This window comes from Panicum hallii, chromosome 2 (assembly GCF_002211085.1).
Source record: "Panicum hallii strain FIL2 chromosome 2, PHallii_v3.1, whole genome shotgun sequence".
NCBI classification, from domain to species: Eukaryota; Viridiplantae; Streptophyta; class Magnoliopsida; order Poales; family Poaceae; genus Panicum; species Panicum hallii.
In genome coordinates, this window is record NC_038043.1 from 54,490,415 (window position 1) to 55,022,546 (window position 532,132).

At 47.3% G+C, this 532,132-nt stretch overlaps 86 protein-coding genes, 4 long non-coding RNA genes, 5 other non-coding genes and 2 pseudogenes across 160 annotated transcripts in view; 52 read left to right on the top strand and 45 right to left on the bottom strand.

The window, feature by feature from the left end:
• LOC112882774 (F-box only protein 13-like) overlaps nucleotides 1–663 on the top strand; it is a 1,749-nt gene extending 1,086 nt beyond the window's left edge. Inside the window, exon 1 of the mRNA XM_025947922.1 lies at nucleotides 1–663. This exon is cut by the window's left edge and continues 1,086 nt beyond it. Within this exon, the coding sequence (XP_025803707.1) occupies nucleotides 1–518 (518 nt within the window). The 3' untranslated portion in view covers nucleotides 519–663.
• Nucleotides 664–2,813: 2,150 nt separating this feature from the next.
• LOC112882573 (alanine aminotransferase 2-like) lies at nucleotides 2,814–11,029 on the bottom strand. 2 transcript variants are annotated; one of them, XM_025947653.1, is made up of 15 exons: nucleotides 10,678–11,027; nucleotides 10,267–10,317; nucleotides 9,959–10,009; nucleotides 9,800–9,865; nucleotides 9,643–9,704; nucleotides 5,608–5,686; nucleotides 5,423–5,527; nucleotides 5,167–5,277; nucleotides 4,786–4,923; nucleotides 4,477–4,551; nucleotides 4,241–4,361; nucleotides 3,991–4,145; nucleotides 3,843–3,917; nucleotides 3,351–3,554; nucleotides 2,814–3,236 (listed from the first exon to the last, which is right to left on the bottom strand). In XM_025947653.1, exons 1-15 carry the CDS (start codon nucleotides 10,894–10,896, stop codon nucleotides 3,120–3,122), a joined length of 1,629 nt encoding a protein of 542 aa, XP_025803438.1. In that variant the 5' UTR covers nucleotides 10,897–11,027; the 3' UTR covers nucleotides 2,814–3,119. The 2 variants fall into 2 exon arrangements, with proteins under 2 accessions (XP_025803438.1, XP_025803437.1); XM_025947652.1 differs by having other exon boundaries at nucleotides 9,800–10,009; nucleotides 10,678–11,029.
• A 5,329-nt stretch (nucleotides 11,030–16,358) lies between these two features.
• LOC112879556 (E3 ubiquitin-protein ligase EL5-like) lies at nucleotides 16,359–17,799 on the bottom strand. The gene has a single exon (XM_025943832.1). The coding sequence runs from the start codon at nucleotides 17,391–17,393 to the stop codon at nucleotides 16,569–16,571; it is 825 nt and encodes a 274-aa protein (XP_025799617.1). The 5' UTR covers nucleotides 17,394–17,799; the 3' UTR covers nucleotides 16,359–16,568.
• Nucleotides 17,800–23,507: 5,708 nt separating this feature from the next.
• LOC112880239 (folate synthesis bifunctional protein, mitochondrial-like) lies at nucleotides 23,508–36,734 on the top strand. Of its 4 annotated transcripts, XM_025944751.1 has the most exons (17): nucleotides 23,508–23,707; nucleotides 24,172–24,304; nucleotides 24,399–24,470; nucleotides 24,560–24,628; nucleotides 24,710–24,781; nucleotides 24,870–24,938; nucleotides 25,029–25,100; nucleotides 25,196–25,261; nucleotides 25,336–25,401; nucleotides 25,487–25,809; nucleotides 25,981–26,273; nucleotides 26,606–26,877; nucleotides 26,972–27,107; nucleotides 27,529–27,659; nucleotides 27,834–27,990; nucleotides 28,083–28,200; nucleotides 34,617–36,734. In XM_025944751.1, the coding sequence occupies exons 1-17, from the start codon at nucleotides 23,623–23,625 to the stop codon at nucleotides 36,134–36,136; spliced, it is 3,654 nt and encodes a 1,217-aa protein (XP_025800536.1). In that variant the 5' UTR covers nucleotides 23,508–23,622; the 3' UTR covers nucleotides 36,137–36,734. The 4 variants fall into 4 exon arrangements, with proteins under 4 accessions (XP_025800536.1, XP_025800533.1, XP_025800534.1 ...); XM_025944748.1 differs by lacking the exon at nucleotides 34,617–36,734 and having other exon boundaries at nucleotides 23,523–23,707; nucleotides 28,083–28,341; XM_025944749.1 differs by lacking the exons at nucleotides 23,508–23,707; nucleotides 24,172–24,304; nucleotides 24,399–24,470; ... (11 more) ...; nucleotides 27,834–27,990; nucleotides 28,083–28,200 and adding exons at nucleotides 33,358–33,715; nucleotides 34,353–34,531 and having other exon boundaries at nucleotides 34,620–36,734.
• On the top strand, nucleotides 28,915–31,958 carry LOC112880240 (annotated as a pseudogene).
• Nucleotides 36,735–38,955: 2,221 nt separating the features above from the next.
• LOC112880758 (vacuolar protein sorting-associated protein 27) lies at nucleotides 38,956–41,999 on the top strand. Of its 3 annotated transcripts, none has more exons than XM_025945516.1 (10): nucleotides 38,962–39,188; nucleotides 39,369–39,425; nucleotides 39,528–39,598; nucleotides 39,723–39,927; nucleotides 39,997–40,103; nucleotides 40,395–40,470; nucleotides 40,575–40,634; nucleotides 40,697–40,747; nucleotides 41,196–41,274; nucleotides 41,624–41,999. In XM_025945516.1, the coding sequence occupies exons 1-10, from the start codon at nucleotides 39,111–39,113 to the stop codon at nucleotides 41,716–41,718; spliced, it is 879 nt and encodes a 292-aa protein (XP_025801301.1). In that variant the 5' UTR covers nucleotides 38,962–39,110; the 3' UTR covers nucleotides 41,719–41,999. The 3 variants fall into 3 exon arrangements, with proteins under 3 accessions (XP_025801303.1, XP_025801301.1, XP_025801302.1); XM_025945517.1 differs by having other exon boundaries at nucleotides 38,964–39,188; nucleotides 40,000–40,103; XM_025945518.1 differs by lacking the exons at nucleotides 41,196–41,274; nucleotides 41,624–41,999 and adding an exon at nucleotides 40,870–41,189 and having other exon boundaries at nucleotides 38,956–39,188.
• An 816-nt stretch (nucleotides 42,000–42,815) lies between these two features.
• On the top strand, nucleotides 42,816–46,026 carry LOC112883565. Of its 2 annotated transcripts, none has more exons than XM_025948878.1 (6): nucleotides 42,816–43,061; nucleotides 43,184–43,263; nucleotides 44,366–44,563; nucleotides 44,665–44,903; nucleotides 45,317–45,458; nucleotides 45,559–46,026. In XM_025948878.1, the coding sequence occupies exons 2-6, from the start codon at nucleotides 43,216–43,218 to the stop codon at nucleotides 45,715–45,717; spliced, it is 786 nt and encodes a 261-aa protein (XP_025804663.1). In that variant the 5' UTR covers nucleotides 42,816–43,061; nucleotides 43,184–43,215; the 3' UTR covers nucleotides 45,718–46,026. The 2 variants fall into 2 exon arrangements, with proteins under 2 accessions (XP_025804663.1, XP_025804664.1); XM_025948879.1 differs by having other exon boundaries at nucleotides 42,916–43,061; nucleotides 44,665–44,896; nucleotides 45,352–45,458.
• A 5,498-nt stretch (nucleotides 46,027–51,524) lies between these two features.
• Nucleotides 51,525–53,799, top strand: LOC112881483 (probable calcium-binding protein CML13). Of its 2 annotated transcripts, none has more exons than XM_025946189.1 (7): nucleotides 51,525–51,750; nucleotides 51,874–51,996; nucleotides 52,084–52,120; nucleotides 52,235–52,262; nucleotides 52,699–52,851; nucleotides 53,252–53,354; nucleotides 53,493–53,799. In XM_025946189.1, the coding sequence occupies exons 1-7, from the start codon at nucleotides 51,540–51,542 to the stop codon at nucleotides 53,564–53,566; spliced, it is 729 nt and encodes a 242-aa protein (XP_025801974.1). In that variant the 5' UTR covers nucleotides 51,525–51,539; the 3' UTR covers nucleotides 53,567–53,799. The 2 variants fall into 2 exon arrangements, with proteins under 2 accessions (XP_025801974.1, XP_025801975.1); XM_025946190.1 differs by having other exon boundaries at nucleotides 51,877–51,996.
• Nucleotides 53,800–55,555: 1,756 nt separating this feature from the next.
• LOC112880379 (protein WEAK CHLOROPLAST MOVEMENT UNDER BLUE LIGHT 1-like) lies at nucleotides 55,556–59,971 on the top strand. The gene is made up of 4 exons (XM_025944963.1): nucleotides 55,556–55,749; nucleotides 56,981–57,178; nucleotides 57,259–57,678; nucleotides 57,811–59,971. Exons 2-4 carry the CDS (start codon nucleotides 57,017–57,019, stop codon nucleotides 59,623–59,625), a joined length of 2,397 nt encoding a protein of 798 aa, XP_025800748.1. The 5' UTR covers nucleotides 55,556–55,749; nucleotides 56,981–57,016; the 3' UTR covers nucleotides 59,626–59,971.
• Nucleotides 59,972–60,934: 963 nt separating this feature from the next.
• Nucleotides 60,935–61,908, top strand: LOC112881543 (probable calcium-binding protein CML10). The gene has a single exon (XM_025946285.1). It carries the CDS (start codon nucleotides 61,036–61,038, stop codon nucleotides 61,312–61,314), a length of 279 nt encoding a protein of 92 aa, XP_025802070.1. The 5' UTR covers nucleotides 60,935–61,035; the 3' UTR covers nucleotides 61,315–61,908.
• A 1,718-nt stretch (nucleotides 61,909–63,626) lies between these two features.
• On the top strand, nucleotides 63,627–64,168 carry LOC112882932 (polcalcin Cyn d 7-like). The gene has a single exon (XM_025948131.1). It carries the CDS (start codon nucleotides 63,653–63,655, stop codon nucleotides 63,965–63,967), a length of 315 nt encoding a protein of 104 aa, XP_025803916.1. The 5' UTR covers nucleotides 63,627–63,652; the 3' UTR covers nucleotides 63,968–64,168.
• A 1,746-nt stretch (nucleotides 64,169–65,914) lies between these two features.
• Nucleotides 65,915–66,741, top strand: LOC112882030 (calmodulin-like protein 5). Its single transcript, XM_025946988.1, has one exon. The coding sequence runs from the start codon at nucleotides 66,027–66,029 to the stop codon at nucleotides 66,429–66,431; it is 405 nt and encodes a 134-aa protein (XP_025802773.1). The 5' UTR covers nucleotides 65,915–66,026; the 3' UTR covers nucleotides 66,432–66,741.
• A 2,772-nt stretch (nucleotides 66,742–69,513) lies between these two features.
• On the top strand, nucleotides 69,514–70,850 carry LOC112881746. Its single transcript, XM_025946591.1, has one exon. The coding sequence runs from the start codon at nucleotides 69,628–69,630 to the stop codon at nucleotides 70,585–70,587; it is 960 nt and encodes a 319-aa protein (XP_025802376.1). The 5' UTR covers nucleotides 69,514–69,627; the 3' UTR covers nucleotides 70,588–70,850.
• A 4,085-nt stretch (nucleotides 70,851–74,935) lies between these two features.
• On the bottom strand, nucleotides 74,936–80,082 carry LOC112883278 (zinc finger CCCH domain-containing protein 62-like). The gene is made up of 9 exons (XM_025948559.1): nucleotides 79,578–80,082; nucleotides 78,679–78,796; nucleotides 78,341–78,402; nucleotides 78,205–78,259; nucleotides 78,026–78,122; nucleotides 77,832–77,930; nucleotides 76,874–76,982; nucleotides 75,328–76,101; nucleotides 74,936–75,206 (listed from the first exon to the last, which is right to left on the bottom strand). The coding sequence occupies exons 1-8, from the start codon at nucleotides 79,939–79,941 to the stop codon at nucleotides 75,374–75,376; spliced, it is 1,632 nt and encodes a 543-aa protein (XP_025804344.1). The 5' UTR covers nucleotides 79,942–80,082; the 3' UTR covers nucleotides 74,936–75,206; nucleotides 75,328–75,373.
• Nucleotides 80,083–80,633: 551 nt separating this feature from the next.
• LOC112881784 (CDPK-related kinase 5-like) lies at nucleotides 80,634–85,806 on the bottom strand. Its single transcript, XM_025946648.1, has 11 exons — nucleotides 85,047–85,806; nucleotides 84,287–84,417; nucleotides 83,525–83,566; nucleotides 83,325–83,433; nucleotides 82,875–82,953; nucleotides 82,445–82,741; nucleotides 82,258–82,370; nucleotides 81,703–81,810; nucleotides 81,557–81,619; nucleotides 81,301–81,468; nucleotides 80,634–81,205 (listed from the first exon to the last, which is right to left on the bottom strand). The coding sequence occupies exons 1-11, from the start codon at nucleotides 85,608–85,610 to the stop codon at nucleotides 81,065–81,067; spliced, it is 1,815 nt and encodes a 604-aa protein (XP_025802433.1). The 5' UTR covers nucleotides 85,611–85,806; the 3' UTR covers nucleotides 80,634–81,064.
• Nucleotides 85,807–89,538: 3,732 nt separating this feature from the next.
• Nucleotides 89,539–92,435, bottom strand: LOC112882780 (patatin-like protein 1). Its single transcript, XM_025947926.1, has 5 exons — nucleotides 92,254–92,435; nucleotides 91,967–92,145; nucleotides 90,654–90,837; nucleotides 90,412–90,576; nucleotides 89,539–90,323 (listed from the first exon to the last, which is right to left on the bottom strand). The coding sequence occupies exons 1-5, from the start codon at nucleotides 92,392–92,394 to the stop codon at nucleotides 89,757–89,759; spliced, it is 1,236 nt and encodes a 411-aa protein (XP_025803711.1). The 5' UTR covers nucleotides 92,395–92,435; the 3' UTR covers nucleotides 89,539–89,756.
• Nucleotides 92,436–94,143: 1,708 nt separating this feature from the next.
• LOC112881324 (tol-Pal system protein TolA-like) lies at nucleotides 94,144–95,013 on the top strand. The gene has a single exon (XM_025945992.1). The coding sequence runs from the start codon at nucleotides 94,144–94,146 to the stop codon at nucleotides 95,011–95,013; it is 870 nt and encodes a 289-aa protein (XP_025801777.1).
• Nucleotides 95,014–95,418: 405 nt separating this feature from the next.
• LOC112883420 lies at nucleotides 95,419–98,487 on the top strand. The gene is made up of 2 exons (XM_025948716.1): nucleotides 95,419–97,201; nucleotides 98,117–98,487. The coding sequence occupies exon 1, from the start codon at nucleotides 95,487–95,489 to the stop codon at nucleotides 96,807–96,809; it is 1,323 nt and encodes a 440-aa protein (XP_025804501.1). The 5' UTR covers nucleotides 95,419–95,486; the 3' UTR covers nucleotides 96,810–97,201; nucleotides 98,117–98,487.
• Nucleotides 98,488–99,439: 952 nt separating this feature from the next.
• Nucleotides 99,440–104,066, top strand: LOC112880496 (AP-4 complex subunit mu). The gene is made up of 13 exons (XM_025945136.1): nucleotides 99,440–99,620; nucleotides 99,730–99,824; nucleotides 100,573–100,776; nucleotides 100,954–101,070; nucleotides 101,193–101,321; nucleotides 101,872–101,998; nucleotides 102,417–102,520; nucleotides 102,636–102,740; nucleotides 102,826–102,920; nucleotides 103,026–103,113; nucleotides 103,209–103,269; nucleotides 103,376–103,449; nucleotides 103,749–104,066. Exons 1-13 carry the CDS (start codon nucleotides 99,563–99,565, stop codon nucleotides 103,845–103,847), a joined length of 1,356 nt encoding a protein of 451 aa, XP_025800921.1. The 5' UTR covers nucleotides 99,440–99,562; the 3' UTR covers nucleotides 103,848–104,066.
• A 306-nt stretch (nucleotides 104,067–104,372) lies between these two features.
• LOC112880497 (ADP-ribosylation factor-related protein 1-like) lies at nucleotides 104,373–107,524 on the bottom strand. The gene is made up of 7 exons (XM_025945137.1): nucleotides 107,335–107,524; nucleotides 106,893–107,025; nucleotides 106,615–106,755; nucleotides 105,763–105,871; nucleotides 105,558–105,619; nucleotides 105,018–105,121; nucleotides 104,373–104,875 (listed from the first exon to the last, which is right to left on the bottom strand). Exons 2-7 carry the CDS (start codon nucleotides 106,983–106,985, stop codon nucleotides 104,773–104,775), a joined length of 612 nt encoding a protein of 203 aa, XP_025800922.1. The 5' UTR covers nucleotides 106,986–107,025; nucleotides 107,335–107,524; the 3' UTR covers nucleotides 104,373–104,772.
• A 163-nt stretch (nucleotides 107,525–107,687) lies between these two features.
• On the top strand, nucleotides 107,688–111,537 carry LOC112880498 (dolichyl-diphosphooligosaccharide--protein glycosyltransferase subunit 4A). The gene is made up of 2 exons (XM_025945138.1): nucleotides 107,688–107,840; nucleotides 111,199–111,537. The coding sequence occupies exon 2, from the start codon at nucleotides 111,199–111,201 to the stop codon at nucleotides 111,310–111,312; it is 114 nt and encodes a 37-aa protein (XP_025800923.1). The 5' UTR covers nucleotides 107,688–107,840; the 3' UTR covers nucleotides 111,313–111,537.
• Nucleotides 111,538–113,306: 1,769 nt separating this feature from the next.
• On the top strand, nucleotides 113,307–114,507 carry LOC112883126. Its single transcript, XM_025948357.1, is given in 4 exon segments — nucleotides 113,307–113,555; nucleotides 113,558–113,799; nucleotides 113,801–114,281; nucleotides 114,283–114,507. Coding segments are annotated over 4 exon segments (1,050 nt in total). The 5' UTR covers nucleotides 113,307–113,345; the 3' UTR covers nucleotides 114,400–114,507.
• Nucleotides 114,508–116,121: 1,614 nt separating this feature from the next.
• Nucleotides 116,122–118,588, top strand: LOC112881975 (cyclin-D2-2-like). Its single transcript, XM_025946909.1, has 6 exons — nucleotides 116,122–116,695; nucleotides 117,006–117,092; nucleotides 117,195–117,293; nucleotides 117,378–117,579; nucleotides 117,696–117,820; nucleotides 117,920–118,588. The coding sequence occupies exons 1-6, from the start codon at nucleotides 116,402–116,404 to the stop codon at nucleotides 118,160–118,162; spliced, it is 1,050 nt and encodes a 349-aa protein (XP_025802694.1). The 5' UTR covers nucleotides 116,122–116,401; the 3' UTR covers nucleotides 118,163–118,588.
• Nucleotides 118,589–122,759: 4,171 nt separating this feature from the next.
• Nucleotides 122,760–124,962, top strand: LOC112879593 (pentatricopeptide repeat-containing protein At4g28010-like). 2 transcript variants are annotated; one of them, XM_025943931.1, is made up of 2 exons: nucleotides 122,760–124,350; nucleotides 124,495–124,962. In XM_025943931.1, the coding sequence occupies exons 1-2, from the start codon at nucleotides 122,856–122,858 to the stop codon at nucleotides 124,713–124,715; spliced, it is 1,716 nt and encodes a 571-aa protein (XP_025799716.1). In that variant the 5' UTR covers nucleotides 122,760–122,855; the 3' UTR covers nucleotides 124,716–124,962. The 2 variants fall into 2 exon arrangements, with proteins under 2 accessions (XP_025799716.1, XP_025799715.1); XM_025943930.1 differs by having other exon boundaries at nucleotides 122,760–124,962.
• A 2,116-nt stretch (nucleotides 124,963–127,078) lies between these two features.
• LOC112882989 lies at nucleotides 127,079–129,108 on the bottom strand. 2 transcript variants are annotated; one of them, XM_025948190.1, is made up of 3 exons: nucleotides 128,004–129,108; nucleotides 127,692–127,862; nucleotides 127,079–127,614 (listed from the first exon to the last, which is right to left on the bottom strand). In XM_025948190.1, the coding sequence occupies exons 1-3, from the start codon at nucleotides 128,913–128,915 to the stop codon at nucleotides 127,285–127,287; spliced, it is 1,413 nt and encodes a 470-aa protein (XP_025803975.1). In that variant the 5' UTR covers nucleotides 128,916–129,108; the 3' UTR covers nucleotides 127,079–127,284. The 2 variants fall into 2 exon arrangements, with proteins under 2 accessions (XP_025803975.1, XP_025803974.1); XM_025948189.1 differs by having other exon boundaries at nucleotides 127,950–129,108.
• Nucleotides 129,109–129,215: 107 nt separating this feature from the next.
• On the top strand, nucleotides 129,216–131,516 carry LOC112882990 (GEM-like protein 1). Its single transcript, XM_025948191.1, has 4 exons — nucleotides 129,216–129,490; nucleotides 129,604–129,705; nucleotides 130,219–130,493; nucleotides 131,098–131,516. Exons 1-4 carry the CDS (start codon nucleotides 129,313–129,315, stop codon nucleotides 131,278–131,280), a joined length of 738 nt encoding a protein of 245 aa, XP_025803976.1. The 5' UTR covers nucleotides 129,216–129,312; the 3' UTR covers nucleotides 131,281–131,516.
• A 647-nt stretch (nucleotides 131,517–132,163) lies between these two features.
• On the bottom strand, nucleotides 132,164–133,798 carry LOC112881934 (putative F-box/FBD/LRR-repeat protein At1g66290). Of its 5 annotated transcripts, none has more exons than XM_025946867.1 (3): nucleotides 132,816–133,798; nucleotides 132,503–132,673; nucleotides 132,164–132,374 (listed from the first exon to the last, which is right to left on the bottom strand). In XM_025946867.1, the coding sequence occupies exons 1-3, from the start codon at nucleotides 133,761–133,763 to the stop codon at nucleotides 132,312–132,314; spliced, it is 1,182 nt and encodes a 393-aa protein (XP_025802652.1). In that variant the 5' UTR covers nucleotides 133,764–133,798; the 3' UTR covers nucleotides 132,164–132,311. The 5 variants fall into 5 exon arrangements, 3 of the variants coding, with proteins under 3 accessions (XP_025802652.1, XP_025802651.1, XP_025802653.1); XM_025946866.1 differs by having other exon boundaries at nucleotides 132,164–132,377; XR_003226556.1 differs by having other exon boundaries at nucleotides 132,306–132,377; nucleotides 132,503–132,570.
• Nucleotides 133,799–136,971: 3,173 nt separating this feature from the next.
• On the bottom strand, nucleotides 136,972–145,101 carry LOC112883287 (ATP-dependent RNA helicase DEAH12, chloroplastic-like). Its single transcript, XM_025948570.1, has 3 exons — nucleotides 144,121–145,101; nucleotides 139,818–142,947; nucleotides 136,972–138,323 (listed from the first exon to the last, which is right to left on the bottom strand). The coding sequence occupies exons 1-3, from the start codon at nucleotides 144,982–144,984 to the stop codon at nucleotides 137,113–137,115; spliced, it is 5,205 nt and encodes a 1,734-aa protein (XP_025804355.1). The 5' UTR covers nucleotides 144,985–145,101; the 3' UTR covers nucleotides 136,972–137,112.
• A 3,463-nt stretch (nucleotides 145,102–148,564) lies between these two features.
• LOC112883024 (cytochrome c oxidase subunit 6b-1-like) lies at nucleotides 148,565–151,326 on the bottom strand. The gene is made up of 5 exons (XM_025948243.1): nucleotides 151,148–151,326; nucleotides 149,603–149,887; nucleotides 149,450–149,532; nucleotides 149,292–149,373; nucleotides 148,565–148,958 (listed from the first exon to the last, which is right to left on the bottom strand). The coding sequence occupies exons 1-5, from the start codon at nucleotides 151,181–151,183 to the stop codon at nucleotides 148,905–148,907; spliced, it is 540 nt and encodes a 179-aa protein (XP_025804028.1). The 5' UTR covers nucleotides 151,184–151,326; the 3' UTR covers nucleotides 148,565–148,904.
• A 244-nt stretch (nucleotides 151,327–151,570) lies between these two features.
• On the bottom strand, nucleotides 151,571–155,071 carry LOC112883023 (alcohol dehydrogenase-like 2). Of its 2 annotated transcripts, XM_025948241.1 has the most exons (10): nucleotides 154,770–155,061; nucleotides 154,554–154,690; nucleotides 154,243–154,289; nucleotides 153,716–154,044; nucleotides 153,200–153,282; nucleotides 153,051–153,126; nucleotides 152,888–152,952; nucleotides 152,250–152,345; nucleotides 151,968–152,129; nucleotides 151,571–151,867 (listed from the first exon to the last, which is right to left on the bottom strand). In XM_025948241.1, exons 1-10 carry the CDS (start codon nucleotides 154,804–154,806, stop codon nucleotides 151,727–151,729), a joined length of 1,173 nt encoding a protein of 390 aa, XP_025804026.1. In that variant the 5' UTR covers nucleotides 154,807–155,061; the 3' UTR covers nucleotides 151,571–151,726. The 2 variants fall into 2 exon arrangements, with proteins under 2 accessions (XP_025804026.1, XP_025804027.1); XM_025948242.1 differs by lacking the exons at nucleotides 151,571–151,867; nucleotides 151,968–152,129 and having other exon boundaries at nucleotides 152,297–152,432; nucleotides 154,770–155,071.
• A 229-nt stretch (nucleotides 155,072–155,300) lies between these two features.
• Nucleotides 155,301–165,066, top strand: LOC112881773. Of its 15 annotated transcripts, none has more exons than XR_003226517.1 (17): nucleotides 155,311–155,400; nucleotides 155,811–155,971; nucleotides 156,476–156,538; nucleotides 156,653–156,709; nucleotides 156,866–157,720; nucleotides 158,226–158,309; nucleotides 158,391–158,476; nucleotides 158,618–158,753; nucleotides 158,851–158,899; nucleotides 160,043–160,421; nucleotides 160,538–160,715; nucleotides 160,842–160,939; nucleotides 161,051–161,182; nucleotides 161,269–161,369; nucleotides 161,461–161,525; nucleotides 162,678–162,743; nucleotides 164,268–165,066. It is a non-coding gene; the product is annotated as an uncharacterized LOC112881773 (long non-coding RNA). The 15 variants fall into 15 exon arrangements; XR_003226523.1 differs by lacking the exon at nucleotides 158,618–158,753 and having other exon boundaries at nucleotides 156,866–157,513; nucleotides 157,660–157,720; XR_003226514.1 differs by lacking the exon at nucleotides 158,618–158,753 and having other exon boundaries at nucleotides 155,301–155,367.
• On the bottom strand, nucleotides 164,271–166,604 carry LOC112881769 (alcohol dehydrogenase-like 7). The gene is made up of 10 exons (XM_025946630.1): nucleotides 166,562–166,604; nucleotides 166,310–166,446; nucleotides 166,143–166,189; nucleotides 165,749–166,071; nucleotides 165,534–165,616; nucleotides 165,240–165,315; nucleotides 165,077–165,141; nucleotides 164,891–164,989; nucleotides 164,610–164,771; nucleotides 164,271–164,478 (listed from the first exon to the last, which is right to left on the bottom strand). Exons 1-10 carry the CDS (start codon nucleotides 166,602–166,604, stop codon nucleotides 164,335–164,337), a joined length of 1,179 nt encoding a protein of 392 aa, XP_025802415.1. The 3' UTR covers nucleotides 164,271–164,334.
• Nucleotides 166,605–171,417: 4,813 nt separating this feature from the next.
• On the top strand, nucleotides 171,418–176,365 carry LOC112881770 (serine/threonine-protein kinase SAPK2). Its single transcript, XM_025946631.1, has 9 exons — nucleotides 171,418–171,820; nucleotides 173,274–173,348; nucleotides 174,688–174,789; nucleotides 174,873–174,926; nucleotides 175,010–175,102; nucleotides 175,180–175,272; nucleotides 175,402–175,506; nucleotides 175,613–175,711; nucleotides 175,798–176,365. The coding sequence occupies exons 1-9, from the start codon at nucleotides 171,701–171,703 to the stop codon at nucleotides 176,074–176,076; spliced, it is 1,020 nt and encodes a 339-aa protein (XP_025802416.1). The 5' UTR covers nucleotides 171,418–171,700; the 3' UTR covers nucleotides 176,077–176,365.
• Nucleotides 176,366–176,739: 374 nt separating this feature from the next.
• Nucleotides 176,740–179,410, top strand: LOC112881771 (40S ribosomal protein S6). 3 transcript variants are annotated; one of them, XM_025946633.1, is made up of 7 exons: nucleotides 176,740–176,828; nucleotides 176,942–177,006; nucleotides 177,647–177,704; nucleotides 177,788–177,896; nucleotides 178,001–178,273; nucleotides 178,371–178,446; nucleotides 178,941–179,112. In XM_025946633.1, exons 1-7 carry the CDS (start codon nucleotides 176,823–176,825, stop codon nucleotides 178,963–178,965), a joined length of 612 nt encoding a protein of 203 aa, XP_025802418.1. In that variant the 5' UTR covers nucleotides 176,740–176,822; the 3' UTR covers nucleotides 178,966–179,112. The 3 variants fall into 3 exon arrangements, with proteins under 3 accessions (XP_025802418.1, XP_025802419.1, XP_025802417.1); XM_025946634.1 differs by having other exon boundaries at nucleotides 178,364–178,446; nucleotides 178,941–179,093; XM_025946632.1 differs by lacking the exon at nucleotides 178,371–178,446 and having other exon boundaries at nucleotides 176,742–176,828; nucleotides 178,941–179,410.
• A 1,980-nt stretch (nucleotides 179,411–181,390) lies between these two features.
• On the bottom strand, nucleotides 181,391–185,130 carry LOC112880649 (phospho-2-dehydro-3-deoxyheptonate aldolase 2, chloroplastic). The gene is made up of 5 exons (XM_025945381.1): nucleotides 184,455–185,130; nucleotides 184,067–184,344; nucleotides 182,818–183,094; nucleotides 182,456–182,701; nucleotides 181,391–182,004 (listed from the first exon to the last, which is right to left on the bottom strand). Exons 1-5 carry the CDS (start codon nucleotides 184,992–184,994, stop codon nucleotides 181,726–181,728), a joined length of 1,620 nt encoding a protein of 539 aa, XP_025801166.1. The 5' UTR covers nucleotides 184,995–185,130; the 3' UTR covers nucleotides 181,391–181,725.
• A 3,962-nt stretch (nucleotides 185,131–189,092) lies between these two features.
• Nucleotides 189,093–191,726, top strand: LOC112879719 (UDP-glycosyltransferase 85A3-like). Its single transcript, XM_025944094.1, has 2 exons — nucleotides 189,093–189,821; nucleotides 190,649–191,726. The coding sequence occupies exons 1-2, from the start codon at nucleotides 189,293–189,295 to the stop codon at nucleotides 191,605–191,607; spliced, it is 1,488 nt and encodes a 495-aa protein (XP_025799879.1). The 5' UTR covers nucleotides 189,093–189,292; the 3' UTR covers nucleotides 191,608–191,726.
• A 429-nt stretch (nucleotides 191,727–192,155) lies between these two features.
• TRNAM-CAU lies at nucleotides 192,156–192,243 on the top strand. Its single transcript is given in 2 exon segments — nucleotides 192,156–192,193; nucleotides 192,208–192,243. It is a non-coding gene; the product is annotated as a tRNA-Met (tRNA).
• Nucleotides 192,244–192,469: 226 nt separating this feature from the next.
• LOC112882043 (2-hydroxy-6-oxononadienedioate/2-hydroxy-6-oxononatrienedioate hydrolase-like) lies at nucleotides 192,470–197,194 on the bottom strand. Of its 2 annotated transcripts, XM_025947009.1 has the most exons (6): nucleotides 196,168–197,194; nucleotides 193,809–193,817; nucleotides 193,432–193,524; nucleotides 193,151–193,218; nucleotides 192,915–193,056; nucleotides 192,470–192,695 (listed from the first exon to the last, which is right to left on the bottom strand). In XM_025947009.1, the coding sequence occupies exons 1-6, from the start codon at nucleotides 196,843–196,845 to the stop codon at nucleotides 192,690–192,692; spliced, it is 996 nt and encodes a 331-aa protein (XP_025802794.1). In that variant the 5' UTR covers nucleotides 196,846–197,194; the 3' UTR covers nucleotides 192,470–192,689. The 2 variants fall into 2 exon arrangements, with proteins under 2 accessions (XP_025802794.1, XP_025802795.1); XM_025947010.1 differs by lacking the exon at nucleotides 193,809–193,817 and having other exon boundaries at nucleotides 192,470–193,056; nucleotides 196,168–197,187.
• Nucleotides 197,195–198,589: 1,395 nt separating this feature from the next.
• Nucleotides 198,590–202,274, bottom strand: LOC112883099 (signal peptidase complex-like protein DTM1). The gene is made up of 2 exons (XM_025948331.1): nucleotides 201,765–202,274; nucleotides 198,590–199,068 (listed from the first exon to the last, which is right to left on the bottom strand). The coding sequence occupies exons 1-2, from the start codon at nucleotides 202,013–202,015 to the stop codon at nucleotides 198,981–198,983; spliced, it is 339 nt and encodes a 112-aa protein (XP_025804116.1). The 5' UTR covers nucleotides 202,016–202,274; the 3' UTR covers nucleotides 198,590–198,980.
• Nucleotides 202,275–207,830: 5,556 nt separating this feature from the next.
• Nucleotides 207,831–208,529, bottom strand: LOC112881938 (multifunctional methyltransferase subunit TRM112 homolog A). Its single transcript, XM_025946871.1, has one exon. It carries the CDS (start codon nucleotides 208,386–208,388, stop codon nucleotides 207,993–207,995), a length of 396 nt encoding a protein of 131 aa, XP_025802656.1. The 5' UTR covers nucleotides 208,389–208,529; the 3' UTR covers nucleotides 207,831–207,992.
• Nucleotides 208,530–208,970: 441 nt separating this feature from the next.
• Nucleotides 208,971–216,273, bottom strand: LOC112880369 (calmodulin-binding transcription activator 3-like). The gene is made up of 13 exons (XM_025944950.1): nucleotides 216,045–216,273; nucleotides 215,495–215,614; nucleotides 214,563–214,678; nucleotides 213,953–214,041; nucleotides 213,779–213,821; nucleotides 213,170–213,344; nucleotides 212,937–213,056; nucleotides 212,540–212,862; nucleotides 211,703–212,041; nucleotides 210,828–211,513; nucleotides 210,169–210,748; nucleotides 209,332–209,664; nucleotides 208,971–209,231 (listed from the first exon to the last, which is right to left on the bottom strand). Exons 1-13 carry the CDS (start codon nucleotides 216,085–216,087, stop codon nucleotides 209,115–209,117), a joined length of 3,084 nt encoding a protein of 1,027 aa, XP_025800735.1. The 5' UTR covers nucleotides 216,088–216,273; the 3' UTR covers nucleotides 208,971–209,114.
• Nucleotides 216,274–218,032: 1,759 nt separating this feature from the next.
• Nucleotides 218,033–221,718, top strand: LOC112881750 (ras-related protein RABH1b-like). 3 transcript variants are annotated; one of them, XM_025946600.1, is made up of 6 exons: nucleotides 218,033–218,326; nucleotides 220,222–220,292; nucleotides 220,547–220,635; nucleotides 220,945–221,056; nucleotides 221,143–221,233; nucleotides 221,320–221,718. In XM_025946600.1, the coding sequence occupies exons 1-6, from the start codon at nucleotides 218,207–218,209 to the stop codon at nucleotides 221,464–221,466; spliced, it is 630 nt and encodes a 209-aa protein (XP_025802385.1). In that variant the 5' UTR covers nucleotides 218,033–218,206; the 3' UTR covers nucleotides 221,467–221,718. The 3 variants fall into 3 exon arrangements, with proteins under 3 accessions (XP_025802385.1, XP_025802386.1, XP_025802384.1); XM_025946601.1 differs by lacking the exon at nucleotides 218,033–218,326 and adding an exon at nucleotides 218,986–219,305; XM_025946599.1 differs by lacking the exon at nucleotides 218,033–218,326 and adding an exon at nucleotides 219,289–219,748.
• A 131-nt stretch (nucleotides 221,719–221,849) lies between these two features.
• LOC112881751 (copper-transporting ATPase PAA1, chloroplastic-like) lies at nucleotides 221,850–224,052 on the top strand. Of its 3 annotated transcripts, none has more exons than XM_025946602.1 (4): nucleotides 221,850–222,204; nucleotides 222,353–222,406; nucleotides 222,945–223,098; nucleotides 223,209–223,573. In XM_025946602.1, exons 1-4 carry the CDS (start codon nucleotides 221,956–221,958, stop codon nucleotides 223,307–223,309), a joined length of 558 nt encoding a protein of 185 aa, XP_025802387.1. In that variant the 5' UTR covers nucleotides 221,850–221,955; the 3' UTR covers nucleotides 223,310–223,573. The 3 variants fall into 3 exon arrangements, with proteins under 3 accessions (XP_025802387.1, XP_025802389.1, XP_025802388.1); XM_025946604.1 differs by lacking the exon at nucleotides 223,209–223,573 and adding an exon at nucleotides 223,580–224,052 and having other exon boundaries at nucleotides 221,854–222,204; XM_025946603.1 differs by lacking the exon at nucleotides 223,209–223,573 and adding an exon at nucleotides 223,580–224,052 and having other exon boundaries at nucleotides 221,857–222,204; nucleotides 222,945–223,106.
• A 2,641-nt stretch (nucleotides 224,053–226,693) lies between these two features.
• LOC112881749 (lysine-specific demethylase JMJ703-like) lies at nucleotides 226,694–234,663 on the top strand. 4 transcript variants are annotated; one of them, XM_025946595.1, is made up of 13 exons: nucleotides 226,695–227,357; nucleotides 227,513–227,567; nucleotides 228,850–229,184; nucleotides 229,286–229,366; nucleotides 229,447–229,524; nucleotides 229,624–230,094; nucleotides 230,410–230,634; nucleotides 230,737–230,898; nucleotides 231,428–231,796; nucleotides 231,876–233,217; nucleotides 233,474–233,577; nucleotides 233,654–233,851; nucleotides 234,085–234,663. In XM_025946595.1, exons 2-13 carry the CDS (start codon nucleotides 227,513–227,515, stop codon nucleotides 234,355–234,357), a joined length of 3,693 nt encoding a protein of 1,230 aa, XP_025802380.1. In that variant the 5' UTR covers nucleotides 226,695–227,357; the 3' UTR covers nucleotides 234,358–234,663. The 4 variants fall into 4 exon arrangements, with proteins under 4 accessions (XP_025802381.1, XP_025802380.1, XP_025802382.1 ...); XM_025946597.1 differs by lacking the exon at nucleotides 226,695–227,357 and adding an exon at nucleotides 227,695–227,846 and having other exon boundaries at nucleotides 227,555–227,612; nucleotides 234,085–234,357; XM_025946596.1 differs by lacking the exon at nucleotides 227,513–227,567 and having other exon boundaries at nucleotides 226,694–227,357; nucleotides 234,085–234,357.
• A 3,459-nt stretch (nucleotides 234,664–238,122) lies between these two features.
• LOC112880568 (serine/arginine-rich splicing factor SC35) lies at nucleotides 238,123–241,779 on the top strand. Of its 3 annotated transcripts, none has more exons than XM_025945267.1 (9): nucleotides 238,123–238,336; nucleotides 238,420–238,498; nucleotides 238,679–238,758; nucleotides 238,852–238,918; nucleotides 239,681–239,749; nucleotides 240,066–240,236; nucleotides 240,323–240,412; nucleotides 240,500–240,669; nucleotides 240,748–241,779. In XM_025945267.1, exons 1-8 carry the CDS (start codon nucleotides 238,261–238,263, stop codon nucleotides 240,630–240,632), a joined length of 765 nt encoding a protein of 254 aa, XP_025801052.1. In that variant the 5' UTR covers nucleotides 238,123–238,260; the 3' UTR covers nucleotides 240,633–240,669; nucleotides 240,748–241,779. The 3 variants fall into 3 exon arrangements, with proteins under 3 accessions (XP_025801052.1, XP_025801049.1, XP_025801051.1); XM_025945264.1 differs by having other exon boundaries at nucleotides 238,124–238,336; nucleotides 239,678–239,749; XM_025945266.1 differs by having other exon boundaries at nucleotides 238,125–238,336; nucleotides 239,678–239,749; nucleotides 240,503–240,669.
• Nucleotides 241,780–242,381: 602 nt separating this feature from the next.
• On the bottom strand, nucleotides 242,382–244,915 carry LOC112880569 (transcription elongation factor SPT4 homolog 1-like). Its single transcript, XM_025945268.1, has 5 exons — nucleotides 244,687–244,915; nucleotides 244,294–244,385; nucleotides 243,867–243,922; nucleotides 242,771–242,832; nucleotides 242,382–242,682 (listed from the first exon to the last, which is right to left on the bottom strand). The coding sequence occupies exons 1-5, from the start codon at nucleotides 244,810–244,812 to the stop codon at nucleotides 242,632–242,634; spliced, it is 387 nt and encodes a 128-aa protein (XP_025801053.1). The 5' UTR covers nucleotides 244,813–244,915; the 3' UTR covers nucleotides 242,382–242,631.
• A 1,041-nt stretch (nucleotides 244,916–245,956) lies between these two features.
• On the bottom strand, nucleotides 245,957–249,000 carry LOC112883488. Of its 2 annotated transcripts, XM_025948794.1 has the most exons (5): nucleotides 248,677–249,000; nucleotides 248,480–248,553; nucleotides 247,671–247,803; nucleotides 246,676–246,939; nucleotides 245,957–246,586 (listed from the first exon to the last, which is right to left on the bottom strand). In XM_025948794.1, the coding sequence occupies exons 1-5, from the start codon at nucleotides 248,800–248,802 to the stop codon at nucleotides 246,317–246,319; spliced, it is 867 nt and encodes a 288-aa protein (XP_025804579.1). In that variant the 5' UTR covers nucleotides 248,803–249,000; the 3' UTR covers nucleotides 245,957–246,316. The 2 variants fall into 2 exon arrangements, with proteins under 2 accessions (XP_025804579.1, XP_025804578.1); XM_025948793.1 differs by having other exon boundaries at nucleotides 248,480–249,000.
• Nucleotides 249,001–259,554: 10,554 nt separating this feature from the next.
• On the bottom strand, nucleotides 259,555–260,522 carry LOC112883469. The gene has a single exon (XM_025948773.1). The coding sequence runs from the start codon at nucleotides 260,404–260,406 to the stop codon at nucleotides 259,747–259,749; it is 660 nt and encodes a 219-aa protein (XP_025804558.1). The 5' UTR covers nucleotides 260,407–260,522; the 3' UTR covers nucleotides 259,555–259,746.
• A 1,977-nt stretch (nucleotides 260,523–262,499) lies between these two features.
• Nucleotides 262,500–263,399, bottom strand: LOC112882563 (atherin-like). Its single transcript, XM_025947644.1, has one exon. The coding sequence runs from the start codon at nucleotides 263,342–263,344 to the stop codon at nucleotides 262,700–262,702; it is 645 nt and encodes a 214-aa protein (XP_025803429.1). The 5' UTR covers nucleotides 263,345–263,399; the 3' UTR covers nucleotides 262,500–262,699.
• A 20,303-nt stretch (nucleotides 263,400–283,702) lies between these two features.
• Nucleotides 283,703–286,822, top strand: LOC112881473 (trehalose 6-phosphate phosphatase RA3-like). The gene is made up of 10 exons (XM_025946175.1): nucleotides 283,703–284,021; nucleotides 284,145–284,285; nucleotides 284,430–284,501; nucleotides 284,603–284,701; nucleotides 284,839–284,892; nucleotides 285,069–285,170; nucleotides 285,286–285,433; nucleotides 285,515–285,585; nucleotides 285,867–285,959; nucleotides 286,269–286,822. The coding sequence occupies exons 1-10, from the start codon at nucleotides 283,809–283,811 to the stop codon at nucleotides 286,323–286,325; spliced, it is 1,050 nt and encodes a 349-aa protein (XP_025801960.1). The 5' UTR covers nucleotides 283,703–283,808; the 3' UTR covers nucleotides 286,326–286,822.
• A 4,077-nt stretch (nucleotides 286,823–290,899) lies between these two features.
• Nucleotides 290,900–295,008, bottom strand: LOC112881325 (trehalose 6-phosphate phosphatase RA3-like). Its single transcript, XM_025945993.1, has 11 exons — nucleotides 294,772–295,008; nucleotides 294,540–294,680; nucleotides 294,287–294,358; nucleotides 293,530–293,631; nucleotides 293,324–293,380; nucleotides 293,032–293,133; nucleotides 292,769–292,846; nucleotides 292,170–292,239; nucleotides 291,982–292,052; nucleotides 291,624–291,716; nucleotides 290,900–291,279 (listed from the first exon to the last, which is right to left on the bottom strand). The coding sequence occupies exons 1-11, from the start codon at nucleotides 295,006–295,008 to the stop codon at nucleotides 291,214–291,216; spliced, it is 1,089 nt and encodes a 362-aa protein (XP_025801778.1). The 3' UTR covers nucleotides 290,900–291,213.
• Nucleotides 295,009–308,764: 13,756 nt separating this feature from the next.
• LOC112881389 (uncharacterized WD repeat-containing protein C2A9.03-like) lies at nucleotides 308,765–314,033 on the bottom strand. 3 transcript variants are annotated; one of them, XM_025946050.1, is made up of 10 exons: nucleotides 313,833–314,033; nucleotides 313,582–313,685; nucleotides 312,621–312,791; nucleotides 312,031–312,117; nucleotides 310,241–310,375; nucleotides 310,060–310,161; nucleotides 309,894–309,985; nucleotides 309,708–309,813; nucleotides 309,529–309,615; nucleotides 308,765–309,450 (listed from the first exon to the last, which is right to left on the bottom strand). In XM_025946050.1, the coding sequence occupies exons 2-10, from the start codon at nucleotides 313,678–313,680 to the stop codon at nucleotides 309,016–309,018; spliced, it is 1,314 nt and encodes a 437-aa protein (XP_025801835.1). In that variant the 5' UTR covers nucleotides 313,681–313,685; nucleotides 313,833–314,033; the 3' UTR covers nucleotides 308,765–309,015. The 3 variants fall into 3 exon arrangements, with proteins under 3 accessions (XP_025801835.1, XP_025801834.1, XP_025801836.1); XM_025946049.1 differs by having other exon boundaries at nucleotides 310,060–310,164; nucleotides 313,833–314,031; XM_025946051.1 differs by having other exon boundaries at nucleotides 308,765–309,443; nucleotides 310,060–310,164; nucleotides 313,833–314,028.
• An 84-nt stretch (nucleotides 314,034–314,117) lies between these two features.
• LOC112881327 lies at nucleotides 314,118–318,710 on the top strand. The gene is made up of 3 exons (XM_025945994.1): nucleotides 314,118–314,169; nucleotides 315,307–315,967; nucleotides 317,457–318,710. The coding sequence occupies exons 1-3, from the start codon at nucleotides 314,118–314,120 to the stop codon at nucleotides 318,352–318,354; spliced, it is 1,611 nt and encodes a 536-aa protein (XP_025801779.1). The 3' UTR covers nucleotides 318,355–318,710.
• Nucleotides 318,711–320,566: 1,856 nt separating this feature from the next.
• On the top strand, nucleotides 320,567–321,156 carry LOC112881328 (SKP1-like protein 1). The gene is made up of 2 exons (XM_025945995.1): nucleotides 320,567–320,698; nucleotides 320,746–321,156. The coding sequence occupies exons 1-2, from the start codon at nucleotides 320,567–320,569 to the stop codon at nucleotides 321,154–321,156; spliced, it is 543 nt and encodes a 180-aa protein (XP_025801780.1).
• Nucleotides 321,157–323,620: 2,464 nt separating this feature from the next.
• On the top strand, nucleotides 323,621–324,313 carry LOC112881329 (SKP1-like protein 1A). The gene has a single exon (XM_025945996.1). The coding sequence runs from the start codon at nucleotides 323,621–323,623 to the stop codon at nucleotides 324,311–324,313; it is 693 nt and encodes a 230-aa protein (XP_025801781.1).
• Nucleotides 324,314–326,321: 2,008 nt separating this feature from the next.
• Nucleotides 326,322–327,116, top strand: LOC112881330 (SKP1-like protein 1B). Its single transcript, XM_025945998.1, has one exon. The coding sequence runs from the start codon at nucleotides 326,322–326,324 to the stop codon at nucleotides 326,955–326,957; it is 636 nt and encodes a 211-aa protein (XP_025801783.1). The 3' UTR covers nucleotides 326,958–327,116.
• Nucleotides 327,117–328,438: 1,322 nt separating this feature from the next.
• Nucleotides 328,439–330,319, bottom strand: LOC112882633 (non-specific lipid transfer protein-like 1). Its single transcript, XM_025947726.1, has 3 exons — nucleotides 329,816–330,319; nucleotides 329,565–329,591; nucleotides 328,439–328,698 (listed from the first exon to the last, which is right to left on the bottom strand). Exons 1-3 carry the CDS (start codon nucleotides 330,174–330,176, stop codon nucleotides 328,559–328,561), a joined length of 528 nt encoding a protein of 175 aa, XP_025803511.1. The 5' UTR covers nucleotides 330,177–330,319; the 3' UTR covers nucleotides 328,439–328,558.
• Nucleotides 330,320–331,749: 1,430 nt separating this feature from the next.
• LOC112881331 (protein PXR1-like) lies at nucleotides 331,750–332,118 on the top strand. Its single transcript, XM_025945999.1, has one exon. The coding sequence runs from the start codon at nucleotides 331,750–331,752 to the stop codon at nucleotides 332,116–332,118; it is 369 nt and encodes a 122-aa protein (XP_025801784.1).
• An 822-nt stretch (nucleotides 332,119–332,940) lies between these two features.
• On the bottom strand, nucleotides 332,941–334,691 carry LOC112881849 (heavy metal-associated isoprenylated plant protein 23-like). The gene is made up of 2 exons (XM_025946744.1): nucleotides 334,153–334,691; nucleotides 332,941–333,488 (listed from the first exon to the last, which is right to left on the bottom strand). The coding sequence occupies exons 1-2, from the start codon at nucleotides 334,316–334,318 to the stop codon at nucleotides 333,175–333,177; spliced, it is 480 nt and encodes a 159-aa protein (XP_025802529.1). The 5' UTR covers nucleotides 334,319–334,691; the 3' UTR covers nucleotides 332,941–333,174.
• A 1,099-nt stretch (nucleotides 334,692–335,790) lies between these two features.
• On the bottom strand, nucleotides 335,791–339,344 carry LOC112882831 (50S ribosomal protein L7/L12-like). Of its 6 annotated transcripts, none has more exons than XM_025947985.1 (2): nucleotides 338,800–339,344; nucleotides 335,791–336,396 (listed from the first exon to the last, which is right to left on the bottom strand). In XM_025947985.1, the coding sequence occupies exon 1, from the start codon at nucleotides 339,293–339,295 to the stop codon at nucleotides 338,810–338,812; it is 486 nt and encodes a 161-aa protein (XP_025803770.1). In that variant the 5' UTR covers nucleotides 339,296–339,344; the 3' UTR covers nucleotides 335,791–336,396; nucleotides 338,800–338,809. The 6 variants fall into 6 exon arrangements, with proteins under 6 accessions (XP_025803770.1, XP_025803768.1, XP_025803771.1 ...); XM_025947983.1 differs by lacking the exon at nucleotides 335,791–336,396 and adding an exon at nucleotides 337,268–337,535; XM_025947986.1 differs by lacking the exon at nucleotides 335,791–336,396 and adding an exon at nucleotides 337,848–337,926.
• Nucleotides 339,345–339,467: 123 nt separating this feature from the next.
• LOC112882830 lies at nucleotides 339,468–344,890 on the top strand. Of its 4 annotated transcripts, none has more exons than XR_003226716.1 (7): nucleotides 339,468–339,868; nucleotides 339,958–340,029; nucleotides 340,773–342,371; nucleotides 342,766–342,963; nucleotides 343,032–343,183; nucleotides 343,695–344,675; nucleotides 344,713–344,890. XR_003226716.1 is itself a non-coding variant. In XM_025947980.1 (7 exons), the coding sequence occupies exons 3-7, from the start codon at nucleotides 340,778–340,780 to the stop codon at nucleotides 344,190–344,192; spliced, it is 2,349 nt and encodes a 782-aa protein (XP_025803765.1). In that variant the 5' UTR covers nucleotides 339,468–339,868; nucleotides 339,958–340,029; nucleotides 340,773–340,777; the 3' UTR covers nucleotides 344,193–344,890. The 4 variants fall into 4 exon arrangements, 3 of the variants coding, with proteins under 3 accessions (XP_025803765.1, XP_025803764.1, XP_025803767.1); XM_025947980.1 differs by having other exon boundaries at nucleotides 340,773–341,821; nucleotides 341,915–342,371; nucleotides 343,695–344,890; XM_025947979.1 differs by having other exon boundaries at nucleotides 343,695–344,890.
• Nucleotides 344,891–345,492: 602 nt separating this feature from the next.
• Nucleotides 345,493–349,407, top strand: LOC112880294. The gene is made up of 12 exons (XM_025944842.1): nucleotides 345,493–345,800; nucleotides 345,913–346,000; nucleotides 346,345–346,444; nucleotides 346,535–346,608; nucleotides 346,700–346,768; nucleotides 346,900–346,977; nucleotides 347,252–347,376; nucleotides 347,819–347,891; nucleotides 348,132–348,190; nucleotides 348,276–348,653; nucleotides 348,756–348,858; nucleotides 348,936–349,407. The coding sequence occupies exons 1-12, from the start codon at nucleotides 345,715–345,717 to the stop codon at nucleotides 349,137–349,139; spliced, it is 1,437 nt and encodes a 478-aa protein (XP_025800627.1). The 5' UTR covers nucleotides 345,493–345,714; the 3' UTR covers nucleotides 349,140–349,407.
• A 162-nt stretch (nucleotides 349,408–349,569) lies between these two features.
• On the top strand, nucleotides 349,570–352,379 carry LOC112880295 (dnaJ-like protein MG002 homolog). Its single transcript, XM_025944843.1, has 5 exons — nucleotides 349,570–349,923; nucleotides 350,313–350,387; nucleotides 351,267–351,406; nucleotides 351,559–351,696; nucleotides 351,800–352,379. The coding sequence occupies exons 1-5, from the start codon at nucleotides 349,680–349,682 to the stop codon at nucleotides 352,019–352,021; spliced, it is 819 nt and encodes a 272-aa protein (XP_025800628.1). The 5' UTR covers nucleotides 349,570–349,679; the 3' UTR covers nucleotides 352,022–352,379.
• A 4,633-nt stretch (nucleotides 352,380–357,012) lies between these two features.
• On the top strand, nucleotides 357,013–360,274 carry LOC112880296. Its single transcript, XR_003226283.1, has 3 exons — nucleotides 357,013–357,268; nucleotides 357,378–357,473; nucleotides 360,084–360,274. It is a non-coding gene; the product is annotated as an uncharacterized LOC112880296 (long non-coding RNA).
• Nucleotides 360,275–363,133: 2,859 nt separating this feature from the next.
• Nucleotides 363,134–365,224, top strand: LOC112883194 (E3 ubiquitin-protein ligase hel2-like). Of its 2 annotated transcripts, none has more exons than XM_025948456.1 (3): nucleotides 363,134–363,393; nucleotides 364,178–364,708; nucleotides 364,857–365,224. In XM_025948456.1, the coding sequence occupies exons 2-3, from the start codon at nucleotides 364,208–364,210 to the stop codon at nucleotides 365,076–365,078; spliced, it is 723 nt and encodes a 240-aa protein (XP_025804241.1). In that variant the 5' UTR covers nucleotides 363,134–363,393; nucleotides 364,178–364,207; the 3' UTR covers nucleotides 365,079–365,224. The 2 variants fall into 2 exon arrangements, with proteins under 2 accessions (XP_025804241.1, XP_025804242.1); XM_025948457.1 differs by having other exon boundaries at nucleotides 364,891–365,224.
• An 11,998-nt stretch (nucleotides 365,225–377,222) lies between these two features.
• On the bottom strand, nucleotides 377,223–378,217 carry LOC112882443. The gene is made up of 3 exons (XM_025947510.1): nucleotides 377,800–378,217; nucleotides 377,634–377,715; nucleotides 377,223–377,548 (listed from the first exon to the last, which is right to left on the bottom strand). The coding sequence occupies exons 1-3, from the start codon at nucleotides 378,138–378,140 to the stop codon at nucleotides 377,495–377,497; spliced, it is 477 nt and encodes a 158-aa protein (XP_025803295.1). The 5' UTR covers nucleotides 378,141–378,217; the 3' UTR covers nucleotides 377,223–377,494.
• A 142-nt stretch (nucleotides 378,218–378,359) lies between these two features.
• Nucleotides 378,360–386,613, top strand: LOC112881332 (loricrin-like). The gene is made up of 4 exons (XM_025946000.1): nucleotides 378,360–378,680; nucleotides 385,804–385,878; nucleotides 386,401–386,478; nucleotides 386,575–386,613. Exons 1-4 carry the CDS (start codon nucleotides 378,360–378,362, stop codon nucleotides 386,611–386,613), a joined length of 513 nt encoding a protein of 170 aa, XP_025801785.1.
• A 6,985-nt stretch (nucleotides 386,614–393,598) lies between these two features.
• LOC112881591 (probable inactive receptor kinase At5g10020) lies at nucleotides 393,599–398,243 on the bottom strand. The gene is made up of 3 exons (XM_025946359.1): nucleotides 397,174–398,243; nucleotides 394,599–396,269; nucleotides 393,599–394,369 (listed from the first exon to the last, which is right to left on the bottom strand). Exons 1-3 carry the CDS (start codon nucleotides 398,093–398,095, stop codon nucleotides 393,789–393,791), a joined length of 3,174 nt encoding a protein of 1,057 aa, XP_025802144.1. The 5' UTR covers nucleotides 398,096–398,243; the 3' UTR covers nucleotides 393,599–393,788.
• A 5,616-nt stretch (nucleotides 398,244–403,859) lies between these two features.
• LOC112883303 (putative MYST-like histone acetyltransferase 1) lies at nucleotides 403,860–409,378 on the bottom strand. Its single transcript, XM_025948588.1, has 9 exons — nucleotides 409,014–409,378; nucleotides 408,587–408,675; nucleotides 408,349–408,408; nucleotides 407,982–408,194; nucleotides 406,839–406,907; nucleotides 406,067–406,228; nucleotides 405,824–405,917; nucleotides 405,558–405,700; nucleotides 403,860–404,258 (listed from the first exon to the last, which is right to left on the bottom strand). Exons 1-9 carry the CDS (start codon nucleotides 409,297–409,299, stop codon nucleotides 404,055–404,057), a joined length of 1,320 nt encoding a protein of 439 aa, XP_025804373.1. The 5' UTR covers nucleotides 409,300–409,378; the 3' UTR covers nucleotides 403,860–404,054.
• Nucleotides 409,379–409,742: 364 nt separating this feature from the next.
• Nucleotides 409,743–411,426, bottom strand: LOC112879392 (protoporphyrinogen oxidase). The gene has a single exon (XM_025943633.1). The coding sequence runs from the start codon at nucleotides 411,307–411,309 to the stop codon at nucleotides 409,924–409,926; it is 1,386 nt and encodes a 461-aa protein (XP_025799418.1). The 5' UTR covers nucleotides 411,310–411,426; the 3' UTR covers nucleotides 409,743–409,923.
• A 3,386-nt stretch (nucleotides 411,427–414,812) lies between these two features.
• Nucleotides 414,813–421,883, top strand: LOC112880235 (E3 ubiquitin-protein ligase RKP). The gene is made up of 11 exons (XM_025944743.1): nucleotides 414,813–415,014; nucleotides 415,211–416,817; nucleotides 417,423–418,241; nucleotides 418,352–418,512; nucleotides 418,868–419,006; nucleotides 419,099–419,182; nucleotides 419,417–419,695; nucleotides 419,831–419,962; nucleotides 420,212–420,411; nucleotides 420,757–420,961; nucleotides 421,095–421,883. Exons 2-11 carry the CDS (start codon nucleotides 415,318–415,320, stop codon nucleotides 421,392–421,394), a joined length of 3,819 nt encoding a protein of 1,272 aa, XP_025800528.1. The 5' UTR covers nucleotides 414,813–415,014; nucleotides 415,211–415,317; the 3' UTR covers nucleotides 421,395–421,883.
• Nucleotides 421,884–422,404: 521 nt separating this feature from the next.
• On the top strand, nucleotides 422,405–427,214 carry LOC112879429 (4-alpha-glucanotransferase DPE1, chloroplastic/amyloplastic). Its single transcript, XM_025943676.1, has 16 exons — nucleotides 422,405–422,829; nucleotides 423,415–423,477; nucleotides 423,602–423,690; nucleotides 423,796–423,856; nucleotides 424,182–424,260; nucleotides 424,654–424,790; nucleotides 424,880–425,038; nucleotides 425,133–425,209; nucleotides 425,324–425,463; nucleotides 425,582–425,613; nucleotides 425,707–425,781; nucleotides 426,129–426,201; nucleotides 426,287–426,375; nucleotides 426,487–426,531; nucleotides 426,620–426,772; nucleotides 426,873–427,214. The coding sequence occupies exons 1-16, from the start codon at nucleotides 422,464–422,466 to the stop codon at nucleotides 426,975–426,977; spliced, it is 1,743 nt and encodes a 580-aa protein (XP_025799461.1). The 5' UTR covers nucleotides 422,405–422,463; the 3' UTR covers nucleotides 426,978–427,214.
• A 155-nt stretch (nucleotides 427,215–427,369) lies between these two features.
• On the bottom strand, nucleotides 427,370–429,293 carry LOC112879430 (annotated as a pseudogene).
• A 4,150-nt stretch (nucleotides 429,294–433,443) lies between these two features.
• Nucleotides 433,444–433,515, top strand: TRNAW-CCA. Its single transcript has one exon. It is a non-coding gene; the product is annotated as a tRNA-Trp (tRNA).
• A 1,139-nt stretch (nucleotides 433,516–434,654) lies between these two features.
• LOC112882836 (developmentally-regulated G-protein 3) lies at nucleotides 434,655–439,673 on the top strand. The gene is made up of 10 exons (XM_025947993.1): nucleotides 434,655–434,843; nucleotides 435,871–435,924; nucleotides 436,202–436,375; nucleotides 436,789–436,860; nucleotides 436,943–437,002; nucleotides 437,791–437,900; nucleotides 438,291–438,590; nucleotides 438,689–438,880; nucleotides 438,964–439,015; nucleotides 439,098–439,673. The coding sequence occupies exons 1-10, from the start codon at nucleotides 434,802–434,804 to the stop codon at nucleotides 439,146–439,148; spliced, it is 1,107 nt and encodes a 368-aa protein (XP_025803778.1). The 5' UTR covers nucleotides 434,655–434,801; the 3' UTR covers nucleotides 439,149–439,673.
• A 696-nt stretch (nucleotides 439,674–440,369) lies between these two features.
• LOC112879503 (sphinganine C4-monooxygenase 1-like) lies at nucleotides 440,370–443,470 on the top strand. The gene is made up of 2 exons (XM_025943770.1): nucleotides 440,370–441,116; nucleotides 442,469–443,470. Exons 1-2 carry the CDS (start codon nucleotides 440,877–440,879, stop codon nucleotides 443,003–443,005), a joined length of 777 nt encoding a protein of 258 aa, XP_025799555.1. The 5' UTR covers nucleotides 440,370–440,876; the 3' UTR covers nucleotides 443,006–443,470.
• A 1,278-nt stretch (nucleotides 443,471–444,748) lies between these two features.
• Nucleotides 444,749–445,605, bottom strand: LOC112882914. The gene has a single exon (XM_025948109.1). It carries the CDS (start codon nucleotides 445,482–445,484, stop codon nucleotides 445,005–445,007), a length of 480 nt encoding a protein of 159 aa, XP_025803894.1. The 5' UTR covers nucleotides 445,485–445,605; the 3' UTR covers nucleotides 444,749–445,004.
• Nucleotides 445,606–445,936: 331 nt separating this feature from the next.
• On the top strand, nucleotides 445,937–447,358 carry LOC112882765. The gene is made up of 2 exons (XM_025947911.1): nucleotides 445,937–446,964; nucleotides 447,048–447,358. Exons 1-2 carry the CDS (start codon nucleotides 446,393–446,395, stop codon nucleotides 447,247–447,249), a joined length of 774 nt encoding a protein of 257 aa, XP_025803696.1. The 5' UTR covers nucleotides 445,937–446,392; the 3' UTR covers nucleotides 447,250–447,358.
• A 1,513-nt stretch (nucleotides 447,359–448,871) lies between these two features.
• On the bottom strand, nucleotides 448,872–452,360 carry LOC112881874. 4 transcript variants are annotated; one of them, XM_025946775.1, is made up of 3 exons: nucleotides 452,243–452,360; nucleotides 451,156–451,568; nucleotides 448,872–449,473 (listed from the first exon to the last, which is right to left on the bottom strand). In XM_025946775.1, exons 1-3 carry the CDS (start codon nucleotides 452,247–452,249, stop codon nucleotides 449,150–449,152), a joined length of 744 nt encoding a protein of 247 aa, XP_025802560.1. In that variant the 5' UTR covers nucleotides 452,250–452,360; the 3' UTR covers nucleotides 448,872–449,149. The 4 variants fall into 4 exon arrangements, with proteins under 4 accessions (XP_025802560.1, XP_025802558.1, XP_025802562.1 ...); XM_025946773.1 differs by having other exon boundaries at nucleotides 448,872–449,497; XM_025946777.1 differs by lacking the exon at nucleotides 452,243–452,360 and adding an exon at nucleotides 451,714–452,169 and having other exon boundaries at nucleotides 448,872–449,497.
• A 736-nt stretch (nucleotides 452,361–453,096) lies between these two features.
• LOC112879287 (transcription factor MYB124) lies at nucleotides 453,097–457,916 on the bottom strand. Of its 4 annotated transcripts, none has more exons than XM_025943502.1 (15): nucleotides 457,574–457,916; nucleotides 457,044–457,090; nucleotides 456,899–456,955; nucleotides 456,717–456,789; nucleotides 456,040–456,095; nucleotides 455,760–455,939; nucleotides 455,481–455,665; nucleotides 455,260–455,399; nucleotides 455,026–455,168; nucleotides 454,768–454,955; nucleotides 454,532–454,682; nucleotides 454,308–454,426; nucleotides 454,005–454,220; nucleotides 453,751–453,896; nucleotides 453,097–453,628 (listed from the first exon to the last, which is right to left on the bottom strand). In XM_025943502.1, exons 1-15 carry the CDS (start codon nucleotides 457,688–457,690, stop codon nucleotides 453,524–453,526), a joined length of 1,923 nt encoding a protein of 640 aa, XP_025799287.1. In that variant the 5' UTR covers nucleotides 457,691–457,916; the 3' UTR covers nucleotides 453,097–453,523. The 4 variants fall into 4 exon arrangements, with proteins under 4 accessions (XP_025799287.1, XP_025799286.1, XP_025799285.1 ...); XM_025943501.1 differs by having other exon boundaries at nucleotides 454,308–454,453; XM_025943500.1 differs by having other exon boundaries at nucleotides 453,751–454,220; nucleotides 457,574–457,915.
• A 7,632-nt stretch (nucleotides 457,917–465,548) lies between these two features.
• On the bottom strand, nucleotides 465,549–466,361 carry LOC112879660. The gene is made up of 3 exons (XR_003226131.1): nucleotides 466,221–466,361; nucleotides 465,982–466,043; nucleotides 465,549–465,652 (listed from the first exon to the last, which is right to left on the bottom strand). It is a non-coding gene; the product is annotated as an uncharacterized LOC112879660 (long non-coding RNA).
• An 821-nt stretch (nucleotides 466,362–467,182) lies between these two features.
• LOC112883473 (40S ribosomal protein S9-2-like) lies at nucleotides 467,183–470,519 on the bottom strand. The gene is made up of 3 exons (XM_025948778.1): nucleotides 470,419–470,519; nucleotides 469,342–469,723; nucleotides 467,183–467,593 (listed from the first exon to the last, which is right to left on the bottom strand). Exons 1-3 carry the CDS (start codon nucleotides 470,444–470,446, stop codon nucleotides 467,419–467,421), a joined length of 585 nt encoding a protein of 194 aa, XP_025804563.1. The 5' UTR covers nucleotides 470,447–470,519; the 3' UTR covers nucleotides 467,183–467,418.
• On the bottom strand, nucleotides 467,920–468,007 carry LOC112883688. Its single transcript, XR_003226941.1, has one exon. It is a non-coding gene; the product is annotated as a small nucleolar RNA Z162 (small nucleolar RNA).
• On the bottom strand, nucleotides 468,951–469,041 carry LOC112883687. Its single transcript, XR_003226940.1, has one exon. It is a non-coding gene; the product is annotated as a small nucleolar RNA Z161/Z228 (small nucleolar RNA).
• A 257-nt stretch (nucleotides 470,520–470,776) lies between the features above and the next one.
• LOC112883199 (pentatricopeptide repeat-containing protein At1g26900, mitochondrial) lies at nucleotides 470,777–472,725 on the top strand. Its single transcript, XM_025948461.1, has one exon. It carries the CDS (start codon nucleotides 470,875–470,877, stop codon nucleotides 472,531–472,533), a length of 1,659 nt encoding a protein of 552 aa, XP_025804246.1. The 5' UTR covers nucleotides 470,777–470,874; the 3' UTR covers nucleotides 472,534–472,725.
• A 43-nt stretch (nucleotides 472,726–472,768) lies between these two features.
• On the bottom strand, nucleotides 472,769–475,461 carry LOC112883200 (transcription factor BHLH062-like). 2 transcript variants are annotated; one of them, XM_025948463.1, is made up of 5 exons: nucleotides 475,263–475,461; nucleotides 475,043–475,135; nucleotides 474,361–474,479; nucleotides 473,783–473,910; nucleotides 472,769–473,443 (listed from the first exon to the last, which is right to left on the bottom strand). In XM_025948463.1, exons 2-5 carry the CDS (start codon nucleotides 475,102–475,104, stop codon nucleotides 472,961–472,963), a joined length of 792 nt encoding a protein of 263 aa, XP_025804248.1. In that variant the 5' UTR covers nucleotides 475,105–475,135; nucleotides 475,263–475,461; the 3' UTR covers nucleotides 472,769–472,960. The 2 variants fall into 2 exon arrangements, with proteins under 2 accessions (XP_025804248.1, XP_025804247.1); XM_025948462.1 differs by having other exon boundaries at nucleotides 475,248–475,460.
• A 1,123-nt stretch (nucleotides 475,462–476,584) lies between these two features.
• LOC112882728 (origin of replication complex subunit 6) lies at nucleotides 476,585–479,463 on the bottom strand. Its single transcript, XM_025947854.1, has 10 exons — nucleotides 479,234–479,463; nucleotides 479,099–479,145; nucleotides 478,896–479,000; nucleotides 478,733–478,813; nucleotides 478,338–478,449; nucleotides 478,179–478,241; nucleotides 477,956–478,043; nucleotides 477,694–477,788; nucleotides 476,990–477,083; nucleotides 476,585–476,897 (listed from the first exon to the last, which is right to left on the bottom strand). The coding sequence occupies exons 1-10, from the start codon at nucleotides 479,351–479,353 to the stop codon at nucleotides 476,755–476,757; spliced, it is 948 nt and encodes a 315-aa protein (XP_025803639.1). The 5' UTR covers nucleotides 479,354–479,463; the 3' UTR covers nucleotides 476,585–476,754.
• Nucleotides 479,464–484,412: 4,949 nt separating this feature from the next.
• On the bottom strand, nucleotides 484,413–486,458 carry LOC112879545 (transcription factor MYB94-like). The gene is made up of 3 exons (XM_025943819.1): nucleotides 485,733–486,458; nucleotides 485,504–485,633; nucleotides 484,413–485,402 (listed from the first exon to the last, which is right to left on the bottom strand). Exons 1-3 carry the CDS (start codon nucleotides 485,863–485,865, stop codon nucleotides 484,697–484,699), a joined length of 969 nt encoding a protein of 322 aa, XP_025799604.1. The 5' UTR covers nucleotides 485,866–486,458; the 3' UTR covers nucleotides 484,413–484,696.
• An 8,886-nt stretch (nucleotides 486,459–495,344) lies between these two features.
• TRNAL-CAG lies at nucleotides 495,345–495,425 on the bottom strand. The gene has a single exon. It is a non-coding gene; the product is annotated as a tRNA-Leu (tRNA).
• Nucleotides 495,426–496,310: 885 nt separating this feature from the next.
• Nucleotides 496,311–497,421, top strand: LOC112882520 (ribonuclease 1-like). The gene is made up of 2 exons (XM_025947597.1): nucleotides 496,311–496,527; nucleotides 496,650–497,421. The coding sequence occupies exons 1-2, from the start codon at nucleotides 496,432–496,434 to the stop codon at nucleotides 497,313–497,315; spliced, it is 762 nt and encodes a 253-aa protein (XP_025803382.1). The 5' UTR covers nucleotides 496,311–496,431; the 3' UTR covers nucleotides 497,316–497,421.
• A 2,540-nt stretch (nucleotides 497,422–499,961) lies between these two features.
• LOC112882328 (ribonuclease 1-like) lies at nucleotides 499,962–501,117 on the top strand. Its single transcript, XM_025947359.1, has 2 exons — nucleotides 499,962–500,183; nucleotides 500,296–501,117. The coding sequence occupies exons 1-2, from the start codon at nucleotides 500,088–500,090 to the stop codon at nucleotides 500,932–500,934; spliced, it is 735 nt and encodes a 244-aa protein (XP_025803144.1). The 5' UTR covers nucleotides 499,962–500,087; the 3' UTR covers nucleotides 500,935–501,117.
• Nucleotides 501,118–509,899: 8,782 nt separating this feature from the next.
• LOC112879444 (ribonuclease 1-like) lies at nucleotides 509,900–511,017 on the top strand. 3 transcript variants are annotated; one of them, XM_025943692.1, is made up of 3 exons: nucleotides 509,900–510,211; nucleotides 510,290–510,478; nucleotides 510,560–511,017. In XM_025943692.1, exons 1-3 carry the CDS (start codon nucleotides 510,113–510,115, stop codon nucleotides 510,986–510,988), a joined length of 717 nt encoding a protein of 238 aa, XP_025799477.1. In that variant the 5' UTR covers nucleotides 509,900–510,112; the 3' UTR covers nucleotides 510,989–511,017. The 3 variants fall into 3 exon arrangements, with proteins under 3 accessions (XP_025799477.1, XP_025799476.1, XP_025799475.1); XM_025943691.1 differs by having other exon boundaries at nucleotides 509,900–510,478; XM_025943690.1 differs by having other exon boundaries at nucleotides 510,290–511,017.
• A 50-nt stretch (nucleotides 511,018–511,067) lies between these two features.
• LOC112879442 (malate dehydrogenase, chloroplastic-like) lies at nucleotides 511,068–513,124 on the bottom strand. 2 transcript variants are annotated; one of them, XM_025943687.1, is made up of 2 exons: nucleotides 512,968–513,124; nucleotides 511,068–512,414 (listed from the first exon to the last, which is right to left on the bottom strand). In XM_025943687.1, the coding sequence occupies exon 2, from the start codon at nucleotides 512,401–512,403 to the stop codon at nucleotides 511,231–511,233; it is 1,173 nt and encodes a 390-aa protein (XP_025799472.1). In that variant the 5' UTR covers nucleotides 512,404–512,414; nucleotides 512,968–513,124; the 3' UTR covers nucleotides 511,068–511,230. The 2 variants fall into 2 exon arrangements, with proteins under 2 accessions (XP_025799472.1, XP_025799473.1); XM_025943688.1 differs by lacking the exon at nucleotides 512,968–513,124 and adding an exon at nucleotides 512,509–512,932.
• A 3,110-nt stretch (nucleotides 513,125–516,234) lies between these two features.
• LOC112879441 (probable glucomannan 4-beta-mannosyltransferase 7) lies at nucleotides 516,235–521,116 on the top strand. 2 transcript variants are annotated; one of them, XR_003226070.1, is made up of 10 exons: nucleotides 516,235–516,413; nucleotides 516,545–516,885; nucleotides 517,044–517,142; nucleotides 518,803–519,055; nucleotides 519,532–519,642; nucleotides 519,754–519,890; nucleotides 519,979–520,092; nucleotides 520,212–520,373; nucleotides 520,471–520,662; nucleotides 520,756–521,116. XR_003226070.1 is itself a non-coding variant. In XM_025943686.1 (10 exons), exons 1-10 carry the CDS (start codon nucleotides 516,305–516,307, stop codon nucleotides 520,919–520,921), a joined length of 1,722 nt encoding a protein of 573 aa, XP_025799471.1. In that variant the 5' UTR covers nucleotides 516,245–516,304; the 3' UTR covers nucleotides 520,922–521,111. The 2 variants fall into 2 exon arrangements, 1 of the variants encoding a protein (XP_025799471.1); XM_025943686.1 differs by having other exon boundaries at nucleotides 516,245–516,413; nucleotides 520,174–520,373; nucleotides 520,756–521,111.
• Nucleotides 521,117–521,274: 158 nt separating this feature from the next.
• LOC112879443 lies at nucleotides 521,275–526,061 on the bottom strand. The gene is made up of 9 exons (XM_025943689.1): nucleotides 525,314–526,061; nucleotides 524,558–524,642; nucleotides 523,920–523,968; nucleotides 523,707–523,782; nucleotides 523,525–523,607; nucleotides 522,346–522,442; nucleotides 522,178–522,223; nucleotides 521,825–521,892; nucleotides 521,275–521,738 (listed from the first exon to the last, which is right to left on the bottom strand). The coding sequence occupies exons 1-9, from the start codon at nucleotides 525,384–525,386 to the stop codon at nucleotides 521,422–521,424; spliced, it is 894 nt and encodes a 297-aa protein (XP_025799474.1). The 5' UTR covers nucleotides 525,387–526,061; the 3' UTR covers nucleotides 521,275–521,421.
• Nucleotides 526,062–526,336: 275 nt separating this feature from the next.
• LOC112879446 (E3 ubiquitin-protein ligase RING1-like) lies at nucleotides 526,337–527,200 on the top strand. Its single transcript, XM_025943693.1, has one exon. It carries the CDS (start codon nucleotides 526,475–526,477, stop codon nucleotides 527,036–527,038), a length of 564 nt encoding a protein of 187 aa, XP_025799478.1. The 5' UTR covers nucleotides 526,337–526,474; the 3' UTR covers nucleotides 527,039–527,200.
• Nucleotides 527,201–527,638: 438 nt separating this feature from the next.
• Nucleotides 527,639–532,132, bottom strand: part of LOC112880772 — an 8,068-nt gene continuing 3,574 nt past the window's right edge. The window contains exons 3-6 of one of the 2 annotated variants that reach the window (XR_003226433.1): nucleotides 528,639–529,611; nucleotides 528,253–528,517; nucleotides 528,075–528,150; nucleotides 527,639–527,987 (exon numbers count right to left, since the gene is read on the bottom strand). This is a non-coding gene — a long non-coding RNA (uncharacterized LOC112880772). Of the gene's footprint in view, nucleotides 527,988–528,074; nucleotides 528,151–528,252; nucleotides 529,612–532,132 lie in introns of both variants that reach the window. The other variant, XR_003226432.1, reaches the window with a different exon arrangement.

A 532,132-nucleotide genomic window follows, 5' to 3' on the forward strand; every position in this document is an offset into this window, starting at 1 on the left:
CGTCGCGGCAGTACTCGTCCGCCGTGGCGTGCCGCGGCAGCGGCGGTGACGCCGTGGCCTACTTCCTGAGCCGCTCGGGCACGGTGGTGGCCTGCGACCTGGCGCGCCGCGCGTTCGCGGAGCTGCCCCGGATCCTCCCCGTGTACCACGAGTACTCCATCGACGTCGTGGCGTGCGGCGGTGCCGCGTACGCGGTCGTCCTCTCGGAGCTCCTCGACACGGCGAGCCTGCGCGTGTGGGAGCACGCCGGCGGCGCGTGGCGGCAGGTGGCCGCGATGCCGCCCGCCATGTCGCACGCCTTACGCGGCGCCAAGGCCGACGTCAACTGCGTCGGCCACGGCGACGGCCTCATGGTCTGCGTCAGCTCCGGCGACGCCGCCGCCCGCGGCTGCTTCCTGTGCGACGTCAGGACCAACCGGTGGGAGGAGCTCCCGCGCCGGGCCGGCGAGGACGGGGAGGCCGCCGCGGGCTTCGTGGCCGCCCTCTCGTTCGAGCCAAGAATGGAGGCCGCCGTCTGATGCGTTGGAGCCTCAGCATTTGCCGGTTCCTTTCGCGTTAGATTCGCTTAATCTGGCATCCCTGATGCTAATTGTACGTAGTGATGCGTGATCGTTCGTGTTCACGATTGCCTCAGTGATTTGAGATCGTTATGGTTTCGTTTTAGTGTGAATCAAATCACCGAGCCTGTCTGTCGCTTCAGTGTGAGCTCGCTCCGCTAGCTGCTGATTCTGTCTGACTAGGACTAGGAGGCTGGCTGCTGTCGTTTCTTGATTCTCGTGTCAATTGCAGAGCACTCAACGCTCAACAGTCAGTTGCAACTACAGCCACTACCTCATCTCAACCGAGAGCTCACTTTGTTTCCTAAAATAGCAAATGGCAATTCTACGGGATATGCATTCCGGCCATCGACTGATCTTGACGTCCCTAATGGCCATGAGCCAGCCGGAAGTCCGGTGCCGCCACCACCGTTTGCGATAGCAACGTGCAGAGTCAGAGTGGACCTGCAAGCAAAAATTTGCCGAGACAAGAAGGGCACCAAGAACAAGAACAGGTGTCGATCTAGAGTTGAATGAAAATTCAGAGTCAAATGTGCAAAACCTGCTCTGAAACGACCCCCATTTCATCATCTCGGGTGGTTCAGAGTGCAGGAACAGACACGATTGCAGAGAACAGAACAGTAGAACACCCACCGGAACGAAGCAAACCAGCAGCGGCGGTGCCGGTGCCTTTTCCTTTTCTCCGCGCAAGTGCAAGGCCATGATGCGGTGCTCGCCCATGCAACAGCGAAAGCGGAGGCTCCTGCCGGCCTTTGCCTCGCTTTGGAAGGGAGGCTGGTGCTCTTCCACTGACGCCGGCCGGCCTCGCCGAGAGACACGGCGGGTAAAGTCAGTCACGGGGCGCGATCCTTGTGGGGATATCGCCGTCCGTCTCATCTGCGGCTTCGTGCTCGCCACTGCTCGTGCTCGGCCTCCTTCCCTCCTCCTCCTCCTCTCTTTTCGCCGTGCGAATCGCGTCGCGTCTGCTGCTTTGGGTTGCTGTGGATCCGTAGCCGTGCGAGCGCCTGCCTAGTGTGCGTGTGCGTGCTGCTGCTTTAGTTTTTGGGTTTTTTTTTTGTTGCTGCTGCTTTGCTTTGAGGTGTACCAGTGTGGATGGATGAGCTGCTTTGGCAAGTGCAAACAAAGCCCGCTCAAAGCGGGGTTACGCCTTTAGTAGTTACTACTGCCTCTCGCAGAGGCTTTTCCTGCCCCGTTTGGCTTCCTTTAGCCTAGCATTAGTTTTTTTTTTTACTGCAGCGATCGGTAATCCTATGCTGGGGTTCCTGTTACACTGACGGACCTGAGCTGCTCAGCTGCCAAGAATTTTTTTTTTAACACTAGCATCATGGTCATGCTGCAAACAGAGTTTGGGAATGCTTCGAAGCGACCTCCCAATTCATCGTGCTCGTCAGATTGGTGCACGCGATTCTTCCATGGTGATCTTTGAATTGGTGAGCATGAATTCATCAGTTCACCACGCATGGAGCAAGCATGGTGTCTGGACTGTTATACGCCCCGAGATTCACTTTATTCTAGACGGAGCATGGCTGGGACTAGGCTTTGCTTTGGGGGCGAAACGGGAAGGGGACCGGGAATCATGAGCTGATAGATGATGCATTGGAAAAAAAAACGATGATGGAATGGTTGACAATGTGATAGGGGAATTATTTACTATCATTGCTCTTGCATCTGGCAGCCACCGATCCAGGGACAGCCGAGCAACGCAAAAGCCAGGATGCTCTCCGCTTTTGGATCGCTACGGAAGCCTAGAGCTGCGCGTGCTCAACTGCGACGTGGATCGAACAAGCGGTCAAGACGAACACAGTGAAATGCCATGAGGAATTGGCTGTGCTCTTCAGAAGCTAATCGTGAGGAATTTACAGAAGCTACTGCATGCTTAGCAGGCAACAATGTACTGTGCTCAAGCAGCAGCCAAAGCTGACCCAGATCCAGGCTGGGCTGAAACACTTTTGGACCACCTGCACGAGACCCACTTCGAGTCCCAAGCAACGAGATTGAATCGGTGACCCTACAATTAACAATTTCCTCTCTGAAGATGAAGCTGCAAATGAAAGGTTTAAAATTTCCTCAACCCTATGAATGAGTCTTGATTTGAACAGAAACTCTGACAGAGGAGTAGACGCAGGTTCTAACCTGACAGGAAGACACTCCTGTACTGGGGCCTTACCAGCTTACCCGTAGGATGTAGCATCGTCGAAGGAGCAGAAGCAGACAGATCATCTGGACAGTGAGATTCTCCGCAAGATAAGGCAGAACTTCAGGGATGTGCTGAGTAATTTCAATTGACCTCAAAATTCGGGTAAGTTTGTACACGTCAGGGCCAGGAGCCTAAATTACACTTATCACAAGGCAAACAGAAGCATGGTTTTGCCACGCTCGAGATTCTGTAATAAAAGCTGGGAACAGTTTGGCTGTAGCATCCAAAGGATGAAGGGACGCCATGGGTGACCTTATTATTTCAACAGAAAAAAATTACAGAATGCCTCTGACAGAAAAACTGATGGTATGCCGAGTCTGAGGTGGACGCCCAGTGTCAGCACCTTTTGGTACAAGTCTGTATATTTAATCACGGAACTCATCCATGAACTTCTCGTGAAACTCCTTGAACCTCGATATGATTGCTGGCATTTTGTCCTCCTGGGGCAAGATAGTGCATCTGAAGTGCCATGTTCCAGGGACCTTCACAATATAACAGAGTTATAATCCAACAGAAAACGTATCAGTGCAAACTCAATTATGCTTGGAACTCACAAGGACCATGTAATCTTTCACGAGGCTTTTGAGATTACCAACCTGTCCAAAACCAGAACCAGGGACAATGACAATTCCAGTGGCTTCTAGTAGGCGTTTGGCGTAGTATGCATCTGGGGCAGTGCCAGCTGCTTGGGCAACTCCAATCGCCTTCTGGGGTAAATGAAGGCGTGGGAACAGATACATTGCACCCTCAGCTTTGTTGCATGTGATACCTTCTAAACTATTGAATGCTTCTTCCAAAGCCTGTGAGAAAGAAGAATATGTAACTGTACGGTACTTGAAATGTTCAGAAGAAATTTTTAAGGTGGTCCGCATCCTCTCAGCTTGCATATGTGAACTGACTACTAGACCAGGGGTTGCACTCCTGTACCCATTGTTTCTTATAATTACAGTTCCAGTATTATCGATATTTTTGTATTAGGACAGAAAAAATGGAAGGGAAAATAGCATCAATACATATAAACTTCCACTTCCAGCCTAGCTTTCTGTTTACAATTGATCAATTGTGGAAGGGGCAGGAGTAGCACAAACCTTTGCACGCCGAGCCAATGATGAAAGGATACCATCCCTCTCTACCATGAAGGATTCAAAGGATTCATCCCCAGCCTGTGGTGGTGGCAAACATCTTAGTTACTGCTATCACTACTGCACTTAAGTTTCCTAAGTATCATATACTGACCTTTGGTGGGTTCATTACAAGACTAGCAAGTATTTGGCCTGAGACATTGGAGCACAGATTTACTGATGCCAACTTGTAAATCTGTTCCCGTACTTCAGGACTGAATCCAGTTATCTCCATGTAACCACCTCGTTTTCCACATTCTCCATAGTAGCCTACCATGGCAAAGAATATGTTTTACCATAAACTATGAGACGCAAACAGAAAAGAACTACAGAGCACAGAACCACCTGAATCTGATTTTGATTACCTTTAGAAACCGACTGGAATGATACCAAGGGAAGATCATCATCAGTGTATCCCAATGATCGTGCAATTTTTTTGAATGAGTGGAATTGCTTATCTTCAACATATATATTTTCTTGGTAAACCTAGGAACAATGATAAATAAATGGTCTTAGTAGACCTACCAAGTTTAGGTGTTTGAGTAGCTCAATAGCTCGTGTATTGACATAGTGAAAACCTCAGATACAAGTTCTGGCTCACCTCATCCGCAAGAAGAACAAGTCCTTCATTCTTGCAGAATTCGACAATTTTCTTTTGGTTTTCCTCAGCAAGAACCTGTTGGAAGTATAATAGTGTTAGTGATCACTCAACCAGACTGCAATTCTGTTAAAAAAATGAGAGGGAGCATAGGTTCATCTTCAGCAGTTATTGTTCGGATAGGTAAAATTGTTTATCTCACATAATACATGTTAAAAAAATATAACCTGCAATACATTATGAGGTATAAATGTTCCTAAAGAGGGAACCACGAAGCATCACTCTTTTTGCATGTAACAGATAAACAATTACCTGTCCCGTTGGATTTCCAGGATTTATGGCAACAAGTGCCCTGACAGTGATGCCCTTAGACCGAGCCTCCTCCAGTTGTTTCTTTAGCTCATCGACCTCAAGTCCCCACCCTGTCTCTTCATCAAGGAAATAAGGAACCTGAAAGAAAATTTGTTCCACAAAAAAATTGTTAGACATACAGATAATGCCACTGCAATAGTCATATATACAAAGCAATGCTAACTGGTGATGATCGATTCACAAATCGTTATGAAATGACTTTATTGAACTTAATGAATCATATGAAAGATTTAACTCAAATTATTGACTGAAACTGCAATTTGAGATGACTTTGATCTAATTCAACAAGCAACGATGAACATAATCTGTCCAAGAACATACAAGGGAACCACCATGAAGAGCAATCGATGCAGAATACAGCGGGTACTGTGGAATAGGGCAGAGAATGCCGTCCTTCTCAGACCCTATTAACAATTGCATCATCATGTGCACCTAGTTGAAACAGAAATCACACTGTATAAGTAATGACGGCAAAGCTTTATTCACAGCCGATTATAGGTAGTGAGAACTCAGATGAATCGGTCCTTATTCCACATAAATGGATTACTGCTGATCAAAGATGACATAGAGTACATACTGCTGGGCTTGCTCCATCTGTTAGGAAGATGTTGTCTCCGCTGGCATGAAACCCATCACGGGCAGCAATTCCAGCAGCAATTTCATCACGCAAACCTTTTATACCCTGAAAGAGCAGAATGCATAAGCTCATCCAATCATCGTCCATTCATGACAGCATTCATCCAAGAGCGTATATATATGTACCTGACTATGGCTATAGGCTCCCGTCGCTCTTCCTGGTATCTTGTCCAGAATTTGCCATGCTCTCTCTATAGCATCTGAACTGTATGAAAACATATGAATCAGCATCCAAAGCCCACAAACAAAAATCGTGTGTAGTTATACAACTACCTAGCACACAATCTTGTGTAGGAAAGCTTTTTAAAATAAATGTGTCAATATGTGAATATTCCATTACCTCAAAATGTTAGCAAGACATACAGATGGCAGTTGCTAAAGATTCAAAGGTAAAAAAGAAAAGAGCAAGTGCTTGTGAGCCAAACAGATACTTGCTCTAGAGATTGAGTTCTGAATTCTCATGAGTCACAACTTCATGGGTGCACCATGAAAGATAGCTAGATAAGGTCTCTAAAAAAATCAAGCAAGTACTTTTTCCCCATATCAAAAGCAGGCACATAAGTGGCTGTGCTGGGCAGTTACTCTAATTTAGATAATCTTCTACATACTGACATATGCACTAAGAAACAGTTACAAATGACTGATAAAGAAAGTTGGTCCTCTTCTTTTTTGATTACTACTAGGCAGGTGACCTAGCATACAGAAGTAAGTCAACAACAACAACAACTTAGCGTTTTGTCCCAAGCAAGTTGGGGTAGGCTAGAGATGAAACCCACAGAAAACAAGAATAAGAAACACAAAAAGGGTACAAGCCAAAGGAAGAGTTAGGGGTTAAACAAAAAGTAACAAAGGTCACGGTTCAGGTACGTTAATTGCTAATCTCCAAGCGCTCCTATCCATAGCTAATTCCATAGCGATATACCACTCCTTAAGGTCTCTCTTGACCGTCTCGTCCCAAGTTAGTCTAGGTCTACCTCTACCTCTCCTTACATTATCGCCCCGCTTTAAAACTCCACTACGCACCGGCGCCTCGGGAGGCCTCCATTGTACATGTCCAAACCATCTCAACCGATGTTGAATCAACTTCTCCTCAATAGGTGCCACCCCGACCCTATCTCGAATATCTTCGTTCCGGACTCTATCCCTTCTTGCATGCCCGCAGAACCAACGCAGCATACGCATCTCTGCTACACTCAGCTGCTGGACATGTCGTCTTTTTGTAGGCCAACATTCAGCACCGTATAGCATCGCCGGGCGAATCGCCATCCTATAGAACTTACCTTTTAGCCTCCGTGGCACCTTCTTGTCACAGAGGACGCCAAAAGCCTGCCGCCACTTCAACCAACCGGCTGAAATTCTATGCCTAACATCTTCATCAATGTCTCCATCTTTCTGAAGCATTGATCCTAAATACCGAAAAATATCCTTCTTGGCCACCACTTGACCTTCGAGGCTAACGTCCCCATCCTCATGCCTAGTCGGGCTAAAGTCGCACATCATATACTCGGTCTTGGTCCTACTCAGTCTGAACCCCCTCGACTCTAACGTGTGTCTCCACAGCTCCAACTTCATATTAACCCCTGCCCTACTCTCGTCAACTAGCACCACATCATCAGCAAAGAGCATACACCAAGGGATATCACCCTGTATGTCCCTTGTGACCTCATCCATCATCAAAGCAAATAGATAAGAGCTCAATGTTGACCCCTGATGTAGTCCTATTTTAATTGGAAAGTCACTGGTATCGCCATCACATGTTCAAACACAAGTCATCGCATCCTTGTATATATCCTTGATGAGGGTAATATACTTAGTTGGGACTTTGTGTTTTTCCAAGGCCCACCACATGACGTCTCTCGGTACTTTGTCATACACCTTCTCTAGGTCAATAAAGACCATGTGTAAGTCCTTCTTCTCCTCTCTATATCTCCCCATCAACTGTCGTACTAAGAAAATCGCCTCCATGGTCGACCTCCCAGGCATGAACCCAAACTGGTTTTGGGTCACCCTTGTCAATCTTGTTAGGCGATGCTCGATAACCCTCTCCCAAAGCTTCATCGTATGGCTCATCAGCTTAATCCCTCGGTAGTTAGTACAACTTTGAACATCTCCCTTGTTCTTGAAGATCGGTACTAATATACTTCTTCTCCATTCCTCCGGCATCTTGTTTGACCGGAAAATTAGGTTAAAAAGTTTAGTTAACCATACTACCGCCCTCTCGCCCAGGCATCTCCACACCTCAATGGGGATGCCATCAGGACCCATCGCTTTACCTCCCTTCATCCTCTTCAAAGCCTCCCCGATCTCTGCCTCCTGAATCCTCCTCACAAAGCGTCTGTTGGTATCATCAGATGAGTCGTCCAACTCGAAGGTAGGACCCTCATTTTCCCCATTAAACAACTTGTCGAAGTATTCTCGCCATCTGTCCTTGATCTCCTCATCCTTCACCAGAAGTCGATCTGTCCCATCCTTGATGCATTTGATTTGGTTTATGTCCCTTGTCTTCCTCTCACAGGTCCTAGCGATCCTATAAATGTCCTTCTCTCCTTCCTTCGTACCTAGTCGTTGATAAAGGTCATCAAAAGCCTGACCTTTCGCTACACTTACAGCTCGCTTTGCAGACCTCTTCGCTAATCTATAGCCCTCGATGATGGTTGCGCTCTTGTCGAGGTGAAGGCGTTTGAAACACTCCTCCTTCTCCTTAATAGCCCTTTGCACCTCGTCATTCCACCACCAAGTCTCTTTCACTTCCTGCTTGCCTCCCCTACTCACACCAAACACTTCTGAGGCCACCTTCCGAACACATGTCGCCATCTTTAGCCACATATCATCTACATCTGTTCTTTCTTACCAAGGCCCCTCGCCTAGCATCCTCTCCTTAAACGTTTGTGCCTCTTCCCCTCTAAGCTTCCACCACTTCGTTCTCGCAATCTTGGCACGTTTGTCCCGGTGGGCACGTACCCGAAAACGAAAATCCGCCACCACAAGCTTGTGTTGGGGGACAACACACTCCCCAGGTATCACCTTACAATCTAAGCATGCACGTCTATCCTCTCTCCTAGCAAGGATAAAGTCGATTTGGCTCGAGTATTGTCCACTAAGGAAAGTCACTAGATGGGACTCTCTCTTTCTAAAAAGGGTATTCGCTAACAGCAGGTCGTAGGCCACCGCAAAATTCAAAACATCCTCCCCCTCGTTCCTACTACCATACTCGAAACCCCCGTGTACTCGCTCATATCCTACATTAGTCGCTCCCACATGGCCATTGAGGTCTCCTCCTATGAAGAGCTTCTCACTGATAGGCACGGTACTAACCATGCTATCAAGATCTTCCCAAAACTGACTCTTGGAACTCTCACTAAGACCTACCTGAGGGGCATAGGCACTGATCACATTCAGAACCAAATCTCTAATGACCAACCGCACTAGGATAATCCGGTCGCCTTGCCTCCTAACATCTACCACTCCATCCTTAAGGCTCTTATCGATCAAGATGCCTACACCATTCCTACCAGAAGTTATCCCCGTATACCAGAGCTTGAAGTCAGAACCCTCCACCTCCTTCGCCTTCTGGCCCTACCATTTAGTCTCCTACACGCATAGAATATTTACACGCCTCCTAATTGCTAAATCGACTAGTTCTCTTAACTTACCTGTTAGAGACCCTACGTTCCAACTACCTAGACGAATCCTAGTTGGCTCGGCTAGCTTCCTTACCCTTCGCACCCGTCGAGAGAAATGTGAAGACCCTTGCTCATTTTTCACTACACCCGGGCGCAGATGTAGCGCGCCACAGAGGCTGCGACGACCCGACCCTTGCTCACTTATCATCGTACCCGGATCACGATACGACGCGCCCCTGAGGGGATGACGACCCGGCCCTTGCCCATTTAACACCACACCCGGGTTCCGATGTAGCGCGTCGCTAAGAGGGTTACGCCCCCAACGAATTTCTTATGGGTTTCATTTCCATTTGAGTGGCTGATTTTTTTACTCTGGTTCGCCAGACCTAACACAACCCTCCACATTTTCTCATCGCGGGTCATATAAAGTAAGTCAACCAGCCAAAAAAATCAATTACAGTAGGGGTCATATAAAGTCAACAAACCAATTTCTTACTAATTCACTTGTGCTCATCTAATACTGAATGCTTTCTTGTACCTGTATAGAGCATGAGTTTCACTTTTATCCAAGAGAGCTGGATGATCACATAAAGAGAGGACCTGTAAAAGAACAACATGAGCTAGTAAGGAACCAAGAACCAAACTTTCACCCATCATTGCATCGAATAACAAAAATACATGGAATACAAACTCACTTCTCTGAAATATGTAACTGGCTGTTGGCCAAGGGATTGGGGATTTCCAATATTGCAGTAAAGTATCTGCCATTGAAATAGATAAATGTAACTAAGTCCATTGATCATCGAAAGCAATAAGAGTAGAGATGTAGTTGTTGACACCATCCAAATACAAACCTCATCAAAAGGAAGTGAATCTGGATTTTTCTGTAATTCTTGTTGTAAGTTCTGTAGAAGGAAAACAGAATCATAAACTGAGTCCAACAGAATCATATTAAAAAAAAACTTCTAGACAGTGCAGTCCTCTTTCACATAAATATAAGGCCATAATATGCGAATATAAAACATCAACATCCACCCTGACCCTGGACTAGCTAGTCCCTTGTGCTCTCCTGATGTGGACTATGAACATCTCCAAATTATTCGAGACAACTAAAGTTACTGTTATTTGTTGATTTTTAGAATGCTTTACATATTGGACGCACCTGAGCATGTGTAACAATCTCTCCACGAACTGCATATTCACACTTCAAGACCTGAAGAAACAAAACAAGACAAATCACTTCAACTGGGGATGATACCGTTTGCGGGTTAAAGCAAACAGATTGCACTTTAGAAGCCGCATTACTACTAGCACACTTCTAGTACTGCGTATAAGTAAGCATTTGACTTCGATCGAATTCTCCGGTACACATCGATAGATACTCGGCTCCCATCGCGCGCGTATAAACCCAGCAGTCCAGTAGAGTAGGAACAGAACAGAACAACCCAAAGGCAGCAAACCAGCAGCACTCCAACAGGGATCGAAACTTTTCATGCTCGCGCTAATCGGTCACATGACTGCCGCCAAACCCAAACAAGTCAAACGAATCGAATAAGTGGGGAAAAAGCGGCACCTTGGGGTTGATGGTATTCAGCGACACTGGGGGCGTGCCCGCGGCTGCCGTGGACATGGTCCTGGCCAGGGCCGCCGCCATCGCCGCCGCCCCCACGGGAGGAGCTGGATGGCACGGCGCCGGAGCGAGGGGCGACGCCGCGGCTGATCTGGAGGAGGCGGCGCCCCGCAGGGACGCGGCCACCGCGCGGCGCGCCCTGTCGGCTGCGAACCGGCGCATGGCGTCGTAGTGGCGGCGGCGAAGAGGGATGGCGACCGGCGCTGGCGCTCGGGCGGGGCGCGATGGCGTGGTGCTGATGTGGGCAGGTGCGGACGGGAGGCGCTAGCGTGAATTTTTCTTTCGCGACACGGCTTCCGTTTTTTCGCTCGCGTGTTGTACGTCCCCGGCAAGAAAGAAACCGAGACGCTCCCGTTGAATTTTGCTTGACCAAAAAGACAAGACGGTTAAATCTTGCAATGGCTACTCTCCTCCACTATAAGATATTTTAGTTTATCAAAGTCAAACAGTTCTAAATTTGACCAATTTAATAAAAAAATAATAATTTAAATGTCAAATGAGAATAATTAGATCTATTTTATAATTACTTATTTGATGCGTTAGGTATTAATATTCGTCTCTACAAATTTGATCAAATTTAGACTATTTTAACTTAAAATAAATTAAAATATATTATATTTCAAGATGGTAGGAGTACCTGAGTAGAGCTAAGCGTGAAAGGTTCGTGCCGATGCTTATGCAGTTACAGTGCATGGTGAAAGATCAGCAATGCATCCGGGTTGTTTTGGCAAAGCTCCGGCTAATATTTTTCAGGTGCTTGTCTTCTGTGGAACCTTGCTTTCAGACAACGTGAGATTGTTAATTTGCTTGCTTCATTTTATGGTTGGTTTGTCCCCAACAAGTTTAGCGCATGTTCAAATGAAAAATGTCTCAAGTACTGCAAAATCACTCTAGTTCCACACAATTTAAGCAAAACCTATGGACGAGTTTTATGCGAGATTGAAGGTACAGGATCCAACTCCCCGGCAAGAAAGAAACCGAGACGCTCCCGTTGAATTTTGCTTGACCAAAAAGACAAGACGGTTAAATCTTGCAATGGCTACTCTCCTCCAATATAAGATATTTTAGTTTATTAAAGTCAAACAGTTCTAAATTTGACCAATTTAATAAAAAAATAATAATTTAAATGTCAAATGAGAATAATTAGATCTATTTTATAATTACTTATTTGATGCGTTAGGTATTAATATTCGTCTCTACAAATTTGATCAAATTTAGACTATTTTAACTTAAAATAAATCAAAATATATTATATTTTAAGATGGTAGGAGTACCTGAGTAGAGCTAAGCGTGAAAGGTTTGTGCCGATGCTTATGCAGTTACAGTGCATGGTGAAAGATCAGCAATGCAGCCGGGTTGTTTTGGCAAAGCTCCGGCTAATATTTTTCAGGTGCTTGTCTTCTGTGGAACCTTGCTTTCAGACAACGTGAGATTGTTAATTTGCTTGCTTCATTCTATGGTTGGTTCGTCCCCAACAAGTTTAGCGCATGTTCAAATGAAAAATGTCTCAAGTACTGCAAAATCACTCTAGTTCCACACAATTTAAGCAAAACCTATGGATGGGTTTTATGCGAGATTGAAGGTACAGGATCCAACTCCCCGGCAAGAAAGAAACCGAGACGCTCCCGTTGAATTTTGCTTGACCAAAAAGACAAGACGGTTAAATCTTGCAATGGCTACTCTCCTCCAATATAAGATATTTTAGTTTATCAAAGTCAAACAGTTCTAAATTTGACCAATTTAATAAAAAAAATAATAATTTAAATGTCAAATGAGAATAATTAGATCTATTTTATAATTACTTATTTGATGCGTTAGGTATTAATATTCGTCTCTACAAATTTGATCAAATTTAGACTATTTTAACTTAAAATAAATCAAAATATATTATATTTCAAGATGGTAGGAGTACCTGAATAGAGCTAAGCTAAGCGTGAAAGGTTTGTGCCGATGCTTATGCAGTTACAGTGTATGGTGAAAGATCAGCAATGCAGCCGGGTTGTTTTGGCAAAGCTCCGTCAGGTGCTTGTCTTCTGTGGAACCTTGCTTTCAGATAACGTGAGATTGTTAATTTGCTTGCTTCATTCTATGGTTGGTTCGTCCCCAACAAGTTTAGCGCATGTTCAAATGAAAAATGTCTCAAGTACTGCAAAATCACTCTAGTTCCACACAATTTAAGCAAAACCTATGGACGAGTTTTATGCGAGATTGAAGGTACAGGATCCAACTCCAACTACTCTTTGGATCACTCAGCATGGGCCGACCAATAAGGAAAACGGCCGCAACTTCTCTTCACCCTCAGCCGAAAAAGAGGCCCAAATGACAGGGAAGGCTGAATCGCAGGCCCAATGGCCCATGGACCCTCCTCCGGCTCTGGCCAGATGGCCCTCTCGCGCGTGTGCCCAGTTGTGTGGTGCGAATTCATACGGGTTGCGCCGCTTTGCGCCGTCCACGCGGCCGGCAAACCGGCAGGCAGCGGCGCCGTTAGCGACGGTTATCTCATCCCGCCGCCTCACGCCCGCACGAATCTGCTCGCGCCACGATGCGGACGTCGCCTTCCCGGTTGCCGCCGACCTGGCGGCCATGCGGCGCTGCGGCGGCCGCTCCCTCCACACGCCACGCCGCAGTGCGCCGCGCCGCCAACGCCAGCGCTCCACCTCCACCAGCGGTTGGGCTTGCGCGTCGCGACCGCCGGTGCCACCTGGACCAGGACCAGGACAAATCCCACTCTCCGTACGCCTTCTACCTGTCGCGCCGCTGGTCCGTGCACGCTCAGGCTCCCCTCGGTGTGCATCTGATGATCTGCATGCCGGCCGCGTACCCCGTCCACGTGGACGGCTCTTCTCTCTCGTCGTCCTCTCCTTCCAGTAAAAGATCGCGGGCACACCACACGCCAGCTTTGCGAAAGGAAGCTTCGCAGCCGCAGCCAGCAGCTCTCCGAATTCTCAATTCAGAGGAGCAGCCAGCATCCGGTGTCATACTTGAACACTTCAGTTATGCAGCAATAGCTGGACGAGTACTAGATTTCTCCGGAACAATTTTCTTCTTCTTCTTCGCCGCGGCGACAGAGTGTTTGTTCTATATTCTGCGAGACCGCAGGGGTTCAATTCCCAAGTTCCAAACAGATTCAAAGACCCTTATAAAAAAGAAATAAAACAGATTCAAAGACTAATCCAGGCAGTCAGGCAGGCACTCGATGTCCCCTTGACGCGTCAGTGTTAATGCGATGTCAAGGCAAGCAGAACCCCTAAACAACAGGCTTTGGGGGCCTTTGACCCATCATTGTCTGCGCGCGGCGCCGGCGCCCGGAAAAGAGGCGTCCTGTAACCAGCGTCGCATGTCCGCTGATGAGGCCCCGCCATCATTTCAGAATTCGGAGGCTGCTGCTCGTGTGCCCCTGCGTCTGTTTGTTGTTTTTCAGTTCTGCTGCACATGCCTGCAACTGCACCCTGCTTTCAGGGTAAAGGGAGAAGAACAAAGGCAACCCCGCGTGCGCTGCACACGAAAGCGTACTGTACGCGACCTGTATATACCGTCGGGATGGATTCGCTCGGAATATTCAAGGTAAGATTTAGGTCGTGCCATGGTGATGGACGCACAGACAAGTTTGGCTCCTTGCAAGAATTTCGTAGGAGACACTTTGATTTCTGACGGATTCAGAACAAAAAGGATTACGTTCGAAAAGGAACTAAATCGACATATCCTCACTGAATAAGGATTATCACTCTATGAATTCATTCATCAGCCCTGAAGTGGAGCAAGCTAAAGTAGTATTTGAATCCTGACCACCACAGCAGAACACAAAAATGATGTCAGCTTGACGCCAACGGCATATAAAATTCAGTTTTTTTTAAATTAAATAAAATTCAGTTTTCAAATAACCTTCCTGCGACCGTATGGTGGTCCATTCAACCGCCTGTACGCCTCCACCGTTCAAAGTTCCTGAAGAAATCCACACGAACCGCGACTATTTGCCTATTTCCCGGTCATCTTTATCCAACTTAAACAAGGCAGGAGCTTTCTTTAATCTAAAAAAAACAATGCCCCAACTGCTGCAGCGTTCCCGCGTGCAAGCATGCCCAACTCGGGACAGCGACGCCATTTCGGGATAAGGGTTATCGCAAATCCTCCATCTCCGTGGAGATATTATATCCCTCGCACGCCCGGAATCTGAAGCTAATCTCGCCCGCTGCCACATCTTTAGAGTTGGAATCTTCCTCTTCCTCCCCAGGAGGACAAGTGCCGGATTACGACGCGACACAGATCGCCGATCAGGAAAGGGATGCCTCTGCACTGCAGATGGACAGGTCGAATCGCCGTCGATGAGAGCATCTAGAAAGCTCCCCGAGCAAGGGCTAAGCAAGGGCAACGGCGCATCGTCATTCATCGATCAGCCTGCAACTGCAAGCGTTTCTGTTGCAGTTTGGGGAAGGGCAGAGAAGGCAGGTTTCTGTGACTGTGAGCAGGAGAATCCGCTGTGAGATGATGAGCAGAACCAAGCAGAGAAACGCAGCGGGTGACGCCGATGCATATGGACACAAAGCCTTTAGTATCGCTGCTGATGTGAGCGCGTTTGTCCGCGCGTGTACTGACGGCGAAATCGCTCTCTCTCGACTCTCTCTTGAGAGGGGAAAGGAAAAGGAAACTGAAATTGGTCTGACGAAGAGCTACGGCTCCATGAGCGCGACGCGTCGACCGGTGGTGCCTATCCGTTGTGGCGGTTTCGGTTGAGCAAACCCATTGCCAGCCTCCTTCCCGCACCGATCGCGTGGCGTCAGATCGTTCCTTTTTTTTATCGTTTTCCCGATGGAAAGTTTGGTATCCTGGTATCATACTGAGAATTTCGCAGAGCGATTGGCCGACGAGCTCATCGCCCGTCTCCCATTCGCTGCTGATGTCGCTGTTGTTGTTGCTTGTTCGGCCACCTGCCCGGCCCGGCCATGCTTGCTGCTAACTCTACTATCTCTCAGCCAGGTCAACCCTGCTTCCTTCGGATTTGGACAGAAGATTGGAGCAGGCACAAGTCACGCACAATGACGCCATTACTCTGCAAAAATGTTCTGAAGAAAAAAAAAAGGAAGAGATGCGAGCAATTATGGAGGAGCTCTGGCTCGATTATGGACGGCGGCGCTGGATTTTTCCGTGTGGTTGTTCAGACAGCAGGCTGATTAGTCCCTTGGGAGCGCAGGGTGTTTCAATGGAACTGGTGTTTTGTTAGTGCATCAGGTGGCCGCGGCGGTTGGGTATGGCAGGGCGCCTGTGGAGTTCGAGGAACAGGATGCAGTCACACATGTTGTTCTCAGCTTATCTGCCGTCAAATCTTTAGTTTTGGCGGGTACAGGGTGTGAGGTCCTGCTGGCTCCGGACAAAACGCTGCTGACACTGTGACTCGTTTTGTGGTGGGTGAGAGATAGGCGACGAGTTTCTTTGACAGCGGCAGCTTGTCGTCAAAACAACATCGACACGCAAGACGACGGATTGGGCAAGGTGAATGTGAGTATTCTCTACTGGCTACTGCAACTTTCGGTTACAGGTATAGCCGTAGCCTGCAACGGACGGAAACTGAAAATAACCGCTGAGTTGGCTGCATGCACGAAGACCACACAGCAGGTAAGAACAGCAGAAGTGCAAAGATTCGATCTTTTTTTTTTGTTCGATTTCTCTCCCCAGTTCATGTTCTATCGGCACGAGGAATTTACACCAGGCGGCTATAAGAATCTGTACATTTTTTTTTATCGTTCTCTCTTCCTACGGGAAACACTCACGCGAAGAAGGGAAGCAAAAAAGAACTCGCGATGTCACACAAGGAAACGGCACGCAAGAAACCAGCAGCCTCAGGAACCGGGCTGCGGCGGCTTCACCGGCCGCGACGCACTGCCCTCGCCGGCGGCGAGGCCCATCTCGATGTCCCCGTCCGCGTCGTCGTGTTGTTGGTGGTGGTAATGGTGCGGCGGCTGCGTGGGCGGCGTCGCGCCGCCACACCCAATCAGCCTCCGCAGCCCGCACGGCCGCGCCGCCTCGGCGGCGGCGGCGGCATGCTCTTGCGGCGGGGAAGGCAGCGCCAGGGCCGGCGATTGCTGTTGTGAGCGGCCGGTGCTGACCCCGTCCTCCGAGCCGAAGAAGAGCACGTTGGTGGGGAAGTTGGGGGACTCCGGGTCGGCCTCCGGCGTGGGCACGGCGGGCAGCACGGGGTGCACGGGCGGCTCGTCGACGGCGGGGCACCGGCAGAGCGGGCAGGTGGAGTGGGAGCGGAGCCACATGTCGACGCAGTCGACGTGGAACCCGTGGCCGCACCGCGGCAGCACGCGCGCCGTGTCCCCGGCCTTGAGCTCCGTGATGCAGACGGCGCAGTCGTCGAGCACCTCGCCCTTGCCCACCTCCCGGCGCGGCAGCTTGGCCATGGACTTGTCGTCCAGCCCGCCCTCGTAGCACCACGCCTCGGCGCCGCCGTCCGCGACTCCCCCTCCGCCGCCGCCGAACATGAACCGCAGCCACGCCGCGACGCCGCGACCCGCGGGCGGCGGCGCCGCCCTGCCACCGCCACCGTAGCGCTTGGCGCAGAGGAAGATGTAGAAGCAGAGCACGAAGGTGAGGAAGACCGCCGCTACGGCCGCCAGCATCGTGGTCGCCGCCGCGACCGTCGTGGCCGTCACCGCCATCGACCGATCAAACAACCACACGCGCCCTTGGCCCCCTCCCTCTGCCTTTGCTTCAAAGAAGAACCTTATGCTCCTCCTTTACGCGAGCAGGATCCTCTGCTGCCGGTGTACCCGCCTCCCTCTCCCTCCCCTGCTGCTGCAGCTAGCCGCGGGCTCCTCGGCGTCCGTGCCCCGAAGCTCTTGATGGCATAAATGTTTAAGCGCTCGTGTCGTGCTGGGGCGTTGGGAGGATTCGAATGATTAGCGCGCTACTTATACGAGGGCGGCGCGGGATTGAGGGAGGATAAGACCCGGGCGGGAGGAGGCTGGCTTGGGTTCGGCCGTTTGGAGGGGAAGGTGAGCGAACCGTGGAGGCCGTCGCCTGTGGCCTGGACCTGGAGGGAAAGCGAGGACGGCGACCGTTTTGAAAGCGTTGACGCGCAGGCAGGTGGAGGCCGTGGAACCAGAGGCGGCCTGCCGGGCTCTCCGTTGGACCTCCCTCCCACGGCCGTCGCCGTCTAATCCCCCGGCGACGGTTGCACCCGATGCAACGAACCACACGGGGGGCCGGACCGGTGGGCCGCGACTCCTCCACAGGATCCGGCTCCCGTCGTGTGTGCTTTGCGTTGCGTTGTGTGAAACTGTAACAGCTGCTCAGGAAATCCGATTAGTGTCAGAACAACACGATGATCAGTGACGATTTTGACAGCGACATGATCCAAGTGTCCGACCCTGCTTCGCAGATCGCAGTTGCCTCCGTGGTTTGTGCAGGACACGCTGCCAGAATGTTAGGAGCCGCTCGCTCGCATCCGCGCTCCAGGAAACGTGGGCCGTATGCCGTGAGCGCGTCGCGGGGAGCCTCCGGTTGGTCCCAGCCGCCGGTGGAATGAGCATCCTGGCTGGCTGCCGTGGCTTGGGAGGTTCGGTATAGCGGTTTGTGCTCGCGCGCATCCTGTCCCTTTCCCTTCCGGCTATGCGATTTGGGCGGAAGCGACGGCAGGAGCCGGACCCCTCCAACTGGTGGACGTGGCCGGCTTGGATTTTCTGGGAAGCAACTGGAGGAGGGCCGGCGAGTTCTCAGTAAGCGGCCCTATCTAACTTGGGTTCAAAGTCTGGGAGGGTTTGACCAGACGTTCCCAAGTTAGCCCAACCCGGTCTCATCTAACCCAACCGAGTCGTACCAAAAGGAAGACTTGGTGCTAGTTGATTGCTTGGTCGTCAAAGGACGATCGGAGATTGTGGCTGCACGTGAAATAGGCAGCAAAATTTCGTCAATTTGCAACGTGAGATTCAGTTTTTACAGTAGTCTTCAAGTGTTGACCACAGTACTGACTGGGTGGCGTAGTTGCTGGGAGCATGGGCGGCCGCAGCCTGAACCATCGTGCTGGGGCTTTGGGATAGCCGAGGGCCCGTAGCTAGCCTGTTCGAGGATGGACGGCGTCCTCGGCCGTGTCCTCTGCACAGGTGCAAGTAGAGCGGAGCACACACGTACGTACTGAAAGCTGTGCTGTACGGAGTACGGATGTCCCTCCCTGTAATCCCAACGGGCCAATCCGACCCAGATAAACCCAAGCCAAGTCCTCGTTGCTATCTCGAGCCGGAGACGCTTTCAACGAACAGTCCGGTCCAACCCCGACGACGTGCTCAGAACCTGCTAGCTAGCCTGACCGGACACTGCCCCCTTCGCCGAACCAGCGGCTGCCTGCCTCGACGGCCGCAAGGGGCCGAGCCGCCGGAACGGCTGTCCTGGGGTGAGGTGGCCCGCGAGGGCGAGGCAGCGCGACCCTTATCCGGCGGCTGGGGTCTCGGCAGCGACGCGGGGTCGTGGTGGCGGCTCGTGGGAGACGATGGGTCCGGCGCCGGCCGCGAGCACGTGCGCGGACAAGCGACGGGAGCCGTCCGCGCCCGGGTCCCGTCCCGTGCCGTGCGCGGCCGGTTGACCGCGGCGCGCCCATGACTCGGTTGTTTCTGGCAGTTTGGAAGGAGCGCGGCGCGGGCGCTGCTGCTGAATGGGATGGGAGCCAGCAGGTCGGCTGAAGGCAGGCAAATTAAAAGCGCGTCGCGCCCGCGCCGCCATCATCATGCCGAGTTGCCTGCCGACCGGAGGCCGCCGCTCACCGGGCCGGTGGCGGCGCTCAGCTCCGGGGATTGCTGGATCGATCGATGGCGCGCCGGCCGGGCCTTTTGACCGGGCGGCCGGCCGCTACGGCCAGAAAGCGAGCCTTTCTGCATGGCGTTTTTTCGTAAACAAGAGAGGGCGAGCCGGCGTGGTGCGCCGGTTGTGGATTTGTGGTGGGCACGTAGGGTCGCCTGCGCCTGCGTGTTTAGCCTACTTGGATCATACCTGGCTTGCAGTCTGGATAGCGTGAACTGCGTCTGAGGTCCACACGTGCGTCGTTTGCTTCTGCCACCCACTGCACGTTGCCAACCGGGACATCCACCCGTCGCTCCTACCTGATTGTGGCTTCGAGCTCGATTGTGCGCCAGCAGATCATACTATCATGGTACGTCTTCAGTCTTCACGAATGTCCTGTCGCTTCTGCAGCAAAAGAAGAAGAAAAGGCCACAAGTCCTTCCGTTCCAGGTTTCCATGGCAGAATCAGCTCGTGCATTGTGCATCTCCAGAATCTGGCGGTACGGATAGTGGCAGCAATCCCAATCCAACATGGGTTCGGCAATCAGGGCCCTTTTGGTTTTCAGTGCTCGTGCGGCCGACATCGCCGGGACGGCGGGACCAGAGACCCGGCGGGCGCGTGTCCGGTCGGCTACAAAGATACTGTTTCCTGTAAACCCCATTGACCATCCACACATGATTGGGGCCGAGCCATGAAATCTGGTGCGGCATGATTTGCCACGGGCGAACCGGCCGGGCCACAATCAGAGCAGAATGAGCAGTAGTGCCTCTGTGCTCTCTCGTTCGTGTACAGGGTGCCGTCAGTGATCTTGCTGACCCTTTTGCCCTGCCCCATGCTTGCCAATCTGCGTGTCTGGACTGACAACTTTTATGTGATGGGAGCGAACGGGCGGAGCGACGTGTTAACGGATGGTAGGTCAGGTTTTGAAAACCGAACCACGCGAATACGCATCAAATCGAGAGGCTTTTCAGCGGCTTCAGCACCGAACCGTCGTGCCTTTGTTGCGTCTTGCTTCAACTTGAAGAATGCTTAAAGCCCCCGGAACGCTGCAGCAATCTTAGCCATTTTTAGCGTGGATGATAATTCAAGCTGGCAACTAGCCAATTGTATATAATGTTTTTTTTAGAGCCTGTTACGTTTCATGGATGTTCAAACAAACTGGCCATTTGACGACGCTTTTTTTATGTGTGTGATGACGTTCTTAGAGGGTGTTTGGTTGCCCGAGACTTATTTTTAAAAGCTATCCCATCGAATATTTCAATGCCAATTAGAAAGATTAAACATAAGTTAATTATAAAACTAGCTGCAAAAGCCTATGACTTATTTACAAGAATCCATTAAGCCTAATTAATTCATAATCAGCATATGTTTACTGTAGCATCACATGAGCTAATTACGGACTAATTAGATTTAATAGATTCGTCTCGCGAATAATCCTAAAGGTTATAAAATTTATTTTTATCATTAGTCTATATTTAATATTCTAATTAGCATCAAACATCCCATACGACGGGGTTTAAGCCGCAGGTAACCAGACACCCCTTAATCTTCGCGACCCGGCCTGGTGACAATTCGGCCCACACAATATGCATCGCCTTTCCTTTCCCTGGATCAGAGGCCCGGGAAGGTATAGAATTGGGCCTACGTAGCGTGGCCCATCTGCTTTCTCTGTAGATGGTGGTCGATCTGCTTGGCGTGTTTGCGGAAACATTTGCAGCAAGCACGTGCCGGGGGGAAAAACTAGGCCTTTCAGACGCTAGGCTAATCTGATCCTCTGAAGCTGACATCGAATTCGGCTGTGTTTGGTGATTGCAATTTGTAAATGCCTGTGACACAGTCCTCTGGATCAGCTGTTCATCCTAACTGAATGCAGAACTGGTTGCAATCATTCAAGCCGGTCAACACTCCATGAGGTGTAAACACTGCACCGAACTTCCGTATTGTAAATGCTAACTACACATTGAGATAATAATAAGACAATTCAGTTTACCTCACAGTAGTCATGTTCCGTGAAAGATAAATTACACTATCCTGTTTGAACAAAGATAAACAGTCAATGGAGATTTTCCTGCAACACCCCATTTGGAAGTGAGAGGACTCTTGAGCAGCCGTTTGCTGGGCAGTGAGCGCACACCATCAGACGGAATTCAGAACACAGCCCGTGATCTGAACCCCTGGATGCCAGAACCTCATCAGCCTTGACATGCCTGCATGGCATGCTGACATGGTATGCAGATTTCAGAGCCGTGGGTGGGCCTTGGCGGTCCCCTTGACCAAGACTTTGGAGCCATCACTCTAGGGGTTGCCGGGTTGGCTAACCAGATTACCTGCTCTTGTTTTCGGTTAGGTTCAGAGGACTGCCAGAATCGGGCTGCTCCCCCTTCCTTTCCTCCATGCTCTTGTCGTCAGAGTCAGAGCTAACTCTGCCAGTTGGTGTTGGTGGTCTAACTTCGTTACTGGTCCCATCATCTCAACCTACCTAGAACTTCTACTGATCGACACCGCATCAAGCCTGACACCCTTGGCAAACCACAAGTCCAATCATATTGGGTTTGTCTAGGGGGAGCATGATGAAATGTGTCAACATGTGGTGCACCACCCTTGCCGTTGGCCTGCTCATCTAACACAAGAACGCCACGCTCTTGGCTCTCAAACATGCCATTCTTAGAGGCCGTGATTCCTGAATAAACAGTTGCGACGAAATCGTGCTGGCCACCGTCACCAACCAACCGTTCCCATCCACCCGATTAAACAAGGCGATCTCGATGACGAGCGGCGAAAGCTAAACATGCCTACCCCCGGTTCCGGATACAAATACGTCACCAGCCCTGTTCTTAGAAGCTGTTGCTTCCGAGACGGCAAAACTGGAAGGCACAGGTGGACGAATGCGAGAAGATGGCAGGAAAACTCATCTCCGGTGTCGAAAACAGCTCACGAAAATGACAAGTTTTATGGGTGCAAAGGCAGCGTCATGGAACCGTCGGATTGGGCGAGTCTGGCCACCTGTTATGACGCACAAACCCGGGGTCTACCTACAATCGTCCTCTCCCTTCTATAGTTACTTATATATGTATATATGTAAATATGATTTGGGATTGGATTTGGCTGTCTCTCTTAGGCCTAGACTGCAGAGGTTATTTGGAACGAGAGAACTTCATATATATGGATTTTACAGAAATTTCACTGCAAAACTAGTTCAGATTTCACAGATTTGGGGAAGGTTCTCGTGTTTCAAATTATTTGGAATGAGCAGCTGTACAGTGTACTAAACTGCTTAATTATTTGACATAATAACAGGGCACAAAACCATTTCAATCAGGTCAGGCAAAGCTCTGCCTCGTCGTCAGGTACTCAGGTCACTGCAATCGTGAGAGGCCATAACGAGATCGACGGGCCTTTCGACTGTAGCCATACTGATGGTGGTCAAAAGAGGAGCTCGAGAGCATACTGCCACACGCGCGCATGGCATGGCATCATTGCCAATCAGCAAAAGCGACCTGCAGATGGACGGCAATGCTTCGTTATGGGAGCCACGATGCACGAACAGCTCAAAAACAAAAGCGAGAGGCAATATCTTCCACTAGCTTCTTCAGCGTGTGTCATGGCGCACACATTCTTTTGCTAAAGAAGGATCAGCATTAAAATGTTAACCCAGGAAGAATAATCCATATTAAACATTTCCCCAGTGCATTGCATTTCCTCTTTGCTAAAAAAAAACTGGAACCAAATCTCAATTATCTAGAAGATTACGACGCTAGCTAATTAAGCTGGTCTAACAACCTCACGTTCATTATCGACCATCAAAAATTTGCCTTTAGTTTGATACACGAAACAAAAGCAGCAGTCAATAAGATATTTAATAAATACCCTTTTCCCACTTCTAATTTCTAGCTTGCTGACACCAGAGAGAGAAAAGCAGCACTACTAGCATACAAAAAGAGTGGAACAAGAAAGGAGACCCCTCTTTTTTTATTTCTTTTGCCATATAATAAGCGGGTCTGTTTCCTGGAGCCTGCAGAGAAATGGTACAGCGGTGAAGGGAGGCACGAAGGGGAGGGTTAGGAGGAGGAGGAGGAGGAGGGGGCGAGCTGCTGAAGCCGCAGTCTGCCGCAGACATGGCTGGGGCGGCCATTGGGGTGGTGGTGCTGTTCCTGGCTGCAGCTCCATTTGGGGCTAATGCCAACACCGACTCGAACGATGGTGAGTGAGTGCTGCTCCTTTTACTTTTAGTCGGTTTTATCTCGAAGCATATGTCTCGCTTCCGCGCATCAAGAAACGATGCATTTCTTCGTGTTTAGTTTGGTTTGCGCAGCCATAAAGGGATGCGAGAGGTGTGTTCTTGTGTGTCTGTTTCCCCCTCGTTCCCGTCAGTTCATTGCGATTGCAGAAGCGTGAGTTCTGAAGTTTCGGTTTGGTATATCTGGCTGGTTTCCTGAAATTTCAGTTCAGATACATGTGTTCTGTGCAGAACTGTGTAGGAATTTTTCTTGTCATATCGGTTAAGTTCCCTTGAGTTTGCTGCATGCGAACATCTTAGTTTCTTTTATTTTGAAAAGAAAAATATTGTAGAACAGAAAAGTATGAACGATGAAACATTACGGTACCTCAAACATTAATCCTCCAATCTTACTGATTTGGCCCAAATCTTGTTCTTGCCTATGCAGTAAACGCCCTCAATGTCTTCTACACAACCATGAATTCGCCACCCCAGCTGACCAACTGGGTGTCCCAAAATGGGGATCCCTGTGGACAGTCGTGGCTTGGGGTCACCTGCTCCGGTTCCAGAGTGACAACAATGTGAGCTAGATGAAACCTTCAGAAAGGCTGTGTTTCTGCATCAGAGCAACTTATACATCTCATCTGATTTTTGTTTCTCCTGAATCCTCGGCAGAAAGCTATCTGGAATGCAGCTTAACGGGACCTTGGGGTACAACATGAATCAACTGACTGCACTAGCTCAGCTGTTAGTGAGATCCTTCATGCTCTCGACTCTCAGTGCACCAATGTTTAAACTGAAAATGTTATTATGTGATCTAACTTAATTTTCTGCAGCGATATGAGCAACAACAATCTTGGAGGCAGTGACATCCCTTACAATCTTCCTCCAAATCTTGAGAGCTTGTGAGTCATGCCTCGTGTAGATCATCCTTCTGATTTATGTAGGAAATAATTTTAGGTCTTATATACACCTTTGGCATGCAGAAATCTTGCCAGCAATAACTTCACTGGGACTGTACCTTACTCCATCTCCCAGATGGTTCCACTTAAGAATTTGTACGTTGCCTTCAGACTTTTGTACATGCTGTTTTGCTCGAGCATTTTGATGGGATTTGACCAAATTATAATTGTCTCTTTGTTGTAGAAATCTTGGTCATAATCAGCTCTCAAACATCAACGATATGTTCAATCAGCTCACAAACTTAACAACATTGCGAGTGATCTCTGACTGCTTATGCTTGTTTGTTGCCTTCGTTGTTCCACAAAACCAGCAGGGAACCTGAACAAGTTTTCTATTTCCCAGGGATTTGTCACACAACAACTTTTCTGGTAATATTCCACAGAGCTTTGGCTCCTTGACAAGTTTGAAAGCACTGTGAGTGTTCATTTTCCATAGTTCTGTTTAACTTCATTTCATCAGTGAGAAAAGGTCACATGGTTACTTACAAATCCAATTTCTCCTCTTGTCAGTTATCTTCAGAACAACAAATTTAGCGGCACAATAGATGTTCTTGCTGATCTTCCTTTTACTGACTTGTAAGTTGAAATATTTACCACCTACTCTAATTACGAGTTGAATTTCTTAATGTAACATTTAACAATCCTTGCAGAAATGTTGAAAACAACCAATTCACTGGTTGGATACCTGATAAACTAAAGGGAATCAATAATCTCCAGTAAGTAATTTTATTGCAACTGTTGCGATGATTGCAATTGTTGGCACATGGGATGGATTCAATTAATTTAGCCCTCCTTTTACAGGACAAGTGGAAACTCATTTAACAATGGTCCTGCTCCACCACCGCCACCATCATCACCGTCATCAAATACACCGCCACTATCACCACCCTCTCAGCGGGCTCCTGTTCCAAGTACTGATGGTAACAATAGCCCAGCTGAAGATGCTGGCAAAGGCAAACACTCTAAACTGGGAGGTGGTGCAGTAGCAGGAATTGTAATATGTTTGCTGGTTGTTGGTGCGTTAGTTGCATTCCTTGTGATCAAAAGGAAATCATGGAGATTGTCACGGGGACAAGACCCTGAACAGAATGAACCTCTCAGCCCTCTTGCTTCTGGACTTAAACGTAAGTCTCACGGTAGTCATGTTTTCACCTTAATTTTGCTGCTGTTGCAGGAAAGAATTGCAAGCTCTTCTTTTCTACAGGCAATTGTGCAGCTTCTTTCTTCTGTATGACATGTCCACGTGGAAGATGGCTAAATAATGTGCTTTCTTTCTCAAAAACTGTATGTTTCAGAGATGAAATCTATTAAATCTATTAAGATCATATCAACAATCGGCAAGGAAGAATTGCAGAAGACTGTTTCAATGAGTTTGAAGCCTCCAACGAAAATTGACCTGCACAAGTCCTTTGATGAAAGTGATACTAGTAGCAAGTCTATTACAAGGAAAGTAAGTTTGTCTTCCATCACAACACCTGCATACACAGTGGCGGACCTGCAGGTGGCAACAGGCAGCTTCAGTCCTGACAGTCTTATTGGTGAGGGATCGTTTGGTCGTGTTTACCGGGCAAAATTCAGTGATCAGAAGGTGCTTACCTAATTATAAGATATCTTTTATCTCCCGCATGCAGCATCATGTATATGAATCCAGCATCATCCATCTTTGAAATGTGTTCCTGGCAATACGAATCATCAGTATTAGTTTTTTTTTCATTTTTTTATATAGCCATAAAATCTGCAATGAAGTGGATATGCTAAAGTTTGAACATGTCAAGATATTTGGCTAATATCTTGATGATATCCTTCATTTGAGCATGTGCAGTAGGTTCGAAAAACTAATTTTCTCCTTTCAGTGTTTTCAGATTATTATCCATATTCCATACTATTTAGTTATCATCGTTTTATGGTTGCAAATTTCAGGTCCTGGCCATAAAGAAAATCAATTTTTCTGCATTTTCAAGCCAGCCTTCAGATTTGTTCATTGAGTTGGTGGCAAACATTTCAAGGCTAAATCATCCAAACCTTGCAGAGCTAGCTGGTTACTGCTCAGAGCATGGTCAGTGCTTGCTGGCATATGAATTCTACCGAAATGGTTCTCTGCATGACTTTCTTCATATGAAGGATGAGCACAGCAAACCATTGTCTTGGAACAACCGTGTCAAGATTGCCCTTGGATCTGCAAGAGCATTAGAGTAAGTGAAGCAGGAATTTTTTTATGAATATCAAGCAGGCTTGTCAAACTTTCTTTTTGAGCCAACAAGTTATGGCAATCGTATGAATTTTCAGGTACCTACATGAAACTTATTCACCATCCATGGTCCACAAGAACTTCAAGTCATCCAACATTTTATTGGATAGTGAGCTGAACCCTCACCTTTCTGATTCTGGGTTTACAGACCTTATTCCCAACCAGGAATTCCAGGTAGGACATAAAACTTCCGATTGTCTGTCCAACCATTTTCAAGAAATTTTAACACATCTGTGATCAAACATGACTTGAAGCTTGTGCATTTTCTGCAGCTGAAATGCTTTGCGCTTTTATTTTCTTTGTGAAAGCACCTAGTGCTTTTTAATGATATGTATGAAGTGCATAGTATTCAATTACATAGTTTTACATCAAGTCATCAAGAAGTCTGAATAGGAAGCGTGAATTATCATTAGTGACAAAACCAAGTGATTCAGGATCATACGACTAGCACAGTAGTACCCACAGCTAGATGAAAACTACAATTTGATCAACAACCTACACGACACAAAGCTTTGCCCTATGTATTTTATATTGCAAATTCAAATTAGTAAAAATATTTCCTGCCCAGAAGTACTTACAAAACCAACAATTTCAGGAATCAGATGAGAACTCAGGATACAGGGCACCTGAGGTGACCATGTCTGGTCAGTACTCCCTGAAGAGTGATGTGTACAGCTTCGGAGTCGTCATGCTGGAGCTCCTGACTGGTCGGAAACCGTTTGACAGGTGAAGATAGATGAAGGCTCTGCAGTATACTATTTTCTCTCATGTTCTCAACTTCCACAAGAACATTCTGAGACAACTAGTTGTAGCAGCACGCGCGCGCGCGCGCCCACACACACACATATAAGCCAGTCATCTGAATTCTGAACCAGCACTTGCTCTCTGAACTTACTGCAGGACTCGGCCGCGGCCCGAGCAGTCGCTTGTCCGATGGGCCACGCCGCAGCTGCACGACATCGATGCGCTGGACCAGATGGTCGACCCCGCGCTGCAGGGGCTGTACCCGTCGAAGTCCCTCTCCCGCTTCGCCGACGCCATCGCCCTGTGTGTCCAGGTGAAAATCGCTTTCAGCTCATGCAGCTCTCTCACTGCCCCCAACAGACGTAAAACATTTTCTGACGCTGCTGAAATGCTACCTCAACGCAGACAGAGCCGGAGTTCCGGCCGCCGATGTCGGAGGTCGTGCAGTCGCTGGTGCGGCTCGTGCAGAGGGCGGGCATGGCGAGGTCGCACGAGAGCCAGTCGCGGCGCCACGGCGAATCCGGCGGGGACTACGAGTTTTAAGCGAGGCGGAGCTGTGAATAACACGTGCTAGTGTGAAGGCAAAACGTATTCAGTGAACTTTCTTTGCCGTCCGTGCTTCAGCGGCGGCGTTGCTGTCAATCCTGTGGTGTTTCAGAACGCACTTCGCCTCCTACTGCTTCGCGTTGATCGTAGTTGGAAGAAAGAGATCAAACTGCATCATCCTGGTCTTATCTATCATGCGATCATTTCGAGAGAGCTGCGCGCCTGGCATTCGCCTCTCGCCTGTGACAGTACGCCCGTGCCACCATGCCCGTGGCCGGACCCCGACGGGAGGCCGGCGGCGACAGGGAACCGGCACGCCACGCCGCCGAGAGGGGCGCGCCGTCGTACGCACGTTCGTTAAGGCGCCGCGGCCCACTGCACCGATACGCCCAAAAAAAGCCCCAGGCACCGTAGGGTGTCACCCGAGAGAGCGGGCCCGGCCCAAAACCTGATCTCCTTCCCTCGCTCGGACATCATGTCAGACATCTGTCATCTTCAACATTAAGAGCCATTCAGTCATTCAGAGTTCAAGCCATCCTTAGCATTCAAGCGTACCCCTTCATCCTTCATCGACTTCAACTACGGCCCTCCATCTTGCATCGGATGGCTCCTGTGCTTCTTCGTTTTACTGAATGTCTTAGCTACCATTTCCTGCTTTGTTAAGTGTCAAGTGTACTTTGCGTTAATTAAACCCCTTGCTAAACTAATGACCAAGTCAGCAGGTCGGGCACTGTTGGAGCATCGTTTCTGGGCATAAGTAAACCCTAGCTAGGAATTAGAATTAGATAGCTGTATTCGTCGCCTCTCTGGTGGCCATCGGTGAAGGCTGCATCTCTCGGCTTGTAACCAGAATTATTCAGTTATCTATTCCTCGTTGATTGTCCTGAATTCGTTGTTCCTTTTGTTGTTTCCATCTTCTCGTGGTCGTGACCTCACACATCATCGCCCAGGCGGCCTCTCGCATCGCATCAGGGACGGACGAACAGCCACCACGGAAGTCGCTGCCGCCGCCCTCCTCCGCCTCCCTGCTCACGAGCGAGCAAGCCCGTAGCAACCACCGCACCGCACCTCGTCGGCTCGTCCTTCCACCGCTGTTCTGGGCGGACGGGCACGGGCGCCGACGACGTCGCCGGGTACGCGTCTTTCCCAACCGAGCCAGGGAACGGCGCCGGGACAGCGGCTGAAGACGTCTCAGCATCGACAGATCTTCGGGTACACCACGCAGCGTTGCTCTTCTGATTTATATCCTTGTACAGCTAGCTGTGTTTCATTTTCTCGGTTCAGCTAGGCAGATGATTAGATGAAACGTGACTTGACTCATTGAGACAATGTGTTATGCATATTGCGTGTAACAAATTTAACCTGGAGAGTTGATATTGATGAGAGACATACTTCAGCGTCTTTGACGCCGAGTTAATTTGAGTACTGTGAGAATTAATTTTCTTAGTCTAATTTTGGGCATTGGTAGCTACTTTTTATGAGGAGATTTTGGTTTGACAGGAGAGCTGTTTGGAGTACTTGATGAGTTTTGTCGTAGGCGTGATAAGCGCCAGTTTTTAGTGCGACCTTTTCATGATTTTTCAACGCCAAATTTTGTACTTACAATTGCAATGTTTGCATTAATGCACATATTTTTATCTTACTCTTTTGTGTAGTGTACCTTCGGTGCCGAAGCTTTGATAGTCGTGTACATACTGTGATATCTGGCATCGTTTTGCTTCCCCCCATCCCTGTATGATATCTACTTTTAGTTTAAAATAAGTGTGCTTGACGGCTTTATGTGCATACTGCATATATTACCTCATTTGTTATTGTTAGCTTTGGTTACGCACTGACGCCTCATATTTGTCCTTTATCTGTTACCACTTACCAGCCAGATTTAAAGGATTAAGGCCACCATGAAACATACAGTAAGCTTATATGGTTTCCATCACTTCCTTTCTTGATGTTCCTCCAGGCTAAAGAGTCACTTGGGAAGATGTTTTCAGCTGGTACGAGCTACTATGGAGGACTAGTGCAATCACATGCACCTTCAGGTATTATTCCAACTTGCGGTTTTCAGGTCATCTGTTTCCCAATCAAGACCAACTAACTCCACGCCCTTGTATGTTTTCTTTGACAGCATTTGATCTTAGGCATTCTCTCAGCTCCTATAACAAAGCTTCCAAACGTGTCATTCCATGCAAGGCTCGTTCATTGATGCAATTTTCATGTGGGAGCAGTTCTGCCGACCAGGAGATTGTGACTGCTATGGGAAGCAACTGGGCGATAGAGTCAGTACATTTAACAGGGCGCTGCAGATGATGAGAAGCTCAGGTGTGAACATAACTAGGCATGCCTGTCTGTATGAGACTGCCCCTGCCTATGTGACTGATCAGCCACGGTTCCTGAACTCTGCTGTTCGGGGTACGACTAGGCTTGGACCTCACGAGTTGCTTAAGAAGCTAAAGGAAATCGAGAAGGATATAGGACGCACTGGTGGGATAAGGTATGGCCTGAGACCAATAGATCTAGACATACTTCTATATGGTAATTCCCAGATTGATAGTGAGACTTTCATTGTGCCACATGAACGCATTCATGAGAGGCCATTTGTTTTAGCACCTCTTGTTGATCTCCTGGGTACATCCTCTGATGATGGTATCGAAAAAAGTTGGCACTCACTCTCAAAGTGCGATGGCAGTTTCTTTGAATTATGGAATAAACTTACCTGTGTGGGAATTGTCTGCTTGATTGGTGTGAGAGAACCCTAGTCATGGGGATCCTTAATGTGACACCAGACAGCTTTAGCGATGGAGGTAAGTTTCAACAAGTGGAAGCTGCCATTTCTCAGGCCAAGTTATTAATCTCACAAGGTTCAGATATCATTGATATTGGTTCTCAACCTACCAGGCCCTTTGCAAAGAGATTATCTCCAAATGAAGAGCTTGAGAGGTTGATTCCTGTTCTGGATGAGGTCACAAAAAATTCCAGAGATTGAGGGCAAGTTGCTCTCAGTGGATACTTTCTATGCGGAAGTCGCCACTGAAGCTGTGAAAAGAGGAGTTCACATGACCAACGATGTATCAGGTGGACAGCTTGACCCGAGAATTCTTAAAGTTGTAGCTGAGCTGAGAGTTCCGTATGTTGTAATGCACATGAGGGGAGATCCATCAACTATGCAAAGTGACGAAAATTTACAGTATGATGATCTCCGCAGCGAAATTGGTTCTGAGCTATCTGCAAAGGTGAGAGAGGCAGAATTATCCAGGATTCCATTGTAGAGGATCATTGTTGATCCCGGCATTGGGTTCTCCAAGAAATCTGGAGATAACCTTGAAGTAATTGCGGGATTGAAATCCATTAGGAGAGAGATGGGTAAAACGAGTACAGGCGCTTCACATGTGCCAATTTTACTGGGGCCCTCGAGGAAAAGTTTTCTGCGTGAAATATGCGATAGTGCCAATCCAGCTGATTTAGATGCTGCTACTGCTGTGGCTGCGACCATTGGGATTTTGAATGGTGCTAACATAGTAAGGGTCCATAATGCTGGATACTGTGCAGATGCCCTGCATAAGCGCAGAAGATGGGAAAACTGAACTGCCTGATCGAACAGATTCAAAATTCCACTTTTGTGATGTAGGGTAGCTACACCATCGCTGGACTATCATTGTATTTTTAAACCAGAGAAAAGAGATGAGTTTTGCTTATGCCATCTCCTTTCTAAAATCTTCAATGAAGCATTGGTTGAAATCGGACCACTCTGAAACAATAGCCAAGGAATGAGGTTTTTTTTAAGGGTACATACATAGAACGCACACCACATGCATACACACGCGTGCGCGTCCATACATATGCTAGAGAAGATATTGGAGAGACGGAACGAGGTTTTGAAAGCTGCTTGTAAGTTGCAGGTAGTTAACCTTTAGGTTCCATTCTCAATCCGTAATTTTCCTGGTCCGCACGTTCGTTGAGGCTTGAGACCGCACACTGCGCCCAAACTGCCACAGAAAAAGTCCTTTCAACCCCTCAACTATCAACGCAATTTGATTTACTCTCCTCAACCGAAAAACTGGATATTCAACACCCCTAACTATTGAAACCGTCCAATTTAGCCCCCTCGGTAGTTTCGAAAGGAGGTTTTACCGACGTGGCACCATATCAGCGGTCCTACGTAGAACCACGTCAGCCACGAGGGGTTAAATTGGACTGTGTTGATGGTTCAAGAGGCCAACTGAACATTATAAAAAAATATTTTTAGAAAATATATGTAATTAAAAATCCTAAAATCTGGTTTAGTCTCCGAAAATTCATTTTAGCTCACAAATATATGAAACTAGTTTTATTTTTTTTTCTAAAATCATGCTCTATTTATAGTGTCCGATTAAAAATTATTAAGATCCTATAGTCATACTTTAATTATTTTTGCTAAAAGTTGGTTCTGTTATTTATTGTAAGCGGTCTTAACTTATTTATTATTATCTCATGTATCATTCGAGGCTCAATTTCAGACGAGTTAAACGAGCCGAGTTAAAGTTAACTTCCGTTAAAAATGTCTAATTTTAATTTAAAAATAAAAATGATTTTAATCAAAGTATTTTTGAAAGATCTAATAATTCCTAATTAGGAACTAGAAGATAGAGCATGGTTTTAGAAAGAAATATGAAACTAGTTTTTTATATTTTTTTATGATGAAACCAAATTTAGGAATTTTGAGTGCATATGTTTTCTATAAAAAATTTGTAACTATTTTTTTGATAAAGTCTACTTGACCACCTTAAACTATTAACACGGTCCAATTTACCCCTTTAGCTAATGTGGCACTATGTAGGATTGCTAATATGGTGCCATGTTAGTAAAATCATATTTTAAAATTGCTGAGAGAGGTAAATTGGATGATTTCAATAGGCGGAGGTGTTGAATATCCGGTCGGTTGAGGGAGGTAAATCAGATTGTGTTGATGTTCGGGAGCTTGGAGGGACTTTTTCCAACTGCCACACACGCGCGACACTCGAGCCCAGGCACCGCGGCCGCGCACGATGGCTTTCGGCCCGCAAGTAGGGGTGTCACCATAGAGAACGGGCCCGGCCCAGATCTGATCTTCTCGCTCGGCCCGGTCGGTGGGAAGCGCGGACATCCCCACCTACCACTGCCAGCTGCCGGCCATCGCATCAGAGACGAACAGAGCAAGGCAGCACGGAAGCCGCCGCCGCCTGCCGGATCGCATTAGAGACGAACAGAACAAGCCAACACGAAAGCCGCCGCCGCCAATCCTCCGCCTCCCCCTGCTCCCGAGCGAGCACGGACGTACAAATCACCGCACCTCATCGGCTCGTCCTCCCACCGCTGGAAAGGGTGAACGGGCACGGGCACGGGCACTGCCCCCCTGCTGGCTATGTGTCTCGCCGGTTGCTCCAACCGAGGCAGGGAGCCAGGGAGCCAGGGAGAGAGGACAGGGCGAGGATGTTGCCGGGACAGCGGCTGAAGGCGTCTCAGCGTCGACAAATCTTCGGGTATGTACCACGGAGCTTTGTTCTTCTGATTTGTTCCCTGGTACAGCTAGCTGTATTTCATTTTCTCGATTCAATTAGGCAGATAAAACGAAGCGTGAACTAAGACAATGTATTAAATATTAAGCATTTTGCGTGTAACAAGTTTAACTCTTGGAGTTGAGATGGATGAGAGACACAGACTTCAGCGTCTTTGATCGCTAGTTAATTTGACTATGGCGACAACTAATTTGCTGAGTCTGATTTTAGGAATTGGTAGCTAATTTTTTATGACAATTGGTTTGAAAGCAGAAATGTTTAGAGCACTTGATGAGTTTCATCGTAGGCGTGATAAGCACCAGTTTTAGTGGAATCTTTCATGCTTTTTCAATGCCAAATTCTACACTTTATATCTTTGCATTAATACACATATTTTATTTTGGGTGTTTGAGTGGACCTTAGGTGCTGAAGCTTTGATTATTTGTGTACATAATATGATATCTTCCTTTTATTTTATACCTTTATGATATCTACTTTTAGTTTAAAACAAGTATGCTTGTTGGCTTTATGTGCATGATGCATATATCAGCTCATTTGTTATTGTTAGCTTCGGTTGGGCTCGTCGAGGCCTCACATTTATCCTTTATCTGTTACTGACCAGATTTGAAGGATTGATGCACCCATGAAAGATCCAACAAGCTTATAAATTGGTTTCAGCCATTGCCTTTCTTGTTTCTCTATGCTGAACAATGCTCCTCCAGGCTAAGGAGCCCCTTAGGAAGATGCTTTCAGCTGCTACGGGCTACTATGGAGGACTGGTGCAATCATATTCACTTTCAGGTACTGTTCCAACTCTCACTTTTCAGATTATCTATTTCTCAATCGAGACCAACTATAACTCCACCCCCTTGTATATTTTGTTTGACAGCATATGGTCTTAGGCATTCTCTCAGCTCCTCCATGAAAGCTTCCAGACATTTTATTCCATGCAAGGCTCGTTCATTGTCGCAATTTTCTTGTGGGGGCAGTTCTGCGGACCAAGAGATTGTGATTGCTATGGGAAGCAACGTGGGTGATAGAGTCAGTACATTTGATAGGGCGCTGCAGATGATGAAAAGCTCAGGCGTGAACATCACTAGGCATGCCTGTCTGTATGAGACTGCCCCTGCTTATGTGACCGATCAACCACGGTTCCTGAACTCTGCCATTCGTGGTACGACCAGGCTGGGACCTTACGAGTTGCTTAAGAAACTAAAGGAAATCGAGAAGGATATCGGACGCACTGGTGGAATAAGGTATGGCCCGAGACCAATCGATCTAGACATACTTCTGTATGGTAATTCCCAGATCCATAGTGAGACTCTAATTGTGCCTCATGAACGCATTCATGAGAGGCCATTTGTCTTAGCACCTCTTGTCGACCTTCTGGGTACATCCTGTGATGATGGTATTGAAACAAGTTGGCACTCCTTCTCAAAGTGCAGTGGCGGGTTCTTTGAATTATGGAATAAACTTGGGGGTGAATCCATAATTGGAACACAAGGTATTAAAAGGGTACTGCCTGTTGGGAATCATCTGCTTGATTGGTGCGAGAGAACCCTCGTCATGGGGATCCTTAATCTGACACCTGACAGTTTTAGTGATGGAGGTAAGTTTCAACAAGTGGAAGCTGCCATTTCTCAGGTCAAGTTGTTAATCTCACAAGGTGCAGATATCATCGATATTGGTGCTCAATCAACCAGGCCTTTTGCAAAGAGACTATCTCCAAAGGAAGAGTTTGAGAGGTTGATTCCTATCCTGGATGAGATCACAAAAATTCCCGAGATAGAGGGCAAGTTGCTCTCAGTGGATACATTCTATGCGGAAGTTGCCGCTGAAGCTGTGAAAAGAGGAGTTCACATGATCAATGATGTATCAGGTGGACAGCTTGACCCGGGAATTCTTAAAGTTGCAGCTGAACTGGGAGTTCCATATGTTATAATGCATATGAGGGGTGATCCATCAACTATGCAAAGTGAAAAGAATTTACAGTATGGTGATGTCTGCAAGGAAGTTGCTTCTGAGCTATATACACAGGTGAGAGAAGCAGAGCTTTCTGGGATTCCATTATGGAGGATAGTTCTTGATCCTGGCATTGGGTTCTCCAAGAAATCTGGAGATAACATTGAAGTAATTGCTGGATTGGAATCCATTAGGAGAGAGATGGGTAAAATGAGTATAGGTGCTTCGCATGTGCCAATATTACTGGGACCCTCAAGGAAAAGTTTTCTGCGTGAAATATGCGATCGCGCCAATCCAGTTGATTTAGATGCTGCTACTGTTGTAGCTGTGACCATTGGGATTTTGAATGGTGCTAACATAGTAAGGGTCCATAATGCTGGATATTGTGCAGATGCTGCAAAGGTTTGTGATGCCCTGCATAAGCGCAGAAGATGGGAAAACTGAACGGCCTGATCGAACAGATACAAAATTCCACTTTTGTGATATAGGGTAGCTACACCATCGGTTGAGTATCATTGTTGTATTAACCCAGAGAATAGAGATGAGTTTTTCTTATGTCATCTCTTTTCTAAAATCTTCAATGAAGCATTGGTTGAAATCGGAGCACTCTGAAAGAATAGCCAAGGAATGAGGTTTTGAAAGCTGCTTGTAAGTTGCAGGTAGTTAACCTTTAGATTCCATCTTAAATAATTCCTGGATAAATTTTCCCAATAAAACTACATAAGAAGGATTTTGATCTTTTGGTAAATCAAGTTGTTTTCAAGTTTGATTTCTTTTGTAACTTTTCTACTAGTTCCAATCTATTGCATATATCGGTGTTACACCTGCTCGCCTCTGTCTCCTTGTAACTTCATATTTTGGATCTTGGTATACCCGATGAGGAAACCTTATGTATTGCAAGTGCCGTATGACATGCCAAGTTTCAAGACGGTTTATGATTTGCCTTGGTTTCTGAGGGTTTTCCCCCCATCCAATTATGAAAGCCAACTTGTTTGCTGCTAAACAATTTTCAGACACCTCTCATATGGATTTGTTTTCATTTTGAGCTGCTGTTGATTGCATTTTTAGCTCTAAGAAACTCTGTTGGTGCCTCCTAATCTTTGTTGTCTCTGTCCACTGATGAAATTTTGAGAACTGCAAGTGCCGGATGATTAAACTGTGATCAAGATGGTTCTTTGTCCATGATATCAACTCAGTTTGTGAGGACCTCTCTGATTTTTCTTCTCGCTCACGTTTGGGCAAAACATTTGAGGATATACAAAACCTCATGTGTTTTATACTTGTCTGTTGCACTTGACACACTGGAGTTTATGCTCGGAGAAATAGTTTCGTCTGTGGAGGCGACACTGTTTGTTCGAGTCGTCAATCGGTCATGGCAAGATGGCTTTCATGGTCAATTTGCTGCTCATACAAACAGTAACGATCGCGAGAGAGCCATCCTTCTTGGTCTCGGAGATGACAGCGTGCCTGTTAGCGCTGATGGAACCAAGGGAGTATCAATCCCTATTTCAGTTTACTTGTTAATTGTTATCCTTTTTACTGCAGCAAATTTGACAACCCAAAATTGGATCTATACCATTGAAAGAACCTATCTTTAGATATATATAACTTATATACCATTAAAGATTTAACTATAGAAATATACCATTAAAGATGGTACTTCTCGGTAGCTTACCATTTCCGTCAACTCCATGTTAACTGTGACTGTTGTACCTTTGCTGGGAAAAGAATTAAATGGCCACAATTAGGGATGTAAATGGATATTGGATGTAAATGGATATCCAATAGTATTTTATGGATCAACTAAATAATTGTGATACATTTCTCCTCTAAATTAATTACACACAGTACCATTCTTGTTTATTTTATTAAACTTTTTTGTCGACCAAGAATCCAAAATAAATATAACTTACATCCCTAATCACGATCCATCCTCATGAGAACGATTCCAGCAGTAAATTGCTGCACTCCAGCCTCCATGACACGGATGCACTGCCCCGTGCACATACAATTCTACTTGTCACCGTTAATTTGTTAAGTGAAGGCGAAGGCTTACTTATGCTACCGGTGATTGAAATTTCATCTCCATTTGATCAAAGTCTACAATTGTGAACCCAGCCGCTTGTAATTTCAAAAAAAAAAAGAAAAGAACCCAGCCGCTTGAGCAGAGACGAACTGTTTTCTACTGAATTCCTCTTCGGCCCTTCCTGTTCTTGATTCTCCTCCTCAGCCACGATCTGCTCAGGCGCGGCGAACACCGTTGCCGGACACCCTACAGTCGAGATCGAGAGACGAGATTGCTTAGCATTAAGAGAGAGAGGGAGGGGGGGGGACTCAATTAAGGTAGGAAAAAGAGGAAGATGGGGATTGGGGATACACACACAATGTGGAGGAGAGGGCGGAGTCAGCCGCCGCCGGGAAGACGCGCCGCGCTGTCGCCTGCTCTTTCGCGTGGGGACGAGTTGGCGAGAGTCCGTGAGTTTGGGGCAGGCTGCCGCTTGTGCTGATGTGTTTTCGGTAAAGGGCAAAATTGGAACTTCCTAATACTGTATGAAAAAGAAAAAGAAAAACTAACGATGATGCTAACAGAAGCCAAGACAATGGTAATGGTAAATGCAACGTTCAATCTTTTAATGCTATATATCTATAATTGAAATTTTTGATGGTATATATCTAAAGATGGGTCTTTCAATGGTATGAATCTAATTTTGCCATTTGACAATGTGTTTTCTAAAAAATGCTACAAATACGCAAAAGATGGGTGAAAGTTTCATGAAAAATCCAGTAATGTGAAAGTTTCAAGTATTTATAAAGTTTATTGAGGGGAAAAAAGGACGGGCAAAATCGCTATAGTGACAAGACGGTAACTACTCCCTCCATTTATAAAAGAATGCAACTCTCGCTTCTCGAGGAGTCAAACAATTTTAAATTTGACCAAATTTACACAATATGCTTTTAATATTTATATTTATGTTACAAAATAAGTATCATTAGATTAGTTATGTAATATATCTTCAAATTAAATCTATTTGTAAATATAAATGTTAGTAGCTTTTTATATAAATTTAGTCAAATTTAAAATTATTTGACTCTTTGGGAAGCGGGAGTTGCATCTTTTAGATGGAGGAAGTAATATTCAGAAAAAAAAAGAATCCTGAGGCAATACGCCGTGAAACGACGCAAGCCATTGAGCCGTTCGATCTCGCTCGGACGGCTGAGACGTGGTGGTCTGCAACCCTGACGTCGATGCCTGAGAGGATCCCGTTCCTCACCGCTTCCCCCTGTGACCCTGTCCCTCCCAGTCTCGCAAGTTCGTCAATCAATCGGCTCCCGTGTCACCTGCGCGTCAGATCGGCGAAGCGAGGTAAGCAGGAGCAGCTTGGGACCAGATCCGCCGCCGCATCTGAAGCGGAAGGCCATGGAGACGCCGCCGCCTTTCCAGGAGTCCGCCCACTGCGACATCTGCCGCTGCACCTTCAGCACCTTCCGCCGCCGTGTACGAATCCCATCCTCTACATCTGTCTATAACCCCTGAATCGATCTCGGTCTGCTGTAAATTTCTCCGCTCTGTTGCTACGAATCGGATCATGTATCGGCCCGGCTAATTGTAGCAGCGGAGGACTGAAGATACCATGCATGACTGACTGACTTACTTCCCCCTCTCCCCCCCGAACAGCATCATTGCCGTAGCTGCGGAAGGACGCTCTGTCACGAGCATTCTTCGTACCACATGGTAAGGAGCCGAAGATCATGTGTTCTACATATCAAACTATGCCTAGTCTAGCTCTGGCAGACTGGAAGTGCCTGTTTGACCCTGAGCTTCAACTTGTTTCAGGCTCTACCGCAGTATGGGATATATACCGACGTCAGAGTCTGCTACAATTGCTTCAACAAAAAATCCTCGAGGTATCCATCCTCTTAGCAGTTATCTTGAGGTGGAATTTGGTTTTGCAGTCACTTATGTTTTATTTAGAAGCAAGCAGCTTGGCTTGGGTATGCATGTAACTGGCATTGTCTTGTGATATTGCAGCCAAGGAGGAGCTGGTAATGCGGGATCAGCTGGGAGCATTTCTGGAGCAGCTGATTCTTTTTCAGGGCTAAGTTTGGGTAAGGAGGATGCTTCGTTGCCTATGAAGAATTCAACAGTTCAGAGTGCGGCACCCATTATTGAGTGCAAATGTGGGATGCCTTTGTGTATATGTGAAGCACCAAAACCGGAACCTGCGCCTGTAAAGGTACAGCAATCCGTTTTAATTATATCAACGCTTTGCTGAGGTTTGTATCGTCCTAATGATCCTATGCAGCAGAATATCAGCACCATTCCCTCCTCAACCACACAATCAAACCCAAAACCCAAGAAGCCTGCTAGCAGCCAACCGAAGGCTTCAGCTACTTCTAGCAGCAACTCAAGGTTGGTTGGACTTCTCACTTCCTGGTTCTTGCTGTTTTTAAGTGGAATGATTAATATTTTGGTCATATCTATTACCTCTACTGATTTTTGTGTAATATTTATTGTAGTAGCCAACTTTTTCTAGCAAAAACTAAAACCATATTTTGAAGTTTGGCCATTAGCTTACTCCCTTGTCTTTTGTACTTATGCAATGTAGAGATTGAATGTATCTGCAGTAAGCATCATTAATCAGACGTTTGAACTTTGAACTGATCATTTGATCTCCTCTTGTTCTCATTGTTGTTGTTGAAGCTCATTCTTAAATATTGGCTTGATGAGCAACGATAGCAATGATAAGGGTCTTTCTGACTATGAAGTCAGTGGGGAGGTAAGTTCTTCCGTAGAAGAAATCAAATATTCTCCTCCTTTTTTCATTATTCAACTGGCTTGGCAAAGTAGGATTTTATGTAACATAGTCTTTACTCCTTGTAGGGACTGAGAGAGGCAATTAAAAGTGGGGATGTTAAGGGTGTTAAGAAACTTCTTAGCCAGGTATAATTTCTCTTTATTGTCTCATCTTGTCAAGCTTGGTTCTTACATCCAGCATTGTCCAGGGAGTGGACTCCAACTATTGCGACAAACAAGGATTTACTTTGCTACATTTGGTATGTGCCATTTTGATATCTTCTTTGTGGTTGTGTTATATTCAGGCATCTCTGTATGATTTGCTCGACTGTTTGTGTATTGTCTGATCATACAAGATAATCGAAGTTAAATATTTGCACAGAAAGGACTACAGCACCTGATGATGCAGTAGAATAGCATACAACATATATGAGTGTTGTATTACTGAAGAAATCTGAATATCTACGAAATATCAGAAAGAACACAAACAAGGGAAACCGGTCATTATCTGTGGTTTATTTGTTTACTTATTTGCCTGGCATAGAGGCTAATCTGCATACTATTTAAGGACCCGTTTGCATGTCAGCATGACAGTTTGTGCAACAGAAGCTCTTTTGTGTTTCATGTCTTCCATGTACATTAGTACATATGAGTATGAACAAGCAAATCCACATGTAATGTCCTTTTCTCTCTGTGGTTAAATTGCAGGCTGCATTATTTAACCAGACTGAGATTGCCCTTATTCTCATGGACCATGGAGCAAATGTTCAAAGCAAAAATGGGCAAGGTTGGTTCCTTTTACTATTTGAGCCCATTTGTGTTATAATTTTGATGACATTGTTACTAAATGACTTACATCCAAGTGTTCTTATAGTCGATTAGTCAATGATCATGTTATTCTGAACATGTACTCTCTCAGCCTGTCATTCCAATATTGGTTTCTGATGATATTGTTGAATGCTCTACGCACAAAAAATTGCCATTGTAAAGGAAATTAGGAGTTAGACCTAAAGGGGAAAGTAGCTTAAGTTCCATTCTGTTGAGTTATGATCAATATTCAGTCCCTCATCCAACTCCGAAACTACAGATATTTGTTTCAGTGATGGAAGTGCTAACACCATGAATTTGTTGGACAGGGGAAACTCCTTTGGACTGTGCTCCAGCCATGCTGCAGTACAAAATGCGACAACGGATGGAAGAGCTGGCGGCTTCACAGAGACCACCTGAGTGAAGAGCGTTTGGGCATTTTACGCTAGTTCTTCCCATCCCTGTCTGTATCAAAGATGGTGTCAAGGAATAAACCATTTAAATGACAGCTGAAAGCTTCTTGCTGGTGGTGTAGTATTTTTGGGCTGTATCAAGCCTCTAGAAACGTTGGAACGTCAGTCTCAGATCACGAGTGTGAAATAATTCATTCAGCTTTATCCTACTGTGTAGATCATGTACCCATGTCTGGGGACGGTGAATTCCTTCCAAATATTTACCACGTACAATATGCTTTTGACTCAAACAGCAGCCTATCCTGGCCCCTGTTTTGAAGTTACCGGAAAAATTACCATCCAAATGTCTGTTCTGGGGTCAGGTCCTGGTGCCACATGGGCTTGGGCTGAAAATATCTGAGCCGCCGGACGCGGATAAAGTCAGCGCTCCGGCAGCCTCGTCAGTGCCGCGGCGGCATCGGATTTTTAATTCCCCGCGCCTGCGAAAATATCTGGCGTCCTCTGCCTGGCAGATCATCTGTCAATCTGTCCTGCCCTGAGACCCGGCTCTGATCTGCTTCGCTGCTCGGGCCAAGCCAAGCTAGCGAGCACAGGCTCATTCGCTGCTCGCTGCTGGGAAGGGTCATTACCGTAATGACAGTGGAATGCAGCAAGGATCATACGGTCTTTTCAGGTGTGACAGCGATCTCAAACTACTCGTAGCACTGTGGCAACAAGCATTAGCTTCCCAACTACTAGGCCAGTAAAGACAACCTCGATGGTTGAGAAGGAAAAAGATGATGGCAGTTGTAGAACTGAAACATCACATGATAACCTGCTGGTCCAGCATTATTGTTGAGAAAATATCACCACCTAATCTAGGTGTATACACTCCTATACCTTGTACTTGCACCTAGTACCATCGCTGATAGGCGTGACGTCATAGCCTCAAAAATATCCCGCGACAACCAACCATCCAGTCGGTTCGACGCCATCGCCGAATCATCCACGAGGGGGAGAACCGGAGAAGAATATCGTGATGCCATCGGAGGGGAGACAAGGAAGGAAGGAAGGCACGAGGAAGGCGTGACAGTGCAGTGCAGAGAGAGAGAGAGAGAGAGCGCGGGCGGCGCACGCCAGGTCCGAGATATTTCTCACCAAGCGTCGACCGGCGACGCGCCCCCAGCCCACGTGGAAAAGCGGCGCCACGGCGGACGGGTAAAAAGCGCGCAACCCCGCGGCTGCTTGTTCCCTCCCCAGTCGGCCGTCGGCCCGTCCCCGCTCCTCGACCGGTCCACCGCTCCGCGTTCCGCTCCGTTCCCGTCGCGGCCTGCCTGAAGAGGAGGACGCGCCGCGGCGCCGGCGACGAGCTAGGGTCCGCGAACCCTCCTCCCCCTCCTCCTCCTACCCTTCTTCTCCAGTTCGGTCTACTCGTGTGCGTTGGTGCTCGTGGGGGCGCTGGTGCGAGGCTCTGATGCGGCGCTGGCGCATTTTCAGGTGGTGGTTTTGTTCCCCGTGGGCGGCCGGAGATGATGGACGAGGGGCCGGCCGATCTGCGGGAGCTCGTGCGCCTGCCGGTAATAGTGCCCCCCACTTGGATTCGTTTCGTTGCTCTGCTCAGGCGGGGTGTTTCCAATTAATTCGGGTGATCCGTGCGAGCTACCTGTAGCTTCATGTTAGAAACCGAGTGAAATTTGGATTTATGTTGAGAGGAGTTGTGCTGAAGCTGCTGTACTAGTTGCTACGAGCCGATTGATTCGTTAGGACCTCTTTGGTGTTATCCTGTGACAGGCAATGCTTAAAATGGAACAGGGGGCATAAGATCTAGGTGGGACTAAGGGGAAGAGAGAGAATCCAAACAAGTAAGGACTTCAAATCACGGTTCCTTGAAAGAACCATAGAGCATATACCTTTTTTAGCATGCGGGATTTGACTTTTGAGGGGATACAAGGTATCTTCGTGTGATTCTAGAGGTCGGGCATAAGCATCTGGAACGATATGCTGCTCACAAAAAAATGCTTTGATACCTGTGTAAGGCTGTGTGTTTCGAAATTGCTTGGGTTATGTTTTGTGTCTACATTTATTATTGAGATTGTCTGAGGTTTTTGAGGGAACCATATTAAATTCTGAGAATCGGATGCTAAAGTTGCTAGAGTATCAAGTCTATGCCACATCTGTCAAAGCGTGATACTTGACCATTTCTTACATTAAAAGGCAGTTTCGTTGGACAATTGTATTATGCAATCTGAAATCTGAGTAATTCAGTTCAATTGCTTTAACTTGATTGATGGGATGTGCAAAATCTTTTGGTACCGGCTCTGCTGAATTTTCATTCAAGGGGCCAAGTTGACATGGACAAAAAAGGGTAATTCAATAGACAGTGGCTTTGGGTGTCATACTTTGGAATTTCAGGGAGTAGTTGACTATTCAGCTTGTTTGGGTAAATTTTTTTAGTATTGCTGTCGTCATGGAGGTGCCTATTCTATGTGCCTTCTACATATGTCCTTCTGAATATAAGCCTTGTTATATCAAAACTGCAACGCCTGAGCAGTATTCCTATAGTTCCACCATGTTGTTCTTCTGTCATATATACTCACTTCTCAGATCAGAGTTAGAATTCTGATCAGCCATTTCTTTCTTTGGACGGCCTGTGATGAAGTTCTTTCTTTCATGTCCCAGGATGTTCTGGTGGTATGCTCATCTAGGGGATGGACAGATGAAAAGCACATGCTCTATCTTCAATTATTGGAAGAAACATTTGTGAGCCAATTACATGACAGTGAACGCAGTTTGAAGGGACTGTTCAATCTCTCTCCAAGATACTGTGGACGTGTGAAGTCAGCTAAGCAAATCGTTAAATATGCCAAACCTGATCAGGTATAGGCAAAAGCCTCATTCCCTTATTCATTGACACAAAAAATGGAATGATATAGTTCTAACAAATCAAATTGCTGTGTTTCGTTTGTATCATGTGGCAGGGATTTTGTGGGATAGTTGATGCTGACAAAGTCAACACCAGCATGAAGGTTGAGCTTGTGGACTCACCTTCTTGTGGAAACCAGCAAGATGGAAAAGTCCATTCTATGGATGATAATGCATCAACCACCGAACCTGTAGAAGAAGCCATTTCCCAAGCAAGGGCAACGAACTCTGAACAATGTTCCACATGCTATGTTGGCAAGCACAGACATTCCCCTTCTAGGAGTGCAGGTAGGGGGTATATGTTGAATGTCCTTTTGCAAATGCTATGACATATGACCCTAGTTACTTCAGAAAAGGAACAATTTTTTTCCAAATATTTATTGTCTTCTATGAGATTATCGAAAAAAATAAGCAACAATTGATTTCCCAAACCTGTATTTACTTGTGCACGCCTGATTTGATTTTCTTAAAAGTATAAGCTGTGCAATACCATTGTTGAATATGTGGATTGGGAAAATGCATCATCTTTCTCAGTATCTTGTTTTCTTATCTGTCTAAGCAGCATAAGTGTACCCTGGGAATCATGTGATTTGTTCCTCTAGTGCTTCATATTTTGTTTTATTTTTTTACCTTTATCAGTTTGGCACCAGATTTTGAATACATAATATGTAAAGGTATTAAGTTCATTTACTTGAGTGACATGGCCAGATTTTTACAAGAGAACTACTCGTGCATTTACTCAGAGGGGTCGGATCAGAACTTTGATGAGGAGACCAAAGGGATTGGAGAATCAAGAAGAGGATGCAGCCAAAAGCGATTGAAATCTTACAAAGTTATGAGGGATGATCAGGTAATGCTGTAATGGAGGGAGCGGTCTTCACATTTTTAGTTGTGCTGTCATTATTCCATCCTTATTGAATGCATTCTTGATCGCATCCCATGGTTCATAGGTGGTTCTATCCGCGAAGGCAGAATGCCAAAAAGTAGGAGGCCTCATTGCAAGCAACAAACCTGAAGATAAATATAATGGCACATCGAAGGTGGATGCTAGATCACTGGATGCAGAAGCTAGATCTCCCATGTGCAAAAATGATGGATCAAAAGGATAACCTAACGTCCACGGAGTGTTCTCTGCAGCTAACAAACAAACTCACCTAGTAGTAATTGATAGAATCACCATGAGCTGTAGACCAGAGAGGAAAACTGAAGTAGGGCAAGTTTGGAACATAAACTAGCCTACCTTTCATGCTGGTTTGGCAACTCAAAATAGTTTGTTAGATATACCACTTTTGTTTGATTTAGAGATGATTTTGAAGGTTTTGTTGTGTTTCTGAGTGGCTATGGTTTAGGGTCTGTAAGCCATATTGAGTGTCATCGTATTATTTTACTGTCATATCTGTCATGGTGTGGAGACGAAATTCTGATGGTTGCTGCCGGTTCATATGGTTATTGTAGGATCTCAACTTCGTACACAATGAAAACAGAAAAAAAAAACCATTGTAATTTTTCTACAAATTCAAAGATATATTCAGATAAAATAATGGTCACAGGTATGCCTTAAAGACAGTGCTGATATTCTAAAACCTAAACAATTAAATTAGACCCAAGGTAGCATTCAATCTTGTACCAGCATAGTGAAAAGTGAAATTTTGAAACATGGTGTCAGACTTCTGCTTATTTGTGCAAAGGCAATGGAAATTTCATGCAGATAAATTTAGCATTAGGTAGTATTGATAACAAAACTGAACAAATCAAGGGGATAACTAACCAGAAATTATTCAGCGTTGTCAGTGATTTCACGGAACATGCACGATGACATTCTATTTGGTTTTCTGTTCTAAAAGAACATGTCAAAATATTCACCTTTGACATGAGTTCTCACAGAAAGCAGCCCTTCATGATCATCTTTTAACCATCCATAATTCTTCAGAAAAGAAAATACAAAAGATATTTCAGTGGCAAAGGTGAATTATCAGCTCTCAATTTGATCTGGCATATGACCTTTATTGTTCTTGGCTCTTACAAATTGTCCAAATCTCCAAGCTATGAGTTAGGATAAGAACTGCAAAAGGTATCATAAAAAATGGACGTGTGCTTATGAAAACAGAGGTAATATTAGCAAAGACGGAGTAAATCATTCTAGCCAAATCAAGAACACATCAGGTACCTCCCTCCAATGCTATAAGTCCAATAGAGTTTACTCAATGTTTTTAAAATTGGAGAGATTATGGTACATGTTGCCTTGGTTTGGTTATAATACGAAGAAGCTAATCTTTTAGGGTAAAGTATAACATAACCTCAATTCTGAAAAGTAGAATAACAAGCCACTCAAATGCAAATTCTTCCCATGGTAGCACATTCAGAGGGGAACAGAAGATAACAGGCAACTTGCACAGTGAGTGAATTTGAGTGGGTACAATATAACATAAGCCAAATTCTAAAAAGTAGAATAACAACCCACTCAAATCCAAATTCTTCTCATGGTACACAATCAGAGGAAAACAGAAGATTACAGGCAACTTGCACAGTGAGTGAATTATACACATCACTCCGACAGTTAGAAACAACTTGCATGTTATGGTAGGTTGGCAAACCAGCACCCTGGATCTGGACCACTATACTGCTGCTCTACATTCAGTCACCGTTAGACCTGCAGGAACAGACAACCGATCTATTATGAAGCTGATCCAATGAACTGTATAAAACATTGTTCAAAGCAAACTTTTAAGAGCAAGAAGCACATAGAAAGTGGGAATACGACAAAATCTTCTGAGATGGTCCACCTATTTATCTTTAGCAAATCATATGGGCCTATTGGGACTGATTTAGATGCGGAAATATCATTTAACCACATCATCAAGTGACATGTTAGGCTCTAGCAATGGTTATTGTGATAGGCAGTAACTCTACAAAAACCAAGTACAACCCACCCATGTGTGTCTTTTATGGATATATACATGACTATGAACATATGCGTAAAGTACTATGAATGCATATGTATGCACAAGGCAGGGCTTTACCGTGTGACCCAGCTTCTTGTTCTTCAAAGGAAAAAAAGACTCTTCTAAAGCCATGTAATGGTGTAACCAACAAGTGTTCTTTTTTTTTTTAATGACTACCGCACAAGCTCACTGACCCTGAGCCGAGCACTTAGCTTGCCACTAGAGTCATTTAGGTACAGTATACACCCTTAATACGTGACTCGAAAAAAAAAGAAAGTGATTACAAAGCAAATATGTATCAACCAGGAACTAAATGGTGAACAAAGAAACATTTGCACTAGTGTTGAATTTGTAAAAGTGCCTACTTGTCCTTTCCACTACTTCAGCAACATCCAATTCAGTCTTTTGGCTATGCAATTCCATTCGTCACCTTCCCCAAGCATTTGGAGGCATGGTCGTCGATGAGGCCTGGGACTTGTTTTTCGAAACGGTGCACAAACTTTTCCACAAAAATCTTTTCACCCAGCGAGGCGGTAAAATAGTAGTCCAGGTCATTCTTCAAGAGTTCCTTCGCCTTGAGAACTTTAAGCAAGCTATGCCGGGGCAACAATCGCCGCTCAACACTATACATGAGCAGTGCTGGCCTTCGCACAATATATGGTAGCTCCAGACCGACATCCCTCACCAAGAAATCCATATTTCCCTGAAGCTTTTTCTCAGACATACCCAGAACGCGAGGTTGCTTCCTCACCATCGCCAGCACATCATCCTTCGAGAACCCAACGCTGAGTAACAGCTGTATTCACCTAGAGACAACCTCCTTGCCAGTAAGAGCAACTATAGCAAGCGCCTGGCGGAACGTCCTCGCGCCACAATCTATGCCCAACTCCTCCACTCGCTGGACAGTCTCCTTGAAAACCTCCAGGTTCATAGTGAACAGCCGAGTGGAGAACAGAGTGGTACAAGCAACCTTAGAAATGTCCAGGCCACATTGCCGGAGGAACGCCACGTTGGGCCTGGCAGTCTTGTCGAGATCCATCGTGAGAAGGCCGGAGCTCCACCTAAGGACATGCAGGAGCCTGTCGAAGGATCCGAACTGGGCCAGCCAGAACTCGACATTGCCGCGGAGGAACTTGGAACGGAAGGAGTTGGGGGCGAGGGGGACGAGGCGCGCGATCTCGTCCTGCGACAGGCCGAGGCCGCGCAGCTCGGCAACGCGCGGAGCCAGGGTCCGCTCCACGTTGGAGCAGAGGAAACTTGGGTCGATGACGACGGCCCTTCCGACGTCGGCGGCGGGGACGCCGAGGGTACTCTCGAGGTAGGTGAGTACGGCTTCGGGCTTGGCGCGGGACCGGAGGTGGGAGAGCCTCGCGGCGGCCTTGAGCGCCTGCGCCTGGGTGAGGCCGCAGCGGGAAACGAGGTAGTCCTTCACGGAGAAGGAGTCGGAAGAGGACGCGGCGGAAGAGGGGAGGAGGCGGTGGGGAAAGACGAGGGGAGTGGCGTACGGGGATGCAGGAAGGCGGGATCGGGAGCGAACGATGCGGGAGAGGGCCGCTTGCAGGTGGGAGACGACCACCATGGCGTTCCGGCGGTGGTGGACTGGTGGCGGCGGCGGAACGGTAGTCGGCGGGTGAAGTCGTGAAGATGGTTTAGGACCCGTTTGGACTTTGGGATAGGTTTTTCCAAACGGAATTTCAAAGAATGGAGCTGCCTATTCTAGATAAACAATTTGATTTTCTTCACGAAACATAACCGCGAGCCAAAATTTTGCTTTTCTTGATGGTAATGATTTCTTTACAGCAGGCCGCATTACCTACGCCTCTATCGTGCCCCTTTCCTCTTCCTCGGTAGATCTGCCGCCGCCGTCCCATGGGCCAGTGCCCCTCCGCGTCCATGCTGCTGCGAGCCCCTGCCCCACTCCCGTCCCCTTCGCCGGCCCTCGCCGCGCCGCAGCTGCAGCTTCTCGCCTCCATCGCCGAGGCCGCTGGTGGGGAGGACCACACCGCCGACCTCCTCGAGGAGCTCCTCGCCCTCGTCTTCGGCCTACTCGAATCCGGCGACCGCAAGCGCTGCTCCCTCGTCAGCCGCCGCTGGCATGCCGTCGAGGCCGCCTCCCGCCTCCACCTCGCGCTCGACGCTCGGACATTGCTCCCTTGACGCTTCCTTGATGACGAAGCGCTGCCCCGTCTCCTCACGCGCTCTCGGCCGTCTCCAAGCTCGCACTCAAGTGCGATCGCCGCGCCGAGAGCATCAGCGACCCGGCCCTCGCGCTCGTCGCTGACCGCCTAAGTCCGGATTTGCCCCGCCTTAAACTCCGCTCCCTGCGCGCGGTAACCGACGACGGGGTCGCCGCGCTCGCCGCCGCCGCCGCCAGCCTTCACAAGCTCGCCGTCGGCTCCCGTTACTTCGGGGCCAAGGGAATTGAGGTTGTGTCTGGTTATTTAGGCAATTTATAGGTAGGAATTAGACAATAATATTATTATAGTTATGCAATAATATGGTTCCCAATAAGCATGTTTCCCATATGTAACAACAAAAATATCAGCACTAGGTAAGCATTTTAGGCGATAGAAATTAGGCAATAATATTATTATAGATGGGCAATAATATGATTCCAATAAGCATTTTTCCCAATTTATTGTTTGTGTCTGTTTTTTTTGAAAAAAGTTTGTGTTTGATTTTGCTGGTTAGTTTTACAAATAAGCATGAACAGGAAACTAGGGTGGAATTTTGCTCATGTTACTAGGCTCTTTGATGTACTAGAGTGACCTTTCAAAATATGGCCGTACTTTAGCCAGGTCCTTCTTTGTTGATACCAAAGCCAATAGTTGTATAAAAAGAGTGGAAATTAGGGCCGGATAACGAGCCAGCTGGCTCGGTCCGGCTCGTTAAGATAATGAGTTGGCTTGGCTCGGCTCGGTTCGTTATCCTAACGAACATAAAAGCTTGCAGGGGCTCGTTAAGATAATGAGTTGGCTTGGCTCGGCTCGGTTCGTTATCCTAACGAACATAAAAGCCTACAGGGATAACGAACATAAAAGCCTGCAGGGCTCGGCTCGGATCAGCTCGTGAACTGGCTCGGGCAGCTTGCGAGCCAAACACTGACATACTCTTCTAGGTGATATACATCAATAAAGATCAAATAAAAAATAATAGAATAATATATGGCTCCATTTCCATATTTTCAGGACCATATACAATTCCATAAGTGATACCATCAACTATACATCTTCCATCAATAACATATGTCCATAAACTAGCCTATCATAAGCTAAAAGGTTACGAAATACTGAATCTTGATCTCTCGTATACCTAAATTGATGGGTCCATTCAGTGGATATTGAACAAGTACAAAAGCATAAAGGAAATACCGAGTGTTGGCTTCTAGACAGCGTGTAACGTAGATGGAAATCATATTGTATGCATAGCTCGTTTGGCTCGTGAGCGGCGCGCGAGCTGGTTTGAACTCGCTCGTTATACTAACAAGCGCAACCTTGTGCTCAGCTTGTTAGGAATTGGACCAAGCTAAACCAAACCGGCTGCGAGTCGCCGAGCGAGCTAACGAGTCACGAGCAATTTTTGCTGCCCTAATGGAAATATACCTTTGCATGTAGGTATCTTGACGCAACCGAATCGAGCTACTAGCATCGGCTCCGTCCTCTTTCTTCTACCGAAGATATTCTATATTTCTATAGCAGTTCGGACGTCGTGGCCTCTCCCAACACACGCTGGCTTCGAAGCATCTAGCAGCTTGGCTCTTTACTTCCAAAGCACAGTAGCTAAAGTAGATCAGACGTTAAGCCGCTCTCCATAGCATTGGCCGATAGGATAGAGAGAGAGAATAATACGAGAGAAGTAGTCACTATTTATCAAGCAGTAACATGGTTTAAGATTCATGTGATAAAAATTCCTGCCAGATTCCATCCTCACGCATCAAAAGAAAAAAAAGAAAAAGCTAAAAATGGGCCGCAATCGGGCCAAATCTCGTGATGACGCAGCAGGCCGAAACAAAATCGGCCACCCGCACTGCGCAGCGCCGAACGCGTGCCTGCTCCTTCCCCCTCGTCTTCGTCTCTGTTTCTTCCCCCGTTCCCTTCTCTCTCCTCTCTTGGTCTTCCTTTCCCGGCGGCGAACGACTGGGCGAACGGCGGCGCAATTCGGTCTTCGACGGGCCCTTTGCCGGCGACGAGCACCCACCAGGTATGCCCTCCCCCTCTCTTCCCTTCCTGCTGTGCGAATCGGAGCGTCCCAGACCTTAAAAGTAAGCTATTTGTACTCGGATCTGAATCTGACCCAGTTACGATGTGTATATATTACCCTAAGCAACCATGTCCTACGCTGGGTCCGCTCCCGGAGAGAGGCCTAGGACTCGCCCTCATGGCCTCACCCAGCAGAAGAGGCAGGAAATAAAGGAAGCCTTTGATCTGTTTGATACTGATAACTCTGGTATTGACAATTTCCTCTGGGGTTTCCCGTTCCACTGTTTTCCTCATTTTGGAACTGATATCTTACTCAAACATTTGTATGTCACAGGAACCATCGATGCCAAGGAGCTCAATGTTGCCATGAGGTAAGGCTTCCAATGTCTTTTTCTTCTTCTTTTTTTTGGAGAAAGGTAAGGCTTCCAATTTCATTTTAATGGACGAGGTGCAACTGTGACTGAAATTATTTCTTTCGTTTACAGAGCCTTGGGATTCGAGATGACTGGAGAGGTATTGTTCCTCCCGTTAGCGAATCCTTTGTTTTACACCATCTAGAAAGTGCACTGCAGTTGTTTCTTGCCCCCTCTACAGTCCCAGAAATGCCGATTAGCCATATGGCAAATGCCATAGCTCTTCCATTCATGTTGGTCGAGTTGATATTGCAATCTCACGTAATTAGTCTTTGAATGAGCACAAAGTTGTGCAGTGAGGCACAGTTCCTGTTGATATTGCTGCACTGAGCATTTCCTTTAAACCCTATCTTTTATTTCACCTTAGAATTAGCTTGTTGATGAAATCGAAGCCTACTGGCCATGATATGTTGCCCATCATGAAATCAGAGCCACAGTGCCTCATATTTTTAGTTCTGTGTAGCATGGCTCTGCATTCTTCTATTGAGGAAATCCCTTGAAGTAACACTTCCACTCGTTTCTTCTGGATACTGCAGCAAATCGACCAAATGATTGCCGATGTTGACAAAGATGGCAGTGGTGCGATCGACTATGAGGAGTTTGAGCACATGATGACTGCCAAAATCGGAGAAAGGGATAGCAAAGAGGAGCTTACGAAAGCATTCCGCATTATTGACCAAGATAGAAATGTAAAGCACCATTGCTCTTTCCTTCCTGCAACCCATGATTTTTGTATGATTGTACTGGACTAACATTTTGCCTGATCTAGTAGATTTCAATGTTTTCAAGTATGTCAGCTTCATATATTAGATAATGAGCGAGTAGATTTCTTCTCTAGTCGACAATCCCTCAAGTGGTTTTGACAACTTAAAAATGATAACTAATTATTGCTTCTTATACATTTTCGCATGCTCTCTTCCCTAGCGTCGTGGGTGCAAAATTTTAGTAACATATTCTCTCTTGTTTAATGGAATTGACTGAGATTAGGAAACACAAAATACTTAGGTACAACTGTTCCAAATTCTAACATGGTATTCCCCTCGGAGAGTGCTACTGTAACTCTTCAAGTATGTTATGTTATCCTTGCAGGGAAAGATTTCAAACATTGATATTCAGCGGATTGCCAAAGAGCTGGGTGTAAATCTCACCCTTGAAGAGATCCAGGACATGGTGCAAGAGGCGGATAGAAATGGTTAGCTTTGTTCTGACATCCTTCAGAGTGTGTGTGTGTGTGTTTGTGTGTGTGCAAAACTAGAAAGACCCTCGTACAATTTTTTTCCCCAACTGAAGAAACCGTGTGATTTGTAACTTGGTTTCTGGTTCGTCACAGGTGACGGTGAGATTGACTTTGACGAGTTCACCAGGATGATGAGGAGGACCAGCTACGGCGTTCGTCGCAGGTGATGGCGAGACTGACTTGGACGAGTTCACCAGGATGACAATGAGGACCAGTAAACTTTATTTCTGTGCGGGTGCTCGATGTTGTGCAGTTGTTCTATAGCTACCGTTTGTGCTGTTAACGTGTTCGCTGCTGTAGTCACTCTGAAGTTGTGCTTCACAGTGGCATATGATGTTCTTAGCTGTTCTAAAGACTCGTATAAGAATAAATATTGATGTCCCATCATCAGTTTGTGAATTGTGAGCGGTGCCCGTTACGGGCGGTAGTGTCTGCTGATCTGCTGGTTGGGTTGGCTGGCTCTAAAGTTGGGCCGGTAGTGTCTGCTGGTTGGCTGGGCCGGTAGCTACGGTCTGGCCACCAACTCCCAACTAACCTGTGCAGACGAAGAGAATCAAGCGTGGAGGATTAGCCTATTTCATCAGGAATTGCCGCATTGGCACTTGGCAGGCAGGGTTCCAAAGACGCAACGGTCACTGGCTTGCTGCCGTTGAGCGGTGAACCGAGCCTGCAGCCTGGACATTCTCTCCGCAAAGTCGGCATGCGTGGATCGCAGCCGCGGCCACCTACTGCCGAGCCCTTCCTCGCAAGTGGACGACACGTCCGTTGGCCACGAGATCTGCTGCCAGAGCCGGAACTCGGAAGGAAGGAAGGAAGCCCACGACGGCGAGGAGGAGACAGACTCGAGCGGCCAACAACGCCACAGTCTCCATTCCGCTTCTTTTTCCTGCCGTGTCAGCGTAGAAAGCTGAGCCCCCGCTTCCAGAGTGTGAAAAGGGCCCTGTCGTTCTGCACAGTGCACAGTGGGAGGGAGGGGGACCCCTGCGCGGCAACGGCTCCGGCCGCGGGGCTCGGAGCACGCGGACCGCGCGGCGGCCACCCATCCGTATCTCGGTATCTGCTCGCCGTTCGTCCGCGCGCGCGGCTCCGGGCTCCTCCTCCTAGTTCCGTCTCCGTCCACGTCCCCCCCGCGTCGCTGTTGCCACGCAATTATTTCGCTCGTCCCGTTGCGCCATCCATCATCAAGCATCAACCCGTCGGGCGGCCGTGCCCTGCAGCTTTCTTCTGGCCGGCTGGCTACTGGCGGCTAATGACGCTGTCCGCGTAGTCAGTGTCAGTCACACTAGCAGTCTAGCACGCACAAAAAAAAAGAAAGCATGCGCTGCTGCCGGCTGATGATCTGCCTAGTAGAACATGCTGTAAGAATTTTACCGCGAGAAAGAAATCAAACAAAGCATTTTACTTGTACCAGTATGCGAGGCGTCCGGCCATAACTCGACACTCCCTCTATGCGCGGTGGCTTTGGTGACGCATTCACTGCGGGCTCCGAATGCATCAGACACCTCCCATGCCCGTGCCCGGGACCGGGAGGGATGCCTGCCCTATCCACCAGGCCAACGGCGCTCTGGAAGTAGTTTGCCATGCACGCGCCGACGCAGTTAAAGCAGCAGCATCAAGTTACTACGGACGCGTACCCGGAGCACGGAACGGAGGGGAGGGGACGCGCTCGCGTACAAGTGCCACCACGGAAAGTCCACGCCCCAGGACGTTGCGCTCGGCTCGGGCCCCGGCGACCCGCGCGCGCCGTCCGCTTCCCGATCTTAGCGGGAACCGACGGCGGGATCGGCCGCCGACTCGCCGCGGAGGGCGACCCAGCGGGCCCGCCGTGCTCGCGGCTGGAATCTTGTGCTTTGCTTCGTCCACTCCGCAAATCACCCGGCTTTGGGGGAGGGCACGGGAATTGATTAGTGGAGGAGGGGTTGTTCCGGCCGGGAATCAAATCAAATCTAGCCGATCGCTAACCTGGAGGAAGGTTTCCGTTTCGCACCTCGTGCTTTGCGGGTTTTTCTGATGTCACCAAATCTAGCGGAATTTTCTTAGAAATTTACAAGGAACAAAATGTGTATTTTGATTAATTGTGTAATTTCAGTAGAGCTAGAGGCTGCTTCCGCAAAAGGAGTCCCATCCACTTCTCGCACTAATCCCATGTGTCCAACCGACCAGTGGAGTCGCGAGCCAGACAAACCCAGCAGCACATACACACACGTACACCCCCGCGCCTCTCAGAATAAACAGCAAAAAAGGCAAGCCAAGAAGAATCAATCGCGAGCACGAAGAGCGGAGATCCAAATCGCCGCAAAAGGAGCCTCCCACTCGCTTCGCCCGCAAGGAAATTCCTCCGCGCGATCGGGTAAGTCTCCGCCCTCCCCTTCCGCTGCAATCCGCGGTTCATTTGGCTTCCATTTTCCGGGCTTGCTGTTGGCGGGTGTGATGGTTCTGAGTTCATGGTTCTTCTTCCTCTTGTCTGGATGAACTGCTACGAATCGCTCTCTGCTCCCTTTCGCGTTTCGTTTTGGTTCAGGGAGCCTTACTCTCTTAGGCGCCATAATTGCAGGGAGTCTCTCTGTTCTTGGATTGGAACAGGAGTAGGAATCAAGCATAGCCACTGAAAAAGATACTTTTTCTTTTTCATTTTGCTGATGGTTCAGTCCATGGATTGGGAGTTGGGACAGACAGCTCGGTTGCATAGGCCGTAGGCGCCATGAAATTGAAATCATCTATGGACAGAGGAAAGCTTTTCGCTTTTCCTAATGTTTTCGTGGAAGAAAGGGATGACAAGTTCTCTGCCGTCCTCGCAATTAATTTTTTTTAACGAATCTCACAATTAACTCTTTTGATTAATCAGTTCAATAACCTACATGCAGCATGTTTCATCTTGTTTGGTAGAGATTTTGTGGTCCCACCGTAATATTGTACTTTACCTACATACACGTGTATGAACTTTATCTTAAAACTTGCAAGCCGCAAACTTACAATATACTTGGACCTGTACGGATGAGAAAATTTAAATGGATGTCAAACATCCAAATTCAGTACAGATAGAGTTTAACACGGTTTGAGCTATTTATTTAGGGACTTTCGCACATTATTGTTAGCAAATAATGAAGTTGTTGGCTCACCTGGCCCGGCACTGCATTTTTGTTTTGCTTTTAGCCTTTTTGGTGCTAGGAAAACGGGTAGGTTTTGTCTGGATGTCTGCTTTTGTTCGTTAGAAAAAAGTTGAATTAGGTAATGCAAAGATACAAGTTCGGTGCAGTAGCGGCTGAATCATTGCAGACACAAAGTTGGTTCGATGTCAGCTGGACAATGATTAGTGAATATTTAAGACTGGACCCAGTGAAGTTTTCTTGTACTGGCTGATGACATTGATATAACTGACTCTATGAAATAAAAACCTGGCAAATGGTGACAGCTTCCTGAATATTTTAATTTTAATCCACTCAAAAGTCTGTAATGAAAATGCTACTTCTCGTGAAGTCATGATAATACCATGACACTTTGCAAACTTTTAGTGCTTATCTATGTGCTACAATCATGTTTTCTCCACCTTATTAACATTTTCTTTGCAAAATAATGTGTAGGAGCAAACCAGTTGGAGCTAGAGAAAAGGCTAAGGAATGGAATCGACTTATGCCACCGAAGAGAGTAACTCAAAGGACTATTCTGCAAATGCATCTTCATCTCCAATAGGAAGTCTAGAAACTTCAGTCGATTTACCAACTTCTGCAGCCAAGGAAGTTCCTGGCGATAGTGCTCACGAGGGGCCAAGGGGACATGAGGTGAAGTCAGCATAAGAAGCAATTGAGAACTCTAATCCACATACAATCTCATTGCTGATAGTTCGGATTCATCCTTACAGGTCCCAGAAATGCGGCTTCCTGATCTAACAGAAGACCATGTGGAATCAAATGCGCCTTCAGATACAGGTCCTGAAATACTTACTAATTCAGGACGAACTGAGGCATTCATAAGCTCAACAAATGATAAGGCACATCCTCCTCCTCCAGCAGATGCAATTGAAGTGAACAGTATGCCTGTAAATGTCCCAAACGGCACTGGAGCTATGCTAAGAGCTGAAATGCAACCCAAAGAAGATAAGACACATTATCAGACTGATATGGCTAGAAAGCTGAAAAGGAAAGAAGATTCAGAAACAGCACCTGAAAGTCCATACAGAGGCCTTGTTGACACTGCTGCGCCTTTTGAGTCTGTTAGGGAAGCTGTCACCAAGTTTGGAGGAATTGTTGATTGGAAAGCTCATAAAGCTCAGATGATCGAGGTAGTTCTTGATAAATTAACACTACATATAAATCAAAGAACTATAGTTATGGAACTGAAATTGTGTTTTACATAGTCAATTTTTTGTCAGACAGTAGATCACTTAAAAAGTTTTTTTTTCCTTTGCATGCAGAGACGCAAGCTCATACAACTTGAACTTGAAAAGATTCGAACAGAAATTCCACTTTGCAAGGAGGAACTAGAAGCCGCTGAGATGGCTAAATCTCAAGTTGTTGATGAGCTAGAGCACACCAAGAGACTCATTGAGGAGCTGAAGCATCACCTGGAGAAAGTACAGGTTGAAGAAGCTCAGGCAAAGCAAGATTCTGAGCTTGCACAACTCAGGGCACAAGAAATTGAGCATGGAATAGCTGATGAAACTAGTGCGATAGCCAAGACGCAAATGGAAGTCGCTAAAGAAAGACATGAAAAGGCTGTTGCTGAACTTAAGTCAGTAAAAGAGGAGTTGAGGTCAGTACATGAACAATATGCTACCCTAATCGATGAAAGAGACACTGCAATAAAAAGAGCAGAAGAGGTTATATCTGCAGGAAAGGAGATTGAGAAGCGAGTGGAGGAACTGACTTTAGAATTGATTGCATCTAAAGGATCTCTTGAGTTGGCCCATGCTGCACATCATGAGGCAGAGGAACGCAGGATCGGTGCTGCATTGGTGAAAGAGCAGGATTGCCTTGCTTGGGAGAGAGGGTTGCGTCAGGCACAAGAGGAGCTGCAACAACTAGAGAGTAAGCTCGCGTCCAATAATGATATGCGGCTCAATATAGATGCAAATTTGGGCAAGTTGCTTAGCCTCAACAAAGAGCTGTCTGCCTATATGGAGAACAAACTGATCGAAGAAGCTGAAGGAGCTTCCAAGGAGCATGAGGCTGAAGGTGCTAAGCAAATTAGCAATTCGATTAAGGAAGCTCTAGCATCAAAACAGAAAGAGCTTCAGGAGGTCAAAGCGAACATTGAGAAGGCAAAGGCTGAGGCCAATGTGTTAAGATTTGCTGCCATAACACTCAGATCAGAACTAGACAGTGAGAAAGCTTCACTTGTCTCGTTACAACAGGGGGAGGCTATGGCATCCGTTGCAGTTTCTTCACTAGAAGATGAACTCAACCGGACGAAACGAGAGATAGAATCTGTTAGGTCCAAGGAAGCTGAGGCCCAAGAAAAGATGGTGGAGCTTCCCATGGTTTTACAGCAAGCGACTCAGGAGGCCGAGGATGCCAAGGTAGCAGCTCAGTCAGCTCAAGAGGAGCTGACGAAGGCCAAGGAGGACTTCAAGCAAACCAAGGCTGCGGCAGCTACAGCAGAGACCAGGCTATCTGCTGTTGTAAAAGAAGCAGAAGCATCCGTAGCATCGGAGAGGCTAGCGCTCGCGGCTGTTCAAGCGTTGCAAGAAAGCAAAGAGGCGAGAGACGTTAAGGATTCCCCGAGACAAGTGACGCTTCCTTTAAGCGAATACTATGAACTCAGCAAGAGAGCACATGAAGCTGAAGAACAGGCCAATGAGAGTGTGGCAGAAGCATTGGCACAGGTGGTGTCGGCAAAGGAATCGGAATCAAGGAGCCTTGAGAGACTAAAGGAAGCATCCGAGGAAATGGATGAGAAGAAGGAAGCTCTTGAAATCGCATTGGAGCGAGCTGGGAGGGCGAACAAAGGGAAACTAGCTGCCGAGCAGGAACTGAGGAAATGGAGAGCTGACCATGAGCAGCGCCGCAGAGCTCTGGAAGCCGCGAAACGCGCAGTGAATCCTTTGAATGGTCCATCTAGGGTATTTGTTGAACAGAAGGATCCGTACCACAGCGAGCAGGAGTCCAAGCTACAGATGTCAGGAAGTAGCTACGAGAGCCTTGCTCCAAATCAAAAGTTGCAGAGGAAGAAATCGGTTTTCCCTATGATGGGTTCGGTTCTATCCAGAAAGACCCGGGCACAGACGTGAGATAACAAGATCCTACCTAGACTCCTAGGACTTTGGAAATTACATTGCTGTACATTGTTGTAATAAGTTGGTTTTTTTTTCTGGTCCTGTTTCGAAAGAGCATTTTTTTTCTTACAACTTGGTGTAGTCCGGTGGAAGGTGTAATTTGTTGGTATAAACACCGGACGGCGTATTGGAATATGTCTATACCATCTTTTTTCGGTAACTCAGTAGGTATCCATGAATTTTGTGAGGGAATTGTTCGTGTCATGCAGTCCAGTGGAGGTGTAGCTCTATTCTGTAATGTTTCCCTGAAACTTGGAACTCTTTGGAGTGAGCTGGTTACAGATCTTTCTGATTGTTGATACTCCTGCAACTGTGCTAGCATTCTTCTGCCCTGCTTTTACTTTTTTTGGTCCTCTCTCCTTTTCCTGGTCAGTCAACGAGTTGGAATCTCCATCATGCTAGTCCTACTAGGTAATCTGCTACCATCCCACTTGAAGTAATCTGTCCCTCGATCAGGACCATCTTTCTAAGATCCTATTCTTCTGTCTTTTTCAGTTCTTCCTTTGCATAAGGGCCCACGCAGAGAACATCTATCCATTCGTTGCCAAAAAGAAAAAAAAAGCATCGATCATGACCCAGGTGTGCTGAGAAGAACCTCGCGAAGCCAAGCGAGAATATATTCTTCCTAGTATAGGATGGAATTTCTGCCAATATATTCTTCAGAAGGGCGCACCTAAGATATTGCGAACAGAACAGGACGGGCACTACACCAGGACGAAGAATACAATTGTTCACGGAGTCAGCAGTCTTTGGCATAGGCTGCATGTGCAGCTGAATATGAAGTGTTTTTCATGGTGGCTCCGATTGCATCACTCCAACCCAAGATCAGGTGCAATTTACAAAGGCATGGTTTCACCCTCCATGAACTACACAAGCTCACTGAGATGTCCGCGCAAATGATCAGTTGTCCTGATCATAACACTGAACCGTCCAAGCTTGGGGATTGAATCGAACCCAATACTAGTTAGCGGAGCAATTTACATTTCAGATCTCCACAACAGACCTGAGAAAAGGTGATGCCCTTTGCCCCTTCTCACTCAGCTCTTCAGGAAAAAAAGAGAAAAATACAGAATCAAATAACGTGAGGCACACGTGCTTGCACGCAAGAGATCCGATGCTGCAGGCCCTTTCTCACTCAGCCGCCTGCATGCTCCGCACCAAGAACGAGACAGCAACGCTAGCGTAGTAGCGTAGCAGCCCCGCTGCAGATAAAAGCGAATAAATCCAGACAGAAGAGCCTGTTGCCGGCACCACTATAAAAGGAGGCATCGATGGATCAACCTGCACTCCTGCCAGAGCCCGGAGCAGCAATCGACGAGGGGGCTAGCTAGAGCTCTTCAGGTTGCAAAAAATAAAGCAGCAGCCATGGCGATCCGGGGCGTCGCCTCCTCCCGCGAGGACATGACGCTGGAGGAGTTCAAGGAGTGGCTCAAGCAGTTCGACGCGGACGGCGACGGCCGGATCAGCCGGAACGAGCTCCGGGAGGCCCTCCGCCGCCGCGGCGGGTGGTTCACCACCTGGCGGAGCGGCCGCGCCCTTCGCCAGGCAGACAAGAACAACAGCGGCTTCCTGGACGACTCCGAGATCGAGAACCTCGTGGCCTTCGCCCAGAAAGATCTCGGCATGAAGGTATCCACCTGGTAGGAACAACGAAGCAGCGCGGAGCGGCAGACAGCGCTGCATCATCCTGCATCGATCTGTGACAGAATCTGGCTACTATGAACTGATGATGAGCCAGCAGCCCAGCACCCAACAAGTGTCTCTGCTATGAACTGATGAGATGCTATCTTTGTTTTCTCCCCTTAATTTGTGTGGTGGATTCTACCAGTTTGATATGCCGATTACATCTCCTGAAATTAAATAATGGTATGTGTAAACACCAGAGGATGGGTGTCAGTTTGTGTGTGTTAACCAGCATGCATGATGCACAGTTGTGGGTGCTTGTGTGCGGCAATATCCAGGGGTTTGATGCTTGTAGACTTGGAGTAGTGCATAATATATACAAATTGGGCACTAGGTCCTCTCAGGCCTCCCCCGGGCGACTTGAAAAACGAATGGTCATTCAGTCGACGGAAGTCTTCTTCACCGTCTACTGGTTAGCAGGAGTTCGTTCTTTGGGAGATTCACCGCTGGTCATGCGCAGTGGAGGAAAGACAGTAGGCCGGCTATAAGTTAAACATGGAAATCGATATACTCGTTGGCTTTCTAGCTATATACACATATATATGTTGTCTACTACATGGTGACACACATCATGCATATATATATCTTGAGCTTCCTTTTCTATGTTAATAAAAATACTCTCTCCATTCCAACATGTAAGGTGTTTAAGTTGGAAAGTTGGCTGCAGAATATGGTCCTTCCAATAAGAAAACCCAGTATAGATGTTAACCTAAGCACTTTCATTGATATGCCGATTACTCTCTCCATTCATGGGTATTCATTTGAATACCCAGTATTTTTGCTAATCAATGGTATTCGAAGTTATAATTAACTATAAATGTAAAAAAAAATAGGTGTATAATGGTAGGTATTGTCAATTTTGAATACCCATTGTTCAAGTGCTGGGCCCGCCTCTGCCTGGGTCAGGTGGCCACTCTATGTTCAACTCTTCTGTTGTGCTGTAATGAACTAATGATAGTATATTTGACAAATAAAGACAGCACTACTACAACTCTTATGCTGGCAATTTTGAAGGATATGTATACCTACTGGTTGGGATGTTATGGATTGCTAAATATAGGTAGAATATGTACATGGAGGACATAAATAAGGCGTGTCAACAAGCATGGGAGGTGGACAAAAGAAAAATTCACACACTAGTAACACCAAAAACAGTAAAAACGAAGATATACGTTTGAATCCTTTAAACTTCAAAGGCATGCATATATAATGAAAGTGCTTTGGTGAAAACCCAGTTTTTTCGCCCTGTCATATGCAATCAGGTTCTTACAGAGATGTGGGATGAGATGCTTAAGTTTCCATGCACCCAATACTTAACATGTGTTAACAAGGTGGTTTTTGTGGCAATTTAAGCACCTCTTTTCCCTTTGGTTGGATTTGTAACATAATAGAAAATATGCTCCATCCAGACAATTTTGTACCACTTACGGAAATTCTATTCTTTATAAGGACCCACAGAAAGGCCATCCTTCAGTAGTTGCAATGCATATCAAGTGTGTAGAGCTCAAGAAATTCCTGAAGCAATACGTTATTGTCCAGAGAAAATCTTGAAGACTGGTGAATGCTTTTCGTGAAGTTGATTTTTTTTCTTAACAATATCTATCTACTACTTTGTATGCAGACTTGCAGATATTCATATCTGCTGCAAATAGTTCATCCCTGACATATCTGGTAGATCTAAGATTCTTACTATTAAATCGAACAGCATGCTTGTGATGTGTAAATATGTGTTACATCAAAGGTATAGATGCGATCAAAGTGCTCCAAATAAAGTTGTCCACAGTGAAAATTACTGATGAAGGGCAAAGATTGGATGGAATAATTGCATATCTCCACATTATTGAAACAGAGGTACCATCCTAACCTGACCAGGCTGACCTAGCCCATCTAACCTGCTTTATCTTGAACTTGGCATACAAAGTGTACCTTACACATGTGTACCAAACAAGCTTGCAAAAATCCTTTCAAAAAAAAACTAGCTTGCCAAAATTTCACCAGAAGTTCATTTTCTCTATACAAAATATGAGAAATTTTATGGTGGTTGAAAAAATAGGAGCCGTCCATTGAGCGACATCGAACGGTTAAAACAAAATATAAATATAAGAAATTATGGCTATGCACCTTGACAAGTACTGTATTGCAATTTGCAAACCACCGAGCGTAAAGCACATCAAGCCTTGAGCCTGCAGATAGAAGCGAATAAAGAAACCCGCACGGGTGAGCACCAGTATAAAACGTGCTGCAACCACCCGGCCGTTCAGCAAGCAGAAGCACGCGAGGCTCTTGCAAGCACCCAGCCATGCCTATCAACATGATTGCGAGGCCGATGGCGATGATGAGGGAAGGCCCTCCCGACCCGAGCATGACGGTGGAGGGCTTCAAGGAGTGGCTCCTCAAGAAGTTCGACGCCAACCACGACGGCCGGATCAGCAAGCACGAGCTCCGGGAGGCCCTCCGCCGGCACGGAGGCGGCTGGTGGCTGGCCGCCTGGAGGTGCGGCCGCGCCGTGCACCAAGCCGACACGAACAGGAACGGCTTCGTGGACGACGCCGAGATCGAGAACCTCGTCGCCTTCGCGCGGAAAGAGATGGGCTTGAGGATCTCGACATGGTAGGGAGAGACGACGCACGCTGCAGTCTGCATGAACGATTGATGAATCTCTACATGAAACCAATACATAATATGAATCAGCTGTGCTCGATCCAGGCCAGCACGGCAGCCTTTCGTGTTCCCTTTGTATCGTGCATATGTCAGCATGTTGGCACATGGCAGTTTCCATCTCCTGGTGAATAAAGGGGCCTCGTCGGCTTGTTTGTGTGCTGCTAGCTATCTGCAGGGGTTTGATGTATAGGATGCATGCTTGTAGTGTGCAAAAAAAAAAAGACTGAGGGTGTGTTCGTTTCCTAGGTCTAAAGTTTAGAGGTGTCATATCAAAGAGAATCTTATCATTTAGAAGTATTAAATAAAGTCTAATTACAAAACTAATTGCAGAACTCCAGGGCTAATTCGCGAGACGAATCTAATGAGGTATATTAGTCCATGATTAGCGGATGATTACTGTAGCATCACTGTGGCAAATTATGGATTAATTAGGCTCATTAAATTTGTCTCGCGAATTAGCACCCATATGTGCAAAAAATTTTATAAACAGATTTTATTTAATACTTCTAAATAGCAAGATTCTCTTTGATGTGACGGGTCTAAACTTTAGAGGGGAGGAAACGAACACACCCTGAGCTGATGATGTCTAACTGCATGTCTACATATGAACAGTGCTATATGTTTCAAATCTTATCTTCTCTCTTAAGAGACGATGAGTCTAATGGTACCAGTTATAAAAAAATATTTCGCTTTAAATTTAGAAAAACTGCAAACAAGTTCTCAATATGTCGTCGAAATTTCAGAAGATCAGTCCAACACTCAACAAAACTTGATTCCTCAAGCTAATTATCTACTAAGATTCTAAGAAGGCCCATCTCCGAGTTCCCTGCATACTGATTATTCCACGAATCCAAACGTTAATTAGCCCGATTGATCTTAAGAAAAACTCAGAATATGATGGCATACCTCCCACCATAAACGCTCTAATTGCATTTCACCTCGCATAGTTGTACGACCAGTACACCGTATTTAGTGATTATTAGCGTGGAGCATATAAACATGCTTGGCATAACAACTGCCTCCTCCATAGCGAATATAATAAGTCCACCTAGGTTTGTCCTAAGTCAAAACCTTTTCAACTTTAACAATACGTGCTTAAAATTTTGTGTATGTGTTGGCATTACTAGATTCATTATAAAACTACTTTTACAATATATATAACACTTTCCATGTATATATGTATATGATAATATATTTTCATAGATATTACTAGCCAATTTAAAATTTTAATTAATTAGGACAAACTAGATGTACCTGTATTTTTATCAGAGAAAGTAGCTGATGGATTCTTCTTTCTCTCGCCAGTGTGGGGGAAGATCACAAGAATCAACATTCTTGTCGGATTGGTCCGTCAACGAAGAACACGCCCACCATTCATCGACCATGGCATTGAGGCAATGCGTTTTTACCTAACTTCCACAGATTATATTCTTGACCCGGGTCGAGACTGATAACCTTCACGGTTCACGTTCAGCAGGAGCTTGTAGCTTTGCTACCACGTAGGATCAGTACAAAATACGCTGCATCAGAATACCAACGGTGACCTTTCATATAGCTACATGCAGGCATGGGAATCAAATAATTGCAGGCCCCTCCACATCACAAAAAAAAAGAAAAGAAAAGAAAGAGAGATGCCATTCTCATCCTCCCTCTTGATCAACCTGCAGAAACGAACAACGACCGGAAGAACCCAACGTGACACCCGAGCACATGGCCATGATGCAGGCAAACACACGTCACCTTGCTCGTGCGGCACTAGCGGGTAGTCTTCTTCGTCTTCCACTACGAGTGAGGCAACAGAGAGCACAAATCTTGCCTGCAGATAGAGGCGAATCTATAAAGCTACGAGACTACTAAGACATGGATCAGAGCCCCGTGCACCTATAAAAGAGAGCAGCAACTGATGGCAAGCTCCGACGTGCAGGACAACTGCTAGCTAGCTTCCTAGTACCATAAGCTAGAGAGCTCCGGCCACCCAGCCAAGAGGCGGCGGCAGCCAGCAGGCAGCAGCCATGGCCATGGCAACCGTGCCCCCGCCCCCGAGGTGCCTGTTCCCGGGCAAGGAGCACCGGAACGCGATCACGGTGCAGCAGTTCAAGAACTGGCTGAAGCAGTTCGACACCGACGGCGACGGGCGCATCAGCCGGAAGGAGCTGCGGGAGGCCATCCGCCGCCGCGGCGCGTGGTTCTCCGGCCTGCGGGCGCTGTTCGCCGTCCGGCGCGCCGACCGGAACCGCAACGGCTTCGTGGACGACTCCGAGATCGAGGGCCTCATCCAGTTCGCCGAGAGGGAGCTGGGGTTCAGGATCACCACGGACGCGGCCCCCGCCGGCGGCCCGCCTCTCGGCCGCGTAGTGATGGGCTCGCCGGCGGCGGCTCCTCCGCTCTACAAGTCGACCACGTACGTGGCGTATTAACGTAATTAATTACGCCGCACGTCCTTAAGTATGTAGCGGTGCATGCACTGTTGCTGTGATCCCGTGCTCTCGTTTTCGTCTGCCCATGTCGTCGTAGTAGGCTCGTATAGATTAGATTGGCTGCTACTCCGTATATGTGTAGCTTCAGCTTCTCCTCCGAATAATTTGTGTGGAAGCAGGAGGAAGCACGTACTGTACTCTGCACGTTTGGGTGTACCGCGCGCGTGTTGAAGTGATGATGCCGTCATGCATGTACTGTAGTATATTGGTTTTGCAGTAATCCATCCATCCCATGTGTTATTATGGACTCGTCAGTTTCTCTATCTAGCTGTAGCTAAGGCAACTCCCTCCGGTACGTTCGGAGTAATTGTTTTTTTACCCTTTTTACAATCTTGCTAGGGTATGCTACGTCTTTGCAGAAAGAATGCATCTTTAGCAAAACCATAATTTTCAAAAGTACAAGATTTTTCTGCAATCAAGCGCTTTGTTTTTTCCCAAAAAAAAACTAAAATATTCTGCAAAACCATAATTTCTCTCAAAAACTGTCTAAAGTGCGAGATCAATAAACTGTCTAGTAGTAAAAAATTAGGTGTAATAATTCGAGAAAGCAGCCGCGCCCAACATTTAATCTTGTTCCTGGACTGTTCAGACAATCAAAAGAGCTAGCGTAGGGTACGTGCAGTGCAGTGCTAGCCCGGCACTCTGTATTGGCTCTTGTACGAGTGATGACACGTGCGGTAAGGCAAGAATACGTACGCATTGTTACTGTGCCAAAACTTTCGGAGATTCTCGGTTCCTTTATGGACCCACAGAAAGAACTCCCTGTCGTCGTTGCTAAAGATCAACCAGAGCTTGGTTGTAGATGAAATGTCCTGCTTGATATTAATCGCCTCCATGATTTGGATGGATATAGATCGCTGCTTGCTGGAGGCACACAAGACGGAAGAGCCAAATGCTCCTCGCTCGTTGGGTTGCGAATTCGAGCAGCGTAGCCTCCTCTTCTTGGCCCAACGGTTGATGCGGCCGACGATCAAGTGGGCCGAGAAGATGCGATCGTGGGCCCCGCACCAAACTGCTGGGCCAACATGGGCCCGCTCATCCAGGGGCCACGTGCCGTCGCGGCGGCAGGGCACGGCGGGCGCCCGTCCGTACGATGCCGTCCGGTTTTTTTTCCCCAGTTGATGAGGCCGTGTGATCGAAGCACAAGCTAGATCTGGGTACAGGATTGATTCCTAGCTTCGGCGTGAGGTCGGGGCCGTGCGACCTGACTTCTCCGGCCCGCCCTCCACAGGAACCGTGCGTGCGCCCCCTTGCGTACGGCGGCCGCGGCGCGGAGCCACCAACTGTTTTGAAACGGCTGGCTGCTCTCTCCCGAGGGTTGCTTGCAAGTTTCCCGCTAATTAACGGGGGCAGGCAGCCTCCCCACCCTGATAGGTGATGGCCACCACCGTGCTCGGTGTGTGAGATCCTCTCGTGACCTCTCCGATGCAATCACGAAGACTAGAGCAGGACGTGTCGGCTTCACAGGCGCACCGCCCGGCACCGTTTCGCTTTTCCCTGCAGATTTTGCATGGAAAAAAAAAGGGTCTTAGCAGGCGTTGTTGACACTTGTGTGCGCCCCGTTAGGTGTGCATAGGAACGAGCTGCGTTGCGTGCATGCGCACGGCAGGGGAAGGTAGGTAGATCACCTATGGCAAAGAAAATACGTACATACATAGCTAGTAGCTAGGCAGCTAGATCGCCGTGGTTGAGCTACACTGTTACTGGGCATGGACTGATTTGTAAAATGAATAAATCACCGGTGACAGGTTTCGGACTTTGAGTTGATGTTCTAGAAATACACGGTGATCTTCCTCGCGGAAGAAAACAAGAGAGAGCGAAATAAAAATTATCCTAGTACGTATGTCAGTAGATCGAGATGGGGAATTTCTCAAGCAACATGACAAATTGACTGTTGTGGGCAGGTGTTGCGTACAGCTCATTTAAACCTGAATTTCTTGTAAAATAAGATAAAAACAAATTTTATGAAAAAAAAAGATAAAAAGAAACAGCGAGCGTATCTCAGAACGGCAGCATGTAGCCGCAAGCTCTGCTGCATCATCAGCATACATGTGTGTGGGCGGCGACGGCGAAGAGCCAACCATTCAACGCATTCTAGAACGATAGGCGTTTTCTTTCTGAATTTTTCTGCCCATCGCCGTCACAATATCCACCCGCCCCTGCGGATCGATCTCCGGACGTCACCTGCCCGAATAACAAAGCGCCCGCGACCGGCGGCAATCAACGTACGTCTCAGCCGGGTGCTCCTGGAACAAGAACAATCCCTCCACGTGGTATATATTTCACCATTTTGATCGGCTCAGCACAGCAAGTCAGCAGTCTTCCTTGTTTAATCGGCAGTGCATGCTCTGATGGCATAGTAGCATAGCTCATCTTCAATTGTCAAAGGCGAATAGTCTCGAGCTCGATCGTTTGGGGGATTTGTTTTTTTTATCATAGTCATGGTGAAAAAAATTGAAACAAATTGGACCTCCATCCCTAGATGGCTACGTTCTAACGGAATTACTGATTTCGTTCGTTGGTTTTCTCGAATACTCTTTTCATTCTAAATTGTAGATTGTTTTGGCTAAATCTAGATATATAATTTTGCTATGTATCTAGATGCGTAAATATAATATATCTGCGGATTCTAAAACGATCTATAATTTTAAACGGAGGCAATACCTTTTAAGTTTCTGAATGACTGTTCTACTTCTTGAACACAAGCCATCTCTTCAATTCCATGATTTTTTAAGAAAGATCGTATCATGGAGCATTTACCTACCGTCTCCTACAGTCCTAGCTAATCTGCAAGCAGCGAGGCTGCATGTATGACAACAAAGAGTGTGTACTTGACAAACTAATCTCATAACGAACTGTTCACATCAACCGTATTAAACTAATACAAGTTGCGTATACGGCCACATGGTTCATGTCTTGGAGACGGCCTTTAACGTCTCTCTCTCTCTCTCTCTCTCTCTCTCTCTGGGCATAACTTCCTCCTCCCTTCCTCAGTTGCTTTCTCTCTCTACCAGTCTACCTCCCAAGCCAAAACTTCACTCTACATTAACAAAATCCCATGGCCTTTTAAAGGAGGAAGCAAAGACATTTAGAAGTGGAGGGAGAGCAAAGAGCATAGCAAGCGGAGAGGGGCGAGATGGAGGTGATGGTGCCTGTCATGGCGCCAAGCGCACCGTGCAGCCCAAGAACCGCGGCCATCGCCGGCGGCGACCACCTCCCGGGCTACTGCTACTTCTTCTCCAGCGCCCCGACGAGCCCGTCCAGGGCGAGCTACGCCGGGGACGCCTCGCCGGGCGCCGCCGGCGACGAGGCCACGTTTGACTTCACGCTCGGCTTCAGCGGCCAGCTGCAGGAGGCCACGCCGATCCTCGCCGACGCCGACGAGCTCTTCGAGGGCGGCAGGATCCGGCCGCTCAACACGCCGCACCCGAGCATTCTGCTGGTCGACGACACCTCCTCCACTTCGAACTACTCCTCATCCACCGGCCCTCGGTCCCCAAGGAGAGCCGGGGCGCGCGGCGGGGATCAAGCGGAGGCGCTGGAAAGGGGCAGGTCGGGAAGGCCCGCCGCGCCTACCTCCGCCGCTTCGTCGCGGAGCAGGAGAGCCACGCGGTCCCTATCCCCGTTCAGGGGCGGCGGCGGCGGCGGCATCGAGGACGACGAGTTCCCTTCTTCCCCGCCGTCCCCCCGAAGCTCCATGATGCGGGGCTGCGGCAGCGGGAGCAAGAAGTGGAGGCTCAAGGACTTGTTCCTCTTCCGGAGCGCGTCGGAGGGCCGCGCCACCGCCGGCGGGAGCAAGGACCCGCTCTTCAAGTACACCATGCTCTCGTCCTCCACGTCCTTCTCGCACCCTCAGAAGCTCAAGAGCGGCGACGGCAGCGCGTCCATGCGGAAGGGGCGAGGGTCGACGGCGTCCGCGAGCGACATGCCGTACACCACGAACCGGGCGGCCGCCGAGGATATGCGGCGGCGGACCACGACCCCGCTGCCGTTCCACCGGAACAGCCTCTTCGGCTACCTGCGCTCCAACCCGGCCATCCACAGCATCAGCAGGAAGCTCGGCAACCACTCCTCCAATCGCGGCAGGCCGACATGATCCACACGCACCGGTCGCAGCATGCATGCACTGGCGCCGCCGTTCTGAAACCTTGACGACGATGCAGAACTGAAATGGTCGCCGGAGAAGCGTGCGTCGCCGGTTTACTTGTCCATTTTTCTTTTGTTATTTTTGCTGCGTATTCTTTTGTTTCATGTAAACCACGAGGTTTCCATACTAGTGTAGATATGTACGTACACGGTATTCCCAAGGTATTTTGCACAAAAATATCAGTACATTTTTCCTCTGATCCATACGGTTAATTCCCTCTCTCTCTCTCTTTTTGTCTATAAAAAAATATACGGTTAATTCCCTCTAAAATTAACATCTCCATCAGAGTAAAGGCCTTTCATCAGGATCCCCAATGGCATGGCGGTCTGATCCCGGCCGTCTGGCGTCTGCGCGCGCGGGATCGCGACACGTGTCCGGATTAGCCAACCAACCCCTGCATCGGCTCGCGTAATAAATCCGGGAGACGCAGCTCACCAACATGGGAGCACTGTTACGAGATTCCATCGGAGGTGCATCTCCAGATGCCGCGAGATCGGTTTTGTGGCAAATTGCCCATGTCCGATCCCTGAGCTGAGCTGTGCCTGCCTGCCGTACTATAATGCCTTTTTTCTAGCGCTGCAAACTGTCACAACTGTTTCATTAGGTTACTGCAGGGACGGAATAACCTTCGTTAAGATAAGCTGGGCGATCTGACATTCCCAGACTAAAAAAATGGCTGGATGAGAGCCACTGACGTGATCAGGGAGTGCAAATGTTTAGTAATGTATTGCTCCTTTTTTTATATATGTGATGCAAGCAGCTGCATCACCCATTTGCCTCTTCTTGGATTCTCAACTGAATCGCCCCCCCCCCCCCCCCCCCCCCCCGGCAAATGCTAAAAGGTTTTGTTATCTTCAGGTGACCAATTGGGCACATCTGTGAAAGATCAAATGGCACGGTAAGAGCCTCGGTAAAAGTCCAAGGTTGCATCATGAGTGGAGATCGATCATCTTGATTCTTGACATGTGTGAGAAAGGCAGACATGCAAGGAAACTGATGATGCCTGCGCCTGTTACTAATAGAAGTAAGAACCCTAGGTTGCCTGGCCTGCCAGCCGTGAATGTTCTCCAGGTCAACACCAACCAACAGCTCCTGCAACAACTTTTTGACACCAAACCAGAATTGTGAGTGCTATGCTGTTATCAACTGGCAACTTGTGCTAGGAACAGTCAGGAGCAACGGGTCGGTCCCCCCCCCGGGGCCCCCTCCAACCATGCGCCACTACATGTCTTCAAAACGGTAGCATGTTTGGATACAATTGGCATGATCTCCCCCGGATATACATGTTTTCCAACTCGGTACCTTGTTTGGAAACAGTCCATTTATTAGTTCTTGAAGGTTCGTTTATCGGATCCTTAAACTTGCACAATGCAAGCTTCTCAACCATATATGACATGACAAATTTTGAGGGGACGACATGCTGATTAGCCGCCGTAAGAACTCATTGTACCCGCCTTACACTAGGTTTACTGCTAAAAGAGCGAGACCACGGAATTGGTTAAGAGTCTTAAGGGATTAGAGAGTGAGGGTACAAACCCGGGTTGTTAAGAGTGGAATTACTCTCCCCTGGGGCCTGGTTAGTCAGCGCCATGATAGCCCTCTACTACTAGGGCTGTTCCACTAACAACTTAGACAGCCATCATTTGTAGCACCACGTTTTCGAGCCAAATCGATAAATGGCACATATATAGCTTACCACCGAATTGACCCAACTCCAACATTAACAAAAAGAACAAAAAATACTGAAACTATACAATCAACAAGAAATCGATTGTAATCTTGTGTTTTGTTCCGACCGAGGCGTCTCCGCGCGTTGTGTAAACTTCTTCTATCTTAATCAAAAAGATCCACAACTCTCTTGCGTATTCGATAAAATAAAAACTACGACAAGAAATCGACGTCACTCATCAGATCATTTCCATTCCCAAATTGATCCTGGCTTCATCTTGATCATATATGTCAAAAAATCCACCAGCTCAAACTGTCACCTCGTATTTCAACTAAACCCCAGAAGAAGATACAGATCACAAGCATACAAACTCGCTCCTGTTTGCATTTCAAAGCCACGCATCGAAATCGGAACCAAGAGGCGACCCACAAACACTGAAACCAAACCCCCAATCCAATCCAATGCATGGATCCGTCAAGTATGGGGGCTGGCTGAGGAGTGAGGAGAGGACTGTGGCTTTCAGGGCCAAATGTCCAATCCGGTCGGGCAGGCAAACAGTTAAATATAGACTATAGCTAGGCTCCCACAGTTTGACGTGATCTGCTGGTGCCAAGCCCTTGTTGTTGCTGGCCTACAGCACGATCTGCTCGCACATGCGCACGACACCCACGGCCCTCTCTCCCTCTGTCTCTCGTAGTTGCATCCAAGAGCAGCAGCTCATTCCCTGTTCCGGAGCTTTACAGCACCCACTGCTACTGTACCGTGGATTCCTCCTGTTGGGTGGCGTACCGGACAGGAAAACCAAAGGCGTGGCGCCGCGACAGATTGCCGTGCCTACGTGGCTACTCCATGCCACTGTCTCCATATAGCTAGCTAGGTAGATCTCAGTTATTGTGGAGGTACCCTGGCAAAGTGACCACAGGCCCTCAGCACGCACACATTGTTGTTGCACATGAGACGGCAAGAACCCTAGGATTCTAGGAAGCATGGCAGCAGAGGAGCTGGGGGCGCAGCTAATCGGTTGGTAGAAGGCTGTCCTCACATCCTGATTTTCTATGAAACCAGAACGATTGGCACCAAGCTTGGGAAGACCAATCCCAAGTAAATGCTCCACGTGCCGGATTAGACAACGAGCTGTTTATGCTGGTACAGGGATCATCAGTATTCTTCTTCTTCTTCTTCTTTTTAAGAAAAGATGTCCTTTTCTCCTACCATGTTCAACCACGGATCGAATTGCGCACGCATACACACAACGAAAAACACAAGCCGGTGTTTGGTAAGAGCAAATTAAGAGGATAACACTGGCTACACTGTATACAAGCATGCATGGGTAGACGCCTGTGTGATGTGGTTTGACTCGCATCTACGACCGGGGCACCACCGGGCGTTGGAGGCCCGGTTGGTGCCCGCGCGTGTGAAACCAACCGCGCGACACGCAGGCTGAGCAGAGTCGGAAACATTGACCCCGTTCAGCAAAGCCGACAGAGAGAGAGAGAGGAGGGCGTGCCAACTGACACGAGTGCGTGCGGGCGTGCGGCTACGCCGGGTCAGTCAGCGGTCAGCGCGAACACCTCACACCGGCTGACCGGCGACTCGTCCACGGCATGCCGGCCCGCTGGGGCCTCCTCGGGCCCCGAGGCGACGAAGCTCGCGAGCAGCCCGGCGACCGGCCGGCGCGCCGCGGGTCTTCGTGCTTCACAAAAAAACATGCCGGAATGGGAGTGATGTCTCCGACTTGACGGGGCTGTGCCTCGAGTACTCAACTACTGTGACCGTGACGGTGAGTGCCCCGGGCCTGGCTTGGAATTTTTGTCCCGGCGAGCAGCTGGCTCGACTCGCGCCGTCCCACGAATTTGGGATGGTCCTCTTTTTTTTTTGAGCGGAAATTGGTATGATCTTGCTACCACGTTTTGAATTCCAAAAAATAGGTCTCTCATCCGAAATTCCAGATAGGCCTAGGTAAGAAGATCGGGCTGTTCGTTGGTCTGTTATGTGAACTGTCAAAAAGATACGGTGGCAGGACTGTCAAAATGTAGGATACGAGACGCCAGGTTTACAGTAACAGCGGCGTGTCAAATGAATGAGAGATGCAAATGGAAATCTGACGGGAAAAACCTGATGCCGTTCCAGGTAGATACATAGGTACGGCGCCCAACTACACGCCGCCGACCATTTCCTTGTTGGTTTCTTCTTTCCTGGCCAGACGCACATGCACGGCGCATGGAAATCTTAGTCGCCTTGCCATTGGGTGTTTGGATGGGGATCTCCTCACAAAACTTTTGGGGGTTTACTTAGATCAAAATTCACCCTATCAACAAGGTAAGAGTTTCAGACCGTAAAGGACGGTTTGGATTCTGAGTTTTTGAAACTCACGGTTCATGGGTAGATACTCTTCTTTGTGAACAAAGAAAAAAAAGGATCATATGTCAAGTTCCTAACCAGGTCTGAAGATGAAGCGACCATTCAATTTAAGCTATGAATTGGCAGTGATGGACTTGCAGAACTGAAAGTAGTCTGCAGTGTTTGAATTGACCTCACTGCTGTATTTCCTAGAGTACGCAAATTTTGGGTTTCGTTCAGATTATCAGCTCAGATTTCAGAGACCATCGGTGTACAGACATCAGACACTTACATCCACTTTGGATTTCATTAAGATTATCAGCTCAAATTTCAGAAACCATTGGTGTACAGCTTAAAATTCGAGCTACAAGCTCAATCAACAAATAAAAGGTAGTATCTCTAAAGCATGCTTGTTTACCTTCAACCTTCCCCATTTGAAGCACGTGAAGCTCTGATATTGTTTTCTTAGCCATCTTATGCATGTACCATAAGGCCCTTACATTGCAATCACAGTAGTCAATGGACTGAATCAGTGGTAATACTACATTTCCACCACACCCTGCAAAAATGCGAAGAAACCAAGTCCATCGGTGACAGTATGCATGAAAAAGGCAGAGAATTAACTTGGCAAATGCAAAGAAACGGTAATAATGAAAATAAAACAAGACCACAAGTCTTACCACCGATGCAACTATAAAAATTACAGCTGGCAGCAACCAAACTGTCTCATCGACGAAAACCAGTACTCCCATTAGGATGTCTGAAGTGTGGAACAACATATGCTGATTCTGGATGAGAATGGTACGCAGTTTGTGACATGTTGGGTGATGAAAATGCAACACTCTGGTGATTGGGTCGAAGCCCCCTAAAATATGCAGGTGCATGTGGCTCAGCCATCACTCCATTTTGATGTCGGAAACCCATTGTAGTGTTGAATAGAGCATCTGGATGGCTGCCACCAGGGGGAGGAAACAAGATGTTAGCAACTTCGCGCAATGGAGGCGGCAGTTGGGGCCTCTCAATGGAAGGATGCTGTACTACAGCAAAATTTCCATGATTTGCCTCGACATGAGCAGCTGGAGTCATGTATCTTCCTTCAAATTGAGCGTATCTGCCAGTGCTAGATGGACCCTTGTTGAGGGGCCCAATGTGACAATTTTTCTGTAAGGTAGCATGATTCTTCTCCACGCTGTCAATGCATAGAGAGCTGCTATGACCGACACTCTTATTCAGGTGGCTATGATTTTTATTTGCCCTCCTACCACCACTGCATTTTTTTCCATAAGGCACTTGGGACCCTTCCTTCTTTGACCTTTTATTAGGCAGATCAGACTTGGAGGATTGGGCCGGATGTTTTTTGCTTTTATCCACTTCGATGATATTAGATCGACAGTCAGGCCTCCCAGATCGAGACTTATGCTTTTCTTTTTCCAATTTTTTCTTGCCCTTAAGAGCTAGGAAAGATAGATAAAAAAAATGGAATACAATTAGTTCGGTCTGAACAGACAAAACTGAACATAATGGGCTTGAAATCTGAAGTAATCATTAAGAGTTGCAGCTTGACGCAATGCCTTATAAAAAAAGAAATGCAATAGTGACCCAGAGCTCACATGCTCAAAGAAAAGTTGCTAACTAGAGCACATATTCACAAGAACAAAAGAAGCCATTGACACAATACCATGCATTGAGCATGGAAAGATACAACATTCCTTATTAGGTAAGAAGTTTACGACTACATCTTTTCTTCTGAAATTCAGTGAGCCTATAAATGGAATATGTTACTCATTTTACTGCCCCTTATGCTGATCTCCAGCCCTGTGAATCATAATTTAACTTGATTCCACATTAGATATAGCTGGCTCATTGGATCTCTTCCAAAGTCAATTAATAGACCAACCAAAACATTAAATTGTACTGCCCCAAAACATTAAATTGTACTGCCTACTAATTACTAAATATAAGTAAGAAATGCTCATGTGTAACATCTAACTGTAGTTTTGCGTAACATACAAGTCATTATAAACTAGCAAGGTTTTAACATCAAACAACAAAATTGATTAGATATATATATATATATGTATATATATATATTTAAATATGCAATATAATCACACACCAAGATTAGTAACATTGATTTGAGATCCCAAGTAAGTGCAGACAAGAAGACCAAGGGCAATGTTAACTAATACCGATATATGCAAAAACAATCTTGAGAATGGAAATTACTGTTTCCCGCAGACTTAGGTCTATTCAAAGCACGAACACGCCTTGCATCATCTCCTCTGCTGTGCTTCTCGTCTAGAACCTTCAGCCTTTCTGCTTCATTTGCCCAAGGCTACATAAAAGACGAACAAATGAGTTGAATTTAAAAATCACACAAGGCCATCCTATGGACAATCTAGATATATGATAAAAAAAACATTTGGAAATGTATAGATATCATCGGGATGAGAATTGCACAACTGAGAAAAAAATTTCACACATCCCATTTCTATCGATATATGATACAAGGTATAAAAACAAAGTTTGAGAAATGTGAAGATAATCATCTGGATATCTGACAGGATGCGTTCATATTCACAAAAAGAAAATGTTTCTTTTCTTTAGAGAAACAGAGTTTCCTGCAGTTCCATTGCTGTATACAACGCTTCAACAACCAACTGCTAGAAACAATATAAATTCCCATCATTACTGACCCTGGTAACTAGTTCCATTACCCTATAAAATTTGAGAATTGTATCACCACATTGGCTTGAACTCCGGAAGACAATCTGAGTGTTACTTATGATCTACCCCCTCCGTCCATGTATATTAGCACTCTTGATATTTTTAGGACAGATTAAGAGTGAAAGGAAAAATACTTTGATGCCCCATCACTAAATCGCCAAACCAGGTAGAGTCATTAACAGATTCACGTCATCCAAGCCGGTGTTTCAGCTAGCTGAGCAATTAGTGCTTAGCAGCAAAGAATCAAAAGCAAGGAGAGAGCGGATAGTATTGGGCAGATACAAAGTCAATGCGGCTGGATTTGGAAGGGGTACACAGGAATGCATATATTCATGTACATGTGTTAAACACACCAGGAGTGGAAATATGCATGCACTTCGGGAGGAAATGACTAGCAGAAACAACCTAAAAGGGAGACAAAATATGAGTAATAATTTAAGCGGACAGCTCTTGCTACCTGACGAAAAGTCATCATTCTGTATAGGTTGCGCCCTTTGACAAGCAACAAATGCAAAGGTGGTAATTTTCCAGCTCCTTTGCTCCAAAATACTTGAATCTATTGAATTAAACAAGTAATGTAATCGTGAGTTCTGTACATAAACACAAGTATCAAATGGTACAGTAGTACAAAACTGTTGCATCAAACCTTACCGTGAAAGTATGTTGCTGCTTTTCTTTACCATAACTTTCCTTGATGACTTTGCCAGCTACTATACGCTTCCCTATACATTTTGCATGTCTTTTTCCACTGTGAAGGTTATCCAAAGAAAAGTTTGTGTTACCATTTCAAAGAGGCTGCTAGACTAGACTACACAAATCAAGATGACTACCTCTTCTCATACACCTTCTGTTTGAATAGGACAGCGTCGCCCCTACAAACATCTCCTGCATTGAGAGGGTACGATCAGTGCCCTGGATAATTCGCCATGCAGTTAAATGAAAGTTTATTCCCATGTAAGACCGCACCTTTACAGTTGATAGAGAAGGATGACCGTGGATAAATTCTTTCTGGATCACCATCTTTAAACCTATCAAAAAGGGCAAAAATATTACATGCGCGCCTTGTTCTTCTGAAATGTTGCATCTCTATATCTAGGCAAGTCAAATGAAGCAAGATTATGGTCGCCTAGGTGAACCCTCCTGTGCATAACAATGCCAGGTAAAAATTAAAACAAAATATTGAGAACAAACAAATGACACGGGAATTGGTACTCTTAAATTGAATTCTGGCAGTTAAGAGACTGAGTAGATGAGCATCAAATGACTGAATAAACTCAGGAGAGTGAAAGAGTTATGGAATCAACCTCCAATGAAGCACTATTCTGTCTACACAAGCGCTTATGTCCCCAGTTTGGCTAAGACCATTGTTCTTTAAATACGCCTTGCACTCCACCAACTTAATCCCCTCTAGACTCCTCCCACCTACAGGGACATATTGCTTATCAGTTTATCCAGGGGGGAAATACAGTATATAGCATAGAACAAAATGATCCAAGTTTGTTCACTCCTGAAACACAGCGACGTGAATTAAAAACCAGGTGTATTACATGCTCAACATAATATCAAACATGATAGGGATTGCATCTAGCTCCATTTGAAAACCAGTATGTCTATTTTGGAATTGTCCATAAGAAGAAGAAATAAACAATGGCTCAATACAACAGCAGATACAAACCATAGAAGCCGAGATAGAAAAAAAAAGGACTGACATAAGCTTACAGTAGTAGGATTATAGGAATAACCTGCAGCCTACCAAGCAGCTAGAGCTAAGCACATAGTCCTAGAAGCAAAGCCAAACAAACATTTAGCACGTTCCTGCTAGTTTCTATTTCACACAATGTCTAAAGAATTTTGGGGTCCTCGTTCCTTAAAGTGTCTAGCATCATTAGAATGGAAACATATGTTTCAAAGCATTAGCCAGATGAAGTATGTGTAAATTTCGCAAGTCATCAGACGATAAGATTGGCACACTGCCGCTGCACAAATGATAAGAATGCCCAAACAGCTCTGGTTTCCAGCTCTCCACATGCATCTAATCCCCGTTCCAAGCTTCCTCCATTTTTTTTTTGAATGATAGCTTCCACCATTCGAGATTGTCAGTAGACACCTACACCTACTTCTGAATATACGATTAACCATCCGAACAGCAACTGTCAAAAACGAAAAAAGGGTGGGGGGGGGGGCGCGAGATCGCGGAGATTACTGCGGAGTAGACCGGCGATTTTGATGCAGGCGGCCTCGCTCCGATCCGAGCCCAATTGCTCAGCTTCCGCCTCCGCCCCTGATTCCTCCTCGCTCTCCCCGCCACTGCCTTCCCCGTCACCGCCCTCGCTGTCGCTGATGTCGACGAAGTCCTCGTCGCTCGTGTCCACCTCTTCCCCTGATTCTGAATCCTCCTCCTCCTCCTCCTCCTCCTCCTCCTCCGACCTCGACTCTGACCCCGCCTCGGAGTCCGAGGAGATTTCGATCGCCGCATCGCGCTCCTCCTCCTCCTCCTCCTCCTCCACCTGCACCACCACCCGCGCAGCCGTGGCCGCGGCGGCGGCACGCCTCCGCGTTACCGGCATCCCCGCGCTAACTGGAGAAGCCTTTGCCCCCGCCTCGTCGCCCTCCGATTGCCTCCCGCCCCCGCCTTCCCCATCCGCTTCGCCTCGAAATGGAAGGGGCTAGATTGCCGTGTGGAGAAAACGTTTGCCTCCCTGTCGCGAGTTGGCCGCCGCTTCCTTTCCTTCCAACGTTCACTGTCGCTCACTCTGCTTTCAAATTTCGAAATCCAAATTTCAAAAGCACGGTGCATCTGGATCGCATGTTCGACGCATATGGACGGCTCAGATGAGAGGAATAATGGCTCGTACCGCTAATGCTTTTAGAAAGAAAACAAAATGAATAAGAATACTTCTTTGAGGACTAAAATTTTTCTCATTTGCATTTGCAATTACAAATAAGTTTGAATTCTGGCACTAGCATGGGTGTAGGACACACGGCACCAATTTCTAGTGCAGTATAAGGGTGAGGCAGAATAAAATTAGAAGGCTATGAAATAATTTGTAGGTAAACAGACTCTGAAATCATTTCCATGAATCTGTACAAATCAATACAAATTTATAAAGCATATTCTTTTTTTGAAATGACGAATATATTCTAGTTGATTGTTAGGACTAGGAAGTTGAACAATTAGAGCTTGCCAACTGACATGTTAATATCTTCTGAAACTAATAACATGGTACATTTTTCATCTCAGCAATATATACACGAAGGAGAACCTGATGAACATGACGATCACTCACTTTCATCTGTCAGTACAATGACACAATGACAATGGCAGTAAGTGAATATGTCCACGCTTCAGATGCCCACCCTGGTGACCGCAGCAACCTTGCTCCAGTTCCAGGAACAGCATTACAAAGTTTGTTCCCAAAATCACAACAGAACATGACGCCTATTCTAAGAATGTTAGAAACATCACATGTTGCAGACATGGGTGAGATTTTCCTATTCACTAAATGATCAGTAGGCAGGCAACGACAAACATAACTCTATACTCAAATTAGTGGCAGATCAGGCGGCGCTAGAACTCAGACGCCCTCGGTATGCAAGCTTCAGTCGACGGTTCTTTAGCCCTGTTAATTTGCCTGTGAAGGCAGGGGCTAGGGTGGTGTGAACTTGTGCTGTCGTTAGAGATTACAACAGCTATCGCATCTTTGACAGAGATCTGCTGGACATGCCATGCAATAGCTTGACAAATCCGAGAAAGCTCAATTTCCCATCCGTATGCCTGATCCAATCTTGCAGAACGACATGCAGTGGCACTGAAGGGCTGAGGCCCAATTCCTGAGAGAATGAAATGAGTAACAAATCAGGAAATATGGGAGGACACTAGATTGATCAACTAGAACAAACACAGGAGGGGAGAATAGGTCACATACAGATGCTAGTTCATCGATTACAATAGCACGATTGCCATCCTTCTCAAAATGTTCATAAGCAGATCGTGCATGTTGCTCCCATCTATCCAATGCTTCGAGCTGGTGCACACTAACTGCTGCTGCACAGAACTCTTGAAAGTCCATTCTTCTGTACTGAAGGGCGCTCAACTGAAAAGAAAATCCATTTATACAGTGAGTGGCACAGTTTGTGGGTGAATGCAAAAATTGCTATCATCAGATTAAAAAAAAAAAGTACCGAAACAAGAATCTCCTGAACTCGTGATTCCTTCATCGCATCTGTAGCTTCTCTTGTTAAGGCCTAAACAGCATGAGACAAAAGGACTCACCAGATTAACCAAAATAAATAGGACAGACTATATCAGAGCTCTATGATGAACTAACCATTCTGATATTGTCAAGAGTGATGCATCCATTTCTGTCAGGTTCCAATAAAGAAAACTGCGCCTTCAGATAGAAAAGCTCATCAACAGTTAATGTCTTCGATAGAGCCTGCAGCAGATCAAGAAAGACCCATACATCAATCACTGCAGATTGCAGATATTAAAGAAGGAACAATAATGATATACTTAACAAGTAAAGCTTGTAAGCACCATATAGAATTTGAAGCAGAAGTATTGGTAACATAAGTTTGTGTTAAGAGAATCCAAAGCAAGGACCATATCTACCATAAAACGCTGCCCCCACAAGCTTAAACCTCATACGCAAGCAAAAAGTTCAGACAATGGCTACCACAAAACTGTAGTGTGTATTGATCAACAAGATTTAATAGAAGATTAACCACTACTAAACAAAACAGTTTAAAGCACGCCCTTACCTTTCAGGAGAACAAATTAACAGTGACATAAAGTGAGTGAAAATTGCCAAACTGAAGAAGGAGCATCACATATACATGTGGAACAAAAGGATAAAATCAGAACAAAAGTTTGAAGTACTGACCCTCAGAGCAGCTTTCCGTAAAGATGAGGAACGAATATAAGCTTTGATAAGTCGGAATATAAGAATGTCCAATGGCAGTTTAATGTCATTGTAATTTCTGATCCATGGATGACCTGGAAAAAAAAAACATGAATACTCACAACAATCTAATATTCATTAGAATATGTATGGATAAAATGAAACTCACTTAAAGCTTGAGCTGCGGTCATCCTTCTACGTGGATCCTTGCACAGCAATCGCTTAACAAAATCCATTGCTTCTGGAGTTAAAGAAGGCCACGGTGCCTCATTATAGCTAGGGTCAGCTTTGAGAACAGAACGGAATATGCCAGATTCAGTGCGTGCCCAAAAAGGACGACTGCCGCAAAGAAGAATATATGCAATTACACCTATACTCCATACATCAGCTTCTGTGCTATAGCATCTATGCAGAACTTCTGGAGCAACATAATAAGCACTTCCAACAATGTCATTTAGCCTCTCATCTGCATAAAATATTAGAACCACATACTTAAGAACTTTTTGCCAGTGAAAGTGTTAATACTACAATTATTTTTGGTAAAGGCAATTAGAGCAAGTAAATTAACAAAAATATAGATTGATCGGTAAGAAGTATACCTGGTTTTACAAAATCTGATAAGCCAAAGTCAATAGCCTTAAGATGGGCATTCTCATCTTTTGAAGTGAAAAGAAAATTCTGAAAAAAAAGGTATATATTTTAGAAGCCATGATAACTTCAACAAGGAAAATGCTAAAATTAGAAAATATTCATAGAGAAAGGAAAACGGAGAAAACAATATAAAATAATGCATGGACTGTCTCGAACAAACAATAGTCAAATGCAAAACAACAGTTCTATTGATGGGTGTAGTGCATAACGGTATAAGAAATAAACCAGTGGAGTTGTTGCCAACTTCAATAAAGATCGGATGGCAAAACATGCTTAGTTTACCAATGCCACGGAAATCGCAAGGTTCCAAACTACGGAAAGTAGAAACTTAGCAAATTCTAAACCTCTTTAAATCATGATATTTGCACTAATTGTAGAGATGCAGAGAAACAAATCACCTCCGGCTTGAGATCCCGATGAACCACTCCTTGAACGTGACAAAAAGCAACAACATTTAATATTTGCACCAGGACAGCTTTTGCATCATCCTCGGAGTACTTCCCACCTCTAAGTCAAATGCAAAACAACAGTTCTATTGAAGCACCTATTTTAATGTGAACTATAGTGTTATTTCAAAAATTTATGTTCATTAACCCACCTGGAAAGTATTCTATCAAGTAGCTCTCCGCCCTCGCACAACCTACACAATAGAAGCATGGATTTGCATGTTAAATACAGACAAGCAAGTACCTTAGGATCGGCAGCAACAGGGTATAAAAGGAAAATATAAATGCAAAAAAAATAGTTATATAGAATAAATCTTTCAAGGTCCACTACCTTAGTGATCAAATTGGCAGTACGTAAACATTATGGAAACTTACATTTTCCAGAAATGACTTAACGTTTGGCAGGAAAAGAGAAGCGTATCAATAACTGCCTCTCGCAAAAAAAACCATTTATGTAACTTCATTTTCATCATTAAGTAGCAAGTGCAACTACTACCATATTATATACAGTTGTCACATATTATCAATGCTAAACTTGATCCAGCATTATGGGTGTTACTTAGAAGAAGAATGGACACTGGAAAGGGAAACGTAACCAATTATTTCAAGAAATTGGCATAAAATGATTTTTAACATCTTAGGTATAGCATTTCAAATGCTTCAATAAGTTTGTTATTGCCACACCAGCAATAAGTGAACAAAAGAATAAAAAATGGGTCTGTAAAACTATACAAACTAATTAGCAAGCAGGATGTCGCGTTTTTTCATGATTTCCAATTTGTGTTCATCTTTATCATTGTCAGTTCCAATGATAAGGAATAACAGCACACTAATTATATTGTGGAGGACATCCTCATAAAATATGAAACATGAAGTAAAAGAAAACTATGACTTCTCAGGCCATGGAAGCTTACTCCATTACTATATATACATTCTCATTGTCCTCATAGGCATCATAAAATTGAACCAAGTTCTTGTTTCCTGCCAAAGCTTTCAAAATTTTAACCTCCCTTCGGACATCCTCTATAGCAATGGATGTTGTCATCTGACAAAACAAAAAAGCAAGCAGTAGCTGGTGTCAGAAAGGTGTTCAGATAAGAAACCAAGTTCAGACAATGACCAACTGAAGGTATGAAGATACAAGATTATAGAACTATAAGGATCTTAAATCAGTTTGCACAAAAGATATCATAGAAGTAGAACAATAATGCCAAGTGGCTAAAACCTTCTGGATTGGGAAAAGAATAATGCATAGAAGTTGCCGAACACCAAATGCAAGTTTCACAAGTAAGAGACAATGTCCAATCTATCCACTCATCATTAGAGTAGGCGCATCGCAGCACAAAATCTCATATTCTACCCAGTACCCAGAAGGGCACAATGCACAGAACAGAAAATCATCCTCAAGGGCATGCAATAAGGTGTTGGCAATGCAGATTGCAGAACCTTATCAGGTCACCACAAATTTCTGTAAATATTTTGTTCGAGATTAGTATTCTCACGTCATGAGAGCACATTAGTAGACAGCGATTAGTAGCAAAATCTAAGCCACCTCAAATTTTCAGATGGTCATTTTTTTTCCAGAAAAGTAGCATGTGAACTTGGTACCTTAAAATTCACAGAACAGATCAAAACAAAATGCCAGACTAGGGCAATGCGAAAGCGTGGCATCACCTTTGCTTTGGGGATAACCTTGACGGCGACGGACTCCCCCTTGCGCGCGCCTTTCTTAACCGTGGCGGCGCAGGTGTAGCCGAAGTGTCCCCGTCCGACTTCATCCCCCATATCGTACTTGGCCGCGAACCCCTTGTTGAACCCAAACCCCTTGTCCAGCCCCCTGCAGCCGCCGCAGCCCTCCCCCTCGCCGCCGACTTCCTCGGGGATGGAGGGCCGCGGCGGGCCGTGCCGCCTGGCGAGCGCCGCCCTGATGTGCTTGGCAGGCGACGGCGGCGGGAAGGGCAGCCGCAGCAGGCGCCTGGCCGGGGTGGTGGGCGCGGAGCCGGCCGCCGCGCCCGGGTGCGCGGGGGAGGACTTGCGCGGGGACGCCGCAGAGCCGCCGAAGAGGTGGTGCGCGGGGCTCGGGCTCGGGGTGGAGAACGGGAAGAAGGGGGAGACCGCCCAATGCTTCTTCCCCGGGGTGGCCGGGGTGGCGCAGCCCGGGGGCGGGGTCGCCGGCGCGGCGCGCGGCGGCGAGGTGTCGGCGTCGTGGGTGAGCGGCTTCGCGTGGCACCCTCCCATGTTGCGCCTGCGCCGGGGGTTGGCGCGCTGCGTGCGGGATCTGGGAGGGGTTGGGGAGGGAGCTAGGAGGAGGCGGTGGAGGGAGAGGCCATGGCGGGGAGAGAAAGAGAGAGGAACTTTGGGGGGAGTGGCGAGTGGGGACTGCGGGGAGTGAGGCGAATTGAAACGGGGAAGGTGGGAGAGGAGTAAAGGCGGCGAGGTGGTGACGCGGGGTCGGAGAGAGAGAGAGATTAGTGGAGCTGCCTGGCAGGTGGGGCGTTTAGTGCTTTTAATTCTTTTTCTCCTTTCCTCTTTTTGTTTTTTTGGCTTTGATGCTTGAGTGCTTGAGTACTAGTTCTACTTTTTTTTTGCGTGTTGATGATTGTGATTAGCTTTTCTAGTCAAAATGATTATGGTTAGCTTGTGAGCGGGTGGAGCACGAGAATTTCTATCCATTTCAATGGAAATTATACGAAAACAAACTCATTTTCCCCGGATTTGATTCCAGGGTCTTAATTTCCATTTCGAATGTGCTTGAATCGTTGTTCTCTCAAAAAATTTCAAATTTTTTTCACTAGCATACGCGAGGAGTTATGATTAGTCCTTGTCATCGCTGTTGGTTGGGCCTTTTTGTTGGATGTGGGCATGTGATTACTGGAGAAAAGAGAGATACACATACATGTGATCATGTTCTTTTCAAGGGGAGAAGAAAGCATAGTGAGAGCAATGGCCGGCACGGTGAGCAATTGGTCGCTCGGGAATTCCGTGGCGGGGGTCAAAATGGGACCCAGCTGTTAGACGCGCCATGTGTCCGTTTGCGCTTTACCTGTCTGATCATTAAGATTCTTCCTCGATTCCTTTCCAAAAAAAAAAAGATTCTTGCTCGATGTTTTTCTCCTCTAATTTGTTCCGCGAGTCCAGAAAGAATAGCAAAGATGGAGAATGAGGTCCATGAGCATCGGGCGAAGTTTTTTCTCTTTGATGTTGCATCGGATGAAGTTGGTGGAGTTCTCCTCCTCATGTTCATCTGAGAATGAGAGTGACGCCGATCGGTCATGGTAGTACTGCCAATGATAGGAGCGGCTTCGTTCCAATGGCTCATTCAGCTGGGCAGGTGCTGTGGTGCTAAGAAATTAGCTCCGACGTCCATTTTAAGATCCCCATTTGGAAGCGCTCCTCGCGAGGGTGGAGTTGGAGTCGGAGCAGATGGAGCTATGTTTTGTGGCTCTGCCGGCTCCGCTTGTGCGTAGTGCAAAAGGGCTCCGATTTTTCTAACCGGAACGATAGAAACGCTCCACCGATATTTGTGCCCCAAATCTAGCGCAGTTTGCGGTCGGATTTTGGCATCATGAGTGCCTGATCTCGTCCACACCTAGGGGACACGACAGCATTAGGGAATACACAAAGCGCACTATTCTCTTTTTTGTCATTTCCTGAACCTTAGGTGGCTGCTGCATGGACTGTCATGCGTTCCCTGTGAGGCAAGTGACTAGACCGGCATTTCTTGCTGACACAGACAGTAAACCACTTCATCAGGGTACATGACATGAGCAAAGCCGAAAAGACGCAAGCAGAGATTAGGCACTAATCAGCATTGGCAAAAGGAAGCTACCATGGCAGCAGAGTACAGAGCAGCAGCAGCAGCAGACAGCCTTAAAAGACGAACGGAATATCACCTTTATCGAGGGCAGCTCCCTACGAATTGAAGCCAGCAAGACGTCAACCTCATCTCATCCCCAGGTCCACACGCAGGCAGAACACTCCTGCTTCCAGATGAATCCAACCAGGAAGCAACTCAAGCGAGAGCGAGAATGATGTAGGAGTAGGACTGCAGGAGGCCAGGAAAAAAAGACTAGAAAAGTAAAGGCGTCGTCATATAGGCAGGCAAAGGATCTGGCCATCTGGGGAAGCTGGGCGAGGAGTGAGGACAAAGGAAGCGGGGGCATTGGCCGTGCTGCGGCTCACGTGTACTGCCATGTCCGCACGGCCTGTCGGCACTGTGTGCGGAGCAGGCAGTGCAGTTCGCCGATTCGTTCCGGCTCTGCCGGTGGCCACCAGCGACCGTCAACGGAACTGACAGTGATGCTCGCTTCGGCGATGTACAGCGGGTGCACAGCAGCATGGGGCATTACTGAAAGTCTGAAGGTTACAGGGCAGAGGGTGAGGACTGAGGACATCACTGAAACAGCATCATCCACGGGCAGAGGTGCAAAGAGCCCGACCAATGCGTCAGCCAAGTACAGCGTCCTGTCGGCGCAAACGGCTGCAGGATGTTCATCCTCAGGGGAACCCTATTTCTATGCAACATTCTCTTTCTAAAATGGCAAACACATTTTTGTTAGGAAAAAAAACACTTTGAATCGGAGAAGGGAAATAGACAAATAGTAGAATATGAATGATGCCGGAGAGAGGAGGACGGACGGACGACGCGGACCACAAAGCTTTGATAAGATCACAGGCCGGGATCATGCATGGCAGCAGTAGTGGTAGCTTTCATTGCAGCTGCATCAATTCAGTGATCCGCCCGCCCGTCCGCGACCAGACTTGATTGCGAACCGCCGAGGACCCCGCTCCCGCAGTTCGCTCGCGCCGCCTGCACGCCTGCCTGCCGGTGCCGGGGCTCCCAGCCGGTGGTGCCCCGGCGGCATTAACGCAAGCCGCTCGACCGTCGCTGTCGCGGGCAGTTAATCGAGCCGGCGGAGCTTGCCGCCGCCGCCCGTCCACCCACCCACAGATCGGCGGCGCGGCGGGGAGAGCCGACGACGCCTCGGCTCGCTGCTCCGGCCAATGGGTGATTGGCGAGTTCAATTTCTAGGGCACGTCGGGATCGATCGAGCAGGATGGCTGCGCGAGCAAGCAGCTCGCGGTGCGTCTCGTTGCATTTACGCCGCCTTTGACGATTTTGGGCCGTGCGGGTGGGAGGCCGGCCGGCGCCGGCGTTGAATGCCGCGCCAGGACGGTTCGCGGGTCAGGGGGCAACACGGAGGTGCTCGGGTTTCAGCTGATCCTCCGTGCGGCCGTGCGAGCGCGCCCTGGTCAACAGAACAGCCTATTGTGGAAGGCCCGGCTTGGGCGGGCCTTCAGTGCCGGCCCGCACAAGCATAGACAGGCGTGTTTGTTGGGCTCGACGAACTCTTGATGCTTGGGCCGAACTATCGAGCTACCCGCCCAACGGCCCAAGCGGCCAAGCCTCTAAGTCTAATCATTAGGGATCTACTCAGGATCTTAGGCTATTCACAATGGGAGTTTCATGGGTGTTTTATGGTATTAATTAGCCTGCCTAATTAGCAATTTGGATGACATGGCACATCATTTAAGAAGTAAGAGTTTCATGGAGTTTCATGAGGATGAAACTATTTAACCCATTTCTAAGAACTTGGAAACCGTGTGAAACCTCCATTGAGAGTGTTTTGTTTCATCTTCACACAATTGAGTAAATTCTATTGGTTATTTATTTGCAGCATTTAAGTAGTATGTTGGCATATGAAATAGTGAGATAAAACTCTCCATTGAGAGAGGGTGTTTCATCCTTCTACAAAGTTGACGTGGCATTCTTGGAAATATGGACATAAAACCCCCCATTGTGATTAGCCTTATTTCATGTGCACTGTGCACATAGCGGGGTCTTGATGCTTTATCATTTCCATTCCCTCTGACATCACATGAACCATGCATGCAAATGTAAAGGCTGTTTGGAGTGCTGCCCCACCCGCCACGGCGCGCCACACTTTTTCCGCCGCAGGTGTGGTGGCCGTTTTGAGCGCCATGGGTTAGGCACGCTGTGGTGAGTTGGGCGGCACTCCAGACAGCCCAGTAGTTTTACCATGTCTTGTGCCGTCGCAACTTACTTTTGCTAGCTAAAAAAAGAAAATCTAGGGGTTCCCTTGCCTCATCCGTTGGTGCACTTGGCATTAGTTAGCATTAATTAACCATATTGGATGGATCAACAGTTAATACACACACGCATCAAAGTCTAATAAACCTTGAAAACCTGGACAGAGCAATACTACTACTGCAGACGAACAATACCATCGTGCATAGCCAATAACTAGGCGATCTTATTCCGACTAGCTGAATACCTGAATCTAGCTCACACCCGCACTAGACATGACTATGAGGACGCAATTTGGTAGCCACAAGTAACTAGTACGTAGCATGAGCGCGAGATCAGAACGCGCCGCCTGGCCTGCCTTGATTCGACGCCGACGACATCGTCCTCGCCTTCCTTTCCTGGGAGAGCTTCTTGGCGAAGCGGGTGAGCGCGTCGGCGTTGGTCCCTTCCTCGGGCACCGGCACGGGCTTGCCCGTCTCCATGTCCACCCTGCTCACCGTCTTGGCCAGCATCCCCTCCCCGATGCGGACCAGCTCCCGCATGTTCTCCTCCGTGGCCACGTCCACGGTCGCTGCCGTGCCCCTGAGGGAGTCGTCCTGGATGCGGAGGTAGTTCCTCTCGCAGCCGAGCGCCTGGAAGAGGATGGAGATGTTGTAGTCGACGAGCGCGGCGCTGGAGTAGCTGAACATGTCGACGACGGGGGTGTAGCCGCCCTTGCTGCGCAGCCACGACAGGATGCCCCACCCGGCGGCCTCCTTGGCCGTGTACATCGCCGCGCCCTTCGCCGAGCCGGTGCCGAGGGAGATGACCAGGAACCTGTCGTAGTCCGTCGGGCCCCGGGGCAGGAGCTCCTGCTTCTCCACGATCATCTTCCGGGTTATCTGGTTGATCGTCAACAATGTCTGCACAAACCAACAGATCAAATAACTTTATTTTCTTAAATTCTGCTCAAAATATAGTGCCGTACATGATGTGCAGAACACTTCTTACCGGATTGTTGGCGGAGACGCCGCCGTCGATGAGGTTGAAGTCGCGGGTCTTGCCGGAGGCCTCGTCCCTGGTCTGGAAGAAGTGGGCGGGGAGGTACGTCGGCGCCGCCGACGTGCCGATGCACACGTCCGAGAGGAGCGCGTCCTTGAGAGGCATGGTCTGAGCCTGCACGGGTGCAGCAGCGTGTTATAGGTCGAGTTCGTGATGACATTAGCGTGCAGCCGCAGATTGGTGTTATATACATCGAAGGTGGAGAAGATGGTGGGCTGGAGGTTCTTGACGTCGAAGGTAGGGATGACGACGTTGGTGAGGGTCTCGTGCATCCTCGTCGCGCCCAGGAGGCTCTGGATCTTGGAGCGCAGGAACTTGCCGTCGTATTTCGGCCCCTTGAGCTCGATCAACGTGCTCACGACATCTGGCCATGGCCTGCGCGATCCGTCAATAATTAGTGAGAGAAATTGAAGCCTCAAAATGATCAATATAACACTGCAAATCCTCCTTATCGTAAAAATATATATACTCCTGAATTTTTCATTAGCTGATAATGTGAATGTTTGATCTTGTCAAGATCACTACAATGATATTGCCACTTGTACCTAGTGGCTATTTATTTTTTTTAGTCCTTTAGCTGATAAAAAAGAAGTAGAAACAGTAGCAAAAGCCAAAATGATGAATAAACCGGAAGAGTATCAGCTACTGCACGTTATTACCTTATTTATATTTTTACATACATGGAACTTACGAAACTTATCCAAAATCTAACTTTGAATTATTTGATCTAGTCAATTCTGGCAACGTGTTTAGGAAATGAGCTGAGTGCTTCTATAATTGAAAATCAGCACAACTCCTACTGGTAATAAGCCAAAATGCGAAGCATCATGTATCCTTGGGGACAGATCAATAGTATTCGCAAGATATATATATCTCCTGTCAGTTTGTACAAGCTCTAAGAAGGATATATGCTAGTGCACGTAGCACTTAATAAGGCATTTAACTACTTCATTCAATTCGGTTATAAATATTTGAAGAATCTTTTACTTATTATCCGATTGTGAACGCCTTTAGACTATATATCTAGCTTGGAAACATAAAACTTGTAGTGTATAGGCTTCCCTTGAAAATGTTTTCACGGTCTTACAGGTTTGTTAGATTTTATAAATATATTATAATAAACCCAACTGGTCAAAGCACAAAGGTCAAAGTTGCATCCCAAAGACTAAAAACATAATGGTAGTGTTTTTTGTGCCAGTGTGTGCGCACCATCCCTGAATAATATTTAAAACAGTTTTGATATTTTCAAGCGTTTGAAACCAACTTAAATAGTCTTGACTCTTGTAGCCCACCATCCTAAACCCTCCGGGCCAACTTCCAATTCTTTATGGGCAGGGGTGGTTGGCCATGAACAAGGGATTCCTCATTCGGTGCCATTGAACCTAAACGTTTGGTAAATCAATCAATTAATTGCCGTTCCTAATCTCCCCTGCTGTGGAAATTAGCCGTCTGAAAATTGCATGCAGCATACGCACGCACTAGACACCCTTGCTGTTACTTGTACCTTTGAGGAAAGATGCGTGGCCCGTTCTCCATGTAGAACTCGTTGATCTTCTCGGCCGAGAAGAGCGGGCGCTTGTCCTTGTCCGGAGCGGCGAGCATCGCCGTGATAAGGCCGCCGGTGCTGGTTCCGGCGATGTAGTCGAAGTAGTCGGCCAGCCGTGCGTCCGGTCCGTCGAGCTCCTGCAGTTACAGGTACAGCACGCGTGCAGCGTTAGCTTCTCGCCAGTGAACTCTGATGTCAGTTCATGTATGTGTGCTATATATCTAGCAATAGTTGACGACACGCACTTGGAGCTTCTTCTCAAGGAAAGCGAGGATGGTGCCGGGTATGATCCCTCTGATGCCGCCCCCGTCGATGGTCAGCACCGTCACCCTCCTCCCCACCGCCGCCGGCGGCAACGGCAACGTCGGCGAGTTTAGGCTGGCCATTATTCAGAGAGAGAGATCAGCAATTGAGGCGAAACAGGAAGATCTCTCTGTTTTCTAGCTAGCTGTGATCGATCTGATGATTGATTACGGATGTACTTAGGGTGGGTTTATATGGGGCCAAGCAGATCGAAGCAGTCTTTGGCAGTTTGTCTCCAGTGGCAGTTTGTTACTCCACTGACAACTAGAAAATGCTTATGAAGAGACCTATCGAGTGAGGTCAACTGCTGGATCGAGCAAACGAACACATGATTTCACATCTCGTCTCATCACCAACGCGACGCGAAATGATGCTGGGAGAGACTAATTTAATTTAATTTGGTTTCTAAACACGAGGGGTCAAGTTTGTGTTCTCTGCAAATCGATGTCAGGCTTGACTTGTATCGATGTATTACTATAACTATAACTGGGGCCTGTTTGGTTCGTCAGATTAAATTTTAGCCTCGTTAAATCGGATGTTTGGATAGTAATTAGAAGTATTAAATATAGTCTAATTACAAAATCAATTGTATAAATGGAGACTAATTCACGAGACGAATCCATTAAATCTAATTAGTCCATGATTTGACCATATTATGCTACAGTAAATATGAACTAATAGTAGATTAATTATGCTTAATAGATTTGTCTCGTGAATTAGCACCCGCTTATGCAATTAGTTTTATAATTAGCTCATGTTTAATCTTTAGCATCCAAATATCCAATGTGATTCGAACTTAAAAATTAGTCCATGAATCCAAACAGCTCCTTAGTACAGTGCAATATAGCTTAGCCGCGTTGCTAGCTACCCTGATTATTGAGTCATTAAGTGGGTTATACACTTGCACCCCGGCCGTCGAATGTTTCAAACCCTGTAGTTTCTTGGTTGCTTGCATGAAGGTCCGTCGTCTAACTAGCTATAGAACTGCAACTGGGCGGCGAATGTGTATGACGACAACGCGAGTGGAGGGAAGATGACAGATGCATGCACACCTCATTCCGGTTGAACAGGTTTAACAAGTGTGGCTACGAGAGATGAAAGTCTGCATAAACAATCAGTCAACTGGACTCATGGCGGAGTAACAAAATCGCAAACTGAAATAGCAGGAACCCACGTAGTCCCTTCGTTAAAGTTTTTGTATAAAGGCACGTTTTGGACTGTTTGAACAAATTTTATTTATATCGAACTCTTTGAACTGCAAACCACCCTGTCAATCTTAGCCCTCAGGGCTCTCATTTGTTGTCATCGGCTCATTGCTATGCAGAAACCAACAAAATGGATAAGTGTTCTTAATCCCTAACTTAATACGATACTCTCATTTGCAGATGACAACAAATGAGAGCACGCAGAGCTTCTTAGGGTAGTCCGTTGGCGACGAGCCCTTGGACTCAGAACCCATCCTTGCCTGCTTATCCTGGTTGTACGGATACTTGTTTCGATTAGAAAACAAGGAACAAGAGCTAACGGGAAGGTGGTAATGGATTATATTCCTAGTGCTATCTTCACGATCTAAGTTTAAAATTAAATAAGATTGGAACCCGACTTATTTTTTTAAACCCAACTCTTAGATTATCTAGATTAAAATTTAAACTAAAATTTAGAGTTTAGAGCTCTTTACCACCCCTAGGTTTGCCTCAGAGATTTTCAGGAGAGAGTATGCAAAACACCACCTCAGAGGACATACCAAGAAGACGTCCTTGCTTATGACGATGGTGTATGCATAAGTCCAACCGAAGAGGATCCTCTAGGCGCGTCGAACTCATCGACCGGCGATGGAAGGCAACGATGCAGACGAGCACCTGAGCACAGCTGCCAGTGTCCTCAAGGAGCTGTCGGGGACCAGGGAGGAGGTGGAGCGCGCCCGCGAGGCCGCCGTGCAGGCGTGGCTCGCGTCCATGCCGCTCGCCGAGGAGCTCGAGCGGCTCCGCGCCGAGCTGGCCGCGGCCAAGAGCCGCCTCGCCGCGACGGCGTCCGAGATACCGCCGCTCAAGTCGCTGATCGAGTCCACGAACGGTGCGGTTGCCGAGAGGCAGGCGGAGGCAGCGAGGAAGCAGGCTGCCGCGGAGGAGCTCCGGCGGCGCGTCGACAGCGCGCGAGCCGAGCTCCGGCGGCTGCGGGCGGAGATCGCCGCGACGAGGGACGCGAAGGACGCGCTGGAGCAGCGGGTGCTCATCCGGCGCCAGGCCGCGCGCGCGATGCAGCTGGCCGAGCTCGCCGTCACGGCGGAGACCCACGCGCTGGCTTGGGCCGCGGGCGCGGTCGCCGAGCAGGCCGCGCGCGCGCCTGTCGGGGGCGGCGGCGAGGACGCCCACCACGACGTCGTGGCGCTGCCGGCGCGGAAGCTCGAGGAGCTGCGCAGGCGCGTGGAGGCCGAGGAGCGGAAGGCCGCAGAGCGCGTCGAGGAGGCCGAGGCGATGCGGCGCGCGGCGAAGGCGAGCAGGGCGGCCGCCGTGGCGAGGCTGGACGCGGCGCGCGCCAAGAGAAGGGAGGCCGCCGCCGCCGCCGAGGTTCGCCGCCGTGACGGTGACGACATCTACGGCAAGCGGGCGAGGAGTGCACCGCCGCCGAAGAGCCGGAGCCGGAGGTCTTGCTTCTCGGTGAAGAAGCTACGCAGCTGCTTGTGCGCCAGGGCCAAAGCTTGAGGCGGATGCGCCACATGCTGAGATGTAGCTTTGGTGATCGAGCCGGTAACAATGGACGCAAGCATCGCGTTCTGATGCTCCATTTCTCGACGAGATCTTGTATGATAAGACTGAAATTTCTGAACATTTTGGTCGTCGAGTCCCATCTGGCCATCTCTGTGTGTGATGCACCGTGTCGAGTTCGTGGAATCGTCAGAGTTTTTCCCTGGGCCGCATTGGCTGGAGATGGACCATCAAATGGGCTTTTGACAAAGTGGCCCTATATAACTTTTTTTTTTCGTGGGGTCAAGTAGTCAACCAAAAATGACCACATGGGGTTTGAGCTGACGCGAACGCGATCAACCCTGACGTAATCACCACGGTTAATCACTCTCGCAACGGAAAACCCCTCCGCCCTCCCCAAACGGCACCTCCACCTGACAGCTGAGCCCCACATCAAGCGCTCGCTGCCTACCTCCACTCCTCTCACCCACATGGATTTCTCCGCCGGCGGCGGCAGGGGCGGCCGCGGCGAGCCGGCCCGGTGGCTGGAGATCGCCGGGAAGCTCCTCGCCGCGCGGGACCTGGTCGGATGCAAGCGCCTGGCGGAGCGCGCGGTGGAGGCGGACCCGAATCTCCCGGGTGCCGACGAGCTCCTCGCCGTCGCCGACGTCCTTCTCGCCTCCCAGCGCCAGCTCCCCTCCGGCCGCGCCGATCCGGTCGCCGTCCTACAGCTCCAGCCCTGCCCCGACCCCGCCGCCGTCAAGCGTGCCTTTGGCCGCCTCTCCCAGCTCGTGTCCGCCCCGCGTAACCCCCGTCCCGCCGCGGACACCGCCCTCCACTTCGTCCAAGAAGCCTTCGCTGATCTCTCCAAGAACGCCTCCAGCGATACGGCTCCTGCTACTGCTTCTACTCCTCCTGCTTCAGGGGGTGCCTCGGCGGCCGCGGCCGATGCCGATGCGTTCTGGACGGCGTGCCCCTACTGCTGCCACGTCTACGAGTACCAGCGCGCGCTGGTGGGGCGCGCGCTCAGGTGCCAGAGCGCCGGGTGCCGGCGCGCGTTCGTGGCCACCGAGATCCCGACCGTGCCGCCTATTGTGCCGGGCACCGACATGTACTACTGCGCGTGGGGTTTCTTCCCCATGGGCTTCCCTAAGGCAGCTGATTTGAGCACCAACTGGAGGCCATTTTGCCCCATGTTTCCCGGGAATTTTCAATCTCCGCCGCAGCCAGCATCTGCAAGAGCTGCCAAGGTTGATCACATCAATGTTCAATCTCCGCTGCAGCCAGCATCTGCAGGGGCTGCCAATCTTGATTCCAGGAATTTTCAATCTCCGCCGCAGACGGCAACTGCTGGGACTGCCAATGTTGATGTACAAAATGTTGAGAATAATGGCATACCTATTAATGCCAATGCAACACAAGCAAATGTGCAGCCAGCAAATAAGAGTGGTGTCCGTGGCAGTCCAGCAGGGCCATCTAGAGGTAGGATGAAGAAGACAACAGCCCGCAAGAAGGTTGGTGCCGTTCTTAAGAAGCACGCTTCCAGTGGGGTGGAAAGTGGCATTGAGCCATCTATGCTTGGGTCGGATTCATGGAATGGGAATGCAGGTAGTGGTAGTGCACAGACAGCGGGTACTAGAGAGATCAACATAAATGAGGTGGCAAAGCCAACTGATGGAGCCACAGTGCTGAATTTTGGTGGGGATGAGGACATTGGGTTTGATTTGGATGTTGATGCAACAGATGCCATATTGGGAAATTTACAGCACCTGCCATTCTTGAGGGAGGATGACAATACCAGAAGAATGTTTTAGTTGTCGATGTGCTCAGTGTAGGTATTCCGTAGATGTGGTGTATATTGTGCTGTTGAAGGAAATCCTACATAGTCCGATCCTTCAATGCTGCCCTTGCTGTTATTGCAACTATTTCTTATTTTTATTCTGTGTTCCGTAGTTATCTACCTTGGTTCAGCTAGCTGGTGATCTCTTGTAGCATCTGGATCAGTACTATTTACAAATCTATAGTCTAGATTATCCCAAATTAGTTGGGGGATGTGTAATATTTGCCACCTGCAGATTGACTTAAGGAGATAACTGGTTGAGCAAATAATGCTTTCTGCATGGTTGATTGGTGAGGCTATTAGTTAAGGGTTTATAATGCAACAGAGGCCACATGGAGTGCTGGCAGATAAATGCTGATGAAAATAGTAAGTCTATTCTTCTTAGAGTTCACAAATCTCTCCCTATTTACAAGGCACATGACATATATTAGTGACTTCATGGACTTAGGACTCATAATTTGTTTGATTTGATTTGCATCGTCCAATATCAAACAAGTTGGTTGACCTTTACTCAATAAATCACCTGCATTGTGAACGTCATAATCATCGTGTTTTTGTTATTATCCATTCATCTGACCAAATTTCCAATTTTTTACGTGTTCACTGAGACAGAAAAAAAAGGATCGCCACAAATGTTTCGCAAAATCTAATATTTCATCTTGTTGGTCAGAAATTACACGTGACAAGGATTTGATTAGAAACATGACCTCGTGTTACTGTTAATAGAATGGTCACAGTGGTACTATCTTGCCCTGTTTGCTATGTTAATCATATCATCAGTCAGCGATCTGTGTTGAATCAAAAATAAATAAAATCAAGTTTACTGAAAGCTGTGCTCTTTCTTGCATCTATCGAGAAGTTTAAAAAATTGACAAAACCTTCTAGTAATACATTTTGTAGAAATCGATTGAAATTGCAGCCAACCTTAGATGCAGGCATAGGCCTGTGCTATCCCGATTTCAGGACTACCCTAAGGCCAAGGTACCAGCCAGATAATTTCTATGGGATTCCAACCATTGTCTTCTATGCTTTCCTTTAGTTATGTGCTCAGCAGCTATGTACGCTCTTAGACAACAAGAGTACTGAAGAGTTTCTACCAGGAGAATTGCATTAAATTTCTGTAGATAATTTGAAGTACAATATCTTAGTTTTAAATTTTGTAGAAAATTCAATAACAGAGTTTCCCTTTTTTTTTGCGATCATATCCACAAACTTCAAGGTATAATGACTTCTCAACTGAATATTTGATTTATACTGATGTTTCAAGTTCTTTTGTTTCAGATATCTCAATCAGAAAAGCTCTATGCAGTCAGTTGATTGCCTTCACCAGTCACCAAAGGAGCTAAATAACAGAAGTGGCATGGTTCAGTTTAGGGCACGTCAGTGGCTTGTAACCTATGATTCTTTCTTTGATTTGTTTTGCCAAGCTTGCCTGAAATAACAGGAGTTATCTGTTGTTGGCTGCGGCTGGGTGGCGGGTTGGGGGAAGTAGGAGGAAAGGAAGCTGATGTTTGCCTATTTTATCTTGATCCAGCGTCACATGAATCGTGTGGTTTTAGCATCTGAATAACTCGAATTTTCATGAGCTTTATTCATATGTATCGAGAGATTATTAGGTACCAATTTTAGTTGAATATGTGTGCTTCATATCTTGTGCATTATTTTCACCTGGCCGTTCGCACCAGGAGAGAGGAAAAAAATTGATGGAAATTTGAGCATTTCTTCTTCTTCTTCTTTTTTTTTGAAAGACCCAGATTTGATAATTTCTTGCTTTGCCTCTTAGGCTATGTTTGGATCCAAGGGCAAATGGCAAAAGGGCAAATGGTAAAATTTTTGCTCCTGTCACATCAGATGTTTGGACGCTAATTAGAAGTATTAAATATAGTTTAATTAAAAAACTAATTACATAGATGAGGACTAAATGACGAGACGAATCTATTAAGCCTAATTAATCCATAATTAGCAAAATTACGGTAGCATTTGCCCTTTTGCACTTTGGGGTGTTTGGATCCAAAAATGCAAAAAAAGTGCAAAAGAGCAAAAGTTTTGCTCTTTCTCTTTCTCTTTCCATTGGATCCAAACAGGCCCTTATTGGTAGCATACCTTTTTCTCATTGCCATTGAAACCAAATTCACTGAGATGGACTTACTGTTGCTTGCAAAATTGATTCAACAATTGCAGCATAAGGTTTTCTAAAAAATTACAGAAAAATTACTTATAATCAGAAACTCGTAACTCGAAATTATTCACAAAATGTCCACCTACCAAGAAAGAAAAAAGGACATTACTTCAGTTTTTTTCTTGCATCTTGGTCAATCAGGTACCTAAATACAAACTTCCAAATAATATTAATCACTCAATCTAGCTAAAAGATTAGCACAGTTCCTTTTTTTGCGAGGAAGTTCTTTTATTTTGGAAGCGAGATTAGCACAGTTCTGAAGCTTTTGTATAATCCCACAGAAGCCCGCACGTTATCCTACAAGCCGTGCGATCGAGAACCAACGGCTGCGATCGCTTAACTGCTGCGGGACCCGGGAGTCGGCGCCTGCGCGAACACATCGCAGACTTCCACTCCCACGTCATCCATCCTCTTCACCTCGTCGTCGTCTTCCTCCTCGCCTTGCACTCCTACTTCCTCTGTACCTCGGGTCGCCGTCGCGTCACGTTACAGCCGCAGGGCGCGGCCTCAAGGAGAAGCGTGGTAGCGGAAAGCGGTGGCGGGGCGGGATGATCTCGCAATTCTTCGTGTTGTCGCAGCGCGGCGACCACATCGTCTTCCGCGACTGTAAGATCTGGATCCCGTCTCGTCCCCGCCCGATCTGGGCGGGCAAATTTCGCTTATTCGTTGTGATCCGGTGCTGATTTGATTGTAAACTTCGTGCGGGAGGGTGCAGATCGCGGCGAGGTGCCTAAGGGCAGCGCGGAGATCTTCTTCCGGAAGGTGAAGTTCTGGAACGACGACGAGGCAGAGGAGGCGCCCCCAGTCTTCGTACGCATCTATTCCTTACTCCTGCGCTCTTATTCAGACTGCAAATTTTGCCGAAGTTTTTTTTAGCTGTAATTGTGATGCCTTAGCTTGCGATGTGTTAACGTGAACTGCTGTGCTAGTGAGCTTGTCGGTCGATCGGGACTAGCACTACGATTCTCTAAAAACTTGTGCATTGAGAAACTGACGAGCAGCGGCGAATTGTAGATAGAGGAGCATTACCTTAGAAATCAGGGTGACTATGACGCAGGAATTCAGTTGTTTCTGGGATCATTATTTGATTTGTTTCATATTGTCTAGCCAACTCCCTGTTCTGTTTACATCGGTAGTGTATAATGGATCATTTGGTTATAGCATGAGATGATATATTTTGCATGAATATATGCCTAGGAACTGAAATAACTGAGGGTAATACTTTTGTGATTTATTCCAGCTACTTTGTGACCGTTTAAAATTAGCAAGACCTGTGCCCATTAAGGTATATTTGTAGTCCAGTGGACAATGAGCTGTTCTTCATGCATGTGATATGCAGTTGTCTCCATGTCAGTGGACCCTTTTTTTTTTATGAAAAATTAATCTTGAGGTAAAACAGTATGTTGGCATATTAGAATATTTGATCCTAGATTAAACTGAACGAGTAAAACGTCAGTTTTGTGGATGACAAGATAGAGAGTCCATCTGCGTTCTGCATATTGGTGCATTTCTTTACTACTTGATCTGACACCTGGTATTTTACCTTTTGTGATGACAGAATGTTGATGGGGTTAACTATATTCACGTCAAGGTCGCAGGACTATTTTTTGTAGTAACTACAATGGTTAATGTTTCTCCATCCCTTCTCTTGGAACTTCTGCAAAGGATTGCACGTGTCACAAAAGATTATCTTGGTGTTCTGAATGAAGATTCACTGCGGAAGAATTTTATTTTGGTGTATGAATTGCTCGACGAAGTCATTGTAAGTGCTCTACACTACATCTTACACCAGTATCAACTTCTATCCTTTCTGACCTAGTTTTTAGGTTGCTACCAAATCTAGTGTGATTTTAACAAAGAAGTTGCGTGGTTCTGCAGTGATTAGTATGATTTTTCATCTGTTTACGGGAATGCTGACTGTCATCTATTGTGCAACTAGGACTTTGGATACCCACAAACAACCTCTACTGAGGTTCTGAAGTCATACATATTCAATGAACCTATCATGGTTGATGCTGGACGGCTACCACCGCTTGGTCCTGCTGCTATGTTCATGGTAACACTTATGCATATTAATGCAAGAAATATAAGATTAGGGTTACTTGACTAAGAGACGTGCTGTCCCATACTATTGTGGCAGTGGCATAGTTTCAAAATTGATACCCTTGCCTTTTGCAGCAAGGCACAAAGCGTATGCCAGGTACAGCTGTTACAAAATCTGTTGTTGCTAATGAGCCTGGGGGGAAGAAGAGGGAGGAAATTTTTGTTGATATAATTGAGAGAATAAGTGTGACATTCAGCTCTAGTGTAAGTACCGGTTTATGCCATGCCTCAATATTTGAAGATGTCGAGCAATTTTGTTTTCATTCTTGAAATCATTCTATTAAATTTGTTGCTTTAAATGTCAGATGGTGATGATGCCCATTGCAATGTTACTTTTCATTTTATATACCATCATTTAGTGATATTTGTTATCGCCTTTACTGCCAAAGCCTACCTTTTGCCATCTTGTTCCTTATTCAATTACTGTTAAAGTGATTTCTGTGCTTACTATTTGAGACTGGAGACAAATAAACGGGCCAGTCACTATCATGTTCCCTTTTTACTATGGAATTCCAACTCCACGGGACAGGTTCTTGTTGTGACAAGTGATGGCCTAATAGTTCTCAATCTTGTGATTTTTCTTGCACTTAATTTTATGGCAGATCTGTTGATTTTTCTTCAATTACTAAAGGGCACTTTATTTTGTTGTCTCATTTATTTCTCTATAGCTATATGATATCACATAGCATTTTTTTCATGGAGCACTACTGGGACTTTTTTTTTTCATGACTTATATCTTATTTTTATTAAACAGGGCTACATACTTACATCTGAGATTGATGGAACAATTCAAATGAAAAGTTACCTCACTGGAAACCCAGAAATTCGTCTTGCTCTCAATGAGGATTTGAGCATTGGAAGAACCGGATCTTCTTCCTATGGTATGACCATTTGCTTTTCCTTTGACATGTGCGTTCTCTACTCTCATTGATGTATAATATGCATATGACATAAGAAGTTTATCTCCTTTGTACATTGTTCCTTTTTCATAGTACATTGTTCCTGATCCTCTTATCTCTGTAACATGGAAACTGGGTTATGTTGAATGGATAATTTTTTTATTCAGAATGAAGGAGTTATTCGATGCATATCTTTAAGTGTTACTACTTAGTAGTCACTATGAGCATAGATCACTTATATGCATTCTGAATTTTTTTTTCACGAGTGCTTTCTTCACCATTTGAATATGTACTACAGTAAATATTTAACATTTGAACTGCAGTGTGTTTATTAGCACGCTGTTCACTCTATTATTTCTGAATATTGATCACAGACAATATTACAAATATTTAATGCCAGATTACAGAAGTTCTTCTGGAGGAGGAGCAGTCATTCTCGATGATTGTAACTTCCATGAGTCAGTACATCTGGACAGCTTTGACATTGACAGAACTTTGACTTTAGTAAGTACTCTAATAAGGCTTTTATTTCTAGTTATGTCATTTCTTCATGCAGAACTTCAAGCACTATATTTACAATGTGTTACCTGTTAGATAATTTACATTTACCATTGCATAGATACCACCTGATGGAGAATTTGCTGTAATGAACTACCGGATGACCCAAGAATTTAAGCCACCGTTCCGTGTAACTGCACTGATTGAAGAAGCTGGACCATCGAGGGTATGGAATTCTTGTCTTGCTATTAGGCATTGATGCTATTATGTTTTCAATTTAGTGAAACCCAATTCTTTTATTATCTACACAGGCTGACGTTCTACTGAAGATAAGAGCAGACTTCTCTGCAAATGTCACAGCTAACACAATCACAGTACAAATGCCAGTGCCCTCCTACACAATGAGGTTAACTGTAGCCTTATCTTGTTTCGTAAGAAGTTAGAAAAACGGGAGAAACTGACTGCTGTTTTTAATGTTAGCTAAAGTTTAACGTCATGGATTACATTACAGAGCAAGTTTTGAGTTGGAAGCTGGAGCAGTTGGGCAAACAACAGATTTTAAGGAGGGATCCAGGAGACTTGAGTGGAATCTAAAGAAGGCAAGTGCCAACAAGGATCATCATATGTGCATCCTGCATGTATATGCACTGGAACTGTTAACTTTGCTGAATTATTTTAACTTTTGACACTACAGATTGTTGGTGGTTCTGAGCACACCCTTCGTGCAAAGCTGACATTTTCCCAGGAGTCACATGGTACGTGTTTTGTTTAAAGCATCTCATGCTTATGCCCTCACTTGGCAGGGTCATTGAACTTTCCTGTTAGGAAACTTGTTGTGACATCCTCCTTCGTGAAATGCAGGAAATATCACAAAGGAAGCTGGTCCGGTGAACATGAATTTCACTATACCTATGTACAATGCGTCAAAGTTGCAGGTAAGACCATCTGCTGTATGGTCCTTTGTGAAATGTATCCATTTCGCACTATAGGGCTTGGAAGTGTGCTGGTTCCACTAGCAAAATTACTGGTTCACGATTGGTCATCTTTTAAGTGCATTTTTAAAGTTAGCCATGTGCTTTTTGAAACTTGTCTCTACAAGGTGCTATACACTCTTAGCTCTTATGTAGTTTACATATTCTCCAAGGCCTTCACTGCTCAAAAACATTGACATGCATAATTCGTTGTGGAATGTTTCTGATCAACAACTCTTAATTTTATGTTTCCTCTCCTGCAGGTCAGGTATCTTCAGATAGCGAAGAAATCAAAGACATACAATCCATACAGATGGGTGCGATATGTAACACAAGCTAACTCCTACGTAGCTCGTCTATGAGGAACCCGTGTTTGTACTCTTGTTTCTGGTCCATTTTTTTGGTGTATTATTTGAGGTTTATCTTGGACAGAGTGGCATGTATTTGTAACTTTATAGTGGAACAATATCACTCTGCTCCTGCAGTCGAATACATTGTAGGGTCACAATTTTTTCCCCTCGTAAAATGTCCAGAAGATTCATGATCATGTTTTAATACTACAAAATGAATGAAGTTCTTCATGCCTTCATCGCACTTCTGTGACCCATCATCTTAGAAATTTCTGTGATGTTCTGTGGTACTCATAATATCGCGCTGAGTGTTAAACAGCCTTGCATCTTTTCTTCACGAACTTTAGTTACATCCTATTTAGAAACTTTCGAGGATTTTTATCTCAACATTATCGTTTCAAACTACTTTTAACAAAGAACATTAAAGGATTTAAAAATCTGTAACCTGGGATTTAGAAACATCCGAGGATTTTGTGAAAGTAACATTTCGTAGGAAACTTTAGGATTCATATGAAAATGTACAATGAAATGACAGAATTTTTTACAAGGAAACACACCTCGTGATTGAAATCACGATGCATCTTTCTTTTGAAGAATATGCCGAATGTACAAATCTTCTTTATGCTCCATTCTGTCACTTTCAATAGATCCAAACCAACAATCATATGAACATGAATCCCTACGACTTTAGATACACATTTTTATGAGCTATGCAGGTCAAGAAACTCAATAGTAACCTCTGCCATCCTACAACTCCAAAACTGCAAGAGCAGCACAACCAAGAAATATTTTCTGGGGGCACTCAGGGGTCTGACTTGAGGGGATGTGGCTCAATTGACCATGGAGAAAAGAGCAAGCGTAATTCATGGAATCCATACGTGCCATCCTCCTCAAATGCTTTGAACTCTAGAAAATCATGTGCAATAGCCTGAGTCTGTTAAATCTTCCCAGCTGCTTCTGTACGCATCCTCAGCAACTCAGTGCGTTTACTCCTCTCCATTTCTTCTACCAGCCAGTCAATACCATGTTTGATCCCTGTCCTGCAATGGAAGAGCAAGCTTTAAATCAAGCATTATATGCTTCAAGTGGCAAGTTTGATGATATCCTCAATATATCCATCTTATAAAAAGATGAGTCAAGTGATAAATAAATTTGAAAGTGACATGGAAATGCTCTGCGCACCCATCAAAAGCAGATCCAGCCTGGAACATGCATGACCTCTCATCTAACTCTTTAAGATGCAGATGTCTAGCCAATTCTTCCTCCGAGACAGCTGCTGGTGAATCCTGTTGAAAGATCCACATAAATATCAGAATATAAGATTCATGAGGTAAACATAGAATTTGCCACACGAATTTATATATCCCAAAAAGAACTGGGCAGGATTCCAGGAGACTAGGACTAATGTCATCAGTTCTTTATCTTTCTCATGTTGTAACTGGAATTCTTGTAACCAGAAGTCAAAAAAAGGATATGATTACTCTATGTTTCTCAGTCTATATCCACAGTTTCAGATATACTGATTGGCCAGGCTATATACATCTGCATTGAAGATCTAGTTTACACAAACTACATGTGAATGTGGATGATAACTAGTTTCCTAGATCTGCTAATTTTCACATAACAAAATGCAGTTATCAACTACAAGTAAAAGGATGGAGTTTGAAAAGGTATTTGCTATGGAGTATACAAAGCATTCAAGATAACTGCAGGTAAACCAACCTGTTTATTTGCAAATATGAGTATCGGCGCTCCTTGCAGATCTTCATGGCGGAGAACTTTCTCTGAAATAAAAGTCCAGGTTACTGTTACCTAAAGTAATAGACTCTTGATCAAGAATATTGAAGCATGTGCTAGTAACTATGTACCAGAATACTCAGTACATGTACACAGTTATTTGCTGATTAAACAAATGGAAGCAACTTACCAAGAGCGGACTTGGCATCCTCAAATGATGCAGCAGCAGAAGAATCAATAACATATATTACAGCATGTGCCTCCTCATAATATTTCTCCCATATTGTTCGTAGGCCAGGCTGTCAAAATATGTATTTGTGTAAGAATTTGAAATGAATAAAGAAAACATTGTCTGACTCGTGCTTCTGAAATTATCACATGAACTCGATTTCTGCTTCTTGTTAGATAGTGAAGGTTAGGTATATACGCATTGACAACATATCCTTGGGTAATCAGAAACAACACCAATGGTGAGGTGTTGGTCAAGATCAATGCCCATGCTCTTAATGATGATAAGTAAATGAAGATGATTGTGCACAACCAATTGGCACCAATCAACAAATGAAGATGAAGATCTCTGCAGCATTGAGGTGCAAGCTTTTAATACACTACATTAAGATAAGAGGAGTTTATCTATGTGGAGCAACATAAAAAAAAAACACAATCACTACAAGCCCTTGTTGATTTTTTTTCCCAGTATGTGGAGCAACATAAAAACATGATCACTACATGCCTTGAATCTTAAGCACATGCTTCAATATTCTAGAACTGTACCAGCCCATTGGAAAACCTCATGTTTGAGCATACTGATTATATGGTAAAAACTGGACTTCACTTGCTAAGTACATGATTCAGGCATTTCTGTTTGAGAATTGTAACAAGTTCTATCACCAGACATTGTAATGCTAACTCAAATTAACTGACAACTTATTGACTGAACCCTAAAGTAATCAACCGCAACAGATGCTGAATGGAGATGTTTCAATGACGAGATTGTTGGTCACGATCCTTTTGGTATGTAACTCTGCACGAGAAACCATACCTGACCTCCCAGGTCCCAGAAGACAAGCTTTACATTCGCATCTTCAATACGCCCAATATTAAGCCCAACTGTTGGAACAATACGATCATGCGGAAGTCCTTCTCCCTTCAGGTAGATCGACTTCAACTTTTCTAGCAAGGTCTGCATAGTCATGTTTTAACCACAATCAAGTTTGACACATAAATTTAGTTCAAATAAATACGAAATGAACTCGATCTTATAGTTCCAGCAGCCAGCACACAGAAACTAAACACAGTTACGATACACAAAAGTATTACCGTCTTCCCAGCCTTATGAACTCCAAGGATAAGCACATGGAACTCTGTCTTGCTGAAGACATGATTCCATAGGCCATAGAACAAGGAGAACATCGCTGTATGGTCCTCTCCTCCTCAATCAGCTGCGCAGTGCCTGCAAATTCAACATCAGGTCACACGTATTTCCAACCATTGATCCACAGACGCCTTCTCCTACATCAACTCTGCAATTGATCATGAGCAGAGCAGGTGCCGGCGCCACCAAAGTGGCGAGGACTATGCCGACTCAGAATAATCAACACATTTCCCTCCCATACTCGCAGATAAATTGACGACAAAGTGGGCGAATGGATCAGCGCACCCCGTCCCAGAAAGAAAATTTTGGATTTGAGGGCTCACGGCAAAGAAGAATTCCACGGGAACAGAACAAGCGATCGGTCCGAGGAAGCTAGGGCTTGCTTACCCAGGAACGAAGCGATCGACCCGATTCCACGGCAGTGGCGTCCAGGGGAAGGGGGCTTTTCGCCGACGCGTGCAGTTGGATGGATCTGGATCGAGGTCGCGCCGTATTCGCGGGGACGGAGGGCGGTGGCGAGCCGAGCCGTGCCAACGGGAGCCGGTTCCTTCCCGGTGGCTTGCAGAGAGAGGGTGGACCCGGTTGGTGTGACTGGCGAATGGACCCGGTCGGGGTAACTTGATGTGATGATACTCGGAATAGGAATTCCATGATACTCCGGCCCATACGGCTGATGATATGATAGATCAGGCCCAACAAACCCTGTCCAGCCCAGTGGGCCTAACGATTCCGTTCTTTTGCTCTTCTTCGCTCGCACGACTCCCCCGGAGTCTTCTTCGCTCGCTGGTCTTCTCGTCTCGCCACACCACGCTCTCGGCAAGGAGCGGCTGCGACACAGCAGGCGAGAGAAGGCGGCGCGGCAAGCGGCCCAGGAGATCTGCGCGGCGGGCAAGGTGCGCCTCGTTCTCTCTCTCCTATCCACCAAGATGGCCTAGGGGTCTAGGCCCGATCTGTTCTGTTCGTGCGGAGAACCCGAGTACTTGTGGTTTTTCAGTTCCTGCTCGATTTCCACCTGAGTGATTTACCGCGCGTCATTCGGTAGATTTACTGAAACTGTTCGTTGGATCGGTGTTGTGGATTCCGTGGAATTGCGAAGGACAACGCGCTGCGTTGATGAGATCTCGCCACCAAGTACTTTCGCATCTGCAGAGGAATCGTGAGATCTCGTGCGATCTGATTCAGGAATCTGTTTTTGTCGCGGTAAAAGCAACCGGTGGGGGTTCATTTAGACTAGATCGTTGGGATTTTTTTTCCGTAGATGTATGCTTGATTAGTATAATTTTGGGCGGCATGCTGTACAAGTCCCCTGACGGAGGCTAAGGGCAACTCCAATGGAACTCTCAAATTTGAGCCCCTATTCCCCTCAATGAGGATCTCTCATCCAGATTTCAGCCCCCTACTTTCCGTCGCACTCCAACTGAATTCTCATATACCTCCTTATATCTTATGCACTTCTTTCTTTATTGATATCATGTAACTAACAATCTAAGCATTATATATGCAAACGGTGTTTATTACCAACAATTACGAACAATGATTTTATGAATGAATACATTTTGTACTAATAATATTTTAACGGAATTTTTTTAAAATAATTTACCTGCTAATGACTATTTGAGCAACGACTACATTTGCAATGACTATATTCCAACGGCTATATTTCAAACCGCTATATTTCAAACGGTTATATTTCCAATGGCTATATTTCCAACGGCTATATTTCCAACTGCTATATTTCAAACGGCTATATTTTCAACGGCAGTATCTTTCATCTCTATATATACAGGCTCATTCACCTCATTCTGCAATGAGCCATTCACTTCATTGTTGCTTCTCCACCTGAAAATGAGTAGACTCTCTCGCTTAGACTCGTCGTCCTCGTCGGATGATGATGACGAGCCCGAACTCGTCCTTGGTGCACTACATCAAGCTCATACGAGATACCTGGCTATGCATAGTCCACAATGTGGGGGCGGGGGGGGGGGGGGGGCTCTGTACCTGGCCGTCAATATATTCATCGCGATAGAGGAGCTGGACATTGGAGGTTGTACCAAGACTATTTTTCAGAAGCTCCAACATATGACGCTTCTATATTTCGGTGCAGGTGTGTAAAATTGTCCTTTTTCCCCCTCGCCTTCTCCAACCATCGATATGAAGCTCCTACATATTTCTTATTCTTGTTTCCTATCTGGTTCTCTTCTTGTTCTTGTTTCCTATCTCAAGGGGGGAGAAGCATCTGTAGGTGCCTCTGTAGATGCTTGTTCGTTAGGCAATGCTCCAAAATTGAACTCATCAGCATCAAGCTCACTGCTTCCAACATTGTTCTCCACCAATTCCACCCAGCTTTGCATTTCAACCTCCTGCAGTTGAGCATGAATAATATGAATAAAACAGCAGCAGAATCCTATCACATGGAATGAACAAAATGTAATTGAGCAATACTGTCATCTATCTCTGCATCTGCATTGTCTTCTCATTATCTAAAAAGAATCTGCAGAATCCTCCTCTGTTCTCTATCCCCACACACTCTACCTCAACCATCTATCTCTGCATCTGCAAGAAGCAAGCATCAGCGGCGTCACGGCAGATCGCGCCAGGCATCAGGCGTGGGGGCAGGCCGGCCGCGCGCCCACGGCAGGGAGCAGGCGACGTCGCCGCGTGGGGCCAGGCCGGCCGCGGCAGGCAGCGGCGGCATCGCCGCGTGGGGGTAGGCCGGCCGCGCGCCTGCCCCAGGCAGCAGGCGGCGTGGCCGCGTGGGGGCAGGCTGGCCGCTCGCCAGCGGGAGGCAGCAGGCGGCGTCGCCGCGTGGGGGCAGGCCGGCCACGCGCCAGCGGGAGGCAGTAGGCGGTGTCGCCGCGTGGGGACAGACCGGCCTCAGTAGGGAGCACGCGGCGTGCGGGCAGCACGCGATCGAGGAGCGAGGCAGCGTGCCGAGCGAGGGGTGCTTCGCCTCCGGCGGCCACGGGCAAGGCCGCGGGACGAGTCGCCTCCAGATCTACAGGTACAACTTTTCCCCATTCTCTCCTAGACTACATGGCCGCCGGAGATGAGAAATCGACATACCTAGCGCGGGGAAAGCTCCGTGGACGGCGCGGGGAAATCTCCGTGGAGGCGCGGGAGGACCAGCCGTTGGCGCCGTCGCCGGATGAGAGCTCAGTAGAGGAGCTCCTACAAGTGAGAGTCGGAGGGGAAAAATGAGGCAGCCTCATCCGTCGGGGGTGGGATGAGAGACCAGTTGGAGGGAGTTTTTGTGTTTTAGTCCTCAAAGATGAGGTAGGGGTTCAACAAAGAGCTCGGTTGGAGTTGCCCTACGTTTGCGCGCAGTCATGATTGTTGCTTTGCCAGTTGCCGTGTGTGCGAGAAGGTTTTAGAGAGATAAAAAATTATGTGAATATCCAGTTTACATTAACAAAATGTTGTGCAAGTCCCCTACAATATTGATTCGAATCCAACTGACGTGCTAGATCCTAGTACTTCTACGATGCTTATGAGTAGTGCTGTAGACTTTAGTGATGATGTGATTGAAAATACATGCTCCATTTATCATGAATGCTGACCTCCTGAGTCCTATGGTAGTGCTGAAAGTTTTTCGAATTTCCTCTGGATATTACTCATTTACTCTTCGTACTCCTGATATCATAATCAGTAATATGCTAGTTTAGTTGCAATATGCTCTCCACAGTCTATATCATGGCCATCTTTTTTTAATCACGGTACACCACTAGAAGATTAGAATCAATTTAATCTGTTGTGTCATGCTATCCCGCCACTGAACTACTAGAAGCTGAGGACACCTTCATCATCTCCGTACATGGATGAACCAATTCGTATATTCAATTGGATCGCATTCCTCAAGCAATGCATATCATTACAAAGCTCCCTGTTACTGTGATGCTAACTTGATGTAACCCAATTCCTCATCTATTTAGATGTAGTTAGTTAAATATGTTTGAGCCTTCACAGCTCATTGGAGTTGTTGGGTTCAGGGGATGGTTAATTAAGCAGTGGACTTGATGTGTTTAATTCTGACAACTTCTTCTATGAAAAACCAATGAGTAGCCAGTATTTCGCTCCTTTTTGGAATCATGTGCGCCTGGTTTATAACCTCTTGCTGTATCTTGTGTTCATCACATTACTATGCAAAATGCTTCTGACAAGTGACTATTCTTATTGTGGATAATTTCTGGAAAATTACGTGAATTACTTGTCCTCAGATATTAACCAAAAAAATTTTGGCCATCTTTGTTGCAGATGTTTGACGACCAAGACCTGGGCTTCTTTGCCAATTTCCTGGGCATCTTCATCTTTGTCTTGGTTATTGCCTACCACTTCGTGATGGCAGACCCGAAGTACGAAGGAAACTGATGCCCTTATGTTGCGCAAGGAGATCTTACGATCTGCAGACACAAATTGGGCAATACTATTTAGTTAATGATAGCGAGCTCATTTGACATTTGTTGAGTGCATATCGTGAAAGCTGGACATGCAGCTCCTGGCATTTTGACTTCACCCGTGTCTTAACCTTATGAATTAGTAAATCCCGAAGTTTTCTAAAGATTATTCGAGGCCTGCCATTGGTTTGTTGTTTGCTGGGTAACTTGTACTTTTATGCCGTTCGGTTCTTGCTTGCCAGACTGTTATCAGTCCCTTTGCTTTCCTGTTTATTAGGCTCCTTTGGATACTGGAGAAACATAATACTGCACAGGAAACAGATATCAAGCGATTCCTCAAGGGATTTTCTAGTATTTGATTCAAAATTTAAATTCCTAAACAGGAACTAAATGTAGGGACTGATCTAGGGGTTGTCTACTGGTCATTTTATGTAAGTTTTCCAGGTAGCCTTCGAGCTTTCTCTGCTCAAGCAGCAAACCAGCACGGGAGCACGAGGCAACAGGCTCAACAACTAGTTCGCATCTAGTAATATCACCGTATCGCTGGCTATCCCGCCTTGGCGACGCGCCGTGCAGCCAGCTGCCGTCGTCAACATCGCGAGCAACGGGGCGCGCAGAAACACTTGGCGCCTCGCCCTTCACGGATTTTCGCCGCAGAAAATAGCTCGCCCGCGGTCGCAGCAGCCCAATCCTCGTATAAAGGCCAAGCCCAAGATCTCCGTCCTCCGGAGCTGAACGATCAACCACTGTCAAAACGTTGTGTTTCGCATATTCGCCATCACTAATATTTACATCGTAAAATTAGGACTCCAAACATCACCATCTGATTATACTGCCATTAGAAGTATTTCCTCTATTTTCCAATTTTCATTTCATGTATTTGGGCTGTGAAAAGACCCTTTTGCCCTTCACTCTTGCATCGTCTTGTCGTTCTGGACGCAACGTCTTCTCATTCCTATCGTGACCTAGCGCCGCGTCTTCTCATTCCTGCACCGGCCGCCGCCCCACCGCCGGTCCCCGCCCAGCCCTGGCCACGCCCGCCCTTGCGGCGCCCAGCCTGGCCGCGCCCGCCATGGCCGAGGGCGGCGGAGCCCTGGCTGCGCCCGGCCTGGCCTCGCACGCCATGGCCGAGGGCCAGTCGCCGTTCACGAGGTTGACAGGGCTGGGCGCAGGGTCCGCACGGAAGCCATTCTCGGAGTTCTCGCCCGGCGCCCTGGACGCGCCCGCCCTGGAGCACGAACCCCAATGCGGTCGCTTCCCCGTCGCCGCCGAGCGCATCTCCACCGGTGGCCAGCCAGCCAGCCTACCCAGCGGCGGTGGCGGCAGCGGCCTGCCCGTGAAGGCAGCAAGAAGGCACGTCCTAATCGATGCAAGAGTGAAGGGCAAAAGTATCTTTTTCACAGCTCAAATACATGAAAAGAAAATTAGAAAATAGAGAAAATACTCCTAATAGCAGCATAATTAAATGGTTGATGTTTGGAGTCCCGATTTTGCGATGTCAATATTAATAATGGTAAATATACGAAACGCAACGTTTCAGACTCCTAAAATTACAATTTTCTCGGAGTTGGCGCGGCAGCCATGGATCCCCGCCGCGCGGATGAGCTGACGCTGTGCCTCCGCTGCCGGAGCACAACATGTGGCCCTCGTGGGTGGAAACCACACTGCTGCGGCGCTGCCCGCTTCTGCTCCCGCTAATCCTGCCCCGGCTGGCGTCTCCCTTCTCCCCTTCGCTGTCTCTCTCCTCTTCCCCTGTGCTATCCTCTTCCTTGGGATCGCGTCCTGCTCCGAGTTCTGTCCGCGCCTTGGCAGCCATGAAGACAGCGGCGAGAACGACGGGTGCCAGCAAGGACGGTGAGAAGGCATGTATGAACCAAGCAGACACACGTTGCTAGCCACGGGCCCAAAGTGAGGACTGGTCACCCTTGTACTGGGCCGTCTCTGGTGCAGCCCACGACGCAGCCCAGGAGCAGTGGTAGAAGCGTCTTCCATCAGTACGTCTTGATCATGGTCAGCGGAAGGAGTGCTAACATGCTTCTCCTCACCGTCCTTGTGCTCTCGATCGCCTCGCTCAGCCTCGCGCTAGCGAACGGCGGCCACCTCCAGCTGCCGATCCTTCTCGCCGAGCTGAAAGACCACGGCTACCTGCGCCACGGCGGGCGCGCGGTCTTCCTCGGAGACGCCGCGTCGTGGCTCCCGTTTCTTGAAAGGAACCACATCGCTCGGTCGCTCCGGTCAGCTCCGTGCAGCTTCGAGCGATCCCTGACGGATCCGTCGACTTCGTCGTCCGCCACGGCGACGGCGTGGAGTTTGGGCTCCTCGATCGCGTCCTCAAGGTCGGCGGCGTCGCGGCCGTTTTCGCCGCGTCGGAATCGGCGCGGCAGCTACCTGACAACTACAGGGTCGTGTGCGCGCCCCGCTCCGAGAACGAGGGCGCCCTCGCCTTCGCCGCGGAGAAGAACGGCGCTTCTACAGGCTCCGGGTCGCGCGGAGGAGGACGTTCTGGCCGGCCTCGAGGGCGTCCTCCTCGAGCCCCCGCAGAAGCGGCACGTCGTACGGCGGCTGCGCCCAAAGTTCCTCCCGGAGCTGACCGGCGACTCGCTGGAACGGTACCGACGCCGGGTGTTCATCGACATCACGCCGGCTCCAGGCGGCGGCGCGGCGTCGTGGTTCAAGAAGCATTACCCGAGGGGGAGGCACGAGTTCGAGGGCGTGCGCCTCACGGCCGCCGCGGGCGTGCAGAGCACGGCGGCGGCCGCGGGGATCGGGGACTGGCTGGAAGGGAACATGAGGGAGGAGGACTACGTGGTGGTGAAGGCCGGCGTGGAAGCGGCCGAGGAGATGCTCCGGCAGGGCGCCGCCGTCGTGCGCCGCGTCGACGAGCTCTTCTTGGACTGCGGGGAGGGCGACAGCGCCACCAGCAATTCGGGGCGGCGACCCTACTGGGCACTGGCAATGCCTGGCCCTTTACGGACGCCTACGAGATCAGGGCGTCGCCGTGCACGGTGCACCAATGGTGGAGCGGCATGCTCAAGTGAAGAGAAAGAGAAACGGGAGCTGAAGATGGTTCGGGTTCAGAAGCAAAGAGTTCAGCCATAAGAGAACTGAAATGTAACAATATGCAGGACTCCATCTCTACTTTGTAAAGTGAACACATCGTCTCAAATACCACCAATTCACTTAAAATCCTAGCTTTATGTCTTCACTGATTTTTTTTTTCTTTTCGAAGGACTCTATCGAATAAATTTTGTCTCTGAATTCTAGTAATGTTTTCTTTTGATTTTCCTCCGCCGCCTCCGCCGGAGTAGCAAATTTTCATGAGAATACTGTGGCAGCTTTGCCAGCCCAACCCATTAGGCGAACGAGTAAGCCCAGCCCAACAGAGCCAGAGGCCACCATGTACCATTGCCGCCGGGCCGGGGCCGGCGAACCGCGAGTACGCCACGCCACGGTGGTGGTGCACAGCTGGTGTGTCGTGTCGTGCGTGGTTGTCGTGACCGCGAGGCTAGGCAGCAGCAGGCGCTCGCTCCCGGCCACGTCAGATGTCATCGCCACGGCTGGACGGGAGCAGCGCGTGGAGGGACGAAGGCCGGGCCAAGATTGATGGCACAATCAAGTGATCAGCCTTCAACCAGATACCAGACACACACATCTTCTTCATGTGCCGCAGGTGAATGCCCAGCCCAGCTGCCCAAGTGAATGCCATGGCGACGCCGCGCCGTGCGTCGCTCTCCGCAACCGACCCAGCATTTTTCTTCTTCTTCAACGGCGTTGAAAAAGAGAGGAACAGCCACGGGTGCGCTTTGGCACGCGCATGCTGGAAAGGGAGGGAAAGGAAAGGAGAGCCTTGCGCGTCTACGGGCCGTAGGCTCTTCGTGCCGTCGCGGCGGCCACCTTTGCCGGGGGAGTTATTCCTCCGTGCACTTCTCTAGGAGCTTTAAGGATCCTAGCTAGGCATGGGCGCATGGCTCCTGCTGCGCTACATTGCTCGGCGTCTCGGCTTCACTGGTTGGGCATGGCATTGATGGTTGGTTTTGGCGAAGTCAGCAATTCAGTCACCCATCCGTCGTATTTCACTAGTATTAGTTCTTGATTTTCATTTTCTGTTTCTCTGTTGTGGCATGTGGGAAATGGAACAAAATCTAGAGGGCATTGCAAGCATTGATTGTTGTGAGTAGTCATTGTGTGATCTCCCAACCAAATGTGCTTTTATGAACAAAACCACTGTATGGTCCACAGTATTACCTTCTCTAGCATTGGATTCCTGTTCGAAGAAAACTGTTTAGCTGGTGACGAATTGATTCTATGTTGTGTTTTTGAAGGGGGAAAGGAAGAAGACATAGTCACACGTCATGTTAACCCATAGTCTTATACCGTACATATAGTTACACTGCCAAAAAGATACTTTTATTTTGTCTTTTCATGATCAACTTCTCCTTATAAAGATACAAGCTGAACGTCCAACAGCAACGAGCCATACGTTATATGCATTTAAAGAAGACTATGCTAGATGTCATCTAGGATTCACAGATTTTCATCCACACCTGCTTGACTAAAAACTAAAAATCTCATTCACACGACGACAATTGGATGAGTATCCGATAGCCGACGCGATGTCCTGTGATTTATTGCGAATATGGTGGTGGGTTTTGCGTGTGCCTTGTGCGTATCTGTGGACGGACTGTGGGGGGTCGAAGCAAATAGCCAAGCTCACAATCTGCCGCTAAACACAGGGTGCAGATTATTGCCTAATCATTTTCATTCCACACCGCTATAAAAGACCCAAATCCCCTTCCCCTTCTCTTCCGCAGGGGATCCCTCCTCTCTCTCCTCTCTCATCTTGCCTTTCAATCCTTTGCCATTTTCCAAGACACGCCAAGGGGAGGGAGGGAGGGAGAGAGGGGGGCCTTCCTCTTCTTTATCTAGCTACAGCCGAGGAAAAGAGTGGCAACCTTCGGCACCCAAGGAAACCAGTTCTTGCTTTACGAAGTAGGCAAGTACTACTAGTACTACTCGAGTAGGAGGAGGTTGCTGTTTGCTGCGATCTTGATTGATTGATTGAGATGGGCATCCTCTGCTTCGGCGCTTCCTCCGCCCTGCTCTGCGGGGAGGACAGGAACAGCATCCTCGGCCTGGGCGCCTGCGACGGCGGCGGCGACGAGCTTGTGGAGGTGGGGAGTGGCCTCGATTTCTTTGACGCCGCCGGCGCCGTGTTCCCCGTGGACACCGATGAGGCCGTGCGGGCGCTGATGGAAAAGGAGACGGACCACATGCCTCCGGAGGGCTATGCGGAGAGGCTGGAGCACGCCGGATTGGAGTCATCTTGGAGGAGAGACGCCATGGATTGGATTTGCAAGGTGAAATAAAATAAGGAGCACAAAATCTCTAGGATTTATTATATCACTAGTTCTTGCATTTCGTACCTTTTTCTCCGGTGGACAAATTGATTGATTTTAGGAAGGTGGTTGCATGCTTGCATTGCCTCTTTTGACTTTGCTTGAACCTCATTTTTTTGGCTGCGTGTCCTGCATCCTGTGGCCTGCTGCCGAATCGACCGCCACGAGATAGCAATGAGCCTGCCACCCCCATTGGCCCTTTTATCTAGAAATTTCTGTTTTAAGTAGAAACTGACGAGGTGCTGATCTTGTCTTCTCATGTGGGCTGCAGGTCCATTCCTACTACAACTTTGGACCACTCAGTCTTTACCTCGCTGTGAATTACCTGGATAGATTCCTCTCCTCTTATAATCTCCCAGTAAGAATCTGAAGATATACATTGGTTGGTTCCTTACTGTGTCCAGTTAATCTCTTGCTGATGGATGCGGTTTTTCTATGTTGTTTGTTCTTGTTGTTGTAGCATGACCAGCCTTGGATGAAACAGTTGCTGTCAGTTGCTTGCCTATCTATTGCTGTCAAGATGGAGGAGACCGTGGTCCCTCTTCCTGTGGACCTTCAGGTGAGAAATTATAGCATTGTGCTAGCACATAATTGTTCTATGGTCGGTTGATAAAATTGCTAAAATGTGAATGCTGTACCGAAGGTCTGTGATGTGAAGTTTGAGTTTGAAGCAAGGACTATTGGGAGGATGGAGATCCTTGTCCTGAGTACCCTAAAATGGAGAATGCAAGCTGTGACCCCGTTCACTTTCATCAGCTACTTCCTGGATAAGTTTAGTGAAGGGAAGCCACCGAGTTTTGCACTGGCCTCACAGTGCGCCGAGATCATAGTTGGCACTCTGAAAGGTTCGTTTGACCTTAGCCTTGTCACTTGATCATCTGATGAATTCATTTACCTGCATTTCCAATGACAGGATGTTTCGGTGTTCTGACTAGAATATCTGTGTGGTATGGGTTTACAGGCTCTACATTCTTGTCATTTAGACCATCTGAGATTGCTGCAGCGGCGGCGCTAGCAGTGGTTTCTTCAAATCAGGTTGTTGGCTTTGGGAGTGTTCTTTCAGCATCTGGAATCCCTGTAAATAAGGTGAATTTCTCTTTAACATGTGCAAAGGCCAATCAATGCAACATTGCCATTTACACCGTTTCTCAAAGTGTGAAGCTCGCATCTTCTATTCCCTTCCAGGAGATGATTGCTAGATGCTATGAGTTAATGCAAGAGCGGGCACTGGTGAAGAAGAGAGTGCACATTGATGGAAGCCCTTCAGTGCCACAGAGCCCGATTGGTGTGTTGGATGCAGCATGCTTCAGCTTTAGGAGCGAAGATTCAACACTAGGATCATCACAGTCAAACATCAGTAGTAACAACAACAATCAGGCCTCTACTCAAGCTTCCAAGAGGAGAAGGCTTAGCATTTCACCAATCTGATCAGAGCATATACCGTACATATATCCATCCGTTGGTAGCGTCGCATTGTGCGCTTATTTATGCTGTGATCATCTTAACTCAGAGCTCATCAGGGTAACAAGTAGTGGTACAGAACGATCCAGTGAAGCATTGTAACAAGCAGAGGATGATGACGGCAATAAGTTAGTACCGACTTCTTGATCTCTGAGAAGAAAGAGGTGGGGAGGAAGCTTCTTCCTCTAGCAATTTTGTAATTCCCTACCTCACCTTTCTCTTTGTTTTATTCAATTTTTTTCACCATCCGAAGGCATTTGCGGGGAGATCTTTTGTGGATATGAGATTGGAGATGTGAGGATGAGAGAGAGAGAGAGAGAGAAACAAAAAAAAATATTTTCATTTTTTATCCTATGTTCGTTGCTAATATATATTTAAAGTAACTTGTGAGAACTGTTGCTTCAATTTATTTTTCTCTGCCATTCTGAGAAAAATTGTGTTGATTCATCAGTGCAGTCTCTTATGACTGGGTTTGTATGAGTGCTTGTCTGTGGTACTTGTCCGTGCATCGTATTTTTATGAAGTGAACATAATATATCATAAGCAAGTACAAATCTTGGCATGGGTTTGCACAAAGAAAAATAAGCTTCTGTTTGATAGTGAGATGGAGAACAAGGGACAATGCAAATGCCCCCCTTCTCCACAGAGAAAGAAGCCATTAGCGGGCATGTCTATGAACAGCAATGTTGACTTGTACCTAGAACAAATGATCAAATCATGCCCAACCATTTCTTTGTCAATGTTTTGGTTCATATCTGTGGTTTTTGTCCCTTTCCTCTGAACAGCATTGCAAACATACAATAGAAGGAAAGCATTATCATGTGATGAACTTCCAGGATTACACCTGGAGTCTTAGCAAATATCAAAATCTGTTATGTGATTCTCAGTAATTAAATAAATGCTGAAGGGATCACTATTGGAGTACATCATATGTGTTGATTCATCTCCATATGAAACTGAAAAAATCATTGTTCAGTCTAGAACACTGATATTTTGTCGTCACATTTGCTAACAAAAGTGATGAGGGTAGATTGCCTCAATAAATTCACCTCATAAGGCTGGTGAAAAGCCTGCATTGGAAATTTATTGGAGCCTGTAGCTCTTTTTTCATATGGGGAGGACAGTACTATCTGAAGCCAACCCCTGGGAGCGAGCTGTCCAAGGAAATGAATGGGTCGAGTGGAGCTGGCTGTTGAGGACGCCGCTGGCTCCTGGCTGCAGGCGGCAGGCTGCAGCGGCAGCCATGACAACAACTGCTTTTACATGCAATGGTTCTGGGGTTCCTCAGCCTTATACCTGCAATGGTCTCTGTGCTGCGGGCCAGCGATTAACATGGCTGCGTATGTTTCTCATGAAGGTCCTGAGTCCTGACACTGGCCAGGTACCAGCTGAGACTAATAGAATTGAAATAAGACAGAAATGGCTACAGGTACCTCGCTAATACAAATAGGTTCATGATTTGTACTCCTATTTACATCGAGACAAGGCTAGTCCAGACCTAAATACTTCTTTTTTGTCATTTTGGCCAATTGGTTGCAAGTTGCAGTGCACATAGCAGCACATGAACCTGCAGCACGTTAACCTAAGCATGCCATGGAAAGTGCTAGTTAAAGAGGAATCTCTAAACGGTAGCAGGTGCTCATCGACAATTAACGGCGCCTGTACTTCTGGAATCTTGTATGTTTATATACCTGTGCATGTTACTATTAGACAAACACGAGATGACCAAATGTTTCCGTTAGGTTTGTGTTCCTTGTTACCCGTACACATTTTTGAACTTAGAAAGTTTTTTTTTCTGACACCGCAGTACCATCAGCATCAACGTAACACGACATTTTCTCACTCCGGAAACATCACGTCGAAGAGGGCCAAAGGTAGTAGGCATCTTTGAATAAAATGCATCTATTCTGATCTGTTGGCAAACATGTCCCTGGTGACATACTCACGGCAACATCGACCAACACCAAGTCGAAACCTTAGTTAGGCCGGATTTGTTCGGCAGTTTGTGTGCACATGTGACTATGTGGGCTCATCACTGCACTGCATACATTAGCAAGCTGAGTGGGTTTATAGTGCTTTTGCTTGCATTTTGTTTAGCTCATCATCATCATCTTGCCAGGTGATCGGGATTGATGCATCCACAAGTGAGTTATAATGTTAGCACTAACCTGTTTAGTCAATCCACTGGACAAAGACCCTAGGATTCTCTTACACGTACAGATACAACAAGGCAGAAAGAGAACAAGAGGCGTATCGGTGTATCCTCTTGTCCTGCGGACCTTTTCTTGCGCAGGGGTCGCCCGGGTGGTCCTCTCTGAAATCTGAATGGCTCCCGGCTCCAAGATTCAGAATACTTGGCTCAATGTTGCTTTCAAGGAGCAGCCTCGTGTAGCGTCCTTTGCTTGCGGTCACGGTGAACATGAGCGTAAATCCTTTCGATTTCTTCTGCCCATTATCATCTCCTCGAAGAAATGATCCTCACATGCCAGTCTACGCATGGAATGGCATTGATTTCTAACCCACTTGAACCAGAGGAAGAATGAGGTAAAAAGTTTTTGGTAAACCGAGCAAAATTTAGCCCCAACATGTCATGTAGTTGCATCTTCCTCGAGTAAGGCTAAATTAAAGGCCGGCCGGCACGGCGGTCTCTGGCTGGCCGCCGGCGAATGGCAGCGTGGTGGCAAAGACGCTGTTTGGCCGCACTCGCTGCGACCGATATGTGTCGACGGGGACGTGTCGGCGTGTCGCGTACGTGCCCAGGACAGGAGGAGGACGAGGCCAACGCGCAAACCTCCAACCCGGAAAAGCCTGTGCTGTTCCCTGCTCACGCAGAGGCTACCGCGCGTGTGCGTCGCGCCACGCCGTGGCCTCGCTCGCACCCTTTCGCATCGGACAAGACCGCGCCTGGAGCGCACGCTGCGCAGCTTAAACAGTTTTTACTACACGAGTCGCGAGACGGCGCAGGGGTTGGGTCGCGTCGTGAACCGTGTGATCCTGGGCTTCCCTGCCTTTGCGATGCGCGCCTCGGAGCCCGGCGAAAGGAAGGCAGAGCCCCCCCCCCCCCACTCATACGGCGGGTGGTTTTCCGCGCCCCCTTCTTTGCTCGCGCTCGTCGCCTTTTGATGCGGCTGCCGCCTGCCGCCGAGCGCACGCTGCGGCAGCGCGCTCTGCTCGAGGAGATAGATCAGGGCCGCGCTTGTGGGGACGAGCAGGGACCCGGCGGCCGCCCGGAGACGGAGAGCATGGCGTCTCACACGTTCGCCGGGCGGGGCGGCGCCGCGGTGGTGGGTTCGGCACCGGGGTATTATTGCTCGTGACGCGGTTAATGCGGCCGCCGGCCTTTTGATCGTAGCCGCTAGCCGGGACCGAGTGACCGGGGATCGGCCGAGCTGGGGGCGCTCGTGAGGGCCGTAACGCGACGCAACCACCGGGGGGCCTTGAACGAGTTTTGGGCGGGGCGTGGCGTGACCGGCCGGAGCAAGGCTCGGCATTCCTTGGTGGGCCGACCACAGACAGGATCAGTACAGCTGAACCAGCGAGGGGCATTAACGATGTACCAGATGCAAGGCAGCACAGCTAGCATTGGTCCTCCCCTTTGAAACACATGGCGGCAGCTCGTGACGAGAGTAACGTGACGCAGCTACCGGTGCGGCTGGATGGCCTCCGACTCCCGCACTGATTCGTGCATGCCTAAGCACATGGCGGCATGGAGCCGATGAGCATCCGTACACGCAAAAGGCATAAGGAACCTGCAGAGGCACTCACTGATTTCCATGAGACCGTGAGCAAGTCGCTTCATCAGCAACCAGTACCCAGACGCGCAGGAGGAGGAGGAACTGGGACGGGGGCGCCGCCACATTTAGTGCTCGTGAGGGGTGGTAATGCGTCGCAGCCACCACCGACGGAGCTGCTTGGATTTGGCCGTGTACTTCTTGCCCCTGGGGCTGGTACCCCTGGGCCCTGCCCTGCGTCCTGCCGGCCGGCCCGGGGCAGCAGCACGCTGACCCTAGTAGTGATCGGCGTGACTGTGCCGGGCTCGCGTACGTCCAGCGTCTTCCGGTCCCCCTGAGCCGAGCCGCGCATGGAGGTGAGCTGTACTGCGGATACGGCAACCTTTCTGCACGTGAGCAGCAGCGTCTGCGGCTCTGCAATCTGCCCCCTGCTGCAGGTCAGCAGGTGCGACAGCGCCATGCAGGCTGATCTCCCGTCTCGGGATTTAACAAGCCCAACAACCTCGTTGTTGGGTTGGGTCAGGCCGAAAGTGTGCACAGTTCGATCGGGCCAGGATCAAAGCCCACCGTCCAGCCCGCCATTTGCCCACGCGGAAGCGGACCGAGCGGCCCACGTACACGGCCCGCGTGCTGGTAGTTTTAGTTTTTGCAGGGCTGACGGCCAGCACCATCCACGCGCACCGGCAGAATTCCTCGCCCTCGCCCGTTTCGCGCGTCGATTTGACCGCCGTTCTTTGGCGGCGGCGCCGACTCTGCAGCCCGCGGCGCCGTGTTCGCCCGATTTCGTTGGTGGTGGTGGTGGTGGGGGTGGGGGGGGGGGTGTTTGTGAATACGGCAGGCGACGGGGCAAGCAAAACTCGTCAAACCCCTGCCGCAACCGCAACAAAGCCGCCGCCCGCCGCGCTCCTGCTCCCGCCGTTCCCGCCGCGATGAGGAGGCGCCCGGAGCCTCGTCTCGTCCGGTACCTCGCCACCGCCTCCGCCTCGCCCGCCGCCCCCGCCCCGCCCCCGCTCCAGGCCTCGAAGCCGCCCCGCCCCGCCGCGCCGTTCCTCGCCGTGCTCCTGCGCCGGGGCCGCGCGGCCGCCGCGGCGATCCTCAACCGCCGCCTCCGCGCGGCGCCCGCCCCGGAGGCCCACGCCCTGCTCTCCGCGCTCCCGTCCGTCCGCGACGCCGTCTCCTACAACACCGTCCTCGCCGCGCTCTGCCGCCGCGGGGGCGACCTCCCCGCTGCGCTCTCCCTCCTCCGCGACATGTCACGGGAGCCCCACCCGGGCGCCCGCCCCACCGCCGTCTCCTACACCACGGTCATGCGCGGGCTCTGCGCGGCGCGCCGCGCGGACGAGGCCGTCGGCTTGCTCCGGACCATGCAGGACCGCGGCGTCCGCCCCGACGTCGTCACGTACGGCACGCTCATCCAGGGGCTGTGCGACGCCGCGGAGGTCGACGGGGCCGTGGAGCTGCTGAATGAGATGTGCGGCAGTGGTATTGAGCCGAACGTGGTTTTGTACAGCTGCTTGCTGCGGGGATACTGCAAGTCCGGCCGGTGGCAGGACGTAGGCAAGGTGTTCGAAGAAATGTCCTGGCGGGGAATTCAGCCGGATGTGATCATGTTCACTGGTTTAATCGACAGCCTGTGTAAAGAGGGGAAGACAGGAAAGGCCGAAATGGTGAAGGACATGATGGTGGAACGAGGGTTGGAGCCAAATGCAGTGACATACAACGTGCTGATCAATTCCCTGTGCAAGGAAGGATCGGTGAGGGAGGCGATGACTCTAAAGAAGGAGATGGTAGAGAAGGGGGTGGCACCGGATGTTGTGACATACAACACCCTGATTGCAGGTCTTTCTGGCGTGCTCGAGATGGATGAGGCTATGGGGTTGCTTGATGAGATGATCCAAGGAGATATTGTGCTTGAGCCTGATGTGTTCACGTACAACTCGGTTATACATGGACTGTGTAAGATCGGTCGTATGTTCCAAGCAGTCAAAGTTCGTGAGATGATGGCTGAGAGGGGGTGTATGTGTGACTTGGTGACCTACAATTGTCTGATTGGTGGATTCCTTAGGGTTCACAAGGTTAAGATGGCTATGAAGCTAATGAATGAGCTGACTAGTTCTGGATTGAATCCTGATTCATTCACCTATAGCATTCTGATAAATGGCTTCAGCAAGATGTGGGAAGTTGACCGTGCGGAAAAGTTCTTGTGTACAATGAGAGAACATGGCTTAGAGCCTGAGCTAGCTCACTATATTCCTTTGCTTGCAGCTATGTGTCAACAGGGAATGATGGAGCGGGCTACAATTTTGTTCAATGAAATGGATAAGAACTGCAGGCTTGATGTTGTCGCATATAGCACTATGATCCATGGTGCTTGCAAATCAGGGGATAAGAAAATGGTTGAACAATTGATTAAAGATATGCTTGGTGAGGGTCTGACTCCTGATGCCGTCACATATTCTATTATAATCAACATGTTTGCAAAACTTAGTGACCTAGAAGCAGCCGAGAAGGTTCTTAAACAGATGACTGCAAGTGGCTTTGTACCTGACGTTGCTGTTTTTGATTCAGTGATCAAAGGTTACAGCGCTGAAGGCCAGATAAACAAGGTTCTGGAATTGATTAGTGAAATGAGAGCCAAGAATGTAGCTCTTGATTCTAAAATCATATCTACTATTGTCGCTTCTCTGACAAACGAACACAAAAAGAAGCTACTGGAGGTGCTACCCGATTTCTCGAAAGAACTGTTGCAAGGCAACACCGCCCCAGGAGTTCATGAACTCACTATGTAAATGGTGCCCTGCACTTTGAACCTGGTGTCATTGGATGAGCCCTAATCCATGTTGTGGGTAGATAGTCTGCATATTTGAACCTTGTGTCACTGGATGAACCCCAATCCATGTTCTTGTAGGCAGATAGCCTGCGTATGTGAAGGCTAATGTATGTGCGCCTATGTTTGAGATGCCATTCAGTTCACTTTACATGATTTATCTGTGTGAAGTTGAGGTAGCAATGACCCTATATTTGTGGTTAATGGTACTGCTGGGTGCCAAAAAATTGCTTATTGCACATTCATTTTTTTAGTGTACAGATGCTGGCTGTGTCATTTAGTCAAGCTGCCGCCAGTGGTATGTGAGAGAAACTGTTGTAATTATGAAGTCTGGGCAAACTAGGTTGTCAAACCATTGGAAAGGTAATCCTAGAAAAGCTAACTCAATAGGGAGAACTTCCTTTCTGTAGCATCTCTTTGATAGCGAATACATTTTAAGTTCTGTCTTTTTGTTCTTCAATCTCCAATATGAAATTTTGATTTCACAGAGTTTTCTGGAGAAGTTTACACATTGCAAGCTTCTCATGTCGCTCTAGCATGCCATTGTGCAGATACTTGCATATTAGGATAGCATCGTTTGGGGACTGATTTGTCAAAATAGATCTGTAGCACGGCACAACCTACAAGATTAAGAAAGTTTGAGGTTGAGGGTGTTTCGGTCCCATCATGTCGGTAGGAAGGGGAGCCAGGGAACAAATTTCGTCATGCTGTAGTTCGTGGCTAAGGGGCTGTTTGGACTGACTAAACTTTAGTACTTGTCACGTTGGATGTTTAGACACTAATTAGAAGTACTAAATATAGACTAATTATAAAACTAATTGTACAGATAGAGGCTAATTCCCGAAATGAATCCATTGAGCGTAATTAGTCCATGATTTGACAATATTATGCTACAGTAAATATATGCTAATGATGGATTAGTTGAGCTTAGTAGATTCGTCTCGTGAATTAGCCCCATCTTATGCTGCAATTAGGTTTATAGTTAGCTCATGTTTAGTCCTCCTAACTGGCATCCAAATATCCGATGTGACCAGACTAAAAATTAGCTCTTGGATCCAAACATCCCCTAGATAATCCGCTTATTGGAACTTTTTTTACGGAAAAAATAGTTTTCCATTAGCTTATCGGCTCAGCGAGATCGCTGGCCACCAAATCCTCAACACAACTAGGACAACCGTTTCATCCGTTTCATGCAAGGTCGACTTCCTGAGGGTACATACGTCCCAAAGCAGCAAGAGCATGAGCAACTTCGTTACAGTTTCTAGGCACAAAGGCCACAACACTAGAAATAAAATTCTCCCTGATGACAACCTGTATGAGTTATCCTTCATTGCCTGCACTAGCTGAAGCGAATCCGTCTCTAATATCACCCTTTCGATCCCGTGTTCAGCAGCTGCCTTCGCCCCCTCCCAGCATGCTTGCACTTCGGCTTGGAGAGCTTCTGTCAGCCTCACGAGGTTACCAGCTCCGGCATAAAGCACCCCTCCTTCACCATCCCTGATCACGTATCCCCAGCCTCCTTCTCCTGTCCCAGCCATATACGACCCATCCGAGTTAATTTTAACGACATCATCCAGCGGTCTACGCCAATGCTGCACCGATTTGTTTGATACACCGGCATCTTCACTCCACAAATGCATGAACTCCACTGCATTCTTCTCAATCACGTACACCATGTCCTCAGCCCCTCTCCTTTTTTCTCCTTCACGAATCCTATTTCTCTCCTTCCACCATTGCCACAACAGCACGATCAATTTCATCTGTGTTCCTTCTTCCAAGCTCAGGATATATGAAAGAACTTCTAGAGAGGAGGCGCTAACAGCCAACCTCTCTCGGTGCTCTTCCATCTGCAAGCCCTGCCAAATCTTCCTGACATATTTGCATTTGAAAAACAGGTGGCCCCCGTCCTCCGTCGCCCGATTACATACAACACACTTTGTATCGAGCTCCGTCCCCCCCTCCGTTCCAAATTTCGACGAAGGGCCAAACTATTATGTGCAAATCTTCACAAGAAGTGCCTTATTTTGCCAGGACATTTGATTTGCCAAAACTTCTTTCACTCCAGCCTACACCCTGATGCACCGCTTGAAGAAGATGCGATCCCCTTCCTACTACTTCTCTTCTCGTTCAGAAGGCTGACCACCTCTTGCCGATCCGGCTCTGACGCGTTACAATAGAACAGGAGGGTGGTGCCACACCTGATAATTCGTTTGACAGTGCTGGAAAGATGTCACCAGCATGTATCTGAACATTCTTTTTTTTTTTGGTAGAAAGAAACTAGTAGCATCGAGATAATATTCAACCAAAGAAACATGCAGGTTCAGATGGAGCTAATCTAGCATATTCAAGTAAAAGTTGCATAACTAGGATACAAATATGAACCTGAATTCATCAGGCATTTAGGCTAGACGAACAATGTGGCAATTCATTCCCGGAGTTACCACAAATCCTCAGCAAAACATTACGCCTAGGTTAACAATGGCAGAGAAAGAACTCACTAATCCTGATGGTAAGACAAAAGATTGAGGATATTATCTTCGGCTGCATCTAGAAGCGGGTCTGTAAATAACCTCATTGCCACGTTTAAGGTAAACGTGGCAGTCTGCAGATGGATTCCCTCTGAAAACTTTGAGGACATTCTTGCATCCTCTGCTATTTGGTACAACCTTGGGGGCCAGTTTCACAGTCACTTTCGTCAGGGGTGCACATCTGAACAGAAGCTTCAAGAAATCAACTTCATGGCCACTTCCTTTGAAGTTTTTTATTTCTACTACTTCAAGACCCATCAAGGAGATATTCTGACTTCTCCAATTTTGTGGTTGATCACAAGGACAGTCTGGCGGGCACACTTCGTCCTTCCACTGAAAGAGAAGCGAAGCATTGTTAATTCTCCATAGCCAAAAACACATCATACGAAACAACTATACTCGAGAATTACCATATCACGATTAATGACCAGCCTAAGCCTTTGTATAGCATTGCAAATCCTCAGTAGATTCAACACCACTCCTCCATACACATGACCACGTGTATCGAGACATAGCTCCAAAATAGAAAGTTTAGGAAACGGGAACATTTCTTGCAAGTTCCGCTCTTGTAATACACAATACTGTAAATTCATGAAAACCATTTGTCAAATGAAGCATTCCACAAGATAACTTATAATAACAGCAGTAAAACAATTTGCTCAAATTACCGAGACACTCTGTATATCGAAGAGTAAAAGGATGTTAAAGAAAAAGAGACGCACTGATCTTCCTATGTCCAAGCCGAGGATGAAGCCGCTTCGCCCTGTCCCCAACTCCAGACGAACCAGGCGCCAAATCCCGTCGATCCCTACTGCTAATGACTCACCCGGAAGGAGAAACTGGCCATGGGACCAGCACTTCCACGAGAGATTCTCCACCTCAGGCGCCAATAATGACATGCCGAAATCCACGGACACGTCGCTGCGCAAGGTGAATTTCTTCAGCATGGGTGCCACGATGTCAACACCTCGGAGCTGACCGCTGATCACAAGGAGCTCCTCTATGGTCGGCGAGTGGACCGTGATGGTCTCGATTCCCCAACAGTGAATCAACTCTAGAACGCGCAGGTGTGGGCATCGTGAGATCAGGGCACCGGTATCGAAGCGGCCGCTTGTGACGGAGAGCCTCTCCAGCACCGGGAACTCAACGCCTTGCGCCGGCAGTGCTAGGTGGAGCTTGTGAAGGCGCAGCGTGATCGATGTTGCGCGGGGAAAGGAAGGCACCTCGATGGGGACCATTTCATCAGTCTGGACCACCCAGGCTACTACGATGCTCAGGTCCGCCGGGTCCAGACGCGCGGCGGCGCGAAGCAGCGAGGCGACGGCTTCGGCGGGGAGCCTGTCGGTGATCTCGATGTCGAGGAGGGACAGCTTCAGGAGTGCTACCTGGGCGAGGGCGGCTTCGATTGCGCCGTGCGCAATGCCGCGGAAGGAGAGCTCGGGGAGGTGCCTCCAGAGGCCGCTCCCCCACCACCGGCGGCAGAGGGCGCTGGTGCGGGAGGCGGCGGCGGCGCAGCGGAGTCGACCGAGGATCTGGAGGAGCAGGTCGTCGTGGAGCCCGCCGATGAGGTCCAGTCCACCGCCAACGCCGCCCTGGGCGCTGAGGCGGCGGCGGCGGGCGGATCGGGTTTCCATGACAAAAAATGGCTGGAGGCTGGAGCCCTCGGCAAATAGCGCGAATATATCCTGCTCAGGCGAAAAAATCCCGCGCGTCGCTGAGGGGAATCGCGCGGGCCGCTGGGGTTATTTCGGCCCACGGGAGGAAAAAAAAAGCTACTACAACACCACGGTCAACGTGATCGGTGCGAGATCTGAGTCGTCCGTTCCGCCACATGGACGGCGCAGGTCTTCTCCGTGGTCACGCGTTCTTCGCACCGACGTGTCCCGCTCGTCGTCCCCGTGAGCAGTCAACACCTTCCCCAGCGACGCCGACCTCCCCGACCCCAACCAGCTCGCCCCAGTCTGGCAGTCTCCTCCTCCTCCTCCTCCTCCTCCTCCACCTCCCCCTACCGACACCGATCCCCAATCGCCCATGGATCCCAAGCCCGACGCCAACGCGCCCGCGCCCGCGGCCTCGGCGCCGGCGGAGCACGCGGCGTACCCGCGCCTGTCCCCGGAGGAGATGGCGCCGCCGCCGCCGCCCGTCGTGCCGCCGGCAGGCGCTAACCCCTACGTTCTCTCCGCTCCGTCGCCCAACCCACCCGCCAAGAGTGAGCTCCTGCCCGTTGTGTCATGCTCTTCGCTGACAGGTTCTTCTGCTCATCGGTTTTAGTTGCTTTGTGGGTGGCCTGATCGTTCTGGATTTGGGGGTGGATCGCCGCAGGCGCTACGGACAATCTGAGGGAGATGTTCGGCATGGTTGGGAAGAAGTTCAACGAGGCCGCGCGCAAGACTGAGGGCATCGCCGGCGACGTTTGGCAGCACCGTGAGTGCCCCGATTCCTTGGCATGACTACAAATTTGAGTGCTATACACATCACATGGTGACGCATCCAATCACCAATCAGAAGGCAGAAGCACGCCACTAGCGGCTTTGTGGCACGGTATGCAGGGGAGGCGCCACACCACGCCTAAGGTGCGGCGGCCGATTTGGCCGCCACACCTGTGGCGTGAAATGTGTGGTGTGGCGTGGCGTGTTAGGCAGGCATCCAAACAGCCCCTGACTTTGTCATGTTCAGGAATGGTTCAAAAATCCATGTTTCGCAATACGATCAGCAATGCAAATAACTTTTTTTCCACCATTGGCAAAGCCCGAATTTCATTACCAGAAGCAACGAAATTACAAGTTTGTAAGCGTTTTTAGAGGTTTTCTGCACAAAACTCACGTCCCCCTAGTTTTCCTTCATCTGATCTGTCAGCACCCAGGGCTGGACATCACTGAACACCCTAACAGCAATGCAAATAACTGTCAGTACTGTTTGTGGTGTGCATCCCTGCAGTGAAAACTGGATCTAGCATGACGGATACTGCCATGGGGAGGATTGCTCAGATATCAAAGGTCATATCTGAGGGTGGTTACGACAAGATATTTCAGCAGACTTTTGAGTGCTTGCCTGACGAGAAGCTCAAGAAGGCGTATGTGTGCTACCTATCGACATCTCATGGGCCGATCATGGGTGTCCTGTATCTCTCGACTGTCAAGATTGCATTTGGTAGTGACAGCCCGGTGAAATATGTAACTGAGGACAACAAAACCGAGTCATCCTTTTACAAGGTATGGTGCCCGCATCTTTAGTTCCTTCTCTTCAGTATGTGCGATAGAGTATTTCACTCTTCATTGTGTATAGATTATCAGTTTACATTCTCCAGTTATTTGGTACTCTGTTTTGATGCTAAAAAAGGAATACTTCTACCACATGCGGCATGCCTTGGTATGAGAAGTCCTGGTTTTGTTGCATAAGACTAGGTTGACATTTATACTCTATGGCCTGTAACTGGTTGCTAATTATCAACTACTTGAATTCAGATTAAAATCTGCAGATATTGAAATTACAAAGTTGCAAATTCATCTATGGTGAAAGTCACCTGTATAGACAAACATATGGAATTGCAAACTTTTAGAGTACACAACCTGTAATTGGTTTCCTGATTAGCGAGTACTTGATTTCACATTAGTTATCTTCAGTTTTATGTATACAGATTGTGTGTGCTACAAATTTGCTACTTAGAATATTGACCAAATGGAAAACATGAGTTTGTTAGTATTAGTATATAAGCATGTACATATCGCTTTGTTTGAGTTCCTCTGAATTTCGGTCCATTCTTGTGGTTAATTCCTAGTTCCAACTATGCCTGATCATTTATGTGCCCATGAACAGGTTGTTTTACCCATTCCCCACTTGAGATCAGTTAACCCTACGGCAAGTCAACAAAACCCTGCAGAGAGGTATATTCAGGTTGTCACTGTTGATAACCATGAGTTCTGGTTCATGGGTTTCGTGAACTACGATAGTGCTGTGAAGAATCTTCAGGAGGCTGTTCGTGGTGTTCATGGCGCCTAAAGATCGCCTGTGTATTTACACACTTGTCTATGTGGTATGCTCCCTGTAAGGCTGTAAGCCTGTAAATGTGTTTATGCATGGTGCTTGTATAGTTGTGAATCTCGTGTTGAGATGTGTGCCATTGGAGATCACTATGCAGTGCATGCATGTATCTGTAGCATGTTGATACTTCTGGAGAAGTGTCTGTAAATACTGAATGAAGTTGATTGAAATTTGAAGACAGTGTTGTTAATTACCACTCTCTTCGCTAGCTTGTGCTACGAGTGTTTCACCCACCGTGTCCTGGCATACATCACCTGGAATTGGAAATCGACCAAGGCTTTGCCACTGCAAGAGCAGCAGAACGGATCGACAGTGTTCCGAAGGCTGACTAGCTCTTGCCGAATCATCTCCTGATGCCACACCTGCTAGTTTTGTACACTGCTGGAAACATGTCGTCAGCATACAACACCTCCGACCGGTGGCGCTCAGTTTATTTTTCAAGGGAAAGTAGTAGAATCTGGCTAATATCCAACCAAAGAAACATACAGGTTCAGCAAGAGTGAATCTAGCATATGCAGCTAAAAGTTGCATTGCTGGGATACAAATATGAACCTGAATTCATTAGACATTCAGGCTAGATTAACAATGTAGCAATTCATTCAACTGTCCATGACAGGAAACTAAGTCTTCAGAGTTACCACAAATCCTTGCAAAACAATACGGCTAGGTTAACATTGACAGAGAACAATCTTACTAGTTCTAATGGTAAGGCAAAAGATTGAGGATATTTTCTCCAGATGCATCTAGAAGCATATGCAATCATGCGTAGATAACTTCCTTACCATGTTTACGATAAACATGGCATTCCACAGCTGGATTCGCCTTGAAAATATTGTAGGCTTCGTTGCATCCTCTGCTCCTTACTACAACATTGGAGGCCAGTTTCACGATCACTTTCGTCAAGGGTGCACATCTGAACAGAAGCTTCAAGAAATCAACTTCATGGCCACTTCCTCTGAAATTTTCTATTTCTACTTCTTCAAGCCCCGTCAAGGAGATATTCTGACTTCTCCAGTCTGACGATTGATGACAAGGAGGCATGCTTCGCTAATCTGCTGAAAGAGAAGTGAAGCATTGTTAATTCTCAATAGCTAAAAACTCATCGTATGAAACAACAATTCTTAAATATAAGACTGTAACTAAACTTATTTCTCGAATTATATATATTAGGCAGAATTACCGTATCAAGTTGATCGACCAGCTTAAGCCTTTGTATGGCACTGCAAGTCCTTAGTAACTTCAACACCACTGCACCATAAGCATGTCCACGTGTATTGAGGCATAGTTCCAAAACAGAAATGTCAGGAAACTGAAACATTTCTTGCAAGCTCCGCACATGCGTTATATAATGCTGTGATTACATTAAAATCATATGTCAAATGAAGCACTCTAAAGGATAATTCATAGTAACAGACTAACAGTAAACGGTTCGCCGGAATTTCCAAAACTTTGAAATAAAAGAGTAACAGTACGTTAAGAGAATGGAAACGCACCAGTCTTGCTATGTCCAAACCTAGGAGAAAACCACGCTCCTCCCTCCCTAACTTCAGATGAATCAGGCTCCACCTCCACGTCCCAGACGCATCAATCCCTACTGCTTTATGAGGGTCCAACCAGCAAGCAAATCTGCAATTCCAAGAGAGATTCTCAACCGTGGTTGCCAGCAATGACATGCTGAAATCCACAGACACGTCGCTATGCAAGGTGAATTTCTTCAGCAGAGGTGCCACGATGTCAACACCTCGGAGCCGGCGCCCCTCGCCGGTCACAAGAAGCTCCTCGACGGTCGCCGAGTGGACCGTGATGGTGTCGAGAGCCCGACAGCAAATCAACTCTAGCACGCGCAGGCGTGGGCATCGTGAGATCAGGGCACCGGCATCGAAGCGGCAGTTTGTGATGGAGAGCCTCTCCAGCACCGGGAACTCACCACCTCGCGCCGGCGGTGTTTGATGGAGCTGGTTCACGTTGAGCCTGATCGATCTTGCGCGGGCAAAGGAAGGCATCTGGATTCCGATTGGATTAGCCGAATATAATTTGATGCTCAACTCCACCGGGTCCAGATAACGAGCGGCGGTGCGGAGCAGCGAGGCGGCAGCTTCGGCGGAGAGGGAGCTGGGGATATCGATGTCGAGGAGGAACAGCTTTGGGAGGGCGATCTGTGCGAGGGCGGCTTTGACGGCGTCGTACGCGATGCCGCGGAAGTAGTGCTCGGGAAGGTACCTCCAGAGGCCGCGCCACCGGCGGGAGAGGACGCCGGTGCGGACGGCGGCGCCGGCGCAGCGGAGGCGGACGAGGACCTGGATAAGCAGGTCGTCGTTCAGCCCGCTGATGCGGTCCACTTCGCCGCCATCCCCGCCCTGGCATGGCCGCGGCCGGCAGTTGCGCCCAGCTCCGCTTGGCGGCTGCGCGCCGAGACGGCGGCGGCCTGAGGGCGACTCCATGACACGACTGGAGCTCTTGTGTTGTGTTTTGGCAACTGGCAAGTGCTATTTCAGGGTTTCTGTTGTTTCCCAAAATAGCCACGTTAGAAATTGATATTTGATTAATCTACCCTTTCAGTATCAATGCCCCGGTGATTTTATCTAGATGAAATTGTTTCCTTTTTTTTTCTTATTATCTCTTCTATCCTCAAAATCTCAAACATAAGGAATGCAAAGATTTTTAAGACAATTAAAAAGAGACGGGAGAAAAATCGCATTTGCCCGTTATTAAAACACAATGCATTTGCTTCAGTTGGCACAACAATTTAATTAGTCATTTACAAGACCACTAATGCATATTGTCAGCGAAAATATCCAAAGTGTTTGTAAATACAGAATGAAATTTGAAGAGAATGTTGTTTAGCTACTACTCTCTCTGCTAGCTTGTGCTACGAGAGAAACACCCATTCGATGTCCTCGCGAACATCACCTGGAATTGGAAATCGACCAAGGCTTTGCCAGTGCACGAGCAGCAGAACGGCTTGATGATGCCATACCTGTTAGTGTTCCGAAGGCTACCAGCTCTGCCGAACCGGGACGCTTGTGATGCCATACCTGTTAGTTTTGTACAGAGCTGGAAAGATGTTACCAGCACACAACATCTGCGACCGGTGGCACTCAGTTTATTTTTCAGTAGAAACTGTATTCAACCAAAGGAACATTCAGGTCCAGAAGGAGCAAAAATCTAGCATATATGCAGCTTAAAGTTGCATTACTGGGCTACAATTACTACCCTGAATTCATTAGAAATTTAGGGTACACCAACAAATGTGGCAATCCATTCCTGTGACCACGTCAGGAAACAAGTCTACGGATTGCTTACCGCAAATGTTCAGCAAAAACATGACGGCTAGGTTAACTAACACTGACCGGAATAAACTTATACTAGTTCTGAAGGTAAGGCAAAAGATCGAGGGTATTATCTCCAGCTGCATCTAGAAGATTATGCGATCATGCATAGACAACCTCATTGCCGCATTCGTGATAAACATGGCATTCCGCAGCCGGATTCGCCTTGAAAATGTTACAGACTTGCTTGCATGCTCTGCTCCTTGCTACAACATTGGAGACCAGTTTCACGATCACTTTCGTCAGGGGCGCACATCTGAACAGAAGATTGAGAAAATCAACTTCATGGTCCCTCCCTCCGAAATTTTCTATTTCTACTTCTTCAAGACCCATCAAGAAGATATTCTGACTTCTCCAGTTTTGCTGTTGATCACAAAGACAGTTTGGCAGACACGCTTCGGCCCTCCACTGAGAGAAGTGAAGCATTGTTAATTTCCCGTAGCCGAAACACATCATACAAAACAACTACTCTGACATCGCTAAGAATGCAATTAAACATATTTCTCGAATTCTATATATTAGTCAGATACAGTCAAGTATTACCTTATCAGGTCTAACGACAAGCTTAAGCCTTCGTATATCATTGCAAATCCTTATTAGTAGCTTCAACACCACTGCTCCATAAACATGTAGTGTTGTGAGACATAGTTCCAAAACAGATATATTAGGAAACTGGAACATCTCTTGCAAGTTCTGCGCATGTGTGATTGTATGAAAATCACATGTCAAATGAAGCACTCCAAAGAAGTATAACATAAAAGAGTATCAGTATTTCAAAAGAATGGAAACGCACCGGTCTTCCTAAATCCAAACTTAGGACAAAGCCACGCTCCTCCGTCCCTAACTTCAGGTCATTCAGGTACCACATCCCAAAGTCAGGAAGCTGTACTTCAGGAGGGCCAAAGCACCTAGTAAACCTGCAATTCCACGAAAAAATCTCCACTGCAGGCGCCAAGAATGACATTCTGGAACCCAAAGGCACCTTGCCACTCATGGTGAATTTCTTCAGCACGGGTGCCACGATGTGAACACGTCGGAGCCGCTCGGCGATCACAAGAAGATCCTCGATGGTCGCCGAGTGGACTGTGATGCAGTCGAGATCCCGACAACCAATCAACTCTAGCACAGTAGCACGCGCAGGTGTGGGCATCGTGAGATCAGGGCACCTGTATCGAAGCAGCCGCCGGTGTTTGTGATGGAGAGCCTCTCCAGCGCCGGGAACTCACCGCCTAGCACCGGCGGTGTTAGATGGAGGTAGTTCACGTTGAGCCTGATCGATGTTGCGCGGGCAAAGGAAGGCACCTCGATTGCCGTTGGGTTCACCCAAAATATTGAGATGCTCAGCTCCACCGGGTCCAGACGAGCGGCGGCGCGGAGGAGCGAGGCGACGGCTTCGGCGCGGACAAGTTTGTCGAGGACATCGATGTCGAGGAGGGACAGATTTGGGTGGGCCACCTGGGCGAGGACGGCGTTGAGAGCGTCGTACGCGACGCCGCGGAAGGAGAGCTCGGGGAGGTGCCTCCAGAGGCCGCTCTTGCGCCACCGGCGGGAGAGCAAGCTGGTGCGGGCGGCGGCGCGGGTGCAGTGGAGGCGGGCGAGGATCTGGATGAGTACGTCGTCGCTGAGCCCGCTGATGCGGTCCACTCCGCCGCCATCCCCGCCGCGGCTGGCGTCGGCCTGATCGCGACTCCATAACACGACTGCTACTTCAGGATTTGTGCTGTTTGGCGGTAGGGAGAGCGGGAGGGAGAAGCTGAAGCGGTGCCGCCGCAGCCCGCACGACGATGCGAAACCAGCGAGATCGGCGGCGCGAGAGACGAGGGCTTGCAGTTGGGCTGGGCAACGTACGTAGCATGTGTCTAGGGCCGGCTTGATGGGTTAGGGCGTTTGGTTTAAAAAGATTGGGTGGGGACCGAGCGAGCCATCAGCCGTTCCAGGCCCACCCGAGACACGCACGGCTTGCGAGAGCGAAGCAGGCGCGCTGATGGCCGCCCCGGCAGCGCGCGCGCGTGCGTGCACCGTGCGTGGGCGAGATCTGGGCGGCGCGCGTGTCGGTGTGTGGGAGGAAGGTGGGCGGTGAGCATAAGGTCTCGAGATGCTTGCCCTGGCAGATAAACTTTCTTTCTATCCGAGTCAATTATTCCACAAAATATATATAATAAAGAATCACACTTTGCATATACTGCAAAAATATAAACATCCAGAGGACAAATTTCTATTACATGAGTGAAATCAAGGATGGCATCTTAAAAGGGTCACCATGTTACTAATGCTCTAGAATGCCCTGGATAAGATTTTAGTAAAAATGATAAAGTACCAATAATATTCGCGACACGGAAATAGATGGGGAACCATGGGGATCAGAAGATTATACATATACTAATTGGTGCAAGGAATCGACTTCCTATATATGATTATTCGTGCATATGTACAGATTTACATCAAGATTCTACATAAGTTGCTAATAGGATTGGTGCACAGACCTGAGATGGCTATAACACTCCTCACTGCTCTTGAAGTTCTCCAAGCATGCCCAACAGATGTGGCTACCACACCTACACTCAACATGGTTGCAACCTTCAGTTTTCTCAATTGTATATCCACAGGAAGGACAACTCTTCACGTTCTCCTTCCCTTTGCGCCATTCACGCAAAGTTGCATCCGGGTCTGCCTTGTATTCTTTGTATGCCTCACAAGATATGAAAGGATGGTACTGGAGATGGCACTTGGTACAGATCTCTACATAGCAAGACCCACAGACAAAAGGTTTGCCTTCTGCATCCGCAGGAGCTACTTGGTAAATGGACATGCAGTCAGGTGTGGAGCAGAAACGGTATAATCCTGGGCTAGATGCAACAAATGCATTCAAGGAAGCTCTAAACAGCTCATCAAGCTTGTCAGGCAGGAGAGACCTCAGATCTACAAGGAGGAGGAGCTTCTTGCACCCATTTTTAAGGCAACAAAGAGGGAAGCCATCTTGTGATTTCATGGCAGATTCACATTGATCCACCAAACAAGCCTTACAAAACAAGTGGCCACAGGATTCGAGCTTAAACGGATCTTCAAGCTCACAAAAGCAAATAGGACATGCATTCTCTGACAACAGTTGACCCAGAGAATTGTGGTCACTAGAGGTAATCAGTTCAGATATCATCTCTTCCACCCTTTGCTTGTCTTCCTTGCTGCCTCGAACATATAGCACATGTTGTCGTGTGTTTAACTGAAGCTCTGCAGAAGGTACCTCTTTCTTAAATCCTTCTAGATCAGCTCCAAATTTTTTTATTACTTCCTTCATCAAGTTTGGTGGGAGGTTCCGGCCACGAAGATGAACTTCATGAGGCTTCTTCTCATGGAGCTGTAGAAGTGCATGAACCAATTTTTCCTCAGCTGTTGCCACCTTGTCTGTGTGTCCAAAGACTTTAATGTTCAGACTTTGCCTGTCATAGTGAATGTAAGTACCAGTCTCTTTTTCAACTGATCTCAAATGTGCCAAACCATCACGCGACAAGAGTGATTGAACAGCGCTTAACGTCAGATCAGGGTGGTTTATGGTTTTGCCTTCCATCAAAAGCTCAAGAGGCCTTCTCAAATCTGCTATGGTCTTTGTTGCATTTGCAGTGAGTTTAACCCTGAAATTGCCATTTTCAGTCTTCTCTAAATTGTAAGACACACCTGCATGCAGAAACATCAATTGATTAAGACTTTAAACTAACCAGCATGTTCAACAACTATGCAGTCTCAAAGAAACAAACAACACAGTGGTGCACTAGGAGCTACTTAAGACGGCCAGCAATACGCTTAGATGTGTAAGGCTGTTTCTGTAATCTTTTATGGCTTATTTCACAGGACAGCTCACTTCACTTTATTGTTTATTACTGGATCTGCTAGCAAAATCTACAGTGGTTCTGAAAATGTCACTTCTGAACACAAGGAACACACCTCTGAAAGTTATATCAATAATACAGCCTAAAAAATAGTAGCATCATACATGTAGGATTACCTTACCTTCACTCATAATTACTTGCCATTTGAGCTCTTGAAGAAAAAAGTGTAACATATTTTTATGGTATGTTTACCTCTTAATTAAAATGCCCACATCTCCTTGGAAATGGCCAATCACAAACAATTGGCGGCTTACAGGGAGGACATTTATAGGCTTACAGCTATCAATACCTTAACAGAGTACTATACAATTATAACATAGAACAAGAGTATTTTTCTGTTGTATATGTTAGGTGTTTTGCCTCAATATAGGAGAGCTTGAAACCTGTATCATGTGCGTCAACGTCCAAAACAATAAACCTAAGGATTGCGATCTGACTCAGCATCATGAGTTCAGGACTCGAGTGCCTGGACCTAACCTGAGGACTCGCCTCCCCGCCACCTGGTGTTGTGTTATAGAACTTTGGTCAAAAGCTCCTTCTCTGCTCCGTCGACCCGAGATTTACTAACATTACACGTTCTTCTGACAGATAAATTGGATATTATTTGCTGATTAGAAGGCATTTTAAATTTTCATTGATTTTGCACCCAATGCATTAAAAAACACTTCTACATTGGGATAGGAGCAGATGACACTAAAAGTTTACCCTTTTCGAACAGATATAGTTCAAATAAAGAAAGCTAGCTAAATGCTCATTTGTGTAAGTATATCTACACTGAAGCCAAAATTTAGGTTTCTTAGCAAGTGAAGACATGAGGCATAAGAAGATAACTGGATACAGCCTAACATGGTCATCTCTTGAACCACTAAATAGACTCGATTTCAAATTCTTCCAGAAAAAAAAAGGACAGCAAAGCTAAGCAGCGAACAATAAAAAGTAGCTTTCTATGGAGAAATGGGAAGGAGAAAGGATTTCGGAACAGAATGAAAAGGAGATTAGAATAAAATGCTAGAAAGGATGGCTAACAGTTTGTGACTGGCTCATATAAACTGAAGAACAGGAAGAGCGGGGTATGGTTCCACCAACAGAAGATATGACTTCTGACAAAAGATGGAAGAGCAGGGTATGGTTCCACCAACAGAACATAAGGACCATTAAAGGAAGCTAATTTTTTTAACATACAAGAACATAGCATTAATGGAGGAAAGACAGAGTATGTTGCGACAAACAGAAAAGTAGGAAGATAGAAGCAAATTTTCTAACAGATGGATTGAAGCCATACCTTTTTGGCTTCTGAAGCTCTCGAGCAGAGAACCAACTGCCTGGCTGATAACATTGTAAATGCGTGTCGGACAGGAAACAGTACTATGAAAAACATGTTGGCATTGTATTATCTGCCAAGGAAGACAACAAGGAAGAACACTTCCTTGAAGATGGTCCAGTGCTGTTGCAGCCTCTCTATGCAGACTTCCATCAAAGGTTATGCTAGCTCTCATCATTGAGTCTCTCTCTTCTGGATTGAACACTTGCACACGGAAATTTTGTCCAGGAAAATTCTTGTTTGGCATGAATTGAGATATCTCTCTCATCAGTGCTTCTTCACATTCCGAAACAGAGGGGCCAGCTGTGGACGATCCTCTAAGCAGGCGGATATCAAGGATTGTCCTGGTTGTTGTACCACGAAAAGCATGATACAATTCTGGCTCTGTTACATGCAAAGGAACCCCTGTGACAAAGACACAGTTCTCATACTTCTTACTAACCTCACAATTGACGTACCTCCCACCAACTCCTAAGGCAAAGCAGTCCTTTACAACAAATTCAGCTTCCCCACTAGCACATGTCACAAGTGCATGTCCCCTACTTGGCTTACGTGGCCAAGATACTTTAGCTCTTACTGCAGGAAATGGTAACCCTGGATTCTTGTAAGAGCATACAGGAACCACTTTTAGCAAGGAACCATGAAATTCTATCCCATTCAATTTCGAAATAGCATCCTCAGCATTTTCTGGTTTTAGGAATGTAAACTTTCCCCACTTCATTTCATCTGAGGTTGCCTGAAAACTCCCGAATATATAAAATGTAGCTATACTAGGGACATGATCATCCACCAAACGAATAAGCTCCTTCTCATCTATATCCCAAGGATTCTGATGCAGAATCTCCACTGATAGATATCTCTTCCCAAGCTCCAAATGCTTAATTTCAGCACCTGAGCCAAATAGTGCAAGAACAGAGCAACTAGGTCTTCTCTCGTCACATTCATTCCTCAGCAACTTAGCTTCAAGTTCCAAAGCATCGTTAACAATGCAAAAGACCTTTTCCATATCATGTTGTTTAGCATATAATAAAACTTCATTGCCACTGAAGTCTATATCAACTGTTATTCGGTCATCTCTGCAGCCTTCCCTCAGCAGTGAGACAACTTTGTGCAGATTTTGGCCAGATTTTCCACAAAATCTTCTCAGTGATTTATTTCCAATCCCAGTAATCACTTTCCTCTGCAATTTATTCATCTCCAATTCTTTAATCAAAGACATGGGGTGAACTGTACACAAGGCATCATGATCAACAGCGGTTACACATACCAAATATTGATTAGGGACTGACAAGATTTCTGCAAATACCACCCATTCAGGCTTGCTGTCATAAATAAATAATGAGCATGAAGGGTGAAGCTGCACAGGTTGATCTGCTGAAATCACCTGATACCCAAATTTTTCATGTCCAGAAAACATAGCAAGATTGCCTCTAAGAGATGATAGAATAATCCTCTTTAGCGAAGCATCATGCAAAGTAGGCTCCTCAGGGTTCCAACGCCAGTAACTTGGAATAATAATGTTCAGCTCATGCTTTAGACAATTTTCAAGTTCAGATATAGTTTCCTGGCACCTCCTCAGGGTCTTGGCATTGATACTATTCTGCCAGCACCACACATTCTTGTTCTCACGCCCATCCTCCCACTTCTTATAAACAGCAAGTGAAGTGAAAAGGTCTCCATCAGGGTGACAGAATGGGACTTTCAGACGGTCAGCTTTATATTTCTCCTCATTAGTGCCCACTCTACAAAATATGCTACTAGAATTAGCCATAACAGCGGCTAGGACTACACCTTCTTTCTTCAGACCAGAACTGAAGCAATCAAGCATGATTTTCCCAAGCCTTGGTTCAATTCCTAATTTGACCAGGTGGTGTCCGATATCAGTTAGCTCAAACCCATTATATTTACATTCTATGGCACCTAGTTGCTCAAGATTATTCACAGCCATATTGATGGCCTCTGGATCTGGAGCATCAACAAACTCAAAATTTTGTACATCCCCAACACCCAAAGCAAGTATTCTCAGGACAGCGGTGCCAAGATGAACTTTACGGATTTCAGGTTCTTGATGCACTTCCATCATACTGAAGTCAGATTCTGAGTAAAGCCTGTAACATTTGCCTGCTCCAGTTCGACCAGCTCGGCCAGCACGTTGATTAGCAGAACTTTTAGAAATCCAATTGACTTTCAGTATATTGAGACCACTACTAGGAATAAATCTGCATTCCTTGGCCAGGCCACAATCAACAACATACTTCACATCTTTTATGGTCAATGATGTTTCAGCTATATTTGTGCAGAAGATAATCTTCCTCTTTCCAGGATAGCTTTTGAAGACAAGACTCTGTTCTACATGGGAAAGCTTTCCATGCATCGGAAGTACCACAGCATTTGGATCACTGAAGGATTCACAGGACCATTCTACTTCCAGTTGAGATGTCAAAAAAGCAAGTATAGCACCCTCTTCTTCATTCCTGTGGATGAAGCTAACCATTCTTACAACATCAGTAACATAGGAAGCAGTAGCACAAGCAACAGAAGAAATACTTGGCAAAGTATTCAAGGAAGCCTCTGCTGATATGCCTGGGACATACTTAATTTCAACTGGGAAACTTCGCCCTATAACATGAAATGTTTGACAGCCATAAAAGTACTCCGTAAGTCTGTCAGCATCAGCAGTGGCAGACATTATAATAAGTCGTAGATCCAGCCTATCAAGCAGCTTGTTCTTGATCATAGCTAACAGAAGATCAGTATTCAAGCTTCTTTCATGAGCTTCATCTACAACAATATATGAAATGTCATCCAGGCCCCTATCACTCATGCAGTGATGCAAAAGACAACTGTCTGTGGTGAATATAATCTTGGAGCCGAAACCTTGAGAATTTAACAAGGTTGAATATGACATCACAGAATTGTCCCCATAACAGCCATTACTTTCTTCATCTACTCTATGTGCTAAAGATATAGCAGCAATCTTTCGTGGTTGAGTACAAACGATGGAACTACCGGCAGCAAGACCTGAGTCTGCAAGAAACTGAACCAACTGTGTGCTCTTCCCAGAACCAGTTTCCCCTATCAAAATCATGACCTAAAGAAAATAGACATTAAATTTAGATCACAAAGAAATTTTCTTCTAGCTGACGTGCTATGCATATAAATTCAAATGGATGAATGAAAGTAAATAGCATAAATTGCTCACACACAAACATTGAACAAGCCAAACATCAAAAGTTTGATGCCTCATGCGCTTAACGGTCTGTACAAAGCATTTAGGATTACAGGCGCCTCTGGACGGTTACTATCCGACCGCCACGGTGGAGGGCAGCCCAATTGCTCCAGGCACTTATTAACAGAGTAGCCGCTCCACCTGGCAGTCGATGCTTTTGAGCAGTTATTGTGTGATCTGTGCAGTCGGACACTAGGTCCTTGCATGATTAACATTTCTAGCCTGAGGGCAACAACTAATGAATGGTAATTGGATTTAATTCATTCAAGCCTAACTGACCTCGAGAGCTCTCCTCTGTTCTATGAGCAATTGAGCATGATTGGTTCCGAACTAAACGCGTGAAAGGCCTGAGCAAAACTAAAAATGAGTCTATGGTTCTGAAGTATGAATGAAAAGCCAGAGGAGAACTCCAACACAGCAGCAGAATGTGAGTTTCTCCTGCTATGGTCTCTAAACAACACCCGGTACAATTGACTGATCAATCCCTTGAAAATTTCAGTCTCACCTAATCGACGAAGAAGCAGGGTGTGATGAGGACAAGAACAGTTCAGTAAAGAAAAGGCAGATGCTTGTGGTAATGTGGTTAATATTGGAGGCGAAAGGCGCTTAAAATGGCTCTTAGGTTTTTCAATATTTCTAAACGTCTGTAAATAGGTGTTCCATTGTAGGTTGAAACTCTTATGTCAATGCCTGTTGATATTCTCTCAAGCGCCTCCCTGTTGTACATGCCCTAATAAACTTTCTTCTAATACTCATCATAAAGCGCAAGCAAGAGTGTTCTGTCAGTATGCATCAAAATCCGAAACTGACGACACAAATCAGTTTGTTTAGGATGCTGGACAACCCATCTAAACAAAGACGAACATCTAGGTACTGCATCATTGTATTTTGAAAATGCAGCCACAACCAAACACCAAACACGACACTTATCCAGAGTTCTAAGCATACTAAGCACAAACCTTCAAATAATTCACATGGCATTGCATTTCCCTCGAAATTAAAATCACTTAGTGAATTCCAATAATCCATCGTTACCTGGTTAGTGAAAATGTGATTGAGAATTCTCCTGCGGTAGGCATAGATCGGCAGGCCCTCCTTGAGCCTCCGGCACTCCCGCAGCATTATCTTGTGCACCCTCGCAAAGTCCACTTCCACACCTTGCACAGCCCCAAAAACGTCCACCCCCTCCTCGTCGTCATCTGCCTCACGCAGCATTGCGCGCCGTATCGACCTCATTGCCGCCTGATACTCCGCAATTTTGGCGTCCACCAATTCCTTCTCAGCCTGGAGTGTCTTCATCTCGAGATTGAGCTGATCAAAGTCGCGGAAGCGATTCGGCGAGCCCAGGCGGCCCTTCACAGCCTTGATGGACGCCGCGAGTTCAGCAGACCGGGCGGCCGAGAGGGCCGAGAGGTCCGAATCGAGGAGGCGGGAGGCGTGGGCCGCGAAGAGTGAGGCAATTAGCGGGGAGGCGTGGGCTGCGAGGGCGGGGTCCCGGAGTTCCACGGTGAGGAGGTGATGCCCCTCGAGGCGGTGCGCCCAGAGCTCGCGCGCGGCGGCCGCGGCGTCGGGGAGGGAGCGGAAGACGAGGCGCGCGGCGACGCGGCCTGAGGAGTTGACGGAGAGGCTGGCCGGGGACGGGGACGGGGACGGGAGGCCCCCGACGAGGGCCTCCACCTCAGTTGCGGTTGGCGCGGAGTAATCGGGACCCGTGCGGAGGATGAACACGGCGAGCTGCGGCGGGGGAGGGGAGGGCTGCGCGGGGCGGTAGCGTTGGTGCTGGGGCTGGTACTGGTGTTGGTTGTGGTAGTGGTGGTCGCGGTAGTCGAGATGGCGGTGCGGAGGAGGCGGGGCCCAGTCCGGCGGGCGGAAGGGACGGCGGTCCTGAGATCGGCGCATGGCTGCGGTGGCGACGGCGAGGGCGGTGGCGTGGGTTCCAAGGGTTTGGGGGAGGTTTTGGAGAGGCGGGGAGGGGGACGGCGATTGGAGTCGAGGGGAGGAGGCAAAGGTGGGAGACGAGTAGAGTCCGATCTTCGACTCAAAGCGGGGCCTTGATCGTGGACGTTTGATTTGTGTGGCGTTTTTATTTCCCATGATCAACGCGGTTTTTAAAGACCACAGCGTCCGGAAACATAATTCGATACTATTGACTTTTGTATAAATTGTTTAAATATTTGTCTTATTCAAAAAGTAAGTGCAGATAAAAAATAAAGTGTACTTAAAATATATTATAAATGATAAAAGCAATGAGTGATATTTACCTAGTTTTTTTTAATGAGATGAATATAAGTTAATGGTGATTATCATTTTAGAATGCAGTGAATGTTATACTTCTGATTCGCATTATTCGCGTGCACAAATTTTACTGACATATGACAAATTTAAAGATATTACACTGTTATTTTTCACCTACCCGATCAGTCAATATCTACGGCAACCTAAAACTGCATGTCTTCTCCGCTTCTCATCCTCTTGCTCTAGAAGCATAGGACAAAATCGTGCCTTTTGAAACACATGCACACAACTCTACTGGTCTTCGATTACTCAGTACTAATATCCGTTTGGATCTCACCAAACTAACAGCTGCTAAATATTAGCTAAGGATCTATTTGAATCCCAGCTAATAGATGAATTAGTGTCTTACTTACCATCCAACTAAAAAGCTAAAAATTAGTTGTTAGATGGTTGCACCCAGCTAACACAACTAATAGTTAGCTATTGGGATTTAAATAGGGTCTAAGAATTGCAATACATAATATTTCGTACAACTATTTAGACACTTTAACCAGGATCGGATCAAGATGTGAAACTTTAACTGCCAGCATTTTTTAAAGTAATGAGTTTGATAACATAATAAATCGTATTCGTTGATTTATTGTAATGAGAAATTTTATATCTCATACCTACAGGATAAAATATAGAGGTCAAAGTAAAAACACGAAGATAGAAAAAGGTGTCAAGTATTTACAACCGTACGGAGGATGATCTCATTAAAGCCATGATAGGATAATTCTATATATAGTAATATCATGTAAGTATATAATCATGATATCAAGTATATATAGGATCAAAACTAGAATCATGATCTTTAGAACAACCTTTATCCTACTCATATTCCTTTCCAAATTTGAATTTAGGTTATAAACTTAACTAGTCATATTCTTCCCTTTACTACTTATTTTCTACATTTTCTAAGTAATCTGTCCCGTTTCTCCTGAACTCGGCTCTTGTGCTGCTCAACAGTGCGAGGTGGAAAAGGATGAGGAGGAAGAAAAGGATGCTGTGCTCACAGCTCACTGAAAAAGTACAGCGTCAAGTCTATGCCTGCTGGATTTCTGTATACTTCCAACTGTTGGCATTTGGCAACACCTCCACCCACTAACGACCAGTCACACCACACTAGTGGTAGCCGGGGGCCTTTTTGCCGTTCCAGTGTAAACACATTATTGTGCGCCGGAGAGAGCAAAGGCACCACCAATTGCGCAGCAGGAGCTTGTCATGTCACCGCGGGGCTGTCCTACGCACCCAATGCCACTTTGTGGGGCCGGCCCCGGGTCACTCGCCTACTCGCGTGAACGGGGTTCACCGATCCTCGCCAAGACGCCAGGGCAGTGGCCGGCTGGCCGGCCAGTGTCATGGTGTCGCAGTGTCGCAGTGGAAGCCTGACCAGCATGTGCTGCATCCTGCACCTCCCTGTGTTCACTCGTTCAGGTAAAACTGAGCGATCGGGCTGCCTGGCACAGTATCCTTGCTTCCTCGCGACTGCAACTGAGTGATGGCAACGGCAGTGGCACCACGGGAGGAAGGACCTGTTTGGTGATCAAGCGCAATGTGCAACGGCTACAATCAGAATTGGAGCCATTTCACAAGGAAGTCGTTCCACTTCAGCTCCACCTGAAAGTGGTGGTGGAAAGCCTTCACAGGTCACACGGTCATGCCCCTGTTGTCTACGATGGATGATGGATGGATCACGGCCTGTGGTCCGGTGGTGCCGTGGTGGCGTTTGGAATAGGCAAATTTGTTTCGTTCCTTTGCTGCTCCGGTGGCGAGAAAGGCAAATGAGCTGAAGGCAGCCCGGCACCAGGTCGCCATCAGTCCATCACCCAACTGCAGCGCCCACTGGAACTCCGACCGACGCATCATCATCAGGTCACGCGATCGGCCCCGGATCGCTCACGTGCGTACGCCCGTGAACCTGCGGCGACGACTGCCTCGGGGACCGTCCAGCGAGCCTCGCCGACGCGGAGGCAGCCAGCCTGCCCAGCAAGCCACACTGATGGCTGTGCACACACGCAGCAGTGTCGCCATAGTGGAAGGCTGACCACCAGCACAGCACGTACTGGCTCTTGGAACTTGGCAGACAAGGCATCTACGAGAGCTGTGCGTATGGCTTCGCCGGCCGATGTGCGATGGGCCGTGGGCACCTGGGCATGGACTGAGGGTCCGTTTGGATCAAAGGAAAATCAAAGGATTTTTGTAGAAATACAATGCATAGGAAAGAAAACACGCTGCTACGTTTGGAACGGAGAAAACCGGCGATCCGTTCCGCAGGAAAGGAAACTAAGGGTGTGCATTTTACATGAATCAAAAAATTCACTCCGAGTTAAAGGAAAGAAAGGTTCGCTCTTTCTCCGTCTCTGTCTCTCACGTTCTCTCTCCGTCTGGTTTCCTGCAATCCAAACAACAACAATTCTAGTTTTCTGTATTTTGAATTCCTGTGGTTTTCTCATCTTCTTGATTACTACGTTTTGCTCATTCCTATATTTTTTCCTATTCCTATATTTTTCATTCTGTTCCAAACGGCGTCCGAGACGGAAGGGTGAATTTCTGTGGTTTTCTCATCTTCTTGATTCCTACGTTTTGCTCGTTCCTATATTTTTTCCTATTCCTATATTTTTCACTCTGTTCCAAACGACGTCCGAGACGGAAGGGTGAGTAGGCGGCAAGAAACTGGCCGGAACGTGCAGAGCCGCAGAGGCGCGGCGCCTCGTCCCGAGCGCATGCTGTCGGGGTGTCGCCGCCGGGCGGCCGGGGCCCGGGCTCCTCGCAATTCCAGGCGCTTCCCGGAACGCCACCAGGCGGTGCGCGCGTGCCGAGACCTGGCGCCTGGCACAGGTCGCGGCAGAGGCCTCGGCCGAAGCCGACCGAAGGTATCGGCATCGGCCCGGCCGATCTGGCGGCCCATCCAGCTACAGCTTCTGGCAGAACTGGGACAGGACACAGCTACGGGCCTTCAAAGATCTGCGAATTGGAACAGGAGAAAAGGCAACTGGCCTGTGGCCTCGAGGTCAAAGAGCTGCCTGCATTGCGCAGGCCGTTTCATCAGCAAATTTACGATGGCAGTACAGCAGCATGCAATGAGCCAGTGCCAGCAGCAATTTCCCTCCCCTCTTGTGTGACATAAACGTGCAATATCTCAAACTTTCGCCTCCTTCAACGCTCTTCCTCTGCTCTCTTAATTGAAAACGTGCAGATCACCTTATGGAAAAAATGAGATGCTAATCGCAGCAGTTTGAAAGATTACACTGCAGGAACTAGCTCTGTGGCATTTATTCCATATTTCTACATCCGTCCCTCTGCAACAAGCGAGTGAACAAGATAATCTGGAACAGCTCTTGGTGGTACACGTACATCAAAGTTGGGGGACCGTGACGATCCAATGAACGTTCAGGAAGGAATTCAAAAGCGATTCCTTGCACATCAAACCAACACTTTATTTGTCAAGAGTCTCCCGAAAGGAAAGGTAGTCTCTTGTGGTTATCGACGAAGGTAGGGTGCGAGAACAAGCATGGCTATGGCTTTCTCGCCGCTGAGCGGCATTACAAGGGTCCAGGGAATGTGCCATTTTCACGTTGCTCGTTCCAACGCTCGATCTGCAAAACATCACAGCGGTGTCATCAAATTGAGCAAGAAACAGTAGCACAAGTGAGAATAGCCAGTTTTGTTGCAGCGAAAAAAAATCAGTACAACATATGCTGAAGAACAAGGATCAATAATGTTCGATAAAGGCCACCAACCCCCAAAAGTTAACCACAAAGGCAGCAGCAAAAATAACCAAACCTAAAGTCTAAACAAGCATTATATGGCTAGTAGGTAGATCAGTCCAGCTTAGGTCCATATGCATTGAAAATCACCACCTCACTGTCACAGAATAAACTGAAGAAACAACACCAATAGAAAATAGTGACCAGAGCAAGAATGCATACCCATTCACTTGGGCAGAGTGACCTGTAGTACTTAGCAAACTTTTCACACTCAGGAGCACCCTCCCCTTTTGCAGCTACACATCTGTTACGAAATTATAGTCAGTTACAATCAACGCGAAAGAACCCCAAATGATTTCTGAAATAGTGTGTGGTCATACCTATGATATTCAATATAGCGTGTGAAGCAATGTCTTGTTTGATTTGTTGTTGGGAAACGAAAATCTGCTGGAGCTGTCTCGATCTGCATTTTATAGATATTCAATAGCAATTTATAGAACGCAACTATTCATAGCTAGTTGGTAATATCCTACCTTAATTTCTGGTTTTTCATCAGCTGTTTCCTCAGCGGCATCACCGCTTTCTTCAGCAGCCTCACCGCTATCTTCAGCAGCAGGTCTTTCCTGGTCAGCTTCTGGCTTCTCAGAGGGTTCCTTCACCTCTGGAGTTTCACTTGTTTCTTCAACAGCAACGGTAGCCTCATTAGCTGCTGGGGGTTCAGCACTTCTCTCAGGGACAACTTCAGCCACAGTGCTAGCAGCAGATTTCTCTTCAGATGGATTTTGCAATTGGACCTCCTGGGGTGGGAGTGAATACTCCTGCACATAAGGTGGAGTTTAACAATGGTTGTGATCAAGGAAGATGAATTTCAGAAGGAACAACATGCAACACAGAATTTAATTGGGTTAAGAATACATGTATCACCCCCAAAAGGCATCCAGCCTTCAGGATAAGAACTTCCTAGGCTCAATTTAGCAATAAGACATTCGAAGAGCATTCTATGATTCTAGTTCTCACCTAGGGCTGGAAAAAAAGCTCGCGGCTCGAAGCTCGGCTCGGGCTCGGAGCGGCTCGGCTCGGCTCGGAGCGGCTCGCGAGCCTGGAACGAGCCGAACCGAGCCTCTTTTCTGGGCTCGCAAAAACGCCGAGCCGAGCCGAGCCGGCTCGCTCCGGCTCGCGAGCTGAGGCCAAACCTCCAAGTGCCCAACCCAGCGGCCAGCCCAAAAGGTCAAAGCCCATTAGGCATTAGCTAAACACCTAAACCCTAACTTCCCTTCCCATTTCCCAATCTGTGATGCAATAAAAGTTGTTAAACACTTTATGCATTTTTTTTTCTTGCTGTTAAACACTTGATGTCTTGATCCGTGAATCTGTGATGCAATAAAAGTTGTGGCTCGCGAGCTGGCTCGAGCCGGCTCGCGAGCCGATAACGAGCCGAGCCGAGCCTCTTCCATCAACTCGTGAAATTACCGAGCCGAGCCTGGCTCGGCTCGGCTCGTTTCCAGCCCTATTCTCACCTCAATGTGCAAATGATCAACAGATACAATAGAAACATGAAATATGCTTCAAACAAAATTTTGTAACATGCGTCCTCTCAAGTTCAGTTTTGCTTGCAAGTGCTACATAATTAAGAGTAAACAGAACTGTTTTACATGCCGAATGCTTCTGACAGAATGATACCACTAGTCATGACTCATGACCACCCTTTCCATAAGACAGGGGAACATATGCTTGTGGGGTTATGATTAGAGAAACTATGTCATGGAAGCTGCAGAACTAGTAGAAATGATGACTCCCAGTTCATTTTACTGCATTTTATGCTGAAACACTGCTCGAAGTCAAAAATACCGTCGCACCAACTCTGAAGCCTAATCAGCTAACTACAAAATCAACACCTAAACCTTCCGGCACAAAACCTATCTCCAATTCATCCGACTAGTACCCGATCCACGAGCCGACTGTGGATTCGGGTGCGCCGCCGGGCGGCGAGGAGACCCGTAATAAATCGAAACCACCGCGACAAGCTGTATCTAACGACAGAGCAAGCTGGAGAATGGAGAGGATACGGCTTTTCCTACCTCCGCGAGCGACGGAGCCTTGCCTTCCGCAGCCATGGTGGCGCCCTGCGCTGAGAGAGCTTCTGGAAGCCCGGCGGCTGCTGCGAGCTCGTGGGTGGAAGAAACGACGCGAGTGGAGCGGACGGGGTGGGTGGGCGTCGTCGAGAAGGCAAACGAGGACACCCGGCGGCCGGTGGTTCCTGCCACGACCACGAGAGAAGTCGAGAAGAGTAGTTCGGTTGGGACCGATGGGTTGGGCTACTGGTCTGCGCTAAAAATAAAATGGAGGCCCAATGTCTTTAACGTTCAACAGTTTGGGCTTGATTTGATATCTTTCAGCGTTCTGCTATTTTTCCACATTTCTTCCTCTCAAAAAAAAAAACTCTGCGACTTTTGGCCTTGCTAGTTGCTCTCCTCGGACCAGTCACTTGGACAAACTTACAGTTACAGCAACACTATTTAATTGTTTTTTTAGGGGGTAACACTATTAATTGTGCAATACAAGTGCCGGTACATTCATGATGCACAGCAGAACGAGCATCACTTCATCTCATGTTGGACTATCCATGCCATGCGTGCGCGAGCGCGGCGGCGGCGGCGTCACGCGCCGGCCTTCTTCTGCTCGGCGCCGTCCATCCAGATGATGCAGCGGAGGCACTTCCCCTGCGCGAGCAGGTCGAACGCGCGGTTGATGTCGTCGAAGCCCATCCGGTGCGTCACGAACTCGTCCAGCTCCAGCTCCTGGGAAAAAGGTTAGTAGCATGAGAAGAACAAAACGCATGATGCTGATCCGATCGACTCCAGCCATGGAAGGAAAATCGTGTGTCTGATGATCGGCCACCTTGTCCAGGCACTTCTGTGCCAGCACGGGAATGTCGTCCTTGGGCTTGATCCCGCCGAGGAGCGCGCCGGTGACCGACCGCCCCCGCTTGATGGCGGACGACGAGATGCTGACGGGCGCCGCCGCGGTGTCCGTGCCCAGGATGATCGTCTTTCCCCAACCCTGCACCCATCGTGCCGGATTGTCAGTCAGTGAGAGCGTGCGAAACAAACCAGACATGGTTAGTTGATCACTTGGCGAGTAACAGATGTACGCTACTCTGCACGAGCCGTTCGAGCGTACCGTCCGAGAGCTCTCGAATGCTTCCGCCATGACTGAAGTCGAGCCGATGCACTCGAAGGAGTAGTCGACGCCGCCACCGGTCATCTCCTTGATCACCTGGATGGAGATCGGCAACGAGCACGACAATTAACCGAATGCACCTCGATGGCTTGAGCAGGAACGGCATGAATTGTTTCGTTATCACTGTTGGAGATAGATAGAGTTGCGTCAGGCAAAACTCCGGGGAAGCGCGCGAGTAGAGCTCGCGACGTCAGACACTGTGCTTCTTCCTCACGGAGCTCTGGCGGCCGGACTTCGGGAGGGTGGGGTTGCCCGGGGAGCGGTGGTCACCGGTGGCCTTATAAGAGGGGGGAGAGGGTGGAAGGGAAGACCGGCGGCAGTGGCTCGTTGCGGGCGGCGGCGGTCGGCAGCGGGGACGCAACCGGCCGGGGGCGGCGGCTTGACTGGTGGGCCAGGGACCAGGCGGGAAAGCTTAGGTTGAAGGTGATTAGCGGCAGGGGAAGACGGGGGAGCAGGGATGAAAATTAACTGTGATAGAACCGGCGCAAATCGTTGAATGCGATGAATAGACGCTCCCAAACTCTTGCCAGTTCCGTTTAAAAAAAAGTTGCATTCCATGCGTCGGTTCAGATTCAGACCTGGCTGACAGTCTTCTCCCCGATATCATTTGGGTTGATGAAGTCGGTGACCCCCAACCTCTTTCCTGCAAAGGAAGGAGAACACAACAGTGTGGGCCACTGTTCTAAGATCTGGCGTTCTTGGAGGAACCGAGAACGCAAGGGCAATTGTCGAGTGGCATACCGATCTCGAACTTGTCCGGATTCAAGTCGACCCCGATGATCCTCTTGGCGCCACGCATCTTGGACCCTTGTGCTACCTGCAGTTCGTTCAGGGATCGCCGTCATGAACAGGGGTGAGCTGGTGTTAGCTGGAGATTTGCTGGTCGATACAGCTAGCCCCACGGTGCCCATTCCGAAGACAGCCACGGTCGAGCCGGGCTCTACCGCCGCCACCTTCCAAGCCGCACCAACCCCTGCATCGAAGCATCGGCATCAGCACGATTTTTCTAGATTAAAAGGTGCGTTCGTTTTCTAGACTGTAAAGTACAGAGGTATTACATCAAAGAGAATGTTATCATTTAGAAATATTAACTAATTCGCGAGACGAATCTAATGAGGTATATTAGTCCATGATTAGCGGATGATTACTGTAGCATCACTGTAGGAAATTATGAATTAATTAGGCTCATTAAATTTGTCTCGCAAATTAGCACCCATCTGTGAAAAAAATTATAAACAAATTTTATTTAATACTTCCAAATAGCAAGATTCTCTTTGATGTAAGGGTCTAAACTTTAGAGAAAAAACGAACACACACTGAGAGCGCATCAGCACGAGTTGCAGGAGGCAGCACGGCAAGTGCGTGCTATCCAATCGTCGCAGCTGGCCGAAAAGAGAGCGGCGTACCGGTGGACACGCCGCAGCTGAGCAGGCACGCCTTCTCCGGCGGGAGGGCGCTGCCGCCGAGCCTGACGACGTGCGCGACGTCGACGACGGTGTACTCGGCGAAGCTGGAGACGGACAGGAAGCCGTGGACGGGCTCGCCGGTGGCGGCGAGCGAGAAGCGCGTGGTGCCGTCGCGCGGCATGAGGCCGGGCCGGTACGACAGCGCGGAGCAGATGTTGCTGCGGGGGGAGAGGCAGTCGGCGCACTCGCTGCACTGCGGCAGGAACACAGGCACCACCGTGTCGCCCGGGGCCACCTCCTCCACATGGTCCCCGACGCTCTCCACCACGCTGGGAATTTGGGAAACGAATCGACGGCGAAAGTTGCCGTGCCAACCAACAGTTCAGTTGACTTTTGTGTGAGGCCTTGCGATTGGGGGCCAAGGCCAAAGCAGTGCCGCATCCACCGGCAATGGCAATCAGGCAAAACTTTGAAAGTGCCTTTGTGGCTGTCTTGATGGGAAGTGTTCAAAAGGATAGTCGTCTTACCCGACTGCTTCATGCCCCAGGATGGACGGATACATGGCCGGAAAATCCTGCAAAAAATGAAGAAAAAACAGTGTGCGTGGCTTACAAAATTGAGATTTGAGAAAATACATTGAGCATCAGCAAGAGTGATTTCAACTTTTCAAGGCTATAGCGATGTAACTTAAGCGTTGACTGTTTGTATCTCTGTTCTTTTCTAATTTTACAGCCTAGAGCAGAGAGCTACCAGTAGCGCAGGATCGAGATGCGAGATGAAGTCCAACTGTCCAAGAGGGAACCAACCGATGGCCGGCGTGGATTGTATGCATCCGTACCTTCATGCGCCAGAAGGTGAGGTCCGTGTGGCAGAGCGAGGTGCAGACGATCTTGACGCGGACCTCGTGCGCCCGCGGCGGCGCCACCTCCACCTCCACCATCTCCAGCGGCTGCCCCGGCGCCTTGCTCACCGCCGCTGCGTGACGATCGCGTGGCGCTGCTCATGCTTGGAGCTTGGAAGAGCAGGGGATGGGGATGGAGGCAGGTGTGCGTACCTCTGCATCTGATTGGCTTAGCGGTGCTCTGCTCCATCGTCGCGGCCTCGCAGACGCAATTCACGGCTCTGTCCTGCCCGCTCGGGGTGCGTCTGCTTGGTGTCGGCTATATATACTGCTGCTGCTGGGGTTGGAGTTGGACAGCTGCTGCGAAGTGCGAACTAGCCAAACAATCATGTTAAAAATCATGTGAATGATGAGCATGAGCAGTTGAGCAGACAGACATTTTTTTTAAAAAAAAAACAAAGAAGATCAGTGCCTCTTCTGCTAGCATATGCATATGATCCAGTGTGCCACGTTGCCACTGGTATCGCCTAGCCTTTTCTTTTGGATAAAGCTATACAACACTGGTGTGTTTTAAATGGTTCTGACACCTGAATTTGCAACCGTCCGTTTTTGCTGTTGAAGCACGGATCTGTCTGGCTGCGGTTGCAGTGGGGTTTGGATTGTTTTGATGTGGACCCCAGCTGTCACTGTGTAGTGGTTCAATTATTTTGGGGACACGTCCATTATTTCGCATTTATTAGAGCGGGCAGGCCATTTTCACTTCCCCTTCCTCCTGTTCGAGCGGTGGGGTGCCCTCGTTTCTGACCTCTCGGTGAGCGCCTGCTCGAAACATCTCGTAGATATGGTAATTCTTCGCGTTCTTCGCGCAGCATCCTCTTTGGATTTTTTTTTTCTTCTACCTCTCGGTGAGTGCCCGCTGCCTAGTGGTTTTGATCTGGTTTCTCCGATCGTTTTAGCTTGATTTTCATTTGGATAGGTTAGGTGGGGGGTGGTTTTGTTGGTCATTTCATATTTCTGCTTGGAGGGTATGCTCTGCCTGACCAAATAGTGTTATTCAGTTCGAATTGCTCACAGGCAGTCAGTGGGAATCAGTTTTAGGGGAATTGTTTCGCTGCTGATTTTTTTATCATGCGCGGTGCTTTTGCTATTTTTGGTTTTCACCCGCCTTTTTTTCACCTGCTATACTTGAATTAGTTTATTTAGATTAGATTTTATTTTCCACACCCGCTCACACGCTCCTTTTGTTTAACTAAGCTATGGTACACATGGGTGGGAAAAGATGTCGCGATTTAGTTGCATCTATAAATTCCGGATATGATAGTGATGTTGATTTCATCCCTTTCAACGATCCGCTGAGCGACTCTGACGAGGTTGAGAACAATGATTCTGATGATGCTCACTCGAGCAATTCTGATGTAAGTATTTCTCTATTTTTTTTGTCAATCAGTTTGATTCATTTTGAGGATATTTTTTGTTAGATAATTTTGAACATATTTATACAAAATAAATTAAGCTTCATGGAAATAATGTAGAGCACATTCTTTTTTTATGAGATGGAGCTAAAGTTGATAATAGTATAAAGATCAAAGGGTTGCTTTTTTTAGTTTTTTTATATGGTTAGAGATTATAGAATATAAATAGGAATTGAAAAGGGGCTGGAGATGGTGTTTTCTAAAGACTCAAATTTTTCTATTTTTTTGGCTGATTGATTTCTGAGCGTAGCTCGATAAGTAGTGCAGCTATAGAGGGACCCCCTACTCCTTTGCATCTATTTATTTTAGATATCAGGTAAATTGATGTTAATTAGTGTTGAATAGACAAATTCACAAACCCTAGCACGGATGAGGGATATGATGTATGAACAAATATGAGACTATAATGTATATTTTCTCTTACTTTTTATATGTGCTTTTTTTCAGGACATCTGCTTTACCGATGTTGATTCGCTGAAGAAAGCTTTGTTAAAAAAGTGTAACAGAAATGTAAGTTTCTAGGCTATTTTCGCAAAAGTTTTATGGGCATGCGAAGCCCTTTTTTCTTTATGTCATGTGAATTTTTCACTTTAATTTAAAAAGCTTAATTTTATTGTTTTTCAGTACAAGAAGAAGATCAAAGATTAAAAAATGAATTTTAAGATGCGCCGCATCAATGAGGTATTTTGTATTAGTGTTTACATTATTTTTTTCTCTAACTTGCCATGAAATGGTGAGCATTTGTGACTGTAGTTGACCTCCATCCTTTTTGTTTTTGCAAAATTCTGAGGTAGTGAAATTTCTGTTTATGCTCTTTTTTTTAATCTTTTTTTGAAGGTGAAGAAGCCTTCTCATGCGAAACCAAGTGATACATTCACTCGTTTCTCAGTAACAACATTTTCCAAAGTAATATCTGCTTTAACTCCATAAAAGAGAAAAGTTATTGAGGATTATGGTTTTGGATCACTCCTTTCATTTACAAAGTGCTATGTGTCCAATAATTTTGCGCAATGGATTGCTCACAATGTTGTTCATAAATCTGGTGATATTATTATTGATGGCAAGATAATTTCCCTCATCAAAGAATCTATCCATTGTGTTTTTGGTCTCACTTTCGGCGGCGCGTCATTCCCTGCTGATAGTAGTGCTGGTAAATCTTTTATTCTAGAGATGTTCCACGAGCAGTGCATCTTTTCTGTTACTTTCTTTGCTAATAAAATCACTAATACAGAAGTTTTATCAAATGAAGAATCTTTCACTTGCTTCATCCTAGTTGCTCTGAATAGCTTCTTATGCCCCAACTCATCTTTGGTTCCAAGCTACAAATATTTTGATGTTTTTCCTAATGTCCGAAATGCAAAGTCTTTTGATTGGTGTGGATATATTTTGGATTGGCTCCTTTAGTCCATCAAAAGTTTGAATAAAGCTAAATGTGCAAAAGAGACAGATCCTAGAACCTATGGTGGATGCCTATATTATCTTGCTGTAAGTAGTTCTATTTTTGTCTCAACTGTAAGTTGTAGTATTTTTATTTTTCTAATATTTTATTGCTCTATTTTAAATTTTTATAAGTTCTATACCTGGACCATGTTGATTTTGGTCCTCGTCGTGTCCCTGACTCCCTCCCTCAGATATCCGTGCGGAAAAAGAACATGATCAAAATTTATTGCGATCTTGACCTCAAATTCCAAGGTGCTATGGGTTCAGACCTTTGCTTGATTTCTCTGACAAATGTTATGCAAAAGTTATACTGTCCTTCTTCTCATCTTTTTATTCTTCTACATATGGTCTTTTTTTTCTTTTCTTATTGTTCACCACCATTTTTTTTCTTATTGCAGCAACATCAAATCCTAGATAATGAGTCAGATTTTTTATTAGTTGACCATAACTTCATGGACAAACTTGATTCAGTTTCAAACTGTAAACTTCATGGACAAACTTAATTCAGTTTCAAACTGTAAATTGTCTGATGTTTTGAAGACTTCAATCTGCAAGATTATTAAGAATCATTATTTAAATTGTGGACTGACTTTGAATTTAGATGTCACTGCAATATCAAGTCTTTCTGAGAATTTGATCAGTACATTTTCGAAGCTTTTAAATCATGCTTCCACTGTTGATAAGCGCAGCAAAAAATTGGTATTGGATATCTTGGATCTTATTACACACTTCCTTGCTGATAGTCCTATTTCATCAGAAAAAATCACCAATAAGAAAGAATGCCCTCCCAGTCAAAAGCTTTATTCAAATACGAAGAACTCCTGCACATACAGCCCAAAAGGTTTGTCATGTGGTATTTTTAATTTATTTTTTTAATTTTTAGGTATTAGCTAATTAACAATATGCCTACCTTTTTTCACAGAATATGTAGCCCCCGCATCCGGTGCTGATCACACCCCCTACCCCTGTTGAACATCCGTCTCAAATGGCCCTCCTAAATGCAATCAGGTATATTGTAAGTAGGAATTTTTTTCCAACATCTCCTTTTTGTGTCTATACATTTATCTTTTTTTCAGCAGCCCTTTTTTTCTCAACATTTTCTATAACCTGTTTCACACCGACACACAGAGGGTATATTGGTTTGCGCAGATCCTCGAGGTCCCAATGATGCTTTCTTGTCTTATCAAGATCTTGTTAATGATAATTTTATTCCATCTTCTTCTAAAATATTGATAATTTTATTCCATCTTCTTCTAAAACGCCCTCCAACTTGAGTTCTGGGATGGTATGCGCAATATTTTATGATAGTTCTGCTTTCTGTTTTTAAAATATTTTGTTTTGTTTTTTGCAACTGAGTTAGTTTTGGTTTGTCTTTTTTCAAGATCAACCAAGCTCAAGGTGATAAAATAATGGACAAGTTGACTAGAGAAAGTAGGTTATATCTATCTCTCTTTTTTATTTTTGGTTTTTTTCTTTGTTTAACCTTTATTTTATAGAACAACGACCATCATAACATATACGTTACAGATACTTTTCTCCAGTTCGTAAAAGTCAAGATTTTATTTCCTGCATCCGGTTATCCATCTAACCGTAAGATCATGGCCTTTTTCTTTCCAGTTTTGCCTTTTTGATTTATTCTTTTAATAGTTCGGTTTGGGTTGTCTTTATAATTTTTTCTCACTTTTTTGGACTCATTTGTGATTTTTTCATGCATCTTCTCCTAGGTGTTGTTGAGCTTCTTTTCTGGAAAAGCAAGTATAAAATGGGTTCTTGTGCAAATTTATTCTCAAACAACAATATAATTCACACAAGACAGTCTCTCGCTAATTTATCTAATGTTCGTTTGGTTAGCCCACAATCAAAGTCAAAGCATTCTCATATCCCAATACTAAAGATGAACGTAAAGATATTATAATGTTGGATGATGAAGGCAATTTTGTGCCTGCCTCTATCTCTCCTTATCCACGTTCAACATATCCAAAATTTTACGCTCAGAAGGCATTATACACTATATTTTTTATCTAGCTCCATTTTTCTTTTTTTTCTTTTCTTTTTCTGCCCTTTTTTCATGGGTTTTCACTGTGTTGTATAATACATAATTTTTTATATTTGTGGCATTAACTATTTCTATTTTAAAAAAGTAGGAGCATCTTAGTTCAGAGAATAGTTCCCAAGATATGGCTAAATTTGTATGTGCTGTATCTCTTTTTCTTTTTTTGCCCCCTTATAGTTTTTAGTTTTTTACATACTATTCATTTCTTTAGTCACTTTTTCACTTTTTTCCTGCGTTCTTCATTAAACTACCTAAAAAGTTACTCCTGTATTATCCAAAAATCACATATTCGCACCCAACAATCGCTCCATGATTTTTGGTTCAGCACCCAGACACACTGACACAAAGGTAGGTGTATATGAAAACAACTACAGTATTTGCCTTCAGGATTTACAGCTGTTGTGACCTATTTTGATTCCTGTATTTTTAGTGACTTGGCATTTTAAGTTTACTGTTTTGGCACTGTAAAATTATTTCATCTAACTATTTTTTCTTTTTTTACTTTTTTTTTGTTATGCAAGGGATCACCTGAGGTTCAATTTGTTGGACAAAAATCACTTTCCCAGAGTGTTAGTGAAATGACAAAAAAATCTGATGAATTATACAAAAAGAAACTTAATATCAGTGATTTTTCTGCTCCTAAAAATATTGGCTCTCTAATCCCTGGTGCTTCTGGGTATCACCCATCTTTCCTATCTTCAACTGATAGATCCAAAAATCCCTACAAAGCTTAAGAATTCTCTACTGGTGGGAAATTACCACTTCATGGACCCAGGAGGGCAGTGTTACCTGGCTCTTTGTTTCATGGTGATTATGTTGTCCCAAAGAACAAGATTTCTGTATGTCAATCTGAAATAAAAAATTATAATGCTATTTGTCATTTGGCTGATTCCCAATATAGTAAGTAAGAATATTTTCTTGCTTTTCATCATTATTATACTTTTTCTATTCTCAGTTTTTTTATTTTTGATGGAGCACCTAATATAGTTCATAATATATTATTTTTCTTTTGGTAGTGAGGATGCTGGTAGCATTGGGAAAGTTCGCTGCACATTCTGATCTCTTGGAGAGTCTTTGAAGGCAGACGGTTTTGTAAATTCATTTGTCATCTCTGCTTTCTCCTATAGTCTATTTATTAAGCTAAATAGCCGTCTAGAGAAATCTAAATGCCACTTCTTCTTCTCAAATATTGTTGTGAGTATAATTTATTTTTTTCTACTTTATTTTGTTAATTATCTTCCCTCCCCCTCCCCCACCCAAGTTTCTTATGATGCTTTTTTCTAAATATCTTTTAATCTCTCTCTTCTGCTGTCTTTCAAGGAAAATTTGCTAAAGGATCCAGACAAATCAAACACTGAAGTTTTGTCTCGTGCTTTCAAAAGATTAAATGAGCTCAGTCCCTAAATTTGTCCAACAATGTAAATTTTTTGTACCATTGATCTATAACCTATTTTCTACATTTCAATATTACCAATTCATATATTTTACATTACATATATCATCTCAAACTTTTTATATCTTGTTTGCAGTTGTATTTCCCAACCTTATTCAACAAGCACTGGTTCCTTTTTGTTGTTGATATCAAAGGCTGCAAGTTTGTCTTTCTGGACCCTTTTCATCAAAAAGATCATGAGTATCAAAAGTTTGTCAGAGATAGATTGGTTAGTTTCATTTTCAAATTTTACATATATTTTTTATCTATTTTTTATATGTGTACCATCTCAAATCATTTTTGTTGTTTCTGTAGATCCCATCTTTCCAGTTTCACTGGGACAGATATATTCAAGTTGATATGAACTTTTATGACTTGTTGTACCCAAACGTACCCAACCAACCCTCCAATAACAGGTTAGTTTTACCTTTTTAAGGATAAAATATCTTTTGAAATGACTATTTTTGCAAATCTATGTTATGTCTTATTTTTTTCCATCTAGTGCAGCGTTGACTCTGAAATCTACACCATGATGTTTCTTGAGCATTGGAAATCTTCAAGGACAGTCCTGCGTAATATTTTTGACTCCAAAGATATCAACAACATTAGAATCAAAATCGCAAATGATCTAGTGTTTCTCCCCAGAAACTGTGGAATGAAGCACCGGGTTCTTGAATGTGACATCTAAGATATTAGTGATTTTTGCCCCTTCTCTTAGACTTCATAGGTTGATAGTCATTTTTAATTACCACTCCTTCATGTGCCTCTTCCCCCACCATTTTGCTCTACGGATCATTCCTCAAAAGACTCTACAATGCATAGAACGTAGGCTGCAAATATATGAATAGTTTTTTGGATATCTTGTCGATGGACCTGTTTTTCCATTACAAATATATGAATTAGTGTAATAGGATAGAATAAATGGATGGGCCATTTTGCACTCGTCGCAGGCAAAAATATGTCACTGTGCTAATAGCTTTCTGCCTATTATAATTTTAATATGGGATCCTTCTTTTTTCTGCCCAATATGTCTCTCTATGTCTTGAAAGTAGCCCCTAATTTCTAGCACTTTGATTTTGCTTGAAGTTAGTTTTCAGCATCTTGATTTTTCTTCCTCCTTTTTGTAACTTTCTTCTTCGGACCTACATTCAAATTTTATTCTAGCAGTGTAACTTTGGGATGTCTTATAAAAATATTACAGAATGTTAATTTTCTCTAGACACATTTCATATCTTTTTAACTTTGTTCATAATAGAGAAACTTACCAGAAGTTGGAAGTTGTTTTATATATTATCTATGACAGAGTAGTTTATCTAAATTATATATAGTGGCATAAGCATGTGCAATCTACTTTTCACAGAATCAAAACAACACTTTGTGTTTTTTCTGCTCCTTTTTTTAATGCATCTATAGTATTAACAACTAGGTGTGAGGGTGGGGGAAGGGGGAAGAATGCACCTGTAATATTTGTTATTCTTGTATCATGGATCTCCGCTACAATGAACATGGATAGAAATTAGCACAAAACAAAAACAATATCATATTTATTTTACTATATAATTTAACTATTTTGACGGTCACATGACTACTATAAATAGCAGTACATAAACCTGTAACTGGGGTACATATCACCTTTGTTCTGGTTACTTAAACATCAATGTTTTCCTTTGCTTTCTAGCAAAAGAGGATTAACTTTTCTATGTTTTTTGTTTTGTCTGATGCAGATACTAGTAAGATGATGCAGCAAGATCTTTAGAGTATGTTCTGGGGTTGAGGAGAGGAAGCAACAAGTGAGCAATTCTTTTTTTTATTTTTATTTACCCGAGATGTTTCTAGGTGCCCCTCTTCTTTCACACCCTCTTGTTGATTCTTTTCTTTGTCCCTTTTCTTCATCGCCGTCTTCTATCTTTGTGGCTTTTTTCAACGAGCAGAAGCTGGCCAACTAGGGGAGAGAGGGCGTTCTTTTTTTCTGTTGAGATCTGTCCTGATCCAGACCTTCTTGGGAGCCAAGTTTTCATTTTTTTTGTTATTTTTCCATACTATCTTTTTTTAATCTCCCTGATCTGTTCCCCTTGGGGTGGATGCCCATTTTCATTTTTTGCTGGATATTGGCCCATCACCCCTCCCACGCACACACACATGAGCCCTCATCCGTTTGTGACCTAATTTTTTGGGTAATACAATATCAACTGGGGTTTTATAATGCTAAATATTTTTCTGCTATTTTTTTATTTTTCTGGCGTTAATTGTGATGCCAATAAAAATATGTTTTAGGTGTTAATTGGTCCAATTTTAATATGTGGTAAAAATGTGCCAGTTCTATTTTTGTTGTATATGAATTATTTAGATTAATTTTTTTGCACAACCTGATCAAAATGTGACAGCACCCAAATTCGTGTGTTGTACCCTACCACAGCACTCGATTTTTAATATGCAAGTACTCGAGTGTTTTGATAGAAACAAATGCACGTGCGCTCAGATCCCATAAAATACTGAGGTTCCATATAGACAAACCCTTTCTTTTAGTGGAATCACTCCTAGCTGACGGCAACCATTTATCAAAGGGGAATATATGCTTTTTTTAAAAAAAACTAGGAAACCAAAAAGGTTTGAAAATTGAAAGGGTGATACATATGGATTTACAAGAGTAAGATTTCAAATTGCCTGACCAAAAGGTGAGCAAATGCGCCACTGTGGCACAAAGCCACCAAATTCAGTGAGCCCTAAAATTTAATACTTAGGAGCCTTTGTTTTACATTCAGATCTTAGGCATTACTTGTGTAGCATAGGTTATGTTTTTTATGCATCATTTCGCAATACTTAGTAATAGTTTGTTTTAGTAATTGGTGCTGCTTGTTTTGTTGCTGTTATTTTCTTGGAAGGTTTTACCGTTAGATTTTATGCATGAAACATATAGTTGTAACTTAAACTAAAGATACAACTGAGACCATGGAGGACTTGTCGCCCACTGAGTGGCCTTTTTGAGTGGGTGATATTGTGGCGTACATGCTACCACATCGTCACCCGTCTACCACATCATTGCTCATGCCATCCTCAGTGAGTGAGAAATGTGTTATCGTGCATGCAAAGTGCCATCTATATAGACCATCCACTACGTCGGAATTTATTTATATTAAATTATAAATTAAGTACATATTTATGCTAAATTGCTAAATTAAAAGATAAAAAAGTGCTTTCAAAACAAACCACGAGAAGAGCCTCTAAACATTATTTAATTTTGCATTGTTAGGGACTTAACAGTATTTAGATACACTCTGTAACTTGGATGAAGATTTTTGCTTGGTTTTTCGTAGGTCTTTCAACTTTCAAGCACCACGATTCTCTACGAACGGACCAATGATCATGCCTGCGCCATGCTCGTCACGCGCCGTCCTCCACGGCGCCGCCGTCCGTCTCCATCCAGATGATGCAGCGGAGGCACTTCCCCTGCGCGAGCAGGTCGAGCCCGCGGTTGATCTCGTCGAAGCCCATCTGGTGCGTGATGAACTCGTCCAGCTCCAGCTCCTGGCGCAGAAAAGCGACATAGATAGAAGGGGAAGATCAAATCAAATCATGGCATGAACACACTGCTTGCTTCCGACGTCAGCACATTATACACCGTGGTTGAAGAAGACTTTGAGGTGGTGGCTGGTCACCTTGTCGAGGCACTTCCGTGCCAGCACGGGGATGTCGTCCTTGGGCTTGATCCCGCCGAGGTAGGAGCCGACGACCGACCGGCCCCTCATGATGTCCAACGACGGAATGCTGATGGGCGCCGCGCTGCCGTCCACGCCTAAGACCACCGTCTTCCCCCAGCCCTGGACGATACCGAAAGGAGGAGCCATGGAGATCGATCAGTTGGTCACTTGCACTGGCCCTGCACAAGATTCACCTACGGCTGCTAGCGGCAGATCGACCAGCGTGCGTGACTGCGTACCATCCGGGAGCTCCTGAAGGCCTCCGCCATGACTGAAACCGAGCCGATGCACTCGAAGCAGTAGTCGGCGCCTGCGCCGCCAGTCATCTCCTTGATGACCTGCGTGCATGTAGATCAGTTGGTTTGTTGAATTGCTGCTCGTATCTCTAATGCAGAGGTTCGTTAATGGTACTTCAGATTTCAGACCTCGCTCACGGTCTGCTCTCCAATGCCGTTCGGGTTGACGAAGTCGGTGATCCCCAGCTTCTTGCCTGCAGTGAGTGAACAGCGGTGGGTGCGATCTACTAGTCTACCACTCACATGTTGATCTATCAAGAAATTTTTAAGACAGTAGACCGATTGGTGTTACCGGTATCGAACTTGTCAGGGTTCAGGTCTATCCCGATGATCCTCGTGGCCCCGCGCATCTTCGACCCTTGCGCTACCTGCAGTTCAGTACGGTCAGTCGCAATCGAGTTGGAGACGGGGCACGATGACATCGATCCATCGAAGCCAACGACGACAAACGGATCGTCGTGCAGCAACAAAGTCCATACAATAACAAAAAAGAAAGTCAAAAAGGTGTATTGCAATTTGGTGTGAGGTTCAGTCGCTGTTGGAGAGCCTTCTATGCAGTGCTATCAGAAGGTTCGGCTGTCGTTACCGCTAGCCCGACAGCTCCCAGTCCAAAGACGGCTACGGTCGAGCCGGGCTCCACCGCCGCCACCTTCCACGCCGCACCGACCCCTGCATCGCAGCGTCACGCATCAGTGGCAACAACACATGGACGGTATCGTCCATCGCGACGCGACCTTTCAAGGACAGGACGGCATGCCAACGCCAGCGATCACATCAGTAGACGATAAGCACAATTCGTACCGGTGGCGACGCCGCAGCTGAGCAGGCACGCCTTCTCCGGCGGGAGGGCGTCGCCGACCCTGACGACGTGCGCGACGTCGACGACGGTGTACTCGGCGAAGCTGGAGACGGACAGGAAGTTGTGGACGGGCTCGCCGGTGGCGGCGAGCGAGAAGCGCGTCGTGCCGTCGCGCGGCATGCCGGGGCGGGTCGGCAGCGCGGAGCAGAGGTTGCTACGGGCGGAGCGGCAGTCGGCGCACTCCCCGCACTGCGCCAGGAACACCGGCACCACCGTGTCGCCCACGGCCGCCTCCTGCACGTGTTCCCCGACGCTCTCCACCACACTAGCCGTGGCGACGGCGCAGTTGTTAGTGTTCAGCAACAGTTCGATACATGCATCATATAGTTTTCTTACCCGACGGCTTCATGCCCCAGGATGCACGGAAACATGTTCGGGCCATCCTGCAAAAAAGGAAGAAACACAGCATCGTGCCTATCAGCACACCTCGCGCGCGCACAGTGTCGCGTCTATCCTGCAAAAAACAGACGATGCTGGGGAGTGAGAGCATGCAAGCATGGTACCTTCATGCGCCAGAAGGTGATGTCCGAGTGGCAGGGCGAGGTGCAGACGACCTTGATGCGGACCTCGTGCGCCCGCGGCGGCGCCACCTCCACCTCCTCCATCTCCAGCGGCTCCCCGGCCGCCTTGCACACCGCCGCTGCGCGAACGATCCCGCGAGGCGTTCAGACTTCAGAGTTCAGGCGAGACAGCAAGTGTCCATCCAGCAGGCTAGGCACTGATGCAGCTGCGCGTGCAAACAATGTGGCACGTACCTTTGCATCTGATCGGCCTGGCGACGACCCTGTTCTGCTCCATCGCCAAAGGAAGTCGGGTCGGAGAGGAGGTGGTTGGTAGGCGATTAGGCGTGGCTTGGTGCCTGCTGCCGTGCTGCGCGCCTATTATACAGTAGTGAAAAGATGCAGATGATGAGGCACGGGAGAAGGCGTGAAACACATGCATGCCGCCGCCTCCTCCTGTGATCCGGCAGCGATAGATAGTGCTACGCTGCGACATCAGCGACAGTGTGCTATCTTTTTTAGTTTTCAGGCGCCTAGCGTGGCTGTGTGTCACTGGTTGCATCCTGTTTCTGCGTCTTTCAATTCGTCAATATCCCTTTGCTTTCTTTCTTTCAGGGAATGTCTTTTTGTTTCCGTGAGTGTCCACATGTTACTCAGCTAACTCATTTTAGGATTTCAACCAGTTATGATGGATCATCTTATTTTACCCATCTACAGCAGCTACGAAAATACAAAATCGACCGAACAACTTCTTGAAGTTGCCGCCTCAAATTCGTCAGATTCACTCCGCTAACCCGTCACTTTTATAATGGGCTAAAACTGAAAGCAAAAGGCACACGAACAAAGATGCAACATGAAGGTACACTAAAGGGTGAAGAAGATCGAACGGCAAAAAGAAATGGCTAAATGCACAAGGAAAAATAGCCAGTTGCTATCGTTTTTGTTTGAGAGGACAGAGGGACCTTCGCAGCATGATTAGAGGGCCCGTTAGCCTCGTACACAGTACTATTCATATGGGCCCGTCAAACCGGGTGCCTTTAAAAGGCCTTTACGCCTTTCTAGCACGTCGGGCCCAACCGTCCCCAAGGTGGTCGTGGGCCTTAACCTTGGCCTTTTTTTTTTTGCTCCGGGGTATTTCTCCGAGCAACAGGACACGACGTTATCCTCCTCGTCGAAAGCTCCGAACCGAGAAAAGGCAGTGACGTCGCACGCTAGCTAATCCGGCCGACCCCGAGCGCCGCCGCCCACGGTCGACGGCGACCGCCCCTTTCCCTCTCACGCGCGCGCCCATCCGCGCACCTTCCTTCCCTTCCCTGGAAGTGCATTCAGAGTCCAGGCCCGCAAGCAGATGGAGAAAACAGCAAGCGCACGGCACGACCGCGACCCCGCCCGCCGCCCGAGAGAGGGGCGTCCTCGCCGGGCCCCTGGCCCAGCCGGACAGCGACTCGCCACCGGCCCGCGTGCAGCGCCACGACCACGAGCTGGTTCACCAACCGCTCGATCCGGATCCGCGCGGCGCGAGCGTTGCCAACGTACGCGCACCCACCGGGCCAGCCCTCGGCAGGCACAGGAAGGGCGGCCGATGGCGACTCGCGTGGCTCGGCTCTCGCTCTGCTGATCGATCTAGTCCCCTTTTCCAATCGACGACGAGGCCCGGCCAACCAGGGCGCCTCTCGCCGGCGCGTGCGTGCTTTCACCTGGTACGACGACGACGTCGGCACGGCGGTGGAAACCGCGTTCCGGTGCGCGCCGGGGCGGTGGCCGGTGGCGGTCGTTCGGAACCTGGATATTCCTCTCCCGCGGCGGTCAGCAGTGGGCGTACCTGTCAGTCAGCCGCTTTCGCTTTCGAGAGCCTCTGGCAGGCGCGCGTCCGTGTCCGTTTGTGGCCTGGCCTGGATCCAGCCGGATCGATGCGAGTTCCGCGGAGGAGCTCGGCGCCGATCGCCACCTCGTAGCCTTCGGAGGGCCAGTGAAAAGTAGCACGTCTCTTTCGGGTCGACCCAGTCGTTGGTTCGCCGGTCGTTCTCCCCGCGGTTTTTACTCTGTTAAGCTCAGGTAACGGCCGACCAGGCGCTCGAGCGATGGAGACACCGTGCCGGCTACTCCCTGCTCCACATCGCCGCAGCACACATGGCGAGAATGAGGACTGAACTGTCCGTGCCCGTGCGCGAGACGGGAGATCCCGGCGTGAGGTTGACCTTTGTTCCTCCGAGAAGAGAGGCCCGCGCGATTACCGGCAGAGCACCGTCGATCGGCGACCGGTTCAGCGGCCACCACGCCGCCAGCAAAAAGATCGTTCGTCGGCTGTCGCTTTCGGATGGCTGCGACTCGTATTTCTTCAGCGGCATGAGCCCGCGCGGCGCCGGACGGCGTGCGGACCCCTGCCGGCACGGCGCGGGTCCCTACCTGTCATAGGAATATAGGATGATCGTTACCAGGCAGGCAGGCAGGCAGGCACGGGGCTGTGCCCCGGACGTGCATGGTCCACGGGGGCCCGACGAGCGGCGACGCGTCGGCCTTTTCGGTTGACGCTGCCCGCTGTCTGCCGTCGCCGGGCCGGCGACGCCTACCGGTGCAGCGAACGCGCACGAAAGAGAACAAAGCCGTCGACGGCGAGGCGAACGATAAGACGTCGCCGGCCGGTCTCACACGAACAGCAGCGCGGCAGTTGTACGTCGTGTTCCCTGCGTGCTCCACCGATGGAGCACGGCGGTATGGCGCCCGTGAACGTGACGAGCACGGGGCCCTCCCTATTCGACTCGCGTCGTGGTCGCCAGCGCCCGTATCGTACAGTGACTCGGCGAGCGAGGCTCAGCACTCCACGTCCACGAGCTGTCACATTCCCATGGCGGCCACTTCAAAGAAGAAGCATCTGGGTTCTGGAATCTGGAGACTGGAATGATGCCGGGCGCCGGGCGGGGCGTTTACCGGCCGCCACGTGCCGGCCGCGGTAAACTGAGGTGCTCCGCCTTGGGGCCGCCACGTGCCGGCCGCGGTAAACTGAGGTGCTCCGCCTTGGGGCCTCCACGGCGGCGGGGCGGGAGCCAGCAGGCGGCCATGCCCGCGGCGGCCGCTACCATCCCACGTGGAGGACCACCTGGGCTCCGCAGCAGTCCGGCTAGGCATCCTCCTTGGGAGCCCAACCCGGGCAGTCGATGCGCGCCCAGCGGCGCAGCGCAGTCAAGCTGGTCGTCCGAATATGATGCTGCAAATTCACCGTTGGACCACTACTTGAGTACAGATACACCATGAGTCCTTACACGTATACAATCGCGTGATTTAAAAATATTTTTGCAAATTTTTGCGGATTTAGGTACAGTTACGTGGCGGCATAGGATGTCCCTGCTGGAGATGCGGAGGTTATTTATAAGCACGGCACGAACCTCAACTCTCGACAGTAATCAGGGTGTCTTTTCTTTGGAAGGTTAATCAGGGTCTCACTTGCGCGCCACTACAGCACACGTCTGCGTTCAGAGTTCAGACATGTGGATGAGGCCTCGGACACGAAGGTTATTTTTTGCTTCCGGGCAAGCAGCAAAATTTGTCAAAGGGAATCGAGCGAAAGTCTGCGGCGGCAGCCGTTTGCTTTCCACTTCAAGTAACCCGCCCGAATTTCTTATCTGCATCTGGTCACTTGTTTATTGGCCGTTTGGTGCCAGGCACGCCAAGAGTGCCGTAAACAAGTGCCTGCGGCCTCATGGCCACGCCGTTCCGGAGACACCTTTCGCCATCCACTGACGAGCGGATGGCAAAGAATTCAAAACATGCTCATCCAGAACCTTCCTTTTTGACAGCTTCCTCCTCCAGAAGTTTCCATTCCTGGTGTTAGTATCTTTTCTCTCTTTTTTTTTCGTTTCAAAGCCCGCCGTTCTGTTGGAATTTTTGCAGTTCAGGCTAACGATGCGCGCGCGCGTGCAGTTTTTCAGGCGCGTGATTGTTTTGGTTCAGGTTGTGCTGCTTTTGGCTTGTGTTTGTAGCAGATAGAGATTAAACAGCTTTCAGCAAATGCAGAAAGCTAGGGGCAGCGCCTTAGAACTTGATGATACTTTGTTGTGTTCAGAATCGATGGTACTCTTTTAGCTTTGAATGATTTCAGTTGAATCAGGTAAAACCACCTAAAGCACCACAATAATGTGGGTATACTAAATTGGGCATTATTTTCTGGTGTAGAACCCTAACCACACGCACCTTAAATAGCAGTATTGTTCAGTTAGCGCCATACCACCTCAGCAGAGCGAATCTTTTCCTGCTCATGCGTGAGAGCATGGCAAGCTCCTCCTTTCCCTTTGCGGCTCGGGCGATGCCATATATGTTCACCAGCTCTGACCCAATTGGATTCACATCATCTATGAATTATGATGGGCTCTTTATTTGGCACTAATTTTGCCGACGACAGTTGGGGTGAACATGTCAGGGGAATTCGTGGAGTTCAGGCAGCGGGTGTGAGGCTGTGAGAATCAGACGAGGAAATAAAAGGCGCCATGGATCTATCAGAGACTAACAGCATCTTTTCGTGACCATGTCCTTTTCTCCCCTCTCCTCTCAGCTTTTCCACACAGCTTTACAGGCATCAGCAGCTAGGATCTTTTCGGAGGCCTGATAAGTTGAATCGGTTAGGCATATCTTTGACGAATCATCAACTGTTGAAACTGAAGATTCCCAACTTTTGCAGGACAGTTCCCTGCAGTTCCGTCCAGAGCAAACTGGATTTCACATGGGAGAATCAAGAGGGGATCAGGCATTGGTTCACATGGTCCAGAAATCTGGATTTCACATGGTTCAGCAGCAATTGTCACGCAGTGACACTGTTACTCGATTGTACTGTTTGAAGTTGAAGCCTCGTAGAGCAGCTACCATAGCAGACCGGGTTCAGTTGTCCACTCCCGGTCCGCCCGAACCGTTGAAATAAAAATTCCACCTTTTTTTTCTCCCTTGGGTTTCTTTCTCGGCGATTACCAGCGCGGCGACCACTTCAGAGCGAGGGCGAGCCCACGAGTGCACCACCACCACGGCGGCCGATGACGACGGTAATACTACTGGTATGGCTACATGGCTACGTCTCTCTCTCCTCCCACTTCGACCCGGCGGCCCTATCAAAAGCCCCCCCCCCCCCTCCTCCTTCCCTTCCACACCGCACTCCCTCACCTTCCACCTTCCCCTCCTCTGCCCCCACCTCCTGCTTCCTTCCACTCCTCGCTCCTCCGTTGCTTCATCCCTCCCTCCACAGTCCGCTCCACCCATCGGCCCTGCAGCTCTCGGTATTTGACCGATTGGTGGAGGTAGCTGCTGGCCTGCTACTTCTTGCTCAGTTGCTCCTGCCGGTGCGTTCAGACCAGTGGCTCTGATTACGAGCCGTGAGGAGGGCCAAGGAGCAAGCTTGACAGGGAGGTGGCGATGGAGAGGTACGAGGTGATCAAGGACATAGGATCGGGCAACTTCGGGGTGGCCAAGCTGGTCCGGGACGTCAGGACCAAGGAGCTCTTCGCCGTCAAGTTCATCGAGAGGGGGATGAAGGTGACCGACCTTATTGACTTCTTACCCTCTCCCCTCCCTCAATTGGGTTCATCTCTCGCGTCAATAACGTTTTGCTCATGGAGTGCGCCCGATGCGATTTCTCTAAGGTGGGTTTTGATCGGGTTCTCGATTTTGGGCCTCCTAGTCCTAGGTTTTGCTTAGGTTCCTGTAGTGCGTAAAAGGAACTCCTTGATTGGGGTTACTTGGTTGTTTGCTAATTTGTTTTTTGCTGCTGCCTACCTGCCATGTATCGGTAGTACTGTGGTACATCTTGTTCGAGAGATGGTGTGGCCATTATTCCCCCAACGGATCTGCTCTCTTTTTTTTAGTGTGTCTGAAATTTTCCTCTGAATGATTGAAGCTTTACAAATGGAGTATGAATTTGGACCACCTCCATTATTCACATCGTACAGTATGTTTGCTAGCAGTGGATGCAGGGCTCTTTGCTTGCTTGGCCTTAAGTGAGTCACACTTGGCTGATCAATGCAGATGTTACTATGCTTCTCACTGTTTCCAAACAAGAGCTGAATCTTGCACCTGGTTACCTTGGTACTGATTAATCTTCCCATCAGTCTAACTCTGTTGGATTCAGATGATTTATGTATCATGTGCCATTGATTTGTTAAAGAGCTTTAGCTTAAGTTGGGGAAATTCAATTTTGCATCTGAGTTTGGGTCCACTTCCAAAATCTGCACCGCGTTTTATTAGATGAACTGCAAACTGAGTGAACGGTCTGTCCAATTCTATTCTCCGTGCCATGTTTTATTAGATACTGCAAACGTCTTCTTTTGATTGTGATATGCAAACTTCATGTATTGTTAGTTCCATTTATAGGAATGCAGCCTTAATTATTCATTTTTGAGGAAAGCTTGTAAAGTTGGAGCGGTCCAGAGTTAGCAAAATCTGCCATGGTAGGTAGACATGCTTTACTATAAATAATTCATACAATCATATCTGTAGGATATTACTAGTTAAATGGATGCTATTATTGAAAACTTGTAATCTTATACTAATTTGATAAAACAGCCAACAGCAGACCTTACTTCTAGTTTAGTTGTTTTCCCACCACATTTTTTGCTAATAACATCAGCTTCAAGTTAATTTCAGCTTCCTAGGAGGCTAGGATCTGTTTAAGCTATAATCCCTGTTCCATGACATCTTAAACTCTGTAGTTGACTAATGGTACTGTTGTAGTGGTGCAGCTGCTAAATGATGTTTTGGATTTTATGTATCTGGGTTAGATTAGTTGATCAGTTGCTTTGTGTTTTCTTAGAGTTCATGTATTCTTGACAACATCTGTTTACCTGTGACCATTATTTTGTCTTGCCTGTTACATTTTTTCGTCACACTTGACTGCTCTAACTCACTTACAAAAAAATGCCTTTCCCAAACTATGCTTGTGTATCTTGTGTTTGTCTATCAATTGCTAAAACCTTTTCTTCTGCTTTCATAGATTGATGAGAATGTCCAAAGGGAGATCATGAACCATAGATCACTGAGGCATCCAAATATAGTTAAATTCAAGGAGGTAAGTTCCTTTTTCCCTCTGTGAAAGCAATAAAAACTTAAATATTCAATTTATTTAACACTGTCATAAGATCCAATTCTAGTGTTGAGAGCAATAATAAATCTGATTCTTTACAACATTTACGGTGTATATATATATATATATTCTAAATGCATTAATACCTTCTGTTTCATACTACACTAAAATTTATGCAAAATATCCCATAAGAGCTGCTGGTGTTTTTTATTATTTTATGGGAAAAACTCCACCCAGTGCATATTATAAAAAAGATCATCGCAATTGCTAGAACTTCTGAATTGAAATTCGAATGCATAAGAGAACATTCAATTTCTGAGTGATTAGATCCAAAAAAGAAAGCATGATATGATGCTCAACTCCTATGCTTCTGGGTTATTACTCGTCCAGATATTTTTCTGCATGATATGTAATCCATTCTCCATTTTTTATTGGACAAATGGAATTTAAGGCGAAAGGGGTCTCCACGTTGCAGAGTTGACTGGCCTATCTGGTAGCAAGCAGGTTCTATTATAATCGTCATATGCGCCTTTACTATTTTGAGTAGTTGGTGTATATGCTATGTGTGGTTACATAATTATGTGGTAGAACAATACCTTTAGATTCCCACACCTAGAGTCCTTGTCTGTTTTTTCCTTGCGTGCGACTAGTTGGCAACTTGTTTCAATGTCTGTTGGATACTTGGATGCCTATCAGCATTCAGCAGCTATGCATGGCCTGCACTAGTGCCATGCCCTCTAAGACGGGGAAGTACTTATGTCATTCAGGCTTGGGACTTGTTTGTCGACGCTTCATTATTGTTGATTGGCTATAATGTAATCATTCAAAGTGATAGCGCCCTAGCAGTTTGCTTTGTCCTCTTGTCCTCTTTTGCAAATAATGGTGTTTCTGTTTTATATATTCTTGTTTGCATGGAATTCTTTAAAAGATTTTCCTTGTGGGTAGATTATTCGGAACGGAATTAGCTGCAAGTCATATTATGAATTATGATTCTAGTGGTAACTCACATTCTGGTTTCCGAGGGCAACAGATGTGTGGTGTTTTAATTTGGCTATACCGGAAAAATACTTATTATACTGATAATTTGATATTAAATGTTGAGGAATTAATTAGATACAGATATCTATTTGTACATCTTCCAAAAAAGTTCTATCATTAGGGTGATTATTGCATATACTTTTTTAATGGAAAACTCTACTACAGGGCCCTATTGTGATTACTGCAAAATTTTTTCTCACAAGTTTGAATCTGTCATAATTTCTAGATTGCAAACTCTTTACTTCAAAAAAAGATTGCAAACTTAAAGACAGACTTAGTTTTTCAGGTTGTGCTAACTCCCACACATTTGGCCATAGTTATGGAATACGCTGCTGGTGGCGAGCTATTCGAAAGGATCTGCAATGCAGGGAGATTTAGTGAGGATGAGGTAGATCGGATTTACTACAAGAGAATCAGTCATTTTACCCATGACATGTTTTACTATTGACACTTATTTATTCCTCTCCATAGGCAAGGTTCTTCTTCCAACAATTGATTTCAGGAGTTAGCTATTGTCACTCAATGGTATATTAACTTTTCAAGAGCAACTATTAAGTGGAACATTTGTGAGTTGTGATATGACACTCTCTTTTTTTTTATTGCTGCAGCAAATATGTCACAGAGATTTGAAACTAGAAAATACTCTGCTGGATGGTAGTATAGCACCTCGGCTAAAGATATGTGATTTTGGTTATTCCAAGGTAAACTACCGCAATTCTTATTACCTTAAATAATCACCAGCTTGTCAACTGAACTGTTGCACACTCGTCTTTTCCAGTCCTCTGTGTTGCACTCTCAGCCCAAATCAACTGTTGGCACACCTGCTTACATTGCTCCCGAGGTGCTTGCTAGAAAGGAATATGATGGAAAGGTGATCCATACCTCTGCTATTTCTCCTTTTTAATTGTCTATTTCTTGTGGAATGGTAAAAAAAAAAATCATAGTCTAAAAAAATGCAGTCCTAATTCCTAAAACTGAGCACTGACCTTCTGCAATTTAGGTTGCCGATGTTTGGTCATGTGGAGTAACTTTGTATGTGATGCTTGTCGGGGCTTATCCCTTCGAGGACCCTGATGAACCAAAGAATTTCCGCAAGACTCTTACTGTAAGTTGACCCCAAGTGTCCCACAACAATCACGTGTGTGTATGAACTTATGAAGTTTTACATTTCACCTTGTTCTGCTCAGCTCATGCCTCCAATTTTCGTGCAGCGGATTCTCAGCGTACAATACGCCATACCTGATTTTGTCCGAGTTTCAATGGAGTGCAGGCATCTTCTGTCCCGGATTTTTGTTGGAAGCCCTGAGCAAGTAATTGTTTTTACCCAAAACATTTTGATGACAACGAACACACAGAATTTCTGCATTCTCCTCATCCATTGGGTATTTGCGTGCAGCGAATAACCATCCCGGATATCAAGAACCACCCGTGGTTCCTGAAGAACCTGCCAATCGAGATGACCGACGAGTACCAGATGAGCGTGCTAATGACCGACATGAACGTCCCCTCGCAAAGCCTGGAGGAGATCATGGCCATCATACAGGAGGCCCGCAAACCTGGCGACGGTATGAAGCTCACCGGGCAGATCCCCGGCCTGGGGAGCATGGAGCTGGATGACATTGACGTTGACGACATCGACGTAGAGGACAGCGGCGACTTCGTCTGCGCCTTGTGACGAGCAAAGTGGTTGGTTCAGGCCGTCCGACGCTGAAGCTGCCGTGAACTCTCTCTCTCTTCTCGTCTTTTGTGTTCTGCTGTTGATCCAAGTTGTTTGTCTCAGCGTGTTCCGAGCTCCCATTTTGTTGTTGTGATTTCACTTGTTTTCTGTAATGGAGGTAGTGACGCTGTGGATAAATAATAGACTTTTTAAGGCTGTATTCTTGCTGGATTCTTAGTGTTCGGATCCGCTGCCCTGTATGAAGGGTCAGTCTCATGCTTCATGAATGTCGCAGTGTCTATATTCATGGCTTGTTTCTTTCCTTGACCTTTAGCTTGATGTTTTTTATGTACTGCATGCCGAAAACATCTCTTTGAGTTTACTGAATCACTGGAAATGTTCGAGAAAAGGAAAATCAAACGAAACCCTCCGAAGGAAGCAATTTTTGTATAGAGAAAAGTTAGATGGGCTCAAATTGAGCCTGACCCCGAAGTTAAAGATAGCCCAGGAAGGGTCGTCGGGTCCATTAGACCGATTGGGTGGGCAAGTCACGACTCACGCTCACACGCATTCACGAACGGTCAAGATCGAGCGTCGCAACCGCGACCTGCGGCGCCCACTCCTACTAGTCTCCGCCCACCTATATAAGCTCTGCCCGTTTCTCCACGCAGCTCTCTCGCCCCAAACCCTAGCCCTCGCGCCGCCGCCGCCGCCCCTAGCGCTCGAGCTCCTCGCCGCCCGCGAGCTCGCGGTGCGTCGCCGCCATGAAGGTACGCTGCTCCTCTCCGTTCCGGCGTTCCCGCGCTGATGCGCAACTCTGGGTGTTCTTAGATGGGGTATGTGGCTGTCTAGTGTCTGATTTGCTTGCCTTTTGTGGTTGCAGTTCAACATTGCCAACCCGACCACCGGGTGCCAGAAGAAGCTTGAGATCGATGACGACCAGAAGCTGTGAGTATTTCGTGCCCTCCACTTGTTTTGCCGTTTCTGTTCCTTTTAGATCCATGTGAGTGATGTATTGCTTAAACACTGGTCAGCTTCTCATCCTAGTGTTCTCTAGGAATCGTACACTCCTTCAGTAGTTTGACTGCTTAGCTTCATGTAGAGGTGTGTTGGGCGCAACGAGGGCAGTGGCAATTAGTCAGGATATACTACTTTTAAATGTTGCGGCATAGGGTGTTAAAATCTAGTTACAAAGTATGGCATTTCTGTCAAATATTGTGAACTCTTTTTTGATGAAGGGTGATGAATGTCCCACGTTGGTACTGTCAAGCCGTTGGTGAGTATGTAAAAAATGTTTGACGTCATTGGTGATATATAAAACCTACTGTTCTCTGTTCACTGGGATTTGTCAAGGTGTTTTTATGGCAACTAATTATGACTTTTGCAACATGAATTTTTCCCAAAAATTGAAATTCAATTTGAAAAGCCAAAATGGTAGCATATAAGTTATTTAATTATTTGTTGAAGTGCCACAGCTTGCTTCTCTGCCTTATGCACTTTTGGTAGCAATATAGCATATATGATGTTTTGTTCCGGCTCTTCTTTATTTGTTTGGTTCCTATAGCTAAAACCTTTGTATCAACTACAGGCGTGCCTTTTTTGACAAAAGGATCTCCCAGGAGGTCAGTGGTGATGCTTTGGGCGAGGTAACCTTCGGATAACTTATTTATCCTTAATCCATTGTCTTCCATGCTCAAATATGTGTATAAATTTTTTCTCGGTTTTGCAGGAGTTCAAGGGTTACGTCTTCAAGATCATGGGGGGTTGTGACAAGCAAGGCTTTCCCATGAAGCAAGGAGTGCTAACTTCTGGCCGTGTTCGCCTTCTGCTACACAGGGGTAAGTGGCTGCAGTCTTATTTCCCCAGTACCCTTAATTGATCAGCTTATATCTTCCCTCTTTCCTAGATGTTCTTAGCTGAACCTTTGTTATGATTTCTGTAGGCACTCCATGCTTCCGTGGTTATGGTAGGCGTGATGGTGAGCGCAGGCGGAAGTCTGTCCGTGGTTGCATTGTCAGCCAAGACCTCTCTGTTATCAACCTGGTTATTGTCAAGAAGGGTGAGAATGATCTGCCTGGTCTGACCGACACCGAGAAGCCCAGGATGAGGGGACCCAAGAGGGCCTCCAAGATCAGGAAACTGTTCAACCTGTCGAAGGATGATGATGTCCGCAAGTACGTGAACACATACCGCAGGACATTCACTACCAAGAACGGTGAGCTACCTTGGTTATTTTCTTGATTCAAGTGCACATCTTGTCGGTGTTTAACCTCCAAGCCCACCGAGGGATACCCCGAGGTGGTAGATTGTAGGTGGGTTGTCGTCGAGATCAGGAACTCGAAGGTGCAAGGAACACGAAACTTTAGACAGCTTCGGGCTGCAGTATGCGTAATACCCTACGTCCTGTGTGATGGTTTGTATTGTCTTAGATGATATGATGGTGGTTGATCCTTTGGAGAGGGTCTTTGCCCGCCTTTATATAGTCTGGGGGATAGGGTTACATAGAAATTTTAGCCCGATACTAGCTTAGGAGTCCTACTCGGGTAGTTTCCTTATGTTCCGACTAGTCCTACTGCTGTACGATTAGTTACAACTGATGTAGGGCGTGTCCCATCCCTTATCCTAGTATATATATGCCATGTGTGCAGTCCCGTGGCCCCGGATCCGACACATCTATCTTCTCTGTCACTTCAGCGTTGAATTTACTAATGTCTTGAAAATATAGATAGGCTACTAGTTATTTTAGTGTCATAGTTCTCTGATTTGGTTAAATCTTTTGTTTTGGACAAAATGCTTGAGGATGAGTTGAAATGAGTCTTTTGTAACCATTGTTTGCTAAAGTTGTGCAACTAACCATGTTAACCTGAATACTTCTATTGCAGGCAAGAAGGTGAGCAAGGCTCCTAAGATCCAGCGTCTGGTGACCCCCTTGACCCTTCAGAGGAAGCGTGCTAGAATCGCTGACAAGAAGAAGAGGATTGCCAAGAAGAAGTACGAGGCTGCTGAGTACCAGAAGCTTCTTGCCCAGAGGCTTAAGGAGCAGAGGGAGCGTCGGAGCGAGAGCTTGGCGAAGAGGAGGTCCAAGCTTTCTTCCGCCGCCAAGGCTTCCGCTGCCACATCCGCTTAAGATTGTTCAGAGCTTGAGAGATGTTTGAATGCCTACCTAAGCTATAGTTGGAGAACCCTCATGTTCGGCGTTGAATCTACGACCCCCTACCCTTTCTCGAGTGCAATTTTGCATGAACATGCTCCTGGCTTGTCGGAATTTTTCGAGTACCGGAGATTTACCATGTTGGTTTCAATTGTGAAAGTTGGACCCGTCAGATAGCTTTATATCTTTGGTCTCCGCCAATATGTCAAACTTACCTGATCTTGCAATTTTGATTGTAGTTTGTTACTAGCATTTACCGCAGTTTTGCCCGGAGTGTTTGCTATACTGTTGAAATAGCATACTAGTTTCCTGGTGAAATGTTCATTAGCGGTTAGGTGCTCCACTGCCTCTTGCTCCAGCTGAGTATAAGGCATCTTAATGGTAGTTGTGAATGACTCGAGCCACCTAGATAGGCAACGCGTCTTTTGGCATACAGTCAAATGCCTGACGATCTCGTTAATTTCAGGATCCGACTAGTTGAATCGTCACCGATGATCTTGTCAATTTAAGATCTGAAATAGTTTATCCGAAGTGCTTATATAGTTAGTTATATGGTAATAGGTGCTATTGTGTTTCGCATCCAATCCGATGGAGATAAAGGTCGTGTCAAAAAAATTGAGATAATTGTGTTCATTGTACTTCCGTGTCTTGCCGCCTGGTCGTCGCTCCGCTCGCCACAGCAGGGCGGCAACGGCATTCCTTGGCGAATCCACCACCTTCCCGCTGGCCTCTTTACCGTCCGTCAGGCTAGAACCAGACGCAGGTTTCCTACGGCAGGCCCAGAGCGGCGAGGACAATCCAACTCGTAGCACGCGCGTGCCGTGCGAGATGGATTGGCCGACGGAGCCGCTGACGACGAGACTCATCCGGATCCAGGAGCGTCTATGCTTAATTCCATTTCATTTGTGCCTGCTGCTTCGAACCTACGCTAGAAGAAAGTGTAGCACACTGGAGTTTACACTTGGGCATATCATTTTCTCTGTGGAGTAGAGGCCACAATATCTGTTCAAGTCTTTGGCGGTTCATGGCCAGATGGTTTCCACTGTTAGTTAGGCCCCGTTTGGATTCAAATCCAAATGCTAATGGGTGAAAGTACTAAACTTTGGCACTAGTTCATCTAACGGAAGTACTAATGGGATGGGCTAAACTTTAGCTAAGATTCAAAAAATCTAGCATATGCATGAGTGCTGATATGTGCTAAAGTTTAGCATCCAACTTAAGCTTCTCCAATCGGGCATGAAAGTCATATGCTCAGTTTTGGAGACGGGAAAGTGCCTGTGGTTGGCGATGGCGTCGTTGAGCTTTCTTGTCGCGTTGTTTCTGCTGGAAATTGACAGCAAGCTGAAAGTTTCTGTCAAGGCATGGCAGGATGGTAACAATGTTGTGGAAGCTGTGGAGGAATTTACTGGCTAAGGAAACAGGTAGAAGCTTTGGTACGCTTGACATTAGATCCTGTAAAATGGACGTTAGTGTGGCCTGGTCATTCGTTTCTCGTTCGTTATCCGGAACCTCGTTGAGAGGTTAGTTGAAGTGATGCTCGTTCTGCTCTGCATCATGGATGTACCGACACTTGTATAAAACAATTATAGTGCTGCTCACGCATTGACGTTGCTGTAAGTTTGTCCCAAGTGACTGATCCGAGGAGAGCAATAGTCCCATTAGTAGTCTAACCTTACTGGCTTAGGAAATGTATTATCAACATTCAACGCGTTGTGGCATCTAAATCTGTGTGCTTTTATAACAATGTGGCGTCTTTCCTTTTTGTTTTTTGAAAAAGAATCATTGCAAATTTGCAATGTCCCAAAAGGAGCTATGCACTGGATGCTCTCACCAAATGATTCCAGTTTGCAAATTGCACAGGCGACGCCACTGCCCGTTGCTCAGGCGTTAGCCCCACTTCACCAGGGTGAGACCACGGCTTGAGAACACAACTACAGTCTACAGGTGTGAGGGTGGGCACCTGAGCACCTGGCGGACTGCTGACTCGTGACCTGGAGCAGAAACCAAAGAACCACGAGGCCATATACAAAAAACAAGCACAGTTCTCTGGTGCTTCTTCCCAAGGATCAGGAACCGCACGAACAAACATTTCACATCACAGCATCCCACGATCAAATATTTCACATCCCTGCAACCACAGCAGGCGCCTCAGAAGAGAACCAAACAGCAGGGATCAATTTATTGCGCCTCAGAAGAGAACCAAACAGCAGGGATCAATTTATTGAGTATCAGTTCACCAAGCGTTGTAATCCCATTCTCTCTTTATTTTCTCCTTACCAAGGTCAAAACCCCAGAAACAGCTAAGTCGGCAAGTCTCGCACCCAAAGCATCAAACAAAAACATAGTTTTACAACACATAATGCTAGCTACTGTCTTCCACCCACTCCACAAGTACCTCCTATAGCTCACGAGAATGTAACTTGCGCCAAGAGCACCCACCAACGAATAAATAGGCATTGGCCACCGCTTTCAAGTCGTCGCAACTATTCCTACCCTCTCTGTTCAGCACCAGCCGTTTAGAATGCCAGTGGTGGCAGCGGCAGGCTGTTGTTGAGTCCTGATCGCATCCTCCTCTTCCTGAGCCTCTCGGCAATGATGAAGGCAAGCTCCAGGGACTGGGAGGCATTCAGCCTTGGGTCGCAGTGGGTGTGGTAGCGGTCACTCAGGTCATCGAAGGTCACAGTCCGTGATCCACCAATGCACTCGGTCACGTTCTGCCCGGTCATCTCCAGGTGGATACCTCCTGGGTGGCTCCCTTCTTGGTCATGCACGTCGAAGAATGCACGCACTTCAGCCTGTTAGGTATTATAAAGCTCATGATTAGTCTAATGAATCAGTTGTAACGCCAGGATGTTCCTAGATTTAACTGTAAATGCTCCAGTGAAAATATATGGAGTGGTGTTTAGACATTCATTCATGTAGCTGAAAGGACATCAGCAAACAGCTCCGATAAGAACACAGGTGAAAACTCATGCGTAAAAATGAATTAATGCTTTTACTCCAATCTATTGACTTATTAAGAACAAGTACCCTAAGTAGACATATGTCTATCAAATTATAGAACAGATATACTCTTCAGATACAGGATATACTATGCCCAAACTCTTAAGTTCAGAATATCATTCCATTTGTCCAATATGTTTATCTGAATGCGCAAACAAAATCGAGCCTCTTCCCAATTTATCATACTAGAAATGCATACTAGCAAAGAATGAACAGGGAAGTTACTGGTTGAAGGCAGCTCACCAGAATAGAGTCAAATGGACGAGTCTTCAAACCACAAGGGGCCTTGATTGTGTTTCCATGCATAGGATCAGTAATCCATGTGACAATCTGGCCAGCATTGCGGACAGCACGAATGAGATGAGGCAGCTTCACTCTCATGTTCTCTGCCCCCATCCTTGTAATTATGGTTATCCTTCCAGGCTTGTTTGAAGGGTTCAAAATCTCAATCAGCTTCACCAAGTCACTAGGGTTCATTTTGTCGCTCACCTACATTCCACAAAATGACAAAAATGCATGCCGATTTGACAGTCAGCATCACAATACCTCAAGTACAATACCTAGAATTCACTTGGCCAATACAAAAATGGATTTATAAAGCTGACCTTTATGCCAAGAGGGTTGGCAACACCTCTGAGGAATTCAACATGAGCGCCATCGAGTTGGCGAGTGCGCTCACCAACCCACAACATGTGGGCTGAACAATCATAGAAAAGGCCACTGGTGGAGTCCTCACGGGTAAGAGCCTGCTCATATGGTAAGAGAAGGCATTCGTGCGAGGTCCAGAAGTCAGTAGTCGTCATTATCGGGTGGTCAACTGTAAGCCCCGCTGCAGTCATGAATCCAAGAGCCTCATCCACCCTATGGGCCAATTCACGGTACCTATACAGCATCCAGTGAAAACAATTCAAACCATCAGATTATATTTTTTATTTGAGTAACATAAATTCCTAAATTCAATTAAATTGCATCCACAAGTCCTATAGTCAAGCAGCGACAAATAGGAGTAGCTATTCATGAGTGAGTCTTGTTTTAGGTATGCCATTATGATGTTGGCTTGGTGGGAAAACACCTTTCCAAAAAAAGTTAAACACTCAGCTCATGATGTATTATTAGTTATATCAATGAACAATATAGACTACAATTCTGTGACTAGACTGAATTTTGAACAGAGGTAAACATGTAAGATCCATAAGAAAATGGGTTGGTTGCATGATGGAGCACCATACTCTAAGTGACTAATTTAGTACTCTAAAATACAAGATTACTAATATCCAGTAAGACAATGGCATGTTTAATTAACTGACAATAGTGCTTTCTTATGGTACGCGCAAACAATCAATATTGACGACATGGAGATACAAAGGAAGACAGACAGCGATGTCCTGTAAGCAGTTTCCTCGAAAGAAAGGGACATGTAAAGGGAAAGATCCCACATATTCTACTATGGTCTATGGCCAAAAAATCCAAAATTCCACGTGATTTTTTTACAACATTGCCGACTAATGAACAATAAAAAACTACCAAAAAAGCTGAACACCATCGCTTTATTCACCTAGTCAACCCCCCCAAAAAAATTAACATTTCTTCTAATTCCATCTATATTTTCAATTTTCAACAAAATGTTCAGTGTCTAAGAATAGTAGTTAGTTCCATGGTAAAATTAGCACAAACAGAGGCGAATTTGTGTTATCAGAGGCAACTAGTTATTTTTCTTTATCACGATAAGAGATAGGTGAAAACAGATTCGTTTCAACATGACAGCGGCTTAGCAACCTCCACACCAGAAGTGCCTAGCAACGTCCAAACCAAAAGTGCTGCCAAAAATCGCAGGAAAGGGACGAATTTTCTCACCTATCACCTTGCTCGCTGTGATCCATGAAGTCGAGATTCCACTGTGTGACGCGCTGCATAGCAGCGTACCCTCCAGTCGCGAACGCGCGGAGCAGGTTGAGCGTGGCCACCGACTGCGCGTAGGCGCGGATCATCCTCTGCGGGTCCGGCACGCGGCTCTTCTCGGTGAAATCGTCTCCGTTCACGTTGTCGCCCCTGTAGCTCGGCAGCTTAACGCCGTCCCTCTCCTCGAATGGCTCGGACCTTGGCTTGGCGAACTGGCCAGCCATCCTCCCCACCTACCCATACCATACGCAAAAAAAAAAATGGGGACAGATCGGATCAGATCTAGCAAATCGACATGATGGGTGGACGAATTTTATGGTGGATTCGATGGGTAGGTTGTTACCTTGACGACCGGCACCTGACCGCCGAACATGAGGACGGCCCCCATCTGGAGCAGGATGCGGAAGGTGTCACGGATGTTGTTGGCGTGGAACTCCTTGAAGCTCTCGGCGCAGTCTCCACCCTGAAGGACGAAGGCGCGGCCCATGGCGGCCTCCGCCAGGCGCTCCTCTAGGTGGCGCGCCTCCCCGGCGAACACCACCGGCGGGAACGTCTCGATCGTCTTGAGCACGGCGTCCAGCTCCTCCTGGTTTGGGTACTCGGGGAGCTGCAGCGCCTTCTTCGATTTCCAGCTGTCGACCGCCCACTTCCCTTGCGCCGCCGGCTTCTTCTCCGGCGTCGCAACCGCCGAGGACGAGGCCTTCGAGGCGGCAGCCGCGGGGACGGCGGGCCCGTTGTTCTTCGACGGGTCGGCGGCGTGGATGGCCGAGATAGTGCGCCTCTTCAGAGGGAGGAACGCAGCCACGCGGCGCGGCTGGGACGCCGCGCCGCCGGATACGGCCGCTGCGGCGGCGGCCGCCGCGGAGTTGGTGGCGAGCGCCATTGCGATTGCGAGGCTGGCGAGGGGTGGTAGATGGGTAGGTAGGGTTTGGGGAGGAGTCGTGCGGGGCAAGGCGTCTCCTCTGAGGAAATGGAGGCGGCGAGCGGGGCGCTATTTATTGGCGGCCGGAGGAGGAGGGGTTGGTAGCCGTGAGCGACGGTGAGGGGGCGGGCGGGTGGATGCAGATGGGTAGTTGCCGCCGGGTGGCGAGGAGACGAGAGGTGGTGGAACGAAAGGGGAAGGGCAGCTTGGGGATTTCGATCAGGCTGAAGCGACCGTACTTTTTCCAGGGTAGGTAGGTGCGGAGTCTGCGTCAATGAAAAGTGGGGCCGCAACCGCAGAGAGGTTTGGTGGGTTTGGGCTCGGTAGGCGTGGAAGTGGAAGGTAGGTTCTATGTTCGGCTCGGCTACAGCCTACAGATCGAACGAGCCGCCGCCGAGCTGATACAGTAGCTGACGGCTTGTGCAGTTTTTTTTTAAAAAATAGCTGCCGATTATATTAAAAAGAAGAATATATCCAGATTAGGTAATACAATATACATAGATCAACCAGTTGTATTGGATTATCAATACATGCCGCAACTCCTTCGCACTACTTAAACTCAACAAAACATTATCGTCCGCCGGACATCAACACGTACCGTGCTCCACCACCACCACTTAACTCAACAATCAAATTCCAGCCGGTTCGAGTGGAACATCAACATAAGCTCACAAGTGCTGACAAATCATTAGATTGTAGCCTCGACAGCATCGCCGACGATTGCCATTGCTAAGTGGATCACCGCACCAGCACGTTACCAGAACTGCTACCATCACGACAGCCCCACTAGCACCAAATTCAACTAAACTGGGCCATGAAAATGATCTTAATGACGTTAGGACAACCATAATAATCAAAGTGTTTTCCTTATAAAATTGTTTACGACAAGAAAAATATTTCTGTTCGCAGTTGAGGACTTCATACAAATTAAATTCTAGGATTATAGAGTTGTCAACCGCCGTAGTGGGCGGCTAGTGGCTCACTGGCTCAGCCCAGCTCAGCTCAGAGCTTCGTCTCCAGCGGCTCCGAAACTATCGTGCGTGCACGTACGGCTTGTCCCTTGTAGCTGACATGTAGACCCAGCCCTTTCTGTCGGGCTCCACCTGCCACCGAGCAGCGAGCGCGACCAGCATGGCAGCATCGACGGAGTCAGCCAGCCGCGCTCACATCACGTGTGACCCACGCGTGGGTCGGGGCATCGCTTGGTTGGTGGCACGCACGGGCCGTGGGATCGGGGGCCCAGCGCAACTCTGTGCCCCTCCATGTGGCTCCCGGCCCGCCCGACGGCGTCGGACCCGCTGCCCCTCCTCTCTGAGTGCATGGAGAGGTGCGTAAACTTGGGTGTCGCTTTCCTTTTCTTTCTTTCTTTTTGCGAGGAATTCATGGTATCGGAGATGCTGCATCGAAGGTCCGGAGAAAATGCCTCGCAAGAGATGGGGAAAAAGATCCGGTGAAAATCAAGAGGGACGTCCACGCGCGCATCACGAAGATACGCCCATGTGTTGCGATCCGGACCAGAAAATATGCTCACTTTGCTCGGCACTTGCTGATCTATTTTAGCGGTGTCGGTGGTGAATGGTGGGAAAGTAGTGGTAGTTCGGCTATCTTCCTGCCAAGCTACCAGGAGCGGAATATCATGCCAAGTAGGCGATAAACAAACTATGTGAGCCTGAACAGAGGAACTATCAACAGGGTAATTAGGGTTTAAGTTCTTGTGGAATACAACTAGCATTTCCCTGCTTCTGACTGGTTGAAGAAGGTGATTTTGGAACAAGCCTACAGATCCTAAACTAATTTACACATTTGCCCTTCACATGGAGCCAAATATTGCATGATCCTAGACTAATATTAAGCCAAGGAAAAGCTGGTACGTAAAGCGATTGCCGTGACACCTAATAAGCCGAAGCTGGATAACCAAGCGTGACAAAAGGATCAGAAATAATGACGCGCAGGCCGTGTAATGTTCTTTTATCCTCACCTAACACCAGATTAGCACCAGCCGCTTCAAGATTACTATAATCTGTCAGACAAAAGCACGAAAACTTCGCTTCCTCGTCTCTTCCTTTATACTATCCTTTTCCAACAGCTTATAACACGTGCGCTGGTCGCCCGGTCCTCACTACCCCAAGCGACCGAGCCGGCCAAGCGACGTCGCGGTGCAGCAGCCAGCTTAAGCTAACCATTCTGGCGTCGAGACCAGCAGATCCATACGGGATCGACCCCCTGCGCATGCCCCGCGCAAATTAACCAGGTGCCGACCACGCGATCGCCCGCGTGACTGTCTCGATACTACGCTCCCTCCCTCTGGTGAGTGGTGACGGCTTTTCACTCACGCTTGGCTTCTTATCACACTGTACCAGGACCAGGTCGCGTCGGGCGAACGGCGGCCTCAATTCGCCGCGCGAAAGTAATTCCAGTCCCGGCACGGTACCCTGCCGGTAAACTGCGGCGGATTCACGGCGTCACCTACGCCATGGACGGAGATCAAGGAAAGCTGGTTCGAGCTTTTTTTTCCCGAAGAAAAAAAGCTGGTTGGTGTTTTCTAAGAAGTGGCAGGCCGGCATGTTTGAATCGTGAATCGTGAGCGCGCGACCTGACCAGATCACCAGATCCAGATGCCGTGCTCCTGCTCCCTCCTCCCGCTCTGAAACATGCATGGTCTCCGCGGCTGGAATATGCTGCCGATCCGGGGCTCCGTTTCCCCCACCTACCGCGCCCCGGTCCCGGCTCCCACCACATCGTTTTTCACACGAGGTCAAGCGAGAGAGAGAGCGACGGAGCCATGGATCGGTCGCCCGTTTTTTCACCCCAGGGCTTGCAGTTGCAGGGGCTCGGGCCGTGACTGACTCACTGGCCGACCCGCATCGAAGCGTGCAGGCTTGTACGGTGGCGCCGTGTCATGGTGCTCATGGCCCCTTTGTTTTCCTTTTTCAGGGAAGCAACGAGCCGGATGCACAACGTGCCAACGTGCAACGCCTTGATCCACGCACGCACGGCACGAGACGGCGTCGTGGGCTCGTGGTCACGGCTGAGTTTTTTAATGCCACGCGAATCACGTCACGTCGGCTGTGGCGGGTGGGCCAGGCTGGGCACGAGAGAGTTCACGGGGCACGGTGGGCCACCTAAAGCTACGAGTGGAGCTGCCACTGGACTGGGCCAGGATGTTTATGGTCCAGTTGCGGAACGTGCCAGCCGCCCATGATGTGTCTGTATGCGCGGCGCGCTGGATGGCTCCAGGTGGGCCGGCTTGTGGTACGGCCCTACGGCCTCCGAGGGGCTTCAGTATGACCCTGACGCGAACAGCAACTGAACCTACTACTGCTGGGTTACATCTACCATACAAATTGAATTTGATCTTGGCGGGTAAAAGGTACACACACTGACACACCTCACTAGTCATCCAAATTGTTGTTCTCCGACGACTGCTTCTACGAGAAAATGCTTCACATGCATGTCCTTGAGTTATTTTAAAAAAAAAATCAACTCCAAGCTCTCGGTTTCTCTTCATGAAGTCCGAGAAAGGCCGAGGCCACCGCGGTTCTGAGGCGTCCTAGTTCTTACCGTGTCGGCACCATTGTCGAGTTAGCCGTAACCTCATCGTCATCGTCAACAACTCGACACTGCTGTTTGTCAGGAAATCTGCACCACGTACACCGTGGTTGTCCACGAACAGGAGTGGATGGTAATTGAGGAGAAATAAAGAACTGAGAGTGGAGGATAAGAATTGCTTGGAAAGGGATAGGATGGAGTGCAGAGTCGCTGACTTGCAGGGCATGGGCAACCATTCAGCAGCTTACAAGCCAAAAATTAGCACAACAAGTTTAATCAAATGGGATCTCTTTTCAAACCTGAGCTCTGAACATGCATCCCTTCAAAATCCCTGTACTTTTTCGTTGCTACGTTCTGCTACCACGTTTTTATTCTTTCCATTATTTCATGTTTTTTTTTCTATTCATCTGTTTGTAAAGGAGCTAATGAACAACTCACGAGATTACCATTCGATCCATATGCTCTATGATTTAAGCTTATTTTAAAGCAGCTAGTTTTGTCGTGCACACTCCATGTTCCACACTACACACCAAGTTGCATGTAACATACTAATACAGTCTCGCCTTGTTCCGGGCTTCCAGCGATGCCTCCAGCAAAACAAATTTTAATCCAGCAGACCTTCTTGACCGGCTGATATCTTCCTCCTCCTATCCCATCCCCCCTAACCACGCAGCCGGAGCAAAAGCGCGCAGCCTGAGGAGGAGAAAGCCATGGCGTCGTCGCCGTCGCAGCCGCAGCCGGCGCCGGGCAAGCCGCACGTCCTGCTCATCCCCTACCCGGCGCAGGGCCACGTGAACCCGTTCCTGAAGCTGGCCAAGGCCCTGCACGCGCGCGGCCTCCACGTCACCTTCGTCCACACCGAGTACAACCACGGCCGCCTCCTCCGCGCGCGGGGCGCCAGCGCCTTCGACGCCGGCGCCGGGGGCCTCCGGTTCGAGACCATCCCGGACGGCCTCCCGTCCTCCGACCTCGACGCCACGCAGGACATCTGGGCGCTCTGCGAGGCCACGCGCCGGACGGGACCGGCCGCCGTCAGGGGGCTCGTCGAGCGGCTGAACCGCACGGACGGCGTCCCGTCGGTCAGCTGCGTCGTCGCCGACGGCGCCATGGGGTACGTGGTGCACGTCGCCAAGGAGATGGGCCTGCCGGCCTACCTCTTCTTCACGCCCAGCGCCTGCGGGTTCCTTGCGTACCTCAACTTTGATCAGCTCGTCAAGAGAGGCTACGTGCCTTTCAAAGGTAACCAAATATAGCTTGAATTTGCAGTGATCTAGCTTCTGGATCCGGGGCTAAATTTTGAATTTCAAATGAAACGAACTCCTAATTGAATTCATCTTGAACACTCTAGTGGCTCTTTTCTTGCTAGGATTAAACACTCGACTGCGCTACAATAAACGGATGCACATCCCAAAGATGAACGCCAACTTTGAATAGAATTACTGCGCTGAAGGCATAAATGTTCCAGATTTTTTTTCAGAAAATAAAGTTATTCTCTATCATACGCAATAGTCCACTATCAACTTTAGATATTACTCATAATTAAAAGAATCACATGGAGAAAGGATCCTTTTTTTTTTTGCATGGACCAGATGCTTGTAGATGAGCACAAGTATACATATTCTTCTACTACTGCGTTCCCCCTCTAATAACTTTCAGACTTTGCATTCGTCTGCGATAGTCCATCTCTTTCAGCTCCATGCGTACACGCGCGCACAAGGAGATAACCTATTATATTCCACACAGAACAAATCAAAGGATGTAGTAGGAGATAACAGCAAAGAAAAAGCCGGCTGCGCTAGCTAAGGGAGTAAGGGTGTCCCATTGGGATGTCCCACTGAGAGCTAATTGACCAGAGCAGATCAGGTCAGATGATCAAATCAGACCAATTGGAGATGAGTTGGTTACTTTAAGATGGGAAGGGCTGTAGCTCTACCATTTTTGTTTCAGGATTGATGCTATGGCCCATCATCACGCGCATCCTCGTTTCTTTATAGGATAACATCCCGGGATTAGTCAGTGTGAACGAGAAATTCAGTCACATGTGACGTGGTTGTACATGCACGCAGACGAGAGCTGCTTCACCAACGGGTACCTGGACACCCCGGTGGACTGGATCGCCGGCATGCTGCCGAGCGCCCGCCTCCGCGACCTCCCGACCTTCATCCGCACCACGGACCCCGACGACACCATGCTCACCATCAACATCAAGCAGTGCGAGCTCGACTCCCCGGCCGCCGACGGCATCCTCCTCAACACCTTCGACGACCTCGAGCGGCGGGCGCTCGACGCCATCCGCGCCCGCCTCCCCAACACCTTCACCGTGGGCCCGCTCGGCCCGGAGGTCGCGCCGCCGTCGTACCTGCCCTCCCTCACGTCCAGCCTGTGGCGGGGCGACGACCGGTGCGCGGCGTGGCTGGACGGCCACGCGGAGGGCTCCGTGGTGTACGTCAACTTCGGGAGCATCACGGTGGTGACGGGCGAGCAGATGGACGAGTTCGCGTGGGGGCTCGCCGCTGCGGGGTGCCCGTTCCTGTGGGTGGTCCGCCCGGATATGGTGCGCGACGGCGCCGATGGCGGCGGGTGGGCGCTGCCGGAGGGGTTCGCGGAGGCGGTGTCCGGGCGCGGGCTTACGGTGGGGTGGTGCGACCAGGAGGCCGTGCTGGAGCACCCGGCGACGGGCGGGTTCCTGAGCCACTGCGGGTGGAACTCGACGCTGGAGAGCCTCCGCGCCGGGGTGCCGCTGCTGTGCTGGCCCTTCTTCTCGGAGCAGGTGACCAACTGCCGGTACGCGTGCGAGGAGTGGGGGGTGGGGATGGAGATGCCGCGCGAGGCGGCGCGCGGCGAGGTGGAGGCGGCCGTGAGGGAGCTGATGGGCGCCGAGGGGAAGGGCGCGGCGGCCAGGAGGAGGGCAGCGGAGTGGAAGGAAAAGGCCAGGGCGGCGGTCGCGCTCGCGCCGGGCGGGTCGTCGCGCGCCAACCTCGAGAGGTTCATCCAAGAGATTGCGTGCGCCAAAGCGGCCAAGTGATGAATCCGGGCGTGTTGTTGTAATGGATTACTTATCGGTGGATGATTGATGTAAAACAGTTAAAAAGTAAAACTGATGTTTGCAATTTGATTAATTATTTTTAAGCTTTTACTATCTCTGTCCTAAATTACAAATTCGTTTTAGGTTTTCTAGATAGGTACGTGAATGCATGGCTTCTGCTTCACCCGTAAGCGTAAAAATCTGCTCTCTCCCACACGAAGTTATTGTCACCATGTTTCAGCCTGCTTTCCACCAACTCCAACAGAACCGATATGAAATGAAAAGTCGATTTCGCTCTCGTCTGTAAGGGGCACTTTCTCATATCCGAAGTCGGCTCTCATGATAGATTCCGGCCGTACCGGCATGAAATTGGCCATGATCCACAAAGGAGTAGGATAAATATAGCTCTCTAGTGAAATTGACTCAGGTATGTTAAGTGTGCATCATACACAAAATCGGTCCTCGCGGCAATTCAGTATTTGAGGAGGAAATGAGAGGACAGTGCAACGTATTGAATAAATATTTTACTGTAAATCCGTGAACACAGAGGGGTGGTGGCGCAGTTGGCTAGCGCGTAGGTCTCATAGCTAATCGTGAGTGATCCTGAGGTCGAGAGTTCGAGCCTCTCTCACCCCAATTCTTTTTTTTTTCGTCTTCCTTGTCGCCCTTTTTATGTGGGACCTTTGCCGGCGGAACAGCGCTTGTTCGCCGGTGATCGCCGACGATCAACACTTGCGAAACCATATGCTTTACTCGAGAGCTGCTGCGACGTGCGCGTCAGTCTCAAATGCTCAATCGTGATTTTCCCATGGAGAAGCAGTGACCGAAGCGCCAGGCGACAGGGAGCAAAATGGAAGCGACACGCATATGCGATGCGAGAACAGGCGATAACACTGGGATTTCACTGCCACTCCAGTCACTTTGGTTTTGCAGTGTTTTCTGCTACATGCTCGTTAATGCAATGAATCTAGCACTACAACAAACAATGGCGGAGGGCATGTAACACATCCGTTCTTGTTTGCATGCCACAAGCAGATCTGCAGATGCCCCAGCGGGGACCTATCCGCCATTGGCGAAGCTATCTATACCTGCGAGAAGAATCAACAAAAGCTTACAAGATACGCCGCAGGAACCGTGCCAACATATGACTGAGCATATCAAGTTTCTGGATCTGTGTTCGCTTGTGTGCAAGTGTGTTTCGAGAATGCTATACAACTGTCCAGGGATTGAGCTAGTCAGAAATTGGCCGTGGAACTCTGCAGATTGACATGCCTCGGTCTCTTGGTTAGAGATGCAAAGTTTCACACCTTGTCGTCCCCGTTTGCAGCTGCAGCGGCCGGCTCTTTGAAAAACTCGATGATGTTCTTGCACACCTCTTTGGGCTTCTCAAGATTGACTGCGTGCCCAGCATTTTTTATGACAACCAATCGAGAATTCCCCTCTAGATGCCTGTCAATTGTGTCAAGTAATCAGCAATCATGGGGGTGTTGGTGGAGTAAACTTCATGTCAACTACAAGGATCTCGAAGGTAGCAATAACGAACCGATTCAATCTGTGAGCTAGCTCCATTGGGAACACCCGATCTTGCTCCCCCCAGATTATAAGCGTCGGCTGCATTAGATTGAATTGAGAAAAACCATATCAATACAGAAGGCTGCAAATCATCTGTTCCTTTTTATTAGTGTCATAGTTGTCGAGTTGATAGCATCAATTCATGAATACACTGTCACATGCAGTTAGTACTTAGTAGTACTCTCTCTAGTACGACGATATAAAACATGCTGGCATTCAGCTTTAAGAAGCAAGGTTTTACGAAGAAAGCACCTGAGTCAGTTTTGGTAGAGTCGAGAGTTGTCTCCCGTTAATCAAAGCGTATAGCAGCTCAGTCTTCTCCTGGATATGGACCGAGCCCATCACCTGGTATAGTAAAACATGGCCACACTTAGAAGCTATACTAGTCATTAGGGTCATAGGTAAATCAAAATAATGCTGTTTACTGTACAAAGGGATAAGGAATTTCCCCCCTTCTTCAGATAATATGCAAAAAGAATATATGTTAGAAGAGGGCGGCAAACATATGACGAAGAAGAACACCAAGCATAGCTTATTTCGATGAATGTGCATAATTTTTCACGGTGCCAAGGAACATGTAGGTGTAGCTGTCCGGTTTTTTAGTGGGGTGTTTGGTTCGAGAGGACAACCTTTAGCCCCTGTAACATCAAAGAGATTCTTGTTTAAATTAGGCTCGCGAATTAGACCTGTAGCAAATCATGGATTAATTAGGCTCATTAAATTCGTCTCGCGAATTAGCACCCATCTGTGCAAAAAGTTTTGTAAACAGATTTTATTTAATACTTATAAATGGCAAGATTCTCGTTTGATGCGATGGGGCTAAACTTTAGTGTTTAGGAACCAAACAGGGCCTAAGTTGCTCTTCAGTATCCCAATCCCCATGATGACTAAAGCTTTGGAAATATGATGTTACCAAATATTTCAATCTTCAACCATTTGGGTCTCAAAAATATTGGCTAGCTCTTCGGAGAATTCTATTTTATTTTTTCAGAAAGAAGGGTGGATTGACTACATTGGCTTAGGATGTAGAGCTGCAGAGGTATGCATCCATATACTTTTAATTCATTGGACTAGCATGGAAACTTAAAATACTTGCTTCCCACAAAAGTGGGGTAATACTTAGCATGGATAGGTGATATATAACTTTTTGGGCGTACAGGTGTTGATATAGGTTGAAATCCGTCGGTTATATGGTTTTCAGATAACAATAAGCGTTTGAACAGCACATCCCTGCGAAATAGTGCGCACTTTAATACCTTATTGTGTAAGCTTACAAATGGCACTCAGTTCGCTAAAAAATGTTCAACCCTCAGCAGCCAGCCACTGTCGGAAGGATGGTTCAAGTTTCAGGTAGGTAGTCGTGAAAGTACCGGATCAAAAGGGAAGTGGCAGGTAGCTTTGAAGAGTCTTTACATAAAGAAGGTAGCTTTGTATAAAAATGAGCTTTAGTCTTTGGAGAATGGAAACAGCCTCCACTTGCAAATAAAAGAACTATTTTCTGGGTATACTTTGGGAATACAAAAAAAAAGGAAATTGAAGTTCAGATAAAAGTGAAGCTTCAAGCATGTAGTTCAACATATTTCAAATCCCTAACAAGATATCTGGTAAAGCATTTTTTAGCGGTAAATGTGGCAATTTAAGCTTGATGTCATAAATGATTTGTGAACAATGCATCACTCTAGCTCAACAATTTCTGGAACGCAACGTAGGGAAGCTCAAAGAAAAGACAAAGTTACTGAAGCACTCGTATTATATTAGGTGTGTTGCCACCACTCACATCCCACCATGGGCCCTGCACGTGCAAATGGCTGGTGCCATGCGGCCATGTCTCTGTCTTCCACAGAAGCAAATAACATAAGCAAAAAGGAGAATGTGGACGAAGGCAAATCAATAATCTGCTTCCAAGCTAGTGACACGTGTAAGTGATATGACGCTTTGCCGGCTGCATATAATCTACGTGTGACAAGGATCAGCCACGTACTCCAGTAGATTTAGGCTGTGTTAGGTTGAGCTTTCTGATCCCGCTTCTGCTTTTAGAAAGCAGAAGTTGAACTAAAAGGAGCTGTTTTTCTGTAGTACAAATTTGAAAACAGGTTGTACCCTGTTTTTGCAGCTTTTCCGAATTTGTGAAAACTACGCACCTACTATCGGTCACGTATATACCCATTCAATTTTTTTATATATAAAAAAATAAAGATTTTCATATATAAGAAAATAAAAATAAAAAAGAATAAAAAAAGTTAACTCCAAATATTTTCATATATATATAAAAATAAAGATTTAATGGAAAAAGAATTTGATCATCACAAAGAAATATTGTATACTGTCAATTTGTATAAACACAATATATAACTTTTTCACAGTCGACAACTCACAGCAGTTTGAACCAAACGATTTTCAGCTTTTTTACAGCAGGCATCTCACAGCAGATTTTTCACAGCAGACATCTGACAGCAGCTTTTTCACAGCTCACAGCTGAACCAAACGCACTCTCAGTGTCCAGTGTCCACTGCACGAGAGCAATTCTCTACCAGGGGAAGAATGGGCACAATAAATCTAGCGAGTTGTTAGATACTCTGCTAAGCATCTACGTATATTGGTTCACTGTGCTGCAAGCAACCGTTTCATGACTTCAGTTGATTATGATCAGCAAAACCTAGCAAGTTCAGATATTTCAAAAGCCCAGATTCCTTTCCAAGGGTAACTTGGTGCCCTTTGCGTGTGCACCAGACAATGTTGTATGCAGAAAGTGAGATACTGGTTACTACGGTTCAACGCAGGTAGCCAGTTACCATCCCACACCACAGCACGCAAAACACAACATTCTCTCATCTGGAGGTGCCTCTCTAATGTGATTTTATAATCCCAGCAGATGTCCTACCATCGTGTAGTAATGAATCCAGTATAGTAGTACATAGGAATCTCAAGCCAAATTCGAGAAAAAGAAAACACTGAAGACTGAAACTAGGCTGAAACAGAGTAACTGACCTTGATGTAGTCCCAGAGGAGGCAGGACGGCATGATGAGCGGCGGTCGCACGAAGGTGAGCCTTACGAGCCGGCGCACCTCCTCCGGCCGCCGCGGCACGAGCAGCGCCGCGGCCTCCCCGACCCCAGCCACCGGGAACAGCCCCTCCGCCAGGTCCTTCTCCTCGAGGCACACCCCGGCGCAGATCATGGCCACCCTCTCCACCGCCTCCGGGAACATGGCCGCCATCCGGTAGCCCACGAAGCCGCCGTAGCTGACCCCGACCAGCCCGAACCTGGGGACCCCGATGGCGTCCATCGCCGCCTTGATCGTGGACGCCTGGAAGGCGTCGGAGCGGTCGGGGAGGCGGGTGCAGGAGCCGCCGAAGAAGACGAGGTCGGGCACGATGGGGTCGAAGCCGGCGGCGATGAGCGGGCGGAGGTAGGGCGCCCACTGCCAGGTGGCAGAGGCGCCGAAGCCGTGGAGGAGGAGCAGCGGGTTCCGCGGCGGCCTGGACGGCACCCAGATGTGGACGGTGGTGGTGGCCTCGGCGGGGTCGAGCCCCGCGGGGAGCGGGATGGCGAGCGGGCGGAGTCCCGCCCTGAGGAAGCGGCGGCTGAAGCAGCGGTCCCGCGCCGCGGCGAAGCTGAGCACGCACCGCCCCCTGCTGCCGGCGGCCGGCGGCGGAGGGAGAGGCATTGCTGCCGGGGGCTGTGGGGGGGGGGGGGGGGACGGCGGCGGCCCGCCGGCGTCGCGGCAGGCGGGGCGTCGGGTGCGCGCGCGCCGGGGGCAGGGGAGGTGGCGGTGCGGTTAATCCTGGGGCTCTGCTAATTTCGGGGTGTTTTTGTTTTGTTTGTGGCAGCACATTGGTGTCGGCCGCCGTGTGTTGTTATCTGCCGGCCTTGGGGCTTCTCCAAATGCTAATCCTTGGTGGGGTTCACGCTCGCAGGGAGTAGTAGGAGTAAATTACAACGAGAGAACGTCACTGGCTCACTGTCGGTGTGAATCACAGAGACAAACATTCACTCAATGCCCCTACTAAAATTTGAAACTTTTGCGTGTCAGTAAAAAAAAAAGCTTACGCATGGACTGAGGCTGTCTCCAGTGATATCCTCCAAATCCCATCCTCTACATCCTTCATTTACAGAATTCTCTACAAGATTCTCTCCTCTATATCTCATTTCTCTCCAACAACGTTCTCTAAATCTCGTTCTCTATACATTAAACCCTATATTAGAAACATATTTTATTCCAAATTTTTGTACGTACGTATTTATCATACCTCAAACGCTATGAACATATTTTATTTTTATTTAATTCAGTGTTTGAAATGTAAAGAAAAAATAGAGAAGAGGAGAGAGAATCTCTATATATAGAGGAAATCTGTAGCGTTCTCTATTTTAGAGGACCATTTAGAGAACGCTGCTGGAGCAATAGACAACGAAATCTTCCTCTATATATAGAGTACAGGACGTTTTACAGAACGCTGCTGGAGACAGTCTGACTAGTCCAGCTCCGGCACTGCGTCACCACGCCTGACGCAGTGACGCCTGTGCATGTCTGAACATGGCTACATTCGAATTAGTCGGCGTAGGACTAGCAGCAGGTAAGAAAAGAACCGCCGGTTTGGACAGACAGAAAAGGTGAGAGGCCTAGTCTCGTTTTTCAGAAGAAGATCTGGTTCGCCATGCCGTCGAGTCCTCGAGACGCCTTTCCCTGATTCTTAGCCACCGCCCGAAGGCAGGCATGGTGATCGGCGAATGTTCCCGGCCGGCTGGAAGAGGCTAGTCACCGGACCAGACCTGCCCGCTCCTGATTCCTCGGGCAACCGCTCGACGACGGCCAAAACCGACCCGAGTGCGAGTGCGAGCCACGGAGGAAATTCACCCGGCCACCCGGCCATCTGGCCCCCCCAGCCGACAAGCTCACGCTCACTCTCACGACGTGACCCCGGGTCACTTGGCGCGCCGGCGTTCGCGGCCGAAAGGACGAAACGGAAGCCCCGACCCCGACCGCTGCCCGGCATCTCAACCCCTTCCCCCGTTTCCCGCCGCCGGGGTGCCGCGCCGGCGGGCTATGCGGTTGTGCGTGCCCACCCGCCGGCCCGCGTGGCGTCGCGAACCCTCTGCGCGCGCCGGGGCCTCGTCGCGCGGCGTTCGCTTCAAACCGGATCGCCTCCCGGTCTCCGGAGGATCACACGTCACCAGTGCCGGCCCGCGGCCTGCTCGGCCGTTGCGGGATTGGCCTTGGCCAGCCCAGCACGGCAGCACGCCACGAACGCCAGCCAATAGAACAAACTTTCGGAACCTCCCAGCTGCTCCTAGTTTGCAACGTACTACATGCAAACAAGACAACCAGTGAATGCCACTCGCACCAAAAAAACGAGTAAAAAGAATAAAGAGCAACCGGCACGGCATCAGAACACGATTTGCAAGAACAGGGAAAGGCAGTACTATATATGTTCATAGTCCTTCAAAAAATTCAAGGTTTTCTGATGGAGAGGCATCATGATCATGAAGGAAGGCTGCAAGAGTGACGAAAAGGAGAAGGAATAAAACCTAGCTTCATGTTTTCAGCTAAGAAATAAGAATCATGACGTTTCCACATTACAAAACCCGCTAGTTACATACAATCAACTTGTGTCGGGAGTTCCCCCATTAGAAGATTTTCGTATCGGCAGCAGCGTATAACCAGGCAATATAACAACTGGCTGATCTGATCACAATTGAAGAATGGCTGAGATATGAGAAGACCCTGCGCTGTCATGGTGTTTCTTCCAAAAAAGAAATAACTTCACTACATGGGGAGAGATCCAGGGGGAAGAGAAGGATCCACTAGCTAGATACGTATATCCACCACTTGTAAAGCCCGAAACTGTATATCGTCGTCAGCATGGCCATCCTGAGAGGGTAGGGCTTGAATCTGCAGGAGGTAAGAAACGGGAAATGAAGGTTAGTATTTGGTTGACAGGAAATAATATTGGTCGCAAGACTAGAAGTTGTTTCAGTTTCACGCATACTATGTATATAGTAGCACTGAACAAGTGAGCATGCAGGGAACAGGCAAGGTGAAGAATAGCAATCAACAGTAAACAGCTACACGCCAACCATTAGGAGTGAATATTATTCCATACTTCATCACAGAAATGTTATTCTTGATGGCAGCAAGAAAACTGCTAGGCCTAGTTTTCTAGCTGTGAATGTGATCTGGAACCACGAAAGATAGTGCTCAGTCAAGTACTAAGCCATGGTAAGATGCCCATCTATTTTTAATGAGCACAATTACTTGCGATTTGTAGTTGATTTATTTGTCTTGGAAATGATACGAATTTTCTCCCCGACTGTTTCAAAAGATCAGTCAAAATCTGATGCCAAATTAGGTGAAAGCCCAACAACCTAGCGATATAAAATTCTAGAGTAGAACAAGCTGAGAGATATAAAAGTCCACACTCTACACCAGTGCAGCCAAACCATGGCTGAAACAACTGACAAATTTTATTAATTAAATCACGAGGCTAGTACCAACAAAACCTTAGAGATTATCATCAGATTTCGATGAGCTTCAAAGCACAATCACCTGCCTACTCTGTAATAGCTATTTAAGTTAGTTACCACAGAAATCATGTGAGCACTTCTATAGGTCATGGACCTAAGGACGTTAGAACTAGCAAAGCCTCATGCATTGCAGACAGTGTCACATATTGTAGTGCTCTGAAAACTGATTGTTAGACACCAAGTGGAACTTATGAAACCAAATGGTGGTACTTATCTGTGAGTCAAAACAATACAGACATGCTTATTGTCTATACACTTGTTGCTAACAGCATAAATGTAGTTCGAAAATGGCTTCCAGGTTATTTTACACCAACAATAAGGTTCAGAAAGGAAGTACTGTTTTGTATGAAGGTTTTACCAGACATTAAAAGGTTAGAGCTGGCCTGACCTTTTACTTCAGTGCCCTCTAACTAAAATACACCAACGACCTACGTAAACAACTGGACACTGGACAGGAGTTGTTCATTTTGTTAGTAACTGTTTCAGAAGTTCAAAGGCACGATCAAGCAGAATGACTAGAGTTACAGCAACCTAAAGTCCTAAAATATGATCAGAACACCAGCACTCAAACTTTATCAGATCATCACTTCTCTCAGGTGCCAATATTACAATGCTGCAAGAATATGAAGGTCGAAATGAGCAAGCATGGAATCAAATGAACCAATTATACTTAGCTATCAAGAAAAACAGTATGTGTGCACTCATGTAGACAACAATACTTTGCAAAGAGGTTTGTTGCAAGGAGTGAGGGTCAATTTTCAACTCTCGATGGTGGACTCATTTAGATTACACCTCATCGTAATACCTGCTACACTTAGGCTTCTATTGACCAATCAACAAGCACCACCTAAATATTAGTTGTCTTTCATTTCTATAACTTTTTAGTCAGATAAAACATCAGATTGTAGTATAGGTCACCTCCAGACAAAGCCATCCAGTTTTTTCCAAGTCAATAAACTGACTTACTCTACCTTCTACATGTTATAGCGACAATCTGGTAACCAACCTGCGGAGACGTACACATCACAGGACACGTAAATCATCCTGAAAGGCGATGTTTCGCTGCTTATAAGCCAACTACAAAACCTAATCCACTACTTAAAACTCCAACAGCTCAACTGTTATTAGGTTATGCAAAGAATCAAAGACTCAAACTTACATCCACATGACTGTGACGCCTAAAAGTTTCGTCAGACACAACCACAAACCAACCTCCAGCTGCTCTACGGAACAAAGCAATAGGCCACTGAACCTATGCGATCGATAGCAGCATTAAAAGCAGAGGACCACCGGCCAGCGACCCTATTATTCTGCAACTAAACTAGTTATAGGCCCGCAAGTCCCTATCTCAAATGGCACTGCTACTGGGAAACATTTTTTTCTTCTTCTAAATAGTATCATTCAAGCAATTTGCTTCGTTTCCGTGATGGTATTGTATCTTCAGGGCCCATTAATTGTTATGATTCTAGATCAAGAATTAATGCGACGATATTCTGGACCATATAGAGATCAAGACGCGTTCAATCTATTGTGTCAAATCCAAAAGATCAAGAATAAATCTCAGTACCTCACCGATCTTTACTAGCGTGCATTAGAACTCTCTCAAGAACAAATCGGAACCTGGAAAGTTGAATCTTGGAGATGGGAAATGGCTTAAAAGTCTATCGTCATCAGGTGCCTTAAACCAGGTCTCGCAATTTCGCTGACACTTTGAACAGTGAAATTTCAATATATGACATCCAATACGCGCGCGCGCCTCACTGAATTTGCAAGGACAACGAGCAAGAACTTGCATCTAAATTCTGAAATTAAAACGTCCAGAAACGAATCATCCGGAAATATGCAAATATGTGGCCTGCGCCCTCATCTCGATCCCCAATAAAGCAAGATGTTTTATAGCAAAATAAACCACAATTTTACTAGTACTGGAGAAGCGTAAAACGGAGCAAAGTTTGGCACTGCCCGTGCCACCCAAGAACATAAATTCCACAGGCGTACAGACCGTGGCGAAAGATCAGAGAACATGGAGAGGGAGGGAGGGAGGGAGAGACTGCGGAGCCTTACTTCCAGACGTCGTGCTCGCGCTCGGCGGCGGCGGCGGCGGCCGTGCGGCGGGAGGCGGGCATGGGGGTGAGCCACTGGGAGAAGTCGCGGTCGAAGAACTCCCAGTCCGGGAGCAGCACGCCGGCTATGGCCAGGATGCCGAAGCCGTACGTGGCCGCCGCCTTCCGCAGCGACGCCGTGGCCAGCCCCGTGACCACGACGGCCGCCGCCAGCGCCACGAGGCTCCGCCGCAGCAGCTCGTCCCTCCCCATGCCGCCCGGGCCCTCGGCCGCCAGCCTTCCTCCCCTACTCGACCGAACGAGCCTTCTCGAAGCTTCGGCTCCCGTCTTCCCTCCCTTCAATCCTTCCCCCGGGGACACGAAACGAGAAGCGCGTGCGCCCTGAGCTGCTGCTGCCGCCGCCACCGCCTCCGCTTGCCTCGGTTTCCTTCTCCCTTGGCCCTGGGGCTGGCTGCTCGCTTTGCTGCTGCTGGTTTCTCTGCGGGGGCTGGGGGCTCTTGGCGCGGGGACATGGACGCGGTCTATTTTTATGGCGTGGGGCAAGCGCGGGGGGTTTGACAGGCAGACACGTGGGGCCCGCTGCAGAACGGAGTGGATCAGCAGGCCGCTGTCAGGAGTTAATGAAGTTATTAGCCCACGTGTCACGCAGCTTAGCTGAGGAAACCCCCAAAGTCTCGAACGCACGGCACAGGGGGGACTTTCAGGGCGGGTCCGTGGACAACCCCCAACTGCATGTGTTGACACGCTGCCATGAATACGGGGGATGTCGTATTAAATTAATTAAACATAAACATTTCCCAACAATTTAGCAGATTTGCTGGAAACTTTCGTTTTCGTGATGGACCGATTCCAAAATGCGAGCATGAAGTTCTTGACATTAACACATTTTTTTAGATAAGACTAGATCAAAATTCAAAACTTTAATAACCAGAAAAAGATTGTATTTTGTTCGTGGGTTATCAGAGTCAAGACTTCCAAGATGAAGAAGAAAAGGTAGTGTTTTTAATGGAATGAGTATTACATCTTTTTTACAAGAAATGTATTGCTGTATTGATATCGGTAGCCCTAGCACAAGTTGTTTATGATTAACGAATCTGTCTGGTTGAGCTAACTGAATACGGTGGCCCAGTGCCGAACTGAAAAGAGAGACCAATCCATCATCGTACTTGACCCTCTTTCCTCATTGTTGCCTGAGGCTTTTGCTAATTTTGCCCACTAAAATAGAAGCACAATTATATCGTGCAATCGTGTAGCGAAACTAGTTGCGTCTCCCGTGGAAAAAGAGAGAGCTGCAGGTAGCTGAGTTCGAACGGAGCACTCAACTTCATCCTGCCCTCACACACAGGCACGATAAATGTCCCCAACTCCGCACCCTTTTTTCCCCACAAGCTTCCAGCTGACACGTAAAACACGCACGCTCCCAGATGAGATTAGCTGAGCGGCACGGGCTTGCCGTCGCCTAATCGCGCACTCCAAAAGCGACCAGCTCCCACGTCGGCGCACGACGCAGTCGGCAACCGAAATACCGGATGCCATGTGGGGCCATGGCTCTCCTGGCCCGGCCCTGCGCTCGCTACAGAGGCCCGCCGCGCGCTGGCTGCCCTCCCCGTCTCCGGACGGGCGCCGCCGCAGGCGTACGAGCCGGGGACGGGACGGTAGGGCACGGCGCCGTCCTTCACGGCGGTGGCAGCTGGCGCAGAGGATCCCGTCCGGCTGGCGCGGCGAGAGTGGTGGAGGAGTAGAAGGGCCGGTCAGCCGGCGGGCCCGGGACAGGTGGGGTGATTTTAAGACCGGGTGCGTGCACGCGCTCGCCTCTACCCGCCGCCGCACACGCCAGGCCAGTGGCCGCCGGCCGCCGCCCCACAGGTAAGCGGCCGGAACAGACCCGCAGCCGGCGGCGCCCTCCGTGATGGGTCACGCGGAAGTTTTCTCCGGGTCGGGGGACGGGGAACGCGCCTCGCGTGCAGCGTGCGTGCTCATGGAGCAGGAAAGGTGTTGACTGACGAGTGGGCCCGGATTTTTGGTTGCCCATTTCATCATTTTTTTGCTTCTGTTACTCGTGGACAAATTGGATCTGGTTAAAGCCTTGTTCAAAGCCTTCATTATGGATTTAATAGGATAAACTTTTTACGTAAACTTGATCAAAGTCGGTGAAGTTTAATCAATGACAAAATCAAAATTTATGGAACATAGGACGTAGTTGATAACCTCACTCGATCAGTCACCAAGGTGCCAGCATCATTAATTCCCCTTTTTTTCCTAGTACTGGTGCCGTGGCCTGTGGAGTCTTGAGGACATTACTTGTAGAAATTTGATCTCATGCAAGACATCACATCTGCCGAACGAGATGGTAGCGGCATGTAGCCTGTTGCTACCAACATGGCGTGGCGGCGTGGCATTGGACCGTGCTCCATCTCATTGATCACGGATGCGTAAACGGGTACACGCACCCAACCAACAAACCAACGCGGCACTAGTGTACCAGCAATTCTCCCCGAAGCAAACGCGCCGCGCACTGCTGCCTTGATCTAGCTACGGTGCCGCGTTCCTCGTTCCGAAAACATCCTTCTCGTATCGTGTATATTTTTATTCTAATAATATTAAAATCACTTTTATTAAACAACGTATACGTCCGTCTTTTATCAATCCGGAAACTTCTGATCACCGTGGATCTAGCAACTGTTGGCGCAGTGCAGAGGAGGAAATGTGCTGTTGGACTGGACGTCTTCTTCCATGCGCTGCCCATTCAATGGACGCGCATCGCCTCTGCGCTGCATTTAGTAGGGCAGTTGAGGATCCGATGAGCATGAATGGTGATGGCTCGTCTTGGACACACAGTGGTGCAGTAACTTTGCCGGGCCGTGGTGCCGGGTTCCTCCATGTGGGGCGGTACAGGGAACTGTACTTTTCGTCGAAAACAAAGATACGAATTGTAGCAGTGTATTTATTTCCTTCTCAATTGTTCCTGAGTTTACTATGGGCCTGTTTCTATTTATTTTTTTTACAAAAACAAGGCTTCGACCGATCGTTAGTCTATTAATATATTGTATGTAATAAGAAACTATTTTAATATAAATTTAATAACATCAAGTTTGTGTTACAAATTATATGTATATTGAGTAAAAGCAGGGGTGGTAAAAGGGAAAATTTAGCCTAGAAATTTAAGATTTGATCTTATATTTTCTATAATTTTAAAATAAGGAGAGATAAGTTGGATTGTGAAGGAGATATTAGAGCTATTATCCATTACCAATCCACGTTGGAAGAATCGCGGAGGAATATCCTGAATAGCTGATTAGTGCCCGCCCAGGGCTACTGTCAGCTGTGCGCATCAGCATCTAAAAGCACCCTTCATCAACGGTTCAACCCCTACCGACTACCTGCCTATCAATTCCCGTGGCTTCTTTATTTCTCTGGCGATTTTCTTTTCCGTAGCTTTTCTAGTACACAATTAAAGGACCCATTTGTCAACAAAGACAAGAAAAAGGTTTGGGATGCTATGTGCTAGCTTCAAAGATATGCACGAGAGTGGGGATGCAAGTTATATTTATTTTAGGTTATTAGATCGATTCAAAATTTTAATAAAATAAAATAGGATGTCATTATGCATAATTAATTTAGGAGGATAAATAAACTAGGATGGAATATCATCGTAATTATTTAGTTGATCCATAAATATTATTGATAGTAATTATTTAGTTAACCCATAAAATACTGTTGAGTACCCACTTGCATCCCTAACCGAAGGGAACAAGACCTGAATCTGAAAGGCATCCTTGTCCTGCGTATGGGCCGAACTAATGGAGGTCACCAGCATCATCAAGCTAAGAAGCGCTCCCATCGTGCAGCACTAATGGTCGCATTGACCGCCCGATATGGCATGAGCTATCAGATGCTTCAATTTCAATGTCATCGTCAGGTCCATCAGCTTGTCGCCCAGACATTATGTTTGGCGAAGTATAATGATGTCTCACCTAGAGGATTTTAAGCCTGGCTGCTTTGCAATGTCAAAGACAACTTTTTGGTCACCAACTGACCCACAGACGGTTGGACACAAAACTCTGGTTTCATGTAGTCGGGTGCGGGAACCCAGCACAAATTCAGCAAAGCAGTAGGGCTAGATTGAGCTTTCATGGTTACCAAAGCTTGGACATCAGAGATTCAGAGAGATGCTCTGGCCACCGAATCCATCCCAAGCACCAAGCTCATGTCAAACACAAAGAATGGTTGTGCAACACTGATTCAGCAAATACTATTCAACAAAAAGCAAAATCATTAAATTATCTTAACAAGCAATGTGCAGTCAGAATCATCTAACTGGCATAACAGTTATTCAGATACTTCGTCATTGCAAGCTAGAACTGCAGCTGACATGGATGTCATCATATCACATAGCGAACAACTGAACATCAAAAGCAAGTCTGTTGATCAACACCCAAATGAGGAAAGGAGATGTTGAAGGCATGACAGTTAACAAGTACCAGATAAAGCTTGTGTTGTAATCACAAGTAAAACATGGTAAAAATTTTTAAATTAAGGCAATATTGCAAAATCCAAAATGACTAAAATATCAAAACTGGGTAATTTCAAGCCCATTTGAACTGGGTCATTAAACACAACCCTGCTTTTGGCAAAATAGGGATACTGTACCAAGAAAAACTCTAGATGCTTACAGTAGCGAAAAAATTATTTAGCCACCGACTCACCCACTGTTAAGCTGGTGATTGATATACAAACTGGATTCCTTCAAATAAAGTGTAAAAATCCTACACTAATTCGGATGTGTTGTGCCAGATTTCAGCTTCATGATCAAGAAAACTGAGGCCTCTACACAGATACTGACAAGTCTTAAGCACCATTATCAAACATATCAAAGAATGGATGTGCAACATTATAGTGAGCAAATAGAAAAATAATCGTGCATAAAGGCCAAAAAGTATATAATTGATAAAAATTGTAAATGTTTGGTGCATTATTCCACTAAGGATACTTTTGAAACTACCCAAATCAGATAGCAATAATTGTGCAAGCATGCATCAATGCAGAAGGATGAAATACTTACCCTCAGACATTCAGACACGGAACGAATGACTTACAGGGGAATACACCCGATAACTGGATTTTATACCATACAATTAGCAATGCGCAAACAATCATCCTAACAGGCATTTGGTTTCATTGCAAGTTATAACTGCAGTCAATAACGCAAACATTTTCCCTATCACAATGAGTATAATGATATCATCATCGTATCATGTTGTGAACAACCAGATAAGGAAACGAGATGGGCAAGGTATGATAATTAACAATTACCAAGTTATAGAACCCAACAAAATAAACACAATCTGGACTTAGAAAAGCAAGTTGTAGAACCCAACATGCTTCAAATATACATTGGTGTGTTCAAGATAATTTGAGATGAATGATGTAGATGCCGAGAAAATCCTACGAGAGATATATTCTCAGATCTATGCACCAAGAACCTCTCTGTTCACTCAAATTTGCAAGCATGATTTTATGTTACATAAAGTGTAAAAGTTCCAATCATCAGTTTGGAACGATGTGTAAGCAAATTTCTTCACTCAAACAATATTATGAATTTATGATACATCACCACAAATTGAAAAGTACAAGACTCAAAGCACAACTCTATGCATCAATCTACTGTCACCTCAGTGAAGCTGCAAGTTCAGCGAACAAAATCCCAGAGCTCACATCAACTTGACTAACCACCTAAGCAAGCACCTCTAACACGACTACTAGAGAACATCATAGTTTAGCACTAAACTACTCAACCAAAAAGCAATTTCCTCACTGGAACTACTATAGTTGGACCTGATTAACATACCGTTTTCCATGGACCAACTGTTATGAACTCATGATCCATTGGGAAGAATTGCAAACACCACACTCCTTAAGAAATAATCAGTTCCACCAAATCACCCACAATTCCGTACAAAAAGGCACAAATAATTGAAAAGGCTGCAGTATCAAATTACTAATGCAAATTACTGTATGTAATTTCTACCTTCCAATTTCAACGGTATCAAATTCCTGACTCAAAACGCAATTCCAAACAGAACATCACGGTCATCCATTCAAATTATAACGTCATCATCCACATTTTATATTTCACAGCCACAATTGAGAAGTCCACAAGCCATTAAACCCTTTTATAACAGCCGACAACGAGCATGTAAGTAAAGGCGGCCACGGCGAGACTCACGCATCAGACCTCGTCCTCGTGCAGCATCATGTTGGGGATGCCCTTGTCGATGGGGAAGCAGCGGCTGGTATCGGGGCAGACGAGGGAGCCCTCCTGAACGTGGATCTCGAGGAGCGCGTGGTGGATGCGGCGGATGGCGCTGCCCTCGACGTCGGCGGCGCCCTCGGCGAAGATCTCCTCCTCGGGGGGCTGCTCCTCGGGGAGGAGCTCTGGGAGACCAAGCGCCCGGGTGGCGGCGACGAGCGCGCGCCAGTCGATCTTGGGGAGGAGGCCGCGGAGGAAGTCGGCGTTGAGCTCCACCTCCTTGGTCACCCACTTGGCCGCCTCCAGTTTCAGCGGGTAGCCGGTCGTCGCGCCCCGGACGTTGGACGCCAGCATGTTGTGAGTCAGGAGCCTCATCTCTCGCTCGGCCGGCCCTCGTGCTGCTGCCTCTCCCCTCTCGCCGCGAAGGTGGTCTCGCGCAGTCGCGCTCCTCCGGCGGCGTGTGCTGCGGCTGCGGCGTAAAACCCTAGCGGAGTGCAAGGGGGAACGGGGGCTGAATGGATGAGGAGGGGGAGGAGGGGGTTTTGGGTTTGTTGCGTCGAGATTCGTGCTGGCTTGGTCAGGTGACGTTTTGCTTGACCGTAGAAGCCGGAGAGATGAATACGCTAATCCGGCGTCTAAAGCGTAAACTCAACAGTAAGTTAAGTGTAGTTAACTTGTCAGCTTCAAGAAATCTTGTATCGAAGCCTTAGTGATCGGGAGAGCTGCGAAGGGAACATCTATTTTGGCTTGAATACAATGTTCGAATGGCGAGCATTTGTTGCAAGATTAAACGATGGAACGTCGGAACCCAACGGTCGTCACGTAATCGCAGCGCGTGCATGCCAAGCATTATGGACTTGTGGTGTCTGTAAACGAACAGACATCCACCGGCATTCATGATTCATGTAGAACTCTACGGCAGAACGAAAACCGGCATCCGGAGCAATAAGCAGGGGGGGCAAGTAGAACTATAGAAGTCCATGTATTAGCTATATCATATATATGGTGTCCAACGGTGAGTAGAGACCATCTAGTCACAAGAATTTACATCTAGTCTGGTAAAGAACAGGTCACTGCCTAACTGATCTAGTAAGCTCAATGTCACGAAATAGTCGACATTGGCGCATCACCATCGCCCCGGCATAGCTCCTCCAGTTCAGCCATTAAATCATTCCCATCGGCACCAGCTGAGTCACTTAGCATCCTATCCTGCATTGCCTGTCCAAATATCACCAGCATATACAAAGTTAAATCAATCACTACTCACAGCTGAGTCACTTAAGGAAACGGCTGATTATTGTTAGAGAAAAGGGGGAACCTGGGACTCTTGCAGCTCGTTAACACAGTTTTGCAACCTGCGGTACTGGTCCCTTGCTTCAGGATACTGAGTCATGGAATGCACACGAGCGAGTGCTCTTTGTAGCCTGCCCTCAGCCTGTCTCCTGCCATCCTTCAAGAAGTCGTATTCATCCTCAGCTTCAGCCTTCGCAGGTTGGATCTGTGATGATGGGCCTTCAAGTTGTTTCTCAGGTTGGAAACCTCGCAGACCCCTTCTCTTTCTCCTCCACCTCAGTATGACTTTCTCCACGATGCCAACAGACCAGACTACCTTCCGATAGTTTTTCCTTACCTGATGTCCTCGTACATGGGCCTAACAAACAGTCCATAGTTACATACAGAAAACAGTAAATGTAGCGTCTGCAGCTGAAATGTCAAGACCATCACAAGAGAAGAGATGTGCCTCAAATAACTACTACAGTTACTACAGTACCACCACCCACTTTTGACAATGAGCTGATTTTTCATCCAATCCAATTATAATGGCACTGAAGATGTGGAGCATGAAATGATTCTCGCGATGGAAAAAAATCAATTTCAGTAAACCACTAGTTTGATGCAAATAACTGAAATCTGACAAGCAACACTAAACACTGATTTCTCAAACTGTTCAGCACCCCGATTAATCCAGTCCGTGGAGAGCCTAATTTCATCAAATTACTATAGCCAGTTTGTACCTAGCTTAACTTTGGATTTTGATTATGTCAAAAAAACAGTAAGCATAGAAACTGTGGGGAGCCTAGTCAACAAACTTTCATGCGGTTGTATGAGATAGAAAACAAACAAAAATGATTATAGGCTAGAAAAATGTAAATACCTGTATCTTCACAATTTTCTGTCGGATAATCATAAATTCCTTTCTTCCTTTCCACCCTCTAAACTTGTTTTGGATACGGACTGCAGCAGAATGCATAGGCATATCACTGTGTCCAGGTTTCGCGTTTTTAAGGGAAATAAGTGAGAGTGTGCGTTCATCAGATAATCCACAATCATCATCTCCATATTCAATCACTTTCTTTCTATGAAACGATTCAACCCTAAAAGCTTGAAATATTCTAGCTGCAGCTTGAGTTGATTTACGAACCGCGCCGAGTGAATCTTTTAAGGACTCTGCCTGAGAATCCACGCAGGCAAGCTGAGCAGAACTTGGTTCTGCAAAATCTTCAGCTGCTGCCAATCCACATATTTCTTCCACATTGCCACCCTGCGAATCTTTTAGTGTAAGAGCTGAAAGGTGACTTGTCAAGGCAGATTCTGCAAGAAAACCGGCAATGCCTTTGTGTCCATTTTCTGATGCTAAATCAGCAGGAGTTCTTCCAGATGGGAACTGCTGTGTTGGATCTGTCAAAGCACCAGATGCAGCTCCATTTGCTATCAGGGCACCAACTGTTCGCTCCCTAAAATGACAGAGATACCATAAGTTTAGTATGAAAACGCAGATTCAAAAAAAGCATAAGTAAAATTATATTAGAATACCTTCCACAAGATGCAGCCCAGTGAAGCGCAGTCCATCCACGAATATCCCTGAAGTTTACATTTACGCCTGCAGCAACTATTGGTTTTATAGCCCAATCATAACCAAGTGCGGCTACTAAATGAATCACACCCTGTCCTTCCTTGCCTAACACATTCGGACCTTTACCATCATCATGTATCTTATGGATAAGCCAATAATACAGCTTTTCTTTCACCTGTTTCTCAAGATTCTGATCCCGTACAGTGGATAATTCCTTCTCATCAGATGGCAATGCCAGATTAGACAATTTATCGTCAAGCATTAAGGTATTAATAGTGTCGATCAACTCAGACTTGTTTCCATTACTCAAAACATACTTTTCATAGTCTTCTGGACCCAGGGAAAGTAACTTGTCAAGACGGATATGTAGATGCATTTCATTTATGCCAGTAGTATGCAGATCTGAAGTGTCCATATAATGGGTCTCAGAGTCACGGAACTCGAATTCTCGCACTTCACTGCAAGCTACTCTGTTTGAACATGTCACATAAAATGGAACTCGTCCAGAATGATGCACTGGCGTATAGCAACGCAATGAGCCATCCACTAAAACTTCAGCAGATACTTCAACATCCCCAAACATACAAGACCACCTGCAATTTTCCACGTCTTCTTTTTTTGCCAAGAATGTACCAGTAATTATGACCTGCATCATATAAGAAGCCAAAAAAAAGTGAGACAGCACTGTTAATTACTGAATTTACAAGAACAGAGTACTCAACATGCTTGAAAGTTTTGGATGCCTAGTATATATTGGGCCTCCAGGCATGATGACAGCATACTAAAATGATAATGATTATAGAAGTACGAGTAACATATGGTACAAAATACAAACCTTAGTCTTGGTGCCATTATATGCCCAGCTTGGAGATACATCAATAATGCTGAAGAGCTGGTCTTGGGAAAGCGAGGGGCTGACTACAAATGCATCTAACTGCTCGTTGATAGGTATACTAGATCCATCAGCAACATTCCCAGTTTCAGTAGTACTCCAGAAAGCATCGGAACTGGACTTAATATCCAAATCAGCAACCTCTGGAAGTTCATTGCTCATCCACCTTGAGAAGCTGTCAAATTTCTTCAAACCATCTGGCTCAATCTTAAAGGGATCTAATGATGACTGCTTCAGAAGTGGATATCTGGCACCTTGATCAGTATAACCATCATTGTCTGCCTGAAAATAGATGATCACATCATATCGAAGTAGGTAAACTTTCCATTTGTCATACAAAGCAGAGATATATTGAATTGTTCAAGACAATTTCTTAAAGGTAAGAAACAAGAATAAGTGCTCCACTGAAGTTAATCCTTTCTATGTAATAATTCGATACATAAGCCAGCAGCAGACATTGAAAAGTTGAAGCACCTACAGTTTAAAGGGGGAAGGAGGGGTGAAACACGTTACTAGTAAATATTTATCCTGGGTTCTGCCTATGGGACATCCAAATTATAAGTGCTCAAATATTTCAAGACAAAATTCACAGGCACTTCCCAAACAAGTGCCCTGTATGATGTGCTGCAGAGCATGACGGAACCTACACTTCTGCAAGTGGACTGGAGTACTGGACACAACTGTCGCAGAAAGAAGTGGGTGTAGAGAAGCTACCCAACAGCAGCACAGGAATTAGGACATTGCAAGACATCGATGAAAGACAAGAAAATAGAAAATCACCTGTGACGACGTTATGCCTGCAGCACTCAGCGCGTCAACTTCCTTTTGAGTGAGATTGTTGGTGTAGAGTGCCTCAGACATAAATGTTTGCAAGCTATCATCCAGATTGTTACCCACTGTTGCAACAGAAGAATAGAGTGTTGGCTCCGTGAAGCCACCTGGATATTCTGGATATGGTTCAGCAAACCGCACTGAATCAATTGAAGTTCTGGGACCGCCTCTTAACCCAGCTGTGGTTTCATTGAAAGCAGTAGATACATCATTGTGGGTGACAAAATGATTGTTAAAGTTAGCTGGCCTAGGCTGCATTTCACCAAGATAACCTGCATAGGTAATGAAACATGAGCTGAAAACTGACATTTGCCTAAAACCTTTGAAGGTAGAGTGAAAGGCTTGCCTAGATTATTTACAGAAACACTTGGAGCTGAAGCACCCAACAATTTATCCATCATTATCCCATCCACAGGCTGCTGCATCTCAGTGAAAGGGTGGTATCTGGAGCTTGCTCGACAATTATCTGTGGAAATGAATTATACTTTAGACACACTGAAAGATTTGCTATTGATCATGCATGAGTTAATGTATACTTAGTGCAGATGATGCAGAACGAAGATAGAGAAACAGCAAGACCTGTTTCAGCATCTTCATATTCCGAAATCTGTCCACTAATTGGGCTTTCAGCATCCATAGATTGGGAGGCTACCTGGCTCTGACTAGCGAAAGAGTTTGAACATGCAGGACTATCAGCTGATAATCCTGCATTCTCTTCAGCTTCTTTAGCACGATTGAAATTTTGTTTGCCACCCTGGAAAAAATAATTTAGATTGGGCAATCAGGTACACAAATAAAATAATGTTAAATAAATGAATCGGATCAAAGCGAAGCTGGATTTGAAGTATTTTTACACCCTAACAGGATGTCATTTCACCGCCAGAAAGAATTTGTTTTGTAGTTAGCATGTGATACGGAAAACAGGGTATAACAGCAATGAACTTTTAGCATGCAAATACTTATACTCTAGTACAGACTATTATAGTCACAATTTCCAGTACCCCGTCAATTTTTCTTCATCTGTTTCTCTTGCTTCTTCATTGGGGTATCATGTGACTATTACAAATGGATGAGTAGGTGTGGATACCAACAACATTAGCATTTAGGCTTAACAAATATAAGCTTTTCAGAAGACACTTAACGAAACTTAAAGAAAAACAAGTTCATCATGTGTGGATGTAAACATACCTTGATTTCAAGGTAGTGAACAAGAACAATATTCATGAAACCCCTGAAAACAGGATAATAGTATCATGACACTTTCATTATGGCATCATTCAGCTATCAGCCTACTATACAGATAGCCTTCAAAAGTTATTTAAATTATATTCATATAAGCTATAACACGTGTCTAGCACTTACTCTTCTAGCAGCCAATATGTCCGTCTTTGGAAGTTCTCATTCTCCTCCCCATGGGCATAATAGCAATGAAGTACATCAACACTTCCAACCTAAACGAACAAGGTTTCAGCTTGAGTAGTCTTGTGGTTGAATCACAAATTCACAATCAATAACAGATAGCCAGGGGAAAAAATCACTGCAATTATTTTGCATCATCCTTTTCATTAGTAAAAGGCTATTTTTTACTGGGAGCATAGCAGAAATACCAGCAAGTCCATGAATGTCTCCCAATGTTAACAAACTTATCAGTTAATAAAATGAAAACCTTGCTCCAACTCCAGTCACAGAAGGATGTCATCAAGGAAAATATTACTTAAAACTTCTGAAGTTTTGACCACTGATACCTTGTATCAAGATTGAAGGTATGAAAAACACCAGTAGAATTTCATTACTTCTATGATAATACGCAGTTAAGAGACCAGTATCTGGAAACTGTCTACATCCAAAAACTAATGATATTAAGTGACTTGGTGCGTTTCATGAACCACAACAATACCATCATATGTTTAATATTTATATTCCTTTGAGTTTGATAAGAAAAAGAAGCTTTGTACAAAGAATTTGCACTAACTTTAAGCTTCTCATGAGCTTCTTTGACTGTCTTTCCATCCTTTTTCTTTCTCCAGTTATGTCCGTCCTTCCTGAAGTATCTCAATATTTTCCGGTCAAACAGAAACAGCGAACCACCTGAGAAATTTTCATGCAAGTGATCAAAGTATTAGTATATCATCAGTCACCATTCTTCACACCTACAATAAATACACATGGCAATAACACATATCGTAGCACCAATTCTCACAAGGTGTAATTCAACATGCGCCAAATTTTGGAACGTGCCACACAAATATTCAACAATAGTAGGTTTAACAGGTACAAGTTCTACAGAAAAAAGGACAGCATAGAGCCAATAATCAGGAATAACGAATGACAATCAAGACTCACCACCACCACCGCTAAACCCCCAAAAAAACTGAGAGCTCATTAGAAAGTACTAGAACATGAAAACAGAAACGAGCTCACCAACCGTGCCCAGTCCTATTGGAAAGTAATGATATCGACCCCATTAACAAATGATTGGTGACAAAAGGAATAACAGTCCCTGAGCTTCTAAAAGTTCATTGAGCCAATTAGCATGGTTGATTAATTAGAAGTTTGAACATTATCATATATTGTAAATTAAAGATCCTCAGAATGCATCCATGATGCCACTTCCATGCTACATAACAACCTGAGCGCAAATCTAAGGAATCCCAAAAAAAGGAAAAACAGCAAAACTGCAGTCCACTGATGTCTTCCAGAAAACAGAAGCAAGAATCTATATATCTCCCTACAACATAATAAATTCTCAGAATGCATCATCGTGCTGCTACCATCCTACATGCCACCTGAGCACGAGTCTACAGCAATCCAGCACCCAGCAAACTGGGAAAGATTAACTAAATGGCTAACACAGCATGCTTCTGTATTCAGGAGGAAAATAGTGCAAGTAAGAATAAGCCATACTTGGAGGTCTGTTCGGCGGCTCAGGTGCAATGGAGAACTTCTTGTAGTTTGACAATATTTGGCAGATTTCGGTGGGCCGCAGCCACCTATTCTGAGCTTCCAGTAGTATCTGAGGGATATCTGCAGAATGACAGCGACATTAATCAGTCATTGACAATACCGGCAATCACTGGTACCATGCTTCCCACACTAGCACATGCACTAGGTTTCCTTTTATGCTCGCCCATTCTCTATTCATTTTGACAAATTCAACAACCCAGACCTCCTAATCAACAGCGAGCCTCATGAAAGAGTAAATGAGTTCTAAATCCAGAAACAAAAAAAATGATCCCCGGTACCTCTAACCATGAGGAGTTGTTCTAAGCATAAGAAGCCCTAAAATTACCCAAACACGCAACCCACAAAACCCTAAGCAGATACCAACCCGACGCAGCAGCTCAGCCCTAAACGAACAAACGGTCAGAATCCCTAAATTCCGAGGAGAAGCTTCCACGGAGGTGTACGGATCAACTCAGCGGCGACGGAAACCGAGAGGCGGACCCGCGCGTACCTGGCGCCTGGTTGGACATGGCGTACTTGCGAATCTCCGCCATGCCACGATCCGACCGGGGCCGCCGCCGCCGCCGCCGCCGCCACCGGCCCAAATCGCTGGGTTTGGGAGGCTGAAAATTGCAGGGCTCTCGAGGGGATTTGGGGATTTTTGTCTGCGCGGCGAGGCGCCTCACGGGATTTGAGGACACGGCGCCGTCGGATTGGAATATTTGCTGCGACGGCGGTGAGTGTGACGAGTGGGAAAAGGGAGGAAAAAAGTAGCTGTAGAAGGGAGGGGACTAGTAGGGAATGACCAGAACGCCCCTGCCCGGGAGGTCGCTTGGGTGGGTGGGCTTCCGCCGTCGCTAGTGCTTGGCCGTCTTTGGCATAGGAGGAATCCCAGGGGCACCCGTAGCAAAACCGGAATCTGCGGTGGATTCTCCGGTTGGCATTCTACGGATTGATCAATTTCGGTAGGAAAAAAGAAAATTGCGATCAATCATTTCCTCTTACGAAATGGATTTGATCAAATTCGTTAATATACTAATTTAAGCTTTTGGCTCTGTCCACACCTGTAAGATATAAACTTTAAAAGAACTCGGAGCCTGGATTGGTCAAACTGACCAAGCTATTATTAAAAAAATAAGCGGATCATGAGATAATACGACACGCTTCGTGTTCATTTGCCAGGTGTGCCAACTGCCAAGTATACAGAGCATCTTGTGCTAGAAAAAAAATATATAAAGTTCACCGCAGATGGACCAACAGTTTATGTGTAAACTTTCTTTCATTGCTAACAAAGAAAACAATAAGCTTGAGATAGTCCACGAGAAATTATTGCTGGTGCGCCGTCTACAACGCATGTCAACAATCCTCCGCGTGCTGATTTGCGCCATTGGATGTTGAACTCTACCGTATCTGTTTTCGAACCATAAAAGGAACCCGGTTTTGACACGGTGGGTAAGGTGGTAAATTGTCGACTGTAATGATGCCGCGGTCGAGAGCGCAGGTGAGGGCCGGCGAAAGCGACGTAACTCCCGCTGCGGAATGACGCTTTTGCCCTCCGAGATTAAGGACCACTGATCAGGGCCTTAGCAGGAGTTTTTGTTCTGTACCTGTGTTGATGTGGTTGCTGAGTGCGCGACGTAAATTGCACGTGCATCCACGCCGCCTGCTTCCTGCTCGAGCTTCGGACTTTAGCACGCAGAGGTTTCTAGTTTCTATGCGCCTTTTCCTGATAGAATACGATTGAGTTGTTTAATTGGGGGTTGGGGGGGCATTGACTAAAGACTTTGCTTGCTTAATGCTTAGGGGTATGCTCGATTTTGGCCCTACACCACCCTACGGCACTGTGAAATTCTGTTTTCGCCCGTATGACATTAGAGGAAGAAAGGACCATTGTACCCAGCCTCATCGTGTAAAAATGAAATGGTAGCACGGACCGGGAATGCAAACACTGCAGCGTTATATAGAAGGGTTCAAAAGAGATTACAATCTCTATGCGCGGAGAAATTTATACATTGTCCTAACTCCTAAGCAGTCTATGTCGAACGACTGAACGTAACGGTGTCCTATAGGTAAAGCTATTGTCCTGTTATTGTCTTGAAGACAGAATTGTCCCTAGTTTTCGACACTGACCTTTCTTTATCTAGTTCCATGCTGTCACACTCACATGGCAGCAACATTTTTTTTGTGATTGCAATTTAGTCTTTACTAAGGGTGAAGGTGAGCCATGGTGTTAGCGACGTCACGCTGCTTTTCAGCCTGGATCCTGATGTTAGCGAGGCATGACACATTAGTATTCATATACAGTACATGTAAAATTTCTTTTTTTTTCCAGGAACCTGATTTCACTTCTTACCATGGGCTGGGCTGGTACTCCCGAACCTGTGGCAATGGGCCTGGGCTCTCATTCCCACAGCCCGAAGCGGCCCCACCACCATTCAGCGCGAGCGCAACCCAGAAAACGCCTTCCCTTCTTCTCTCTCGTCAACCGCGTCCCCGCAGGGAGGGAGCACTGACGTGCGCGCGTCGTGGTGGCCGGCCTGCGTTCCACTTCCTCCTCGGCCCTCGCCAGAACAACGGGGAGATCTCGGGGTCGCGGGCGGGGCCGCCCTCCGCCGGAGTCCGGATCGAGAGGATCGGAGCAGAACCCGATCGCCTAGCCGACGCGGGGAGGCGATGGCCCCGGTGGTGTCGGCGCTGGCCAAGTACAAGCTGGTGTTCCTCGGCGACCAGTCCGTGGGCAAGACCAGCATCATCACCAGGTTCATGTACGACAAGTTCGACAACACCTACCAGGTAACCAAAATCGCAAATCGTACTCACCGTCTCGTCCGTGCGAGCGGTTCATCGATTCGTGTAACTGCAACGTTCTGGGGGAGGAATCGATTATCTGAATGCCGATCGATCAGATTCTGTGAATGCGCGTGTTCTTCGTTGATCCACCGTTGCCGTCTGTCCTGCATCGCGCATTGTTAACGATCTGGCATGAAGATATATGTTTAGAGTCGTTTTATGATCGGCCATGGTAACCACGGGGGATTGACCTCCAATTTGCTGGTGTTTTCTTATTACCACTCTAGGATTCACGTAAAGGGTAGCTTGGGTGACTGATCCTTGTCCTTGGTATTAACTCCAGCGTTTCTCCTGTCTGGAGAAAATGGCTTCCGTGAAGATACTTTCGTCAATTGCTGGCAATGCCAGTCGTTGATTTGGGGAAATTTTCTGGTTGGGGCAACTTCTCTCATGGTGCTCCCACACACTCTTCATTACATTGCTACAGTATGCAGAATGGTCATTTACATTTGCTCTATTTACATCAACGCTCCCGTTCAAGATGGGCTAAATATATTTAGCAATTTGAATGGACTCAGAATGGGTATATAAACTGTATGTTTTGATATGTTTTGAAAGAACTAGACATGGAAAGAATTAGACATGTCAATAACATGCTTGAATGCTCTAAATCTATGACCCAATTTATATGATGCTTACATGAAGATGCAAGTGTAAGTGCTTGTGCCTAATTACCTTCGTCCATTCGGATATAGTTGGTAAAGTTACCGAAGTTGTTAAAAGTCGGAATCACAAGATCAAGTGAGATACTAGTGGAGCTCTCAGAGAAACTTTATTTTTCTACCATTACTCTCCCATTAGAGTGTGACAGATGAGTTTCCTCAGCGGCCGCCAGACCTTGGGGCCACCACGGCCTCTGCCTCTACCTCCGCCACGATTACCACGAGTAATCCCACGAGTTCCACCTCGACCACCACTACCGGTTACTGCCTTCGTCGCAGCCTCTCCTTCCTTCCTTTTTTGCTTCCATCTCTTCTGGATTCATCTTCAACCCAACCCTTTCACTCTTCTCGCTTGAATTTCAAGCACAGCAGCTACCCTTCTCTCTTGAATTTTATGCACAGCAGCTCCCCTTCGCACAGCAGCTCCCAAGCAGCTCCCCTTCACAAGCACACGCCTGCACACAGCCACCAAGCTCCCCTTCGGACAAGCCTGCGCCCAGCCGCCGAGGACGCGCGACGCCGCACGGGCCCGCAGCCCGCCGCTCGCTCGTCGCACGTGGGGCCCGCAGCCCCCTCACGCGCACGCCGCCGCTCGGGCCAGCAGCCGCCCCGCGCACCCCGGCCGCAGCACCGGCGACCCTCGTGCGCCTGCACCGGCCGCAGCTCCGGCGACCGATTACTCGCGGCAGCGACGACGCCGGCGGTAGGATCCCCTAACGCTAGCTCTGTATACCACGTTGATTTGGGGGAAATTTTCTGGTCGGGGCAACCTCTCACGGTGCTCCCACACACTCTTCATTACTTTGCTACAATATGCAGAATGGTCCTCTACATTTGCTCTATTTACACCAACACCAGCCAATTTGCCATTGTGTACTGGTTTCACGAGTTGCGTAATAGTGCTTGATCGCGTACGGGGGGGATGTCGTCCAGACTGTAGTGATTGTGGGTTATTGCCCAACTAGTCAACTCCTGCAGGACAGCTGGTCTGTTTTCTGGTGATTTGGTGAATGCATGTTTGCAAATTAACGAATTCCCTGAATTTCAAGAATACAATTTTTGGAGAGTGGAGTTTGCATCACATATATTTGTAGAACAGATATTGCAAAGGTTGTCATGCTGCTTGGTATATTTGTTTCATTCTCCTTTGTCCTGATACATGGGCACTTGATCCAGGCTACGATTGGCATTGACTTCTTGTCAAAGACCATGTATCTTGAAGACCGCACTGTTCGTCTACAGCTCTGGTAAGTATATAATTCTTTTTGGTCTTCCCATAAACCATGTAACTTAGTAGGTTCAGTTACCGTGGTAAATGATGAAATGTTCCAGCGACATGATGCTTAATGCCCAATAATGAAATATATGATACCACACTATCCATTGTGCCCAAGTTTCTAGTGATTCACAGGACTAATTTGAGTTGCAGTAGCTTAAGTAATCAACCTTCTTCTTTTTTCTTTTTGAAGAACAGTTAGTATTTTACCCCCATCATTGTCAGGGATACTGCAGGACAGGAGAGATTTAGGAGTCTTATTCCAAGCTACATCAGGGACTCATCTGTTGCAGTGGTTGTTTATGATGTAGCCAGTAAGTTGCTCAAAAAACTTGTATGCCACCATTTTGTCCCGTCTTTTCTAGTTTTAGCGAACAGTTTCATGTACACGGTTCGCATTTTTAATGCCTCAGAATATCAACAGCAAAAGTTCTCAACAAATTTCTAACAATCAGCTCCTGGGGGAAGTACTGTCGTTTTTCAACTCTAATGAACCAAAATGCGTGTCAATCCATACTATTGCAGCTAGGCATCAGTTACTGTTCAGTTTTCTTTTCTGAAAAAGAAAATGTATATATATATATCCTGAGTTTATTAATTTACTGAAATGTTTATCTGTGCAGATAGGCAGTCTTTTCTGAACACCTCAAGGTGGATCGACGAAGTCCGCAACGAGAGGGGTGGCGATGTGATCGTCGTGCTCGTTGGGAACAAAACTGATCTTGTTGACAAGAGGTGACCTGCGCTCTCGTCTCTCATTCCTGTAGACTTGTTCAGACTGATACAACATGCGTCTGATACTTCTGCCTCGCTTGCTGCAGACAAGTGTCCACAGAGGAAGGAGAGAGCAAGTCCAAAGAACTCAACGTCATGTTCATCGAAACCAGCGCGAAAGCCGGGTTCAACATCAAGGTCAGATTCCGATTTCTCCAATGCCTTGATGCTTTTGCTTTGGATGCATTGGTCTGCACCTCACCGATACACTGTGATCCATGCAGCCGCTGTTCCGCAAGATCGCCGCGGCGCTGCCGGGGATGGAGACGCTCTCGTCGGCGAAGCAGGAGGACATGGTGGACGTGAACCTGAAGCCGACCTCCGGCCAGTCCAACTCGCAGCAGCAGGCGGGCAGTGGATGCGCCTGCTAGGAACAAACAGTGCAAGCTCTGCACATACGCGCGCCTGACAAACTTGATATCGTAACGCAGTTTTTCGGTAGTGTTGATACCGCCCTTAATTTCCTTATGCTTCTTCTGTAGTGGATGAATCTGAAGGCTACCTTTAGGTCCCCCCCCCCCCCAAAATTCCATCTCGATTTTGTGTACGGCGAAAGACCAGACGATTTCTTACAGTTTCATGTGTCCTGCTCTGTATGGTTCAGAAATAAGCTCTTGTAGTCTTGTGCTTTTTTTTTGATAACATGTAATCTTGTGCATTGTTCTTTGTTGAGCAACTATGCACCATGGCTCACTGCCATGCGGGGCCACAAGAATAGCGTGCAGATGCAGCTCATTGACAAGCGGGCCCAACATACTATCGATGACGTGGCAGTTCGTTCCCTCCCCCCGAACGACAAGCTGAATCGGATAAGCCCCTCTTCCCCCTAGCGCAGGCGAGGCGAGAGATCGGAGTCAGCAATGGAGTCTACCGCGCTAATCTCACCATTACCGCTTCTAACCTCTCGCTCCCGTTCCAAACCCCTCTCCCCTGCCTCCACCAGAGCTCGCCGCCCCGCCTCCATTCCCTTCTCCTACGGCAGCGGCCGCGTCGTCCTATTTTCCCGCCGCGGCCGCGAGTACGCCGGCGTTGGCTCCTTGGCCTCCGCCGCCGCAGCGACTGGGGAGGCAGCAGATGGCGGCTCTGAGGCCATCCTGCTCAGTGTCCAGGTACATCCTTATGATCGAATCCCAACTCGAATTCGAAGCTCCCCTCCCCTTCGTGCCCTCTTCTCGAATCACCTGTTCGATCTTGATGGTTGGCTAGCCAGATCAGGTCCGTGACTGTGATGTGCTCTTGCCTGGCTCTTGTTTGCAGGGTATGATGTGCGACGGGTGCGCGGCGAGCGTGAAGCGGATTCTGGAGAGCCAAGTATGCATCCCCTTTCCTTAATTCCTTTCTATCTCTTATTTGTTTACGCTAAGAATTAGGGGGGGATTATTGGTTTGCTTTCTTATGCATGAGGATGAAAAGTGAGGAACAATCGGAGATATTTAAGTAGCTAACTACCGAATGCAGATCATACCTTCTTAGCTTTCTTTGCTGTTACTGTTAGGCAGAGTAGCACCAGTGCACCATCCATGCACCGCCGTGAAATGGTTTCAACCTGCAAGTCCAGTACATTAGGGATTCATCAAAGACAAGTTCATACCATGCTGCTTGTACTTGTGTTTTTATCATAAGCTACACAGCTTCAGAGGATACAAAAGTTTAGGATGCTTAGTTAGGAAAAAAATTTTGTTGCTGGGGCACTGTTGACCTTTAGGCTTTTGGCTGAACAATTATCTGATCAGTTGTTTTTTATGTTTGCTTCTGTAGTTACCCCCACTTCTCTAAACATAATATACCTTTTCTCCATCTCCTTTTTAATATGCTTTTACTCATCACCTTGGGACACTTGCCTTTGCAGCCAGAGGTTACATCTGCTACCGTTGATTTTAAGGAAGCAAATGCAGTTGTGTGGACAACAGCTGAAGCTAGGGCATCGGATAATTGGCAGAAGCAATGTGGAGATAAACTTGCTAAACACCTCGGCACTTGTGGATTTGAGTCTCGGCTGCAAGGTAATTAGGTAATAGCCATGTGATTTCCCCCTATCCTTGCGGTGGCCAATGAATAAATTGAGTTATTTGAATCCTTACACTACAAAGTTCTTGCTGTCTTCATTTTTCAGCTATGGAAATTACCATTTCAAAGATGATTGCAATGCAGATATTTCCTTGGAAATTTGAAGTTCTAGGATCCACAGACCATGTTTCAGAATCATTGTACTGAGTAGATCAGAAAAGAGTCAGCTTGCTATAATTTGGTTAGAAGTATATTAATCTATTAGATGAGTATCCTAATTCAATTGAACAATGCAACATTTCCATGTTTCATATCTGAATTCTGAAATACACATTCCTAGAATATAGTTATGGAAAGAAGTTAAGTTTTTTTAGGTTGAAGTATGTTTGGAATTCACAGTTACTGCAACAGCTTCTTTAGCGTTTTGAAACATCTTATGTACTATGAACTCCACTAATACTATTTTTTTATTCACAGAGTAAGGTGAAGCCAAACAAAGCTGATACTGAATATAAGTGATGTCATCCCATGAGTTCAGCGTCAGATTTCACATGAATGGGCACACGGTTCAATTTCCACCATCATCTGTGTTGCAGACTTGCGGGGAGCCCTGGAGAGTTTTGCAACCCAAATTCCAGTGTTCCATCTCATGGAGCTCGGGCTTAGTGCCAGTGTACTAGTGCTTCCTTTCTCATGGGCTTTAGCTAGTTTGTTTGGAGAGGCTTTTGCTGATGCTCTATGCTAAAATCTCAGGTCACTGTTGCAAGGCATGAAGTCTGCATGACTCCGTTCTTCACTCCACTTTATTCCTTATTACCGCACAGATCATCTTGTTACCACTAGTACTTTGTCCATATTTGTATGGGTTGATTGGCTTCCTGTATTCCAAGGCCTTATTCAAAATTTTTATTTCAATGTTGTTCCAGTGGGGCCTGTTGGGCCAACATCAAGAAGTGTGCAATTTTGGGCCCACGGACATCTCGACCTCTTTCTTAAGAAAAAGTCCCTTTTACCTCCATAAATTTTGGACCGAATTCGAATTTCCTCCTTAAATAATAAAATACTTCTCGGACTCGTGATACCGGATATATGACCTCCTAAGTGGTTTCTGTCGGTAGTTTATAGTAAGTCACAAAAAATCATAAAATGAAAAATCCAATTTTATTGAACTCCACATGAGTAGATCTATGCAGTGAATATATTATATGATATAATTTAATAAAAAAATTATTTTACTTTAGATATATGTTTTCTATAATTAATTCATAGATACAATTTTACTAAAGCTCAAGCATATAAAAATTTCATCATAATTGGATTATGTAAACTATAGCTATGAATTAATTACAGAAAAATATATATCTAAAAGTACAATACATATCATATGTTTAATGCATAGATCTACTCATGTGGAGTCAAAAAATTAAATTTTCTATTTTATAATTTTTTTATTCAATATATTTTTTAAAAGATTCAGCTAAAATAAACATAAAAGAAAAAGAGAAAAACCATGGAGAGAAACCACCTAGGAAGGTCATGTGTTCGGTATCGCGAGTCTGAGTAGTTCAGACGGACGGGTTTTTTCTTCTAGAAGAAAACTCGAATTCAGCCCAAAATTCAGAGAGGTGAAAAAGAATTTTTCGCTTTCTTAACAACCACGCGCATATAATGATGCTTCTGACGGACTAGTTTTTCTCAGCCCATACAAGTGAGTGGGCTTCGAGCCTTCTTCGTATAATCTAGCCCACCCGTGTTTCCTTGGCCCAAGCCCAATGCGCAGTACCGTAGCAAGGTCGAAAACGTGTGGGCCCATATACGTCGGCCACCGACCCCGCTTTCGTCGACGCGGGGACGGTCTGACCACGCAAGCACACGGGCACGGCCACACGTTCCGAATCATCATCCTCATCCTAATCCTGCGCTGCAGAGTGCGGATGCGTGAGGTAATCTTATCGTGCAAGGAACGGCCGCAGTGCATCACGACACAGCCACAGGAGGACGAAGCGGCGCCATAATGACGACGCAGGCGGGACCCGAAGCCACGTGCCCCGACCAGTCCACCACCGCAGCCGCGTAGTATGGTGCTTTTGCGCGTAACGGGGGGCCATGAATTCATGCGGGAATTTTTCTCTTCCCCTTTTCCCGGTCCGGTAATAAATCGATATATACTTAAAAATTTTCAAAAAAATAAATGAAAATGCTTAGTGGAAATGAAAATTTTAGAGGAACATTAGCTAAAAGTCAAGAGAAAACTAGTGGAACAAGATTATGTGGCTTCAAATATTAGTAAAAATTCTTGGAGCACATATAACATGGCAATCATAAGTTTCATGCTTGGATTATTTAAAGGTGCCATATGGTAGGTATTGATTCATTAGTTGTTATGGAATTCAGCTACTCTATATTAATATTAAAGGTCTGTTTGAGGTTTGATACTAATTAGGAATACTAAATACAGACTGATTGTAAAACTAATTGCATAGATGGAGTCTAATTTGCGAGATGAATCCATTAAACCTAATTAGTTCATAATTTGCCAACATTGTGCTATAGTAAATATGTGCTAATGATGGATTAATTATGTTTAATAGATTCATCTTGTGAATTAGCCTCCATTTATGCAATTGATTTTGTAATTAATCTATATTAAATACTTCTAATTGGTGTCCAACATTCGATGTGACGGGACTAAAATTTAGTCATCCGGATCCAAATAAACTCTAAATTACTAAGTTAGGAATAATGGTAATTTTTTAGCACCATCAAACGCGGTCCTAACTCTATGATGGGGCCGTTGCCCACCTCCACCGTGAGGTCAGCGACCTTTCCGTGCATCCCTTTACATCTTAAACTCCAACCTATAACATATATGCCTTATTTAGATACGATTATAAGCTGATTCTCAATAAAAATAAAGCTAAAATCCCAATTAAATGTGTCAATTATTTCTCGATTATTCGGAAAGCCATTTAATTGAGAATCCCGGAATAACATGAAGCCCTCATGAGCCCCTCTCCCTGCGCCACCTCCTTCTCGCACTCCAGGGAGGCATGCCAGCCGTTGCCCTCCACCTCCCGCCACACCCTCTGCCCGACATCCCTCCCCAACCTCGGATCTGCATCATCCGCCAGCACGCCCCTAGGAATCGCGCCGTCCTGCTGCCGCGCCCCCAGTCTGCGTCGGCGCTCGCGCCCCTTCCCCCAACTGGAGCTAAATCGTGCGGTGAGAAATTCTAAATATTTTTTCCATAATACTCAATGGATAACTAGTTTTAAATTTTTTACATGACATTAAAAAACTCACGTGCTACACATCGTTTTGGATTTTTTTCTCCTATCACACGTCTCCTTTCTTTGGAGAGAGGAGAAAATAGTCAAGGAAGGTGAGGTGGGCTCCCTCCTTTTCTGCCTCTAACTTTCATACCATCCCCCACTGGTCCCAACTCCCAACCTACCCAAATTAATTTGCTGAATTTTCTTTGCCTACAAATCATATAATAATTAGTGTACCCACTTAGTACGATCAGCACCTAACTAAAATACTGCAAACAGGGACAAAGCTGCCCATGGTTTAAGGCAAAAGGAGACAGCACAGGCCGCGTTTGCTTGCTTGCCGTTCTTGCTCAGTTCCAGCAAACCCCTTTGCTTTTTGTACATTTTACATCCCTAGCTCCTCTGTGGTGTTGTGCTGCTGGATTTCTTTAGGTTACCAGCAGGTAGAAGAAAATGTAGGATTTCTCCTCTCTTAAGCTGAAACCCAGCAGACCACCAAACCAGAAACCATTATTTATCCTGGCCTGCCTACTTGCTGCCCCTTGTATTTGGTCTTGCACTTGCAGTATTCCCCTCTCCCTTTGCTGTGTCTGTGTGCCGCCCTCTCGCGGTGGTTTGGATTGGATCTGCACATCTATCTATTCTATCTGTTCAAAGGAATAATAATAACCCGGGTGTATGTGCTGCTGCCCTGACCTGGCTTAGGAGGAGGAGGGTGGGTGCTGGGAATTTCTGTTAGGTCCAGGAGCTCAGGGCAGGAGCAAACAGATCCCTGCAAAGAAAGAAAGAAAAATTAACTGGTAATCTTACAATTTCTGTTGCCGCTGCTGCAAGATCTTGGATCTGAAAAGTTTGTGGCAAAAAAAATAACGATGGTCTCACGAGCACGGCTGAGACGATGAGCATGATGACGCCGGGTGAGGCGATGATTCTGACTTGAACGATTGAACCGGGCCTCATCTCTCGGATCTGTGCAAGAGCTGGTAAATCCTCCTCCTCTTGCTCTTCTTCCCCATCGCCTAGATTGGGGATCTTCTAGGTCTTGATTCTTGCTGTTGCAGTCCCCTCCCCTTTTTGCCTGTATGCTTTCCGTGTATATGCGTGCATGGTACTGTCAATCTTATTTTCTCTTGGTCAGATGATAGTTATTTGCAGGTTATCTGAAGTTGGATTTCTTAGACGAAGATCTGAAGGTAGATCGATGCATATGTGTCGCGATGTCATAGCTAATTCGCCTGGTATTAGTGCATAAAAATTTCTTGTAGATGCTAGATTTGGGTATAGGAAGCAAAGCTGTTCATGGTTGGGATTATTTCGCAGAAAAAAAAGCTGGGATTACTGTATTTTTTTTGGAAGCGCCCTGGTCCAAGCCAACCAATCCAACCACTTTACGTCTTCCAGTCGCACGCCCAGTGCTCTCCAGAAGATTCCAGATCCTGATTGCTTTGACCTGGTGTGTTCGCCGTGTCTTGGTAGGTTTTGATTCGATTTTCTTCAGGATTTGGCTTCGTCAGGTGCGGATTGTTCTTCTTTGTGGTGGTTTGCGATGCAGAGTGGTAGTCGATTTCTCTGTTTGATCGGATAGGCCTACTAAAGTATTTGTTTCCATTCTTTTTTTAGAAAACCTCTGAATGATTATGTACGGATTCGTCTTCCAGATGGTGTTTGAAAGATCAGCTGCTGTTTCTTTGTGATTTCTGAGTAGTTTCGTAGCTTTAGCTTTTCAGAACATTTGGAGATCTGCTGCTTGCTTGCGTGCGTTCGCGTTCTTCTTCCCATGTTTGCGATTGATTCAGGCAAAGTTTTATGACCCGTACAACTTTTCCCCACTTTTATTTTCGGCAAAGTTTGAACAAGAATAGTTTTCCCAACATGGGCTCTTCTGATTCATGCCAAGCCGCACCTGTCTGCGTCCAGAGAGCCTTGTTTTCCTGCCAGGAGTGCCACCATCCCTGCCTCCTCATGCATCCGCCGCATTGTTCTCTCCTCCCCCAGGCACCATTTGAGATGAGCAGAGGAATCGGTTACTGGGATCAATTCCGGGGGTGGGGGACGGGGGGTTTTGTGCTCGGTAGGAAAAGGCCCCACATAAAAAACTGTCTGTAACCCATCTTCAACATATAAGCCACTACTAAAGACAGTGGTGGTATATATGTTGAAGATGAGTAATGCAGTGTAACTGTGGTGGTATGGTAATTATAGTTGATCTGTACCCTGTCAGCAGTTTGATGCAAAGCAATGCATCATTTTAATGCTTTTGCTTGAGACCATATGAATGTGATAATGTGAAATACTCTAATTAGCTTAAGGTAGACAGGGTTTTCTGGTTGCCTTGATTGGTTAGGCATTTCTATATGGCCAACTCAAGTGTTTGTGGTCCATCTTTGATTTATTGTATTTCTTGATGCCCTTAATCCTGATAAAAACGCCTTTCTTTCATGCAGTCTTAATTTTTTACTTGAATGCTTAATGCAGTAATGGGAACAGAGTGCATTATGGCCACAGTGAAGGAGGATCCTGAACTCTCATTTCCACCTGGATTTGGACCTTTTGTTGGCCTTGGATTGCAGGGTACCCAAAACAATGTCAAACCAGGTGGTACTCATTCTAGTTCAGTGCAAGCAGTACAGAGCATCGAGAAAGATGTCAAAGTTTTGGAACCCAATTCAGCGCATTGTAGGAGTGGCACACCTGCCAGTACTTCTGGGAGCCATAGTTGCAGGAAATCACTTCGTAACAGGCCTCCAATAGACTATAGCCTGTATGACCTTACCTCAGATGAAGAATCTGAAATTGAATCAGCAGAAAAGGTTTCTTTTGTGCATTTATCCTTCTTTATTCTACAATACAACCTGAATCTTTGTACCATAATTTTATTTCGATGATCAATATTGTCCTATTTTGTGGACAGGGAGTAAGATCAGTGAGACGTAGGCAACAATTACCAAAAGGAGTCCTTCGTGGCTGTGCAGAATGTGCCGATTGTCAAAAGGTTCGAATAATTATGCTAAATTGCTGGAGTTGCTTCTCCGGAGATGTTTTTTGTTGGCTTATGCACATTACATCATGCAGGTTGTTGCAAGGTGGAATCCATCTGGTGCACGCAGGCCTGTTATTGAGGATGCTCCTGTTTACTATCCATCCGAGGAGGTACCTTGTTAATTGCCGTATCATATCGTACAGTAGTATGTCTGTACAAGGTTTAGATTTGCATAAACTAATCACTTGGTTCCATCTTGTATAAATCAGGAATTCAAGGACACCTTAAAATACATTGCGAGTATACGGCCTATGGCAGAACAATATGGAATTTGTCGCATTGTTCCACCACCCTCATGGAAGCCTCCATGTCTTCTTAAAGAGAAGAACATATGGGAGTGCTCAAAATTTTCTACTCGAGTACAGAAGGTCGACAAGCTCCAAAACCGTAAATCATCCAAGAAGAGCATAGGAGGTGGGATGATGAAGAAGCGGAGAAAGGTTTCAGAGCCGGAAGATATTGGTAACATTAATCACAATCAAGCTGGGATGCAACAAAGCCCAGAGAGGTTTGGATTTGAACCAGGACCAGAGTTTACACTACAAACATTTAAGAAGTATGCGGATGATTTCAGTGATCAGTATTTTAACAATGATGCATGTGGGGACTCACCACCATCAGTGGAAGATATTGAAGGCGAGTATTGGCGCATAGTTGAAAGTCCCACTGAAGAGATAGAGGTACAGAACTTCTATTAGCATAGAGTACCTATGTCCTTTGCAATTTATAGCTACATTTGAGCTTTAGAAAATGCAATCTATGTTGATCCTGAATTTGAGATATCTTTTGTTCCAAATAAAAAAGAATTTGGGATATCTTTAGATCATGGGCCTGTTGGTTTCTGTAGCTTTTCAGTGCAGCTTTGTTACGTCTGTCGACCCTGAATTCCTGAGTTGTCTGTATTAGCATCTTCCAAGTTCTTATATCTGTTAGGGATGTTTTTAACATATATTCGTGCTATCTTCTAACTTGTCAGAAAACCCGTTCTCATATAGGTAATATATGGCGCTGATTTGGAGACTGGAACTTTTGGTAGTGGTTTTCCAAAGTTCTCTCCTGAAGTAAAATCTGATGGTGAGCATAAGTATGCAGAATCTGGTTGGAACCTAAACAATTTGCCTAGACTACAAGGTTCAGTTCTATCGTTTGAGGGTGGTGACATCTCTGGTGTTTTGATCCCTTGGGTATATGTTGGCATGTGCTTTTCATCATTCTGCTGGGTATGATGATTGTCTACACAATTACTTCTCTTATAATTATGATAAGTATATAGATTATCCAAATTTAGTATTATGATGTCATGTCCATGTGTCTGCTGACAGCATGTTGAAGACCACCATTTGTACTCTCTGAACTACATGCATTGGGGTGCTCCAAAGATGTGGTACGGAGTTCCAGGAAAGGATGCCGTGAATTTGGAGGTAGCGATGAGGAAACATCTACCTGACTTGTTTGAGGAGCAGCCTGATTTGCTTCACAACTTGGTAAGTGTTTCTCTCTTGATTGATGATTGTTAACTAGGGTTTAGGGTATGAACCCACCATTTCTGTGTCTTCTCACTCGTCTTGAATCTAAAACCTGCATCTCTCTCTCTCTGATTATGCTGTAACAGCATTACAAATAATGAACATTTGTGGCAGTGGCCCTGCATGATGTTAAAAAGAAGGCACTATTTCTTTCCTAGACCAAATATTACGTCAGCAAGTAAACCACTTCTTGAAATCTTGCAGATTTCCGTATAACACCTCATGAAATGCTACTGCATTAAAATCAAATACTTGCATGCGCAATACAGTAAAACCTTAACTGTACATGTGCAAAGTAAAGATGTGGTTAACATTATGTTTTCAACATATGTGCAAGATGAAATTTTAGTATAACGATCTGATGGCGGATATGTGGGATTTGGCTTGTCGTGGCTTATGATGTTTGCGCGAGTTGCCTTCCGTTTGGTACTTAGGAAATCTATGGGACGATGGGGGTGCATTTATAAGATGTCAACACCTTGTGCAGGTTACTCAGTTTTCTCCATCATTGCTTAAATCTGAAGGAGTACCGGTCTATCGATGTGTTCAGCATGAGGGAGAGTTTGTCCTGACATTCCCACGGGCATACCATGCTGGTTTCAATTGTGGTTTCAACTGTGCGGAAGCTGTTAATGTGGCACCGATAGATTGGTTACCAATTGGGCAGGATGCTGTTGAGCTTTATCGTGAACAGGCCCGGAAAATAACTATTTCACATGATAAGCTGTTACTTGGGGCTGCAAAAGAAGCAATAAGAGCTCAGTGGGACATTCTTTTCCTCAAGAGAAATACTGCTGATAACTTGAGGTGGAAAAGCATGTGCGGACCTGACAGCACCATATGCAAGTCACTTAAGGTAAATTGGCAATTAAACTATTTATAAGTATTTTTTTCATTTAAAACCCAGTGAAATCTGACATAATTTTCCTGCATAGGCAAGAATCGAGATGGAGTTGACGCAAAGAAAGGATATATGCTCTCCATCTCAATGTAGAAAAATAGATGCTGAATATGATTCAGCAGATAGGGAGTGTGCATTTTGCTACTATGATCTGCATCTTTCTGCCTGCGGCTGTCCATGTTCCCCCGAGAAATATACTTGCCTTATACATGCGAAGCAGCTTTGCTCATGTGACTGGAGTGAAAGATTTTTCCTATTCCGTTATGATGTCAATGAACTAAATATCTTAGCTGATGCTTTGGGTGGGAAGTTAAGTGCCATTCACAGGTGGGGTGTCTCTCATCTTGGATTGAGTTTGAGCTCGTGTGTTAAACGAGAAAAAGATCAAGATCTGAAGACTCTTCGGAGAGCAACTGATGGCCCCAGAAGGTCCTACATGTCACATGCATCAACAGTATCATTGTCACCTTCACTGGTTTGTAATGAACAGAAAAGCTATGGAAATAAGATGCTGAACTCAGCTTGTTCGAAAATGAATACTGCTGATCCTTCTGCAGAGCAACTAAAGTCGGGAAATGTTTCACCACAAAAGGAGCCATGGGTGAAGAATGATTTAGCATGTACACTAAACACTGGTGCCAGCCAATTACAGTGTAATGGAGGGCCTGGAGGCGACAAAAACTCAGCACCAAGTTTGTCAGTTCCTTCTGGTCAATCATCTTCTTCCAATGTTGGGACAAGGCCCTTAAGCACTTCTGGCGAATACATAAAAAATGCATACGGCTCTCTGCCAGTAATGGTTGATCATAGAAGCAACATGAAGCCTAGTTCGGAAAGCTCAAACAATTCCCATAGGTTAATGACATCTAATACTAATGCATCTCTGTGTTACTCTTACAAGGATAAAATACACATAACACCAGAGACTAATGCCTTGGTGACGACAGAGAAAAATAGCAATCAGATTCGGGCTGCATCAAGTCAGCACTCTGTGAGGACTGTTTCAAGAGCACAAACTGTCTCTCAGGAAGCATCAGCTAGTGTCTTTGCTTCAAAGCCACTTCCAGGTCCTTCACTTGTGAAAAATACATATGGAGGTTTTAGTTCAAGCAGTGCCCATCTTGGGCATCCAAATTTTTGTAATCAGCAACCAAATGATGGGTGCCTTCAAAGAAAATCTGAATCTTTATCTGGTCTGGAAGCTCGGGGGCATTCACCTTTATTTGTGCAACCTGCTTTGGAAAATGGAAGTGCACAGAAGGGTCCTCGCATAGCCAATGTTGTGCATCGGTTCAAGAGCTCAGTTGAACTTTTGGAACTCGGTGCTGTTCTATCTGGGAGGTTGTGGTCCTCAAGCCAAGCAATTTTCCCAAAAGGTTTGTTTTTCCCTGGCAAATCTGGATACCTCCATGCGTCTTCCAGCTGCTTTTCAATTTGGAAGCAACTTTGTTATTGGGAGCTACTTTTTACTGCTTTGCCATCCTTAAGTGCTGTTAATATGTTGCATTTGACAATATTCATGGTAGAGGAATGTTTTGCTCATGGATGTTTTTCCTCGTAGATTTGATTCTCGTCAGCAGTGCGATATATATTTTGCTCTTTTCCTTGGCATGATTATCTTTGTAAATACAGGGTTCAGAAGCAGAGTGAAATACTTCAGCATTGTGGATCCAACACAAATGACTTACTACATATCTGAAATATTAGATGCTGGACTTCAGGGACCTCTGTTTATGGTAAGTTTCAGTTTTTTGTACCATCTGCGCACCTGTTCTTCAGTATGTTTATATCTGTCGGTTGCTGCATTTACAGGTGACTATAGAAAACTGTCCAGGTGAAGTTTTTATCAATGTCTCTCCTACCAAGTGCTGGAGCATGATCCGTGAGAGGCTGAATATGGAAATACGGAAGCAACTCAGCATGGGAAGAGCTAACCTTCCTACACTACAGCCTCCAGGATCAGTTGATGGTCTTGAAATGTTTGGGTTGCTGTCACCGGTAATAGTTAAGGTGAGGAAATCTCAAACACACTTGGTCTTGAGAAATGAAAAAGAAACTCTGAAACACACCAACATCATGAGAAATGAAAATTTGTTCCAGGGTTGCATAATTTTACGATGGTAGATGCTAGCTGTCCTTCCTGGCTTGTTAACGATATAGTTATGCAGCTTGCTCAATTCTGTTAATTTTTTGGAGTCTGACTGAATCTGTGCAAACTGAGATATTATTTGAATTCCTTTCAGGCAATCGAGGCGCAGGATAGAGATCGGATCTGCACAGAGTATTGGAGGTCCAGGCCCTGTGTTGCTGGAGATGGTGGCAGTCGGCATATGCCACCACCTCAGGGTCCGCCGCGCATTGCGCTCCTGAGGGGGCTGTTCCAGCGAGCCAGCCGCGATGAGCTGCGAGCCCTGCGGAGTCTACTGACGAGCAATAGCAGTCTGGACGTGGACGAGAGCTCCAGGCAACAGGTTGCCCAAGTCCTGGACGATGAGATTGCCAAGCAGTGGCGCTGACGAACCTAAATAGGATTTCTAATCTCTTGACTGCATGAAATTTTTGGGACGGGACCAAGCAGTTAGGCTTGCTCATTCCGTTGCCCTCGTGCCCATTCTTTACATTCTTTGTGTCCATGCTCCATGACATAAGATTTAGCCACACCTGGTTGTTCTTATGTGATTCAGATGATTGACACCTCACCCACTGACCATACCGTTCTGTTCCTACATGTTGAGATAAATATTCCCTGTCTCGAAACTCTTGTGGTGTCCTTGCTGTTTTTGCTGAACAAGTCATTTCTAGTTCTGCTGCTCTTTTTTGAAGCCAAATATTTTTTACCGAGGCTGCAGGATGCAGGCACATGAGAACCAAGTTTTTACTGGTTGGTTGTGCATCATAAATGTGCCGGACCAGTTAACGTGAGCAGCTGCCTTACGCCCGTTTGGTTCTAAAGCGCTAAAACTTTAGTCTCATCCCATCAAAAAGAGTTTTACCATCTAAAAATATTAAATAAAATCTATTTATAATTCCTTTACAGATAGGTGCTAATTTGCGAGATAAATTTAATAAGCCTAATTAATTTATAATTTACAATAGTGATGCTACAGTAACGATCCGATTAATATATCTTATTAGATTGCGAATTAGCCTAGATGTTTTGTAATTAGATTTATAATTAGATTTTATTTGATGCTTCTAAATGATAAAAAAATTTAGTATGATGGGCTAAAATTTAGTCCTTAAAACTAAACACCCACCAAACATCCAAACACCCATTTAGTATGCCGAGTTGGTCAGAGCGAGAAGGTACATGTCCATGTACTTCATCATGTTCTCCAGAGTGATGTATGCATTGTGTGTAGGCCGGCCCTATTTGGTACTAGCAAGCAGTGGTGGAGCTAGCAATTTGCAGCTAGGTATGCCATATATGATTTTTTTAAAGCAAATACGCAATATAATGAATGATAAATTATAATAGCTACAACCAGAGTATAAGTTCTAAACATAAATAATTAAAAAATATTATAAAATAGTAAAGGCTACTACAGTATAAACCTAGGATCCTCTTAATTTTTTTCATCAACTCTTGAAGTACAAACTGTAGTATCTGACCTCACGCACTAACTCACCCCACCACACTCACACACGCACGCTAGATCTATGACTTATACCCAGAAACTTCACGTGGCCGAAAGATATTTAAAGTCATCAGCCTTCGCAACTCTTGAAGTACAAACTGTAGTATCTGACCTCACACGCTAACTCACCCCACCACACTCACACACGCACGCTAGATCTATGACTTATACCCAGAAACTTCACGTAACTTCACGTGGCCGAAAGATATTTAAAGTCATCAGGCTTCGCACTTGACGGGCACGTCGACCATTGTGGCGCATCCATGCGTGAGGAACTCACACACTAACTCACACCACCACACTCACACACGCACGCTAGACCTACGACTTATACCTAGAAACTTCACGTGGCCGAGAGATATTTAAAGTCATCAGGCTTCGCACTTGACGGGCACGTCATCCTGACCATTGTGGCGCATGCATGCGTGAGTCATCAGGCTTCGCACTTGACGGGCACGTCATCCTGACCATTGTGGCGCATGCATGCGTGAGGCAGCCTCAAAACACACCTGCAGGAGAAAACTGGGGACAAACCTCGGTAGGAATCGCGAGTCAAGCAGTGCTCGAACACATGACCGACAGCTCCTCAAACTGGAGCATTGCCGTCCGAGCTACGAATGGTTCTACTTTTTTGGAAAAAATTGATGATATCCTCATCTTTTAGTTGGCTGAAGAATTTTCTCTTAATAAAAATAACCAAACAATTGTTTCTTGCTGGACTAATGGACTTTATTTCTTCGTGAACATATAAATATGCGTACTTGTTACCTTTTCTCTCAAATTATAGGTATGCTAAGGCATGCTGGGGTATACCCTGCCGCTGCCCTGCTAGGCAACAGTATGCAGATGAATCCCGTCTGACTGGTCGCTGCCATGTGGGCCAACCTTTTACTGTGGCGGTCTGCCTTGGTGTTCTTGACTTCTTGCTGGGGCGTGTTTGGTTCAGGGATTTAAGTTCTTATTACATCAAATCTTCGGATGCTAATTAAGAAAGTTAAATATAAAGTAATTATAAAACTAATTCTATAGGTGGAGGCTAATTCGCGAGACGAATCTGTTAAGACTAATTAATCTATTATTACAATATATTTACTATAGCACCATATTATCAAATCATGAACTAATTAGGTTTAATGGATTCATCTTGCAAATTAGTCTTCATATATGCAATTAGTTTTGTAATTAGTATATATTTAATACTTCTAATTATTAATCAAACATTCAACGTGACATGGACTAAATTTTAGTCCGCACAACTAAATAAATTTCACAAAACGTGCGGAGGCAGTCCCACAATTGCACAAACTACAGAAGAAGTGCGCTTGGTTTTGGCATCAGCTAAAGGCTAAACATGCACATTTTTTATGTTTCGGCCGATGGGTGCATCACCTGTGAGAAAGTGGTAATATAATGACATAATCATATAATTGGGTTTAGTTCATGTCCAATTATCGAAATAATTCAACAATTTTGTACACAGAATCTCAAAAGAACCACACCTAATGAAATGTTTTTACAATGCACTTCGCTCCATTTTTTAGAGAACTATAACAAATTTTAACACCAATCAAAGACGATATAGGACAATGCTGGCCTAATACTAACCATTGTGCCACGTAGAACGGGAGCAGGGACACCTCCGTTCCTCACGTGTTGCAGTAGCCTGGCAGGTCATTTTTTTTCACTCGAATCTAAAAGGATGCGTCACCGTCTCATTGAGACCAGGCCACACAACTGAGACAAAAAAGAACTGTAACAGTACATCGGTGCCCGAGAGGCCTCCTTTTACTTCCACACGGGCAAGCGTTCACACACCAAACTCAACAATTGTTACTTACACGTCACCAACAGTTCTTTTAACTGAAGGGTACCTAAAAAGGAATACTTATCATGGAATTTTAATTGGCTATATAGGAGGCTTTAATGTGTTTCCTTATTTTGGTAACTTTTATTTTTTATAATTACTCCGTCTGTCCTAAAAATACATGTTATCTTAAGAATTTTAGAATAAATTAATAAGGAGATAAAATGACCTCGATTGCCCTTATTTATTAGCCATATTTGGTGCTAATTGACTGCTATAGACCCACATGCACATGCACATATGCCAAATTGAGTATAACGACTTGGTTTTTTTACAAATTTTAAATTGTAGAATGACATATTTTTTGGGACGGAGGGAGTAGATATATAGTAGGATAGCTTTAGAATATTTTTTATGACGAAGGTGAGTAATTTCAACACTGATTCAGGGGGTTATTTTAAATTATTTATAATGATAGAGTTGGATAATTTTTTATGAAAGTAAAATAGGTTCAATGTCTGTTATTGTCGATAATGGTTAGTGCGAATCATCAATGGATGTTTCTATCTTTTATAGAATTCTAAGATTTATTTATTCTTGTGAGAATCAAGGAAAGCGAGCAGTATTATTTAGGCAGGACGAGGAGTGCCACACAATGTTCAGCTCCAGCGCTCTCAGGGATAGAGAAAATAAAAGTTGGGCCGGCCTTGTGTGAAGCCATGAAGGCCCACAAGAATAGTCCGTCTAACATTGTACCCACGGGGCCCACTTGCCCTCTTGGCCCCTGCCGCGTGCGCGCAAAGCCTAGAAGAATCGGCAGCTTTTGTGGCCGCCCCTCTCTGGCTCTTTTCTTCCCCTTCCCGTCCCCGACGGCCGACAATTTCCTGTCATCTCCCCTGGCCCTCCCTCGCTTTCCCACCTCCATCCACCCCGCCGCGCCTCGACCCCGCGCCCCGCGCCGCCGCATCTCCGGCGAGATGTCGCGCTTCGGGCGATCCGGCCCGCCGCCAATCCGCGACACCTACTCCCTCCTCGTCCTCAACATCACCTTCCGTGAGTTTCCCTCTCGCTACGGCGCTTCCGTCTCCTTCCTGTGGTTTGAATTGGCGGCTCATCTGTGTTTGGGTGCCCCGCAGGAACGACGGCTGATGACCTCTTCCCGCTCTTCGACAAGTACGGCGAGGTCGTCGACATCTACATCCCCAGGGACCGCAGGTGAGTGTGAGGCGAACAAGTGCAACTCACGGAATATGCGATGTGTAGGCTGTGTTCGATGTGTAGGCTGGCTGGGTGGTGTGGAATATGGAATTAGGGGGTGGCGTCGTGTAGGTGCCGGGAGTTGATTTGTGCATGATTCATTTATTTGTGTATGCTTATCTACGGCTATGGCTGTAGGACTGGTGACTCCCGAGGGTTCGCGTTCGTGAGGTACAAGTACGAGGACGAGGCGCAGAAGGCAGTTGATAGGCTCGATGGTGCGCCTGAGCTCCTTACCTCTGGAAATAGATGTTTGCCATTTGCGGGGTGAGATTGGATTGTTGTTCACTTGCTGCGTGTTTTGTTTGCAGGGAGAGTGGTAGACGGGAGAGAGATCATGGTGCAGTTTGCCAAATATGGCCCAAATGCTGAACGGATGTAAGATATCTCTTCTTTACGCTGTTTATGTCTGTTCATGAGATCTTCAATCATTAACTTGATTTTTACTTGCCGTTGTTGTGTCTGTTATTCCGAAATGGTTCCCAGATGATATAGTTGTAGTATGCCAATTGTTTGCTAAACCTAAATGCAATCACTATCAGTTACTTGCTGGATACATTAGGTGATAGTGGAACTCTGAAGTCGTTTTGCCTTGTCCATTGGTAGAATAGCTTATGTTAGATCAAATCATTTTACAGTTCCATTACGTTTATCTGTCTCTGTGAGTTGTCTTACTTGTCTTGGGTTTAATCATCATTTACAAGTTATTTAGTCAACACTGGTTTCTTGCACAGTATTGTTGCCTCTTCTGCTGGCACAACAGTCATTGGTCTCTTCTTTTGTTTTCTACTTTTCTTTCATTATTCTTTTGTGTTGGTACGCCCTTGAGCTCAGTAACCTGTTGGTTTTTTTATAGCTAATTGTTACAAGTCCAGATTTTTGTGTGTAATTTTCTTTGGGAGTTAGCAAGAATGATGTAAATAAAAACCAGATCACTCTCAATTTGAGTCTGTACAATTTGCTCAAGACATTTTTGTCCCGCATAAAAATGGTCTATAGTGCCACATGGTGACTAAAGTAAATTAGATTAATACTCTCAGACCAGAAGTGCTCCTTTCCTTAAAAAATCCCCGCTGGAAAGAAATATGGTGTGAGTTTCTGAACCATGCATAATATTATTATTTTTGACATTCACAGTAGTAAAGGGAGAATAGTGGAGCCAGTACCAAGGTCAAGAGGCCGTTCCAGAAGCCGCAGTCCAAGACGGAGGTATACCACTATCATTATTTTCTGCACCTTATACAGTTCTTTAAAATTTGTACAATAAATAGTATCCAGTACTTTTTTTTTACCTAGTCAGTTCATGCCTGTTTAATGGTGGTGCATACCAATGATCGTAAGTGCCAATATCTAGCCAATGCACATGTCATGTTTCCGTGCCTGTGCTCAAACATCATAGTTCATTTTCTGAACTACGCATTGCCACTGTACAGATTAGCTGTGGTTTTCTGTTGTGTATGTTCAAGCTTATTCAAATCTTGTTCTGTTCGTTTTCTGAATGCTATGGTTATTGACATGTTGGAAGGTACCGTGATGATTATCGAGATGATTACCGGGATAGAGATTATAGAAGGCGAAGTCATAGTCGGAGTAGAGATAGGTATTCACGTGACAGTTACAGAGAGAGGGATTATCGTCGCCGTAGCAGGAGTCGCAGCTACAGCCCTGATGGTTACAAGAAGCATGGGAGAGACAGGTATGCTCATTGAAACATCAATTATATTGTTTCATATTGCTGGTTTGCACTGATTTATCCCATTATTGTTCTATGATTGTGGACAGTTTGTCTCCTGCACGTAGAAGTCCTAGTCGTAGCCGAAGCCGAAGTCGCAGCTACAGTCCTGATGATACCAAGAGGCGTGCCAGAGACAGGTTTGCTCATTAGAGAGTACTGGAATTTTTTTTTGTCTTTCTGTATTGTGCTAAGCATCCTTTTTTTTCCTATTCTATAACTATTAGCAGTGCATCACCTGCGAGTAGGAGCCCTAGCCGCTCCCCACCTCGCAAGACACCACCTTCTCCGGAGAGATCTCCTGTCAGGCGCAAGCGCAATGATGACCGGTCTCCGCGTTCTCGGAGCCCTTCGACATGAGCATTGTATCATTTGAACCACATCTTTAACATCTCAGGTCCCTAGATTGTTCACATTATTTATGTTGATTATAGTTCATCTCCAATGTTAATACAAATTCGTTGCTTTTTTGTAGGATGAATGGACTAGGCTATGTGTTTGCTTGATGGTGGGTCTTCTTCAGTTACAGTTCTGTAATGCTGGCTGTCAGTTGCTGCTTCAAGCTTCGAATACTGCTTTCATTTGGCACCAGTACTGCTTGTCAAGAACTTTATGTACACCAATTCCATTCCATTTTCCTTTCCTATTAGTACTTCGTATTATCACTGTCTTTCCAGTATTGGGTACTTATGGTGGCTTGCACCTTTCTAGTTGCATGATGGAGTGAAGATGTGCTGGCTGATATGCGGTCAACATGAACGTAGCTTACTGTTGAAGTTGATATTATCTGTGCTGTTTGCCTTGTTGATGATGATGAGTTGATGGTGATGGTGATGAGATGATGGTGGCACTGCAGCTGCCTACACCACTTGCTGTCCGCACCTATTATGCTGACAAGTAAGATTCCAAAGGTTTAGCTGACTTCAGAGCTTCATTTCTTTCTTAACCATGAAATGCTTTCCCAAGTTTCTACATGCTGGGTGCCACCCCCAACCCCCCTATTCGTTATTTGGATTTGAATGTGTCTGTGGTGATTTCTTACAGATATCTTTTAGGTTTTTTTTTGTCATGAGCCCTTCAAAAACGTATAGATCAATTGTTGCATACTTTGGTCTTGCTGCTTCATTTTTTCTGTTTGACTACGCCCTCTAAAAAATGCAATCTTATGTTTTACTTCTATGCACAACATTGAACATCACTGACACTTGCAAGGACTGTTCTGAGTGGAGTACGTAAGTCTTTTCTTTGCACCTGCACAGTTGGAAAGGTATTTGTATCTGTTGTAGCTCTTGACCCATCTTCAGCAATAGAAGGCCTGGGGAGAGGTTTCAGCAACAGGAGCCGAATCGGTTCTGTTGGCTTGATTACTAATGGTGATGGTTCGCTGAGACCGTCCCGTGCGTGGCCCTTACGAAAGATTTTGCTGACCAATTAAGTCTGTAAACAGTGATAATTTGTAACACTGATTTTGATCTACTTGTGTGAAGAAAATGGGAAATCTTTGCTATGCATGCTTGACTGCTTGAGCGTCTGTCCAGTAATCAAAGTTCGACAGCTGATGTGTTGTGCTCGTTTCTTCCCCCATCGTACCCCATCGTAATAAACATTGATCGTTCTCTGAAATGTTAAATGTTAAACCTTTGCTCCAGTGGCCGGTGCTTTCACCCTGACTCGGAGCCAGGTGCGACGGGGGCGCTCAGATGGGACACCCCGAGTGAGAGCAGCAGCATCTGAAATTCTGAATGGCGCTCGTATGGATCAACACCGAGTAGGAACAGCGTCACCTGATTTTCTGATGGATGCGCAGTTGCCCTGTACCGCACCTGATGTAGTTTTCTGACAGGCTTGTCGGTACAAGGGCGACAACTGGACACGGCCCGCGCGATTCAGGAGTTACCGAGCTACGTGTCTGTGCCATGCCGATGAATCTTGAGTGCAATCAGATGACTGGAGCCTAGAGGTAGTACGGCCGCGGGAACTTAGAAGCAAAGGTGGTGCTAGAGGGAGGTCGCCGAAAGACATGGCGCGCCCGCGAAATCCATCCAGCAATTTTGCAAATAGCACTGGTTTGGATCGCGATCCGGTACAAGTTTTATAAACCCTCTTATATGGACTAAATGGGGCATCATTTTTAGCACCGTCAGCAGCCAACCGGTACTATTTCTCAGCGTAGCACGCTGATTTGACAAAAGAATAGACCCATCATTAGCAGCCAATCAATACTATTAACTTCTCAGCGTAGCACGCCAATTTGACCAGAGAATAGACTCCTTGAGTACAACAAGCGTTACATCCGTTCCAGCTATTCTATATATTATCATACTGCTTCAGGGTTGGGATGCCGTGAACATGCTTAGCCTTAGACACGCTTGGGCGGCACGTACTGCACGTTGTTGTCCTGGCAAATCCCCTGGGATGACAAACAGAAACATGAGGTTTCTGAGAAGTGAATAGCATCGCCGCACACGTGTTTCTAAAATGCATCTATGTGGTTTTACCTGGTACTCTTCCGGAAGCTCCTCTGAGACTGCCAGTGTGTAGCACCCTGGAATGAACCTACCTGCAGATTGACAAAGGTGGGTGACCTCTATTAGTAGTGCCACGGTGCATCAACTGGACATATCTATCCTTTCTTGTATTGCACAAATACATAAGTGATCTTCGAACAAGTTCTACAGTAAGGCATTAATTTTCTTAAGCTCTAAACTGCAAGCTTGTGCGTAATTTGGAAATGGCATGCTGATCACCGAGAAGCTACAACATATCTCAATTCATGTATTGCACAAAAACAGAAGTGATATTGCAACAACTTATGGTGATGATTTCGTTTCACTCTTGATCAATGATACATTCTTAAACATGCTAGCCACCTAAGTGTAACACGCAGTTCAATATCTTTCTATAACAAGTGAGACTTTGGATAATTAGAGAGTTCAAAATAAAAGTGTAGAGATCAAAGAATTAGATCTGTTATGAAGCAACGGTCTGTGCCAAGCGTCATTAGAAATTCAGAGAGGAAACAAAGGAATTTAAGCATAGGTGCACTTCTGGCACATTGCAACAAGTCAACCAAAAATAAAGGCACTGCAAAAATCTGAGGCATTAACACAAATTCTTGACAGAACAATTTTTTATGTATTTGTATGAGGCGAAACTCCCTTCGATTTGTGCAAATTGCTGGGCTTAAACCCGCTAAAACTGGAAAAATCCCCACTCCCCAGGCCAAGGTTTTTAGCATGGTTTTACAATCCTTGACAAATAATAACCACACAAAACAGGCCAGCAAGAATTTATAGAAGTACGAAGCAGATGAAGCCCAGTTCATATATTTGACCTTAGGGATTTTTCCTGAATGATGCTTACCAACTAGTGTAAGTGTTAGTAGCTACAGTACACAAGGTTGCACTAGGCCATTATGCGATTGATGAACAATGACCAATACAGGCTGAGTCCTTCAAAATGGCATTACGGCATAGATATGCATACTGTGGTAAGCTATGCAAATAGATAACGTACAGAAGGCTAAGAAAAAATAATGCACTAGACTGAGGAGGATAAAACAAATTGCAGGATACAAGCGAATTGAAGGCTCACCAATTCTCAACCATCGAGCAGCCCAACTCCTACTGGGGTCCATCAGAGAGATTATTCTGCATACCATAAAAGAATCTTCATTAGCTCTAGTTGACATATGGACTGCATAAATTCATGATTGTCAAACATTTGTGTATATCATCATTTCAACACCTACTATAGTACTCCATTATCAATTCATCCTACGAATTTTGCAATTAAAACTGCTTTCATGGGCTACCCTCCAGAATCACCTAGGATGAAAATTACAAACCCTTATTATTTTTGCATTATTGTCTGTTCATGTATTTTTGAGTTAAATTTGAAACATGACAAAAGACAAGCTACTTTTTTTGATTTTTTTTCATCTCCAATACAAGCTGACAAAAGATGAGCACAACAAAAGCAATGACAAGTACAAGCTGATTGCAATGAGGCGTGGAGTTACCCAGTGAAGTTCGGGGTGGTGCAGTTGACGACGTTGTCGTGCTCCTTGTCCATCTCCAGGAACGGGCAGTTCTCGCAGCCGTTCTGCCTGAACTGCGCACACATCACCCGAAACAGCAATCAGACGCAAGACGATGCAAACGCCGCCACCATAGGTGTCGACGATACAACTTGCCCTAGGAATTCAATGCCACGACACACAAAAATCCAGTGACGATTTCGAATCAAGGGAGCGGCGTGCTAAACCCTAGCCGCCGCCGAGAGCGGATTGCTCCCGGAGAGACGGACCCACAAATCCCCAACCCTAGAACCCTACCCTGGCGGGGACAGATAGAGAACCTCCCCGTAGCCATAGGCGAGAGGAGGGGTAGGAGGCGTCGGCGGAGGAGGGTACCTGGTCGTAGGTCTTAACGAGGCGGCATCGGAGGCAGGCCCGCAGCTCGGGGCCGAAGCTGGTCGGGATCTGCGCGTGGGTCACCCGGTCGTCGTCGTCCATCATCCCGCCGCCGCCACCCCTCATCCTCGCCGCCGCTCGGTAGCCTCCTGCTTCCTGCTCGCTTCCTTTCCTTCCCTGCCTCCCCCTCTCCCCTCGAGAGGTCTCTCTCGCTCTCTTCTTCCTCGCGTTGACCAATATGTGGTGTGAATCGGAGATTTGGGGTTACGGTTCAGCCCAATATGGATATCGGCGGGCCCCTCACGTCAAGCGTAGAGGCCCACCCCCCTCGGTGTTGTGTGTGTGAATAGAAGATTTTGGCTTACGGATCAGCCCAATATGGGATATCGATGGGCCAGTAAAGCGTCGAGGCCCACTCGAGCCAAGCCGAGCTGACGAAAGCAACAGGTTTGATTGAGGCGAGTTTGGTTGGGCCCTTCAGGAAGTGTTGCTTGTTGTGTATGTGGGGGCCCATGGGGAGGCGTGGTACATGGGCCGTGATCCTCTCTCTTTACGCCAACTTAATTAACTTGTTCTCATCCTGCAGCTAGACCGCGTCAAAGATTGAAACGGGCCCTCCTACGGTCCTACCCTCCTGCTCAGCTACTCCAAGGGTATCAGTTCATGTTCATGCTGCCGCTGCAAGACTCGACGAGATCCAATCGCCTACCATGGCAGCAATGCTGGGGAATAATTCCCGGTGGTCACTCCCCGGGACGGCCGGCGGCCAGGGCAGGAGCCTTTCTCAGAAGCAGGGAATCCTATGGCCGCGACACTGCTACTGCAACAGCATGGCCACCACCATCATTAGCGTGCCAGAAACTCAGTCAGCAGCAGCTCAGGGTCAGCGGTCAGGCTAGGCGGAACATGGAGGAGCAACATAAACTCCTGCGGCTTGCGCCCACAAATGGCTGCTGCATGGGTCAGGCTCGCACGGCCCGTTACGCTTACGCTCCCAGTTCTCTCGGACTGTAGCAGCGATGGTGGTGGTGCAGCTCCTCGCAGTTTTAGTAATGGAATTAGGTGCCGCTGACAGGCCGCAATCAAGGGACCATCCCTCCCCATCTTCCTGGCCTACCAACAAGAGACGCTTCATGCAACTGAAAGTAGAGAGATTTGAGAAGAGGGGAGAGAGAGAAAAATGGCAGCAGCTCCAGCACTAGTAGCAAGGATGGTCATCCAGGCAGCAGCTGAGACATCCAGTCACGGAATCAGACAATGCACCACTAGGTTGTTGTTACATCAGGTACGCCACGCCATGGGCACGACCGACCAGCCAACCAACAAAGTGCAAACCAAATCATCAATGTTAAATTAGAGACAACCATCGTTGCTGTCGCACCCACACACCACCACCATCAGAGGGGGATTAACAACGATCACGAGAAAACCCTGGCGCGAAGTCGCGGGAAACAGGAAAGCAAACCGGCGGTTCCAATCGATCAGTCCTTGGGGGAAGAAGGAAAAAAAAAAGAAACTCCTAAAAGATCACTCCTAGGGACGGCGACGGGATGAGGAGGAAATGAATGAGGTAGGGGCTGCTATGTCCATCAGGTTGTTGCTGCTGTAGCTTCTGCAGCAGCTGCTGCTGTTAGACCAGCGCGATGCTGCTCTCGCCGCCGGGAGGCTTGCGGATCCCGCCAAGGTAGTCCCGGGAAGGGGCCTTCCCGTCCGCGAAGATGTCGCTGCCGGTCATCTCTTTCAGCTTCGCCGTGCTCAGGTGCTTCTCCGCCGTCCCGGGGACGTCGTCCCCCTTGAAGATGCCGTTGCCAGTCAGGTCGCTGAACTTCTTCGTGGGGATCTTCTTCGCCGTCTTCACCACGCTGTCTTCATCGGCTTCACCAAACTTGAAGTTGCTTACCTGTTGTGCGATGCGAACAACAACAAACAGTAAGCCACACTACTTTTGTGTAGCAGAGTTATGAACGGAATGAGTTGAGAGATCAGGACATATGCGTTTTTGCCCGGTGTCTGCGAGGTCGAGCCGTTCTCCGAGTTACGTGGCCGCGGGTCTTCTGGAGGAGCAAAGATATCGTGGCCGCTGAGCTCCTTGGATTTCAAGTCAGATATCTGCTTCTTCATCTTGCTTTCATCCTCGCTCAGAAGGGTGCCACTTAGCTCCCGCTGCTTCGCCACCTCAGCTATGGAAGTCGGCTTCTTTGGAGAGATGCTTTCTTCCTCAGCAAATGAGATGTGGCTTATAGTACTAATTGCCTGTATAGACAAAAACACAGCAGGATTAGTCTATCAGTGTATGTGTGTTCCAGCTATAAATACAGTTAAACCTATATCAAATCAATAGATACTCATCCTTTCAATTTGGAGGCAACATTGAGATTGTTATGGGCATACCCCCCACCCCCCCACCCCAAAGGAAAAAAAAACATGCAGGGAATAGTGTATTACTAAATTCTAAATTTAGAATGGCTGAGCAGTCTGTGGAAAAATTCAGTTCCAATAGCTAGTTATGCAGGAAAAATTATGAAACTTGCTGTGATCAGTCGATGAGTACATAAGTGTTATTTGTCTATCAATCAAAGTTCTGAATATTTCCTTCAGTTCAACTTACCAATCAAAATGTTCAGTTCTACCACAAGCAAAGGTCACCACTCACCAACCAGTGTGTATACAAACTAATAATGCTTGCCCAAACCCTTCACGCAAGATTCATCCCAACAACCTCTGACTCTTAGGAGATGTATAACATTTAACATGTTTGATCATAGCAACAAGAAGATTATATCAAAAGCATTCCAAGTGTTTGGCAAAGCAAGAATGTAAATCAAGTTCTTCACCACAAAAAAACAACACAATGATCTGAAAATAGAGATGTACTATAAACAATGCAGCATTGCCAGGAGTACAGCGTAGCCAACAACATCAAACCAAAACAAAGGGAAATCAGCCTACATAGTTCTTTTCAAAAAGGAATCAGAAAGCAATACCTGGTAGTTCTTTGGATTCGTTCGGATGGGAGTTGCGGAGGCATTGGCAGATTCATCTTCTTCAACCTCGCCTCCAGCTGCAAATATGCCACTTCCTGTCATCTCCTTCCACTTGGGAGCAGAGCATGGTTTCCTGAAGGAAGAAAAAACAGTTTGGTGAATCACAGCTAGAAATCTTAGGAGCTAATCTGAAATCTGAATAATCCATATAACTATGACGATTTGCAAAAGTTGCCGAAACCTACCAAATCAGGAGCCTTGTGAAGTTGTGATCAACACAAATTCATCAACAGGGCTGAAAGCATGGCTACATATCTAAACAGTGCAGGTGACATCCAAGGAAACTCTTTGTGTGTGTTAATGTGTTTTATAACTCATCTTCAACAGACCTTAAGGGTAGCAGTTTGAAATCTACGGTCAGATTTCAAGGTTCCAACATAGTTGGTGAGATGGCAATTACATAAACATTTAAACCATGTCATAGTACAATATACTGCTAGCAGTTCCTTTTATCGAGCCTATAGAGCAGAACCAAAGACAGAAACTCTAAAAGAACAGAGTTGAAATCGGCGCGCATATCTCGCGAAACAAACTATTAAAGCTCAAATCCAGCGGATTTCTCTACTTGCGTCCCTACAGATCAATAACTGAAACCTTCAAATTTAAGCCTTTCCGCAAGATGGGACCGTAAATCAGGAGAGATCTAATCGCCAAGGCCAAAAACTCGTCATCAGAAGCTGAACAAGAACAGAGCAGCAAATCCTCCCACCCCCAAAAGAATCTCGCAGGGTAAACGCTCGGGAGCTCACCTCTTGTTGAGGCTCTCGAACTCCTCCTCGGTCACCTGCCCGCCGAACACCACTTTCCTGACCGCCTCCGACGGCTGCACCGAACAGGTAACAGAAAAAAAAAAGTTCAGACAAGTCGAACACCCTGCTCCTTCAACAATGACGACGGAGGCTGGTCGCCCCCGCGGCGCCCCGAGGGGGACCGGGGGACCGCTCACCTGGTGTGGCCGGCGGTTGGACGGCGGCGTGGCCCCGGCGAGTGGCTCCTGCGGCGCCCCCTCCGGCCAGATCAGCAGGTCCGCCGTCGACGTGTGGGACTTCCTCACCGGCGCCGGCCTCTCCATGCCGCACTCTCCTCTCTCACCGCCGCTCTCCCTTCGAACGGCCTTCTCTCGCTCACACTCCTGCCGGGGACGGAAGGGGGGAAGTGCAGCTGCGTTTCTCTCTCTAGCTCGCTGGGGGAGCCGGTGCTTTCTCTCTCTAAAAAGGCGAGGGCGAGGTGAGGTGGGAGCGAGTGGAGTGTGGAGTCGAATGGAAGGAAGGTGAGGGGTCGCTGTGTGGGTGCTCACGGCCCCCACCCTTTTTTAAAGACCCCACCCGCGCCCACCGGCCACACCCCCACCCACCCTCCCTGCAGCCGATGACAGGCGGGCCCGTGCGTCGGCTGGGCGCCCTATGCGAGCCGCTGCCCAGTGGGGCCCGCGGGCGCAGGGGGGTTGACCGCGTGACGGGACGGGGCCGGCCGCGGCGTCCGTAACGATCGCGTCGCGACGCCCGCCGTGCGCTGCGCGTCCTGCGGCCTGCGCCCGTCAGTATTTGAAATTTTGAACGCATGCGGGCGGCACGCACGGAACGGCCGGATCGACCCGTAACGGTCGCCGTTTCTCTCTCCTGTCTGTTTTGTCAGCCACGGGATAGGAGGAGCAGGAGCAGGCTGACAACAAGTCAAGAATGTTCTAGATCTTGTATTCTTGTAATGCAAGTACATGCTAGGTCGATTATACTATTACTATACACCTTGATACGCGTACAAGACTTTGGGTAAGGATCCTGTATCATGCCGTCATGGAGATTAAGGGAGTATTTGGATCTGGAAGTCTATATTTTAGCCCTATCACGTCAAAAAGATCTAATTATTTAGAAGTATTAAATAAAATTTAATTATAAAATTAACTACAGAACCTCTAGGCTAATTCACGAGATGAATCTATTAAGGTATATTAATCCATAATTAGCGGGTGGTTACTGTAGCATCAAAGTTGTGAATTATGGATTAATTAGATTCATTGCATCCATCTTGCGAAATAGTACTCATGTGCAAAAAGTTTTGTAAACATATTTTATTTAATATTTCTAAATGACAAGATTCGCTTTGATGCGATAGGGTTAAAGTTTAGCCTTAAGGAACTAAACGGGGCCTAATTCTTTTTGGATAAGGACCTTGTAAGTACCCTTTTCGCTATATATAGGCTGGATATTTTCAAATTCTTCAAAATATAACTTTGAACCGGAAGCACACGACCTATTGTACGAGATAAAAATAATCAGTACGGGGTGGAATTATTGGAGCAACTTTAATACTTTAGGAGTAACTTGTTGAGTCGGCATTTCACATACAAAGTTTTAAGTAGACAATGAATTGTTCAAAGCTCTAAAATAGATATTTTCTCCCAAATATTTGTGCGTATACTTTGAGTACATATATAAGCTTGTGGATATGAAGAAAAATGTCAGTTACCAACATATCCTTGAAACGAAGGACTCTAACATTGGACAAACAAACGGAAACTGGATTTCTTGTATTTTCTACATGTAACAAAAGTCTTTTAGGCGCGTTGGTGCATGTTTTGATGGAAGTTTGATGGTGACGCCCAAAGAAAGCGAGGGGATTTGCTTGGAACCACTCCCAACCATAATCAATCGTACGGGGCGCCTATCGGAGCGGATGGGCCAACGGCTTTTCTCGTAGTAAGCACTAATGCCCGGCGAAGTGGCCGTTTGGGCATGATTTGCGATCGTTATCGTACCAAACAGGCAACCAAAAATCAAACAAATCATGCTGACAGGCAGTAGTATCAAGAAAGCAATGGTTCCCGGCCTTGATGCTACACGGAATGCCTCATGGATCACCCGCCCGCTTCAATTCAGACTGATTTGCTAGCTAGGGTAACTGAACCAAACGTGCAAGCGACACCCAACATGTCCTGAAAACACAGCACTAATTAGTACAAAAGGAGGGGATTATTTTTTTAATTAATTAACATTTGAGAATAATACAATAATCTTGACCGTAACCGATCATGTGCATATCATTGCTTTGTTGTGTAAAAATGACTGTACCGTTCCACTACTATTACAACCACTCTCTGTTTGGACCTCTGTTGATCACAATTTTTTTTAAAAAAGGGCAAGATGTGGCTGTAGAGCTCAACCAATGTAAAAGGAGGCTCGATTTTTTTTTTCTAAACAATTGAAGGAGGATCAAATGTGACTGCGATACAACAGTTTTTAAGTCGCGAGAGCAAATGTCACTAATATATAAATTCTCTCATGCTCAAAAAGTTGCAAAATAAAGCAATGAATAAAAGATTCATATTTAAATAAGCATGACATCGGTGGGATGTTTAAAAATAAGGAAAAAGCCAAACACCCAGCTTCTTCTCCACATTTGGGCTGATATATATAGTCTTCTTTTGGCGTAAGGTTTTTGATTGGACTCCATAGGAAATTGGCTCTCTAGCTGAAGCTAGAACTTGGAAAATATGGGTGTTATGAATGGTCCATAGTCTAGAATGACTACTCTACCTTCTCTTTCACCTTTCCACTCCTTGCTCATATATACAAACAAAGGGGTCGTTTCCTTTGCATGTAGGATTAATCTACCAAATAACAATTATTGTTTTTTGACTCTCAATAACTTTGGCTCCGAAAGGGGAAAAAAACTATCTAGTTTATAGGCTTCACAGTTTATCTTTGTCAACATATAGAAGCGGAACCTTTCTTACCTGTTTGTTTGGGAAAAGGAAAGAATTAAAATTTTAGAAAGCTGTTGTGCTGAATGCATTTCATTGCCCAAGGTGACTTCACTTCAATTCCTTGAGAAGCTTTCAGCATGGTCAAAAAACACCATTCCAGACATTAATTCATTCAGCTTGATTGTACATGAACGGCAATATATAGCAACAAGAATACCGTACCATTCTGCTGGTACTAATAAATCATCAACCGCAATTGGTCTTTATTTTAATCCACAAGAGAAAATGACACATACTACACCAACCTTTTTTTCTCTTTGAAATCGAATATATCTATCACTTTTGCACGGCCCAAAAGAAAAAAAGGCCGCAAGGTGTCCTTGAGGGCTTGAGGTTGCAAGCTTATTAACCATTTCTTAATAGTTTTCAACTATGCAACAATAGTGCACACTATCTAGCTTTTTTTGGTAAATGGGAGAGGAGGGCCCCTACTAGAATTCCTTTAAAAGACAACCATGAGTTCCAACAAAAAGTAAGCACAATGCAAAGTTTCAAAGCCGGCATTAATTATCTCTCCCCGGTGGAAAATATTCCCAACAATAATTGGCACTAAGAAACAAACGACCTCTTACTTATTCCACTAGTTGTGTGGTGCGCATGTACTATAACTTTGACTTTACGTAGAAGCATAATATTGCCTTGTGCCGGCCCCTCCTGTGGTCGCATTGCATGTACTTAACTAAATTATCTTACCACACAATGCGCGTCACTGTCTCCATCTTAAGACATGATTATCTTGCTTAATTTTACGTGTACTAAGGTTGTTCGATCGACCAGGTGTTCTTCGTCCCCTTTTGTTCGTTTCTAGTAGGACAAGGGTAGTATGGTAGTAGTCTTATCTGTCGTCCAAAGACAAGGAGAAGTGGACGCTGGATCTGGATGCGTATCATCCGCTGCCTTTATTTTTACATGTACGCATGAAATAACGCCGCATTCTTTTTGCCGGCCGTGCGTCACTGTTGGTGCACGATCGCACGGTCAGGGACCATATGCAAATGTGCAATGCGTCAGGTGAGGCATGAGCTAGTAGCGTGAGAGGAAAGTCGGCCAATATTCACGCAGAAAATAAAGGCGAAACGAGAGGAGAATCATAGGACGACAAGTACCACCGTATCTATCCTTGCTGAAAATGCTGCGTGGCTTAAAGAGCCCACGCGCCAAAGTTCTACGCCTGTCCACATGCAAGGAGTTGGTTCTCTGATGCCCTTGCATTGAGGCGAGGGATGATGCTCTAATTTGAAACCACCTTTTTAAGATTGATTGTCATCAATGACTAAAAGTACAACTAGTAGTAGTTGTGCACGCTACATAATTATTAAGGTGTATGCTGGTACTAGCTTATATTCATCATGAAAAATAGTTTGATAATTTATAATACCTCCTTACATAAAAGTGTCAGATTTTATCTTTATATAAACCGTGTTCATGTTCTAAATAAACTAGTTATATTTGTGATCAGAGAGAAGGAGAGTAGCTCAAATAGCTGTAAGAACTATTCACGGGGGCCGGGTTGTCTGGTCGGGGCAAGTGCCCATTTGTGTATCTATCGCCAGTCATTTGCAAGAAGCTAGATAAGATAAACCCCTAGACGAAGCAAAGCAAAGCACATGCACCCCAGATCAGGCACAGTACCACGTCAACACGTAACAGCTGCCAGCAGTAAGCCATACGCCCGCATGTGTTTGGTCAGTCGCGCGCACGCTCACCACACCTGCTTTCGTTTCGTGTAAACCTTGCGTTGATCTAGCTAGCTAGCTCAACGATCAGCTCTCCGCCACTCGGCTTCATCCCTTGCCGTTGAAGCAGCATCGATAGGAAAAAAGCACTCGGCTTTGCTTTGCTTGGATCCCCTGCAACGTCTGCCAGCGGCCAGCTCACGCGCGCTGGACGGCACCAATGGCGATGGCTCGCTAGCCGGCACCCGGCATGTGTGTTCGCATGGAGAGGAGACGAAGCCTCCAGAAAAGCTAGCTCCTCCGCCCCGGTGGCACCGCGGCGAGGGGGGCCCCGCCCCGGCCTCGGTTGAAAAAGTCGTGGCGCTTCACGTGCCGCGCTTTTACTTTTGGCGACCCCCACGCCGGGGATGGACGGCCGGGATCGGCCGGTGGTGGCGCGCACATGGGGGCGGGGCTCGCCGGAGCTGGGGGCCGGGGCTGCAGGCTGCTGGGCGGAGCGCCAGAGCCAGCCAGGTCGGTCTCAACTTTTTAGCAACTCGCTCGCATCTGCTGGACATCGATCGATCTGGCTCGTCGTATAATTGGGAGTGAGATACGTGCCGTGGGTTACGTTACATACGGAGGTGGGGAAAGAAAGGGAAAAGGCCATCTTGCCATCTCAGACGTCGTCGATCTGGATATATTTTCGGCGCATGTGTTTGGCCGGTGACCATGCCAGCAAGTTTCGAGTTCTTTTTTGAGGCGTCAGGTTTCGATCCGGATGCCAGAACCAGAAGCCGTCTGCGAGACTGACAGATGAGTTAGTTGTGCCCTAATAATGCCTTGCTTGATACCGGATGCATATATATATGCATGGTCTGCAGACCAACTTGCAAACAGAAACCAACATCCACTAGTCACCAGGGCGAAGGTAGGTTCAAAATAGGGGGTGCCCATGCGTCCACGAAATTTTAAAAAATAGTGATCGATTAGATCTATTTTTTTACCATATTATTGCGTGAGGTACGGTGTGCGTTATGACGTGTTGTACTACTCCATCATTTGAGCAGTTGTCTACTGAAAATTGTGTGTTTATGGATTGAACATCAACACCAAGATTTACATTAGTCTTGTTCAGCAAATTTTAAAACAAATACTATTGGACCAACCTGAGACAAAATCTGAAGGGCTTGCAAGTGCATGAGCTCTAAAACTTCGCAAAACATACAGGTCAAATGCACAGTGCACTAGAAATTAAATCTGGGGGCATATGCCCTCGCTAGGTCCTAGTTGACCCGACTTGCATAGTGCCCGATCGATCTGCGCGTGCCGGGAATGCAAGTGTGTTCGACTGATTATAACGCAAAATACCCTACGGTCCACTCAAACTTTGTGAGGACAAGCCCATGCAAGCAAAAGGTACAAGCGATACCAGTCCGAAATCTCTCATGGGCCAAGCTCCAGCTAAACCGTGCAGATCTTTGTGTGAGAAGAATTGGCTGGTCTCTCACCGGTGCATGTCCCCAGAAACAAATCGTTGCCTTCCACCATTCCAGGGGTGGCGTCACAATGGTCTATACGACGTGTTTGTCGTTTACAAAGTCAAGTGTTAGCGGATCGATAGTGGGGAGGAGGAATTGGGGAACAGGATAGCAATTGAGAGGAGTTTAGGGAAGAACAGAGGACTGATTAGGTGCAGCGGTTCAGGTTTACAATGAATTCGTGCCCCTCTCTCTCTCTCTCTCTTCCCTCACGAACATAGTTTATACCCATCCTGTCGCAGCAAGCAATACACACACGCTACGCCTCCATCCATTATGGGCCGGACACCCTGACGTTGGGCTTCGTGGGGACATCCCCTCCTCCTTGGCTTGCTGATTGTCCCCAAACAGCTACATGAGGAAACTGCTGCTGCAAGGCCACCTTATCCTCCCAAGTGGCTAAAGTTTCATGAATATTAGTCCACTTCACGAGTACCTGAGGAACTTGATGCAGTCCACGAGTAACAGAACGCCGCTGCAAGATCTTCTCAGGAATACTCCATTAGAATGTATCATCAGGTAGAGAATCTGTAATCTGTTGATGCGCACCCACCATCATCTTCTTTAGTTGTGACACATGAAAAATAGGATGCACCATAGAAGAAGCTGGCAACTGCAACTTGTATGCCACGGATCCCACCTTTCCAAGCACCTTATATGGCCCAAAAAATTTGAATGCCAGTTTTTGATTGGATCTTGGTGCCAGGGACGACTGCAACCCTTTCACATCGTTTTTGATCAGCTTGCTTCTTCATTCTGGTTCTAGCTCTCTGCAAATGTTGCTGAATTAAACCAGACATCACTTGTCTCTCTTGCAGCCAAGTAGAAAGATCACTCACAGAAATGGCAAATGGCATCACTGACAGAGATTCCAAAATTTCTGGGCTCATACCCATACAGCACATGGAAGGGTGATTTACCTGTCGCTGAATAAGGACAAGTATTGTACCAATATTCTGCCAACTCTAACCACTGATACCAAGCAGTAGGACAAGCATGGACAAAGCATCTCAAAAAGGTCTCCATGCATTGATTTACCCTTTCTGTCTGACCATCATACTGGGGATGATAAGCTGAGCTCATAGAGAAATTAACATCAGCCAATTTAAACATTTCTTTCCACAACTTGCTTGAAAAAATTTTGTATCGGTCAGATATAATGGATGATGGCATCCCATGCAATTTATAGAATGAGTTATGAAATGCTTTAGCAACAGACATGGCAGTAAAAGGATGGTAGAGGGGCAAGAAGTGTGCATACTTGGAAAATAAATCCACAACCACCAAGACACAGTTATAGCCAGCAGATTTAGGAAGTCCCTCCACAAAATCCATAGATATGACTTGCCAAGACATAGTAGGAACTGGGAGTGGCTCCAACAGGCCAGGTAGCTTGGCTCTGTCAGGCTTAGCTTGTTGGCAGACCAAACACTCTTTGACAAAAGTATGAACTGTTGTTTTCATACCCTGCCAAGCAAACAATTGCTTTAATCTTTTGTATATCACTGGAACCCCAGAATGGCCCCCAACAGCACTATCATGAAATGCTGCCATAAGCTTAGTCTGCAAGGCTGGAACCTTCCCAATCCACACTCTATTTTTGTACCTGAGCAACCCATTGTTGAAAGTAAAATTTGGCACTGAACCTGCCTGCACAGTCAGCTTAGTAATAATGTCCTGCACCTGTTGATCCTCAGCATAAGTGGCCACCACCTCTTCCAGCCAACTTAGTGAGCAAGATGGTATAGCTATACACTCAGTATCCACAACACTTCTTCTGGACAAGGCATCAGCCACCTTGTCTTCGACTCCCTGCTTATATACAATCTTGTACTGCAGGCCCAACAATTTGGTGAAAACCTTCTTTTGCCACTGAGTATGTAACCTTTGCTCAGGTAATTGCACCAAGCTCTTTTGGTCTGTAAAAATATGAAATTCCCCATGTTGCAAGTAATGCCTCCATTGATCAATAGCAGTCAGAATGGCCATATACTCTTTCTCATGGGTAGAGAGTCCTTGAGAACGTGGACCTAAAGCTTTACTCAAATAAGCAAGTGGATGACCCCTTTGCATGAGTACTGCCCCAATCCCAGTACCACTGGCGTCAGTCTCAATGCAGAATGGCACATTGAAGTCAGGTAATGACAACACAGGTGCTGTGCTGAGAGACCGCTTGAGTGTGTTAAAGGCCACATCATGATCCTTAGTCCATATATACAACACCCCTTTCTTCAGTAACTCAGTCAAGGGCCTAGAAATCACTCCAAAATTTCTCACAAACTTCCTATAGTATCCAGCCAAGCCTAAAAAACTCCTGAGCTCTTTCACATTGGTAGGAACTGGCCAGTTAACTACTGCGGTAATTTTACTGGGGATCAGTTGCAACTCCCTCTGCACTGATAACATGTCCCAAGTAAGAAATTTATCTTTGACCAAATGCACACTTAGAGAACTTTACTTTCCATTGATCTCTAGCCAACAACTGCAACACCTGCCTCACATGATGGACATGCTCCTCCAATGATCTGCTATATATCAGTATATCATCAAAGAACACCAAGACCCACTTCCTGAGGAGAGGGGCTAGGGTAGTGTTCATAGCCTTTTGAAATGTAGCTGGAGCCCCAGCCAACCCAAATGCCATCACTTTGAATTTATAATGTCCAGTATGTGTCTTAAATGCAGTTTTGAAGGCTTCACCATCCTTCAACCTTACTTGATGGTATCCTGCAGTAAGATCCAAGCTAGTAAACCAGCTGGCATTGGCCAATTCATCCAGAAAATCCTCAATCAAGGGCACTGGGTACTTAGTCTTCAGAGTCAGAGCATTCAGATGCCTGAAATCAACACAGAACCTTCAGGACCGATCCTTCTTCCTGACCAGTAACACAGAAGAAGAAAATGGACTCATACTATGTTGGATAATGTCTTCCTGCAGCATCTTAACCACTTATCTTTCAATCTCACCTTTAAGAGCAGGTGGATACCTGTAAGGCCTAACATTCACTGGAGTAGCTCCTTCAATCAATGGTACAGTGTGATCACAATCCCTGACAGGAGGCAAACCAGATGGAGAATCAAATACTGAAGCAAATTCATCCGGTAATGCAACCAAAGCAGGTGGTAATTGCATCTGAACAGCTGCTCTGTCAGTATCCATAATGGCACACACTTTCACCAGAGAGTGTCTTCTAGCATATCAGGTTGAATTCCTTGGAGAAGAGAAGTAGACCCCAAGTATGGAATCAGCATCAACTTGTGCTTCCAATTAATCTTCATGGGACTAAAGGACTCCATCTAATCCATCCCCACAATCAAGTCATACTGTTTCAGAGGAAGAATTCTCAAATCATACTTAAATGTGCAACCCTGAATAGACCATTCAGCCTGAGGTATCTGAGAAGTACACTGCAACTTTTCTCCATTGGCCACCTGCACCTTGACAGCTTGAGATAGAGGAGATATGCCTCCCAAACTTAGCTAGGTCGCTGCTGATGAATTTGTGTGAACTCCCAGAATCCAGCAGGATAAGAACATCCTAGCCCGGAATAGATCCTTTGAATTTCATTGTATTGGAGGGCTCCCCACCAATTGCAGCCGCAACAGACAGGGACAGAAACAATTGGTCTGACAGAGATTGCACATCTTCAGGTTCCTCTTCCTCTGTATTCAAGATCAAACACTTCCTGCAATACATGAAGCTGAACAGAATCTGGACACTTGTGATCACGGTGCCATTTTTCAGCACATTTGACACATAGCCCCTTGGCACGCCTGTAAGCACGAAGTGTAGACAACTTCTCATCAGAAGAGCGACCTCTGCTAGTATCCACAACATGCCTCTCTTTGGCCGAAGGGGCAGCTGGTGACTTGTCGAGACGAGGAGGCACTGGCAGAGGAAGAGCAGTTTTAGGAATCACTCTCGACGCCGAGAAATAATCCAGCCTGCGATACTCCTTCTTGGTGTGCTCCACGACCTCCTCCTGCAACAATGCGAGAACACAATCAGTATCGACGTCGCGAGGTCGCTGAACTAACACACCCGCACGCAATTCCTCTTTTAAACCGTCAACAAAGCGCATAGTATAGTAGAGAGGGTCAGTAGTAGTCTCGTAAGCGGTCAATTGATCCACCAACTCACTGAACTTCTCGAGGTATTCAGCAACACCATTCAGTTGTTTGATGTGAAACAACTGACAAATCAGTAATTCATGGTGCTCCTTACCAAATCTATCTAACAGCATCTTACATAATTCAGACCAAGAAGCTGATCGAGCTTTCTTCTGGACAGACTGCAGCCAATGGCCCGCAGCTGCCGAAAAATGCATAGACGCTAGCTTGTACTAGTAACTAGTGTCAATCTCATACATGTCAAAGTAAATTTCACTCCGGCTAACCACAATTTGGGATTCTCGCCTTCGAACACAGGAAACTGAACTTTAGGAAGCTTTCCTGTACCCGAACTACCAGCGCTACGGTTCGAATCATGACTCCAGTTGCGAGAAGAATCGCCCATTTGCAGATGCGGATGTGAATTCGAACGAGTAAACAACGGTGGAGGGTCGGAGTGCATACCCTTGACCGGGGAATGCGTGTGGGTATACACCGACCCATACACATTCTCCCGGTGATGGTTGTCGTTGCGGTGCCCATGGGGGCCGTCGACCGGGTTATCGGCAGGTGGAGACGCTGCGGTCGACGTCGGCTTGGCGAAGATGCCTGCCGAAGGTGGGGTCGAATCGAGCACCACTCGACTGACGGACTTGCGGAGTTCAGAGTTCAGACATGCGGCGGCGCCTGCATAGGGAGAAAGGAACAGAGTAACATACAGTACCACTTTCGTAATTACAGTTCAATCTTATTAGCCTCTTTTCCGTTTCATTACCAGAATTAAATACACGTGCAAATAGTCGCAAAAAAATGCAGTATGCATGTTTTTTACTTGGCTCAACAGAAAATCCTCTGAAGTTCTTCAGATATTTACCAGTCGAGTCCACCGAAAAACACACACCATTTTCCTTCCAAATTAACGCGATCAGAATTACAGCTTGGAGTAGCTACTCGAACGCATCGTCAGCAGCGCAAGCGACAGCCGCGAACACGTCCTCGTCCCCGGCGCTCCACTCGCAGCCGCTCTGCCCTTGCGGATGCGCCGCCGAGTTTGCCGCCCGCCCCCGTCCGGCTGGCACCGGCGTCTCCGACACGCGCACGCTCATCCTCGCGGACAGGATCGCCGGCGCCTCCTCGCCCAGGGCCCGCCAGCTACTCGGCGTGGCGAGCTCGACCCGCCGCTCCACTGCCACGGCGACGTCGCCGCTCCCGCCGGCGTCCCTCCACGGGACCTCGGCGCGGCCGATGAGCTCCGACCCCAGGACCCGCCCCAGCAGCACCGCGCGCCTCCTCCCTCCACGCCACCTCCGCACCTCGAACACCACCGCGCCCCGGTCCACGAGATCGCGCACGCACGCCGGCGATCCGTCGCAGCTCAACGACGCCACATCGCGCCACGACACGGCGCCGCCCGTTGTTGTCTCTCCTGACCCGTCCGGCTGATCGGCGCCGCGGGTGTCGATCTGGATCGCCCTCCCGCCGCCCGCGGGGACGAGGCACCGGAGGAAGAGCTCGCCTCCGGTACCGCCGCCGCAACCGAGGCCCGTGACGCGGACGGACCTGATCTCGCACTGGACATGGCAGGTGACGCCGCGAGCACCAGCCATAGCGCCACCTACTACTACGGCAGCGAGTCGACGAGGCTATTTATACGTGCATGGAGAGCTATCCATGGAGATCGGAGGCGGGTGTAGGTGTGTCTAACTTTTGGCAAGCGAGTGCAAGCTCCAACGAGAACGGGGTCACTGGGTGTGTTGTCTGTGTTTGGTGTGCTTTAACTTTAGCTCTTGAGATGAGCAAGGGGTCAGCTGGCCCTGCTCATGGACATTGCTAGGGTTGTTCTTGCTTCGAAACTGGCCTATCAGACGATCAAAGGTGAAAACAAACAGCGATCGAAGGTGCACACAAAAAGGGATCAAATGGGCTTAACAGGAGACGAACTGTGTGGATCATCTTGTCCTTTTGCAATACCGTACCGTTCGTATACGGACTGGGTCTTTTCTGGGCTTAAATATAGCATGGCCCTTACAATGAGCAGGCTGAACCAGAGTTGAATCTTGGGCCTGACTTCTGAGCTCTCGGGCCCATGTATGCTATTTGCATTGCCAACAGTTCTTCAGATGTTCTCAAAAAAAGAAAAAACAGTTCTTCAGATGTTAATCGTAGGATTTAATATTTCACTTGTGAATCACTTGATATATAAGGAGTAGGGCATGTTTGGAGGAGCGAAAGTTGAGTGCTAAAATTTAGTACTAAAGTTATTGAGTTTTGCCTAAAGTTTAGCCCAACTCATTAGCACTCCTGTTTAGATGGACTGGTGCTAAAGTTTAGCGCTCATTAGCATTTGAATCCAAATATGACCTTAGTATTTAATTTGTGGATCAGTCGATATATATAAAGCATGTTTGCATTAGAGTTGGAGATCAAAGTAAGCTTCTATACGATGAAACATGATCCACACTCACTTTTGTCTATTTGAACTATGACTTTTAATAATAAAAACGCCCTATACAAAATATCTACACGATACAGCACCATGTGGTTTGCATTTTTCAGGTCACACGGCCATGACCGTCCAGATCATTAATTCATCATAACATACACATGAACAAAAGGGAAGGGGATGGACATGCTAATTTCTGTGTAAAAACAGATAAATCTTACCGCGTCCTGTCTTTGTTTTCATGGTCCGGACAAGACAATGATATCGTTGTTTCACAGCGCATCACCTTTTGCCTGTGCCTCGTCGTTCCGAAGATTCGGCTCCCTGTAGTCATGGCCATCATCTTCACACGCTATGGAGAGCTTCAGCATCAGAAATATGCTGCTGTGCGAAGCTCATAAGAATGCAACGAGGTACACACGCGTATCAACAATTAATTTTTTTTCCACATGGATGTACCTCTACTAATTCAACTATGCTCACGTGATGACAGTATGACACAGAGGTACACAGTTATAGCACCATCAGTTCTAGTAGCACGGCTGCTGTTTCAGGTGCAATGAAACAGTAGTGAGATGTGAAGTCCATCTTGGCACTAGCTGGCGATATCCATGGTGACTTTTTGATCTTGTGTTATAAGAAACCAGATCATCTTGCATGCAGTGCATGCTTGTCGACAAAGATGATCATGTGTAGCTTTTGCGTAAAAGAAAAAAATCTAAATTGATGCATCAAGGGCATTTGCAGACATGTATGCATATATGCTTTTGTCAGTATCAGAAATTCAGAACTCAAGTTCTTCATCTGGTTATTTCTAGAGTTCTTTGTGAAACTTTGAAGATATATCATTTGGAGTCCCTTAACTGTTGCTTCGATTGCTATATTCATCACAAATATACAAATCTACAGACAATTTAGTGCCTGTTTTGCTTCAACGAACTAAGGGCAAATATATATCATTCTATTTCCACTGAGACATGGTCATCAAGGATCGATACAATTTCAGCTAAGCTATATGCAGCACAAGTAGATCAGATTTCTAACCACAAACTGAATTGTCCCCAAAGACCAAAGAGTATCGAAAACAAACATACCCTTGACAGTACATTGGAAAAGAAGAGAAAACAAAAATGACATCAGAAAGAGTTTCATCGATATCGTATCATCTCATCTCGACAGGGACGTGAGCCGAACGGAGAATACAAACTCTAGTAATCCTTTTACAACGCATCAAGAGTCTTTTCATTCCAAAAATCATAGACAAAATAAGAGATGAAAACCTTATATTTACATCTCTCACACCAAAATCCAGAAGAGTTCTTTGGCTAAACATACCGTATAGGTTGAATTAATCTTGTCATGGGGCTATAGCATGCACGACCGCAGCAGTGTGACCAGCTGGTATAGAAGACGAAAGAAACTAGCATCTTCTTCCTCTCACCTCCAGGGGCACACGGCTAGTGGCCGTGGTACCTATCCCCGGCGTGCAACAAAGACGAGAAGAGACCGTCGCCGTGTCCCACCCTCTCGTCTTCCGCCGCCTCGAAGCCGCCGTCGTATCGCGGGACGGCATCGGAGAGCGCCGGCGCGAACCTGCTGTACAATTCAGAGCTCGAGCCAGCTGGATCCGGGTTGTTGCTGTTGGGGAACAGGGAGTGCGCGAATGAACCGGCGGGAGGCGAGGCGTGCGGCGCGACGGGGAGCTTGAGAGGCGACGGGCGGCGCGTCAGCAGCTCGAAGGGCGCGCGCGTGCCCGCAGCGGCGGGATCGTGGGGGGCGCCGAAGAGCACGCCGGGGCCGAGGTGGGGCGCGAACGGCGGCGGCGCCGGGATGCCGGTGAACTCCTGCACCATGGCGCGGAAGTTGGTGGTGTCGGTGGTGAGCACGGTGGTGGGCGGCCGGCGCGTCGCCCGCGGGCGCTTCCGCGGCGGCTTGCGCGCCGCGGCTGATGAGCCCGGGGCAGGCGGCAGGGGCTCTCGCGAGGTGGTCGCGGGGAAGAAGGAGCAGGAGCCCTGGTCGAGGAAGAGCGGACGGTCGTCTAGGAAAGCGGAGTCCGGCGCGGCCGGGGATGACGGGGGGCAGTCGCTGGAGGTGGAGGCCATGGGCGGAGGGCGTGAGGGGTGGATGGAGATGTAGGGTTTGGTGGGGAAGAAGAAGGTTGGAGGACTATATGAGTGGGTTGGTGTCTTGCTGATGTGGGTTGATGCACGAGCATACGTGTGCTTGTGCCTCTGAGCCAGAGTGTTGTTGTTGTGGGGGGGGGGGGGGGGGGGGGGGGGGTGGCACAGAGAGAGAGAGAGTGGAGGAGCTAGGATTTTGACTATCCGTGTGCTAACTATGTGACATTTCCAACATTGTTCAAAGCAGTAGAAAAGTTTGTGTGGAACTTGACATACTCCTGTCATCCACAATATGGTCGTTAAGACGTCTACAATGTGACACTCTGACTAACAATTTAAAAAATATTTTAAATACGAAAATATAACATCAATGTTACCTTCTCAATCTACAAGGTTTATTTTAAGTTGAAAGTCAAAGCTACCAAAGTATAACGGATTCATTACTAAAACTAGTTCATTTTTTTGATCGGGGGAGTATCATTTTAAGGAGCTTCTACAAGTCAATTGTTTGAAATTTCCAACGAATATTTGATCCTAGGAATTGGAATATTTGATTGCTGGAATTGGATGGGAGCTACAATATTGGCACAGGCGGCGAGTGAGTCGGTGTTAAGTAGGGTTCCACTGCAAGACTAGTGAGCTTGATAAAGATGAGGAATCATCATATCAAAGCAAGGAGAAGCTGCTTGGCAGTTGGATTGCAATCCAATGGTCCTGTTTGTTTCAGCTTAAGAGTCATTTAACTTTTGGATTTTCTAAAATCGAATCTTTAAAATCAGTCATAAGCTAAAATAAACTGGAGCAATAACCAAAAAAATATAGTGTTCGACACTTGAGAGGATCAATGGTGGTGAGTCGACTCATGAGGGAAAAAGTTGGTCACACGTAATTTATCCGATCGACTCTCTGCTCCGTGTGTCGAGCCTAACCATTGCTGGGTTGATTCTGCATGTATGAACACAAAAAGAGGAAGCCTCTCTCTTGTACTCTCACTCCCATATACTTTCTCCATCAAACAATTGCTCTACTATAATTTTTAATAGCGACGGATGCACTCAAGAATGAAGTTTGGGTCCTTCTCTCTTGTAGGGTGATTAGATTGCTCCAGCGGTATGGTTCGCTTCACCAGTTCACCTACGTCCACGCACCAGGACAATAAGTCGGTTTCAGTCCATCACTAGAGAGATGCTATGATAAATCTTGGTGCCCTATAGCAGTGCAAAGTATTTTTTTTTTCAGATTTTGCATTTGGAGATGGGCTTAGGTCATCAAGTAGTGTGGGTACTGTGTTCCTAATTGCATTGGAGAGTAATGCTTAGTAATCTGACAATGACTCCGGAGAGCAATCTATGCTATATCTAGGAAGATCCTAATGAGATCTCAGAGTGAGTGATGACTCGGCGGATACGACAGGAGTGTGTGTTAGTGTGTACACCTTTCAATCCACTAGCAGTAGCTGATTTATTCTTTAAAAATAAAAATCTCAGCAACTGATGTAATGTTTGCATTACTCTTATTTCTTTAAAAAAAATTATATCCAGTGAGCTATTCTTGAACCGTCCAGCTAATTGCTCTTGAGTCTTGATTTCTTGCACGGGATCCTTTAAAATCCTGTACAGATTTTAGGCCTGCACGTACAACGTACGCCGAAGCGTTTAAACTGTGCAGTACGCATCACGTAGTTGAGCTCGAAACAAATCGAGCTAACCATTTGTCCCTCCCATCTCTCGCACAAGCACATGCGACTCCTAGACAGTAATCAGTCGAGCATCATGACAGGCGTACAGTTGTCAGCTGGATGGTGAAGAATAAACCCTAGACCAAGAACAGTAATTTTATTTATTTATCAACGTAAATTTGACAAGGTGACGTTCATGTGCCAATTCAGAAGGCAACATCAGGAGACAGGAGAGCACCAAGCCTTGCTCATTTTTTCCTTTGCGTCTAGAATCTAATTCTACCGCCCTTTGTATATATCGTAGCAGTAAACATTTGTTAAGTTGTTACCTCAGTTTTGGCAGATATGCACTACAAGAATTCACCGTAATTTTTCGAGCGTATTTTATGAATGGCCGACAGACTTGTCTTCTTCATAAATTCTCAAACAACCGGGGCTTTTTTTACACTACTAGTTGAGGCAATTCTTGATGGTCATTTCTAAGTAGCCGATTGTTTTATTTATTATTATTTTTGAGAAATGTTGGGGTCGGGCTTGATTGGTTGCTAATTTAAAAATCCTTGGCTGCTTGATAAGAAATAATGAAGAAGAAAAATAACCCTCGGGCATTTGAAAAAACACTTCCGATGCCGTACTGATGATGTCTTTGTCATTATACTAATCCAGAAGCCATTGTCGCAGAGGAAAAGAAGTCCAGTTTTGATTTCTGGATCGTTTCCTTGTGTGCATGATTGCCTTCGTACGATTAGAATCAAACTTTTGACTGGACTACTCCGGGAATTAAAAAAAACGTTTAACATTCGCATGCATGCAGCATGCATAACTTTATGGATTCAAATCTTGAGGCGTGCAAATTAACTTTCCAGATTCCGCAATACAAAAGATGACGAGCACATTTATGTCTTGGCTAGCTTCTAAACAATACTTCTTCTGCAATATAGATCCACTGGACACCTACTATATTTGTGCTATATTTTGGTCTATATTTATTAGCTCCGTGCTTGATTGACCAAATTAACTATTTGAAGCGTGGTAGCCGCTTTAAACCTATCTTTACGTATGCTAGGGCCTCCTGATCTTTTCTGATTCAGGTCAACTGTTCAGACCTTTCAGACTGTTCCTTGAAAAGAAAAGAAAAAAACTGCTCAGACTTTTCAGACCTCCAGCTACAGCTTCCTGGCCTCATATTCCCCGAAGATATCGCAAGGCAATCAACAGTGTTGGTTCAACCATGTACGGGTTGGTTGCATCTGCATACGGCTGATCCGTCAGCTCCGTGCACACGTGCTCCAACGCAAAGCAGCAAAGCATGAAATGGCCTTTAGCATATGACTGAGTCATAACTCGCAGACAGACATCATCGGGGTCTCGGCAGCAAGTTTCAGCAGCCACGGATTCCGGTTTCTTCAGTGCATGGCTCGTGATTTCTTCAGCAGATCAGCAGAAAGATGCGGATGCAGCTTTGTTAGCAGCGATGGTAGACAGTTCAATGGGCATGATTTCTCTTCCGGCGATTTGTGCAGCTGCAGCAGGCGAAAAGCCTCACATGCATGTTCCAACGGTTCAACTGTCTGCAGGCTGTGGTCCAGAGACAGCCATGCCTCTGTTCTGAATCTTCAAAGGTCGAAGTGAGATGTCAGTTGAGTTGGCCAACGGCGAAAGGCTCGACTCCAGTGGCAAAACAGTGTAGTTGCTAGACCTGCATACAAAATGTCCATTTTTCAGGCTTTGGTAGGCATGTGTCACTTCATTTTTTTCTTTTGAAACGTGTCACTTCATAATTTCATTCATACACAGAGCTGTGGAGATGGAGTTACAGTGTTCAATTTTCCTTTTCGTTTTGGTGTTCAGCTTAATCGTGCGACTGCTGTTGCAGAGGAAGGCCCGGGCCCAGCAAATGACACAGGCCGAAGCTACTCCCAGCAGATGGTGGGCCTGCAGTATGGTCTGAATTTTTCAGCCCATTAAAAATAGTAGCTAGCCCGCCTTTTGTTGTGCTATCACGTGATGGGTTGCACGATACCTCCAGGCCGCATTGTTGCCGCTCCTCGGGCCAAACGTTGAAATTTAAAATTGGGCCGTGATCGCTGGAAGGCCGAACTGGGCCCGTGTCACCGGCACCATTTTCGCTCGCCTCGCCTCTGTTTTCCTTTTCCTTGGGTTTGGGACCGGTCGGTTTGGAACCCGTTGCCATCCAGTGCCGTGGAGAGCATTGGATGTTGCCTTGGAGAATGATTGTTTTCTTTTAATATAGTTCCTATTCCCTGGCAAGAAAAGGTACGGTCATCGTACATGCGAGAAATAAATTTACGATCCTTGCACGAATAGGGAAATTATTTGTAAGGGTCCGTCTGTGAGAGCTTTTATTGGCTTCGGATTCGTCTTTTTTTGCAAATCGAGACATTGCAGTGTGAAACCGTCTTGTAAGTTAAGTAAAAATAAACTAGAAACCGAATAAAATTATTTTTTTTGGGTGAAGCCGTTTCAGGATAAGCCCTCCCAAAGGACCTTAAAATCTTCAACGCAAATAGTAGATTTTTAGTCTGGTAGCCACGGTTGCCTCAAAACATTGTAATGCAGTATATATTGCAGAATAAAAGTAGAATACTTGTATGAATGTGTTGCTCTTTGAGCGGATTGATATATATTTTGGTATAATAATGTACAAAAGTTAGCTGCACAAACTATCTAAAAGATTACTAAACACGCCCAGCGAGCTGGTGTGTAAATAAAGAACAAATTGCGTTACAGTCCCATATCAGCACGACGAGCATCTTGTATCTCGAGAGGATCTTGTGTGCAGCACTTTATCGCAGACCAAAAAACGATATGCAACGGGGATGCTCACAGCGTAGGCTCTCACTAGCCCTGTCCCAGGGTTGATAGTACGGGGACATTATTCCTTTACATTCAGCTCGTGCTGCATTGTACTCTTGCCCGTCCTCGCACAGCAGTTCTCGCAGTCAGATCAGCATCGTCTTCAGGCGCCCCTGCTACATCCATGACGTGGTCGTCGTTGGTGGTGCTTTCCTTGCTTCCGGTAGCACTATTCCGACCACGAGATGGCACTCCGCCATCCGCACTTGCACCCCCGTGGGATGCGGCGGCGGCTGCTGCTGCTCCATAATAACGTCGATCGATATCTATTCGTGGAAATTAAGGACCGGAAGGAGGGCGCAAAATCGAGAGAGCAGGAGCATACGCCACGAACTCGATCCCGCGCGTGTTTTCCGGCGACCTGCTAGCAACTCCAGCCCAGCGCCGAGCCCGCCGAAGACTGGGCCGAGACGTTCCACCAGGCCCGCAAAGGCAAAACACCCGTGTGACCGGAGGCGATTGGGTCAAACTAGCGCTTGCATGCGCAACATGTAATAAACTAACAGTAGATGGAGGGGAGAGGATCATCTTGTAATAACTAAACTACTTGCCACACGCAAGCTGCCCTCCGCCCGAACCCAATCCCATCTACCTGATCCCTGCGCTTGCTTCCTCCCCAAATTCCCTTCTCTCTTCAATCCCTGCTACCCTACTGCTGCTCACACGACCTCGCGTCCCATCGTTCGACCCTGCGACAGCTACGATTCCTCAACCGATTCCAATTCCCTTCCCTCCCAAAACAGAACAAACGGTTCAGATATCAAATAGCTTTCCATCGACTCCACACTACCGATCGAACACATCAGGCTCCACAAAACATCTCCCTCTCGCTCTCCTTGTCCGATTTCCCTCGCCGGCGGTAACCTAAACCAGGGCTCCGGTGAAGTTCCGGCGGACGGCGGTGAGGAATTCCTCCTGTTGCGTGGTCTTTCGAAGCCCTGGTCCTCCCCGGTTCCTCCGCTACTGGTAGTTTGGTGTCCAGTTAATCGTGCGGCTGCTATTCCAGAAGAAAGCTCGGGCCCAGCAAATGACGCGGGCCGAAGCTCCTCCCAGCAGATGGTGGGCCTGCAGTGTGGTCTGAATTTTCAGCCCATTAAAATAGTAGCTCAACTCTTTTTGCTGTGCTGTCACGTGATGGGCTGCACGATGCCTCTAGGCCGCGTTGTTGCCGACCCATGGGCTAAAAGTTGAAAATGAAAATTGAGCCGTGATCGCCAAAAGGCCAGACTGGGCCTCGTGTCACCGGCACCATTTTCGCTCGCCTCGCCTCTGTTTTTGTTTTTCTTGGATCGTGCGAACTAGTTAGTACGCGGGCGGTTGCCGAAGTTGATTGAACCCGGCAGCCTGACTCGTGAAGCTATGGTAGCTTCCACGCTTCAACCAACGATTACATTACCGGCGATACAGTATTTATCAGTGAGCTCCGGTAATGAGAATCAGTTGAAAATCGGTGAAAATTTGCCAAAACCGATCGGTAAAGAGACCTAAATTCAAAAAAATGAAATTCAACAATTTATCGTCGATAATCGATGCAAACTGAACGATTTATCGCTTCGCCTACTGAAAATATGTTTTGGCAGTGGAAAAAAAATAAAGGTTTGATAGCATTTAATTTTTTAGGTTATGTATTATATTATATTAGATAAATTACATATACATGCACAATTTTGCATATAGAATTGCCTAAGAAATAAACATGTTTACATATTTTGCCCATAAAATTGCATAAAACACATGAATTTGCACATATATACAAACCACGAAGTGCATAGTTCATATAAACAAACGAGTGCATAGTCCATACAAACTTCATAGTTCATAGAAATAAAAGAGTGCATAGTTCATAGAAATAAAAGAGTGCATAGTTCATACAAACCTTATAGTGTATAGAAATAAGAGTACATAGTCTATACAAGCCACATACAAACTTAGCAAGCACATAGTCCATACACGAAGGCATTCGGCATATCAATTTAATCATTCTTCGGTCTCTTCTTGCTGGTACGTGTGATATCCATAATAATATTCCTAAATATTGAAATGATAATCGGTCGCTCCCAGCTGCAGCATCATCGATAATCGGCGCACATACATTGATTATCGGCCTTAATCGCACGAAAATCGGTGAACGGAGCTGAAATCGCCCGCTCTCTTGCTCTGTGCTTGCGTGCGTGTGAGGAAAGTGAGAGGCAGGGGAAAGTGAACTGGAGCGCGTGTGAGGAAAGTGAGAGGCAGGGGAAAGTGATCTGGAAAGGGACAAGGGATGCTCCGTGCTTGCGCGCATGTAAGGAAAGTGAGAGGCAGGGGAAAGTGAACTGGAAAGGGACAAGGGACAGGAGGTTGGACAAGGGACAAGGGACAGGAGGTTGGACAGAAGGTTGGAGAGAGAGTGACTGTGGTCCTCGTAAGGCCACAGTGTGGTGGAAGGGTTAACGGGTTAACGGGTTAGTAGATCATAACGGGTAGTTAGATAAAATTTTTTTTCCCTAAGCAAACAATTGTTGCTTTTAATATGTGATAACATTCTGGAATCAAGAGAAGGTCTAGTTTTTTTATAAAAATAAGTTCTCTACTTTTTATAAATCTTTTCAAATTTTTGAATTTTCCATTGAAATCTAGCGAAATTTCAGTCGGTTTACGTTCTCAGCTAGCATCGGTAACGATAAATTTCACCGATAATCGCGATTATCGAGCGGTTTTGTATTCCCTGACTTCAACAGGCTGCAAACAAGGCAGTGCGGCTGTGTGCCCTGTGTACAGCTAGTTGCTTTCTCCTTTACAATGCGGCCACGGATGGTGGTTCTCTGAAAGCCACGGTGGTCAATTCCGAATCTGAATCTGAAAAATGCAAGCAAACCAAGCACCCATCAATGGATGGACCACCACCAATGGCGGGGAAAGGTAAAGAAAGGCATCTCGAACGATCTCTCACTCAGCAAATAGCAGTAGCTCCTCTCCACGGAAGGCGTTGCGTCTTTACCGGGGATCATCACAGGCAAATATTTCTCTCTGGTAGGCATAGCAGTAGTTTTCCTTTTCCACCACCCAATCGATCGATCTGGCGGCCCAAGCAATGCAAAAGGCCAATGCAGGTGAGAAAAGCAGCCTCGCCGCCGACGCCGTTGCCGCTAATGTTAGCACTCAGTTTGCGCCGGAGGGTAGCGTGTGCTATTACTGTTCTCGGTGGTGGGGGCACTTCACTTTCAGTTTCCAAGGTACTTTCCAACACATCAAACATGTGCGAATTGCAGATGCTGGCCAAAAGCTGCAGAAAGCGGTGGATCCGAGTTCGTTTCAAGTCACATCGTTCCTGCGCTTTCTTGCTCACTGTCAGCAGTGCTAGCTGCTAGCTGCACCTGCTGCTGCATGCCTTCAGGGTTCAGACTCTTGCTTGCTCGCAAGCAAACACCAGTCGACTGCAGTGGCAGAGCAGGTCAGCCAACAGCCATTAGGGTGTGTTCGGTTCCCTATCTAATAGCACGAAACATCTAAATTTTAGATTAGATATCTAGGAACGAACGGCCCTCTATTCCTACCCCCAGAAATTTTAGAGCCTGCGAGGGCTCTAACGCCCTCTAATCCACTCGGCTCGTCTCCCCACGCGCCCCTACCCGCGTGCTCCTTCCCCCGCCGCCGCCCCCGTGCTCCTCCCGCCGCCGCCCCTGCTCTCCCCGCCGCCCGCTCCTCCGCCGCCCCTGCTCCTCCCCCTGCGCCCCGCCGCCCGCTCCTCAGCCGCCGCGGCGCCTCCCCCGCCGCGGCCCCTCCCCAGCCGCCCCTGCTCTCCCCGCCGCCCGCTCCTCCGCCGCCCCGTGCTCCTCCCCCGCACTGCCGCCGTGCCGCCGCCCCTGCTCCTCCCCCCCACCCCCCGCGCCGCCGCCCCTGCTCCTCCCCCCCCCCCCGACGCGGCGCCGCCCCCGCCGCGGCCCCTCCCCCGCCGCGGCCCCTCCCCCGCCGCCTGCGCCCGCGGCCCTCCCCCGCCGCCGCCCCTCCCCCGCCGCCTGCGCCCGCGGCCCTCCCGCTCCTCTTCGCCCTCGCGCTCCTAGCCGGCGCCGCCCGCTCCTCCCCCGCGCGCCGCCGCCCCGCCCCCTGCTCCTCCCCGCAAGCCGCGCCGCGCCCCTGCTCCTCCCCGCGTGCGCGCGTTAGACGCCCCGGTAACGAACGCCCCTCTAAATAGACTCTAAAATGTTTAGACCTCTAATTTATCCATCTATATTTTAGACCCCTCTGGTACGAAACGAACACACCCTTAGTCAAGAAAATTGGCTTCCAAGCTACTGGTAGTTAGGTTTTCGGCAGGTTTTTCACTATTCATTAATCAAACGTGCGTGCAAGCGTGCAACTTTTCAGCTAGACGTGCGCGTCTCTGCGCGCCAGTGTTGTTCAGGGGCTCCAAGTCTAGTTATGCCTAGGCAATTGCGTTACCTGACCTAAAGTGCTACTGGTACTCCCTCCGCTTGAAATTAGTAGCAAATTATTATATGCATGCTTAGTGTAAGTTCGATGACAGATTCATGTTTCAAAGATCTTCCAATATGACATTGATTTTTTTTTAGCAATGGATGATAGGTTGTAAGATAAATTGATGGCCAAACTATCCTACCTTTTTAAATCTTAATACACCTACAAGCAAGCGGAGAGAATACTTTCAAGTACAATTTTGAACTTTTGACTCGAGATTATTAGGAAGAAAATGAGTTCAATGCCGGCCTATATAGCTACTCATCCTCAACCGGCAAGCATGATCCAAAATCAAACCCTAACGATGATTTTCTTCGGTCTAGATATGCTAATTCGAGAGGTTGGGGGTTGTTTGCTGGATAGATGCTTTAGAAAACTAGCTAGCTAAGAGAGACCTTGATTATTCTTGATAGTGCTCATTATTTCTTGGTTAGGTTGCATTATGGGTTGTGAAATGCACTAAAATATATCTTGGTCATGAATTCACACTGGTGTTAGTTGTTAGCCAGTATAAAGAATATAATCTTGCTGCTCCCTGTACAGCTAGAATTCATGCTCTCGATTTTATTCTCATCATGGTTAAATTAGCGTATAGCTACAAAAAAGATCTAACATTATTGCAGCATCTTGTGCCAATTTGCTACACCGACTGAGCTTTTACATTTCACAAGTTCTAACTGCCTTTTTAATCTAATATGAAGAATGAGAATATGTAAGTCGGGTGCTATTTCAATCTTTTCTTTCACGTGTGCGGTATCCTTGCAACCGCATGCCAAAAATCAATTAATTCCCAATAATCTAAATAGAAACTATTTCCTGGTATTTTCACTTTTTTGTGATGATCTGTGGCTTGTGTGGTTGGGAGCAAAATTCTAGATCACATTGTCTAGCTATAAATCGAAGAGCAAACAGGCAGATAAAGTTGGCATGCATGCAATTCGATCTGTTTGTTCTTGGCCTTGGGCCAGGGCGTCGGGCCCTGGAAAAAGGGCTACATATACCACTAGCTACTAGCTAACTTTTATGCAGTTTGATTTTGATATGCATATGGTTCCAAACAATGAAAACGCATGGAACTTTTGGGACACCACTACCTGCTGAAAGCCACTGAGTCTTGTATGATCTTGATCTCACAAATTTCCAGGTGCATGTACGAAATTACTCCACTTTGACTTTCTACCCGTACGCTCCTTTTATTTGTGTGGTTTCAGTTCGTCCCCTCTGAAAATTGCCTGTCCATTTCCGGAGAACTGAAATCGACCGGTACTATTGGCAGTACAGAGTGTCCAAAGCGCACCTCTTTCATGAGAATTTATCGTAATCATGAAATAGATGAATCAAAGGTAGCTAGTTTGGCGATGAACTAAAATTATTAAGGAGCTTGGTGGTCAACTAAAATGATTAAGGAGCTGGCACCTCTCTGAAATTGAACTATTTTTCAAGAACGTGCAATGGAACTTAATTTGTATCATTGACCTTTTATTGTTCAGCTCTTAAGAAAAGTTACATGCATTTCATGTAGCTTGTTGTAAATAAAGCAGCCTTGCTAGACTAAATAAATAATTTAGTTATTTTTTTAACCTATATATATGAGGGCATAACCGCATAAGTCATGCAGGAGGTTGATAGAAAGAACTAAAATAAAAAAGGCCACTGAATGGAGTGCGCTAATTGCTAGATGTCGGTGTTTTACTGGCTGGCCACTGAGAGATATGTCCAAGGTGGTAAGTTTACGTGAGGAGACGCCGAGATCAGAAACTCGAAGGTGCAAGGAACATAAAACTTAGACAGGTTCGGGCCGCGAGGTGCGTAATACCCTACGTCCTGTATGGCGGTTTGTATTCCCTTGGGTGTAGAATGATCTGGAGATGATCTGTTTTGAGGGGGTCCCTGCCCCCCTTATATATCTGGGAGGTCAGGGTTACAAGAATCCTAACCAATACTAGCTAAGGAATCGTACCAGAACATATCTCCAGTAGATTCCCTCTGTACCGACTAACTTTATCTCCTACTCATACGAGATAAATAAGAGATAAACGAGATAAATAAGAGATAAAACGGGCTTTATCTCTTAAGCCTGTTTAAACTACATTATGTACACAGTCCTATGGCCCCGGGTCTGACAAGCCCCGAGCTCTTCGTAGCTGAGTACTGCAGGCTTCTCGAGTTTGAAGTAGTCTTCGGCTTCTTTTGAAGCTCCGTCTTGAAGTTCTTTTTCGAGTACTTACTTGGCTGCATCGAAGCTATGAGATGCTCATGCCCCGAATTATATGTTTGATATGGTGTGCGATTGAAAAATCGCACTCCATATGGAGTAGCTCCCGAGCCTTAGGTTGAATTGAAGAATCAGGCTGAGGATCGCATTAAACTTGAATCCTCCTTACTTACGTTTTCAAATAAATTCGAAAAAATAAGTAGTCGATGCCACGTATCCTGCAGCCCCCGAGCCTTGAATCCAAATCTCTCAAGTTTGGAAATAAGGATCCAATAGTCGTGGCATGCAGTGTTATTCTGAAATCCCGAGAAAAACTCTTCGCCTTCTGCACAGTGAAATTAAGCCTCCCGCTGATTTATTTAATCGTGCGGTGACTTAGGGTTTCTTCTACACTCTTAGTCTTTATATGATTTGTCTTCGAGTAGTTTTGCTGCGTCCAGCCCCCGAGCTTACGAGCCAGAAGAGCCGAAGGAGCCATGTCGAGTAGTGTGCATCGCCCAGCCCCCGAGCCTGGGAACTAGCGGAACTATGATGGCACGCCGTGCTACCTGGAAGGTTGTTGCCGAAGCTTGATCTAAAAAAAATAATGCATATATTATGTAGCATAATGCGAAAATACCGAATAGTACTTAGTAATAATGTGAAGATACCAAAATTTATTCGGTGTAAAAATTGCTGTGTCGAGCTCATTTTTAGGCCATTTAAATCTCCCGAGCAGTCCACCTGTTATGTTTAAGCATCTGGTCCTATTTTAGCCGTTGCTCATAGCGTGTATGAGATCTTTATCTCGTGTACGCGTAGAGGCGTTGGGCGTGACAAAAGAGCCGAGGTTTCACGGATTAAGGTATGTGCTAGTCAAGTAGATTAGCGACCGTTAAGAGGAGACAACGAGCAGAAAATAGTCGTCATGCGATAAGAAGGATGCGCAGTGCGCAAAAGTAGTCGACGAAGTGTAGCTCTGGTGGGTTTCAATGCCCGTTGAGAGACGTACACGGATAGGTAGTCGGCGAAGTGTAGCTCTGGAGGGATTCATGCCCGTCGAGAGACATACACAGATAAATAGTCAATCATGGTGTAGCCCCCGAGGGTTTCGTACCCGTCGAGAGGCGTACCCAAAAAGGTAGCCGATCATGGTGTAGCCCCTGAGGGTTTCATGCCCGTCGAGAGGTGTACCCAAAAAGGTAGCCGATCGTGTGAAAAACAAGTCGGAAAAGGTATAGGTCACTTAGCTTGATTCGTGGATGAATGTCGATGAAGCCGTGGAACTCGTTGATGGAGCTGTGATGATTTGTTGATGAAGCTCGACTAGTCGGAGTCGATTCCGACTAGTTTTTAAGTCAAGGCGAGTAGTCGAAGTAGTCGGCGGCGGGCCGCCGATCGTCCTCGCGAAGTCGAGGTGCCCCACGGTGGACGCCAGCACGGCCTTCTGGTGAACTGGAAAGATGCCATCGAGTTCGCCGGTGGATCTTCGATACGCTCCCCTACCTGGCGCGCCAGCTGTCGGTGTTTTACCAGCTGTCCACCGAGGGATATGTCCAAGGTGGTAAGTTTAGGTGAGGAGACGCTGAGATCAGGAACTCGAATGTGTAAGGAACACAAAATTTAGACAGGTTCGGACCGCGAGGTGCGTAATACCCTACGTCCTGTATGGTGGTTTGTATTCTCTTGGGTGTAGAATGATTTGGAGATGATCTGTTTTGAGGGGGTCCCTGCCCCCCTTATATATCCGGGAGGTCAGGGTTACAAGAATCCTAACCGATACTAGCCAAGGAATCGTACCAGAACATATCTCCAGTAGATTCCCTCTGTACCGACTAGTTTTATCTCCTACTCATACGAGATAAATAAGAGATAAATAAGAGATAAGACGGGTTTTATCTCTTAAACCTGTTTAAACTACATTATGTACACAGTCCTGTAGCCCCAGATCTGACTCTAGAGACTCGGATACTTGTTAGATATATGCAGTGATGCACTAACAACTAACAATGTTTAATTCATAGTAGAAATGTGCAATTGTTTTGCAGGCTTGTAGAAATGTGCCCCAATCCATGGTAATAGTATCAACCAGCTTTAGGCGTATATCCTCAAAAAAGAAACCAGCTTTAGGCGTAGCGAATCATAGTAGAAATCTTTTGGGGCAATAGGAACATGGGATTTAAAAAGTGGAGTACACTTTTGAATTTACGAGGCAATAATTTTTATGCGCCATTAGTGGGCAATTTATTAATGTCGTGTCTAGATCAGTCCAAAAGCATGCAAATTTCTCTAGGCAGTTATTATTGGGTCGGAGATGAGAGTTAGTGCCCAATCGCATTCCATGGTCGATCAAGGTAGGAAGAGACAAGCAAATACATGAGATGATTCTGAACCCAATTCCAGGAATGCAATGCTGTGTGCCGCAATAGTGACATGTCATTTAACTGAGCGTAGTGAATGAATCAGTCCTCAAAAAGGGGCCAAAGTGCCGCACACTATTTTATGGACACGTATCGACATAGCAGGCATTGATGTCGTGGAACCAAATCTAGCTCACGTATACTTCCTCCGCTCTAAATTGTAGATTTATTTTAATCATCTATATCTATATACATAATTAAATTTATGTATCTTACTTTGCCAAGACGAACTACAATTTGGAACGGAGAGAGTAGTTTACGATTGTTCGGCCAACCGTAACAAAGAGATGCATATATACAACGTCCTCTAGGATTGCAATCTAGCATATCGACAGGTAGATCAGATCAATGAAGCAACAAACACTCGTGAGTTTTGACACATCACTTAGTAGCGTCCTTATTAGCTTGAGAGGAATATAATTTATATGCTTTGAAACCGCCCAAGTCTTGTCCTGTTCTGTTCATGCAGGCGTGTATCGATCCAGTCAAAAGATGCAGCTAACTAGCTAGACATCAAAATGTGTGTGCTGGATCTACCAAATCAGCCTACATATTTTAGGCTACCTAAACAAGGAGTTCGAAGGATACACACAAATACAAATCTAACTTAGCTTTTTGCTTGCAAGGGACAAAAGCTTCCTTGTGATGATGCTACATACTGTGCATTGTCATGTTCCATATGCATGCAAACATGCATGTCCAAATTAAGACGATCGAAAAGATATCAACTAGTACGTAACAAATCAGCAACTCGGAAGAGCTTACACATGAACTTTTTCCATCCCAAATCCTGATTTCGTTTTGCTTGTTTACATGTACACGATGCAAGGTTAGTTCCACCTTTTCTTGCTTGATCGAGCAACGGTGCCCCTGCCTTTGATTAAAGAAGAAGAGAGAACTTTGCCATTGCAAGAGACGAGGCACGAAAAGCAAAGGCGAGAAGAGCCCATGCCAACCAAAGTGTCAACAAACCCAGCGCCTCTTTCCATATCATCCAATCATAAAATCCAGTCACCTCCCATTACACTAGCTAGCTTTCTTTGTGTACTTGTTCTGCACCGCAGTGCAGCTGCCTCTTTATTCCTGCATGCTTTCTTTTCTGCCACACTCTCCAAATCAAACAACACTACTACTGCAATTCTGCAGCAGACGCTCTACTAGTCGCACAAGATAATGAAAAGGCGACCGATCAAGCTTGTAATTAGTACAATGTGATTGTGCGAGTGTAACAACCACCACCAGGTGCAAAGCTAGAGCCTGCTGACAGCCTCTTCTCCAATGCAAATAAAAGAAGAAACAAGAGTTCGAAAGGGACCTTGTGAGAGGTACGGCGCCGACGTGGCAAATCGTTGCCAAGACACCGATGGTGCAGATAAACAAATGCAGATCGATGGAACAATCAGGCCTAATAACCTGTCTTCGTTTTGGCGCGTAGCCAGTGGACTGGCCGGCTTTGGTCTGTTCGAGGAGGGAAGAGAGCTAGGAAGCTTCATTTCATTCGCTGCAGATTTTTATTGAAATGGTGTCACGTACATGCATGCACTTAGCTTACATCTGCACTCAGCAAAGCAGCAGCAGTTGCTAGGCAGCTGAGATCGATCGATGGGTGTCACGAGAGCGAGCGAGCGAGGCAACAAGTGGCACGGATGCTTATGGCTAACACGTATGATTGACTTGGATCGGCGACTATCTCCGACCGTGTGGTCTGTCGTTGTCGCCTCCGGCCGGTGGGAAATAAATGGGCTCATTTGGTGGGCGCACTCACTGAACCACTGCGAAATTGACCGGAATGTACACAGGCGATTGTCGAGCTCTGAACTGAGCTTATTGGTAGTAGGCAGCCTTTTCTTCCGAATAAAAATAGAGTATATTTGTTTGAACAGCATAGAGCTTATATGGTTTGGAGTTTACTACACGCCAGTCCTGGTACACAGTTTCATGGTACAATTACCAAAACTAAGAACTAGATAACTGTGCCAATGAGTTTCATGAGAACGAAACTCCTCTTTCATTCTGTGAAACTTACTCCTTCTTTTTCCTCGCCATGTCAGCAAAATTGATGATGTGGTATGAAATTTAATGCCATAAAATTTCCATTAGGACTGGCCTAAGTATACTATTTCTTCTGAATGCTAAGGAATTTTTCAAGGGTGCCATGAAAGAGGCAGAACCTGTATGCAAGAAATAAAAGACAAAAATGAATAAAATTTTCTCAGCAGACTATGGTAGCAGCCTAGTAGGGTCCGGTCCAGTCATTGCACTGCATATATGCATTGCATCTCTCTCCATCAATTAGCTGACGGTTGACATCTGAAAACAAAGGAAGTGACGGTTACAATGGTCTGTTGAGATGGAATGGACTAATGGGGAGCTAGCATTGGGGAGGGCCAGGCCCCCACAAGTCTGTGGGCTGTGGGCCGGTGATTTTTCCAACCGAACCGTCCGTCCCCTTCCATCATCGATCGCATCCGGCCGGCCGTTTTTGCTCGGATCGATCCCTCCACCCAGACCGGACGGTCGCGCGTGACACAGCAGAGCGCTGGCACTCGCCGCGCCACAGCAAGAAAAACCGCGCATGCACCTGACCTGACGGCGACACACACCCCGGCGGCACCATCAGATGGGGACGGGCGGAGACGGGTGCCGCCACTGCTACCCATATACCCCGCTGCGCGCCGCGCCTTTCCCTTCTGCGCACCGACCCCGGCTTGCCCCGCGCCCACCGATCGGCGAGACGACGGCTCCCGCACGCGCCTTCCTCTCTGCTTGGCCCAGCGCCGCCCGTCCCGCGCCGCCGCGCGTGTCTAGCTCGGTCTTCCGTCCGGCGCCCGCTGCGTCGTCCGACAGCGGGTTTGGCGTCTGCCCGGCCGATCAGCCGCCGGGGGTTGGCGTACGCGCATGTGCGCCGCTGACGCGAGTCACGGCCTCGACCTCATGGGCAATGAGTGGTTTGGGTTGGATCCCAGGTTACAGAAGCTAGATCGGCATGCTGCCAAAAGGGTTAATAAGTAGTAAGCGTACTTGCGCCGTATCTTTAATGGTTTTCTCCCAGGAGGCCAGGGATTCGTATCTGTCTCCCTTGTCCTTAGCCTGTGCCTGCTTGTTTAGTTTGTATTGGACGATGCTAACAGATGCACGCCATGCTGGCTGCCGATCCATGGCACCTGACGAAGTACACCTGGTACACCTGCTGGCCGCGCCGCCCCTCAAGGAACCACCCCTAGTTTATCTCAAGAAACCTTCTCTCCTTGCCATCGTACGTGTCTGTCACCGTGTGAAACTGTCGGCAGTACAGTACATCATGATCATCAGATCATGTAGTTCCAGATCGGCAAACACAGGCGTACGAGCATATATACAAAGCAGCCCAAAATCATGCTGTCTGCCAACAGATACGAATGTGCAAATTTACACCAGCAGGAAACAATAAGAGATTCAGCGCACATGGAGAAAACTGCTGTCACTGAATATTCCTGCGACGAGTCATCACGCTAATGGTAGCTGTTTGCCGTACCCCGTACTGGCCGGTGATCGCCAAGCTAGCTTGTTCGAGCTTGTCAGAGCATCAGTTCGACGCATTACCATCATGTTACCTTCGTTCAGCAACTTGCAGGGGCGTTTGCGACCGTAGCTGCAGTTTCCGAAACGGCCACTGTTTCTCTTCCCTTTCCATATCATGGATGTTCCTTTGCAGCGTCAGCAGAGGGCCTGAAGCCCTGAACTGCAGGCTCCGCGGCGTAGTACGAAGCATGCGCTGTCCAGCACTCTGGTCTACGGTCCGAATGCGGCGGTAAAAGCGTCTACATGCTCGCACCAGCCGCAGCTACTGCACAACATGCTGGTCTCGGCTTCCGTGCCGTTCCAAGTTAGAGCCGCCACGAGATGCTACTACTTCTTGCAATGCAAGAAAGGCTGTGTGCCCGTGTATGTATGCTCGACAGCTGTGTTCATCGGAGAGATGTATGTGTGCTGCAGCCTGTCTTTGAGAGACGATAGATGCCCAGTTTTACCAGAGGATCAGGGACAAAAGCTAGAGTGCTGCTCGATACCCAACAAAGCCACCCTTGAGCTTGCAAGTCATCGCCAGCTGCGTGCGGTCCAAGTCACAGAGGAGCCACTTGTTTTTTCTATCTCAAGATCGTCGTGCAGGAAACAACATGTTCAGGTAGTATATGGCCCATCACCCCTTAGACGTCTGTAGCATTTTTTGGGTGAGTGAGTCAGGAGGTCCATAAAATTACTCTATATGCATGATCTAATAAGTTTTTTTTTTCTCGAATCGAATACGTAAGAGAATTGCATATCTTTATATTAAGGTAGAAGAAGAAATTTTCACGACGTGTCGCACATGGCAGACGGCACGCCTCCCGGCCTAAGCAGTTGATGACGGATTTTATTTTAATTATTTCAGACAACACGCATACGCATTCTTGCTGTTGCTGGTGAGACAAAAGTTACCTGGATGCTGGTGTGCCTTTCAAAGAAAGGAACACGAGGGTACATCGAGGTAACTTTCTGCACAACTACTGCGGCAATACTGGCGAACGCGTGTTGACCCCGGCACGGGGCCGGGGCCCGAGTCAAGAAATTGACATGGTCGGAGTCGTCGAGTCTCCAGGCTTGGACTTTTGAGTTGTGAAGCTGAAAAAAACAAGAGTGTGATGGGGCTTCCTAGTATAATACATGCAACAAGCAATACACTAGCTTCAACTCCCATGGATTTTATGTCTATAGCTAGAGCTCTGGATCTCCAGAGTCAAAAGTTTTGGCGCAATCTTGGGGCATGCGTGCACTTGCCCATGCATAAACTAGTACATATGGAGCATGGACACAGAGAAAGAAACTGAAATTTTTGACAAAGATTCTTTGCAATTGCAGTTGCAGCCATTAGAAAATGAATCGTACGTCATCGACGCTTGTGAAGCTTCGACATATCTACTGATGTCTACAGGTAGCATTAGAGGCCGTAGACTTGCTCTGAAAGAAAACGGGTGTGCTATCTGAAACATTGGGCATAACACTATAACAAACGCGTTTGACATTAGCCACATCGATGCATTATTCTAATCTAATGTTGTTTATTGGAGATTCAAACACTACTACGATTGAATTGAAGTGGACATTCCGACCTTTCATTTTCCGCCTGACGAAAATAAAACACTTCATCATCAATATTTAATCCTCGATGAATTTGTTCTGAATTTTAATTTGAATGTGACCAATCACCCACTGAACTAGCTATCAATTACCACCCCTGTTGAATTGGCCGGCTACAGTTTTGCGCTATGCCTTGCGCATTGGTGGCAAGGGCAGCAGCATGCATGCTTGCTTCAGCAAGCCCATAGATCCATGTATTTCCAGCGGGCGGTAGTAGTTAGTTGCAGGTGTCCCTAGAAAATATAGAGAGAGACCATACTTGCTTTCAGGCCATGGAAAAGTCCTTCAATTCAAAGGCAGCATGGAAATCAGGCATGAAAACAAAAGGAAAATTAGAATGAGCCGGCATCTTTCATCATGTATCCGGACAAGCAACCGTATATTGCTTTTCAGGAAGATTGGTCTAGAACTGCTTCTTCGTGTCAAGCCAAACTTTAGCAGATCTTAAACAGAGACTCTGACCGTCTCAGTTAGCACAGCAGGTTTTACTACTCAGGCAGAGATGCAGAAAAATGGCCAGTGGTGATGAAGGCCCGTCTTTCACTTTGAGAAGGCTAGAAAATCCCATTTCCATGTAAACAAAAGAGAGAACTAATCCCAGAGAAACAAAATTTCAACAACCTTATCTTGGTGGCTAGATTATAACATTAGGCCAACATCAGTGCAAGTTGCAATGTGCTTAATCCGGAGTGCCTAGGGTCTGTTTTGAAGTGCTAACAGGTGAAAGTGCTAAACTTTATAGCACTAGCTCATCCAAACAGAAGTGCTAATGGGGGTGGACTAAACTTTAGTTAAGACTCAAAAACTTTAGCACGCTTAAGAATACTAATGTGTGCTAAAGTTTAGCACTCAATTTTAGCTCCTCCAAATAGGCTCTTAGAATGATGTGTCATTAAGCACCTGAATGAAAGTTAATCTCTTCAATTCAAATCGGCGTTTAAATACGCTCAATCACATTGCTAGCACACCTTTAGTGTTGGCTTCTGAGCATCTTATCGAACTTATAAGCACCTCATACATATGAACTGGAGACAAATTAGAAAAAAAAACAGTTTCCTCATGTACGCAACATGTCTAAGCATTTCCATCGTACATGCCTTGAACCAGGTAGTGCAACCATACAGTTGAAAATTCTCTCGTTTATACACTGCCCTAGCTAGTACTTCGCTTTCAATGTCGCAGTCTCGCTATTAGTTAGTACAATTACATAACAAACACGCCTACGGTAAACAATCGCAGTGAAATTTCATAGCAAATACAGTCATCATCAGTACGACGATTATGTGTATCACATCACCTGGAAGCAATGTTTTTTTTGTATTTATACTACTTAGTAGTGAATAGACTAAGTTTTATTTGTTACGTCTAGCCACCCAATTGCACGGTGATTTCGGCTCGACGACGACCTGCACATGCCGGCCGGCACTGTTGCGAAACCGGCGTCTTTTTTCCAAACACAACCAGCGGACGGGGCGCCCCCGAGACACCCGGCCGGCCACATCTATTTATTGCCCCCTCCTCGGCACCGCCCAAAACCTCAAGCGAATCAAGCCTTCTTTCTCGCCAGGCCTCCGCGTTGCTGGTTCGGGCGTTTGCCTGGTTGCCACTGCTTCTTTGAATTACCTTCTTTCTCTCTGCCCCCAGGCCTCCCTCGGCTCCGCAATGACGAAGCACACCGCCTTCGCCGCCGAGGACGCGGTCGTCGCGGCGCCGGCGCCCGCGCAGCCCGGGCGGCGGTTCACGTCGTACCCGCCGTCGAGCTGCAGGACGGCCGCGGCGCAGCGCATGGACGCCGGCGCCGCGGGCGCGGCCGCCAGGGCCACGGGGTCCTGGCTCGATGCCGTGCCGCGCCGCGCCGAGCACGACGACTGGATGGTAGGTGTACACCCACGAGCACGCGCGCATTATGCCGTTTCCCTATCTTCCATCTCCTTCCATGTGCCACGCCGTGCCGGCGCCCGTGGCCTGCCTGACCGCCTGTCGCCGATGTGCCCGCAGGAGAAGCACCCGTCGGCATTGGCCGGGTTCGAGTCGGTGCTGGCCGCGGCGAAGGGGAAGCAGGTCGTGATGTTCCTCGACTACGACGGCACCCTGTCGCCCATCGTCAAGGACCCCGACACCGCCGTCATGACCGAGGAGGTGAGTGCTTATTAGCAGAGAGAAATCCTGTCGCTCGCTCGTGCCCTCGTGCGAAGCAGAGCGACATGCTCTGTTCCGTCGCCCGCACGGGGACCCGGCCGTCTTCGCCGTGCCTACTAACCGCGTGGCGTCTCTTCCGTGCAGATGCGCGACGCGGTGCGAGGCGTGGCCGAGCACTTCCCGACGGCGATCGTGAGCGGGAGGTGCAGAGACAAGGTGCATTCCCCATCCCGACCTTCACGTTCTTTGGGGGGTTCCGGTTCCAGTTCCACCTCGTGCTCATGGCTCTCTTGTCTGTTCCGGTGCGACGCCTTTAGGTGTTCAACTTTGTGAAGCTGGCGGAGCTGTACTACGCCGGGAGCCACGGCATGGACATCAAGGGGCCCACGCCGGAGTCCAAGCACGCCAAGGCAAAGGTTTGCAGACCACACTACACTAGCTCTCAGTCACCGCCGTGTCACACGAAAGCGACTGCTTTTGGTACTAGAAATAAAAATCCTCCTCCTGTAGTAGAAGAACTCAATAGTCTGTGTTGACTTGGAAACAAACGCAGGCCGAAGCTGTTCTGTGCCAGCCGGCGAGCGAGTTCCTGCCCGTCATCGACGAGGTAATTTCTACACCGCCGCCACCACTGTCGATCTGACGATCTTCAATTTCTTGGAAACTCCGGTGGAGCACGCAGCTCGCAGCGCGACGGCGGTCGTCTCTGACACGGTTTCTTTGCCGTGCACGCCGCGAGCAGCAAGAATTTCGTGACGAGTTCGCTGCGGTTTCCTGTTGCAGGTGTACCGCGCGCTGACGGCCACGACGGCGGCGATCCCTGGCGCGACGGTGGAGAACAACAAGTTCTGCCTCTCCGTCCACTTCCGCTGCGTCCAGGAGGAGGTGAGGAGGGTCACAATCGTGCAAGCGAGATCGCGGAGGATAGACGCCTTGCAGTTTTGCCTTTTGCGTCGGTCAGTTTCCTGATGCGCTGTTCGCTCTCCCTGAAACCTGGCAGAAATGGCGTGCTTTGGAGGAGCAAGTGCGGTCGGTGCTCAAGGAGTACCCGGACCTCCGGCTCACCAGAGGCAGGAAGGTCTTGGAGATCCGACCCTCCATCAAGTGGGACAAGGGCAACGCACTCCAGTTCTTGCTGGAGGCTCTAGGTGAGTACACGCCCACATCTGTTTCATCTTTTCTCTCCCCACTCTTTCTCTCAATCCAACGAATTGCTTGGTTTCTTGAAGGTTTTGCGGACAGTAACAATGTTTTCCCGATCTATATTGGAGACGATCGCACTGATGAGGACGCGTTCAAGGTACTCAGACCTGTGGCAAAAGAAGTATTATGTTTGTGTATCAACAGAGCTTTTTTAAAAAAAAAATAAGAAGACAAATTTTACAGCTACTCTATTAGTATTTTCAGAACATGATAAAATCGTAACATTAATGGTTTTTTCCTAAGAGGACCACACATGATATTTTCAATCTAAATACTATTTGCTTGCGCTAGCTTCGCACTGGTGCTGTTGGGAGAATGGGACGGGGCAAGAAAGCATGCATACATGGCGAGACTGACCCTTGTCGTCAAATTAAACAGGTGCTGCGCAACATGGGACAAGGGATCGGAATCCTTGTGTCCAAGATCCCCAAGGAGACCAGCGCATCCTACTCCCTGCGCGAACCTTCCGAGGTACGCACATATCTATACAGTACAATGCACTAGCTACCCGGTGTAGCTCAGGAGATCAGTTCTTTCGTGCTCTGAAAAGTGAAAGAAAAGCTTAGCACAAATCCAAACATCAATCAAATTCATGGCTGTTGCAGCAGTAGGGAGTTAGGCGCAGACCAGATGTGCATGCTCGATTAAGTCTCTACTGCCTATTGCTTTCGAGAAAGCTCGACGAGGAGCTCTTTTCTTTTTGCACCTGTCCTTTTTGGTGACAAGCAACTGAGCTGCCACCGACGTGGACTCATCCCGCGTGCTGTTGTGGCCCTGCAGGTGAAGGAGTTCCTGCACAAGCTGGTCAAGTCCAAGCAGAGCAAGCAGCGGGACTAACCATGGTTCAATCAGCATCAGCAGGACAAAAGCTAGAGCTAACGGAGATCCAAAGGCAGATCGTCCCAACGGGCGAGAAGCAATGACAATCTCAGGCTTGATTCGATCGTCCATGGCCACGGTGACACGGATTAACTGATGACCAGACATTAAACACCCAGATTTAACTACAGCAATCGCAAGGAAAGATTTTGCTTTTTATTAATTTTTTTTAGAGGAGAATAGAGAGACCATAGGTAGAGGAAGAAGGAGCCCTAGACTGGAGCCGCCAGAGCCATGGCGAAGACAGCTCCGCCGTCGGCGCCGGGAGATCGGCAAGTGGGCCGCGTGGTGGCTTCTAGCCTTCTGTAGGTGGGCTTCTGGGTCTCCATTGTCAGTGTGTGTATCGACCTGCCGCCGCGCGGCGGCGGAGGGCATGAGCGCATGTTTTGGGCCTACGCTGTTTCACTCAGGGGCCGTTGGCCCGCTTTAAATTTTAGCCCATTACATTTCTGTTATCTGTTTATCACCCCCCCCCCCCCCCTGTTACTGCTGTTACTGGGAAATAATTGCCGCAGCTAACAGCAACTCAGCAAGGCGACCAAAAAAAACTATGTATTGCCATCGTGATGTGATACTGATCCTGCATCGATCTGCTGCTGCTGCTGTTCGTCACCACCAGCTCTTGTTTGTCAGAACAGAAGCCACACAGCAACGTGTGGGGCAAAGCCATGGGCGCATGATTAAGCAGGCTTGTTCACGGATAGGACCTGCTTGACATCAGGGAGCAGGGGAACACGCACAGCTCCGTGCATGCCTGCCGGAAGCGCCAGCCACAGTTAGACGACGCCATGTCCACGATTGAGCAGGCATGCTAGCTAGCTTGCAAGCGTGGTCACTGTTGTTTCGCAGTCGATCAGTGTCCATGAGTGACAGATGATGCATGGTGGCTCCCGCTAGTTCGTTGAATCACGTACATCGAGCGTGGCTTCGATAAACTAAGGCTTTTCAAGATGCTTGAACAAAGTAAATTAAATAACCTTGTGCTAGCCAGGTAGTAGCATCTAAAGTTTATATATCTATTTATTCTTCGACATTTATTTGAATCACATCAGCTAGTTATACGAGGTAGCATCTAAAGTTTATACTATCAATTTCCCTGTAACTTTTTTCCCATGAGAAAGGGGCTAGTAAGTTCCAGTTTACACCACTCCATATACTCTTCTACCATTTATTTCCAGGTTCCCATAATCTATATAGGCAGAGGCCCAGCTGCCTAAACTGGCACATGCTGCCTACAAGGTAGCAAATCGAGAGCACCCAACCACAGAGAGTGGAAATCCGTGTCGGAACCCTAGAATAAACCAGAGCAGTCAAACAAAAATGGGATCAAATCACCGTCCAGATACGACCCCCCGTATCGTGGAAATCTTAACGAGTAGCTCCCGCCGATCACTCCTCCGAATAGCATATTGACACCGCGCGCGCTAGCCATGATCGATCTCGCGTGAGGCCTACGCGGGCGGACCGCTCGACATGGTGCAGTGCAATCATACACGCGGCTCGATCATCAGCTGCCACCGGAGCACGACGGCGGCGTCGGACCGGCCGGCGGTGCTCTGGATCAGGGTTTGCAATTCAGTGCCTGCTAGGACCACAGCATCACTGAATAATACTGAGCTCTCTCTACTAGGAGCTAAAGAAGCCACGCCCCTTTGAGCGACCCATCATGTGCCCGGACACGGCCGGCCCAGTGCTCTTTTGGCGCGGCTGCTTTACTACCACGGTTAAGCAAGCAAGCAAGAGACGACCAATCGGCACTTGGTGTTGATCGTGGACCGGCCATGGGCATGACTACTGGATGGCGCGCATGTGATCTCTCTCCTTGTAGCCTCCAAGTGTGACAGGCTTGAATATTAGGGTTCATGAGCCGCATGCATCTCCCAATGGCCAATGTATGTATATTCATCCACAAGTGGGCGCGTACCCTTAGGTAGATCACACACCAATGATTTGTTATATGGAAACCTGCAAAAGCTCCGGTGCTTTCCCTGCCGGTTTGATCGAGGTTTAGTGTTTGGCCCGGAAGCCTCTTTTTTTTTTGCCACCAATTATTCCAGCCAGCGCCGACGGCCGTCCGGTGTGTGCCGGTGCCGGTTTCTTTTGGGCATGCATGCACAAAGCAAGAAGCGACTCTACTAGACTACTACCACGCACGCACCCCTGCATGGGCTTGCACTACTTGCACACTGATCATGGTGCATCTCTGTGTGTCTTTCCACGCATGCAGGTAATAAAAAGAGCAAAAGCCCTCAGCATTAGCAAGGTCCCCGCCATGTAATTAAAAGACGGCTTAATTACTCAGTAATCTATACTTGATCTGACGGGCCTGGATCTTGTTAGGGCTGCTAAAGCATCATGAAAACTTGTGATGCGTGTACGGATCTGTGGATGCAGGACTGGCTTTTTCAAGTCTAGACCGGTTTCTAAGTGGTTGCCGGGATACCATACCATGCCATGCGTTTGGCTGTGGTCCTGCTGCCCTGCTGCTGGGCCGGTAGCCATCGACCGACTGATTTGCTTTACAGTTATACTCGCGTGCAGCTACTTTCACCATCAGTATATCATCGTGCGTATATTCACATACTCATTTATCACTTTGAGTATGTTTATATACTTATTCTAAGATACTTCAAAGAAATATATACGAAAAATTTTAAAAGCATCCTTATTTTTCAAAAATATATTATAATACCTTAATACTAGTATATAAAACTGAGTATATTCACATACTCTATGTATGGTCACATACCCAACATATATACTCTCACAGATGGTCCAGTATGATGACATACACCTGGTATATACTTTTTATTGGATCAGATACGTCCTGCATCGTGAGATATTCATGTGGGAGTAACTATAAATGCGTGTAGAATAGATTTATATATATAGTATCGTGCAGCTGGTGTCACTTGTCTGGTTGTGCAGTGTGCGTCGATCGTCCAGCTTCCGGGCTAAGGCATCTATATACTGCCGCTACGCAACATTTCTAGTTCGGGCTAGGCTGCCTTAAAAGTGGCTTGTGCGATGTTGCGCCGATGCTCCTGGTCCAGAGGCATGGGTGGCGGTGGTTGCCCATCCCCACACATCACCAATCACGTACGCATGTGTGTGTTTGATGGGGGAAAAATATTAAAACTTTCTAGAAAACTCCAAAATGTAATCGGCTGTCACAGTACACTAAGTTTAATTATTCTCTTGTTGGGAACGAAGTTCATCACGGAATAATTTTTAGTTAATCCTGCTTAAATTCAAAAAAATTGATAGTTAAATGAATTTAGAAAAATGTTCCTGTTGTATCTTCTTTCCAACACCTGGATACGAGTGTAACTGAGGCTGGCCGCGTGCGAGACTGTGCCGAATGGAAGCATGCATGCCCCTGTTGTGGTCACCTCACCTCGCTGGCCTGGCCCTGCAGGTTCCAGCTCCGGCTGGTACGCCGAATCGCTGCCGCAAGCGAGCAGCATCAGCAACAGCAGGGAAAGGAGATCGGAGCCGGACTGGCCGGCCGGAGCCAGACCCGATGGAGCCCGTCGCGAGCGAGCGAGGGCCGGCGTGGCGGCAGCGCCTGGTCAGGGGCGGCATGTGGCCACCGCCTGCGGCCTGCGCCCCGAAAAGGCGAGCTGATCGATCTGCGGCCCGCCGGCCGGCCGGCGAGAAGCGCTCGCCCGGCGCAGCGGCAGCACCGGCACACTGCCTCGGGCGCGCGCCCCTGTTGCGCTGTTGCGGTTGCTGTGCCCGCCCCGTCCTCCCGTCGCATTCAATCATGCGTCGTCGTCTCCCCCGGCCTGCGCCATGGCCGGCCTGCAGGGCCATGTGGATCCTTGCCGTTTTCACCCACCGTACCCCGACCCCGGCGCTGCGACTGCGAGAAAAAAAAAACAGTGGCACGGCTAGCCAAGTACCCCCCCTGTCGCATGCATGCTCCCAGATCTCACATCTTTTTGGCTCCACGCCATTGATGATCCCCACCTCGTTTGGGAAGCCATCAACACTTGATTCCAGGCAGTGGTAGCTTAGCTACTCGATGTCTCGATCCACCATCGGCTACTACTCCGATCCCACACTACAGCTATACTACTATGTTGCAGCCGTCCCTCTCTCTCTCTCTCTCTTGGTAGTTGCTGTCTGCGAGCGAGGATCTGGCGCGTGCAACATCTGAAGATTCAGGGTCGGTCGCGCCAGGCGACCGACCGGCCGTCCTGGTTCCGCATCATATCTGACAGGTGCATGTTGCATTTACAACAAACTAGCTGCTGGTCCACAGCTGCTTGCACTGTGCAGCGCGTTCTTTCGGTTCCTTCCACGCCGGCCTGCCTGCCTGCCTGTTCCGGCCGGTTTCCACCAACCAAAGTAATTGCGATCCGGCGATCATCGTGCTGTGTGCCCACCACACACACACACACACAGAGAGAGAGAGAGAGAGAGATATTGCAAGCAAGCAGACCATGGATCGACGACACAGCTAGCTAGCTAGCTAGAGCGAGATGACTGTATAATGTAGAGGAAAAGGAGTTGGGTTTCTTGTTTTCCTCTCCCCCTGCCATGCATCTCCGCTGTCACTGGAACCAAAGGCTAATTACAAGACCTTGCCCGGAGGGATATAGCTAGCTAGTACTAATAGGGACCTCCCAAGACAAGGTCCTAGCATGCAGCTAGGTTTTCTCCATCGCACGGCCAGATATATCGGGCATGCGTGCAAAGTTCTAGGTACGGTAGAGCGGCTACTATCCATGCATAGAGCAGCAAAAAGAAAGCAACCAAAGATAGGCTCAGCTCCTTTGTTGCTCGCCATCATCCACCCCATCCATGTCTGATTGAGCTAATGGTTGACATGCATGCTGCACTAGGCCGCCTTCACTGGCCCGTCGCCATTGGTGGGCTCCACCATCTTGCCAAGAAACTCCTTGACCTACAAATTAAAAAAACGAAGCCCACAACGATCATCCATCTACCAACAAAATGTCGAGCTGTAATAACCATAGAACAATGGAAAAGAGATGCATTATTCATTAGTCGGTGCTCTCCTCTCTCTCTCTTTTTTTCCCCAAAAGCGACAGCGTAACTTTTTGGAGCAATGCATATGCAAGTTGATGGAAGAACTCCTAGATAGCACTACTAGCTCGATCACAGTCACTATCACGAGGTGGCTGGACGCACGCGGTTCCTCCAGGATTTGTGCGCCGCTAGCTCGATCTCTTTCAGATCGATGATCGATCTCGGGGGGCCGGGCGAAAGCGAGTGGATTCTTCTCACCTCGACTGGGTCGCGGAGCGAGTAGGATGCCGCCGTCTCCTTTGGGAACTTGGACACCAGGATTCCGATGCCCTGCCCCATGCCGCGCAGCACCTGTATTTTTGCATGTCGACAGACACAGAGAGAGAGAGAGAGCCCAAAGCGTCACTGCCACATATAGTGCTCAGCTCGCACTAGAAATAGAACTAGCAGCTAGGCAGACGAAGCTTTGTCCTCCTTTCGAACGCAAAGCTTGCTGCCTTTCATCACTTGTGTTCCATCAACGGAAAGTGAGTGTCGTCATTAAGAAACTTAATGACTACTTTTGTTTAGTATATTACATGTAGAATGGAATAATTGTGTTAGCTAGTGTGTATACCTTGAAGGCGTCCTCGTCGGTGCGATCATCTCCAATGTAAATCGGGAAGACGTCGCTACGCCCAGCATAGCCTTCAAATTTCAAAACAGATATAAAAATAAAGGTTGGAAACTGTTTCTGCACTTGTTGTAGAAGTAGTTGATTGTGTTTTGCAGAGATGGTGATCGAGCAGCTAGCTAGCTACTCACCGAGAGACTCGAGCAGGAACTCGAGGGCCTTGCCCTTGTCCCACTTGATGGAGGGGCGAATCTCCAGGACCTGCATGCATGACACCCAGCGCGAGCGCATTACCATCATTGCCCTTGTGCATGCACGTCGTACGTGACAAGGAGAGCTGTCGAGAACAGGACAAGGTCGGTCGCCACCGACCACCAACTTCTCTAGCCCGGCCCACTAAGTAATGGAACAGCCTAATTTTACTATATTTCTTGTTTCTTCTTTAAAAGAAACTTAAAAATATACCATGGCCATCACAAGATTTGAGATACTTTTTCTTGACACGACCAGTATATAGTACATAAGAAACTCTGCAATGAGGCACATAATTATTTTTAGGACGCTGCTTTTAAGTATTCAGACACGAGACTCGTTTGTACTCCAGTAGTATATCTTGAATCTTTTTCAAAAAGTGCATATTCGACTGAAAGACATGCGTATTAATACTACCAATTGTCAGTAATATTCTATTCGCAAGGGAAAAAAATTAAACTCGATAGTATTCCACATATCAGATATGATACGAGAGGTTCGTCGAAAAAAAAACAAAGATATGACACGAGATGCGCACCTTTCTGCCATGAGTGAGCTTGAGGTGGGGGTACTCCTTGAGCACCGACCTGACTTCCTCCTCCACGGCATTCCATTCCTGCAGAGGCCAATCAGACAATCAGTGCAACATAAAGCAATCAATGCAAATCAACCGCAATCACGATTTAAAACTGCAATTAGGAGCGTGATTAACCAAGAGAGCCACGGAATTAATAGCCCCCGACTGATCCGCAAGCTGCCAAACTAGCGTGTTAATTGGGTGGATGGACGGTTGGATCTCACCTCCTCCTGGACGCAGCGGAAGTGGACGGAGAGGCAGTACTTGTTGTGCTCCACCCTGGCGCCGGCGATGGCCTCCATCCTGGCCGTCAGCGTGCGGTACACCTGCATGCCGACGGCGACAAAACACATGCGTCGTCAGGTTTGGCCGGTAGCCACATAAAGCCTTAATTGTCGAGACGCGGGGTCGCCGGCCGGTGGCGCAAGGCTCCAAAGACCGGCGAGCAGCAAGCGCCATGCGCGCGTGCGTGCGGACGGAGGAAGAAGACGGCGGAGCGGTCGCTGGCTTACGCACCTCCTCGATGACAGGCAGGAACTCCCTCCCCGCTTGGTAGTGAACCACTTCTTCGCCCTGCAACCGGACGTGGGACCTCTGTCAGTCAGGGACATGCTTACGTGGACAGTAGTCGTCAGTGCTTTCCATGAGAGAGAAACACAAGAGAGAGAGAGAGAGAGAGAGAGAGAGAGAGAGAGAGAGATGGGGAACTGTGGGCAACGAACATTTGCCTGGACGTGCTTGTTGGACTGCTTGGCTGGGCCCTCGATGTCCATGCCATGGCTCCCGGCGTAGTACAGCTCCCTCAGCTTCACGAAGTTGAACACCTAGAAGAGATTGCACCAAGAAGGCCATGGCCATAAATACAAACGCATCACACGCTCCTCCTCTGCTACCAAACAAAAACGAAACGCGTGCAGCAGGGTCGCAGACAGAGAGGAACGCTAGGCTACGCCAAGGCCGGAAAGTCAGTCGGCCAGAGGAGTAGGAAGAAAAAAACAAGGGCGAGGAAGGTGAAGCACGCATGGGGGAAAGAAACGGGCCCTGGATTCCCGTCAGGGCCTCCCCTCGTTCTCCGCATGCCTGCCTGTTCCTGCCCCGGCGGCCGGCGCCGGGCTCAGATGGAAGCAAGCGCAGCGCAGCGAGGAAACGCCTGCTGCTCCCATGCAGTGGCCCGGCCCCGGCGCGTCCAGGTTCACAGGCGCCGCGCCGTGCATGCGGGCGCGACGCGTGAGATGAAATCTCGAGGGGAATCGGTAGAAAAGGAAACCTGGGAGATTCTTTTTACAGTGCGGGTTGTAGGAGTAGGAGTACAAGTACAATGGAAACACTCAAGGGGAACCCCCACAAGAGAACAAAAACTTTTTTTTTTACAGTGGGAATGAAAAAGGGAAACAGAGCAAGTAGCATTGCAAATTCCTTGAAAAGAAAAAAAAAGGAGGAACTGAAGGAAGAATGATTCTTGGAATCGGAATAATGTACCTTGTCCCTGCATCTCCCGCTGACAATCGCGGTGGGGAAGTGCTCGGCGACACGACGCACGGCATCCCTCATCTGAGGTGATAAAACGAAAGGAATTACAGCGGGAGCCGGGTCATTAGATTGATCATTGATGAGCACGGTTAAAACAGGTAGGGGGGAGCAGAGGATACTCTGTTTTAATACCAGGGGAACTTAATAATAAAAAAGGAATCTTCTGCGTCGTCGAGAAGGAAAAAGAGGAAAAATCGCTGACCTCCTCGGACATAACGGCGCGGTCGGGGTCCTCGACGATCGGCGACAGTGTGCCGTCGTAGTCCAGGAACATCACGATCTGCTTCCCCTTAGCCGCGCCGAGCGCCGCCTCGAACCACGTCAATGCCGAGGGGTGCTTCTCCTGCACACGGAACCAGCAAAAGAAAAGTGAGTCGCGGATCGATCGATCTCGCCCCAGGGAAGGAGTGGATGTTGGCAGGGAAAGGTGGTACCATCCAGTCGCCGTGCTCGGCGTCGGCGTCGGCGGCGCGGCGCGGCGAGGAGGCCTTCATGGTCTCGAACAAGGAGCCGCCCACGATGGACCCGGGGGTGGCGCGGTCCACGTGCACGGCGGCGAGCTTCTTGCAGTCGCGGGCGGCGCCCTTCGTCGGCGGGAACGGCGTGAAATGCAGGCCCGCCTGAGCCGGCGCCGCCACGGCGGTGACCGCCTCGTCGGTGGAGAACGTCATGGCTCGAGTGGCGGTCGGGTGTCGGAGGCTAGCAGCCACGGGAAGGCGGCTGCTGTGCCGGAGCAGGAGGTGTTGGCTACAAGGGGGGAGGAGGAGGAGGAGGTGCTCTCTGTGATGGCGATGGGTGTTGCAAGAGCAGGATGGATTGGTGGTGATCTCTGGGGACGGCGCGGCCAGGGGGGTATATATAGGTAGGGGACGGTGGCCCACCTGCAGGGGGGTTTCTCATTGGAACATTTGTTGCTTGGGCTGCTAGGTGGTTGGGAAAATGCACTACAGATTGGGGATAGATTATATTAGCCCCTTTCATTTTGCTTTTTAGTAGATGAATGACTGCGCAAGTGTTGAAATTGCTGCGTAATGACAGATGGTGTCCTCTACGAATTCCTCTATATACCGACATGTTGTACATAAGGTATACTAAGCGTGTTAGACTAACTTTGTCGGCGAGACGGTGGCGTAGAGTGTCTATGATTTATAACTGCCGCGACAAGTGTCACGGTTTCTTGCAAGTAAGTTTTCTAGTCGGTTCATACTAGCCATAAAAATTTGTCGTTTATGAATAGAGATAAACACACAAACTTAGCAGCGGAGAATTAACTAAAAGTAAAATAATTGGAGATATCATACTAAGTTGCAAAAATGATTGTTGCTATAGAAGTGCTTCCCTTTCATTGACGATAACATATATTTGGAGGGCTGAAGTGCCCCATCTTCGTAGTACCACAGGTATCATGTAATGTCTCCTGGTACGGTTTCAAGAGAGTGTAACAAGCCATATACATGGCAATTGGCTATTTTAAAGAGAGAATACCAAGTGCTCTTACTAAATTTCCTAGAGCAACCAAATTTTGGAGAAGGAAGGTCATATGAGAAGGGCACTGACCTCAATGGGTCAGTATATGTACATTGCTACATGTTTGACACCTAGATCCTCACCGCCTGCATATTGATCCCTTACTAATTCCACCACCATCTGCCTCCTTTTCTTTCAGCCCATTGTACTCCCTCCGTTCCAAATTATTAGTTATTTTAGCTTTTCTAAATTTATAGGCTTTGCTATGCACCTAAATATAATATATATATAATCTTAAAAAATCAAAACAACTAATAATTTAGGACGGAAGGAGCAGTGATTAAACCCAATGAGTTGACCCATACGTCACATTTCCATGCCGCTGGTGAGAAACCAATAGCACGAACATAATAACTGAAATAGAAAACCATGGCAGATATCAGTGGCATCAATATATATAGTTTCTTCTTGAGACATGTATATTCTGGTGTTTACACATATACAGAAAGCATCTCTTGTTTTCACGCGTCATGAAGAAAAAGAAAGGGACACCAAGGCCAGGAGTAGTGATATCAATGATCCTCTAGGCCTAACTAACTGTGATCAAAATGGAAACAAAGATGCAAACCAGGTCTCATCAGCAATGCGTGTAAACCAGTCAGCTCTTGAACGCAACAGCATTGTCACCACTTTGTCCAGATGATGACCCAAGCGCTGTTGCGAAAGTACGCAGATTTTTCTCCTTTGCGCCCCCCCTTTTTTTCCTACCCTTTTCACCTTTTCAATCTTTGTGCTTGGTTTCCCTTGGTGTTTTGTGGCTTTATTTCCACAGCTCCTTGGCTGCGACACATAAGGTTTGTAGGGACTAGTGATAGCCCCCTACTGCAGTCTGCACGCACCAGCCACCCCTTGGAAAGGCATCTGAATCTATGGGCTGCCGCGCTAGCCTCTTCGGGGGTAACGTGGCACTAGCAAAAGTCATGTGACCATTTCGGCAAAAGGTTAAATAACTGAGGGAAAGAGCTCATGCTTTTTTCCTGAAAGGCAACGTATATTATTTAGTGGTTTACAATTAGCAGCGTGAGAAAACTAATAAATGGTTCGATGTAGTAGGAACAGAACATGAAACATGAAAATTTAGATCCAGGTGGATATTTACATCTTTTTGGACGAAATTAAATTCGCTCTCACGCAAAGACTCGGACTTCTACAAACATATCTTAAGTTGTGGCATCAGAAGAAATTGCAAACTCCGTAGGTTGTCGAATAAACTGCTACAAATATTCAGGTGCTAGAAGCTTCAGTAGTACCCTTTTGGTCTGTAGTTCAGTACAAAACAAAAACCCATAAATGAAAGGAAAACCAAGTTTGGCCGGCCGGCCCCTACAACGTCCAGGTTTGGTACAGACGCTCCATGGCTTTCTGATTGAAGACGCAAAAAATAGGTCGTGATGAGATGATGCGTGCTCCATACATGCATACTGACTTCATCATGTGACTCCGATCCATTCATGGTACTATATGTTGAAAAAGGCGGTATCCCGGCCTGTCCATTGACTCGATAAAACTTGGACAGGCGGCTGGTCATTTCGAAGTGATGACCATTTCGACTCTGTCGGCGTAGGGTTTATGATAAAACTGTGTGGGGTTCATGAGAGATGGAGCCCAAGAGTTGCACACCTGACGAAGGCGGTGGTGCGTGTAAATAAACAAAACTCACACGATCATAGGCAATCATGTTCTTCCTTGGCATGCAATGATCAGTGCGAGTTCGATCGTACCATAGAGTCCATGGCGTGATGGCGTGATCATGCATGCATGCGCACGGAAAACAAGCGGCAGCCGTGGACGCTTCTCTGCCTCCTATATAGCTACTTGCGCAGTCGCAGTGCAAGATTCTAGGCTGCACGCGCATGCATGCAGGGGCGACGTGAAAGCAGGTAAGAAAACGTGCGCAGGCTTGCCCGTGCTTTCCCGTAAAGAACTCTAGCTCCCTTGGCAGACCACGAGAGCAGCCGCAACAGGTCACTCCGATCATTGATGGGCACATCACATTGCTGCGATGATCGATCTGCCATGCATGGGCTACATAGACGTGCAGTGTGCCTGCAGTCCTACACTACCACACGACCCCATGGAAATGGCAACCGATGTATGGAAAGCCACCTCATGCATGACACGCATCAGCTTTCTTTCAGTACGTAGGTGTCGCAGCGACGACTGCTTCATTCAACATGTCCAATAATAACCAGTAGTAGGGGTCTGGCTGGCCCCCTCCTGCTTCGTCGGAAAAAGAAAATAAAATCGTGTCCACGCAAGGAAAATGAACTGAAGCCCGCGGCCAATTTCTATTATTTGCACATATTATTATTAAAATTGGATGGGGACATCCCGTGAGGATCTGCCCCCAGATATTGTCGCGTGTACACAGAAGCGATCGGACGGCAACAGCTCGTTCACGGCTACAGCTCTCTCCAAACGCTGCAACTCGGCTCGATGCATCAGCTCAAGACGGAGCTGACGCTTTCTTTGTGTACAGATCCGCGATACTGTAGCTCGCCGCCGCCGCCGCTCCATAAACGCATCTACTCGTCGCACACGCACAAATCGCCGGTGACAGTTCCGACGGCGCAAGACTGCTCCTGCTCACCCCTGTCACGGCCCAGCACTCCCATGATCAAGGATCCAAGATGATCGCACAATACTGCAGTGGCCAACGCCGCCTCCCTCGTCTACCGCCGCGGCCTCCGCCAGCGGTAGTCCCTCTGCTCTGCTGACGCCTAACGCTTTGACGAGCTATGGCCTATGGAGGGGGCATGCGGCCCGCCGCCGCCATAGCAAGGACAGCGGACAGCCGGCCGGGCGCTCGACGCACTACTCATCTGTGTTTTGGTCGTGGATACGTGTGTTTCCCTCTATCACTGCAGGTGTAGATAGCAATTGAAACTTTGGAGAATTGTTCAGAACACATGTATTTAGCCATTGCTTTATTTAACACTAATCCGAGATCCTACAGAACCAGCATCTTCCATCCTGATTCAAGAAGTAGTATATCCAATTAATGGCACGGGGAGCTAGCAATTGACACGAGAGAAGTAGATTGATGTGAGACTTACATCTGAAACAAAGATTCAAATCGCTCCAGGCTGCTACAAGCAAATTGAAATTAGCCTAATTTATGAGACGAATCCATTAAGCCTAATTAATTTATCATTAGTATATATTTACTGTAGTATAATATTATAAAATCATAGACTAATTAGGTTTAATGGATTCGTCTCGCGAACTAGGCTCCATTTATACAATTAGTTTTATAATTAACATATATTTAATATTTTAATTGGTATTTAAATATTCGATGTGACAGAGAGTAAAATTTAGCGCGGGATCGAAACAGACTCCAATTTGTGAAATGCACTACGAGTGGGTCTGGGTATGTAGCAGCAGTATCTTTGGAGATGTACTTGGAAAGCGAGACCCACACACACCTGCTGACCTGGTAGCTGCTGCAGTCTTTTCAGAAAAAAAAAGCATTACAAAGGCGGCATCATGCTGGAAGCAAGTTGCGGTCTCGTACTAAGCATCTGTCTCAAGTAGTACGACCGCTGGAGAGGGACGCGCGCACAGCTTTCGTGCACACAACGTGCCGCCCCCGCCTTCCGATCCCCTTCAGCTTCTAGTACGTGCACGATCTCTGTCTCTCTCTCGTCCTCTCTCCCCATCTGAAAAAAGCCCCTTACAGGGATCGAGCTGAGAGCGGCCGGGGACACAGGGCACCGGCCAGTACAGCAGTGTTTGTCACGGTCTGCACGGCATGACTCGTCCAAGGAGATCAAACACTGCATCAACATGGCTTTTGCTTTATTAGCATCAGCACAATTCTTCACTCAGAAACTGCACATATTCCATGGCCTAAATATCTGGCCACCGATCATCCATCCGTATTGATCGATCTTCATAAAGAACTCCATCCCCCGTCGAAGAAACGCCCTGGTTTTCTCGAGTATTCTTGTTGCCATGCAAAGGCCAGGACGAGACCTTGCCTGGCGAAGCGAGAGAGGTGACTGCTGGCTGGCTATTTTTCTTTAAATGGTCACGGGGAAGAGCATCCCTACCTAAATTATATTCAAAAGATGTGGCAAATCAGAAAAAGAGATAAAACCCTACAATTCTTGATTAATTTTGAAAATCGGGCTAAAACCCTAATAACCCACCTAGCTAAACTAGGTCTCATTCAATACACTCTAGCACAAGGGTAAATTGTGGCATAGCTATGGATAACAACACCATGCCCTAGCACAAGGACGGAAATGCGACTTAACTACGAATAACACAACCACACTAAGCGCAAGCTCCAAATTATAGCAGCAACCACCATACACAAGTTTGAGATGCCTATCTTCGAGACAATGTCTCTGATAAGGACTTGACGTCAAGACGCCAACATTGCTCGATCTGGCAGAGCCAGATCTTGGCTTTCACCTGGAGAAAGTAAGGCTACCAAGAGAGTCCACCGTAGATTGAGGTTCTTCAACGACGCCTCTAGTGAGGGGTGTGACGTCTAAGAACGCCACCGACGCCGGCCTAAGCTTGAGCTAGATAGAGCTTTTGTCCAGAACCGCCGCTGTGTACACCCATGGCCATGGCTGCCACCGAGCTTGAACGAGGGAGACCATACCCGCAAATCCACAGGAGCAGCGGGACCGGAGGGGGAGCGCAGATCCATAGCCGATTCAACCCCCACACGGGTCCACAAAGAGAGGCACCAGCGCAGTTGCGTCGGCTGCCACCCCCTCTGACTGCTGTCACGCGCTGGTGCCGCCACCATGCAGGGTCACGGCTGGCATCGGCAGCTCGCGGTGGGCATGCTGCCCGCGGCACGAGCGGCGACGGCGTGCGTGACGGGTGGTGCAGCTACGGCCGCCATCAACTTGGTGTTGTCGCTGGCGCACGGCGGTTGCTCCGCCCGCACGACGCGAAGGGTGGCCTTGGCTTGCTGGTGGTTGTGGATGTAGACCGACGCAAAGCTGCGACGGTGGTGGCACTCCCGACAGATCCGCATGTGCACGTCCAACAGCGTCGCACGCCGAATGCGGCGGCGGCTAGCCCCGTCGTGTCATAGCCACGTAGATCCCGTCTCGGGGACGTCGGATCTGCAGCTTTGGGCCGCCGCCTTCAAGCCTGGCGCCGGCACGGCGAAGACTCGGGGCGGGAGCACCTCAGGAGAAAGCCTGGCTTCCGGCGGCGGCGAGATGGAGAAGAGGACGGGAGGGGATGGCGGGAGCAGGAGGTGGGGGCACCGTCTCGTAGAGGAGAGTGGGGGGGGGGGGGGGGGGGGGGCGGAGACCACCATCACGGATGGATTGAGTCCTGGCCGGCCACTTGGATGGTCGACAAGGGCCCCGGCCCGTTGTTTAGGAATCCCGAAAAGGGCCCCGTCGTATTGCAGAGCTCCTAGCAGCTTGAGTTGAGAGCCGATCGATGCAGTGGAGACACGAGAGAATATTCCCCTGTCCCTGCGTCGGTCCAAGGGGAAACATTCCATGCGATTGGCGTCCATATGAGATCCATCGATCGAGGTGGTACGTGTTCCGCAGATTCTTCCCTACGTAGACGATCGACCACAGTGAAAGCCCGGTCCCTACCCGTATTTTAGAGACTTTTTAGTGCGTGCGATTGGTGTCGGGTTGGAATCAGCAAGTGTAAGCAGCTGTGTGGGAGCACACAGTATCGTCAAGTGATTTTCCACAGTACTACTGGCAGCAGTAGAGATCTCGCTTTTGGTAGGAGGCTAGCCTGGAGGAATTCCTAGTGCCGGAGCAAAAGCCCAGCACAGCATCTCGTCCCATGTTGTTGCATCTCGCACACACACACCATGGCATGCATGCATCACCGTACACGCTGGCGACACGACACGTACGCAGCTAATATAGAAAGATGTAAAGCAGAGAAAGTATGGAACCCTGCAGTCTATACCGTCATCGCCGTGGTGCCCTCTCGACGCGTCAACGATCGAGAAAGCATGCAGCCGATCGGCGTCACGGTCACGGTCCGTCCAGCAGGTCGTTCAACGTGGGTCGGGTACACGCCGCCCCCCGCGCCATCCGGGCCATACCGCGAGCGCGAGGCCGGCCGGGTCGGTGCGTGGCTAGCTATGCTAGCTAGGTGCGCCGCCCGGCCGCCGGCGGGCGCGCGCACGCGCCGAAGACACGACAAAACAAGCCCTCCCCGGAAGCAGCCAAGCCGCACGGCCGGGCACGCTGAAACACACACATGCGCGGCGCTGGCGCGGAGTGGGCGCGGCGGGGTGCCGGCCGGCCGGGCAGGCGACGCGCGCACGTCGCGCGAACAGGAGAGCCCCCTCCCTCGGGATCGAGCCAGACGACCGCACGGCCGGGGCGGTCACGTGAAGGCGTACGCACGCGCGCGGCGCGGGCTGCTATGCTGTGCCAGCCGGCCGATCGAGCGGCGCGGCGCGCGCGCACGTTGGAATATGGAGAGCAGAGCACGGGCGGGCCAGGCCACACGGCCGCCGGGCACGTGGGGACGTACGCGCGCGCGGCGCGGAGCCGGGGGAGGAGAGGCACAGCCAGCGGCGCGACGCGAGGCGCCCATGCGGGCGTGCCGGCGAGAGGGATCGGCCGGGTTCCTTGGGCGGTGGCGGGGGGGCCCCCGGCGCGCGCGCGGCCGTTGGTTGGGCGGCGGAAAGCGAGCGAGCGAGCGCTGTTCCCTCGCCCTCGGGCTCTCGGCTCGCTGGCGCGTTTGTTGTGGCGCTGCCGGCGGGCCCACCGAGGCCGGGAAGTGGGAGAGGCCCGGATCCGCGGGGGGCCCAGCCTGCTGCAAGTGAAACCAAGCCAGGCGCAGCCGCTGTATTGCTGCCGGCCGCTCCCGTTCTGCTGCCCACAGAGAGGAGGGGAGGAGGGTCGTGGCCTCGTGGGGGGCCTGGCCGGCTGGCCCGGAGGCCTCCCTCGCGGGTCGTGCCGTGGTGGGTCCAACCGCAACGGCTTTAACTGCCACATTTATTATGGCCCCTAAACAAACTGCCACATTTAAGAGGCTGCTAGAGTGCCGGAGCTAAACAAAACTGCTGGGAGAGATTCGGGCAGAATGGGAAATGCAGCAGAGTGCCGGAGCTAAACATATTGCACCGGCAAACAAGGGCAAAATGCCCTAGTTAGTATACGAACTGCTTTAGCTTTTCATCGAAATTGTTTAATTTTTAAATAATAATACCACATATCATTTGGCCATCCGGTCTTCGTGCATCCTACTAGTTGCCAAACTACTAGCAATAAAGTCAACACGCACCATGTGAGATTTCAATCTGTGTACGTACCATGGTCTTGTTAGCTAGAGAGAGTACTTTTCCCTCTGCACACTGTAAACTTAGACTATGCAAAGCAGAACTAGTGATTGTTTATCGATGGAGTAGTTACGGAACAGTGGAACTAGCCAGCTGAAGTGTCCCATTTCTCAAGGAGGAAAAGACGGGAGCAAAACAACGACAATCAACTTACACAGTTTCCCTGGGAAAGCAACATTCAGCGTGACAACAACGTGCACAGTAAACCTGCAGCCATCCAAGTCAATCATAGGTGTTAGGCATAATAAAACATGCTTACACTTGCTGTCACTTGTCACACCCAGCCCAGCTCTCCTTAATCTAGCTAGCGTCGGTCGCGTCGGTCTCACTTTCTTTGCAGATCACAGATCAGGTAGGTAAGTGATGGCATTTTATAAAGAAGGTTCCTAATAAGCTACCCCATTGGCTAGCAAGCGCCAAAAGTTAAGAGAGAGTTAGGGCAAATCAATCACCTCTTCTATTTTATCCATCTACCTCTTGACAACGCGCCACGTACGCCCTTTAAAAGGATCTTCAGTTTCTTTTGGAGGAGCTCTCTCCAATTGCTTGCTACACTTGCATTACAAAAATGAGTTCATGATTTGATACTGCGATATATGGCGAGCTAGTGCACGCGTGGGCCTTTATCCCCGCCTTTTTTCACATCGTTGCGCGGCAAAAGGAGATCGCAAAGAAGCTACACTATATATCTAGCTAGGATGAATGCGTGAAAGTACGAAAAACTAATGGGAGATGACTAGATTTTATGATTGGATGATATGGAAAGGCATGAATATCTTTTGTTGACAATTTGGATTCGGTTATATCGAGAGTGGCTTTTTAAAGTTTTTGTTTCAACTCGTTCGACCGTGAGTTTTGTCTCTTACTATGCATACCAAACGTTGGTCTATATCTGAGTGCATCGAAGTGGCTATACATAATTTTAATGAATTTGTGGGATTAATGGTTTTATTATCTATGCATTATTTGGTGACCAATATATACCGGACCAAAATTAATTTTGAAATAATGGTATTGCTCGTTCCAAGAATTATACAATACAATTTATGTAGCCCGGATATAAAATTTAGAAACTCAGGTTTGGAAGGCACAATACCCCGGACTTGGCCCAACCACGCTATTGTTGGCTACATTTGGCTGTATGGTTGCATGAAATAGGCCAACGTCTACTGTGAAGCACATAACCATGCAGTTTTTTTTTCACACAATATATTGGATGGCACCAGATATTGGTGTATCCTTAGCTCTTCTGGTTATTTACCAAAAGAAATATCTCCATTAGTATTTTTTTTAGCATATCTAGCTTTGATCCATGTAGAGCTGTATTTCCTATAAAAAATATTATTGTCTCATGTATCAAGAGTAACTTATTAATTAACCTAATCTTGATCTGGAGCACCCAACATAATCCTAATAACTTTGCAATTCTTTCTTACTCATCATTGCACTATTTACACATATGACCGGATTCATTCATCCATAGCAAATAAATACTACCAAAAAGTATACTCACTTTTTTCTCCATATCCCTCCTTATTTTTTCTTAAGAAAAGGAGTTGTAGAATAGTCCTGTAAAGCCTTATCTAACAAGCTATATTGGTTAATATAAAGAAAGCAAAATACTACATGAAGTGCGCATATGTGGAAACAGGAGGTACAGCATGTGTGTTCTCACTCCCATGCAATGCTTATAGCTAATAGCTAGTAAAGTACACATACATATGTGTGATGCTAGCATCTACTTTTCTTTTGAACGTACCATCAATTGATGTGAGAATCCATAACAAAATTTTTCTTTCTGTCATAATATATATTTAATTATACAATTTTTTATATATCAACGATAGCCGACCATGTTCTATATATGATCATGATTCTATTTGAGAGATTATGGTTTTCACAATTTTTTTGTCAACGCTATGACTTCAGAATTTTTCATTTAGATGATTTGTGCTATATCTGCATTTACTTAATCATAAATAATTCAAGAAGATTGATCAATGTATTGGCTAGAGGATCAAATCTCAGTTCTCAGAATATTGCCCACCAAAACCGTCTTTGCTTGAACTTTTCTTTCGGTGTTTCTGCAGTGAATTGAACACGCTGTCTGGAAAACCAGTATCTTTTGAGACTGAAAACGAGCAGAGAGTTCGTGCTTTACAATCCTCAGTGCAATACACGGAGTACCGACGAATCAAACAGCACAGTCCTTGGGTTAAGAATCACTACGCTTGCATATTTGTCCTTGTGTGTCCGATACAAAAGCGTTCCTGTTCTTGAAGAAATTCTTGGCCTGAGGCTGAGTCCAGTGGCTCGCCTCACTCTCGCGCAGCCACGTCAGCTCTCGCCCCCACTCTCACCCCACTCTCACCTCACCCCTCCAATCAAAACGCGCCACGTCACGTCCTCTCGCCCGGGGCCCGCCGCGCCAACGCACCGCCTCGCTACCGCCCGCCTACCGTCCCGGCGCGCCTGCCAACGCGGGCGAGAGCGGGCGCTATCGCTCTCGCCCGGCGGTAGTGCTACCGCCTTCTCTCTCCCTCTCGCCTGCCTCTCGCCTCACTCTCGCCTGGGCTGGGGCGCAGAGGGGCGGTATCGCCCCCCATTGGCACCAGCCTGAGGCATGTGCTTCTTCTATGAGAGATTTCTAACAAGTGGGTTGTTTGTACCTTATAAAGTGAATTGTTTTTTTCTCTTGGAACCGTCAGATTGCGCATAGCATCTTTAAGGAAGAGTCTTCTCCGGCACCTACCCTCAAGAACAAAAGGGGGGAGGGGACCTAGCCATCACTAGGTTCCTGCCTAACCAATGGCTTGTCCACTCAATTCTCCAGTTATGTGTCCTCTATTTTGGTACCCAAATATGTAGGTCTGGAATAGGCTTTGACATGAAAGGACCTTCGATGTGAGATGGTGTAGTACTAATGTTACCGGCTGATGGATGATTAATGGAGCTCAATTACAATTAGATAGTTCGTGCGTATACGCTACAAGGGAATTTTAATTAGGATGCCCTGAAAAAAGAAGAAGGAATTTTGGGATCTATACCGGTTGTCTCTGAGTGCTAGCTAGCTACAAGAGATTCTGCAGTAACATTCATATGTAAAGTTATTCTGTTCTCTATTGATTTCACTATCTATGTGCTGTTGTTGGCATCCAGCCATCCACTGCATCTGTTTTGTTTTGCTGAAGAATCATGTTTGTGCTAGCAATATTCCTGGAAATGCACTGGTAGTAATTCATAACTCCAAAGTTCCAGGCAAATGGTGGCCCTCCGCAATAAAATCTTCCTCACGAAAAAAAATAATCTTCACACGGTTCATGAGCTAGATTAGATGCATGGTATGGCATCTCCCCATGAGCGCATGTCACCATTCATGGTTTTCTTTACAGATGCATCTCGCTCTACTATCCTTTCGTGTTCGCCCAACCAAAACCCATACTAGCTAGGACGAATCAAGATCTTTTCTCCCTTTTGGCCTCTAGCTACACACTTAGGTTCGATCTCTTGATCACATGCACACCTCCATGCATGTTTGACTACCAATAACCACGCCCATACCTCACCTAAACTCGCTGGAACCATCTCAAAATTAGCATCTCCAAAAGTGAGCCAGATCGTATCGGCACATTAGGCCGGCCTTTGGTCGTTGCACGCACGCTTAGCTTCTACTAGCAGCAGCAGCAGCTCATTTGCGCGCCTCGAAGTCCGTAAAGACGGATTGTTAACAACGTGTTTAGCTAGGCCGGCAGAGCACTTTATTCCTACACAAATGTCGCGTGACCGTGTGTAGCGCTGCTAGTGATCGATGCCACTACTAGCTAGCTAGTAGATCGAGCACGCTAGCTGCAATTGCTAGCTCTCAAACCCCTCGGGCGCTCTTGGAATCTTGGAAACCTCACGCCGGGACAGGCACGCCGAGTTGAAAAGTTGCACGCTCGAACATTAGTATAGTGCGCACGTACCTGCAGCTGCCAGAAAACCTAACGCTTCGGTGACTCCCTCTTGCTTTGACCGGCCTGCTGCTGCCTGATGAGACGACGACGACGATCAACTGGTGACAGCGATCGAGCAGGCAAGCTAGCTAGCGTTGCATATGATATGATGCGATGCGTGAGCGCGACCTGATCTGATTCTGAAGCGACGATCCAGCGGCGACGCGATACGATCGATCCGCCCCGGCCCCTTTTCCCTGCAGCTAGCTGTCGGCGCCCTCAGCTCGCTCGGAGAGGTCCCCGTCATCCAATGGCGCAATTCGCACGTGTTGGATGTGTTGTAAAGCACCTGGGGAAGCCGAAAAGAAGGCGGCCACCATTGCTGGCGCTTGGACTATTCTCAGAACAGCCGCGGCCGGCAGGCACGCGCAGCAGCAATGGCGCCGCTGGCTTTTTCTCGCTGCTCATGGGCGGGCTCCCCTTGTTTCGGGCTCCGTCCGCCGCCCGGCCGGCGCGCGGCCAATGGGGTGACGGGAGACTGACGGTGCCGGTGAGCTAGTGCCGCCGGCCGATGATCCCGAGAAAGGCGTCGCGCCTTTCTTCGAGTGATCGAGATGCCTGATGCGTGTGCTTGGACGCTTTCTTTGCTCCTTTGGTCCGTTGCTTAGTGCTCTAGTGTTTCCCGGCTGGAGGTCCAGAAGTGACAAACGGCACGTAGCAGGAAGGAGAAGGGAGTAATAGCGTGTCCACTGTGCAGCTTTGCCCTGAATTGCCTGGAAGAATTGGTGAGCGAGGTTGGGGACAGGACAACAGACCTTCAAAAGGCTATGATAGCATTGATAGGTGAAAAGGATGTGCGCTTTGTTAGCTGCTCAGCATGGATGGTGATGAAACCAAATCTGATTCCCTGTTTCGCCAGAACTTGGTGGTGCTGGTTTCGGGAGCTCGAGCTTTCTGCTATCGATGGAGCTGGAGGCTCTGATCTTCCTGAAGGGCAAAAAGAAACGAAAAGGCATGGCAAGCAACACTGACACGGCGCCGGTGAGGGCCACAGAGAGGCCGAAACGCCCCGCACGGAGGCCCATCAACAGCTTCCAACAACACCCACCGTTCGGCCCAGCAAACTCGCCGAGGGATGTGCCGCACGGCCCGGCAGCAAAGCGAAAACCCCGCGATGCGGCCCAGCCAACCAGCAGCGAGCGTGCCGGCCCGCGGGAGCGGCCCATCGTTGACCTCACGCGCGCCCCGCTCGCAGCGGATCTATTGGCAGAGCCCAGTGTGGGAGCGCGGAGCCGCGGCGCTCCAAGGATAGCAGGAAGCAGCCACTGCTGCGCTGGGCCGGCACGCGTGTGCTCGTGCGGCCGTGCCACTCGTGATCTCGCGAGCGCTGGCCCTGGCCGCCCGGTGCACGGGCACTTCTCCGGCACGGCCACGGCGGGTGTCGACCATGGACGGGCTTCTGGCTGGCGGGCACTGATGAGCGTGCGCGCGTGCCGTCGCGGCGTAGAGTGTGACTCGAATGGCCAAGCAGGATAGGCCGTGGCGTCTGCGAAAGATCGCTGGTCGTTTGCGGTTGGGGCCCCGGGCTCCGCTAACAAACTTTTGCTCATTATCAACCAGCGAAGATGACCCGGTCACGACAAAAAAAAAGCTGCACATCACTCACCACTAAGTTATTTTTTTTATATAATCAGTATTTTTTTATATAATCGGTAGCTCTCCGGCCGGTTCGTTTAAAAAAATAAAAAAAACTCACCACTAAGCATTCCAACATCCTTTGCTTACAAACAGCATTCGAGAAAGGCACACACACGACACCATACACCTCTGCCTTTGGCAGACACATCGACCACACAGCCCATCTCAGACGCAGTTCCACGTTCATGTACAACACGCGACACACCAAACGGACCCTAAGTACACAGCCTCATAGATAGGAGTCCAAGTATTCGTAGCGATGCCTCCTGCGGAACTCGATGAGGCTGCCGTATGTGCGGTCCGCGACGCCGACGAACAGGGCCTCCGCGTCCGGGCTGAACGACACGCCCGCGACCTCCCCGAAGATGTCGATCTCCTGCTCCCTCGAGTAGCCGGCGCGCGCGTCGTACACGTGGACGAAGTCCGCGGCCTCCGCCGCCGCCAGGAAGCGGCCGTCCGACGAGAACCTGAGGCCCCGGACGGCGCCGATCCGCCCCCTCAGCACCGCCAGGGACCGCGAGAGGTTGCGGACGTCCCACAGCCGGCAGGTGGTGTCCTGGTTCCCGGTGGCGAGGACGCGCCCGTCGGGGTGCCACGCCGACGAGAACGAGTAGTCCAAGTGCCCCTTGAGGCTCGCGATTTCCTGCAGACTACACGGTTGAATGATATTGCCAAAGTGTTTTGTAGAGGTTCAAACTTCAGACTGATTGTATGACGATCTATGTTACCTTGCCAGACTGAAGATCAGCTATCAGACAGTCAGAACTATCGCCAAGAACAGCGACAAGCTTGCCATCAGGACTTACTGATGTGTCCTGTTGTGGACAGTGGACATAAAAGTACAGATGTCATAGTGGAACAAGATTGAGTTGCAGACTACCTGAGGAAGATATGAATATTTACTCACATTGACCGACCATGGGAATGCGAAGTGGCTAAGTAGCCTGAATCTCTCGGTATCAAAAACTCTGACAACACAGTCGTTGTTGCCAGCAATCACTCGTGTAGATCCACTGCATCGCCCAAAGAAAAGATAGTTATTTCTGAATACTTGCAAATTCAAAATCTTAATATTGACTAGTAAGCTACTTACTTGGGAGACTCGTACAAATCTACAGTATTTGTGATGTTATCATCATCTTCAGCAACACTTGTACAGAAAGCCACTCCAGGTTGATCAACGTACTGTCCAAATACAAATGCATGATCTAGCATAGAAAAAATGACTGAAAGCTGTGCAAACCTTGGACTAGCCGTACCTTGCAAACCAGTTCACCCCGGAAACCACCAGCTACCATAAAATTGTCTCTTACGGCCATGGAGCAGGTCTGCATTCTGAACAACGGCCGAGCTCCCTGGACCTTCTGTGAAGTAGGGATTGGGTTGGGACTCGGATATATGAAGAATAACAAAAATAAGCTCATGCAAAACAGAGCAAACCTGCTTTGGAAATACATTGTCTATCGCATTAAGCACTTCCTCCCCTTTTTGAAGAAGAGAAGACCAGTGCATCACTGAATAATTCTGTGCCATGTAGACATCATGCTTGGATGTGGCCCAAACAAGGTCCCTCAGCTGCAGATTTCCAGAATATGGTTAGCACCTTTGGAGTAGAAAAGAACTAAGAACAGTATCTCATAAGTGGTGTTCTATACAACAGAAAACACACAGTTGGCCAGTTGGCTGTATTTTTCTAGCTACAAAATGCTGACAATTAGTTGCTCACAGTATTCGATAGGCTAGTATACTCTAGTAAAATGCAAGCCACCTATTATCAAACTAGGGGTGTAACAAGATTAGTGAAAATAGTCGCGCGACAAACACACTGAAAAAGAGAATCCAAATGCATAACAGTATGACAAACAAATAAAATGAACATCACGATTAGGTATTCTCCATGGCAAAGAATCGGCCAGAAATCAGATTAATGCAGCCAATGTTCTGACTTTCCACCTGTCTGAAATAAGTGTGTTTCCTTTGGTGGAAGCTCAAAATTCGCACAAGCCAAAGAGCCACTACACAACCACCCATACACCTATCTAAACCTTCTGTAAATAATTCTCATTTGGTAGGCTCTGCTCTTGACTTTCAGTAATATGTTTGGCATTTAGCAACATCTGACAGTGACTAGTTACATCAGAAAGAAACATGTTATTGTTGTTATACTATAATCACCAACAACATTTGAAGCAGCCTCCCTTTTTTTGTAAGACATTCATATGATTCAAAAGAAATGCAAAACAAAATTTTCTGTCGTCCGATTGGTTTACCATTTATGGAAATGTCTCTATGAAACAGCACGATGTGTATAATCGTTTATGAGAAATTGAATAGACAACGTCAGGAAAGAGAATTGGTAACAACAACGACCACGTTGTTAACAGCATAAACAACTGACACATTACACCGTTATTTCACTCAGCTAGCATTACAACAGAACATTCAGACAATTATTTGTCAAAAGTTGACACCACATGTGATGTCCTGCATAAAATTTTGTTAGCCCCTACTTAGGTCCAACCTGCCAAAAAAAATGCGAGCATGAATTATCCAGCAGAGGCTCGCTTATCATAGACAACCTACCATACCATATTCCACAGTTGTCTTCATAACAACGCCGACCACTGAGGATGCTTGTCCACCTGCTTATGGGCCCTGGTGAAAGTGCTGTCCTATATCACAGCAGTGTTAATTGTAGATACATACTACAGCTTCAGCTAGCATATCTAACTAAACTCATCACACAACCTGCAGTCAGCGTTATGGTATTACGGTTACACTCTACAACAATGAAGAAAAAAGTGTAAGTAGGAACCAGAAACTTCACCTACTGAAACGGAAAGTGGTCAAACCTTCAAAAATATCATAACATCTACAAAACAGAATAAGGGCGTAAATGCAAATAGCTAACATTTGTAGAATAATGAACATTTCAACATTCTGATTATGTTTTTTCTAAGCCTGTGTTTATTCTTCTTACTCACGTAGACTGACTGAGTAAATCCCCTTTTGTTGTAAATGACTATTGATATGCAAAAATGCAATGCGTTATGCCATTATGAAAAAAAAGCAAGGGTAAAAAAAAACTTGTGACCAGCAAGACTTGAGGAGAGGGGGGGGGGGGGGACTCTTGTCAATCCAACAGCCTGCTGGGCCAGTTTGGCATTACCATGAATTTTTTTTACGAATGCTGGGAAGTGGAAACCAATTTAATTGTAAAAAAAATATACCTGAAAATGAACTACTGTTGACCTGGCAAGTCTTGTGTTGAAGCAGAAATCATAGAATGTGCCCTTTTTATCCACTTGTTTGCACTCCTACAAAAGAAGCGATAAATGTTACACAAGTTACTTCTGGGTGACAAAGAGTGCATATACATCCCTAACAAGAAAACTCCCATAGTCATATATCCCTAACAGGAAAACTGAATCAATAGCAAGTTTCTGAGTTTCTGGAATCTTTTTGTGTTATACTTCAAACTGGAAATGTTTGGAGACTGCGTGACATGAAAAAAAATGTTTGAGACAAGCTCATAAGATTCAAGAACTAATTAAGTCATAAAAGATAGCAGAATTATGAATGTATTCCATTGAACATACTACTCTGACAGATTGTACTCAAGTCTGAAAAAACTATTGAGAAACTACTATAAAGTGAAAGTGAAATAGATTGCATAATGATACTGCATAAAGAACACCATCAGTAGTTCAGCAATGCTCATCTTAATTTATAATTTTGCTTCATGAAAGCTCAAGAACTATTGAAGGAGGTAATTGACTTGTCGTAGAGTAAGGCAACTATACAGAACACTTGATCTCACCGAATCCAACAACTCGTGCGACCTGAAGAGGCTCTCATAGTTCATGTACTCATTCAGCCTCCTACCACGGTAGTCATCTCTACTGTAATGCAGCCTCTCCCACGGTATCCCTTGCATATCTTTCCCATTTCTATACTCCGCAGCAGAAGTGGTGTCGTACTTGTTCTTATTCTACAGCAAGCATAAAAACAGGGTGTTTGTTATGAAGCTCGGGGAGAAGACAAAGCAAAATCTGTACCTACAAAGGGCAAAAGAAAAAAAAATCAAAGGAACCAGCACACCACGATTTTTCGCATGATGCAGCATCTGTTTTTGCCAACCAAGAAAACAAAACAAAATCTGAAGCTCATTTTCCACCTGAAGTGGCAATTTGGTGGGTTCTCTAGGTGTTGATCTTTTCATCAACTTAATACCTTGGCCACCGGCCACTGACCATTTTCCACTCTCTACTGCCACCAGCAGGAGTCATGTAATCGTGTTTGTTATGAAGCTCCGGGGAAAAGACAAAGTAAAATCTGTAGCCACAAAGGGCAAAAAAAAAAACCATGATGCAGCATTACTGTTGTTGCCAACAAAAGAAAACAAAAAACTGAAGTTTATTTTCCACCTGAAGTGGTAATTTGGTGACAGTAGCGATCTTTTCATCAACTTAATACCTTGGCCACCAGCCACTGACAATTTCCACTCGCTACTGCCACCAGCAGAAGTCACGTAATCGTGTTCCGCACATCCTTCCAAAGTTGTTACTTATGTTATGTATGATGATGTCTGTATGCTAGTACACGCTAAGCAGTTCAGTAGTTCACCCACCAAACTAGAGAAACTACTGTGCCAGTGTTACTCTACGCCTAAAATCACCGCAGTGCATATGTGATCTGCGAAACGAGGTAGCAGTGGACAAGAGAAGCCCGCAGCGTTCGTGAGAAGGCACAACTGGAGCTCGGCCGTCGAAAACCCGTACCTGTCTGGAGGTATCACCGGCGGCGACGCCGAACCTGTCGAACTCCAAGTCGTCGTAGTCGTCCAGCAGCTCCAAGTCGTCGACCAAGTCCATGTCCATCGTCTCTACGAGCAAGGAAACGAACCGGAAACAGAAAAGACTGCGTGAATTCGCGGGGCGAAGCGAGCTGAGAAACCAAAAGTTGCAGCCCATAAAAACAGCAAGAAACCCCATAAAAAACCCAAGGGGGAGGAGGCAACCAGCAGCGATACCTGGGACGCGCCGAATGAACTGATTCGGGTTCGCTGAAGCTGTGGTCGCGCGCGAGATCCTCGGATGGAGAGAACCTGAATTCCGATGCGACGCGCGAGATAAAGATGCACTCTCGAATCGGATCGGAACGAGTGGCTCCGCGGCGGGGAAGGCGGAAACGGCAGGAGCGGCAGTGGAGGCGCGAGAGAGAAGGGTAGGGGTGCGTACGGCGTTTATAATGCTGGTTGGTGGGGTTACGACGGGAGCCGTTTCCGTCATGTCAGTCGCCGTTCGGCGCGGGCGGGATGGGCCGGCCGTGCGCCTCGTGGTCTCGGGCGCTGCTCGCCACCGGTGCGGGTGGGTGGGAGCCACGCGTAGCTCCAGCCGGCGACGCGCGTCTCCTGTGCGGCCTGCGCGACGCGAAGCCATGCCTGGTCACACACCGTATGCTTGCTTGGAACTATCCGGCCTCGGTGACGTTCACAAGCCGACCCCGCACGGTGAGAGACGCTTGGTCAGTTGCTCGTCGCCTGAACTGTTTTGGACGGGAGGAGGAGGATCCACGGGCGCTGAATTTCCAGTGGCAGCAAGTTGGGCGCAGCCTCGTGGTCGGGTGGTTGGTGGGGGCCTGCATCGAGAACCTTCGATACGACGGTGCGGACAGTGACTTGGACGACAATGACCGCGTGATTGGCGCACCAGTAGTACTGGTGGTGTGGTCTGGGAGCGAGGACGCCGTCTCACCAACCGATCTGCTGGGACACCCCGACGTGACCAGCAAGTACATTTTCAAACGGCGTCTGCTCACGCCGTGAGCCCGGCCAGGCTAATGCCGCGGAAAACTTCGAAGAGCGACGTGGCGAGCGCCGGCGCGACGAGCGGCTGACTGGCCAGGAGATGCCTTTGGATTAGCCCCATTAAGAGACTGATTGGGCTTTAGTGGATATTTTTGTTTATCTTAAGCTGCACGTCGTGTCTGCTAATGACTTGTTGATGGAATGGACACCACAACTATATAGTATATGTATCTTTTCAGGAGACAAAATAAAACGTGCGAAAATGACTTCGTGGTCACACTTCACTGTCGAGGAGTGTAATCATCTTCGATTCGCAAGGGAGAAAAAGGTAATCCTCTCCACAATTTACTCTTTCTAATGGAATCTCAAGATGCAACTATCTGTGGTGTGGGCCACGCAGAGAAGTCCAACTGGGCTCAAAACTCATTCGGCCCACCAGCAGGACCCAATAAATGGACTCGTGCAAAGCCCACACCGCACCAGTGATCATTCCGACGGCAAAAGCGGTTTTGTCGTCGAGGCAGCGAGCGCAGTGGCGGCGGAGAAGGGGGAGAAGGCGGAGGAGGAGGGAGAGATGGGAGTGAAGGCCGCGGATGAGGAGAAGGGGGCTACCGTGGGGGAGAAGGGGCCGAAGCCGAGGAGGGAGCGGCGGCGGTGGCGAAGCACGAGAAGGGATCGAGGGGCGGCGGTGGGTAAGGAGCAGGGGGCGACGGCTGCGGCGTCGGAGGCGGCCGCGAAGAGGCGGTCTTTTCCTTCAGCGCCGCCGCCGCCGCCGCCGGGAAGGCGATCACCCTGGTGAGCTCGGAGGGGAAGCCGTTCAAGGTGTCGGAGGAGGCGGCGCGGCTGTCGACGGTCCTCGCCGACATGATCGACAACGGCTGCGCTGGCGGCAACATCCCGCTACCCAACGTCACCGCCAGGGCCCTCGTCACGGTGATTAAGTACTGCGACAAGCACGCCGCCGCCGCCGCCGCCAAGCCCGACGCCGACCACGGCGCCGCGGAGGGCAGCAACAGCAGCACCAGTGTCAACACCGCGGCATCCGAGAAGACGCTGGCTGAGTGGGACAGCAAGCTCGTCGACAACCTCACCCTGGACGCCCTCTACGACCTCCTCCTCGCCTCCAACTTCCTCGACATCAAGGGGCTCCTCGGTGCCGCCAGCCAGAAGGTCGCCGACATGATCAAGAGCAAGACACCGGCGCAGGTCCACACGATCTTCGGCATCACCAACGACTTCACGCCGGAGGAGGAGGAGGAGATCCGCATGAGAACCCCTGGGCTTACGAGGACGAGGAGCCTTGATTCGAAGCCATTGCTGCGCCAACATCTCATTGGATGTGCCGATGAGCCGATCTAGCAGTTCAGGTCTACTGCGGTAGTTCCTAGTTTCTGAATGATGTCCTAGTGCTTACTTCGTACTCGCGTTGTATCGGATCGATAGGTTCAGATGGAATCTGCAGAGCCTTTTCGTTTCGTCCTGTCGAAGAACAGAATCGAATTTGCGTTGGTGGAAGTTGCGACGTGCCTACCATTTCCGATCAATCTCCTGAATTGCTATATCTCTGTTGCATTATGTTCTAGTACTATCTTGATTGGAGGTGTCTACTGTTTAGGAGAGCACTCTTGATCTGCTTGCATGAGCTGAAATACGACCATGAAATGCTTGTCACATATGTTCAGTACATGCAAAATGGTGGTAGCATGAAGATGCAGTGAGTTTTATCGTAGGGTCTGTTTGATTCCTCTCGACTAAAAATTTTAGTCCCGCCATATCGAATGTTTGGACATCAATTTAAAGTATTAAATATAATTTAATTAAAAAACTAATTATATAAATGGAAGCTAATTCGCGAGATGATTCTATGAAGCCTAATTAGTCTATGATTTGACCATGTTGTGCTACAGTAAATATGTGCTAATAATGGATTAATTAGATTAAGTAGATTCGTCTCGTGAATTAGCACTGGTTTATATAATTAGTTTTATAGTCTATTTAGTATCAAATATTGGATGTGATGCAGACTAAAAACTAAATTAGCTTCTAGATCCAAATACCCCCTAATTAATTCGACTTGTGTGTTGCTTTAGCACATTCAGTTCAGTCAAGCAATGTGCAGGTTGCTGTACCTCTCTTTCTCGGGTATTCTGGAACTGACTTTGGTATAGCACCCCAGCCCCTGCTTGTGCATGTTCTGCATCCTTCGGTAGTTCTTGGTGCATGACTTGGCAACAAGTCAATAATTGGGGAAATATCTGTTCCATTGTGCTTGTTCAGTTGTTTTCAGTGAAGTTTTGAGTTGCAATGTGGACTAGCAAGCTATAGGATTTCAATACAAAAAGGACTGAGAGTGACAGCTTACTCAGTTACTCTGGATCCTCTCTATGTTTGATTCACACTGTACTGTTTCTTTTCTTTCTTTTTCATTCGGCCTCATGATCTAACAACTGCAGTGAGTAAATCGTCATCCACATACAACATTTTCAACTTGATGGCCCACAGGAACAGCAGCAGTGAGTACATCTTATCAATAGGAGGGAAAACGTGCGAGAATGACTTTGTTTTCAACTTTTCCGTAGTACACTAGTACCTGACAAATGGAAAAAAAAGAAGAAAAGAAAAGGAATCATGCGACAACAAATGGACCGCAGGACTGGGCCAGAGCGTAGTAACAGTACGCCCACAGAATCTCGCGGACCCTGCAGACGCTCAATTGGGCCTCAAAGTGGAGCTCGTTTCCATTTGGGCGTTCCATCAGTCGGAAACGAAGGAACGAACCACTCCGGCCCAGAGCCCAAGACCGCACGACCCTTCTTGCGGTCGAAGAAATGGAATGGCTGGTGCCAGCTGCCAGCCAACGCCTCCCCGCACCCCCCGGCTCGCGTATAAAGCAAAGCAACGCCGCCACCCAGGTCCCCCAACCCGATCATTCCATCCGTGCCCAGATCAATCACTCGACGCCGTGAGAGCGCCTAGGCGAAGCGAGGGTTTCGTCCTTGAGCGTGCGAGAGCGATGGCGGTGGGGAAGAGAGAGACGGGAGCGGCGGAGGTGGAGAAGGGAGAGTCGGTAGCGATGGCGGCGGGGAAGGGAGAGAAGGGATCTACGGTGGTGGAGAAGGGGGAGAAGGGATCGGTGGTGGCGGAGAAGGGGGAGAAGGGATCGGCGGTGGAGAAGGGAGAGAAGGGTCCGACGGTGGCGGAGAAGGGGAAGGGAGTGGCGGAGGAGGAGGCGGGGAAGGAGGTGGCCGACGGGGATATGATCACCCTGAAGAGCTCGGATGGGAAGGCGTTCGAGGTTTCGAAGGAGGCGGCGGCGCGGCTGTCGACGGTCCTCTCCAAGATGATCGCCGGCGGCTGCAGCGACGGCTGCATCAAGCTCGAAAAGATCGGCTCCGAGACCCTCGAGAAGGTGGTGGACTACTGCAACAAGCACGCCGACCCCGTCCCCAGCGCCGCGTCCAGCAGCAGCAGCAGCTTCCTCACCGCTCCATCCAAGGAGCTGGAGGATTGGGACCGCAAGCTCGTCGACTGCCTCAGCCAGGACGCCCTCTTCAACCTCACCGAGGCCTCCGACTCCCTCGTCATGGACGGGCTCCTCGACCTCACCTGCCGCAAGATCGCCGACCTGATGAGGGGCAAGACCATCGCTGAGATGCGCAAGATGTTCAACATCAAGAATGACTTCACAGAGGAGCAGGAGGAGGAGATTCGCCGGGAGTACGCCTGGGCCTTCGGCGACGCCTAGGAGCCTTTGGGTCCACTTCACGCTGCGCTAACATCTCACTGGATCTGCCGGCCTAGCGGTTCCGTTCTACTGCCTCGATCCTTTCTTAGTTGCGTACATCGTGCGGTGGTTTCTCGACTTGCTTCTTAGTAGTAGTTCATAGTTGTTCGGATAGGTTCAGGTCAAGTATTCGGTCGTAGCAAAGTCTGTTCATCCTGTCGAAGAGAAACAGGATCGAATGTGTGGTGGAAGTTTTGAGCTGCTTGCATGAAGTGATGAATGAACATAACATCCTGAATTGCCTGTCATTTCTGATCGATTCCATGCAACCGCTCTATGTCTGTTAAATGTGTTCTGATCAATCATGTTGTGGCTAGCAAGCACTCTTGATCTACTTGCATGAAGTGCTTTCCACTCCCAAAATGCATGTCATGTCTTGTTCAGTTCATCAGTCCCGTGAGATTGGCGGCAGCAATGGCTGCAAGCCTGCAATGCAGCATGATTACTCGATATCTGCAGTTTTGCTTGTATGATGCTGCAGTGAACACTTTATCCTAAATTTGGTGCTCTTTTTTAGATTAAGTTGCAGGATGTGATTGTTCAGTTCCAGTTAAAGATAGGAAGGTTGCTCTGTGTCTGTCAGTATTGTGGGGTGATGATTTTGGCATGTCGATCATACAAGCAAGTCTTTGCTTCTCTCTTAACTGATTCTGTTGCAACTAAGTTCTTAATCATCACTAGGGGTGTGTAATGGATAAGGATATACTCTTGTTAATATCCCTTTTATCGTAAGCCACGCAAGCTTGGTTTCCGTTATTAATAACTGGGGAAAAGCATTCTAATCCCAGAATTGTTCTGTATTCTTCAGAAGATGAGTTGGGCGCAAGCCAATGCATATTTGTTGCCTTAAGCACGATTTGATCATGGTATTTTGGTATGAGGGGCAACCAGGTATACAAATTTCATACAAATGCAGCATGACGTGAGAACTGGCTCTGTTTGTTCTTTTTTGTGTGTGTATACAGTATATAACTATCATGTGGGTTGACATTGATTGGGACATGCCATGAGATAATTTGTCTTGTAACGAGTTATATGCATTACCGACCTTTTTTTTTTGTCCTGGCGCTGCTGGCATGCAATTTGTGGTAGGCTGGTGGCATGCTTGCTCTATCTGCTATCTCTGCACTGGTCGGCTTGCATGAAGATGAAGTTAATATTTTACGCTAAGTTGGATGCTATCTTTGTTCAGATGCATTCAGTTAAACGTTGCCATGTGTGAATGTGTGTCTCTGAAAAGTTCTGGTACAGATTGTGGCATGTGTATGTATAAGCTTTCTCCGAAAGATAGGTTGCAACATACTCCTAAATATTAGTTTTCATGCATGAAAAGCAGAGGAACTCAGGAACAACAGTTCAATCCCAGAATGTGTTTCTGCATTCTTCAGTACGTGAGTTGGCAAAAAATGATGCTGACCTGGAGCATGTGTCTCGGTAAAGATTTGTGTTGTTGGGAGCATAGATTTTGTCATCGTAGTGCCAGGTAACTTGTTATAGAAATTTTCTAGTGAATGTAATTGTAAATTACTCTGCTATTACATTGTGTTATTTCTGGTATAGTTTTGTGACTTTCTCCCCTTTTTTCAAGGAATACGCAACTTTTTGAGAGGCAAAGGTTCAGATAGCAATTGCTTGTAATGAGTTAAAAGAAGAGGTGGTATGTACATGCATTTTTTGTGAACTCATTCTGACGAGGCCATGCCAAGCCATTTCATGAAGAATTCAGGTGACAGCAGTCAAGCCATGCCAACACTCCAGTTGAGTTGACACAACTGCCGTATATCAATTCCGAAAAAGATGTCAAGAATTCATGCAGTTAACTTTTCTTAAAAAAACAAGCGAGAAATGGAGCTGTTTCCGTTGGGCCCAACATTGGACCTCGGCCCGCGGGACCTTTCTAGCGTCCGAAGAAATGGAGGAATTTCCTTTTTACCGAGATGAAGAAATGTTTCGGAATTTTTTCGAAATGGATTGGCTGGTGCCAGCCAGGCAGCGACGTCACGCCTCGCCGGCTCGCTCCGACGACCCAGCCCGTCCAGCATGTCCTCGCGGGTATAAAGCGGCGCCACCACTGCCGCCGACTCGATCGTTCCGGCCGTGCCCACTCCCCCAACTCACCGCGAGAGCGCCTACCGAAGCGAGAGGGTTTCGTCGTTGAGCGAGGGACAGCGCCATGGCGGCGGAGCGAGAGAAGAAGGGAGCGACGGAGGCGGAGAAGGGAGAGGCGGTGGCGGAGAAGGGAGCGGCGGCAGCGAAGGAGGCGGCTGGCGGGAGGATCATCACCCTGGAGAGCTCGAGCGGGGAGGTGCGCCGCGTGTCGGAGGCTGCGGCGAGCCTGTCGGGCCTCATCAGCCGCACGTCGTCGTCAAGCTCCCCAATGTCGCGGCCCGCACCCTGGACACGGTGCTCGAGTACTGCAACATGCACGCCGGCCCCGGCGCCGCGCCCGCCACCAAGCCCGACTCCGCTCCCACTGCCGCGGCCGCCGGCGGAAGCAGCAGCAGCAGCAGCGTCGACACCGCGGCGACCGAGGACCGCACGTTCCTTGACGTCCTGTCCCTGAACGCCCTCCACGACCTCCTCATCGCCGCCAACGACCTCGAAATCGAGCGGCTCCTCGACGCCATCTGCCAGAAGGTCGCCGGCATGATCAAGGGCAAGACCCCCGACGAGATCCGCGCCACCTTCAGCATCGTCAACGACCTCACCCCGGCGGCGGAGGCGGAGTTGCACCACAAGTACGCGTGGGCCTTCGACGAGTAGGAACCTTCCAACCCACTTCGTGCTGCTCTAGCATTTGTTGCATCTCGCGATATCGATCAGCAGGCCTAGCGCGCGCCGTGTTCTACAGCGTCCTTTCAGGCCCATCCTAGTCGTTGCTCTCGCATCAAGAGCTTCAAATCCAGTCCGTGTATGCACTTGCTTAGCATTTTTCCTTTCTTCCTGTCGAAGAACAGAACCGATGCGTGCTGGAAGGTTTAAACGTCTTGCCTGAAGGGAATGAGTCAGATCCCGATTTGCCTGTCACTTCGGATTAATCTGATGAGATTGCTCTATCTCGGTCCAATTTTGCTCTACTACCATCGATCGATTGTGTTCTAGTTACCATTATTACTGTCGATCTGCTCGCGTTCCGTGATGATTATTTATTCCCAAATGCGTGACATGTGTTTTTCAGTTCCATGCGATCGCTGGTAGATCATTGCTCAACCTCTGCACCGCTGCTTGTACTGAATATTTTGAACTTATTGCAGGATGAAGTGAGTGGGTGGGATGACTTATCCTGATGTGCCTGTGACTTCTGGTTAAACCCATGAATTGTTCTGTTTATGTCCAATGATTTCCACTCTTAAATCGGACAAGGTGTTCTAGCTAGTACTCTTGCTCGGCTTCCATCAAGCTAATATAAAATCCTGAACTGCAGGCGTTGGATGTTCAAATCCCACCCACTTGGTTGTAGCATTACTGCATGATTACTCTATCTCTGTAGTGACCTGCGGTGTATGGATACTAAGCCAATATTATGTCCTAAATTGATCGTTGTGTAATTGTGTTTGTTTTCAGTTGAATAATAGGAGGGTTAATCTGTGCCTGTCTCTAGCCTTCTGGTACCGACCTGGAACTGGGAGTGTAAAAGATAAGGTTCTCTCTAGTTTGTTGCAACTAAAAAATACGGCGAAACTAAATCTTGCACTGAATTATAACCTTGTGAAGGATAACGATCTTATCTTGCTGTTACGTAGTATAATTCAGTTTCAGACTGCTCGGTTTCCAGTTTGAAATGAAGAGGGGAATAGCATTCCAGTCCCTGAATAAGTTCTGCTTCTTTCAGTGCATCAGTTGGCAACAAACGATGCTAAAAATTGTTGTTCCACTATGCTGTTTAGCATAGTTTTGTCATGGTAAGGCGGGTAGCTGGACTATGCATCATTGATTAAAAAAGCTCCAGTTTCAGTCCGTGGATATTTCACAGTCCCTTATTGTTGGCATAGTTTTTCCCTGTTTTTATTGTGAACACAGAAAGAGAGACTTGGGGGCCAGCCTTTAGTTTGCAAAACTGACAGTTGCATCCATTTTTTTCGACTGTCTTCTGCTCTTGTGAATAGGCCTACCAGTGAATGCCATGATTTGACATGGCTCGGTATAAACAGTTATTTGTATCGAGTAGCTTTTTTTTGTATGAAACGGTGCCACGTGACGCAGAGGCTATATATCGCATATGTTATAAAATAATGATCCATTATCTGAAGATGATTTTGGCCCAATTAAATTTTCAGCCCCGCTCTTTCTCTTCTTCCTCCTTGCGCCGCCGGTGCTGCCTGGTGGGGTTTTGGGTTAGGGTTAGGGGTTTCGGGGTTCTAGATTGTCGGGGTGGAGTTGCCTTCGGCGTGGCCGGCTCTAGAGGAAGGTTGCCGACGACAGGGTAGCGAGCGGGTTGTGGGCGGGGCGGTGAGGCGGCGGGAGCCGCTGGCCTCGGGGTACGGATGACAGCCGGTGGTCCGTGGTTGTGGCAGGAGTCACCGCGAGCGCACTGTGGTTGCGGCCGGCGGCGCGAAGATGAGCAGGGTCGGCGGTGGCGTGGGGGCGAGAGCTGGTGGAGTGAGGAGAAGATGAGCTCGCTCCTGGGCCGTGTGCTTCACGTGACCATCACCTGAAGCGATGATAACCACACTCGCCGCAAGATACAACTAATGAGAATTCAGATGAACTTGCAACACTCTCTCCTCTGGCAAACCTGCGATCACCGTCTCTAAATTCAAATTTCAAAAGAAGATTTCAGTGATAACAACTCAACAAACAAGCCACAGCATTACAGAATTACAGTAGTGGAGTTGGCACAACTGCAGTACATCGCTATACTTTAACAGGAGACCAAAAAAACGTGTGAAAACCGACTTCCTTTTCACCTCCTTCCCTCCCTCCCGGATGGGGAATGGCCACCTCTTCCCAACTGGCGCAAAGGAAAATGATATCCTCTCGAATTCGAAACGGATCGCGTAAGCCGAGTGAAAGCCCAACACTGACCCAGAAACGTAGCTCGTCGGGCCAGACCGCAGGGCCCTTCTTCCTTCTTGCGTCCGAAGAAAATGGATTGGCTGGTGCCAGCCAGGCAGCCAGGCTTCGTCTCGCCCCGCCCCGAACCCGTGAAGGGCGGGTATAAAGCGGCGCCACCGCCGGCCCCGAGTCCCCCGACTCGATCATTCGTGGTTGCGTGAGCGAGAGCGCGATGGCGGCGGAGGGAGAGAAGAGGGGAGCGATGGAGGCAGAGGGAGCGGTGGAGAAGGGAGGGGATGTTGCGGCGACCTCCGAGAAGGGGGAGGCGGCGTCGGCGAAGGGGAAGGGAGTGGTGGAAGCGAAGGAGGTGGCCGGCGGGAAGATGGTCATCCTGAGGAGCTCGCAGCCGGAGAAGAAGCGGTACGAGGTCCCGGAGGCGGCGGCGCGGCTGTCGATGCTCATCGGAGAAATGCTCGACGGAGACTGCGCCAACGACGACGGCATCGTGATCCCCGTCACCGCCAGGACCCTGGACACGGTGGTCGAGTACTGCAGCAAGCATTTCGAGGCTACCAAGTCCAACTCCGACCCCTTCGTCGCTGCCGCCACCAAGTCCGACCCCAACCCCAGCGCCGAGGCCAGCGTCGGCGGCGGCGTCAACACGGCGGCGTCCGAGAACCTGGAGGATTGGGACCGCAAGCTCGTCGACCGCCTCAGCATGGACGACCTCTACGACGTCATCCACGCCGCCAACTTCCTCGACATCAAGGGGCTCCTCGACGTCGTCTACCAGAGGGTCGCCGACATGATCAAGGGCAAGACCCCCGAAGAGATCCGCGCCACCTTCAACATCGCCAACGACTTCACCCTGGAGGAGGAGGCGGAGTTGTGCCAGCAGTGCGCCTGGATCTTCGACGCCGAGTAGGAGCCTCTGAATACGCTTCATGCTGCTCTAACATCTCGCCAGATCTGCCGGCCTAGCGCGCGTTCCGTGTTCTGCTGCCTCCTTTCTTTCTGGCGTCCGTCGTAGTGGTTGCTTCGTAGTTGTCTCGCTTTGATAGGCTCAGATCAACTGGGTTTACGGCCTTCTTAGCATTTTCGTTTCGTCCTGTCGAAGAAGAACAGAAGCAAATATGTGGTGGAAGTTTTCCTGCTTGCCTGAAGTGAATGAATATCACATCCCGACTCGCCCGTAATTTCTGATTGATCTCATGAAATTTCTCGATCTGTCCAATGTGTTCTAGCTAGTAATTACTGTTGCATCAGATGATTGAAAGTGCATGTCATGTGTTGTTCAATTCCATTCGACTGTTGGTAGTATCATTGCTCAATCTCTGCAGTTCTGCTTGTGTGAAGTTGCATTCGAACTGCTTGCATGAAGTGAGTCCTGATGTGCATGCCACTTCTCTTTAATCCCCTGAATTGTTCTATCTCAGTCCAATCAGTTATACTTGAGTTATACTCTTGATTGAACGAGAAATAGTCTGCTTGCACCATTCTGAAACGGATGCCATGTATCATGTATGTTCAAATCCATGCACTTGGCTGTACCATTACGGCATGACAACTCTATCTCTGTACTGTGAGTGTGTGACCTGTTTTCGTTTAATTGCATTCAGAGGAAAAAAAAGAGTAGAGCTGTCTTTATCATTCTGGTACTAGTTTGGGCATGTGAAATATTTGGTGAAACTAAATTTTGTAATGCATAAGGATGCTATGTTTCTCTTACCTTTGAGTATAACTCAGTTTCAGACTCTGCTTGGTTTCCAGTTTGGTGAACAGGACAATAGCATCCCAATCCCTGAATATGTTCTGCATCCTGTTTTAGATGATGATGTTCTGCATCTTTCAGTACATGAGTTGGCAACAAGTCATGATATTAAGAAAATGTGTTCCATTGTGCCGCTGTAAAAAGTTTCATGCAGAATGACATGGCAACTGGCTCTTTTTGTTCCGTGTTTTGGATAAAGATACATACCGTATATCCTCCTTCTTTTCTCCTTTGATTTCATATGGCGTGAATGTGACATGTTCTGTGTGAAAATCGTCATCTCGAATTCTAAAACAACATATAAACAGTCACTTAGCAGTATAGCATGCATGGTACTAGTGACAATTCTGCATTTTCCCTGGGAGGAACTCTACTAGTATGACATTAGAATTTAGAACTGACTCTGTTCAGTGGGTGTTCGCATATTGTGGGTGTGAGTGTGACACAGTCATTGCGAAATGCCATGGGATTAAACCTGTGTTGTACTGCTTAGTTTTAGCACAATTATATCTTAGTAACTCTGGGCGTAATGGATAAGGATCTTATCTTGTCACTTCAGTTTCATGGATGAATTGAACAAGAGGATTTGAGGAAATGAGTTGGAAAAAAATGGTGCCACCCTAGAACGTATGGGTTGGACTTTCAACTTCAAGTGTTGCATTGCGTTATTTTGAGCATATTTTTTTGTTTAGTAAGGCGAGGTAACTTTTTTATAGAAATTCTACGGTGAATGGCATGTGAAACTACTCTGTTTCTAAGGTTTCTGATGTAAACCACCATGCACTATGCAGTGTTGAACGGTTTCGCATGACAAATTGCGAAAATGGGCCGAGAGAAGCCCATCAACACCTCCAGAAACGAAAGCTCGTTTACATTGGGCCCACTGTTCGGAACGAAGAAGCGAATCCATTGGGTCCACAGATCGCAGGACCCTTCTTGCGTCAGAAGAAATGGATTGGCTGGTGCCAGCCAGGCAGCCAGGAGGACTCGTCTCGCCCCGACCCGACCCCATGAAGCGCGGGTATAAAGCGGCGCCACCGCCGGTCCCGACTCGATCATTCCCGGCGTGCACACCCCCACCCACTCACGGCGACCGCGCCTAGCGAATCGAGGGTACCATCGAGCGAGCAAGAGGCCGACGGAGGGAGAGAAGAAGGGAGCTATGGAGGCGGCGAAGGGAGCGCCAGTGGAGGAGAATGGAAAAGGAGCGGAGGGAGCGGCGGGGTCCGATGAGGAGATGGGAGAGGTGGCTTCGGAGAAGGGGAAAGCAGTGGAGGAAGCGAAGGAGGTGGCCGGCGTGAAGACGATCACCCTGCAGAGCGCGGACGGGGTGGAGCGCTGCGTGTCGGCCGTGGCGGCGGAGCTCTCGATGGTCCTCAGCGGCACGAACGCATGCGCCGACACGGTCATCCCGCTCCCAAATGTCGCCACGGGGAAGACTCTGGACACGGTGATCGAGTACTGCATCAAGCACGCCGCCGAGCCCATCATTGGCTACTCCGACCCCAGCGCCGCGGCCGGCAGCAGCAGCGTCGGCACACTGGTATCCGAGGACCTGGAGAAGTGGGACCGCAAGCTCGTCGAGGGCCTCAGCGCGGACGACCTGCACGACCTCCTCATGGCCGCCAACTACCTCGGAATCAACGGGCTCCTCGACGTCGTCTGCCAGAAGGCCGCCGACATGATCAAGGGCAAGACCACCCAGCAGATCCGCGACACCTTCAACCTCACCAACGATCTCACCCCGGCGGACGAGGCGGAGTTGCGCCAGCTGTACGCCTGGGCCTTCGACGAGTAGGAGCCTTCGAACCCACTTCGTGCTGCTCTAGCATCTCACATTCTCACTAGATCCGCCGGCCTAGCGCGCGGTTCCGTGTTCCACCGCGTCCTTCCTCTGGACGCGCATCGTAGTGGTTGCATGGTTCGTAGTTTTCTAGCATTCTCGTGTAGATATGTTCAGATCTACTCGGTCTACCACTTGCTTAGTGTTTTCGTTTCGTCCTGTCGAAGAACAGAATGGAACGTGTGGTGGAATTTTGAACTGCTGCCTGAAGGATGAAGTGAATGAATATCCACATCCTGATTTTCCGGCCATTTTCCGATTAATCTCATGAAATTGCTCTAGTTTTCTCTGCACTAAGTGTTCTACCACCATCGATTGATTGGGTTCTACCTGTTGCTGCTGATCGTCTTGCATGACTGGCATGATTCGTTTATTGCCAAAATGCATGCGATGTTTTGTTCAGTGCCATTGGCGGCAGTATGATAGCTCAAACCTCTGCAATTCTGCTTTTATTTAGTTGCAATGAATAGTACTTTTAACTGCTTGCATAAAATGACAGAATAAAATGCCCTGATGTGTCGTTATTTCTGATTTATAACATGATTTTCTCTATCTCTGGCCAATCTGTTCGACTACTCTTGATCGTTCTGCTTGCATGAAGTGAATTTATACACATGTAATGTAATCCTGAAATGCGTGCAATTGGTGGTAGCATGGCTGGTGTCTGCATGATTACTGCCCTATCTCTGAAGTGATCTGCTTCCATGAAGATGGAGCAAGTATTCTATCCTCCATTTGATGTTGTTTTTATCTGATAACATTCAGTTCAACAATACTAGGAATTTTGCTCTGCATCTCTGTCTCTAAGATTCTAACACTGATTTGGCATGTGGGTCATACAAGCATGTCTTTGTTCTCTCTAAAATATTTGAATGCAACTAAATGCTTGTTCTATCACATTTAAGTGCAATTCAAGTTAGACTGTGCCTAGTTTCTGAGTATGAATTGGTCAGGGGAATAGCACCGCAATCCCTGAACGTGTTCTGCACCTTTAAGTACATGAGTTAGCAACAGGCCATAGTATTGGAAAATAGTAATAGTAGTATATGTATTCCATTGTGCTGTTTTGGCATAATCTTGTCATGGTGACTGGTGATGTGGAGTAGCTGGCTACCGAAATACATACAGAATGACATGAGAACAGTTGACTGATTGTGCCTTCTCTGTTCTGGATACTGAACATGCAGTTTATTTTTTATTTCTTTCTCTTTTTTTGCCATCATGTGGCGCGAATGTGACGTGTGGTCAGTACATCTTAAACATTGCATAAATAGTCACCTACTAGCTTGCTACGTGATACGAGTGAAAGTTTTCACGGAGAGGCAGTGTGATAACTGTGTTTGTTTTCCTACGGTTTAGACCTGAGCACATGAAACTGTTGACACTGGGCTAGCAAGGCCTGAAAATAAACTGCAGGCAAGGTACAAGCACAAGCGAAAATAAACAGCAACAGCCACCCCCAAATCAAGTCTCACTTAATTATGGCACAATGCGGGTACACATCACGAGATTCACAGCAATCCACGAACGAAATCATCATGTCAACCAACAAATCTTCAGAGGAAGTAGTAAGAGAGCAGAGGCGCGGCCACAGCGGCTCCTATGGCGAACGCCGAGACCGGTGACCGAGCTGCCGCCGACTTCGATGTGCCTGGGCTGTTAGCGGCCGGTGCCGATCCAGAAGAGGGTGCAGGACCTTCAACATGAAAGCGGAGTAGTGAGACGACGAAAGATCACACAGCTTAAGGGACAAAAGGTCACTCATGGCGGCAGGAACCCAAGTTTTCTTCAGTTTAGAACTTGTGTCAGGGGATAAATTCAGATAACGTTCAGAATTTGAGGACGGAATTATTGCTTATCAGTGAGCATGACATAATGTGACCAACGGATTTCCACATCATTATCTTGTGACACTTGCCATCCCTAATCAGCAGTTTAGATCATTTAGTAGGCGTGCGAGTTAAGATGGACTTGATGGATCAAAATTGGCTGCCACCTATGGTGGTCACGTACTATGGAATTGCTATCGGTATCTAGAAAGCGCTAACACCTGTCACGCTATGCAAGTTTGGTTTCATTCCAATGAACGGACTAGTCAAATTAGTACTAGTATACAAAGGAGAAAGGTGCCATCTGGCCTAGAGATGTTAGTAGTTCAGATTAGTACACGTTATTGTCCTATCAATTAAGCTTTTCACATTCTGAGCGTTCAGGCTTCAGACAATGTGTCAATGCGTCAAGAACCATTTTTGCTGCTAATAAAGCTAACACTACTGTCACCATCTAGCCACAATTTCAGCCCTATTTTTGACCAAAAATCGTACATAGGATTTCAACCGGACTTTTCTGGTCGTTTCAAAGAAGAACCCCCCCCCCCCCCCCAAAAAAAAAACCGTGACCTTTGGTGCTTGGCATCTTTTAGACTAAAATAAAGTTTAACGTTGTACTGAAATAAAATGAACTGAAATTTCGCAAAGTAGATCTACTAAAAATAATTCCAAAATGGATAAATCATTTTGCAAAAGCTGAACAAGTAAAAGAGGACAGAGGAGTATCTGTTACCTTCAGTAGGAGCGCCGGGCATTTTGACTGCAAGAGAAAATAATAACACATTAAGCCAAAAAAGCTAAGATCTCAAGAACAAAAAACCAAAATGCAACATGTAGAGTTTTACTAATCACAAATTAATACGTGAAACAAAACTACATCGAACTGGCCGATATATTGTTTCTTTTTAAGAAAAGGGTTCTTGTCTCGGCGGGCCAAAAGAAGCAGCATCAGCAGCCACGAGATGAGGCTGTGGTAGTGCTTACTGTTGCACTTGCTGAGGGCGGCCGGGTTCTCGCCGCACGCCGCGGGGAGCGTGGCGGCGCGGGTGAAGTTGATGGTGGCGCCGTTGTTCTGGCCGAGGGCGGCGCAGAGGCAGGTGACGGTGGCCGGGCTCTTGAGGGCGTCCTTGACGCCGGCGCAGCACTGCTTGGCCGGCCTGGCCTGCGTGCTCCGCTGCTGCACGTACGAGAGGCACCCGATGAGCCCGGTCACCGCCGACGAGCAATCCACAGAGGAAGCCGGCGCCGGCGCCGGCCCCTGCGACGCCGCGCCGGACGCGAGCGCGAGGACGGCCACCGCGGCGGCGGCGAGCAGGCACGGCATGCCGAGGCCGAGGCGCGCCATGTGGATGCGGTCGGTTGGAAAGGGGAACGCCGCGACCGCCGCGCGAGGGGATGGAGGCTGGCTGCGGAATGTGGAAGTGGGAGGGAGGAGCTGGCGCCGGGTGGGGGCGGCGGCGCGCGGGTTTTAAAGGCGGCGGAGTCGTCGGCTCGGCTCCCCCGTGGCCAGCGCGGACGACGACGAGGTAGTATAGGGTGCCGTTGGCGTCGGGCCTAGGGCTAGGGGAGACGCGCCTATCGGCATCTGCGGATATTCAGTTGTGCGCTACCGCAACACACCCTCGGCTAACTGAAAAGATTAGAGGAATCCGCGAGGCGCGCGCACGTCGTCCGCCGCAGGATCCGCTGGCGATCGCGTCCCCGTTCTTCCTCCTCCGCCACCACACGGGCATGCAGCCTCCCAGCTCGCCAGGGCCGCGCCCGCCTGACCAAACGGAGGCACCGTGCGCCGCCGTAACGTGCATTCGGCCGCTGGCTGTTTGTGTTTGCATCGCCATTTTCCGCTACACGTTTGCAGCTGCCACTGGCCAGCAAGAATTGGTGCGATCGCGTTCGCGCGCAACGGCATGATGCGGCCATGTGATGGATCGGATCATCTTCCAGGCTGCGCGGCCGCTGCACATGCTTGGGCATCTGGCCCGGGGGCGATTCAAGTATAAAATTGTTGCGCCGTTCATTAATCCTAACGCATGCTTCCATTTGTTGTTTGGTTATCTTGCACGGTAGCAGGGTCGATCGATTGCTGTGAGTGAGATCTCCAGCTAGCACTGATCACTAGTTTAGCGAAGGAAGGCTAGAGCTGGTATTTAACAGTTGTTTATCAGCTGGTCACCAATCTCTCGCATAAAAAACAAACACTTAACAAAGGGAATATGCATGTATGTTTAGCGAACAGCAACGGATTGTACAACTGGAGGCACGTTTACCATTTTGTCTATAATAATATGCATACGCCTGCTGTGAAGCTGTCCCCTGATGGATCCAAATGCTGTCTACAGTTGACAATACATGCCTTATCTATTCGCCAAACGACGCTATTTTTTTTCTCAGAGATACCGATAGAACAATTGGCGATGCTACATGCAAGCTAAGCTCAATCTGAAATGGTACAGTAGAATTGAGCGCACCACTCTGTGAAGTTATGCGCTCAATCCGAACCATATACAGGAAAAAGTTGGTCGTGTTAAGACACAATGATCGATCTACTGCTCATTAACTTTCCTAAGCTCGTTCCCTCTGCAAGAAGAATGAAATGAAACCCAGATTAAGATATTTGAACTAGCTAATGAACGTGTCATTGCTAGCTCAATCATTTGAGTATATTGTATCCTGCAGTGCGTGCTATATAGCTGGGTAGTCAACAGCCGGCCGGATGACCAGCTTGCTAGCTACCTGCCATGCCTAGAGGCGATAACCTCAAAGTGCACATCGATCGCGATGGCCCTCAGCGCCGCATATTTAGCCAACAACCGGTGCCGCTTGTACGTACGCTCCAAGATGGTACGAGGAACAACCCCATGATGTGCTTTACCGTTAGACGCCGGTGGCGCGTCGAGGAGCGCCGTCGGGAAGAGGAGATGAAGAGGAAGAAAGATGAAGAGGAGAAGACGTTGTGCTTCCGGATTCGCAGGAACATGGCGGTCAATGAGATGGAGGAAGGCAGGAGGATCAGGATGGCCGAACGTGAGAGGGCAGCGAGGGACGCCAAGGCGGTGGCGAAGGGGAAGGAGAAGAAGAGGAGGTTAGAGGAGGAGGTGAGGAAGGAGCGGGAGAAGATGAGGAAAGAGGAGGAGGAGAAGAGGGCGCGCGCCGAGAAGCAAAAGCTTAAGGAGAAGGAGCGGAAGAAGCGCGAGGAGGAGGCGAAGAAGAGGCGTGAAAAGGAAGATAAAGAGAAGAAAAAGAGAAAAGAGGAGTCCAAGAAAAAGAAGACCAGAAAAATCAGCTAGTACCGTAGCCTCGTAGGTATGCAGAATGTGTCAGTGCTCATTATTGCACTTTCCTCTCTTAATTCAGTTAATGGATGTGGCATGATATGATAGTATTGTTCATGAATGGTCAGGCTAAGGGGTGTTCGTTTCCGGGTACCTAAATTTTAGAGGGGTCACATTAAAGAGAATCTTATCATTTAGAAGTATTAAATAAAGTCTAATTACAAAACTAATTGCAGAACCCTAGTGCTAATTCGCGAGACGAATCTAATGAGGTATATTAGTCCATGATTAGCGAACAATTACTGTAGCATCACTGTGGCAAATTATGGATTAATTAGGCTCATTAAATTTGTCTCGCGAATTAGCATCTAGCTGTGCAAAAAGTTTTATAAACAGATTTTATTTAGTACTTCTAAATAGCAAGATTCTCTTTGATGTGATGGGTCTAAAGTTTAGATAGGAGGAAACGAACAGCCCCTAAGTGGCTAGCTACCGTGTGTGTGTTGGTTGCCAGCTCTTTTTATCCCTTACATGACCATTCTCGTCGTCCTACTGTCTGTCCTACACGGCCGGCGAGTAGATGGAATCGTCACCGGCCGCGACTTGCCGGCTGGCCCGGCAGGCGAAAGGCCGCGACGGTCTGATCTGTTGTTGGGTCTCTCAGGTGGACCGCCGACCCGATGCTGAACCACAACGGGCTGGCATTCGTAACAAGAGGCCCCGCGTGGCTCGTCCGTTCTTTCCAATTCGAGGGCTGGAGCCCAAAATAGGCCCATACGATGTCCAACTCTTGTGCCCGTGTCCAGCTCCACATGTCAGTGGCGACAACACCAGTCATACGACGATTTCAAAGTTTTTCAACGGCAAACAAATTCTCCTGCCGATACACGTCGATCACGGGGCAGGCGGATCATAAGCAGGGAGCTACATAGTACTACCAGCTAAACGCCTCGGTACAAGCGATTAATTTAACACTCATAACACTGAGCAGACCAAACCATGAACATTCACCCGATCTCTGGTTCTCTCTCGAGAAGCTGCAACATCATCGCCAACCTCTCCTCTTCGTCCTCACATGACCGAGCAGGAGTTTGGGTTCTCGTCGTTGAACATGTCGGTGAGGTGGTCGTGCGGCCGGCCGAGCTGCTGCTGCTGCTGGACGCTGGGCACGTAGCCGGGCTCCGCGCTCCGGACGTAGCCCGGCGGGGCGCGCTTGTCGTAGGTGCCGGCGACGTACGGCTGGCTCACCAGGCTGTAGGGCACGTACGGCCAGATCTCGGCCTTCTTCCCCGTCGACTGCGCCTTCTTCAGCACCTTGCCGGCCTCCACGTACCCGACCACCGTCACCTTCTGCTGCTTCCGGTTGATCTCCACCGACTCAACCCCTGAAAAAAAAAAGGCCATCAGACCGTGACAATCTAAAGTTCAGTTCACCGGCAACCTAGTGTGTAATGATGAACGGTGATGCCCATATGAAATCTGAATTTTGACATTTCTCTCAGTTTCAGCGAGACTAAAACGTTTCAGTTTCAGAACGCCAAAGCCACAGTGCACTGCACTAGCTTGTTGCAAGTTTTGTATGCCGGCTCAAAGGGGGACGGCGGTGCTCTGCATCTCTACAGTAAATCCGGTGAGGTGACGAGAAGCAGCAGGTTTTGCAGGCAAACCCATAGAATTTTCAGTACGTATACTACTTATTTCTTACAAATCGACGAGGCTTTTGGATATGAGAACTGTTTAAGATTTGGGAATACAGAGCAAGCCAGCCAGCTCTTTAGTCTTTCCTGCGTGCCATATGTTGCAGTGTTTTTCCTTTGGTTGCTTGGACAGTGGAACGATACTATCTGATGTACTGCTATTCAGTGCTAGAAACAAGTTACAGATGCGTGTTTTGAGGCTCTTGGTTATTTATACTGTAGTTTTTAACTGACTAACATTTCAGTGGACAAATGTCACATTGAAACGAAAATTTGGAGAGCACTTTGAATTTTTTTTGGAGCACGCAATGCAAAACATATCAACAGTCATCAAGAGAGAAACAGAGAGGACCTTTCATGGAGGAGAGGGCGCTCTTAACCTTGAGCTCGCAGCCCTCGCAGTCCATCCTGACCTTGAGCTCAACAGTCTGCAGCTGCTTCCTCTTCTTCGTCTTCTCGTGGCCATGGCCCCCGCTCCCTCCCAGCAGTCCCGACAGGTACTCCAAGGTGCCCCCCATGGCAACTCGCAAGAACTCACTCACACTTGCAAGGCACACACCAGCACCGGTCAGAAGCTCTCAAGAACTAGTACAAGAGTACAGAGAGGCCAAGCCGGCCATTTATACGCTCAGCAGCAGCAAGCCAGCAACAAAGCCTGGTGGGCAGTGACGGAGTGACCGGAAGCGACAGAGCCTTGGAAAAGGACTATGGCAATGGCCAGCCTCTCTCTTTCCATACAGCAGTTTTTGCGTTGATGTGATGAGGACAAGATGAAACCAATGGCGTGAGAAAAGGGGAAATCAGTGTCTTGCTGAAAGAGAGGGAGAGAGCCCCTGATGAGAGCTACAGTGCCTCTCTATGGTCTATGCCTGTCACCCTGTGTCTGTGTTGCCAACTGTTATAGTAGCTATGTGCAGGCACTCTCTCCTGTCCATAGGCCTTTTGAAAAGCAGATGGCCAGGGCCAAAGCTGTGAGCTGGAGAAAGCTACCAACACCAGCAAGGAAAGGCCTGCCATGGCCCATGGTAAAGACCAGCTGCAGGAGCAGAAAGGTCTCCAGAAGGGAAATGGGAGCAAAGAGACAAACCGAAAAGGGAGGTGTGGTGCCACTGTACAGTCTGGACTTGACGCAGATATTTGTTGCAAGAGAAGATAATGCTTTGGATCGATCTGCAGTAGATCAGTAGATGGGGAATGGGAAGTATAGCAAGCAATCAGAGCTGTATTTCCTTCTCGGTTACACGCATGCGGCCTGCCGGTTGTTTTGTTTCAATCTGAATTAACACTCCGCTGGATTCATGTCGTGCCAAGGATCGAAAGGAGGAGGGACGATGCCTGCGTCGCACCAAAACCGGCACGCGTTCCTATGTCGATCGAGTTGAGCTCGTGCCGCGTAGCACGCAGCACCTACGGCCACGGTTGGTGGCCGGTGATCACTGATCACTTGATCAGGAAGAGCGCCCCAGGCGACGGGCGCCACATGCCGAGCCAGGTCTGCCGGCCTCGCCTCGCGCTCGACCCGTCCTGCGTTGGCGCCTTTCCTTTCCATCTCGGGCGACAGACAGCCGAGCGGCACTGTCGCCGGCCGGTGTCGCGTTGCTGCACCAAACTCTGATGATTCATCATGGCCCGAAGCGCAGCCGCCGCTCCCACTCGGAGTCGGCGTAGCTTTCGATCGGTTGCCCACTTAAACGCCGCACTGCCTGCTAGCTATCAGTCCATCACGCAGTGCCGCGCTGTCGCCATCTACGGCGGGTGCGCAGCGCCGTTGGCCTTGGCCAAGAAACACAGTGAGGAGGAGACGCTGTTGGGTCAGGCCGGTGATCTCTGGACCACACCACGCATTATGTACCGGTCCTGCATCGCCGTTTCACCACCATTCAGGTGTGTTTTTCCCCCCTGACTGTCAGGTGTGGTGTTTTTTTTTTGTTTAAAAAAAAGAAAAGCATTCAGGTGTGGGGAGCAAGAGCAATCATCCAAACAAGAAATGCACCTGACATATATACATGAGATTAAATCTCAACTCACCAACTGCACGACTGTCAAATGCGACTTCGATCAGTGAAAACGGCGAGCGATCAAAATCCCGACAAGCCGAACATCTGGCCTAGGTAGAGGGGGGGCGTAGATTTCAGAATTGACTCCGCACCAACCAACCGCGATGGCGACGCAGGGTAAGATCACGAGATCCCTAAGATCATCGTTCCCACCACACCAAGAGACCCACCCCCCCTCTGATCATTGCAGCTGGCAGCGGACCAAGCATCACGTCGCGCTCTCGCATTGCAGCCGCGGTTGGACCTGGGACCGCCCCAACACATGGTGGAAAATTACATCAGCGGTAAGAGCAGCTGATGGTAGAAGAAACTGCTACCATCAGGACTCGTCAAAAGAAAACATATGTGGAAAATTGAATGTGCACCAACAGGGTAAAGAACGACAGCACATTCAGTGAAGAAAGAGCAAGAACAGAAAAGAGGATGAACTGCTTCTCTATATGGGAGCTTTTGACGCCAGCTTGTTGAGTCTCGCGCAGCCGCCAGACTGGGTACCTCGTCAATGTCCATAAGTTGCATGGCCCAAGAATAAATGTATCCTGGTACATTTCAAACAAAAAAGAACAGAATTGGAAATGTTTTTTTTTGTTTCAAATGAAAACATCAGTTCCATTCGGGGGAAAGTATACGAAAACAACAGTTTTGTTCGAACAAAAGAGTAAATGCATCAGCAGCTTGTCTGCATCGCAGCAATATCCAAATCCAAGCACTACAGCAAATGCTGTGCTGCTCGATAAAGTAGGTGGAAGCAAAATCAAACAGTTTGTATTGACATCCCGTAGTCGAAAAACTGCAGTGGCCACGGAACCACCAATGCTGATCATCAATACGTTAGAGCCTTAGAGGTGTCTGCGTGCCCACTGTCCAGGCCACATCAACAGCTGAACAGCAGCTGCAGTTGTTGCAACTTGAAAGCTCCACCAAAGTACAAGTACAAAACAACATCACAAGCAACTATATCACGAACTGGAAACCATAAACTATCAGTTATGTGATAGTGAAGCTCCAAGCCTCCAACAAGAAGGCTACCAGAGGTAAATAACCAATGAGATGCTATCCAATGGAAAAAGAACGGCATTATCAAACATCAACCCTAGTTTTAACGGGTCCTCAGACCTAAGAAGGGTTCACATAAAACAAAAGCTTGGCTTGCAACATTGCATTCCCATGGTTTCAGAAGCACTTAATTGATCAATAATACTATACTCTAAGTACTATTACATCCATACTACATTAATTGGTATACTAAGGAACTCACAAGTTTGTACCGGGTAAATCCTCAGAGCTTCAAAAGCAAGCTACACAATCAGTTTCATAGACATCAGCTAGTGCACATTACAAACCTTTGCTCAAAACTTGCAACATGCAGCATCTCTTTCTTTTCTCGTGAACACGCAAAACATCCTGGTATTGCATTAAGGGAGTGCACGATGCAGCAACACACAAGATCCTTGAGCAGTTCAAGCTAGGCAGGGTACAAACAGGGAAATTTGCAATGAAACATACCAAAACCTATTACAGGAGAGACTTTACAGATTGAATGATGCAACATAGGCCAGTTTTTCTTTCCCTAATTTCCAAGAGCTGACTTCTATAAATTCTACATTACAGTTGAGAATTGGCAGACAAATATGGCTGCAGAGACGATTGTTGATATTCATGCACTTCAGCATGTGACCTGCCATCCGAACAAGCACTCTACTAATATCAAAAGAGTTTGAACACTGTAAAAAAAACAATCATTCAAGATTCCTGTTTTCTAGCTTACAAGCACACTCTGAGAATGTACAAGATTTCGCATGGTTTAACTTTTCCAATTTGTTCACAAAATACATATACTTTTATTTGTGTAAATATTACTCATGCGACTCATCAAAGACCAAATTAAGAATCAAACACATAGACATCTACAACTCTCATCAAGGCAAATTAATACAATTCAGCAAAAATGTTTGCTTTGCCATTTCCAACTACAAAATAAGTTCTATTATGGTGTTCATTCATTACAAAAAGAATCACCTCGGCGATTGATTTTGAACAATAACCTTGCAGTCCAGTAGTCTATGACTCTGTCATAAACCATCCAGGAGAATAATCATTGTGTGATTAATCAAAAGAGAATCAAGGTCAGAAGTATCACGCAGCAGCACCTTTATCAATTGCTACGGCTACTTAATGATCGATATTTTTATTTTCACCTTTACCATATACAACACCTTCATGTAAACTACATCTTTGGACAGAATTATTCAAAACTGTTAAAACACTATAAACTTGTGGTGCACCCATGGTATCAGGTACCTTCAACTCAATGTGCTACTTGTATATCACAAAAATGCCTTCATTCTTTATGCCTTCAACCCCAACCAAATTCAGTTAACCAGACCAAGTCTCAGATGCCTATGAACAATTGAACATGTGAATGTCGAAGTCACCATTCATTTCAGGCTAACTTTAAACAATCGTTTTCGTTGTCAGGCTAACCTTAAACAATCGTTTTCAAACAGCACATGAAATGGACAGAACCTATGGCGGATACCTGACAGAACATAAGCTTTACCTTCAATAATACAATAACAAATAGTTTCATGCACCAAAACAAAGAGAATGGATGCATTTCACTTGAGCACCACTCGAAATGAACAAATAATTCAAACTAGCATATTCTAGCCACCTTATACAGTAACTCAACAACCACTACTCCGGTCTGGCTGCTCAAACCAATACAGGCTAGTAATATATAGCATAGCGCAGTAACACCTTATTGTGTGATTCCGGAAAAATGTATCACTCATATCAGTGATTAAGCTTGAGGCTAGTCAAAAGCTACAAGAACGCAATACCCCTGCTCGGCCGCTGCAATTCCATCAAATTCCAATTCAATTAAGGAGCACGCGTACGTTGCATCGTCTAAGAACACTAGGAAAAAAAAGAGGCGACACCTTCGTGGGATCACTCGAGTGCTACGGCGGCGCCGGCGGCCTTGAGCTTGGCCGCGAGCGCCTCGGCCTCCTCCTTGGGCAACCCCGTGCGAACCACGACAGGCGCCTTCTCCACCAGCTCCTTCGCCTCCTTCAGACCCAGGTCCGTCACCGCGCGCACCTCCTTGATGATCTTTATCTTCGCCGCAGCCTCGTACTTCTCGATCTTCACGTCGAACGCCGTCTTCACCGCCGCGGCTGCCTCCTCCGCTCCCGCCGCGGCGTCCCCGGCCCCGGCCGGAGAGGCGCCTCCGGCGGCCGCGCTGGAGGTGAGCGAGAGGCGGAGCTTGAGGCGCAGGAGCGCGGCGTAGTCGTCCAGCTCGGCTGGGGAGAGGGCGAGGAGCTCGTCCGCGATCCGCGACAGCTTAGGATCCTCGCCGGCGGCGTTCGCCGCCGCCGTGGAGAGGCGGCGGAGCCGGGGGACCAGTTGTGCGAATTTGGAGAAGAAGAGTGGCATTTTGGTAATTACAGTGATTACGTGGTGGGGCTTAGGGTTCGAGCCCGTTTCGGACGACGAGGCTTAATAGGAGGAAGAGACGCCAAGTACCGGGTGCGCGTCCCTACAGCGAAAGCGTATTCTGTTTCGGAAGTTTCGGGCGGAGGCGTGCACAGCACACTGATGCGCTCATGCGCATGCGTGCTCCCCACTTGTCAGTGGGTGAGTCCCCCGTCGCTTGGGCTTGGGGGTTTTCCATTTCCGTGGCCTCCACTAGCTTTCTGATTACTGGGCGCCACACGCGGCGCAAGCGCAAACAGCACGCCATCTGTTCCTGCTGTCGCTCTCCCCAGGAGCAAAGCATAAACCCCAGTGGCCTCGTAGAAATCGAAACCAAAAATCGAAATCCGACGCGGGTGGCAGCGCGGATTCACGGCGCGGGAGCTCAATCGCCTCTCCTTGTTTTCGATCTCTCGCAGTCCCCGATCCCCGTCCTCGTTGCTGTTTTCCTTTTGGGATTATTTTTTCGGATTTTTTTCCGTGTTTTTTTTTTCATTTCAGGATCGCGCGGCCTCGGCGATTTCGCGGCGGGTGGTCGGTGCATTCCCCCGTCGTTTTGTGTTTTTGATTTTCACTAGGTTTTGCTGGCTGGGGTTTGATCTGATGGATGCCTGTGCTTGTAGGTTTTTTGACCTGCGGGTTGGAGAAGGCTGGTGCGCGCTAGGCCCTGCGGAGATCGCTCCCCGCAGTTGTTGGTACGCGAAATCCTATCCGATTGCAATTTTGAGGTTTTTTCCGGATTGCTTATGCGGGTGTTCCCCCCATGTTTGCACTGTGTGGTTGGAGTCGTGGTTGAGGACTTGAGGGAATTAGGGGTTTAGGTGCGGATTCTGTTGAATGATGGTTTCAGTATACAATGCTTGTGCTCAGGATAGAAATGCGATCTATTTAGTTTGTCTTTTGCGATTCTATATGCTGGGAATCTCTGCCTCAGATCAACTTGTTCTAGTGAAGAGTTCATGTAGTTTGCAGTGTCACTAATATGCAGAGATTGTCTGGATTTTGGTGTTATGTGGCCGATACAGGTAAAATTACGAGTATTTTTATCCCTACATTTAGCATGCAGCTCTTATCGAATTCATGTGGTAAAAGTTTACATGAACTTTGGATATTATCAGTGTAAAAACGCATCCACATATAAGAGTTAGGGGTTTCGAGGAACTATTTTGCTTAATGTATAAACTGTACATCATTGGAGTGACTAGAATGCAAGCAAAAAAAACATGTATTTAACCCTCTAATCTTGCTGTTGCAAATTGCAACTCGAGAATATGTCAATCCTTCAATCTGATTCATATATCACAATCCTATGATATAGATCATTTTGTTTCATTGGAACTGTAGAATGCCGTTTTGATTTTACTCTGGAAATGTAGTATAACTTTTGCAATAATTTTAGCTACTTTTTATTAAAGTCTACTGGGAAAACCTTTTGCAGTCACAATGTCGACATATCCTATGTTGAACGACCGCCCAATTGATCAGTGGATGGTTACTGAGTTGAAGGATGAGCTTCTGCGAAGGAATCTGCCTGTCACCGGTTTGAAGAATGATCTTGTGAAGAGGCTCTTTGAGGCCATCCAGGATAATATACTTGATGGTGGGGAAAAAACAAGTGGTGGAACTCCTGAGGACCTGAAAGGTGGTGAAACTCCTGGTTCTGTTGATACATCTGTTAACCAGGCTTCAATTGGAGAACATATTGATGAAGTTGCTTCTGAGGTTATGGAACAGGGGGCAGATCTTGTTATCTCTGTTACAGAAGCTTATGATGAAAGTATATTAGCTACTTCAGAAGTTACTCAGGAGGCTGTGGCTGGTACTGCAGAAGCTAGTCAGAGAAGTTTGGATGCTGTTGCAGAATTTGAATCTTCTCTAGTTGATACAGCAGCAACTGATGAAACCAATGGGGATGTCCTAGAATCAGCTTCAAGTGGCAATACTAGAGTGGATGAAGCAAATCCATGTTCTGAAGATCACGGTGATACTATTGAGAAAACCCCAGAAGATGACACCAACAAGAAAATGGCTGTTGATGATGTACCTTCTGATGTTACTGGTGGTGACATCAAGTTAGGCCTCAATATGCACAACAAAATTCTAGAAACTGAAGATGTACCTGCACCTCCTGATGATATCGTATTGCATGGTGATCATGAGGATGCTGATGCTGCTGCAGCTGCAGAGCCAGAAGATGACACAAGCAAGAAAATGGCCATTGATGATGTAGTGTCTGATGTTTCCCATACTACTATCAAGCTAGGTGTCAAGGTAGACGGCAAAACTGAACAGGAAGAAGTACTGGCACTGCCTGATGCTATTAAATTGCATGCTGATCCTAAGGATGCTGATGTTCTTGCGGCTGCAGAGAACATGATTCCTAAAGACTATTTCAGTGTGAATACTTTGATGTACGGCAATGGCCATGGAGATCCTAAATGCTCTAATGGGGACGCCAAGCCCTTCCTGTGCAGGGAAAAAGACAAGGTATCTGAGGTCAAAACAGATCTAGACTTTCAAATTAATTGTATGTCAATTTTCAATGATAATATATCCACTAATGAAAAGAATGATGTAAAGGGTAACCTGAATGCTGATGATTGTGATTTAGAACTGGAGGCAAAGCAGGAGATATTCAAACCATCATCCACCATTCCCTCCCCAGGTGATCATTTGCAGGTGTTGGATGTTGACAAAGAGCTGCATAAGACTGGGACCTCTTTGCAAGAGTTAGGCTCCACAAGTAATATAGACTTGGACAGAGAAGAGGAGAGTCCTGACCGTAGTTCTCGTGAGAAACTGAATCTTGATAGGAGTTCAGGTGATGAATCAATGGATGAGGATGTGATGGAAAGTAGGCATGCTGACTCCAATATCAAACCTGATGATCTTGGAGGAAAGACAGTGGTTACCTCAGAGCATGTGTTGAAAGAGGTGTCTCTCCTTGAAAGTGCTGCTGAGAGTTCCTCTGCACACACAAAGGAAGTTGTAGCTGAAGAGAAGCCACCAAGTCCAGCTGAAAAGAGGAAACCTGAAGGTTAGTGATTACCCCATATTTGTTTAGGGTATAGCGACAAAGTGGTGCTTCCTAATTTCTTGTACTAATAGCATATTTATATTCCTTGTATTGTCTTGGTCTTATTATGCGTACTATAACAGGTTTCAGTATGTGTATGTACAATTGCTAGAGCGTCCGGATTTCTGTTGTGTGATCTTTATACTGTCTTCCTTTTTCCTTTGGTATATATTGCATGGAACAGTTATACATTTATGTGTTTTGGTTCTCTACTCCTTTTTAGAGGTATATAGGACACTTATTTGCAGTCCTCTAGTAGGAATAGTGATCGTTATGTTATACTATTGAGTTTTCTGGCATTCCTCATGCCCAGTATGATTCTTGATTTTGTTCTAACTCGCTATTAAATAAACAGATCGAGAGGTCATTGCAGATAATGAGCCAATCAAACGGAAGCGCCAATGGAAGGTGGATGCTGTCGATATTTCTGACCAACAAGCACCCAAATTAATTGGCACTGGTACTCCGAAGGAAGTCTTTCATTCTACTCTGAAACGTTCATTTGGCAGGCCTTGTACAGCAGTAAGCAGAGATTATCCAAAGGAGCGGATAGGTGAGGTTCTTCAACCCTTTCAATGAAGTAATTCGCTTTTCTGGTCTAATCTTTAGCTTCTACTGCAGTACCACCTGCTCAAAAACCTGCAACAACTTCCCTAAGAATTGATAGATTTGTGCGCCCATTTACTCTGAAAGCTGTACAAGAGCTTCTTGGTAAAACTGGATCTGTTTGTAGCTTTTGGATGGATCATATCAAGACCCACTGCTATGTTACAGTATGTCCGTATCTTTCTTACCTTATGCCTCCAGTTTCTTTCTGTTCTTCCCCTGGAACAGATTTGCCATCCTTCCTCAACTTATGTATTATTTTGTTGCCAATAAAGCTAAGTAGCTAATACTTCCATACAACAAAGATAGAAGAATATTATCAGAAGTATAATTCAACATTTGACCCATTTGTGGTTTTTTTTCACACTGCACAAATATTGCTTTCCATATGCTTGATAGCAGACTGTTTCACAATTACAGCTTGCACTGCATCATTATAATTGAGCTTCATTCAGTCACTGTTACTGTTTTGGTTCTAGACCATTTTCCTTTGTATCTAGCTTGCTCTATGGTCCTGTGGTGGTTAGAAGTTTGCTGTAAGGGACAAAACATAAGATGGTAACCTTGCTGTGTGGTTGTGCATATTGTTAGCTCAGAGCATTTCGTGATATGTTGCTTGTTTATTTTTATCCATTGTGGTGCTGACTTGCCTGCTTGCCCTACCTCTATAATTCACAGTACTCTTCAGTGGAGGAAGCTATGGCTACGAGGAATGCTGTCTACAACCTCCAGTGGCCTCCAAACAACCACAGCTATTTGGTCGCTGAATTTGTTGATCCACAAGAGGTTAAGCTCAAACTTGAAGCCCCTCCCCCATCTAAAGTGCCTATCAGTCCGAGCACAGCTACAGCATCACAGGCAGCACCCTTCCAACGACCCAATGCTAACCAAACCCTACCTCCCCATCCTGCTACTGGTCTGTTGCCCACTCCAGCACCTCTTGCTGCTACAGCTCTGTTACCCACTCCAGCACCTCTTGCCAAGCTGCCGCCTACCTCTGGCCCTGGACCAGCAAGGGATATGCTTCCTCCACCTCCAAGGAAACTGGAACATGCCCGGACTCTGGATGATCTCTTCAAGAAGACACAGGCGTATCCAAGGATTTACTATATGCCCTTGTCCGAAGAGGAGGTATCAGCTAAACTTGCAGCTCGCAGCAATGCTAAGAGCGGATAGTGGGCTTTAGTTTGTTGCTCAAGCTGATATTTTGGTGTCCTGTACCTGTCACTGCTGTTCTTAGATGCAACGGTACAAATGTCAAGGTGATCGCCAGATTCTCTTCTCGTACCTGATTCCATCAGCCGCTGCAGCTCTATGAAGTACTAGGTCGTATGTACATTTTAGGTCGTGTTGTGTGGAAAGAGTAGCTTGTTGTGAGGGAGGGCCTGATTGGGTACTTGGTATTTTGGAGTTGAAGAGAATACCGTGATTTCTTCCAAACTATGATGGTGTGGTATTTGGGAGTTCTAGAGAACACCATGGTTTCTCAAATGTACGATGGTTGTTGAAACATCAGGGTTTTGGGGGTACTTAGGGGTGTAAATTGGTGACCTGGTGACCTTTATGTGCACCTCCAACCCTCTTTATTGTGCTAATTTTCCAAATTAAGATCCATTTTGAAGAAGTAGTATAAATATTTAAACTAAAAAGGGGTTGGAGGTGCATCTAAAAAGGAGTTGGATTTTAGGGGTTGGAGGTGCATTTAAGGGTCACCAATTTGCAATTTGCACCCCTAGAGCTAGTGTAAGTGCAGCAAGTTGTCAGAGCATTGCACTAAAACTCGTTGAATTCGTATTCCTGCCGCATCATTCTGAGAGCATTTCTAATCGCCTTGGCGATTGTACATCCACTTTGAATCTAATGGGGAATGCAGTATCATGTAGCCTTTCTTCTGGATTTGGCTTCACATCCGGTGCTTTCCGTTGGTGTGCTTATTTGTCCGTCTTTCATCATCATGGTTGTATGGGAGAGTGTTGGATTTACACATTGCGGCACTTGTGGGTGCAAAAAGACTGTAGGCAGCTGCTAAGGCTCGATGGATGCGTGACTGATTGCCGTCTTCGTTCCCGGCGTGTCACTCCGGAGTCTTGCCTAGTCACCACAGCTCATGCGCAGGCAGCACAAGCTTAGTCGTGCGCCCAGCACCCTTCCAACTCGCAGTAGGGGACCTACTGTTCCATCCATCGTAATCTCTGCTATTTATAAAGCAATCAATGATTTTTTTATCCGTCAATCTGAATCATAATTGGAATCTGTACGAATCAATCAGAATCTTCGTCCTAATCGATGTAAACTTTACATTACGCCAAGCAACGCACGCGCACCGTGGTAAAGTAAATAAAAGAACTGGATGCATTATGACGTTCGGACTCGTCATGGGCTTGAGAAGAACTCGTACACGGCCCAAGTCTCCGTTCATCGGCCCGATCCAAATCGTGTAAGACGAAAACAGTCGTCGCCACTCGCCGTCTTCCTCCTCTTCGCTGGCTGCGCTGCGCCCCTTCTTGCACGCAAACGACTCGCACGGAAAACACCGTCCCTCTTGGCCTCCTGGGCTCCCGGCTCGACGGCACGGCGGCGAGCCACCACCACACCTGGCCGCCGCCAGTGATCTAGCCTACCCCAGAGCCGTCAAAGGATAGCCATACGCCCATAGTCACCCCGTCCCCTCCGCTCCCGCCGAATCGGGGCGAAGAAGATGGCGTCCCGGCGGGGCAGCAGCTGTTGCGCGCTCTGCGAGGGATCCAACCTCCCCTCCTGCTGCGCCGCGTGCGTCAACGCAAGGTAGGGCTTGCCTCCTCCAATCCTCTCCCCGAAATTCGGGTAAAGTTTTCGTCTTTCCGGCGGAATTTCTCATGCTCCTGCCGCTGATGGATTTGGGTTGGGTTTTTCGCAGGCTGGTCGAGTACCACACCAGGCTGCGCATGATGAAGAGCCTCCGCGACTCCCTCCAAGCCCGCATCGCCGCTCGCCACGAAGCCAAGGTTGGTTTCCCTTGCCTCCCCCAACCCCACCCCCCGCCCCGCCCCCCCCCCCCTCCCCCCCCCCGGGGACAGCCCGCTTCAATTCGGTTACCAATTATTGAGTCTCGATTGGCAGTTCCACTTGGAGTCTATATCATTTAGTTAGTTTTACTGGATTAAAATTAAAATATAGCTTGGGGGCAAATAGCTTGTTGAGTCAAGATGAGTATAAACCTGAACAAAGATATGATGTGGCCGCAATAGCTATGGCTGAGCATTGAATTGCTGTGGCATTTTTGTTGTTGGTTGGGGAATTTGTGCTGAAAGATTATAATTCTCCCCTTGTTTGGGTATTTTCTTGATAGAGCAAAGCGGATGAGCAGAGGATCCGGAGAGTGAGCAAAAATCAGGATATCATGGAGTTGAGGGATCGGCTCACTGAGTTGAAGAGAAAAACTGCAATGGGTAGGTCTATCTATTCCGCACTGATAGATTCTGTTAGTTGTTACTGGTGGGTTAGTGATGCTGAGCTCTGCTTATTGTTGGTTTTTGCAGAGAAGACCAAAGTTCAGCATTCATCGAGTGATCTCAAGGCACAAACGGCGTCGTTGAATTTGGCTTTTGTCACGGTATATATATGTTTATCTCAGTGTTTATTTAAAGCAAACTCAAAACACATATATCTTACTGACCCTGTGTATACTTGCTTCTTGTTGTCAGCTGAAAAAAAGGCGAGCTGATGCAGTGACAATGCACACCAATGCCATGAAAGTCGCACAGATGAATCTTGTGAGTAGATATGCCCCATCTTTTCATACTTGATCGGTCCACTTAGCAAGTCTTCCATACTATCCATCAGCTGTGTTATGTCTATGTTCATGATCCCTGTTGAATTGAAATATTTTGTTCTTTGTTGGCAGATGGCAACCACCTCCGAGTGTCTGAAAATGCAATCAAAATCTGTAAAACAACTTTGCAGATTGTTTCCAATGCGACGAGTAAGTTTCTACGTGTATATATGCTTTTGAGATCCTTGGTTGGCAATCTCACCTGGCAAGATTCACTTTTGATCGCATTTGGAGCATATAGTTTTTTGTAGTCATGTTATTATGTTGTTTCCTTTGCATTCTCCCTTGTGCGTTCCATATTTCATTACCTGAAATGAGGAATATCTTATGAATACTTTGTGATATTCTATAATATGATCTGGATTGTTCAAGTATTCATTAATGCTTACATAATGATTTATATCATACATTTCTTAATATGTAGATTATTAAAGAGGGAGAAAAAAAAGAAGACTACAGTGGTCCATATGATTCGATATGCGGGGTCCGTCTTCCTCGTGGTCTCGATCCACATTCTGTTCCAGCAGAAGAGCTATCAGCTGCTTTGGGGTAATACTTTGCTCTGACTCCTACAAATTATTGTCCTAATGATTACATTCTCTCATTCACTTATATAATTGGATTGCTTTGCTCTTAATGGTTGGAATGACTTGATGAACGGGGTGTTCCTATAGGCATTATTATGTGATCTTCTAAATATCACCTTTATGCATGCTTTCTAATTCTTGTAAAAATATGTTGTAGAGTTGATTGCTTCCGAACCTTCACAAGTGCTGTCTGGACCATAGAAAAATGTTATTGATTTTCATTAGTTTATATGGAAATCAATTCATGGCAAGATAGTATATATGGAAACTAGTAGCGCCTCTTGTTATCAATAGCCATTTGAGAAGTTGAAATATTATGTTTTGGGATGTAGAGTACACATATTCCAAGATAATTTCTGATTTTAGCTCTGAATTAATGGAACCTAAGTTTCTTATCGTTTCAGGTACATGCTACATTTTAGCAATATTGCAGTTCGTATCCTATCCGCGCCTGCTCTTCATGTATCAGGCTTTAAGGTAAGATGCAATTCACTGCCTGAATCACACATTGGAGTAATTGCAATACCAGATTAGCAACTTCAATTGATTAGTCCTGTCAGTTTAGTTGTATGTATCTTCACCTGTCCTTTTTATGTAAATAATGCACATGTGTATTCTTCAAGTTATACTTGTTTAGATGTGTGATGTGCATGAGTAGCACGGTGAAGGCTACCAAGTTGGTCCATTGGCTAACATATTGTAAATGTGATGTATTAGGGTTCATGCTCACAAATTTGGCAGCGGAGTTCCTACTGGAGTACACGACAGTCCCAGAGGTGCCGCATCTAGGAAAAGCAGCAGTTCTCTATCATGAACATATAAAACTTTTACTAACGTGACATTTCTTTTCCTTCATTTCAGCAAAGTTTACCCACTTTTCATACCTAGGAAAAATGTATGCACAGGTGGTGAGGAAAGTTCATTGACAGAAAGTGGTTCTGCTAACTTTGGTGTTGACTCTATGGATTCTGTAAAGAAAGTCTCTTTTGATTCGAAGAGAAGCAATAGCTTCAACTTTTCTGGTGCATCCTCCCACTCTATGGAAAGGCATCAATATTTGCAGAGAGGAATATCACTATTAAAGACAAGTGTTACCGCCATTACTACCTACTATTATAGCTCACTGGGCTTGGATGCGCCATCCAATCTTTCTACTTTTGAGGCGTTTGCAAAGTTGCTCCATATGTTATCGTCATTAAAGGCCCTTCGAGCTGCTCTTGAATCGAACATTGCTTCAAGGTAGCATATGCTGTTTCATAGTAAATAACGATGCATTCTGTGATCCCATATGCTTGGTTGTCGAAAGGGGTAAAAGAAACTGACCATGCCTGCTGCTTCCAGGTCAGAGAAGCAAGCACAGCAGCTAAACAAATCGATTTGGAAGGCAAGCTCGGCCATATCATCAGAGAGCAGTTTTATGGACAGCATTCACACAGCCATCATGGTGAATTCCTAGTTTGCTCTTACTTACATTGCATGTAAACTTCAATTCGATTTTGATGGTATCTCTGTTGTTATCAGCCAAGCACTCTGGACAACCTCCTCCTGAACTCAAATGAGAGCTTCTTGTACACCGGTAAGCTGGTGAAGCACGGTGGCGTGCCAGACAGTATCTTGGATGGCTGGGATCTGGTAGAGCGTGAGGTCCTACCGCCGCCACCCTCGCAAACTGAAAATGTCGCGCAGTGGGAAAGAGCCATGTATGCTGGCACCAAAAAGAAATGACTTCTATCCGAAGACCAAACTGAGTGAACACTGCAAGAGCTTCAGTTAGATATGTACCCGATCATCAGGTTCTGGTTCATGTACAGTACAGAACTAACCTCACCCTGTGGCTATTGAGTTATCTACACTGCAAACTGCAGAGAAGAGCATTGTAGGGTAGGCTCATCTGCTGCCAGTACATGTACATCCCTGTAAATTTGTAAATATAGCTTGTATATTGGTCACAAAGCTAATAAAATGCTTGGAATGCTGATGTTTCTTCCTGCAAGTGAAAATAAATTCTTTTACATATGCTGCAAGAATGCATAGATGCAACCAACACATAACAGAAAAGAAGAGGAATCCAGTAACTCTTTGTGAAGGCCAGAAATAGAAGCCACATTTGAGAAGAGAAGTGATCCACGTGTGCAATCGACGTGTCACCATCAGGAGGCCTTCCCTCCATTCCACCACAAACCCGCGGACCTCCGCCCTCGCCTCCGCGGCTCCGCCTCTTCCTCCTCCACGCCCTAACCCTAAGCTCTCCCCTCGTCGCCGGCGATGAGCAGCCTCCGAGCCATCTCCTCCCTCCTCTACATCTATTCCTCCGCCGCCGCTGCTGGGCGAGGCGCCAGGCAGCTGGGGTTCGCGCCGGCGCTTGGCAGGAGCTTCCGGGTCCCGTCGAATTCGGGGCCGCCGGCGTTCGTGCTCGATGAGGTCGCGAGGGCGGCCGGCGGGGCGCGGAGGAGGGCATCCACGCGCGCGGCGAGCTGGGATTCGGAGAAGTCGCCGTACGAGACGCTTGGTACGACGCTATTGTGTCGTCTGTGACCATGATAGGTAGAGTACGGGTTCGGAATTAGGATTTGTGTCTGGGCGTTTGCCGTGTTGAAGCTTGGGATCTACTTGTTGTTGTTCATGTGACGCTGATCAGCCCATCTGTCAACGGCTTTGGTCCAGTGTGGCTTTGCCTGATCAGAAATTGGAAATTGGTTGCCAATGTTTGATCATTTGATCCTATCAATGTTCGATCATTTGCTTTTACCATACTCTGCTGTGCCCCTGTTTTGTGGTTTGACATGTCCTGTTACCTGTGCATCATGAACTTCGAATTTGACATGTTACCTGTCTATCATGAACTTCGAATTTGAGACGAGGCTAATGCGTGTTCTTTTTGTGGCATTTGGTTCGAAGAGTTGGGCAGGGATGCAGACGAGGAGACCATAAAGACAGCATACAGAAGATTGGCTAAGTTCTATCACCCTGATGGTCAGTTTATTTACCTTTCTTTATTTCTCCTATAGAGCACTTTTCCTTACTGCATTACAGGCGTTATTTGATACAGTTGATGTTTCCTGACCTGAAATTCACATGCTCCTACAAGCATGATGGATGGCTACCACTCTGTTCTGTGATTGCATTATATTTGCCACTGACCTGGTTGTATCCCCCCAACACAGTTCATGCACAACGCATCATCGTCAATTCTACAAACTTGTGCACTGTAACTACACTTCACAATATTTGACTCTCAATTGAAATATTAAATTAAATTCGAAAATCTTGTTATCTGTAAGTAGTATTTGACTCTCACTGTAACTACGCTTAACTACGCTTCACAATGTGCTGTGGATTCAGTAGTAAAGCATCAATTGCTTATGCATTGCAAATAGCAAATCACAATAGCGTCTTATAGCATCTTTTACCCAGCATTTAGCTAATTTTTCATGCATAAAAGTGTCATTGCAAATGAATCCTTATCTTGAGATGCAGTTGTAGTGCAATAGAGATTGTGTGTGTATATTTATCTAGTGCTGCAGTGATAGTGCATTAGAAGGGTGGACTGATGATCAGAATCTTCCATTCATGATTATGTAACATACATAAATACCTTAGGTATCTTCTTATGACCTACTGCCTGGAGAATATGCACTAAATATAAACTCTACACTAATCAAAATACACCTGGAAAGTAAAGGCTGTGGCTGGCAGTAGTTTAATGACAGTTGAACCAGTCAACTTGGCAGGAATTAGTGCCATAGGAATATAGGTGCAGCTACCCTTTTTTGTGGATTCATGCTATTTCTCACACATAGTGAATAAAAACCATCTTCGTTTATTCCATCTGATTATGTCATTAAATTACAGTTTATGATGGCAAGGGAACCCTTGAGGAAGGGGAAACTGCTGAAGCTCGTTTCATCAAAATCCAAGCAGCATATGAGCTGTTGATTGATAATGAAAGGAGAAAGGCATATGACAGAGAGCATCATGTGAATCCAATGAAGGTCTGTATTTCCTTGGCCCACTTATTCTATCATTTCATTACATGCTGCTATCTGGGAATTTTTTTTTTGTTCGAGCAAAAAATACATTACATGCCGTTTGAAAGTTGTATTAAATTCCTGCTGTTCTGAAAACAGACTTCTCTTTGAACCAGGCTTCTCAGGCATGGATGGAGTGGGTAATGAAGAAGCGAAAAGCTTTCGACCAACGTGGTGACATGGCTGTGGCTGCCTGGGCTGAGCAGCAGCAACGCGAAATGACGCTACGAGCACGGCGTCTCTCACGCTCAAAGGTGATACTACATCATTACACTGATCCTCCTTGTCATAAAAAATCCCGCTATCCTCATGCTCTTTGTGTCTATCCGAATCCGCGCTTCAAAATACTGAATCCAGGTTGATCCTGAAGAGGAAAGGAAGCTATTTGCAAAGGAAAAGAAGGCATCTATGGAATTCTACAGCACAACTCTGAAGAGACATACCCTTGTCTTTTGGAAGAGGGATATTATGCGCAAGAAGGCGGAGGAAGACAGGAACAAGGAGATCAGTAGACTTCTAGCGGCGGAAGGGCTTGAGCTGGATACAGATGAAGATGAAGACAAAACCTTTTTGGGGTAACACTTTTGATACTTACCCCTGATTTATTGCCGTCCTCGATTCCATCAATAGTTGAAGATTCAGCCACAAGGAGTACACAAGGCAGAAGAATTGGCCTAATGGGAAACCCTAAAGTCTGGAGATTTACATGGAGAAATGCTGTATCAGAATATTATCCTCTCGGTGCGAAGTTTAGTATTTGCCTGGGAGTAGTAAAATCCACCGGACGCCAGAGCTGTAGTAGGGCTGTAGTATGATTCAAGAAAACTTTTGTAAATGCAAAGTATCTTGCCATGTAAACTTCATTGGATGGATTGAAATGATCTGTTGATGAGTGCCGCTGGCCGCTGTGACCGAGTGGTTTTTACGCCATGCCAAACGAAAGCAGTCAGGTGCAATATCCTCCGGAGCACGGCCGTGTAGCCCGTTGTCGTTCCAGAAATTGGTTCGTGCTCCGTTGCCAATTGCGATCATTGTGCATGCTCTGAATAATTCTTGCTCGGTTGGCGGCAGACTGATCGGCATTTGAACCAGAGCCAGCGAATTCTGGACACGGTTGCAACATGCCAAATCAGGGATGCCTAATCCTCCCAGCCATTTTGGACGACAAACATGGCAGATTGGCAGCAGGGTCCGGCCTTGGGAACCTCCGATTCAAGAGTGGGCCACCATGTCAGAAACATATAACCATTTCATTTGATTATAGTATACATTTTTTTCCAGACCATTATTATTTGCAAATACGGAAATAATTAAATAAAAAATCAGGTTCGAACGACAAGCCCGTAGGCCATGGGAGAATTCAGAAAATAGCACTAGTTTCACGTAGTGTTCAAGAAATAGCACTTGCAACATGCATATCCATGAAACAGCACTACAAGCAACCATAGGATTCATAAAATAGCACCGGCTTCCATTTTCCTTATGTTTTAATTTTCCCCTCACATGTCACTAAATGCAAAAGACCGAATTGCCCTTCATGTTTGTTGATGCATTCCTGCAGAGATGTAAGAAGCAGGTTGCTTTTCGTTTTTTTTTTTGTTGATGAATTCCTGCAGAGCTATAATATGTATTTCAGTTAGCCATTAACCAAATTGATTTAGTTGTAAATGATTTTGTTTTTTTGTTTTGTAGCAGATTTGGTGGTCATTTTGCTAAAACCGAAATTCTTCGTAACTAATTTAACCAAATGCCCAGCTTTAAAAAAGACACGAACAGCAGCTAAGTACTGCGCAATCTAAGATGACGATGAGCACATCACATCTCCATTTGTCTTTCTTGGCATGGTGAAATTTGTTACCGGTGGATGGAAGGATAAAAAAGGGAGGTCCTTGTGCTAACAGGGGTAATTTAGTGTATTTGCATGTGAAGAAATGATAAAAGATAGATAAAGAATGAGAGAAGCATGTGTAGTGCTGTTTTATGAATCCATTTTGTAAACCGGTGCTATTTAGTGAATATATGGATTTGGAGTGCTATTTCTTGAACAACACCGGAAACCGGTGCTATTTGCTGAATTCACCCGGGAGAAGCGTAGGGGTCTACGGGAGATGCCTAGCCACCGGGCCGGCCTACGACTGGCGCCCGGTGCAGGGTGCAGCAGGATGGGAGGCCGGCAGCTGCGTGGTCAGGCGGCCTGCCAGCACGCAAAGCTGATGCGTGCTCTCTTGCCTCGCGCCAGAAGCTAGCCGTTTGGCAGAGCTAGCGCCTAGCAGTTCGTCCGCGCCAAGTATGGAACGGGTCGTGCCACGATGCAGTATGCAGTGTGGATAAACAACCAGTAGCACGATTCGTAGTACAGCCGTTTGCTGCTCACAGTTCAGAGTACTCCCTATTCTCTAATCGTGGAGCGCATCTGACGATCACGAGAGGATAACAACACTTCACCAAGATTTAGCTTTTCCATTAACATGCTACTCATTCGTTTCTACATTTTAGTAGAAAAGCTGTACATGTTACGAAGACAAGAATTGATACGAGAAGTTGCAACCAACACTGGAGACTGAGTAAATAAATTTTTTGGATCGATGCTCTGTTTCTTTGTTGAAACCAAATCAAACCACGTGGATTTTCCGCAAAAATGAAATAAATATAAATCACATGTCAACTGCAGGTACTGGTCAACAATTTTTTAAAAGGCGAAAGAAAAGCAGCTGCTGGTCATGCCGCTCTGCTCCTGCTGCTGGGGTTCTTTCGTAAAAAGGGCACGAGAGGCACCGGCATCATCACCTCTTCTAGCCAGTGAACTCTGACCCCCCGTCGCCTCCTGCCCTCTTCCTCCTCCACTGGTCTCCCAGAGCTCGGCGCCCCTCAACCATGGTGGACAGAGGTGCTCTAGTGACTGGTAAACAAGATTCCATGTTGCCTTTGCCTGCCTCTCTTCTTCGTTTCTCTCCTGCTCCTTCTTGTCTTCTCTTTTTCGGGCTGCTCTTCTTCTCTCTCTCAAGAACTGTTCTTCATCGTTTTCAGATGCAGAGGTGTTTTTCTACGAGCTCAACTACAAGGTGAGCGCTTGTTCTCCCGTGTGGTGTTTCTCTCTTCCTTGCTCCGCCATTTTACACCTACGATCCGGAATTTTCTTGGTCTTTCAGGTGTTGACGGTGTTCATGCTTATGCTCTACCCTCCGGTGATGGTGATGTCGCTTGCTGCTCGCAACGGCAGCATCTTCTGGCTTTTCCGCCTGGATCCCTTCGGTTCCGACGAGGATGTGGTGGAGCAGCCTCTCGTCTCACCTGCAGCGCACCTGCATGTACTTCCTTGGCATCTGTCAGATCCGGGGTCACGGGGCCACGGGGTTGTATACATTAAGAAGTCTGTATTAGGCTAGGGGATAGGACGTTATATTCTACCCGCATGCGGAGTAGAACTAGTCGATACAGAAGGAAACTACTCGAGTTGTACTCGAGTACGATTCCTGAGTTAGTATCAGACTAGAATTCATTTAACACTGTCTCCCCGGATATATAAGAGCGGGCAGGGACCCCCCTCGAAACATAAGATCACCAGATCAACATCAAGGCAATACAAACCATCATACAGGACGTAGGGTATTACGCATATTGCGGTCTGAACCTGTCTAAATCTTGTGTTGTCTGCACCTTCGAGTTCCTGATCTCGGCGCATCCCAACCCAAAACCTATCACCTTAGGTATACCTCTCGGTGGGCAGCCGGATAAAACCCGACAGCTGGCGCGTCAGGTAGGGAAGCGCATCGAAGATCCACCGGCGAACTCGATGGCATCTTTCTAGTTCACCAGGTGGCGGATTGCTACTTTCACGCATGTGCATCGACGGATCCATTCATCGAGTTCGAGATCGGATCCTCCAGTGAACGGCTACATCGACCTCGACTACTCGGCTCGACTTCACCTCGCGCTGCAACGTCGATGCACCGCGGCCATCGAACTCGACGACCCAGTTCAACTCCGGCTTGTGCCGCAATATCCACGCGCATCAGCGACGAGACTACTTCGACTTCGCGAGGACAATCGGCAGCCCGCCGACGACTACTTCAACTACTCGTCTCGACTTGGAAACTAGTCGGAATCGGCTCCGACTAGTCGAGTTTCATCAACAAACCGTCGCAGCTCCATCAACGAGCTCCACGGCTTCGTCGATATTCGTCCACGAATCAAGCTAAGTGATTTATACCTTTTCCGACTTGTTCTTCACAGGATCGGCTACCTTTTCCGGTACGCCTCTCGATGGGAATGAAACCCTTGGGGGCTACGCCTTGATCGACTACTCCTGGGATGCTAGACCGACAACCACAGCCTTGGTGCACCGAGTACTGGAGGCTCTGCCACAGACTTAATACACCGAGTGCTGGCGGCTTTGCCACGGCCTTAGGACACTGACTACGGAGGCTACGCCACAAGGTTGTGTTCTGAGTGCCGGAGGCTTCATGGGACTGCACCCTATGGAAGTATAGATCTTTGCATGTCGCCATACACACTCTCGAGTGTTTTCATATTATTACTAAGTACTACTCGGTATCTTCACATTATGCTACATAATGTACGCATTATCTTTTTTCAGATCAAGCTTCAGCAACAACCCTCCAGGCAGCACGGCGTGCCATCACAGTTCCGCTACTCCCCAGGCTCGGGGGCTAGGCGATGCACACTACTCGACATGGCTACTTCGGCTTTCCTGACTCGTAAGCTCGGGGGCTGGACGCCACAAAACTACTCGAGAACGACTTATATGAAGGCTGAGAGTGCAGAAGAAACTCTAAGCCACCGCGTGGTTAAATAAACTAGCAGGAGGCTCAGTTTCACTGTGCAGAAGGTGAAGAATTTTTCTCAAAATTTCAGAGTAACACTACATGCCACGACTTTTGGATCCTTATTTCCAAACCTGAGAGATTTGAATTCAAGGCTCGGGGGCTGTGAGACACGTGGCATCGACTACTTATTTTTCGAAAGTACTCGAAGGATAATAAAAAAAGACTCAAGACTAGTTTGACCCTCAGCTTGATTCTTCGATTCAACCTAAGGTTCTGATGCTACTCCATATGGAGTGCGATTATTCATCGCACCCCATATAAAAGAAATAATTCGGAGCATAAGCACCTCATAGCTTCGATGCAGTCAGAAGAGTACTCGAAGAAAAATTTCAAGACGGAGCTTCGAAAGAAGTCGAAGATTGCTTCAGAAATATTCGAAGAGCCTGCAGTATTCAACTACGAAGAGCTCGGGGGCTTGTCAGACCCGGGGCCACGGGGCTGTGTACATCAAGGAGTCCGTATTGGGTTAGGGGATAGGACGTGTCCTGTACCTTATTTATGTTGTATTCTACCCGCATGCGGAGTAGAACTAGTCGATATAGAAGCAAACTACTCGAGTTGTATTCGAGTACGATTTATCAGACTAGGATTCATGTAACCCTGTCTCCCCGGATATATAAGGGCGGGCAGGAACTCCCCTCAAAACATAAGATCACCAGATCAACATCAAGGCAATATAAACCATCATACAGGACGTAGGGCATTACGCATATTGCGGCCTGAACCTGTCTAAATTTTGTGTTGTCTGCACCTTCGAGTTTCTGATTTCGGCGCATCCCAACCCAAAACCTACCACTTTAGGTATACCCTTCGGTGGGCAGCCGGATAAAACCCGACAGCATCGTCCTGCTGCACATGTACATGGTGTGCCACCACCTCCGAGACCCCATCCGACTGAAGCGCCCGCACGCCTGGTTCGCGCCAGTGGTGCTCTTGCTGTCTCCACGACCTACTTCGCTCACTATGCCACCCTCCCAAGGTGAGCTTTCTTTTTTCTTCATTTCACTCATCAGTTCTCGCTGGGTTCATCTTTGTTGCATTCGCTGGTTACAAACACAATTTTCATTGATGTATTTTGGTTTCTGTAGCACGATCGGCGTCCATCCGGCCGAGAAGGTTGCCGCAGCTGCCGCTTCTTTGATCCTGTCCGTCTTCACCACCATTCTTGTCTTGTGGGAGTAGTGGTAAGCCTTTGCTCTCCCTGATCGTTAATTCTGTTACCCTACGATTTAACCTTTGGTTTGGTTGGTTCGGTGGGAAATGGTCAGAGGTTAACTAGTGGGCTGGCTTGGTTTGGTTTGACAATTAGAATGGGTTGAATTGATTTGAGTCGGATTTGAATTTCTGTTTTGAGAAATTTAAGAAAGCATCATGTGCAATAAAAAGTTTAGGCCTTTGCTCTGATTGATATAGGCAAGTAGCAGGCTCCTTCTGAAAGAGACAGAACTGATACTATGGCTAATCTGTCCCTGGGTGTATGCAAGGGTTAAAACAGTGGTGGATGCTCAAAAAAAAAGCTAACTCTGTTTCTTACCGGCTCTTGTTCATGAAAAACCCCACTGGTAGTCACAAATTAGCATCTTAACTGGTGATTGACATGCTTAAGCTGTAATTTTTGCCTCTGCTCTGTCCTGGTCATTCATATTGCTACAAAAATAAAACCTGGTGTTGTCCTAACAAAATACTTGCTAGAGTCACTTATCTTTGCTGTAGTGTACCATACAATGCAATTCTTAATGCCTAATTACAAATGGTTGCTCTAAAACGAATTCTGGTGCCATATCCCGCTGTTGAAGTTCCACCATTGGACAAGAGTGGCCTCAGCTTTAGAAGATGAGAGCAACTAAGATAACCATTTGATTTATGATGAATCTGGACACATGGCTCGCCTCATTAAAAAAAATTGCTTCTATCTGTGGGACCGGAATAGGCAACCAGAGGGGGGTGAATGGGGAGTGAATGAGAGCCTTTAAAAATTCTACGAGAGAACAAGGTCTATATCCCAAAATCAACCTGACACGCCTCTCTTCTAACCACCAAGTTGACACAAGCTAACTCGTGACTAATTCATCCTAGGAACGGTTAGGAAAAGCTCAATGCAATCGGAAGCAAATATCCATAGTAACTCAAAAAAAACTACGACTCGCCAAAATGCCGGACTCAACAAGAGAACTAAAGATCTCACTGCTAGGCATGCAAAAACTCGAAGTAACTAGCAAGATCAAAAACTAATTAACATAAGCTAGAGCATGCGAGAATTAACTAAGATTAGTAATAATAATTTCTAATAACTTATCTAAACATGTGATCTGAAAATAAACAAGTTGAGCAAGGGGAAAATGCAAACCAAGCTTGCATGCTGCTGTGCATGGGCTGCCTGGCTCGGTGGCCTGCTGGAGCGGCCTGCTCACGCTGGCCCGACAGGCCTGCTGCGCCCCGCCTGGCGCTGGGCTGGCAGCACGCCGGCCTGCAGTGCCTTGGCCCGCAGGCCCAGCAGCTTGTCCCCCGGTGCGCTAGCGCTTGCTTGCTGGCTGGAGCTGGCCGCCCGCGAGCGCCACGCGCTGCAGGCCGCCGCCGCGGCAGCTGCACCGGCCGGGGCTGGCTGCCCCCGCCCGTTAGCCACGCGCCGCTGCGCAAGCGCGTCGCCGCACGCCGTGCTGCAGGTCCGCGCACCGCAGTCCCAAAAATCTCCTGCGCACAAGCAGAAGAAGAAAGAAGGGGAAGGCAAGAACGAAATCCGAAACTTCAAATAAAAAATACTCCCTCAATACTCAACGAATCGAAGTGAACCTCGAGCCATAGATGCACGATGTCAAGGACTAACAGATCCATGAAGAAGTTTGTGAAAAGATGGAGCAAAACTCACGAATCGAAAATCGCAAGTAAATACCACCGAAAATCGCAGAAAAAGAAAAACGCAGCGAACAAGAGGATGAACAACAAAATCACTCAAATCTTGAAGCCCGGAGGACCCAAGGAGGCTAGGACCTCCATTCCCATGAAAAGTTTAACACAAACACTAATTTTGAAATTAGAGAGTAAGCAAGTCCAAATGAGCAACTAGCCATGCCCATCTATTAATGGTCCTCACGAAAGATGAAAATATCTCTACCCTAATAACTACGATACACGCCCACGCAAGGGCAAAATAGTCCAACTTTTGGTAGAGCCATAGGACGGATACACCGCCTTCACGACTTTGCTTTGCCTCGACACAAGCTTCGCGATGGCGCCCCGTGTCCTCCACTCCGCCAATCCGGCCGCACCGGATGCACCCCCGGTTTTCAGGCCCAAACTGGGAAACCTGCCTGCCCGGTGGTTTTGAGGCCCAAACTACCCAAACTGTCCATCTTCCTTTGGTCGCCACGCGACCACCTTGATGTCGACGCATATCCAGTCTCCGCTAGGCCTCTGACGCCTCCGTCCCGTTTGACTCGACCGATACCGTCTTCATCCGTCCATGTACTCTTGCTCTTTAGTGCATCATGTGGATCGCTCGTGACTCCGTCCAGACTCCTCCGATCCCTCAATCCAAGCCTACTCGGGTTCATCCTTCACCGCCCTTGGTCCATCGGCATGAACCTTTCGCTTGACCTTCACCGCATCCGACGACCGTCACGTTGCATCCTGTGCCTACGCATCACGAGCCAAGAGACATCAAATTCACACAACGTTGTCAATCACTCATCATCCAGGGTTGACCACCATTGGTCCTCACTATCAGCTGCTTCCATATCCTTTTTCTTGTTTGACTTCTTCATGGGCTTATCTGTTTGTTTGCTTTCCAATTTCAGGTGCCTCTGAAGGGGACCAAGGTGGATGGTCCTTGGGTCTGAGTGCCGATGAGGCTTAGTATAACTTGCAGCAGCAAATTCTGGGGTCTGTGTCAGCAAATTTAGTTAATTTCAGAGCTCATTTATGCTTTGTTTATGGCATTCGTGGTGTAAAACCTAAGGTTCATGTGCTGTTGCTTGAGTGCAAGTCAGTAAGACTAATGGATATTTTTGCTCTTGCTCAATTGGTTCCTTTTATCTGTTTTTTCTTTCTGAACATATATGATACGTGTGCCTTGCCGAATGCGGACCAGGTGGTCTTCACACTGATCTTAGCTTGTCTGCTCGTGTGGTTACCCTGCTCGTCGTCAGGATCACGGTTTTTTGGGTATATGTGCTTGGCTTGTTTTGTTTGCACCGCCGGAAATCGATCGAGTCTGAGTGGTCATTGTTTCAGTTCAGTTTCAGTCATTCGGTGGTGCAATCGTTTTTCCCATGAAGCAAGCACCCCTGAAAATATCCGAACGAACCATTGACGGCCGGTTTCATCCCGCGGCCAATATCCGGTTCGGCTCCGTCGGCGAGCTGCCGTCCCAGTCCCAGGGGCTGCGGCCGTGCACCCCCTCGCTCGCGGTTGCCAGTGTTCATTCATCTACTTACGAGAATTGTCAAGCTGGAGAGGATCTTGAGTACACTTCACAATGGTCCACATGATGGTAGCCACCAAGAGAGTGCACCAAATATGGTCAAAGAGTAGGCTATGACTTGTAACGACCAATGCTTCGTCTGACCAGCAAAACCTGAGCCCATCACTGCTCCAATGAGAAGAGCAGAACCGAACAAATATAGGAAACAGAACTGCAAAACAATAAGATGGTAAAAATAAGTAACAATATCGACAAATATTTTTTTTACAAAAATCAAGCAAATCATCAACGGATTTTATTGCTACAAAAATGACCATCTATGAAAAAAAAAAGAATTGCAAAACAAGGTCACGTACCAGGGGTTGATAGAACGGTGAAAGTATGCCGTGGCATGCAGCTCTGGCGACGTCGTACTGCTGCTCGTCCTCGAAGTAGGCTGCCGTGTGATTGTGGTACCAGTACTTGCCCACGCGGCCCTCCCGGAACGCGAATCGCGGCAGGGCCGACAGGTCCCCGGTGGCGCCGCCCCACCTGGCGACGAGGACCTTCGGGCAGCGGGTTCGGCAAATGCAGCACCGTTTGTTCTGGTGGTGGAAGAAGCGGATGCGCACCATGTACCTGCTGCACACGACGCGGTGGCCGCACCGCCCGACGATGATGGGTGCTTGGTTTTTCAGATTCAGATTCGGAACTGACCACCGTGGCTTTCAGAGAACCACCAGCCGTGGCCGCAGCCGCACCGGAAAAGGGGAAAAGCAACTAGCTGGTTTGCAGCCTGTGGAAGCTAGCATGGCTAATGGCTTTATGAGTCAGGCTGCCGGTTTCAACTTCTGCAACCTCCCGCAATAGCTTGCACGATCCAATCCAAGAAAAAGGAAAGCAGAGGGCGATCACGGCCCAACTTTCATTCTTCAACTTTTAGCCCATGGGTGGGCAAAAACTTTCGTGCAGCCCAACACGGAGAGAGAGATGTTTCTTTGGAGCCGGATGCGTACACGTGTTCGATCGGTAGTGTAGAGTTGATGGAAAGCTATTGGATATCTGAATCGTTTCTTCTATTTTGGGAGGAAAGAGAATTGGAACCCTAGCTGTCGAAGGTCCAACGTGAGGTCGGCGCGGTATATATATCTATGTATGCGGCGGGTTTATTTTGTTGCGCCCTCCGATCCATCCGGTTATTATGGAAGAACAATAAGATCAACCGCATCCCCAGGGGGTGCAAGTGCAGATGGCGGAGTGCCGTCATGTCGTCGTCGGAATAGTAGATCTTCACGACAACGGCGACGCTGAGAGCCACAGGAACGGTGCTACCGGAAGCCAAGAAAGCACCACCAACGACGACCAAGTCATGGATGTAGCAGGGGCGCCTGATCAAGATGATGCCGACTGCGAGAAGTGCTGCGTCGTATGCACGGAGCCTTTGGAGTGGGTAGCCGTCGGGCGGTGCGGCCACCGCGTCGTCTGCCGGAAGTGCATGGTGCGCATCCGCTTCTTCTATCGGAACAAGCATTGCTGCATCTGCAAAATCCATTGCTCTAAAGTCATCGTCACAAACAGAGATACCGTCAGCGCCAATATCATGTCAAAGTTGCCTTTATTTGCACTACAAGAGGCCCGCGTCGGTGAAATCTGGTACCATAGGCACACGGCGGCCTACTACGAGGACGAACAAGAGTACAATGCAGCGCGAGTGGAATGTAAAGGAATAATATCACCGTTTTATCAACCCTGGGTACGTACGTCAATACGTATTTATCTACAGTTTATATATCTTATATATTGAGGAACTACTGCTGGCTATATATGTTCGTCTCGGGAAGAGTGTAGCACCCTAAAAATTTAAATCTGAAACTTAAATAAATTTGGCTAGATTTCCTTTAAGGACCCTAAGGTTTTGTTTCAATTATATTGATTTAGAGCATTATCGTGCATTATTGGCAATTTAATAAAACCTAAAAAGAAATATAAGGTCACATAGGTTTGTGCATTTCATGCCTCTATGCATTATTTTATTATTTGATTTGCATTTGAATTCAAATTCTCCAACTCAAATTTAAAAGCATTCAAATGTTTTTCTCATTTTATTTCCCTCTCTCTTCTTCTTTTGGGCCCAGCCCAGCTGGCCCACTCTCTCTCTCTCTCTCTCTCTCTCCCCCTTCCTCTCCTTCCCCCTTTGCAGCCTAGCCCGGCCATTTTTCTTTTTCTCTTTTTCTTTCCCGCTCGGCCCGGCCCAGCTGGTCTGCACGGCCCAGCCAATGGCCTCCTTTTCCCTCCACCGTGCGGCCCGTTGCCCTCCTCCCTTTCTCTTCTTTCTCCTGCGCACGGCCCACACGCTCCCGGCCCAGTCCGCCGCGCCTCCCTCTCCCTTCCCCCTTTCTCTCGCTGGCGGGTGGCCCCACCCGTCGGGGTCGTCCCCGACCTCGAGCCAGGCTCGGGCTCGAGGCCGGGTCAGCCGCGGCGCCCCCCCGGCCGCTCTCCGCCTCGGGCCCGCACGCCCAGACGCCGCAGCCGCCGCTATAAAGCCCCCCCGAACCCTAGCTCTCTTTTCCCCAAGCCGCCTCCGCCGCCTCCGCCGCAAACCCTAGCCCGAAGCTTCCGCCGCCGTCGCCGCCTCGGGCCGTCGCCGCGCCGCCGCTCCGCTGCCGCTCGCCGTCGAACGACCGCCCCCGGAGCACCACGTGGTGGTGAGAACCCTCACCGGCCCTCTTTTCCCTCCCCCGCGGCTTCCCGGTGGCCGCACGAGCTCGCCGGAGCTCCCGAGCCGCCGCTCGCCGTCGCACCGCCGCCACGGCCGATTTCGCAGCCCCAAACGCCCTAGATCGATTCCCCACGTCTCCCTCTACCTCCCCGTCCAGATCCGAGCCGGAAAACGCGTTATCGCGTGAAGTCCGGTGAAGCGCCGCCGCTCGCCGCCGCCCGACCCTCGCCGCCGGCGCTCCGCGCCGCCGCCCCGAAGCCCCACCGTCCCTGACCATCGGATCTAGATCCGACGGCTCAAAACCGATCTAGACACGAGTCAAACCAATCTAATACCGGTCGACTCGTGGCCTTTTTTCGATTTAGACCCTCATCTTTCCTGAAATCAACCAGCACTCCACCGTAGTTCAAAAGTATTTGCGCTTAGGTCTTGTTTCTTCTGTTTAGACCCCTGTAGTTTTCCAAAATAGAACCCGCCGTCCGATATCTCTCAGTTTTGCAGTCTAACCCCTCTGTCTACGGTTTAATTACAATCTAGCCCTCAGTTTCTTCTGTCAGAGCCCTTTTAGATTCAAAACCATTATAAATAGGTCTCTGGAACCCTGTTTGAACCCTATTTTCTCCATTTTAACTCCGATTTCAACGATTCTAGCGCTCATGCGATCCTTGCAGCATAAGCAGTAACTTTTTAAGGTTATTTTGTTCTATTTTTATTGATTGGTGTACTGTTCTTATTTTATTCTATTTGTTTGTTCGTATGTGCGTGTGCAGCCGCCACATCCCACGGGGGCGCAAGTGCAGATGGCGGAGTGCCATCATGTCGTTGTCAGAATAGTAGATCTTCACGACAACGGCGACGCTGAGAGCCACAGAGACGGTGGTACTGGAAGCCAAGAAAGCACCACCAACGACGACCATGTCATGGATATCGGGGCGCCTGATCAAGATGATGCCGACTGCGAGAACTGCTGTGTGGTATGCACGGAGCCTTTGGAGTGGGTAGCCGTCGGGCGGTGCGGCCACCGCGTCGTCTGCCGGAAGTGCATGGTGCGCATCCGCTTCTTCTATCGGAACAAGCATTGCTGCATCTGCAAAACCCATTGCTCTAAAGTCATCGTCACAAAGAGAGATACCGTCAGCGCCAATATCATGTCAAAGTTGCCTCTGTTTGCGCTACGAGAGGGCCGCGTCGGTGAAATCTGGTACCACAGGCACACGGCGGCCTACTACGAGGACGAACAAGAGTACAATGCAGCGCGAGCGGAGTGTAAAGGAATAATATCCCCGTTCTATCAACCCTGGGTACGTACGTCAATACATATTTATCTACAGTTTATAGATCTTATATGCTGAGGAACTACTTTGGCTATATATGTCTGTCTCGGGAAGAGCGAGCCTATTAATTTAATTCACACTTACGTTACTAATTCACTCTTAGATTTATTTGCAGTATTACGTCATGATATTGCTCATCTATTTTATAGTAATGGGAGTAGCTATTGGCACGGGTTATGCCCTGGAAGCCAAGCACAGGCCAGGGCAAGTGAGAGCCTACGCCGTGAGCGTCTCCGTTGCAGTGGCGATTGCTATCATTTTTTGGTCTGCGGTCAAGTGCTGCACGCAAGTTCCTCTCGAGATAGAAGCAGCTCGTCGTGCTGATATGGGGCTGTAACGTAGTTATATTTGTTCTTTATTTACACACCAGCTCGCTGGGCGTGTTTAGTAATCTTTTAGATATGTAGTTTGTGCAGCTGAATTTTGTACCTTATTATACCAAAATATCAACCCGCTCAAAGAGCGAGGCACGCACTCATGCAAATATCCTACTTTTAGTCTACAATATATAATGCACTACAATGTTTTGATGCAACCGGCAGACCAAATATCTACTGTTTGCATTGAAGATCTTAAGGTTATTTGAAAGGGTTACTTCCAAAACGGCTCAAAGAAATAGTTTCATCTGGTTTATAGTTTATTTTTACCTCAGCTTACAAAACAGCTTCACGCTACAATGTCTGAATTTGCGTAAATAGGTGAATCCGAAGCCGATAAAACCTCTCCCAAATATGGATCCTTACAAATAGTTTCCCTTGTTCATGCAAGCAGTAACGTAAATTTATTTCATACGTCCAATTTCGCATGTAAAATGATTGTACTTTTGCTTGCCAGGGAATAGGAATTATATTAGAAGAAAAGAATCATTCTCCAAGGCAACTAGTTGACATACCATCAATCACCTGTCCTAGCTATTGGATAACCATCCAACGCTCACCTGTTGCCCGTATGTATTGTTGTTGTTCCGTCTCTTGGCCGATGTAACGGGCCTGCCGTTTAAATAATTCAAACACAGCCATATCAAGCGTGCTTGTGCTTTGTGGACCCGTTAGCACTCGGAGGCTTGTTTTGTCTCTGTTTTGAGCTTGTTACCAGCCCATCATCTGTCATTGAGCATAGTAAATGCATGTTTTGTTTTCTTCCCAACTAGAATAAACAATCTAAAAAAGGTTAACAATCTAAAAAGCAAAAAAGTTGTAACTCGTAAAATAGAACAAGCAATGGACCCCACGGCTGGGCACGTGAAGGTGTACGCATACGTGACGTGCGCGGGCGGTGCGGGCTAGCCGGCCGATCAAGCAGCGCCGCGCGCATGTTGGAATATGGAAAGCACCGCGGGAACATAGTTCGGCTAAACGGCACCGTGATGCTCCCGGTTTCTGACTTTTGGCCGTATTTGATTTTCAGGCTCCATTCGGTACAGCTTCAATTTTTTCTAAAATAATTTCTGTAGCAGCTTCTCTTATGAAACAGGTTCTCTAGTGAAGCTGAAACTATTTTAAAAATTATTTGGCGAAACAGCTTATTCTTGTGGAAGCCGGTCGAAGCCACGTTTTCCAACTTCTCCTTCCTAGTAGAACCCGGAAACAGCTTTACCAGATAAAGCTGCTAGAAAAAAATCCGTTTGACACAGCTTCAAATGAAGCTCTTTATGAAGCTATCCAAAAAGCTTTGCCAAATAGGATCTTATAGAGCTACATCATAATAGTTCAAAAGTGTCTACAAATTCAAAATTTTTAGAGTAAAAGCGACATCTGCCAAGTACCAAGCGTAGATAGGTTAATTGCTTCAAGTACTCTTCATATGCTTCTTGGCTTATAACTTTTATTTTTATTTTTTTATTTCTTTTTCTTTATTTTCTTTTCCTTCATGTTTTCCCGTTCTTGATATTTATATATTTTTACTGTCATTTTCTTTCTTAATATTAAAGAGTTATTTTGTTATTCTCCTCTAGTCCATTTATATATTTTTCCCCTTTTTCACTTCTTCCTTTAATCTTCCATTGGCTAACATATTTGTAATGTGATGTATTAGGGTTCATGATCACAGATTTGGCAGCGGAGGTGTTGCTAATAAGATCAACAACATGTTGCACATGCTCTATGTATTTACTAGAAATTCTTTTCCATCCGTAGCAACGTATGTGCACTCATCTAGTAGAGTGTTAAAAATTCAAATTTCTCTTTAGATACACATACCAATCAGATCTTGAATGAGCCAAAACGTACCGATGAAGTTTGAGAGGCAAATCCGGAAACAAATATAATCTCTAATTAAGACTATTGAGGGAAAAGACAGGGCTGGGCCGGCTGGACTTTTGTCGTGATTGAGCCCAAACATTGCGCTGCCAAAGCCCAAACAATGTCATTCGACCTGCGTCCATACGCGAATTTGAATTTTGATAGCCATGTTTGTTTGTAAAAATATCTGGGAAGAAGAAAAGGGGATTACGCAATCGCAAGCCTGCACCTGCAACGACAGCCTGCATGACCACGGGCCATTCCTTCTGGTTTCACATCTTCATCAGTATCCCAGTATCTACAGAAATAATGGTCATGGACTGCTTTTTTCTTACCATCTGGAAACCTGCTCGCAGCATAAGGGCAAGTATATTAGTATTGTTTAATAGACGGTCTCATACATTATCGCTACGTAATTTTAAGATGGTCTAACAGACAACCTCTACGATAAATTGTCTGTTTAGTTATCTTATACTATTTCATGAGTCCTAAATTTATGCATGAGGCAAATCAACGTTGTGATCTTTTACATATTTTGACTTTGTAGCTTTTTATGCTACCGTGGTGTTTTAGCAATAAACTATATATTATTTTCGGTTCCAATAATCATAGGCAAATTAGTCACTATACATATAGATAGATATTTAAATGGAATATTTATTGTACACTACTTGGTAAAAAAAAGATCACACGTCGCTGGAACAACTTCTAAATGGTTTATCTATTCCGAGAATGATTCCAGATATGTTCGACTAAATTATTCTTAAGCTGGGTATGTGTTTCTCGTTTGCAGCATTTCTTCGTAATACTTCAGAAAAGCTCATATTACTTCCGATACTGACTTCTGGTGGTAGAGCAAATGATAACCCTGGAGTTGAGTTTAAATCAAAAGAAGTTGTGCCAGGTTGTCTTTGGTCTTCAATAATCATATTACATTTACACTACGTGCAGGACGATCAATAATATTAAATCGAGATTGCAATACTCCAAATGGGCGCTCGATATCTTTCCTTGCACTTTCTTGGACTTGTGCGTACAACTTATCCTTTTCACTTTGAGGCACCGTTATCGATTTAACAAAGGCACTTCACTCTGGATAAATTCTATCAGCAAGACAGTAACCATTATTATGTTGTGTCCCATTAACAGAAAAGTGCACTTGAGGCGCTTCACCCTTAAGCGCTTGTATGAACAAAGGTGAGTGATTTAATATATTGATGTCATTGTTAGCCCCAGCAACGCCAAAATAACCATGCCATATCTGAAGATCATTTGTAGCCACAGCCTCAAGAATCATTGTAGGAGCACCCTTGTCACCATGGGTGTATTGTTCTCTCCATGTAATTGGACAATTTTTCCACACCCAATGCATACAATCAATACTTCATAGCATGCCTTGAAAACCACGAGACTCATTGAATTGTAGTATCGCTCCGTTTCTTCAACTGAGAGGAGCGCAAAAACTCTGTACCGAATGTTTCAACCACTTCTTGCGCAAAATTTCCTAAGCACTCCAGTGTTGTACTTTTTCCAATCTTTAGATTCTCGTCAAGTGCGTCTGCAGGGTGCCATATGCTAACATACGCATTGCTGCCGTACACTTGATAAATGGGGAGAGCCCTTCCCGATTAGTGGCATCTGTTCTTTGAGTGAAATATGGAGACCACTTACCTAAGGCTTCCACGATTTGTAGAAAGAGTGGCCTTCTCATCCGAAACCTTGTGCGGAACATCAAGTCAGTATAGACAGGGACCTCAGAGAAGTATTGGGACACAAGCTCCTCATGGGCATGTTTACGATCCCTCAATATATATATCCTAGTGCTGCTTCCTCGACTGCGAGATGATTCGGCTGTTTCCGCTTCATATTGTGCCTTCAATTTTGCCTCGATATCTGCTGCAACAGAGTCAAAGGCTTCTTCCTCGGCCATAAAATCTTCATAGTCCTCATCTAGTTCTAACGACTCATCAGAATCATCTGTGGAGCTCGATGAACCTGATTGATGCGACATACTGGATCTTGTTTGTCGCACGCGATTATGTGATTAAGATGTCGGAGGCTTGGTAAAAAATAGCACATCTAGCATAGCTTAATTGACTCGGATACGGAATCACGTGAATGTGTTGTGAAGTCGAATCTTGGACTCGCTAGCATTGAAAGGAGCAGAGCAGCATATGACGCTCGTCCTTGCCCGCGGCGCCGCTATCCGCGCGACGCAGGTAACCCAACCAGCCTCTTGGACTCTTGCCTTCCTTTTCTCTAGCGCTCTGGCCTCATGGTGTGCTCATCTGATTGCTTCTGTTAGTGTTGTGCTGCCAAATCCATTAGGATTTAGGAGAAAAACACATTAGCATGCTATGTGTGTTCGTTACGAGGTGCTGCAAGATAATTCCAACGGAGCAGTGCAAGGATTGTGACGGTGGCGACGAAAGCAGCCAGCAGCCCGTAAGGTCTTCGATGTTCTGCTCCAGCCAATCACCTCTTCCTTTTTTTTTTTCATGTTTGCTAGACTATGAGTGCTCATTACATGATTGCTAGACTAAGTTCATTCCATGTTTTATTGTTAAGAAATCATACTTCAAACCCTCTGACAGCAGTCGAGTAGAACATCTCTCTGAAGTCTGAACACATCTACAGATTTAAAGTGATGATCCTTGCCTTCTAACTTTCCTATGTATACTGCTGTTGCAGAGCATGCACGCAGCACGCTTATAGCACCAAATGATACTTTAGTTGCTTAAAAACACAGTTCAATCTTATTAGAATAATCAATATTTGATTGCAGTCATGAATTATCAATATTCATTGTAAATTCTGATACTATTAAGAATTGGTAGACTCATGTCTTGACGTGGTCGTAAAAAATTCTGCAACATGCTCAAAAAACAATCGATGGCTAAAGCATTTTTTTTCTCTTAGTCAATAGTTAAACTAAACAAAGTTCTCTCTTTCTAAAAATAGCTTTCCCTATAATAGTTCTACCTAGCAATTAAGTGAATAAGAAGTTTATGTTCTTCTTGCACCATATACACTACAGGAAAAACCGTAACTTCCGACGGCTAAACCGTCGGAAGTTACAGCTAAACCGTCGACGGTTTAGCCCAAGGCCGTCGGAAGTTAGTTGGACGGAAAAAATTCGTCGGAAATTTTAAACTTCCGACGGCATAGCGAAACACCGTCGGAAGTTTATAAACTTCCGACGGCCTAGAAAAACCGTCGGAAGTTAGCCCGGCAAACGGCAGCTGACGTCCGTCTGTTAGCTTCCGACGGTTTTTCTAGGCCGTCGGAAGTTTGAGGGGTTTAACTTCCGACGGGCGCTCAGAAACCGTCGGAAGTTAAGCTTATCCCAACAAACAGATCAATATCAGACCCTAAAACCAATCTAAAACCAACCACAATCAATATATATAATCAAATTTCATCCACAAACCAACCACAAGCATTATATATAATCAGATTTAATCCACAATTATAATTCACAATCAGAAATTGCACGCAAGTACACAATTCATATATCCACATACATAAACTTCAGATGTTCATAATCAAAGTTCACAAACTTCATACAAGTATCATATGGAACAAATGCATAGAACAATAATGTTTCACTTAAGTTTGGCCGCCTCCATCACCTGGTTGAATTGATCCGCCACTTCCAGTGAATTGATCCGCCCAATTCGATGTTGGATCAACGTGTGAGTCTCCCGGTGCCGCTAGGTTAGGTGGTGGGGTGTGAAAAGGCTATAAAAGATAAATGGATAAAATTAGTTTGAAAGATAAACGGGCGGCGATGCGGCAGGGCGGCGGCGCGAACGCGCGGCGGGGCGGCGGCGGGAACGGGCGGCGGGGCGGCGGCGCGAACGGGCGGCAATGCGGCAGGGCGGCGGCGCGGGAGGTGAGGATATTTGGGGAAAAAAGAGAAGGGCACGAGAGATAACGCGAGCCCGGCCGGGGTTAACGGCGTGCCCCTAACTTCCGACGGCCGCGTAGTAAACCGTCGGAAGTTTGTTAACTTCCGACGGCTGTTACTGCAGCCGTCGGAAGTTAAGAAACTTCCGACGGTGTTACTAATCGGCCGTCGGAAGTTATGAAACTTCCATAACTTCCGACGGCTTCCTGGTGGCCATCGGAAGTTAGTTAACTTCCGACGGGGCCGTCGAAATTTAATTGTGGCCGTCGGAAGTTCGCCGTTTTCCTGTAGTGATATCCGTTATGTTTTCATGAGGATACTTTATATGTCTAATTGGACACAAATTGTCCTTCTCTAATTCTCAGTTTCTCACAAACCATCAGGCACTATAACAAACCCAAGGTATGTCAAGAGAAGAGGCGTATGAGACTAACCAGTTCACATGCATTACCAGAATTCCTCTAAGCTTCTACCTTCCTGTACATGCAGATGATTGCTGAGAAGGATGAAGAGGAGTTGCCCGAGCAGCTTACCCATTCGATCATGAAAGTTCCACTTTGTAAGGTCGGTTCCACATCTGAATTTCAGGTTTCGCTGTGCAATCAATTTGTGCTTATTTTCATCACATTGTTTTCTTCCTATGCCTCATGAAGTTTGCAATTAGGTTTGGTTACTCCAGGGTATCAAATTTTCTTGGCAGTTGCTCCAAAATTTTTTATTTATATTGAAAAAACAACAAATGCCTCAGTAGTTAGACTTGATGCTTGCTCATGTTATTTATGCCACTTTTTACAAAAAAGAAAAACAGTTAATTTATGTCGTTACATGCCACTGAAGGAAAACAAAATGATTTCTTTCAGTTTGATTGCTGATCCTGCTTCAGCATCATTTCCTGTTAGAGCAGGGCCCAACAATATAAATTAATATGTATTAGATGCTTAGGCTGTCCTGTCAAGTAGATATAGGATTCTTAAAATATATTCCCAAAAGGCCCTAAGTCCTATTTGATAATGCATTGGGCTGGGGTGCCACAAGTTTAGATATTTTCCCCAAATTTGATTGCTGAACTTGATTGGCTGCTCACAGGATTACAACCATTCACTCTACTCCAACTCCAGCAAAGGAAGCTCCGGTTACAGCCTCCCAGTCTCAGGTTTCCAACAGGTAACTATTTATTTACTATTTTTGTAGCTACCCAGCATCCAATTTTTCAGTCACTATTGACTTCTATTTTTTTTCTGACTTGTGTTATTACATCAGACATGGAAGCGCCCAAATTCTGCAAGTTGCAATGTTTGAGGGAAAAAAGGAGTTTTTTAAGATAATGATGCTAGCCATGAACATTATTTTTTGTTTGTTATCTTTGAGAAGCATAGTTTTATGTTCATTCAAAAATTTTCTTTCATATGCCCTTTGTTTCCGGTTGATATCATGTAGGTAAGTGAAATGCATGGCAAATTTGGGACATTCTTAAGGTGAAACCACTGCCAGTTTTCCCTATGGTTTTGCTAAACCTAGGACTTCAGTTTTGTTTCACAAGCAAAGCAAACATTTATTTTTTTCCTGAGGCTTGCTGCTGTTGTGCGTCCTCCTCGAAAGTGGTTCAGTAGTTACCATAAGCAGTAGCTACCCTACCTAAGTGAAGAACTATTTCTCCATCAACTTCAAATAATCGTGAATCCCAAACAAAATCACCATAAGGTAGCTTAAACATGGCGCGGCAACGCCACGCCCCACTTTTTCTAGTTAAGCACGGAATAAGTCGATTAAAAACATACAATTGTCCAGCCAGTAGAAAAATCTTTTTTTTATCTATTGACTTAATCAAATCATGAAAGTCCGTAGCCCGGGTAAGGCAGGGGCTGCATCAAGAGACGACGTCAGCGAAAAGGATGCCGGGAGGGGCCAGTCAGTGCCCTCGGCAAATGTTCAAAATAGAGAACTTCCATACTCCAAGGAGAAGAAAATGTTTGAAATTTTCTGTTCAAGTTTGGTATTGATTCTGTGCAAACAAGAGAATGCATTTTGATTGATTTGATGAGTAGCTAGATTGATATGAAAGGTCACATAACAACAATGCCTAAAAAAAAATCTTTCCAACACTCTCTTTTCTGCCACAGGCTGCAGTTGCAGCCCAACTTGTACTGTAGCATTGACCACCCTACATGTTGCTCTAGGTCTAGGGACTAGGTTCTTGTGAACTGGCACCGAACCGTACAGTAAAAAACCGAGTTCAGTACAGTGAAAAGCTCGACCGGCGAGTCGCCTGACCAGGCACAGGCCAGCTAGCGGCACGATGCCGCGGCGATTGCAAGATGCTCCTCCAACACGGCCGGGAGAGCTAGGCATCGCCTGCTTCGACAACGGAAGATTTGTTGACCGGGAAGAGAGATCACAAATACTCCGGGTATAAGGAAGATTTGTTGTGTTAAGTAATACTAGAATGCATTTTGATTGATCTGATAAATGGTTAGAGTTGGTCAAATAAAAATAATGCCTATCGAAGCCTTCTCTTTTTTTTTTAATAAAATCATTCCAACAAATTCTCTCTTTTGTCCCACTAGAGCTCTATTTCCTGACACTTAGCACTTAGCTTGTACAGGCTCCAGTCCAATTTGGCACCCTGCAAGTTGCTCTAGCTAGCTCCAGCTTCTTGGCAATTGGCACTGAACAAAAAACAGTACAGTGAAACACAAACGAGCCACGATTGAGTACAGTAAAAATACCAACCAGCCGAGGTTGAGAACAGTACAGTTCAAAGGCTGTCGCCATGCATGAGAGCGGATCACGCGATTGTTGCTCCACAGGCTGCTTGCTAGCTGTGCAGCTGAACAGGCACCACTGCAAAAGGAGAGAGGCAAAGCGAGAACCGGCTGACCCACCGCAGAAGGCAACGCAGAAAATCTCTTTACCTGACCGGCTGTGCTGCAGAGCCTACGTAGCTGTGCTGCCTGTGCATTGTATCGTTGGCCCTAGCTAGAGACCAGAGCACTTTACTAGCAATTCGTGCGTGCATGGCGGCAATTAGCAGCACAGGAAGCGTCGGATTGGTTGCGGTGTGCCCAGGCGTTGGTGTTAGGAGCCGTCCACGCGTACCGATCGATGCAGGGATTGGACGACGCGTAGCACATGAATTAGCGGCACAGAAGTCTAGAAAGAGAAATTGCATAGGGATAGAGCCGGCGATGCATCAAACCCAGGCCAGAAAATCCAATGGAGGTTGCGGTACCATCTCTGCACATTCTCTACGAATTGCGCTACAAATCCTTTTGCACCCCTAGCAACGCAGGAAAAAAAATATTCTCAGCAGTCTACACCACGCTAGAACAAGCCAAGCAGCAAACGTAGCTGGCGCAAAAGATACGAGGCCTTCTGCAATCTTTCTTAAAAGAAGAGGCATCTCTGCCTCTTTCACTCCGTTCCCGACCGCTAGTACATTTCGGTTCAACATAAAAAGAGGACCGAAGCTCAAAAAGGCAAAGAGATTTTTGTTGCCTTTGCCGCCTTGCGCCCAGGTAAAAAACTATCGCAATATCGCAAAGCCGCGCCTACATTTCTAGTTGCATCTCAGAACTTCGCTGAAAACAACTAACAAGCACAATGGAACACATATTTCCCCAATTATTGACTTGTTGCCAAGTCATGTACAAGGAGGGACTAGGGTGCTATACCAAAATCAGTTCCAGAATACACGAGAAAGAGAGGTACCGCAACCTCTACATTGTTTTGACTGAACTGAGTGTGCTAAGGCAACACACAAGTCGAATTAACTAGGATAAAACTCAGTACACCTTCATGCTACCACCATTTTGCATGTTCTGAACATATGTGACAAGCATTTCAGGGTCGTATTTCAGCTCATGCAAGCAGATCAAGAGTGCTCTCCTAAACAGTAGACACCTCCAATCAAGAAAGTACTAAAACAACATATGCAGCAGAGATCTAGCAAACAATTCAGTACTAGAACCGCGATGGCGCAGGCAAGCTGCTGCCTTGCGGAGACCTGAGCGACGGGAAGAGCTCTTTGATCGCCCTGTGGTGATTCTTCTCCAGATCGCTACGGTATGCAGCGTCGTACGTCTTCCAAGCTGTTGTCGGGATGGGCTGAACCTCCTTGTCAGCGATCCCAAATCGGCGCATGAGAATGACTTCACCGCGCTTGGCCACCGGAACACGTGCCAACTACCTCTGGTTGGCAATGCGCGCGCTCCCCTTGGGGAGGATGGGTGCGACGCTCGGTGCAGGTTGGGGACGCACAGCACGGGCATCTGGCAATTGCGCCAGCGGGGTGCGCACCTCCGTACGCACCGTGGCCAGGAACGCCTCGAACTCGCAGTCTTCTGAAAGTCGGTTCACCGTCCTGCCCGTTCGCAGGATGAACAGGTGCGATCGCGACAGCGTTAGGGCAAGTCACCGGTGCGACTGCTACCTCAGGTCAGGTGCCCGCCGCCCGCGCCAGCGCCAGCGCCGCCGCATGGTGTCACCGAAGGTGACACGTGGCCCGGATTGGACGGCCACCCGCCGCCGTCGTTGCTGGGGAGGGCAGCGGCCCCATCTGGCGACGCGTGGCATGGAGCCGTTGGCTTCACCACCCCTGTCGAAGAGTCTGGGTCCTGGTCCTGGTGGTCTGGCGACTGGACTGGACACTTGGATAGGGCCCCCCGACAGGATCAGCTTCGGATCCTGGGCCAAGGCCTGCACCTCGAGCAGCATAGGGTCCAGCGCCCTGTACTCTGTGCAAGGCGATGCCCACGACCCGGGCACGGCCAGCTGGAGCCAGGAGTGGTCCTCGGCGCAGGTTTATTTTACGCCGCACTGCATGGGGTTGTTGCGACCCGGCAGCTTCCCTTCCGCCGCTGCTCCCTGCCTCCCTGCTCAGAGGGCGATTTGTCCGCTACTTCTGTCGCAGGACGGGACCCGCCGGTGATCTCAGCGACATGCCGCATGCGTGGCATTCGCTTTCGCTTTAGTACTTTCGGTGCATGGGCGGGGAATCTCTGACCCGTGACCCGTACTGGGAGTCAGAGCTATGACCAGCCGGATCACCGCGGCCGTCCTCCGCGCCGTCCTGTCCAAGGTCGCCGGCGCCGTCGTCGCCGCCCGCGAATTGGTGAGGACGCTCCGACCCGTGCTGGGAGCCGAAGCTACGACCAGTCGGACCATCGCGGTGCTGACGTCCGCCCCCCTTCCCCGCGCCGAAGAGCCTGGTGCCTGCGACGGGGATGGTGCCAGCGCCGAGAACGGCATCCCTAGGGCCTGCGTCGGGCTGACGAAGATGAAGTTTCGGGGGTAGAACAGGCGGGCGCTGATGTCGTCGATGCGGACGCGAGAAGCGCAGCGATGGCACGCCGTGCGTCCTCCTGGCTGGCGTTCCTGGCCATGGCGACAATGGCCAGGCGGAGGCCGTTTTCCTCTCTCGGGTGTCCAGGGGAAGCTCCTCCACATCCTCGGCGGAGATGTCGTTGTCTCCGTTGGTGTCATCAACGTCCATCGGCGCAGGGTTGGCGTCGCTGGCGCTCCGGCGATCCTCCGGCGGGGGAGGTGTGGATCCCGCAGAGCCACGAGGAGTCCCCGGGCTGTGAGTGCGGCGACGCACCCGCACGAAGCGCCTGGGAGCACTGCCAGCGCCGCTCGTGGTCGTCTCCCTCCTGGGCGGTGACCGCGGCCTCTTGCACAGCCGTGCGATGTGACGAAGGCCATGACAGCGCGAGCACCTTGTGGGTAGCCTGCACCCGGCCACTCTGTGGGTGGTCGAGAGACAGTTGAGGCACTTCCCGTCAAGTGCGGCGGGGATGGGGCGGCGACGGCGCACGCCGGGAGGTCGAGGGGTCATTCGCCGGCAGATGCCGGGGGAGGATCTTCTGCCATCCCGCCGCGTTGGGCGGTGAAAAGCACGACGATGAATCCGAGGTCCGAGTCGCTGATGGACTGGGCCCCCCCCGGGCTGCCTGCTCCCCGCGCGGCCTCGGGTGGTGCCGGCGGCCGTCGTCCCGACCCCGGTGGGGGAGCCCGGTGACGAGCTGCGCCTGGGAGAAGGCCTAATCTTCTGGAACCCCAACTGGGACGTTACGAACTTACGATTCACGTTTCGTCCGTGTTGTTTTGGGAACCCGTCCGCGTGGAACGCATCGCGCGAAGCACTCAATTCGTGGAACGAAACCAAGGCCGAGGCCGTGACTGGCCGTCTGGCCTAGCCCTAGCCTGGACCGCAGCATCCAGCAGGCTAGAGGCAGCAGGCTAGAGGGGGGCGGGCGGCCATACTAGACACCGTACCCTTGTACTAGTCCATTGCTTGTTGCAATCGCCGCTGGAAAGACAGTGCCTAATCTAATTCAAAAATACTTCGCCCTGCATTTTGATTGAGTCCATAGCTTCCAAAAATACACCCAACTGGTTAAGTGGCTAGGCTAAAACATTACGAAGTAGATGCGACTACCATACCACTAACACTAAAACCTGCTGCTGCTACTGGAGTACTACTTCTACTACTGTGTTTTCATATCTTCTCGAATCGACGCATGGCCATGACCATACCATACCACTAACACTAGAACCCTTCTGCTGCTACTGGAGTGCTGCTGTTCCTTCCCAGACGCAGGATGATCAAACAGGGGCGCCGGGTCGCTGGTCGACCACCTTGGAGAGAGAGACGGCCCTCTGAAACAATTAAAATCAAACATTACATAAGCAGAAGCTAAAACAACATATTGAAATGAATGAACCTTGGAAAAAAAATACTCACGCAAATAAGCATTAAAGTGACAAGGAGCAGCGCGCCTGAGCATGTCCCAGCGATAACCCATTCAATCATAGCCACCCCGTATCTGCACAGGAATACCATTATTTATTAATAGCGACAAACGATCAACCAAACATCCGACAAAGGAAAGGAAAGAGCAGCAACTCACCGGGCTAAGCTGATGTACATGACAAAGTAGGTACTGGTTGAAAGCCAGAACACCACTGGGGCGATCCAAGCGAAGGCGCCCGCCATCATCGGCGAACCTGGAGGTCCTTTGAGGGTGAGGTGGACGACCAGGAACAGATGGATCGCCACCACAACCGTGAACGAGAGGGCTGTGTACCAGAGGGCGCGTGGGGACGCCGTGAGCCACTCATCCTGCGGCCCACCCAGAGCGGAGGGAGGAGGAGGGGCGCCAGGTACGTTTGGGATGGGAATGAGAAGGCTGTACTTGGTGTAGCGCTCCGTGATGGTGAATCCAATCACGCTCGGGTACAGCAGCAGCATGATGACGAGAGGGGGGTTCAGAACTGATTTGGTCTGAAAAAACTAAAAATTTCAGCAAACATGGATGGATTCAGAGACTACTAGAGAAGCAAGACAAAGGCAACAGTTACCTGTGCTGCTGCGAATGAGAACTCCTCGCGCACTACAAAACAACAGAGAACGCAGCTTAAACAAGAGGCAAAATCCCAAATCAAGCGAAACATCCCTTAGAAGCAGCCAATGCAGGATCTCAGTCAAAGAATAAGCCAGCAGCTTACCACGCTGCGCGACAGCTGCAGCTCGAACAGAAACGGCGGCGTCGGCTCCGGCGGCGGCGGCTCCGGCAGCTCCGACTCCCTCGGCGGCGGCGGCGGCTCCGGCAGCTCCGACTCCCTCGGCGGCGGCTTGGCCGGCGGCGGCGGCCTCTTGCGCTGTGGCACCTACGGCTGCGGCGGCGGCGGTGGCGGCGGCGGCGGCGGCTATCTTTATCTCCTGCAGCCGCGCCATGGCTACAACCTACCAGCTACGCGCAACCGGGGAGGCAGGCAGGGAGGCAGGGAGGTAGGGAGAAAACAATGTTGAGAGGGGGGCGGGGTGAGGGACGCAGTAGTACTTTATAGGCAAAATTGGTCAGTCAAACGGTTATTAAAGATTTTTATTTTTCCCTCCTCCCTCCTCCCTTTCCCTCCTAACTCAATCTTTATTTTCGAATTTCGAATGCCTCTGAACGATCGAGGCAAAAAGCCTGCTGTACTTTAGTCAATCTTTGATTTCGAATTTCAAATGTCTATTGCCCTGGATTTTTTTTGTTCTCCATTTTAGTTTGCTTTTACAGATAGGTAGGAGTACTCTTTTTTTCCTTTGACTGCAGCATTTCAATGGCACCGTTTGGAAATTGTCCATAATCGAGACAGAAAAAAATAGAGCACAGGGCTGGAGGAGGAATCGCCGGCTGCCGGTTGCCAGTCGCGAAGTACAAAGGAAGCTGGTCCTTTTCTTTTCATGCAAACGAACGTGTGAGTAAGGCCCTATCACATAAAAAAACCTTGCTATTTAGAGTATTACTTTATATATGGGTGCATATAGCTTGAATGTTCACTAAGTGGGATGAACGCTGAGACAGGGTTAGCAGCTCGCTCTTGCACTTTAGTAATAGTATCTATTTAAAAATGAAGAAAGGGGAAGATATCACCTCATGACTAACCTTTTCAATTTTGAACTGAACAATTTCTACAGTTTCCGCTTTGAACCAATCTTTGCTGGAATCTGTAGAGCATCATAATGGCCAAAACCATGATACAAGACCTGGATTGGGTCCTCTTTCCCATACTGCTGGCCATATTCCGCAATTGCTTTCAGACCACCCGCATCTTCATCGTGCATGTAAACAGTTATTGGCATCCTGTGCACAAAGTAGTAGTGTATCATCAGAATGCATTCTAGTGACCATTATCAGTTGCATGTAATGGCGGCACTATTCGACTATTCAACTAATGATGACACTGCACTGATAGACATTTTAGACAAGATCACAAGAGTTAGTAAGCTTAAATGTTCGGGATTGCTGCTAACAAAATTTGAAATGCATGTATCAAAATACAAATACAGTTACTTACTGAAGAACATGGGAAGCCATGAACAATTCTGGCTTGCCACCCCACACATGTGGCTCCCTAATATACGATACATATGTATCGAAATCCCCCTCAACAAACCTGCAAATTTTGTGTTTAGACATGAAAAACGATAGTATTATTTATCTTTTACAATAGAACACCTTGCACTTGCGCTATTTGTTCAAAAGATTGCCAAAAACAGGTTTACAGAAGTCTTTTAACTTGTTCTTATCTTGGTTCACATGGGACTACATTTGTACAGAATTCAGAAAATAAATGAAAGCTACTAACCTACTAGTGCATATGCAAACAAATATTTCTTGCTTAAGAATTGTGTTTAGACATTTAGTACATAACACTTATATATAAACTAGAATTGTAGATAAGTTAGAAGTTAGAACTTTCTAATTATCCAGGCTACAATAGCGAACTTCACTGCCATAAATTGTTCACCGCATATCTTTCACTTAATAACTGTCAAATACAGGATCATTTAGTACATACCGCGGGGCAGAGGGGCGCGGGGGCGGCGGCGGCGCGGGGGCCGTGCGCCCGAGGCGGCGGCCGCGGGGGCCGCGCGGGCGTGAGGCGGCGGTGGCCGCGGGGCCGAGCCGCGCGGGGCCGCGCGCCCGAGGCGGCGACCGCGGGGGGCCGAGCCGCGCGGGGTCGTGGGGGGCCGCGCGCCCGAGGCCGCGGCGGCGCGGGGGCCGCGCGGGTGCGAGGCGGCGGCGGCCGCGGGGCCGAGCCGCGCGGGGCCGCGCGCCCGAGGTGGCGGCGGCGCGGGGGCCCGGGGGCGGTGGCGGCGGGGGCGGGCGGGGCGTGGGGGCGGGGGGCTCGGGCGCGGGTGAGAGAAGACCGTGCGTGTGGGGGCGTAGAACGAGATCCAATCGGGATATTAGGTACCTCTAATTTCGTCGGTCAGTACAGGATGACGAAATTACACTTATTTTCGTCGGCTCAGGGCAGGCCGATGAAAATATCTTAGTCGGCCAGATCTTAGCCGATAAAAATATAAGTATTTTTTTGTCGATCTGAATGGGCCGACAAAAATAAACAGTTTATTTTCGTCGGCTTGATTTTGGCAGGACGAAATTACATCTGGCCGACGAAATTGAGCTGCTTTGGTGTAATGTGGGTACTAATTTGCGAGATAAATTTAATAGGTCTAATTAATCTACGATTTGCTACCGTGATGCTACAGTAATCATTCGTTAATCATGGATTAATATATCTTATTAGATTCATCTCGCAAATTAGCCCAGAGATTCTACGATTAGTTTTATAATTAAACTTTATTTAATACTTTTAAATGACAAGATTCTCTTTATGTGATAGGGCTAAAATTTGACCATTTGTAACCAAGCACCCCCTAGTTATAGGATCTTCTGTGAGTGGATTTGGTCGTGCTTACTGGTGGGGCGCAGCGGGCGGCGGCGGGCGCGACGGCAAGACAGGCGTGGGCAGCAGGGAAGGAAGGAAGGGGCTCTGGCATGGGCGGCCAGCGGGCTGGGCAGCCGCTGTCTTCGAGGGACCCGCTTGCAGCAGTAGCACTACCACTACCATCTACCGCTGCTCCTCCGAGACTGCCGCCCCCGTCCGCCAGCTCCCAAACCGCGCGCACGGCGTCACGGTGCCGCGGACGCGCTACCAGGCCACGCGCTCGCCCGTGGCCGCTCGTGCTTCCAGCCTAGCCCTGCCCTGGCGCTCAAGACCCTCATTGCCCACGTGAGCCGATCCGACCGGGCCACGCCCGTACCCGCGTGCCCAAGTAGGCAGGCCCCGTGTCGGAGCCGACCCACCCCCGTGGCTCCTCCCATCCCGTGCTCCGCGCCAGGCCACCCTCCTAGGTCGATGTATGGGAACAGGCGAACAGCCCTCTCAGCCTCGGCACAAGATCCAATCCCAATCCCAACACAAGACACTAGAAGTACTTTCCATACTTACCATATTATATAAACACTATATATAGAAACTACATCTCCAATGCATGATTTCTTCAAAATAAATTACTATCCAAATATTTTTCTTCTCTCTCTTTTCTCCACCCTATCCCCTCTTCTTTTGTCTTGGTTTTCATGTAGATATGATTTCTTGTATAAGATACGGTTTTTTATATTTTTTCTTCTCTTCTTATTAACTCTCCGACCACCTTAGCTTTTTACTTACGTATTAACGTAATTAATGCTACGAATTTCACATGCATTACCAGAATTCCTCTAAGCTTCCACCTTCCTGTACATGCAGATGATTGCTGAGAAGGATGAGAGGAGTTGCCCGAGCAGCTTACCCATTCGATCCTGAAAGTTCCACTTTCTAAGGTCGGTTCCACATCTGAATTTCAGGTTTCACTGCGCAATCAATTTGTGCTTATTTTCATCACATTGTTTTCTTCCTCTGCCTCATGAAGTTTGCAATTAGGTTTGGTTACTCCAGGGTATCAAAATTTTCTTGGAAGCTGCTCCAAATTTTTTATTTATATTGAAAAAACAACAAATGCCTCAGTAGTTAGACATGATGCTTGCTCATGTTATTTATGCCCCTTTTTACAAAAAAGAAAAACAGTTAATTTATGTCGTTACATGCCACCGAAGGAAAACAAAATGATTTCTTTCAGTTTGATTGCTGATCCTGCTTCAGCATCATTTCCTGTTAGAGCAGGGCCCAACAATATAAATTAATTTGTATTAGATGCTTAGGCTGTCCTGTCAAGTAGATATAGGATTCTCAAATTATATTCCCAAAAGGCCCTAAGTCCTATTAGATAATGCATTGGGCTGGGGTGCCACAAGTTTAGATACTTGATTGGCCGCTCACAGCATTACAACCATTCACTCTACTCCAACTCCAGCAAAGGAAGCTCCAGTTACAGCCTCCCAGTCTTAGGTTTCCAACATGTAACTATTTATTTACTATTTTTGTAGCTACCCAGCATCCAATTCTTCAGTCACTATTGACATCTTTTTTTTTCTAACTTGTGTTATTTCATCAGACATGGAAGCGCCCAAATTCTGCAAGTTGCAATGTTTGAGGGAAAAAAAGGAGTTTTTTAAGATAATGATGCTAGCCATGAACATTGTTTTTTGTTTGTTATCTTTGAAAAGCATAGTTTTATGTTCATTCAAAAATTTTCTTTCATATGCCCTTTGTTTCCGGTAGATATCATGTAGGTAAGTGAAATGCATGGCAAATTTGGGACATTCTTAAGGTGAAACCACTGCCAGTTTTCCCTATGATTTTGCTAAACCTAGGACTTCAGTTTTGTTTCACAAGCAAAGCAAACATTTATTTTTTTCCTGAGGCTTGCTGCTGTTGTGCGTCCTCCTCCGAAGTGGTTCATTAGTTACTATAAGCAGTAGCTACCCTACCTAAGTGAAGAACTATTTCTCCATTAACTTCAAATAATCGTGAATCCCAAACAAAATCACCATAGGGTAGCTTAAACATGGCGCGGCAATGCCGCGCCCCACGTTGTTCTAGTTAAGCATGGAATAAGTCGATTAAAAACATACAATTGTCCAGCCAGTAGAATTTTTTTTTTGTCTATTGACTTTATCAAATCATGAAAGTCCGTAGCCCGGGTAAGGCAGGGGCTGCATCAAGAGACGACGTCAGCGAGAAGGATGCCTGGAGGGGCCAGTCAGTGCCCTCGGCAAATGTTCAAAATAGAGAACTTCCATACTCCAGGGAGAAGAAAATATTTGAAATTTTCTTTGGTATTGATTCTGTGCAAATAAGAGAATGCATTTTGATTGATTTGATGAGTAGCTAGAGAGATATGAAAGGTCACATAACAACAATGCCTAAAAAAAAAATCTTTCCAACACTTTCTCTTTTCTCCCACAGGCTGCAGTTGCAGCCCAAGTTGTACTGTAGCATTGATCACCCTACGTGTTGCTCTAGGTCTAGGGACTAGGTTCTTGCGAACTGCCACCGAACCGTACGGTTAAAAACCGAGTTCAGTACAGTGAAAAGCTCGACCGGCGAGTCGCCTGACCAGGCACAGGCCAGCTAGCGGCACGATGCCGCGGCGATTGCAAGATGCTCCTCCAACACGGCCGGGAGAGCTAAGGCATCGCCTGCTTTGACAACGGGCGCCTGCGGATGAATTGTTGCTTCTAAAAGTAAAAGAAAAGGAGAAGATACCCCTGCTGGCTTGCATCGCTTCGCTTGGCAGGACGCGCTGCCAGACATGCACGGCTACACCCCAACTGCACTTGCATTGCTCCGCTTCGCTTTTGTAGCACGTACTTACTACGATCACCGATCCTTTGGGGCGTGATTGGTTGCTCGCGTGATGTTAGCCTGGCTCGCATACACGAGACATGCTGAGTGCATGCAAATCCTCATGTTTAGCTGTTTGTACGTGTCATGTCGCATGAAATAAGATTTTATTTTATCTTTCTAAATCTTATTTAATTAAAAATATATTAATATTACTTAATATATACTAATTATGTACTAATAACGTTATTAGTAGGCTAATGTCTGGCTCCCACGAGCCAGGCCCGCCAGAAACGGCCGATTCCGGCGTTTCCCGCGAGCCTGGCCCGGCCTGTACGGCTGCACGCGGGGAGCCAGGCCCGGCCGCCTGCCCAGCCATCCAATCACGCGCTGCATGCACGCGGAGACCCTGGGCGGGGGTGATGCGGCCAACCAATCACCCGCTTGATTTCTCCAGAACGAACGCCCGGCCCAGATGCAAGCCACTGCTGGCTGTATCGCTAGGGTAAGGTCCATTTGACGGCATTTTTTTCGTTGCAAAAATTTTGAGGCAATTGACTGGGAAGAGAGATCACAAATACTCCGGGTATAAGGAAGATTTGTTGTGTTAAGTAATACTAGAATGCATTTTGATTGATCTGATAAATGGTTAGAGTTGGACAAATAAAAATAATGCCTCTCGAAGCCTTCTCTTTTTTTTAATAAAATCATTCCAACACATTCTCTCTTTTGTCCCACTAGAGCTCTATTTCCTGACACTTAGCACTTAGCTTGTACAGGCTCCAGTCCAATTTGGCACCCTGCAAGTTGCTCTAGCTAGCTCCAGCTTCTTGTCAATTGGCACTGAACAAAAAACAGTACAGTGAAACACAAACGAGCACTGCAGGAAATGTGCGTACTTCCGACGGCCCCGATAACTTCCGACGGCTGCACTGCAGGCCGTAGGAGGTATATACTACTTCCGACGGCACTGTGTAGCCGTCGGAAGTTACAGTAGTTTCCGATAACTTCATACAAGTATCATATGGAACAAATGCATAGAACAATAATGTTTCACTTAAGTTTGGCCGCCTCCATCACCTGGTTGAATTGATCCGCCACTTCCAGTGAATTGATCCGCCCAATTCGATGTTGGATCAACGTGTGAGTCTCCCGGTGCCGCTAGGTTAGGTGGTGGGGTGTGAAAAGGCTATAAAAGATAAATGGATAAAATTAGTTTGAAAGATAAACGGGCGGCGATGCGGCAGGGCGGCGGCGCGAACGCGCGGCGGGGCGGCGGCGGGAACGGGCGGCGGGGCGGCGGCGCGAACGGGCGGCAATGCGGCAGGGCGGCGGCGCGGGAGGTGAGGATATTTGGGGAAAAAAGAGAAGGGCACGAGAGATAACGCGAGCCCGGCCGGGGTTAACGGCGTGCCCCTAACTTCCGACGGCCGCGTAGTAAACCGTCGGAAGTTTGTTAACTTCCGACGGCTGTTACTGCAGCCGTCGGAAGTTAAGAAACTTCCGACGGTGTTACTAATCGGCCGTCGGAAGTTATGAAACTTCCATAACTTCCGACGGCTTCCTGGTGGCCATCGGAAGTTAGTTAACTTCCGACGGGGCCGTCGAAATTTAATTGTGGCCGTCGGAAGTTCGCCGTTTTCCTGTAGTGATATCCGTTATGTTTTCATGAGGATACTTTATATGTCTAATTGGACACAAATTGTCCTTCTCTAATTCTCAGTTTCTCACAAACCATCAGGCACTATAACAAACCCAAGGTATGTCAAGAGAAGAGGCGTATGAGACTAACCAGTTCACATGCATTACCAGAATTCCTCTAAGCTTCTACCTTCCTGTACATGCAGATGATTGCTGAGAAGGATGAAGAGGAGTTGCCCGAGCAGCTTACCCATTCGATCATGAAAGTTCCACTTTGTAAGGTCGGTTCCACATCTGAATTTCAGGTTTCGCTGTGCAATCAATTTGTGCTTATTTTCATCACATTGTTTTCTTCCTATGCCTCATGAAGTTTGCAATTAGGTTTGGTTACTCCAGGGTATCAAATTTTCTTGGCAGTTGCTCCAAAAATTTTTATTTATATTGAAAAAACAACAAATGCCTCAGTAGTTAGACTTGATGCTTGCTCATGTTATTTATGCCACTTTTTACAAAAAAGAAAAACAGTTAATTTATGTCGTTACATGCCACTGAAGGAAAACAAAATGATTTCTTTCAGTTTGATTGCTGATCCTGCTTCAGCATCATTTCCTGTTAGAGCAGGGCCCAACAATATAAATTAATATGTATTAGATGCTTAGGCTGTCCTGTCAAGTAGATATAGGATTCTTAAAATATATTCCCAAAAGGCCCTAAGTCCTATTTGATAATGCATTGGGCTGGGGTGCCACAAGTTTAGATATTTTCCCCAAATTTGATTGCTGAACTTGATTGGCTGCTCACAGGATTACAACCATTCACTCTACTCCAACTCCAGCAAAGGAAGCTCCGGTTACAGCCTCCCAGTCTCAGGTTTCCAACAGGTAACTATTTATTTACTATTTTTGTAGCTACCCAGCATCCAATTTTTCAGTCACTATTGACTTCTATTTTTTTTCTGACTTGTGTTATTACATCAGACATGGAAGCGCCCAAATTCTGCAAGTTGCAATGTTTGAGGGAAAAAAGGAGTTTTTTAAGATAATGATGCTAGCCATGAACATTATTTTTTGTTTGTTATCTTTGAGAAGCATAGTTTTATGTTCATTCAAAAATTTTCTTTCATATGCCCTTTGTTTCCGGTTGATATCATGTAGGTAAGTGAAATGCATGGCAAATTTGGGACATTCTTAAGGTGAAACCACTGCCAGTTTTCCCTATGGTTTTGCTAAACCTAGGACTTCAGTTTTGTTTCACAAGCAAAGCAAACATTTATTTTTTTCCTGAGGCTTGCTGCTGTTGTGCGTCCTCCTCGAAAGTGGTTCAGTAGTTACCATAAGCATACCATAAGCAGTAGCTACCCTACCTAAGTGAAGAACTATTTCTCCATCAACTTCAAATAATCGTGAATCCCAAACAAAATCACCATAAGGTAGCTTAAACATGGCGCGGCAACGCCACGCCCCACTTTTTCTAGTTAAGCACGGAATAAGTCGATTAAAAACATACAATTGTCCAGCCAGTAGAAAAATCTTTTTTTTATCTATTGACTTAATCAAATCATGAAAGTCCGTAGCCCGGGTAAGGCAGGGGCTGCATCAAGAGACGACGTCAGCGAAAAGGATGCCGGGAGGGGCCAGTCAGTGCCCTCGGCAAATGTTCAAAATAGAGAACTTCCATACTCCAAGGAGAAGAAAATGTTTGAAATTTTCTGTTCAAGTTTGGTATTGATTCTGTGCAAACAAGAGAATGCATTTTGATTGATTTGATGAGTAGCTAGATTGATATGAAAGGTCACATAACAACAATGCCTAAAAAAAAATCTTTCCAACACTCTCTTTTCTGCCACAGGCTGCAGTTGCAGCCCAACTTGTACTGTAGCATTGACCACCCTACATGTTGCTCTAGGTCTAGGGACTAGGTTCTTGTGAACTGGCACCGAACCGTACAGTAAAAAACCGAGTTCAGTACAGTGAAAAGCTCGACCGGCGAGTCGCCTGACCAGGCACAGGCCAGCTAGCGGCACGATGCCGCGGCGATTGCAAGATGCTCCTCCAACACGGCCGGGAGAGCTAGGCATCGCCTGCTTCGACAACGGAAGATTTGTTGACCGGGAAGAGAGATCACAAATACTCCGGGTATAAGGAAGATTTGTTGTGTTAAGTAATACTAGAATGCATTTTGATTGATCTGATAAATGGTTAGAGTTGGACAAATAAAAATAATGCCTCTCGAAGCCTTCTCTTTTTTTTAATAAAATCATTCCAACACATTCTCTCTTTTGTCCCACTAGAGCTCTATTTCCTGACACTTAGCACTTAGCTTGTACAGGCTCCAGTCCAATTTGGCACCCTGCAAGTTGCTCTAGCTAGCTCCAGCTTCTTGTCAATTGGCACTGAACAAAAAACAGTACAGTGAAACACAAACGAGCCACGATTGAGTACAGTAAAAATACCAACCAGCCGAGGTTGAGAACAGTACAGTTCAAAGGCTGTCGCCATGCATGAGAGCGGATCACGCGATTGATGCTCCACAGGCTGCTTGCTAGCTGTGCAGCTGAACAGGCACCTCTGCAAAAGGAGAGAGGCAAAGCGAGAACCGGCTGACCCACCGCAGAAGGCAACGCAGAAAATCTCTTTACCTGACCGGCTGTGCTGAAGAAGTGAAGAGACCGGCTGTGCTGCAGAGCCTACCTAGCTGTGCTGCCTGTGCATTGTATCGTTGGCCCTAGCTAGAGACCAGAGCACTTTACTAGCAATTCGTGCGTGCATGGCGGCAATTATATTAGCAGCACAGGAAGCGTCCGATTGGTTGCGGTGTGCCCCGGCGTTGGTGTTAGGAGCCGTCCACGCGTACCGATCGATGCAGGGATTGGACGACGCGTAGCACATGAATTAGCGGCACAGAAGTCTAGAAAGAGAAATTGCATAGGGATAGAGCCGGCGATGCATCAAACCCAGGCCAGAAAATCCAATGGAGGTTGCGGTACCATCTCTGCACATTCTCTACAAATCCTTTTGCACCCCTAGCAACGCAGGAAAAAAAATATTCTCAGCAGGATCCGGCCATGCCATCCACTGCTCCTGCAATTGCATTGGGCCGATGCCGAGGCCTGAGCGATCAAGTCGGCCGCCGTTGCAAAGGTTGAAGGGCGCTCTGTCGAAAACAGATCGAGCCGCCCCTGTCCTCGTTGACGTCGTAGCTTTCCATTGTTTCTGCAGCTTTCCATTCCTCTTCTCATCAATTGGCAGACATAAAAAAGGTTGTGCTTCTGATGATCTTATGAACATCAATCCCATGGAACTTAACGTTGATCTGACGAAGCCTGTTAAGCTAGATGGAAATCTCAAGTTCCGTTCGTGGTGACGGTTCTTGGAGGTGCATCTGTTCTTCTCAAGTTTCAGTGGATAATATGAGAAGTGCAAGCTGGGAGGGCCGAGGGTGGATGCAATCACGGTAACAGTGTCCGTATCGGCCATGGGTGTTGATGGCAGAAGGGTATACATCATGCAACAGAATTCTCTACGTGACGATGAGGACGACTGGATCCTAATTTGACGGAGCTGCCTTCAACCTAAAAGAGCGCCAGCTTGATCCTAATTTGACGACGAGGACGCCTGGATCCTAATTTGACGGCTGAATTCTCTACAGCGGAAGGAGCGCCAGCTTGATTGCTCGGGGCTCGGCTCTCCACGTCCGGGTGCGGTCGGCGGCTCAACGGAGGAACGACGCCTAGCTCCAGCGGATGGGGCTGCTCCCAATATAATAGGGTCCGCTGCACACGTGCCGACATCCTGGGCGAGGAAGCACCAGGGGCGCGCCGCAGAGAATTTTTCTCCAGCAACGCATGTGCACATACTCATCCAGTGGAGTGCTAAAAATTTAGATGCACATACCAATCAGATCCTGAACGTGGGCTGGAGGAGGAATCGCCGGCTGCCGGTTGCCAGTCGCGAAGTACAAAGGAAGCTGGTCCTTTTCTTTTCATGCAAACGAACGTGTGAGTAAGGCCCTATCACATAAAAAAACCTTGCTATCTAGAGTATTACTTTATATATGGTGCTAATTTGCGAGATAAATTTAATAGGTCTAATTAATCTACGATTTGCTACCGTGATGCTACAGTAATCATTCGTTAACCATTGATTAATATATCTTATTAGATTCATCTCGCAAATTAGCGCAGAGATTCTACGATTAGTTTTATAATTAAACTTTATTTAATATTTTTAAATGACAAGATTCTCTTTATGTGATAGGGCTAAAATTTGACCATTTGTAACCAAGCGCCCCCTAGTTATAGGATCTTCTGTGAGTGGATTTGGTCGTGCTTACTGGTGGGGCGCAGCGGGCGGCGGCGGGCGCGACGGCAAGACAGGCGTGGGCAGCAGGGAAGGAAGGAAGGGGCTCTGGCATGGGCGGCCAGCGGGCTGGGCAGCCGCTGTCTTCGAGGGACCCGCTTGCAGCAGTAGCACTACCACTACCATCTACCGCTGCTCCTCCGAGACTGCCGCCCCCGTCCGCCAGCTCCCAAACCGCGCGCACGGCGTCACGGTGCCGCGGACGCGCTACCAGGCCACGCGCTCGCCCGTGGCCGCTCGTGCTTCCAGCCTAGCCCTGCCCTGGTGCTCAAGACCCTCATGCCCACGTGAGCCGATCCGACTGGGCCGCGCCCGTGCCCGCGTGCCCAAGTAGGCAGGCCCAATGTCGGAGCCGACCCGCCCCCGCGGCTCCTCCCATCCTGTGCGCCGCACCAGGCCGCCCTCCCAGGTCGATGTGTGGGAACAGGCGAACAGCCCTCTCAGCCTCGGCACGAGATCCAGTCCCAATCCCAACACAAGACACTAGAACTACTTTCCATACTTACCATATTATATAAACACTATATATAGAAACTACATCTCCAATGCATGATTTCTTCAAAATAAATTACTATCCAAATATTTTTCTTCTCTCTCTTTTCTCCACCCTATCCCCTCTTCTTTTGTCTTGGTTTTCATGTAGATATGATTTCTTGTATAAGATACGGTTTTTTATTTTTTTTTCTTCTCTTCTTATTAACTTTCCGACCACCTTAGCTTTTTACTTACGTATTAACGTATTTAATGCTACGAAAACCAGCTGAGTTAAAAGGTTAGGGGCTGTTTGGATCCAATGGAAATAGAAAGAGAAAGTGCAAAACTTTTACTCTTTTGCACTTTTTTTTTCACTTTTGGATCCAAATACCCCAAAGTGCAAAAGGGCAAATGCTACCGTAATTTTACTAATTATGGATTAATTAGGCTTAATAGATTCGTCTCGTCATTTAGTCCTCATCTATGTAATTAGTTTTTTAATTAAACTATATTTAATACTTCTAATTAGCGTCCAAACATCTGATGTGACAGGAGCAAAAATTTTACCATTCCCTTTTGCCATTTGCCCTTGATCCAAACAGACCCTTACAACTAGCCGTAGTATCGGTTCTCGCCGCCGCCGCCGCTACAGCCGTCTCGGGCGATGGTGTGGCAGGTGGACAAGTGGAGCTGGGTTGGCGCACTCGGGTGCTGCCCGAATGGCAAGCCTTCCGAGCTACCAGTAGTATTTAGGCCCATGTGGCAAGAACATCTTTTTTTTTCCGAAAATTGTGACGAGAACATCTATCAATCTTTCATGGACGATAGTTGAACAATACCTTGTGTTCCATCGCAAAAGGTCGTGCCAACTACAAATCTAATATTATCTCGAGGTATTGATGCATTCTGTCACGAAACTAATTTAGCTCTATTTGTTCATGTTATTGCAAACAAATCTATGCGAGGCTCTAATTGTCCATGAAATTGGTTTATTAATACCAATCAGTGCATGGCCAACGGTTCGATAGTGGCTCATAATAGCCGATGCATGGACTTACTGGATCAGAGTGGATCAGAGAGTGGTCGTTGTTGTTTAAGGAGGAAGAAAGAAATGAGCAAAAAGAGATGCAGGATTCTGGAAACTACTGTCACGAAGCTTTTCAACAACTTCAGATCAAATTTCGGCTATAGAATTGAGGCTTAGCTTTTAATCCTATTTGCTTTGTTTAAAACTTTTCTTTCTACGGTGCTTGTAGTCTAAGTACTAATATGATATGTACTGTGTGATACTTTATACATCCATAAATGTTGGGCGTAGAACCTCCAACTTTTTTCTTTATATAAAAAATAGGAGAGTGAAGAGGAGAGAAAAAAAAATCTTCAATACACCTAGCGACACTCGCTGACACACGGATCCACACCGCGCGGGCTCCACCGACACGGTTTCCTATACCAACTACCAAACTACTCCCTCCGTCCCTAAATAATTGTCGTTGTTGGTGTGCGTGCCACAAATTTGATTCGATTTCATAGAAAATACTTATAATATTTGTATCTCCAAATAAATTCATTAAAAACTAGATTCAAAGATCTTTCTAATAATACTAATTATGTACCATAAATATTAATATTTTTTAATATATATTTAGTCAAAGTTGTTTCTCGGAGAAAAGAACGACATGCACTTAGAGCAGATGGAGTAATCCGGACAGGCGGACCTCAGCACCGCCACTGCGTATGGGGCAAGACAAGTGCGCCGCGGGCCTGTGGCTGCCCGTATGGGGCGAGCCGGGGTGGCCAGCGTGTGTCCGAGGCAGAGCTTTTCCACGATCGCGCCGCGGTTGCTGGCATGGGGCTGGAGGAGGCGAGGAGGAGCGCTGTAGCCAGCGTGGACCGCCAGCAGAGCTCGTCCACAGCGCCACAGTCGTAGGCTGGACAGCTGCACGTGGCTGCTGACGTGGGGCCAGGGGTGGTAAAAGGCTTCAATTTTTATCTAGATAATCTAAAAGCCGGACCTTGTTATATAATTTTAAGCTAAAATAATTAAAGATTGGATCGTAAAGAAAGCATTAGAATTATGATCTGTTACTGCTACTATGTAGAGCATAGGAGCATGCTGCGGCTGAGGAGCCCAGATAGCGGAGATGTTGACGAGGGTGTGCTGTGCGGAGAGATGCCGCCACCGTCGTGGCCGCCGCCGCCGCTGTTGACACCCTCGGGTTCTGCGGTGGCGTGCACGACATGGCAGTCCGCGTTGTCGCCTAGTTTGACGTCGGCGGCGTCACGGTGGCCGGCGTCGCCGGCGATGGTGATGAGTTGAAGTTCAATGGCAACGACAGCGTGATCCGGACGAGGCTGTCGCTGCTCCATTCGTGCATGCGCGTATATCGATTGGGACCGGCGTCGATCTATTTGTGGTGGTGCGCGCACAGCGCTGGAGCGTGAGATGACGAGGGCCGTATATAGGCGCCTAATAAGAAAGGGAGCCGACTCCCAGTAGGTGACGGTGTCAGATTGTCAATGGTCGGAATCATGCTGACTCCGACTCCGAGAGTGAGATGTCGAGGGCTCGAGGCTGATGCTGTCATGCGCCGATGCCCGTCGTTGTCTTCCACTCATCTGCAACCGAAGGAATGCCCTCCAAAGGCTTACCTGGCAACACCATGGCCCCACCTGGTCAGTCTCGGTGCGCCATGCGACGTTGGTTCGATGCCAATTGGCGCCATCGTGACCGTCAGTTGGTCAGCGGGTAGCTGCCAGTCCACGGCGAGATGAAGATGGCCACATTCAGAGGCGGGTGGAGAATTTCTGGCCGGGAGAACATGGCTGCGCCCGCCGGCCTCTCCAGTTTCCACAGCGAGAATTGAAGGCTGCAGCATGGACCGGTTCAGTAACGACCCCTGTGTTTCATTCAATAAATCTTGCGCCAGAATGGTTGCTACAGGGGGCACTAGATATCCAACACATGCTGCAGCTGCTCCAGAACCGCATGTGAGGCCAGTAATAGTCAAGCAGGCCGAAATCGAAGTAACTTCACGTACACGAGCAGCAGCAGACCGACAGCAGGATTGCATGTTGCAGCTACAGGAGCGACGGTGTGCAGTAACAACTCACAGGGAAATGCTCAGTGTGAAGAAATTGATGGGTGAACAGCAAGACATTGGTGTCGAACTCATGAAGAAAGACGGCAATGGTTGATATCAATCAATCAATGGGTGGATCGAATCCTCTTTACACTAGCAGTTACCAATCAAACAAACCCTGGCTACAAGGCTCTGGAAAACCCACGGAAAAAATCGGGACGAACTGAGACGGAAAATCGGTTACATGTACACAGGGGAAGGAAACCAAAGGGAAACTCACACTGTTATGGAACACAGGTCATCGCAGACCGTCTTCATGTTAGGCCTCTCATTTACAGGTAGGATACACCTAAGCGAGATCGCCAGCAGCTCGTCCATTATCCTCGGGGATTCTTCCAAGCCCGTGATGTCCCGGTCAAAGCAGTCAGTTCCCCGCCCTTCCCTGTTGCACATCTGAACCCAGTCAGTTAGATCAACAGCACCAGATTGGCCTGAGATGATGTCTCCTGCACTCTTCCGCGTCAACATCTCCATGACAATCACCCCGAATGCATACACATCAGACTTAAACGATGGAGTAGGCTTGGCTGCATTTGCCAGTTCTGGGGCTCGGTAACCTAGTGCTCCTAAATTCAGTATTTGCTCAGCAGTGCCGCTTGGAGTCATGAACCTATGTAGACCATAATCCACCAGCTTAGGAGACAGGTCAGGACCAGTCAAGAATATATTAGTTGGCTTCAGATTGCCATGAGGCAGGCCCTTCTCATGGTGTAGGAACTGAAGGCAGCGAGCTAGGTCAATGGCGATTCTGAGCCGCTGAGAAACTGACAGACGGGAGTATCTTCTGGGAGTTGACTCTGTATCACAGAAGATTACATAATCAGTGACTGGAAGTAAATCTTAAGTCTGGTGAGAAATGACTAAAGAATTAGAGGCAATATCTTTCATATGTGTGTGTATATATATATATAATAGTGGTCAGTGGAACAACATATTTTTCTCAAGGAGACAATGTATATCAACCTAACAAACAAAAAAAATCAAGGAAATCGATGCTTAAAATGAGGATGAGCGTGAGATAGTTACCATAGAGGTAAAGTGCCAAGCTATCTCCATTGACGTAGTCAGAAATAATTAATCTCTCTTGCTCCTTAGGACCCCAATAGAAAGCTCTCCATGAAACTATATTTGGATGTCTGATAGTGCCAATCCTCTTTACCTCCTTAGTGAACTCTTTTTTATGCTTCACAAGACCAACACGCAGCCATTTCACAGTCAGGACATGCCCACTTTGTAGAACAGCCTTGTATGTTGTTCCATGACTGCTCCTTCCAAGAACCTCTGCTGGTGCGCGTGAGAGGTCCTCAGCTGTGAAAACCAAAGTGCTGTCCATGAAAATCAATTCTCCAACCAACCGATCTGGTGAGTATACTTCAAAAGCTACAGGTTCCTCATGGAATCTGGAGTCAGCAAAGTGTGGTGATGTTGGCAATGCAGCCCGTGGAGAAGACTCTCGAACCTGGACTGCAGCAGAAGTCTCAGCGACACCTGTGCTTGTGGATTCAGCAACCTCCTTTGGATCGGTGTAACCATATTCCACAGCAGCTTCAGCCAATAACTCTTTCTGGGCAGACATAGATCTAGCTGCAGCCGTTAAGAGATGATCATTTGAGAAACTTGTTTTACTTGGTATAACATTATCTTTGGGCGACTTGAACAGATTCGGACGGCTTATTCTCCCCTTTAGATCCCTGATGGTAATCTGACCTCTAAATCCATTTCTTCCACAAAGCTCTTGAGACCTGACCACATAGAGTGCTAAGGCTATGAAGATCACTAGCAAGATTGCTCCAATGCAGCCAACAATAAGAGCAACTCGAACACCTGCCTTATGCCCGTGAGATGTTCGGCTCTGAGCAACTCCAGTGTAATCATCATTTCCAGCAGGCAGACCATCTGGGAAAACTAACAAGTCATTTCCAGGTCGGAAGCAAGATAAAGGGAACTTTTCAACACTTTTAGGAACAGATCCTTGTAAATTATTGTAAGATACATTGAATAGCTTAAGACCATTTTGAGGCATATCCGGAATTCTGCCTGTGAGGTGATTGTGTGATAAGTCAAGATACTCCAGAGCTTGAAGCTTGCTTATCTCACTGGGTATCTCCCCAGATAATTCATTCATTGCAAGAATAAGAAACTCAAGTTTTTGCAAGTTGGAGATATCTGGTGGCAATGGTCCATTCAAAGAATTACTGGACAGATCAACAATCTTGAGAGCAGGTTGAGATGAGAGAAGTATTGATTCCGTTGAATGGGTGCTCTGCAATGGAATAGTTCCAGTAAATCTGTTTCCAGAAAGATTTAACACTGTCAAAGCTGGTGACATGAAGAAAGTAGGCAAAACAGATCCCCCAAGTGCATTCAGACTGAGATCGAGGACAGAGAGCTTTTGATAGGTTCCCAAAACGGAAGGGAGAGACCCAGACAATGAATTGTTCCGCAACTTCAATGAGACTAGATTCTGAAACTGGGCGGCGTCATTTGGGTAGCTTCCCTCCAATTTGTTCGAACTCAAGTCAATAACCTCGACAATCCCATCCCAGGAACGCAATATAGCTAGCTCCCCAGAAAATAGGTTTCCGCTAAGATCAACTGAGGTACACTTGCCAACAGTGGCTGGCAATGATCCTGATAGAACATTGGAGGAGAGATTCAACACCTTCAAAGTTGTAGAGTTCACGATAGGCAGTGACCCTGCAAAGTTTAAGGGCACATGCATCATTTAACAACAAATGTAAATGAATAGAGTATCTGTAAATGACTGTAAGCAAGACAGGATACATGGAAGTGGAATAGTTAAACAAGCACATGATCAAATGTCAAAATAGGTCCAAATCTCTGATGTTTATACATTTCCAATAGTCAATCTCATTCCATGGCATTGATTGTAACATTCTTGATTGAACCGTGAAAAGTCATGATAGCTGGCTCAGAGCCAGCAACAGATCTACATTATAAGAAATCAAGAACCAACATGATAGTTGATTCGATAGGAAAAAAATGTTTACTTCACTTATCAATCACCAGATACCAGCTGTCAGAAAATAGTTGGTTCCGACCTAATACTTTTCTTAGTTACATAACTACTTCTTGCTAATATCACGGATGCTATAAAAGGAAACAAATGACTAAAATGGGAGGAAAAAATAATTCTCAAAACATCAACTGCAAGCCAGCATGCATGCAAGTACAAGGATGCTGACCATATCCGTCTAAAGGAAAACGGCACACTTTCTACACAACGACAAGCGACACTGATGGAAGAGCCTGTTTTTATCTATGCTCATCAAATCATCCAAGCAAATGGAGTATTCCAGAATTAAGATGCAGTGATCATTTTGCAATGCCATCATGATGAACTCATTGCCATCAGTCATGCATGTCCACGAATGCCACCAACCTCCACAATCTGATTCGCAGCTTGGAATTTTAAGCGGCATAGCTGGGGAGCCCCTGGCCATCCGCGTCGTCAAGGAAATTAAACAACACAAGAAACAAACTAATAGATCACCACCACTCAACTTATAGTGGGATTCCTACTCTGATAGATCACAAAATTCAACGAGACATGTACATTTCAGTAGAAATGGGAAGGTACCTGAGAAGCCATTCCTGCTGAGATCAACCTCGACGAGACGCATCGAATTCTGGAGAAGTGCCTCGGGCATCATCCCAAACAGCCCATTGCCGGCAACCCTGAAAATCTCCAGCGAAAACCACGCATCGAGCCTGGGCACTGTCCCACCAAGCCCATTGTTGCTCAAATCAAGGACCGCCAAGTTCTTGAACGCCCCCACTGTCTCATTCCGGAAGAAGCCACCGCCCAGCTTGTTCTGGCTGACGTTGAGATACTTGACCGTGTTCCCGATGCTGGTCAGCTTGTCCAGCTCCAAATCGACGCTGCCGGTGAAGAGGTTGTCGCTCAGATCGATGTACTCGGCATTGCGGAGCTCAGTGAGCAGATCCCCGGCATTGCCCCAGAAGGAGTTGTTGCGGACGTCGATGCGGCGCAGGTTCTGCAGCTGCCGGATCCCGTCGGTGGGGAAGCCGGAGGAGAAGTTGTTGTGGGAGAGGTTGAGGTGGACGAGGCCGGAGAGATCGGCGAGGCGGCCCGGCATGGGCCCGTAGAAGCGGTTCCCGGAGAGGTCGAGGTGGCGCAGCGAGGATAAGGAGCCGATGCCGGGCGGCAGGCGGCCGGAGAAGGCGTTCCTGGCGAGGGAGAGGTTCTGGAGCGCGCGCATACCAGCGAGCGTCCCCAGCTTAAGCTCCCCGGAGAGGCCGAGGCCGTCGAGCATGACGCCGACGACCGCGCCGCCGTCGCACACCACGCCGCGCCACGCGGCGGGGCAGCCCCCGGCGCCGTTGCCGGCCTCGGTGGTCGCCGGCGGGGACCAGGACCCCAGCACGGGGTCCCGGTCCCGGTCCGCGATGCCCTTCTTGAATTCGAGCAGCGCCGCCACGTCGTCGCCGGCGGCGCCCCCGGAAAGCAGAAGGAGAACGAACGCAAGGAGAACAGCCATAGATGCGGGGAGGAAGTGGCGATAACTATCTAGGGTTAGGGTTTGTAGGAGGCCGAGGAGGAGGAAGGGGAGGTGGTGGTGGCGGCCGCCATTGGAGATGGAGAGAGGTGGTAGCGAGATGTGTGAGAGAAAGGCCAAATTTTTGGAAACGGGAGGGGATGGGTGAGTAATAACAGGAGAGAGAGAGAGAGAGAGAGAGTACAGACTGGAAAGTCACAGGTGGTTGTGTGGAGTGGTAGCAGTGTTTGTGTGCTTAGCAGTTTATTAAGCTTAGCTGTGAGACTGCTGTGTCCTGGTGTTAACCTCACTGTTTAGACTGTTACTACTTACTACTGTGGACTGCATGGATACGTTCGGATTTTTTCTGGGCTGCTACAGCACATTTAGAGTATCAAGTTTGCATTTTTTTAGTGAATAAAAAGAATGCTAATATTAGCGATTTTCATATTCATTTTTTTTGTTTTAGTTCTCTGTTAGATTTGTGCTTATTGTCTGCATCTACCATGGTCTACAAACAATCACCTATTCTTTATCCAAACAGAGTGGTTTCAGATAAATATATAACCAAAAAACTGGATAACTGTTATCTATCCATGCATCGTTTAGCCTGTGCCTTATGAACACAGCAAGTAATAAATAAAAAAATTAAACAACCAAGAAGGCAAAGATTGCTCCCCCATCCCATTCATCCAAATCAAAAGGGTGAGGCAAAAGAAAACAGAAAAGAATCTGCAAAATGATGTGTGCAGGCACCGGGTACTGGTAGGAAAGTAAGAGCCCCACATGCCCCTAGGCTGTTTCAGTCTTTGACCCCTTTCCCTCCTCCAGCTCAGGTGAGCTGCCCCTGCCTGGCCGGCTTTCCTTTTCCTCACCTCACCTCCTCTCCTCCCCATATGCTTTCTTTCTTCAGGCCACTCAACAGGCCAAGCAGGCCAGCTGCCACATTAGAACGAAGCCGGGCGGGGGGTAAGAAAATCAACGCGTATCGAATTCACATTTCGGGTGACGAGGACAGGTTGACGTGGTGAGAAATGGAGCTTTGAAAACTTGCAAGACAGATACACAATGGTTTGTTAAACAAAAGTTGCGTCAATTTGCTCACAATAATCTTTCCTAAATTTTCCAGCAATCTAGTATATGAATTTCTTTTTCTTGGGCTTTTTAATTAAGGGCGAAAGGAAAGTAGGAGTGCAGTGTCTGACAGATCCCCTAATCCAAAAGGGTTCTAGCGATGATACCCCAATCCGGGCGAGGGGATGCCTGCTGTTAGGAGGAAAGCATGCCCCGAAAATGACCGCGTGTCTCGTATCCATCAATCCGGCGAGCGCGATGGGCGTTGGGAGCCCGGCCTGCCCTCGAGTCTCCTCGAGCTGTCGTGACGGGGACACGAGTGGTGGCTCGGCTGGGAGGGGGAATTATTAGCAGGGACGCGGAGAAAGAACATGAGCGCCGGCCGGCCTGATCAGTCAGGATTTGCAAAAGCGCTAGTAGGTCAGGACAGGGAATATATTTTCCCAGTTTAAAAGGCGGCAGGCATGATTGATTGGACGGAGCCGCGGCTGCACAAGTCAAATATTCCTCCTAATTTCCCTCCCTTGATTTTGCAGTTGCGGTAGTAGTAGGATGTGCATGGCTAGTCCTGAGCTGGATGCATGGGGTGCCTGTTGGTGCCTGGTGCCAAGCCATGTGTTGGAAGAAGGCAAGAAGCTGAATGTGAATTAATTTTTTTTAATTGAGACACTTATCAGATTGCGGGTGCATCATTTGACCAATCACGAAAGAAAAAGGATGATTTGAACACTATGAATCCAATCCCCGCGTCACAGAGATACATGCGCTAGGTACTATCGGTGTGAAGCGATGAGGAAGTTTCTTGGCATGATTAGGTAGGTTCACCACACCAGTACATACAGTATATATAGAATCATGACGTGTTGTTCTGGATCCCAATTCTTGGAGAGCAGATCCGGAGAAATGCCACATCGGTATTCGGCTGATCTGGCACCTAGCAGCGCTGCTTGCTAATTTATGCAGGGGAATCGGTAGTCAGGTGACGTTTCACACGTACTGAACCGAAGGGAATACCGAGTGGGAATTGGTTGGCTCTTGGGGGAGAGAGAGAGAGAGAGAACCATACCAACAACCCGATGCACATGAGCTGTACGTAACCGAACCAAACCGTGTACTAGACATTGACAGGCAGGACAAAAAAAATAACAAATGCGTTTATTCACTCCAGAATTAGATCAATATTCTTGCCGAAGTGGGTGAGTTTTGAAAAAAAAAAACAGAGAGGATTTGATATTCACAGAAGGGCGATGAATGATGATCGTGGCAGGCGGAAAAGGACAGCAAAGATATGGGGGGGCAGTTGGTGGTGGTACAAACGGCGGGGATTAACCAGGGAGGGCACTTTCACTGAAAGAAAGACGATGAAGCCGGGCGCGGGGTTGAGGCTATCCACGCCACTCAGAGCTGTCATCGATGGGCAGGGACAGACGGGCAGGCAGAGGGAGGGAAGGCCGGGGGGCACGGCTAGCTTTGCTTGGGTTTGAATCATCTGATCTGATAAAAGTAATTTGCTACTCGATCAGCGAGATGATGTTCTCCATGCCTCTTTTGCAGCTAAACCTAGGGGCCGGTTTGGTTAGCTTATGAGCCAGGCATGCATCATGGTGTTACTGTGTTACTCAGATTCAGAGACAAAAGGCAGGAACACTAACACCAGGGCCTCCATCTGAATAATAATACCACATCAATGGCAAACAAGTTGCATCGGTGTACAAAAACTCTGCAATGGATATGGATATGGAGTACCAGTGGAGTAGTGCTACTATCTTCTGCCAGTGGGCCCAGGCTCTGGCTGTACCCGCATCAAGGTGGGCCCGGCATGACAGAAGGATAAGCGAAGCGTGGCTGACTGCCAGGGAAAGCCTCCGAGCCTGCAAATTTGCTTTTCCAAAAGGTCTAGTCTTCCAGAGACAGGCACGCAGACAGCGAGAGGGGATTGTTTGGAGAGCAAAAATAATGCAAGGAGAGAAAACAAGTGTTTCCCGGCCGCGACAGGAATATCTGGAGGCGAGCGAGGGGAAGGAGACGCCGCCGGATCAGGCAGGCAGGCAGGCAGGCTCCAGACCATGCCACGCCACGCCACCGCCCCCCGTCGCGTTCCGTCCCGTGGCGCCATCCGCCACCGGCGCGCCGCGCGCGCGCTTTACAGAGGCGATCCCCGCGGGTAACATACAGCGCACCAGACCGGCCACGCGCACGGCCACGGCGCGTTCTCTTCTCCCAGCCCCGGTCCTGAGTTTTCAGGGATCCGGGACGCGGAATAAAAGTCAAAGGGTCTCTATGACGATGACGTATAAATATTATGTACAAATGATAATTATACCAAATAATTTCTACATATTATTTTAAAAGTTTCATCTAATATTTGAAGATGTGAAGTTGTTGTTGATGATATACATTGATTTCATCCAATAACTACTTCTAGATACTCATAACTTCTAGGTGATACGATTATTCCAAAAAATTTAAAAAATTATAGGTAGTTCAAAGCTAACTAGCTAGCGATAAACTTCAAAGGTATCAAATCAACTATATAAAATGTTACTGATCCTCCTTGTGTAGGACTCTCCAATCTCAATATATATCTCAGCAATATACAAATGATCAATTTAATATACTGATCTCATCGTCACTCACAAGTAAAACATAAGATACAAATTAATCTAATTATTTGAGCTGGTGAGGATTTATGTCTGGTTTAAACTAAAAATAAAAATGCCTATCTTACTTTCTACCTTGTCTGCTTGCTTTTGCCTACGGTCGTACGCTTCTCTGTTAGAATTGACGACGGCGACTCTCTGAGTAAGATTGAGATACGGACTATAAAGATGGATCGATGGAGGCACATTGCCAGCACGCCACCAGAGTGAGAGTGAGTGACGAGTCTGTGAATCGCAAGCAGCCAAAAAAATGAAGGACAATCGAGAGGACGCGCGGATGGGATTACGATTTACGAAGATAGAAAACTTAAGGACGCAGCGTAGAAGCTGCATGGTTTCGTTAGCGTATTACATCTACCTAGTGCATTGTATACGTACCTGCGGACAGGGCCATTTGATTTTGGGGGCCCGGGGCAGCCGCCCCTCTCGGCCCCCCTCAGGGCCGGGCCTGTCTTCTCCCCGCTGGCCTCGCCTGCTTGTCGCCCGCTCGCGCGTGCCACGGCCACGGCCCCGCGCCTGCCCGCTTGCCTTCTCCATGTGTCGCGTCAAGGGGTTCGGTGCCAGGTGGCCGAGCCATCCGCGCGCCGCGTCGCTGTCGCGAGGTTTTCTCTCTGTCCTCAGGTAATGATCGCTCTGTCCTCAGGTCTCGAGCTGCAGCTGCTTGTGTGGCCGGCTAAACAATTCCGGTTCACGGTCTTTGCGCGTCCCGAGTCCCGACCCGAACCCAACCCTACCCAACCCCAACGCCGGCTAGTTGATCCGCGCCCCTCGTGGGCTCGTGGCGGCGCCACGCGACGCCAGGGAGCATGTGGGGCCGGCGGACAAGGAGAGGGGAGCCTCACAGGCAGAGGGAGAGCCTGACTGCCCGAGCCGGCCGCCTCCGTCCTCGACACAAACACACCGCTCGCTCGCGCTCCCGCGGCGCGAGCTGCTGGCTGGAGATGCCGTCCGGCTCGCCGCTGAAGGAGCCGCGAGACCCGACGATTAGACTAACCACCGGGAGGGACAGCGGCTGTGCGCGCATGATTAGCGCTCGTGAGAAAGCCGGGGAGCGCATCGGTATTAGCGTAAAGCGGCTGCGGGATAGGCACGGCACGGGCACGGCCGCGGCGGAACACCGAGCACCGGCGCCAATCATGCGTGCCTGGGTGTACGTGTACCCTCCCCCTCCCTTGCCCATCCGAAGCGAAACGCTTTTCTCGTCTGCTCCTGGTATCTTTCTTTTGCTTCAGCAGCTTCTTCCGGCGTGAGAAAGCGACCGTATCTTCAGCGTGCGTTCCCCCTGTTCTGCAACGTTCAGCGACGCCAAATGACCAAACGACGTCTAGATGCGAGGACCTACTACACTTTGACGCAGGGGTAGGATGGTCTCGCGCTCTCCATCTCGAGGGCCGTCTTTCGAAAAAAATCTTGAGGGCCCGGGACGGGTGGCCTGCCGAGTTCGCGCGCAGGTGGAGGTGGAGCGCACGCGCCAGCACCAGTGCACCACCCGCCCAGTAGGCCGCGCAGCGCTCGGCCCCCACGCCACGACGGATCCCATCTCATCTCCATCTCCTCGCGTCCCCGCCTGAACCCGCAACTGCATCTGTCGTCTTCCCCACAACCCCTTGCTCCCTCCCCGGTTTGTTTTTGTCCCCCCTCACGCTTAACCCATTCCACCCTCTCTCTCCCCCGGCTCATGGGCACGCACGTACACGCGAGCCCCACCCATATGGGCGCACAGGTGAGCGTGCCGGTACGCCCAATCTGCTGCAACGGCCATGCCAAACGTGCGACACTAACACCGGCGAACAAAAATGCAAGCATGAACCGGGCATGCGTGGCACGGGGCCAGGCCCCTTTCGAAGCGAGTGGCTGGGCAGGATCTGTATCTGGCAATGGCCGCCCGGGCACGGTCAGCAGCAGATCGGCACAGCTGTTCCCTTGAATCATGGGGCCTTAGACCGGTCTCACTTCGCTGCCGGTTCCTCGCCCTGATTTGGCTGCTATCAAGGAGAAAAGGCGGCATGATTGATGCGAGATAAAGAAGGGAGTTGGGAAACCAAGAGTTGGGGTTGTAGTTCTTTCGCTTTCGGAGGCTACTGCAGCACAAACACAACAATGTGGATGTTACAGTTACAGACTACTACAGTTTGACAGTGCACGAGTGGGGGGAGATGAGATCCTAGCAAATGTACAGGACTGGATCGGTCAGCGTCTCTAGTCTTGGGCTTGAGAGCTGCTGTGCCTTAGCCTTGCTCCTTGTAGGGAGTCCAGATCAGCTTGCTAACGTCGACGTCCAGGCCGCCCCGACCCGCCGCCTTGAGGTGGCGGTCCAGGACTTTGGGGTCGGCGCAGATGACGTGCTGCCCTTTGCGGTACTGGATTAGGTCCAGGCTCTGCAGCGTGCTCAAGATGTCATCTGCTTTTATTGCCGTCATATCGCTAAGTTCCTGCATGCAAGTGCAAAAGCTCGTTAGAAACAGATGCGACTGCGTATAGGAACCATATGATAGGAACAGATGCGAATGCATATAGGAACCATATGATAGAAACTGATGGCGAGATGATGTGGTAGCAGGATGCTGTCATTTGGACTAAGAAACAACTATGAATGGTAGAGGGACGCGCTATATATGTAGGAAGGTGAACTCTTAAGATCTGCTATGACCATGTGCCCTCTACCAACAAACACTGTGGTTACAGGTCAGAGACAAGAAGGCAACAACAATTGACGTCCAGAATACAATAGTTCCATGTACTATCATGAAATGGTCTGCTTTCAATACGTCCAAACGTTTTCAAGGGCTGCAGCAACATAAACAGGAATGCCACAGGCAGAAGAGCCAGAGAGCACATGGATCAATGTCCTTCCATGATGGAAGTTTCTGCAGATTTTACTGGTTGCACGTGGCTCTGTCAGCATACACTGTATTTTACAGTTTTAGAAATAATTCTATTCAGTATACTTCTTACTTGCCTTGAAGAATCTGAACCTAATATGCTTTTTTGTTGTAATCTTTATACATCTGGTACATGTTACAGCTGCCTATGATATGACATTACTATTTACATGTTATGTCTTCTCTATGATATTACAATGATTTCATGAACAAACATGATTCTCCTAGTCCTAGAAGCGGGGAAAAAAAGCATGAACTGCTCATATAACTGTTCCTTCAGCAGTTTTCCAGTAAAAATTCTACTGCAGGCAGAGTTAAAACCAGGTATATCAATCTACTACCTCCCTGAATGGCAGCAAAACTGACATTGTACCACCAAATGGGCTGCTTCATATGCACCCAAAAGTTTCAGGGCCCAGACAAAACGTGCAGGAAGGCTACGGTGACTCCGCTGGCTGCCTAGCCCTACTGACCCTTTAGGGTATGTTGGAAGGAGATTGGAACTGATGAACTAAACCCAAACATTCCTTAGGTAATCTCCCACATGCAAAGACCCATAGCACAGATCAAGTTCTGGAGTACGACACTGAAATGTCCTTATTTAGGGAATGCTTAACTAACACAGCATTCAGCACAGCCACCACCAACCTGTTCAAGGGTAATCCATGAAACACGGCTCAACTCTTCTTTTTTTTTTGTCATAGAACGTATGACCAAGAGGTTAGCTAGGTTGGTTCGAGGAATTATAACCTAGAGCAAGTAACTCTTTCTAGAGCTGCTGTATCATAATTCAATCAGCTTTAGAAATTTGTACAACCAAAAACTTCTGGATGGAAGGAAGGGTGTTACCTTTATAGATATGTTGCCTTTATGTTTCTTTAGAATCTCTAGAAGCACTCTAGTCCAATAACCTCTATAGCTGAGCAGACCAAGATCAGAAAGAGGGCGCTCCGGTGTCCCAACTTTACCTTCCTTCTTGGAAAGCTCATATGCTACAACAGTAAAAATAATTCTCCCGTGAACAAAAAGATGAGTACATAGGTAGTTTTTGGCCCGCGAGAGATTCAAAGTTTAGAGTTAGATAATGGAATATACAACCCAGACGCCATACTTACAGAAAGCAATCAGGAACTTCCCGTATCCTTTTCTTTGGTATGGGGGAAGAGTGAGGATGCAAGCCAAATTGTAAGATTCTTCAGAGTGTTTTTCCTGCAAAGAGAAAAATCCATTTAACAAAATATAGCTATATGTTTTTCTAGCATTAAATGATCAATATCTACTGATGCGAACCATATCTTGTATAGAAACTACTGAAGGGGCTTAACAAAAACATAGATTCATATTGTTGTGAACTTTACCTTAGAGAAATATCCCACCATATGACATCCCCGGTCATCACATTCACACAGGACATAAAACAAGAATAAATCGACGTCGTAGTACAATGTCTTGTGATCAAGAAATAGCTTGGCCAAATAACAAAGATTCTGTCCATAAACCTTGTTCTTCTTGCCATCAACCTGTAATTGTGCTAGCATTCTTCAAATTACTGTCCAAAGAGCAAATCAAGCAGCTTGACAACAGAAATTCTTCATTCATAAGAACTGAATGTCGCCAATTGTGGCACCTATCGGGCGACCTCCTAAATGTTTATTGAATGATACATGTCTGTTATTGCATTCCTAAACATTACAGCAATGGCCTTGAAAAGGTCTTTTAAGTGACCAACCACAACTGACCAAAATACTTTGGTGGCATATTTTTCCAGATTCAGCAAAGTGGATAAACCTGCTAATAAATTAAATGCACGGACTTCTTTTACATTTTGCTAGAAAGTCTACGATGTTCTAGCCTACCCCAACTCGCTTGGGATCAAAAGGCTTTGTTAATGCATTCTCCCTAGAATGGGAAAGCTGTGAGCCACAGCTACTGCTACAATAAGTATATGTAAGCAACTATTTGCAAAACTGCAGTGTGAGCCATCTTCTCAAAATGTTTGCTCAAAAGTGGCAGAAGTAAAACTTTGATACCCCATCAACAAATTATGTCGATAAGACCAACAGGATCAATAACTAGGACGTCCAGATAGCAAAATACTTATGGGAGAAGTTAAGATGGATACAAACTTACCTCGAACATCGACAGAGTCCCACTTCTATAGATTTCATCACCTGGGGGATGTTTCAGATCACACTTCTTCTGTAAAACCAAAGAAAATGATATTAAGAACTGGTTGTGCCTTATAGCACTTCAGCATGCATGAGAATTCTGTTGAAACTTGAAACAAACCATATGTACAGCAAGTTGTAAGCAACAAAAACAAAATAAAATTATGATAGATCAGCACAGGAACAACCAAACAAAATATAGTAAATATGCTGTGATGCTAGCAAGGTTCATATTAGACATGGCATTGTATAACAGTGAATTGTAACCATGACTCCGGCTTGTCAAAGAAGGCTTTGCTACGACATATGGAAAATAAGTTGTAATAAAGAAGCAGCATCATATGACATTTTGCGTAATTGTGTTGTACCAGGGGTCTTATTTAATGTATTTCCTTGCACTAAAGAGTGAAAAGTGCTGTCACTGATTCTTGCAGGAACTGCCAGAAGGCACATATACACCATTGCGGCGCCTTGTGGTCAATGTACAGAAAGAATCCGTCTAAACAGCCAGCTAGCCCAATTTGTCAACGTCTAGTCACTGTTAGCCAGTCAAGCCCCTTGTTCAGGGGGTAAATGGTGGGCAAATCGGTTTCTGTCTACATGATCATATTTGGCATTAGTTCTGGGAGGTGATTAATATGTCTAGGAAGTCAACTCCACCATGGCTGGGCGCGCAACAAAATATGTGAACCACTGCTCAGGCACCTATCCACTGTTTTAGGGTGCCTGTATGCTTGTGGCCTTGTTATGTGTAGTTGCTCTGTTATTAATAGTAGTACTGTATGATTACTTTTTTAAAGGTAGTACTGTACGATTACTTTTTTAAAATTGATTAATTGCAAGGCATACCAACCCGAATACTGCATGATTATTTGTTTGCATAAATATATGGATGTTTGCTGATACAGTACAAAACTACCTAGACGAATCTAGTTGCTGTCTTGACAGCCTAATTCCTATTCTCACGGTGACTACCCGTCTAGCACCTAGAGTTGAGTCAAACATAAGGAGCTAAGTAAGGTAAGGTCAATAAGTTTCGATCTCAAGGTAGCAACATGTATCTAACAAATAGGCAAGGTACAAAGCACAAATAAGTATAGCTCACCATGTGCCTCTGAAGCTGTTCTTTGCGCTTCATGAAGTTGAGGCAAAATTCACAGAAAAACAGCTTCGGGCAGTCATTGTACTCTGGTGGAAAGGGAGAGAAATACCATGTATCTATCTCATATCTCCCAAGTTCTATCTTCGCGATGTTCTTCACCTTTGTGAATTCTTCATGTTCCCGCAAGCTGGCTGCATCAAGTTCCTCATGACCTTGCTACAAGAGCAATTGAGGTCAAATGAGCAAGAAATATTTTTCACCAAATGCATGGAAAGCTAATGCCTCAATTACCACTCCGATAATAAATCTTCACATAACACTTAGAGTGAAAATATTAAAACTACAGTGAGTAATAACATCTGCAGCATACCTCCACATGTGTTTCATCAATTTTACGTTTCTGGTGCCGAGTCATCTTTAAGCTTGTTGCCTGGATAATTATCAAAAGATAATCATATTAAGCCTTCATATTACAAAAACAGTGCTTTCAATAAAAGTTATACAAATTGCTTCATGAAAATTTTCGCAAATCAAATGTTGCAGCCACTGAATAAATGCAAATGGTATAGATATCATTTGTATAATATAACAGCATGCATTTCCCTTACCTTATCTTCTACTTTTTCATCGACATCGGTCTCAACAGTATCAAGATCAAGTTGCTCAAGCTTAACCCACTCGTCGAGCCTTCTATTGACTGCAAGTTCAAATCGTTTAAGTTAGTTAGTCATCCAATATCCGAACAGGCTGCGGCTATTACAAGAGACTGGCCATAATTTCCAATTAAAATTGTCGGTAGGAGATTGTGATTATACTAAAATTCTCGACCACCTGAACGATCATTGCTGAAATGTGCGAAGGAATGAAAACTGAAAGCTCAGTTCATCACAAAAACCCTTCAATTGAACGGCTCTACATCCAATTGACCAGTGAGCTGTAAAACCCAGATTTCCCCAAATCTGAAGAGCCCAAAGCCTAACCCTAGACACGAAACCTCCCGATGGGATTGGGATGCGAGGCAGGGAGGGTCCTTACACTCCGTGTAGTGGACGTAGTACTCGTAGTCGGCGGGGGAAGAGGACGAGGAGCCCTTGCGGCGCTCGATGACCTTGACGGGGTGGAGCTTCTGGTCGCGCCACCGGCACATCACGCGCGTGCCCACCTCCAGGGGCAGGTGCGCCGCCCACGACGCGGACGCTGCCGAGGACCTCAGCCTCCTCTCCATAACTCCTCCGTTCGGCGCAGCGCCCGCCCCGTTGCACGCCGTGCCGCCGGCGGCGGAGCCGTTCTCCGGCGCGGTCGACGCTTCCATGGAGCCCATCTCGTCGTCGGAGCTGGAGCGGATCCGATGTGAGCGGTTCGTGGTGGGCCTTCTGGACTGTTTGGGCTTTGCCACCTGAATTTTATCATCTTGACTTTATGATTGTGTGCTGCGCGCGGTCCGGATGGTGGGGCCCGTATGTAAGAAGCTCTGTCAGTCTATTGCGGTGTGTGCGCTAACTTGCGCCACGTCGGCCCAGTTTAGGTGATCATCATTGGGCCTTGCCAGCTCTAGCGAAACGATATTTGTTCCCTTCTTTTTTTCTGTAAAACAATAGCGACCTTTCTTCTTCACAGTTCAGGTGTTGGGCCCTAATAATCTAGGATTATCACTCGACGCTACAGACCTAGGGGTTTATAGTTCAAACGAAATGTTCAATTTTGCACTGTTTTGAGATGTTTTGTTTCTGCACGCGGCTAATGGTAGCATGGTCACAAAACAAGTGAACTTAACCAGTAGATATAATCAGATGAATCGGATTAGAGAAAGGAATATACAAGTTGAATTTCACTGAAAGAAACCGTTAAAGATGTACATGTACTTGTCACTCAAAAAAAATCCTCGTTCATCTTGTGAGATGAATTTTCTTTCCCGCGGCAAATAAACGAGCTCGGACGCTCAAACTTAAGTGGACAGTCCCCTGTCCTTGGCCAGAGCCTCGGCCGCCCTCCTCCCGGACACCAGCGCGCCGTCGAACGTGGCCGAGCACCAGTGGTCGCCGCAGACGTACAAGCCATCGCCGACCCTTGGGTCCCTCCCGGCTGGCATCGTCGGTGGCGTCTGGTCCGGTTGCGCGAACCCGATACGGTACGTCCTCAAATGCGTCCACGACGCGACCTCTCCGGCGCCGAACCACCCGCCGAGCTCCCGGACCACCTCGTCGGCCAGATCGGCGTCCTCCCTGTCGGCGAACGAACCGACGAGGGACACGGACACCAGCACCTTCCCCGGCGGCGCGTACGACGGCGCCACGTTGGTGGCGAAGAACATGTTGTTCACGATCCCCTTGCCCGACCCGTTGAGGAGCAGGATGGGGTCTTGGACCAGCGCCCGGTCGGTGGAGAAGTAGAGGCAGACGGTGCTCCTCTCGGATTTCTTGGGTTTTTCTGGAATTGATAGCTGCGGCAGGAGCTTCTCGGCCTCCGGCTGCTCGACGGCGACAATGACGCCGAGATCGCCGGGGATGGTTTCGCCGGTGTCGAGCGTCACGCCGGAACCGTCGATGGCGGCGGCGCGGGAGTTGAGGCGGACTGATCCCGCAGGGAGGCGGTCCGCGAGCTGCGACGCGATGGCGCCGATGCCGTCCTCCGGCAGCGCGTTGTCGCCGAGGGCGAGGCGCTTGAACACGAGCTCGAAGAGCCGCGACGACGTGTCGAGCGCCGGGTCGAAGAAAATCCCTGCGAGGAACGGCCGCAGGAACCGCTCCACGATGGACGGCGAGAACCCGAGCTGCTGCAGGTGGGTGGCCGTGGTCGTCTCCGGCGCCGAGAGGATGGCGTCGTCCGGGGTGGCCGCCGCGCGGAGGCGCGTGAGCCCGACGAGGACCTTGTCTGCCAGGGTGCCCACGGGGGAGAACACCGCGGAGAGGGAACGGAGCGGGAGGCGGAACGGGTCGGAGAGCAGGTAGAACGGCTCCCCGGCGCCGGTGAAGACGAGCGCGCCGGGATAGAACGGCCGGAGCCGCAGCGCGGGGAAGTCGAGCAGGTCGCAGCACTCCGGGTACGCGGTGAGGAAGATCTGGAAGCCCCGGTCGAGGCGGTACCCGTCAATCACGTCGGTGGCGACGCGGCCGCCGAGGCGGTCCGAGGCCTCGACGAGCGTGAACGGCACGGAGAGCGAGGTCAGGTGCGTCGCCGCCGCGAGCCCCGCGAGCCCGCCCCCGACAATGACGGCCCTGCGGGCGGCCGCCGACGGCGCCGCGGCGGAGGCGGCCACGGTGAAGCGGAGGGCGGCGGCATGGCAGTGGGGCTTGGGCGGCGCGGGGAGGAGGTGGGGCGCGTGGACGTGCATGGGCGTTGCAGCAGCAGGTCGCAGCGAGTGGCGAGAAGCGGCCGGGCGGTTTGGCCATTCGAGTGGTGTAGCAGCTCGTCCATGGAGCTTGTGGATATGGTGGATTGGTGGATGGAGTCGGCGTTTGGGTGGAGACCGTAGCTGAGATACTGCTTGTGGGGTCACTTATGAGTGGGTGTACGTAGGCTCGGGTTCAGGAATAGATATTGTGGTGGCGCCTGGTTATCCTCTCTGAATCTGACGCTGCTGCACAAGGAACAGGAGAACGGCTTACAGGATCAGATTGTGCCACCTGCTGAGAGCCGAATCACGAGCAGAAATCGGAAACCCTGTGATGGGCTGGGCAAGCAGGTTTTATAAGTCTGTGCTAAAATAAATTAGAAACCGGATATTGAGATACTTTTCGTTAATCGGTTTTATAAATCCGTGCTAAAAGAAGCCGGATAAAACTAGTTTTTTTCACCAGCTTTAGTTTTAAAGGTTAACCATTTTGGATGAAGCCTACCAAACAGCTCTTATAATTTTGCTGCTCCAGATTCTCCAATAAAGCACTTAGATCCTTCTACTCCTCTGATATATGATCATGACGTGATGAAATAAAACTGTATGAGCGTATGACTGCTGCCAACTAGATCTACTAGTCTGCTATAAGCCTGCTAATGGAGATAAACCCACTCTTTACCTATCCTATCCTAATGTATATGGAAATCAAATGGCAGTCAACTCTAATTCAAAACCTCAACTAAATAACCCATCTTATCCTATCCTATTTGATGTTTAAACCAACATGGCTAAACCTTCTAATTAAATCTATCCCAACCCATATTTAACTATATATATAAATTTAGTGGCTTCGCTCTTGACGTGGGGTTCATAGGTCTAGCCACACCGCTTTGCACAAACTAGTTGCCAATCATACTGAGTTATCTCCAACAAATAATACAACCCATTTTAACCCTTCTAAACTCACAACACGTTAAAACTCACCCTGTAAAACCATTTCAACCGACCCCGCTAGTAGGCCTGCTGCCAACTTGCCTAACCGCATTTCGTGGCCTGCGTTGTTGCCGCACCTGAATGCAGATTCCCAACCTCCCGGTAACGGGTGGGTAGACTGGAGAACAGGGGGCGCCACTCGCTCCAGCGCCGTGCTGCCCTCGGTGCTCCGAAACAGGAAGTCGCGAAAGCGGTCAGTGGCCGTCAGGGCGACGCGACACCGCAACGGCACCGCCGCGAGCGAGCGACGGGGCGGGCGGCGTCCCCCCGAGAGCCGCGTGGGCGTACGCGCACGGCGTCAAGGCGGTGGCGAGTGACGCGGCCGCGCGAGGGCGGCACGGCACGCGCGGTCGCCGCACGGCACCGGCTCGTCCGCGGATCTGGGAGGTGCCGCCCGCCCCCGCGCGCGGCGACGGCGGCACCGCCCCCGTGCCACACGACGCCCCGGGTACCCGGGGGTTAGCCTAGCCTACGCCATCGGATCCCGCGGCGTCGCTCTCGCGTCCGGTCTCCTCCCGAGCGAAAACATCCAGAACCAGAAGATGATGCCACGATCATTTCCATCGCTTTCGCTACAGCTCAGGACAGACACCCAAAAGGCCACACGTGTTTGTCCTCCACGAATTAAACTAATCAAGCTGGAGCGTTCAGCCACGGCTTATACGCCAAATCCAAAAAGAAATCGGAAGGCTGTTCGAGAAAAAAGAGGCCAGGAAATTGCCCGAAATCAGAAGCATTCACGTGCCGGATAAAGTAATCCGCCCGTTCGTGCGCCCACGATCATCGTGCACGTAATGGTCGACGAATCTTGTGCGGGTAGGCTACGTCTTTCGGGACGGCTACAAGGCATCTTTCGTCTCTTTCTTCCCCGTCGTGCAGAATATGCCCGGAGCTTTCGTCGCCCACCCTGCCTGTGGCGGCGCAAGATCGATGTAGCAAAGGCATGGCCGGATCAGTTCGTCCCCTGTCGTCCGCGATAAGATGTATACGGTGAAAAGACGAGAAGAACTTTTCCGATCAGCAGATCGTGGTCTCATCTGCTTCGGCGGCGTAAACGGCAGTGGCATCTCCTTTTTGTTTGTTTTTATCCGTGTAGTATCAGGTATTTATTATACGTACTGTTCGTGTGGAAGCGCTTGGCCAATCGGCTCCAGACTCTCGTCAGACGGTTCCCAGTTGCACGATGGCCGGAAATGGTATTCTCCCTCCATCGAGTGACCTTGGTCTTTGTTCCAATAGTTTGAGCAAGCTAATAATAGATGACCAAATGTTGACGTCCTCCATGTTGCAGTGGCTAACTATTTCCAATTGTTTGACTGCATACCTGCATGCATTAGCATTATATACTAACTGAACTTAAGTAGGATTGCTTGACGGTTGGCCTTAACACTTCAAGCTAAGCAAAGGCTAACCTTACAATTAAGAATATGAAAGAAAAAAAAGGTCAACGGTGATACTAATAGTTTTATAGAAAAGATAAAGGTCGATATCCTCAGCACTAAAATTGGCAAAATCGTCTGGAATCCACACATACATCCATGCAAAAGCAAAGCTGACTCTTTGAGCGTAAAAATTAAAAGTTGAATCTCGCACAGAAACAACATACCCATAATACAAATGTATTTTCTGTGAAGGGAAAGGTCCAGAGTTAAAAGATGATCTGAAAAGAATTTCACTGACCAATTGAAATTTTGTTCCCTGTCTCTTTCCACCTTATCTTCATCGTGATTTCTCCACCGATCTTTTCACCCACGTCGATGATCACCAGTAAGGATGCAAGTGAATATCTAATAGTGTTTTTTGGATCAGCTAATTAATTACGATGGTATGCCATCGTAATTCATTTCTCCTCCCAAATTATTTATACATAATGTCATTCTAATTTATTTTATTAATTTTTTGAATCGATCCAATGACCCAAAATATATATAATATGAATCCTTAATCACTAGTAATAACTAAAAAGTGAGAGTACGACGATATTCGGGACCTCTCAATTGAGGGTCTTGAAAATGTCTTTGCTCGGCTTAATTCTATAAAATGTCATTACATGGCTATGTGCATAACATTTGGATCAATTGCCAAAATAAAAAATATGGGCCCAACACAATAATAGTTGGAGGAGAGCACAATTTAATCGGTGTGGCGGTGTGTTTTATGTAGCTAGGTGCGTGTATAAAAATCATACATGTACATGATACGTATGGTCTTCTCAATTTTGAACATGTGTCCGTGCATAATGCTTTCTATTGAAAAATAAAAATGAATTGTTTCTGATTTTGTTATCTCTTTTTGAAGAAATTAAGAAACAAAATAAAATATGAAAGAAGTATACCGGATTTTTTTAAGAAAAAAGCCCATTAAAAAATTTAAAAACAGAAAATGGGTTTAGCTGGTCAAAGTTAAAGGATGAACCAATTTTGTTAGCAGGCTATTATATTTAAAAATAGCAAAATGCAAAAGGAGCATGACTTAAATGACCCGTAGAGAAAGAGGAAAAATAACGGCAAAGAGTCAGCGACTCGCTGCCATCGTCCATGTCCGAACGCGTCGCGGCTCTCTTGCCTGTGCCTGCTGTAGCCATCTCTTTCCCCGTTCCCTTCTCTGTGTCTCCTCTCTTGGTCTTCCTTTCCCGGCGGCGACGACTGGGCGAGCGGCGGCGCTATTCGGTCTTCGCCGGGGCCTTTGCCGGCGACGAGCACCCAACAGGTATGCCCTCCCCTTCTCTTCCGTCCCCGCTGCGCGAAACAAAGCACCCCAAACCCTAATATAAGCTATTTGTTGTCGGATCTACAATTGGTTACCTAGTAGCTACGATTTTGTTTGCAAAAATTATCGGGTGTGTATGTGTACACCCATCTCCTATACTGGGTCCGCCCCTGATCAGGTTATTCTTTTTCTTCAGCGTGCAAGACCAATCCGCCCAAAAGGTTGCGGGCGCAGTTTATTTTCCAAAGAAATTGGGGGTTCAACTGAATCACATGCTCCACGTTAAGGCCGCCCCTGAGCTTGATGGCAGAAGGAAGCTGTAGCCATAGGAGGAGTGCTTTCTCCCCTGGGCTAGCTGTGTTATTGTCTGGCGAGGAAGCTAAGATTAGCCCCCAGAAGACACACTTGGTTTCCTATCATGACGAGATTGGGCACCAGGCTGTTGAGAGGACTATAGAGCACATTCTTGATCTCCCTCACAAGTCAGTGGTCCGGCCTCCTGGACCAATTGATGCGGTCTTTGTGCGTTCAGTGTTGAGGAATCAGGCTAGAAAATTTGATCTTGACTGGGACAAATGTATCCATGCATACCATGGTAGCGTCTTGATTGTAGACAAAGGAGCTGGGCAGAGCAAGGTGGTTCTTGATGATTCAAGCATTTGCGGTAAGTTCAGGAGTGTCAGGGGACCGTTACTTGTTGAGAGCTCTGCCCCATTCAGCAGTGCTAGGGCTAATGCCTGTGTGTGGAAGGGCAAGTGGATGTATGAGGTGACCCTAGAGACTTCTGGAGTTCAGCAGCTTGGATGGGCTACTCTCTCTTGTCCTTTTACTGATCAGAAAGGTGTCGGTGATGCCGACGATTCATATTCATTTGATGGCCGGAGGGTGACTAAATGGAACAATGACCCAAAGCCATATGGCCAGCCATGGGCAGTAGGCGATGTGATCGGTTGCTGCATCAACTTAGATGCAGGAGAGATCTCCTTTTACAGGAATGGGACATATCTTGGTGTTGCATTTGATGGAATTCGCAGTGTGGAACCAAGCAAGGGTTACTATGCAGCAATCTCCCTCTCAGAAGGTGAGCGTTGTCATCTGAACTTTGGCTCACATCCATTCAGGTATCCTGTTGATGGGTTCGAACCAATGGAGGCGCCACCACGCTCTTGGACATTTACGACATATCTTCTTAGATGTTTGTTCCGATTACTAGAAGTTCAAAATCTGGAGAAATCTGAATCAGCATACTTCGAGAAACTGAGGAGGGTCAAGAAATTCGCACCACTACAAGAACTTTTTCAACCAATTTCAGAAGCAATCTGTGCAGAATTTTTCAGTGCTATTGAAATGAACCAAGGCTGCCTTGAGTATATTGCCTGGGGCTCATTGACCACTCTTCTCTTAGATGTTTTCAGGGCACGTGACCCTCATGATTTCTCATGCCTTGATCAGGTTCTTGACCTTTTCCTTCAGTTCCCAGGTTGCAGCTCATTATTGCAGGAGCTCATTGTTGCACTTTCTTGCATGTGCAAAGCTGCACCACTTGTGCTGACAGAATGCCCATATTCTGGGTCGTATCCATTTTTAGCGCTGGTTTGCCACCTTCTTAGGCATAAGGATGTAATGCTTCTATGGTGGAACTCAGAAGATTTTGCATTCTCATTTGAAGGGTTTCTTACAAGAAAGATACCAAATAAGCATGATTTACAGTGCCTCGTACCATCTGTTTGGTGGCCCGGGTCTTCCGAGGATGAGGTTAGCATGACTCTGTCGATGACAACACTCTTAGATGCAATCAAGAAGGTAAATATTCCTTGCCTCTCGGCAGGATTTTTCTGTAAGCTGTCACTTCTCCTGTTCACTTAATTCATTGTTGCAAATTGCATACATTCCCCTTTGTTTCCATGATAATTAGGAATTCTTTGTTGCACAAAGATGAAGTATTTTTTTATTTCTTCCTGTTCACTTAATTCATAATGTTGCGAGAGCAACAAAAAGCACGAGTTCTTTCTGTTCTGTGAGCTTGCCCTAGCATCAAATAATGTTTCAGGTTGCTGCTTTTTATTCTACATTCTTCCTGACTTGAATCATGGTGACATGTATGCCAATGCTGCACCATTCCTTAGTTTGATTAGCATGATGTTTGTAGTTACCTAGTTTAGGGTTCTTTGTTTTTTTCTATACTTATATTATATGTTACTTGATATATTTGAAATTCTTGCTTTGTTGTTTTTGGGGTTGACGTTTCAAAACCTTTTACTTTAAGACACTAATGGTTATAGATATCTGGATCTCTCTCTGTCTCTGTCTCTGTCTCTGTCTGTCTCTCTCTCCCCCCCTCCCTCCCTTCCTGCCTATGCTAGTATGCTATCTTGTCTTATACTCACACGCTTTAATCTTTCCTGCAGATTGAGGAGATGCATCGTGAGCTTTGCAGCTTGGTAATATGCTTTATTCCACCAGTTTCTCCCCCCCAGCCTCCAGGCTCTGTATTTAGGTCCTTTGTACAAGGTTCGGTACTGAAAGCTAGAGGTGGAGATCATAGGATGGTTGTCAATGGGACCTACAACAATACTGTGCTTGTTTCATTGTACACCGTAATTCTTCATTTGTTGTCTGAAGGATTTTCCATGGATTCTTCTGGATCTGCATCATCCTCTAAAGTGAACTGTGGGAATGGGGTTGGATTTCTTCACAAAGGTGGAAAGCGGAAGTTTCCGACACAATTACTTTTCAGGAATGATGCCTATTATAGCGTAATTCCTAGAATTGGTGGACCACCAAGTATTTTGATGCATCACCAATTTGATGATGTGGAAGATGAAGTGCAGTGGGATGAAGGCTGCATGGATGATGAAGAGACGTGTGTAACACACACTACAGTACAGAAGCCTTGTTGCTGCTCAGTTACAGATGCCAGTATTGGCCTAAGATACAAAGAAAGTGCTAAGTATGTACCATCAACTTCAAAAGTCCCAAGTAAGCCCATGCCTGAAAGAACTGCTCATGTTGCTGCTGAGTGCAGTGGGAGAAGTCTGAGTGATGAGATCGAAGACAAGCCTAGCACAAGTACTCAATCAGAAATTGAATATGGATACCAAGCACTGCATAATCTTGAAAGCATGCCAATGACAACTCAATCTTCATCCGAAGCACTTAAAGAGGAAGAGCTGCTTGATGTTATGTTATTGTTATATCATCTGGGCATCTCACCAAATTTTAGGCAGGCAAGCGATGTATTTTGTTAAGCATACAAACACACATATATGCTGCAGGAAATTTTCCTATCTTTGCATCCTTGGAGATAATAGTACTGACTTAAGTTTGTTCCATACAGGCATTTTATTTCATGTCTCAGCAGTCACAGTCCATTTCTTTACTAGAAGAAACTGACAGGCAAATACGAGAAAAATCATGCGCAGAGCAAGTAAGGCGTTTGAAAGAAGCCCGGAATAGCTATCATGAGGATTTGGTGGATTGTGTACGCCATTGTGTTTGGTATGATATCAGAAATGATAAACTTTCTATAATTTTCTTGCTATCATGGCAAAATGGTTAATTTTTTTTATGTGCTACAAGGTTTAGAATTGTGCCACAGACATGGTTTTTGGATTTAGTTGTGATCAGGAATATTCTTATTAAATTATTAACAATAGGTTCATCTGGTTAGCTAGCCATTAGAAAGAGATGAAGAAAGTATTTTAAAATTTTGATGCTTTGCAGCTGTATAACTTAAACAGATGTTCAAGGATTTATGTTCTTTGATATGGATATAATTATGCAAGTTTCGCGTTGCAATCGTTCTTTGGCCACTGAGTTAATCTGCTGTTTTTCCCCCTTATGTTGCATTCAGGTACCGGGCTACTCTTTTCTCTCCATGGAAACAAAGGGGAATGTATGCAACTTGCATGTGGGTTGTGGAGCTTCTTTTGGTCCTTAGTGACTCAAAAACCATTTTCCAGTATGTTCCTGAGTTCTATGTGGAATCACTGGTAAGTTTGTTGTTTCATTTGGCTTTCTGTTTTTCCCCCATTCACAATGAATCTGTTTACCCAAGAGGATCTTCTTTTTATTACCTTTGCAGGTTGATTGTTTCCATGCCTTGCGAAGGAGTGACCCTCCTTTTGTTTCACCTGCAGTATTCCTCAAACAAGGGCTGGCATCATTTGTATGTACTGTTCATCTTGTCATCTTGATCCATCTTAGTTTTTTTTTTAAAGTTTCCATCTTAATTCATTACCTTCTGTTTTTGGTTGAAACCTAATTGCACCTATCTTTATTGTTGATATTAATGGTATTGAAGGTTTGCAGTTAATTATAGCTATAGTCCAGATCTTGATAGCTTTCAGCATGCTGTTAAGTGCTTCAGAGTTATCTAAGGGTTCTGTTCTGTTACTGATAGGTCACTCTGGTTGTCAAGCACTTTGACGATACGAGGATAGTGAATCCAGACCTGAAAGATCTTCTTCTTCAATCAATTTCGGTCCTTGTACAATACAAAGAATTCATGCTTGTTTTCGAGAACAATCGGGAGGCAATAAATAGAATGCCAAGATCACTTTTATCAGCTTTTGACAACAGATCATGGATTCCTGTTTCTAACATACTTTTCCGGCTTTGCAAAGGCTCTGGATTTGCATCCTCTAAGAATGGTGAATCTTCATCATCCGCAATTTTTCAGGTATTTTCAAATATTGCCACTTATTTTTTATTTTTGTTCAATCTTCTATTCAATTAGATGTATGCAATTGCGTGATAGTTATAATGTTATGCAAACCATTGGTTTGATTATTTTGTTTTCTTTTTCCTTTTGAAGGTTCTACTTAGGGAGACATGCATTCATGAAGAAGAACTGTTCTTTTCCTTCCTCAATCGACTTTTCAATACACTCAGCTGGACAATGACCGAGTTCTCCATGTCCATCCGAGAGATGCAAGATAAACACCAGGTGGATTATCATTTTTTATTAACTGTGTGCTGATTGGTTGTAACCTGTAGTGCTCATATCCTTTAACTTCTTCTCTTTGATGCAGCTGTATTATAATGAAATAGTGATAAGAATCATTTTCTAGAATTTGTTTGCTCAGTTTTGCTTATGCCAATGCGATCTATCATGAGAGGCACAATCTATGTTCCCTTTTCCCTCTGGTGTTGCAGTGCAACTATGAAAATTTGACCAAACATCTTCTATTTTCAGGTTGCTGATCTGCAGCAAAGGAAGTGCAGCGTAATTTTTGATGTATCATGTAATCTTGCAAGGATATTGGAATTCTGTACCCGAGAGATTCCTTGCGCATTCCTCATGGGACCAGATATGAATTTGCGGAGGTTGACTGAATTGGTTGTCTTTATTCTCAACCACATCATATCAGCAGCTGATGCAGAGTTCTTTGACATGTGAGTCAACATCTTAATCTGAAGTTTCCAAAAAAATTCGAACGATGGAATGTCCTTATTGAAACTCTGTAAATATGCAGCGCCGTTCTTCTTTTAAGTTGGTGTATGATCTTTAAAAGCTATATATATTAAATTGTGTTCATAAGTCACAAGCTAAATTAAATCGCTAATGTGATTCATTTGAGCTCAGTGAAGTGAGTTATTACGCTTCCATCTTGGTATTCTGCCTTATGTTTTATGGTACATCTATTTCTTGCTTATGCAACTACTAATTTTATGTGTAAAGTGTATAGAAGGTCTGTAGGTGGGTATATTGTTTAACCAGCAGGAAGCTTGTGTATGCAGGACACTAAGACGGCCAGGGCAGCATCAAGATAAAACAAATCGTACTATGATCTTGGCTCCTCTTGTAGGCATTATCCTCAATCTTATGGAATGCAGCAGCACATCAGAACGTAGGGAGCTAAATGATGTGATTGCAGTGTTTGCAAGCATGGATTGCCCTGCTACAATACATTTTGGGTTGCAGTACCTACTGAGCTACAACTGGGTTAGTTTTCTTTCCTTTCCCCTTTCTCCATTTTGTATCTGATTTCCTTGATCAGCTTGATTTTAAGTTTTTTATGTTATTTTATCTGCTATTTTGTTGACACTGGTGTTCCATTATGCATGTAATTATATAGAGCAATGTTCTCCGAGGGGATGCCTCCCTTGCAAAGCTAGCACAGCTTGAAGAGTTCTCTCATTACTTCCGGCGCATTACAATGGCTGTAGATGGTGAAGAAGATCATAGCCTGAACACAGGTGACGAGGAAGAAGATGACACCTGTTGCATTTGCTACAACTGTGATTCGGATGCAACATTCCAGCCATGCCATCACCGGTCCTGCTTTGGCTGCATTAGCAGGCATCTCCTGAACAGCCAGAGGTGCTTCTTCTGCAATGCAGTAGTAACATCAGTTACAAGGATAGCCGATTCATGATCCCCCTTGGTATAATGATCCGAAGGAAGGTCATGCCACTGATTCGTCTATCCATTTTGCTTGAGGGGAGGCGCCGGCGGCTCGGAGATCTTTGCTTTGCGTTTACAGGAAGACTGCACTGCCTTTTGTGCAAAAGGTCAGAAACGGCACCTCTTTTTCCTTTTGTAAAGGTCAGGTAATAGTAGAAAGGATTCAATAACATTATTGCAGAAGGAGGTTTCTGTACAAGGTGGGAAGCCAGTACCACCGATAGGATTCAGGGAATCGCAAAATTTTTGTAGTTCGTAGGGAGATTCCACGATGTAAATATGAGATATGAAACGGAGAAAGGGGGTGACAGATCAACATCAACCTCTTGTAATTAGCCAAAATAAAAGAACTAGATGCTTTATATTGGAGAGAGCTCTAGTCTTCTTTTTTGTTCCTCCCCACGGTGTAGCGTCCAGAGTAAATAAAATCTTCTGTTCCCGGCCTGCTTTTATGATGCTATCACCTGTAATACTAAAGTGATCACTGATCAGGTTCTTTTTTTTTCCTTCAAAAGCTGTTTCTGGCCTTCTGGGTACGCAGCGTCGGTGTACGCTACGCCGACAGGTGACAGTTATACCATTGTGTAAAGGGCAACTTTTTCCTTATACACGCACGCCTAATACGCCGACAGTTATATACCATTGTATAAAGGCAACATTTTCCTTGTACACGCACGCCTAATACTGGAGGACAGTTATTTTTGCATGTTTTCTCCAACGTAAAGTAGGAAGCGTATCTCTAGGTGTACGTATTCCAGAAGTATACTGTCGCGGGGGACCCGCATGCCCTTGGTGGGCCACGCCAGCCAGGACCCTACAAGCGCACGGCATCGTCCACGTGCTAGCGGGGCCAGAGCGTCTCGTGATCCGACGCCTCGGCTCACGCGGGACCCGGTCCGCGCGCCCCGCCCGACATGCGGGCCCCACGTGTCATCCCCCACCTCCCATATCTGTCTCGGCCTCTTCCCCTCCTCCCCCCCCCCCCCCACCTCCCCGCTCCACTCCGCCCCCGCCCCGCGCGCCTGTCCCCTTGGTCGCAAATGGTTCTCGCGCGAGTCCTCACGCTCCCTCTGCCCGCCCCGTCGCCCACGCCCCACCGCCGCTTCCTCCTCCCGCCTCGGGCGGCGCGTGTGGCACCCGTTCGGGCCGCCGCCTGCCGCGCGGCGAGCGCGATGGCGGCGGTGCGGGCTCTGGACCCCGCCGCGGCCGCTGCCGTGGACGTCGGGGAGGAGCTGCCGGAGGGGTACGATCAGATGATGCCCACCGTGGAGCCGGCGCGGCGGCGGCGCGCGGGGGTGTTGCTGCACCCGACGTCGCTCCGGGCCCCTCACGGCATCGGCGACCTCGGCGACGAGGCGCTCGCCTTCCTCCACTGGCTACGCGACGCCGGCTGCACGCTCTGGCAGGTGAGCTGACAAACGCCCCGCACAATGCCTGCATGTTTCGCTCATTTTGCTGGTCACATATCTTGCGATTAGAGTGTTCTTAGCCAGCTTAACCGCGATTTTTAGGGGTGTTAGGATCATGGGATCCTCCTTTGGTGTTGCACTTGCGGGCCGCACCGGAGCCTGCAGAGAGGTGGGCCGTGTCATCGTTCGCTTCACTGTGGGCTTGGGAACGAGACGAATATGGGGCCCCAACAAGTGGGATGTGCTGGGACCATGTTCAGTACGTGGAGCTAGTGTTGTCGTCTATTTTTGCTTAGCCACTATGAAACTTGTAGTTTTGTACTGGTACGGTAGTATTAGCTTAATTGAAAGGTACGTCCGTATCTGTTGTTGTGATTGGACAAGGAAGCCTTTCGTTTTCTTACCAATGAAACAAAAGAGGAAAAGGTTTATAACTGTTAAAATGAGAAAGAGAAGTGAGATCTATGAAACCGAGTTGGATTTCTGCACAATCTATTTGTTTTTATGATTTTGCTGTTTGATCTTGTGGCAACCAGAGTTTGAATTCCTCAAAGCTTTTGCTTGTTCTGTCCATGTTTGCAGGTTCTGCCACTTGTTCCTCCAGGGAGAACATCTGGGGAGGATGGATCTCCTTATTCTGGACAGGTGATTGCGTATGCAAATATGATTGATTTCTTTCGATTTGGAGTTAACCTTGTGTGTAGCTTGGCTTGCTTTTCCTATTTATGGCAGTAATTTGAGTTTTACTTAAATGGATTTGGATTTGCAGGATGCCAACTGTGGTAATACCCTTTTGATATCTCTTGAAGAGCTAGTGAAAGACGGTCTTTTGATGGAAGATGAACTTCCTAGTCCCGTGTGAGTTTAAATTCCTTCTTGGTCACTTTGTATGTTCCTCACTGCCCTGGGTCAGCGGTTTGGAGGATAGAGTTGAACTTTCTAAGTTTCTTTAATAATTGACAGGGATGTGGAACATGTTGAATTTGATACCGTTGCAAAGCTGAAAGAACCTCTCATTGCAAAGGTTACTCGTTAATGTTTGCTTATTTATTACTCCTTTGGTTTAATTTTTTTAGTTGAGCTTAAGTTTGCATCAATGCTACAATAAGAAAAATTATGCATGCTGCTAGCTACTGATGATTGACAATCATTCCTCATTCATTTAACTGGACACTTTGTGGCAACCAAGTTCAGACATTTGTTTGTTTTGTCTAGAAATGGTACAAAAATTGAGCTCTGGTGTAACTAATGATATAGTAATGATATTACTATGACATACTGAATTGATGAAAACCAATATTTTGTTTGATTGGCTTCATTGAAAATCATATATGAATCTTTTCTTCTAGGCAGCAGAGAGGCTCTTACTGGGCCAAGGAGAGCTCAGAACGCAGTATGACTGCTTCAAGAAAAATCCAAATATATCAGGCAAGATTTTGTGAAAGATAAACTTTCAAACCATGTTTTCTTAGCCTTTCATATTGTTCTTTTACTGTGAATAGCACATATACCTACTGTCAACATAAGGTAATTTCGAGTGAGAATACCGAGTTTTTTTTAAACCATTATATTGCATTTTATGAAATAAGGTTAACGAGATAAGAAAAGACAATGCCTTTTATTATACGACTAATTACAGCTCAGTAAAAACTGTTGTATTCATCCAAAGCTGGATATCAGAGAACTGCTTATCATCAAACAAGTGACAGTCTCAATTCGTGGGACATCTTGTACAAATGCTTGCCTGTCCCTCTCAAAGGGAAAATAGCAAAATACCAATTGATGCACAGTATAGTGGCTTACTGTATCTTGTCCTGCCAGGTTGGCTTGAAGATGCAGCACTTTTTGCTGCTATTGACAAAAGCATTGGTGCATTCTCCTGGTACGAGTGGCCTGAACCTCTGAAAAATCGCCATCTTGGAGCCTTGGAAGATATATATCAAAAACAGAAGGACTTCGTAAGCATTTGAAACTATAGTACACGCTTTCCAATGTTTTTTCTTGACAAAAATTGTCAGTAGATTTAGCAACTTCATGTGTTATGCAGATAGAGACATTTATGGCTCAGCAGTTCTTATTTCAAAGGCAATGGCAACGGATTCGTAAATATGCACAGAAGTTGGGTATCAGCATAATGGGTGACATGCCTATATATGTTGGCTACCATAGTGCAGATGTATGGGCAAACAGGAAATCATTTTTGCTGGTACACCTCAATTATTTTCTTAAATCGATCTTACTTTTATGTTTTGAAAACTTGTTATTGTGTTGGTTCTTGATTGTTGTCTCTGGTTGTAAAGGACAAGAACGGTTTCCCCACTTTTGTTAGTGGTGTTCCACCTGATGCATTTAGCGAAACTGGTCAGCTATGGAACAGGTAGATGTGTTTATTCTCTATCAATAAATTTTCCTAGCCTATAGTCTGTGTATTTCTTGTTCAGTACCATAGGGGGAAAAACACGGCATTTCCTTATCAATTACAATTCTGCAGTCCGTTGTACGACTGGAAAGCTATGGAAGCAGATGGCTTTTCATGGTGGATAAAGAGGATTAAACGAGCCCTTGATTTGTATGATGAGTTCCGTATTGACCATTTCCGGGGGCTTGCGGGTTTCTGGGCAGTCCCATCTGGTAAGCTGAATACATCAGGGCACTATGTCCCTGCATATTAAATATTTGTACTGTAAGTGAATCTGTTTTATGGGAACATCGATTTCCTTCATCTAACTTAGCGTTGTGCATAATGTAGATGCAAAAGTAGCACTAGTTGGAAGCTGGAGGGTGAGCATCGACTTGATGAACGTGGTATTGCAATTTTCCTTTCCAGAAAATCTTTGCTGCTGATATGTGTTTTCCTGCTTTCTTTGGCAGTAGGCTGGACCGAGGAATGCGTTTTTTGATGCGCTCTTCAAAGCTGTTGGTAGCATAAATATAATAGCAGAAGACCTGGTATGCATCCTACTATCCAAATCTTTTCTTTAATCCAATAGAGTCCAGTGTCTTATGCATATGGTTTTTTGGTGCGCTAATATGGGTGTCGAAATTAGAAAAACGTTCTCATGGCTTGTAAGTTGTAACGTCCATATTCAAGTAAATCTACAAAATTATACACGTTTTCCACTGCATAAATGGTAGTATAAATACATGGAATTAGCCAGGAAAAGGTTAAGTGTAATTTGAAAGGGGCGTTCCTAGCAAATATCTTGATGCTCTAAGATAATTGAAGTGATATGCCAGTTAGAACATTTGATTCCTTCATGCTAATGTTTATCTCGTCACATGATTACTACTTGTAGGGGGTGATTACTGAAGATGTGGTTCAGCTAAGGAAATCAATTGGGGCCCCTGGGATGGCAGTTCTCCAGTTTGGTAATAATGCCAAGGCAGCACTGAGATACTTTTCTTATCAATTGAATGTGTCGGCGCTCTAATTCCATTTGTGTATGTGGAACAGCTTTTGGAGGTGGTTCTGACAACCCTCACTTGCCGCATAACCATGAAATGGACCAAGTTGTGTATACCGGAACACATGATAACGATACGGTTAGTTCCAAGTTTCTCTTCGACTGCCTTTTATTTTAAATATTTTTGGAGGACTACTAATTAAACAAGTAAATATAGACTCTTTACATACTTCAATGATTTCCTTAATAGGTTCTTGGCTGGTGGCAAAATTTACCCGAGGAAGAGAAGCAAATTGTCAGTATCTCCAGTTTCTCTTGAATCAGCACATATTGATGGCACTCTTTGTCGTAATATCTATCTCTTTCTTCCATTTTTTTTTCAGGTGATTAAGTATCTACCGGAAGCCAAGAATACTGACATCTCATGGACACTGATTTGTGCTGCCCTTTCTTCTGTTGCAAGGACTTCCATGGTAACCATGCAGGATATTCTTGGCCTCGACAGTTCTGGTAGAATGAACACTCCAGCTACCCAGGTAATCTGCTACACCCCTTCTGACCTTCTACTTGTGTAATTGACATATGCTCTTAAACAACAGTGTTACGAGACCCTGTTATTTTCAACCTTCTGAACAGAAAGGAAACTGGAGATGGAGGATACCAAGCTCTGTTGGCTTCGACAGCCTTAGCCCTGAAGCAGCAAAGCTGAAGGAGTTGCTTGCGCTGTACAATCGTCTGTGAAGGCCGCCAGGCATTATCTTCTACGGTCATAAGCTCCTTTCATAAAATGGCAGCCAAATATGAGCAGTTTGGCTGCTAAGTTCTATGAGACTAATACATGAAGGTCTTGCTTGGCAAGTTAAGGCATGAAAATGAATTACTGTATGTGTATTCCCAATTTGATTAGGCATTTTTTTCTTGAGGGTCGATGGCTCTATGCAAGTTTTCTTCTCACTTCTCAATAAGCGTTACCAATCAGACCCGTTTCCTAAACCTTTGCAAGGTGATTTAGGTCTGGTAATGTGTAAGGGGCAAAATATCGTTATCTCTTTACCGAAACGTCGCCATGCTTGCATTTTACAGAGTTGCTCAATCCAAGTTGTGAGATGCTAGCCTAGATAATAAGACAGACAGCGATCCCAACTGCATACATGTCGTTTAAGGAAAGAGCGAGTGAGAAGAAGATGGAGAAGAGAAGAGAAGAGACACCCTGTGAAGTCCAGTTGATTCATCAATCGTATTCATAGCTTCGCAAAGTGGCAGTGGAACCCAATGAGGAGGGTATTTGAAGCGAGCAACATCCAAGATGCATGGGCACCATATCCTGCTAGGCGTCGTAGCCACGCTTCAGATTGTATAGACAGATATGCAGGAGGCAACGAAGATCTCAAGCTATCCATCCACTGCGACCTCATCTTTTTTTGTGAATTATTAATCCGATCTGAACCCAATGTATATAATGGGAGAATGCGACGTATTTACTACTCCCTCTGGTCATATTTATATGATGTTTCAGATATCAAGTTTAGCTTGCGTTTAGCTTGAATTTGTTGTCTGAAACAAAATGACTGGAGGAGTAATAATTTGGGTAGTAGAACAGTGGAGCAGATAGGATCTCACCTGTTTGAAAGGCTTCCTGTGATAGGAAGCGATGAGATGACAGTTCCGATAGGAGGTGCAGCGGATGAGGTGGCGTCGCAGATCATCGACGGTGATCTGGTTGGCGCGGAAGAACGGTTGAACGTCGGCACCGGAACAGTGCGCGAGGCAGGCGAACTTGCCGAAGGTGATGCTCTGGGCCTTGACCCTGTCGAGGGGCTCGCAGCAGTCGAGCATGGACTCGTCGATCCACCGCCAGGGGCTCTTCCAGCGGCGGCCGGGGTCGATGGCGAACGCGTCGGGAGGCGAGGCCGCAGAAGGTCGGCTCCGACTACGTCTGGAAGCAGGAGGCGAGGCTGAAGAAGCCTTCCGTGGTGCCGCCCTCGAGGGCCTCCGCGAAGAGCCGCTTGCCGTCCGGCGAGGGCGATGCCCACGGACCCGCCGGTACAGGGACAGCAGCTGAGCAGCACCGCCGCCATTCCCCTCCCCTGGATGCTCGCTGCTTCGCCGTGATCTCTCTGTCGATGCTGCTCTGATTCGTCCCTGCAGACACTCATCAGCAAATGCAAATTCGATTTCGAATTGCACTGCGGCATCTCCTCGGGTCGGAGCCGAAGCCGAACGAGTAAGGGTCTTGGCAAATATTTGGATCGTGTTAGGGGTTATCTGTAAATATATATTACAAAAATTTACAAATGGAGCCCTAATTCGGATCGCGATTATGGATCGCGATCCAAACCAGGGTTGTTTTTTTGAAAATATTCGATTAGTAATTTACATAAAGACCTCCAGTTTGGATCGCGATGTGAATCAAGGGCACTATGTAATTATATAATTCAGTATTTATAAAAAAGACCCCTGGTATTTGTAGATATCCCGGGGCGCCGCCGGAGCAGCGGGCTCGTCGCCGGCGACCTCCGCTTGCCCATCGCCATCCATCCTAGCGACCCCCTGTCAAGACTTTCCTCCTAGCTGGTGCCGTCTTCTCTCCGACGCAGACGCCGCGGACGGAGGCGCGGCCGCGGGACAGGGCGCCGGAGCCCTCGGGGCGCGGCCACGGAGGGGATTGCGGTGAGAAGCTCGCTGAGGTCGGCGCTCGCGTTCTTAGACGGCGGCGGCGCTGAGTCTTCAGAGGAGCCACCGCAGCCCAGAACCGTGAAGAGGCTAGTCTCGCCGTCGTACCAGCCATCGACGTCGGAGTCGGAGTCCGCGGCGGCGCCTGGCGCTGCGAGAGGAAGGAGGAGGAGAGGAGCAGGAGGAGGGTGGACGTGGGGTCGCGAGCGGCGTCATGGCCGTCGATGGCCAATGGTGGCTTCGCTCTCCGGACCTGAATGGAACGCACAGTAAGCACGAGTATAGCGAGTGAATTCAAGGAAGGTGCTGATGCGCTCGCTGATGGCTAGCGCTGCTCTGCATCTGCTGACTGCTGCAATGTCAGAGGATAGCACGCGGCTTTCCGTTGTCTTGCGTCTGAACTTGCACTGAAACATGCACTCAGCTGTAGCAAAGCCAAAAATGCCAAATGCAATCGAGTAACAGTGGTGCAGGTAATTTCGATGAAGCTGCGATTAGAATTCAGGTGGGGTATTATGCTGCCTGTGGCTGGATCGAAGTCACGATCGAGTATGTAGACGATGCTCAGCTTTGGTGCCTGAAATACCATGCGAGTAGTGTCGTGTAGAGTGGCATGCAAAGCCAGCAGCAGCTACTCTACATGCATGATCCATCGCATCGCTTACTGCTTTCTCTTGCATTATTGCTTGATGACAAGCTCTTGTGTAGTTGTGTGAGTGTTGAGAAGGCAAACTTAGTGCTTGGAACATGTGAAGGGTTTCCTTTAAAAAAAACATGTGAAGGGTAGAGCCGTAAAACCATTTTGGTCATGTTGCAATGCATTTGAATTGGGTCATTTTGCATGAAACTTTTATGGTCATTTCTGCCAGGCTGTGTCACACAGTTTGTTTTTTTAGATAATATACTTCAACTCAGGCACTCACAACCCATCCCTATGAGCATCTTCGAAAACTGAACCTGTAAATCCTTGAAATGAATTTAAAAAATTCGCTCCAACGGAAATTCGAACCAAGAACCTGATATGTTACCAAGGCTCTCGTAACCAAGAGGCTACGTGCCCTTTCGCGTGTCACACACTTGGCCCCTTGAAAACATGTGCACATAACGTTTTGTTATTACTCCATTAGTCAGATGGTCCTCAGTTCACCTGTAGATGTATTCAATCGATATTAGAATTCTCATTTCAGACATGTTTTCGTGATAAACAAGCAGCAAGAAATAAAAATTCACACATAATTCTGCCCACAATCTTTGGACTGCTTGCAATTATCTTGTGGATTAGCTCCTGTGTTTCTCATTACAGATCTCTGTCTTGACTGATAGACAAGGAATATACTTTGCACCATCTCACGCCAAAGTAGTACGAATGGTTCTGCGGACCGTGCCCTCCTACGTCATTCCACCAACATATTATCTTAACTGATGTGACAATTGAGGTTTACTGGGAAAAGAGTCGTTTATCGCCATCTGAGCTCTCTGTGTAGGAGATGGTGCAAATGAAATAGTTTTATCCTTGGGCCTGTTTGGAAGGTCGGTTTTATAGCTAAAACCGGTGTAAATTACAGGTTCGAAAATTTTTACATCTGGAACTCAAAAAGGATTGTTTGAATGGCATGTGAACCTACTAAATTTACCCCTGTATCGAGTCATTCCAACCGGAGAATAAAAAACGCCTCTGGAGACCACACTAAAAAAACGACACATGTCAGGCTCGTTCCCCATCTGCGACCGCGACATCTCCTTCGCCTCCTCTTCGCCCCATCACCCTGAGCGCCGAGGCCCTGATCTCCATCTCCATGATGATCTCTGTTTTCCCATGGCGATCTCTCTCTCGTTCTGTCTATTGGTCCTCTTTCCTCTCCCCCTCTTCACGGATCTCTCTCATGGCCGTCAATTTGTGCCAGCGACACATCCGGATTCATCCCTGCAAATGCGAATCTATGATTGGATTCACCATTGATGCACAGCGCCTGATTCGATGGCTAGGCAGGCGGTCAGACCTGGCTCCCCGCGTGCAGCTGTACAGGTCGGGCCAGGCTCGCGGGAAACACCGCCATTTTTGGCGGGCCTGGCTCCCAAGCCAGGCATTAGCCGGCTAATGATGTTATATATATATATGATTAGCATATATTAAATAATATATTACTTTAAATTAGATTAGAATTTACAAAGGTAAAAATGAAATCATTAAAACACAACTTCATAAGCTAAATGTTATAAAATCACTTGCTTTTCTAATCTTGTCTTATGCGATATGACACGTACAGGTAACCAAACACTTTATCTTCTCAGCCAGACTGAACACGTACACCAACCAAATACAAGGATTTGAGCATGTTGCGAGCCAGGCTAGGATCACGCAGGCACCTAATGAGGCCCAGAGTGCGTGGGAAGGGCAGCAAGGTTGCGACAGCGAGGCCGCAGGGATCGGATTTGTGGCGGCTGGAAGCTCTATGTCTGGGGCAGTGAGGAGTTTGATTGCGGTGATTCGTTGTTAGATTTGTCAAGTCCGAGACACCGAGGTCACAATTGCAATTGGCAGGTCCTCGAACTTATCGATTGGCGTTTCCTCGGCTCGATTGATTTTTAGGATCACGGTCCTGTCGTCTCCACTCCACCGCCACCGAACTTGTTATCATCTCAGCCTGCATCTACATCGCGTATGGCGTAATGTGCTGGTGTCAGATGCCGCGATGGCAGAGGGCTCGCTCTGGCTGTCAGACATGTGCTCGATCTCAAGGAGGGAGAAGGCGCGAGCTGCACAGACAATGAGCCTGCGGAACTGCGGATGCGTGGAGCAATAGCAGTGGCTGCCGGCGTCTTTCTGGAGCATTCACCCAAACGGACATGTTTACAGAGGAAAGAAATTACAGTTGTATTGTTGTGCACAAGATATTACCACTGAAAGCTAATTACCGTGAATAAGATTACAAAGCGGCCAAACAGGGCTGCACCATATTTGATTTGCTGTTTGCACCATCATCATTCATCAAAGACGGTCGATGCCTCAAGCTCGGGACCTGATGGAATGGAAGCGAGACAGAGAAGCCATACTTCTCAGAAACCAAGATGGCAAGCTCAGGAATTTTGTGATCTTGTTCAGAAGCGGAGGGAGAAAATGACTTTTGCCAACCAACCGTATCAAAGAGATCACAGGCCTTGCCAAGAACTGCCTAGCCACTCTTTTAAATAAAAGAAAAGTTTGGTTTACATCCTTTGATTATAGCAAAAGTCCAATTTTCAATCTTAAACTACATAACGGATAAGAGAGGTCATCCAACTCTTGAAACCGAACAAATTTGGTTGTTAGAGTGGTTTCGAAGATGGTTTTTGTATTTTTTAAAAAATTAAAAATTCTAATTAGATCTGAAAAATCAAAACTAATTCATTTAAATCAAAAAAATATGAAACTAGTACCAAATTTTTTCTAGAAATATAACCTATCTATTATTGCTCTATTTGAATCTTATTTATTAAAAAATAATAGGCATAATAACAAGCAACCAAATACTATGAATATAAAAAAATTGGATCCGAATAACTGATAAGTACAGTGCTAATACATAGGTTATATTTTTAGAAAAATTTTGATACTTATTTCGTATTTTTTTATTGAAATGAATTACTTATGAATTTTTTAATTTAAATTTGAATATTTTTAATTTTTATAAAATGGAAAACCACTTTCGAAACCACCTAAAGGCCAAATTTATCCGGTTTCAACAATTGAATGGCCTCTCTTATCCGGATTTATAGTTTAACGTTGAAAATCAGACTTTTGCGATAATTCAAGAGTGTAAACCAGACTTTTTCTCTTTAAATAACAAATTCAGTGGTTCTTGTATACACACTTGTAAATTGGTCACTTATACACAAATAAACATGCTTTCACAGTTAAAATCGCATTGAAGCAATCTTAGCAGGGCACACCCTCCTGGACATTTGTATTCAAATCTCTGGAGAACATAAGCTCTGTGGCATTTCAAGTGCGTGAATTTGAAGTGTAGAACCACCTGGGAAGGGCTGGTTCTGGATGTGGTAAAAGTGCATTTTACGCGCAGCACTTCTACAACAAAGGCAGTGACACCATCACACCAATCATCTGATTGCCATTCTGATGCTTGGCAACAATGGAGGGCGTTGTTCTCGCGCCTTCCGTATTTTCAATCGCTCGTACTTGGTGCATATGCTTCAATTGCAGCATTCAAGCCATGACATGTATTACAGAAGTAGGAATTGGTTGTGCCCAGATTGAGGTGCCAGTGCCACGGCACGGACCTGGGCAACGGTAGAGGCGACAGGCAAGGGCGGTGCGATCGGACCTGGGCAGCCTCCAAGCGACGGGAGCTCCGAAGGTCGCGACGACCGATGAGCGCCGCGCCCGCGCGGGCGGGCATCGAAGATCCACATCAGCTAGACTGCTAGAGCGTGCGGGACGGTTGAGGTTTTACAGGAGGCAGGAAGCGACGGCTAGCTAGATTGGCGAATTCCGGCCAGATTTAATTTAATGTTGAATAATTATCACTCACCAACCGGATCCGTGGCGCAATGGTAGCGCGTCTGACTCCAGATCAGAAGGTTGCGTGTTCGATTCACGTCGGGTTCAAAACCCCGATCCGACTAGATTCCTTTTTGTTTTCTCTGATCATTTTTTCCCCTTCAATGGGAGGAAGTGGTACAGCTAGCTTCTATTATTGTTTTCAGTGATGACCCCGATGACTTTATTTGGACCTTTACCTCAAATAGTGTTTATTCTTCCCAATCTCTCTATAAAGTCATCAATTTTAGCGGAATAACGCCGGTTTACCTCCCTGCAGTCTGGTCCCTAAAAATTCCTCCCAGGGTTCACTTCTTTCTTTGGCTTCTGTCACAGAACAAAGTCCTCGCTAGAGATAATTTAGCAAAGAGAGTAACAGTGGATGATAGAACCTGTCTTTTCTGTTTAGAGGATGAATCAGTTCACCACTTATTTTTTACCTGTGTAGTTGCTAAACAGATGTGGTCAGCTATCTCCGAATGTCTGAATATTGCTTGTGGTGCTGATTTCGAGTCGATAGCAAGAATGTGGCTTAGTAATAAGAAGTTCTGCATTGTTAATATCTTTACCTCTGCTGCCCTGTGGGGGCTATGGAAGCTAAGAAACTATTTATGCTTTCAGAATGGCAGTTGGAAAGATGTTCAGAGTCTGCTCCGAAGGATTTGTGTGATGGTGGAAGCTTGGAAAATCCTCTGCCCAATGGCGATGACCCAAGAGCTAGAGCTCAGGCTTGGAAGCTTGAAGTCGTTGGCAAAAAGACCTGGAAGATTGGCGAACTAGCTGGTGACCTGAAGGATGAGGTGTTCGACTTCCTCCTCAAGAATGGTGCTGACCTCAACCTGAACGACATCCCTGACAAGCTAGTCCACCTGATCGTCGGAGAAGGCGGCAAAGCAGGTCTGCTACCTGATGTCTCCACGGGAGGGGGTCCTGAAGGGGTTGAAGCAAACTGAAGACGTTGTCATGTTCTGTCGCTCACCTGGGCGTGTAATAGCTTAGTTCCTTTTCAGTTTCTGCTTCCTCCTCTGCCATCGTTTTGGCTGCGAGAACTATGCTGTAACAGATGTTTTTGGTCTTTGCTTTAAGTAATAACTGGAAACTCTAAAATAATTTTTCCCCCTTTGTTACAACGTCCAACGGCCCAACCCAATCGGAATAAACCGGCCCAAGGCCTGCCTTTGGCGCCCCCAAACCTAAACCCTCACCACGCTTCTCGATCCTTCCTTTCTCCATCTCCCACTCCCTCTCTCCGACTCCGACCTCCCTCCCTTCCGCATCCGCACGAACAAAGCCGCGCGGGCGAGGAGCCGACGAACCTCCCCGACCTCGAAGCCTCTCCCCTCCGAGCCGCAGCCATGGCGACCGTCATGCAGAAGATCAAGGACATCGAGGATGAGGTAAACTACTGAGGACCCCCACCAGTTCGAGTTCGCGACACTAGGTTCCCAGGTCCCAGTCATCCGTCGCGATGGCCGGTAGATTTGTGCTTCCGAGCGATTACGAATTGTAGGGTGCTAGAAGTAGTAGCTTAGGGGAAGTTTCGAATTGAAATGGTTTTGATGGAAGTCGCTGTGATTGCGACATGCTGCTGGTCTTGCGATTCGATAATCTTCTCGGTTTGGGATGCGGGAAATACTAATTAGAATAACCCGGTTTTAAAATTTTCCCGTTCCGATTTCAAATGTTAGACTTCACCACGAGGAGCCTGTTTGCGTTTTGGTGCGGTGGGATTTGTTGTGTTCATTAGCTGCGAGCTTGGGATTATCTTAGCTGGTATTACTTCTGAGAAGGGAACGATGTTAACCCTAGTTCCTGGACTTATGGGATTTTTCTAGTGAGATTTGTATGACAGTTTAGTCCGCATGGCATCCCCGCCCCCCCCCCCCCTCTAAATAGGTTGAAATGCACCCAGTCTCCTTTGGATCAGAAGGATTGATTTGTTTGCTGATGAATTTATATCAAGCTGTCTAGAACTTATAAGGCTGGCATCTTCAATTGGTTATATGTGGACTTATGGTCAATACTCAATAGTGGCAAGTGGTGGGGCTTCAACGCAAATCTACCATTTATGCTCTGGCTTTGTTTCTTGTTGTTACATTGTTGGATTTGCTTGCTTTCTAGTATGTCTCTGATGCGAAGCTGAAGGTTTTAGGTCAACACTAATATGTGCGCTGCATAGTTGCAGCTTGTGTTCCATGGTGATAATTTATGATTTCCACTTCCTGCATTTGTTGAATGGGTACACATGTTAGTTGGTATCTCAGTTTTTGAATTATACTTCTATACTTCATGTTTGGAATTGAAAATTTATTCTCGTCAATCTCCTGAGGTCCTATTGCTGTTTTTGAAGGGCTATGATAGGCATATTTGATCAGTTTCTGATCTCTAAACTGATGTTGCCTGCTTTTCTTTGACTATATTCAGATGGCAAGGACGCAGAAGAACAAAGCCACTGCCCACCATCTTGGTCTTCTGAAGGTGGTGTTTAAACTGTCCTCTTATCTTTCTTTCAAAACACTGACCTATGTGATTATCTGTCATGCACTTTATTATATCACATGCTGTAGTCTTCCAGGTTGCCTAACTCCAAAGAAACTGTGACAGTTAAGCTGTTTTTGCAATTCATGTGTTTACAATTATGAACATTCCAATACTAAATATTGTCATTTGATATTTATGAGACTGTCCTTTTGTTCAGCTGTTTTTTTAGTATGTCAACAGAGTTTATTTTAATAGGTGTTGTTCATTTGGCCAGGCTAAACTTGCAAAATTACGGCGAGAGTTGCTCACTCCAACATCCAAAGGGGGTGGTGGTGCAGGTGAAGGATTTGATGTCACGAAGAGTGGAGATGCACGTGTTGGTTTAGTCGGTTTTCCCTCTGTTGGGAAATCAACATTGCTGAACAAGTTGACAGGAACATTTTCTGAGGTTTGCTGCCCCAATTCCTTTTGCTTACGTTTAAGTAATTAATTATGGTTTATCCAGATTTAGCTGCACACCTTCTGTATTAGATAAGGGAATACCCAGTGTCATACCTTGCAATCGCCCTAAAAAATGCCATACCTTGCACAATGTTTTGATTATACCGTATAATCCTATGGATATGCTCCCAAGGACCATGCATACATGTTAGCTTGAGGAAGCATTTAGTCTGATTTTTGTTTCAGTTATACATGCAAATTCTAGATTTAATGGCTTATTCCTTTCATTTCGGAAATTGGAGTTGTTAGAAAAGAAGTCATTTCAGACTTACTGCTCTTCCCGACCTTTCTATGGTCCAATATTTCCTTACCACCATTATGTACTTAATGAATGTTTTTGTTCCTTTTCTGTTTGAAAAGGTTGCTGCCTACGAGTTTACAACTTTAACATGCATTCCTGGAGTCATCATGTATAAAGGTGCCAAGATCCAGGTAATTGTTTTCATTCGGATTGGAAACTAGAAGTTTCTCTGGGCATGTTTGATCTTGAATAATGTTTGGTTGTTCATTTCAGCTTCTTGATCTTCCAGGGATCATTGAAGGTGCTAAAGATGGAAAGGGTAGAGGAAGGCAGGTAATATTTCAAGTTCCAAAAGTTTCTTGGCGCAAAATCTGCCTTGAAATTAACCTGATTGCAAGAAAAAACTTTCCTTTCGCATGGATCAAACTATCCTATCTGATTTATATGGGCATATATGGGCTTAACTGGGTTATTGCATAGTATGCAAGAACTGTTGTATACTTACAATATTTCATGTGATGTTCATATGAACAATGACCATGTGGATATTCTGGAATTCATCTAAGCATCTACCTATTGGACAATCATCTGTGGCTAAAATTCTATACACAATCTCGCACAAGCACTTCTTCTATCAGAACTATTTTTTGAAATTTGAAGACCCCTGTAGTAATCATTAGTATATTTTCACTTTCTAGTTGAGAATGCTTAGCTATACTTTGTTTGGGAAACTAGCTATGTTTTCGAAAGTACCAGTGCAAGTAACTAGCTATGTTCTTTAAGATACCAGAGGCTGAATGAGTATTTGTCCTGGATAGCCTGTGTTGTAATTTAAGTGAGTTTTTCTAGTTTAAAAAATGATAATGTGTTGTCTAATTTGCGGATTATTAATGTTGTGGCATCTGGTCTTATTTACCATTTTACGCTACTATGCTTATATCTTTCACTAAGGATTAGTTTCTATGATCTTACATGCTTTAGTTTTCTCCACACCAGTGCTTCTCCCCCACATAAAATAGTGGCATTGAACACTACTGTCTTAGAACTGCATGTGCTATTCCCTTTTCTATGCATTCTGGATTTTTCATTTCTCCTTAGCTTAATAGTATCTTTGATCCCAGGTTATCAGCACGGCTAGGACATGCAATGTTATTTTGATTGTTCTTGATGCTATAAAACCAATAACGCACAAGCGACTCATTGAGAAGGAACTTGAGGGATTTGGCATTAGGTAAGTTTTCAATAATGATACTTTTGACAACTACTAGTGTATCATACCTGTAGACAGCTTGGACATAGTGCTCTTGTAGTGTTTTCTTTGTTCGCACTTCTATGACATCAACTTGCCATTAGCAGCTCCCTACATTGCTTGGCTGTTTTTCCCTGGGTGTTCCGCTCACATTTATCCAATTGCATCAAGGGTACCCTTGTCTGCTGATTCATGCCAAAGTCTGTGGCTTCCGTGTTATCATGTTCATTTTACTACAATGGTCTATTATGATTTGTGCCCCTTTGCTTTTCTTGACTGATTCCAGTTGTTTTCAGAGTTAATTTTTTTGTACCCTATATTATTACCCACTGAAAGAAGTTTTAAACTCTTTGCTCTTTTCATTGGTGGTAGGTTGAACAAGACACCACCCAATTTGACATTCAGAAAAAAGGACAAGGGTGGAATCAACTTTACATCAACAGTGACAAACACACACTTGGACCTTGAGACAGTAAAAGCCATCTGTAGTGAGTACAGGATCCATAATGCCGATGTGTCCCTGAGATATGACGCAACAGCAGATGATCTCATAGATGTAATTGAAGGAAGCCGCATTTACACACCTTGCATCTATGTTGTCAACAAGATTGATCAGATTACACTTGAGGAGCTGGAAATCTTGGACAAGCTTCCCCATTACTGCCCAATTAGGTGAATGTTTACCTGGTATCTTGCTATGTTTGGTTCTCTTGATTTTCCTGCAACAGCTAAACCACTTTCTTTGTTTTTCTCTTTTAAATTGCTTACAGTGCTCATCTTGAGTGGAATCTTGATGGACTTCTGGAGAAGATATGGGAATACTTGGATTTGGTTAGGATATACACAAAACCGAAAGGGCTGAACCCAGATTATGAGGATCCTGTTATTGTGTCTTCGAAGAAGAAAACAGTGGAAGACTTCTGCAACAGAATCCACAAGGATATGGTGAAGCAATTTAAATAGTGAGTGCAGTCATGTTGAGTCTTTGCAAAATATTTATTTACTCACTTTTCAATCTCACAACAAATGGCACAAAACCTTGCAGTGCTCTGGTATGGGGTTCCAGCGTCAAACATAAGCCACAGAGAGTTGGCAAGGTATGCATTCAGCCAGCATTATGTTGCATTGCGTCAGGTCAGGTGTTAGGTTCCGGCACTGATTCATAACACGTATGTGCAGGAGCATGAGCTTGAGGATGAGGATGTTGTCCAGATCATTAAGAAAATATAGGTATACAGTGGAATGGCAGCTGTTTACAAAACGGGAAGGAGAGATGAGGATTTTGAGTAGTTGCCTCATGGGAAGATCTTGAATGCCGTTTTTGCTTGCTGTGATGGTCATATATCCTTGGTTCACCTATACTGCGTTGAACAAAAGACAATGTAGACATGTTTTATTTTGCCGCAAGTCATGTAGCTATGGTGTTCTCTTTGCTTGGTGCCATGTGGAGTTAGTGAGTCACCAATGTACCAAGTGTCCTGCCACTACCGTCGAACACATGGAGAGATGCTCTCCATATCTTTAGAGGATGATGATAAGATGATTCCTGTACTGCAAAGTGTTCCTGCTTTGTTAGGTGTACCTTTTCTAGTGTATCACTAGTGTCACAGCTTCGTTTGTACGTACATTTTGAAATGATATTGCTGTATGAGCTCATTAGTGGTAGATTCCTTATTATCCTGGTGATGATATGATAAAAGGACGCGAGGATGAGTTGGTGCAGTTAATATTTAGATCTGGTCGTAATTGCAGATAGCATGCCTGAGTTTGTTGCATGTCTGATGGTGATTGTCGTAGTGCTATTTGCTAGCAGTAATTTATTATTATAATTGTTAATGATTTGACTCTGATCCTAATCCTGTGAAGTGTAATGGAGAATTGGAGATGATGGGTTGCGAGGGTCCAACGAAATAGAACATGCGAAGTGTACGGAGTGTTGCATGTGACGGTGCCCTGCCCTATTGTGATTTGCGAGTTGTTAAGGTGGTCGTTGAGGTGGGGTTGCAAGACGAGCTGGACGAGCATGTTCCCCTGAATGATTGGTTTCCGCGTTCTTCGTGTTTATCCGGGCGTAGTAGATCTGGGTTTGGTATTGCCTTTTGTGACTTGTCCTGCCTCGGGAGGACACTGTTCATCCGAGTCATTTGATCCAGTGTTTGGCCCATGTTATCATGGTGGCATTTGACTTGATATAAATATCGCCAAATGGGTATGCCAAATTGGTGACTATCACAACAGTACATTGCCTCACATGGAACATCTGGCTCAACAGGAGAATGTTATGTGCAATGTTAACATCAGGGTGTACAAAAGGAGAAGGGGGCACGTCTTTCCTGTCACTGCTTCACACGTCGTGATTGTCCTCTGGGGCCGTGGGAACTAGGAACTGAGCGTAGCCATTTCGATTGTCTTCCTTCAAGTTCTTTACTTTCTTTAGAAAAATCATTTGGTACCAAAAAAAAACCCCTCAATAAACAAGGAATGTCTACATGCTATGCAATAATTCTTCTACTCTGGCACCTTCCCAGACCGAAAGGGAGGACAGCAGGGCCAAGAGGAAGCTCTTAAAGCGTCAGCTTTTCTTCCATTCCATTTGGTTTCTTGGTTCCTCTGTTAAAAAACATCTTTTGCACATCATTAGCTGATCCTTCTGAGTTCTGAGCAAAAGACAAATCCCTTTTGCGCCCTCTGCTATTTCGCCATTTCTGTTCGTCCCATCAGACCAAATCCCCATCCCCCCAACCGGGCGTGCCGTGTGCATCACTGAACAAGAACACGACCTGTTCCTGTTCCCTAGATCTGCGTGGAGGCGGCGTGGAGCCTGAATCCGGCAAAAGGGTTCGCGGTTGGTTGGCCGGAGCGCCCGAGCCCGCCGTCAAAATCCAAGCTTGCCGCCCGAGCGGCCGTGCGCCGCCGCCGTCTTCCTGCGGTGTCAGGGAGCGGGCAAGGTCGGCGGAGATGGTGCCGTGGGAAGGGTACGTGAGCGACGAGACGATGGGCACCTTCGCGCCCATCGTGCTCTACTGGGTGTACGCTGGCGGCTACCAGCTTATCCTGCACCGCCGGCCGCTCGAGCGGTACAGGCTCCACACGCGGGCTGAGGAGGAGGAGAAGAACCTCGTCAGCCTCCCCGCCGTCGTCCGCGGCGTGCTCCTGCAGCAGCTCGTGCAGGCCATCGTCGCGATGATCTTGTTCATGGTAAGCAGATAGCCGGCTTTGTACAATTGTCAATTTTGTTCAATTGCATCGTTAAGTTCAATTAGTTGTGTTGCCACGGAGATGAACAAAACGGAGGTCAGAATCAGTCAGTCAATGCAGATTACGTTATATTGATAGCCTTCTTGTTGAGAGGTAGTTCATGTCTTACTGACGCGTTGCCAAATTGTTCTTGGTAGCTTTTGTTTTCCACCATGTATGTTTGCAATTTAAACGAATGAACAAATATAGGTGCCACCATGCTGCCATTATTGTCTGAATACAATGGAAAATGATTGACAAGTCAAAAACAATTGGAAACATTTGGAAATAAGGGTCACTTCTTTTGCCTTTTTCATGATGACTCTTAAGGTAGTTTAGGCTGGAACTGAACTGACTGAACAAAGGAAGTTCTGCAAATTAGGGGCTTGGACATGTTGAAGGCAAGCACCTACAGTTAGTATATAGGTTGTCATAGACTCATATCCATATAAGCAGTCTGTTTGCTTTAGCATTTTTTGTACATCGAAGATTCATATGGCAAATATGTTTACTACTATCCTTGGTAAGTGAGTATATTTCCTTCTTTGTTTCCCTTCACTTGGCCTTTGCTTTTCTGCTTCTACATTTAATTTTGTATTTATTACACTGGCTACTGGTTAGCTACTGGTTAGCTAAGTCCATATAATAAATTCCTTTACTATTGTTGTTTAGAGATAGTAGTCTGTACATTAGAGGACTTCCCTGCCTTTGGTTTTATAAACCCTGATGGAAATCGTTTGGAACTGGTAGTTCATTTTTCTATTTCTGTAGTACTGTCTCAACCTTGATGCTCGAACCTTTTACTTTGCATACTTGGACTTGTTTGATCTGTAAATATCCACATACTCTTCGTTCCGCCCCAAGTCCAATTCCCAACCCCTATCTGCAGAAGATTAGTGAGAACTACCAACTATTCCAAAAGCATAATATAAGTCAATAAACTGTTGAACAATGGCTCCTTCATCAGGCCCTTAGCTTGTTAGAGGGACGTTCCTCTATATACTTGTTTGTTTGTGGATGTTACAGTTTTCATTTTTTCCCCCTCCTTTTGGTGTAGACACTGGCTTCCCACTTGTGTAGCCTACCTGTTTATTCTTATCCATTGGTTTTTGCGAACCTTGTGCACTGCCTGCATTCGGCTTGTAGCCAAGGATGGTGGTGGTGAAAGTAGGTTTAGATTATTGTTCTTTCCCTTGTCAGGATGATGAGGAGTTTCAAATTCTATACATGAATTTGTGTTTATTAAATAATTTGAATGGTGACCCCAATCACTGTTTGACTGTTCTAACCCAATTCTACATGATTATTCGCAGGTCACATCAGATAGCTCAGTAACTGTAGTTCAGCCACCTATCGTTGTTCAGATCTTTCAATTTTTAATCGCAATGCTCATGATGGATTCATGGCAATATTTTGTGCATCGCTACATGCATCAAAACAAGTTCCTCTATCGGCACATCCACTCGCAACATCATCGGCTCATTGTTCCTTATGCTATTGGGGCTCTCTACAACCATCCATTGGAAGGGCTACTATTGGACACCCTAGGTGGTGCCATCTCTTTCTTGGTATCTGGTATGACACCAAGAACAGCTGTGTTCTTCTTCTGTTTTGCTGTCCTCAAGACAGTCGACGATCATTGTGGACTTTGGTTACCATATAACATCTTCCAGAACCTGTTTCAAAATAATACGGCCTATCATGATATCCACCATCAGCTCCAAGGCACAAAATACAATTACTCCCAGCCCTTCTTCTCGATCTGGGACAGAATACTGGGGACCCACATGCCGTACAACTTAGTCAGCAGGAAGGAAGGTGGGTTTGAAGCAAGACCGTTGCGAGACTAGCTTGAGCTCAATGCGAGTGTACAGATCTCCAGTGAAAGAGTGAGATACAATGGTCAGCCTCCCTTCACATGATTAGAAGCTCACAGGGGCCCATTTACTTCCAAGACGATGAAACTGTGCGGATGCTGCTTGTGGCATCTTGGTCCAAGCCATATGTTACTTAGGAATGGACTGAAGCTCCTGCATCGCTTGTTCTCCTGCAGTTCATCTAGATGGGAGGGTCCATTTCGAAGTCTGAATGTGTGATACGGTGGTTTGTATGCATGGTACCTGTCATGGTTCTTTTTTTTCCCTTTTTGTGCAGAGCTTCCATTGCATTGCTGTGCAGATAGTGTATTTGGAAATCACACTTCTTTATGTACCCAATTATTCGTGTAATTGAATCTCTGGGCATGACGGATCTGACTTTTACTATACTGATACTGATAAATCATCGCCTCCTGATGGTTTGCAGGCTGGCTCAAATCGCGTTGGTCTGTTTAGGCTTGCTAGCTGCTAAAGCTGACTGGTGGTTGCACATGCTTGCAATGTGTATTGGGTATGCTTCCTGTGCTTGCACATGTTTTCCAACACCCCTTTGCGGACCCATCGCCGTTAACGCTGGAAACTGAAATGGCGAGTCATGCTGGGAAATCATGGGGTCGGGAGGGCGTAAACTTGGCTCCGTTGGTTGGATCGGGAGACGGGGCCGTCCAAGTGTGACGCGGTCGGAAACGTGGAAATCCGCGGCCCATTGCAGAACTGCCCAACTCGGCCTTACTTACTTCCGGCACGGTGAGCTGGGACTGGGAGCCTACCACAGCCAGCCCGTTGGACGGGTATGTCTTGGGCGCGGCGCGAACGGGATCGAGCGGCGGCGGGCCGGCGGCTGGTGGCAAATGGCGCTAGCCGCCGGCAGGGCCGAACCAACCAATGGCCCGCGGTGCGCGGTGGGCTACTAGTGCGTGCCTAGCCTAGCCTAGATGTTTGGAGGACTAGCAAACCCGCGCCGGCGGTGCGGCAACCGGTGGAATGGAAACCACTCGATCGAGGTGCGCGGGCGTTCGGAGAAATTCGGCAACGGCGCGGAGGTGACCGTTTCGCGGGGTGCTCGGCCGGCACCGCCCTGCCGGTGTCTCTCCCGTCGCGCGTCGGCTCGCCGCCGTGCCCTTCCATGAATCACAAGGATGGGTGGTCTGCTGGCAAGCGGCAACAGTGCTCGAATGGAACGGGACTGGATGAACAGTGGATGCCCGTGGGTGCCTCGTGCGGCCGTGGCCATGCATGTCCCCGAGCGGGTTGTTGGCACGTCCGATCTCGCCGTCACCGCTCACCGGCGAGCTGTCCCCGGCAAGGAATCCATCGCGCAGGACCGTGCTTATCCGGCTTCCACTATCGTCATCGCCGGATCAGTGGAAGCCTCCTTTTTATATATAACTAATCGGTGGAAGCGTTGAAGCAATCACGCTTTAACGAGTCCGACAGCGCCAGCGCAGCAGGCTCTCCATTTGCACGACGAAACTTGACGAAATCACTGATAGGATGCGCCTAAGCTCTGGGTTTTTTTTTTGTTGGGGTGGGGGGGGGGGGGGGGGTGGGCGGGGGGGTGCGGGGACGGAACCAACCACCAGCACCAGCCCAGGACAGGAGAAGAGTGTGCAGTCCCCTAAAGGCTAGGCATAAAGCTCAGAAAGCTGACAAGAAAAACACCCAGAAATCTTAAATGACGAACGAGAGTGTTAATCTGAGTTTGACGCTACTAGGTTACAGTAATATGTGTTTAATGTAAGTAGTAAGTAGTAACTATATTTCTCTTAAGCATAGTCATAAATTACAGACAACCATAGCACCTTATTCCCCTCATTGCTGCTAATTTGCTATACGACCCATCTTATAGTTATAGCTAAGAGTAGTATTATATAATATATATTGTGCTGTATACAGATAGTTTTACGCATGAAGGACAACAGCTAAGTGATTCGGATTCAGAGAAATTATTGACCAACTTGAGCATTGGAATTCAGGACCCATGGTGGTGGTGGTCGTCGTCGTCCTGCGAGTAGAATTCCACGATCTCCGACAGGTCGTCAGCGGCCCCGGAGTCATCTTCACCGTCCACCCCCTCGCCGCTGCCGGCGCCGGCCTTGGTCGCCAGCCAGAGCAGGTGCTCGAACAGCAGGACGTCGACGGCCACCGCGACCCCGCCACCGGGGGCACGCCTCCCCGCGGCCGCCAGCAGCCGCCGCACCGGACCGGCCTCCAGCACGGCGGGGTCGACGTGGAACACGCTCTTCGCCCGCTCCCTCGTCGTCCCGACCTCCACCCTCACCGCCGCCGCCTCGTCGTCGAGCGCCCGCGCGGACGCGGAGTCGAGCCGGCGGTAGCCCCCCGCCGCGCGGTGGGAGCGGGTGAGGAACGCGTAGCAGCCGGCGGCCGAGGGCCGCGGCGACGGGGCCTCGTCCGGGGGCGCCGCGACGCCCTGATGGCGGTGGTGCGGCATGGCCGTGGCGATTTGTTCCGCGGGGCGGCGCCGGGAAGAGTGAGAGAGAGGGGGGGTGGAGATGGGAGATGCGTGCGCGCGCGGCGTTTGCGTCTGCCGCCGTCGAGTGGTTTGTGTTGGGGTGTCGCTCGGGTGCTTTTCTTTTCTTGGGCGCGCGAGCCATTTATGCCCGGGACCGGGAGGGAGGAATGGGTTTGGAACTAACGGTCGGCTGATGCGGGAGCCGGGTTTCCTGTCCGGTTGCATTCGGATCAACGGAGGTGCCGTACTGCCGCCTGCATCCGTTACAGGGATTTTCCTTTGTCCACAACGTGAATGTTTGATTCGATTTTATCTGGTAGAACTCTTCACTGGAGTTTCAAGTTCAAAATTAGAACCGAGAATTTCGTACAAGATCTCTCGTGCCCGTTTGTTGAAAAAAAATTATGCGTGTGTACTAAGAAAATCCCCGGAACGATGAGCTACAAACCAACATTTCCTTTAGTTGGGTTCATGTGGAAATGTTCAGCATTCTAGATCGTGGCTGACAGCCTAATCAATCACACTGATAATTCAGTATTCTAATCGCCGGCCGGCACGGCACTACTAGCACTCACCTTCCTCCCTTGTCTTTTCAGAAGTATCCAAGCTTATCACCGTCATTGCAAAACCGGGTTAGCTCTGTGGTTAGCGTCCAACAAAGCCGACATCACCCGTGGCTTTGGTTCCTCCTGTCACTTGGAAACTCTTCCGAAGCCTGTCGGAACGATGGGTCGCCGATTCCCTGTCAGATGTGCAGACAGCTGCAGGAGGCCGCAGGAGCGACCACGTTTGGTGAGCGAATTGCCCGCTCGCGATCCGGCGATCGGCCCGTCTCCAGGTGACGGCCGTCCGTTGGGGTTCACTGACGTAGTAGCGCGAGAAGATCGATGGGCCAGGTAGGTCAGGCCTCGCCGTCCGATTGCGCTTCGCGACCGGCGACCTGGATGCTGCATCGGTTGGTCGGCCATTTTTTTACCAAGCAGCAGCCGACGTGGCGCGACACGTACGCTCGGTCCGGCGGCGGGGGGCTGCTCGGCCCAACGCGTGTCGCCGGACGTGTCCGCCCGCACGAAGAAAGCTCCCGGCCCAGTCCCATGGGGCGCTGGGGCTTCCAGCGCGCTCCCCCCGATCAATCACCAGCAGCCGCGATCGGGGTCCTCGGGGCAATGGGCGGTGGCAAGAAGAAGAGGGACGCGGTGAGAGGTGCCGACGCGGCCGCGCGGCCCGCGGCGAGCTGCATGGCCGCCACCATCGTCGCCGTCGTCGTCCTGCTCGTCGTGGCGTCGGCCCTCCTGTTCCTGCTCTCGCCGCCGACGGCGCCGGGCGGCGGCGGGGCGGAGGGACCGCCCCGCGAGCCGGTGGAGCTGGCGATCGGCATCGCCGGCCACGAGGGCTGGCTCGACGCGCTCCGCGCGTGGGCGAAGCTCGCGTGCTTCAACCTCCGCCCGGCCGAGCAGCGGTAGATTTCGCTGCTGGTTCTTTCGCCTTAGGGTTGTTACGAGATGTGCGCGTGTTCTTCTCACGGCGTTTCTGTGGGCGAAGGTACGACGTGCTGCGGAGCCCGGCGTCGGTGAAGGCGGCGGCCAAGGAGAGCCTGGAGATGGGCAAGGAGGCGGTGAAGCACTCGGCAGAGTCGGCGGCCAGGGCCACGGAGGAGGCCCTGGAGAGGACCACGGAGAAGGTCAAGAGGAAAGTCTCGCTCTCGCGCTCGCCGTCGGCGCGGCGCCGTGATGGAGACCTCTGAACCAAACTTTTTTTTTTCTGTTCCTAAAAAGCTTGAGCTCTGTACTGACCCTGTACTCTGTAGCGTGTAAAATTGTCATGATTGTACTGTACCACGAGTCGACATCGTACTGCAAGCTTGCGACGTGTAATCTTTTCTTTTTCCTGTACAGTGTCTTGCGACGTGTAATCTTTTTCCTGTCCCTGTCGGTACGAGATGTTAACTTGCTGTGATGCAGAACGATGCTTGCAAATTCAGGCAGCCAGTCATGGGGTTGGCATAAGGCTATCTCCAGCGGCATGCGCTAAACCGATCTGTTCTGTATTATGGAGGATGTTGTAGCTCCTCTACCGCTCCACTGATGATCTCTATACCGTCCGGTAAAATGGAGGAGGTGCTCTGCGTCCCGCACAGAGGCGGGCACGACCGGCGTTCTCCATCCTGGTCGCGCGGGAGATGCTGCGGGAGGCGGGAGGTGGGGCGTGGGTGCGGGAGGGGCGCGCGGGCGGAGGGCGGCGGAGGGGCGGGCGAGGCGCGGGCGGAGCAGGGGCGGAGGGGCGGGCGAGGCGCGCGGGAGGAGGGCGGCGGGCGAGGCGCGCGAGAGGAGGGCGGCGGAGGGGCGGGCGAGGCGCTCGGGAGGAGGGCGGCGGGCGAGGCGCGCGGGAGGAGGGCGGCGGAGGGGCGGGCGAGGCGCGGGCGGAGCAGGGGCGGAGGGGCGATGGGCGGCAGGCGAGGCGCGTGGGAGGAGGGCGGCAGAGGGGCGGGCGAGGCGCGGGCGGAGCAGGGGCGGAGGCGCGATAGGCGGCGGAGGCGCGGGCAAGGCGCGGGAGGAGGGCGGCGGAGGGGCGGGCGGAGGGCGGCGGAGGGGCGGGCGAGGCGCGGGCAGAGCAGGGGCGGAGGCGCGATGGGCGGCGGAGGCGCGGGCGAGGCGCGGGCGGAGGCCGACGGAGGGGCGGGCGGAGGGCGGCGGAGGGCGGGCGGAGGCGCGGGCGGAGCAGGGGCGGAGGGGCGCGGAGGCGGCAGAGGGGCGCGGAGGCGCTGCGGGAGGGGCGATGGGCGGCGGGCGGAGGCGCGCGGGCGGAGGGCGGCGGAGGGGCGGGCGAGGCGCGGGCGGAGCAGGGGCGGAGGGGCGATGGGCGGCGGGCGAGGCGCGCGGGAGGAGGGCGGCGGAGGGGCGGGCGAGGCGCGCGGCGGAGGGGCGGGCGAGGCGCGGGCGGAGCAGGGGCGGAGGGGCGATGGGCGGCGGGCGGAGGCGCGGGCGATGGCGGTTGCGGCTCGGGGAAACGGAAGTTGGAAGAATGGATAGAAAATTGAGATTGTGGGGTATAGAAGATGGAAATAGAAGATATCTTTGGAGTTAAGTTTGGTATAGAGAATGAGGTGGATATGGAGGATGGATATAAAGGATAGGATTTGGAGTATATCGCTGGAGATAGCCTAAAGGATGCAGAAATGCAGACGAAAATTCAGCCAGCCAGCCATTGGGTTGGCATACAGGGTGCAGAAATGCAGAAGAAATGTCATGAAAGAAATGGCCACCGTACAATGGAATGCTTCCTGGAGCAGAGATACCAAGCTTGCACTGCACAAAATCTACATCAAAGGGAGGAAAAACAAGGCGGAAGGCAGACTCGTCGAGCAAAGAAGGCAAAAGGGAGGCAGGCTCAGCTACCCAGTTATACCAGGATTAACCTTCAGACAACGGCAAGCAAAACTGCCGGCTTACTCAAGTATTGCATAGTTTAAATTTCCTCGCTCAAAGAGAAGAGAGATTCTCCCCTAGGAAAAAGTAGAAATAACCGTCCAGACTGCAGAACAATTACGGCTACATACCAGGCCTATGAACACAAGAGAGGCACACAGAATATACACTGCCAAGAGAATCCATGCACTTTCATTTTCGAGGATGATAGCCTTGTGCTCATTCAGGGCAGATTTCCCTGAAAATGGGCAGCCTGCGGTGACCAGGATGGTGGGTGTAGAGAGCTTCAATTACTTGCTCCTCAGTTGGCTCTACAGGTTCAGCTGATGCCTGGGCTTCAGGTTTCGACGTTGAAAACTCCGCGTTGGTTGCTGGGAGGACACCGTCTTCTGGTGATCGGGGGTCGGCAGGCAGCTTGATGGAGTTGGGGGAAGGGCCTCGAGCTGCTGCAGTAGGATTATCAGCAGTTGCCTGACGCAAAGGGATGAAAGGAACGCCGTCGTCGAATTCCTGGAAACCTGGTGCACCAGGAAGCCTGCCGGTCTGTGCAACATGTGACAGGTCCATCTGTCAGTATAAAACAATGAAAGAATTGGGTTAAAAGAACAGTGTTAGTTCACATTTTTGCATATGGAACTTTCATTCTCAGTGATGCTGGATAAACACCCTAGGTGCCTACGCGGCCTGTGGTTTGTTAAATGGCGGATGGGAGGACCACCCGACAGCTACATCTTGTGTTGCAAAAGAAATGAAATTTATTCTCCACTATGTCAAAAGTCCTGCCTATCCAATAATAACCACAAAAAATGTCTGCAGTTCATCTATGTAGAATGACCGGAAGGAAACGAGAACAGAAAAAACTGAGCTGAAGCTTAACAGGCTTTGTGTTTTATCTGGTCAGCAAGAATAGCTAGTAATGGATTGGAACATCATCCAAATCTAGTACTTCTATAGGAGAGAAACTACATGATTTTTTCCCCTTACAGCAAGAATGACAAGCAATTATGCACTGAACATAAATAACAAGAGCCAATCCAAAACTACCTTTAAGAGCACAGACATTAGAACAAAATCCAGTTCCACAGTGATGCATCTCTAGAAATGTAGCTATAGCCTATCGCTTTCAGTAAACAGTAGTGAACTAGAGAACTGGTAGTCTCGTCACCAAAAAATGTCTGCAGTTGAAGAAGGAAATGAGAAAAGAACTAGTGCTGTTTCCAGTTATCCACAAGAACATTGCAGTGGAATGTCTATTTTAGCACAGTCCAAGTAAGCCATGTCTTTCTGTAACATCAGGCTAGCAAGAACCTCATCCAAAACACTCTACCATCTAAATTTAAAAGAGAGAACAGTATGGTATTTTTCATTCCAGCAAGAATACAAGCAATTAAGCACTGAAGCTAAATGACTAGAACAAATGCCAAGCTAGATTTCAGAAGAGTGCAGGCACTAGTATAGAAATCTAATTTTACAGTGATGCAACTCTAGAGTATGTAGCTATCACTACAAGTAAACAGTAGTGGACGAGTTATTGCCTAAGATGAAAGCATTATCAGTTCGAGAGATCTATGCAGACACTAGTATAGAAATCTAATTTTACAGTGATGCAACTCTAGAGTATGTAGCTATCACTACAAGTAAACAGTAGTGAACTAGTTATTGCCTAAGATGAAAGCATTATCAGTTCTAGAGATCTATAAATAAGATAAACCAAAGGAACAACTACAAACCTAAAAGGCCTAAAAGATATGAACTTAACTAACAAGAAAATTCAATATGGCATTTTTCATTAGAAACTATGTGCAATGATGACAAGTAAAAGATGTGGGCTACAAGTAGAGTAACATAATACACGGATAATAAAATCACAAATCACTATCGATACATAAATATGGTGGCATGAATCAATCGGTTTGTTGCATTAAATCACACTCAGCAATCCTTAGTACAGCAAAGCTCTACATAATGCCTATTAGCATTTAGTTTTCCCTACAAACAGATTAGGCAATTCCACAGCACTGTCCAGCAGATTTTCATATTGTTTGAGATCAAAAGCAGAAAGCATTGAATCATGCATCCATGGCATTAACTAAACTAGCGGCCCAACCATTACAGCAAATCAGGAGCCATTAGTACTTGATGACCCCATCAGCTAGGCATCTCTGACGATGACAAATCGGACCCGACATGTCAGTGAAACTAGATCTGGATAGCAGCACAATTACCTCACGTTTGGAGCCGTGGCGGCCGCCGCCAGCTGCCCAAAGCCCATCATCTGCCGCTGCGTACGCCGTCCTCGCCTGCGGCGGCGGCGGCGGTGGCGCCGACTGCGGGGAGTAGAGGAGGACACGGCTGTCGAGGTCCGCGGACGCGGCGAAGCAGGCGCGGCGGTAGCGGAGGAGCGAGGCGTCGAACCCGAGGTCCAGCCCGCCCGAGGACGACGAGGAGTACCCGGACACGCCGCCATCCCCAGCGGCGACGGCGTCAAAGGCCGGCGTGAGGTAGGTCCTCAGCGATGGCGAAGAGAGGCGGCGCTGCCGCCGCCGCGCCGCCGACTCGCCCATCCACCTGCTGCCGGGGGTCGCAGGCACGTAATCGAAGTCCATGGCGGCGAGCCCGTAGCTCTCACCCGGAGGACCTGCGCAGTGAATCACGGCAGCTAGGGTTAACGCCCTGCGGGGGCGAGATTTAGGAAAGTGAGGGATTCGCGGATGGGGGATTTGAAATTTGAACCGGAGATTAGGGCTGCTCTTGCGGGCACTCCGGATCGAAAAAATCTGGACCTTTTCTTCTCGGGAAGGCGCACGCGGCTAACGAGGCGGCGGTTGCGGAGTCACGATGAATCCGCGGCGCGCGTTAGCAAGAGGGAATTGGTTTCGCTTGGGGGATTTGGGGGAATGAAATAAAATTCGTAAATTTTGAAGAAGAAAAAAAGAAGTTGGAGAAATGAATGACGAAGCCAGTGTTAGCCGGATCGCGCACACAATGCATCACGAACTAGCAGTTCGTCAAGTCCAAAATCTAGACCAGTGCTTCGCGAACTTGCAGATCAAGATCTAAAATGGGGGGAACATTCAAACGAGTCGTGAAAAAGAATCAGGAACAGATCAAATGCCAGAGAAATGCGGATCCCTCAGACAACAGCGTATCAATCGAGATAACCTTCCCCCCGATAAAACCTCGGTAAGAGCGCATTGATTGGACTAGCTCCGAAGATTTAGCATAGAAATAAACGAACAAGAAAAGCACAGAAAAAGTCCAAACTTCAATCCATGAGAGAGATTGAGACGGTGATATGAGATTGATGCTCACCTTGCATCGTCGGAAGCTTCTAGATGCCTCCCTCGGTGCTTTCCGCTGCTCTCGCCGCAAGGTCACGCAGCCATTGGTGGCGGCTGCTTGTTCGCTTCGGCCGGGCGGGAAGTGCAGACGAAGCGAGCGGATACAAAGGAAAGAGAGGCGGGCCAGGTCAAGTACACGTGCCCCTGCTCCTCGATCCTCGGATACCGTTAACTTGGGCTTGGCTGGTAATGGGCCTACGCTTAGGTTACATGGGCCCGAGACATAGCAGTCCAAATCAATTACTTGGGCTTCATTTTGGCAATTATAATCAGGGATATGACTCCCCACTCAAAAGAAAAATCAGGGATACTCCATCCGTGAGTTTAAAATTTATCTCAAAATAAGTGCACATTTAGAAATGTGACCACCTAACTTTAGTTGTCTTTTTCTGCTCTCTCTCTCTCCTCCCAAAATGCAATGATTATATTTTATAGAGGTATATATATGTAATTTTGCATTAACATTAATATCTTCACTAAACTCTAGAAGTGCACTTATGACTCAAGGAGTGCCATCTATGATTCGCTCGGCTCGGCCGAAGGCATTTGTAACCAGCACTCTGTTATTATCTAGCGAGTCTTTCCCACCCCTCAAACAAAAATTCAGGGACATGACTGGAATTGTTCCTCGTTTTTGCTGTTCATTTTGTTGTTTTCCCTTCCAGAAGAAATATGAAAGAAATACCAGGTTTTCAAAAAAATACCAGCTCCCTTTAGTATGCAACATTTAGTTTTTCAGCATATGGAGGTCAGCTTATGTAATCTTGGTTGACAAAGCACACGATAAGATGTACATATCTGGAGGCCTGGGAAATACAGGGTGTATTCCACTCTGAAAATGAACAACAAAATACAAATACCCAACCGCACATGAGTCATACACTGTATTTAGGTTCAATCTAACAAGCTCAACAAAAGAAACCCATTACATCATCACACTACACACAAATCTGATATACCTCACGCCTAGAAAGAACTACTAGAGTTAATTACACAAAGAATATTACTTATTCTATATTTTGAATACAAGCTGTAAACACTTACACCACCACCACCCTTTTAATTCCTGTATGCTAATGCAACCACACCAATGCATCATTATATACACAGAAAATAAAACAAACTATGAGACCCTTGAGGTAGGCACACTTCTTGCAAAATAGGTATAAGGCAGCCAAACTGTTTATGCTGAGGAGCACAGTAGGCTTAGTATTCCTGACCCTTTGGCCTTCAAAACAGAAGAGGCTTTATTTCAAAGGCTATTAAGAAGAGCCCTCTTGCAAGATGGCTGCTGAGAAGTTTCTGGCCTCAAGCCTGGTGAGGTCAGCTCTAACACAGACAACAAAAAATTCCTCTCCTGAAAAGATTGAGAAATACAAATGTGAGCAGCTTTATCAAGTATTTGTCATCTATACTTCAGCTACGATAATCTTTCCAAATATGAATCTCAAGCACAGGTCAATGAAATCGAAAGCATACACTAGCGGTGAATTTTGGAGTAGGCATGTCGTCAGCATATGGCTGGAATGTTGCGACTGTATGAGCAGGGGAAGTGAATTCCATAGATGGAAGCTTGCTATCTTTCGCAACCACAGCAATTCTTGGGGATGCATAAGTTTCTGCACCTGCTTTAGCTCGGATAACTGTGTCAGCAGGGGAACTGAATTCCATAGATGGAAGCTTGCTATCTTTTGCAACAACAGCAATTCTTGGGGATGCAAATGTTTCTGCACCTGCTTTAGCTCGGAGAAGTGTATGAGCAGGGGAGGTAAATTCAACACGTTGGAGCCTGCTATCTTCAGCAACCTCATTAAGGTTCTCTGGTACTGGTGTTTCTCCATACTCTTTAGTTTGAAAATTTGTTGGAACGGGAGAGGTAGATTCCATGCATTGAAATCTTCTTTTTTCGGCAACCTCGCTCAAATTTTCAGATGCTGCTTTTTCTGCGCCTGTTTTAGCCTCAAGATTTTCAGTGCATTTTCTTTGATGTAGATGAAACAGAATCTGCCTAAGGTATGACAGACAGAGTAGGTTACCTGGTGAAGGTTCCATACTTCCAGAAAGCACATTTCTGCAAAGATTATTATCTTCCATTGTAGCTTGTGAAGGACAATAAGACTGATGATCGTGCACATCAATCTGCCCATTCAGCTCCCTGATCATTGGTATGATACATAAGCATCTGAAACAATATATGTGACCAAAAGGATGGGAAATTATCCATCATGTATTTTTTGAAAATTAATTATCTGTCATTTACCTTAGGTTTTGTTCATCTTCCTCTTTATTCTCATAGGGGTCTATGATAAAATCATCAAAATCTGTTAGAACAGGAGATGTAGATTCCACTTGTTGAAGCCTTCTATCTTCGGCAACCTCGCTCAAATTCTCAGATGCTGTTATTTTTGCACCTGTTTTGACCTCAAAAATTTCATATAATCTTTCTTTGATAGTGCAACAAAATCTAATTAAGTTATGATCGATTGTTTAGGTTACCTGAGCAAGGTTCCATACTTCCAGAAAGCATGTATCTACAAAGACTACTAACTTCTTTGCAGTTACCTACTGTGTGATCTTCCATCATTTCATCAGGGGCCATATTAGATGTTACTTCCATGCTAGCTTGTGAAGGATCGCTACATTGCATATTCTCCACATCAGTTTGTCTTTGTCCATTCTGCTCCCTGTTCATTGATAATGATGGGTCAACAACATATATTCAAGAAAAAGATGAGTATTTATTTCAACATTTACCTTAACTTCTCTTCATCTTCCTCTTTACTCTCATAGGGGTCAACAATTAAATCATCAAGTTCCTCTAAGAGTGAAGCAATTCCAGACCCGCTATTTTCTGACATTCCATTGTCCTCTTTTTTCACTAAATGATGCTGTAGTTGCTGAATAAGTCAGGTATAGAACAGTTAGTTAAGTACCAAAAACTTCACAACAGCAAGTCGGTGTAGACCCCCAAACCCCACACACAAATACCTGCCATGCTTCATCCATGCTTTGGCTTGTATCCTCATGATTAATTTTTGTTGCAAGGGAGCAAAGCAAATCAGCTTGCTGCAATAAAATAGCAACTTTTGGATCATCCTTCTTCATGAAGTTACCCTCCTGCTTCACACCTGAAATTATTCACGTGGAAGTGATTCAATCACAGACATACAAGTAAAAAAAAAAGTTCAGAATCAAGATAATAGACTTACAGTGTTGTTCTGGACCAAGTAATGTTTTTGTGGTTGTGGCAACAAGATTTTGGGATTTCACTGTATTCAGATTTTGTTGATTATTTGAAGAAATGTTAGCAAGAGGTTGCCGGGCATCTTGTTGTGTGCCCTTTTCCTGTCCAAATAATATCATATTTGGTACAATGTTCTCCTTCAAATCGGAACTGCAAGACGTAGTAGCAAAATTAAAATAAAAAAGGTACAAAAACTGCAGCCATTAAGTTGCTTACATACAAGTGCTGCTGGTATTTTGTATACCTTATCTGCTTCATGGGCAGCGAGGAGCCTGCTGCACCAGGTGTCACACATCCTGTTTTTGTGAGAACCCTCTTTGCATTTGTGTTCGAACATGGTGTACCATTTTCTTGGAATGGCTCGTCATCCTTGGCCCTCCTTTTGCATAAAGTAGAAAACCTATTCTTCACTGCATTATCAGTTCTGTTGTAGATAAAAACAGAAAACAAGTATAAGTTTGCATGTCTCGTTGTTTATCCTTTGTTTCACCTTGCAGGAAAAGTAATTAGGAAGGAAAACCCACCTTCCTGATACAACCTTAGCAATTTCAGTCCACCTGTTGCCTAGAAGTTTTTGAGCCTGCATAACAATAACAAGCAGATACAATTCAATAGCAAGGACATACACTCACGAGGACAACTGCAAAACAATGAGTACAAGAGGTTTCTAATTTCCACACGCCAACATGGCAAATTTATCATAATACAAGGGTAGAAAAACTAAACGATTGGAGATGATATTACAGTCATCAGATAATATTATACAATCTATAAACAGCGTATGATCCATGTGTGATGTGTCCTGGTAAAGTACAATACAAACACATTGGAAACTTGAAATCAAGCAACAGATAGGCTCCAATCAAGAAAAGTGCTAAACTCCACAGTCATAATCATTTCTATTGTGCAAGAAGCCAGTAACGTAATGCAAGGAGGGGATGCTCTCCACACGTTCACCTCAAAAATAAATTAATCATTTCTTTTTCAACTGTAGAAGGTCACTAATGAAGTAACTGATAGAAGAAATTAATCATTTCTATTTCAACTGTAGAATATCACTAATGAAGTAACCTCGATTGGTAAGGCTAAGATCTAACTTCTATGGAATTATAAGCATTCGATGCGACAGTTTCTAGTTTCAAGTAAATTCACTGCCCAGATCTAGCAATTAAGCTGCTATTTGAAGACATCAAGATCTCACCTCACACAATAGCATATCCTCTTCCCTGGACCACCCGCCTTTCTTGCACTCTGAGTTCAAATAATTGTACCATCTGCAGCAACAACCAAACAAAAATGGAATGAAACAAACACCCAAACAATGTTAGGAACCTGATAGTTCCAAATAATGTTACTCATCTATCAGAAGAAAATGGTGTGCACCTTCTCCTGCACTGCCTGGCCGTCTTGTCCTTGAATTGCGCCGCTATAATTGTCCAGCTACCCAAATAAAAGAAAAATCCAGTGATTGAATGAACAAGGCAACACTGAGGCAGTTACGTGCGACGAGTTGAGCAAGAGTGCATACTTATCGGTACCATGATGCGCGATTTGAGCACGAAGCACGCTGTCCTCCTACAGGAAGAAAGTTGCAAGCATCAGAATGAATTCAATCCTAGAAGAGATCACAGAACCAGTCCAGTGTAGCATGAAGAGCATCGGAGGAGAACAGAGGCTTAAAATTCCAAACATTTTTCACAAGGCAATAGAAGGTTAAGTAGGATTCACACCGAAGGAAACCTACTGGTGGTCAGGGAAAGGGAAAATTCCTTCATCAACAGTTAAAATCAGGTACGGAATCCAGGAACAAAAGAGAAAAATCCCATTCTGTACGAATTACTCCCAACAAGTGAAAAGCCATATCCCGTCAAACAGAAAGATGCCCAATAATTGCTTCGTACATGGGTCCGATCCCGAACCCGAGGCACCAAAATTGGGGCAGAAAGGCAGGCACACGCACAAAATTCTGCGAACTATTCCTCGAAAAAAAATCCTGCGAATTGCGAAGCACGCAAACAAGGCCCACATACGAACAGGAGCGCTTTCACAGACACACACCTCGGCGCTCCAACTGACGATGGTGCGGTCCTTCTTGGCGGAGGCCCCCGGCGCGGCGTCCGGCACGGCCGCCGCGGCGGCGCCGGAGGAGGAGCTCAGATCGGGCCCGGTCGCCATGGCTCGAGATCCCGCATGGTCCGCCCGCGGGCCCCCGGCGACGTGCGACGGCGACTGGCGGGCTCGGCCGGCCGGAGCGAGGCGGTCCGGTGGCCGGCTAGGGTTTGGGGTTTGGGCGCCAACGGAGGAAATTTTGAACTTGGGGCCGGAGGAAGCAGCCAAGGGAGGAGAAGAGAAGAGGAGGAGAAGCGAAGGGAAGAGGGTGACGGCGGACGAGTGGATGGGGAATATTTTTGCAGTGGAGGTGGGTTTTAAAAGGTGGACGGTGGCGTGCGTGAAAGGAAAAGTCCTGTTGGGAACTGCAACTGCTCCCACGGAACGGAACGGAACGGAACGTTGAGACTGCCTGGCCTGTGGACTTTTGGAGTTGGACTGCTGCAGAGTGAAGCGAGACGCCGAGACTGACAGTGTTTATGCCTCCTCGCTGGAACACGTGTAGCAGAGTACGATGAGAGAAGGTTTTGAAGGTTTGGTGCTTATTTCAAATTGATTGTTAATGTAGAGATTTAGATTCTGGACTCTTGGAAGGACGTGGGTGTTTTGGTAAATTAAATACTTCCACTAACCAAACCAGACTTAGTATTTACGGAAAGAAAAAGAAACCAACAACAAAATAAGTTGTAAGCATGTTCGAGATATATGTTTACATACGTGTGGTAGCGGCTATTTTTATATTACCATATTTGATCTGACCGTAAAGATTGTATGGACACGAATCCGATACCGTTACTGCAACCTCATGTTTACACAACTGGAAGCAGTAGCGGCTATCTTTATGTTACCAATTTTTTTTTCAATCATAAAAACCGCATGGATACAAATCCGGAACACCAAGCAATAGTCCTTACCGCAGGTAGCTAATTTTCTTGTTCTCCTTTCAGTAATAGCTTTTTCTGCATCCTGTTCGCGTAACTAATGGTAGTAGCAATTTGTTTTACGTTACCATCTTTATTCCGATCATTTTCACACATCTAATTTTCTTGTCTTGCATGTGAGAGCAGTTTTTTAGCTACTTTTAGCAATTGTTGACATGATAGAATTTGTTGTGCACATATAGTCCTCCTTTCTTTTCCTTTTTTTATATCACTCGATGAATTGTGTTCACATGAGTTGCATCTCGCATGCTTCCATGCAATAGCCCATTTGGCGAGAGGTGAGTTCGTGTGTGACTCTTTTTATGGTGCCACGCTCCTCCTACGTTTGAACTATTGTTTGATGGTACTGAAGGCTACACTACACCCAAGCATACGACTCTTGTGAGATTGATTCATCGTCGTGCACTGAAAAAGATACTGCAGTCACCTTCTTTCAAATTTGAAACTTGAGTTGTAGTCCTTATTTTCATCTCATCAGCTAGCTTCCACCTTTAGCTTCACTCTGTGATATTAGCCGTGTAATTGCTAAAGTATAAAAGCACATGTATTTTTTTTTCTGTTTTTTGCAGTTTTGCATTACACTAGTCCAACTGTACTAAGAGAACGACGTCTGCATTTGCATTCACCTATTGGTCAGGCTGCCAGGTCACTTGAATGTTTGGATCACAGGGCTAAACTTTAGCCCATATACATCGAATGTTTGGCTACTCATTAGAAGCATTAAACATATACTAATTGCACAGATGGAGGATAATTTGCAAGATGAATTTATTAAATCTAATTAGTCCATAATTCGACAATGTGGTGCTACAGCAAATATGTGCTAATAATTAATTAATTAAACTTAATAGATTCGTCTCGTGAAATAGCCTTCATCTGTGTAATTAGTTTTATAATTAATCTATATTTAATACTTCTAATTAGTAATCAAATATTAAATTTAATATAATATGTACTAAAGTTTACCCCTTTATCTAAACACCCCCGCGGTGGCTTCATTTATTGGCTTCTCCCATGTCCCATGCAGCCAAGTGCTCTGGCTCTGAAGTCTGACAGACAGGCGAGTGCTAGTACTATAGTAGTAGCCACTAGCTAGAATTTGGGAAATTCCAGTACGTAGGGTGTGTTCGTTTCCCAGGGTCTAAAGTTTAGAGGTGTCGTATTAAAGAAAATCTTGTCATTTAGAAGTATTAAATAAAGTATAATTACAAAACTAATTACAGAACCCCAGGGCTAATTCGCGAAACGAATCTAATGAGGTATATTAGTCCATGATTAGCGGATGATTACTGTAGCATCACTGTGGCAAATTATGGATTAATTAGGCTCATTAAATTTGTCTCGCGAATTAGGACCCACCTGTGCAAAAAGTTTTATAAACAGATTTTATTTAATACTTCTAAATAGCAAGATTCTCTTTGACGTGACGGGTCTAAACTTTAGAGCGGAGGAAACGAACGCACCCGTATGTTGGAGGCTACTAGGAATTGCGAATAGTAGCTGGAAAATTCAAAGCGACACGTTGACGTGAGATGCCTCGTCGCACCTGCCGTACCCATCCGGTTGTCCCCGCGACTTTTACGCCAATCGTTTGAAAAAAAACACGGCCGGTAATTTGAACAGCTAAAAAGAGCATTTGGAGTTTGAACCGAGCATTTGCAGTCGGGTATCCTAACTGGTACCATAGTGGTTAGTGAAGGTCATAACTTGTGCACTATCTTCGTGAGTGATTGCGACGCCCTGGCCATTCGTTCGGTTCCAAGCGGCTCATTTGTCGTTTCAAAAGGAGGGTGCAACGGCTAATCCAGAAACTCCGGCCACCGTCACTGTCAGTTGCCAGGATTCAGTGGCTCCGGAGCACTAGTGCCTAGCGTGACCGACTGACCATTCACCCTTGCCTACTGGCTACCGAGGGCCTGTTTAGATGGACCCTAAATATTATAATTTTTACACTCTCTCTCCATCACATCAATTTTGAGACACATGCATGGAGCAGTAAATGTATGTAAAAGAAATAACTAATTGCACAGTTTAATTGTACATCACGAGATGAATCTTTTGAGCCTAATTAGTCCATGATTATATAAAATTTGTCAAATACAAACGAAAGTGCTACAGTATCACTATTGCAAATTTTTTGCAATCTAAACAAGGCCTGAACAAGCTGCTCCCATTTGCTGCTCTCACTCTGTCAATCACAGTACGAAAATTTCTCAGGAAGCGGCGGCAAATGGGAGCAAAGGAGACGGGACGTCGAAGTTGAACGGAGGTACTTGTAGTAGTAGCGTCACTGCGTCAGGCCGTCAGCTTGGCGAAAAGCCAGGTGGCGTCACTGCGATTGCAAAGCGGCCGGCTTTGGATAGGAGGGCAGCAGGACCGCAGCGCAGGACGGACACTGGGGTGCATGTGCGCTTGCCCTTTTGGGGTGAATAGTCTGAACTCTGACTGAACATGCTGCGCTTTCCTCTTCAGCCTTTTAACGTTGGTCCATCAGGCTAGGCCCCTGCAAGTGTCAGGGCCGAAAGTGTCCAACGAACCATAGGATCCTATGCGGTCAATTCAACAGCCGCAGCCGGCCTCTGCCTCCTGGCCCCACCTCGGCTGTCCGCCTGCTCTCACCTCGATTCCGCGCCCGTGTCACCTGCTGCTCCTAGTCCTAGTGCTAGTCGCTTGTTCGCAGGAGATAAAAACACATGGCAATACCTGGAGCGAGCGTGCATTCGTTCACGTGCATCCCGGAACAGGGCGGCATGGTTAAACGCGAGATTACATTATGCACTGGCACTGTGGCGGGTTTTTCCTTTTTGGCGAAACATTCTGCACTGTGGTTGATGTGTGTCTATCACACTGTACTTCTTTGCAAGAATCATTACCGAATGAATCTAGTAAAATTTCCACGACAACTATTCATCCAACTATCCTTTTGAAAAAAAATTATTCATCCAACTCGTCGTTAAAAGACTTGTTTTTTCAATAGCAGATATTGAAAGGAATCAAACCCTCTCGCCACTTCTACCAGTACACAAAATCTTCAGAGATGTGTCTGAACCATGTAATCTCTAGTTACAGTTTTCAGTTGTCTCCTACCTGCTTTAGGCCTTTTTTGTGGCCCGACTAGGGATTTTGGGCCGGCCCAGGAGGCAGGAGTCCATTCTACCACGTTGCGCGCAAACTCTCCTCCAGTCCGCCGGATTCCGTACCGTCGTCGTCTCCGAGACTCCGACACGGTTGCCGCGTCCGAGACGGAGCACGAGCAACACCCTCTCGCCTTGCCCGTCCGGCCTCCTCTGACCTCTTCCATATATAAAGCACGCGCACGCCACGTATCGAGTCTAAAACCAAAGCAACAAACAGAGATCCCAGGAACACCAAGAACCGCGGCAGGCGAGCAACATGGTGACTCTGACAAACCTCGGCCGCCTGTACGGGGACGTCGTCGAGCGGGCAACCCTGTCGCGCGACCTCCTGGCGCCCACCGCGGCGCGGCTCCCCGGGGACCCCTCCGGCCTGCACAGCCGCCTGGCCCAGTGCATCGGCTTCTTCCGGCGACCCGACGACGTGCGCGCCGACCTGGCGCCGCTCGGGGACGTCGAGGCGGTCGCCGTCTGCGGTCTGCAGGCTCCTGCACACCGCGGTGGTCGTCTTCAGGACCGCGGCCAGCGCCGCCGCCGCGCTCCAGAGACAGGCCGAGACGCGGATCGGGATCTACACCCCTGTACCCACCAAGCGTGCCAGCATCCGGAGAAGCTAGCACAGAGGATCGGCCGGCGCCTAACATGGAGGCAGCGGGGGCGCCGCAAGCGGCTGTGGAATCGAGGCCAGCGATCGTGTTCCTGTACACTCTTCCGAACGAGAGGCCGAGGACCTCGATCCGAGGCCCGCCGGGCACCACGGAGTCCGTGCCGTTCTACGAGTCGAAATTGCAGGAGCCGAGGCTCGGAGAGGACGGTTCACCTCTGGCTACAAACTCACCTACTACGAAAAGGGCATGCAAATCGACCGTGCATCGACACGAGTCATCCAAGTCGCTCCTCAAACATACTACTTACGTATGTAAATTAGTTTATGTAACCGTGCATTTATAGTGATCTCATAGTTCTTAAATCTAAGTATATAAGACGGTTCTTTCTCTCATCTTCCTCTCTTCTCCGTATCATCAAAAATTACACGTGGATCCGTACAAGACAACCTACGATACTGCTGACCTATAGCAATGTACTTACCCTTAGTTATCAAATTATGTTGAAAATGGTAGGAGAGAGAAGTTGAAAACTTCTTTAACAGTGTTGAAAATAACAATACATACTTGAGAAGGTTCTAAAAGTATTTAAAAATAGCAAGAGAGAAAAGCTACTATGCTTCATAACGAGATAAGAATTCCCTGAACTTAGATATTTTGCATACATGGTTGATAAGGATGAGGAAAATTTTATATAGAAAGTGTGAAAGTTGCCATATGGCAACACCACAATATCCATCAGCACTTGTAAATAGAGGTGCTCCCCTCCCCTCTAACCATACCATGCAATAAGAGGTCTCAAGTAGGAGGTGTTATGCTAGCTACGTAGTATAGTTGTGTCATAATACGGTAGCCACGTAAAGAGTACAAAAGTCTTGTGTTGTATTAAGTTATAGTGAATAAAGAGTTGATTTTTCTTATATAGGGTTAGTCTTCTGTGTTGGTTGTGTCTAGATAAAGATCTACTCGGTGTACTGTGGTTATAGGTGGATACTATTGCTTTGGTACCACTTCTCGAAGGTCGATGTTAAAATTAGGGCACCAATTTCTCAACAAGTAGCATCATCATTATTGAAATATATGACCAGAGCTGTTGAAAATTATGCTATCTCTACTCTTAACTCAGCAGAAAAATTATGCTATCCCAACTCAATTTTGTGAGAATTTGTGTAACATGGATAGCCAAACTTGGCGTAGCCAAGCAGCATGTTATATACTCCTGAAGGTACGAAGGTACAGGAGATTGAATATGTTAAAATCTAGTTCAGGCTGTTACTCGGCTATAAAATGGTGTCCGACTAGAACTCTATCCGAGTACAACAGATATCTCTGGACAATCTAGACTACAAGATTCAGAATATGTTTAAGTCTAGAACTCTATCTCTAACAAATTTAGCATATGAGTACTCAATTTGCCCAACCTAATTCAGTTACAGTTAGTCTTAATTTAGTTATTTTTACAGATTGTCCCAACCAAATCTTGCAACTCTGAACTCTGAAATTTCCTATTCTGCAACTCCGAACTTCACCTTGTTAGTTGTATGCTACGATTTGAGATTCAGTTACAGCTATAGATTCTTTCCCTACTCAATTTAGGAAGCTTGCCAGTGAGAACTCACGAGATACAGGTGTGCCAGTCTCATCAAGATCACTCTATATGCGGTATCGGTGAAGACGACGGGCCCGACTCTAAAGCCGGTCCGGCTGTCACGTACTAATACCGCTCTCTCCACATCTAGGAACTATGGGGTCATCCAACACCGATCAAATCCCTCATGTGTCGTAAAGGCTGGGAGTGAATCTACATTTGGGCACAGGCGAAAGCCGTAAGATGCTACCCAAGCACATCAATGGGATAAAGAACGGGAAGGAGAAGAAAGTTGAACGGTTACCTGTCTGGTCAGCTAGAGTTTGGCGAGGGGGGTGACCCTCCGGTATGATACCAGCGTCTGGGAGACTAACCATGGTACATTCCACGCCTAAATTGGCATTCAAGAACAGATTCAATAAATAGGGAAAGAGAACTAGAGAAGTAGCAGAACCAGGGCATGAAAGCGGGCAGGTTAGAAACAAGAAAAGCAGCACAGTCGAATCAAGAGCAGAATGCAGCAGAATTGAATCAAGAACAAGAGCTAGCAGAATTGAAGCAAGAACAGAAATAAGCAGAATTGTAGCAAGAATAGATCGAGAAGATTGCAGCAAGAACAGAGGCTAGAGGACCTGAAGCAAGAACAAAAGTGATTAAACAGAGCGCGGATATGGAAGAAGGGAGAGCCAATGGATCAAGGCGAACCGAAGGGGAGGGGTACAAAATTGAGGAGAGGCGATTCAAGAATACAAGCATAGATAAATGCAAGAAACTCAGCGAAAAGAGAGAAAAATAGAAGCCTTGCAAAAACAAGCGTAGGCGGACGACAACGTGGAAGCCATGCCAAGCAAGAAAACAATCAAACGAGAACAAACTGCAGCAATAACTCGGGGGAAAGGAACAATTAGCAACAAAGTCCGGCGAAGTTGTGGGGGTGTGCTGGATGCCTCCGTCGAGAGGACTCCAGGATGCCATTTTTGTGGCAACTTGGAGAACTGATGCTACCTTATGAAGTTTTGGTAGAGACGAGACTCGATCGAACTGGTGAGGGATGGTGGCCGGTGGAAGATGGGGTTCTTGTCCGTGGTTGTGCTTGCGCTATGTTCCTGAAGGAATACGAGATTCATTATTTTGCGGAACTTGGTTCCCCCACACAGCAAAAGTTTTGATTTAGATGGGCTGGCTTCCCCGCGCGACGACTGATGGTCCATTTGTATTAGAAAATTCTTGGGCATGAAAGATTAGTCACATAACACAATAAGTTGCAGCCTCGGAAAAAAATAGACCACAATAAGTTGCATCCTTTAAAAAAATAGGCCATAGTAAGTTAGAAACATTTAAAGGTTACTCAACAACCGGCTAATAATTTTATAACTTGATTACAACCACCTTTTTAATGAATCACATTGTGACACATCAGCATCTATATTTTTTTTAGAAACAGAAGAAGTCAAATCTAGCAGAAAAAGCGGTACGATATCTATCAAAATGAAAAGAATATGGAATAAGTGACTGATAACCAACTAAGATATCAGTAAAAAGAGCTTTAACACAGCACTGGCTAGTTGAGATTGTTTTGTTTAATTGTTAACGGAACCGAGAAGCAAATCCTGGTTCCGTTTAGTTCACCACAAGAACCAAGATAAATCAAGGATGCCACGCTCCATCTTTTTCACTGCCACTATGCTATGCTGAACTCTGAATTTATTCAAACAGGCAATTCCTAAAAGGCAACAGAAAAGTATACCGAGGAACTTTCCCTGCAAATTCAAGAACCTTATCAGTAAAAATTAATGGCAGTTGATCTCTACCATTACTAAAGCAAGCAATGATTCCTTAGCCCATCAATCAGAGTTCTAATCGGAATTCGGATTGACCGTAAGTTAGTTAAGGGTTCAAAACCATTTAAAACTAGCGTTTGACTAGTAAAATAGAGAAAGACTAAAATACTATGTTATTATAAAATACATATAGTGTCTAATTAATATATTTATATGGTTTCCTATAGCAACGCACGAGTATATTCGCTAGTAACACTAAACAGACCTGTATCTGAACATGCAGAACAGAAGAACAGAAGCAAAAGTACCTCGACGCTGAGGCGCCTCTGCACCTGCTACCTCCATGCATCACGGTAATGTTCACCTGCGCCTACATAGATGACAAGATTCAGACACGTAACTTGGACTCGGACTCGACATAAAACAGCACTGCGCTGGCTACTTGCATAACCAATTGGCTGTGTGTTCATTTCATTGCTGCTACAGCTAGCTGGACATGGAGGGGCAAGCTACAGCATAGCAGATCAAGGTAGTAGAGATATCGAACCTTATGGCCCTCGGCGACAATGCCACCCCGGCAGTGGCCAAGCTCCCGAACAAGAGGTACGCCCCGTCGAGCGCGCTCCAGGACGCGGGTATTCCGTCGAATAGGCGCCGCTCGTCGCCCACGCGCTCATACCGGACGTTCATAAGACCAGCATCGTCTCAAAGAAGCCATCAACGTCTTCGTCTAGGGAACTGGTGGACAGGGGCGTGCGCATGGAACTTCCTGCCCTCTGCGGCTGCGCTCGCCGCGCTCCTCGCGGCAACAAGGTCTGGCAACCACCCTCCGTGCTCCCGCCTCCCGAGGAGGCGCCGATCGGGCATGAGCTGCAGCCTGCAGGGTGCAGGGCTTGACACAGGTGGCCTTCTTTGCGGGGCCACATCAGGGAGGCGGAGGTGGAGTGGGGGAAGGCAAGATGGTGTTCGACGGAAGCCGGGAGGGGGAGTTCGGTGGAGTGGTGGGAGGGAGAGCGCGGCGGTGTCCATGGCAATGGCCTCGCTGCGGGCCGCGGGCGTGAGCGTGGGCGACTGGGCGGTGAAGCGTGAACAGTACGAAACGAAAAGCAATTGGTGAAAATCGGCCACAACTTTTATATCAAAGACACGAGATTACAGAATACACGAATAAAAAAAACAAATCTAGGCCGTCCATATTTGACTGAAAATAACATGAAAAAAATAGCCGGCTACTCCATAGAAATTCCGCCGAAAAAAACTGCAGAATTTTTGGCAGCCGGGCCTAGGCTACTCGTTTGGTACGCAAGCAAAAACTCGTTTTGCACAGCCAACTTGTTCTCGTACCATCTGTTGTTCAGCTGCTGGGTAGGTTAAAGGACACGCCTCTTCGTTTGGCTTTCCCCCAATTCAAATCCCCTCAGTGAACTGTGAAACTCCGTAACTGTTAAGTTGAAACAGGGATCAGCCTCACTTCAAGAAATGAAAATCGACCAGAACTTGAACAAGCCATTCGGTTGGCAACTTGGCTTAAAGGCCAATCAAGAAAATAGCCACCGCAAACATTCACTTGATGAGGTCCGAAACATGCCAAGGCTTGAAATTAAACATGAGTGTCAGTGGATCACAAAATTGTCTACCATCGCCCGATTCTGAATTCAATACCACAAAACTCAGGAACAACACCTAATTCCAACCAGGTTCATTTCGCATTTCAACCAATTGCTGTTGCAAAATCCTACAGGCCCTTACTCTTCATCCTCCTCGCCGTCATCACCACCACCTGAGGCCTTCTTCTGGTTCTTTCTCTTCACTCTTCCAGCAGGGCCGCCACCCAGAGGGCTGGTGAGGGAGAAGTCGATGTGCTTCTCAGATTCAACCCTGACCATGAATGACGGAATGTTGACAAGCTGCCTTCCCACCCTGTGAAGGTACAAGATTAGAAGGGGGAGAAAATGAATGTTAATCAAAGCTGCTCGCATGAACTTATATTATAAAATGTACTAGACTGTGGCAAGGATTTAAAGTGCTCTTTTCAAAACAATTCATAGAGAAAGTTCTCTTTTCACAAGTATAAAGTCCATTATCTATGCAATGTCTGCACTAACCACAGGAGCATTGAAAAGATTTGCAAATGGCAAAAGCAGAATGAATTATTAAAAACTAAAGAATCCAATGGAAATCTGACAGCAAACCACGCACTCAAAGAATCCAAGAGAAAACAGAAACATATTACTTGAAAATCCAATAAGGCACTCAGAATGAAAAGGACATAAGAGTCATTGACCTTCTGGCCTCAGAGATACATTAGCAAAATTGACTCCTCATTGTGCCACAGAAAATACATAAATACATAAACATTACAAAAAGAATGGCACAAACGAGAAGGTACAAAACAACTTGCAACAAAAACACCAATTTTAAAAAGTAAAGGACAACCTATGAAATACGGACCAAGGCAGTTGAACATGAAGTTTGAAAACAACAAAATTTGTTTGCACCTACATTAACAGTTAAAGAAAGCAGGAGAAAAGGCTGAAGAAACCATTACTGAAACACATACTCCAAACATCCAGTGTCATGACACATGATTACGCTGGAAAGTCAAAAAACCTCGCTACAATAAGATGAACCAAGCCAAAAAAGGAAAGGCAAAATAGGCAATTTGGTCCCTCAACTTTATCCCAAGGGTCAAGTTCATCCCTCAACTTTCAAATTGCCAATATAGTCCCTCAATTTTTATTTTGAGGTCAAACACATCCTTGTGCTCATATTATGCTCCATAATAACATGAGATAAATGTAAAAAGTTCTTCTTACCCTTGGTTTCTTTTGCCCCTCATAAATTTCCACTGTTTGTGTCACTGCTCGCTCAACTTTCCGCAACATTTTATATGTGATACGTAGTTATGCAATAAATAGCTTTAATTTTACTCTCCACGTGTCCGAATACAATACGATGCATGGATAAATAAAATTCTATGTTCCAAATTAAACACATGTGATGTTCAGCTCCTAAATGAATTTAGAAGGGTAAGGAGCCAAGGGAAAAGAGGACTTTTGGCATAAATCTCATGTTATTATGGAGTATAATATCAGCATAAGGATGACTTTGACTCAAAAACAAAAGTTGAGGAACTATATTGGCTGATTTAAAAGTTGAGGGATGAACTTGACCCTCGGGTCAAAGTTGAGGGAGTAAAACAGCTATTTTGCCAAAAGGAAAGGTTCACACAAAACTAACCATTATGGTAACAGATACAAGCATTGAATGTGATCAGGGGCATCAGAGAAATATGACTGCAACATTACACACAAAGTGTCTCAGACGACCGTCGTGAGAATTGCACATGGTTTTTCATCATATGGCCCATGCAAGATCAACAGTTTTATTACAGTGAATATACACCCAGTAGCACAAAACATAGCAAAACTGAAGTCAAAATAGGAACAGCATATTGCAAATTCAGAATCAACATCACAGCACCCAACCATTATTTTCATATACAGCATCAGAATACCACAATTCTATAGGAAGAACAGTTATCTATTAAAAGAAAACATAGAAAATGCTGAGGCTCACAATTACTGATTCCACTCCCTATGAGCATTTTATGAAAAAGCCTGTAGATTCTGATGCATAAGTGAAGGATCAGGCGTGTGTAAACAAACCTGATGTGGCGCTGCCTGATCAGGACACGAGCATGGTGGATGGACTTGGCCATGCCATTCTTGAAGATGATGGTCTGGAGGCGACGCTGGAGGAAGTTCTCAACAGTGAGGGCAAGCACGTAATCTAGCTTGTTCTGACCCTCACTAAGGAGACCATAGCGGTTCATGCGGCGGAGGAGCGCCTCACCCTCAAAGATACGGCGAGGGTTCTTCTCATCCAGGGTAAGCAGCTCCCTGGCTGCATTTCTGATACGGCTCAGGACATACTGCACACGCCACAGCTCACGCTTGCACCTCAGGCCGTACTCACCAACCAGCTTCAGCTCAGCATCAAGACGTTCCTTTTCATAAGGACGCCTTGGCTTCTTGAAAGTCTTCCCATCTGCACTAGTCACAACATCATATGTTACACACGGAAGAATTACCTTGCAGATATAACTAGACAGCGTGGAACCTGTAGCTAGTATACGCAATAAAAACTAATAATACCAGAAAGATTCTAGTATTCAAAAGCACAGCTAAATGCCTATATCAGATGGTGTTCACATAATCACATCCAGTGTTAGGGGGGACAATAACCAAAATTGCAACTGAACAGATGTGTAAAACATTTTGCAAGTAATCCAACTCCACTTCCTCACTTAACGTGTTTTTAAAGAGCACTAAAATACAAGGCTTGGTGTTTCCTCTGAATTATGATCCAACGCAGTATGATCCCTATAAACATATTTTGATCCAAGCGCATTTATGCGCGACCGATTCACAGAACCGCAAAAACCCAAACTTTGGGCTCGACGGATCAAACCAAAACCAAAAGCTGATGTTCTAGCATCTGACTTGTTACCAGTAAGTGTATTTGAAAAACATGTTCACCATCTTATACTAAACCTGTTGTTATTCCGGATCAAAACTAGCACTGGGAACAAAAGGCTGAGCATTTCCTTTTCCATAATACTCCTCATGGGAAACATCGGCACGAACTGGATCGATCTAGGCAGCTGCTTTCTCGCAAGTTACAAGGCAACATGCTACAATGCAGTGCAGGAGGGGGTCGTGCAGCGGAAGGGGGCATCTTACAGTTGCGGTAGAAGCTGACGTGCACCATGGCTGCCGCGGCTGGTCGTCGAGCTGGCCGCCGCCGGAGGAGGTGTGGGAGGTGGAGGCGCGGGGGTAGGAGACGAGATCTTATAAGGGAGGAAAACCCTAGCTTTGATTAGTTGGGCCGGGCTTGCAAACCTTGTGTCTGTCCCCCGACTCGACCGGCCCGGGTCTGTCTTTTAGATGGGCTCTTTTTGCTAGACGGGCACCGCGAGCCCGGCCCACGACCTGTGAAGCGAGAGCAGCACGGCAGATATGGGCCCACGCCCAGCGCGGCCAGTTAGACTTGTTCGCTCGAGCGTCGCGCGCCAAGTTGCCAACTGGCTGGGAACCCCGTCAACGACTCGACGCCTCCGCCGCGAACTCGAGCGCGGCTCGTCCGCTGCTGGCCGCGCTGTGAGCTTTTTCTTCCCGCGCCCGCCGCCCAACCGAGCGATGCCGCCGCGGAAGCCGCTGACGGCGCTGCTCAAGTCGGCGACGCGGCCGGGGCACCTGCTCCAGCTCCACGCCTTGATGCTCAAGTCCTCCCACTTCCCGCACCACGCCTTCCCCACCGCCAGGCTCGTCGCCTCCCCGCTCGCGCCGCTCCCCTACGCGCTCTCCCTCTTCGCCGCCGTCCCGCGGCCCACGCTCTTCCACCACACCGCCCTGCTCCGCGCGCTCTCCGCGTGCCCCTCCGCGGCTTCCCTCGCCGCGTCCCTCTCCGTCCTCGCCTCCGCGCGGGCGCGCCTCCCGGACCTCGACGAGTTCGCATTCCAGCCGCTGCTCGCGCTCTGCGCGAAAATCCCCGGTGACGCTGAGGCGGCGTCCATTGGAAAACAGCTGCATGCGCTCGTGCTACGGTACGGGTTCCTGGACGTTGTGAGCCTGCGGAATGTGCTGTGCCACTTCTACTGCAGGTGCGGTAACATGTCGGACGCGCGGAGAGTGTTCGACGAAATGCCAGAAAGGGACGTCATCTCTTGGAACACGGTGATCGGGGGCTATGTCAGGGCAGAGGATGTGGGCACAGCGGTGGATATGTTTACCGCGATGAGGTGGGCTGACATGGATGTCAACATGACTGCTGTGATCACCTTGATTGGGTGCGGCTGGCAAGGGGAGTCAGTTCATGGCTTCTGCGTCAAGGCGGGCCTCTGCAGTGATGTGAAGGTTGCGGCAGCAATGGTGAGGATGTATGTGAGGGAGGGTGGTGCTGAATGTGCAAGCAAGGTGTTTCATGAGACGGCCAGGAGAGACTTGGTGCTGTGTAATTGTATGGTGGATGGCTATGCAAAAGCAGGGCGAATTCAGGAGGCAATGGACCTGATTGACAGGATGAGACAATTCGGAATGAGACCATCTTCAGGGACGCTTGTGGGCGTGCTCTCTGGGTGCGGAGCATCAGGGGCATTGCCAGCTGGTCACCGCATCCATGAGCTTGCTCAGGAGGCAGGGCTTGAGCTTGACTCCGCACTTGGGACGGCGCTTATGGATATGTACTTCAAGTGTGGGTGCCCTGACGAGGCTGTGTCAGTCTTCAATGCAATGCATAATAGGGATGTGAAGGCATGGACAGCAATGATCATGGGATTCGGAGCCAATGGACAGCCAGGTGCCGCCATCTCCCTGTTCTACAGGATGGAGGAAGACGGTGTGGCTCCTAACGAGGTCACCTTCCTCGCACTGCTGAGCACTTGTAGCCATGGTGGGTTGGTGCAGGAAGGGAAGGAGTTCCTGGAACGCATGGTGCTCCATCACGGTTTGTCTCCCAGCCCTGAGCACTACGGCTGTGTCATTGATCTCCTGGGAAGGGCAGGGCGTCTAGACGAAGCTTATGAGCTCATACGAAGCTTGGCATCCTGGGGTGATGCTACGGGGTGGAGAGCGTTGCTTGCAGCCAGTAGAGTCCATGGCAACGTGAAGCTGGGCAGGATGGTGCAATCACAGCTGGACGCCATGGGCCACTACCATCCGTCAGATGCCATTCAGCTGTCGAACACGTACGCATCAGAAGGCAGGTGGGACGAGATAGCTCGGCTGAGGGATTTAGAAGCGCAGAAAATCTCTGTGGAGAAGGAAACAGGCTGGAGCTCCATTGTTGTGTCGTGCTAGTGTATCCAGGCTTGTTGAACTAAAGCAACCGCCAACTGAACCCGAAGTGGCATCCCCAGCGAGGAAAATGAACTTGTGTAGGCAATTTACAGTGGTTACATCAGGCATGCTAGTTTTCGTTCAGATCTATCCATACTTGTACAGGATTACAGATACATGAGAAGTGATTAACATGTTTTCTATTATCGAGCATTTACTCTTCGAGCTTCTGCTTGGTAGGTATGACACAACAAACTAAAAAAGATCAGTTGCTCTCCCATCAAAGTAACTAGTTGAAGATTAAGTTCAGCTGATACAGAGTGGAATGATATTTACACGCGCAGGCACACAGACGCACAGGTTTCTTTAGCACACTAGCTACACTAGCAAGATACAACTAAGAAACTTTTCGGGTTGTGACCACATGTTTCATTCTGTATTTGAGCTGTTAATGGTTGCCTACGCCACCTTCATCTCCACTACCAGTAGTGTCACTGCTACATTGCTCATCTTCCATTCTTGGAAGGATTGGATATGCATGTGCAGGCAAAGTGGCCATTGTTGTTGGGTACCTTGCCTGCGGCCGCGTCACATGATTAGAGATCCCCTGGTCTTGTGGTGGTTCGGTATCTTCAGCGGATGCAGCTTCAGGGAAGAGCTGTAGCTCGCGCCGTGGGGCAGTATAAGATTGCTCAAGGACTGCTAGCTGTTGCAGAGGGGGTGCCATCGTTGCAATGACTGGTTGCTGCGGTGAATGCTGCAGTGCAAAAACTGCAGTTGCAGGATGAGGTGCTGTAAGGTTTGATCTAGTCACATCATGACTCCAAATAGGGTTGCCTTCCACCCGCATCCTCAGCTCATTTTGCAGTTCCGAGATCTCATTGCGGATCATGTTGTTTTCATCCAGTAGTTCATTTCTCTCCAATGCAACCTGTTTTGTACCAGGAAGGAAGCACATATTGAATCAATGGCAAAGACATAACAAGTATTTTCATGTGGGGATGATGGCATGAATTATTTGCTAATATATTCTAAAATGGTGTTACCCAGCATTAATTCAATTTTGCATTAACCAAATTTACATTAATGAAACTGGGCACCTAGGCTAGCAAATTCTGGGCACAGAAAAATATAATGCAGATTTTCTTGTTCATGAAATAGTATATAGAGATCATCAGATTAAATGAAGTTTCATGATTAATTTAACTCATATCCCCCAAGTCGCATGCTGTGCATGGTGTCATTTCTGAAATGAGAATACCGTACTTACATAACGAGATTCATTCTTCAGTGCACCATTCTCTTGTCGAAGAGATTCTACTTGTGAAAGTAGATCTTTAAGCATCCGTGTAGTGTCACTCAATATGCATGCCTTCCCGTTGTTCTGTCTATCAGGCTCTGAGAAGAGATGATACACATTGCTTGCTTAGGAAGAATATAAATGTAACTTTGAAAAAAAAATAGTAGTTATAGAGCTCAGACAAACAATCAATAATCATAGATACATGGACCGCTGGGTGCAAACCCTCTGTCTAGCAATGTTAAGGGTAGGTTTGATTCAGTGATCCAGATTGACCAATGACCATATAAACACAATTTTTTTCATTAGGTCCTTCACATTTTTAATGACACTCAGGGGGCACAATTTCACTTGAGATAACCAAGAAACAGCAGCCACAAACAGGTCTGTCTCAAGCTGACTTGTAAACTACATTGATCTGGAGGAAGTGATATGACGAACAGTCCACAAAGATACACCGTGACTTCTTCAAGTTAAGAAACAAACACTCCAATGACGTGCAGCCAAGAATGACGATATTGCAGATTCAATTTGTAACGAACACGTACCTAGCATGTTTCCAAGCTCACCAAAGAGATCATTCTGTTTATCCCGCTTTCGTTTCTCCCTCTCAGATTTATGCACTTTCTTTGGAGCCTTCTTTTCACACTTGTTGTTCAAGATAGGCCTGTCAAACGTTCAATATCAGCAATAAATCATGCCACATGTTTTATAGCAGTGGTTAATTTCTTTTAGAGAATAGTTCAAGACGTAGTAGGATATGTTTGCTGTATCACGAGTCATGCTCCAAGAATATAAGAGAGAATCAAATTTCCTGGAAGAATTACTGTCTATTCCGTAGCAAACCTGCACTAGTTTGTAACTTCAATTTGTTTCCACCACTTTGCAGGTCGGGTGCAAATAAACAGCTGTCTCAATATATTTGTGTATCAGTGTTTGCCTCAGATTTCTCATGAAGCCTCTTTTTTTATTATACAGACAGGAGAAAAATGTGTATCGTTGTATCAAAGAGAGGTTTAAACCAATTTGTTACACATGATTAGTTCTAGATTCGCCCATGTCACAAGTGAAACACTATCACACGACAAGACCTAGGACTAAGGAGTAAGGATTGCTGCAGTATAGCTAGGGCACTTCCGCACGACACCTAACGACATACCGCGATCAAACTCGAGAGAAAAGCTACAAAATGTGCCTGTTTCCTTTTCTGGTTAGTTACCGAGGGCTCACCCTTGAACGAGGTTCTCCGTCGAGGCCGCGCCGGCGCCATGCGCCCTATCTCTGGGTACCATGGTGACCAAGAGACTTGATCCGATGACCTTCCTGCACAAGAGCTCCGCATCAGTTCCCCACACCCTAACCGGGCAGCAACATCGCGTTCGTCAATAGACACCGAGAAAAAAAAAAGCCATGGACCTTGGTGGTAATTCCTTACCCTCCCAAAAACTACCTCGAATCGAGTCCAGGACGGGACAGGGCGATACGATGCGATGCGAAACGGCTGGATTCGAGGGCTCGGCTCTGCTCCGCCGCTTGCTTCTTCGATTCCGCGACGCGAGAGGACAGAAGAGAAAGGGGGGCAGGGAACGAGAAGAAGAGAGGGGACGAGGGCGGCGGGTCCCACGGGCGAGTCGTCGATCCCCTCGACGGACAGGGCCGAGGAGAGCCAGGAGAATGCGATGTCTGGTTCGCTGACCTGTGGGCCAGGGAATGGTATGGCCCACATGATGGTGGAACGGGTAGCTGGCGGATCCGGTGGGCTGGACGGCGACACGCGGGGGGCGTGTGGGAGGCACCCACCCCGGCGTGCTCCGCTCTGGCGCGAGCTCGGTGCTCCTGCGTGAGCCCCGGTGACGTGACGTCAGCCCATCGCCACCACCAGCGCATGTGCCAGTCAGTGCCACGCCGCCCTTCTTTCCAGGACGGAAAAAATGGGTTAGATTATTGTGCAAGTGCCTGGTTTAAGCCTGATACTAATACACGTGTATGCCAATTTGAAAAGCTTTTGTTTGAGGTTGGAAAAGAATTAAAAATATAAATATTATTAAACAACGTGCAAGTAACGGCGCCCAAAGGCTGGATGGTTGCTTACAAGTTAATTTCAGCCATGCTCGTTTCGGAGAATTCCAGTAGTCCAATAGTCCAAACAAACTGGTCCATCCTTCTCTGATCGCACCGTTTACGGAACGGTTGGTGAGCCTGCAGGTTCGGATCGGATCGGATCGCACAGGGAAGTCGGGGACGCGTGTGGTGGGCACACGCGCCCAGGCGGCGCCGTTGGCCCGGGACGGTAGTTTACCCGGCACCCACAGCATGATGGCTCGTGCCCTGCTGCCCCCGCCCGCGTGCCACCGTGCCCCTTGGCCCGCGCCTGCGGCCTCCGCCGAGCGGACTCGACGGCACCAGCCACACGCCCACACGGCCAAACACAGCCTCAAGAGCCATCCGGCCTTCTGCCGGCGATGCCCATCTGTCTGCAAACCCAGCAGATCACGATTATACTACAAAGCAAAGAGCTGCAGCTTAGACTAAAGTACAGAAGCCTGCATTAGGTTAAACGCAACGACCGTCACGAGCACTTTTCCTTGTGTACTTTTCAGTCTTGATGGCTGCGCGCCTTGATCGTTTCAGAGATATTTTTGGTACGATCACATATTTTACTAGCATTGAACCCTATAATCTAGCCGTCTACCTAACACCAGTGCGTCAGGCTGTCGGAGACGACAATTGGACTGAAGGGCAGCAAGAGACCAGGCAACTGAGCAAGGAGTCTCAAGAACCAAGTCACCGAGACACTTCTCAGTTTTCATGTACTGTATATGAACATGTCGCCATTTACACCAGGATCTTTCCAGGTAATATTTTTCATGGATAGGTGATCCAACAACGATAACACATGAAAACAGAAGCAGAACAAAGATGTCTTTTTCTCTTTTTTTGCATCAAGAAGAAACTTCTCCCTCCCAATATCCATTCTTGTGAGGAGAGTTCATGTTCATCTGGTTGGCTGCTGAAGGTACTTCTACGACGATGTCTGCGGGCTTCTTGAAGTTAAGCTGAGCTTGCCTCCTGGGTTTGGCAGGGTCTGAAGACAAAGCAGGACTAAATTCGTCAGACAGGTGATTGGGATAAGAATCACTGGTTAGACAGGGATGTGGAGCAGTGCAAAGCACAAACCTGTTTTGGTTTGCTTGTTGGAGGAAAGAACTGACGACTTCCACTCATTGTATGCTTGCTTCTCCATCTTCTTCTGCCTCTTGTGATTCGGTAACTGGCATCAGAGCAATCAGACAGCAGTCAACAAAAGAATGGGTGTAATAGGCTAACAAGAAAATTTCTGGCAATAATATAATCCCTATAAACATCGCAGAAGTAATATCAGCAGGAAAACGGTTGTGGATGCAACTAAACCATGCTTTAACACATCAACACATATAGGAGAATCATATTCAGTTCAATGCTCCATGTTATTAGGTACAGGTATGGCAGATGGAGAAAGAAGCATTAATGTTTCCTTAAGCCTTAAAGAAAAAGTACTGAATGTATTACTGTGTTGATGTTTTTTGGCATTTTCAGACTTCAGGCATCTAGCACGTAGATAAAGTGATAAACCTTTCACAAAAAAAAGAAAGATAAAGTGATAAACCTGTATTTCATCGCGTTACTAAACCAGGGGGTCTATCGATGACTGAAATTATTTGCCTGCTGTAACCAGGATTATATACACGTTATAAAAGGCTACGGACAGGATTTCATGCAGGGGGCAAGTATGAGAAACCAGCAGCCATCACTTCTTACTAATATCTTCATGACATGCATTCACAAGCAATCAGCAGGTATTTATTTTTTAAAAAAACAATCAGCAGGTATCAGGTACATACATCTAGTTCATCTTGGTCATCCTCCGAGGACTCATCATCAGATGGATCACTGTCATCCTCATGTTTCCTTTTGCTTGGCAAAACATCCAACAGTTCTGTAACAAGGACAAAATGTATTAGTTTATTGAGTAGCTCAGAAATACAAAAGATGTGCAGAACTCCCAGGAAAACTACATGCTTTGTGGCGTGCAGTTTCACGTATGTAAAGTGTAGGAGTAGCTTAGTGATGTAACAAATCAATTGAGAATGAGAATGTAGGTACCTCTATTCCCCTTGATGGACTTCGGATCCTTCTTCTCCTTGGATATCCCAAAAACATCAAAGCATAGGTCTGCCATTGATGTTGAAACCTGCAATCAGAACTGAAAGTCAGAAAAGAGTATATGTACAGTGCATAATGGCAAGTGAGCACACAACATAAGTTCGCAAGTGCATAGTGAAGATATGCACACACATACAAAAAGGATATGAATAAACTATATTACCGTTGTAAACTCAGTGCTGGATGTACCACATAGATCTATCAGCTTTATTTTGTCAACTTTGAGCTACAAGAAAAAAGGAAAGATTCAGTACTTCAAAAGGCAAATAATCTATAGCATTGCAGAAGAACAAAGTACACTGTTAATGAAAGCAGCAATCACCTTGTGCCTCTTTGCACATAGATAGAATGCTGCTGCAGTAAATACTGGCCGACCAAAGTCAGTGCTTGCCCGGCGAGAAGGTGGCAACGCAGCAAGGAAGCGCTCCTTGTAACTGAGGCAGATAAATTCAACACTTAGTAATCAGTATAACATTGAAGCGTCACTTTGCATCTCACTGTTTGCAAACTAGAGGATAGTTCGGCAGAAGTTCACAGTGACATTGTCTACAGCTCATAGTGATCTTGAGATAAAATTCAGATACAATCGACAGGGACGTTCCTAAGAATTTGGGGGAGCCTGGTGCTAGATCGAGAGTTGAGGGAGTGACAATTGACTCTCAAGTTACAGGATGTAAGTGCGATAAAACAGCCAGGAGAGGAAAAAAACAAACTTACAGTGATAATCCCTTCTGAATGAAAGGTATCAGCCTGACACAGCCAAACTGGATGCCCAACTCGCGCACATCCAACGTTGTCCTGCGAGAGCAAATTTCACTCTATTAACCACGGTCACGATTTGACGCATCGATCGGCGAAACGTAAGTGAAAAGAAGCATACTTGACACCAAGACCATTCTGCAGCGCGTTGAACGATCTGATGTATGCCTTATCAGACATCCCACTCATACGAACAGCCTCCGCCCGGTCAAATATCACCTGGAACCTGCGCAATCAGCAAGCGAAAATAACACGGGTTACACACCTAGAAGGTTCCCTACATGGACAATTCATCGAACAGTTGAGCCCCAAACCCAGACTCACTTGGACGCGGCGATCTCCAGGCAGATGATGGCCTTGCAAACCTCCCCCTGCAAAGCACGGAAGGTCAGAGACGGATCCGCGCGGCGGATGAAGGACGGGATCTCGAGAAGGGGACGGGCAGCCCAGGCCGCTTACGATGCCGAGGACGGAGGAGTCGAAGTTGACGTCGCAGAGGCGGCGGAGCTCGCCAGCCTTGCGGATGACGGGGCGGGACCCCGAGAGGCCGAGGCGCGCGGCGATCGCCGACATGTCCATGGCCGCCGGCGCGTCCGTGGGGATCGGCGCGGGGAGCGGGGGACGCGGGGCGGGACTGCGGGAGGCGATTTTGGCATTTTGGCGGGGAGGGAGAAATAATAGTTGCGATCTGGGCGGGCGGGCGAGGGATCGTTTTGGCGGGCGAGGGAAACGGCGGGAGACGGGGATTGAAGCCTTTCGCGCGTCGCGCCTGCTGCATCGGGGTTTTTCTTTGGAGCCTGGGGGCGGGGGATGCGTGTGGGACCGGGTGGTGTGTGGTTGGCGTCCTGACGTGGCACAGTGCTGTTTCAATGGGCTGAAATGAACCAGTGGCCCATGGGCCGGATTGTGTCAAGGCATCGTCTCGACGGCGGATAATGGGTCAATCTCAAATGTATAGTTCAAACTGAATTGAGTTTGAAAATATATATAGAGTGAGAGAGAGCGCAATCCCTCCTGACGAAATTGAGGAGTGAGGAGTAATATTTAACACATACTTTAAATTTATCAAGTGACTGAAAAATACAATGATTTGGTCGGTAGTTGTAATGTGACATGGCTCTTCACCCGTAGACGTTTCGTTGACTAAAGAGAGTGTTGATTTTAGTCACCCATATAACAAAAAGTCCCCACCCTCAGTAAGCAAGGAAAACACATGATGTGTTTTACTCATGTACTGTTACCCCTTGTGTTCAAAATACATTTTTTAGTATTTTTTTCCACCCTTTTTTTCCTCTGGTTGTCAATATAAAAAAAAAACTATAGACTGATAATGTAAGATAGACGTTATAAGATTCACAAAGGAAAAGGATTCTGAATTATTTTATTACCTTTAGTTGAAAATGCTTTATTTTTATATAAAATATTTGTCAAAATTTCATCTCATGCGACCATGGTGGCAACATGTATTTTGGAATAGGATAGACCGAGAGTACAAGGTAAACTCACCATCCAAGCTGGGTGCATATGCATACCTAGAGGCTAGAGCTACAGGTATCGATAGTCATCACTCATCGCTTAGGTCCAAAAACTAGGACTACGTGCGTTGGGATCGTGCACGGATGGTTTTGATCAAAGCTTGCGCAAAACATCTAGAATTTAATCTATTTGCCAAAAAAAGGTGAGAGATTACCAGAAATGCACGTCGACGTCACGTTGCCTTCACTGGAATAGCTGCACTCAGTAAGAGACAAGGTTTTCGCAGCATCCAACTAAGATTTCAAAAATAGAAACCATACAAACCTATGAAATTCCGTTAATTCCGTCGCACGGGTAATGACTGGGCGAAGCTCATCAGCTTAGCTATAGCGAAGGATCCATCATCCTCAGCCATGTGTTGACACGGCCGGCCGGCCGGGCAGCCGGGCACCGGACGGCCACGCACAGAGATCCGCCGAGGATTTGACAGGAAAGATGCGCCGTGCCAGGGTCCAGGGATTACTGTCGCGGTCGTGCGCGCGTGTTACCCTGGCATGCACGCACGCAAGGAGACGAGCCGCGCCGACGCCTGTGACGCCACGACAGACACACCTCGCGCCCGTCGCGGGCCACCAGTAACAGCGGAGCCAGCCAGGCACTGAGGCACCTACGGCCCCGGGTACGGTCACGGCGCGCTGCCCTCGCGGCTCCCGCTGCGTGCAACGAGTTCAACCATCCCATCATGAAGCCCCGTTCGACGGGGCACCCGCGCAGGACGAGGAGGAGGGAGCCCGAGCCCGCCGCGCGCGCCCGCCAGGTGCAGCAGCCCCACGCGTTCCTTCCGCGCGCGGCAGGGCGGCGGCGGCTGCCTTGGCACGCTGCGCCAGTGCGCCACCAAGAACGCGCGGTGACACCGACCCGGACGCGCGGCTGCCGCGGCGGCAGGCTTCGTCGGCTCTGCCTCACGGTGGCGCACGGGCGCCGCGCGGTGCGCGTCGGGTTTACGTGCGCGCCATGCACGTACTACGCCCCCGTGAGTCGCCCGCGCGCGCGGCGGGCGCGAGTGCGACCGTGACCGTGCCGACCGATCGCCGAGACGCGGACGCGGACGCCCCTGGCTCGTCCGTCCCGTCGCGCGCGTGCCGGGTCGCGATCGCCTCACACTAACTCCATTGACTTTGCGCGCATCATCCGACAAAGACACGCGCCATTAATCCCACCGACTCGCCTATTTCAAATTACTACGCGGCGAGCGTCCATGATTGCCCGTGAACAGTGGCCACGCAGGCCGATCCGTGCCTTTCCTGACCCCGAGCTCCAGCGCGCACTGCCATCGCGTCGCACGACAAGCCATCGCACTGGTTGGTAAGCCGGCCCGGGCCTCTGGACGGGGCGGCGGCAGCCGGATTCGCTCGTCGGACTCGACGAAAGTTGGCAGCAGGGAAATCTGTGGACGCGCACCATGGGTACTTGGAAGACATTGCGGCGGTGCTCTCCAATTGCGCACGGTGTGACGCTGGGGGACTCCGTGGAGCAGTTAATGAAGAAGCATGCCGTGTCGGCCAGCCTGGGCGAGCTAGCACTAGCACTACTAGCGAGGAAGCGAAGCGGGCTCACCGAACTGCCATGGCCCACGGCGGCAGATCGGGATACACGCGCTGCTGTACAGGTGGGCCCCGTCCCATGCTGCCTCACCTGCCTTTTCTTTTTCCCCCCACCCTTTTCCTTTTTCTTTTTTTTCTCTATTTTATCTTTTTTCACGTTTGTCCACGGGTGTGACGCGCTCTGGCGCTTTGTGCCATCACGGGCAGTTACCCCGTCTCGCGTGATCACTGACTCACAGATGAAAAATGCAGTTGGGGTTGTCACTTGCACGTAACCTGTGTGACACTGTAACATGCATGCATCCTCTCGGCCCTCCTCTCTGTAAAGCGAGCGTCGACGACGCAGGAATCAGCCAAGGTGTTAAGCCACTGTTTAGATCAGCCATGGCATTGATGATCTGCACGCGATCACGATTGCAGGCACACGGGCAGCGCTGGGACGACAAAGATGGGGAAGCGAAACTACATGCACGCACGGTCCCCTAAACCGGGATGAGCTGTGGCAAGGCTTCTTCTCTTATCCTTAGCAGTACAGGGACACGTACATCTCTTGTGAAAAAAAAATACAGAGAACATACCGCGTGGAGTGGGTTTTCACCGTATCTGACGAGATGGTGATGATCGGTTGCACTGCTAGTGTACCCGAGGAACCAATGCGAGAACTGAAAGTCTGAAACAAACAGCATGGGACCTCAAGGGCGAAGTGCAGTGTGGCCCTATGGAATATGGATTGGCTGGGAACTGAAGATGGGTTGCCATGTAGGCAAGGCAAGGGCATGGCCCACTTTGTGGCTCTTGTGTCAATGTCAGGAGGAGAAAAATCGCCAGATGCTGATGTGCATATCTCCAAGCACTGAAATTTCTCGATTTTTGCAAGTGAGAAAGATCCCGCTTCCAAAAATGTCTCGAATTCAAAGGTGCTGGGGCCATGTGGCTTTGAATATGTGCTCCATATTCTCCCAGATCCTCAGAGCATTCAAGGCCCCGATGCAGAGTCTCTCGCCTGGCCTGGGCGACTGGGTCAGACACCCTCCCTCCCTCCAGGTTTTGGCAAGAGCTGTGAATGCCTGCCATGGCAATTGGCATCCAGCATGGCCATTGGGCAATTTGGGCGCGCAGGCAGGGTGCCCATGGATGGCTGGCACTCTAGTCCTTTTCACCATGTTTACTACAGCTTGGAACGCAGGGCATGATTGATCATCGGTCGTTGTTGGGTGCATGGGCTGGCGACGAGGCTGTGTGCCTGTGTCGTCGTCGCCGGGAGTCAAGCCCATCACACATGTCGTGCGTGTATTTAAGGACTGCAAGTAGTACCAATTTGTTTTTCTGGAAAGAAAAACATATATCTTTTTAGGGAAGATAGGAACATCACATTGACTTCTAGTAGCAGTAGTGCAGCTCAGTTCCTAGAGCGAAATTCAGGAACTGTGTATCCAGCTAGCTAGCACACTGCTTTTTTCCGTTTTGGTTGATTGAGTTGTTGCAATGATAGTAACAGTCAACAGGCAATCCAAAACGTTTGAAACACGCATGCCTGTGCTGTTTGTATCAAGGAAATGGCAAAACATTGGAGTTTTCGAGGCCAACATGCGGTGTGCTAATTTGTGGTATGGCGCACTTGGGAATTTGCTTATAGTATTGTTTTTTTACGATAGATAAACCTAGCGCTGATACAAAATTTAAAATTTGTATCACAGTAAATTAGCGATACAAAAATTTGAAAGAATCGTGCTAGTGCTGAAAATTCCCAGAAGCAATTCAATCAAGTGTCCAAGGCGCCATCCAACATATACAAGCTCGAGCCTTTTGACCTTTTTGGAGCAAACACAAAACATTTTCATATGTCTAGGAACAATTCTGAGAGTGTGAAAACGCTAGCTAGGAATATTCCAAACCATACGCATTTATTTTGTATACATCTTGATATATCTGGTAGTACTGGCGCACCAAACTGCAAATCCAAATTAAACCGTACCAAACGTGTTTAGCTTCTGAAGACCAGACACAACATGCATATTATTACAGGCTGCACTGTACATAGGTTCTTGGCTACAACTACGTACGTGATGACCGCATACCTAAGCTGATCTAACGAGCTACTCCCTCCGTTTCAAATTATAATTCGTTTTGGCAAATCTAGATACATTATTTTTTATTATGCATCTAGATAAATACTATGCTTAGATGCATAGCAAAAATTATGTATGTAAATTTATCAAAACGATTTATATTTTGGACCGTAGGGAGTATAACATTTGATTAACTTAGACATTTTCCCAAATATTGCTAAACCATACAGCAGGGGTGACAAGTAATTAACATTTTATTTTGAGCGATATATGCATCTCTGGGAGGAGTTTGTCTACTTTGGCAAATAAGACAAATAAATACAGCAAATAAAATTGATATATGCAAAACTCAGAGAAATGGGAACTAAAAATATCTGCTAGGTTAGTGATAGCGATACAATTTATGACAAATTTGTGACATACTGGCGTTATTTTTTCACACACAACATGCAACTTGCACAAAGGGGATAGATCTACTCAAGTTGTTGCTTAAAAGCAAAAACCAAAAGGCCCATGAACATATTCAGTCTTAGTAAGGATAATAATAACATAGGAGTGCTTCTATGGTTCTTTGAAATCTAAATGAAAACTATGCAGATCCTAAGTAAAAGTATTTGGATCAAGCGACTAATTCAGTTTGCAACAGCCGATTAGTCACTGACATACTGTAGGATCTATGTAGTTTTCTTTAGGCGGCGGCGCTGCGTCCACACTCCTTGCTTTGAAGTGATTAGCAAGCTTGAGCTGCATCACTTGAACACACTAGCCTATAGCTAGAACGGGTAATCCATGGGGGGCACGTCAAGCAAGCTGGCGCTCTGGACTTGGTGGAAGTGGCTGTCGTCGTCGAACAGCCAAGACTCGAGCGCCGACAGCGGCATCTGCTGGGCCGCCACGGCCGGCTTCCTCTCGTACTCGGAGAGCGCCCCAGCAGTGGGGGTTGCTGCCGACGCCCCGGCGGCGCCACCGTACGACACCTCCGACGCGTCCGAGGATCCGGTGGACGCGCTCTCGGCCCCGCCGGGCGTGCCAGGACCGGCACTGCCGCCGCGGCGGCCCTGCTTCCTGCCGCCGGCCCACCCGTCCAGCATCCGCGAGATGTTCTCCGTGGTCAGGACGTACGGGCCCGGCGCGGCCACCGAGGGGGAGCACAGCGACGCGACCGACGAGCTCGACGCCGGGCTGTCGCTGCCGCCGCCCCCGCCGGTGCTGGCGCCAGCCGCGTCGACGCCGTCGTGCTGCTGCGGCTTCAGGTCGCCGAGCGGAGTCAGGGCCTCGCGGAGCGCGCGGCGCGCCATGTCGATGTCCGTCTGCAGGCGCCTCTCCCACTGCCCCTTGGACGACGAGGCCGGCCTGTGCGCCGGCGGCTTGGCCGCCCCATCGCCGCCGCTCTGCAGCTTACGCTTGAGGTGCGTGTTCCAGTAGTTCTTGATGTCGTTGTCCGTCCGCTCCGGCAGGTACGACGCGATGGCAGCCCACCTACACAAAAACCGCAAGCACATGATCCTCCGAGCTCACCCAAACGAACTAGTCCATGTCCACCAAAGAAACAACACGCCTGCGCCAAATTCTCCCCGTACCTGTTGCCGAGAAGAGCCTGGAGGTGGACGATGAGCTTCTCCTCCTGGTCGGTGAAGTTGCCGCGCTTGATGCCCGGGCGGAGGTAGTTGGTCCACCGGAGCCGGCAGCTCTTGCTGCACCGCATCAGCCCTGCGCGCAGAATCCAAACTAAACGGTCAGAAATCCAGATCGCCTCCGTACGCAGGCATGGGTGACGTGACCATCCTAAGCAAGCAGCTAACCACATACCGGTTCTGGTCGGGACGGCGCGCCAGTTGCCGGGCCCGTGCTCCTGGATGTAGGAGACGAGGACGAGGTCCTCCTCCGGCGTCCACGGCCCCTTCTTGACGCCCTCCTTGTCGCAGCACGGCGGCCTCACCATGGCGTCGTCGTCGTCGATCGCTCGCTCGCCTGATCACCAAGCTAAGAGAGATCGACCTCTTCCTCAACAGCCAGAAGCGCTGTGCTTATGGTGTGGGACTGTGGGTGGGCGTGCGATGTGAGTGAGCTGAGGTGGTGGGCAACAACAAAAGGCGTGCTGGGAGCCACCGACGCCGCACAAGAACGAGCGCGAGACCGTCAGGCCTAGGCGGATCAGAGTTCTCAGCTGATGTGTGTCTTGTTGCAAGCAACCGAGCTAGAAGAAGCCAGCGCGGCGCGTCGCTGGTGTGGTGGTGGTGGTGGTGGTAGCTGCTGCTTGAGGACAAGGGTCCAAGGGGGGAGGTGCAGGCGTGTATATATAACGGTGGCCGGCGCGGCCAAAGCACAGCGCTGACCTTTTGTGCCTTTGTGGGCTATGGCTAACCTCGCCGGCCACGGCCAGGATGCCGAGACAGCTACTCAGCTAGGCCAGCCGCAGCAAAGATAGCTCACTTGAAGGGTCAAATGTAGAGAGAGAGAGAGAGAGAATGGGAGTAGAGAGAGAGACGGGAGAGAGATGAGTAGCGAGCGTGCATTTACTCGGAGCTCGTGGCAAAGTCAGCCTGGTGGTGGGGCGGTACAGCACAGTGCAGTGAGCAGTAGCCGTGGCCGTGGGCGGCTGGGCCTTGCCTGGCTGCCTCGCCCGGCCGCCCGGCTCGCCACGGCCATGCCCTTGTGCGATGCCGCGTCGCATTAAACGCGCGCGACGGGTGCGTGTGTGGCCGCGCAGATGGCATGTTGCCACGCACTTGGTTTCCATCCCCTTGGCCGAATGCGATCAGGCCCTGCCGTGTACCGCTGCCGCTGATGCTCTCCAGCACGTTTGATCCTGGCATCCTGCAGTGCCCTAGAGCGCCCGGGCCCGGACCAGCCCTTGGATTCAATGCAAGCTCCACCGGCAGCAGCAATCTCATGTGCGTGTGCCCTCCAGTTTCCACACCTCCGGTGACGGGAAAGATCGCAGAGACAGAGAGGTTTGGGCTCGGGTAGTACACTACTCGGTATTATCCAAACGACCGGGTCAAGAGATGGCTACGGCCTGCCGCGACTACTCGCTGCTGCAGCCAGAACCTCCTGCAGTGACGTCCTGGTCATCGAGGTTCGACTTTCCAGGTGCATCGCATGGCCAACCACATTTGTCGCGCCTCCGCAAAACTCGCATACACTTCTCGTCTAGTTATCGCGCGTGTCCTTAGTCCAGTCGTAATGCGATTTTATGGTGGGTTCATAACATTAATTATCATGATACATCAGCATTTTTAATGATGTGGCACTGATTTAATGAGGGAAGAGAAGGAACCAATTTTATGCCCACACCACTCTGCTAACTCATTCCAAGATGTTAGAAATAGCGTGAAATGACTACTATGACCGTCGTTGTTTCATGAGGGATCCCGTGCGCCAATAGATCAATTAGCATTTAATTATACTGGTTAGATTTAGAAACAGTGAAATGAAACTCTCCATTGAGACATAGTGTTTTATTCATCCTCTAAACTGACGTGGCATTCTCGGAAACAGGATATGAAATCCTATTATTCTGATTAGCTTTATTACTTCCGATCCTTGTTTTGGCTTGGTGTAAGCCTTTGGTGCAGCGGATTGTTTCCATCCTGGTAGTATGACATTACTGCTAGACCTCCCTGATGAGGTGGCGCTCTGATCATGGTCTCACGGACGTTCTGAATCCGGCGCATGCATGAGCAGCAATCTTTGAGCAGAAAACCCGCTGGTACCCGGCGCGCATCGCTCACCTTTACTTCAACTTTTGTCTTGGCCTGGTATTCCTGGAAAAAAATCTCGTGTAAGTACTCAAATGCTAGTCGAATTCTTGTGTAAGAACTCAAATGCTAACCGAATCCTTTCTTGTTTGGTGATGTGAAGGTGTCGTCTAGCTCTGTCCAGCACTCTAGCTCATCTTTACTCCAAATCTACTCCGTGACGGAGCGTTACGTCACAGTGCAGAGAGCCATCGATCGATCCTTCCCCACCGAACCTGGAGCCCTGCTCGCGCTGCCGTCATTACTCCCTACCAGCTTCGGAGCCAAAACCTGGTCGCCGGCCGTCGCCGGTTTTTGACCGCCTTCTCCGGAACCACACTGACCATCGACTGACTCCACCTCCGAGGTCGCTGGCCATGGCGCTGCAGCTGCTGCGTCGTCACGCTCGCTCGCTCCCGGGACGCGACGCAATAAAAGTGGGCTTTCCGGTGCAGCCTACCGACGATCCCTGTGAGCAGGGCAGCTAGCAGCAGCAAGCAGCCTAGCTAGCTAGCGCAGTGTAGAGGGCACATGAATAAAGTGGCAGTAGGGCAATGAATGCCTCGTGTCGCCTTGGTACTTTAAGCGCCATAGATACACCAAGACGTATATTTGCAGATATACATATATATATATATATATCCGGTTATCAATGAGGCGCACCAAACCGCAGGCGGCAGGCCGGCGCCAATGCGGGGGAGGAGACCGACCGATGGATCGACGCGCAGCAGGGGTGTTGTACTGTGTGCATGTGTGTGGAGTGGCACCGGCACATGCGCGAGCCCGCTGGCTGGCTGGCTGCTCGTACTCTAGAAGGTCAACGAGCAGGAGTAAAGGGCCTGCGACGCCAAGTCAACATAGCTTCCACGGGACAGGAGGAGGACAAGACTCGCTTGGATTGGATAGCCGTAGGCGCCTACAAGTAGCTGCTTGCAGCGAACCCTCGGATCCGATCACAATACTGCACTGTCTTTGATCCGCGTCCGGGGCAGCCTTCAACGCCATGCTTTGACTGTTAATTAGTACCTAATCATGCATGAAACTAACGTCACATGAAAATGTTTTCAGATACAAATCTAGCATAGATTGGCGTCTACACTGCACTGCATGAAGATGCAGAGAGAGATTTCTTTTCTTGGAGAGATATGGATGCTGATGCTGGAAAACGAATTCTGGACACCAGCTGGAGTGAAACAGGAGCAAACACGCACGTACTAGTACATCCACAAGATTTGTTCAGCATTCATACGTACTAGCACATCCCAAAAGAAAAAAAGAAGAAGAAGAAACGACTGCCGCCAGGCCGCACCAGATCGTCTGATCAACGCGCGATTTGATCAGGATACGCAACAAGATAACTGTACTGGATTAGATTAGGGCTTGGAGTAGCTTAGCAAGCTGGTACGGCTCTGCCTAGCCTGCAGGTACAGGCACAGCATGGAATGGCGCTAGCACTAGCACGAGACTTGGTCAGCCGGCCAGAGAATTAATGCGGTGTGGTGTGCCACCATGCGGCGATTCATCAGCTGCCATGGCTGCTACCGGCAGAGCGCGAGATGCCTATCCCAGTACACCCGGTGCATTCCGCGAAATCGCCACCAAATGATAAAACAACTCGGGGTAGTCCTTCCTTCAGTTCGAAGCATTTACGCATGTGGGCGATTAAGCATTTTCTTTTCCCCAAGATTTCTTTATGAAGGTTTTCATCAAAGTCCATAAACTGTCGAAGTGAGTATTTAAAATCTTAACATTTTAAGCTGTCCATTCCAACTCAGAATCACCATGTTTACAGTTGGGCCTATATATAGTGAATTTAGGTGGACCATCATTTCATAATCCGTGGAACTAGGTCTGAATCTAGAAAAAGTTCAAGGACCTCGGATGGGTATTAATTATTACCTTTTCCTCCGAGCAGGAAAAAGTAATGGGTGACCATGCAAATATCCTTTTTCTGTAGATAAAGCAGCAATGTCAGGAGCTCTAGTGTCACTTTAGAAGGAGGTGGACGTGGACAACCTGATTGGAGTTGCTATGTGCGTCAAGTGTAATGCTTGACGGCTACCTCTATCGTCCATATTTAAGCTAGCATAGTGCCTGCAGTCGCGGTACCATTACCAGATATATTATTTAGGTCTCCGGACAGCGAATTCAAGTGGCTTCCGTCTTAGCTTCAATGCATGATCGTCCCTTCTCTCCGATCCTAAGCAAGCCGGGCGCTCGATCTTAAGGAAACGTTTTTGTTGTGCGATCGAATGAGCGTGACCAGTACCGGAACGTACGAGGTGATACCGAAAGCATTATTACTAGTTTATTAGTACCAACTAGCTAGCTAAGTAGCTAGTATCTTGATGCGTATTAAGATCGGTCGGTTAGGGCAGCAGCGTGCTCTCCCTTTCCAGCAGCTTGCTTGAATGATCTAATGTTGCTGTGCGTGTGCTCGTCCTGCATGCATCGAAAAACTCACTCGCCGATCACTTTAGTTTCCAGCGACGCTAGCTTTTGCACGCTGAGCAAACATGAGGTTAGTTTAGTAACTACGGCTCCAGTGAAGAATCATTACTCTAAGCCAAGTGCCAACTGATCAGTTAATTTCGTGCAAGGAAAGTCATGACCTAATTTATTACTCTACTCCGAACTGGAGGATGATGTGCAAGCCGAAAACGTAGAAACTGGCGAGCTAGGGTTCACACGGCCAGAGACCACCAGGAGGTACTGCGCCGACGGACACGGACTGGAGTCAATCTGATATCAACTCCTCTTCGTACCTGCAGCGAGGGACAGCCGGACAGGTCCGTCGTGTGATTATGAGAGGCTCAGTTAACCTTTGTTACGTGTCTCTGTCGGAGCAATGGAGACGACAAGGACTGCTATGAAGGCTGCTGGATTCTGCTGAGACACGGTGAGATCGGTCACCATGGGTCGAGGATTTGAGAGCTCCGGCCGATGGATGGAAATCGGAGACGATGGGTCTTCTTGAAGTCGATGCCGCAGCAGCAACGTCAGAATTCAAGACCGCCGTACCGTCCTCGCCGGCGCCTCCAGCTTATGCGGTTATGCTTATCTTTCGCGTGACACTGTCAAAGCCCAACAGGGGTTTCAGGGTGGTGCTGCACATTGACACGCACTGGTTCTGCGATGGACGTCAGGATGCAACTCTGGGGGTGCCGTGAACTAGACCCGGGTGAGAGAACACAGGAAGGGTACGGTGGAGGCTAGCTGGAGGGGTTGATCGATCCCATCCACGATCAACAAGGTCACTACGGCATGAAGAGGGAGCGTGGCATGGCAAGCTGATGGCTGGAAACCACGAGCCCATGCGTGACGCACGCGGTGATGCTGGTAGCACTGGTGCTGCACAACCGCATGCCTGCATCATCGCGTACCGGGAGCCCTGCCGATCGAATCCCCTGGACACGTACGGCATGCAGCTAGCAGTCACCGCGCGCTGCGCTGCGTCTGCTGATCTGAACGCACGCCGTCCTTGACAAACGGCGGCGACGTCACTCATGGCCCATCTCGTGCCGACCTGGCCGGCCGTTCCCTGGATAATCCGGTGACACACGCGTCCGTGCCCCAGATTTCCCGGAGCCGGCCACCAGGAGCCCGAACCTAGCTAGCTAGCTGCAGTAGGAGGTCCCCAGCGAGACGAAGCGCGCGCAGCGCCAGCGACCAGCCGGACAGCCGGCAGCTCGATCGGTTTCGAGAGCGTACGTGATCGCGCCGAACATGTCCTGCACATGGCGCCGCGAGCGAGAACGACAGGCAGAGCACAGGATCTGACGCTCGCGTACGGTGTCCGTTCAGAAAGACTTTCTGGGGATCCCGGCGTTACTCCCCCGGCGGGACGACGAGGTCGGCGACGGCGAGCGGGAGCTAGCCCACGGCCGCGCGCGTATGGGCGCGTCGCCGTGCCCCCCGTACCGTCCGAGGAGGCGGACGCGCGGAGCCACGTCGCGGTCGGCTCGTACCCGTGTCGCGCGCCATGACGCCGCGGCTCGCTGGCCATGCTCAGCTCGCCGCTGCCATGGGGCCGGGGCCGGCCGCGATCCGTCTCCTGAACGGGTATGAACCAGAGTGACCATGATGCGAGTGCGACGGCTCACGGCTCCATGGCGCCCATGATCCGGCTGGGCCGGCGGCCGTCAGTGTGGCCCACCAGCAGCGTCGATTTCCCCGCTGACAAATGGGGCCTGGTGGATATTGTAGTATTAGTCGCTTGACGATCTAGTGAACGGGCCGAGGCCCCATTCCAGAGGAGCATGGGCTGCCATAATAAATTTGATGCTAAGCAACGGTAGGAAAAAGTCAACTGCTTGTTAGTAGAAGAGAACTTGCTTGGACGCTTCTGGAATGTGGACAGCATTACGCCGTGTACAGCACGTAATACGCGACGCCCCGTCGTTGCTCCAGTCCTAGCCGGATACATACTTGTCCAGCCTCCATTTTTTTTTCTGTACAGCTTCCGGGCGCATCGACGCGTGTACTTGGCCGGTAATATATTTGAAGTGATCGGCTTTGTCCTCTCTCTATCACGCACAGGAATTTTGGGTCCAATCTGTTGCGCTAACCATTAATGGCTTGATCCAATTAGTCAACTGATAAGTCAAGGTCGGTTCTCATCACTCCTTTTTCTAAAATGAAAAGGAAATTAAAAAACAAAAACAAAACAATGATTTGCTTCACTCGTAGTAGATTACAATTGGATGCCACTAAAAGACGATGCTAACAAAATGCTTATGCGTAAGCGTAAGCACTGAAATTCGAGTTCTATAGAGAACCAGAACATAAGCAAGGACAGACGATAATTTCTGGGCTCACACTGTGCCTCCTCAACAACAGGAACAACCGGCTTAGTTGATCCCACATCAAGCACCCAAATTAAACGTCAATTGATCTAGGCTGGCAACAACTTAAATGATTTGATACAGAAGAATAGGTCAAGCTGATGAAGGAATGTGAGTACCCGGCGTGATCTCCATTGATACGGCGAGCTCGATCTAGGCGGGCCCATGACAGATCTGGCCCAAATCATCTGACTGAACCAGCATTCGACAGATCAGTAGCTCTTCAGCTCGGTTCATATATTGATGTATACTTCTTTCAGAATTGTTAACTAGCTTCTGAGCGATGCAAATGATATGTTCTTCTTTTGTATACTATATACAGAAGAGCATACGATAGATGCTCCTGTTGTGACGCGCCACCTGGCCATTCCTTGTTGCTGTTGTGCGCGGATCATGGAGTAGATAACGTGTAGTTCTACTATATAATCTGTCAAACTCCATTTATGAATCCACAATTGATAGTCACTTAAACATTGCATATACCCTTTAAAACTATATAATCTGCAGTACTAATTGACGAGCGTCAGCCAATTCTAGAAGTTTTGTGGCAGATGGAGGTTAGAAGAAGCCAAGTTGAGGACTGCAATCAGCTGGCGAAAGCAAGACGATTTAAATTTCATCAGGCCAACACAGGTCGTCTGAAACTAGTTTTTAGAGTTTTAGGCTCAGGTGACAGAGCTTTTAATTGGGTTTGCAACTTGATATAGATTCAGGAAATGACTAGCCAACAAACTGACTAATTAATACTAAGTTGAAGTATTTCAGTACCAGTATTATGAGAGTGCCCAATTCGTCAGAGTTTTTGCTTTTATCGCCGCCCCAAGACGAATCAAGACAGCGCCAGCTCATGGGGTCAAACACAGAGTGTACTGAACTAATGAATGGATCATGAATGCTTGGAGGGAACTTGCAGATAGTAGCTTTGATTTTTTTTGAAGTGCAGATAGTTGTTTAGTGTAACTACAGGTTTACAATTTAGCATCGCAGTTCAGAGCGGTTGCCAGCAGGAACTGACGGCTTCCCTTCCTACGTATGCGTGCATCCGGAGGGCATATCTCGTCAGGTATCAAGTGCTTCTTGTGATTGTTCAAAGTAAATCTTTCACTCTCTTCTTTTGTCGTTGGACGAAGACCAAGCCATGCCAAAATCGAGCTATGCTTTTTCGAGGCTGAACTTTGGTAAGCAATGAACAAAGCATATCTTTTCAGACAAGAACAAAGCATAATCTGAGAGAACACTGCCAACCAGGCACAGCAAAAGCATATATATGAAGCATAGTGGGAATTCAAACTATACTTGAAGAAAATGTGGCAAAGCCCATAAGTAGCTAGACGATATAACAAGCTAAGCTCATGATGAATACTACAAAAACTGTACCATTGCTTGACCATCGAGAACAGGCCTAGTTACTGTGAAAGTGATGAGTATTGAGTACGAAGGTCTTGGTGACCTGTGTCCCTTGCCGCCATTCTCCCGGATCTGATACTGACAGGAAGGATGTTGCCATGTAAACAGATGAGGGAATGACGCTCAGCCCGTGATAACTGCAATTGCTGTACCTTTTCTTCTCAATTGAAGATACTGGAAACCTAGCACCAATGACTCATCTGGATATTCAGTGCAGGCGTTCAAATCCTGCTATAACCCTCAGACTCGGAACCGGAAAGCAGCTGATGAATCTTCTGTTGATTATGCAATGCGCAATAGAGTTTGGCCCAACAGACTAGACTGAACCGACATTTGACAGATCAGTTATCGATTTGGGTAGCTTGAGTTCTTAAGTAAAAATGTTTCAAGAAGTCTAAGCAATACAAATTCTAGATGCTTCTCTTCTTAGTGTATGGATCATGTAGGTGTTTGTGTGATTCAATAACGTCATATTAGCAAAAACGCTTAGTCGTCTTGATGTGTCAAACATCATTCATATATCAGTCAGACATTGCATATCCCCTTAAAACTATAGATTATACAGTAGTGATTCATTAGTATCAACCAATTCTAGAAGTCCTGTGGGCCAGAAGTAGTGAAAGTTGAGCACTGTTATCTGGCAAAAGAACCTAATTTCAGCTAGCAGACATGTCTGAATCTAGTTTGAGATCTGCAGGCGCAGATGGCAGGGGTTTTAATTGGGTCAGCTGCAGGTTGTGGCTCCAGCCTCCAGGAACTGTCAAACAAACTTAGCAATCGGTGAAAGTACTCTTGTTATTGTACTAGCACTGGCAGTGAAGAAAACGTGGCTGCTGCCATGAGCCCATGATGAGCTCGGCAATAAGTTGAGGACGACAATGCATGAAAGCACTACTGTTGCTTCGTCATACAAGAACAGCCCTAATTACTCTCGAGAGGGATGGGTATGTATCTGGTACTAAGATCGACCTGCACAGCTGTCCCCCGTTGCCTTCTCTCTGAGCAATGACACTGACATGTAAACAGCAAATCAGAGAGTCAATGCTATCAGCTTGAATCGAAAAACTGAGGCCCTGCAATTTGCTGTGCGTCTTGTGTTCACATGAGCTACTCGGCCATACGATAAGTGAAGAAAACTAGTTTGGATATTTGGAGCAGAGGTTTGCCAAATTGGGGTAATTGAGGTGTCGCAGGCCACCCATCAGTCACCAGGGTCAGAGATGCAAGACAGCAAGAGCCCCACTGCAAAGGCCCAAGGAGGCTGAACATGGGTGCGATGCAGAATGGGGCAGGATGGGTCGGGACTGGGAAACTTGCTTTTGTTCTGTGTTTATAAAGGGGAAGCAGTTACAATGCAACCTCAACATGTAAGTAGCGATGTTGCCTGAATTAAAAAAATAGAAAAGTAAAAAGAAAACGAAACATTTATATGTCAAGAATGGGATTCGAACCCATGCCCTTTCGGACCAGTACCTGAAACTGGCGCCTTAGACCAACTCGGCCATCTTGACTTTTTGCTATCGTATCAGAAAATTCTGGTAACAAGCGTAGACATGCAGCAACAGACTGACTTGGCTTAAAATTCAAAATTTGAATGTAGATTAGGATACTGGTACTGTCGTGTGCAATAACCAGATGGCGACATTAATATGATGCGAGGTGGAAGTGGAATGGCGACTCTATATGCTCTGTTTCCCTCCTGGCGATCCCAGCATCCACAGTACAAGTATTCAACCGTGGATTAGTCCTGCGTCAGATATACTTTAACTGGCCGGCATTTCCCCAAGTTGTCGCTGTTTGAAGCTTATCGGTCAAACATACAGTATTCATTTTAGTACTGATAGATTTAATTAACTAATCAAGTGTCATTTGATAATTTCTTTTAGACCGTACCTAAGCGTTGGTTGATAATCTTCTATACACAAAGCGCCAATCTCGGTTGTTGTTTCTTCCTCCTCCTGATCCAACCAGAGCCGTCCGAGATCTGCCTCAGCACAGCCGGGTGTGCAGATTAATTTCCACAAAATGTCGCCATAACTATACTCATTTTTGCAGTGCATTACCTGCTCCGATCCATTGTTCCTTCAACCACCTGGCGTGGCCGAGGAAGCAAGCAGACCAAGAAGTACTACCATGAGCACACACGTTCACACGAACTACATGGCCTAAAAATTCCCGAAACCGAGAAGGCATTGCAGCCAAACTCGTAGCGGATTGGGCTAGCCTCTGCCCGGTCATATTCTTCTACTACATGGATGGACTCACGTTGTTTCCGCGAAAGCCCGACCCAATTGCTAGCATATTCGCCTTGGACCGGATCCAACAGCACAATAGGATCCAACGCACAATGCTAATTATTGGCGCTTAGTTATTGTTAGGTTATTATTGGTTTTGTGTAGACATGTTGGCATGTCGTTCTTGCAACATTATACATAAAGCATTAGTGCCTTGGGCTGGCTCTCTGCAGCTATTGAGCTTCGCAACACCACAGTTGCAGGAAATCGCCAATTGGCAAGGATGAAGCCTGCGATCGCCGTCGTCGTGCTGCTGTCTTCTCTCCTCGCCGTCTCGTCCGCGGCGGAGAAGTTCGATTTCTTCTACCTTGTTCAGCAGGTGACGAACGAAGCATCCATCCATCCACGGCGACCGATCAATAGCTAGATACTTTCTTGTCGCTACATATTTTCTCCGGCCGACGGATCTCTAACGACGCGCGAGTTCGGCGGTGCATGCAGTGGCCGGGCTCGTTCTGCGACACGCGGCAGGGCTGCTGCTTCCCGGACACGGGGAAGCCGGCGGCGGACTTCGGCATCCACGGGCTGTGGCCCAACTACGCCAAGTGCGGCCGGGGCCGCCAGGAGGAGCTCGCCAGCGCCGTGCTCGGCGAGGACGACGTCGCCTTCTTCTCCGCCGTGGGGCGGCGGGGCAAGTGCTGGCCCGAGTACTGCGACGACGGCAACGCGCTGAGCCCGTGGGAGATCCGGGACCTGGTGGCGTCCCTGCACCGGGACTGGCCGACGCTGTCGTGCAAGAGCGGGCGCAGCTTCGAGTTCTGGAGCTACGAGTGGAAGAAGCACGGCACCTGCTCCAACCTCGCGCAGCACGAGTACTTCGCGCGCGCGCTCGCGCTCAAGGCGCGCCACAACCTGACGGCGATCCTCGCCGGCGCCGGGATCGTGCCGTCGGACACCGAGACGTACCCGCTGAGAAGCGTGAGGGAAGCCATCGCGCGGGGGACCGGGTTCACGGCGAACCTGGAGTGCAACCGCGACGCCGATGGCAACGCGCAGCTGTTCCAGGTGTACCAGTGCGTGGACCGAGAGGGGAAGAAGCTCATCGACTGCCCGCTGTCCATGCCCACCAAGTGCTCCCGCGACCAGGTCAAGCTGCCGGTCTTCTGATTGTTGTTTGTAAAAACGGCCCTGAAGGCTGAAGGCATTGGCCGGTCGGCAGCATCGCGCGCGCCTGTTTGAAAGCGGATTCGAATAATGTGTTTAACTTCATGACGATTGGGGATCTCATTGCATTGTGCTTACAAGCAGGTTTACGGTACGAGGGCTAACCTCGCGGCAGTATCTTTCACGATGGAACTCTCCAGTAGTCTCTTGCCTGATTCGCTTAAAAAAAACAATGTGTATTTCAGTCACATACACTTCTCTGTAGGGAGCGACATCTTTTCCCATAAATGCCACGAGCAAATTAAACGATTACAACACTATGATGACCTCAAAGTATTCTTTCGATTGCACATCCAGTGACCCTTTTACTCAATTGGTTAGCTAAATATTTTTCTAAAAATTATTGTTAGTAAATCATTTGTATTTAACTGATCAGATGTAAAGGTGCGTTGGGCAGAACTCACAGAGCTGATTCTCTACTGAATCCATCAGGAGCTCTACCAAATAGTTTTTTAAAGAGAGGTGATTCTCTATTGATTCTGTGGAGTGATTACGTGAAATGAACTAAGAGGCTGGGAGCTGAAAAAAAGTAGATTCTCGTGATTCTGTGAGGTGATTCTTCATCGTGATTTTAAGAGTTTATGCTAGAGAATAGAAAAATTCACTTTCAGCCACAGAATCACTCTATCAGAGAATTAGCTTACACAGAGAATTAGCTTACATAGATAATTAGAATCATATGGAGCTCTACCAAACATGCCCCAAGATGTTGATAATAATTTCGTACACCAAAGTTTCAGTTGATAATGCTAAATAAAATTGTGCTCATTTTTTGCATTTCATGTCCTGCTCGGATACATTGTCCCTTCTCCACTACTACACCCTGGCGTGGGGCGCGTGGCCAATGAAGCAACCGGATCAACTAAACACGACCACCACGTCCATACACGACGCAGGATTCCTGATTCAGAGAAACTAAAACAATGATTGGATCAGGCCTGCTCGTTTTCCACATGTCCCGGCGTCCCTGGACCAGAACTGGCCGACGCTGTCGTGCAAGAGCTCGGACAGCTTCGAGTTCTGGAGCTACGACTGGAAGAAGCACGTCACCTGCTCCAACCTGGTTCGCGAGCGCGCTCGCGCTCAACGCGCGGTACAGCCTCACGTTCATCCTCGCCGGCGCCGGCATCGTGCCGTCGGGCACGGTGACGTACTCCCTCACCAGCATCAGTGACGCCATCGCTAAGGGGCTGCATGTACTGCATGAGCGGGAGCTTTGGCGTCCTAGATGGCCAAACAGACCGCCCGGCCCAGCACGGCATTGGCCCATCTTGGCACGACCCGAAACGGCACGGCCATGTTAACGGGCCATGCCGGGCCGCCCGACGTACCGCTCCAAAGGCCCAGGCACAGCCCGAGGGCAAGTTAATCGTGGCGGGCCGGGCCAGCCTGCGAACCCGCAAGAGGCTGGGCGGGGCAGCGGCTGGTGGGAGGACAGACCGGCAGGGCAAACGGCCGAAGGGGCGCGCGAGGCTAGAAGAGCGGTGGGCCGGCGGTCGAAGCGAAGGGCGGAGCAGCGAGGTTTGAGCGACGGCACGGGGAGGCCGGAGGGGCGGCGTGGGGAGGCCGACGCGGCGGCGGCAGGAGCGGAGGGCGGCGCAGGGAGAGGCCAAAGGATCGGCAGCGGGGGGAGGCTGCCGGTCATCTGGGGGAGGAGATGAAAGATAGAAGAAAGGAAGAGGAGGCGGGTGGCGGCTGGGGAGGGAGAGAGAGAGAGGAGAGGGTGAAAATTAGGGTTGAGGGAGAGATAAGAGTGTGGGCTTTTAACCAACATGCTATTATCATGCATGGCCTTTAGACGGGCCGTGCCCGGACCGGCACTACGGGCCGGGGTGGTGGCCAGGCACAGCCCGCTCGATTGTGCCGGCCCGGCCCTGGCACTATGGCAATCGTGCCAGGCTGTGCCTGGACCGTGCTTTTCCAAACCATGCTTCGGGGTGCCCATTTAGTCCGGCCCATCTGGCCATCTATAGTCCTCGGGAAGGGGAGGCCACGGTCACCGCGGTGTAACGGGCCGATGGCCATTGCGATTTGCGCGCAACCACGTGGAGTGGAGCGCCTCGACGCGCTCGCGCCGAGCGGACGGCCGGAAGATTGCTCCCGAGCCCTCGCCGAGGTACCACAGCATCATGCCATCATCGGGGTCCGGCCGCGAGATTCGATTCGATCCAAGCAGTCGGATAAGGGTTCAGACGAGGCAGGGGTAGTTTCAGTTGACGATCACCAAATAAAAAAGAAACTCTACTCGTTCTTGCATCTCATGGCCTGCTCATCAGCAGATCCATTGTCCGCTGACCTAGCAACCTGCGTGGCCAATGAAGCAAACCGGATCAAGTAAAATGAGCACCACGTCCACACACACGATGCCACGACATAAGATTCCCGATTGCGAGAAAACAATGGCACCAAACTCGTAATTATTGATTGGATTAGGCCTAAACATTTTCCACACGAACTCACTCCACACGCTACCTCCGCGCGCGCGGAGCCTGATGATCCCCAGCATATGCTATCACAGTAATATATTATTGGGTGTATTATAATTGTAAAGATTAAAACTATCTAGACAGTACATGTTGCCAAGTTGCTCCCGTGTCAACGCTTAGAACTTACAAGTAGTCGTCGCTCGCATCGATCGCGCTGCATCAGCTACGCACCCACCGAGATTAGCGGAGCAAATCGCCGAGATTATATCGAGCAGCAAGGATCGATCTGATGAAGCTCGCGGTCGCCTGCGGGCTCGTGCTTTCTTCTCTCCTCGCCGTCTCGTCGACGGCGGAGCAATTTGATTTCTTCTACTTCGTGCAGCAGGTGAGAGACGATGGTTCTTGATCTTCGATCACTAGCTAGGCAGATGTTTCTGTGGCACAATTTTTTTTTTCTGAACAACTAACTCAGCAACTCGTCGCACGAACACGCGCAGTGGCCGGGGTCCTTCTGCGACACGTGGAGGGGGTGCTGCTTCCCGGACACCGGCAAGCCGGCGGCGGACTTCGGCATCCACGGTCTGTGGCCCAACTACGCCCAGTGCCATGGCGGCGACGACGACGCCAGCTTCTTCTCCATCGTGGGGCGGCGGGGCAAGTGCTGGCCGGAGTACTGCGAGCGCGAGGACGGCAACGCGCTGAGCCCGTGGGAGATCCGGGACCTGGTGGCGTCCCTGGGCCGGAACTGGCCGACGCTGTCGTGCAGGAGCGGGGACAGCTTCGAGTTCTGGAGCTACGAGTGGAAGAAGCACGGCACGTGCTCCAACCTCCGGCCGCACGACTACTTCGCGCGCGCGCTCGCGCTCAAGGAGGCGCACAACCTCACCGCCATCCTCGCCGCCGCCGGCATCGTGCCGTCGGACACCGAGACGTACTCCCTGAGCAGCGTCAGCGACGCGATCGCCGCGGCGACCGGGGCCACGGCGAACCTGCAGTGCAACCGCGACAAGGACGGCCAGACGCAGCTGTACCAGGTGTTCCAGTGCGTGGACCGGGAGGCGAAGAAGCTCATCGACTGCCCGCTGCACATGCGCAGCAGGTGCTCCGGCGACAGGGTCAAGCTGCCCCTCTTCTGATCGCATCTCCCACGATGGTGGCCCGCAGGCGGCACTACTACGGCGGCCATGGCGCGGCGGCATCTGATCGGCATTTGTGTTGTTGTGCCATTCTTCCAGCTCGATTTCTTAACCAGTACTACTGCTCTTGATCAGGTGAATAAGAGAAGTGAGTATCTCTCACGCCGATTGGATTTGATTTGATTTGCTTTTTCTGAGAAAAGCTGCGCCATAGAAATTGTTTGCTTGCTACAACAAACAATTCGAAATACAGTAGGCTGCATGCAGGTGCGCGCTACCAGACGCAACCACGCACATGTCGAGCCATGGCGATACATTGACCTACGACTCGCATCTTTTAGCATCCACAGCTAGGCGTCTTGCTTGATGCCGTCCATGAGCTCCTAGACTGTGGATGCGCGCCGATCAAACAGATGAGCGCTGCATTCTTTCCAGAGACTTCAGATGATCGGCATGGAGAGCGTGTCCAGCCCCCTGTTTTTTTTTTTTGAGGGTCACGTCTGTTCGAACGATTTTTTCCTTTAATTTTTTGGAATACACACAGGCGTGCACGGGCAGCTCCATGGAGTGAGGCAGGGCAATCGGGTTGGTGTAATGGGCCATGTAGAATGTTTGCTGGGCGAAGGTCAAGCTGCGACGCTGACGTACCACCGCCCCCTCCCCGCGCTTCGTACTTGGCGGGCCGTAGCTGCAGTTGAGTTAAACGGATGACCCATGGGCCATGGGATCTTTTCAGCCCGTCTTGAGTGTGATGGGCGGAGAATTTTTTTTAAAAAAGGGATAAAAAAAAATTAAAATTCGAAAAAGGGGTGGCCGTTGGGAAAATTTAGAGAAATGGATGCCTCCCGCCCGCTGAACGGGCGGGACGCGTGGGGCCCGGGACATCCCGCCCACCCAGAGGGCGGGATGTCACCCGAGGGCCTCTTCGCAAATAAATTATTTGCGAAGAGGTCCCTGGGAGGGCATCCCGCCCAACCAAAGGGCGGGATGTCCCGGGCCCCACGCGTCCCGCCCGTTCAGCGGGCGGGAGGCATCCCGCCCTTTGGTCGGGCGGGAGGTCCCCCCCCGGCTATTTAAGCCCCAACCTGCCCCAAAAATGCCATTTTATCCAGCAAAAATCAGAAAAAAGAGAAAGAGAGAAGAGGAAGAGAGAAGAGGAAGCGGCGAAGCCCTGTCCACGCGTCGATTTTAAGGTATATTCTCGTTCTAGCCATATAAGTACTTGAAAATAACTATAATTTAGGAAATATTTGTTAGAGTAGTTATGTTTTGAATAGTTTTAGTATTTTCATTTGTTTTTAGTATAATTTATAATCTGAATAGTTTAGAATCTGTAAAATATAATCTGAGAGTCGCTGAAATTTAGGATCGTCGTTCGTTGTGTATTAATATGTAGTATAACTAGTTTATTAATGATTGACAGATATGTCTTCCGAGAAGCGTATTTTCAGTATATATTACGGAGAAGGAAATGTGATTTATGGGCCGAATGGGGTAGATTTAAGTGAATTCAACTGTGCGGTCAGAGGAATTACCAGACCGCACGAGAGGACATTTGAATCCCTATGCAACTGGTTAATGAGGGGACTAAGGATTAATCAGAAGACACACACTGTGAGTGTTCAATGCGTCATAAATCGTACCACTCACGCTTTGATCTGGGAGCTTATGCCACTTGCAAGCAACGAGGACTGGCTAACTTATCTGCAAAATGCAAGTCATTGGCAGTGGCCACTGGTACTCCTTGTCAGTGTGCACCAAAACCCTCCTTTGATAAACATTGAAGCTGGTCCGGGGGATGAAAATATTGATGAAGAAGTCGAGGAGGCAAACATTGAGGCAGGTGGCACCGCAGCACCTCAATGCGTGGCTGATGAGGGGGAGAACATACCCTTTATTGTTGAACAGCTGCAAGACGAAGAACGTGAATTGGATGAAGCAATGAATGCCGATTCGTCTGATGATGACGATGATGTGCCTCAAGATTGGGTAAGCAGCGACTTCAGTCATCTTGTCGTAGATGACGGATGTAGCTGGCCTTCGGATTGCAGGGAGAATGAAATTATCCAGGGTGCAAGGTACCACTCAATTGAAGAGGTGAAGGAAGCTGTTAAGTGCTGGTCTCTCTCTCTTATGCGAGAGTTTAAGACAGTCGAGTGCAAATCTCGTAAGTACGATGTGGTATGTGTGAAGGATGGCTGTCCATGGCGGGTGCATGCCTACAAGGGTAAATGGAAAGATTATTGGGAATGCTCCATTGTCACTCAGCACACTTGTCATTTGCCTGGGGTGCAGAAGAGCCATCGCAACCTCACGTCGCAATACATCGCAAATGAGATGTACGGGACGATAGTAGAGAACTTGTCATATGAAACAAAGTCTATTATCAGGTACATTCAGGAAAAGTACAAGTATACCATCTCATACAGTAAGGCGTGGAGTGCAAAACAAAAGGTGTTGGAGATGAGGTTTGGTACGTTCGAGGCTGCATATGATAATGTTCCTCGAATGCTGGCCGTCCTATGTCAGAGAAATCCTGGAAGCTACTATGACCTGAAAACTCTAGACAGAGGAGAAGGTCCGCCCCACATATTGCAGCGGGTCTTTTTCAGCTTGGGTCCATGCATTAACGCATTCCATCACTGCCGGCCTATCCTGTGCATCGACGGGACATTTCTCACAGGAAAATATAGATTGCAAATGCTGACAGCTATTGGAGTGGATGGAAACAATCAATTGCTGCCTGTTGCTTTTGCTTTTGTTGAGAGTGAGAACATAGACAGTTGGTACTGGTTTCTGGAACGGGTTAAGCTTGCAGTCGTTCGGGATAGGGAAGATGTCTGCCTGATTCATGATCGTCACGCCGGCATACTGAGGGCAATTCTAGATTTGCAGCAGGGGTGTGTGGAGACCGGAGAGCCGCCCAAGTGGCGTGATATTCGCAGTAGATGGTGCATGAGGCATATCGGTGCAAACTTTTTCAGGCAATTCAAGAACAAGCACCTTATGGATATGTTCAAGAGGCTATGCAAGGAAACGAATCAGCAAAAATTTAACAAGCAGTGGCAGAAACTTGATGAACTGACCGGGAAGAAAAGAGCCGAGGACGCATCAAAAAACATAACTGCACAGGATGAAGCAGAGGCTTTGTGCTCTTTGCCAACAGATACTGCACGTACTCGCAGAAGGTCTGGGTCAGCGGTGAAAAAATTTTCTGAATGGATTGAGAATGAATCTAAGGAGAAGTGGGCGTTACTTTATGATACCGATGGTGCAAGATACGGTATAATGACCACCAACTTCGCCGAAGTTTACAATTGGGTGCTGCGAGGTGTTCGTGGGCTTCCACTGGTTGCAATTGTTGAATTCATTGTCCGCGGGTGTACCGATTACTTTCGGGAGCGGTTCAATAAAAATCAGATATTCATGCGAGATCCAGACAGAAATTTTGGATTCAAGGTAATAGAATACATGACTAAGAAGGCAGAAAGCGCCCGGCTACACCATGTACGGCAATGTGGAACACAGGAGCTCAAGTTTGAGGTATCTCCTAAAGATAGGGCGCGACATGGCATGAGGCGTCAAACTCCTGTAAAGGAGTGCATTCTCAAGTTCGATGGAAGTTGTTGTTGCTCATGCATGAGGCCCAAGTTGCTACACTTACCTTGTTCTCATGTAATGGCTGCTTGTGCAGATACTGGACATCCTGTCGATATATATGTTTCACATTACTTCAGAAAGGAGACAATTGCTAGCACCTGGCAGTATGAGATCTATGGGTTCCGTTTGGTTGGATCGTTCACTGAGACAGCGAATCCTGTTATCTATATTCCAGACCCAAGATCATCACGGGTTAAGAGAGGACGCCGTCAGTCACGGCGTATTCGTAATGATATGGATGAGTCAGAGCTCCGTCCGAGGATACAACGCTGCAGTGCATGTAATCAGATTGGACACACGTATAAACGTTGTCCAACCAATGATGCTGGCCCCAGTTGTGCTGAAGCTGGCCCTACAGGTGATGCTACAGATGGAAGACCTCCGGTTGCATCAAGAAGTGGGAGACGTCGCCGATCGAGTGCTAGTACGTCATCAGGCATCATTTAGTTGTAATTTTATTTAAACGTTGTTTGCTCATATGTAATATTTGCTGCGTTGAGATTCTATCAGACCTAGATACGTATTTGTAATATTTGCCGCATTGACTGAAGACACAATATTTGGATTCATGTATTTGTAATATTTGTAATGTTCATTATCATATTATTTTATTTTAAATGGCTTCATGTATTGTACTATCGTAATATTTAGATTCTACGTTGCAAACGTTATCGTTTAACTATCTTCGTACGAGTTTTCGATACCGTAATCTTCTTTGGAAAATTGAATTAAAATTTTATGTGCATACATAAGAGTATGGCGAATGAATCTTATATTTGAAAAAATTCTGAATTTCAAATAGTTTCTGAAACAAATAATCTAAGAAAAAATATAACAAAAATGGACCAGGAGCATAAGATTATAGGTTTTAGAACTTTATAGGTTTTAGAACTTTGACTATATATTAGATATTAAATAATATCACATTAGAGAATAACAATAGATTTTAATTAGAAAAGGGTTATAATTAGGTTTAGTTAACATTTCAAATTTGAAAAATTCAAGACAAAAGAAGTTAAATTTACATCAAATTTGAGTTTGAAACTTTGCACAAAGGTACCTAGAGTTTATAGAATAGTCATACCAAACTTCATAAACAACAAAGCATGAAATTTAACTTTCCTTAATCTTAGTTTTAAAATAGGAGTAAAAGTATTTTGTTTCAAACTAAACTCCATTAACAAAAGTTATAGAGTTTGAAATCTACTTTCTAACAAAACTAGTTTTGCTATTTTTGGATTTTTCTGTGAATTGTTACGAATTTTGGAAGCCAGAAAACACATACACATGAAATAACAGTGTACCGGGAGGCATCCCGCCCAGTTGCCGGGCGGGAGGCATCCCGCCCAGTGGCCGGGCGGGAGGCCTGCCAGGGACCACTTCGCGAATAAAAAAGTTTTTTTATTCGCGAAGAGGTCCCTGGAAAATTTTTTGAGCATCCCGCCCTATGGTTGGGCGGGATGCCTCTTTCCGCCCTCCCAGCGGGCGGGAGGCACCCATTTCCCTAAATTTCTCCAACTGGCACCCTTTTTTCGAATTTTGTTTTTTTTTATCCCCTTTTTTAAAAAAACTCGATGGGCGGACCGAACTGTCCACGGGCTTTCTCGGCCCGTCTAGAGTGTGATGGCCTTCAACGAACCTACAACACCTTGCTCCTGTCGCTCGTTATCCTGCAGCCAGTCACTTGAACATAATGTTCACTGATCCTCTTGGAACCTTGGAGATATCCGTAAGTTAATTCGGAAAGGGATTTCTGGATGAGCTGGCAGGTAGGATCAGAGAATGTTGGTCTTCTCCGCGCCGCCTCGTCTCCGCCGCCGATCGAAACCGCCGCCGCTGCGGGTCGAATCGCCACCGCCGCCGGTCGAACCGCTACCACCGCCGGACCCCCAATCTTCTTTCTATAACCGACCACTACTCTAGGAAACCCAAAACTCTAAAACCGCCACCTCGACCACCACCCCACCCGGCGGTGACCTAGCCGTCGGCCGCTCCTCCCACCTCCCACCCCTCGCCGGCGGCCGCTCCCCCGAAACTCTAACCCCAGCAACCCCGCAACCCAAACTCAGTGGTGCGGCGAGCGGCGGTGGAAGCTCTGGTGGGAGGTGACGCCTAACATCTCTGTGCAGTTGCTGCTTCGTTTCATTGTGTGTTTAGTGAGCGAGAAAATTCACGCACAGGAATTTTCTACGCTAGGGCGAATAGATGCGGGCGTGCCAGTGTACCAAGTAAAAAAAAGAAAATAAAGGAACAAATATTTAATAATCTTTTTTCAGATAACAAACACAAGTCCCAATCATACGCTCCATGATTTGCTGGGTCGATCTAACTTCGGCGATGTGGTCTTCTGTTTCCCGGGGTCTTGAAAAGCGCCCGGTTAATTACCTCTGCAAGTCTAGTCCGATTCTGTTGCTGTGGTCGTCATCTTCGATTTTCTCTCCATTCTCCATGCATGTGTGGTAGTGATGGTGTAGATGGCGTCAGCGTCATCCGTGGCCTTGTCGGTCCATGGCCGGTGTAGCGCAGCTGGGACATCAGCGGTGCCCGCCTATGTCGTCCGGCCTTGTCGGTCTCGAACGACATGGTGGTTGTTGCAGAGGTGAGTAGTCGATGCATGGTCGTGAGTCGGACCAATCCGGACGTTGCGGCAGCTGCTCGTAGATGAGCGAAGAAATTCTACAGGAAAATTGCATCCGCAGAAGGCTTCATAATCTTGTAGTGGCTGGGCACCCGCACGTAGATGCAGTACTCCAGTAACTTGCTTCACGTACATCTTATTCGTGCATGCCACTGCAGCTTGCTAGCATCTCATTAGCATATGTGCACTCGCGTCTCTAGCAGCGCATGCATGGGCTTGCATGCGAGCGCATGCTCAGGCGCCTAGTTGCAGATCAGACTCCCTGGCTCCGTGCGGCTTCTCGGGTCGTCAGCGCGGCGGCGTCTTGCGTTCGACTCGCCGGCTCCATGCGGCTTCTCGGATCGTCGGCGCGACGGCGTCTTGCGACAGCCCGCCATCACGGTATCGCCTGCCGTCTTGACGTCGCTTCCTGTCCCGGCCCCATCGTCGGTTCGGTGCCGAACCTGGACGTGCAGCGCGGGTCTTGTCGCCGGCCGCGCCTCTGTCATCAGCTTGGCTTCTCCGTCATCAACGCGCTCCAACAGCACCACAGCAACCCGGACGGGCGACGACTCGGCGAACGCCGGCGAACGTGCGTGCATGCAATCTGTAAAAGAAGATAAGAGAAGATAGAAGATCAACCTGCCGCGCCTCCGAAATGAACAGGGGTGCCATGGCCTTCTTCCTGCTTCCAAGCTTGGCGTGTTCTTTGGTCCTTGCCCGGCGCCGACGCGATCGCCGCCTCCCGGCTCCTTGCCGATGGTGGACGACGAGCTCGAAGACGATGAGGACGAAGGCCGCTGCTGGCGTGGTGCAGAATTGGACGATGCAGATCGGCAGATGAAGGTGCAGGCGTGACTTCGGCTCCTCCTTTGCCTCTGCCCTCCTTGCGCCCGCGCTGATTCTCCTTTCAGATGGATTCTTGATCGATGGAGTAGATGTATTTGATCCACGGCAGTCTCTTCCGCGTGTTCGTCGAGCCGAGGTAGACGTAGATGACAAGCAGCAAGGCGCGCTGCTCCGCTCGGCTGCCGAACCGTCGACGACGCGCAGGTCGATGGGGTCCTGATGGCTGGACTCCCACTCCCGGGCGCCGGCGGCTTGGACGACGATGGATGCGGAGAGGATGACCACGTCTCTCCTGGCTCCTCCGTGCGCCGGCCCTGGTGGAGAAAAGGAGAGCCCTTGCGTGAGGAAGGCAGGGCTTTATATAGGCGCCTGGCAGGGCAGCAGAGGGCTGCGCCTAGAGTCTCCCGTGTTAGTTTGATCTTCCAGAGACCCTCGGATCCCAACGGGTCCGATGGGCCTCCGCTCACCCGCGTCCTGATCGGGGGCGTTCCAGCTCGTTCTTAGCTGGTGCGCTCCTGTCACGCTGCGCTATAAAAGAAGATGGGGGCTAGCGGCACACGATATGAGGTTCGTCGCCGCCGCCATCCCACCGACACTGCAAACCCTAGCCGATCTAAAGGAAGCGCAGTGGCGGGAAGATCCACCTACGGCCATCCTCAACACCACTGCCTCAACCCCGTGCCCTCGGTCTTGACCCGAGGCTTGACTACCGCAAGCATCACCGCCACCATAACCATGGCGGGCACCTCTGCAAAACCCCGCAATGCAGGGCCACGAAGGTATAAACCCCGTGCCCTTTCTCCTCTCCATCTCTCCCGCCCGGGCTTGTTTTAGATCTAGGCGATTTCTTTCAACTCTATCACGCAGTAGTCGATCCACGACTCCAACATCCCGGACGCCGTCATAGTTAGTTCGCTGAGCAAAATCTGCAGGTTGTTTACTTGCTTCCCAATCAAGTCACACGATGTTTGTCTGGAACTCGAGTTCGATCAATATCTCTCTCATCCATGACTAGATAACTCCCTGAGACGTGGGCCTCTTAAGAGTCCCAAGGTGCATAATCAAAATTCTTATTCGTTAGCCTCCTGATTTCCAGGCGGCTGCTGGCTTGTTAGTCGTTGAGATATTAACTGGCCACGCATAACAGAGAGGCTTCTAGAACTTCTAGAACCTTCCAGGCTGCGGGTTGTCATGCGGGCCTGGCCGTATATTGATGCGTCACGTATTGCTCCTGATACGTACGTCGGCAGCTCCAGAGAAACATGCATGCATGTACTAGTTACTATGCTAGCTGCTGGTCAGTGGCCGGTCACCACGTACCAAGCCCATGCAACTAGATTAGCTTGTTTTCTCTCCTGTTGCTTCTCTTATCTTATACGTTTAGAGCTAGCTCACATGACATGACACGAGCTACTTCATATAATTATGTTGAAGATTTGCACAAAATCTCTTTCTCGTTCCTGCGTGTGTATGGCTAAAAAGACTAAGGCTTTGTTTGGTTTTTCTAGAGACTAAACTCAAATTTAGTTTAGGGATTAAACTTAAATCCTAGTTTGGTTGTAGGGACTAAAGTCATTTAATATGACTGTGCAAAGATCATTATACTTCTGATCATTTAATATAGGTACGGGAGGGAGAGGGCTAGGGCAGCAATATCAAATGTACCTTTTAGCTTCCATAAGCTATAATTTTGGAACTTATAAACTTTCTTATAGACCTTTAGTCCCAATAAATCACATGTTTCACACTTTAAGAACTTATTAAAATTAAACTTAAGTCTCTAAATATAATCAACATAAGCAAGCGCAAACTAAATGAGTCTCGTCTCCCGCTTAGCCTAATCCGTAAAGCCACTCCAACCAACCACTCCGAATGATGCCAGCTTATTATAGTCAGAAATTCCACCCCAAACGGCCCCAGCAACCGTGTGATAATAATGCCCTTTACCACGCGCGTGCTGAGCCTATAATTCCACTGCCGAGTCGCTGAACACTGAATACAGAGCCCAGCCCAAGTATCCTTGAGCTTCGGAAGCTTGAGAGCAGAGCAAGCATGGCGCTCAACCACCACAGCTCCCTCGCCGTCCTCCTGCTTGCTCTCGCCGCCGCCTGCGCGGCAACGGATTTCGATTTCTTCTACCTTGTCCAGCAGGTAAAAGTCGCCGGCATCAATGGCCTCGCGTTCTTTGCTACTGTACACCGATCAACAATTGTTCTTTGCTTTGCACAGTGGCCCGGCCCTTACTGCGACACCGAGGCCGGCTGCTGCTTCCCGGGCGACGAGAAGCCGGCGGCGGACTTCGGCATCCACGGCCTCTGGCCGAACTACGCCGCGTGCCGCCCCGACGCCGCGACCCCGAACAGGACCAGCTGCTGGCCGGACTTCTGCAACGCCACGGACACTCTCAACCTGTCGCTTGTAAGTGTGTCAGAATGGACATCTCTTAAATTGTCCCACGGCTCAGCATCAGTGATGGCAACGCGACCGTCCAATGCGCAGATCAAGGGCATGGAGGCCGACCTGCGCCGGAGCTGGGGGACGCTGTCGTGCAAGAGCAAGGACGCCACGGACTTCTGGAGCCACGAGTGGAGCCGCCACGGCACCTGCTCCGGCATGGGTCAGCACGCCTACTTCCGGTCCGCCTTAGACCTCAAGGCCCGGCTCGACCTCACCGGCGCCCTCCTCGACGCCGGGATCGTGCCGTCGGACGAGGCGGAGTACTGCCTGGACCGTGTCCGGGCCGCCGTGGCCGCGGCGACGGGTGGTGCGGCGCCGATGCTGGAGCTGGAGTGCAACCGGAGCGCGCGCAACGAGACGCAGCTGTACCAGGTGTACGTGTGCGTGGACCCCGACGGCCGGACCCTCGTCCACTGCCCGCTGCCGGCGCAGCGTGGCTGCACCGACATGATCAAGTTCCCACCGTTCTAGCACAATGCTTTCGCGCGTTTTAGTCTTTCAGAGGGGAATTGCTGAGCTGAGTTGCCATTTGCGCTTCTAGGGGATCCGGTTGTTTTCAGCATTTGCATCTCGCAAAGATTCAGAGTTCTTTTCATTGTTCCGTCCAACTCCAACCGTCAGTAGAAAAGAATGTTGGCTGTGCAGTGCTACAAAACCGGCACAGCCCAGCATCCCAGACCTGACACAAAACGACGGCCAATTCTTCACCAGGTTCAGTTCAACGCTGCCTCCTGTTGCTGCTGCACGTACGCGATGCCCTTGTCGATGCTGGCCTTGAGTTGTGGCTTGAGGGCCTCCAGCGCGCGCGCCTCGTACTCCGAGAGCCCCCTGAGCTCCGATCCCACCACCTCCTCGATCCCTTCCCTCCCGAGCTTCACCCTGGACGCGAAGAACGGGAGCTCCGGCACCACCTGGGACTGCACGTACGCGCACTCGTACACGTCGTCGCCGCCGTCGAGCCCCCGCAGCGACGCCTCCAGGAACCGCGCCGCGGCGTACGCCATCGACAGCGTCGCGGACCCGGCGCCGGCCTTGGCCTCCACCACCTCGGTGCCGGCGTTCTGGATTCTGGCCGTGAGCTCCTCGACCTCCTCGTCCGTGAACGCCACCTTGGGGCGCGCCTTGGACAGCAGCGGCAGGATGGTGGTCCCCGCGTGGCCGCCCACGACCGGCACGTCGACGTCGGCCAGCGGGAGGCCCTTCGTCGCCGCGACGAACGCGTTGGCACGGACCACGTCCAGGGTCGTGACGCCGAACAGCTTCCGCGGGTCGTACGCGCCCTTCCGCTTCAGGACCTCGGCGGCGATCGGGACCGTGGAGTTCACCGGGTTGCTGATGATGTGGATCAGCGCGCCCGGCGCGTGGTCCGCCACCGCCTCCACGAGCTCCTTCACGATGCCGGCGTTGATGCTGAACAGGTCGTCCAGCGTCATGCCGGGCTTCCGGGGCACGCCGGCCGGGATGACCACCACGTCCGCGCCGGCCAGGCTGCCGGCGAGCTCTTCTTTCCCGGTGAAGCCGGCGACCTCCACCGGCGTGTTGCAGTGGCTGAGATCGGCGGTGACACCGTTGACGTTGGCGATGTCGTAGAGGTGCAGCGCCGAGACGAGCGGGGACATCTTGATCAGGAGCGAGAGCGGCTCCCCGATCCCTCCCGCCGCGCCAAGGATGGCCACCTTGTAGCTGCCGGCGCCGGCCTGGGCGACGATGACCCGCTTCGCGGCGCGTAGTCTTGGCACTCCCCACTTCAGATTGGCAGAGTGCTGCCAGTGGGAGCTGGAAGTACTGAATTGTTGCGCATTGAAGGCACTGGCTCCACGCCGGAGCTGATGCTTTATGCAAGGAACTGAAGCGAAGGATAGGGTTGCGGTTGCACCCGCCGCCATTTATTCGGATTCTGGGGAAACAATGCAGAAATGTTAAGATGTGAATCTTCAGTGGTAGAATTGAGAAATCAATAGCACAAAATGTTTTATCGAGTGGGCCAGCACCTCTAGTGAGGCCCTTAAAGATTCGAGGCCCAATATTAACCAGCATGTTGATTCGGCCCATCCATGTTTAATAATCTAATCGCGATCCGGATCCCGGCCTGCACACCGGCTGCCGACCCACCCCTCGCCGTCTCTCGCCCTGCACACCGGCGAAGTCGATGACTCGGATAACCACCGCGGCACATGCACAGGCTCAGGCAGCCGGCAGCCAGCAGCCCTGCTCGCTTCACCATTTCCCAACCAACAGAGACCAGCCGGTTCCCATTATCTGGTCACCGAGTCCGTACAGTGTAGTAGGCGAGGACCGCCGGCCGCCGGCAGTTGCCGCCTCCGCCGCCCGCGCACACCGCACCCGAAAGCTTCGCCTCCGGCGATTTCGCACGCGCGGAGAGCAAGCATATGTACACGCGGAACAAGGAACAGAGAAGTAAACAGGAGATGGAGGGAAGAGGCGAGCACCTGACAGGAAGAGCACGAGCGGCGAAGACGGAACCAGTGGCCTGCGGCTGCTGCCCGTGGCGCGCGGGAGGGAGAAGGGCACCACACAGCCGAGTGGTGTGAAGTCTCGGCTGTTTTGGCGATCTCGCGGGAGCGGATAATACTTGTGGCTGTAGATTTTTCCTAGCAGATATTTGAGCTAAAACGCGCGCGTGTGTGTGTGTGTGGGGGGGGGGGGGGGGGGGGGGGGGGGGGGGGGCGGAGGAGCTCTCTATCTCCTGATCTCCTACACTTTGAGTAGCAGTGTGCCAATAGCAGCAGTGCTACTGCTTGCTGTCCAGCTCCAAATAATACAACGGCATGAATCTTATCTTAGGGCAGTAGTATGTTCAGAGCTTTTAATTTCCAGGAAGTGAAATAGTTTGATTACTGCGAATCAGACTGTAGTTTTTTTTTTAAAAAAGGGGGTCCATCCATCTTTCTTGCTTTTTTCCCCTTCTCTGCAAGAAGAACATGACTTGAAAGCAGTAGCAGAGCCGGCATTTTCATGAAGGGAGGAGTCAAGCCAGCAACCATCAACATCAGAGGATTAAGGACTCGTTCATTTCCTTCAGGCTTCAGATAGTATTGGTGAGTTCAAATATCCCCATCAGCGTCCGAATATGCATCAGAGGATTGATGACTCGTTCGATGGAGGATAAAGGTGGAATGTGCCCACTCCACATCAGGTTCGCAAAATGAATGTACTTGACCTTTGGTTTAGTTCATAGGTGGAGTACACAAATTCTTTCTGAAAATGGATGCAGGTGACCTTCTGTTTACATCCATAGACATCATCATCACAAGAAAGTAGTGTTCCCATCAGGAAGGCACATAATTCACATAAATAGTGCTTCCTCTGTCAAAAAATATAAGCCCTGGTTTGGATTGCCACGGTAAATTTACAAAGCTTATAACAACGAAATCATAGGAAAGTCCTTTGAAATGTCAATCTTGTGACATTATTTTTGTAAAACAAATTTTACATTAGGTGATGCTAATTATTGACCAAATATGATAAGGTCCTAATCTTAAAATATGTGCGCACCTTATATATATTTAGGATGGAGGGAGTATGAACAACATTTGAGAGAGACTATCAGGCCCGCTGAGGTGGCCAAAATAAGAGTTCACACCCTTCCCCTCTTGCTTGCCTCCCCATTTTTCTCCTGGATCTTCAAACAGCCTCATAGCAAAAAGATTCTCAAGCAAGGAGTCCATTTGTTTCTCTGATACATGTTCCCATCTTGTGAATTTTTCTAACAATTGTTTCTGCCTAATTGATGCTACCGTGATGACGCGCCCTGTCATTGACCAAAGGGCGTTTATTATTGTATTGCAATTAAGAAGGCGTTTATTATTGTATTGCAATTAAGAAAACGTTCACGTTCCAAAACCACGTGCCGTACGCTGATACACTGACAGAAAGCAAGGAATCAAGCGCAAAAGTTTTCCCTAACCCTTCAAAAAAAAGTTTTCCCTAATCTAAGTATCGTCTCGAAAGTCGAAAGTACCTAACTGCCACTTCACCATTGACACGGCAGGGCAGGCAGGTAGCATCAGCCTGCTCTTCTTTTGGAGCCTCAGGGCTCAGAGTTCAGACAAAAGTAGGCAAAGACAGGTGTTCATTTATGAATTCAAACAAATCGGGTTTGCTTGCATATATTTATCCAAATTGTCCAAGAAGGCCAGCTAGCTTCTCGAAGATAGGCATCCCTCACCAGAACTCCTCCATAGCGTCTCCCCATGCATATAGAAATGGCAGATCCCTACCGCATCTGTCATCATGCCACTCCAATCATTGACTTGATATGAGCCATTCATGAACAAAAAGGGTTACCTCAAAATGGGCCCTTTCCTTCCTATCATGATTATTGTAGGGTCGGCTTGCCCTACTTGACCACCTTTGGTGAATTCATACAAACAAGTTTATTATGTAGCGCGATATTGAGCATTTATAAAAATCCATACGAAAAGCGCCACTATTAGTACATTTTCTTAGCAAAGACGTATGGTATTGGTGTTCCTTTTCCTAGAGAGTTCTATCTTCAAATGAGGAATTATGAATGTGGGGCATATTTGGATTGAAGGTTGTTTATTAAAAAAAAAAGGGAGAAATTGCAAGTTGCCTTGGCCGTGGACCCAAGCGGCTTTACAAGGCAACCCCGATCAGATCTGCAAAAAAGGCTGCTGGGGTTCCCAGATGCGATGACGAGAAGATGCTCATCGGATCTGTCCACGACACGCTGCAAATTACTCCAGCCAGTCGCAAAGCCAAGCTACGGCAAAGAAGAAGTGCTAGATACCCAAGGAACGTGCACCCAGAAGCTCACCTCACCGATCTACCGCTCGTCACATCACGGGAGCCAGGATTTTGCTCTTGCACTGGCTAACTGCTTATTGCTATGTACAGGAAAACTAGGCGAAATAAACGACTACGGGAGCACCCATGTGAGGGAGTAGTGTACGATCCTCTTAGATCTGTGAATGATCCAGTTTGGAAGTCAGAGCTTATCCTGCATGAATACAATTGAAACTACTTATCTTCATTTTAGTACGGATACAAAAGCTATTTCAAGCCAAATATCTCCAGCAGATTATCCATCTCTTCTATTCTATATATTTTATTTCTCCATCCAAATAATAATTTTTATATTTCTATGTAATCAGTGTTGTAGCAGATAACTCAAAGTATAGGGTAGATGAAGAAATCCTCCTGCATTTAAGTAAGAGTGAGATGTGTTTTGATAATTAACAAAAATATTTTAGTATTAAGAATGAAATTGGTAATTTGCTGGAGCACCTCCTATATAAAAGGATAGCTTTTTTATTAGAAAAAGAGATGAGTAATCTATTGATAATACTCTGAGCTGAGATTGATATCTACCTTCCAAATTCAAATGTGACTTCCATATTCTCACGGTTACGCTACTGCTTGTACAGATAATGTGGTTCTTGGTAACAACCCATCTTATTACGCCGTGTCACTCTCTTATCTCTTCGTGCAATCTTAAGGATTTTGTCGCTGCTTACGCCAAATACAATCGTATCGGATTAGCTAGTACGGAAGCATTGTACAAATTCGCTATTGCAATAAAATAGTGATCATTATCACTTGTTTAATCCTAATTTCAACCAAGTACACGCCATCCACCAATCCAATAAAACAAAACGCAACTAAACAACAGAAAACGAGTATAAAGAGTGGCGTGGGCTTAAGAAAAGCCCCCACTCGCATCGGCGGGCGCATCGCGCAGTCGCCCTCCGCTCCCCGCCCCTCCTCCCCACGGTCAGCGTCTGCAACCACCACGCCACCCCAATGGAGGCTGGGGAAATCGGCGGCGCCCTCCTCTTCCTCCTCGCCGCCGCGGCGGCCGTCGCGGCTGCCGTCTCCGTCGGCGCGGTCGACTTCAGCCGCCCGCTCGCCGGTACACTCATTGCTCCCTCCCCTTCTCCTCCCCACCTCTCTCGCTCGAACGCCGCGCTACAGCTCACGTGATTTGACTTGTCCGCTTCCCTCGCTGGCTGGGTGCTCTCTTCTCCTGCTTTGCTTCCGCAGCGGGCGCGCCGCTCGGGTTCCAGCAGGCGGTGTCCTGGCTCATCGGCGTCCTCGACGGCACGTCCTCCGCGGCGGCGGACGTGTACGGGGCGTGGGTGGCTGTGCGGGCCGGGGTGATCGCGCCGGTGCTGCAGGTGGCGGTGTGGGCGTGCATGGTGATGTCCGTGATGCTGGTGGTGGAGGCCGTGTACAACAGCGTGGTCAGCCTCGGCGTCAAGGCCATCGGGTGGCGGCCCGAGTGGAGGTTCAAGTGGGAGCCCCTCGACGGCGCCGACGAGGAGAAGGGGAGAGCGCACTACCCCTTGGTCCTGGTCCAGATACCCATGTACAATGAGCTGGAGGTGAGAAGAGTCCAGCACAGAAAAAAGTTGCTAAAATCGGAAATTATTAACCATTCATCGATTGATTATTCGGCGAATTTTTTCGGCTCTTGTTGCTTTGTGAGATTAAATATTAATTCCGATGTGCTGCGTTTTCTGTGCGTGGGATGGGCGTGTAGGTGTACAAGCTGTCAATAGCGGCCGCATGTGAGCTGCAGTGGCCGAAGGACAGGATAATAGTCCAAGTGCTGGACGATTCCACCGATCCGTTCATCAAGGTAACTTGCCTTTCTTAGTTCCATGTTTTTTTGCAGGACTGGAGATTATTCCCATGAAACCTTTTGTTTGGGAGAAGCTATTCATTTAGCTAACATTAGATCCTATCCGAACAAGAGAGGCATAAATCTCTTGCTGGTAGCAGACACTCAGATTGGACCTGTTGTGGAATGAATACCAAAAGGATGATAAAAGTTTTGACACTGCCATAGCGTCATAGGAGCATGCTGATTATTTGGGCTAGTATCCATTGTGAAGTGGGTAGCTAGTATACAGATGCCCCTTGTTTGTGCAAAGTGCTTTTATGAGATTAGTTAGATGAAAGCAACTTCAGCATTTGGCATAAAGAAAACAGGCACTTTGATACAACCTTTCGCTATCACAAGTCATCATTCACATAGGAGAAATGATTATAAATTTTGATGAGATAAAGGCAGAATGTGCGGAAGAACACACATGGCCACAGCAGGATGGATTGGACCCAGCTATCAGGGTTTTGTTGCCCATGTCTGCTAGCAGCCTTGTACATGTACTGATAATATTCCAGCGAAAATAGCATTACTAGAGATGATAAGCTATTTGGAATCTAACAATAGCAGCCACTGTGGGGTATAAAACTAATAGTACCGTTTTGTTAAATTCTATCAGCAGCACATGGGAAGCTTACCTTTACCCCATGATTCTTCTGTTACTGAGACCAGAACACCCTGTATGGTATAGCCACATGAGCATAACTATGCCTCCTGACATTTGACAGCATCAGGAGCCCCCTCTCTGGTTCCCTGTCGACCTGTCTTGTTTATTCAGGCCCATAGATCTAAGTGAACGGTTCAATAATTGGTCGGCATATTCTTTTTTTTTAGAATGGATCTCCTTCAGCTTTCAAAAAAAAAATCACTTCACAATCTGGAGTTCTTGCTATATTGATGCATATGCAGGAGTGCTCTTATAAAAAACCCATTAATCTCATCTATTTCCACAATTAGAAATCAAGATTATGATCCGTTTTCATGCAAAAGTCTTTTGATTTTTCATGATGCATCATGTTCATAAAGTTACGATCCGTTTTCATGCAAAAGTCTTGTGATTTTTCATGATGCATCATGTTCATAAAGTGATGCCTGTTTCAAACAAAAATGTTAGCCAATAAATTATATGATGAAAAGAAACAAAAGATGTCCACCACATCCCTCTCCAGTGACAGTAGTAATATGAATATTGATTGGTCTACTTGTGTTGATTGAATTGGTTCAGCGAATGGGTTGGTTTAGTGCGATGGAGCACAGGTAGTTGGCAAGCACAACTGCACAAGGAACCTTAGATAAAGCATGGATGGCCTCCCTAGCAAATAGCAGCAGATCTCTTTTATCCATCAAATTTATTGATAATCAATCCTACAGAGTGGCACCACCACTGCTCCTATTAGTGTCTCTTTTTAGATGAACCCATTTTTTTTTTGACATAGCAGTTAGTTGCAAACCTTTGTCTTACATGTTCAAAAAGCATGCAACCAACCTTGTCTAGCATTTCATAGAAAATGAAACACCATCACAACAGTTCAACCATCTTGTTATCATTAAGGCTGTAGAACTGTAGATACTCTAGAAGATTATTGGGTCTAAGAAAAAAGATATATGTTGGCTGGAATATTTATTGCTGCAGAATTTGGTGGAGCTTGAATGTGAGAACTGGGTGAACAAAGGTGTCAACATTAAGTATGCCACAAGAACCAGCCGCAAAGGGTTCAAAGCAGGAGCTCTGAAGAAAGGAATGGAATGTGATTATGCAAGGCAAAGCGAATACATAGCCATATTTGATGCTGATTTCCAACCTGAACCGGACTTTCTGCTCCGAACTGTCCCATTCCTTGTGCACAATCCGGAAGTTGCTCTTGTTCAAGCCCGGTGGTCCTTTGGTAAGTACTGTGTTTCCTGTTAGCTCTTGAGCAAACTCTTCCAGCTACCACTCTATCACAAATGCAAAGAATTGGGCTCTGGGAATATTTCCCAGTTCTCATGTTAAACTTGCCATATATGCTCCCACATTTCAGCATATCACCACAATGTAGTACTTTCTGCATTTTCAGATTTCTTTCTTTTGAGAATTGAGAATTGCACAAATAGTTCTTACAACTAGCACAAGGAACTTGGAAAAGAAAACCTGTCTGCTTTGTCCTCAGAAAATAAATATCTCCTTGCACATTCATGACATTAAAATATATCTCCCATATGCTCCAATAGTTCATGATGATGCCGACTGGAAATTAGGCATAGAAACTGTTCAATGATAATCTAACATAAAAATAAAAACCGCTAGTGTATAAACTTCTCAAGCAATATAATATTTTATTCACTCTGATCGGTCCAATTCTTAATTGACAGAATTTTGCAGTGAATGACACCACAAGCCTGTTGACAAGGGTACAGAAGATGTTTTTCGATTACCACTTCAAAGTTGAACAAGAAGCAGGATCAGCAACATTCGCCTTCTTCAGTTTCAATGGTACACATCTTACAAGGCCATCATACCCAAGTCCGAAAAGGGGAAAAAAACCCACAGAATTTCAATGTCAAAACCATACAATCTTCTAACGGCATGGCATGTCTATTCTAGGAACTGCTGGAGTGTGGCGAACAGTAGCCATAAAAGAGGCAGGAGGTTGGAAGGACCGCACTACAGTTGAGGACATGGACTTGGCAGTTCGAGCAACCCTAAAGGGTTGGAAATTTGTATATGTTGGGGACGTCAGAGTGAGCAGATCTAATCATATGATACTGTTTTCAAAAGTAAATCTGTTTTATGTGATCATTTGACTATGCAAAAATGTCGTATATATAGGTCAAGAGTGAACTGCCATCCACTTACAAGGCCTACTGTCGGCAACAATTCCGGTGGTCCAGTGGTGGTGCAAACTTATTCCGTAAGATGGCAAAGGATGTTTTGGTTGCCAAGGTAAGCTTCTCTCCTCCCATGCTAGCAACTTATGCCTTTAGGGGGGAAATCCAAAAATCAATTCCATTTGTTGTCCACTAGGATGTATCACTACTCAAGAAGTCCTATATGCTCTATAGCTTCTTCTTGGTGCGGAGAGTTATTGCACCAACCGCTGCATGTATTCTCTACAATATCATTCTCCCAGTCTCGGTCACAATCCCGGAGCTGTATTTACCAGTCTGGGGTGTCGCCTATATTCCCATGGTGCTTACCATAGTAACAGCCATAAGACATCCAAAGTAAGTTTCTATGTAACTATGCTATAAGTTCTTGAAGTACCTTGTCCATCTGTTATCTCACTAGAAAAAGCTAATTTACTTCGATTTGTCTCTGCAGAAATCTTCACATAATGCCATTTTGGATTTTGTTTGAGAGTGTGATGACAGTACGTCGCATGAGAGCTGCACTGACAGGACTGCTGGAATTAGACGGTTTGAACCAGTGGGTTGTGACCAAGAAGGTGGGGAATGATCTTGAGGACAGTGAAGTTCCCTTGCTTCAGAAAACCCGGAAAAGGTTAAGGGACAGGTAAAAACTCTCAGCTAAGATTTTCTGGATTAGTAAGATATGCTAGCAGACAGTACACCTTATACATTATCTGATACTGTGTTTCCCTTGCAGAGTTAATTTCCCCGAGATTGGATTTTCAATGTTCCTCTTCCTATGTGCATCATACAACCTCGCGTTCCATGGGACAACAAGCTACTACATATATCTATATCTCCAGGGATTAGTATTTTTATTGCTAGGGCTCAATTTCACTGGAACTTGTTCCTGCTGCCAATGACAAGTGACAATGGCAAAATTGTATGAATCGCTGCTTTATAACCATTTTCTGGGTATAAGTCCATCAGGTTACAATTCAAATGGTTTATATCTTAGATGCATAGAAAGGTGTTGTTATTCCGTGTGGTCACGACGGTTTCACCGGTGATGTTCTTTCCTTATAAACTAATGCAGAATGGCCTATCATGTAATCCAACGCCATCTCACAAGTAGAAAAAAATGGGAATGTAGGTTCTCTTTAGCACGTACTCATCATGTTCTTTACGCAAGCAGTATTGCATAGGATATGCTGTCAAGCAAGCTCAATCGCAATTGCCCTCATCACACTGATATTATCCGATATTGGAAAAAACATTAAAGAAAATATACATGAATTGCACATACTTCATCGCGAGTTGTATAACAGCATCATTTGGGCTAAAAAATGACAGTACCACTGAAGTTGGGAATGTATGCAGTTTATGGGCCACAAAATGACTAACCTATGCATTCTTGGTTATATCAAAAGGAGCATTTCATTGAAATGCAACCCTCGAACCCTTTTGACAGGGCATCCTCAACATTACAAGGCGAGTTCTGAAGACAGCCCCTTGGGTTGTGCAAATTTGTATCCTCGCGGTAGTCTGAGGAACTATCAGAGAAATGGGTACCTTTGTGGGATTCCCCCATTCCATAACTAGTGCCATGACTTTCCTTGAGTCGCTTTATTGGTGTAAGATGGACAGAGCGTGTAAAACTATCTGAAAGCTCTACATCGTCCTCATTGGATCTAAAGTGAGAAGGACATTTCCTCTTTGATCCAGGTAGAAGGTCCAGTCCTATAATACCAGATTCAGAACGGAGTGATAATGTGAATCTGGCTAAAATAACTACTAGTAAACATAATAATACATCAAAATAATACCTTTAAATGTACTGGAAATGGTACATTGTGATTCCATTGCACTGCTGCAGTCGGTGGAGTGATAAATTCTGCATTTTACAAGTAGAGACACATAAGTAAGTGCACAACTAGGACAGCATTATTCTCTTGTGCAATAAGACGACTACCTTGACATTATTACAGAGTAGGATATATCCACTAAGGTACTTATACATCTCAACAAATACTGATGGAGAGCATTGTATACTTCCATTATCGATTTAAGTATTACTAACTTGGATAGCACAGCAATTATAATTTTTTATGTTCACACATCAGGAATAAAGTCAATAAACTGAACTGCAATAGAACACAAGCATATTGCAGCAGCAAACCTGTGCATTTGCTCCACGAAATCATCAATCAGAACAGGCCAAGCACCTGAAAATAGACAGGCAACAGGAAGTGAGAAATTATCTTGATCATTGTGGAGTTAGTCTATGAAGGTAGCTGCAGATATAGAAATGAAAATTAAAGAGCAAGACATAAGAAATAATTTGTACCTCGTGGGTCATAACCTTCCAGGTCTTCATTTACACACCTGCTGAAAGCTAGCAGCTGCTGCCAGGTATCCTCAGATATGTTGTGACGTTGGTACTTCTGAAAAAGAAATTTCATAGTTTCAGCTAAGAGAAATGCAACAAAGTATAGTTTGGTTGTACATCATAGAAAGTGGGTGTAACAGATAAGCTAGTTCCCCTTTCTGAAGATGAAAGAAGAAATATTCATGAATTGCACGACAAAATGAGTAAATAAATTATAGAGCAAGCTAAACATTCTCATGTGCAGTGTATATCAACAAATCATGGGAACTGGGGGTTAGACTGATGCTTTACCGGTTTCTTGTAGTAATGGTTTACTGATTCAAGGTTCGAACTGTAGCAAAACTGTATCCCTCCATTCCAATTTATATGTCATTTTGGTTTTTCTAGATACGTAGTTTTTGTCATGTATCTAGACATAACGTATATCTAAATGCATAGCAAAAGCTATGTATCTAGAAAAGCCAAAACAACCTATAATTTGAAACTGAGGGAGTAATATACTACTTCACCTTTCCAATATTTCTGCATGCTAACAAAAAGAACTATGCTAACTAAACTATGCATTTTGCCACACAATTTTGGTTTTACAAGAACATAAGTATTAGCCAGAATTAGGGGTGGTAACGGATTATGGCCCTAGTGCTTTCTTTACAATCCAACTTGGCCCTTATGTATAGTTAGCTCAAAATTGAATAAGATTAGAGCCCAGCCCTTTTAGGGCCCGCGGCCCTAGATTATCTAGGCTAAAATTTAGGACCCTTTACCACCCCTAGCCAAAATAGAACAACTGGAAAAACATCTGATATTTACCATGTTTATCAATATTCTAACATATCTCATCATGTATCAAACCATACAAGTTTACATCAGAAGCCAGTCAACACTTGAACTGAAGTGGGCTAATAAAGTTCACTGGACTAAAGTGATAGTCTTAGTAAAGAACTTGTTGGTACAATGGGAACTATGGCATATCTATATCAACCTTGCTTTTACTACTCTCTGGATAACTGGACAAGAATGGAGCATACTACTGAAATACACGACAGACAATCATTAAAAAAACAAATACCAGTACACACATGTTTGAGGTGAATTATGAAAAAATTGTATCATGGCCAAGCAGACAAAGTTTTATACCTCAACAAAATTACACCATCGATCAAGCAACCGGAACCTTCCATTTAGAACAATCTTCCATGCTGCTACAGCTCTCTGAATGGCTATACGCAAGAAAAGGGGGCATTCTGGATTAGTGTTCTATGGGTATAAGAAGTATACCAGTAGTGTCCACAGATATCCTTGAGAGTAAAGGATCTTACTGATACTCTTTTGCCCCTTTTCACGACAGATGAAGAAGACAAAGTCATAGAAGCAACTAAATAGACCTGTATCCTCCTAAAAGAGAAAGCTCTCAATTAACATAAGGTAGTGAAGAAGGCTCTCAATTAACATAAGGTAGTGAAGAAGGCTCTCAATAAACATAAGGTAGTAAAGACCTACAAAAATTCTTAATCTTGGAAAGCATCACTCACCAAATCAATAAATGGCATCAGATTTGGCACATCTGCAAACATCGCATCTCTGCATGAATCAATCACATGAAGCGTTCACATTGGATGAAGTAAAATAGAACCGAACACGATACAGGAAAAGAATCATACATTATCATGGTATGGGAGGTTATGCAGGTTTATGTGACCTGGGCTGGTTAAGGATGCGCATGTTTGTCTTGCCCAGGCTATACGAGCCACAAGCAATGGAAAGCGCCGTTGAACGTGATACAAGCATGTTTGTTTTTATTTGAAATATTTACTTTCAAATAAAAACAGTTAAACGTCAACGTGCTGGTAATATTAGCACAGGAAAATAAGCTTCGAAATACTATATATTTAGAGCAACAGAGAGACATGTACAAACAACTATACATGTTGTTCAATTAACATTTTAATCTTAGTCAAAGTACACCTCTACCAGATTTTATATAGAAAGTAATAAGGGTCGATCAAGGTTTCATCTTTCAACTCTATGTATATAGGCAAGAAGGGAAAAAGCATGCATTGTCTTGTAAATTTTATTTCATCATGGCACAGAAGACGACAAAACACCGCATCAGTTTCTTTTTTTTTAAAGAAAAAGCACATGGCCTACAAAAGTGCTCAAGACAGCTAACCTCATTCCTTCGATTCCATCTATAGCTTGTGAAAGCTCAACCAATCCTTGTCTTGCCTTCGCATTTGTACCTCCTGACACAATACCTAGCAAAACAAATGCCAAAAGAACCAATCAGTTGATATAGTGCCCCAATGAACACAATATAACTAACAATTTCAACACAAGAACAATTCACAGCATATGAAACTTTGCCTTAATCCCAGACAAAAATTTATGTAATATGGACGAAGCTTAGCTCTAACTCCAGAGAAAAGTTTGCCTACCCTAGGTGCCAAAGAAGGACGATATGATCAAAACGCACAAGAATTATCAAACATATAACCTCGAAATATAAATTGTGGCAAAGAACAGCCTATCATTTTCCACAAATCGTTTCTCCAGAATCTACCTTGCTACCAAGTACTAACACGCACACGATTAAGTGCTTAATCACTTCTTGGAACACCCGGGTAGGCAAGAACCACTAAGGATGACCTATTTTTCGTCAATAAGTAGGAAAATTGACCGAGGAATAACCTAAGATCACCTCTTTAGTACACAAACCACCCGTTTCGCAAAATTCGCAACTTAAACACCACCAGGTTCGTCGAAATTCGCAGAAAGAAAGAAAAGGTCGTCCAAAAAAATAAAAAAAGCTAACCACTAAACCCACCTAAACCCGCAAGCGGCTATCTAAGGGAATCCACCGTAACCCTATACCTACGAATCGACCGAAACACCCACGAGAAAGCAAATTCGACGGCGGGGAGCTCACCGTAGTACTTGGCGAAGGCCCCGGCGGCGGCCGGGCACGCGGCCGCCGCGGCCACGAAGCCTTCGGATCCCATGGGCCAGGCCGCGGATCCGAGCCCGGGAACCGCCCCGAGCCTCACCGCCGACGGGTTAACAACCACCAGTCCACCACCTCCCTTCCCCCGATCTCACGTGCGAGCCGACACGAACGCGAGAAGCAAGAGGTGGGAGAGGGAGATGAGAGGGAGAGAGGCGTCGGGTTCAGGTAGGGGGCCAGGGTGTCAGGCATGTGCGGGTGTGAACGGGGTATTCGATCATACGCGCCATGACGGTTCGTAGATATGCCGGATGATTCATCAGCGGCGTCCACGTCTGGTTGTACGGTTGAGATTTAATATGGGGTTGTGAGTTGGGTCCACACGTCAGTGTCTAATCCAGCTGAAAAATCCTTTGACTTGTGTTGTGTCGCTGTCACTGGGCTTAGAAGGGTGCCATGCCATACTCTGGAGATATAATTAGCAGGATATTTGGGCTCAATTCTAGTTTGCTGTTATACCATGGGCCGGCGAGAACAAGCCGTTGGCTTGGTCCACAACAAATAGGCCCAGACTCGTTCCTTTTCGGTCACTTCCACCTGAACGGGCCAAAACTTCTGCGCGCAGAAAGCCAGAAACGGCCCATCAGTAACGGATATCTATGGTAGGACCCGCACATCGGCTGCCCCCCATCCGTTTCTCTCCTCCCGTTCTCTGCAAACCTTCCAGCGGAATGTAGAACAGAATGGTAGAAGCTGTGGATCGCGGCACCCGCGTGGACCCCGCAAGTCAGCGACCCAGCAGCCGACGAAAATATCTGGCTCTGGAAGGTTCCGGAACCACCTGCACATGCTCTTTACCGAGCCCAACGGGTCAGCTATCTTGACAGCTCTCCAGAATTCCAACACGGATGCGGAGGCGTCCAACCGCCAAACTGGCCCCGCCTGGTTTAGGGCCCACAGCGCAGAGGCACGAGGCGCCAGCTCCGGAATCCTCCAGAATCTTCACCACACTGCCTCCCCCGATCATATATACCCCGCCAATTAAAGCCACCGAAAAATCACACAAAAAAACAACAAAAAATCTAGTCAGATTCTTTCAATTCTTTCGAGGCTCCAATTCTCTCTCGTGCTCGATCGCCTCCTCCCATGGCCTCGGCGAACGACGGCGACCGCGCGGCGGCGGGCATCCTGCGGCTGCTGCTGGGGTTGGCGGGCGCGCCCTCTGCGGCATTGCCGCGGGGCGGCGGCCCCGGCCTGGTGGTGGTGCAGCACTTCATCCTGGACAGCGACGGGGACCTGTTCTCGGGCGGGGTCGGCAGCGGCGTGCCGCCGGCGTCGAAGGCAGCGATCGCCGCGCTGAAGGAGGTGAAGGCAGGGGAGGTCGAGGGCGGGGGCCCGCTGGGAGACTGCGCGATCTGCCTGGACAGCGTGGAGGACGCCGGGAAGGAGATGCCGTGCGGGCACCGCTTCCACGGGGAGTGCCTGGAGCGCTGGCTGGGCGTGCACGGCAACTGCCCCACCTGCCGCCACGAGCTGCCGCCAGCGAAGGAGGACGGCGCGGCGGCGGAGGGCGGCGAGGAGAGGCGCAGGCCGAGGACCGCGGTCGTGGTGAGCTACATGGTGCTCGGAGGCCAGCGGGAGGAGGCGCAGCAGCAGCCGGAGCCGGAGAGAGAGGAGCCGTGGACCATTAGGATAGAGGACGTGGATTAGACTCGGAGGTATCCAATTGGTTTACGGATTGGTTTTGAGGTGGAGGTGGTTTTGTACATACTGGAAGGAGATATGGGAAAGTTGCGAATATTTCGTTATGTCACAAGACGATGTACATGGAGGTTCAATTTCATGGATTAATGTTTCTCGTTTTTCGAAAGAGGAGCGGTTGTTTTGCAAAATTTATGCGAATTCACTCGTTTTTCTCTCAATTTTGCTATCCGTTATATTTTGCTGCTCTATTGCGTCTATGGATGGTAAATGGCAAATTAGCTATTCCCACTGGGAACAAGCGAACCTTTATCGTTTTGGTTACGGTTACTAAATGGTTCAAACAAAACAAGGCGTCCCAATTTTCAAACAAAACAAGGCGTCCCAATTTTCCCTGTCCGTGAGCGAGGGTCAGGCTGTGCCAATTTTCCCTGTCCGTGAGCGAGGGTCAGGCTGGTCAGGCATAGGACAAAAATCCCTGAAAACAGTACAACATTATACAATTCAATACATCTAGAAAATAAAAAAATAGAAAAAAGTTCATACAAAGATAAATGTAGTATAAAAAAATAGAAAAGAGTTCATACAAAGATAGATGTAGTTCATAAATTAGCAATAATCTAACAGAAAGTTTATTATCCACCACACCAACAAAGATTAACAGCGGTTCATATCATCACATGTCCATATATAACTACACTAAGACAATTAACAGGAGTTCAAGTTCTGGGTTTCTGCTCCTCTTCTGACCGACAATAATTCAAAATAAGCATCAAGTTCATGGCGGTAAGTCTAGTATAAGCAATATTAGTGTCATCACACATTAGCTATTACAACAAAAGGTTACACAAATTGTCTATTCAGAGCTGAGCGAGCACATCGCACTTGCTCGCTGCATGCCATCTTAATTCCCTAGGGCCAACCATCCGATCTTCAGGTCGGAGAAGAATCTAATGTCCTGCAATTAAATTACAAATTCCTACATAGATTCAGTAACAGAAAAAGTTACAAAATAAAATTACTGATGTGGTATTTAATAAATTACCTGCAACCCTTCTTGAACTTTTTGAAGAACTGACCAAAAGCTAAAGCTAGCAGGTTTCCCTTCATCACTAACCAGCCTACATACAATTGAAAGAATAATTTTCAGCTTGGAGCAAAGTATGAACTATTTAAGAAAAAATAATTAATTCTAATATAGATAAATTAATTCTAGACCGAACCAGGTTCACGTCGGTCTGGCACCCTTATGTTCCCGGCACCCCCCTCCTCCCATGCCTCCCTCTGCTCCTACTCAGCCAAGCCAAAGCCCTCACTCGACAGCCAAAATCCAGCCGCTCCCCACCACCTCCACCCGATTCCGCTCACACACAGCCGCCCCACCTCCTCGTCTCCGCGCCATCACCGCCGGGAACAACACGGCACGCCCGTCGCCACGTATACTGCCCAGCTTGCCACCACCACCTCTCCACCTACAAACATATGTGACTAACAAATACAAAAAAAATATTTTATAGTTGATTTACAATTGACACATCATTTATGTTACAGGATATGGCAGCGCCACAGAACTTCTCTAGCCCTCGGCAGCTCAATGAGGGTGCCATACCGATCTTGTGGCACGATATCCGAGGTGGGGTACAGGGTCTTCGGCGGACGTGGCGAACTCTGCAGCATCGTGATTGTCGGATTTCCCCTTTTCTTGTGAATGGAACTCCTGTCACGCCCTATGCTAATGCCGATACCAGAATGAGCAGCAACCATATTGGGATTCAGAGGCTCCGCAAAATCTTACTCATTGCTATATCGTAGACCTCTTGATTCGTGATGAAGATATGTACTTTCTTACGTTTCGACATGGAAAATTTACGGTGGAACAACATGACGCAGCTCGGGCTGGAGTGAGCGATGGACAAGATTTAGAAAGATAGTTCAGCTTTCAAGACATGGTCGTACCAACATTCTTTAATGCTAGAGAATCCGGAATATCTTCCTCCCATAACAACGCGTAAGTTCATACTGTCCATAGTATTCATTGAGTCATGCTAATGATATTATTTATTGTTAAAATCAATAATAATTAGTGCTATTGATATATGGAAAGTTGTTGAATAACCTGCAATAAATTTTTAGTAAAATCTGTTTTGCCCCGAACTTGTGACCAAGATTGAATACCTCTCCTAACTTAAAAACAAGACAACTACTCCCTCTAACTTAAAAAACCGGATAAATTACCCCCGTTGACAATTTTAAGTTCATTTTACTAATATGATAGTGTGCCACATATCATAATCTTGTTTTCCATAAGATTTCCAACAGAAAAAAGTTAGAACTAGATTTCGTTATTTTCTATGGATTAATGCGAATTCACTTATTTTTCTCTCGATTTTGCTACCTGTTGTGTTCTGCTGCTCTATTGCGTCTACGGATGGCAACGGGGCTATCCCCACCGGGGAACAAGCGAACATTCTACTCCCCGAAGATACAAAATAGGCCGTCCCTATCCCCGTCCCCACTCGCGGGGAAGGATTTTCCCCGTCCGTGAGCGGGCGTCAGGCTGCTCAGGCACACGATCAAAATCCCTGAAAACAGTACAGCATTATACAATTCAATACATCTAAAAAATAAGAAAAATAGAAAAGAATTCATACAAAAACAGATGTAGTTCATATATTAACAATAATCCAACAGAGAGTTTATTATCCACCACACTAACAAAGAGATTAACAGCAGTTCATATCATCATATGTCCATATATAGCTACACTAAGACAATTAACTGGAGTTCAAGTTCTGGGCTTCTAATTCTCTACTGACCAACAATAATTCAAAATAAGCATCAAGTTTATGGCTGTAAGTCCAGTATAAGCAATATTAGTACCATTACACATTAGCCATTACAACAAAAGGTTACAGAAATAGTCTATTCAGAGCTGAGTGAGCACATCGCACTTGCTCGGTGCACGCCATCTTGATACCCTAGCGCTAACCATCTGATCTTCTGGTCGGAGAAGAATCAAATATCCTACAATTAAATTGCAAATTCCTACATAGATTCAGTAACAGAAAACGTAAAAAAATAAAATTAAAGATGTGGTATTTAATCAATTACCTGCAACCCATCTTGAACATTTTAGAGAACTAACCAAAAGTTAAAGATAGCAAGTTTAGCTTACATACAATTGAAAGAATAATTTTTAGCTTGGAGCAAAATATGAACTATTTAAGAAAAATAATTAATTCTAGTATAGATAAATATTGAATCACAATAAAAATATACCTTTATGTTTGTTTCTAATCCAATCTTGTGAACACATTACAAACTCTAACATTTGAGAAATTAGCCTGCTGCGATGCTCACTCAGAAGCATTGACACCCAGAAGTGTAGCATCAGTCTTTATTTTCAGTATCTTTATAAACACACTCACATCTGTAGTATAAATCCAGGCTCGGAAATATTTCCTCCAGCCTGTAACCACCTACGCTTAAACTCCTCTACAGTCATTCCCATCGATGAAGGATTAAGATTTACCGCTAGAAGCTCTCCGTTGATACCAATAAGACAACCAACTGTGCTCTTCTGAAGATCTGCGATGCACCAGTCAGACAATGGCTTTTACATGAGTAATGCTCCACTTTCTCGCTCCTTTTGTACGATCGGGATTTGGATGCTTCTTTTATTTTCAACGTTTACCATAGCATTTGACGTTCTTTTGTAATAAACCTATAGGCGTCTTGGTGGAGATATGGTTTTTGAAACGATACTCTACACATTGGCTAGGTTTGAGAGGGACAACGGTGACCTCGGACCTGTGATGCAAGATGTACAAAGAGCAGCTTGGAATGTTATGATTATTTTCTACGAGATACGAAGACTGAGAAGCTGGTTGGTGGAGGTTAATCACAGCATTCAGCACAACCTACCACCACATCCATTGATAACAGCTCATAATTCTCTCATTCGTAATTGGGGATAATTGTCAACGATCGTGCAAAAGGAGCGAGAAAGTGGTTGTGGTGGTAAGTTGTCAATGAGAGACCAATGAGCTGTTGTCAATGGATGTGGAGGTAAATTATGCCGAATGTGGTGATTAACCTCCACCAATAAGCTTCTCAGTCTCCGTATCTCGCAGAAGATAACCATAACGTTCCAAGCTGCTCCTTGTACATCTTGCGTCACAGGTCCGGGGTCACCGTTGTCCCTCTCAAACCTAGTCAATGTGTAGAGCATCGCTTCAAAAACCATATCTCCACCAAGACGTCTTTAGATTTATTACAAAAGAACGTCAAATGCTATTATAAACAATGAAAACAAAAGAAGCATCCAATTGCCGATCGTACAGAAGGAGCGAGAAAGTGGAGCCTTACTTATGTGAAGGCCATTGCCTGACTGGTGCATCGCAGATCTTCAGAAGAGTACAGCTCAGTTGTCTCATTGGTATTAGCGGAGAGTTTCTAACGGTAAAGCTTAATCCTTCATCGATAGAAATGACTGTAGAGGAGTTTAAGTGCAGGAGGTTACAGGCTGGGGGAAATATTTCCGAGCCTGGATTTATACTACAGATGTGAGTGTGTTTATGAATATACTGAAAATAAAGCCTGACGCTACACTTCTGGGTGTAACTACTTCTGAGTGAGCATCGCAGCAGGTTAAGTTCTCAAATGTTGGAGGTTGTAACGTGTTCACAAGATTGGATTAGAAACAAACATAAAGCTATATTTCTATTGCGATTCAATATTTATCTATACTAAAATTAATTGTTTTTCTTAAATAGTTCATACTTTGCTCCAAGTTAAAAAATATTCTTTCAATTGTATGTAAGATAAACCTGTTAGCTTTAGCTTTTGGTTAGTTCTCCAAGAAGTTCAAGAAGGGTTACAGGTAATTGATTAAATATCACATCATTAAACCTAATTTACTTTTCTGTTACTGAATCTATGTAGAAATTTACAATTTAATTGTAGGATATTAGATTCTTCTCGAACCCGAAGATCAGATGGTTAGCCCTAAGAAATCAAGATGGCATGCAGCGAGCAAGTGCGATGTGCTCACTCAGCTCTGAATAGACTATTTGTGTAACTGTTTGTTCTAATGGCTAATAT

Excerpts from the sequence above, each read along its gene's own strand:
- LOC112881325 (XM_025945993.1), bottom strand. The coding sequence starts at position 295,008 with ATGACGTTCTCCACCGACGAGGCGGTCACCGCCGTGGCGGCGCCGGCT. Across the intron at positions 293,632-294,286 it reads GCGGGAGATGCAGGGACAAG|GTGTTCAACTTCGTGAAGCT; the intron begins GTACATTATTCC and ends AATCTCTTCTAG. Across the intron at positions 292,053-292,169 it reads GTTCCTGCTCGAGTCTCTCG|GCTATGCTGGGCGTAGCGAC; the intron begins GTGAGTAGCTAG and ends TGAAATTTGAAG.
- LOC112881770 (XM_025946631.1), top strand. The coding sequence starts at position 171,701 with ATGGAGAGGTACGAGGTGATCAAGGACATAGGATCGGGCAACTTCGGG. Across the intron at positions 171,821-173,273 it reads TCATCGAGAGGGGGATGAAG|ATTGATGAGAATGTCCAAAG; the intron begins GTGACCGACCTT and ends CTGCTTTCATAG. Across the intron at positions 175,507-175,612 it reads ATTTCCGCAAGACTCTTACT|CGGATTCTCAGCGTACAATA; the intron begins GTAAGTTGACCC and ends ATTTTCGTGCAG.
- LOC112881473 (XM_025946175.1), top strand. The coding sequence starts at position 283,809 with ATGACGAAGCACACCGCCTTCGCCGCCGAGGACGCGGTCGTCGCGGCG. Across the intron at positions 284,286-284,429 it reads CCGCCGTCATGACCGAGGAG|ATGCGCGACGCGGTGCGAGG; the intron begins GTGAGTGCTTAT and ends TCTTCCGTGCAG. Across the intron at positions 284,702-284,838 it reads CCAAGCACGCCAAGGCAAAG|GCCGAAGCTGTTCTGTGCCA; the intron begins GTTTGCAGACCA and ends AAACAAACGCAG.
- LOC112883199 (XM_025948461.1), top strand. The coding sequence starts at position 470,875 with ATGCCGCCGCGGAAGCCGCTGACGGCGCTGCTCAAGTCGGCGACGCGG.
- LOC112883565 (XM_025948878.1), top strand. The coding sequence starts at position 43,216 with ATGATGGACGAGGGGCCGGCCGATCTGCGGGAGCTCGTGCGCCTGCCG. Across the intron at positions 44,904-45,316 it reads TCTAGGAGTGCAGGTAGGGG|ATTTTTACAAGAGAACTACT; the intron begins GTATATGTTGAA and ends TGACATGGCCAG. Across the intron at positions 45,459-45,558 it reads AAGTTATGAGGGATGATCAG|GTGGTTCTATCCGCGAAGGC; the intron begins GTAATGCTGTAA and ends CATGGTTCATAG.
- LOC112883473 (XM_025948778.1), bottom strand. The coding sequence starts at position 470,446 with ATGGTGCACGTCAGCTTCTACCGCAACT. Across the intron at positions 469,724-470,418 it reads CGTCAGCTTCTACCGCAACT|ATGGGAAGACTTTCAAGAAG; the intron begins GTAAGATGCCCC and ends TGACTAGTGCAG. Across the intron at positions 467,594-469,341 it reads ATCAGGCAGCGCCACATCAG|GGTGGGAAGGCAGCTTGTCA; the intron begins GTTTGTTTACAC and ends GTACCTTCACAG.
- LOC112882443 (XM_025947510.1), bottom strand. The coding sequence starts at position 378,140 with ATGCTGCTGCTGTACCCGAGCGTGATTGGATTCACCATCACGGAGCGC. Across the intron at positions 377,716-377,799 it reads ATGTACATCAGCTTAGCCCG|ATACGGGGTGGCTATGATTG; the intron begins GTGAGTTGCTGC and ends ATTCCTGTGCAG. Across the intron at positions 377,549-377,633 it reads TCACTTTAATGCTTATTTGC|AGGGCCGTCTCTCTCTCCAA; the intron begins GTGAGTATTTTT and ends TAATTGTTTCAG.
- LOC112881938 (XM_025946871.1), bottom strand. The coding sequence starts at position 208,388 with ATGAGGCTCCTGACTCACAACATGCTGGCGTCCAACGTCCGGGGCGCG.
- LOC112880235 (XM_025944743.1), top strand. The coding sequence starts at position 415,318 with ATGGCAGAAGGAAGCTGTAGCCATAGGAGGAGTGCTTTCTCCCCTGGG. Across the intron at positions 416,818-417,422 it reads TCTTAGATGCAATCAAGAAG|ATTGAGGAGATGCATCGTGA; the intron begins GTAAATATTCCT and ends TCTTTCCTGCAG. Across the intron at positions 419,007-419,098 it reads AGTTCTATGTGGAATCACTG|GTTGATTGTTTCCATGCCTT; the intron begins GTAAGTTTGTTG and ends TTACCTTTGCAG.
- LOC112881874 (XM_025946773.1), bottom strand. Across the intron at positions 449,498-451,155 it reads GCCACGGCTCCAAACGTGAG|ATGGACCTGTCACATGTTGC; the intron begins GTAATTGTGCTG and ends TTATACTGACAG.
- LOC112882633 (XM_025947726.1), bottom strand. The coding sequence starts at position 330,176 with ATGGCGCGCCTCGGCCTCGGCATGCCGTGCCTGCTCGCCGCCGCCGCG. Across the intron at positions 329,592-329,815 it reads CGCCCTCAGCAAGTGCAACA|TCAAAATGCCCGGCGCTCCT; the intron begins GTAAGCACTACC and ends TTTCTCTTGCAG. Across the intron at positions 328,699-329,564 it reads GCCCGGCGCTCCTACTGAAG|GTCCTGCACCCTCTTCTGGA; the intron begins GTAACAGATACT and ends TTCATGTTGAAG.
- LOC112880379 (XM_025944963.1), top strand. The coding sequence starts at position 57,017 with ATGGAATCGACTTATGCCACCGAAGAGAGTAACTCAAAGGACTATTCT. Across the intron at positions 57,179-57,258 it reads AGGGGCCAAGGGGACATGAG|GTCCCAGAAATGCGGCTTCC; the intron begins GTGAAGTCAGCA and ends TCATCCTTACAG. Across the intron at positions 57,679-57,810 it reads ATAAAGCTCAGATGATCGAG|AGACGCAAGCTCATACAACT; the intron begins GTAGTTCTTGAT and ends CTTTGCATGCAG.
- LOC112883278 (XM_025948559.1), bottom strand. The coding sequence starts at position 79,941 with ATGCCGGTAACGCGGAGGCGTGCCGCCGCCGCGGCCACGGCTGCGCGG. Across the intron at positions 78,123-78,204 it reads CAGAAGGTGTATGAGAAGAG|TGGAAAAAGACATGCAAAAT; the intron begins GTAGTCATCTTG and ends TAACCTTCACAG. Across the intron at positions 76,983-77,831 it reads GAATGATGACTTTTCGTCAG|CCTTGGGCAAATGAAGCAGA; the intron begins GTAGCAAGAGCT and ends TCTTTTATGTAG.
- LOC112880295 (XM_025944843.1), top strand. The coding sequence starts at position 349,680 with ATGAGCAGCCTCCGAGCCATCTCCTCCCTCCTCTACATCTATTCCTCC. Across the intron at positions 350,388-351,266 it reads TAAGTTCTATCACCCTGATG|TTTATGATGGCAAGGGAACC; the intron begins GTCAGTTTATTT and ends ATTAAATTACAG. Across the intron at positions 351,697-351,799 it reads GGCGTCTCTCACGCTCAAAG|GTTGATCCTGAAGAGGAAAG; the intron begins GTGATACTACAT and ends TACTGAATCCAG.
- LOC112881591 (XM_025946359.1), bottom strand. The coding sequence starts at position 398,095 with ATGGCTGTTCTCCTTGCGTTCGTTCTCCTTCTGCTTTCCGGGGGCGCC. Across the intron at positions 396,270-397,173 it reads CAGCAGGAATGGCTTCTCAG|GGTCACTGCCTATCGTGAAC; the intron begins GTACCTTCCCAT and ends TAAACTTTGCAG. Across the intron at positions 394,370-394,598 it reads CTTGGCACTTTACCTCTATG|AGTCAACTCCCAGAAGATAC; the intron begins GTAACTATCTCA and ends TCTGTGATACAG.
- LOC112881746 (XM_025946591.1), top strand. The coding sequence starts at position 69,628 with ATGGAGGTGATGGTGCCTGTCATGGCGCCAAGCGCACCGTGCAGCCCA.
- LOC112879719 (XM_025944094.1), top strand. The coding sequence starts at position 189,293 with ATGGCGTCGTCGCCGTCGCAGCCGCAGCCGGCGCCGGGCAAGCCGCAC. Across the intron at positions 189,822-190,648 it reads AGGCTACGTGCCTTTCAAAG|ACGAGAGCTGCTTCACCAAC; the intron begins GTAACCAAATAT and ends ACATGCACGCAG.
- LOC112881324 (XM_025945992.1), top strand. The coding sequence starts at position 94,144 with ATGGAAGGCAACGATGCAGACGAGCACCTGAGCACAGCTGCCAGTGTC.
- LOC112882932 (XM_025948131.1), top strand. The coding sequence starts at position 63,653 with ATGCCTATCAACATGATTGCGAGGCCGATGGCGATGATGAGGGAAGGC.
- LOC112879429 (XM_025943676.1), top strand. The coding sequence starts at position 422,464 with ATGGTTCTCGCGCGAGTCCTCACGCTCCCTCTGCCCGCCCCGTCGCCC. Across the intron at positions 426,532-426,619 it reads CCGAGGAAGAGAAGCAAATT|GTGATTAAGTATCTACCGGA; the intron begins GTCAGTATCTCC and ends TTTTTTTTTCAG. Across the intron at positions 426,773-426,872 it reads TGAACACTCCAGCTACCCAG|AAAGGAAACTGGAGATGGAG; the intron begins GTAATCTGCTAC and ends CCTTCTGAACAG.
- LOC112879444 (XM_025943690.1), top strand. The coding sequence starts at position 510,113 with ATGGCGCTCAACCACCACAGCTCCCTCGCCGTCCTCCTGCTTGCTCTC. Across the intron at positions 510,212-510,289 it reads TCTTCTACCTTGTCCAGCAG|TGGCCCGGCCCTTACTGCGA; the intron begins GTAAAAGTCGCC and ends TGCTTTGCACAG.
- LOC112880649 (XM_025945381.1), bottom strand. The coding sequence starts at position 184,994 with ATGGCGCTCGCCACCAACTCCGCGGCGGCCGCCGCCGCAGCGGCCGTA. Across the intron at positions 184,345-184,454 it reads GTCAGGTGCCGGTCGTCAAG|GTGGGGAGGATGGCTGGCCA; the intron begins GTAACAACCTAC and ends TGGTATGGGTAG. Across the intron at positions 183,095-184,066 it reads CACAGCGAGCAAGGTGATAG|GTACCGTGAATTGGCCCATA; the intron begins GTGAGAAAATTC and ends GATGCTGTATAG.
- LOC112882914 (XM_025948109.1), bottom strand. The coding sequence starts at position 445,484 with ATGCCGCACCACCGCCATCAGGGCGTCGCGGCGCCCCCGGACGAGGCC.
- LOC112879503 (XM_025943770.1), top strand. The coding sequence starts at position 440,877 with ATGGTGCCGTGGGAAGGGTACGTGAGCGACGAGACGATGGGCACCTTC. Across the intron at positions 441,117-442,468 it reads TCGCGATGATCTTGTTCATG|GTCACATCAGATAGCTCAGT; the intron begins GTAAGCAGATAG and ends GATTATTCGCAG.
- LOC112881332 (XM_025946000.1), top strand. The coding sequence starts at position 378,360 with ATGCAGGATCTCAGTCAAAGAATAAGCCAGCAGCTTACCACGCTGCGC. Across the intron at positions 385,879-386,400 it reads TGAAAGTTCCACTTTGTAAG|GATTACAACCATTCACTCTA; the intron begins GTCGGTTCCACA and ends GGCTGCTCACAG. Across the intron at positions 386,479-386,574 it reads CAGTCTCAGGTTTCCAACAG|ACATGGAAGCGCCCAAATTC; the intron begins GTAACTATTTAT and ends TTATTACATCAG.
- LOC112882780 (XM_025947926.1), bottom strand. The coding sequence starts at position 92,394 with ATGGCCAGCCTAAACTCGCCGACGTTGCCGTTGCCGCCGGCGGCGGTG. Across the intron at positions 90,577-90,653 it reads CCATCTTCTCCACCTTCGAT|GCTCAGACCATGCCTCTCAA; the intron begins GTATATAACACC and ends GCACCCGTGCAG. Across the intron at positions 90,324-90,411 it reads GCGTCTCCGCCAACAATCCG|ACATTGTTGACGATCAACCA; the intron begins GTAAGAAGTGTT and ends TGGTTTGTGCAG.
- LOC112879392 (XM_025943633.1), bottom strand. The coding sequence starts at position 411,309 with ATGCACGTCCACGCGCCCCACCTCCTCCCCGCGCCGCCCAAGCCCCAC.
- LOC112882836 (XM_025947993.1), top strand. The coding sequence starts at position 434,802 with ATGGCGACCGTCATGCAGAAGATCAAGGACATCGAGGATGAG. Across the intron at positions 434,844-435,870 it reads TCAAGGACATCGAGGATGAG|ATGGCAAGGACGCAGAAGAA; the intron begins GTAAACTACTGA and ends GACTATATTCAG. Across the intron at positions 437,901-438,290 it reads CTTGAGGGATTTGGCATTAG|GTTGAACAAGACACCACCCA; the intron begins GTAAGTTTTCAA and ends CATTGGTGGTAG.
- LOC112880569 (XM_025945268.1), bottom strand. The coding sequence starts at position 244,812 with ATGAGGGGTGGCGGCGGCGGGATGATGGACGACGACGACCGGGTGACC. Across the intron at positions 243,923-244,293 it reads ACCACCCCGAACTTCACTGG|AATAATCTCTCTGATGGACC; the intron begins GTAACTCCACGC and ends TATGGTATGCAG. Across the intron at positions 242,683-242,770 it reads AGCTTCCGGAAGAGTACCAG|GGGATTTGCCAGGACAACAA; the intron begins GTAAAACCACAT and ends TTGTCATCCCAG.
- LOC112881784 (XM_025946648.1), bottom strand. The coding sequence starts at position 85,610 with ATGGGAGGGTGCCACGCGAAGCCGCTCACCCACGACGCCGACACCTCG. Across the intron at positions 84,418-85,046 it reads AGGTTATCCCCAAAGCAAAG|ATGACAACATCCATTGCTAT; the intron begins GTGATGCCACGC and ends TTGTTTTGTCAG. Across the intron at positions 82,742-82,874 it reads ATCAGATTTTGTAAAACCAG|ATGAGAGGCTAAATGACATT; the intron begins GTATACTTCTTA and ends TATTTTATGCAG.
- LOC112880758 (XM_025945516.1), top strand. The coding sequence starts at position 39,111 with ATGGAGACGCCGCCGCCTTTCCAGGAGTCCGCCCACTGCGACATCTGC. Across the intron at positions 39,928-39,996 it reads CGGAACCTGCGCCTGTAAAG|CAGAATATCAGCACCATTCC; the intron begins GTACAGCAATCC and ends GATCCTATGCAG. Across the intron at positions 40,635-40,696 it reads TTAAGAAACTTCTTAGCCAG|GGAGTGGACTCCAACTATTG; the intron begins GTATAATTTCTC and ends AGCATTGTCCAG.
- LOC112883303 (XM_025948588.1), bottom strand. The coding sequence starts at position 409,299 with ATGGGCTCCATGGAAGCGTCGACCGCGCCGGAGAACGGCTCCGCCGCC. Across the intron at positions 408,195-408,348 it reads TTGATGAAACACATGTGGAG|CAAGGTCATGAGGAACTTGA; the intron begins GTATGCTGCAGA and ends TTGCTCTTGTAG. Across the intron at positions 404,259-405,557 it reads AAGGCAACATATCTATAAAG|GAACTTAGCGATATGACGGC; the intron begins GTAACACCCTTC and ends ACTTGCATGCAG.
- LOC112883194 (XM_025948456.1), top strand. The coding sequence starts at position 364,208 with ATGGCGGAGTGCCATCATGTCGTTGTCAGAATAGTAGATCTTCACGAC. Across the intron at positions 364,709-364,856 it reads CCCCGTTCTATCAACCCTGG|TATTACGTCATGATATTGCT; the intron begins GTACGTACGTCA and ends ATTTATTTGCAG.
- LOC112883488 (XM_025948793.1), bottom strand. The coding sequence starts at position 248,802 with ATGGAGAGGCCGGCGCCGGTGAGGAAGTCCCACACGTCGACGGCGGAC. Across the intron at positions 247,804-248,479 it reads TTCGAGAGCCTCAACAAGAG|GAAACCATGCTCTGCTCCCA; the intron begins GTGAGCTCCCGA and ends TTCTTCCTTCAG. Across the intron at positions 246,940-247,670 it reads CGAATCCAAAGAACTACCAG|GCAATTAGTACTATAAGCCA; the intron begins GTATTGCTTTCT and ends TTGTCTATACAG.
- LOC112879556 (XM_025943832.1), bottom strand. The coding sequence starts at position 17,393 with ATGGCGGTGACGGCCACGACGGTCGCGGCGGCGACCACGATGCTGGCG.
- LOC112880497 (XM_025945137.1), bottom strand. The coding sequence starts at position 106,985 with ATGTTCTCCTTGTTCTATGGCCTATGGAATCATGTCTTCAGCAAGACA. Across the intron at positions 105,620-105,762 it reads GGATGCCAAGTCCGCTCTTG|AGAAAGTTCTCCGCCATGAA; the intron begins GTAAGTTGCTTC and ends CTTTTATTTCAG. Across the intron at positions 104,876-105,017 it reads GCTGGATCTGCTTTTGATGG|GACAGGGATCAAACATGGTA; the intron begins GTGCGCAGAGCA and ends CTTCCATTGCAG.
- LOC112882990 (XM_025948191.1), top strand. The coding sequence starts at position 129,313 with ATGGATCCCAAGCCCGACGCCAACGCGCCCGCGCCCGCGGCCTCGGCG. Across the intron at positions 129,706-130,218 it reads CGGCGACGTTTGGCAGCACC|TGAAAACTGGATCTAGCATG; the intron begins GTGAGTGCCCCG and ends GCATCCCTGCAG. Across the intron at positions 130,494-131,097 it reads CCGAGTCATCCTTTTACAAG|GTTGTTTTACCCATTCCCCA; the intron begins GTATGGTGCCCG and ends GCCCATGAACAG.
- LOC112879593 (XM_025943930.1), top strand. The coding sequence starts at position 122,856 with ATGAGGAGGCGCCCGGAGCCTCGTCTCGTCCGGTACCTCGCCACCGCC.
- LOC112882563 (XM_025947644.1), bottom strand. The coding sequence starts at position 263,344 with ATGGCCTCCACCTCCAGCGACTGCCCCCCGTCATCCCCGGCCGCGCCG.
- LOC112881331 (XM_025945999.1), top strand. The coding sequence starts at position 331,750 with ATGAAGAGGAAGAAAGATGAAGAGGAGAAGACGTTGTGCTTCCGGATT.
- LOC112881329 (XM_025945996.1), top strand. The coding sequence starts at position 323,621 with ATGGCGGCGGAGGGAGAGAAGAGGGGAGCGATGGAGGCAGAGGGAGCG.
- LOC112883420 (XM_025948716.1), top strand. The coding sequence starts at position 95,487 with ATGGATTTCTCCGCCGGCGGCGGCAGGGGCGGCCGCGGCGAGCCGGCC.
- LOC112879446 (XM_025943693.1), top strand. The coding sequence starts at position 526,475 with ATGGCCTCGGCGAACGACGGCGACCGCGCGGCGGCGGGCATCCTGCGG.
- LOC112880294 (XM_025944842.1), top strand. The coding sequence starts at position 345,715 with ATGGCGTCCCGGCGGGGCAGCAGCTGTTGCGCGCTCTGCGAGGGATCC. Across the intron at positions 345,801-345,912 it reads GCCGCGTGCGTCAACGCAAG|GCTGGTCGAGTACCACACCA; the intron begins GTAGGGCTTGCC and ends GGTTTTTCGCAG. Across the intron at positions 348,859-348,935 it reads GCATTCACACAGCCATCATG|CCAAGCACTCTGGACAACCT; the intron begins GTGAATTCCTAG and ends TGTTGTTATCAG.
- LOC112882830 (XM_025947979.1), top strand. The coding sequence starts at position 340,778 with ATGTCGACATATCCTATGTTGAACGACCGCCCAATTGATCAGTGGATG. Across the intron at positions 342,372-342,765 it reads TGAAAAGAGGAAACCTGAAG|ATCGAGAGGTCATTGCAGAT; the intron begins GTTAGTGATTAC and ends TTAAATAAACAG. Across the intron at positions 343,184-343,694 it reads AGACCCACTGCTATGTTACA|TACTCTTCAGTGGAGGAAGC; the intron begins GTATGTCCGTAT and ends TATAATTCACAG.
- LOC112882328 (XM_025947359.1), top strand. The coding sequence starts at position 500,088 with ATGAAGCTCGCGGTCGCCTGCGGGCTCGTGCTTTCTTCTCTCCTCGCC. Across the intron at positions 500,184-500,295 it reads TCTTCTACTTCGTGCAGCAG|TGGCCGGGGTCCTTCTGCGA; the intron begins GTGAGAGACGAT and ends GAACACGCGCAG.
- LOC112880498 (XM_025945138.1), top strand. The coding sequence starts at position 111,199 with ATGTTTGACGACCAAGACCTGGGCTTCTTTGCCAATTTCCTGGGCATC.
- LOC112881769 (XM_025946630.1), bottom strand. The coding sequence starts at position 166,604 with ATGGAGCAGAACAGGGTCGTCGCCAGGCCGATCAGATGCAAAG. Across the intron at positions 166,447-166,561 it reads CAGGCCGATCAGATGCAAAG|CGGCGGTGTGCAAGGCGGCC; the intron begins GTACGTGCCACA and ends TCGTTCGCGCAG. Across the intron at positions 166,190-166,309 it reads TCACCTTCTGGCGCATGAAG|GATGGCCCGAACATGTTTCC; the intron begins GTACCATGCTTG and ends CCTTTTTTGCAG.
- LOC112882520 (XM_025947597.1), top strand. The coding sequence starts at position 496,432 with ATGAAGCCTGCGATCGCCGTCGTCGTGCTGCTGTCTTCTCTCCTCGCC. Across the intron at positions 496,528-496,649 it reads TCTTCTACCTTGTTCAGCAG|TGGCCGGGCTCGTTCTGCGA; the intron begins GTGACGAACGAA and ends CGGTGCATGCAG.
- LOC112881849 (XM_025946744.1), bottom strand. The coding sequence starts at position 334,318 with ATGGGGGGCACCTTGGAGTACCTGTCGGGACTGCTGGGAGGGAGCGGG. Across the intron at positions 333,489-334,152 it reads CGCCCTCTCCTCCATGAAAG|GGGTTGAGTCGGTGGAGATC; the intron begins GTCCTCTCTGTT and ends TTTTTTTTTCAG.
- LOC112881543 (XM_025946285.1), top strand. The coding sequence starts at position 61,036 with ATGGCGATCCGGGGCGTCGCCTCCTCCCGCGAGGACATGACGCTGGAG.
- LOC112882043 (XM_025947009.1), bottom strand. The coding sequence starts at position 196,845 with ATGCCTCTCCCTCCGCCGCCGGCCGCCGGCAGCAGGGGGCGGTGCGTG. Across the intron at positions 193,219-193,431 it reads CTCTACCAAAACTGACTCAG|CCGACGCTTATAATCTGGGG; the intron begins GTGCTTTCTTCG and ends AATCTAATGCAG. Across the intron at positions 193,057-193,150 it reads CTAGCTCACAGATTGAATCG|GCATCTAGAGGGGAATTCTC; the intron begins GTTCGTTATTGC and ends CACAATTGACAG.
- LOC112882728 (XM_025947854.1), bottom strand. The coding sequence starts at position 479,353 with ATGGACATGTCGGCGATCGCCGCGCGCCTCGGCCTCTCGGGGTCCCGC. Across the intron at positions 478,450-478,732 it reads ATTCAGAAGGGATTATCACT|TTACAAGGAGCGCTTCCTTG; the intron begins GTAAGTTTGTTT and ends TATCTGCCTCAG. Across the intron at positions 477,789-477,955 it reads GTCCATCAAGGGGAATAGAG|AACTGTTGGATGTTTTGCCA; the intron begins GTACCTACATTC and ends TCCTTGTTACAG.
- LOC112881975 (XM_025946909.1), top strand. The coding sequence starts at position 116,402 with ATGGGCATCCTCTGCTTCGGCGCTTCCTCCGCCCTGCTCTGCGGGGAG. Across the intron at positions 116,696-117,005 it reads CCATGGATTGGATTTGCAAG|GTCCATTCCTACTACAACTT; the intron begins GTGAAATAAAAT and ends TGTGGGCTGCAG. Across the intron at positions 117,580-117,695 it reads CATAGTTGGCACTCTGAAAG|GCTCTACATTCTTGTCATTT; the intron begins GTTCGTTTGACC and ends ATGGGTTTACAG.
- LOC112880369 (XM_025944950.1), bottom strand. The coding sequence starts at position 216,087 with ATGGCGGAGATTCGCAAGTACGCCATGTCCAACCAGGCGCCAG. Across the intron at positions 212,042-212,539 it reads CAGGCATAACGTCGTCACAG|GCAGACAATGATGGTTATAC; the intron begins GTGATTTTCTAT and ends ATCTATTTTCAG. Across the intron at positions 210,749-210,827 it reads TGGGCTGCATCTTGTGGAAG|GGAGCGAACAGTTGGTGCCC; the intron begins GTATTCTAATAT and ends CTGTCATTTTAG.
- LOC112882989 (XM_025948189.1), bottom strand. The coding sequence starts at position 128,915 with ATGGAAACCCGATCCGCCCGCCGCCGCCGCCTCAGCGCCCAGGGCGGC. Across the intron at positions 127,863-127,949 it reads TCGATATACAGAGTGTCTCG|TATTGTGTATTACAAGAGCG; the intron begins GTAATTTGAGCA and ends ATGAATTTACAG. Across the intron at positions 127,615-127,691 it reads TGGTCATTAATCGTGATATG|TGGAAGGACGAAGTGTGCCC; the intron begins GTAATTCTCGAG and ends CTTCTCTTTCAG.
- LOC112881750 (XM_025946599.1), top strand. The coding sequence starts at position 219,440 with ATGCACAGCAGCTCCCCTTCGCACAGCAGCTCCCAAGCAGCTCCCCTT. Across the intron at positions 220,636-220,944 it reads GGTTGTTTATGATGTAGCCA|ATAGGCAGTCTTTTCTGAAC; the intron begins GTAAGTTGCTCA and ends TTATCTGTGCAG. Across the intron at positions 221,057-221,142 it reads ACTGATCTTGTTGACAAGAG|ACAAGTGTCCACAGAGGAAG; the intron begins GTGACCTGCGCT and ends CGCTTGCTGCAG.
- LOC112883024 (XM_025948243.1), bottom strand. The coding sequence starts at position 151,183 with ATGGCTGCGGAAGGCAAGGCTCCGTCGCTCGCGGAG. Across the intron at positions 149,374-149,449 it reads CGCTATATTGAATATCATAG|ATGTGTAGCTGCAAAAGGGG; the intron begins GTATGACCACAC and ends ATTTCGTAACAG. Across the intron at positions 148,959-149,291 it reads CACTCTGCCCAAGTGAATGG|ATCGAGCGTTGGAACGAGCA; the intron begins GTATGCATTCTT and ends GATGTTTTGCAG.
- LOC112879442 (XM_025943687.1), bottom strand. The coding sequence starts at position 512,403 with ATGGCGGCGGGTGCAACCGCAACCCTATCCTTCGCTTCAGTTCCTTGC.
- LOC112881328 (XM_025945995.1), top strand. The coding sequence starts at position 320,567 with ATGGCGGCGGAGCGAGAGAAGAAGGGAGCGACGGAGGCGGAGAAGGGA. Across the intron at positions 320,699-320,745 it reads TGGAGAGCTCGAGCGGGGAG|CCGCACGTCGTCGTCAAGCT; the intron begins GTGCGCCGCGTG and ends GGGCCTCATCAG.
- LOC112882030 (XM_025946988.1), top strand. The coding sequence starts at position 66,027 with ATGGCCATGGCAACCGTGCCCCCGCCCCCGAGGTGCCTGTTCCCGGGC.
- LOC112882765 (XM_025947911.1), top strand. The coding sequence starts at position 446,393 with ATGGGCCAGGTAGGTCAGGCCTCGCCGTCCGATTGCGCTTCGCGACCG. Across the intron at positions 446,965-447,047 it reads CTCCGCCCGGCCGAGCAGCG|GTACGACGTGCTGCGGAGCC; the intron begins GTAGATTTCGCT and ends CTGTGGGCGAAG.
- LOC112880568 (XM_025945264.1), top strand. The coding sequence starts at position 238,261 with ATGTCGCGCTTCGGGCGATCCGGCCCGCCGCCAATCCGCGACACCTAC. Across the intron at positions 238,337-238,419 it reads CGTCCTCAACATCACCTTCC|GAACGACGGCTGATGACCTC; the intron begins GTGAGTTTCCCT and ends GGTGCCCCGCAG. Across the intron at positions 238,919-239,677 it reads GGCCCAAATGCTGAACGGAT|TAGTAAAGGGAGAATAGTGG; the intron begins GTAAGATATCTC and ends TGACATTCACAG.
- LOC112879441 (XM_025943686.1), top strand. The coding sequence starts at position 516,305 with ATGGAGGCTGGGGAAATCGGCGGCGCCCTCCTCTTCCTCCTCGCCGCC. Across the intron at positions 517,143-518,802 it reads CCACCGATCCGTTCATCAAG|AATTTGGTGGAGCTTGAATG; the intron begins GTAACTTGCCTT and ends TTATTGCTGCAG. Across the intron at positions 519,056-519,531 it reads TCAAGCCCGGTGGTCCTTTG|TGAATGACACCACAAGCCTG; the intron begins GTAAGTACTGTG and ends AGAATTTTGCAG.
- LOC112883023 (XM_025948241.1), bottom strand. The coding sequence starts at position 154,806 with ATGGAGCAGAGCACCGCTAAGCCAATCAGATGCAGAG. Across the intron at positions 154,691-154,769 it reads TAAGCCAATCAGATGCAGAG|CGGCGGTGAGCAAGGCGCCG; the intron begins GTACGCACACCT and ends ATCGTCACGCAG. Across the intron at positions 151,868-151,967 it reads CACAGAAGTGCCTGGACAAG|GAGCTGGAGCTGGACGAGTT; the intron begins GTGGCCGATCAT and ends CCTTTTTCCCAG.
- LOC112880496 (XM_025945136.1), top strand. The coding sequence starts at position 99,563 with ATGATCTCGCAATTCTTCGTGTTGTCGCAGCGCGGCGACCACATCGTC. Across the intron at positions 99,825-100,572 it reads AGGAGGCGCCCCCAGTCTTC|AATGTTGATGGGGTTAACTA; the intron begins GTACGCATCTAT and ends TTGTGATGACAG. Across the intron at positions 102,921-103,025 it reads GTGCCCTCCTACACAATGAG|AGCAAGTTTTGAGTTGGAAG; the intron begins GTTAACTGTAGC and ends ATTACATTACAG.
- LOC112883469 (XM_025948773.1), bottom strand. The coding sequence starts at position 260,406 with ATGGCTGGTGCTCGCGGCGTCACCTGCCATGTCCAGTGCGAGATCAGG.
- LOC112881749 (XM_025946595.1), top strand. The coding sequence starts at position 227,513 with ATGATAGTTATTTGCAGGTTATCTGAAGTTGGATTTCTTAGACGAAGA. Across the intron at positions 230,899-231,427 it reads CTGATTTGCTTCACAACTTG|GTTACTCAGTTTTCTCCATC; the intron begins GTAAGTGTTTCT and ends CACCTTGTGCAG. Across the intron at positions 233,218-233,473 it reads CCAAGCAATTTTCCCAAAAG|GGTTCAGAAGCAGAGTGAAA; the intron begins GTTTGTTTTTCC and ends TTGTAAATACAG.
- LOC112883287 (XM_025948570.1), bottom strand. The coding sequence starts at position 144,984 with ATGCGCCGATCTCAGGACCGCCGTCCCTTCCGCCCGCCGGACTGGGCC. Across the intron at positions 142,948-144,120 it reads ATCACATTTTCACTAACCAG|GTCATGATTTTGATAGGGGA; the intron begins GTAACGATGGAT and ends TATTTTCTTTAG. Across the intron at positions 138,324-139,817 it reads GAGCTTCAGAAGCCAAAAAG|GTGTGTCTTACAATTTAGAG; the intron begins GTATGGCTTCAA and ends TTCTGCATGCAG.
- LOC112880239 (XM_025944751.1), top strand. The coding sequence starts at position 23,623 with ATGGCTGGGGCGGCCATTGGGGTGGTGGTGCTGTTCCTGGCTGCAGCT. Across the intron at positions 24,939-25,028 it reads CTCACAAACTTAACAACATT|GGATTTGTCACACAACAACT; the intron begins GCGAGTGATCTC and ends TCTATTTCCCAG. Across the intron at positions 26,274-26,605 it reads CAAAATTCAGTGATCAGAAG|GTCCTGGCCATAAAGAAAAT; the intron begins GTGCTTACCTAA and ends TGCAAATTTCAG.
- LOC112881751 (XM_025946602.1), top strand. The coding sequence starts at position 221,956 with ATGGAGTCTACCGCGCTAATCTCACCATTACCGCTTCTAACCTCTCGC. Across the intron at positions 222,205-222,352 it reads CCATCCTGCTCAGTGTCCAG|GGTATGATGTGCGACGGGTG; the intron begins GTACATCCTTAT and ends TCTTGTTTGCAG. Across the intron at positions 223,099-223,208 it reads ATTTGAGTCTCGGCTGCAAG|CTATGGAAATTACCATTTCA; the intron begins GTAATTAGGTAA and ends TTCATTTTTCAG.
- LOC112879287 (XM_025943499.1), bottom strand. The coding sequence starts at position 457,690 with ATGGCGACCGGGCCCGATCTGAGCTCCTCCTCCGGCGCCGCCGCGGCG. Across the intron at positions 454,454-454,531 it reads GAAGATGAACAAAACCTAAG|ATGCTTATGTATCATACCAA; the intron begins GTAAATGACAGA and ends ATATTGTTTCAG. Across the intron at positions 454,221-454,307 it reads AAGTATGGAACCTTCACCAG|GCGCAGAAAAAGCAGCATCT; the intron begins GTAACCTACTCT and ends AGGCTAAAACAG.
- LOC112882831 (XM_025947985.1), bottom strand. The coding sequence starts at position 339,295 with ATGCCACTCTTCTTCTCCAAATTCGCACAACTGGTCCCCCGGCTCCGC.
- LOC112881330 (XM_025945998.1), top strand. The coding sequence starts at position 326,322 with ATGGAGGCGGCGAAGGGAGCGCCAGTGGAGGAGAATGGAAAAGGAGCG.
- LOC112881934 (XM_025946866.1), bottom strand. The coding sequence starts at position 133,763 with ATGGAGTCGCCCTCAGGCCGCCGCCGTCTCGGCGCGCAGCCGCCAAGC. Across the intron at positions 132,674-132,815 it reads GTTTGGACATAGCAAGACTG|CATTATATAACGCATGTGCG; the intron begins GTGCGTTTCCAT and ends ATGTAATCACAG. Across the intron at positions 132,378-132,502 it reads TGGTCGATCAACTTGATACG|CAGATTAGCGAAGCATGCCT; the intron begins GTAATTCTGCCT and ends CTTCTCTTTCAG.
- LOC112879443 (XM_025943689.1), bottom strand. The coding sequence starts at position 525,386 with ATGGGATCCGAAGGCTTCGTGGCCGCGGCGGCCGCGTGCCCGGCCGCC. Across the intron at positions 523,608-523,706 it reads AAAGGGGCAAAAGAGTATCA|CCATTCAGAGAGCTGTAGCA; the intron begins GTAAGATCCTTT and ends TCTTGCGTATAG. Across the intron at positions 521,739-521,824 it reads CATTTCCAGTACATTTAAAG|GACTGGACCTTCTACCTGGA; the intron begins GTATTATTTTGA and ends CTGGTATTATAG.
- LOC112883200 (XM_025948463.1), bottom strand. The coding sequence starts at position 475,104 with ATGGTACCCAGAGATAGGGCGCATGGCGCCGGCGCGGCCTCGACGGAG. Across the intron at positions 473,911-474,360 it reads TGAGCTTGGAAACATGCTAG|AGCCTGATAGACAGAACAAC; the intron begins GTACGTGTTCGT and ends ATCTCTTCTCAG. Across the intron at positions 473,444-473,782 it reads TGAAGAATGAATCTCGTTAT|GTTGCATTGGAGAGAAATGA; the intron begins GTAAGTACGGTA and ends GGTACAAAACAG.
- LOC112881483 (XM_025946189.1), top strand. The coding sequence starts at position 51,540 with ATGACGCAGCAGGCCGAAACAAAATCGGCCACCCGCACTGCGCAGCGC. Across the intron at positions 51,997-52,083 it reads GTTTGATACTGATAACTCTG|GAACCATCGATGCCAAGGAG; the intron begins GTATTGACAATT and ends TGTATGTCACAG. Across the intron at positions 52,852-53,251 it reads TTATTGACCAAGATAGAAAT|GGAAAGATTTCAAACATTGA; the intron begins GTAAAGCACCAT and ends TTATCCTTGCAG.
- LOC112881771 (XM_025946632.1), top strand. Across the intron at positions 177,705-177,787 it reads GTGGTGATGCTTTGGGCGAG|GAGTTCAAGGGTTACGTCTT; the intron begins GTAACCTTCGGA and ends TCGGTTTTGCAG. Across the intron at positions 177,897-178,000 it reads TCGCCTTCTGCTACACAGGG|GCACTCCATGCTTCCGTGGT; the intron begins GTAAGTGGCTGC and ends TGATTTCTGTAG.
- LOC112881327 (XM_025945994.1), top strand. The coding sequence starts at position 314,118 with ATGGGCCGGCCGTGCGCCTCGTGGTCTCGGGCGCTGCTCGCCACCGGT. Across the intron at positions 314,170-315,306 it reads GCTGCTCGCCACCGGTGCGG|GAGCAGGGGGCGACGGCTGC; the intron begins GTGGGTGGGAGC and ends GCGGTGGGTAAG. Across the intron at positions 315,968-317,456 it reads TGTGCCGATGAGCCGATCTA|CTGCCAGCCAACGCCTCCCC; the intron begins GCAGTTCAGGTC and ends GGCTGGTGCCAG.
- LOC112882573 (XM_025947652.1), bottom strand. The coding sequence starts at position 10,896 with ATGCGCCGGTTCGCAGCCGACAGGGCGCGCCGCGCGGTGGCCGCGTCC. Across the intron at positions 10,010-10,266 it reads AGATTGTTACACATGCTCAG|AACTTACAACAAGAATTACA; the intron begins GTGCGTCCAATA and ends TTCCTTCTACAG. Across the intron at positions 4,362-4,476 it reads TTGTTCTTCTTGCGGATGAG|GTTTACCAAGAAAATATATA; the intron begins GTGAGCCAGAAC and ends CATTGTTCCTAG.
- LOC112881389 (XM_025946049.1), bottom strand. The coding sequence starts at position 313,680 with ATGGACATGGACTTGGTCGACGACTTGGAGCTGCTGGACGACTACGAC. Across the intron at positions 310,165-310,240 it reads ACAATGTATTTCCAAAGCAG|AAGGTCCAGGGAGCTCGGCC; the intron begins GTTTGCTCTGTT and ends CCTACTTCACAG. Across the intron at positions 309,451-309,528 it reads CTGATCTTCAGTCTGGCAAG|TCTGCAGGAAATCGCGAGCC; the intron begins GTAACATAGATC and ends TCAACCGTGTAG.
- LOC112883099 (XM_025948331.1), bottom strand. The coding sequence starts at position 202,015 with ATGGGGAGGGACGAGCTGCTGCGGCGGAGCCTCGTGGCGCTGGCGGCG. Across the intron at positions 199,069-201,764 it reads CGCGAGCACGACGTCTGGAA|ATTCAAGCCCTACCCTCTCA; the intron begins GTAAGGCTCCGC and ends TACCTCCTGCAG.
- LOC112879545 (XM_025943819.1), bottom strand. The coding sequence starts at position 485,865 with ATGGTGAGGCCGCCGTGCTGCGACAAGGAGGGCGTCAAGAAGGGGCCG. Across the intron at positions 485,634-485,732 it reads CGCCGTCCCGACCAGAACCG|GGCTGATGCGGTGCAGCAAG; the intron begins GTATGTGGTTAG and ends TTCTGCGCGCAG. Across the intron at positions 485,403-485,503 it reads CAGGCTCTTCTCGGCAACAG|GTGGGCTGCCATCGCGTCGT; the intron begins GTACGGGGAGAA and ends GTTTTTGTGTAG.